A 576,716-nucleotide genomic window follows, 5' to 3' on the forward strand; every position below is an offset into this window, starting at 1 on the left:
TAGGTGTTTTTCTGGAATTCCCTTGCTTTCTCTGTGATCCAGTGAATGTTGGCAATTTGATCTCTGGTTCCTCTGTGTTTTTTAAATCCAGCTTATACATCTGGAAATTCTCAATTCAAGTACTGCTGAAGTGTAGCTTGAAGGATTTTGAGCATAACCTTACTAGCATGGGAAGTGAGCACAACTCTGGTAGTTTGAACTTCTTTGGCACTGCCCTTCTTTGGAGTTGGGGAGTCCTGTGGCCACTGCTGGGTTTTCCAAATTTTCTGACATAGCTAGAGCAGCACTTTATAACACCATCATCTTTTAGGATTTTAAATAGCTCAGCTGGAATTCCATCACCTCCACTAGTTTTATTGGTGGTAATGCTTCCTAAGCCACTTGACTTCACAGTCCAGGATGTCTGGCTCTAGTGAGTGACCACACCATCATGGTTATCTGGGTCTTCAGGACTTCTTCGTACAGTTCTTTGTATTTTTGTCACCTCTCTATGCATTACATCTAGATACAGTTATGTAGACCAAGCAGTTCTTGAAGGGTGCAAAGAACATTTATTTTTGTTCCTTCTTCTCCAATCCATTTCATGGGGCTAGTTCTTCCCTTTTCCCTGGATGAAATTTAAAACAAAGTCTCAGGCAGTTTTACCAGCAAGTTCTTAGAATATTCAAGGAAAAATTATTCCAGTCCTGCACAAACTATTTCAGGATGTAGAAAACACCCCTCAAATTCTGTTTCGAGGATAGCATAAAACGTGATACGTAAACAATATGTGAAATTTACAAGGCAGTCTCATTCATGAAAAACCAAATCTAGCGATGTATGAAAAAGGTAGTAGATTCCAATCGAGTTACCTACGGTTAGGTTTACTGCACAGACTTACTAAACACCTGTAAGTCAGTCACTATTTGGTGCTGGCTGGGGCTATAGTCGGAGAAGGCAATGGCACCCCACTCCAGTACTCTTGCCTGGAAAATCCCATGGACGGAGGGGCCTGGTGGGCTGCAATCCATGGGGTCGCTAAGAGTAGGACACGACTGAGCGACTTCACTTTCACTTTTCACTTGAATGCATTGGAGAAGGAAATGGCAACCCACTCCAGTGTTCTAGCCTGGAGAATCCCAGGGACGGGGGAGCCTGGTTGGCTGCCGTCTATGGGGTCTCACAGAGTCGGACACGACTGAAGCGACTTAGCAGCAGCAGCAGCAGGGGCTATAGTGGTGAATAAGCCCAGGCTCTTCCCTCCTGGCGGAGTGTTCTCAGCCGAAGAGAGGCAAAGCAGGGATTACAGAGGCACACATAGCGATGCCAAGAGGAAAGATCACCATCGAAAAACCAGGGAAGAAAAACCTAGGCCAGGCTTCACAGTGCATCCAGAGCAGCAACGTGTCTTTCGCTTTTGGCCAAAGATAGACTAGTGAAGAGAGAGGTCGTATAGTAGCTGTGGTCTGCCTTAGCCCCTTGGCAGCTGTGGTCTGCCAAGCCCTTACAAACTTGAGAGCAGCATGTAAAGAAGCCTCAGACCGGTCTGACGTTCAGATCCTGGTTTCTACAACCCTCCTGCGCTAGGAAGGAGGTGCCGGGGCGCGACCAAATGCCTACCGGGAGGGCCGGGGAGCGTGCGCCGCCCTCCCTCGCTCCCCGCCCTCCACACACGGCTCGGGCGGGGCCGAGGCGGAAGAGGACTGAAGGAGGTGACGGTATAAGTGAGCGCCGGAGTCGCGGCAGCGGATCCGGAGGAAGCTCGGCGGCGGTGGCTGCTGTAAGCAGGCCGAATTCCTGCTGGCTGACGAGGCTTCCTCTAAAGCTGGCGAAGGCGGGGCCGCAGACCGAGCTGCCGCAGTATCTGGACCCACGACGGGGCAGGTGCCGGCAGCAAGGGACGTAGGTAAGCGGGAACCTGGGTGTCAAATCCGGCGAATGACTGGCGGACCGAGCTGGCTGGCTGGCCATTCCCGCGTCAGTGCGCGCCAGCTCAGCACCCCGGCCTGGAGGCCTGGTGCGCTGCTCTTCTCCTACCACCGAACCAGAGGCAGTGGATTTCTCCCCCGCGCTTCTGTGCCTTTCTAGGGGCGGGGAAGGAGCTCGTCCCGAGGGACCAGTGTCCTCCCCTCCTTCTTACCAGTTCGAGCTGTAAGAGGCAGAAGCGGAGAGGGCTAGCGCCCCCGGCCACTCCTCCTGAAGCCGGGGGAAGCTTTGAGAGGAATTGCTGCTAGCAGAGGTCCTCCAGCTCCTGCCGTCCTGGGTTTTGTTCGGACAACTCTGCTTCCGTCATACCTTTGGTTCCATCCTTCACATTCCTGGGACCCGGTTCTAGTGAACGGGTATGGCACAACTGAGTATTTGGATGGTCAGAAGCCTGTTTTCCCATTCTGTTTATGCTAGGTAATATCAACCTCCGTTCCACTGTATGGCCGCTCTTGATCATACAAGAGTGACCACTCTTTTGCGGAGGAGGGATGCAGCGAGAATGTCAGAGGTATGGGATTTGGACTTGGAGTCAGAAGAACTGAGTTGAAATTCTGGCCTGCCATTTGGTATTGGCGTTAAACTGGTGTAGACGTTTTTAACCCATTTAACATGTAACATTTTGACCCATGTAAAATGGAAATTTCTTTTATCTATATAAATTAGTTTAGAGAAGAAAGCAGAATGTTAATCATAAAATATTTGGGGAATCAGGTTAAAAACTTGGCTTAAGAATAGCCAGGACACGTAATGGTAGGTTCTTAGTTATGTCTTTTACCCGGAATAACTACGCTTCGTGTGGGGAAGGGTGCCAGAGGAGATACTAGGATCTTGTGTGTTAAAACCTGACTATAGTCTCTGCTTTGGGTTGGGCAGCATTAGAAAGAAATCAATTTCTCCTAGTCACCCAGACTTCTCATGCTTATTGATTACACATTATTAGTATATGAGGTAAAACCTAAATCAGTTTTGCTCCTTTCTCAGTATAGTTAGTGGGTCCTTTCTAGGAAAAAAGCTGGGAAGGGCTTCATTCACACCTTGGCCCACACTAAAAGGAATTCTTTGCACGTTTCCGAGGACTTCTCCCTCTGCCTCTGAAACATTTCATGTTAATTAAAAATGTTCAGAGAATAAATACAGGAACTTGAATCCTTTGAGTGGCTGGACATTACAGTTCCAAGTTAACATGAGGAGAGACTTTTCTCTATATTGGTAAGAGAAGAAGTTTCCTGGCTCTGAAGTTTAGTAGCGCCTAAATTAGAGAAGTGTTTGGGGTGGAGAGAAGGGAGATGGAATTAGTGACTTGAATGAGCAGCACCTGTTCTTACAATTGCTTTGTCTCACAAATTAAGGATACTTGCCTTTCCTCATTGGAGCATGTTATGCTCAGTGGAGCATGATGAAGTGTAATCTTCCCTTCCTTTGAACACAGGATTGTCAGTTTGGGATTTTAAGTAATGGATACGGAAGGAACCTTGAGGGTCATCTAATCCAGTGGTCCAAAATCTGCAGGACATCAATATCAGTTGGGGAATTAAAACCCCTGATGCCCAGTCACTACCTTAATAGATCTGAAATGGGACCCCGGTATTTGTGATTTTTCAAAAGCCTTTCAGGTGATAGTCATAGTTTGAAAATACAGATGTAGATCATAGTTTATAAACAGGCTTAGAGAGGTGAAGTGCCGTGCTCAATTAGTTTGTTGCCTATGCCTCTTTAATTTTTTAATGTTTCTCTTCTATTCCTTAACAGATAACCTTATTTGAATCAATAGTACTGTTTCAGGTTTTCTAGTGCTGAGAGCACAGAAGTGGAAAAAAATGTCATTTGTTAGTAGTTTGGGGCTTCCCTGGTGGCTCAGAGGGTAGAGCGTCTGCCTGCAATGCGGGAGACCCGGGTTTGATCCCTGGGTCGGGAAGATCCCCTGGAGAAGGAAATGGCAACCCACTCCAGTATCCTTGCCTGGAGAATCCCATGGACGGAGGAGCCTGGTAGGCTACAGTCCATGGGGTTGCAAAGAGTGGGACACGACTGAGCGACTTCACTGTGTAGTCCTGTTTTCATAGTTCCCTGTGCAGTTAGACTCCTTAATGCTCTTTAATGAAAATAATAGATTTTACACTAAAACTTTTTTACTAAGTATTGCTTAGGGTTTTTGTTTTTGGTGAAAAAAGTGAAAGTGAAGTCGTTCAGTCGTGTCCGACTCTTTGTGACCCTGTGGACTGTAGCCCACCAGGCTCCATCCATGGGATTCTCCAGGCAAGAATACTGGAGTGGGTTGCCATTTCCTTCTCCAGGGGATCTTCCCAACCCAGGGATCGAACCCCCGTCTCCCGCATTGTGGGCAGATGCTTTAACCTCTGAGAGTTATATAAAGGTCATGTTACTTTATAAATCAGTTTTTTAGACTTTTATGCCAGGCCTTCATAAACCGCGGAAAAATTCCAATTTAGAAAAATTTTGCTTTTGTTCTGGCTTGTCATGAACCCACTGTACTATCCACATGTGTCCTCCCACCCTCTCCTTCATCCTGGTATGCATGACCTCTTTGTATCACTAGCCAGCTTCCTATGGAATTCAATTTGAGAACTGTTAGAGAAGCCCTGTAACATCTCTAATTGCCTTATAAGCACCCGATTTAACTAGAGGTTCTCAGGATTGCCTTAAGGTGGTCCTTGAATTTTAGTCCCTTTTTCTTTTTTGATTAATTGTACTGTACCACTGATTCAAAGAATTTGATAAATGTCTAGAAAGGATCAACTGATGGGGAAGTAACAATGCTTTATATGTATTTTTCTTACTCATTATAGTGAAAATGTGACTTTTGCTGGGGGAGGGGGAGTGATATTTTCAGGATTCGTAAGATAATAGATTATTAGACATAATTATTATTATTAGATTTGAACATTCTCTTTTGGGGAGATATATTCATTATCAAATTATTCTTTGATAAAATAAGAATCACTGAAGCAATGAAAAAGCTATATTAATAGTAGATTCAGAAATGGATCCTATGTCACAAATCTAAAGGAAGATGCTGAATTATTTTCTTTCTAAAAATGACCCCATTTATAGCATGTTAACTTCCTACAACCAGATGACACGGGGCATTCTGAATTCACTGATTTAAAAAGTCATGTTAACAGGTAATTTATACATTCAGAATTTAGAGAGACGTATGCTATGTATCTAAGATGAAAAACTGAGTCGCTAAGTCTTTACATTTTAAAATTTTGTGTCTGAAATTCCTTAATTCTGAAGCCTAAAAATTGTTGAATTTCAGATTCTAATGGAGTACACTTTCCAAGTAGAGGTATTTAGAAAGGATAAATGCGAACCCAGGGTTCACAGTTTTAATATAAACTAGTGTTACAGATTTAACATAGAAGCAAAGGCAGGGATGGGACAGTGACAGCTTGAAGACCCTCTGAGAAGTGGAGTTCAGAAGTCACTTGCTGGTCCTTGAGGCAGTCTTCTCTGTCTGTAAGGACTTGAGACCAGAATTGGATATGTGACTTAATCCACTTTATATGTGGTGGCTGAATTGCCTATCACCAGGAGGTGCCAGAAATGTACAAATCTTCAGTTTTCAGTCTTAATCTTTTTATGATTCATTCATGTCCTGTGATGCCAGTGGGAAGTATTTTTTTATTTTTGTTTTGTTTTTAATCTTATTTCCTACTATAAGCCATTCATTCTGGGACTTCCCTGGTGGTCCGGTGGATAATGCTCCACCTTCCAATACAGGGAACACGATCCCTGGTTGAGGAGCTAAGATCCCACTTGTCTCCGGGCCAAAAAACCAAAGTGTAATACCGAAGCAATATTGCAACAAATTCAAGAAAGACTTTAAAAAGAATGGTCCACATCAAAAAATCTTAAGGAAAAAAAAACCCACAACACCATTCATTCTCATTTTTGAAGAGCAGGTAACCTCCCCCGTGTTCATTTACTACACAACTGTTCTCATTATTGTCTTGTTTTGTCGCTCAGTCATGTCCAACTCTTTGTGACCCCATGGACTGTAGCCAGGAGCCAGCCACCAGGCTCCTCTGTCCATGAGATTTCCAGGCAGTGCTGGGGTGGGTTGCCATTTCCTTCTCCAGGGGATCTTCCCAACCCAGGGATCACACCCGTGCCTCCTGCATTGGCAGGCGGACTCTTTACCACTGAGCCACTTGGAAAGCACCGAACTACAGGAGAAAGAACTTTTCCCTAGTGATGGTTGAGTTAACCTATACAGTGATTCCACTGCAAACACAAATAAATATTGGACCTCTTAAGGATTGTTCAGACTTAAGGCTGTCCTAGGGTCAGTGAGTATCTAATAAGAGTTGAAAGCTCACTTGTTTCCCTTGTGTGTTTGTGTTTTATCTCTTTTTAATATATACTGTCCATATTTGCTGTGCTGTTTATTTTATTATTTTTTTGGCCTTGTCTTATGGCTTGTGGGATCTTAGTTCCCGGACCAGGGATTAAACCCCAGCCCTCACCAATGAAAACTCAGAGTACTAACCACTTGACCATCAGGGAATTCTCCTGGTTTATCTTAGAAGAAATGTTGGTATTTGGTGAACACACAACAGCATGGCCGAGAATATAGGAGCAAAAATGCTAAGGGACCCTCTGTGGAGGTTGCTTTTAATTTTAATTACATGTACTCTGAGTTCATGCTTGGGATTTATTAATTTTAGGGTACACTGGTTGGACTCTTACTGGATAGCCTTCAACAGTGTTATCCTTGTCTTTTTTCCCTTAGGCTCCTTAGATTTCCCAAAGAAGAATCTTCAAATCTCTGGCTTGGAGCTTATAAACTGGGCTGTCAGCAGTCTTGTAGCTAACCTGGGGAACATCGTAGAGGTTTTAGCATTTGGTGTGTAAACATTCACTTACGCTCATTGAACTCAACTATTTTCAGTATGATACCCTCATTCTCAACTGGACCAGATGCTGTCCAGTCCAGGAACCCTTTGTTTTCCCTTCAGAGCTGCCTTATCCAGTGTGGTAGCCACTAGCCACATGTAGCAATTAAAATTTAAATAATTAAAATTAAGTAACCTTAAATATTTAGTTCCTCAGTTACAGTAGACACGTTTCAGGTGGTCAATAACCACGTTTCCAGAGACTTCCATATGGGACAGGGCCAATACAGCATATTTCTATCATTGCAGAACTTCTGTTGGTCAGCGCTGTTACAGTCTAGAAGGCAAGGTTGCGGGGAGGGGCAGTTGGCTGGGTTTTGTGGAGAGTAGGAGGGTATTTAAACAATTGATCCATACCCTTGTTTTTAGCATGGTGTTCACATCCCTTTTATAGAACCTGCTGCTGCTGATTCCTGACCTGTTTTGAGGCACTGTTATGTAAATTGAATTGCTTTTTTCATTGCAAGCTTGACATTTAACTTTCTTAGGTCTTTAAGTCAATCTGCATTCCAACTTCCTCTCTTCCCTGTGCTTTAAAAAAAAAAAAAAACCTTAAAATCTGTGCATTTCACTGTGTGTCAATTTTAGTTTTAAAAGATAAGTTAAAAAATTCTTTATTCTCATCTTAATGGGGTTTTAGGAGGGAATAAAAGTAAAATACATCTTTAGTCTGCCATCTGTATCCGTAAGTAAGGTACTCCATCAGTATTTAAACACATACAACTGTCTCCATTTTTAAAAAATCTGCCCTCATATTTGCTTATGGTTCTTGAGCAGTTTTATGTATTGTTTTCTTTACTCCATCTTGACTTTTGTCCTCTCCATTCTACTAAAATTCCTCTTGTGAATGTCATGAGAATCAGCTGGACACTTTTTAATCCTTATCTTGCTTGACCTCTCAATAGCCTTTGACTGACCATTTCCCTCTTTCTAGAAACTTTCCCTAGCTTTCTGGGCACCACACTTAAACCTGATTTTCCACTTTATTTCCCTAATCATTCTTTCTTACTTTCCTTTGCAAAGTAGCTTCTTCCTTTTCCTCAACTCTTACATCCTACAGTTCCTCAGGACACTACCCTACTGTGCATTCTCTTCTGTGTTTTACAAATTTTCCTTGATGAGTTTAGCATTTTCTGTAGCTTTGGTTACTATCAGTTGATGACTTAAAGTGGAATTTCTGTGTTGTTCTCTTTTTAGAGTTCCTGACTTATGTATCCACCATTATACATCCACTTAGATTTCTTACATTCACCTCAAATCTAACATGTCTAAAACTGAAGAGATAGCCAGTATAATCTTCCTCCAGTCTTTATTTGTTCCATATAAATTATACCACAATCTCCCCAGTAACTCATACCAAAGTTCTTACCCCTGCATACTGGCTTTCCCACAGTCTTGACATTTCTGACCTGAAAAATCTCAAGATCAATTCACTTTGCTACTTCTCCCAGTTTTCCTTTCATCCATTTACCATGCCTACATTTACCTATAACGGGCTCCTAACAGGTTTCCTTTCCTGTGGTCTTCTCCCAGGCATTCTGAACACTGCAGATAGAACAATCTTTTTAAGCATGCAAATTGGGTCTTAGACCTGTCTTTGTCTTTCAGTGGCTTCACACTACCTTTATGTTAAACAGCAGCATCATTAATTTAGTTTTTCTGTTTCTTGCCTACCTCTCCAGCCCCTTTTAAGTGCTACATGCCCTCTCCTGGACTTCTATTTATCTGTTCACTTTAACTAGTAACTCTTTATCATCCTTGGTCTGAGCTTAAAAACAATTCTTTCAGAGAGGTCTTCCTTGACCCTCTTGCCAGATATTCCCATGGCTCTGAATTTTACCTTTCTTATATGCATCACATTTGTTTATACTTGTTCAGATGACTCTCCCACTAGACTATATATTTTTTGAAAGCACAGCACTGTTCTATTTGTAGAAGCTCAAATATTTATTGAATTAAAGTTTAATAGTTACTTGTATATTTTTATAATTTCAGCCATTATAATCAGCCATTCTGATGGTGATTGTTAAAATCACCATCAGAAGTGTTAATTTACCTTTTTTTCTTTTCTTTTTGGCCACACTGTGTGGCTTGTGGGATTTTAGTTCCCCAACCAGGGCTTGAACCCAGGCGCTCAGCAGGGACAGAATGGAGTCCTAACCACTGGACCGCCCAGGAATTGTCTAATTTAAAGGCACAGTCCAGGTAGCTTTCTCTAACTGGGGGAAGACTTTTTAAGAACTTAATTATATGCTTTTTCCTACTTCAATTGAAATTTTTTATGGACTTAAGGAGCTTTGTGTGTACTTTTATGTGATGTTCTTTATAAAATAAATATCTGAGCTTTCCTGGTGGCTCGTGGTAAAGAATTTGCCTGCCAATGCAGGAGACACAGGTTTGATCCCTGATCCAGGAAGATCCCACGTGCCCGGGAGCAGCTAAACCCTTGGGACACAACTGTTGAACCTGTGCCCTAGGGCCGGGGAGCCACAACTACTGAAGCCCATGAGCTAGTGCTCTGCAACAAGAGAAGCTACTTCAATGAGAAGCTCTCGTAGCACAGCCAAAATAGATAAAGAACATTAAAAAAAATTTTTTTAAATAAATGTCTTATTGATGACTACTCAACAAGTATATTACTTTTAAGTATTATGAAGAATAAATCCCAAATCTCCTTTTATATTGGCGGTACACAATGAAAGCATATTTGAATTTCATATTAAGTTTATTTAAAAGTGATTTTTACATTGGTAAGAAATAAAGTAAAATACAGTACTCTAAAACAGAGGTTCCCAAATTTTCTTTGTTCACACCCCCTTAATGTCTTTTTCATAATGCCTTTAGGTCTAGTAGTTTAATTTATTAAGTAATTAGTTCTAAATAGCTTATTAAAGTGTTTATTTTCTATCAAGCTAATAGTTGAAAGACAAAATAGTATTTTTATTTCATTCTTAAATATCCACAGTTACTTAATTTATGCATTTGTTGGGCACTATGAACTTCTCAAATCTTGGAATCATTAGACATTGCCACCCATATTTCCTGTTCTAAATTGATTTTTGAAAGATCAATTAGAAAGATTAGTGTTTACCTTATTACAATTATGTAGGTGGTAGTCACAACTAAAAGTATGTAGTATATACTATGATTTGCAGTGACTCTTTCCTTTCTTGTACAACTTTTTTTGATCCCTGAAATTAATAGTCTCTTCTGTTTAGTGTTCTGTGTGAAAGTAAAAGTGTTAGTCACTCAGTCGTGTCCGACTCGTTGTGACCCCATAGACTGTAGCCAGCCAGGAAGAATTCCTCTGTCCATGGAATTCTCCAGGCAAGAATACTGGAGTGGGTAGCCATCTATGTACTTATTAGTAATTTATCTTCAGACCCTTTTTCAATTGTCTGTATCTCCTGCCTTTGCATTCAGATAGTTTAGAAATTCTGTCAGTTTCACATTTTGTCAGTTTCAGGAGACATAGTTCCTGCTATCCTCAATTTTGATAATTTGGCTGGTAAAATTCTATTTTGAAAATAATTTTCCCTTGGAACTTTGAAAGCAGTAGTGTATTTTCTTCTAGTTCTCAGTCCTACTGTTAAAGAAATCCATTGCCATTCTTATTTCTGATTTTACTTGTGTATATGTATATAATGTAAATATTATATATTAATCATATAAATATATTTCTGTAATCGATATATTTTATATTTAATGTTTTATCTATTTTATATAATCAATCCTTTTTTGTCATTATCCCCTCACCAAAGCTCGTAGAAGGTTGTTTTGTCTCCAGTATTCTGAAATTTGATAATTGATATGTCTTGTTTGATTGTCAGATTGATGACCCTGTTTTCATTCATTAATAGGTTCTTTCCATGTACAAAATCATGTCCTTTAATTCTGAGAATTTTTTTGAATCATGTATTTGACATATTTGAATATTTGATCTCCTGACTTGATCTTTTCATTTTTTTATTTTCTTTATTTTCAGTCTCTGTCATCTTGTGCTACTTTCCGGGTACTGCTGCTGCTGTGCAACTCCTTGTGACCCCCATGGACTGTAGCCCACCAGGCTCCTCTGTCCATGGGATTTCCCAGGCAAGAAAACTAGAGTGGGTTGCCATTTCCTCCTCCTGGGGATCTCCCCCACTCCAGGGATTGAACCCGTGTCTCCTGCATTGGCAAGCGGATTTTTTACCACTGAGCCACCCAGGAATGTCCTCAAATTTTTAAATGTTTAAGAAAAATTTAAACTTTTCATACTTTTAAGTAACTTCAGATTTCCAAAAATATTTACACTTCACCCAGCTTTCCCTCAGTTTATATTATGTTGGTCAAAACCAGGAATTAACAGACCTATATATCTTATTTTGGTTTTCCCACCAATTTCCTTTTTCTAGATTAGGACCCAATCCAGGATTACACATTACATTAGTTGTTTTGTCTTCTTAGTCTTAGCTCTTTAATCTGGGACAGTTGCTCAGTCCATTTTTTTCTTTCTTGATGGACACTTTTGAAGAATATTGGCCAGTTTTTTGTTTGTTTTTTACTTTTTGGCTGCATCACAGGACATGTGGGATCTTAGTTTCCTGACCAGGGGTAGAACCCACACCCCATACAGTGGAAGCAGTCTTACCTGCTAGACTGCCAAGGAAGTCCATGGCCAGTTTTCTTATAGAGTGTTCCTCAATGTATATTTGTCTATTATTTCCTATGATTAAATTCAGGTGGTTTTTTTGACAAGAATACCACACATATGATCTTGTGCCACATCAGGAGGCATGTCCATATGTCTCTTTACTGGGGATGAAGGAGATGTTTGCTGAATTTTTCTACTGAAAGGCACAATTTTACCTTTTGTAATTTGAAGTATCTTGTGGAAGGTACTTTGTATTTTCACCCTCTAGTTTTAGATTCTTGCCTGAGTCAGTTATTTCTGAGAGGAGTTGCAAATTGTAACTTTTCTATTCCGTTATTTCTTCTATATTTATTAATTTGAAAAATCTCTGTAAGGATTCTCTCTTATCCTCATTTATTTATAGACTCAGGATATTTGTTTCATTCTTGAGTTATCAGCCATTACTATCATTACATACACAGTTGCTCAGGTATTTTGGCCTTTATGGGTCCCTTCAAATTGACTCCTGTGTTCTTTTGACATGTCATTATTTTTTTGAGCACTTGTTTACTTTCTGACACTACAGTGATATTCCAGGCTCATCTTCTACTTCTGCCCCAGCTCTGGAATCAGCCATTTCTTTTGTTACTGGGATGTAATTGCTTCTAGTCTCTTTAAGCAGATAGAGCTAGGAAATAAATAGGAGTATGTGTATCTCTAGATCTGTACCTGTGTGTAAGTGTGTATAAAACACCATGAGTTCATGTGGATACCACAAAATGTAGCTTCTTTCACCAACATTCTGAAACCTAGCTCTCATTATCTACAACATACTTACTTACTTGCTCAATTTTTGAATACTGAGAATATAAGTTAAGAATTAACTCACTCCTCTGTGAAAAGCAAATTTGTTAATTAAAGAACAGTATTTGTATACAATCCTTTTGATTCTGGGGTGTGAAAGTGAAAAAGTGAAAGTCACTCAGTTGTGTCTGATTCTTTGCGACCCCATGGACTGTAGAATCCATGGAATTCTCCAGGCCAGAATACTGGAGTGGGTAGCCTTTCCCTTCTCCAGGGTATCTTCCCAACCTAGGGATCAAACCCAGGTCTCCCGCATTGCAGGGAGAGTCTCTACCAGCTGAGCCGCAAGGGAAGCCCAAGAATACTGGAATGGGTAGCCTATCCCTTCTCCAGCAGATCTTCCTGACCCACGAATCGAACTGGGGTCTCCTGCATTGCAGGCAGATTCTTTACCAATTGAGCTATCTGGATGCATACAGTCAGAATGTTTTCCTAAGTTACTTTGGGTAATTCTTTTCTGCTACATTCTTTCAGTGTGGTTATTTGTGATACAGTTAGACTCATTTGTTATTATTTGTGTTCCATTTTAATTATATGTATATTTTTAAATTATATGAAACATTAGCATAGTCCTGAAAGTCAGAACTTTACAAAAAAGGTGTATTTGAGAAGCACCACTCCCCTCTCATCCCTTCTATATTTTCTCTTCTTCATTCTCTTCACCCTATTCCCATCTGCCATGCCCTGTAGGTAACTATTCTCATTAGTTTTTGGTTTGTCTTCCTGTTAATTGATTTGGGGGACACAAAAGGGCAGATACACGTATACTATTTTTTCTTTTATGAAAGGTGGCTGTATATAGTATAGTAAAGAATTTAAACTTGTGCAGGATGAAAGCCTTTATCCTTGGCTTTTAAGAGGTAATCTCTAAATCCTCAGAATGCAATGTCTGATTCGCCTGGGGGCTTGGGTCACTGGTACTAACAATATGATTTAGAATGGGATTGGCCCCACGGGAAAAAACCAGCAGTGTGATTTAGGGTAATGACTTTGACATCAGTGGATCTCCAGGGGAGGTAAAGATTGAGCTCTGTCACGTGAGCAATCAGTTATGCCTATGAACCCCAATAAAAATTCTGGATGTCAAGACTTTGATGAGCCTCACTGGATTGCAGTTCTTGTCACACTTAGTCATACATTGATGCTGGGAGAGTAATGCTGTCTCTATTCTGTGGGGAGAGGACAACTGGAAGTTAGGCATTTGTTACTTCTCCTGGATTCTTCAGTATGTACTTCTTCACTTGGGTGATTTTAATCCACATTCTTCAACTGTAATAAGCCATAGCTATTAATTTAACAGTTTTCAGTGAGTTCTGTGAGTCCCCGAACTTTGAGTTGTTGCCAGAAGTGGAAGTGATCTTGGGTGGATTGTTTTCTCTAACTGCACACTTGGCTAAACTATTGCAGTGGCATATCACTGCCACTCATTTGAACTTTGCTTTTATCATTTAACCTGGAGAGTACTCCATGTTCATAGACCTTATCCTTATTCTATTACAGCTTCATTCATTGTGTGCATAGTTTATGCAACCACTGTCCTATGTATGGGCATTTAGGTTGTTTCCAATATTTTTCGATTACAAACATTGCAGTGAATGACCTTGTACTATGTGTTTTCATTAGTATCTTCAAGGTGAATTCCTAAAAGCAGAGTTGTTGGATTAAAAGGTAAGTACTTGTATGGTTTTGTTAGATATTACCAAATTCCTCTCCAAAATGACTTTATCAATTTGTATTCCCACAGGGAAGTATAAAAGTTTTTTTTTTTCCCACCAACAGTATATGTTGTAGTAACTTTTGCCAAAATTTTTGAAGTATGATTGACATACTAGTTTCAGATGTACAACATAATGATTTAATATTTGTATGCTTTGCAAAATGAATACAATAAATCTAGCTAAATCCATCACCATACATAGCTCCCCACCTCCCCAATTTTTTCCTTGTGATGAAGGTTTTGGAAATTTACTCTTAGCAACTTTCAAATACGCAGTACAGTATTATTAACTATAGTCACCATGCTCGGAGAAGGCAATGGCACCCCACTCCAGTACTCTTGCCTGGAAAATCCCATGGACGGAGGAGCCTGGTAGGCTGCAGTCCATGAGGTCGCTAAGAGTTGGACACGACTGAGCGACTTCACTTTCACTTTTCACTTTCATGCATTGGAGAAGGAAATGGCAACCCACTCCAGTGTTCTTGCCTGGAGAATCCCAGGGACAGAGGAGCCTGGTGGGCTGCGGTCTATGGGGTCGCACAGAGTCGGACACGACTGAAGTGACTTAGCAGCAGCAGCAGTCACCATGCTATATATTACTTCATCATGAATGACTTGTTTATATATTTATTTAAGGAAGTTCGTACATTTAACCCCCTTCACCCATTTTGCCTGTCTCCCAAGCCCCCTTGACAGTTTTTTAATGTGTGAAGTTGAACATGTTATGTTCAAAGGACATTTAAAAATCCTTATTTTTGAATTGTTTGCTTATGTCTTTTTTCCATTTTTCCATCAGCCTTTATTGTTCAATTTTAAATATAAGTAATATTAGCCCTATTTTAAGCTAAGCCTCAGCCTTCTGTTGTTTTTCATCATTCCTTTAAAAAATCTAGCATATTCATTTTTCCCCAGTGGCTGCGATATTTTCTTCCTTGAGGATAGTACTAGGCTTTTTTTTTTTTTTCCTCTCCTTTAAAAAAAAAAAAATAATGTGGTAAAGTATACATAGCATAAAATTTACCATTTTAATCATTTTTAGATATACAGTTCAGTGGCATTAAATATGTTCACATTGTTGTGCAGCCATCGCCACCATCCATCCTCAGACCCATCTTCGTTTTCCTAAACAAATTCTTTCCATGAAACAATAACTTCCCTTCTCTCCCCTCCTCATTTTTAAAAAAATAACATTTGCTTATTTGGTTGCACTGGTTCTTCATTGCTGTGCGCGGGCTTTCTCTAGTTGCGGTAAGCAGGAGCTACTCTTGGTTGCGGTGTGCTGGCTGCTTTTGTTGGGGAGCATGGGCGTTAGACCCTTGGGCCTCAGTAGTTATGGCTCGTGGGCTCTAGGGCGTGGGCTCAGGTGTTGTGGCACAGGTGCTTGGTTGCTCCAGGGCATAAGGAATCTTTCTGGACCAGGATTGAACCCATATCTGCTGCATTGCCAGGCAGATTCCTATCTGCTGTACCACCAGGGAAGTAAGTCCTCCTTGGTTTTTTTAAGTTAGCTTTTCTAAATATGCTTTCAGTTTTATCTGTTTGTTTTGGTCTACTTTTTATCCCTAGAAGTCTGGTGATTCTTAGTTATGCTGTCATTGAACCACTAAGAAGTTGCCTGGAAATTCTGAGCTTGTGGTGAGACTTGTCAGCTATAGGGTGCACTGTGAGCCATGTTGGGCCATTTTGTGGGGGGATATGTGTATTTATGTATTCTCTTGCGTATTAATCAAATTCTCCAAAGAAGAATCTTCCAATCTCCTGCTTGGATGGATAAGATAGCATGTCAGGGTTTGAGGAGATGAGTGGGAAAGTATTGAGGGGCTTATGATCAATATATAATTCCTGTAATTCCATTTTCCTGCTGTTCCTGGGATCCCCTTGTCTGCAGAACTTCCTTTCTGAAGGAGAAGCGTCTAGTCTTGGGTAGGGAAGGGATTTGGGGTCTCATTGTTTCTTAAACTTGGGGGTTATTATTTGGGCCTGTGTCCTTGTGGCATACCTAATACCAGTATACCTTTGGTCTTTTCTCTTTGAATGATCTATCGCTGCCCCACCCCTCGCTTGCTCCCAGAACTGATCTCCGCTTTGAGGGTATACACCTTTCTGGGAACTCAATGGGGAAAGAGATTCAGCGGAATTCACTATGTAAAACTATCCTCATCGATAACAAAGATGTGGCACATATATTAAATGGAATATTACTTAGCCATTAAAAAGAATGAAATAAGGCCATTTGCAGCAACATGGATGGACCTAGAGAGTGTCATACTGAGTGAAGTAAGTCAGACAGAAAAGAAGAAATATCGTATGGCATCCCTTATATGTGGAATCTAAAAAGAAGTGATACAAATGAACTCACAAAACAGAAAGCTACTCATAGACTTAGAAAAGGAACTTATGGTTGCCCAGTGCGGGGTGGAGGGATAGTTGGGAACTTTGGGAAGGTTGTGTAGACACTTCTATATTGAAAATGGAAAACCAATAAAGACCTATTGTATAGCACATGGAACTCGGCTCAATGTTACGTGCCAGCCTTGATGGGAGGGACTTTGGGGAGAGAATGGATACATGTATATGTATGGCTGAGTCCCCTCACTGTTCACCTCAAACTATCACAGCTTGTTAATTGGCTGTGTGTGTGGGCATTAGTCACTCAGTCGTGTTCCCCAATACAAAGTGTTTTGGTGTTAAATAAAAAGTCACAAGCAAAAAACCAAAACAAACAACTAAGTTATCCTCTTGTTTATACCCTTGCTCTCAGTTGTATATGATGTGCCTGACTGTTCTGGTTCATTCCTCTGAGAAAGTGAAACTTTGATCATCTGCCATGGTAGGGGAAGGGATCTTGGAGTCTAACTGCTGCTTATTCAGACTTTCAGCCAGTCCTTCCTTTTTCTGCTCTCATTCCCTGACGTTCATGGGTATTTTTGTTCTGCTTCCTGAGCCTTTCTGAGGTACTGTAACCTGCTACTTGGCTTCCTGTACTTCTGGCTCAGATTTCAGCTCTTTTGGCCTGCTCTATTATCAGTCATTCATCTGCTTTTTTCTTTCAACAGTTTTATTGCTCTTGCCTCCTTTTTTGTTGTCATTGAGAGTTTTGGCCTTTTTTAAAACTCCATTTCTGTCATCTTAATGAGATTTGTAGAGAGAACTGAGGTAAACATGTATTCGGTCCTCCTTTTTTCATTTCCTCCAGAGAAAACTAATGCACAGAAAGGTAATACAGCTTTTCCTAGTAAGTTGCTATTAATAGTAGCTGAAATTAGGATGTTGGTTTTTCACTTCTTCTGTTAGATCTGCAGTGGCTGGTGCCTTTCTTTCTAGGTTAAAGGACCTTCAGTGGTGGTAGGTCTTATATTAAATCTGAGGGGAAATTATGTTTGATTTTGACCATCATTTTCATCTACCTTTTCCTATAAGTGTGTTTCTAAAGTTCATACACAGACACACATACTTGTGTTGGTTCTTTTTTCTTATGTTCACTTGACTGCGAGAACCGTGACTGGAGGAGAACACATGACAGGGCCCTGTCTTGGCATAGGCATTCAGAGGGTCTTTGGCTGACAAAGCACTGACTGCATGCATTTATTGACTGTCTGCCTGTGGATTACTGTTTACAGAGTAAAAGTCCCTGCCTTGCCTTTCCTTTGTATTTCCTCCCATATAAAATTTGTTGTGTGGAGCAAGTTGTTTTGATGTAGACTCAGTTTTAAGTGGTGTCTGGTTGCATCTCCCTTCTCCATCCTTCATTTTACAAATGAGAATACAGAATTCAGGTGACTTGCTTAAAGCTAATGAGAAACAAAGCTAAAAGTTACAAATTCTCTCCTGACTCCCTGCCCTTTCTGCTTCATCAGAAACTGGCTGCATGTTGGGAAATGATTATTGAAACTTGTTTCTGTCAGAGGCAGATACGTTAAATGGGGTTATGTTGGAGCAGTCAGTCATGTCTTCCCTTATCCCTCATTTTCATTGTGGGAAAAGCCTTGATCAGGTAGGATTTTATTATATCTTATAATGAGCATCATATGCTTTTTTCAATTTTCTAAAGTTTGCTGTGAATATATCATAATGACCTTATTTTTAGGGTAGAAGTATAAATTTTCTTTCTCTTCTTTACAGCTGCATACAGATCTCATTATGCATCAGAAAAATGAAAAAACAGAGGAAAATTCTATGGAGGAAAGGAATCCACTTAGCCTTTTCTGAGAAATGGAATACTGGGTTTGGCGGCTTTAAGAAGTTCTACTTTCACCAACACTTGTGCATTCTGAAAGCCAAGCTGGGAAGGCCAGTTACTTGGAGCAGACATTTGAGGCAATTCCAGTGCAGAAAGAAGGGCCTTCAAATCCAGAAAACGTGGATCCAAGATGAACCACTTTTTGCTAAGACAAAAGGCAATGTGGCTATCCAGAATCTTTGTACTTCCGCCTCTAAAGTGAAAAGAAAGGACACCAGGCACTTCATTTCCTCCTCAAGGACCTTCCTGAAACTCCAGGCAGAGCAGCTGCCGTCATCAGCAAAGAACTCTGATCATGAATATTCTGGAGAGAAAAGTCTCTTGAAGGCAGCTGCTGACTTACCAGTGAATAGTGTTTTAGGTCAGGCCAATGGTCACAGACCTAGGACGGAGCCACAAGCTTCTGATTTTCCTATGAAGTTCAATGGGGAGAGCCAGAATCCAGGTGAGAGTGACAGAATCGTGGTCACCTTAAGCAACCATAAGAGAAAGCGCTTTTGTTATGGCTGCTACCCAGGGCTGGAGCACCACAGGAACGGGGGACCCTTGATTCCAAAAAAATTTCAACTTAACCAACATAGGAGAATAAAAGTATCTCCTCATATGATGTATGAGAAATTACCCATGATTAGATTTCGGTACAGGATTCTCAGATCCCAGCACTTCAGAACAAAAAGCAAAGTTTGCAAGCTAAAAAAAGCTCAGCAAAGCTGGGTGCAGGTCACTGGGGACCATCAAGAGACCCTTAGGGAGAACGGCGAGGGTGGCAGTTGCAGCCCATTCCCTTCCCCGGAGCCTAAAGACCCTTCTTGTCAGCATCCACCATACTTGCCAGATATGGACAGCGATGCTGTGGTGAAGGGAAAGAACTCTCATGTGCCTGAGGGCCACACTAAAGGAAGCCCTCTCTTGGACAAGGAGCTTAGTTTGGATGAAGCATTCCCCGACCAACAGAATGGCAGTGCCACGTACACCTGGGACCAGTCACCCTGTTCCTCTCCTAAGTGGGAGTATACAGAGCTGATTCATGACATCCCCTTACCAGAACATCATTCTAGTAACATGTTCATCTTGGAAACTGAGAGAGAAGTTACGGCTCTGGGTCAGGAAAATCGGACAAGTACTGTCAGTGATGACCAAGTAAAACTGTCAGTGTCTGGGGCGGATCAGTCTGTGAGGAGTGTAGATGGGCCTGTGTCCGAAGAGACTGTTCAGAATGAGAGCTCGTGCCAGATGGATGAGGATGGCTCTTTCAAGCAGAATATTCTTAGTTCCAAGTTGCTGGACCACCCTTACTGTAAAAGTCCACTGGAGGCTCCTCTGACGTGCAGTGGACTCAAACTAGAAAATCAAGTGGGAGGTGGGAAGAACAGTCAGAAAACCTCTCCAGTGGATGATGAACAGCTGTCAGTCTGCCTTTCTGGTATGCACTCTTCTTTATCTTCCCCCGTCTCCAGCCCACACCTGCTGTATGTTATCCTTTCTAGGAGAGGCCTTTCTTTTTCCCTTCCACAAGTTTCCCTTTAAGCAATTAGACATTTTCCTTTTATATTATTACATAGATATTCCATAGTTTTGATTTGATTTTTGATCGATGACACTCGTGTTGCTTCTAGTTGTTCCCTTCTATAAACAGTGGTACAATGAAATTACTTCTTTATACTTATATGATTGTTTCTGTAACTTAAATTCCTAGTAGTAGAAATAATGGTGAAAGAATACTTACACTTAAAACTTTAAGAGAATTGTTCAATTATCCATTCACAGTTAAACCAGTTTGCACTTGTGAAATTTTGTCAGTCTCATAGATCACATGAGAATTGTCTTAATTTGCCTTTTTAAGTTTAAAGTTTGAACGTATTTTTCTATAGTCACTTGCCATTTTTTGTTTGTATATAATTTTATTTTGCCTATTTTCCTATTGGATTATTTATATTTTGTTTAGTGTATGAGAAGCTCCTGTGTACCAGTGCTGGCTCCAAGAATGTAGCAACAAACAGGATACGCTGATTCTTACGCGCATAGTCTTTAGTATCATTATAATTTTAAAGTTTTTTAATTAAATGTTTGTAAAAGCCCTCAGTACCCTGACTTCGTGTATAATATTTTTGTCTAACAGAAAATTTCAACTCTTACATGGTAAAATGTATCTGTCTTTCCTTTATGGCTCAAGTTTTTACATCATGCCTTAATGTCTTCCTGTCAAAATCTACCCCATGAAGTTGTTTGGTATAAACACTTCTGGCAGACAGCATGGCAGTATCAGTCTTCGACCCATTCCCCTTTTTGCCATTTAGCTAAGATATGGAAGAGTACAAATATATTTGTAGAGGGACATTACTTACAGTATTGTCTTAGTAGTAACACTAAAGATAACTGAAACAATTGTTGCTATGGACTTATAATTTACGGCATGTCCAGGCAGTATACCATGAAGCTGTTAAAGAATAAATTCGATCTGTATCTTGATACTGACCATTGTTTATATAAAGTGAAAAAAGCAAGTAGCAGAACAGGAGGCCACTTTGTTAAAAGATACATATGCACATATGAATGCATGTATATATGTATGCATAAGCATTTGTATAGGACATGATTGATTGGTTGATTTAGTTGCCAAGTCTTGTCTGACTCTTACACCTCCATGGACCGTAGCCCGCTGGGCTCCTCTGTCCATGGAATTCTTCAGGTGAGAATACTGGAGTGGGTTGCCATTTCCTTCTCCAATAGGACATGACACATATATTAAATTGTTACAAGTGGCTTTTTTGGGGAATTAGGAGGGTTACTTCTTGGTGGTTTAAACGATTCTGAACACTTTGTTTTTTCCACCAGTTATATGTGCATGCTCGCTTGTGTCTGACTGTTTGCAACCCCATGGACTGTAGCCTGCCAGGCTCTTCATCCATTGAATTTTTCACTCAGGAATAATGGAGTGGGTTGCCATTTCCTCCCCCAAGGGATATTCCTGACCCAGGGATTGAACCCGCATCTCTTGCATCTCTTGAACTCCAGGCAGATTCTTTACCACTAGTGCCACCTGGGAAGTCCAGTATGTATAAAAAATGTTTTCCCACAAAATGACAGTCCTAGAAAAATATTTAAAAATTTTTTTCCTGTTGTTTATGCTGTAGTAGAATGAAGACAAATTTTCCTGCTGTAAGGTTAGTAGAACCATGATTTCTAAACCTGAACAGGTTAGCATTTACCTACAAATACTAATTAACTTGTATCAAGAACTTCCAGATGTTCAAGCTGGATTTAGAAAAGGCAGAGGAACCAGAGATCAAATTGCCAACATCCGTTGGGTCATAGAAAAAGCAAGAGAATTCCAGAAAAACATATACTTTTGCTTCATTGACTATGATAAAGACTTTTACTATGTCGGATCACAACAAACTGTGGAAAATTCTTAAAGAGCTAGGAATACCAGACCATCCTACCTGCCTCCTGAGAAACCTGTATGCAGGTCAAGAAGTAACAGTAAGAACTGGACATGGAACAATGGACTGGTTCCATATTGGGAAAGGACTGCGTCAAGGCTGTATTGTCACCCTGCTTATTTAAATTAGATAGCAGAGTACATCATGCAAAATGCTGGGCTGGATGAAGCACAAGCCTGAATCAAGATTGCTGGGAGAAATATCAATAACCTCGGATATGCAGATGACACCACCCTTATGGCAGAAAGCTAAGAGGAACTAAAAAGCCTCTTGATTAAGATGAAAGAGGAGAGTGAAAAAGTTGACTTAAAACTCAGTATTCAAAAGACAAAGATCATGGCATCTGGTCCCATCACTTCATGGCAAATAGATGGGGAAACAATGGAAACAGTGACAGACTTTATTTTTTTGGCTCCAAAATCACTGCAGATGGTGAATGCAGCCATAAAATTAAAAGAAGCCTTATCCTTGGAAGAAAAGCTATGACAGACCTAAATCGTGTATTAAAAAACAGACATTACTTTGCCAAAAATGGTCCATCTAGTCAAAGCTATGGTTTTTCCGGTAGTCATCTATCGATGTGAGAGTTGGACCATAAAGAAGGCTGAGCACCAAAGAATTGATGCTTTTGAACTGTGGTGCTGGAGAAGACTCCTGAGACTCTGTTGGACTTCAAGGAGATCTAACTAGTCAAATCCTAAAGGAAATCAGTCCTGAATATCCATTAGAAGGACTGATGCCAAAGCTGAAACTCCAATACTTTGGCCCCCTGATGCGAAGAACTGACTCATTTGTAAAGAGCCTGATGCTGGGAAAGATTGAAGGCAGGAGGAGAAGGGGACGACAGAGGACGAGATGGTTGGATGGCATTACCAACTTGATGGACATGAGGTTGAGCAAGCTCCGGGAGTTGGTGAAGGGCAAGGTTGGTGCAGTCCACGGGGTTGCAAAGAACTGGACGTGACTGAGTGACTGAACAACAATCAATTAACTTACAAATATAGATGGAGCACTTCCAAAAAAAAGTTGATAAACTGAATGTATCCTAGACTTAAACTGTAGCATAACATGAGGATATAGGAGTTTTTACAGTTTTATAGTTTTTACACATTTAGTGACCTATAATTATTTTAACAAGTTAAAAGAGAAAAATCGTGGCATCTCAGCAAGTACTGAAAGCCTGTTGTTCAGTCGTCGTGTCCAGCTGTTTGCCCCCATAGACTGTAGCCCAATAGGCTCCTCTGTCCACGGGATTGCCTAGGCAAGAATACCGGAGTGGGTTGTCATTTCCTTCTCCAGAGGATCTTCACAACCAGATCAAATCTGCATCTCCTGCATTGGCAGGCAGATTCTTTACCACTGAGACACCAAGGAAGCCCAATCTAACAATAAGACATTTTAAAGCATGATCAAAAACTCAGAAGCAATTAAAAAAAAAATACTGTTTTTTTTCCCATAAACATTAAAATCTCGTAAGTATAGATAAGCAAATTCGTAAGTGAAAATTTGAAAAGTTTAGGTACACGTGTCCTTTGACCCAGAAATTTTAATTTTAGCAACTGTGTTCTAAGAAAACACTAGAATGAGGATATATTGAGGGCTTTAATTGTAACATTATTTAGACAGCTAAAAAGTAAGAACTTAAATGGTTGTCAGTAGAGAATTGGTTAAAATATGGCAAATCAATTTAATGGACTACTAGATTGTTTTGAATTGACTTAGGAAAAAAATTCATGTGTTGAATGTAAAAAAGCAGCTTCAAGAAGAATGAATATAGCTTGCTACTTATATTTTTAAGATATATATCTTCAGTTCAGTCGTTCAGTCATGTCCGACTCTTTGTGACCCCATGAATCGCAGCACGCCAGGCCTCCCTGTCCATCACCAACTCCCAGAGTTTACTCAAACTCATATTCATCGAGTCGGTGATGTCATCCAGCCATCTCATCCTCTGTCGTCCCCTTCTCCTCCTGCCCCCATTCCTCACAGCATCAGGGTCTTTTCCAATGAGTCAACTCTTTGCATGAGGTGGCCAAAGTATTGGAGTTTCAGCTTTAGCATCAGTCCTTCCAAAGAACACCCAGGACTGATCTCCTTTAGAATGGACTGGTTGGATCTCTGTGCAATCCAAGGGACTCTCAAGAGTCTTTTCCAAGGGTCTTCCTAGGGCATTACAAATCCATGTTTATCATCTGAAAGTGAAAAAAAATACATGAATAAAAGAAAGCATAACTTAAAATCCCCTAAACACTGTCATCCAGAAATGACATTGTTAATGAGGACACCTCTTGTTACAAGTTTGGGATTGGGTCCATATTTGTTTGGTAGAGGAGATTGATTTCTTACTTGAAGAGTCTCAATTAAGGTTGTTGGGCCTAAAGTTTAATTTTTTGTTACTGGGGCAATATTTTTGTATAAAATTTGTTCCTTAAATGCAGTTTCTCAAATATTGGGAATTTTTATCTTCTGTTTGTGTCCATTATCCCATGTACAGACAAGATTGTGCTTAGACAACTATAAGATATAGTAAACACTCTAAGAGTTGGATACAGCTGAGCGACTGAACTGAACTGAACTAACAGGCAAACTTACCAGGCTTCTCTGGTAGCTCAGGTGGTAAAGAATCCACCTGTAAAGCGGGAGACCTGGGTTTGATCCCATTTAATCCCTGGGTCGGGAAGATCCCCTGGAGGAGGGGATGGCAACCCATTCCAGTATTTTTGCCTAGAGAATCCCTATGGACAGAGAAGCTGGGCAGGCTGCAGTCCATGGGGTTGCAGACAGTCGGACACGACTGAGCACAGCACACAGCATATATGAATGGTGCCTACTAGATCTTGTTGGCAAACTTAAGGCTGAATGAATTCCTAATTTAGAAGCCCCAGATTTTCATTTCCTGCTCTGACTAAACTGGAACACGGAACTCCCTTTCTCTTCTGTGTGGCTGAATCCTAGACCAGAACCAGACATAGGCAAGCAACTCTTCTTACTATAGTCTTGTCTTAAGCCTTTCAAATTGGGAGCCTCTGGTGGGAGAGTAAAAGGAGGAAAGTAAGTTTTCCACACCGTTGTCTGCTCCTGCCCCATACAAAACACTCCCTGCCTAGAACAGACTTTAGTAATCATTCCTGTCCATTTTATATTGATGCTTAACAGAGGCCCTTCTTGAAGTCAGAAAGAGGACTGGGTAAAATAAGTGACTAACAGCCCTCATTTTTTCTATCTAAACACAGTGGACTTAAGTGTCAGACTGATGGTCAGCAGACTGTTGCTCTTCCCCACTCAGCATCAATGAACAGCCTAAGTCATATCTGCTTTTCTGTGAGCCTCTAAGCCTTCTCTCAGCTTCTTTGAAGTTACTTAGAAATAATATCCTGGTTTTACTTCCTAGGATATTTCTAGGTATATTTCTTCAGTGGATCCTCTTGGAAGCAATTAAAATGCATATACATGTTACTTAAATTGATGTAAAGACTAGCCTATATCTGGCTAAGAAGTCATCCTTTAATTCTGTTTCCTCTTTTAAAACGTTCCTCACCAGCTATTATCCAGTTAAGCTCATCTCATAGAGTTATGCAGTATCATAAGTATTCAGTTCAGTTCTGTTCACTCAGTTGTGTCCAACTCTTTGCGACCCCATGAATCACAGCACGCCAGGCTTCCCTGTCCATCACCAACTCCCAGAGTTTACTCAAACTCATATCCATCGAGTCGGTGATGTCATCCAGCCATCTCATCCTCTGTCATCCCCTTCTCCTCCTGCCCCCATTCCTCACAGCATCAGGGTCTTTTCCAATGAGTCAACTCTTTGCATGAGGTGGCCAAAGTATTGGAGTTTCAGCTTTAACATCAGTCCTTCCAAAGAACACCCAGGACTGATCTCCTTTAGAATGGACTGGTTGGATCTCTGTGCAATCCAAGGGACTCTCAAGAGTCTTCTCCAACACCACAGTTCAAAAGCATCAATTTTTCGGCACTCAGCTTTCTTCACAGTCCAACTCTCACATCCATACATGACCACTGGAAAAACCATAGCCTTGACTAGATGCACCTTTGTTGGCAAAGTAATGTCTCTGCTTTTGAACATGCTATCTAGGTTGGTCATAACTTTCCTTCCAAGGAGTAAGTGTCTTTTAATTTCATGGCTGCAGTCACCATCTGCAGTGATTTTGGAGCCCAGAAAAATAAAGTCTGACACTGTTTCCCCATCTATTCCCCATGAAGTGGTGGGATCGGATGCCATGATCTTCGTTTTCTGAATGTTGAGCTTTAAGCCAACTTTTTCACTCTCCACTTTCACTTTCATCAAGAGGCTTTTTAGTTCCTCTTCACTTTCTGCCATAAGGGTGGTGTCATCTGCATATCTGAGGTTATTGATATTTCTCCTGGCAATCTTGATTCCAGCTTGTATAATAACTATCAAATTGTATGATATTAAAAATGCCTTAGAATTCGTCCTCTTTTGAGATGTGAAATTTCATACCTTTATCAAATAGTAAATATAACTGACAGTGATCTCAACAATTCCCTCTAATTGTGAATTTTAAGAAGATAATTTCTTCAGTTACCAAATGTGATAGACACATTTAACTAGGTGATTAAACCGTTTAGATTTTACCTTTAGGAAATTGGATTCTTCTCCAAGGTTAAGGTACTGAAAAATGTCAGTCTTTAATTTCAGCTAGCTATTCTCTTTCTAGCAATCCAATGTGAAATGATACCTTATCTTTTAAAAGATTTATTTTTAGCATAATACATTTAGTAATGTAATTTAAACATATGTTATATGTTGGGTATAGGTTAAGTATTGGGACAATGACTTTGCTGAAAACGGCTGTTTCCATCTTATCTTTTCTTTCTTCCTTTATTTAAGGATTCCTAGATGAGGTTATGAAGAAGTATGGCAGTTTGGTCCCACTCAGTGAAAAAGATGTCCTTGGAAGATTAAAAGATGTCTTTAATGAAGACTTTTCTAATAGGTTTGTCGATGATGCTTAAGTTAAGCCCTTGAAAAGAAAATTATTGGCTTATAGGACTTTTCTCTTGATTAAAAAAAAAAAAACCTGATACTTAACAATAAACTGAGTTAAACTTCTGTTGTTGTTTTACTTTCAAAATATTTCTGTTTCAGAAAACCGTTTATCAATAGGGAAATAACAAACTATCGGGCCAGACATCAAAAATGCAACTTCCGCATCTTCTACAATAAGCACATGCTGGATATGGATGATCTAGCAACCCTGGATGGTCAGAATTGGCTGAATGACCAGGTGAGTGTATTGTATATTCTCACCATAGAAAAGTTGCAAAGGATGTTGGACAGTGAAGTATAAAATGCAACATCTGGGTTGACCTCACAATTATCTTTTGGAATCAAGTATTCTTCATTCCTTACTGAAGTGACTGCTCACTCACCCAGTATTAGAAAGGTTTGATTACTATTAGCAGTAGCTATGTTATTCCTTCGGAGTGGATGTTCTGAATTGTATGTGGGGTTAATGGGTTTTATATTGACTTTTTATAGGTCATAAATATGTATGGTGAGCTGATAATGGATGCAGTCCCAGACAAAGTAAGTGAAAACTTTTTCTACAGGAGAGAGGGTCCTATGTAAAAAGAAGAAAGAAAGCTTTTTCTTTTAAAGAAAGAAGCTTTTTCTTTTTTAAAAAATTGTAATTATTTGATATTTCTTAGATTTTTTAAAAAGATGTTTGTCTTGATCATGTGTTAGAATTGGGCATAAGTTCTATAAAATCATGTGAGCATAAAATCATGCCAGTGTTTTCCTGCTTATTTATTTCAGAGTGGGTGTATTTTTTATATTTTTGATATCTTGGGGAGGCTTTTTTTTTTTTACATGCACAAAAAGGACTGTTCACTTTAAGCATTTAAATTTAACTTAAAGAATTTTTTTAACTTAATGTCTTATTCTCTTAAAAAATGTAGTACAGTGTGTTCATCTTCACTTTTTCTTGGATTAATCTTTGATACTCAGTTTAAATACAAACTAACCCCCATTAAACTCTTAAATTCCCTCAAGAGCTTAGTTACATATCAAAAAGCTATTTTTTTTTATTTAATATATTTTGTTTCTGCATACTGATTGCCTGATTGGTAGCCATTAATTTCAACAAGCAAAACCTTTCCAATAAAGCAAAACCTTTTTAAGTACTTCATGAACTTTCATAAGTCTAATAATTTAAACAGGTAAATATAAGGAATCTCAGATTCCAACACTTTATTAATAGAGACAGAAGGTCATAACTTTCCACTTAAAATAAAAAATTGATTAAACATTTTAAATTGGAATCATGAAGCTAATCTGTCAGATTCTCTATTTTGTCAAATTCTCTTAATCAAAGTGTAAATCTAAACATACAGATGATTTTTAACATAAAAGTATTCATTTCAAAACTATAATTTCCCTTTATCACCACTACGTTTAATTCTAAACCTTCACGGTATAAAAAAGACACAACTGAAAGTGGTTCTCAAAGTATGGTCGCCAAACCAGCAGCGTCAGCATCACATGGGAATTTACTAGAAATGCAAATTTTTGAAAAAAGTAGGGAAAACCACTAGACCATTCAGGTATGACCTAAATCAAATCCCTTAACGATTATACAGTGGAAGTAACAAATAGATTCAAAGGATTAGATCTGATAGTGTGCCTGAAGAACTATGGACAGAGGTTTGTGACACTGTACGGGAGGCAATGATCAAGACCATCCCCAAGAAAAAGAAATGCAAAAAGGCAAAATGGCTGTCTGAGGAGGACTTACAAATAGCTGAAAAAAGAAGAGAAGCTAAAGGCAAAGGAGAAGAAGAAAGATATACCCATTTGAATGCAGAGTTCCAAAGACCTGAATGCAGAGTTACAACTCTCTCTCCAAAGAGAGTTCTTATCTCTCTTCCAAGGAGAGATAAGAAAGCCTTCCTCGGAGATCAGTGCAAAGAAATAGTGGAAAAAAATAGAATGGGAAAAACTAGAGATCTCTTCAAGAAAATTAGAGATACCAAGGGAACATTTCATGCAAAGATGGACACAATAAAGGACAGAAATGGTATGGACCTAACAGAAGCAGAAGATATTAAGAAGAGGTGGCAAGAATACACAGAACGATACAAAAAAGACCTTCACGACCCAGATAACCACCACGATGATGTGATCACTCACCTTGAGCCAGACATCCTGGAATGGGAAGTCAAGTGGGCCTTAGGAAGCATCACTACAACAAAGCTAGTGGAGGTGATGGAATTCCAGCTGAACTTCAGTTTCAAAAGCTAAAAGATGACGCTGTGAAAGTGCTGCACTCAGTATGGCAGCAAATTTGGAAAACTCATCAGTGGCCACAGGACTAGAAAAGGTCAGTTTTCATTCCAATCCCACAAAAGGGCAGTGCCAAAGAATGTTCAAACTACTGCACAATTTCATTCATCTCACATGCTAGCAAAGTAATGCCCCAAATTCTCCAAGCCAGGCTTCAACAGTATGTGAAGTTCAGATATTCAATCTGGATTTAGAAAAGGCAGAAGAACCAGAGATCAAATTGCAAACATCCTCTGGATGATCAAAAAGCAAGAGAATCCCAGAAAAACATCTACTTCTGCTTTATTGACTATGCCAAAGCCTTTGACTGTGTGGATCATAACAAACTATGGAAAATTCTTAAAGGGATGGGAATACCAGACCACCTTACTTGCCTCCTAAGAAATCTGTATGCAGGTCAAGAAGCATCAGTTAGAACCAGACATGGAACAACAGACTGGTTCCAAATCAGGAAAGGAGTACCTCAAAGCTGTATATTGTCACCCTGCTTATTTACATTAGAGAGCAGAGTACATCATGCAAAATGCCAGGCTGGATGAAACACAAGCTAGAATGAAGATTGCCAGAAGAACATCAATAACCTCAGATATGCAGATGACACCACCCTTATGGCAGAAAGTGAAGAAGAACTAAAGAGTCTCTTGATGAAGGTGAAAGAGGATAGTGAAAAAGTTGACTTAAAACTCAACATTCAAAAAAGGAAGATCATGGCATCCAGTCCCATCACTTCACGGCAAATAGATGGGGAAACAAAGGAAACAGTGACAGACTTTATTTTTGGGGGGCTCCAAAATCACTGCAGATGGTGACTGCACCCATAAAATTAAAAGAAACTTGCTCCTTGGAAGAAAAGCTATGACTAACCTATACAGCATATTAAAAAGCAGAGATATTACTTTGCCAACAAAAGTCCATCTAGTCAAAGCTATGGTTTTTCCAGTAGTCATGTATGGATGTGAGAGTCGGACCATAATGAAAACTGAGTGCCGAAGAATTGATGCTTTGAACTGTGGTGTTGGAGAAGATTATTGAGAGTCCCATGGATTTCAAGGAGATCAAACCAGTCCATCATAAAGGAAATCAGTGCTGAATACTCATTGGAAGGACTGATGCTGAAGCTGAAACTCCAATACTTTGACCACCTGATGTGAAGAACTGACTCATTGGAAAAGATCCTGATGCTGGGAAAGATTGAAGGCAGGCGGAGAAAGGGACGACAGAGGATGAGATGTTGGATGGCATCACCGACTTGATGGACATGAGTTTGAGCAAGCTCCGGGAGCTGGTGATGGACAGGGAAGCCTGGCATGCTGCAGTCCCTGGGGTCGAAAAGAGTTGGACATGACAGAGTGACTGAACTAATTGAAAGTGGTTCTCAGAGTGACTGAACTAATTGAAAGTGGTTCTCAATGTATGGTCCCCAAACCAGCAGCATCAGCATCATGTGAGAATTTACTAGAAGCGCAAATTTTTGGATCCATCCAAAATTTCTGGTAAGTCTGAAACTGGAGAGCACGTCCTAGCAATCTGTTTTAATAAGCCCTTCAGATTCTGATGCACTCAAAAGTTTGAGAATCAATGCCTAGAGATGGCTACTATAAGCATTTTTATGGATACCTAAGGCTAAGGCTATAAGCATTTTTATAGATACCATCGAGATAATCATGATGGTGTGATCACTCACCTAGAGCCAGACATCCTGGAATGTGAAGTCAAGTGGGCCTCAGAAAGCATCACTACGAACAAAGCCAGTGGAGGTGATGGAATTCCAGTTCAGCTATTTCAAATCCTGGAAGATGATGCTGTGAAAGTGCTGCACTTAATATGCCAGCAAATTTGGAAAACTCAACAGTGGTCACAGGACTGGAAAAGGTCAGTTTTCATTCCAATCCCAAAGAAAGGCAATGCCAAAGAATGCTCAAACTACTGCACAATTGCACTCATCTCACACGCTAGTAAAGTAATGTTCAAAATTCTCCAAGCGAGGCTTCAGCAATACATGAACCATGAACTTTCAGATGTTCAAGCTGGTTTTAGAAAAGGCAGAGGAACCAGAGATCAAATTGCCAACATCCACTGGATCATTGAAAAAGCAAGAGAGTTCCAGAAAAACATCTATTTCTGCTTTATTGATAATGCCAAAGCCTTTGACTGTGTGGATCACAATAAACTGTGGAAAATTCTGAAAGAGATGAGAATACCAGACCACCTGACCTGCCTCTTGAGTAACCTGTATGCAGGTCAGGAACCAACAGTTAGAACTGGACACGGAACAACAGACTGGTTCCAAATAGGAAAAGGAGTACGTCAAGGCTGTATATGTCACCCTGCTTATTTAACTTCTATGCAGAGTACATCATGAGAAAGGCTGGGCTGAAAGAGGCACAAGCTGGAATCAAGATTGCCAGGAGAAATATCAATAACCTCAGATATGCAGATGACACCACCCTTATGGCAGAAAGTGAAGAGGAAGTAAAGAGCCTCTTGATGAAGGTGAAAGAGGAGAGTGAAAAAGGTGGCTTAAAACTCAACATTCAGAAAACGAAGATCATGGCATCTGGTCCTATCACTTCATGGGAAATAGATGGGGAAACTGGAAACAGTGTCAGACTTTATTTTTTGGGGCTCCAAAATCACTGCAGATGGTGATTGCAGCCATGAAATTAAAAGATGCTTACTCCTTGGAAGAAAAGTTATGACCAACCTAGATAGCATACTGAAAAGCAGAGATATTACTTTGCCAGCAAAGGTCCATCTAGTCAAGGCTATGGTTTTTCCAGTGGTCATGTATGGATGTGAGAGTTGGACTGTGAAGAAAGCTGAGTGCTAAAGAATTGATGCTTTTGAACTGTGGTGTTGGAGAAGACTCTTGAGAGTCCCTTGGACTGCAAGGAGATCCAACCAGTCCATTCTGAAGGAGATCAGCCCTGGGATTTCTGTGGAAGGACTGATGCTAAAGCTGAAACTCCAGTACTTTGGCCACCTCATGCAAAGAGGTGACTCATTGGAAAAGATTCTGATGCTGGGAGGGATTGGGGGCAGGAGGAGAAGGGGACGACAGAGGATGAGATGGCTGGATGGCATCACTGACTCGATGGACGTGAGTCTGAGTGAACTCCGGGAGTTGGTGATGAACAGGGAGGCCTGGCGTGCTGCGATTCATGTGGTCGCAAAGAGTCGGACACGACTGAGCGACTGAACTGAACTGAAGGCTCCAGGGTTCTCAAGACAGATGTGCATCAGAATCCTCAGATACCAGATTGCTGAGCCCACTCTCATAGTTTCTGCTTTATTAAGCCTTGAGTGGGGCCTGAGAATTTGTATTTTAACAAGTTCCCAGGTGATACTTACACTGCTGGTCTGATGGCCACATCCTGAGAACCTCAGCACTAACGGGAGCAGTTTTATCTCAAGTGAGTCAAAGTTACTGAGTAAACGCTAGAAGACCATAGTATGTTTACTCTCTCTGGTGAGCTGATAGTCATTTATAAGCCAGAATTTTGAAAAGGCCAAGGATGCAGAACATGATGCGCCATATGACTAATTTTTTCAGTGTTAGCAGTGACCTTTTTATAGTTACTATTGGGCTTCCCTGATAGCTCAGTTGGTAAAGAATCCGCCTGCAATGCAGGAGACCCTGGTTCAATTCCTGGGTCGGGAAGATCCCCTGGAGAAAGGCAGGCTACCCACTCCAGTCTTCTGGCCTAGAGAATTCCATGGACAGTCCATGGGGTCGCAAAGAGTCGGACACGACTAAGCCACTTTCACTTTCATGACGATCAGTTCAGTCACTCAGTCGTGTCTGACTCTTTGTGACGCCATGAATTGCAGCACGCCAGGCCTCCCTGTCTATCACCAACTCCCGGAGTTCATCCAAACTCATGTCCATCGAGTTGGTGATGCCATCCAGCCATCTCATCCTCTGTCGTCCCCTCCTCCTCCTGCCCCCAATCCCTCCCAGCATCAGGGTCTTTTCCAAGGAGTCAACTCTTCGCATGAGGTGGCCAAAGTATTGGAGTTTCAGCTTTAGCATCAGTCCTTCCAAAAAACACCCAGGACTGATCTCCTTTAGAATGGACTGGTTGGATCTCCTTGCAGTCCAAGGGACTCTCAAGAGTCTTCTCCAACACCACAGTTCAAAGCATCAATTCTTTAGCACTCAGCTTTCTTCACAGTCCAACTCTCACATCCATACATGACCATTGGAAAAACCATAGCCTTGACAAGATGGACCTTTGTTGGCAAAGTAATGTCTCTGCTTTTCAGTATGCTATCTAGGTTGGTCATAACTTTTCTTCCAAGGAGTAAGCATCTTTTAATTTCATGGCTGCAATCACCATCTGCAGTGATTTTGGAGCCCAAAAAAATAAAGTCTGACACTGTTTCCTCTGTTTCCCCATCTATTTCCCATGAAGTGATGGGACCAGATGCCATGATCTTCGTTTTCTGAATGTTGAGTTTTAAGCCACCTTTTTCACTCTCCTCTTTCACCTTCATCAAGAGGCTCTTTACTTCCTCTTCACTTTCTGCCATAAGGGTGGTGTCATCTGCATATCTGAGGTTATTGATATTTCTCCTGGCAATCTTGATTCCAGCTTGTGCTTCTTCCAGCCTAGCCTTTCTCATGATGTACTCTGCATAGAAGTTAAATAAGCAGGATGACAATATACAGCCTTGACGTACTCCTTTTCCTATTTGGAACCAGTTTGTTGTTCCGTGTCCAGTTCCAAGTGTTGCTTCCTGACCTGCATATAGGTTTCTCAAGAGGCAGGTCAGGTGGTCTGGTATTTCCATCTCTTTCAGAATTTTCCACAGTTTGTTGTGATCCATAGAGTCAAAGACTTTGGCATAGTCAATAAAGCAGAAATAGATGTTTTTCTGGAACTCTCTTCCTTTTTCTATGATCCAGCGGATGTTGGCAATTTGATCTCTGGTTCTTCTGCCTTTTCTAAAACCAGCTTGAACTGGTTTGAACTTGGAAGGTCACAGTTCATGTATTGCTGAAGCCTGGCTTGGAGAATTTTGAGCATTACTTTACTAGCGTGTGAGATGAGTGCAATTGTGCGGTAGTTTGAGCATTCTTTGGCATTGCCTTTCTTTGGGATTGGAATGAAAACTGACCTTTTCCAGTCCTGTGGCCACTGCTGAGTTTTCCAAATTTGCTGGCATATTGAGCGCAGCACTTTCACAGCATCATCTTTCAAGATTTGAAATAGCTGAACTGGAATTCCATCACCTCCACTGGCTTTGTTCATAGTGATGCTTTCTAAGGCCCGCTTGACTTCACATTCCAGGATGTCTGGCTCTAGGTGAGTGATCACACCATCGTGATTATCTTGGTCGTGAAGATCTTTTTTGTACAGTTCTTCTGTGTATTCTTGCCATCTCTTCTTAATATCTTCTGCTTCTGTTAGGTCCATACCATTTCTATCCTTTATCGAGCCCATCTTTGCATGAAATGTTCCTTTGGTATCTCTGATTTTCTTGAAGAGATGACTATAGAAGTCTCCAAATCCACATTCCTCAAATGGGATTAGTTTTGTACTTCCCATCCCTTGATTTCAAGGTAACTGTTACCTTATTCTTTCAACTTTATCACCTGATTTGGCAAGATGTATCAGATTGTTTCTTTACTTGATTGGATTCAGGTCATCTGTTTATGTCCGCAGTCCAGTTCTGATAAGAGACCACATCTGTAAGGTCATTCTAATGAAAATTTGAAATAGTCTTCTGTGAACTGCTGTAATGTATGTTTTTGTCATTATTTTTAAGAAAAAAGTTTTCCTCATTTTTCGGTCTGTCTTACATTCAGGGATTTTTAAATTTCCCTTTGAAGTCCTGACACAGCCTATATAATCTTGAGTGCTTGTATTTGATGTCTTTCTAGGTTCACTTCTTCAACAGCTTTTTTCACAGACAGCTGGTTACCAAAGGATATAATGGAGTAAAAAGATGGACTAAAAAGGTATTTGCTTTATTTCTTTTTTATTCTAAATTTGAAGTGCAGATGAAGCTGTCTTTACTGCCAGTATGATATATAGTAGAAACAGGCCCATTAACTTAAAGTTGCTTTTTATTATTTCTTTTAAATCTTTTTGTTTGAAGGACAAGACACTAGTAAAATTTCTGAATCTATCCAGTTGATTGGAATCTGCTAGAACAGAAAGCACTGGATTGGAAGTTAAAGGTTCTGACACTGTTATTAGCTGGCTGTCCAACTTAGATAAGGTTAATTTGGGCTTCAGATTGCTTATTTATAAAAACAAAATGATAAAGCAATCCCTAAGGTTCTTTCCAACCTTAATTTCTCTCTTTATTCATTGACTGTGTCAGAAACATTATTTTAAAAGCCTATTTATGTTCTATTTTTGATATTAAGTCTTAGGTAATTATGGGTGTAAATTATTTTTGCAAAGTACAAACAGCTGATTGAACATTGCTAGGTAGGTTTTTTGTACAAGGCATCATCAGTAGTGCTATTATGCTGGTAGAAGCATGGGAGAAGAAAGAATAGCCGGAACACAGAGACCAAAGAAGGGAGTGTCATGAAGTGAATCTGATTCAGAGATGCAGGGCCTTGTGGTCTACATTTTAAATTTTATCCTAAATGTGTAAGAATCTATTGAAGGGTTTTAGGTGATGACATCCAATTTGTATTTTGCTCTAAGTGGCACTGAAGATGGATGAATGTGGGAGCAAAGTTGATGTGAGTAGGAGGCCACTGCAGATTAAGTGTACTTTAAATTACAATAGTAGAAGAGATGGGAGTTGTACACAAATACGAGTGTGACCTAGGAAGTAAATTAACAGGGGGGCTGGTGCACTGGGACGACCCAGAGGGATGGTATGGTGAGGGAGGAGGGTTCAGGATGGGGAACACATGTATACCTGTGGTGGATTCATTTCGATATTTGGCAAAACCAATACAATATTGTAAAGTTTAAAAATAAAATAAAATTTTAAAAAATAGTAATAAATTAACAGGACTTGGTGATGAGTAGGTTATGAGGGATGAAGAAGAGGAATTGTGAAAGATGAATTCCGAGCATGTAACTTGTGCCACTAGATGGGCTGTGGTGGTGTCTATATTAGAAAAATTGAGAACAGCTAATTAGTAGGGGATTGGTCAACTGAAAAATATATGTTCGAGATTTCCTTGGTGATCCAGTGGCTAAGACTCTGGGCTCCCAATGCAGGGTCCTGGGTTTGATCCCTGTCAGGGAACTAGATCCATCCCACATGCTCCAACAGAGATTGCAAGTGCCACAATTAAGACCTGGTGCAGCCAAATAAATAAAAAAAAGTAAATATAAAATATATATAAATAAAGATATGTATATACATCCATATAATAGGATGCTACTTAACCAGGAGAAGTTACATAGCTGAGGAAAGATGATCATGTGTAGTATGGAGTAGAGAAAGGTTAGACAGGTATATCTTGAAGGTATTGGTTTGGTTCCAGACCACGGCAATAAAGTGAATATTGCAAAGAAGTGCGTCACCAGATTTTTTTGTTTTCCCAGTGCATATAAAAGTTGTTTACACAATAGTCCCTTATGTTTGCAACAGTATTATGTATAAAAAAAATAATGTGCATACCTTATTTAAAAGTACCTTTTTGCTAAAAAAAAAAAAAAAAAATGCTAACCATCCCCTGAGCCTGAGTGAGTTAGAGCAGTAATATCAAAGATCACTGATCATGAATAACTATAATGAATATAATAACAATGAAAAAATTTGAAATATTGCAAGAATTACCAGAATGTGGCAAAGAGACATGAAGTAAACAAATGTTGGAAAAATGGTGCCAATAGGCTTTATCTATGCAGGGTTGCCATAAATCTTTAATTTATAAAATATACAATATCTGCACAGTACAGTAAAACAAGGTATGTTTTGTAAATAGCATGGAAAATTTTCTGAGTAATAAATGACATGAAATTGAAGGAATAAAGCCAAGTATAATTCAGTGTCATTTCATTAAATAGAATAAATTAAATTGTTCCATCTCTTGGACCCTCTCAGATTGGATTAAATCAGAAAATCCAACTATATGTATGTATAAGAAACAAACATAAAATAATATGAAAAAGCTTGAAAGTAAAGTGACAGGTACTAGGCAAATGCAAACCAAAAAAGAAAGGAGTGGCAGTGGCAAGCAAAAAGGAGGAACAGCAGTATTAACAGCAGATGAGGTAGAATTTAGGGTAAAAAGTACACTGTGATAAAATTTTAGTACACAGGAGATATAACAGTGATTACAAAAACAAGGAGACTTTGGTAAACAGTGATATTGAGAGACCTCTTTCATAGTTGGACAAATCTAGCAGATAAAAAATAAGATCATATATAAAAAATACAACCAGTGTTTTTGGTTTAATAGATTTATACTAGATCTTTATACCCTCAAAAAAGAGAATATACATTTATTCTTATATCCAAGAAACATTTGTAAAAATTGATCATGTACTTGGCCAAAATTATTACATATACTATTCCTTAACCACAGTTCAATCAAATTAAAAATAAATAATAAAAGGTCTAAAAAAATCTTTAAAATTTTCACACATATACACATTACTTGATACAACCCTTGGGTCTAAAAGAAAATAGATTATACAGTAAAGGACAGAAAAGGGAACACAATCTTAGCAGCCACTATGGAATAAAATGAAATCTCTTTTGAGAAAAAAAATAATAGTCATAAATGCCATTATTATTAAAGAAAAAAGGAAAAATAGAAGAATTAAGTACTTACTAAGTTTGATTACATTAAGAAAAATTATGGAGCAACCAAGAATTTGGAATGCAACAAATAGTGAAACAATGAAAGTACAAAGAAAATCCACAGCAGAATTTTAAAAAATTTATCTCAAAGCACCAGAGTCCATTCTGTGTGTACAACTTAAAACTCTGATGATATAAAAGAAAAATGAATTAATTCAACTGTATAAAAAGATAAACAGTAAACTGGGAAAAACATTTGATATTTATGTCAAATATTTGATATCAAATATATATTTATATCAAATATCAAAGAACTATTTTTTAAATATATAAGTGCTTCTACATATCAGTAAGAAAACAACCTCACCAACTCAACAGAAAAATGAGTGAATGATACGAATGAAAAGTATTGTAAAGAAGTCCTTGAGTTCTGGATATAAGTCTTCTGTCAAATCTATATTTTTTATTGTTTTGTCTCAGTCTCTAACTTTTCTTCTTATTTCTTTAATATGCGTTTTGATGAATAGAGACTTTTATTTTTATGAAATCTAATTTACCATACTCTTTTCTTTTATAGTCTTGCTTTCTATATCCGGTTTAAGAAATATTTGCCTCATATATTTTCTTCTAACAGCTTTATAGTTTTAGGTTTTACATTTACATCTCTGGTGCATCTCAGTTTTTGTGTAATCATAAGGTAGGGATCAAGGTTTTTCTTCCCCTTCCATATGGTTGGATGGCATCACCGACTCAATGGACATGGGTTTGGGTGGACTGCGGGAGTTGGTGATGGACAGGGAGGCCTGGCGTGCTGCAGACGTGGCTGAACTGAACTGATACATATCCAGTTGTTTCAGTGGCATTTCCTGAAAAGACTTCTCTTTCCCATTTTAATTGCTTTGGCATCTTTGTAGAAAGTTAACTGACCATATATGTGTGGATCTATTTCTGGACTTTATGTTCTTTTGCACTGACCTCTTTGTTCTTACGCTAATACCACACTGTCTTGATCACTGTCTTTACAGTTTGTCTTAAAATCAGTGTAAATGGCCATGTTTAGCCTTCTTTTTCAGATAGCTTTGGCAATTCTAGGTCCTTTCGCATTCTAATAGAAATTTCAGAATCAGTTTGTCAATCTCTACTTTTAAAAAACTTGCTGGGTTATGATTGGGATTGTGTTTAATCTGTACTTTCATTTGGAGACAACGGAGGCCTTAACAGTATTGTCTTTCAGTCTATAAACATGCTATATTTTCCATTTATTTGGATCTTTAATTTTTTTCAGCAATATTTTTTAAATCTTAGTGTACAGATCTTGCACCTAAATGTATCATAGGTATTTCATATTTCTGAAACTGCTATAAACAGAATTTTTAAAATGTTATTTTTCAGTTATTTGCAGTTAGTATAGAGAAGTACAGTTGATTTCTCTATATTGACCTTGTATCCTGTGACTTGTCAAACTCACTGATTCTAGATTTTTGTAGATTCTACGAGATTTTCATAAACGATTATGTCAACAGGTAGTGACTGTTTTATTTCTTCCTTTCCAAACTGTATGCCATCTTTCTCTTGCTTGATTGCACTGGCTAGGACTTCAGTACATTGTTGAATAAAAGTAATGAGGGCAGACACCTTTGCCTTGTTCTTAGGAGGAAAGAATTCAGTTTTTCACTATGATGTCATTTGTAGGGTTTTTATAGATACTCTTTATCAAGTTAAGGCGGAGAAGGCAATGGCACCCCACTCCAGTACTCCTGCCTGGAAAATCCCATGGACAGAGGAGCCTGGTTGGCTGCATTCCATGGGGTCGCTAAGAGTCGGATACGACTGAGCTACTTCACTTTCACTTTTCACTTTCATGCATTGGAGAAGGAAAGGGCAACCCACTCCAGTGTTCTTGCCTGGAGAATCCCAGGGACGGGGGAGCCTGGTGGGCTGCCGTCTATGGGGTCTCACAGAGTCAGACACGACTGAAGTGACTTAGCAGCAGCATCAAGTTAAGGAAGAGACCTCCTATTTGTGGTTTGCTGACAGCTTTTAATCATAGATGTTAAGTTTTATCAAATGCTTTCCCTGTATCTAAGAGATGGTGCTATGTTTTTTCATCTTTATCCCATTAATGGGATTCAGACTGAAGGAGCAGCACCTAATCTTGAGACATGTCAGTCTTAGAGCCACATGATGGTTCTTGAAGCTTCAGCTTTGTCATGACATAAATTCACTTCTCTTTACCATGCATAGGTTAAAGCAAAGCATGTGACTACATTTCTCCCCCTGGGAGGGTCAGCGAAGCCACATGGCAGTAGGTAGTTCTTCTATATAATCCTCCTACAGCGAACTGAAAGTGTTAGTTGCTCAGCCATGTCTGTGTCTGACTCTTTGCAACCCCATGGACTGTAGCCTTCCAGGCTCCTCTGTCCACGGGATTCTCTGGCAAGAATACTGGAGTGGGTTGCCATTCCCTTCTCTAGGGTGTCTTCCTGAACCAGGGATCGAATCTGGATCTCCTGCACTGTAGGCAGATTCTTTACCTTTTGAGCCTCCCTCTTATAGGGAGGACAACAAATAATTGATATCAATAATATATCCACACATATCATTCTTAATTGTATGTAATAAGGTTGTGTGTGTGTGTGTGAAAATTAATACATTAAAGAAGAAAAAGATCTGGAAAGATGTAAACTGAAGTGTATCTTTTTATCTGTACTTTGTAATTTTTAAAACTGCTTTATAATTAAGTTTCTTTTTAAGAAAAATGTAAATTTGGTCTCATTTAATACTGTATTTTAAATATGATTGTTTTAGATACTCAGAATTTTTGAGCCAGAAAGGACCAGTTGTCTGTCCTGTTTAATATTTCCTGTCCACCTTACTTCCCAGATTTATGGATACAGAAACTTTGCAGAAGTGCTTTGTTCCAAGGTCATGTAAACTAGTGGAAGATTCTTCTAGAGCAGGACATTATCTGAATATCAGAAAGCAAAGAAGGCTTGAGAAATAGTTGCTAAGAATCTAGTTTAAAATAGTCTTGTAATTGTTTTAATTCAAGGAATCACTCCAGTACTCTTGCCTGGAAAACCCCACTGACAGAGGAGCCTGGTAGGCTGCATGCAGTCCATGGGGTCGCAAAGAGTCGGACACGACTGAGCGACTTCACTTTCACTTTTCACTTTCATGCATTGGAGAAGGAAATGGCAACCCCCTCCAGTGTTCTTGCCTGGAGAATCTCAGGGACGGGGGAGCCTGGTGGGCTGCCGTCTATGGGGTCACACAGAGTCGGACACGACTGAAGTGACTTAGCAGCAGCAAGGAATCACTAAAACACTCTTAAAAACACCTGAAAAAAAAATCCATTCATCCTTCTATAAAATGTCTAATGAATACCTACTTCTTTATCATCCAGTCCACAACTAGGATTTTAAGTGGTATAGTGAATGCTTCTAGATTTTAAAGCACATATATTAGGATATGAAGCGTGAATTGGGATATAAAGGACATATAAATAATTATCAAGGATATTTTTCTCAATTTCGACAACTGAGAGATCCAAGGTAGTGATAATGATAACAGCTAAGATTTATTGGCTACATATAATGGTTAAGCATACTTAGTGCACTTTACATGTATTGTCACTCTCAACAACTTCATAAAGTGGATACTATTGTTATCTGTAGTTTATAATTGAGGAAATCAAGCCACAAAGAATCTATGCAAATTACCAAAGTCTTCTGACCACAGAGCTACAATTTGAACTTGACCAGACTTACTATACTGAATCTCTAGAAGAAGGCTAAAAGAAGGTTATGCTGTTTTCTAATACCACAATTCCTTCCTAGATAGGAATTGATTCTAGGTCAAATGTGTATATAAGAAAATTATTTAAGCTTAAAAATGTTAAATCATGTTAGATAGTTAATAAGCACAGATTAGCAGGTTAAGTGGAAAACAGTGCTTTCTGTACCTTCAGTTTCCTTATTGTTGTGTATTTTAGCTTACTAGTTATAAACATGGGCTTTAGATTAAGATCTGGCTTCAAATTCTGGCTTCACTTCCTAGATTTATGACCTTGGGCAGGTGAAGGGTTAGTAAATGGAAACTGCTGTTTCTTGTTGGTTTGGAAAGCCCATGGTGATGGCTCCATTTCTTTTCTTTTTTTTTGATCAGGTGGATTTATTTAAAAAGAGTCTTCTGTTGATCCCTATTCACCTGGAGGTCCACTGGTCTCTCATTACTGTGACACTCTCTAATCGGATTATTTCATTTTATGATTCCCAAGGCATTCATTTTAAGTTTTGTGTAGAGGTAAGTTAATATACTCCCCCACTCCTTTTTTCCTATTCATTTTGTCATTGACCAAATGGTATCTCAGCTCTAGGATAGAACAGCAGAAGTCAGTACCACAGGTGATCAGTTCCTGTCATGTCATGTCAATATGTTGGCAGAGAAATGGACTATAAGAGGAACCTCCAGATGGGAAGAGGTAGCAGTCCAGGATCTGGATCCCTGTCTGAGATACCTGCCCTATTTGGATTTCATCAGATTTTTTTTCAGTCATTCCCTTTAAACTACATTTTGAATATGGATAGAAATCATTTTCTGGGACTTCCCTGGTGGTCCAGCAGTTAAGACTGCATGCTTCCACTGCAAGGGGCACAGGTTTGATCCCTTAGGGAACTAAGATCCTGCATGCTGCGAGGTGCAGCCAAAAAAAAAAAAAAAAAACGGATATCATTTTCTTGGTTTCTCCTAGAGCTAAAATTGGTTTGTATCTTCAAAATAACTTCTGTAGAATGAATCATAGCCAAGAGAATCAGCTGGCAAAATATTAGAGTTCAACTAATAAGAGTTCAACAAGATGGCAGGATACAAAGCAAGAAAAATCAGTATGTTTCCTGATTTTCCTGCACTAGCAAGAGCTAGTTAGAAAATGTAAACAGATTTCATTTTTAAAAGCAAAAAGAGGTGAATTACCCAGGAATATACCCTAACAAAAAAGGGGACATTCTTTGAGATGAAAACTCTAATGTATATAAAGGAAATCTGAATAGATGGAAAGATAGGCACACACAATATTAGGAGATTAATTCTCCCTGAACTAATATAAACCAATTTTTGTCCTAATCAGTTTCTCAGAAGGATTTTCAATGAAACCTGATAAATTCATCCTAGAATTTATATTGCAGAATTCATGTCATGACAGCTAAAATAGTTTTGAAGTAGAAAAAAACTGAAGGAAGGAATACTTGGTCTACTAGTTGTCAAACCATATCACAAAGTTTTAATAATTAAAACTTTTAATTATATTGGTTAGGAGTAGACAAGTAGATTGGTGGAACAACATGGAGAATCTAGGAATAACTCATGTTTATGTGGGAACTTAGTATATGATAAAGTTGAGGAAGGACAAGCTATTTGATGTACGCCTTGGGAAAGTTAGCTATTTGGAAAAGTAAAATACAAATTCTGTTTCATACTATTCATATATAAGAAAAACAAATTCCAGATGGAATAATGATCTAAATATAAAACATAAAACTATGAAAGTTAGACTAAAATATAGATGTTATATTCTCAGAATATGAAAAGCCTTCTTATCCAGAACCAAAAAAGCAACACTATATCATAATTTGAAATTTACCTGTCACAGTTAAAAGGGATTGACTTGGAGAAAATGTTACTGACATATATAACAGTCACTTTCTAGAATATTAAAAGAACTACAAATGAGTAAAAAAAGATCTAAGAAATGGACAAAGGATAAAATAAGTAATTTTTAGGGAAAATGCCAGTAGCTGTTAAACCCATGGAGAGATGCTCACCAGAAAATGGGAAATGTGTTGCAGTCAGTGAAGTTGCAAAGAGTCAGTCACAACCTAGTGAATGTACAACAACAAATTAAATTGCCTCAGGGTTCCATTTTTTTGCCTATTATGTTAGGAAAAGTTTGATGGTACTAAAATGGGTGTAAGGAAATAGGCATTCTCATATTTTCTGGTGGAGTGTATAAATTAATACAGCCATTTGGGGAATAACTGCAGTTCTAGTTGCTTCTAAGTGCCTTTTAAGTAAAAAAGATGCATATCCTATTACAAACTAGTTCTGTTTCTTGGTATATACTCCATAGAAGTGCTTGTGTATGCACACAAGAATGGGGCACACACCAGGGTGTTCATTGCAGCATTATTGATAATAGTGAAAAATCAAAATGAACTAAACTTAGCTCTACCAACAGAATAGCTAAATAGATACACTGTTATATATTCACAATATTAAACAGACCATAGCAGTTTCAGAATATAGTACTGGGTTGGCCAAAAAGTTCACTTGGATTTTTCCATACCATCTTACAGAAATACCTAACTTTTTGGCCAACCCAACAGATCTTTGCGTCTTAACACGGAAAGATTTACAAGACCTACTGAGTTTGAAAAGGCAAGTTGCAGAATGATACAATATATGGGGAAAAAAATACGAATATAGACATACACTTGTGTACATATACATGTACATACACATTTCTCCTCTTCCTTCAGAGGGTTAATTTAATTCATGTAACCTCTGACTTCACTCTTACAAAAAGATAGGCAGAGAAAGATATGCACAAAGAGGTGGAGGGCGTAGGGGAAAAGTATAAACTCCAATAGGCTTTGTCTTGGGAGAGATTTCAGCATTGGACTTGACTGTATTTAGTATCCAGGATGAGTTTAAATAATATAACTTTCTAGAAACTGAGTGATACTTTTACCTGCAGCCCTCATAAATATGGAATATATCTAAGGCTAGAATGTTTAAATTTAGTTTCAGTTATTAATGATTTCTGCCATGGATTCCTTCTCTCTGTTAAGCATTGGCAGTAATTAAGACATTCTTTTTGTTTTGCCAGTATTTCATTTTAAGTTTCAAATTCACCAAGCTGACTTATTCCTGGAAAAGGTTGACCATCTTATTAAAAAGATCTAATTAAAACATATACCAGTGTCCACAGTCTTGAGTGCATATAGTATAGAAGGTCTGAGTCCTTCAGTCTATAAAGTGAAAAAGGTCTGAAGTCAAGTTCCAGCTCTAAACTCTTTAATGCAATCTCTGCCCAGTGGTGGGGCCACAGCCTCCTCTTTTGCTTCTATCTGCTGTGGGCAGGTTCCATTTTTCACCAACTGATGGAACACAGCATCTGTGTTGTGGTTTCTTTTTAACCAGAATATAAGAAAGTATTTGCTGACTGAAGCCAGAGAAAAAAATAGACCTGAATTTCTTCAGGGTTGGCAGACTGCTGTTACAAAGGTAAGTAAGTGATAAAAAATGAAAACCCAGGCATGTCAAGGGGCTGAAATTATCTGAGGGGTGGGTGTTTTTAAAAGCATATGAAGACTGATCATGAAGATAACCAAAGGAGAGTCTGGAGGCTGCAGGGAGGCAGCTCAGAATAAACCTCAGTTCAGTATTCATCATCTGGCTGCCCAGTTTCCCGCTGCTTGCTGGAGCAAGTAAATTCAGTCATTTCATCCCTGGGGCAGCTTCTGATGATATAGTTGCTCTGTTGAAAAAAAAAAAACATCTGCTTCTTGCCTCATGGCTCTTATTTCCAGATGATTCATATAGACCCAGAGAAATACTGACATGACTATTTTGGATTCACCAAGGGAGCAAGTGCACTGGGCTGCTTTCCAGGCATTTGGGGAAGACAAGTGGCTTGAGAGCTTCAGTTCTGAACACAGTCTAGAAGCAGCACTATGTTTAGCCGTAGACAGTAAAGCTGTGTATGGGGCAGAGTAAGCAGGCCTACCCTCTTAACTCTGTCACAGATACCAGGGTCTTGCATTTTATGGGGCACTGCTTTGTTTTCCAGGTGTTTTTATATGTATGATCTCATTTGATCCTTATAATCTGAGGTAGGCAAGTCACTTAGGAGCAAGAAGCATCTCTGACCTTCCCCAAAGTTCATCAAAACCATTGACCATTAGGTCCTTGAACTCAGGTCTATTTGGATCAATGACACAATGTTAAAGAAGCAGAGTCTTGAAATAAACCTTTAACTCAAACCAAAGGGACAAGGTTTATGCATTTATCCTTGAACTAAATGCTAACTTTTAAACTTACATTTTGTGTTTTAAATACCCTAGTTTATTAGTTGAAAGCAGAATTGCTCTGGTGAATATTCTGAACTTACCCAACAGTATATCCAGGTGTTCCCCTAAATTTAATCAGGATCTTTCAACACTTCAGGCAGAATATAGTAACCAGTTCTTTGGAAAACATTCTGTTTACCTTTACAGTGTCTTTAAAAGAATAGGACAGAGTTGTGAAATACAAGATGAAGAGTGAAGACTGCCAAACAGCATTTAGTACTAAGTATTCAGAGTCCAGGTCTGCGTTCTCTGAGTCACGATTCCATTTTGATTCCATTGTCAGTGAACTGATAGCAAAAATGATTATCCATGGAAGTTTTAAAATAGGATTTTTGACTTCCCATTTCTCATGTTTAGGCAAACATGTTTCTCATGTTTAAGTTACTGATTGATAGCTCTTTTCATGCGACCAGGTGCCTCCATAAACTCAAAACACTTTGTAAACCAGAGGTATATACCAGCTGTCTTGGATACAAGTTTCCTGCAGCTTTTCTTATCTGACAGGGAACACTTGATTTTGTTTTAATAATTGTTTTGTTTTTCCCCTTAGTGTATTCCACAACAGAAAAATGATAGTGACTGTGGAGTATTTGTGCTCCAGGTAAAGAATTTTTTTTTTTTTTTTTTTTTTTTTACAATTTGTAAACGTTGGGTTTAGAGAAAAGAAGGGGTATCCCTCTGATGTGTTACCTGTACTATGTACAGGTAACAGAACACTTTTCCTCCCAAACCTATGTCATTGAAAAGCAGTAGTTCTTGCGTTTTCATATATTATCATTAGGAAGAACCACCTTCTAAGGCTGAGGATAAATGGTATCACCCGTGTATTATCAGAGGTTATTGGCAAGTCACATTGGAGACTGACCTGAATTGGTCCTGTCATACACTCTTGGCATTTGTAGAATTAACTATATTTTTTTAACCACTGGCAAGTAGTCTTTTACCACAGAGTAAAAACTAACTAGATTTTAAATAAGGGCCACATTCAGACACTGTGCTTTCTCATGCTGCAGGTTCCCTTAGGTTTCAAAGAGCTATTGAAAAAGTTATTATATTTATGAAGGAAATCATAGTTTATAATCCATGATTTACAGATTTCCAAAGATCTTGGAAGATGGGCTCACTCATACGACTCATGAATGTCTGAGAACTCAGGTTCTCACTTAAAGGCCATATTAGGTTTGACTGCATTCTCAGCATTCTCACCTTGAGAACTGGAGCCCCTTTGGCAGTTTTGCTTTTCACAGTATTGAGTGGGGAGGGAGGGAGTATCCCAAGCCATATACTTACCTGAAGATCTGACTGTAATTTGGAGGTAACTTTTTTTTTGGAGGTAAATGTTTTAAAACAGTATGTTTTACAAGTCTAAACCAACTTTAACATTTGCCTTAGACCCTATTCTGTTAAGTCTGCATCTGGTAAAATGATGCGTTGGGCTGGTACTTAACTCCACATGCCATTTAAGTGTTTTTTGGGACCTTTCCAGTACTGCAAGTGCCTCGCCTTAGAGCAGCCTTTCCAGTTTTCCCAAGAAGACATGCCCCGAGTGCGAAAGAGGATTTACAAGGAGCTGTGTGAGTGCCGGCTCATGGACTGAATCAGCAGGGACTCTGGGAAGTCTGACCAAGTTGGAGCAGGTGGTTTATTACTTGAATCTCCACTTATTTGAATTTTTACAGGTATTTCCGATCAGTGGTGTTGGGCCACTATTGTTACCTCAAGTTTATTTTCTGCCCGTAACTCATTTCTCTAGTGACCATGTACTATTTTTTTAATGTTCAGTTTGGTTTCATTTTTAATTTTATGGATTCTGTGTGTGTCCCCCCCATATTTAATATTTATTATCCAAACGCATGCATATAGACAGAGCATGCAGTGCAGAGTATTAAAAAAAAAAAAGCCTAGTAGATTTGGTGCAGCTTTTGAAACTTAGTTAGACGTGAACTGAATACAGGTTTAAATTTTAATTCCAGAACCTAAAAATGCAGGATGTTTTTGATAGAACATAACTCTGAGAGTAGTAGATGTTCCCTGGGGCATAAAGGGTAGCTAGGAGGGGTTTTGACAGTCAGTCCTCTATTTTTACCAGCAGCACCTTTCACTGACTTCTCTCTTCAGTGAGTCCCATTCCTTTTAAAGGATGAAAAGGAAGTGGCCATAAACTGACTGGTATGTTGTTTATGGTGGCACACTTGTAAGCACAGTGCCTGCCTTGTGAAGAGTTAAGATATGAGACAACGAAAGTGACCTTGAGGGTCCAATTATCTTCACAAATGAGATTTCAGCCTTGGCTTTAAGATTTATAATAAATGCTTTAATCTTATATAAAGCTTTTGCTGGAACATTGAACTCCTTGGATTCTTCTAGTTTTGACCCATTAAAAAATCAGTATCTGTCAAACTAGTGGTCAAACAAATGAGAATCCAGCCCAAGAGTAATTTACAAGTTGTCACTTCCCCTGTATTGTTTCCCACTTGGAAGAAATTAAGATCTGCCAAATACCTATTTGAAGGGTATTTAAAATCTAAACATTCAAAACCAAAGACTAATTTTAGGTCTTTTGGACGTGGGTGGGGAAGAGAGAACAGAAAAGGTAATAAGGGAGACTTGATACTGAGGGGGTTACAGCAAATGTTATGAGTGTTTCCCCTCATTTCTCTAATGATCTCAGCAACATGCAGGGCTTATCTGCCTCTGCTTGACCATCCCTGAGACTCCAGCACAGGAGTCCTTTTTTTTTTTTTTTTTTGCTTCCATGAACCTCATCTTCTGGGGGAAAGCAGAAGTGGCCCTGTCCTTAGCCTTTGCTGCATTAGGATTAAAGCAATGGATCTTGCATCTTTAACAGAGTTTTGTGATAACTGGAAAGGAAAGGAGGAACAAGCAAATGGCAAAAGATACTTGGGTTAATGCCTCATTAGGTGTGCAGAAGGTAGGGCTGACTGCCAGCAGTTGAGGGTGGAGTCAGAACATGTTTACGTGCAGGGTTCCCTATCCCCAGACATTCCAAGCACCAACACCAGTGTTTACATTATAAACAGGCCAGCACTTTCCTACTCCCTCAGACTCAAAACTCCTTAGTATAAAACCAGGTCAGTATTTCTTCTTGTGCTTCATATCATTAGGAAGATTGAGATTAGAGGCACTTTGTGCTGCTACAGGTAGGGCTGCATCCGCATTGGAAAGGTGACAAAATGGGTTGGGTGTTTTCTTGAGGTTTTCAGGCATAATTATGCAAACGAGATTTTTCCAATCTGTATCCCAGACGTTTGCTTTTTTTTTTTTGGTAATTAGTAAGTAGGCTGTTAAAAATGTCTTATACTTTAGAGCGCCATAGTTCATATTTCATTGACAGAACCAGGCATGCAAGAGAGTTGTGTTCTGGCAAAAAATCTTAATGCCCCAAGCTCGAGTTGTCATTTCTTTCAGCCTAGAAATGGTCATTCTTAGCAGTGAGGCAGAGAGAACCTCCAGTGAACTGTCGCAAGTCATGGGTCTGTTTCATGTCCGGCTTAACAGAGCACCTTGAGCTACACTGTCGAGCATACTTTAGCTTAAATGTCAGATATTTTAAGTCTGGTTAAAATGTTTCTGTTATTCATAAGAAGCTTGTTTCAGTACACACAGTTGCTTCCCACCTGCCCTTCCTACCCCGTCTTGTGATTAGGTATAAACTTCTATTTAGCCCAAGTCCTCCATTAGGATGGCCTTTTTTCCTGATATTTGCAATAATGGTTTCCTTGCAACAGAAATTTCTGAAATATAGTCTGAGCTGTTGGTAGAAGAGACAGGCATTGTTTTGTTTTACTCTCACTAGCTTGGCACTGAATTGTCTAGGTGCCCACAAGGTGGGCAGACTTTATGCTTTGGGGGTTGAGGGCAGGCCTTACACAAACTAAAAGCTGCTTATGATGTGCCTTCAACAAGCTGCTCAGTCCTCTCCATCAGCAAACTTACCAGTCTGTAGTTGCTTTTATCCTTTTGTAAAATCTATAGCAATGAATGTAGATTTAGTTCAACTTTTAGTTCTCTCAAACTAAATGGCTCAGACGGTAAAGCATCTGTCTGCAATGCAGGAGACCCGGGTTTGATCCCTGGGTTAGGAAGATCCCCTGGAGAAGGAAACGTCAGCCCACTCCAGTACTCTTGCCTGGAAAATCCCATGGCCGGAGAAGCCTGGTCGGCTACTGTCCATGGGGTCGCAGAGTCAGGCACGACTGAGCGACTTCACTTTCACTTTTAGTTCTCTCAATCATAGAGAACCAATCTTCTCTTAAGAAAGGGAGAAGCAGCAGCTGCTTGCTGCCAGCAGTCCCCAAATCTTTTTTTGGGCTTTGCATTTTATTTTCTACGTATCATTGGATATAATTAACACTGGTCACCTTGAATTCATAGTTGGAACAAAGGAACAGACCTGAGACATCGCCAGCAGTAGCCTAAGTAGAGCTGCCCCCTTTCTCTGCAGTTGTGGTTTACTACTTCCTGGGTTAGAAGGAATAACTGCGAGCTTTGCATGGATCAGACCCTTCAGGCAAGAACCAGTGTGTTAATAGTGTGAATTAGATATACTGACTACCTGCTCTGCTTAATTGTTATGAAACTGAACTAATAAGCAGTTATAAAGCACATACTTTGTTATGTGCTAGGCTCTGCCTCCTGGCCTGTAGATAATTTAAGAAGACCTAGGGAATACCATCAGACATGCTAATTGTATTTGGGTGTTAACAAAAGCAGATCTAGACAAGCTGTCCACTTAAATGGTACCTTTTGGTCAGAAAAAATTTATTTAAAGATTGTGATGATGTAAAATTACTCAAACCTTCTAGCAAACATATTTTTTGAAAAATAAACTAAATGCCTTTATAAATGTGGTCTCTTGTGTTGGATAACGTACTGTTTGGTGAGTAGTAGTTTTTCCCAGTGGCATTCCAGTCATGACAAGGCTTATCTGCACGGGCTCGAAGCAGCTCACTGTCCAGTAGCAGCACTTTCTCCAGTAATGGGAATGTTCTGCATTTGCATCCACCACAAGAGCCGTTACCACAGGTGGGTATCGAGCATCTGAAATGTTAATGTGACTGACGAACGGTTTTAATTAGCTGCATGTAGCAAGAACTACCATATTAGTAACTCTCAAATCTAAATGGACATGCAAATTCTGCACACTATTCAGATTCTTCCCCAAAATGTATTAATATTCCAGGGTAAGAGTGTTTCAGTGTCTCTTGGTGAGGAAAAACACAGTAAGTTGGTCCAATTTTATTGAAATCTGTTACAGAAGACAATTCAAATATGAAATACTGTCTGTGGTTTTAAGGCCTAAAGAAATCTGAATGTTTTACTGCAAAATAATACAAAATACATTCATTCAAACTACTGTAAAAAAGAGTGTATGTCCTCATTAAATTACTTGCACATGTTTTCCTAAATACTTACAACTAATTTAGAGATATCCAAATAGCCAACTTAAATTTGAGAAAACACACTGTAACATGAAAGCTGTTCACATTGAGATACTCCAGCCCCAACTTCACAAACTCCTGGAAATTAGGAGATACTTTGTTGCTAGATGAAAAAAAACTCACTTAGGTCAGGGAGAATTGTACTAGACTAGCAGTTTAAAATGAGCAAGAATTCTTGTAACATTCGAGAAATTATCTCTTGCCTTACAAATGCAAAATAAATCCTCTAGACTCCCTTCTGGAAGTTGTAGAGACCATCAGCTGACTGTCCAGCCTCTGAAACAGCACAATTAGAGAAAAAACAAGACAGACTTCAATATAAGAACTGGCCAAAACATTTCCCGAGGGAAGCATTTCTGATTTTGCTAAGCCATTCTCTCAAACATCACAAAACACTCCATTCCCAAGATCAGTCTGAAAATGAAAAAAATCGATCTGAAGGCGCTCACACCTCACATTTTGAAAAATGTGTTTAGTAAATAAATACCCTTCAATACCTGTCCCTTATTTCCTGATACACAAAGCATGTAAAGCAGGTGGTGTTCCCTGGGACTGTCCAAAGCTTACTTTTATACCAACTCTTTAGGAATTTCCATTAAGTTTTGCCTTTACAGATTAAAAATCAACAAAGAAAAAAAAATTCAGTTATCAAGCATCTGTTCCCCTAATTTAGAGCAAAGCTACATAACACAGCAAAAGTCCACGTATTAAACTTTATCTTGTGAAAACTTAAAATTTTAAAAATAGTAATTCCATGTCCCAAGGTAGACCATGAACCTACTTAGATACAAACATGGTAAGCACTTTAAAATTTTTTCCTGTCTTCTAAAAGAAGTGGGTTTTTGGCTGACAGGTCAACATTATACATCAAGTCTGTTGCTAAGGAAACAATTTTTGACCTAGTAATAGAAATCATTTTGGTAATCTGACACAAAACCAAGATTCTAAGATTTAATTCTACAGAATTAAAGGCATTCTTTTGGATTCTGTTCTTTAATAATTTTTAAGAGGAAAACCATGACAAGGCTTCCAGCTCAGTAGAGACATTGATTAAAGCTTGGTTTAAAAAAAAAACAACAAAAGGCAGGTTTGCAGACCTTGGGTAACACCTGTCAAATTCAACAGGCCAAAGGAGCAGGCTTTCAGGATGGGGCTCTCAACCACTCACTGGTTTTGGGCCAGTTTTCCATAGCCACCTCTTCCAGCATCATAGTCCTGACGGTATTCATCTCGTACCTTAATTGAAAAGAACATGTTACAGTACAGAGAAGATTAGTGTAACAAACATGCCTTCCAAAATATGTCAGACAAATAACTAAGCCTTTTCAGATGTCATAATGTAAACATTATAAGTGTAACATGATTTTGAGCAATTGATGATAAAGTTCAACTGCCCTGCAAAATTATTTTAATACTGCTTTTTTTTAAAAAACCAAACATCAGGCTTACACTCAGCATTCAAAGATAGCACATTCCAAAGAATATTTAAACTATATTGAAATAAAATGGAAAAGTTGTTTTAGTACATTCTGCTTTGCTCAACATTCCTGTAGAATATTCAGCCCCTTGCAGAAGTCCAGTAATGGTTGCTTGTAAAGATATACTATTTAATGGTATTTAAAAATATTAATAATGTATCAACCCCAATGGGTGGATTCACTTCAAGCCAAGGTTATAGGCACAGTTATTTTGAAAAGAGCAAATACAAGTTGACAAAACACTTATCATTTAGGACTGGCATCCCAGGCCAAGGCTGAGCACAGAAAACCTTCCTGCGTACCTGGCCCCCAGAACGCCCACGGCCATACTGCCTGCCCTCCTTAAAGCCTGCATCCCAGTCTGTACGAATGATCCGGTCATCCAGACGAGTTCCATTTATATACCGCATGGCATTTTCTGCATCTGCTCTTGAATAGTATCTTAATTATGATTATTAAGGAATTAGCATTTCTCCAGACATTTTTGTAAATAGAGGAAGAAACGTCTAAATGAAGCTGAGTTAAAGAGTACAAAAACTAATCCAACCAGATGGAGATCAAAGACATAATTTGGCTTGTATAGGCCTGTTGAGGTTGGTCCAGAAGCAGTCAAAAATGGTATCTTATCCTCAGCTACACTGATGGTTTTTTGGATAATCCTGTTAAATACACAATTCCACTGTCTCCAGATTTTGGTTTGCAAAATACAGATATGTTCTGTGCAGGTTTAAACCATGAACTGTTATCCAAGGAAATAACAGCATCATTCAGTTCCCTGAATATGAGGCTGTACATTCAAGAACAACCTTCAAAAGAGGTCACTGCATAAGACCTGCCATCACATTTCATTAGAAGGGAACACTCAAAAAGTATCAGGTCAGTAGTTCTAAACCAGATCTACTAAATCTATCTTTGGGATGCTATTAAAAAATATATGTAAGTATATGATTATAACTGGGTCTAGGACATACTTTTCTGGACCTTTCCCCTTGTCTTTAATTACACGGGTAGGGAAACACTTGCTGAAATTCCAGTGTCTACACAATGCCTAGCACACATGGGGATTCAGTAATTCTTTGTTGAATGAAATGAATGCTAAAGGGCAAACGGGGTCGGGGGGGATACTAACAATGAAAGGTAGCCTTTCTTTTGGGTATTTGTCATCTTGATTATTGATCTTTGACTTTCAAGGCAAATGCAAAAACACTCCAATTCTTAAACACTGATTAGTATCTAATATTTCCTTTGTCTTTTTTGTCCCCTGTGAATTATTTTACACTCTTGGCACCAGAGGTGAAAGCAAAACCTGGGTGCTCGTCCCCTGTGTCTGAAGGAGTAAAAGAAGCTTGCAGAGCCCGAAATCAGACACCAGAGTCAGAAGTGGGGAATAGGTTCAAACGTGGGGCTTCTGATTCAACCTGATAGGGAGTACATTTTGTCTTCTTTCCTTCTCAGGGCCTCCATTAGGCAACAGGAAAGAAACATATACCCAAGGAGTAGAAGAGGCCATCAGCAGATTAGAGATGCAAAAGCTAAAGATTAATAATGGGTGAAACAAAGTCACAGTAGGAAATACTCCTGAAAGGCTTAAAGGAGACAGTAAACCCAGGAACCTCTTAATTCCAAGTTGATTAAGTAGTAAGGCTGCAAATAGAGTTTAATTAAAGGTCTCTATGTGGGAAGAAGACCTATTAGAAGGAACACATTTAATTCCAGGCAAATAAAAAAGATAGGGTTGTGAACTAACTAACTGAAGGAACTATGGCATTGTCTTTAACATCAGCAAGCTAAAATCTTTTTTCATTCTAGCATTTAAGAAACCCAAACGTCCCAAAGGCAAGACAGCAACTTAAGAAGCTCTGCCTAGATCCACAAAGTCAGCCTTTTCCCCCAAGACACCAAGGGATCACCAGAAATTTAAGGAAATTTTACAGCATAAATACAACGGAAAGAAACAATTCAAGGTACAGAAAATTCAAATGACGTGGTGGACTAGGTCTGGAAATTTTCTCAAAATGACCAAAAAAAGAAAATAGCAGTTAAAAAACAAAATATGAAAGGGTAAATCCAGGTGGTCAAATTTATGGAGAGCTTCCAGGGAGAGAATGGTCACAAGTAAATATGGTTACGACGTATAGCATCAAGCTATATGCATCTACATGATACTATGTAGCTGTTATAAAAAGAGGTAACCTACACGTGCTAACATGGAACAATCTCTAGGTGAAAAAAAGTGCACACAGTATGCTACCACACATACATAGAATTACTTCTGGAAAGACACCAATGAGATTGATAACTAATGTCTCTGAACTTAGAATGAAAATGGGGCTTTTATTTTTCAATACACTCTTTGGACTTTCTGAAATACCATACGCATATACATTTTCAAAGATTTACTTAACCAACTATGAAAAAAGAATGGATTTCAGAACAGAATGTATATGTTACTAGCTGTCCCAGTGTAAACAGTATAGACATACTGGACAGAAAGCAGGAGAAGATGAAGGAATATGAGGAAGAGGTAAGTGCAGAGATGCTAATCAACAAGTGTCCTCACTCATCTTTCAAAACAGGCTATCAGCCGCTCTCGGCCCCACCTTCGGGCAACAGCTACATGAGACACACAGAAAGGATACTCCACAAAGCAGAACCCACATGCTGTCTTCTTCATTTTATCCAGGCCCATGATGATTTTCTTTATGTCACCACTTTTGCTGAAGAGCTCATAGATTTGTTCTTCTGTTGTATAAAAGGAAAGATTTCCAACATACAATGTACAGCTTTTCTTCAGTAATTTTTCCTGTTCTTCATTGTCACCCTAGAATTTCCGAGATAGGGAGCAAAATGGAGGGGAAAAAAGGCACAAAACAATATGAAGGGTATGCTCCAAGTTATATTTTTTAGTGAATTTAACATGGATACCATACAGAAGCAACAGGTAATATGTCCACCTCTAGGGAGAATCAAGGCACTGCAAGTCAGGTTTCTATGTATGGTCTCATTTAATTTATCATCATCAATCTACCTGAGGGAAGATGGTTAAGTAACTTGTCCAAGATCACACAACTAATCAGTAGTTGCAGTTGGTACCCAAGCCCAGTCTTATCCCTAATCCCCTATTTCCTTAAAAAGTTCACAGGACAAGAGTCATTCTACAATAAAAATAGGTTTTTCAGGACTTTGGAATGAGACGCTAAAGTTTATTACTGCCGTTACTGACTTGTTAAAATTATGGTCAAGAAGCATTTTCCTCTTTTTTTCTCACATGTTTAAGTCATGTCCCAACAAATAGCTTACAGTTTAAGACAACTAGTGTTAGAACTTATTTAAGGTATGGCATAATGTAGATACCATTCAGGAAATACTGTAGAAATTCTGTAAGACAGTATCTTACAGTAGTCTAAATAAAGCTATAGGCTTTAGACTGCAGATAGACAGTAAAAGTTTAATCCTTTCACTGTTGTAATCTTGCAGGATGCTTGAAATTCAACATGGCTATGATGTGGAACTTTCTAAAGTAATGAGCAATAGACGTGTAAAATAATGTCTGTGCATGTTTTTATTCATTCAGTTATGTCCAACTCTTTTCAACCCCATGGACTGCAGCTAACCAGGCTCCTCTGTCCATGGGATTCTCCAGAGGAGAATACTGGAGTGGGTTGCCATACCCTCCTCCAGCGTATCTTCCCAACCCAGGGATTAAACCCCGGTCTCCTGTGTTGCAGAGAGATTCTTTACCAGCTGAGCTACCAGAGAAGCCCATAATCATGTCTGGTATATAGTAAACATTTAAAAAACTAAATGTTGAATAAACCTAAGATCTTTCTCAATTTTGCCTCAAATTTGTTTTCCTACCCTACAAACACATTTTAGACTTTCTCCACACCTACCCTCTTCTATACCTGATCCCTCCTTTCTCAATCTTCTGAATCTTCAACAGCCCCTCCCTTTCTTGTGCTGGATTAAGATTACTTATCACCATTGTCTGATCTGATCTGATCTGATTGTAAATCCCTACATTTACAGTTCCTCCGTTTACAACCCCATAATCTCTAGAGGATTATGAACTTTTAGGATGTGGAAAACTGTTTTCCCTCTCTAAGGTTTAGCAGATGCTTCCACAATAGCACTCAATACAAATTTACTAAATAACCAATAGTTAACGAGTGTCACCTTCACTCCATCCCTGTCTTTGCTGATACTGAAGAACCCACCTTGAATATCTGCAGCCTCGGCCATTTCATACAATCTGCTATGATATGGGCCAAAAGAAAATTTCCCTCTTCGGAAACCCAGCAGTTCTCCGATTTTGACATCCAGACCCTTAACATGTTAGGTTCCCCTCCTCACATCGAGGGCTCCCTAAAGGTGGAGGCAGGGCTCAACTTTGTCTGCCACAAGGTACAAATCTTTTGTAGGGCCGTTTTACTAGCCTATGGAAAAGGGAAATGCCAAACGCAGTTTGGTAGATATAACTTAAAAACAAAAGTCCCGGTATCTGGATCAGGATGGCGCTTCCACATACTGCACGTATCAAAAAGACACCCTTTTTTGATAACTGCAGCAAAATCACAAAGTCACTTTCCCGCGACACCGCTCGTGAAAACGCAAGCCGCCACTACTACTGCCGCCCACCTGCAATGGCTGGGAAACAGAGCAGCTGCTAGGGCATGTGAAAGCCGGCCTCAAATTCCCTGCCTACGAGAGAAGGCGTGATGATACCCTGCCCTCCTGTCCTCCATCTCCCAGCATCCATTCCCCAACAGGCACCGAGGCTTCCCTTCGCATTTCGGGATACCAGAGAATGGGCGACAACACAATGAGACAAGAGCAAACCGAGGCTCAGCGTTCTAGCCCGAGGCTCCCCTTTCTCGCGACCCGGCTTCCCTCACCCGGAAGTGCTGGTCCCGGTACTGGCTCAGCTCGACGTAGGAGTCGCTGCGCAGCGCCTTCAGGAGGCCACCCGACATAGTGCAGAGAGGTGGCAGAGGACACCGCCACTCAACAGTATAACGAGGTAGCCCCAGCCGTGGCGGAACCGGAAACGCGCAGATACGGCTGCGGAAAGTCGAAATCCCGTGCTCCAATCCCAGGGCGGCAGTGTCGTCACCGGGCGGCGCCGGCGCAGACACGGCCCGTAGACAGGTGTCGCCGATCAGAAGCGAGAGCGGCGTGCTTCGGGTTCCGGGTCGCTCCGAGGATGGTTCTGCGGCGGCTGCTGGCCGCCCTCCTGCACAGCTCGCAGCTGGTGGAGCGTCTCTCCGAGTCTCGGCCCATCCGGCGTGCGGCACAGCTCACCGCCTTTGCGCTGCTGCAGGCCCAGCTACGCGGCCAGGACGCGGCCCGGCGCCTGCGAGCCATCGCGGCTGGGCCCGCTGGCTCCCTGGGCCGCCGCGCTGCTCGTTTCAGAGACACCTTCACTCAGGAGCTACGCCGGGGCCTCCGGGAACGCCCGCGGCCACCACCAGGTAGCCAGAAAGGCCCGGGACCAAACCCCTAAACCCAGGCTGGGCCAGGGACACCCCCAGGGAAGCCGTGATCGGACAGGACACAGCCAAGGAAGAAACTCCCCGAAGCCTGACAGAAATAGATAGGCTCGGCCCTGATTCACCGCGGGCAGAGAGCCATGGACATAAGTACAACCGGAGAGAGGTTTAACCTCAGCAAATGGGACTAAAACTAATGATCGATGCTGCTGCCGCTGCATTGATGTAGCAGGTCGCTACTTCCAGGGGAGATCCTGGATGGAAAGACAATCCTGCAACTGCCAAAAGTCCTCTGATTAAATGTGTGAGCTATTGTTACAGGACAAGGTTCTTTTGCCCCGTGCGCAGCAAGCCAAATGCGGAGATGCAAAGGTTTCCAGCGAAGAGGATTTACTGGCAAGGCAGCCAGGGGAGAACTAGTTTCAGATCTGGTCTTCCCCAAAGCAAAGGGGTTGGGGTATTTATGGGATAAAGCATCAGCAAGGCGGCGGGAGGTGTGGGGAAAAATGATTGGAGAAAGGTGTGGTAATTGTAGTTCTGCAGAGGTGTAACTATGCCACATGCATCTGCAGCTTGAAAAATGGAGGTTCTTAGCACCATCTGAGGGTGGAGTTTTCTGCTCTCTGATGTCAAAAGGTCAGGAGCATGCCCAGTTGGACGGTTGGTGGTCCTATCCAGTCTTAACCAACTCACCTTGAACTAGACACAGCTGACTCCAAGAACCTGGAAAACAACTCACCATCAAATATAGCTAGGCTTGGTGCTGCTTCCAGGCTGAGGGAGTCATAAGATGACCTTGACTAGTGAAGGCAGATGAGATGGATCCACCCATGCCTTCAGTATGAACCTGGGGCTTATCTGGGAAGGTGGATTAGGATTCCTGGGACTGTAGGAATTATACAGTCCTACAGTATAATAATAATGTATATTATTATACAGCATAATACTAGTTAACACATACTGAATATTCCCTCTCTTCCGGGCACTTCCTTAATGCACTGTTATCTCACTCCTTACAACCACTTTCACATGAGGAAGTGTAACGCTATTTCTTAACTTTCATTTTCTGCTGCCGCCAACACCATCACCACTGGGTATCAGGACAACTGTCTACCATGGAACAAGCCACCTGAATTCCTTGTCCCTATTTTAGAGGGTCTGGGATACACTAAAGACTATGCTGCAGCTAACAGACCCACAATTAGGCAATCCATGTATGCACTGATTGTCTCTAATCAGGCTACAGAGTTAATCATGCAATCTAGAAAGCTCAAAGCAGAAGAAACAATTTATATTCTGACTTTGTGGGAGTCACAGAGGGAGCCGGATAGCATGGAGACCTACCCTGGAGGTGAGGCAGCGAGAGCAGCTTGTCCTCCACTTTGCTGGTGGTCAAAGATCTGACTTGACATTCTACCCTCCAGCCTTCCCATCAGAGGTGCTTCTGGTCAATCCTCTCTGAGGCCAGTGTCCCATTCAACTAAGGACAAAGTTTTAGTTTGGCACCCTGCCCTCCTGTCCTCCATCTCCCAGACCAGAGGCAACTCACTGAATTCTCCTTTGAGCTTGACAGTAAGGAGCCCAAGGAGCTTGTTCATTCTGCCTTGATCGCCTCATTGGTCTCAGTCCCACTCGTTTGTCTCTGGATCTGGATATCAGAGCAGCACAATGCTAGCAGTCCCCAACCCAACCCCTTACCTTCAACATAAGCAGCTTTCAAGCACACTCACAGTTGGGTCTTTTTCTAGACTGGCAGAAACAAAAAGGGAAACTGCAGGAAGCAGTGAAGCTTTTAGCAAGTTGGCCATTTGGTAAGGAAGGAAAGCAAAAGAACGAAGGCAGATGTTTTATATTTTGTGGTAGTGTGTGGGAACTAAATTCCCTCCATTTGTAGAAGGAGTCTGAGAGCAGAGCAAGAAAATGGTCCTTTCTTCTCCAGCTAGAGGTGACTCGGATGCCTCCTGGCTTTGGAAACCTCCAGTGTAATCTGACTTGTCATCCCGCCACTTACCCTACTGCTAAAGAAACGGACCGAATTCATCCTACCACCCCCAGTGGCAACAATCTCCCAACATGCCTTTCAAGCGCTGCTAAACAGAATGTGAAGCCAGGAAGCAACTCACTCCACTATCCTGCAGGGCAATTTCAAATCACCCCTTAATGCCACACAAATGTAGATACCAACACTTTACAAACAAATCGTTAGCACTCAGGCCACTACAATCTACATGGACTGCTACGCCAACAGCTCCTCTAGGGAATTCTGAGTTTGTGAACCTACCTGGCGAAGGAGAGAAACAAGTCCCAAGAATCCCGGAGGAATCGGGGACCTTAGAATCAAAGTTATCTCCAGGCGGCACTTGGTTTTTATGTTAGGCAAAAAAAACTCTCTGGCTGCAAAGTAAGTAAGTGCTTACAGGTGCCCAAGATGATGCTAAGCACTACAGGTAGGAAAAAAAAAACAACCAAAGTTAGTAACAAACCACAAGAACATGAAACTATCATGAACAGGTCCTATAATTTTAAAGAGGGAACTATTGGGTAGTGTGCTACAGTTAGCTGAGGCCGGCTCAGGAGAGGGATCCTTGGCATCTCCCAAGTTCAGTAACATCATTTTAGTAGTTTGAAATCAGCCATGGTGAGAGTATAAACAACACACAAGTTGTCAAACACCAGAAATAAGGGCTATTTTGCCCCTAGAGAATGGGTTGCTAAACATTTACCAGCATGCCACTGATTCCTCTCTGTCGGGGCGGGAGTCCTGAGGCAAATGTGGCATGGGGACCCCAGCAGCAGCTTGTGGGAAGTGGAGCTTCAAGATGACCCAGGGCTCTAGCTGGTGGAAGGTGCTCTCCAGCCCACTGCTCACAGAGGGCTGGGTACCTCTGGTTCTCCAGAGACGGCAGGGTTGTGAGGAGGGAGAATGAGGACAGGCTGAGCGCCACGGCTCCTCACAATCCCAGTGGACTGGGCAGCAGTGCACTGTGTTGCAAGCAGCAGCATGCCCAGGTGTGATGGCTTCCACCAACACAGCAAGTATGGGTTTGGCATGGGGTTTGCTCTTGAGCCTGTGAAGGGGCTTCAGACAGAGGCTTTGAACATGGAGAGTGACCAGACCACATTTAAGGTTTTGTGCCCACGTGCCACCAGAATCCAGCCTTGTGTCTCCATTCCCCTGGGGCTGAACATCTGGGAGAACATCTGGGCTCTCTGACCCCTGACAAGTGAGATGCAGGGACTTCCCTAGTGGTGCAGTGTTTAAGAATCTGCTTTGCAGTGTAGGGGACACGGGTTCAATCCTTGGTCATGGAACTAAGATCCCAGATGCCTCAAAACAACTAAGCCCACATTCCGCAGCTGCCGAGCCCACGCTCTGGAGCCCGTGAGCCACAGCTAGAGGCCGCGCTGCCACGGAGTTCCCACGTGACGTGACAAAGACCCCGCGTGCCACAGCTAAGACCCAGCGCAGTCACATAAATATTGGTGAGATGAGAAATTTTCCACCTCTCTCAGGGACAGGAGTAGGAGAATGGATAGAAGAAAAATTCCAGAACTACTTGTTTTGGTAATAACCAAGCATTGAGACAGATACCAAAGTGCCATTAAATACACCACACCCACTCTATGCTTACAGAGCTTTGGGAAGGAACTTGTACTGTAGACCCAGGAACAACACAGTGTTAGCTGGCAGACACCTCAGAGACCATTGTGCAGGCTGGAAAACAGGCTGGGTGAGGGGAAGGGGCTTTCTTAGAGCATGTAGCCAATGTGTAGAAGACCGGGACTCGAACGAGGCCTCCTGAATCTGAGCTACCTTCTTTTGAATATCAATACACTGCCTCCTTCCAGGTTATCTAGGAGGCCAAAGGGTTGTCATGACAGCAAGAGGTAAGGCATCCTGGAAGCTTTTGGGGAAGTCATTCAGGAATGTCATTAGGAGATTGCTGTCTCCTTTCACAATCAGGTGCGATTTATTTGTTTAAAACATCACTGTGACTGGAAGGAATAGGGCAGGAATAGACATTTGGCATCACTGATTACATTAGGTTCTTTGGGGACCTTGGCATGAGGACCATGACTGATCAGATCTTTGGTTTTTGAGGGGAAGTGGATGTCAGTTTACCCAGGAGGTGGAACAGTCAAAGGCTGTGCACAGGAGAGGCAGTGGTGGGGATTCTGGAAGGGAAAGGAAAGGAAGAGAATCAGGCTCTGTCCCAGTCCAGCCAACACTTAGAGGTGGAAAGGGGCCCTCAGCTAGGGCTGAGTCTTGGGCAGTGGCTTCTGTGTCATATTGTCAGGCTTCTCCCCCAGCTCCAGGATATGAAGGCTGAGATGGTCCCTCCAAGCCCTGCTCAGCAAGGAGGACAGGGCTGGTGGGTCCTCCAGGGTCAGGTGGGGAAAGATGAGCGTCTCACTCCTGAGTGGGAAGCGGCACTTCCTTACGGCTGGCCTGGTGGTGCCAGGGGTCACCACAAACAGACGGCAGAGCCACGGCCCCCCGGCCGCTTGACAGGCTGCGTGTCTGGTGAAGTTGTTCAAGGCTTGGCACAGGACCCGGTCCTCAGCCCCACCCATGTCCACCACATCCACTGGCAAGCCCAAGCCTGGGAGGTGCAGGAGGTGCCGGGGGGGCATGTAGGTGTGGGTGAAGACGAGCGTGAAGTGGGTGGGTACACGCAGGGGCTCAGGGGCATGAACCACCCGCTCCAGGTGCCCCAGGCCAGGCACAAGGCCCCCCTGGTGCAGACAGCCAAAGAAGAGGGCACCCAGGACGTTGAAGAGGGCCAGAGTGCCCCTGCAGGGGGCCGGCTGGGTCTGCAGACTACAGAGCAGGACAAGGGGCACCAGGAGGGGAATCAGGAACCGAGCCTCCTGGTGGCTAAAGGCAGACAGCAGGGCGAGGGGCACAAAGTAGAAGAGCAGGAGAAGAGACCTGGGGCTGGGCCGTGGGCTCCAGGCTTCCAGTGTCCTTGGGAAGCCCATCTGGGCAAAGGCCTGCAGGCCAGCCCGCAGCTGCTGCCACGCGGCCTGCAGGCTATGGGCATGCAGCTTCCCAAAGAGCAGGAAGCCGTTGACAGCCAGGTGAGTGAGCCTCGGATGTGTGCCATGCCTTGCCAGGTTCACCGGATCCAGGTTGTAGTGCAAGAAGTTGGCAGGTGTAAGGACAAGGGTGCTGGGTCTAGATGGACCAGAGAAGTACCAGCTGTCCACAGCCACAAACGCCACTGCAGTGAGGCTTGCCCCCGGGAGCAGCGCCAGGGCTTGCTGGGTCAGCGACTTGAAGCTGGGATCTGTGGCTCCGCAAGTGCCCCAGAGGAAAAGGGGGACCAGAGCAAAGGCCAGAAAGGTGGGCCGGTTGAAGAAGCCAGCCACCACAAGGCCCCCAAGAAGCCAGCCATGCCACCACGGGCCTGGAGCAGGCTTCCTAGGTGTGCGGCTCCCGGCCACCCTGGGGGACACCAGTACCAGCAGCCAGGCAAAGAGCAGTCCCTCGATGGCATTGGAGAAGGTCCTTGTGTAGAAGACCAGGGTGACGTAGGACCCCGACAGCAGGAGCAGGGCATTCCAGCGCTCCGCCCCCCAGCCTGGAGCCAGGTGGTACACAGCCAGGTCCAGGGCAAAGGAGAGGGTGGTGAGGAGGAGTCGGGGCCCCACCAGCAGCAAGTAGCCACTCACCGCGCCCGGCCATGGCCCCCAGTCTTTCCAGAGCCTGAGGAGCCAGAAGGCAGAGCCAGAGGTCAGCAGTGGGAAGACCACCGTGCGGCAGGGGCTGCTGGGGTGAAACTCCCAGGGCCGGGCGGCCTCAACACCCAGGACATCCCCTGCAGAAAGAGGAGGAGAGGTGAGCCAGATCCCAGCTCAAGAACATGGTAGACCAAACCCCAGCAACTGTGCCTCACACAGCCCTGGGGCTGTGAAGCTGACAGAGTTCACTCCTGAGAGTAGGTGATGTCATAGGGGACCACTGGCCCCAAGGCAGGGAGAGCACCTGGGTGGGTGTGACAAAAGCCACAGGAACCTTTCAGACCAGAGTCATCTTCAGCTGGTGCTGAAGAGACAAGAACTAGCCCAGCCCACACCGTGTGATACCCTGAGCAGGGAGCCTGGGTGGGACTTCTGACTTACAGAACTGTGAGCTTCCAGGTCAGCAGTGGGAAGACCGTCATGCGGCAGGGGCTGCTGGGGTGGAACTCCAGGGTTAAGCTGCTAGGCCTGTGATGGTCTGCTGTGCAGCCCCGCGCCTGGGAAGCAAGGTAAGACTGCACCCTGGACAGCGTGTGTGAGGAGGAGCAGGGGGAGGCTCCATTCCTCTTCTTGGCGCTCTAAGGTCTCCAGAGTTAAAAACGCATCTCTGTGATCATGATTGTCCTCCAGGAAAGGCAGTGTGAGAGTGCAGAAGGGAGTGAGCAACTGTGCTTATGGTCTAAGGTTACTAGTTTTATCTAGGATTCCTAGTTTTTAAAACGAATACACTTGTGTAATTAAAATTACTTGCTGTTTGGGGCTAGTCTGTGACTCTGTACCCCACTGTCACAGAGCTTGGAGTGGGGATGAGGGAAAAACCTTAATTTCTGCATCTTAGCTCCAGGTCTCACAACATCTCCCACTTGATAACACTACGGGTTGTTTAAGGCTCTTTGCTTCTCCTCCTATTCGTCCAGCCTTTTGGCAGTTCTATGTCAAGGTGAAAGAGAAAAAATAAAGTCTTGGGTCAGATCAACCGGCTGCTTTTTACTGGCTCAGGTTAAAACGTGGTGGAAAAGAAGACTGGACCTGGGCTTCCCTGGTGGCTCAGTGGTAAAGAATCTGCCTGTCAGTGCAGGAGACATGGGTTCAATCCCCAATCCAGGAAGATCCCACATGTTGCGGAGCAACTAAGCCTGTGGGCCACAACTATTGAGCCCATGTGTCACAACTACTGAAGCCCTCACACCATAGAGTCTGTGTTTTGCAACAAGAGAAGCCACCTCAATGAGAAGCCCTCGCACCATAACTAAGAATATCCCTGCTCACCACAACTAGAGAAAAATGCCCGTGAAGCAGTGAAGACCCAGCAAGACAAAAATGCCGCTGCTGCTGCTGCTAAGTCACTTCAGTCGTGTCCGACTCTGTGCGACCCCATGGACTGCAGCCTACCAGGCTCCTCCGTCCATGGGATTTTCCAGGCATAAATAAGGTTAAAAAACTAATAAGACTGGACTTTTCAACTTTAAAAACAAATCCACCTGTTGAGGTCTATGGCAGAAAGGACTGATACCTCCTTAATATCCATTTCTTCCTTCATCCTTAGTCTCTTTAGCTGGGCATGTGGTCAGATATACAGACTATATTTTTTAGCATCCCTTTGTAGCTAGGTGTGGTCACATGACATATTCTGACCAATAAAATGAAAATGAGCAAAAAGTATGTGACTTTCAAAATATGCCCTTTAAAGACAGTAGGAATGCCTATCTCTTTTCTGGTGGTGGGAAAGCCCTGGTGTTTAACCTTATGGCTGGAGCTCAAGTAGACATCTTGAGCCATGAGGAAGAAGGCTTGTGACCACAGCATCTGAAAAGCCTCAAGATTTCTGGCAACTGTCTTAATGATGTGTCCTATTCCACCTAGAAGCGAAGTTCTAACAAGTGAGCAGTCTAGGTCTGAGCTCCCTCAGACATCACATGAACCTACAGAAACAAAGTTTCATTATTATGTCACAGCCCTGTGCTTCCCCAACCACTGGGGAAGCCCAACTTTGAAATCCTTCCACTGAGAAGCCGCAAACAGCTTTTGTTCTGAAAACCTGTACTGTTGGTATAAGCAGGAAAACATCAAAGAGGCTGGCATTTCATTGGTAATATTTAGAAGGTCAGTGTCGCCCCTCAGGAAGGAGATGTGAAGTTCCTATTCTCAAATTCTTATGCCAGAGAGGCTTGTGGATTTACTGCTCATTTGCACAGACATTTTTCTCCCTCTGAACTAAATATCCAGGGGCTTCCCAGGTGGCACAGTTGGTAAAGAATCCGCTTGCCAAAGCAGGAGACACAGGTTTGATCCCTGGGTTGGGAAGATTCCCTCAAGAAGGAAATGGCCACCCACTCCAGCATTCTTACCTGGGAAGTTCCATGGACAGAGGAGCCTGGTGGGGGTTGCAAAGTCAGATACAATTGAACATTCATGCATGCTCTAAATAACCAACCAGCTCCTCAACCAGACTTTGCTGCACAAACTTTTCTTAACCATACATGGGAAGCTTTACCTGCCATGACCTCAGGAGACTGGAAGAACTCATCTGGGTGCACATAGCCTGTCTGTGGAAGGAGACACCACACCAGGCGGAGCAGGCCAAGGCTGCCCCACAGCACCCTGGCTTCCATCCCCATATCAAATTGCTGCAGGGACACTGGGCCAGAGTCTAGAATGACTTCAGCTGCTGCAGATGCTATTCTGGTTCCACAGCTCTACATCTGCAAGGATAACATTTGTTAGTTATTGTAATGTAAATCACACATTCAGTTGTCTGAACAAACTCAAAATGGGTCTACACACAATAAAAATCTTAATAATAATAGCTGCTGTTTACTAAGTGCCTGCTAAATCCAGGAACTTTACATGCATATCTCATTTAATCCTTTCCACAGTCTGAGATGCTGCTGCTGCTGCTAAGTCGCTTCAGTCGTGTCCGACTCTGCGCGACCCCACAGACGGCAGCCCACTAGGCTCCCCCGTCCCGGGGATTCTCCAGGTAAGAACACTGGAGTGGGTTGCCATTTCCTTCTCCAGTGCATTAAAGTGAAAAGTGAAAGAAGTCGCTCAGCCGTGTCCGACTCTTCCTGACCCCATGGACTGCAGCCCACCAGGCTCCTCCGTCCATGGCATTTTCCAGGCAAGAGTACTGGAGTGGGTTGCCATTGCCTTCTCCAATAGTGAGATAGTGAGTCTTATTATCTCCATTTTACATATGGGGAAACTGAGGCCTCTGCTGAGTAACCTGGTTACTTGCTAACCATATTTGTTAAGTGTCTAAATACAATATTTGCAAGTAGGATTAAAATACCTTCCAAATCTGGGTCTCCATCCCCATTCTACTCACCAGCTCCTATTTACAAGCAAGCATGGCAGCCTGGCTCTTAGAGTTCTGAAAACTTAGGAACTTCAATGGATTCCACCCATTTCTCTGCAAAAAATGAACTACATTTGACTTCATTGTCTCCAGTTTACTCCCTCCAAAATTCATACACCTTGGAACCCACCTTTTGGAAGGTGATGGAAACAGCGCTTCCCAAATTTATATGTTGAAATTCTGATGTAATGATGTCAGGAAGTGGGGCCTTCGGAAGCTGCTTAGGTCATTAGGATGGGGCCCTCATGAAGAAGATTAGTGGTCCTATGAGACACCAGGCATTTATAAAAGAGCTCCCTCACTCCTTCCACCACATAGTGAGGATATAGTGGAAGTTGCTGACTGTGAACCGGGAAGAAGGCCCTCATTATGCCAGAACCGTAGTCTCAGACTTTCAGCCTCCAGAACTGTGAGAAATAAGGTTATGTTGTTAATAAGCCGTAAGTGTAGGTTATGCTGTTTATAAGTCTGTGGTATCTTGTTAAACCAACCCAAATGGACTCTTCCTGATGGGGATTCTCACTCCCATGACTCAAAGATCAGTGGGAATCTGAGTTAACTGCACGATGGACCTTTTCATCAACACCAGTGTATCATCACAGGTGAACAGAAAAACAAGTCTGACAATGTGTTTGTTCAGTCAGTTCAGTCGCTCTCTGAGGCCCCCATGGAATGCAGCATGCCAGGCTTCCCTGTCCATCACCAACTCCTAGAGCTTGCTCAAACTTACTTCCAATGAATCGGTGATGCCATCCAACCATCTCATCTTCTGTCATCCCCTTCTCCTCCTGCCTTCAATCTTTCCCAGCATCAGGGTCTTTTCCAAGGAGTCTGTTCTTCGCATCAGGTGGCCTAAGTATTGGAGTTTCAGCTTCAGCATCAGTCCTTTCAATGAATATTCAGGACTGATTTCCTTTAGGATTGACTGGTTTGATCTCCTTGCAGTGCAAAGACTCTCAAGAGTCTTCTCCAACACCACAGTTCAAAAAACATCAATTCTTCGGCACTCAGCTTTCTTTATGGTTCACCTCTCACATCCATACATGACTACTGGAAAAACCATACCTGGTCTGGAAGTTCTTGGTTCATGTACTATTGAAGCCTGGCTTAGAGAATTTTGAGCATTACTTTGCTAGCATGTGAGATGAGTGCAATTGTGCAGTAGTTTGAACATTCTTTGGTATTGCCTTTCTTTGGGATTGGAATGAAAACTGACCTTTTCCAGTTCTGTGGCCACTGCTGAGTATTCCAAATTTGCTGGCATATTGAGTGCAGCACTTTCACAGCATCATCTTTCAGGATTTGAAATAGCTCAACTGGAATGCCATCACCTCCACTAGCTTTGTTGTAGTGATGCTTCCTAAGGCCCACTTTACTTTGCATTCCAGGATGTCTGACTCTAGTTGAGTGATCACACCATCGTGGTGGTTATCTGGGTCAGGAAGATCTTTTTTGTATCATTCTTCTGTGTATTCTTGCCACCTCTTCTTAATATCTTCTGCTTCTGTTAGGTCCATACCATTTCTGCCCTTTATTGTGCCCATCTATGCATGAAATGTTCCCTTGGTATCTCTAATTTTCTTGAAGAGACCTCTAGTTTTTCCCATTCTATTGTTTTTAACTATTTCTTTGCATTGATCTCTGAGGAAGGCTTTCTTATCTTTCCTTGCTATTCTTTGGAACTCTGCATTCAAATTGGTGTATCTTTTTTCTCCTTTGCCTTTAGCTTCTTTTCTTTTCTCAGCTATTTGTAAGGCCTCCTAAGACAACCATTTTGCCCTTTTGCATTTCTTTTTCTTGGGGATGGTTTTGATCACTGTCTCCTGTACAATGTCATGAACCTCTGTCCGTAGTTCTTCAGGCACTCTGTCTGTCAGATCTAATTCCTTGACTCTATTTGTCACTTCTACTGTATAATTGTAAGGGATTTGATTTAGGTCATACCTGAATGGTCTAGTGGTTTTCCCTACTTTCTTCAATTTAAGTCTGAATTTGGCAATAAGGAGTTCATGATCTGAGCCACAGTCAACTCCTGGTCTTGTTTTTGCTGACTGTATAGAGCTTCTCCATCTTTGGCTGCAAAGAATATAATCAATCTGATTTCATTGTTGGCTATCTGGTGATGTCCATGTGTAGTCTTCTTTTGTGTTGTTGAGAGAGGGTGTTTGCTATGATCAGTGCATTCTCTTGGCAAAACTCTATCAGCCTTTGCCCTGCTTCATTTTGTTCCCCAAGGCCAAATTTGCCTGTTACTCCAGGTATCTCTTGACTTCCTACTTTTGCATTCCAGTCCCTTTTAATGAAAAGGACATCTTTTTTGGGTGTTAGTTCTAGAAGGTCTTGTAGGTCTTCATAGAACCATTCAACTTCACCTTCTTCAGCATTACCAGTTGGGGCATAGACTTGGATTACCGTGATATTGAATGGTCTGCCTTGGAAACAAACAGAGATCATTCTGTCATTTTTGAGATTGCATCCAAGTACTACATTTTGGACTCTTTTGTTGACTGTGAGGGCTACTCCATTTCTTCTAAGGGATTCCTGCCCACAGTAGTAGATATAATGGTCATCTGGATTAAATTCGCCCATTCTAGTCCATTTTAGTTCACTGATTCCTAAAGTGTCAATGTTCACTCTTGCCATCTCCTGTTTGACCACGTCTAATTTACCTTGATTCATGGACCTAACATTCCAGGTTCCTGTGCAATATTGTTCTTTACAGCATCAGACTTTACTTCCATCACCAGTCATGTCCATAACTGGGCATTGTTTTCTCTTTGGCTTAGTCTCTTCATTCTTTCTGGAATTATTTCTCCAGTTTGGAAAAATTATCTTCTCCAGTACCATATTGGGTACCTACCAACCTGGGGAGTTCATCTTTCAGTGTCCTATCTTTTTGCCTTTTCATACTGTTCATGGGGTTCTCAAGGTAAGAATACTGAAGTGGTTTGCCATTCCCTTTTCCAGTGGACCACATTTGGGCAGAACTCTCCACCATGACTGGTCTGACTTGAGTGGCCCTACACGGCATGGCTCATAGTTTCATTGAGCTAGACAAGGCTGTGGTCCATGTGATCAGTTTGATTAGTTTTCTGTGATTGTGGTTTTCATTCTGTCTGCCTCCTGAAAGATAAGGATAAGAGGCTTATGGAAGCTTCCTGATGGGTTTTGTTCTGATGGGCGGGGCCATGCTCAGTAAATCTTTAACCCAATTTCCTGTTGATGGGCGGCGCTCTGTTCACCTGAAACCATACATGGTGGGGGTAATGAAGATGATGGTGACCTCCTTCCAAAGGTCCCATGCATGCCCTGCAGCTCTCAGTGACCCAACCCTGCAGCAGGCCACCGCCAACCCACGCCTCTGCCAGAAGCAGAGTGTATCATCACGGGTGAGCAGAAAAACAGGTCTGTTTGTTACGCCTCCAGAAAAACATGGTAACTGCTCCCTGGCTTCGATATTTTAGAGCTTGAACTTAAACAGCTATTGTTCACAAGTGTGATATCAAGTCACAACAGAGGAGACAAGACAAAGTGAAGCAACAGAACAGGAATCTGGCAGATGCTGACCAGGAGCCTCCTGATACTAAAACCTCACAGAGCTTAAAAGATAAGTTTTGGGGCCTCAGCTCAAACTTTACAACTAAATTGTACAGACTGTTTTTCCAGAGCCAGTGAATATCCTGACTTTTAGAGTTTTCAGAGAGAAAAGAAAGTTTAGTCGCTCAGTCATGTCCAACTCTTTGCAACCCCATGGACTGTAGCCTACCAGGCTCCTCTGTCCATGGGATTTTCCAGGCAAGAGTACTGGACTGGGGTGCCATTGCCTTCTCCAGTGGATCTTCCCGACCCAGGGATTGAACACGGGTCTCCCACATTTCAGGCAGATGCTTTACCATCTGAGCCACCAGGGAAGTCAGATATCTTTCAGATAGAAGATGAGGTCAAACTTAGTACTGGGATGTAAAGGTTTAATCAGTATTTTTTTTTTTTTCATTAACAGCCAGTATGATACTGCAGGACAGTGCAGGGACTTGCGGTGGAGACAGGGGTAGGAAAGAAGCACAATGTCCATCACAAAGGACAAACTTTGCAGGCCTGCAGGCCTGGCTAAGATCCCACCTGCTCTTAGGTAGCTTGTTGCCTTGGACAAGCTGCCTATATCCCTAACCTCAGACTCCTCATTGACAAAGTCAGATGATAATATTAAGCTCATAGAGTTGAGGGAGATTTGAGAGCTGATGCATGGTGGTCAGTGGTACAGAATCCACCTGCCAATGCAGGATATGCAAGAGATGCCAGTTCAATCCCTGGGTTGGGAAGATTTCCTTGGAGTTGGAAATGGCAACCCACTCCAGTATTCTTGCCTGGAAAATTCTATGGACAGAGGAGCCTGGCGGGCTACAGTCTGCAGGGCCGCAAAGAGTCCGACATAGCTGAGCATACATGCACGCACGCATGCACGGTGGGCACTTAGCATGCAGACTCCACGTGTGTAAGCGACCGATGGGAGACTGCTAGTACTATTTTCAGTTGAGGCACAAATAACAAAGCTGCTCCAGACACCTAGGTGTTAGTTCACAGTCTACTTAGGAGCTTCTGAAGGTGAAGGGGCCTGGAAAGCCTGAAGAAAGAGGTGAAGTGAAGTGAAGTGAAAGTTGCTCAGTCATTTCCGACTCTTTGCAACCCCATGGACTATACGGTCCATGGAATTCTCCAGGCCAGAATACTGGAGGTGAATTCCCTTCTCCACGGGATCTTCCCAACCCAGGGATCAAACACTGGTCTCTCACATTGCAGGAGGATTCTTTACCAGCTGAGCCACCAGGGAAGCCCCGAAGAAAGAGGTAGACCACTGCAGATTGATAGGTGGCAGGTTTAAGAAGCAAGGGAACCTACTTACCAGGCTTGTCTTGGGTGGCTGCAGGATAACAGACCTCCACACACCGCCTGCCAGAATCCTAAAGTTTACATAGAGGACTGAACTGGGCTCCGTTATGTACACTGTCCAGACGGTCTCAGCACCACAGGACTATCAGAGTTCTGTTCTTGGGCAGTTTCTGGCGTGAGGAAGGCAAGCAGAACACACATTCCAAGGATGGGGAGGGGGTTAGGGGCCTCCAGTGGCCAGAGTCCAGCTCATGGGTCACATGCTGTCCTCGGTCTCCTCCAGCACTTCTACTGACTACTAAAATAAACAGGATTTGCTTTAGTCCAATTGTCAAGATACATTTTGCATGGGTTTGGAGCTTTTCTCTAAGTAAAGAACTTTTACCGCATGATTAGATTAAAATACCAAATCCATTACGCTGACTGGGAGCACAGAAACCAGCCTGCCCTGCTCTGCTGTGAGTAGTTACAGAACAAGCCTGGGTCCTGAGTCTGTTCTGTTTTCCTTCTGCAGCGACAGGAAATTGATCCTGTTTAATGCTCACCATCTATTCCCCCTTCCGGATAATAGCACTTAGAATTCACATTCAGAACTTGCACTCCTCACCCTCTATCACCTATTTTCAGCTATGTGGCTTGGGATTTAATTCCATCCCCAAACCCAGGTATAGATCCTGAAAGGTTTAAGTCAAATAACATTTGCCATCCCACTGCCCACATTGATTGGTTCAGGGTGGAGCACATGACACACCGGTCTGATCAGAGGGACTTGGAAAAGTACTGGTAAAGGTGAGTCATGGCCCTTCTTGCCTCTGCCTGGCTTGGTGGGGTGAGGCTGCAGGGGTGGGAGGGACGTCATTCCTTTGCTGGTGAAAAGTGTGTCCTCTGCCCCTCCTGGGGCTGGGGAGCAGGTCTTGCACAGTGATTCCACTCTGACATTAAATTATATATTCACTGGCTGGCTGTCTGCTCAACTGGGAAAATTGTGCAGCCTTTGGTGTAGAGTACACCTCCCTGTGGGTTACACTTGGTACACGACCTTTAGGGTCGTGCTGGGACTTGCCTGAGTCTAATGATAGATCTAGAAGTGAAGGGAGTGGTGGGGGAGGGTCCTGAGGAGGAACAGCACTGTCTTGTAAAGCAGCTGCTTCAGGGAGGCCATTACAGTTTTCAATGCAGAGTTAGTCCCCTCAGATGCATTCGTGCTGGTCAAATAGTCTCATCAGAATTCAGGGACTCCACATCCCCATCTCTGTCAGGGTCTTCCAATTTGTTCTCATTCCAACAGTATCCCATCTCTTCCCAGTCAATGCCCTCCTTTTAACAGTAGATACCATTGAGACCGGGAATTTAATTTGCCTTGTAACTCAGCCACTCACTGGGTGAGATACTGGATTTGTTTTTCAGCAAGTTTGGGGGTCATTTTATGAGGATCTTGAGCTGGGCATTTGAAGTCATGAGCTCATCCTTTTCTTTTCCCATTTTGTCCAGCAGTTAGGAACTACCAGGCACTCTCATTATTACTATTTAGTTTAACTAAAATGTTTGAACATCACTCAAAACCTTGCCTGGAGTATCCAACAGCAATATTTTTCATGTTTCTAATATCATCCCTCCATGGACTACCAGTACCCTCTTTACCTTAGTGCCTTGAACTCTAATCAGACTACAGATCCAGTTCCAGAAAATCCAGGATATGTTCAGAGAATTCATCCTTAAGATTCTGTTCCTCTAGGGTAATTTCCTGTTGGAAACTAAATCCCACATGCTGCAATTCAGAGTTCACATCCCGGTATCCAGTCCCATCACTTCATGGCAAATAGATGGGGAAACAATGGAAACAGTGACAGACTTTATTGTCTTGGGCCCCAACATCACTGTGGATGGTGACTGCAGCCATGAAATTAAAAGATGCTTGCTGTTTGAAAGAAAGGCTACGACAAACCTAGACAACATATTAAAAAGCAGAGACATTACTTTACCGACAAAGCTCTGCATAGTCAAAGCTATGGTTTTTTTCCAGTAGTCATGTATGAATGTGAGAGTTGGACCATAAAGAAGGCTGAGCACCAAAGAATTGATGCTTTGAACTGTGGTGTTGGAGAAGACTCTTGTGAGTCCCTTGGACTGCAAGGAGATCAAACCAGTCAATCCTAAAGGAAATCAACCCTGAATATTCATTGGAAGGTCTAATGCTGAAGGTGAAGCTCCAATACTTTGGCAACCTGATGTAAAGAACTGACTCATTTGAAAAGACCCTGATGCTGGGGAAAGATTGAAGGCAGGAGGAAACGGGGACGACAGAGGATGAGATGGTTGGATGGCATCACTGACTCATTGGACATGAGTTTGAGCAAGCTCTGGGAGTTGGTGATGGACAAGGAAGCCTGGCATGCTGCAGTCCATGGGGGTCACAAAGAGTTGGACATGACTGAGTGACTGAACTGAACTGAAAAGATCCCCTCTGCCACAACTAAGACCCAATGTAGCCAAATAAATAAATTAAAAAAAAAAAATTCTATTCCTCCAGAACCACCTCCAGTACCAAAATCCAAAAGTCAAGGGTCAACCAGAGAAAGAGAATCAGTAGGAGACCAGTTTTAAGATTTATTGCAATGAACTGGCTTATGCATTTGTGGGGCTGGCTAGGCAAGTCTGAAATCTGTAGGGCAGGCCATTAGGAAAGGCAGGCTGCAACTTTTGGGCAGAAGTTGAAGCTGCAGTCCACTGTGGAGAGTTTCTTCTTACTCAGAAAAACCTTGGTTCTGCTCTGAAGAACTTTCAACTGATTGCATCAGGTCTATTCAGATTATTATTGGAATAATCCCCCTTACTTGGGCTTCCCTGGTGGCTCAGATGGTAAAGCATCTGCCTGCAATGAGGGAGACCAGGGTTCAATTCCTGGGTTGGGAAGATCCTCTGGAGAAGGAAATGGCAATCCACTTCAGCACTCTTGCCTGGAAAATCCCATGGACAGAGGAGTCTGATAGGCTGCAGTCCATGGGGTCGCAAAGAGTCGGACACAACTGAGCGACTTCACTTTCACTTTCACTTCACTTTCCCCCTTACTTAAAATCAACTGTTTGTGGGCTTTTATGCATCTACCAAATACCTTCACAGCAACACTTAGTATTTGATTGAATAACTGGGAACTCTAGCCAAGTGGACACAAAAAAACTGACCATCACACTGTAAATAATTCAGTGTTTATAACTGTGTTTGAATTTTAGATTAATGGGGTAATTCATTATGTAACTCCTTGATAACTTGCTTTTTTTATTCAACATTTGATAATGGTATTTACCAGGTTGTTCTCTGAAGCTGCAGTTCCTTTCATTGCTATATGAATTCCACTGGTGAATATACTAAAGCTTACTTACCCTTCTACTGTTATTTACCAGCTAGGTTATTGCCAGGGGTTTACAAGCTTTTTCTTTTTTATTCTTAATAACACTGCTATAAGATTCTTATTCAAGAGTTCTCTGAAGTACATACCTAGAATTGGAATCTCTGAGTCATAGGGTATGCATACTTTATCTTTAAAAATATTTCTCAGTTTTAATTTCTAATATGGTAAATAGCAATAGTTACACCTCACATAAAAAGCTCTTTGGGGGTCCTCAGTATTTTTTAATACAATCATGATACTAAAATGTTTAAGATCAACTAGATGAGGGGCTAAATCTCCACTTTAAAAGAAAAGGTCAAATTTCATTATCATAAGAAAATAAGAAGGATAAATTTTATATTAAAATGAAGATGTTGTAGTTAAAGGAAGAAAGAATTCAGAAAAGAAAGAATATTTTCAGTAAGATTAAGAAAAACATAATGTTTTAGGCAAAAGATATATATGGGTATGCACACTTTTAGCTTCATCAAACAAGGCTGTTTCCCAAAGGTCACTACTGCTTAGCAGATAGTGGAGAGCCCCTGTTTCATATGCTCGTTTATATTTTGTATTGTCTGATGTTTGATTTTGTGAATCTTGTAGGTATTAGCATGTATTTCCCTGATTACTAACCTTTTCTTTTTTGGTACACAGGATCTTAGTTCCCTGACCAGGGATCGAGCATGTGCCCGCTGCAGTGGGAAAGCAGAGTCCTCATCACCAGGCCACGAGGCAAGTCCTCAACACCTTTTCAAATGTTTGTGAAAGGGCGTTCCTTCTGTGGAATTCCTTTTGAACCATTGGCTGTCTTCTTCTTACCATGTATAGGAATTCTTTATATATTTTTTTATATTTATTGCATGACAAGTATCCTTTTCTGGTTGTGCTATTCCTAATATTGATTATCTGTTTTTTATCTCTTAATCATTTTCACCAGAATTTTGTCAATGTTATGAATATTTTTGAAAAATCAACTTCTGGCTTGTTCATCTTTTTAAAATTAATTTTTTCTTATATTTAGTTTTATCTCCCTTTTACTTTTTGGGGTATTATTTTGATATGGACACTTAGCTCATTAATTTTGAGACTTTTGAGCTCATTCATTTTTGAGCTTATTTTCTTATGAGAAATATTTATGGTTATACATTTTCTCTGAATACTATATTAACTGCATCCCACATGTTTTCTTATATAATATTTTCATCCGCTTTTGATTCTAAATATTTTCTAATTCCATTGTAATTTCTTCTTCAACTAATGGTTTATGGTTGAAGCATTTGTGTTTTTGATTAAGATTTTATTTTTATTTTATAATATTTATTTATTTAGGTGCACTGGGTCTTAGTTGCGGCATGCGGGATCTTTAGTTATGGTATGTGAGGTCTAGCTCCATGACCAGGGATTGAACTTGGGCCCTCTGCATTGGGACCACAGAGTCTTAGCCACTGGATCACCAGAGAAATCCCCAAACTGAACTCTGGCCACTTAGTATCAAAAGTGGCTGTAGGCAGCAGGCCTTCATGAAAGAGAATATTTATACGCTGAAAGAAAACAGTCACAGGTCGGTTAGGCCGGGGCTGTGTGGGCACTGCTTGTGCCTTCCTGGGGCCAGGGACGTATTCTCCTGGGCTGTGGCTCTGAGAAGTGCACCCTCCCCTTGTGCTTATCCCGAGACCACCCAGAGCTTCTTGGCCAATGACCAGCTCTGCCACACCAGTGAAACTCCATCCCACACTCACCTGCTTTTCCCCCTTGACCACGTGTCCCATCACTGTGCTTTCATCTGCTGTCTCTGTGTTGGAAGAGCTCTGGTCCCTAGGCTCCACCTTGCAATCTGGTCCACTCTGTGGGGAAAGAGAACAGTCAAATTGTCCAGATGTATGCGGCCTTCCTTCCCCCAAGAACTAAAGCAGATAGAGAAAAGAAAAAAGAAGAGAAAATAACTACCAGTCTATCTTCTTTGTCTAGGGAAAAAAAAAAAAATCAAGAATGAGGACAAAACAAAGGTATTTTCAGGTAAACCAAAACTGAAAGACCTTCACAAGAAGATCCTAGGACATTTGAAAGGAGATATATATATACACAGAGAAGGCAATGGCACCCCACTCCAGTACTCTTGCCTGGAAAATCCCATGGATGGAGGAGCCAGGTAGGCTGCAGTCCATGGGGTCACTTAAGAGTTGGGCACGACTGAGCGACTTCACTTTCACTTTTCACTTTCATGCATTGGAGAAGGAAATGGCAACCCACTCCAGTGTTCTTGCCTGGAGAATCCCTGGGACAGAGGAGACTAGTGAGCTGCTGTCTATGGGGTTGCACAAAGTCGGACACGACTGAAGCGGCTTAGCAGCAGCAGCAGCAGCATACATATATACACACATGTAGACGTATACACAAATATATATCCGGCAGAAGGAAAAATGACTTCAGAGGAGAGATCTGAGATGGAAGTAGGAGTTGGGCCTTAGATGGGAGACATCCAGAAGGTAGAATCGAGTGGAGGCCATCCTCCTGCTGCGTTGCTTTCTTCTGGTGGTAAGGTCAAGGAGGCGGGTAAGTTTTCTCAATCAGTGCTCCAGTTTCACTCACCAGCTTCGTTAGGGTGCTGACAGGGAGCAAAGATCTTTGGGTTATGAGGTCACAACCACATTGCTGATTCCGAGGTCACAAGTAATACGTTGTGTTTCTTTAAAAAAAATAATTTATTGGAGTATAGTTGATTTACAATGTTGTGTTTGCTCTGTGTTCTTGAACTTAATCATTGCAGGAGTGGCTTCCTGTGTCCCACCCTCCTGACAGGGGACAAAGGTAGTAGCTCCAACAATGGGTCAGTTTTGCAGCTTCTAGGAGACGTTCCTGGAGGGTCAGCTTGAGCCTGCCCATCCAGCACCTCTGAAGTTTTCATAAGCAACTGTTTTCCTATATGAAACTCCTTGGGGATTAAAAAGTACATGATTGTTGGAGAATATCAACAAAAACCCTGACTCAAAACGGTGTAAACAATTTATCACATCACATAACAAGACGAGCAGAGTTTGCTGCTGCCAAGGTTCCTTTGGGCTTCTTGGTGATCTTTGTGATTCTGCCTTTCTTATTATTAGACATCATCCTCACGCGGGCAGCAAGACGGCTGGTGCCCTTCCAGCCATCCCATCTAAACAAGACAATGTGGAGAAGAGTCTGTGTTTTTTATGCATGTCTTTTTTTGTTGTTGCTTCTTTTAAAATAGTTTTATTGACATATAACTAACATGCATACAATTCATTTAATGTATATAGTTCGGTGATTTTAGTATATTCACAGATATGTGTAATCATTATCATCATCTTCAGAATATTTACCTCCAAGAAGAAACCTCATATCCCATTCCCCTGCTTACCACCCCAGCCCTAAGCCCCGACTAATCTATTTTCTGTCTCTATAGGTTTCGTGTTCTGGACTTTCATATGAATGGAGTCATATAGTATGTGGTCTTTGGTGGCTGGCTTCTCTCACTTAGAATGTTTCCAAGGTTCATCCATGTTGTAGCAGGTATCATTACTGATTTCCTTTTTTATGCTGCTGCTGCTGCTAAGTCGCTTCAGTCGTGTCCGACTCTGTGCGACCCCATAGACAGCAGCCCACCAGGCTCCCCCGTCCTTGGGACTCTCCAGGCAAGAACACTGGAGTGGGTTGCCATTTCCTTCCCCAAATAGCCAAGTGCTATTCCATTCTATGGCTATACCACATTTGTGTATCCATTCATCTGTTGATGAATATCTGAGTTGAACTTCTAGATATCATGAATGCTGCTGCTATAAGCACTTGCCTAGAAGGTTCTGTGTGGAAACACAGTTTCATTTCCCTTGGCATATGTCTAAGAGTGGAACTGCTGGGTCACATGGTAACTTTGTGTTTAGTCATTTGACAGCCAGCCAGGTTCTTTTCCAAGTGCTTCCCACCATCAGTACGGACTCTGAATTTCCCAAATCATGACCAACATTTGTTGCTATCTGGCTTTTTAAATTCTAGTCATCCTAGTGGATGTGAACTGGTATTTATTATGGTTTTGATTTGCATGTACATCTCTTTAAATCAAAGGAATCATTTCTAGATGTCCCCCACCTGACTTTTCACTAAGTCCCATTGGCCAGAAGGGTATCAGATACACCTTCCTAAACCAATCAGTGGCAAGGGAAATGGGATTTCCATTGAGGACCCATTTCCTGGTTTGAAGTTGGGGCACTTGGCTGCCACCTTTAAGGCACACAGACATCCAGAGAAGAGGGTTTACCCTAACAACATCAGGTTCTATTAGAAGGAGGAAGTGAGACAGAGGATTGGCTGTGTAGCTACGTCATGTGTGTGGCTTCTATGACACCAGGCTCTGATCGATGGCTTTCCTTCTTTTCCTCTGACCATTTCTTCTTAGGCGCCTTCTTCCTCTGTCCACTACTGTCCACGAAGTACTTCCTCCTCATCATCCACACTCTTTGGGGCATATCATTTATTTTCATGATTTCCATTTCCTTTTGATGACTTCAGAAATTGTTTTTCCTGAGATTCAGATTTACTAATAATAAATAAAAATAATAATAGAGTTGCCATTTTAAGATACTTATGCTCCAGGCAGGGGCTTCCCTGGTAGCTCAGCTGGTAAAGAATCTGCAATGCAGGAGACCCTGGTTCAATTCCTGGGTTTGGAAGATCCACTGGAGAAGGAATAGGCTACCCACTCCAGTATTCTTGGGCTTTCCTGGTGGTTCAGCTGGTAAAGAATCCACCTGCAATGTGGAAAACCTGCGTTCGATCTCTGAGTTGGGAAGATCCTCTGGAGAAGGGAATGGCTACCCACTCCAGTATTCTGACCTGGAGAATTACATGGACTATTCCATGGGGTCACAAAGAGTCAGACTGAGCGACTTTCATGCTCTGGGCACAGTACGTTATCTCATTTTACTCTCATCACAACCCTAAAATTCTATTCTTATCCCTATCTTACAGATGAAAGAATAGGTTTAGAGAGATTAAGTTTTTTTACTCAAAGCAACCAACTGAGTAGACTGATGCAAGTAGGAGTTGGACCCAGTCTGACTCCAGAAATCTAATCCACTTCCTGTTAGGCTTCTGCACTTCCCTCAAACACAGGGCAGCCAAAAAGAACATATCATTTCCCAATGACTTGCCCTACTGCCAGCCCCCCTGCCCCGCCCCCGTGTTCCCTGCAGCAGAGAGGGAACTAGTTTATCCAGGTATTGAGTCCAGAGACCCAAGGGTCATCTTCCATCTTAAAAACGAATCATTTTCTATGTGTGCATAATAAAATATTGAGAAGCAAGATTGTCTAAAGTAGGCCACACTAATTTCTCTGCTTTTCCTCTCCCACCTGAACCCACACTCCTAACTGCACCCAGAGAGCATCCGTTACTCTCCTGTATAAAACCTCTGAAGGGGGGTGGGGGGGTCAGGCCCTCACCACCCTCAGGACCAAGTCCACATTGCTGATTATGACTTCCAAGGCTCTCCAAGGTCCTCAGCAATCTCTCCAGCCTCCACTCTCACCTCTTTGTGTACAGAGCTCGGTGCTCCAGAAACATGACGTTTTTCTGTAGTCTCCTCCTCTGTTCTTTGCTCACATTGCTTCCTTTGCAGGATACCCTTAAAATATGGAGGTTAAGACAAGCTTTGGCACTGAACCGACCTAGTTCCAAATTCTTGCTCTGTCATGGTGAAAGAGCACTTAGTCTCTCAACTCCAATGTATTATTTATCTGTAAAATGAGTATAACCCTACTCAGGGCTGTCGTGAAGATGGATTAAACAAACTGTCTGGACCCCCTGAGAAGCTCTCCCTAGCCCATTTCTGCAACATCCTGGGGCAGGCCTTGCACTGTGCTGTCTCATTGCTTCTCTGTCCTGTCTGAGGTCCCCCAGATCTGGGATCCATTCGGATTCATCTCAGCCCCTTGAGTCCACCTGGATAAGACCACTGCGGGGCTAGGGTCAAGGATAGATCTCCCTGGAGCGGAGGGCAACATCGCAGGGCATTGAACTTAACAAGTGTGGGAGTTCTTTAGGAGACAATCGCTGCTCATCCAGCGGCTGGCTCCCGGGGCTGAGACCACGCTGGAGGAGGGCAACAGCACCAGGGGGCGGAGCCAACAGCATGGGGCATGGCAACTACCCACCTAAACCCAATCAGTATGCAAGCCTGTTTATGCTAGTAAGCACCCTGAGCTGCCCAGCGGGGTTCCAAATCCTGCAAATCCCACAGCCCGCCCGTGTCTCTGCGAGGACAGGGAACAAGAGGGATTGGAATAAAGGCCAGGGCCGCGGAGATTCGACTGCAGAGCAGGGAGCGGGTCCTGATATCCATAGTCAGGGGTAGCCAGCGCGCGTGTGCACAGTGGGGGGGTGGGGGGGGGGGGATGTCTGAGTGCAGGCAGCAGGGAGAGACCATTTTAGTGGCAGGGGTACAAAGAAGCAGAAACCACTGCGCCGGGCGCGGGGTGGGTAGGGGTGAGTGGGAAGGTGGCTGGGGAAGAAAGCACCACAGGGAGGCTAGAGCACAGGACGGTTGGGCAGAGAGACTCGTCTTTCTCGCTGAGTCCAGAGGCCTGGGGCTGGATCTCGGTGCCCTACCTTTCAGTATGCGCAGCATCTTGCTCTGGGGACGCAGCTGTGAAGGAGCATGGCCCAGAATGGCAGCCATCGCATGTTATCTTCCAACTTAAACTTCTTCCTGACAAAACTGCCAGATTGTTGCTTACAGGAAAGGGCAGCAAGCTGAAGGTTCAGCCCTCTCCGGATCTGGATCCGTATCCGGATCCCGTATTAGGAGCAGGTTTTAAATACTGCGTGGAAGGAAATGTTGGAGAAGGGGGCCCCTGCTCAACAGACAGATAAGAGTCTTCTCTGGCTCGAAACTGGCCAGGACCATGTCCCTCTAGGGCAAGGTCTTGTTCCAAACTCCAGTGTCCATCCCAAGTTCAGAGAGTGAGGGTGGCTTTCCTGAGTCCATTTTCCTGTTTGGTGCTGCATTTCATCCTCACCTGGACCCAGAGGGCCCCAGTAACCCCTGCAGAGCGCTCTTTCCTGGGAGCATGCCAGTCTGACCCTGGTGCCTTCTTCTCTGGCTGCCCAGATGGCCCCACATTTATCCTTTGTTTAACAGAGAAGGCAGCACGCAGCATTAAACACACATAAGAGAGAGTAGACAAGAGGAAGGTAGTTCTACCAACTCATAACATCATGTAACCATCCCTGACCTTGCAGTTCCCACCTGCAAAATGAGAACTTGGCTCTGTAGCAGGGAGTTTTCAGGTGTTCATAATTTCAACAGGGGTTCTCAGTTTTCTGAGGGGAAGGTGTCTGGGAAGAAGGTCTGGTGAGGGATGTCCTCCTTAAGGAAAACTGTCCTTGTCTATTGTGCGGCCCACGCAGAGGCCTGACAGTCACTGACCAGAGTGCCGCAGGGTCTCCTGCAGCAGGGCTCTTTTCTGTATTCCCATGTGACTCCTGGTCAGGGAGGCCATCCCCTCACCCTTGGAAAGGATAGGCCTGGCCCAAAGTGCACCCCATGAGACCAGAAATAGTTATTCTTCTCTGGCAAATGAAGACCTATCTGTGCAGCATTTTACACTGCCTTTTGATTTCATCTTCACAGGGACCCTGGGAGGTAGCATTATATCCCCATTTTATAGATGGGGAAAGTGAGGCTCAGTAAAGTTACAGAACCCCCCAGCAGCAGAGTAGTAGGAAAGGATTTAAGTCTAGGCCTCTATCTGGGTTCAGAGCTAGAGCTCCATAGTGGAGGATATCCCCGGCCTCCCTTCCCCGTCCTGAGAAAACCTCACGGCGGGCTTCCTGTCTCTAGGCTGGGGCAGGTCAGTGCTCAGAGCCAGTGGATTCCAGTTTGGAGAAATTTGCCCCTAAAACCGTGGAGGCCGTAGCTCCTTAGCCGGCCTCCCGAGTCCCCTAGCTTCTGCTGGTCTCGGGGCAGCTAGCAAAGATAGAAATGGAAACAGTCACCTTCCTCCCTGACCTTCCCTCCTTCTTCCTTGATCCCCATCAACTCTTCCAGAGCCGCTCGGGCGACTCACCGAGCGCGCGCTGCTCCCGGCTGCACCTGCCCAGCTGGCGGCCTCCGGCCCGGCCCGCGAGAGCCCCACGGGTAGGGGGTGGGTCGGGAGCCGCCCGGACTAAAGGGCGGCGTGTCCTCAGCGAAGCGGAACTAGGCAAACCAGGCAGTGCGCCAGGCGGGGCGGAGGTGTGGTGGAGGGGGCTGGAGACCCGCACAACCAGGGCGGGGTAGCCCCAGGGCTGGGGGAGGGTCCCCGGTGGCCCTTGGGCACTTGGGCAGTGGCTGGTCTCCCCCTCCCCGCTTTTCAGCTCATCCCCTTAGCAGCCCCCTCCTTGGCGACGCCTGGAGATCCGCCTATTTAGCAACAGGGACAATTAAGCAGAACAGTTTTAGGCCATGCTTCTTTGTCATTCCAAAGGGCGATCTCTGAGTTCTCTGTGGGTGGGGCTTGCTACTGCTCGGACGACCCACTCCACCAGCAGAGCAGGTCGGGGAAGACAGGCGCGGCGGCGAAGCTCCGCCAGCCGGGTTGGGCAGCGGCGCAGGAGACGCAGGGTGTATTTCACCCAGACGCAGCTTCTTGGCAGCCACTGCCGCGGCGTCCTGCACCCTGAAAACAGGCCAGGGGCGGGTGCCGCTTCCGCCCTCTACATTCCGCAGGTGGGGGACAGGTCACTGGCCCAGGGCTGCCCGACAGCCAGGGCCGGAGGAGGTCACTGTGTGCCCTGGAGCTCAGGCTCCCTTCCCCCAAGGTGAGACCCGCCGGGCCTGCCGCTCTCGGTCCCTCCGCGGGGTGAGCGACCCCAACTTATGGGCTCCAGGACTGAGCTCAGTGCGCCACTGGGCACCTTGTCACCTCCGGGGTCCCTCTGGGTCCCTGCCCACGCCCGGGGCTGTGGACGGAGCGCGGTCGCTGGTAACTACTGCCCCCTAGCGGGAGAGTGTTGCATGAAGCCTCTTGAGAGGCTGTCCTGGCTTGGAGGATAGACGCCCACCCTCTGTGCCCAGTCAAAGGTTTTTTGGAAGGTCTTGAGCAGAATCCTTTCACCTGTATTCCCTTTCATGCTTCGCAGCAGCCGTCACATTAAAAAACAACAACAAAAAACCCTACCTACTTTATTGAGATATTATTTGCATATAGTAAATACCAGATATTTTAAGTACTGAATACAGTATAGACAAGGGCTCATTTTCTCCACTCTGGCCTAGATGGAAGGTGCTGTTTGCCCTTCCCCTGGGCCCCCTGGCTCCCTGAGATCTTAATCTCTCTAGTTGCCAGGGCAGTGCTCTGGCACTCTTCAGTTTCCTGTCTAATGGAAGTCTTTCCTGCTTTAGTCTACATTGTCAATCAAAGTAATACATGCACACAGCTAAAAATGTTCAGGTGCGTATACATGAAAAACAGCAGCCTGGTATGTAAGCCTTTTCTTAGCCTGAAGACGTAACCTAGTAATCCTGAGGCCTTCTCATCTCTGCTCAGAGCCCTCTTCTGGTCCTCTAGTCCCGTTGCTCTTCCTCTGTGCCCCCTCCTTGATTTTCTTCCTCCCCGTCAACATCTGAAATCAGGACTAGACTCTCTAGGAAACTGGAAGACAGTGTTGGAAATGACTTCAGTTCCTCCTCTCTCTGCCCTGGGCCCACTTGGAATGGGACAAAGGTCTCAGGCGGTGCAGGCTCAGGAACAGCTGAAGTCCTGGCTCACGTCCTCTGTGGTTTTCCCAGATCACAAACCACAGGTCAGTTATGGCGACAGTGCTTCCCTTCTGATCCGGGGGCTGGAAGGAGCTGGGCTGCGGAGTCAGCACCTGGGTAATGACCTGGCTCTGCCAACAACTAGATAGATGTGTGATCCTGAGCAGGCTGATTCCTTTGTCTGTGCTCCAGCTCCTCCAGCTGTAAAATGACACTGTCACCTCTAGAAAGCCACAAAGCTCTAATGTCTTGGAAGTAAGTCACCTGAAATAGCCCTGGCCCTCTTCTGCCAGGAAGGCTCTGACCAATGTCCCATGGCCTGGCTATCGCAATGCCCTCCCAACTCTCTGTTCCCAGTCAGCTCAGGAGCCTTGGTGGTGGTGGGGTGTCCTGCCTGCTTTACCATTCCTTCAGTTCAGTTCAGTCACGTCCGACTCCTTGCGACCGCATGAATCGCAGCACGCCTCCCTGTCCATCACCATCTCCCAGAGTTGACTCAAACTCACATCCATCGAGATGGTGATGCCATCCAGCCATCTCATCCTCTGTTGTACCATTTCCTTAGCCTCCTTAACAAAGCAGCTTTTCCTCTTGGCCCCCCAGGCCAAGGATGGGAGGAAGCAGCCGTAACATTATCATCATGGTATTTGGACCTTGCCATTTGATTCAAAGGACACTTTTAGCCCAAAGGAAGATTTGAATTAAAACACTTAATCCAAGTTACACAAATCCTGAATAAATTTTAGACAGAATTTTCCAGAGTGAACTTCACTAATCCAACAATTACTTGATCAATTTTTTAAGAAAGTATACAGTTTTTTAAAATTTTTAATAAATTTTTAATAAAATTTGTAAAAAAAAAAAAAACTATTGATTTAATGGCCTACCTTAATGATTCTACTAACATCTTCTGCTCCTGTATGACAGTAAGTGCTCAGACATCGAGTGTGTTCACCTGGTTCAGCCTCTGCTGGGACCTATGAGAGTTCTGATCTCGAGCGTGGAAACCTCATCTCCCTAAAGCAGGAAGGGAAACCAGTGGATGTGAGGAGTATGACCTAGGTCTGCCTCCCTCAGCTGTGTGATCCTACATTACTTACTTAAATCCCCTAAGCCTCATGTTTCTCACCTATAAAATGGGGGTAGTAATACCTGCCTGCCTACCTCAGAAGTAGGCATATACTTCTGTAGTATATAAAAATCAGTAATTGTTACCATGAAACACAACAGCATTAAATAATATTACTTGTTTAGAGCTCTAATCCCCAGGATGTAATGAAAGCTCCAGAAATGTTATTTTGTATCACCACCGTCATGTTTAATGAAACAAGCACCATTTTCTTGCTCTGGCCACTGGGTGGCACCACAGATTTGGTTCTGTGACTATTTTGGACATAACAGTACTGTTTTTTGAAGGTCAAAAAAAGCGGATTGTTGACAGTTTTGTATGGTTCTACCCAAATTTTGAGGTGTCGCCTGCCTTGGACTGTTTCCTTTGGCTTTGTCTCAGCAAACTCTGCCACAGTCCAGGGACTCACCAGCTGAAGCATTTATGAAGCCTGGGGTCTGTATGACCCTGACAGCCCAGGCTGCTACATTATATCCAGTGGGCCCCCCAGAGTTGACACCAGAGACTTAGGGGAAAAGGGCCCATCCAAACTGGGAGGGACAACATCAGAGTTAAGGATGGAGCCAGGGAAGCCATAGGCTGCTGATCACAGGGATTTGATTTGTAGAGGCAAAGGTCTCCCATTTTCCATGAGTTCAAATTTCCTTACTGAGCCTAGAAAGCCATTTCCTAAGAAACTCAAAGGACATACCATGCCCAGGTGACCCTGATCTCTGTTCCTTGCCTCCCGTTCCCTCAGTCCCTCACGAGGGGTGCTGGCCTTGGCCCCCAGCATTGTGAAAGAAGTTGAGAAACAGATCTCAGATCATTAACAGAACTGACTGGTGACCCTAAGAGATGAGAGTGACTCACCTGAAGGTTGGATGGGGCTCTGGGCCCCGAAGCTCCCTGGGCCCAGGGATGGTCCTCAGGCAAAGACCCCCCCCTACCCTGGCCTTGTCCGACCTACAGTTAAACAAAGCTTCATATTTGTACTGGCGGGAAGGCGTTTTCTCTGGGCCATTTTCCTGCCTCTCCAGCCGCAGGGGCCTGGTTTTTTCAGACATAGATAACTTGGATCTATTAAAGGAACAGGAGCACTTGATGAGTAGCTTCCTCATATTTGCACATTTGACTTTTTTTTTTTTCAGAGACAAGTGTTCAGATAATAAAGTTTTTTGAAGTGTGAAGAATTCAAATAATTTTTTAAAAAAAGGTTATCTTGGGGACTTCCCTGGTGGTCCAGTAGTTAAGAATCTGCCTTGCTATGACAGGGATGCAGGTTCAATCCCTGGTTGTGGAACTAAAATCCCACATGCGGTAGAGCAACTAAGCCCAGGCACCACAGCAAGAAAGTCCCTGAGTCACAATGAAAGATCCCATGTGATGCAGCAAGGATTGTGCATGCCTCAACCAAGACCTGATGCAGCCAAATAAATAAATACTTTAAAAAGGCTACCTTCCAAAAGTATGAGAACCATTTAACATCAGGAGATCTAGCAATATAATTTACTATGTTAATAGATCAAAAGAGAATCATATGATTACCTCTCTAAAGGCTGAAAAATTCAACAAATTAATCTTGCTAAACACTCAATAAAATAGGAGTAGGTGTATTCTTCCTTAACGTGATAAAATATATTTATCTTAATATCAAAGGCAACATTGAACTTAATGGGGAGAGACTCCCCAACTCAGAGTCAGGAAGAAGAGAGATTTGTCTATTGGTATAGCTATTGTAATTGAGGAAAGTAGGAAAAACCACTAGACCATTCAAGTATGGCCTAAATCAAATCCCTTATGATTATACAGTGGAAGTGACAAATAGGTTCAAGGAATTAGATCTGATAGAGTGTGTGAAGAATTATAGATGGAGGTTCATGACACTGTATAGGAGGTGGTGATCAAAACCATCCCTAAGAAAAAGAAATGGAAAAAGACAAAATAGTTGCCTGAGGAGGGCCTTCAAATAGCTGAGAAAAGAAGAGAAGCGGAAGGAAAAGGAGAAAAGGAAAGATATATCCATTTGAATGCAGAGTTCCAAAGGATAGCAAGGAGAGATAAGAAAGCCTTCCTCAGAGATCAGTGCAAAGAAATAGAGGAAAACAATAGAATGGGAAAGACTAGAGATCACGTCAAGAAAATTAGAGATACCAAGGGAACATTTCATGCAAAGATGGGCACAATAAAGGACAGAAATGGTATGGACCTAACAAAAGCAGAAGATATTAAGAAGAGGTGGCACAAATACACAGAAGAACTATACAAAAAAGATCTTCACGACCAAGATAATCACAGTGGTGTGATCACTCACCTAGAGCCAGACATCCTGGAATGGGAAGTCAAGTGGGCCTTAGGAAGCATCACTATGAACAAAGCGAGCGGAAGTGATGGCATTCCAGTTGAGCTATCTCAAATCCTGAAAGATAATGCTGTGAAAGTGCTGCACTCAATATGCCAGCAAATTTGGAAAACTCAGCAGTGGCCACAGGACTGGAAAAGGTCAGTTTTCATTCCAATCCCAAAGAAAGGCAATGCCAAAGAATGTTCATACATTCCCAAAGAATGTACCAGACAATTGCACTCATCTCACATGCTAGCAAAGTAATGCTCAAAATTCTCCAACAGAGGCTTCAACAGTACATGAACCGAGAACTTCCAGATGTTCAAGCTGGTTTTAGAAAAGGCAGAGGAACCAGAGATCAAATTGCCAACTTCCACTGGATCATCAAAAAAGCAAGAGAATTCCTGAAGAACATATACCTCTGCTTTATTGACTACATCAAGCCTTTGACTCTGTGGATCACAACAAACTGTGGAAAATTCTTAAAGAGATGGGAATACCAGACCACCTTACCTGCCTCCTGAGAAACCTGTATGCAGATCAAGAAATAACAATTAGAACCAGACTGGAACAATGGACTGATTCCAAATTGGGAAAGGAGTATGCCAAGGTGGTATATTGTCACCCTGCTTATTTAACTTATACACAGAGTACATCATGTGAAATGCTGGGCTGGCTGAAGCACAAGCTGGAATCAAGACTGCCAGAAGAAATATCAATAACCTCAGATATGCAGATGATACCACCTTATGGCAAAAAGTGAAGAGGAACTGAAGAGCCTCTTGATGAAGGTGAAAGAGGAGAATAAGTAAGCTGACTTAAAACTCAACATTCAGAAAAGGAAGATCATGACATCCAGTCCCATCATTTCATGGCAAATAGATGGAGAAATAATGGAAATAGTGACAGACTTTTTTTGGGGGGCTCCAAAATCACTGCAGATGGTGACTGCAGCCATGAAATTAAAAGACGCTTGCTCCTTGGAAGGAAAGCTATGACAAACCTATACAGCATATTAAAAAGCAGAGACATTACTTTGTTGAAAAAGGTCCATCTAGTCAAAGGTATGATTTTTCCAGTAGTCATATATGGATGAGAGAGTTGGACCATAAAGAAGGCTGAGCACCGAAGAACTGATGCTTTTGAACTGTGGTGTTGGAGAAGATTCTTGAGAGTCTCTTGGACTGCAAGGAGATCAAACCAGCTAATCCTAAAGGAAATCAGTCCTGAATATTCATTGGAAGGACTGATGCCGAAGCTGAAACTCCAATACTTCGGCCACCTGATGTGAAGTACTGACTCACTGGAAAAGACCCTGATGCTGGTAAAGAGTGAAGGTAAGAGGAGAAGGGGACGATGGAGGATGAGATGGTTGGATGGCATCACCGACTTGATGGACATGAGTTTGAGCAAGCTCTGGGAGTTGCTGATGGACAGGGAAGCCTGGCATTCTGCAGTCCATGGAGTCACAAAGAGTTGGACATGATTGAGTGACTGAACTAAGCTATTAGAGCTATTATTTCATAGCTGCCTCCATTTTTCTGTGTAGAGTAGTTAATGCGAGTTGACAAGAGAAGAACATAGAGGTATAGAACTCAGAAAGAAGGCGATAAAATTATTATTCCCAGATGGCATAATTTTATACCTGGAAAATACAAAAGATTTGATTCAAAACATATTAAACATCAACCATTGGTGAGAATGTGGTGCCATAGGAACGCTCATTCATTGCTCATGGGAATGCAAAAGGGTACAGCTATTTTGGAAGACAGTTTGTTGGTTCCTTACAAAACTAAACATATTCTTATCATACAATCTAGCAGTTTTACTCCTTGGTATTTACATAAATGAGATAAAAAAACCTATGTCCACATGAAAAGCTGCGCACAGATGTTTATAACAGCTTGATTCATGATTACCAAAAGTCAGTAGCAAGGAAGATGTCCTTCAGTAGATGAATGAATAAATAAACTGTGGTACAGGCAGACACCTTTTCATACTGTTAATGGGGTTCTCAAGGCAAGAATACTGAAGTGGTTTGCCATTCCCTTCTCCAGTGGACCACATTTGGGCAGAACTCTCCACCATGACCCGCCCATCCTGGGTGGCCCCACAGGGCATGGCTTAGTTTCATTGAGTTAGACAAGGCTGTGGTCCTAGTGTGATTAGATTGACTAGTTTTCTGTGTGATTAGATTGGCTAGTTTTCTGTGAGTATGGTTTCAGTGTGTCTGCCCTCTGATGCCCTCTTGCAACACCTACCGTCTTACTTGGGTTTCTCTTACCTTGGATGTAGGGTATCTCTTCATGGCTGCTCCAGCAAAGCGCAGCCGCTGCTCCTTACCTTGGATGAGGTGTATCTCCTCACCGCCACCCCTCCTGACCTTGAACGTGGAGTAGCTCCTCTCGGCCCTCCTGCGCCTGCGCAGCCACTGCTCCTTGGACCTGGGGTAGCTCCTCCCGGCTGCCACCCCTGGCCTTGGTCGTGGGGTAGCTCCTCCCGGCCATCTCAAAAATGACAGAATGATCTCTGTTCGTTTCCAAGGCAAACCATTCAATATCACAGTAATCCAAGTCTATGCCCCAACCAGTAATGCTGAAGAAGCTGAAGTTGAACGGTTCTATGAAGACCTACAAGACCTTTTAGAACTAATACCCAAAAAAGATGTCCTTTTCATTATAGGGGACTGGAATGCAAAAGTAGGAAGTCAAGAAACACCTGGAGTAACAGGCAAATTTGGCCTTGGAATACGGAATGAAGCAGGGCAAAGGCTAATAGAGTTTTGTCAAGAGAACGCACTGGTCATAGCAAACACCCTCTTCCAACAACACAAGAGAAGACTCTACACATGGACATCACCAGATGGTCAACACCGAAATCAGACTGATTATATTCTTTGCAGCCAAAGATGGAGAAGCTCTATATAGTCAGCAAAAACAAGACCGGGAGCTGACTGTGGCTCAGATCATGAACTCCTTATTGCCAAATTCAGACTTAAATTGAAGAAAGTAGGGAAAACCACTAGACCATTCAGGTATGACCTAAATCAAATCCCTTATGATTATACAGTGGAAGTGAGAAATAGATTTAAGGGACTATATCTGATAGATAGAGTGCCTGATGAACTACGGACTGAGGTTCGTGGCATTGTACAGGAGACAGGGATCAAGACCATCCCCATGGAAAAGAAATACAAAAAAGCAAAATGGCTGTCTGGGGAGGCCTTACAAACAGCTGTGAAAAGAAGAGAAGCGAAAAGCAAAGGAGAAAAGGAAAGATATAAGCATCTGAATGCAGAGTTCCAAAGAATAGCAAGAAGAGATAAGAAAGCCTTCCTCAGCAATCAATGAAAAGAAATAGAGAAAAACAACAGAATGGGAAAGACTAGAGATCTCTTCAAGAAAATCAGAGATACCAAGGGAAAATTTCATGCAAAGATGGGCTCGATAAAGGACAGAAATGGTATGGACCTAACAGAACCAGAAGATATTAAAAAGAGGTAGCAAGAATACACAGAAGAACTGTACAAAAAAGATCTTCACAACCAAGATAATCACAGTGGTGTGATCACTCACCTAGAGCCAGACATCCTGGAATGTGAAGTGAAGTGGGCCTTAGAAAGCACCACTACGAACAAAGCTAGTGGAGGTGATGGAATTCCAGTTGAGCTATTTCAAATCCTGAAAGATGATGCTGTGAAAGTGCTGCACTCAATATGCCAGCAAATTTGGAAAACTCAGCAGTGGCCACAGGACTGGAAAAGGTCAGTTTTCATTCCAATCCCAAAGAAAAGCAATGCAAAAGAATGCTCAAACTACCGCACAATTGCACTCATCTCACACACTAGTAAAGTAATGCTCAAAATTCTCCAAGCCAGGCTTCGGCAATACGTGAACTTTCAGATGTTCAAGCTGGTTTTAGAAAAGGCAGAGGAACCAGAGATCAAATTGCGAACATCCGCTGGATCATAGAAAAAGGAAGAGAGTTCCAGAAAAACATCTATTTCTGCTTTATTGACAATGCCAAAGCCTTTGACTGTGTGGATCACAATAAACTGTGGAAAATTCTGAAAGAGATGGGAATACCAGATCACCTGACCTGCCTCTTGAGAAACCTTCCTGCAGGTCAGGAAGCAACAGTTAGAACTGGACATGGAACAACAGACTGGTTCCAAATAGGAAAAGGAGTACGTCAAGGCTGTATATTGTCACCCTGCTTATTTAACTTATATGCAGAGTACATCATGAGAAACGCTGGGCTGGAAGAAGCACAAGCTGGAATCAAGATTGCTGGGAGAAATATCAATAACCTCAGATATGCAGATGACACCACCCTTATGGCAGAAAGTGAAGAGGAACTAAAAAGCCTCTTGGTGAAAGAGGAGAGTGAAAAAGTTGGCTTAAAGCTCAACATTCAGAAAACGAAGATCATGGCATCAGGTCCCATCACTTCATGGGAAATAGATGGGGAAACAGTGGAAACAGTGGCTGACTTTATTTTTCTGGGTTCCAAAATTACTGCAGATAGTGATTGCAGCCATAAAATTAAAAGACACTTACTCCTTGGAAGGAAAGGTATGACCCACGTAGATAGCATATTGAAAAGCAGGGACATTACTTTGCCAACAAAGGTCCGTCTAGTCAAGGCTATGGTTTTTCCAGTGGTCATGTATGGATGCGAGAGTTGGACTGTGAAGAAGGCTTAGTGCGGAAGAATTGATGCTTTTGAACTGTGGTGCTAGAGAAGACTCTTGAGAGTCCCTTGGACTGCAAGGAGATCCAACCAGTCCATTCTGAAGGAGATCAGTCCTGGGATTTCTTTGGAAGGAATGATGCTAAAGCTGAAACTCCAGTACTTTGGCCACCTCATGCGAGGAGTTGACTCATTGGAAAAGACTCTGATGCTGGGAGGGATTGGGGGCAGGAGGAGAAGGGGACGACAGAGGATGAGATGGCTGGATGGCATCACTGACCCTATGGACGTGAATCTGAGTGAACTCCGGGAGTTGGTGATGGACAGGAAGGCCTGGCGTGCTGTGATTCATGGGGTCACAAAGAGTCGGACATGACTGATCGACTGAATTGAACTGAACTGAACAGGCAGACAATGAACTATTATTCAGTGCTAAAATACATGAGCTATCAAACCATGAAAAGACATGGAGGAAGCTTAAGTACATATTGCTAAGTGAAAGAAGTCAATCTAAAAAGGCTACATACTGTAGCCAACTGTACACTGATTCCAACTGTATAATATTCTAGAAAAGGCAGAACTATAGAAGTGGTAAAAGGATTAGTCTTTGCCAGGGGCCCATGGGGTAGAAGGAATGAATAAATGGAGTATAGAATTTTTAGGGTAGGGAAACTCTTCTGTATGATACTATAATGATAGATACATGTCATTTTGCATTTGTTAAAACCCATAGATTTTGCACATTGCATAGAATGTGCAATAGAAAGAATGAACTCTAATATAAACTATGGATTTTGGTTGGTAATATGTAAGTGTTGGTTCATCAGTTGTAATAAATGTACCACTCTGATGTAGGATATTGATGGTGAAGGAAATTGTGTATGGGTTGGGGGAAGGGCAGGGCTACGTGGGGACTCTCATATTTTTCCATTCAATTTTGCTGTGAACCTAAAACTGCTTTTAAAATGCTAATTAAAGAGAAAATATTATAAAGAGCAAAATAATTCAGTAAGATGTCTGGTTTAAAATTAATATTTAGAAACTAGCTTTCACATTTACAAACAACAACTAGTTAGAAAAACTAATAGAAGTAACAAATCTATTTAAGAATCTGTAATTAAAAAGCCCCCTACAACCAAAAGTTCAAGACCAGATGGCTTCATAGGAGAATTCCACCAAACATACAAAGAAGAATGTATACCAATCCTTCTTGAACTCTTTCAAAAGATTGAAGAGAAGGGAACACGCCCAAAGACATTCTATGAAGCCACCATCACTCTGATACCAAAACCCAACAGAGACATGGCCAAAAAGGAAAATTACAGGGCAATATCTCTGATGAATACAGATGCAGAAATTCTCAACAAAACATTAATAAACCATAAGACAACACATAGAAAAGATCACGCTGTGCTGTGCTTAGTCACTCAGTTGTGTCTGACCCCAAGCAGTATAGCCTGCCAGGCTCCTCTGTCCATGGGGGATTCTCCAGGCAAGAACACTGGAGTGGGTTGCCATGCCCTCTCCCAGGGGACCTTCCCAACCCAGGGGTTGAACCCAGGTTTCCCTCATTGCAGGCGGGTTCTTTACTGTCTGAGCTACCAGGGAAGCCCAAGAATACTGGAGTGGGTAGCCTATTCCTTCTTCAGGGGATCTTTCAGACCCAGGAATCAAACTGGGATCTCCTGCGTTGGGCAGGTGGATTTTTTACCAGCTAAGTTAATATACCATGACCAAGTTGGATCTATCCCAGGGTCATAAAGATGGTTCAATGAATGCAAATCAGTCAGTGTGATACACCAGATCAACAAAGACAAAAACCACACCATCATTTCAACAGATATGGAAAAGGCATTTGATAAAATTCAAGATCCATTCATGATAAACTCTCTTACCAAAGTGGGTGTAGAAGGAACATATCTCAACCTAATAACAGTTATTTATTACAAACCCACAGCCCAGTATAATACTCAATGGTGAAAAACTGAAAGCCTTACTGCTAAAACCAGGAAAAAGACAAGGATACTCACTGTTACCACTTCTATTCAACACAGTATTGGAAGTCCTAGCCACAAAAATTGGACACAAAAAAGGAATAAAAGATATCCAAATTGAAAAGGAAGAGTTAAAATTGTCATTATGTGCAGATGACATGATACTATATATGAAAATGTAAGCATTCCACAGAAAAACTATTAGGTTGGTGTAAAAGTAATTGCAGTTTTGCATCGTTGAACTCTGCCGTTTGATACTGGAATACATTCCTAATAAATGTGGTTATGTTATACACCATTTTAATGCACATTTTTGGCTTTATGCTTTTCCTAAAGTTTTATTATTTGCTGTTTATTTTATATTTATTTTAGACTATAGAAATGATGTTAGACAAAAAGCAAATTTCAGTGATTTCTTAATTCGAGTTCAAAATGAGTTGTAAAGCGGTGGAGAAAACTCACAACATCAACAATGCATTTGGCCTGCATTGCTAATGAATGTACAGTGCAGTGGTGGTTCAAGAAGTTTTGCAAAAGGGAGGAGGGCCTTGAAGACGAGGAGCACAGAGGCCAGCCATAGGAAGTCGACAAGGACCAACTGACAGCAACCATTGAAGCTAATCCTCGTACAACTAAATGAGAAGTTGCAAAGAACTGAATGTCAACCATTCTATGATCATTTTGTGTTTGAAGCAAATTGGAAAGGTGAAAAACTTGATAAGTGGGTGCCTCATGAGCTGATCGCAAATAAAAAAAAAATAGTCGCTTTGAAATGTCTTCTCTTATTCTACACAAAGCATTTCTCAATTGGATTGTGATGTGTGACAAAATGTGGATTTCGTATGACAACCAGTAATGACTAGCTCAGTGGCTGGACTGAAAAGAAACTTCAAAGCACTTCCCCAAACCAAACTTGCACCAAAAAAAGGGTCATTGTCACTGGTGGTCTGCTGCTAGTCTGATCCAGTACAGCCTTCTGAATCCTGGCAAAACCGTTACATCTGAGAAGAATGCTCAGCCAATTGATGAGATGAACCAAAAACTGAAACACCTGCAGCCAGCGTCAAAAAGGGTCCAGTTCTTCTCCACAACAATGCCCAACTGCATGCGCACAACCGACACTTCAAAGGTTGAAATATTGGGCTATGAAGTTTTGCTTCATCTGCCATATTCTCCTGACCTCTCACCAACTGACTACCATGTCTTCAAGCATCTCGACAACTTTTTGCAGGGAAAATGCTTCCAAAACCAACAGGGGCAGAAAATGCTTTCCAACAGTTTGTTGAATCCTGAAGCACAGATTTTTACATTACAGGAATCAACAAGCTTATTTCTCATTAGCAAAAGTGTGTTGATTGTAATGGTTCCTCTTTTAATTGATAAAGATATGTTGGAACCTAGTTATAGTGATTTAAAATCTACAGTTAATTTGTACCAACCTGATAGAACTGATAAACAAATTCAACAAAGTAGGGGAATTCAAGATTAACATACAGAAATTGGTTGTATTTCTTTACTTTAACAGTGAAATATCAGAAAGGAACTTGAAACAAACAATCTCTTTTAAAATTGCAGCAAAAACATAAAACATTTAGGAATAAACTTCACCAGGAGGTAAAAGACTATTATGTTGAGAATGATAAAACATTTATAGGGGCTTCCCCAGTGGCCAAGCAGGTCAAGAATCCACTTGCAATGCAGGAGCCATAGGAGATGTGGGTTTGATCCCTGGTTTGGAAGATCCCCTGGAGGAAGGCATGGCAACCAACTTTAGGATTCTTGCCTGGAGAATCCCATGGACTGAGGAACCTGGTGGGTTACAGTCCTCAGGGTCATCAAGAGTCAGACATGACTGAAGTGACTGAGCACACATGCATAAAACATTAATAATGGAAATTGAAGATGATTCAAAGAAATAGAAAGATAACCCGGGCTCTTGGATTGGATGAATCAGTATTGTTAAAAGGCCATGTTACCCAAAGTGAAAAAAAGTGAAAATGAAGTCGCTTAGTTGTGTCCAACTCTTTGTGACCCCATGGACTGTAGCCTACCAGGCTCCTCCCTCCATGGGATTCTCCAGGCAAAAGTACTGGAGTGGGGTGCCATTTCCTTCTCCAGGGGATTTTCCCTGACCAAGGGATCGAACCCAGGTCTCCCACATTCCAGGCAGACGCTTTAACCTCTGAGCCACCAGGGAGCCCCTATGTTACCCAAAGCAAGCTACAAATCTAATGTTATCCCTATCAGTTTTCCCATGACATTTTTCATAGAACTAAAACAAATAACCCTAAAATTTATATGAAACCATAAGAGACCCATAATTGCCAAAGCAATCCTTAGGAAAAAGAACAAAGCAGGAGACATAACCCTCCTAAACTTCAGACAATACTACAAAGCAACAATAATCAAAACAGCATGGTACTGGCACACGGATTAATGGAATCCATGGACATATCCATCAATGGAATAGAATAGAGATCCCAGAAATAACTCCAATACCCAGGATCAACTAATCTTCAATAACGGAGGCAAGAATATACAATGGGGAAAAGACAGCTCTTCAGCAGGTGGTGTTGGCAAAATTGGACAGCAACATGTAAATCAATGAAGTTAGAACACACCCTCACATCAGACACAAACTCAAAATGACCTAAAGACTTAAATGTAAGTTTTATGACATCATAAAACTCCCAGAAGGGAACATAGGCAAAACATTCCCTTACATAACTGTACCAATGTTTTCTTAGGTCAGTCTCCCAAGGCAATAGATATGAAAGCAAAAATAAATGGGACCCAATCAATCTTTTTCACAACAAAGGAAACCATAAACAAAATAAAATGGACAGTCTACAAAATGGGAGAAAATATTTGCAAATTATGTGACTGACAAGAGCTTAATTTCCAAAATATACAAACAGCTGTTTTTGATATATGGACAATAAAAACCCAAACAACCTGATTGAAACTAAACAGACATTTCTCCAAAGATGACAAACAGATGGCCTACAGGCACATGAAAAGATGTTCAACATCGCTCATTACTAGGGAAATGAAAATCAAAGCTAAAATGAAGTATCACCTCACACCAGTCAAAATGGCCATCATTAAAAAATCTACAAATATCTTCTAGAGAGGGTGTGGTGAAAAGGGAACCCTCCTACCCCATCGGTGGGAATGTAAGTTGGTACAGCAACTATGGAAATCATTATAGAGTTTCCTCAAAAAACTAAAAATAGAGTTGCTGTATGATCAAGCAATTCCACTCCTGGGCATATATTTGAACAAGGCTGTAATTCAAAAAGATACACACACCCCTGTGTTCACAAAGCGAAGACATGGAGGCAGCCTGAATGTCTGTCAGCAGATGGATGGACAAGGAAAATGTTGTACATATATACATGAATGCTACTCAGCCATAAAAAAGAATGAAATAATGCCATTTGTGGCAACATGGACGAATCTAGAGATTATCCTACTAAGTGAAGTAAGTCAAAAAGAGAAAGACAATGTGCTATCACTTATAAGTCGAATCTGAATCATGACACCAATGAACCTATCTATAGAACAAATAGACTTGAAGACAAAAAGAACAGACTAGTAGTTGCCAAGTGGGGGGGATGCATTGGGAGTTTGGGGTTAGCAGATGCAAATTATTATATGGAGAATGGATAAACAACAAGGTCCTACTGTGTAGCACAGGGACCTATATTCAATATCCTGTGATAAACCATAATGGAAAAAGATATAAAAAGGAATGTACATATGTACAACTGAATCACTTTGCTGAACGGCAGAAATTAACACAACATTGTAAATCAACCATACTTCAATAAAATTTTTAAAAGGAAAATCTATTTGTAATAGCAAGACAAAAAATGAAACAATTAGGAATAAACATAATGAGATTTATACAATATATTTATCAATAAAACATTAAAATTCTACTAAGGAATACTAAAGATTTAAACAAACAGAAAAACTACCACATTTTTAGAAACTCCATTTACTCTAGGTTTATAAATTTAATAAAACTTCAATAAAAATACCAACAGGTTAAATATTATAAATCAATGCTACCTCAAAAAAAAAAAATCCAAGAATTTTTTAAAGCAAACAAGTAGGAATATCCAGGACAAACGAGAGGGAGCCAGACTTATCAGCAATTAAAGTGTCTTATCTTATCACACCTATTATAATTAAAGTTGTGTGGTACAGGCACAGAAGAGAGAGAGATCAGTGGAACAAACAGAAAGTACAGGAATAGATTCAAATACAAAGGAATTTACGATATGATAAAGTCAAAACTCCAAATCAGTGCAGGAAAACTATTCAATATAAAACTGCTAGGCAAACAGGGTAGGTTGTCTGGGAAAAAAAAGTTTATCAATACCACATACTTCACAGTAAGATAATTCTAAGATCGACCAAATATGTAAATGCTAAAAAAAAAAAACAGAAACTAAATAAAGAATCCACTTTGCAATGCAGGGGACATGGGTTCAATCCCTGGTGGGGGAACTAAGATCCACACGCTGTGGGGAACTGAACCTGCACACCACAACGAAAGATTCTACATGCAATGAAAGATTCTGACTCCTGCTCCTGCTCCTGCTAAGTGGCTTCAGTCGTGTCCGACTGTGTGCGACCCCATGGACTGCAGCCTACCAGGCTTCTCTGTCCATGGGATTCTCCAGGCAAGAACACTGGAGTGGGTTGCCATTTCCTTCTCCAATGCATGAAAGTGGAAAATGAAAGTGAAGTCGCTCAGTCGTGTCTGACTCTTAGTGACCCCATGGTCTGCAGCCCACCAGGCTCCTCCATCCATGGGATTTTCCAGGCAACAGTACTGGAGTGGGGTGCCATTGACTTCTCCCTCTGACTCAGTAAACAAATATTAAAAAAACAAAGATAAATATTAAAAAAAGAAAGCATGAATAATGAGGAAGCAATGAAAGAGTTAAATAACTTTGCAGATGAGAAAGCACTTTTAAGAATGGCACAACATGCAAGGAGGCTTAAAAGACAAGGAGAAAATTGTACTGCATAAAATTTAAACAGTTCTCTGTGGCAAAAGATACCATAAACACAGGCAAAGTCAAAAAATTCGGAAAGAATAACTATGCCACATCAACAGATTCATACTAAAAGAAATGCAAATTAAAACTCACTGAGATACCATCTTTCTTCACAATCCAACTTTCACATCCATACATGACCACTGGAAAAACCATAGCCTTGACTAGATGGACCTTTGTTGGCAAAGTAATGTCTGTGCTTTTCAATATGTTATCTAGGTTGGTCATAACTTTCCTTCCAAGGAGTAAGCGTCTTTTAATTTCATGGTTGTGAAGAAAGCTGAGTGCCGAAGAACTGATGCTTTTGAACTGTGGTGTTGGAGAAGACTCTTGGGAGTCCCTTGGACTGCAAGGAGATCCAACCAGTTCATCCTGAAGGAGATCAGTCCTGGGTGTTCACTGGAAGGACTGATGTTGAAGCTGAAACTCCAACACTTTGGCCACCTGATGTGAAGAGCTGACTCATTTGAAAAGACCCTGATGCTGGGAGGGATTGGGGGCAGGAGGAGAAGGGGATGACAGAGGATGAGATGGCTGGATGGCATCACCGACTCAATGGATGTGAGTTTGGGTGAACTCTGGAAGTTGGTGATGGACAGGGAGGCCTGGAGTGCTGCAATTCATGGGGACGCAAAGAGTCAGACACGACTGAGCAACTGAACTGAGATACCATCTTTACCTATTTGTTTAGTAACAGTCATAAAGTCTGGTAATAGGTTATCAGAGAGATGCATGAATGAGTATTTTCGTATGTTGCTGGTGGCTATGTAAATTGGCACAACCTCTGAGTTTTATAATATCCATAATTTTTAAAGACAATGGTTGTTTGGTTTATATCATGTTATTTCCATTTACCTACTTGGCATTCCCTCTTTTATTTTAACTCTTAGACTGCTCTTGTAAGATCATTTTGCCCTCTACAGTGCAGGTTTGTTGATGGTAAAGTCTCAATTCTAGGTTGATAGTCATTTTCTATCAACATTGGCAAGATTTATTCACTGTATTCTGACTGCTATGTTGCTGTTGAGGAGTCCACTGTCCTTTAAATCATGGAATCTTTAGAGTGACCTTGCCTTTCTCTTTGGCTGTCTTGAAGATCTTAAATTTGTCTTTTCTCTCTTCAGTTTTACTAAGCTGTGTCTAGATATGGATTTATCTTTATATTCAGCTTATTCAACTAAGTACACATTTTTGCAAACTTTAATAAAAGCCATTATCCCTTTAAATACTTTCTTTCATTCTCTTTGCTCTCCATTTTTAAGGATCTAATTATATACATATGCTTATATTAGAGCTTTTTACTCTAACCTTCATATCTAATTAGTGCTTCCTTTATGTTTTCCCTCTACTTATCTCTCAGCACTGTATCTGTAGTAGTTTATTAAGTCCCAATTCTCTTTTATCTCTGCCCAGTTGATATTTTAAGAATTACATTTTTTGTTTCAAAATATTAAATCTGTTTATTCCTGGCATTCTCTTGTTGCTTTATTTTCATCTCTGTGATTGCCTTATTTCTCTAAGCTTTTATATACAGCTGTATCTTTTAAACTTCACTTTAAGAATTTTAGATTGCAGAAGAATTATATAGAGAGTCCATGTAGCACAACTTCCCTTCGTGTTAACATCTTATATAACCATGACATATTTACCAAAATTAAGAAGTTAACATTCCACTGATGCCCTTTCTGTTCTAGGATCCCATCAGGATGCTGTGATGCCCTTAGTTACCATCACTCCTTCAAATCTTGCAGTCTACCATTGTATCTGTCTCTCGTTTTTCATGACCTTAACTTTTGGTGAATGGTGGTCAGGAAATTTATAGAATATCTCTCAACTTGGATTTGCCTGATATTCTCTCATGATTAGTGTGGGGTTATGGATTTGGGAGAATAAACTAGAGAGGTGAAGTGCTCTCCTCATAAAATCATGTGGGATTGATATCAGTGTGATTTAATACTGATCATATTGGTCTTGTTCACGTGGTCAAGGTGGTGTCTGTCTGGCTTCTCCACTGTAAAGCTGCTATTTTTCCTTTTTCAGATTCTATTGATGAGAAGCCAGTCACTCAGTCCAGCCTATCTCAAGGGAAATGGAATTAAACTCCTTTTCCCTGAGGGAAGAGTATCAAAGAAAATGGTCAAAGCTAGTGTAGTAATCAACAATATTTCAGAGGAAATACTTTGAGTCCATGTAAATATGCTGCTGCTTCTTAGGCCTTTTCTCCCTGGTCTTAGCATTTACTTGTAGGTCTTACTTGCAGGAATCACTATGTAGTACTCTAACGGTGATTTTCTATTTCACTCATTCCTTCTGTTTATCATTTGAAATTCTTCTGTAAGGAAGATTTGTCCTTCTCCTCCCACTTATTTATTCAATCATTCACAGATATGTATTTTACATGGTTATAAAAAATACTTTCTTTTGAAGGCAGGAAAGGAAAAAGCAACAATATATAGTAAATAGAATGTATAAAACAAGGTAGAAATAAGTCCTCATACAATAAATAGTATTAATAATAATTATAAACTATCACTAATGATAATTATATAAAGGCAGTATATATCTTGACAGAAACTACTAGTGTTGATATCTTGACTATAATCAATCAGCAGTAGTTGCTTAGTCATGTCTATCTCTTTGTGACTCCATGGATTGTCGCCCTCCAGGCTCCTCTGTCCATGAGATTTTCCAGGCAAGAATACTGGAGTGGGTTGTCATTTCCTTCTCCAGGGGACCTTCCCAACCCAGGGACTGAACTCAGGTCTCCCTCATTGCAGGCAGATTCTTAACCATCTGAGCCACTAGGGGGTTTATTAAAATGATAGAGAAAAATAAAAAAGAAACAGAAAAAGGTGTATCAGGTGAATATGAACCAAAGGATGCCAGAAGAGCAAGATTAATAACAAAATATAATTCAAGAGAAAAGGCAGCATATTGTCAAAGAATGATATAACATATGGTAAAATGGCCACAAACCAAAGCATCCAACAGAAGTCTTAAAATATATAAAGCAGCCACAGATAGAACTGCAGGAAAAAAACAGTTTAACAATTTCAGCTTAAGATTTTAACTGAAATCTTTGCCTCAGAAAGAGATAGCTTAGGGAAATAAAAAAAAGAAAAACAAACAAAAAAACCAAAGATACAGATGATTTGAATCACTCAGTTAAAAATCTCAAGAGTGAAGGTGTATCCAGAGATGGAGGCACCTGGCTGGCTATTTCCCAATGGTGAGAGCCTCTGTGAATTAGAAATAACATCATGGGATCTGGACTGGTTTGTAAAACATTGCATTAAGTGAAAGATAAGGTGAGAAGGAGATCGACATTTCTTAGCACAGAACGATGTGTTCAAGACACATACCCATGAAGACCCATATGCTTTACACAAATGCAAGAAGGCACATCCAAACACAGTAGAATGGATGCCCATGATCGGATCAGGGAGGAATGGGAACAGGAATTGGGTCCAAGGATAAAAGGGGGATAATAAATTAATAAAACAGGAGATGGGTCTTGTGGGTTGGTAATGATGATAAATCCTGAGCTGAGGCAGATGATAAACTCACCACCTTCTGGACACAAACCTGATGGTAATCTTTCCTACCAGCAGAAAGGTCTGAGGATGTGCTAAGTGACCCTAGCAGTCATGGGGCCTGCAGATAGCAAATTCTTTCCAGAAAATCTCAAGTGACTGGGAGTCCAAAGGCAACTTTGGAGGTGGGCACTCCCCATTCCCAGCACCAGGCACTGGATCAGCTGCCATCCCAGCCCAGGCAAAGCTCCTGTCTTGGGAGATGCATGCATTCTGAGCTGAGCCACCCAGAAACTGGGTCTAGTTCAACCAAAGCTTCTGGATTTCTCAAGGTTTGAACTCCTGAGAGCAAAGTTCTCCAGGCCAGGGTCCAAGCTGGCTGAGATTTCTCTTTGTGGCTCCCTCTCCCCCTTCACCTCCTATTCCCATAGGAATATCTGGGTGGGGAGCCCCAGGATGGGCTGCAAGCAACCTCAGAAAAAATATCCCAATGACCTTCAGAACATCCAGAATAGGAGTTTTTAAAAAAATCTTTAAGTTGTCTAAGGACTGGAATGACATTTCTCCAAAGAAGATATACAATAACATATTCAGTTCAGTCACTCAGTCGTGTCCAACTCTTTGCGACCCCATGAATCGCAGCACACCAGGCCTCCCTGTCCATCACCAACTCCCGGAGTTCACTCAGACTCACGTCCATCGAGTCAATGATGCCATCCAGCCATCTCATCCTCTATCGTCCCCTTCTCTTCCTGCCCCCAATCCCTCCCAGCATCAGAGTCTTTTCCATTGAGTCAACTCTTCGCATGAGGTGGCCAAAGTACTGGAGTTTCAGCTTTAGCATCATTCCTTCCAAAGAAATCCCAGGACTGATTTCCTTCAGAATGGACTGGTTGGATCTCCTTGCAGTCCAAGGGACTCTCAAGAGTCTTCTCCAACACCACAGTTCAAAAGCATCAATTCTTCAACGCTCAGCCTTCTTCACAGTCCAACTCTCACATCCATACATGACCACAGGAAAAACCATAGCCTTGAGGTTGGTGCAAATGTAATTTTGATTTTGCATTGTTGAGCTTTGCCATTTGATATTGGAATACATTCTTAAATAAATGTGATTATATTTAATTTTAATGAAAATTTCTTAATTTAAGTTTTCTGCTAATGAATCATTACTTTCTGTTTATTTTATATGTATTTTAGACTATGAAAATGATATTAGACAAAAAGCAAATTTGAGCAATATTCTTATTTGAGTTCAAAATGGGTCATAAAGCAGCAGAGACAACTCGCAACATCAACAATGCATTTGGCCCAGAAACTGCTAACAAATGTACAGTGCAGTGGTGAGTCAAGAAGTTTTTCAAGGGAGACTAGAGCCTTGAAGGTGGGGGAAACAGTGACTGCCATCGGAGGTTGACGACGACCAACTGAGGGGATCTGATCCTCTTACGACTACACAAGAAGTTGCCCAAGAACTCAGCGTCTACCATTCTATAGTCGTTTGGCATTTGAAACAAACTGGAAAGGTGAAAAAGCTTGATAAGTGGATGCCTCATGAGCTAACTGCAAAAAAAAAAAAAATCTATGTTTTAAAGTGTCATCTCTTAATTTATGCAACAACAAGTTATTTCTCAATTGGATTGTGATACGCAATGAAAAGTGGATTTTATACAACAACCAGTGATGACCAGCTCAGTGGCTGGACCAAGAAGAAGTTCCAAAGCACTTCCCAAAGCCAACTTCCACCAAAAACAGGGTCATGGGCACTGTTTGGTGATCTGCTGCTGGTCTGAGCCACTACAGTTTTCTGAATCCCAGTAAAACCATTCCATCTGAAGAGTATGCTCGGCAAATCAATGAGACGCACGGAAAACTGCAGCCCCGCAGGTGGTGTCGGTCACCAGAAAGGGCCCAACTCTTCTCCACTATGACGCCCGAGTGCACGGCGCACAACCAGTACTTCTAAAGCTGAGCGAATTGGGCTATGAAGCTTTGCTTCATCCTCCATGTTCACCTGACCTTTTGGCAACCAGCTACCACTTCTTCAAGCATCTCGACAACTTCTTGCAAGGAACAATGCGTCCACAACCAGCAGGAGGCAGAAAACGCCTTCCAAGGGTTTGCCGAGTCCCTAAGCATGGATGTTATGCTACAGGAATAAACAAACTCATTTCTCATCGACAAAAATGCATTGATTGCAATGGTTTCTATTTTGATTAATAAATATGTGTTTGAGTCTAGTTAAAATGATTTAAAATTCGGAGTCCAAAACCATAATTACTTTTGCACCAACCTAATGTAACAGGCAATAAGCACATAAAAGATGCTCGAGATCATTAGCCATTAGAGAAATGCAAACCGAAGGCACGCTTAAATACCTCTTCACACCCATTAGGGTGGCTATTACAAAAAAGAAAAATAAAGCAAGTGTTGAAAAGGATATGGAGAAATTGGAACCTTTGTGCATTGTTAGAAAGGAATGTAAAATAGTGCCACCTCTGTTGAAAACAGCATGGCAGTTCCTTAAAAAATTAAAGATGACGTTACCATGTGATCCAGCAATTCCATTTCTGGGTATATATACAAAAGAATCGAAAGCAGGGACTTGAAATGTTACTTGCACACTCATATACACAGCCGCATTAAAAAGGTGGAAGCAACCCATGTCCATAGACAGAAGAATATATAAACAAAATGTGGTAGAGAGGTTATTGGAATAAATAAATAAATAAATGTGGAATATTTATTTAACCTTAAAAAGGAATGAAATTCTGACACACACGACGTGGATGAACCTTGAAGATATCATGCTATGTGAATTATGAAATAAGCCAGGCACAAAAGGACAGATGATTCCTCTTATATGAGATACTCAGAGAAGTCAAACTCACAGAGACAGAAAGTAGAAGGATTGTTGCCAGGGGCTGGGGGCAGGGGCTGTGGAGGAATGGGGGGCGGGGGCGGTTAGTGTTTCACATATAGAGTTTCAGTTGGGGAAAAGGAAAAAGTTCTGGAGGTGGATGGTGGTGATGGTTGCAGAACAGCATGCAGGTACTTATTGCCACAGAACTGTACACTTAAAAATAGTAAACTTTTATGTTATGTGTATTTTTTCACAATAAAAAATGTGAAATTACCTAAGAGGAGATTCTGCAAAGCAGATGCATTTCAACTACAGCAACCTCCACCCCACCCGCAGTGGGTCCTTCTTAGGACCCGACCTAAGGTTGGGGGAGGGAGGAGGCCTAACTCTTTATAAGTTCTTTAGCCTTTAGTGGAGATGGAAATGGGAAGAAAAGAGGAAGGGCTTCAAAAATTGGAGTCCTAAGACACCTCTGGGTGAGGACATCTCCTGTCATCCTTTCCTGGTAGGAGTCAGCACTCTGTCCTTTCACAAGAGGAAAAGTCTGGAAGTGGGTGTGCAAGCTTACACGTGGGTACACGCATGTATCATGTGTTGGTGGGTGTGTGCACATGCACTGATGCAGGGGGCTGTCTCTTACTGAAAGAAATACATTAATCAAACCATCCCCCAAGCTTAGTAGCTGGGCCCGGTGGCCCCTGTCAGCCTGCATGTCCCTTCTTCCTAGTCACACCTACTCTCTGCTGTGGGACCAGAGACTCTTCATCCAGGAACACTGATGGCATAGATCTGCAGGCAGAAACTCTCTCAGCCCTTGGTAGCCCCTCAAAAGGAGGGACTTCCTGCCCTGAAGCTCAGTTCAGCAGCCAGTGGCTGACAAGCTTTGCTGTGAAATTCTGTCCTTTCAAAGATAAGCTCACATCTCTAACCTGAGCAGGGCCAGCACTTCTGTTATCAGTGAGGATCCCATGCACCCACAAATGCTGACCCAGGCTTCCTGCCCTGGGTCGGGGCCCGCCTGACCAGGAGCTCTGAGATGATTATGGAGATCTGAGTGCTGGAGATAAGGGCAATTGCACCTGGACTTTGGCTGGGGTGTTCTGGAGGCTGCGGCAGGTACACCAGCTTGCCACCACGATGCCCTGGCGGTGGCTGTGCCTGGGTTCAAATCCCAGCGAGTTCCTCCATTCTCATGGCCTCACTTGCCTCTCCTGTAGAATGGGAGTGAAACTAATAGCTCCCCAGAAGGGATGTCAGGAGGGAGAGATGAGGTAACGATGAATGTTGGGGACTGAATGGACAAAATGCAGCATCCTTGAAAGACGCCGCACTGCCACTTCAGTTGCAGTCCATGATGAGTGAAGCCAGTCTAGGAACCCTAGGGCAGATGGAACTGAGAGGGGGCAAGAAAGTGGAGGGGAGAAAGGAAGGAGGGTGGGGGAGCCGGGATGGGGTATGAGTGCACTCCGGAGCAACGGGCCTTGGGAGAGCCACCTTCCCCCCAGCTGCGCCCAAGCTCTGAGCCACGCCCCGTCTATCTGTGCATCACACTGTCTGGATCCGTGCCTCTGCCCCTTCGTGAGGGAAGGTAATCAGAGAGTCAGAGCACATCTTGGGGCTCGGGGAGTGCTGCCCAGATGGCCTGATCTGGGGGCACATCTCACCCAAACATTGTCCACCTTGATTGTTCGGCACTGGTGGGGGTGCGGCAGAGAGAGCGTGGGGCATTCTCTGCCCAACCCTGACCAACAAAGTAAGAGCAAACTGTCATGTGTAGGATGATCTCCTCCCAAATTCACCTGCTGAAGTCCTAACTCCAGTACTTCAGAATGCCTCTGGATGAGGATATTTCCTGTCATCCTCTCCGGAGGAAAGGCCTGGAAATGGGTGTATATGCTTACACACAGGTACACATATCCATCGTGTATGTGTGCATGCATGCACACTCACTGACACAGAAAGGCTATCTCTTACTGAAAGAAATAATTTATTCAAACCATCCCCTGAGCTTAGCGGCTGGGGCACGTGGCCCCTCAGCCTGCCTGTCCCTCTGGCATGACCTTATTTGAACATAGGGTTGTTGTAGATAGAATTAGTTAAGATGAGGTCATGAAGATGGGTCTTAATCCAATATGACTGATATCCTTGTAAAAAGGGGAGATTTGGATATAGAGACACAAGCATACATGTGAAGATACAGGCCAAGATTGGGGCGATCTACAAGACAAGGAATCAATCTACTGACATCTTGACCTTGGACTTCTAGCCTCCAAAACTGAGACAATACATTTTTGTTGTTTAAGCTGCTCAGCAAACTATATACACATCTGGGAAAGGAGCCAGCCTCATGCCTAGGAATAGACACTGGCCAACCCTAATGCCAGCAGTAATCCTTTCGTTGTCAGCTCCATAGTCTGGGAGTTGCTAGAGACTCCTCCAGGAGAGGTCCACTTCCAGAATGCAAAACTAGCATCTTATCTCTCTTGCCCATTCATTCATTCTTTTAGCTAACACCTTATTAGGCTGTAGCTATGTTCCAGATTGAGCTTGGCCTTGGGACTGCAGTAGACAGAGGGCAGGCTTGGTCTCTACCCTTGAATAACTGGGTCTGGGGATAGATCTTTCCCAAACACAAACTGTTAATTGAGGAGGGGAGAGAAGAGCCTGGGAGAACATGGCAAGCAGACTTCTGGTCTGTTCCTCCCTGTCAGCCTTCCCTGTACAGCTGCCAGGCTTTGGGGCACAGGGATCTGGGTTCCCAGGACAGCCTCTCATGGGTAGAGAGGGCCACACCCCACCCTCAAGTGGAAACACACTATGTCCAAGGAATGTGGGGTTTCTGGCTGTCAAAGATAATCTTTTGCTGGGGTTGATGCTGCTGCAGAACACAGCTAGCACTTGTGGTTTGCAGTATGTGTTACAATCGTTTCTCTCCAGCAGGCCTCGGAGTCCTGGAGCAATGCAGGAATAACAACGAGGATGGCCCTCATTTACAGCTCTGTGAACTGAGCTTCCCAGAGTCCTCTGGGCAGGGCTCTGTGGGGAACATGGAGCCAAACTCTAGGTTGCCTGCTTGGTGCCCAGTGCCAGCGGCCCTGCTTGGACTTGAGCTGTGAGAAGAGGTGAGACGTGGACTCCTCCAACCAGGCTCAGAGTAGGGAGCCTACAGAGCAGTGCAGACCCCCGGTGGGCTCAGCCTCCTCAGCTGTCTGGCAGCCTGCAGACCGGCAGGCAGCTTGCAGAGGTCAAGTTCACCATGTTCTCCTCTTACTCCAGAAAACATTCAGAAGATGCACATTATCCACAAGCTACTGAACAAGGGTTCAGTTTATCAGTGTGGCCTTATCATGTAGTGGCTCTGGGCTCCAATCCTGACTTATTAGCTGAGTGACCTTGGGCCAGTTACTTATCATCACCAAGCTTCAAGTGCTTCATCTGTAAAATGTGGCTGTAATACCATACACCTGCTTTTGAGGGTTGTTTTGAGAGGTAAGCTATATAACTTACAGAAAGTGTCTGGTACAATGCCCAGCACAGTAAGCACACTCTTTAATCATTAGACATTCACATGAGTATTGAGATTAAGATATTGGCTTTGCATGCTCTTGGACTGGAAGAATTAATATTGTTGAAATGGCCATACTACCCAAAGCAATCTACAGGTTTAATGTGATCCTTATCAAATTACTTATGACATTTTTCACAGAACTAGAACAAATAATCCTAAAATTTATATGGAACCATAAAAGACCCAGAATTGCCAAAGCAAATTGCCAAAGACAATACTACAAAGCTGCAGGAATCAGAACAGCTTGGTATTGGCACAAAACCAGACATATAGGTCATTGGAACACAATAGAGAGCCCAGGAATAAACCCACACACCTCTGGGCAATTAATGTTCTACAAAAGAGGCAAGAATATATAATGGAGAAAAGATAGTCTCTTCAGCAAGTGGTGTTAGGAAAGTTGGGATGGCCACATGTAAGTCAATGAAGTTTGAACACATCCTCACACCAGACACAAAAATAAACTCAAAGTGGCTTAAAGACTTAAACATAAGACCTGACACCATGAAACTCCTAGAAGGGAACAAAGGTAAAACATTCTCTGACATAAAAAGTACCAATGTTTTCTTAAGTCAGTCTCCCAAGTCAATAGAGATAAAAACAAAAAGAAACAAATGGGACCTAGTCAAACTTACAATCTTCTGTACAGCAAAGGAAGATGAAACGAAAAGACAAACTACAGACTGGGAGAAAATATTTGCAAATGATGCAACTGACAAGGGCTTAATTTCCAAAATATACAAATAGTGCATACAACTAATTAACAAAAAACACAAATAACCCAATAGAAAAATGGGCAAAAGATCTAAACAGACATTTTTCCAAAGAAGAAACACAGATGACCAACTGGCACTTGAAAAGATGCTCAACATCGCTTTAGAGAAATGCAAATCAAAACTACAATGAGGTACCACCTCACACCAGTCAGAACTACCGTTGCTGTTCAGTTGCTAAGTTTTGTCCGACTCTTTGCAACCCCATGAACTAGAGCGTGCCAAGCTTCTATGTCCATCACTATCTCCCTGAGTTTGCTTAAACTCATGTCCATTGAATCAGTGATGCAATCCAACCATCTCATCATCTGGCACCGCCTTCTCCTTTTGCCCTCAATTTTTCCCAGCATCAAGGTCTTTTCCAGTGAGTCAGCTCTTCACATCAGGTGGCCAAAGCACTGGAGATTCAGCTTTAGCATCAGTCCTTCCAATGAATATCCAGGGTTGATTTCCTTTAGGGTTGACTGGTTTGATCTCCTTGATGTCCAAGGGACTTTCAAGAGTCTTCTCCAGCACCACAGGTACAAAGCATCAATTCTTTGGCACTCAACCTTCTTTGTGGTCCAACTCTCACATCCATACATGACTACTGGAAAAACCATAGCTTTGACAGTCAGAATGGCCAACATTAAAAGTCTACAAATAATAAATGTTGGAGAGGGTGTGGAGAAAAAGGGAACTCTCCTACACTGTTGCTGGAAATGTAAATTGGTGCAGCCATTTTGGAAAACAGTACAGAGGTTCTTTAAAAACCTATGATCCAGCTATCTCACTCCTGGGAATATACACAGACAAAACTATAATTCAAAAAGATACATGCACCCTGATGTTCATAGCAGCACCATTTACGATAGCCAAGACATGGACACAATCTAAATGTCCACTGACAAATGTATGGATAAAGAGCATGTGGTATATGAATACAATGGAATATTACTCAGCCATCAAGAAGAATGAAATAATGCCATCTGCAGCAACATGAATAGATCTAGAGATTATCATACTAAATGAAGTCAGTCAGAAATAGACAAATGCCATATGCTATCCCTTATATGTGGAATCTAAAATATGACACAAATCAACATATCTATGAAATAGACTCACAGACAGAAAACAGACTTGTAATTGCTAGAAGGGAGGTAGTTGGGTTAGGGAAGAATTGGGAATTTGGGATTAGCAGATGCAAACGCTAGCATATACCGGATGGATAAACAAGATCTTGCTGAATAGCACAAGGAACCATATTCAATAGTCTGTGATAAAATGTAATGGAAAAGAATATATATAAAGAACTGAGTCATACACAACAGACATGAACACATTTAAATCAACTATACTTCAATAAAATTAAAAAAAAATACGTGGGCTTTGACCATCTGGATTTGAATTCAACTCCATCATTTACTGGCTGTGTGATCTCAGGCAAGTTTCTTCCCCACTCTGTGGTGGAAGCTGTGGTCCGCTGCCCCAAGCCCCTTTAAGACTGAGGCTCTCAATCCCGAGCTGCTGGCAATGTTAGTGGCTGATGGGTCGCAGTTGCGCTTCTCTCCAGGACTCCTCAGTGGAAGAAAGTCAACTTGCTCAAGGTCACACGTTCCCTCCCCTCACTCCTCAAACCTGCCTCCCCTGGAGGGTTGAGGAAGGCATATAAAGGCCTGGCCCTCTTGCTGCACAGCAGGATAATCCTGAAGGGACACTGGAGCTCCTTGTGGGGCCAGCTGGGATCTCCCTTGCTACAGCATTGTATTTCAACTCCTCTCCGCCCATTTCATTAATCCTCACCCCCTTGTAGGTACTGTTCCTGAGAGCTCTCCTCAATAAATCTGCACACACACCCGTCTCAACCCAACCTGTGACAGTGAATAGTGATGCCAGGAGACAGGCTAGGAATAGACTTCAAAATGGGATCTTGGTGCTGGATCGTGGTCTAGCAGGCAATAAGGACCTCAGGCACATAGTTGTAGCACATTGTTAAAATTTTCCCAGGTGGTGACCTGGGCTGGGAGTCTTCCGGGAGGCAGCGCATAGGTTTGTGCTGGTTACTGTGCACTGCGTCCTGTGGGCTGAGAACCAGGCTCTGAGTGTGAGCCTGGAGCCACATTCCCATCAGCAGAAAGTGCTGCCCTTGTAGGCCTTGTTTTCCTCGGAGGTGAGGGCATGCGAGACACCGACTGGACAAGCTGATTTACTGGGATTTCTTCAGCTCTCGGATTCTTCGCAAGTGAACTAGTGATGGAAGTGGGTCGGAGCTGACGGGAGCAATGGGAGTGCCGTGGAGACAAGAGTGTGAATATGCGAGGTGGTGGGGGGTGGCGGGGTCTGCAGGGGATTTTGTGTGTCCCACCTTCCCTGAAGTGGCCAGGCTGATCTTGGGCTCAGGCCCCTAGCCCTCCCCCAGGCCCATGGGTTCTAATTCTGACCTCAGTGAGCTTGGATTTTTGTCCACTTCTCTCAGGAAGAGCTTGGCTTCATAGATTTCTCTTTCTTCCTCCCACATCTGTCCACAGCCTGGCAGGAAGGTGTGGGCTCAGGATCACTCAGTTACAGAAATAGGAGAGGTCAGACCCATGTCGTGGGGTCTGGTGCATGGGGCCTTGAGTTTGTGCTCATGCACTGGCCTGGGCAGGCGGGACCTACTCCATCCCCTCTCCATCCCCTCCAGGAGACACATGAGCACTTGACTCACCATTGTTGCCTCCCCACCAGCCCATGAGGCAGACACTCAGGGAAGAAATGGAGGCTCTGAAGGGTTCACTGTCTTCTCAAAGGTTCCATGGCTCATGGAAGAGCCACTTCCCTCCAGCACAGAGTAGCTCCAAGCCCAGTCCTCCTACTGGCCTGCTCTGCTCCTCACTGGGACAGACTCAGAACTGTTTGGCAAGAGATGACAGGATGTGAAACATCAGGACTGTGATCGGGACAGTGGAAGGTTTTAGGTTTTGCTTGTTTATTTATTCATTCCCCAATGAAAATTAGTCATATAGAATGCTTTAAAATTCAAAATTTAAATTTAAAGAAAAAAAAAGGTAAAGTAAAAATTACCCTTAAATTCTACCAACTGGAGACAGTTACTGTTAACAGTTTGGTGAACAGATTTCCAGACAGCTCCTTGTGTGTGTGTGATATTTTATGATAATGGGATCATCAACTGTTTCATAACCAACTCTTTTTACTCAACAATATGTCATGGAAATCTTTCCACATGGGTAAATATAGCTCTGTCCTTCATTTTCTGGCTGCAGACCATCCATTGTATTTCACTGCAAGTGAAAATATGCATTATCTTGCATTTATCCAACCCTGGGCATTTAGGTTGTTTGCAAGATTTTGCTGTCACAGAGACTCTCTGATGAACATTACCACACCTCTACCTTGGCCATTTGTCCACCTGCGGTCTCCAGGCACATTCTAGCATGCTGATCTGAGGGAAAATTCCCACAGCAGTGGTGCCTACTCAGCTGCCTCATTCCAGTCACAGAGTTTTGTTTTCCAGGGGCTCCTCCACATTCTCTCATGGCAGCTCAGCAGACACACACTCAGGGATGCAGCTTTTTTTTCTCTTGGGCAGCTCTGGGTGGGAGGCAGGGTGGGCTTTGACCCCAACCTGTGAAATTTCCAAGTCCAAATCCAAAGACACAACCAGGCCACATGAATCAGCCCTAGAGAGGTTGGTGGGGCTTGAGGGTGGCCTGCAACTCAGCCAGGGGCTTGACTGTGCCCTCTAAGATGCCAAAGGGCCAGGTGAGGCTTAAAGACCTTGGGCCAAAGGCTGCCAGTGGGCCATGATGGAAGCCTGGGCTTGGTACCCCACTGATTCATTTATCGACCTGCGCTTTTATCTAGTAAGGTAGGTCTGTGGTAGGGCTGGTAAGCAGAACCAAGGAAGGGAAGATTTCACAGTTGGTAGGGGAGAGCCCAGAGAAGGCAATGGCACCCCACTCCAGTACTCTTGCCTGGAAAATCCCATGACGGAGGAGCCTGGTAGGCTGCAGTCCATGGGGTTGCTAAGCATTGGACACGACTGAGAGACTTCACTTTCACTTTTCACTTTCATGCATTGGAGAAGGAAATGGCAACCCACTCCAGTGTTCTTGCCTGGAGAATCCCAGGGACAGGGGAGCCTGGCGGGCTGCCATCTATGGGGTTGTGCAGAGTTGGACACGACTGAAGCGACTTAGCAGAAGCAGCAGCAGCAGGGGAGAGCCCACAGGCCGGAGGGCTAACTGCCAATTGTCACGCACTTGAGGGAAGCAAGGTGTGGGGGTTGGAGGGTTTTGGATGGTAGTTACTTCGTTAGCAGACTTTAGTCTATACCTTAGCCAGCTAAGGCTTATTTTTTCAAAAAACAAAATGGCCTTCCCTGGTGGTCCAGTGGTTAAGAATCCACCTGCAAATGCAGTGGACATGGGTTAGATCTCTGGCCTGGGAAGATTCCGCATGCTGCAGGACAACTGAGCCCTCATGCCACAACTAGAGAAGCCCACCTGCCCTAGAGCCCGTGCTCCACAGCAAGAGAAGCCTGTGTTGCAACAAGACAGTGACCCCTGCTCACCACAACTAGAGAAAAGCCCACATGGCAACGAGGACCCAGTGCAGCCAAACATAAATAAATGGAAACTTAAAACGAAGTCAGGGCAACTTTCATTGTTATGAATACACTCCCTCAACACTCATACAGAGCTTTTTGCCAAGGGGAGAGACACAGGTGAACCTATTTCACCATTTTCAAAGGCAAGGTTTCCTCTGCGCCCTTCAAGTGTGTCCCAAGGTCATGGGTTGGCTTGCTGGGGTACAATGACTCTATCAGGGGCTGGGTTTGAGGTCTGGAGGAGGCCTGCTAAAGAGGGTGAGAAGGGAGTGGGGGAGAGGACAGCAGAGTCCCAGAGTCTTGGCGGTGAGATCCTATCTATGAGTCATCCAGGTTGTTTCCATGGAGATGACCATCCCTGAGCAGACACCCACCAGACTGATCATGACCTTGACTGTCATGATTGCCAGTTAGTGCCTCCTCCCAGGAGATGGTCTTCAAAAGTGCTTTCGGGGAAAAACATACAACCAAGAATACTCTACCCAGCAAGGCTCTTTTTCAGATACCGGGGAAAAATCAAAGGCTTTACAGACAAGCAAAAGCTAAGAGAATTTGGTACCACTAAACCAGCTTTACAACAAATGCTAAGGGAACTTCCCTAGATGGAAAAGACAACAACTAGAAGCCAGAAAATTACGAATGGGAAAGCTCACCTGTAAAGGCAAACATAAAGGTAGGAAATCATCCACAGAAAATTACGATATCAAACCCAGAAATTGTGAGAAGAGAACAGTACAAATATTGGAATATTGCAGAATATTGGAAATGCATTTGAAATGAAGAGAACAGCAACTTGAAACAATCTTGTGTATATACATAGACTGATATATCAAAACCTCATGGCTACTGTAAACTGAAACATCCTGTTACGAAAATCAAAGTTACCACAAAAAAGAAAATTATAGGTCAATATCACTGATAAACATGGATGCAAAAATCCTCAACAAGATACTAGCAAACCCAAATCCAGTAATACATTAAAAGGATCATACACCATGATCAGATGGGAAGAAAACCATAATTTGAAAAGATACATGCATCCCAATGTTCTTTGCAGCACTATTTACCATAGTAAGACATGGCAGCAATGTAAATACCCATTGACAGACGAATGAATAAGGAAGATGTGGTACATATATATACAATGGAATATTAATCATAAAGAAATAATCGCTGCCTTTTGCAGCAATATGGATGCAACTAGAGATCATCATACTAAGTAAACTAAGTCAGAGAAAAGACAAATATCATATATCACTTATATGTGCTGTGCTTAGTCTCTCAGTCATGTCCGACTCTTGCGACCCCATAGTCTGTAGCCTGCCAGGCTCCTCTGTCCATGGGATTCTCTAGGCAAGAATGCTGGAGTGGGTTGCCATTTTCTTCTCCAGGGGATCTTCCTGACCCAGGAATCAAACCTGAGTCTCCTGCATTGCAGGCAGATTCTTTACTGACTGACCTACGAGGGAAGCCCTTGTAGCTTATATATGGAATCTAAAAACAATGATACATATGACTTATTTGTAAAACAGAATCAGACTCACAGACTTCAAAAAATAAACTCACGGTTACCAAAGGGGAAAAGTGGAGGGAGCGATAAATCAAGAGTTTGGGATTAACATATACACACTACTATACATAAAATAATCAGCAAGGACCTACTGTATAGCACAAGGACTTCTACTCAATATTCTGTAATAACCTATATGGGAAAAGAATCTGAAAGAGTAGATAAATGTATAACTGAATCACTTCGCTGTATCCTGAAATATGACATAGTATATCAATAATACTCCAGTAAAAATTAAAAGAGCTCTTGCTGTATTCTTCCTCTTGCTAAGACAGTAGGGCCCCACCCCTGCTTACTCAGGAAGCTGACAGAGGCAGCAGGTGCTGTTAGGGATCCATTTCAGGACAGGGCTGAGGCTGGGCCAGGGTGGAGGATGATCAGGCTCCTAGCAGCCTCTATCCATTTCCTGACCTTTAATCACAGTACTCTGATTTTCCCCTTCCTCCCCCAGTCTTGGGCTTCCCCAGTGGTGCAGTGGTAAAGAGTTCTCCTGCCAATGCAGGAGACACAAGAGACTAAAATTCAATCCCTGGGTAGGAAGATCCTCTGGAGGAGGGAATGGCAACCCATTCCAGTATTCTTGCCTGGAAAATTCCATGGATAGAAACGCTGGCAGGCTACAGTCCATGGGATCGCAAAGAGTCAGACACGACTAAGCACACAGCACACATACCCCCATTCTTAGACCTTGTACTTTTGGGGGATGGCTCTACCAATCCATATGTCGCAGAGGACAACTTAGGACCCGGCTGACACCAATCAGAAGGGTCTCAGACTTCTCTCCTGCCACGGCACCATGCCCCATCCTCCCCGATGCAGCGGGAAGTCCAGCTGGCACCACCTGATGACAGGGGCCGTGGGACGGGCACAGGTCTGCACAGCTGCTCCGGAGCTCCGTTCAGAGACAAACGCTAACCACTCTCTGAGGACACGCAAAGGCTTATGACAGCTGGACTGAATTATTGCTGACCCCTCTGATTCTGTGCTTCAGCTAAACATTGTATTCCTCACGGTGCCACCTATTCCTAAGGTCACCTCCTGCCTTATCACTGAAATCCCCCCTGAAGCCCAGCCCTGGAAGTCTCAGGTGACACCAACTCTGATTCTTGATTTGAGCCACAGAAGGTCATACAGAGACCCTGGAGACCCACAGATGAAGTTTATTCCCACAGATGAAGACACAAGAACCCAATGACTTTCCCTGAATCACACAGCCTATTAAAAAACCAGGACAAGTCCCCCAAACCCAACTCGTGCCCTTCCCACTGTTAGCACTGTATACCTCATGCGTACATTCAGCTCAAACAATGGATTAGAAAATCAAATTAGAACAGTCTGGCCTGGGCGCTGCTGCTCACTCGATTGCAGCACCTCCCTCTTTTTGCTCTGCTCACCACGTGCTCATCCAGTGCTTGGTGCCTCGCACAGCAAGACTCTTGTGTCTGCTTTCTGGGCCCAAGAAGAGAGAAAGTGCAGGGCTACGATAGCCCGAGTGGCTCCTGTGAAAGCGCCTTCCTGAAATCCCTCCTCTGTAACTTCGACTTGTTTCATCAGCCGGGCCTGTGTTCCCTGGCCATTCAGAGTGAAGAGTTTCAGCTGAACTTGCTGACATTCTGCAGCAAACCAAGGTGTGCCAGGGAGGAAGACGTGGGAGGGGATGGTGGATGCCACAGGCAGAGTCTGCCATGAATCTGCCTGGATGGGGATTTTGGCGACTAGTTCTCCGCCGGCAAGTTGCCAGGCCCTTCTCTTCATCCCCCAGTGTCCCAAAGGGGGGCCACAGTAGACAATGCAAAATGGAGTTGAGGGTTTCTGGGCATGTCAGAAACTAGAAAAGTGGAAGAGGGTTATCCTGACCACATGTGCTCCTCATGCTCATCTTTGAGAGCTCTCCCTCTCCTGAAAGCCCTACTCAGAAATGCTTGGTGGGGAACCCAGGGGCAGCGGGAACCAAGAGCCATGTTACGTGGGAGGCCAAAGTCAGGATGCTGCCCTCACCCTCAGCTACCTTGCTGGGACCCCTTGGCTGGGCTCTTCAGCATCATCCTGCACCTCCCTCCCCTCCGCCATAGAGCACGGAGCGTGGTCACAGGCCGCCCCTCCTTCCAGGCTGGTGCAGCTCCCTCCATGAGGGCCTCCTAACTATGCGCCTTTCTCACCAGGCCCCCACCCCACCGGGGCAGCCCTTGTCACGCTCTCACCGTCTTTCACAGTCCTCTCCAAATCGAAGTGGCCTGAGGAGCAGCATCAGAAATGCTCATTCTTGGGCCCCACCCCTGCCCCACAGAGTCAGAGATGCTCAGGGTGGGGCCAGCGCTCCGGGTGGTTTCTGGTAAATGGTCCAGGTTGAGAATCACTAACATGTAATGACTTTCAGGTTGTGAAACAGCTTCTAGGCTGTTTGTGCCAACCCTAAGGCAGCTGGGGAGGCAGAAATAAAAAGAGCCCACCTGGCCCCTTTGTGCTCAGCACCAACCAGGGAATAATCCTGGGAAGACGGAGACTGTTGAGTCTAAGAAGAATTGTTTGGGCTTGGAGCTACAGAGGGCCCATCCAAATCTCCATTTTGTAGAGTTGGGGACTGAGGTTGAGACAGGAGAAAGCATTTCCCTGGGGTGAACACCAAAAGCTGAACTACAGTTCAAATTTCTTCAGCCCTAGGTTTATGTTTCTCCCCAAATTGAAACATCTTTAAAAAATTATAGCATGTATACCTACTGTGTGAACCTTTGTAGGTCGTGGTCCTAAGGAAGCCATCCTCATTGCAAACCTGTAAAGAAAGCCCTGGGGAGGAGTCTGGAGGTGGGGTGGTGTTTCCTCCTCAGTGTGCTGAGAAGCCAGGAGGACCGTCCGTCCTTGTTGGGGGGTCACTCATTTTCTCACTGTCCCTTCTTCCACACACTAGCCCAGTGGCCTCACCAAATGAGCCCAAGGACAGGGGCAGTGGGCTTTAACTGAACTTGTGTCTTCTGGAGCCCTGAAAAGAGCTGTGCACACAGCAGTCTGGTGCAACCGTCTGCAGCACCCAGACAGTTTCTACCACACGGCTACAAATTTGAAACTTACAAATCAAGCTAACAAACTTAAAGGTGTCCTGTCCTCCTACTTTGACAAATAAACCTTTATATAGACTTGGCTGACTGAAATCTGAGGTTCAGAGGGAACAGGCTCCACCCCATAGCTCTTCTTACCCAGGCTCCATCCCGTTCTTTGAGGACCTGTTCATCAAGCTCTAGCCACACCTCCCTGCAAAGGGCCATCTTTTGACTACCCCTTGGAGGCAGGACCTGGAGAAGAGGCCATCCAGACCCTGGAAGCTGGGATAAGAATTTCAGGAGCATGTCTAAAAAATGGGGTCTGGGCTTCAGGTGAACATGTCCTCTTTCCCCATGACTCCTCCAGCTGTTGGGTGCAGTGGTCAGAGAAGGGCTCACTTCTCAAAATGCAGTCCCAGGACTGGCAATATGGACACCTCTTGGGTGCTGGTTAGAGCTGCAGCCTTGCTGCAGACCTACGGAGTCAGAACTGGCAGTCTAACAAGATCCCCAGGGATTCGTGTGCAGGTTTGCAGAGGTTTGTCCTAACTCATAAAGCTCAGGCCCAAGGTCCGTCTTACCCAGGTCTGCTGCTGCTGCTGCTAAGTCGCTTCAGTCGTGTCCGACTCTGTGCGACCCCAGAGACGGCAGCCCACTCGTCCCTGTGATTCTCCAGGCAAGAACACTGGAGTGGGTGCCATTTCCTTCTCCAATGCATGAAAGTGAAAAGTGAAAGTGAAGTCGCGCAGTCGTGTCCGACTCTTAGCGACCTCATGGACTGCAGCCTACCAGGCTCCTCCGTCCATGGGATTTTCCAGGCAGGAGTACTGGAGTGGTGTGCCGTTGCCTTCTCTAACCCAGGTCTAGGGGTACTAATAGTGGGTATTAATAAATATTTGCTCAACGAATGCCAAATGTCACCTAAACCAGCTGAGGTGAGTGGCTGCCTGGCTCACAATTCTTTAATCTCGTCTTTCTCTGGGGCCTCTGTGGCCAGAGGTGATTGGTCCAGCAGGAGTCACCTGACCCACTTTGGGTCCAGATTTCTCCCCCAGAAATCTGAAACTTAAGCCCCCAAATCCAGATCCCAGAGTAACAGCAGTAGCAATAGTTAATATCTCCTGCACCTGTTATATGCCAAGCACAGTGCTGAGTGTTTTACGTATAGTATAAATATCCTATCTTCACATCAATCTCATCAGGTGGGTATTATTATTCTGTTTGTTGGTTAGAGGAGGAGCTGTGGCTTGGATTTAAATAACTCCCCCAGGGGATTAGGGGAGGCAGGGACAGCATCAAGAGAGCTGATTGGCCAAACCCGAGCCATGTGGTACAGAGATGTTATCAACTTCTGCTGCCAGGACCCCAGACTTCCTGGCTTCATGGTGATTGGGTGCCGTGGGGAGCCAGGTCCCAGCTCTGTGGGGTGGCCGTGAGGAGGGATGGAGGAAGGGAGGGAGGGAAGAGGCAGGCTTGGGGAAGAATGAAGGGCGGGAGCCCTGGGAGAGGGGAGCACCAAGAACCTCCACTTCCCAAGTGAGTGTGGGGCACCAGCCAAGACCAGCCCACCTGCCACACTTCAGTAAGGCCAGAGAGTGCCCACTGTGAGGACTGACCCCTCCTTCCCTTCCTCCAGTGAGTTAGCAGCCAGCTTGCCAAAGGAATGGTGTGGGTGACTTATTTTGGAGACAAAGGGCAGGGGGTGGTGGAGAAGACTGCACTGCTCTGCACCTGGTCCCCAGAGGAACAGACGCCCAAGAGGCCGAGAGGAAGGAGTCAGGTGGGATGTTCTGGGATAGCTGAGGCCAGAGAACCAGTCCATATGGAGAAGGGAGTTGTGGGCCTTGCTGGATGGAGGCTTGGACTGGTTCCTGACTGAGGTTCTGAGTGGAATCTGTCATTCTGGGAGGCAGGGGGGTGACCTGGGGCTTGCAGACCTCTGACCACCTAAGAAGAAAAAAGTGAACCATCATCGGCAGTTTTCTATCAGAATCCAAGCCTCAGCCACTGCAGGTTGTTTGGCTTTATTTAAAAGAACAAACCAACATCTTTCATGAGTGCTAACACAGAGGTGGCTCCTTGCTGTCACCTGACAGAAGCCACCCAGCACTCAGGCAGGTCACACCCTTGAGGGACTCCAAGTACAGTGTCACAGCCTGGGCAGCACACTGGCCCAGGATGGCCACATGGTAATACACTCCTCACTACACAAATCTCCCTTTGAAAAAAAAAGAAAAAGAAATCAAACAATCAAGTCAGAGAAGAATTATTTTGCTCCTTCAGAGAAGAGGGTACATGCTTGGTAGCTGAGGCCGGCTCCTTCTGGCCTCTCACCGTGGGGTGGGGGCCAGGACTCCTCAGGATGGTGTGACCGTGGCCAGGACACGGCCAGTGGCCTCCTTCTCCGCTGAGGATGGAAGGGATCCATCCCAACGCCCACAGGTGGGGGCGAAGCACTGGGAGCCCAGCCTGTCATCAGCATCCCCGAGGCCCCCGCAGACGAAGATGCAAATAGCTCCAGGCCCACGCAGCTCCCAGCCTGCTGACGAAGGTGGCTTGCTCTCGTTTCTTTTTTTCACTTTTTTAAAGGGAGCAGATTTCAGAGTAAGAGCTGGCAGTTCGGGGAACTTTTTCCTGCTTTCCAAACAACCATGACGATAATGGAGACCCTCTCCTAGCACTTTCCACTGATTCGAAGGGGATGGGGAGGATGGAGCCTTCCTCTGAAATGAGTGGCCCTCGGGCCCAGTCAGAGGACATCTGGGACGTAGAGACCCTGTGCTCACACCAGAGGAGCTGGGACTCCCCTCAGCCCCTCGCTGGCCTGAGGCTCCTCTGACAAACAGAATGGCATCTCCCCATCCCCAGCTCTTCAGAGGCAACCCCCCACACACTTGAGCACCTGGAGATCACTGGGTAGCCCCGAAGGCTGAACCCTTTAATTTAGAGGAAACCACTGCTGCCAGAGGTACAGGAGCAGCTCCAGAGCAGTGGACATCACAGCAGAGCAGGAGAGGGTAAACTGTGATGGAGCCTAAGAGGAGGAAACTCAGGAGTGGGGATTCCTGCTGGCGGGGCTGAGCCTCAGGACAGAGCCTGGTGCAGCTGAACCACAAAAGGGCAGGGCACACAGATCACACCTTGTTCTGAGGCCTGCCCTTCTTACACAGACAGGTATTTAGGCAAGATTTTAGACCTCCAACCCTGCATCAAGCCCCCTACCTAGTAAAAATTCTGAGAAGCATTTCCGTTGCCCCAGGACTCTTGAGGACTTCATCCCTAGGGTCCAGCCCTGGCCTCCCCAGCCCAGCACAATTAGGGGTCCGGTAGTCCTGGCCATGCCAAGCCGCAGAAGACAAGGACAAAGGGCTGTGAGTGCCCAGAAGCTTTGCCTCCTTGGAGAGCCTGGCTCCAGCCTCATCAGGTACTGCCTCAGTGGACAGACAGACACACAGTATCCTCACGAGGGGGGCTGGAACAGGGAGTCCAGGGACAGACGGAGCGGGGGCTGATGGGAGGTGCTGGGTGCGGTGTCCATTCCCCAGAGGAGGAGGTGGGAACCGGCAGCGAGGGGCCGGCAGGCCTGTCATCTCACCAGGCCCCCCTGGGCGGCTCAGCAGGGCGAGTTCCAGCAGAGAGGGCCATGTGGGAAGCTCAGGTTCAGCCCGTTTCCTTGGCAACCGGTCTTTTCCAAACCCGAGGCTGGTGAGGATCTGCGTGGTGGGAGCCTGCAGACCTGCAGGGAAGCGGCTGTGCCAGCCTGTGGGTGGGGCGTGACTGGAGGCGGGCCAGCGTGCCACCTCAGGTAGCGGAGGGACAGGTGGTGCCTGGGAGGCAGAGGCTGGGTTCCAGCAGGAGGGACCCGCTCAGTCCAGTTGGGGGCACTTTGTTTTAATGTTCATCTTTATTCCACTTTGAAGCAATCACAGAAACTTCAGTGTCGGAATTGCAGCCCTGAGGAGCTCTATGGTTTTTCACGCTTCCTTTCCCATCACACATTTTTTTCTCTGAGCAGTGTTAACCGGATTTACTGAGGAGAACAGCCTGATTTAGAGAGATTTCTGAATAGGTTTCCATTCCAAAGGAGGGCAAGGCTGGCCCAGAGATGCTTCAGAGGCAGGGCTGGAGGAGGCTGGCCGTGAGGGTCAGCGGGAGCAGCAGCAGGAGTAGGGAGACCCTGGAGGCCGCGGTCGCTGAGGGATTAAACACAGACAGTAAAGGGCCTTTAAGTGCCAGGAGCTGTGTTTGTGGCCCACTGCCACTCATGTGCAGGACTAGACGGAGCGTATTTTTGTGTACTAAATTCACTCCAGGCTCCCTCTTGCTACCCTATTATAATTTTTCTTTCCCCTGGTTTCTTTACATATTCATTTCTTTCAAAATTACACTACATGTATATTTATGCAGTTGCCTGAATCCTCTTTGGATGATTATTTTTAACATTTATATTCATTATCCAGGTCTGTCTGGATTCCACAGCCAGTGTTTCTGCTATAACTGTTTAGACCCTCTCAGGGCACTTCATCTTGATCATTTGCAAAGATGCAGAGTGCCCTTCAGTTCACTCAAGGTTTGGGGAGAAAGGCTTGGGAGGATGCCCAGGGATTGTGCCCACTCTTCTGTGGGGTGTGACCCTGCCAGCCCGCCCTACCTGTGCCTGAGCACTGCTGAGACAGCATCCCTTCCAGAGCCACCACGTAGTCGGGGCCCAGCCAGCTACGATATGTCGTCTTTTCTCCCACAGGTACCACCCGGACGGTGGCATCCTTGAAAAGCAGGTCTTGGCCATGATAGCTGGAGGAGTCGAACATTTTGAACCCATTCTTATTGTGGTCATCTCCAAAGAGGTCCTGGAAGCACACAGCAGATCAGCTTTGCATCTGGGCTCACAAATGGTCACCTGGGTATCACTTGCCATTAATTGCTTTATGCACCAAGGAGCAAGGAAAGTCAGGTGCCAAGACTCTGCTTTAAAATCATCGACTCAATGACCTCTGTCACCAAAGCTGATGTGGAATAAGAGATGACCAGAGCCACCACAGTAAGACAGCCATCCAGAAACATCACACCAAACCAGCTCTTGGATATTGAAGCCTGAGCCTTCACAGGAAGAAAACTCAGAAATGAGAGAGGATGTGGGTGAGATTACTGAGGGGTCTGCTAAGTCTGCTCAGCATTTCTCATCCTTTTCTACCAGGCTTTCTCACTCTTTTTTATGGGTATCCTTTATCCCCAACCAAAATGATTTCATAAGAGAGCCATTCCTTCTGATACCAGTGCTGAGAAAGTACTAGGTAAGTTGAATATCCTTTACTAACCCACCCTCCTCACACCCAAGAAGTTCTTGAGGAGCTGTTCTCTTCCCTGTTGAGGGTTCTCAGGGTGAGTGTGCTATGGCTCCTGCCCTAAGACAGTCAGTAAAAAGGCCAGAAGGGATGTGAGAAATGAGGAATACATACAGGACATCAGAAGAGCATGGACAAATGCCCACTTCAGCCTTCAAATACTGGTCAAAGGGGAAAGAAAGAGTAAGGTGGCTATTGATCTTTTGGGGGTACTCATGGATCCTCGTGAGGATCTGATGAAAGCTCTCAGCCTTCTCCCCAGAAAAGTGCACATCCATATAGGGCTCTTCCCCCACATCACTTCAGAAGGTTTCGGGAACCTTGGGGAAGCCCACAGACCCAGAGTTAAGAACTCCTGAGACAGAGGGATTCCATAGGAAAGATGAGATTAAACATCATTTCCAAGGTTAGGAACTGGCCTGGAGGGTCAGCTGGCTCTGCAAGTCTGTGGTGCTTATGGAAGGAGGGAAATGAGGTCAATTTCAGTCTATATCAGGTTGGGGGTGTGTCGAGGGGAAGGTTTGGAACCTGGGGCAGTCTTGTCAGATGGCCTGTGTTCAAATTTCAGATGTGTTTTGAAAGTTGATTTGTTGACTGACTGGAAGTAGGGTGTGAGAGGAAGACAGGAGTCTGACCTGACTCCTGAGGAAATGGGAAATCTGAGGCTGCTATTCACTGAAGTGGGGAAGATGGAGGGAAAAAGAGGAGTCCAACTTTGACTTGTTCAGGTCAAGATACCTGTTAGAAATGGAAATGTCAAATAGGCAGCTGCCAAAGATGCACGTTTGAGATTAAAGGGTGAGACTGAAGCAGGGTTGAGGATGTACACTCAGCAGTCATTGGTATATGGATGGTAGTTAATGATGGGGCTGGATGAGATCAGTAGGGGTATAGGTGCCGACAGAGAAGAGGGCTTAGGATGAAGCCCGGGGTGCTCCAGTGGTTACCAGCCAGGGAAATGAGGAAGAGCCAGCAAAGGGGATGGAGGAGAGGCTGGGGAGGTGGTGGGAGAGCCAGGCAGGCATGGGGCCTGAGGCGCCAAGGGGGAAACTGCATTCAGGAGGGCGGTGAACTTCAGGAAGAGGGAGCTGCAGCCAGTGCTGCTGAGAGGCCAGGGAGACGTGGACTGAGAAACAGCCACAGGATTTAGCAGCACGGGCCACTGAGACCTCGACCAAGGCAGTCTCAGCACCTGGAGGGGCCTGTCTGGAATAGTCTCCATCCTTAAGAGAGGCCAGGAAAGGAGGAATTGATGACTCCAGACTAGAGATGGCTCTTTGAAGGAATTCTACTATTAAAGGGAGTGGGGTTATGGTTATAAGGGAATGTGAGACCAAGAGAAGGTTCACTTGTTTTTACAGGATGGTAGAAGTAATAGCAGGTTTGTATGTTGGTGGGAATGGTCTGGCTGAGAAGGGAAAATTAATGGTGCAGGAGACAGAGGGGACAGTGGTTGGAGGGATGGCTTTGACTAAGTGACATTCACAGAATTTCTGAGAAATTCCCTAGAATTTCCTCAGTTTCTCCTGAAGTCTGCTCCAGGTAGACTGAGGTGACTGAGGGGCTTGGCTCGCCTCTGTCACCATCCCCACCCCGCAAACCACCCACGGGGCAGCTCCTGCCCTCGCTCACCTGGGCCTTGTCCAGCAGTCCATACACAGTGAAGATGTTGGTGTCTGGACGGACCATGACAGCATGGGATGGTATCTGTGCCAGGTTACAGGCTGCAAACTGGGTCACCTCAGCCCGGGCCCCATTGGGACACAGCAGCTCATAGTCCTCTGACATGAGCTCAGCAGCCCAGGGCTCAGAACTGTGGCCTGAAGGGATGAAGCAGAGTGGGGGAGAGGATAGAGAGACTGCTCTCCTCAGGGACCCCAAGTCCTTGACTGTGATATCTGGCCAGCTCCTCAACCCTCTACACTCTTCAACTGCTCTGCTCTATCTATAACCAGAATGAGAGAACCCAGCTGGGCTTATAATGTTATTTGTAGGGAATAAGAAGCATGTACTATGTAGCAATGAACTATATTATCACTCCCATTTTACAAGTGGAGGAACAGGCTCTTAATCACTCTTTAGCAAAGAACTCCATCTTTGTGTCATAGGTCTCAGGCTTGAGGGTACAATGGACTCTCCCCTAACAGCTGAAATTCTCAAGCCAGATGGAATAAAACATCACATGTTGTGATCTATAAGAGGCAATTTCAAATGCCCCTTCTTGCAAAGAATCTCATCAGGTAGGCTAGAATGGGACCCAGGAATCTGCATTTTAAACCAGTAACTCAGTAATTCTGATGCAAGAGGCTGGTCCAAAGGCTTCCTGACAAACACTACTTTCAGGAATCATATTATTTTGTGCCTTTGTATATTCACTTAGTATACACTGCCTTTCTATCTCCAGAAGGAACTCCAGGTGGGTCCTTGAGTAGAGAGAAAAAAATCTGAGTGGCTCTGGGAAGTGGGTGCCTCTCCGCAAGTGAACCTCACAAGGGCCCCGTCTCCTCCCTGAACCTCCAGCCCAGGACACAGAGGGCACAGGCTGGGCCCAGGCAGGGCTCACCGCTCCCTCCTTCTGGGGGATGACCCCCAGTGCTGTTGGTGGGTGGTTGGCAGGTGAGGGGGTTATGACAACAGGGCCTGGAACTCTTCCAGCTCTGTTGAGGCAACTGGTTTTCAGCCTTAATGACTTTCATAGGCATGGTGGGATCTGAGTTTTGAAATACTGATTGATGTTTTTTCCCTGCATGTCTTGCTTTCCCTTCACCAATCTCTACCTTCCCTTCAGGCCTTCTGCCTTTCTGCCCTGAGTTCCTGGGAAGAGATGTGTTAGGAGAGAGTGGAGAAGACTTAGCTTCCAGTGTTTGGGGTTGCAAAGCCTGGGGTGTAGGCAGGGTATACAGAAAACGCAAACAAAAAATGTTGAAGGGAAATAGTTTCCAGTCTTCAAAATGCAAAGTCCACTTCTCTCTCCTTCCCCAAGGAGGGAGAACAGAACGGGGCAGGGGAGTCAGGTACAGGCCTGCAACCCAGTAGAACTTCAGGTGGGGGCCTGGGGCCCCAGAGCAGAGTTCCTGGCCTCTTCTCCCCAGTGGAGCCCAGGAAGGCGACTCCAGGGAAAAACACCACCTCATGATGTGAATGGGGGGCGTGCCCTGCCTCACGCACCGTGGGGCTGCAGTGACTCCTGCACACGGCACTGACGCGGCGGGAACAAACACAAGCTCTAATGTGAACCGAAGACCCTGGGGCGAGCGGTCCCTGCCACCCGACCCACACACCTTGGTGCCATGTAAACGCCCTGGAAGGGGCTTCTCTAAACTGACTGAGTGGCTACCATTTTGGGAGAATGGGAATTTGGCTTCCAGAGAAATAGACTGTCAGGTGGCCTGGGCACTTGGATATGTAGCCCGAGGCCTGTTCTTACTGTTTGGCCCTTGGGCTCCTGGGCTCCCCAAGGGGCAGAGCCTTCTAGACTCAGTCTTTCCCTGCTGCCACTTGGCCTGCAATCCCAGGAACATCTAGTGCTAGATTCTGCTGGAGATGGGGAAGAGCCCTACCAGTCTGGCTCTGTCCTGTCCCAGGGCTGACACATACCATTTGTATTGTCAAAGACCGTCGTGTGCTTGACAAAGGCAACGTCCCCTGCATTCTCAACCAGGCACCTGCCACACAAGAAGTCAAGACAGGTATTGGCAGGAGGTCCCATCCTGGCCCCTGGCCCCAGGCCCCCTGCCCTGCCGCCCGGCCCCAGCCCACCGGGTACCTGAAGGCGCCACTGTGGCCGTAGTACCTCTCCTGGCTGCTGCCCACACACTTGTTGCGGCCTTGCTCATCCCCCACGCAGAGTGCACACAGTGAGGAGGGGTAGTTTTTGGGGTTGTTCACAGGCACACAGCTGGCACTGAAGAACTCACTCACCGCTGGGGCAGAGGGAGAGGGCTGTGTTGAGGGGCCATGGCAGAGAGGGTGACTGCTCCCCCACAGATCTGCCCCCCTTGCCTGGTGCTATGGCTCCAGGCCACCCATTTGCTCCTGCCCATCCAGCTCAGAGCGGCACGTCCCCTCCTGTGAGGATCACGGGGATGGGGGAATGCAAAGATTGTCTAAATAAGAGAACCCACCTTCCCTTGAACTCCCTCAGGGACAGGGAACTCACTACCTCATAAACTCTTCTGTTCCAGTCAGAGCAACTGCCCAGCTGTCTGGGAGTGGGAGCAGCCAGTCCTGACACCTTACATGTGCTTGTGTGGGTGGTTAGAAAAAAGATGTGTTATTTTCCTCCAACGTGCCAGCCGGGACAGAGGTGTGTGTGCAGCCAGCTTCCTCCTGCCTTCCTCACACCATGAATGTGCATGATTTAACACCCAGGGAGGGCCCTGCCTATGGCATATGGTAGGTGCTGGGTAAACGTGTCTTCTTCAGCATTTATATAGATGGCTGGCTACTTCCCAACAAGGTCCCCCAGATGCCCAGTAACTGGACTAGACAGCCTGTGAGCCAGGATGGTGTGAGCCAGGCCTTGAGCAATGCACTTGGCCTGCTCCCTGCCCCACTGGAAATATTCCACTCAGAGTAAGTGGGTAGGGGTACCCTCCACAGAACCAGACACCATTGTCCTGGGTGTGGCCAAGAATATTCCCTAACCTTCCCGAGAGCAAGGGGCACATCAAAGAGGAAGAGGAAATCTCTCTAGGGCTGCCTTCTCTGGGGTCCTGCTGGGAGAGGACCTCAACCCTCAGAACTGGCCCTGACCCCAGTGAACCCCCAAGAAGAGCTTACATATGTGTCTGCAGGGGGCGGTACCTGTGAGGACGTTGCAGTCCCTGGGCCGGATGAAGCCCCTCTGCACGAGGGCGCCCACAGGGATGTCCCAGCCCGCGGGGCTGCCGAAGCCCGGGTGGCAGGAGCGCTTGCCCCGCAGCTCATCCAGGGTGAAGGCATAGGAACTGTTCCGCTTCACCACGGCCACCACGAAGTACGAGTTACTCCTGTCCTCCCCTGGGGAAGGGACACCAGTGAGGCCCTTCATCTGTGCTTATTGGCCTCGGCTGAGCAGGAACTAGGCCAGAGCCTGCAGATGTTCCCTCCAGTTGCTTTGACCTCAGAGCAGTGGCTCTGACCCCATGCACTGCTCCCCACTGCTGTCAGACCCTGGCTGCCCAGGCTCAAGAGCGCCCAGGCCAAGAGCCAGGCGGGTGTTCAGAGAGCATTTCTGGCAGCGAGACCTCTGCGTGTCCCCTCATTGCTGAGGGGCAGCCTGTGGGGCTCCACTTTTCAGCAGCTCCAACTGCTGAAACCAGAAGAATTTCTTTCTTTCCTTACACTCAGGTGGTATTTTTCTCACCTTCTGGGAGAAAAGTGGAGGCATAGCTGAGGTTGCAGATGCGCTTTCCCTAAGATGAGCGAGTTCTCACGTCCAAGTGGAGTGGACCTGAGGTCAGTAGACCTAGGGACAGAGCACCTGGGCCCCGGCCATTGAAAAGGTGTTCATGAGCTGACAGGAAGGTGGGTCCCAGGGCCACCTGCCATGAGCCACGTGGTCTGGATGGAAGAGGCTGAGGAAGCTTTCTAGTTCAGACCCTGGCAAATTACTCAGCCTGTTTTTGTACAGCCTGGGATGCAAGCTAAAAATAATTTTTGTATTTTTAAAGCGTTGTTTAAAAAAAGAACATGCAGCAGAGTCTGTATGTGGCCTTCAGAGCCTGAAGTGTTTACTCTCTGACCCTTCACAGAAAGTTCACTAAAGCCTGCCAGGCTTCCAGTGACTGGGTGGGTACACTGTGCCTGGGGCCAGAGTGGTTTTCCTGTGACAGACAGCAACTGGGAGAAAGACTTTTTTAGAGAAGTTTTTGTAAAAAAAAAAAAAAAAAATCAACCACCTCCCCGCTGAGGCCAGTGGGCTGGCACCCGCACTCACGGGTATAGTGCTCCCCGGCTGCTGGGACCAGCCCATATGTCTTCCCTGCTGTGTAAATGTCCTCGCCCTTTAGGGTCACAGCGTCAATCTGCCCAGCCTGCAGAGGGGACAGAAAGAGTGGTCAAGCTGAGGTGGGTCCCCAGACAGCTCTGGCTGTCAGGATCTGACAGAGGTGCCAAAGCTGGGTCTCTCAGGAACTCTGGCCTCAGGCTCCCTACCCCTGGGAACCCTATCCTGCCCCATCTGCCCTTTCCTCTCCTTGTAAGGATGCTTGGAGGACCACAGGCCTGAAACCGTCCAGCATCAGCACTCCCGTTCATGGGTGTCTTTCAATCTTGCAGCGCATGTTTTCTGAGGGTCTCCTGTTGCCAGACCCTGTTCTGAGCAGAACCTAGCACAGCGCCTGCTCTTGTGCTCCATGTGGGTCTCCCCATGGCTCCCTAGCCTCAGGGACCCGGGCATTGCACCGCACCCCCAGAACCTGGCCAAGGACTGGCACACCGCAGGAGTGCTTTACATGCTTCTCAAATGTGCCCGTGAATGGGTGAACGAGCCAGGTCTGCAAAGAAGACAGTCTCAGGGTCTACGGGAGGAGGCTCCAGGGTGGAAGGATAGAGCCCTGCCTCAGGAGTAGCCCAGGTCCGTCCCCCCTCAGAAGCCTCTAGAGCCCTCCGGTCACCTGTGCCCCATCCCCACTTGTCCATTCTGAAGCCTCTGGACAGGTGGCTCCTCAGACCCTGCAAAGAGATTAACTGATAATCAAGCCATATCCCAAGGAAGAGGTGGTCCAGGGAGAGAGGGGACACCGGCACCCCAGGAAGGTGCCCCTCACGGTCCAGGGCTGAGGCTTGAAGTTATGACGACAGAATAAAGGCAGTGATGTTGATATTCTGAGCCTAGGGGGGCATCTCTGGGGGACCCCTTCCCTCCCATTTAGATCTTCTCCTACACATTGCGATGCTGAGGAGGAACCCAGACCCTAAGCCACAGCCCAGGGGCCAGGCCAGCTGACCCCTGCTTGCCTGGGTCACTGTGGTCAGGCAGGAAATGGATATTAGAGCTACACTGGATATTACAGCTACACTGGACATCATCTCTGAGAGCCTTAGAAGTTAGAACTGAGGATCTCTGAGCCTTTTGCTGGGGTTTTCAGGACCCCCCCCCCCTAATGCCAGCCCTTTCCTCCCGTGGTCCTCTGTGAGCTCAGATGAAGAGAGGAATTGTTCCTGGAGAGAGCTGCAGCTCCCTGCAGCTCTGCCTGGTCTGGGGCCCCTGCAACTAGCCACTCCTCCACAGGACAGCCTGCCCACGACTCGGAAAAGAAGAGTCCCAACCCCTGAATCTCCCTTCCTCAATTCCAGCTGGCCTCCCCTCCCTCAGTGCCATATCAGGCTCCAGGCTACCTCTGGGGTGAGAGGCTCCCCCACCCTTGACCTGGGTGTCCTGGAGCAAGTTACTTCCTCAGCCTCCCCTAACCTCAGTCTCCACTTCTGATAGTAGTCATACCCACCCCCCAAGTGTTATCATAAGGATTAACTGAGATCACCCACATGAAGGCTTAGCACAGTGCGGGGTACGTGGGAAGTGAGTGCTTATGAGATTGTTAGTGTCATGATCCCGGCCCCATGTCATTCCTGCTCGCTTGCCTCTTTTCAAGTCAATGTGCTGCTTGGCTGGGGCAGGGTGGACACCCCAGGGCGTGTGACTTGGTTTGCACTTGAGGACCACCTTGAAAAGAGCTCCTCACCATCAGGCCCCACCCTAGTTGATCTTAAAAAACCAGGAAGGAAGCAGTCCAGGAGCAGAGGAGACTCCTGTGACCACAGTAGGACCTCAGTCCTGACTGCAGGGCCATGGGGCTGCTTCCCATTCCTGGCCTCAGTTTCCAGTCATAGAAGCAAAGCAGGACAGAGCTGAATGGGTCTCAAGACCAGGGTCAGGTGGCAGGCATATTAATGAATGCTTTAATCAATTTAATGGGCCACGATAAGCTTAAAATAATAAGACTAGGATAGAATACACAGAAACTATTAGCACACATTGCACTTAGTAAAGGTGAGCACTGTTTGGTTTCATACCTCTCTATAGGGGATATATATTTTTACAGGTTTATTTCTGAAAGAAAACTTTTTTGTGTGCTAGACTGTGATGTAAAATGTATTTCTGATTGCATTGAAGCATCATTTATAAATGATGACCCAATGCCACCCATCGATGTGCACAAGAGGAAACTGAGACTCAGAAAGGGACAAGGACTTGCCCAAGGCCACAGCATCATCAGTGCCAAGCTGGGCTAGCCCCATGGTCCTTCTGCTCCTGGCCCACCTGCTTAGCAGGGAGGAGTCCCTGGGCTCCCCCAAGGGAAACAGCCCCCTTCTCCCTGCCTTTCCCGTACCCCTCGCCAAGGGGTGGTGGCTGCTTCCTGTGGCAACTTCCTCCTCCCTGCTGTCTGGGGAATTGTCATAGGAGACTTTCTTCTACTCAGGCTGCCCTGTATCCTCCAGGTAGGCAGAGGGAGGGCCAGTAAGGACCATCCCAGGCACTGCCACTGCCTGCCCACCTGGCCCGATCTGCCCTCTGGACACAGCTCCCACCTGGATTCGTTCCATGCACTGCTGGGGGGATTCGGCTGACACACACTGGATCTCTGGCTTGAGCCTCTGACGGCTGAAGGCCACAGCCATGTCTCCACACTTCTGGATCTCGGGTGTGGACAGCACACACCAGCGCAGGTAATGGGGCAGTCCTGTGTGGGTGTGAGTATGTGATCACACTGGCCTGCATCAGGGGCTGGCCCTAAGCAGGAAGAGCCTAGAATCAGACCCAAGAGAAATTCTGGCTCTTTCTTTCCATGGTTAGCTATAAAGGTAAGTTATTTCTCCATCTGATCCTGTTTCCTTACCCAGAAAAGAGAGGACAGAATCCCTTTCATGGGGCTGTGAGAAGGCTTGAGGCACAGCATCTCTCTGGCTGTAGGTGGTAGATACATGGGGGTGGGGGCTAGAGGCATGAAGTCATTGGTAGACTACTGTAAGGGTCCAGATGAGAAACAGTGCCAGAACCAGGGCCATGGCCACATGGTGAGGAGGAGGAGTGAGGCACTGTGGGAAGATAGGGGCATTGTGGGAGAAGTGAGGCACTGTGGGAGAATGGGGACATTGTGGGAGGATGGGGGCATTGTGGGAGGAGTGAGGCACTGTGGGAGAATAAGGGCATTGTGAGAGGATGGGGGCATAGTGGCAGGAGTGAGGCACTGTGGGAGGATGGGGGCATTGTGGGAGAAGTGAGGCACTGTGGGAGAATGGGGACATTGTGGGAGGATGGGGGCATTGTGGGAGGAGTGAGGCACTGTGGGAGAATGAGGGCATTGTGGGAGGATGGGGGCATTGTGGCAGGAGTGAGGCACTGTGGGAGGATGGGGGCATTGTGGGAGGATGGGGGCATTGTGGCAGGAGTGAGGCACTGTGGGAGGATGGGGACATTGTGGGAGGATGGGGGCATTGTGGGAGGAGTGAGGCACTGTGGGAGAATAAGGGCATTGTGAGAGGATGGGGGCATAGTGGCAGGAGTGAGGCACTGTGGGAGGATGGGGGCATTGTGGGAGAAGTGAGGCACTGTGGGAGAATGGGGACATTGTGGGAGGATGGGGGCACTGTGGGAGGAGTGAGGCACTGTGGGAGAATGAGGGCATTGTGGGAGGATGGGGGCATTGTGGCAGGAGTGAGGCACTGTGGGAGGATGGGGGCATTGTGGGAGGAGTAAGCCACTGTGGGAGAATGGGGACATTGTGGGAGGGGTGAGGCATTGTGGGAGGATGGGGGCATTGTGGCAGGAGTGAGGCACTGTGGGAGGATGGGGGCATTGTGGGAGGATGGGGGCATTGTGGGAGGAGTGAGGCACTGTGGGAGAATGAGGGCATTGTGGGAGGATGGGGGCATTGTGGCAGGAGTGAGGCACTGTGGGAGGATGGGGGCACTGTGGGAGGATGGGGGCATTGTGGGAGGAGTAAGCCACTGTGGAGGGAGAAAGACAGGACTTGACAAATACTGGGTGGAGGGGCAAAGAGACCCTTCAAGACAGACCCTGGGGTTCTGGATCCCACCCCCCAGAGCAGGTAGGGTTTCCAGGGTACAGTGCTGCCATTTGACTCCAGAGATGCTTCTTCCTCAACCATGAGAGGCAGGGAGGTGGAAGAAACAGGTTCCCATTGAGGCCAAGAAGCACACACACCTCCTGGGGTGTGTGTCCTCCTGTGGCCACCTCTCCAGCAAGCCTGACCACCCCCAGAGTCAGGCTGGGGCCAGCAGGAGAAGAGAAAGGTAGACTTACGGTTGGGGTCACAGAGGAGACCCTTCATGGCATGCAGGTATTCGCGGCCCAGCCATGCCTCATAGGTCTGCGTGGCGATGGGCACCAGCTCGGAGGTGGCGTCTTTGAATAGCAGGTTCTTCTGGCCATAGGCCTCAGAGCTGAACATGTGGAAGCTGCTACCCTCATGGCTGAACAGACGCTGTGTGTCAAGGGGCAGGGGTGGGGGCTGATGATGTACTGCGGGGAGAATCCTTGCTTCCTAGTTCAGCTCCCACTTCCTTCTTCCTGTGCCTGCAGGCCTTGCACCCACTCTGAGGACTGCATGAGCTTTCTCCTTCCCTTGCGCTCCCCAGTGCATTCTGCCTTTTCACACTCAGCTGACTGAACACATGGCTCAAGGCTCAGGTGTGCAATGGTACTGAGCACAAGCAGTGGGGCCGAATTCGGTGTCAGGATGAACAAAACTAACCAAAGCTGGTGTGGCCTGTGGGCAGAAACTTGCTGCTGTTCTATGCAGCAGTATCAGTAAAACATTATACACCACATTTAATTAATGGTGCACTTTGACATTTATTTTTTTAGTCATTTTGTTTATTTGCTCGTATGTTCTGCCTCTGGGTCCTGCTGCTGCTCTGGCTGGTGCAGCCCCGGGATGGCTCTGAGCTCCCACCCGGGTGAAAGATGAGAAGGTCCTGCCACCCCGAGAAGCTATGTGGGGTGCCCTGAACTCACCTGGCCTTCGTTGAGCAGCCGGAAGATGAGGCCTCCATCTGTGTCAGCCCGGACCACCACGGCGTGAGCTGGTACCCGAGCCAAGTGGCATTGCCTCCATTCGGTGACATCAGCCCTGGTGCCGTCCTGGCACAGCAGCTCAAAGTCCTGTGACAGCAAGGCCTGGCCCCAGGAGGGCAGGGTTTTCCCTGGGAAGATGGGAAGCCTGTCATGGGCCAGCTCCTGTCCTGGGTGGGGCTTGGTAAGGACATCGGTGAGGACCCTTGGGACGGGGCCTGGGGAGAGCCTAGGGTGTCACAGACCACAGACACACAGTGAAAAGCGACCCTTACAGGAAGTGAGAACCAAAACCGCACCAAGAAGTGAGAACCCAGAATCATACCAGGAGGTGAGAACCGGAACTCAGAATGAAGAGGAGCTTGGTGGCTGCACTGTACAAAATCAGGTGTCTCTAGAGACTGTGTCTATTTACTTACATTTTAAATTTGTCACCAATTTCTAATAAAAAGGATTTCAGATATCTGACAATAAAATAACACATATAAACAGAACTGCTTATTAAAGACAAAAAGAATAAGAAAGTAAGAGAAACCGAGAATGAGAGAGAAATATATCGGGAGTTCACCACTGCCATCTGGCACTAAATTTAGTTCCGAGCATAGGGCGATGGTGGAAACAAACCCTGACAGAAGAGGGCAAATTCTCGAAGCTTCCCCCACCATTCCAACTATTAATATTTTGGTATTTTTCCTCCATGTTCTTTTTTCTATTCTATCCTCTAACCATTTTAAATATGGTTAAAGCCATACATGGTAAGCAATTTTACATCCTATATTTTTTTCACTTATTTAAAAATATTTTTCCACATTACTGGAAGCTTTCCATAAAACTCGTTATAAGACTGAATATCAACACCAAACAGGAATATTAATAAGACTAATTTTAAGGATTGTAACTCATGCAATAAAATATACCACAGATGGCCCTACATAACAATATTTTAATGACTTTTAAATTTTAAAATGAGGAGGATAAACCATTGCTAGATAATAGGGAAAAAGATAATTTGTGTGATCACGAACACTCTATTCACTCCAAAGCTATTTAAAAACAAACCAAAAAACCAAGAAAGTAATAGTTTGGAAAACTCCATAAAGGTCATTTCTAATGACTGCATGACAATTTATAGCACTGTCAACAATTACTCAGTGTCATTCTCTCTCCACGCCTCAACTTTCCTCTAGTTTTAAACTGCTACAAAACCTTTGTAATAGAATTCTGGGGGATCTCTTGGCCTTCCCCTGAGACAAATGCATCATTTAGGTATTTCAATCTGCCACTCCAGTTTTCCTTCACTAGGGACAATTAAAGCCATATTACTTCACTACTTTGCACATTTATGTCAATACCACTCTTTTGCTCTTATCAGTCTTGCTGCAATCTTTAAAGACAACTCTTTAAATAATTACTTTCTTAGATTTCCTTAGATTATCATCAAAATTTTAAATGATTATAACCCAATACATCCCTAATGCCAGGCTTCAGCAATACGTGAATTGTGAACTTCCAGATGTTCAAGCTGGTTTTAGAAAAGGCAGAGGAACCAGAGATTAAATTGCCAACATCTGCTGGATCATGGAAAAAGGAAGAGAGTTCCAGAAAGACATCTATTTCTGCTTTATTGACTATGCCAAAGCCTTTGACTGTGTGGATCACAATAAACTGTGGAAAATTCTGAAAGAGATGGGAATACCAGACCACCTGACCTGCCTCTTGAGAAATCTGTATGCAGGTCAGGAAGCAACAGTTAGAACTGGACATGGAACAACAGACTGGTTCCAAATAGGAAAAGGAGTACGTCAAGGCTGTATATTGTCACCCTGCTTATTTAACTTACATGCAGAGTACATCATGAGAAATGCTGGGCTGGAGGAAGCACAAGCTGGAATCAAGATTGCGGGGAGAAATATCAGTAACCTCAGATATGCAGATGACACCACCCTTATGGCAGAAAGTGAAGAGGAACTAAAGAGCCTTTTGATGAAAGTGAACAAGGAGAGTGAAAAAGTTGGCGTAAAGCTCAACATTCAGAAAACGAAGATCATGGCATCTGGTCCCATCACTTCATGGGAAATAGATGGAGAAACAATGGAAACAGTGTCAGAATTTATTTTTCTGGGCTCCAAAATCACTGCAGATGGTGACTGCAGCCATGAAATTAAGACACTTACTCCTTGGAAGAAAAGTTATGACCAACCTAGATAGCATATTGAAAAGCAGAGACATTACTTTGCCAACAAACGTCCGTCTAGTCAAGGCTATGTTTTTTCCTGTGATCATGTATGGATGCGAGAGTTGGACTGTGAAGAAGGCTGAGAACCGAAGAATTGATGCTTTTGAACTGTGGTGTTGGAGAAGACTCTTGAGAGTCCCTTGGACTGCAAGGAGATCCAACCAGTCCATTCTGGAGGAGATCAGCCCTGGGATTTCTTTGGAAGGAATGATGCTAAAGCTGAAACTCCAGTACTTTGGTCACCTCATGGGAAGATTTGACTGATTGTAAAAGACTCTGATGCTGGGAGGGATTGAGGGCAGGAGGAGAAGGGGACGACAGAGGATGAGATGGCTGGCTGGCATCACTGACTCGATGGTCGTGAGTCTGAGTGAACTCCGGGAGTTGGTGATAGACAGGGAGGCCTGGCGTGCTGTCGCATGGAGGGGGGCATTCATGGGGTCGCAAAGAGTCGGACACGACTGAGTGACTGAACTGAACTTAACTGAGCACAGAGGTTTATAAACTTTTTTTTTTTTTCAAAAGCAGAACCCAATCTTCACAAGGAAAATGAACCCACGGCCAGATATGTATCAGAGCAGGCAGAGCAGCTCCCCAGCCCCACTGTGCACAGAGCAGTTTAAGCTCCACTGGTGAGACCCAGCTCTTCCTTTCCGTCAGGGAGGCTTACGGGGCCTGAAACCCGCCGCTGGGGGCCAGCCCCTCCACTCACCATCTGTGTTCTCCAGCACTGTGCTGTGCTTCACAAAGGCCACGTCCCCGGCCCCTTCTGCCAGGCACCTGTGCAGGTGGAAGCAACGAGGCAGGCTGGGGTCCAGCTGCCATCCTCCGCCTCAGGAGGTCTGGCCTGGGCCGTGCTGGGTGGGCTCTCGGCGGGCATGGGTTTCACAGTCATGCAGCCCGGGTTCCAGTTCCCCGGTCTGTGTGGCTGTGTGGCTTTGGCAAACTGTGGAACCTTCCTAACCTCTATTGCTTCTAAAGTAGGGATGAGAAAGCAGCTCCCCTAGAGAGAGATCCTTTATAATCCATGTAGATTCTGTGCAGCTGAGCTTGGGGCCTGAAAGGAGCGGGTGCTCATAGGGCGGCTGCTTAATCGGCAGCCTTAACGCTCAGGATGTTTTGAAGATGACTCTGTCCTAAGGCAGGGAATTGGGCTAGACCTTCTCAAGCCACATCAACAACCCTGTGTGGAAGGGCCCAGGACTTTATGGATCCTCCATCTGTCACTGCCCAGTGAAGGAGGCAGGTCAGGGCCCCTGGGCAAAGGGGCTGCCCAGGTCCCTACAGTCAGCAAACAAGCCGGGACTGGACTGGGGCATGTTTCCAGGAGAGGCAGGGTGGGTGAGTCTCTGACTTGGAGGACCAAGAACCATTTCTCCTCTGTGTCCCAAACTTCATTTCCCCTATTACACCCTAGGGGGTAAACACTCGGGTTCCAGGTGGAAACACTGTAACCAGAGAGAAAGAACCAGGAGACTTCCATGCCAGCCCCCACCGGGCATATTTCCTCCTTTGTAGACAGATGGAAGGGCCCCACAAGCAGTTAAGAGACTCCTGTCTCCATGGAGTACTGATTTAAAGGGCCAGCTTGAATAGGAGCAAAGAGAGGCCAGCCCTGAGTTCACGCCTTGGGGGTCCCTGCCACACTGCCCCACTCCAGCATCCTCCCTGCTGGTCCCAGACACCAGAATGGGGATCTGGGAGCAGCAAAGGGCCATTTTTGCCATTTTCTTCTCTCTGAGCCCTTACTTCTCTAAATACACCAAACATGTTGATTTTATGAGTAAATCCTGTCTGGCATATTCTGGTTTGAGGTTTTTAAACTAACCAGGCACATGAACTATAAAAAGGGTGCTTTGATGAGAGGCAGCTGACATCACCACTCCCCTAGGGGCCCATTCAATGACGAGGTGTGTTTTCCCAGTGCTTGTGGCCCCACCCCAGCCCCTCTCACCGGAAGGCCCCGCTGTAGTCGTAGTATCTCTCCAGGGGGCTCTTGTCACACACTCCTTCCCCAGTGGAGTCGCCCCGGCAGAGGCGACAGAGGGACTCTGAGTAACTGGTCTCTCCTGCCCCCGGGACACAGCTGCCCCCAAAATAGTCACTGACAGCTGTGGGAGAAGACAGAGGGGGGTCAATCACACAGCATCAGACCCCCACCCCATCCTCCAGGGAGGGCTCGGGCCACTCAGGCTGTACTCAGGAAGGCTAGACTCTGCAGACTCCAGTCTGAGCAGACCTGGGGAACTGGATCTGTTCAGGAGGCCTGGTTGGTGAAGAGGGTCGGGATCTGCAGGATTTGGGGGCCTCTTCAAGCACCCGGGCCGCAAGTCCACCCTCTTGGCAAATATTTATCCTGTGCCCAGCTACACCCTAGTGCCATGCAGGGTCAGCAAACGCTGGTACTACACTGGGCCAGTTGCATCGTGCTCGGCTAAACCAAGCTCTTCCAAGGTGGGTTCCTTTCTCAGTCTTTCTGCGTCCTCACAGGGCAGTAGATATTTGATAAATGTGCCAAGTGGCTGGTAAACCTCCCACCCCTGGTCACTGTTTGAGAGGACATGACTTCTAGGTTCTTATGCATGAGGCTCTGTGGGGGCAGAGTATCTGTGTGTGTGTTGATGGCGGAGGTAGCACGCATGTGTGTAGTCTATGGGTTTGTGTGTGTGCATGTGTGTGTGCACCACTGTGAGAAGCCCACTGGGAGGTATGAAAGTTGAGCTCATAGTAACAGCAGCTCCCAGCAGCAAGCGCACACCCTGTGCATTCTGCAAAGGCACTGTGCGCAGGATCTCAGTCCTCCAAACCACAGCATTGTAGTAAGTCTTAACCTCCCCATTTTGCAGGGGAGAAGAGTGAAGTTCATTGTGTAATCTTTCTGAGGGCAGGCCATGCTGAGCCAATGTTTTCACTCGTGTTCTTTGAAAGATGACACGCTCTCCCAGGTGCAGACAAACCAGGAGGCCGCCTGCTCAGGGACACAGGGTTTGGGGACACCCGAAACTCAGGTGTGCTATAGTCCCAAGAAGGAAGTTTGATAATAACGTAGTTGTGATGTGTCAGAGGCCACCTCAGATTGACACAGCACAATGGCCAGTGGCTGACTGGGAAAAGAAGCCCAAAGCATGAGAACCAGGGCTCTGGGCTCCCGGCCAGGCCCCCCGGGAACCCCCGCCCTCACCCAACTCTAAGGGACACATTTCGTCTGCAGGACAACCCTATTCTCACCACCTGTGAATCAATGTGGGGCTCTGATTAGCTACTTGTGAGCTTCCTGGGTACAAGCCTCGTCTGAGTCCTGAAAAAATACAGCTTCTGACCCTGTGAAGCTGATGGCACATTTATGGAAATAGCAACCATGTCTGCCGCAGGTGCAAGGCACTCCTGGGCGATGCACCGTCTCCCACGGGGTGGGCTTTGTGGGCCTCTTGTGGGCCCTGTGCTTGGCTGTGCTGTGGAAGCCTGGACGAGGGCCCAGTGCCTGGAGGAGCTGACCAACCAGGAATGTAAGTGGTGCAACACCAGGCCGGCCAGCAGGAGAGGAGGGAGTGATGTCACTGACCAGGTGTCCCGAAGGCCCAGGGGAGTGGGGACTGTGCTGCCCCTTAAAGGGTGCCGTGAAGGTGAGCCTGGGGAGAGGGTATCCTATGAGGGGAAATGCAGAGCCCTTGCGGGAGAAGCCTCTGGTGACCAAGCCCTCACCTCTGAGCACATCACAGCCCATCACCGAGAGGCGGCCGCTCTCTACCAGGTAGCCCACGGGCACGTTCCAGCCCACCGTCCGGTTGATGCCCGTGTGGCAGGACTTCATGCCTTTCAGGGTGTTGATGGTCACCTGGGAGCCCCTCTTGACCACAGCTACGGCATAATAGGAGGTACCAATCTCTAGAAGGAGGGGAGAGGAGAGTAGTGAGGGTGGCAAGGGAGAAGCTGCAAGAGAGGCTGGGACCCTGCCCGGGAGGGCAGAGGGAGAAGGGTGTGTGTGGATGTGCTCACGCATGCGCGTGCGCCGTTCTAGTACTGAGACAGCAAGTGGGTGCAATGCACATGTCATCACAAGACCCCACCCCCGCCAGCCTCAGGTGGTAGCTATTATCCTGAGATGGTAATTCATGCATTAATTTCCCCCTTTTCCTTCCCAAGCCAGCTGGCACTACATTTGCACACACCAAGGGAGCTCTGCAGCCAGACCAAAAACAGCAGTAGCCTGTAAGTCTTTTGTTTTCCAAAAGTATAGGCCCTTAGGAGAACCTAAAGGAACAGAGGGAGTGGTGTCCTGTTATGGGAATAAGGGTGGTTGCAAGGAGCAGAGGGAGCCGGGCAGGGGCTTCCCCCAGATTAGAAAAAGTGATTTCTCAGTGCGGGGCCGGGGGTGGGAGGATAGAAAGACTGGAAGAGAAACACTAGCAATGTGGTCCCAAATCACTCAAGTGAGTTACCCCAAATAGCCATAGCGAGCCGCCTAAGATGGGCCTGGTCTGCATCCTTGTGTAGCCCCCGACCCCGCACAGGGTCTCACTTGGTCACCTGATGACTGTCAGCTGAATGGGGTGCATGTGGGCAGGCAAGGGTCTAAGCCTTGCAAAAGAGTCCCCTGGACCAAATGTTGCCCGGAAGAGGCTATTCAGACAAGACAGGGATGACTCCTCTATGGGGTCCGACGACCAGGGAGCATCCCAGCACACACACACAGACACACACACAGCTGCCCGGGGCGGCAAGATGCCCATGATCAGAATGAAGTTAAATTTGAGAAAACCAAGCTGGTGTAATTTCCTGCACACCTGAGGCTGGCCTGTGCCAATCTAAGTAGCCCCATCGGGTCTCACCCCCTGACTCCCCAGTGTGGCCATCCTTTCTAGCTCCTGGAACACACCAAGCTCTTTCCTCCCTGGGCCTTTCTCAGAGCTCACATCTCCAGAGAAGCCCTTCTGCTGCTCTATGTCAGCAGGTCTCCCATCGCCCTTATCTTCTCCTGCATGGCCGTTACTGTGCTCACAGCACCCAGCACATCTGTAACTGAAGCATTTGGTGTTTATTTACCATGTGACTCCTGCTCTGTGAGGGCAGGAATGGGCTCTCTTGTTTACTAGTCTATGCTCATGACTGGCATGGAGGTGCTCAATTGACGTGTTGAATTAATTAAAAGAATAGCTGTGTCTGGGGCCCACGAGGCACGGCTGTTTCTGGCCATTGAGTGGAAAGGCTGGCTGGTTTGCAGGGCTGGACCATGTCCTGTGTCCTCTGACAGTCATCAAGTGACCAAGTGTGCTGTGCTGGGTACCAGGCACCGGGGCTATACAAGGATGCGGACCAGGCCTGCCTCAGGGGACTCGCTGTGCTGAGGACAGAAAAGACAGACAGAGGGGACAGGACCTTGTGGAGTGAGTGAGTGCTCTGAAAAACAGGAAGGAGAGGCCTTTCCAGTGGTGGGAGGGCCCAGGGGAGCTCTTTGGTGGGACAGCTGAGCTGGGCTTGGAGAGACTAGAGGCACTGGACAGGTGGGGAGGGGATCCAACCAGCAGCTGAGCCAGAGGCAGGTGTGGTGTGAGTGCAGGACCCACATTCCTGACTGCACCCATGTGTCAGGGGCACTCAGACCCGCTCACTGAATCCACGTGACAGGGCAGGGATCACTGTCCCGATGTTATGGTCCGGAGGAGGGCGTGTGGAGGGCGTCAGGGGTCACAGAAGATGACGGCAAGGACAGAACCCTGATCTTCATGGTCTGTTGGGCTCTGCAGCTCCTGGTCACCACTTCCTGTCCGGCCCATCCCCACTGCCTGCTGTATCTCACAGAGGTCACTGGGATGCAGGCAGCTGGGCCTCACTGACGCCCTCTTCACCTGGCTATCATGCCCAGCCTTATACCAGGTTGTGGGGCAGCGCCTCAGTAAGAGCTGATGGGTGAAAAGGGGCTTCTGGGCTCCCCATGAGGAAGAACAAACTCAGGTCAGCTCTGCGTGTTTCTGGCACCCCCGGGTCTCAGGGGCAGGACACTCTGGGGACAGGACCACTGACCAGCTCGGGGGCTATGGAGTCGGGCCAAGTCCAGCAATGACATACCGCTGAGCGACCTCCTCTCTCCTGCCACCCTTCCCACTTGCCCTCTGACCTTGATCGTAAACCTCGCCCACCACAGGCTTCAGGCCGTGCTCCTTCCCCGCCTGGTAAATGGCTCCTCCATCCAGAGTGATGGCATCAGCCTCCTGGGCCTGCTGGGAACACGTAGGTCAGTGCAGCCTGGCCCCAGGGCTGCTCAGCCAGGAGCTTGGGGATGTCCACCAGCCTGCCCTCGAATAGCCCTGGGGGTGCACACAGTCCTTCCATCTGGCCCAGGAGCCCCATCCTGGCTCAGCCTTGCAGGCCCCTCCCTGCCAGGGCCCAGGGGTCTCCCCTCATCAGGACCAAGGGCTCACCTTATTTTTCTAATTATATTATTTTTAATTTTATTGGACTCTGGTGGCTCAGATGGTTAAGAAGCTGCCTGCAATGGGGGAGACCTGGGTTCGATCCCTGGGTTAGGAAGATCCCCTAGAGAAGGGTATGGCAACCTGCTCCAGTATTCTTGCCTGGAGAGTCTCATGGACGGAGGAGCCTGGCGGGCTACAGTGCATGGGGTCGCAAAGAGTCGGACATGACTGAGCGACTAAGCACTATAATAGATACACATAGCTAAAAATAAGCACAGAATGAAAATCAGTGAAAAGTGAGTGTCCCTCACTTTCTTGTTTCTCCACCCCTTGTCTCTACCGCTAACCTGTTTCCCGGGTTTTCTCTCTAAGATGCAGGTTGAATCCTACAGATGCTCTCTTCAGTTCAGTTTATTCCTTTTCGTTTTAAAAAACACAAATGGGGTCATGATAGAATGATGATTCAACATAATTGCTTTCCACTCTTACGGTGGATCCAAGCCCTGGCCACATGGACTCTGACTGGATTCGCTCTGGGGGCATATCCGGGCTTGAACTGGAAGGAAGACCCAAGTGCCCTGTTCCTTTCCCCAGTGCCTCCCTCCACACCTTGTCCTGTACTAAAGTCCTGCCTCTTAACTGTCAGCGCTAGTTAGCAGACCTCCCACCACTCAGGAAATCTCTCCCACTCCCCACTCACCCACCCAGGACTGTCCCAGAAAAGAAACAAGCCCTGTTCTAGAAAAGTCCAGGGAGGAGGGAGAAACTGCTGTGGGCCACTGAGTGGTCTGTTGTACGGGCTCCCCTGGCTGGGGCAGGTCGTGTCCCCCATGTAGAAGGGCTCTGTATAAGGAAACTCTGCCTCTCAGACACCTTTCCCCATCAGTGCCTGAGCAGGGCCCTCCCGGGGCCTCCCAGCGCCTGGCCTGCCCCTCCTCCGCAGGAAACAGGCTGGCCCTTGTTACCAGGGAAACTCAGGCGATCCTATCGCCCAGCCCTGGCAGGGGGACTTGGGAACCTTTCCCGGTGAATGAGACTGTTGTGTGCTCCCTCCTGAGTCACAGCCCTCTTGTCTGGGCAGAACGGAAGGGAGAGGACTCACCGTGATGAGCTGGACACAGTGGTCAGCGGAGGTGCCCTGGACACACAGGACAGAGGGCTGGATGCCTGCTTGCTGGAAGGCCTTGCTCATGTCACTGCACTTCTGCTGCTCTGGGTCTGAGATGGTGCACCACCGCACCTCCATCCCGCCAAGCACTGGGGATGGGCAGAACAGTGAGGCCGGGCCCCTGCAGCCCCAGCCCACTCTGGCATCCTTCAGCACAAATAGCCAGTCCTCGCCACAGCCCTGCCCTCCCACTGTGGGGTGCTAGGGCACAAAGAGGTGTGGCAGCCCAGGAAAGGGCTGGGCTCACCTGTAAAGCCATGTGTGGGCCATGCATTCCCTGCACTTGCCCGGGGGCAGACATCTGGCCCTTTGCATTGGCCAGGGAGGATCTCCTGGTGTAGCAGCCAGGTTTTCCTCCCCCACCCCTCCCTGGCCTGGAGCACAGCCTGGTGGATGGAAGGATCACCGGCTGGTTCCTGCCCCTCTTGAGACTTTGTGTCCTCTAGCAAGAGAGTGCTGGACTGGGTCCTCACCCTCAGCAGTGTCCCTGGGCCCCCATCATAAACTAGGACATGAGACCAGGAAATGGTTGTGGCTGCCTCCTGAGGAGACTTGCGCCCCTTGGAGCATCGGTGGTTACATCCACGCAGACCCACCCTCTGTGGGCAAAGCTCCAGGCCCCTGACAAGGGGAGGGAGGGGAGTCAGCAGGTTGGCTTCACGTTCCTCTTCCTCCAGCTGGTGACTTCAGGCAACTTATTTGACCTCTCTGAGCCTGTTTTATTGTCTGAGAAAGCAGATGAGGGCAATACCTTCTGCGCTAGAAGTAAACCTCCGTAGAGAGTCAGGATACAGGGTCCTCAGTTGACTTCCACTTAGGCTCCTCCTCTGGTGGGGACCCTCTTGGGTCCTGGGATCTGACCAGGTCAGAGTTCCAGAGAGCCCCCAGTCTAGGGGCCCAGCAGGGAGCCTCCTCGACTAATCACCCTCCCAGCCAGGCCTGCCCTGAGGTTTTGGGTCCATTTCCACCAGGCAAGGACCCTCCCACGGCAGTCTGTGCTTCCCATCCCTACTCCAAGGGTCAAGACTGCAGATTCCTCCAGTCTCCCTTTTGCCCCTCTTGGCCTCCCCCAGCTCCGCCCCAGGGATGTAGAACTGCTCTCCTCTCTCCAGTGCTCCAAACCTGCACCCTGGTAGATCTGGCAACTGCTGGCCCTGATCGGAGTGGCAGGTCCATTTTCTGTACTGATGGTCAGAGCAGTGGCTTAAAGCCATCCTTTCACCAGCCTCTGCCCGCGATCCCTGCGGGCAGCCGGGCATCTCCCCGGAGGTCCCACCTCAAGTCTCAGCGTCAGGGATCCTGACTCCTTTGGGAGCGGACTGCCAAAGGAGAAGACCCTGCCTGCACCCCCTCCTCTGTCCATGCTGGGCACCCTGGAGCGGCCTCCAGGGCAGTTATCTCTCGCCTCCTCCCCTCCAGTCTCTCAGAGTCTTCTCCCGCCTCCCTCCGGAAAAAGTAGAGCCTCTCTGGCTCCTAGACCCTCCCTGGGCTTCCTAGGCATCGAGAGCATTCACTCTCCGGACCTCTCCGCATCCAGGACTCTCGCCTCCATGCCTCTGCCGGCGCCTCTCCTTGGCTCCCTTCGCTTTTTCAATGCCCAGCTCAATGCCGCTTCCTCCAGGAAGCCCTCCAGACATCCTGGTCTGCTCCGGTCAGTGCTAGTACCCTCCCCTGTTGTCCTTCGCGCCTTTCCTAATCTCCCCTCTTTCCTGGGAAACAAAGTTCAGGACACACTTTTCAGCCCGCGAGACCCTCCTGTGGCTGGGGGTGGGGGTTGTGGCTGGAGAACCCAGGACCCGCGCCCCAGCTCCCTCTCCCAGGGCCGGGCGGCGGGGTCTCACCAGTGCGCAGAGTCAGGAAGAGCCGCAGAGTCAGCAAGAGCCACAGAGCCACGCTGGAACCCCGCATGGCGCAGCTAGCTGGGGCCGGGCTGGGCGCGGATTTTGTCTACTTCTAGGTCCCAGAGGGTCAGCAGCAGCGGGGCTTTCTTCCTCCTTCCTCTCTGGCACTGGCCTTCAGCTCCTTAAGAGCGGCCGGGGCGTGCTTTGGTGGCGTCCACGCCTCTAGCGTGCACCCGCCCACCCTCGACTGGACACCTGGGCTGACCTGGGTGGCCCTGCCCTTCCCTCTGGTGCCCCCTGCTGGAGCCTCTGCAGGTGCGCAGTGGGTGGTGGAGTAGTCTCTCAAGTCTCTTGATCCCCGTGCTCCTAGGCCTAGACAAGCACACACAGCTGTTTCTGAGAGTCAGGTAACTGCTGTCTAGGGCTTGATTCCCCGAGCTGACCGGTGTTTCTGGGCTCTCTCCCTATAACAGTCTGCCCCTTATTCCAGAACATCCCTCTCTTGTCCTAGAAAGATCCCCAATAGCTTATTCCACTGGAGAGGGGAAAGTTCAGGTTTGGAAAGATGAAGAGGTCAGACCTCCTAGGGCATGAGCTGGAAGGCAGGAAGCTCAAAAGCAATGGAATTCATTCACCAGCATCTCTTCAAACACAGGTTTGTACAGAGAATGTGGGGCTACAGAGATGACCTCAAGTTGATGCGGTCCTGGCTGGGGAGAAACTGGCAGTGGGGAGATCTCCCTTCTTCTTCTTGGATCTGGAGCGGGTAAGTGACTTGCCCTGGGTCACACATTCAGACAGTGACAGTGCTGGAACTGGAGCCCAGGTCTCTGGCAGAGCCTGGCCCATTCCATCATGCTTTGGTGGATGGGAAGAAGAGTAAAGACGGGGAAGAAGAGGAAGCAGAAAAGACAAAGACGGGGATGAGAGGAGGAAGAGAGTGAAGAAGGTGAGGGACAAAAGAGTGGGTTGTCTATTTGTCTAGGCCAGTGGTTCTCAAAGTGTGGTCCCCAAATCAACAGCAGCAGCATCACTTGGGAACCTGTTAGCTATGCAGATTCTCAGGCCCACATCCAACTCACTGAATCAAGAACTCTAGGGGTAGACAATCAACAATCTATGTTTTAGATTCTGGTGCACAGCAGGGTTTAAGAAGCACTGCTCTCAGTAGACTGGAATTGTAGTTCTCCATGTATACTGATGGCATGAGGAACGGAAAAATGGTTACTCAGTTATCTACCTCCATTTATAGCCACATCTTTGGTCATCACCACCCCTCCCCCACCCCCATGAGTACCCAGGAATGAGACCCTCCCTGTCTTGGGTAGAGGACAAGAATACTCGGTGAGAGAGAAGGAACCTTGTGTTTGAGTTTGTCAGTCCTCAAGTTTGCTCTGCTCCCTGGGGAAGGGAGCCTTGGCTTTTCTGATTGGATCATGAAGCTGTTGCTTATCACACCCTGAGATAATCAGTGGAAATCACATGGGCTAGGCTTCAGGAGACCTTGTTATCTCTTGTTATCACTCACTGTGTGATCTCGGCAAGTTCATTCTCTCTGGGCTTGCTTCCCCTGTAAAAGGCAGGTCATGATGACCCTGACATCCTGACATCTCCAGAGCTGTCTGCTCTGGAGAATCTGAGGGGAGAACGTTTGGTGGAAGCTGCTTCTTCATCCCCAGCTGGATCCATCAGGAGGATGGGTACCTCTAATTCACACAGAGAGATGGCAGGTAACCCTGGAAGAGGGGCTATGGCTTGTCCTAGGGGAGGGAATAGGTGTTCTTAGCAAGGATGAAAAGGCTCACTTTATCACACTCCAGGAGCAACCAGAAGTTCCTGACAGGATTTGTGTTCATTACATTATTCCTTTAGTAAAACTCCAAGTGACACTGATAAGGTGTCAAACATCTGTAAGCTAAGAGCTTGGGTGAGCTCTTTCATAATGGGTTCTTTTCCTGTCTCTTAGGAGTCATTCCTCAACTGTGGTGCATCAGGGAACTAGCTGTTGGTGGGCTCCCGGGCCTTCTACCTCAGGCCCATTTGCCTGACCTTAGCATGGACATTGCTTAGCATTGATGCTGCTGTGTAATGGGGAACTCTGCCAGGGCTTGAACCTGGATGTTATTTCTGGGGTGCAGACATGTCTGAGTGATCAGCGGAATGGGTGGGATGCGATGAGAGTAATGTAACCCAGGAATAGCCTTATGGAGGAGCAGAGGCACTGGGCATAGCTGGTTCCCACTCTGGACTTACACTGGGGTTAGAGGGAGAGGATAAAAACGATAAGAACTGGCTTTACGAACACTTATGTAAGATGTTGGGGCCACAGCAACAGTGCTTTGGGGCTTCCTGACCTTATTTCATAACATGAGATAGAGAGAGCCCTTTTCTACCAAAGACACAGCTCTGGTTCTCCAAGGATTCAGGAGCTTGCTTGTAAGGAGCCAATGCTGCTGGATGGAACACACCAAAGGTAGACTCTGGGGACTCAGACGAGAGGGTCTTTGACAGGGAGCAGAGAACCTGTATGGGCAGATGGGGGTTAATGAGACAGCAAAACGTGAACAATTCTTTTACCCAGAATATTAGGAAAATTAAAATTTTTTTCAACAAACCATAATTTGTATTTTTCTAAGAGTTTTCATGTCTATGACTAGGAAAAAGTCCACTTTATTCTGGATAGTTGAAAGGGCTAGTATGCACAGAGAAATCAGGCATGGTGAACACTTATAGAGGTAAATGTGTCATCAAAGGACATTCTTACTTCTTATATCACTCCCTAATAATTGCTGTTTAACACATCTGGATTTGTATATTGAGATCAATGGTAGGCATATTAAGCAAATTTTGTGAATAAAAGCTTTCGCTTCTCTAAAAGTATTTACCCTATGAAACTGGACTCAGAGGAAGCCTCTTGGAAGAAAAGCTATGACCAAACTAGACAGCATATTAAGGTCCATCTAGTCAAAGCTATGGTTTCTCCAGTAGTCACGTATGGATGTGAGAGTTGGACTATAAAGAAAGCTGAGCGCTGAAGAATTGATGCTTTTGAACTGTGGTGTTGGAGAAGACTTTTGAGAGTCCCTTGGACTGCAAGGAGATCCAACCAGTCCATCCTAAAGGAAATCAGTCCTGAATATTCATTGGAAGGACTGATGCTGAAGCTGAAACTCCAATACTTTGGCCACCTGATGTGAAGAGCCAACTCATTAGAAAAGACCCTGATGCTGGGCAAGATTGAAGGCGGGAGGAGAAGGGGATGACAGAGGATGAGATAGTTGGATTGCATCACCAACTTGATGGACATGAATTTGAGCAAGCTCCTGGAGTTGGTAATGGACAAGGAAGGCTGGCATTCTGCAGTCCATAGGGTCGAAAAGAGTTGGACACAACTTGAGCAACTGAACTGACTGTATTTGGGCTACATGATACCTTATGTACCTTATGTGTAACCTTTTCAAAGGCAGATTCTCTCATCACAGGGCCTTGAATGGGAGGATGATTTCTAAGTGTGAGCTATTAGGTTTGAGGATATTACTACCATTGTTAAGGTCTCTTTTACTGTTGGAGGGAGGAGGCTGAAAAGAGCCACAGAAACTGGGAGTAGATCCCCAGAAGTTTTGTCTGAGCCATTTCAATGGCATGGCAAGGGCTGAGGCTTGACCAGGAGGCTGAACTCCACAAGGGCCTGAGTGTTATCTTGTCTGCCACCATTCCCAATGTCCAGCACCATGCCTGGGATAAGCAGGCATTCAATAAACATTATTTAAGTGAAAAGTGGACAGTGTGTCTCGAGATATTTGGCTAAGAAAGGAAGAGAAGAGAGGTTGTTTTCAGGAGATTCAGGGTCAAGGGAAAGTTTCATAGGATAGGAGAGAGTTGATCATATAGTCAGAGCACAAATAGCCCATGCAGGAAGGAGAATAATGATACAGAAAAAGAGGATGATGGAAGAAGATGGAAGGAATAAGACTAGGAAGACAAGCAGAGTGATCTTGAAAAGAAAAATTCTTCTTCCTTGGAGATGGGTAAAATTAGGGGTGGGAGACCACCTGAGTCAGACCTGCATTCAAGGGTAAGTCTCTCATCCTGGAGCTCAGTTTAATTATCAAACCACAAAAGTTTGTTTCTCCTTGAAAATTCTCCTTGCAGTCCAGACTTTAAAATTTAGAAGATTAAAATGCCCCAAGATTAATTCTGGAAATACAGCTTTAAAAACTATTAATAAATCTCTATTTCATTGAATAGATTTAATCTGAATGGAAACCAGTATAAAAGGAAGCTAAAGAGCAAAGAAATAAAATCCAACAATATTGTATTTGGCTCTGTCACTAAGACTTTCAGAAAAATTCATATCCAGCTACTTAACAATGTTTCAGATGACTTACTATGAAAACTTATGCACAGGAAGATAAAATTGATACAAAAAGGGAAAAGTCACACAGCATGTTCAGGAAGGGAGATTGTTTTTCCAGGAACAGAAAAGGAAAGTGCTATAATTAAACACAAACATTTAGCTAATTTAGAGATTTATTGTCAGACCTTTTTATCCACTCTCATCTATTCTCTATGTTCCCAACTCTTATCAATTTGCAAATGAAAACACAGCCAACACTTTATACAAGGCTATTTTTAGCCCATTAAAAACCATAGCAGTGAAGATGACCATGCTGTTGAGAGGCCTGCAGGCTCTGGACAAGTAGATGAGCTGTGCGCCCTGACCACCTGCCCCAGACACTTAGCGGGGACAGAGAAATACAAGGTGAACCCAGCTCATCTGTAAAGGCAGCCCAGAGAGCACGTGCTCAGTATTAAATGGACACCCAGTAAGTACTGCAGGATTTCGGGCATCGAGGACTGTAACTGGGAAGGCTTCTGCAGGAGGGACTCAGGGGGTCCTTGAAGAAAGGTGGAGCCTTGGTCAGGGGACCTGGGTAGGGAGGATTCAGCAATTAGCATAGTAGGAATCTGCATGATCACCAGTCTCAAGACAAGCACTGCAGAGGCTGTGTGACTAAGGGTGACTGGGGAGGTAGATGATTTATCAGCCACAAATTATGTTCCAGGAACTATACAGGTACATGGATTCGTGTGTTTAGTCCCCATGAAGGTCACTGAAGAGATGCACGATCCAAGTTGCATTTTAAGAAAAGGCATCTGGTGGATTAGCAAGGCAGGGATCAGAAGTTGGGCAAGGATTTAAGGGGCTACTGCAATAATCCAGGCCTGGGGGTGAGACTGGGTTAAGGTCCTGGATTAGAGTGATGACAATGGAAATGACAGCAAGGAAAATATGCTTAGGAAGAATCGATAGTATCTAGTGACTAGATATTTGAGGAAGAGAATGTGATGGAGAGAATATTCCATTAAGTTCAGCTATGATTAGCCAAAGGTAGAAAAATAGTTAAAAGGTTAGTATAGATTTTTTCCTCATAAGGAAGCAGTGAGGAATGTCAGATAAACTAAATCTGAACCAAGCACTGAACTTGTAGAGAAAGAAATGGATCTATCATTGAGAGGTATCTTTAGTCTTAAATACCACTAGGGAAGTAGATATTTTTGATTAAATGACTCTCACAAGATTTAGAAAACCTTTTGGTAGAGATTTATAGTGTGGAACATATGGACCTTCCTCTTGTTTTTAGCCCTCCCATCTGTGAGGTAAATGAACCTAATTTTAGACATCCTAAAGAAAGATTACATCACTTGTTCTAGTCTTTACTTCCACCAGAAAACTCACTGTACCTTGTTTCACATGCTAATAGCTTTGTGCACTGACTTCTGTATAGTTAAAAAAGATTATTCTACTGTAGTTAAAAACTGTCCAAATGAAATTTGTCATTAACATCTGAGTAGCAGAAGTAGGGGTGGTTATGTACTCAAGTACTTTGAGTGAAGACCAGGTAGTTCCTAAGATTTAGTCTATAACCAGTTTAAAGGCATGACCTTTTTTCTTTTGAAAACACACGAGAAATCAAGTCATGTTGTGATAATAGAAAAGGCCACAAGATGAGTGTTCCATCTATATGCAAAATGGTTGAGAGTCAAACCAATCAACCAGGAGGCCAACTCTGGTTCAGATTCCTTGAGTACATAGCACTAAAATTAGATTTCTGTTCATCATATAACATTAGTAGTATTTAAGATTGAGAGAGGTTACATCTAAATAAAATTGGTAGTTAATAATTAAAAAGTCTGTGGGTGTTCAACAAACTAGATTTTCTTAAAAGGTTAGGTAGGGCTGTCTCTTCAGACTGTTTTTTTTCTAAATTATAAGGCTATCAATTTCATGTCTGACAAATAGTTGTTTTCATTTGTTGCTCAGATGACTCTCTTCTTATTTACTACTGTCCTAAATAAACTAGTTTCCTTAGGAAACTAACAATGAGAATCTGGCACCAGTAACTGGCATATCTAGCTACTGGATCATCTGAGTGTTATTCCTGGGAACCTGAAATTCTACAAGTCCTAAATTGCTTATTCTAGCAGTCTCCTACTTTAGGCACAATTTTGTTCTGTAAACAGGCTCTTGGGATCTATTACTCTGCATTTAAAGTTTGTTTTAGGATGACAGGCTCCTGTGCAACTGCCAAAATGCATGATGCTCACAGTAGAGATAAAGGTGGGCCTGGGGAGGGCCTGCCATGTCTGTCCGATTAGACCCATTTCCGGCTTTGCTCCTAGTTCCTGCAGGCTTATGGCTGTAATGAAGTACAAAAGCATAGCCGGGAAAACTGGAAACAATCCCACATCTCTTCAGTGACTGGATAAATGAACTGTAGTACATTCATAAATGGACGATTCAGTAATGAAAATTAGCAAACTTGATACCTGCTGCAACAGGGATGAACCTTAGATGCATTTTGATTTAAGTGAATGAAACCACACCCTAAATGCTACATATGTGATATGATTCCATTTATATGACATTCTGAGGAAGGTAAAACTAGACAGTTACTAAGAAAAGATTGGTGGTTATCAGAAGTTGGGTCTGGAGGAAGTACTGACTACATAGGAGCAAGAATGAGGGATTTTGGGGATAATGGAAGTGTTTTATATTTCTGACTGTCAGAGTGGTTACATGACTATGCACATATCAACACTCATAGAACTGTACACCATTCTACTGTGCATAAGTGAAAGATAAATACAATAACAAAGTTAGGATAGTGGCTTCTTGGCAGTAAGAAGTAGTGACTGGGAGTGAGCTGAGGGGTGGCAGTGCCTGGGGTGCTGATCATGTTCTGTTTTCTGAGCTTCAAGCTGGTTACATGGGAGATGTTGGTTTGTAATAACTCAATGAGGCATATGTTGCTATATATTATACTTCAATAAAAAGTAAACAAGAGATGGTGAGACAGAATTCCAACCTTCACTGTCCCCTGGTCTCCTTCCCCTAATTCTTCCCATTATCTATATACTACCACTTTAGGTAACAGAAGCCACCAGAAAAACTCTAGTGTGAAATTCTCCCTGGTAAGGTTTTGGTACTTGTTCCTAAAAGTCTTGACAACCAATTCTGTTCACAGTGCTGTTTGGCAGACCAAGCTTTGTTTTGCCAGTTCTCAGGTAACTGTATTTGGGGGTGGAATGCAGAAAGAGCTGGTAGTAGTAGGAGGTGAATGAGAAACTAGTCAATGAGTAGTAGTCATTGTTTTATTCTTAAATTGAAAGAAAATGACCTTATCAGGGCAATTTAAGGCTTTCCAGACATGTATCTCAAATATTAATATTTTTTACATATTTTGCTGTAACTGTAGGGTCTAACACTGCAGAGATGTCTGAGAATGGGTTATAAAATCTTGATGCCTTCCAGTTCCATGTTTGAGTTACCATAGGTCACAGTCACAGCATCTCTGACAAAAAAGTGGGAATCCTTATAAGATGAGTAAACATGATTATGTTGTTATTCAGTTGCTCAGTTGAGTCTGTGACCCCATGGACTGCAGCATAACAGGCGTCCCTGTCCTTCACCATCTCCCAGAGCTTGCTCAAACTCATGTCCATTGAGTCGGTGATGCCATCCAACCATCTCATCCTCTGTCATCCCCTTCTCCTCCTGCCCTCAATCTTTCCCAGCATCAGGGTCTTTTCTAATGAGTTGGCTCTTCGCATCAGGTGGCCAAAGTATTGGAGTTTCAACTTCAGCATCAGTCCTTCCAATGAATATTCAGGACTGATTTCCTTTAGGATTGACTGGTTTGATCTTGCAGTCCAAAGGGCTCTCAAGAGTCTTCTCCAACACCACAGTTCAAAAGTATCAATTCTTTGGCACTCAGCCTTCTTTATGGTCTGACTCTCACATCCATATGTGACTACTGGGAAAACTATGGCTTTGATTAGACAGACCTTTTTTGGCAAAATAATGTCTGTTTTTTAATATGCCACCTAGGTTGGTCATAGCTTTTCTTCCAAGGTGCAAGCATCTTTTAATTTCATGGCTGCAGTCACCAATCTGCAGTGATTTTGGAGCCCAAGAAAATAAAGTCTATCACAGAGACTGACTAAAATGAAAATAATTTTGTAACTAAAAGTCTGTCAGAATTTATAGGGATGTAGAATGGGGGACCATGTTCTTCTTTCTCAGTCTTCTGCACCATAAACACACTCCAGAGCAAGGGAAAGAACAGACATTGAGAGTCAAGTATCAGATGCTGTAATAAGTGCTTTTTACACACTGCTTTATTTAACCCTTATTAACAACCCTGCAAAGAAGTCAATCAAATCTCACTTAAAATATAGCAAAATGAGGGCTCAAGTTAATCTTTATACAAAGGGAACTGGAACAAATCCAGGCTTCTAATTCCAAGGAAAGGGAATTAATTTTAAAGGGCCCCCTTTATTTGTAATCTTACTGATTCTCAAAATATCTCCATTTTACAGATAAGTAAACACAAAGAGGGATGAGATGACTTGCCCAACTAATGTTATATAACCAGTAAGTGGCAAAGCTGTCGTTCAAGTCAAGCTGTGATTCCATAGCCCACATTCTTCACATTATAGTCTTCTGCTGCCAAAGCCAATGATAGCTATACTGTGCAATTCTGGAGTGAGATAGAGTCTTCAATATTGGACTAAACTATCTAAACTTGGGTCAGAAAAGTGACATTTGTGTTCTGATATCTTTTAAATTCATCCACCTCAATAAAATCTCAAGCTCACAGATACTTTCTTTTAATCAGTAATTCAAAATTTGAGGGACTGAATAGCCCACTTAATTAAGTTCTCAACAAGGGGAAGAAAAGGACCTGGAATGGGAGAAAAACAACTGTTCAGGAGCCAGGAGTTGCAGGCTCTAATCCTGGCTCTGTCCTTGGCTGCAGCACAACTTTGATTAAGACACAGGGATCTCTGGCTTCTGTTTCACTACCTGTAAATCAAGAGTATTCAAGGCAGAATCTCAGAATGTAACTGTTTAGTACTTTGGAAAACAAAATTTCCACACCAGTAAAGTCCCCAAATTGCCGTGTTTGGAGTTTAAGACTGCAGTGGTCCAGCAGGTGTGTGCTGACCAGTGCTTTCTGCCTGAAGCTCGCTCCATCATTTTTTGAAGAGCCCTGCAGAGATATGGAATAGCAAAGCAGCCAGAGACGTGTAGTTATATTTAAGAGGTACTTTTATTTTTGCCAAATTAAGGGTATTAAGGTGCATACTGGGCTACCAAAGTGGTGTAGTGGTAAAGAATCTGCCTGCCAATGGAGGAGACACAAGAGACTTGAATTTGATCCTGGGGTCGGGAAGATCCCCTGGAATAGGAAATGGCAACCCGCTCCAGTATTCTTGCCTGGGAAATCCCATGGACAGAGGAGCCTGGTGGGTTACAGTTGCTGGGGTCGCAAAGAGTCAGACATGACTGAGCAACTGAGAACAGCATCAAGAACATAATATAAATATGGAATATTTCATAAAACATTCAAAATAGTAGTATTCCCTGTGTATTCAAATAGTGGACTTTCCCCCTAATGAATAGTGTTCCATTTTTAATCCTAAAGAGGTTCTTTGCCCATTTGACAGTGCTAGGCTTACTTGTTTGCCAGAAATAGTCCTTTCAGCTATGATGGGAATGCCGTATTCTGTGTGTCTGTCCTTACTGTGTGACTCTGGTCAAGGACCTTCATCTAAGTCTATCTTTATCTTTAAAGAGACAATAACATCACATAATTTAAGTTATAGTGCCTTACACAGTAGGGGCTGAAAAATGAGGCAGCCTAGTGTATCAGGAAAAAACCCGCAGCAGAGAAACTTTGATACGGATACCCAGCACTGCCATTTACTAGCTAAGTAAGCTTGGCAAAGTGATTCTGCTTAAGCCTTAGAGTGCAGCCAGTAACCTGTATCTTCTTTTAAAAAATTAAATGATACTAAAGTGGCTGTTGCACAGCAGTACTAAGCAATTGGTACTTTTATTAATAATTCTATACAATTTAGAATGGTGCACACAAGTTAGTATCCTCTTCCCCCCAAAAAATCACTTAACGAGGACATTCAGAAAGCAATACATTTAACACATAAATGGCATCATTTTATAACCTCCTGATATTTTACATTTAACCAGTAAATGCTGCAAAATGGCCTAGGCTGGGTCCTGCTATAAGATGATTTCTGGGGCTCTGGAGATCAAATGACAACAGTAGTCTTCTGATATATTTATGTTTGGTAACAACTTACTATATTCAGCATGTAACACCTATGGTATATATTTCAATGTGTTAACATATTCAATTCCAAAATCTACCTAACAATTTTTGAATTCTGTTTACAAATTATGTGATGCCCCAAATTGTCCCCAAAATGCTAGCTTGTAAAATAATTTTTTCTTTTGTAATACAAGACACATTTAACATACAGATTTTACAATAAAGTTTATTAGCTGTTCTCCTCTTTCTCATAAATGGAATGGATAACGTCAATAATTCTTTACAAACCAGTATGCATTTGTTTAAGAAACTGTAATGAGGAGGCTGTCAAAAACACATATTCAATAAACAACTCCAAAAAAAGCCATGGGAAGCCAAACAGTATTACAAAAGACCAGAGAAACTGATTTCTGAAATTGTTATCTACTTTTCACTAAAATTTCTTAATTGCTCACCATGAAGATCTGTGCAACTCTACGGCAGAGCAGCTACAAGAGATGAAAGGTGTGCAGTCTGAGGGGAAAACACTCATACACATGAGGCTTTTGCCTATGAATAAAGAAGAACTGGAAAGAGGTGGAGACCAAATCCAAACCCAATGACAGAACAACAGTAACAACGAAAAATCACCCCCCTGAAAAAACACCCCCCACAAAAAACCAACCAGGAACCATCTGAAAACTTTTATAGAAAAGAGGAGAACATGCCCATGTTTTTACTTATAACCTAATTTCCCTAAAGGTTTCTTTCCACACCACCATACTCTCATTTTCACTTCACATGATTAAGGAAGATAAAGTCTAATCAATTAATATTTAATTTAAAAACCAAACAAAAAGAGTAGGTGGCAAAAGAAAAAATATATTTTAAATATACATATATATGTTTGTGTGTGTGTGCAACTATGTAAAGAAAATAATTCCCATAGTTACAGAGTTTAAAGAAAGTTTTATATATATTTATATATATATATTTTATTATAACAAAATAGTCAGTTATTGTGGGTAAAATATTCATTAAAATCTGACCTCTAAGAATGCATTTAAAGTTTTAGACTACTTACTGGACTTCTTTCCCACTGCCATAATGAATACTACATCACCACTGTAATGTCTGTTTTATATTTATGTCCATGAATTCTTCTCAACCTTATGTGTAAAAGGTGAGCTCCCCAAGCACCTAAACATGGCCTCAATTCAGAAAATGTGATGATCATTATGTATGAACAACTTTTGTAGGACACTATAAATAGTGTTGCACAAGTAGATTAAAAACATTTAAACACTGTTATTCCTAGCAAATCTACTGGGAGGAAAAAAAACAAACTTCAAATAATAAAAGACTTTAAGAAGAACGCTTATGAAAAATGAATATCCCTTGTGAAATTATTAGTTAACTCAGATATTAATTTTGAAATTAAGAGACATATATTTTTGTTATTTGTCTGTATGAAATATTTGCTTTGATAACAGAGTCAATTGAGAAAAGGACTTGAGAGTTAACATATTGGCCAAACCATGCTATTAAAGTTAAGCGTGCATTGTTGCTCAAAATTCACTAAATCATTGATTAAAACCACTTTTCTTTCATTTATATTGAAATTTGGAAAGAATGTATATAAAGCTTTTCTGAAAATCTCTTAAAGTTACTTTCCCTTAAACATTAAGGAATTTTACCACAATTACCCCGTCTCCTGAAATCCTATTAATAGCTGGTCAGGCCATTCCATCTTCAGCTGTGAAAAATGGCCACAAACCAACAGTGACATGAAATAATACCAACAGTACAACTTGAGGGAGACACTAAGACATCAAAAATAAGTGCAACTGCAGACCATGATGAGTGGGATATGATTCAACAAGAAAGAAGTAATGAAGACAGACTCAAGAAGGAAAGGACAAAGAAGTGTTGCAGAAAATGAGACTGTGGAAAAGAGAAACAGAAATATCAGTCCTCATAACTTTTCTTTTGCCGGAACCCAAATGTAAGGACCAGACTGTTCTTCTATGATCTGCTTCACTTGGTTGTAAATGTCTTCCAGCGTATCTCCCTGTACAATAGCTGTAATGATAGAATCAGAAACCTCCATTATTTGCTTATCTTCACCATTACAATTATTTGTAAAATAACCAGAATCACTTATTCAGGAAGAAATACTGTTTATGTATTGTTTAACTAGTAAAAAGCTCATTTTATTAATTTTCCTATTTGTAAAATGGAAAACATTTTATTTCAAAAGTTTATCAAAAAGCAAGACTTGGTGATTTTTACTTTGTACAATTGGGAAACAGACACTGAAGTAATTAGAGGCAAAAGAACAGCTATCTGCAACTTACTCTTAAATGTTTCATAAAAAAGTATAAATGTGGTAAAATGTTAGCGGTGGTGGAATATGAGTATATGTAAGTGCTGGTACTATTCTTCTGATTTTTCTAAGTCTGAAATTATTAAAAAATCCTTAACAAAAAAATACTTGGGTTACAATTCCATGATACTTAATGGTACTTATTAATAATATGAACACCAAATATAAGCTAATCATTATTTCAAGCAAATAATTAACAACAAAAACCTACCCAAAGATACCTAAGGAATAACTTGAATAAAATTTGGGAATTGAATTTGGCAACTGCTCTCTACTCTTCTCTTTCTAAACAAATATCTTAAAAATGGATCAAAATTTATACAGGATAAGAGAAAAATCAGTATCATAAGAAGAATCTGGTCAGTATGAGTTATTCCTATACATGCTGTCCTTATCAACAACCTGCTGCTGCTGCTGCTAAGTCGCTTCAGTCATGTCCAACTCTGTGCGACCCCACAGACGGCAGCCCACCAGGCTCCCCCGTCCCTGGGATTCTCCAGGCAGGAATACTGGAGTGGGTTGCCATTTCCTTCTCCAATGCATGAAAGTGAAAAGTGAAAGTGAAGTCGCTCAGTCATGCCCGACTCTTAGCAACCCCATGGACTACAGCCTATCAGGCTCCTCTATCCATGGGATTTTCCAGGCAAGAGTACTGGAGTGGGGTGCCATTGCCTTCTCCGTATCAACAACCTAAGATACACTAATTTTCAAGATTCTTCATCACTACAACCTAGATTAGATGAATTATTCTGAAAATGATAGCACTTATTATTACTACTGGTAATTGTGGACATAGTTCAAAATTTATTTCAATGAGTCAATTCTTATGGCCCCAAAGCAAAATTCTATCATACAAACATCTACACATAATGCCAACCTGTGAAATGTTCAGTAAATTCTTGTTCCAGTTTCATGGCTCTCTCAAATGTCTTTCTGGCTTGTTCTTCTGTCAGACGCTTATTCATTTCCCTAGGCAAATAAATTTAGAAATTAATAATTACACTGTAATACTTCTGAAAAAAGGTGACAAAGGAGAGAAGACATATATAAAATCATGAAAAGCTGAGATCTGTTGAGAACTGTAATGTAATTGCAAACTATATTCGGTCACTGACCATGTAGCTTTGTATCTGGAATGACAGAAGGGTTTCAACACTTTCTTACATTAGTTCCGGACATCCAAAAAAACCCAAACATTAATTTGTCAGTTTTGACTGTGATGAAAATCTCATATTAAAATATGACTTACAGATCTACTTACCAATTTATAAGGTAGTAAAGGGGATACATGAACACATTAAATAATACCATGAGAAGGCAATCAGCAAAATAGTCTGGGTCAAACTGCTGAGTAAGTGAATTGGTTTCTTCAACAAAGAAACAGAAAAAATGAAAAGATGGGGGAGGGAGAATTTGTAGATCTTAAACTTAAACTGTCATGAACAGACTTTGTTTGGAACTTGATTCAAACAAACTGAAAAAACATAAACTTAAGAAACAAGAAAATATGAACTATCTGATGCTATCAAGGAACTACTGTTTCAGTGTGACATCACAGTGATTTTTTTTTTTAAGTACAAAATAATTTATTATAGCATTATATAGGTTGGCATTATTTTACAGTGAATTCTTTTCTCTCAACAATTATGAATCTAAATATACACTTAACGTGAAGGAAAACAATTTTAGTTAGAACAGTTTCTCTAAATAAAATCTCTTTTGAATTTATATTTGTCCCAAAAGGAAGTATTAATGTTACAGACATATTTATATGGTTCTGAAAAAAACATATTCAATGATACTATTACTGTTTTCTGTACAAGATAGAACAAAAGCTGCTGCTGCTGCTGCTAAGTCGCTTCAGTCGTGTCCGACTCTGCAACCCCATAGACGGCAGCCCACCAGGCTCCCTCGTCACTGGGATTCTCCAGGCAAGAACACTAGAGTGGGTTGCCATTTCCTTCTCCACACAGTGATGTTTTTAACAAGGAATTTTATCTTTCAAATACATATAAAGATGTAAGGATGAAATCATACAATGTCTGGGATTTGTTTCAAAATAATCTGGAGTGGAGGGTTAAGGAGGTGTTGGGATAGATAAACAAGATTAGTTGTAGGTGATAATTATATTACAGCTGGATGATGGATATATGAAAGTTTGTTCCCAACTTAAGAGAGAAAGCTTTCAATGTTTCACCTTCAGATATGACATCTGCTTTGATATTCTGTAGATGACTTTCATCAGATTATGGCACCCCACTCCAGTACTCTTGCCTGAAAAAATCCCATGGACAGAGGAGCCTGGTAGGCTGCAGTCCATGGGGTCGCGAAGAGTCGGACACAACTGAGTGACTTCACTTTTACTTTTGATATTCTGTAGATGACTTTCATCAGATTAAGGACAATTCCCTTTTATTCATAGTTTACAAAATGGTTTTGTCATGAATAAATGTTAATTTTACCAAATGCTTTTTTTACATTAAAATGAGCTTTTTTTACTAAAATCTGTTTTTTTGGGGGGGGGGGGGATGTGCTGTGCAGCTTGTGGGATCTTAATTCCCCAGCCAGGGACTGAAACTGAACCTGGGTCACCACAGGAAATCACCAAGTCCTAATCACTAGACTGCCAGGGGAATTCCTGTAAAATTGTTAATGTGGCACACTACACTGACTTTTTAAAAAACTGAAGTATTGCTGATTTAAAATGCTCTTAGTTTTAGGTGCTGAGCAAAGTGATTCTGTTTTATCTATATGTGTACATATATTCTTTTCATATATATATATTATAAATACTTTTTCAGATTCTTTTCCATTTTATTTTATTACAAGATACTAAATATAGTTCTCTGTGCCGTATAGTAGGTCCCTGGTATTTATCTGTTTTATATATAGTAGTGTGTACCTCGGAGAAGGCAATGGCACCCCACTCCAGTACTCTTGCCTGGAAAATCCCATGGATGGAGGAGCCTGGTAGGCTGCAGTCCATGGGGTCGCTAAGAGTAGGACACGACTGGGTGACTTCACTTTCACTTTTCACTTTCATGCATTGGAGGAGGAAATGGCAACCCACTCCAGTGTTCTTGCCTGGAGAATCCCAGGGACGGTGGGGCCTGGTGGGCTGCCGTCTATGGGGTTGCAGAGTCGGACACGACTGAAGCGACTCAGCAGCAGCAGCAGCAGCGTGTACTTATTAATCCTTCAATTCCTAATTCATTTTTCCATCTTCCCTTTGGTAATTATCATGTTTGTTTTCTATAATACACTGATTTTTAAAAATTACTTTAAAAACTGTGGTAAAGGGGCTTCTCTGGTGGTTCAGATGGTAAAGAATCCACCTGCAATGCAGGAGACCCAGGTTGGATCTCTGGGTCCAATATCATATGGTAATCTGATTTTTAGTATGTTGAGAAAGTCCCATACTATTTTCTACAGCAGCTGCACCATTTTATATTCCCACCTACACAAGAGTTCCAGTTTTCCCACATCCTTGGCAGCATGTATTTTCTGCTTTTTGACAGTAGCCATGGTAATGGGTGTGAGGTGGTATGTCACTGTAGCTTTGATTTGTATTTCCCTAGTGATTAGTGATGCCAGGCATCTTTTAATGTGCTTACTGGCCATTTGTTTCTCTCTCCTCTTTGGAGAAAGGAATCTATTCAAGTCCTACCCCCATTTTTGAATTGAGTTTTATGCTGTTGTTGAGTTTTAGTTTTCTATATAGTCTGGATTTTAATCTGTTATCAGATCTATGATTTACAAATATTTTCTCCCATTCTATGGATTACCTTTTTATTCTGTGGGTAGTGTCTTTTGATATAAAAAGCTTTAAGCAGTCACAAAGTCTAACCTAACCTCCCTTTTTTCTTTTGTTACCTGTGTCTTTGGTGTCATATCTAAGAAATCACTGCCAAATCCAATGTTGTGAAGCTTTTGTCCTATGTTTCATTCTAAGAGTTTTACTGTCTTATGTTTAGGGCCTTGATCCATTTTTAGCTGACTTTTGTATGTAGTGTTAGGTAAGGGTCCACCTTCATTCTTTTGCATGTGGATACGAAGCTTTCGTGGCATCATCTGTTAAACAGATTATCCTTTCCATTTTTTTTAAAAGATTTTTGTTTGACATGGACCATTTTTAAAGTATTTACTGAATTTGTTACAATACTGCTTCTGTTTTATGTTTTGGTTTTTTAGCTATAAGGCATATGGGATCTTGGTTCTACAATCAGGGATTGCACCTGCATCCCCTGCACTGGCAGATGCTGACCCCTGAACAAGGCTGGGGTTAGGGATGCCAACCCTCCACACAGTTGAAAATCTGTGTATAATTTAACAGTCAGCCCTCCGTATACTTGGTTCCTCTGTATCCATACTTCCACATCCACACAGTCAACTGTAGACTGAGTAGTACTGCAGTATTTACTACTGAAAGAAGATCCATGTTTAAGTAGACCCACTGGAAGGACTGATCAATAGTTTGGCCACCTGATGCAAAGAGCTGACTCATTAGAAAAGACCCTGACAGTGGGAAAGATTGAAGGCAGGTGGAGAAGGGGATGGCAGAGGAAAAGATGATTGGATGGCATCACCGACTAGATGGACATGAGTTTGAGCAGGCTCCGGGAATTGGTGAACAGGGAAGCCTGGCGTGCTGTAGTCCATGGGGTGGCAATAAGTCAGACAGAACTGAACTGATGCAGTTCAAACCTGCGATGTTCAAGGATGAACTGTAGTCACATCAGAGAAATTCTGCAAGTCCCAACTGTTGTCTAGGTGGGGAGATGGATTCCTGGTGCTTCCTACTCCAGCTTCTCTCTACCTCTATCATGGATTAATCTCAAATGTGAATCTAGCCTTGCATTCCTTAAATAAACCCAACTTGGCTGTTATATTTTATCTTATAAAAACTGCTGGATTCAATTTGTTCATATTTTGGTAAGGACTTCTGCATCTATATTCATGGTAAGACTGGTCTGTCAGTTTCATTTCTTGTGAAATATCTGACAGATTTTGGTATTAAATTAATGCCTATAAAATTAGTTGAAGAATCTTTGTAAGACTAGTATTGCTTCCTAGTTTTTGGTAGAATTCAGTAAGTTCTCTTGGCTCAGTGTTTTATTTGTAGGAAGGCTTTCCATAATAGAGTTAAGTTCTTTAGTAATACAGGCCTAGATTCTTTTTTTCCTTTTCTATTTCTTCAGATCTTTTAAAGTATAATTCTCAAACAGAGAAGACAAATATCATAAATGAGTTTTCAACAACTTATGCTTACCTGTATATCCAGTACCTAGACTGAGATAGAGCACATTACCTCGGCACATGAGTATCTTCACTCCAGTCACCAACCAACCCTCAAAGAGTAACCTCTATTTGATTTTTATAATGATTAAATTTGGGGCCATGGAATATACATATACTTTTAGGTCTGGATTTTTGTTTCACTCAAATTGTATTTATCAGATTCTTCTATACTTTTGTGTGTGGTTAGAGACTGTTCATTCCCATTAACGTAGAATATTTCATTGTGTGAATATGTTATAATTCACGTACATATGATGGGCATTTGGATAATTTCAAGTTTCTCGTTATTTAGTATAGTATTTCTGTCTAATCTAGTACTTGTCTTTGTAAACACAGGTAAACATTTCTGTTGAGTGTATATCTAGAAATGAGACTTTTGGGTCCTAAGTAATGTATATATGTTCAGCTTTAGGAGATACTGTAAACAGTTTACCAATGTGGATATACCAATTTACACTCCTACTGTGCTACTCAAGGTGCAAAGCAAACGTATAAATGTATCTTACTAATGGAGTAAAACTTTAACTTTTATGAATGTCCCTCTTTATCTCTAGTAATACTTCTTACCTGAAGTATACTTTGAAAGTAGCATAAACCAGCTTTAATTTGTGGGTTTTCCGGTGTATCATTTTTTCCCCTTCTCTTTCAGCCTTTTCACAGACTAAATCTGTCATATGACTGATGGGTTTTCCCAAATATTTCCCAAATACACTTTCCCAAAATATGACACTTTGGTATAATGAACATTTTAAGTTGAAGGAATGTGTAAAATGACAGGTGCAGGAGGGACTCTCTGACCTTTCTCTGAAGCAGGTCAAGAAGACCCTCATGTGAGAGGTGACCTCCCTATATCTAAAGAAAAGCAGCATCCTTATCCCTGAAGACAGAGGGAAGCTAAGAGAATTTGAATGAACAAGCCTTACTAAGTTTCCACCAGGTTACTACTCCTAAGTCATATCCTCTGGTCCTATCACATTTCCCCATCACTCTCCACTCTTCATCTAACCTAGTATAAAAGTGTTCAGGTTTAACTATTTCTTTGAGTTTTCATTTCCTTATGAAGCGTCCTATGTGACCATAAAATGTAGATTTGCACGCTTTTCTCCTGTTAATTTGCCTTTTGTTAGAGGCCCAGCTGAGAACCTAGAGGAGTAAAAGGTAAAGATATTTTTCCTTTTCTACAAAAGTAACATATAGTTATTTATTTTTCATTCTTCTGACAGTTTTTGTCTTTTAATTGGACCATTTAGGCTAGCATTTAATTAATTAAACATTTGGGTTAATTTATACTATCTTACTATCTGTATATCATGTTTCTATTTGCTCATTCCCCTCTTTTAGTATTTATTTAAATTCTATTTTTTGTCCTCTATTAGATAAACAGTTATATATTATTTGATTCTCTTAATCAGAGCTGCACCACCTAATTAAGTAGTAGTAGATCCATGTGATTATTTAAACTTAAAAATTCCAATGTTACTTAATACATAGTATATTGATATTGATTATGATAGTATCGTGAGTGCTTATTTAATCCTCATGACAACCCTCAAAGGTGGATATACTATTATTATCTGCATTTTACAGACAAAGGAATTGAGATGCAAGAAGGGTAAGTAAATTATCCAATCTAATAAGTAACAGAGACTGGATTTGTACTTAGAGGCTGTGCCTTAGGAATTTATACTTACATGATATTTTCCATGGATTTGGGTTTAATAAAAATGGAGATTGGGTAAAGTTGTGCAATCTGTAATCTCTTTATGGCATTTCCAGACACATCAAGGATACAGTGTTTGCCCTAAAATATAGGGGATTGAGAAGAAAAATAAGTGAACCAAGTATTTTCAATTATATCACAAGTATATTTCCTAGAAATACAAAATCTTAATGATGATATGTTTGGATTCTGTTCACTTTAAGCACATCTGTCATTTCTATTATGAAGACAATGTATAATGACTATAGATAATTAATTTTCCATTCTCAAATATTACATTTAAAAAGGAATAAAAACGCAGTTTCCACAGACCAGTAATCGCTCAAAATGACAACCAATATGGGGTTCCTGTCTTTTATTTTGCTGAGAAAGGGTACTAAAATATATCCTAAAGTTACCATCTTATCATAATCATTTTATAAAAGAATATATGATCAAACAAGAAGGTAAAAGCCTAAGATAAAGAAGACTTTTTAAAACTGCATATATATTACCACTATCCTATCCTATTTTTCATCTTGATGGGGAGCAGTGAAAACTTTATCACAAACTAGAACATTTGAAAACCCCAGTTCTGAATTTAAGAAACTTTCCTGACTTACTTAAATTTACTGCCAAAGGCCATTAAGGTTTTTCTTAAAGAGGAGTATTTCCATGTTAAATAGGGTCCCTGGTGGCTCAGCTGGTAAAGAATCTGCCTGCAATGCAGGAGACCCTGGTTCAATTCCTGGGTCAGGAAGATCCGCTGGAGAAGGGATAGGCTACCCACTCCAGTATTCTTGGGCTTCCCTGGTGGCTCATGTGGGAGACCTGGGTTCCATCCCTGGGTTGGGAAGATTCCCTGGAGAAGGGAAAGGCTACCCACTCCAGTATTCTGGCCTGGAGAATTCCATGAACTGTATAGTCCGTGGGGTTGAAGAGTAGGACATGACTTAGCAACTTTCACTAACCACATATGTTGAAGATTTTTGTCCCTTCCCTTGGCTCAGATGGTAAAGTGTCTGCCGGCAGTGTGGGAGACCCGGGTTTGATCCCTGGGTTGGGAAGATCCCGTGGAGAAGGAAATGGCAACCCACTCCAGGACTCTTGCCTGGAAAATTCCATGGACGGAGGAGCCTGGTAGGCTATAGTCCATGGGATCGCAAAGAGTCAGACACAACTGAGCGACTTCACTTTCACTTCTAATTTATCAAACAGATTTTATTATAACATTTCCCTGGTGGCTCAGACAGGGAAGAATCCACTTGCAATGCGGGAGACCTGGGTTCGATCCCTGGATTGGGAAGATCCCCAGAAGATGAAATGGCAACCCATTCCAGTATTCTTGCCTGGAGAATCCCTGTGGACAGAGGAGCCTAGTGGGCTACAGTCCATGGGGTCACAAAGAGTTGAACATGACTGAAGTGACTTAGCACTAAAATCAGGTACTCCCCCATAATGCATCTTGAAATCTAAGGGCTTGAATCTAGTTCAATGAATGGTAATTTCAATTTAGTAGGAATATTTAAAATAAAAAAAAATTAATATTGTATGAATACTTCAGACACACAGAAAAGTAAATAACAGACATACATGTACCCATCACCCGCTTTTATTAAATATTAGTTTTACCTGATTGCTTAGAAATTAAAAAAGTTTACACTGAAACATTAGTATTATATCTTATTTATTTTATCCCTCTCTATTTATGTACACAAATTGTAGACATAATAACTTCTTTACTCCTTACTTCCTGAACTCAATGACATCTCTTACATAACCACAGTACAATTTCAGTTGGTCATCTAGTATCGTTTACCACAAAAGGAAAAAAAAATTCTTGCTCTACGGCCAGTCCAGGACAACACACTGCATTTAGTTGTAACGTGTCTTTAGTCTCTGTCCAGCTGGCACAATTCTTTAGTCTCTTTCATGATCTTGATATTTCTGATAGTACTGGATATTTTTTTCAGAGAATATGCCTCAACCTGGGTTTGCCTAATGTTTCTCATCAGATGGCAGGTACACATTTTTGACAGCAACAGTACAGAAAAGATGTTGCATCTTTCTCAGTCCATCATGCTCAGTCCAGGAAGCATATGATGTCTACTAGTGATTTTAATACTTTTTTTTAGTGATGTTAATTAAAAAAAATTTTTTTTTAATTTATTTCTGGTTGTGCTGGGTCTCTGTTGCTGTATGCAGGTTTTTTTCCCTCTAGTTGTGGCGAATGGGGCTACTCTTCATAATGGTGTTTGGGCTTCTCACTACAGTGGCTTTTCTTGTGGCAGAGCACAGGCTCTACAGTGTGGGATCAGTAGTTGTGGCATAAGGGCTTAGTTTGCTCCATGGCATGTGGGATCTTCCAATCCAAGGATTGAATACATGTCTCTTGCATTGACAGACAGATTCCTAACCACAAGACCACCAGGGAAATCCTGATGTTAATTCTGATCACTTTTTAAAGGTTTTGTCTGTCAGATTTCACCACTGTAAGACTACTATTTCCCTTTTATAATTGATAAGTATTTTGGGGAAGGATATGTTGAAATTATGTAAATATCCTGTTTCTCATCAGACAGTAATTAATTCACTCAATAATTTTAGCATACACTGGTGACTCTTGCCTTAAACAATTATTATGGTAGTTGTCAAGAGAGATCTAACTCCATTACTCCCTCTTTTATTAGTAGACATTAATAATGTAAGGTAAAGCTTCCCTTACATCCACTTATTTATTTATTCATGTATTTACTTATACCATTGTGAACTCTTAGATTCTTATTCTGTGTATCATTTTAATATTTTAATTTTTCCAAACTTGGCCACTGGGGGACTTTACAGGTTGACTTCAGTGTCTTTCTGGAATACTTGTATCATTCATTAAGCACTTCCTTAGTTTTTGGCATAGCAAAATATTCTAGGCTGATCTTGTACTTTCCCAATGGAATCAGCCATAATTCTAATGAGTTCTGGATCTTTTTAATGGAGGATAGTATTTAGAAAACAAGATCTGCTGCTGCTGCTGCTAAGTTGCTTCAGTCGTATCCAACTCTGTGCGACCCCATACATGGCAGCCCATCAGGTTCCCCCATCCCTGGGATTCTCCAGGCAAGAATACTGGAGTGGGTTGCCATTTCCTTCTCCAATGCATGAAAGTGAAAAGTGAAAGTGAAGTCGCTCAGTCGTGTCCGACTCTTAACGACCCCATAGACTGCAGCCTACCAGGTTCCTCCATCCATGGGATTTTCCAGGCAAGAGTACTGGAGTGGGGTGCCATAGGTATTACTGAGAGTCATCATTTTTGGGCCTTCTTTGTGGACAGAGCAAGAAAATATATACACACATTTGTATTTTCTATATCTACTATATTAAGATGTATGGATTTACATTCATATCTCTAATTCCAATCCAATTATCACAGTTTATTCTATTCTTACCTTATTTCTAAAATCCCTGCATTGACAGTGAGAAATCTACCTCCCATGAACCGTAAATATATTATTTGCTCAACTCTAAAACATATATTAGTTTCAGACCTATTATCCCATACCACTCTGAAAAACAAACCTACTAGAGTTCAGTATTTGTTCACAGGTTTTCTGTTTTTAGCCTATCTTCAAAGATTATTGGGATTAAGACTTTTCCCCTTCCCTTCTTCAATGAAGTTATCTGAAAATTAATTTAAAAATAACTATTTGAAATAGTTAGATTAGATTTAGTTTGTTCATATATCATTCTGCTTTCTCCTATCTTCTCTTTTTATTGTTTGAATATACAAAACGTTAACATAGTGCTGAAGTCAAAATTATACAAAAAGGTATACTTGGAGAATTGCTACACCTCCACCCATTCTTCCTCAATCCCTCTCTCTCATCCTTTCCAATCCTCCCTCTGTAGGTAACTCATCTTAGGCTTGATTTATCATTAAAAAATTTTTTTTTTAATCTTACTTCTGTGTGAATTATTTATATCTTTTGTCTATTTTCTGTTAGATTTTGGTCTTTAGTCCCTCAATTTTTAAGTGTGTTTAATATTTTGAGAATATCACCACTTGGCTTGCAGGCTTTTTATCAGTTGTTTTGTGACACTGGGGATGGTGTTTTATATTAGTTTTTGAAAAAATTTCTTTGCAAGCCAAAGTCTTTTTATTTTCATATGGTTAGAATTTATCAGTCTTTTATTGCATCTGAATTTTGATTTATGGTTAAATAATCTTTCCTATGCCCAGGTTATATTTTCTTCTATTATTGTTGCTTTGTCTCTAAGTCGTGTCTGACTCTTTTGCGACCCCATGGACTGCAGCGTGCCAGGCTCCTCTGTCCACGGGATTTCCCAGGCAAGAACACTGGAGTGGCTTGCCATTTTCTTCTCTGGGGGATCTTCCCGACCTAGGGACTGAACCCATGTCTCCTGCATGGCAGGTGGGTTGTTTACCACTGAGCAACCAGGGAAGCCTGTCAACTTTATTAGAGCCAATTTTTGCATATGGTGTGAAGTATGGTTCTAATGTATCTTTTCTTCAGTTGTTCTATTTATTAAAAAGTCCATTATTAAAAGCCCCAGTGACTTGAGATTGCACCTTTATCATATACTGTATTTTCATATGTATTTGGGTCTTTCCTGGATTTTCTTTTCTTTGGATCTACTCAACTCTTTGTCCTATTCATGGGCCATGCTGCTGCTGCTAAGTCGCTTCAGTCATGAGCACACTGTTTTAGTTAAGAATTCATAGTATCCTTTAATATCTGGTACGGCTAGAATCTCTTGTAGCTTTTTTTTTGGTGTTGTCCTGGCTTCTTATACGAACTTCAATTCAATTTCTTTAACTTCATAAAAAACCTGGTAGTCATTTTTATCGGGATTGTGTTCATATATAAATTAGCTTAGAACCGGCAACTTAATAATGTTGAATTGTCATAGCTAAGAACAAGGGATGTCTTCATTTGTTCAAGTCTAATACTCTTCTAGGAGTGTTTTACAGATTTCCTCATATAAGTCAGAATACTTCTTATTAAGTTTACTAAGTATTTTACATTCTATTTCCTCTATTATAAATATGGCTTTCTCTATCATCTTCTGATTACTATTCATGTAAAACCTATTAATCTCTGCAGATTAATTTTATAAGCTACCTTACTCTAGCTTTTTTATGTCTTTGATTTTATAGTCTTTAATTTTATAGTAAATTTATATTTTATCAAATAAATTTTATAATAGATTTTTTATGGTATATTCTTGCCTGGAGAATCCCGTGGACAGAGGAGCCTGGTGGGCTGCTGTCCATGGGGCTGCACAGTTGGACACAACTGAAGCAACTTAGCATGCATGCATGCATTGGAGAAGGAAATGGCAACCCACTCCAGTGTTCTTGCCGGGAGAATCCCAGGGATGGAGAAGCCTGGTGGGCTGCCATCTGTGGGGTCGCACAGAGTTGGACACGACTGAAGCGACTTAGCAGCAGCAGCAGGAATACTATAATATCTGAAAACAGAGACAGTTTTCTTTCCAATTATTATGCCTCTGATTGATCTGTATTGTGTAACAGCACTGACAATACCTTGAGTAGTAGTAGAGACGGACGTCCTTGCCTTCCTCCTCATCATAATGGCACTGTCTCAGTGTTCTTCCCATTAAGGATTTAAAATGAAGATTATCAATCCATCCATCTCAATCTTTTTCCTTTTACTCTTTAAAAAATAATAATCTCTATGTTTTTGAGATTTCTTCCTCCAGGCAGAGGTACTGAATTTTACCAAATGCTTTTCAGGTATCTATGAATATATTTTTTTCTCTTTAGATCTGTTAATGTAATAGATTACATTAATGGATTTCCTAATATTGAGCTGACTTTAAATAGCTTTAATTCCACTTGGTCATGGTATATTATTTTTGCAATGTGGTATTGGATTCTGTTTATTAAAATATTTAATACTTCTGTATTAATATTTATCAGTAACATTGGTCTGTAATTTTCACTGTCTTCATCAGGATTAGATATCAATATTAGATTTGCTTCATAAAAAGAATGCTCTTGAATGGTATTTACAGAGCTTTAGGATGATCTAACCTTTCAAGATTTGTTAAAATTCCCCCATGACGTCATCTGGACCTTATGCTTTTTGTGGGATAGTTCCTTGATTAACTTGCTCTATTTCTTCTAAAGACTTTTTCTTCTATAACTCTTTTCATCCCTAATAGGTCAATTTTGGTAAACTGTATTTTTCCAGGAAATTATCCATTTCAACTAAGTTTTGAATTTTATTCATATAAAGATATTCAGCGTATGATTTCATACTATTTCAGGTGGTTCAGTGGTAAAGAATCCACCTGCCAATGAAGGAGATGCAAGAGACATGGATTTGATCCCTGGGTTGGGAAGATCTCCTGGAGTAGGAAATAGCAACCCACTCCAGTATTCTTGCTTGGAAAACTCCACAGATAGAGGAACCTGGTGGGCTATAGTCCATGGGTTCGTAAACAGTTGGATGTGACTGAGCATGTGCACACGCAAGCTATAGAATAGGAAAACAACCAGAGACAATGTAGTCACATTTAAGAGGTACTTTTATTTTAGCCAAATTAAGGGTATTAAGGAGCATACTAGGCAACCCAGCTGATGCAGTAGTAAAAAATCTGCCTGTCAATACAGGAGATGCAAAATATGTGGGTTTGATCCCTGGGTTGGGAAGATCCCCCTGGAGTAGGAAAGAGCAACCCACAATACTGTATAAGTACAATATTACAGAAGTTTCTGGTATAAAACATAGTGATTCATACATTTTAAAGGTTATATTCTATTTATAGTTATTATACTCCTTGTGCTGTACTATATCTCCTCATAGTTTATTTTATTATACCTATGCCTGTTTTTAAGTTAATGAAAACATAAAATACATTTATAAAAACACAAAATATGTATCAATAATCTATTTAGGCTGTTTTATGTTAATTAAAGTTTATATAAATAGTGTCTGCTGCTGCCAAGTCACTTCAGTCATGTCCGACTCTGTGCGACCCCATAGACGGAAGCCCACCAGGTTCCCCCGTCCCTGGGATTCTCCAGGCAAGAACACTGGAGTGGGTTGCCATTTCCTTCTCCAATGCAGGAAAGTGAAAAGTGAAAGTGAAGTTGCTTAGTCGTGTCCGACTCTTAGCGACCCCATGGACTGCAGCCTACCAGGCTCCTCCATCCATGGGATTTTCCAGGCAAGAGTACTGGAGTGGGGTGCCATTGCCTTCTCCGTAAATAGTGTCATCCTGTATATATCTTTTACAACTTTATTGACTTACAATTTTGAGATTTATTAATGTGGCTACACACAATTAGTCGATATTCTAGTTTATTCACTTTAGCTGCTGCATCCTACTGCATGCATAAATAATTATTCATTCTCCTTTGCTGAGTCTAATTTTTCACTACTGTAAAGTTCTACTATGCATATCATTACACATACTTAGATATCAAAACCTCTACTTAGATATCAAAAAGTAGAATTTCTGAGTCACAGGTTGTATACATTTATTTGGTATTGCCAAATTATTCTCAAATGAAGTTCTATTAATTTTACCCCCATTAATAATATCTAATAGGATTTTCTATTTTCCCAAATTCCTGCCATCACTGACCATGTCCATTTTTATGATTTTTAAACTAATTAGAATTAGCTCTAATTATTAGTTCTAATTAAGAATTAATCAAACCTCTTAGTAGAAAAAGGAACACTAAGAGATGGAAAACTGAGATGCTGAATTACTGCTGTATTTTTTGTAGATATCTCATGACTGAATCTTAAACTACTATATAGTTTTGAAGGTATAAAATACTTTGTTGATGTTTATTCTCTAGGCCCCAAAATTATTTAAGTCAAGCAGCACACCTGGAGCACACTGTTTTGACTTCACCATTAAGACTGCTTTAACCCAAGGTCAATATATCATCAGACTGCTTTCAAAAAATCTGCTGCTGTTACAGTGTTATTGAGAATTTCCACTCTGTCTTTTATTAAATGACCATTCAGGGGAAATTTTTGTCTAGTCTCAGTACCAAGAGCAACTCACACTTATCTTGAACATCTGGTTCATTTTTATTGATGGACATTGCTGATCTTAGCTTCTTAATTATGCTAGATGTTGGAAAGCTAGCGCTAAACAAAAGGTCAATCTCTAGCAAATGGACAGGACCTCAAAATAATCACCCACCCCTCTTCAACAGGGGGCTTCCCAAGTGGCTCAGTGGTAAAGAATCCACCTGTGAATGCAGGAGTTGCAGGAGACGAAGGTTTGATCCCTGGGTCAGGAAGATCCCTTGGAGGAAGAAATGGGAGCCCACTCCAGTATTCTTGCCTAGAAAAATTCCACGGACAGGGGAGCCAGGTGGGCTGCAGTCCATAGGGTCGCAAAGAGTCGGACATGACTGAGTACACATGACACAGGCCTCTTAAGAAAGACTTATGTTATCATTTCTATTCTTATTTTCCCAGTTGATCTTTTTTTTTTTTTTTGCATGTCAGTGCCTGGGTTTCACCTCCCCACATGGAGAAGAGGCAGTGAGCTAAGGCCCCTAGTGGCTCTGGGTGCTGAATCTCACCTGTGGCCATGGCCAAAGTCAAACGTGATTTTCAACCAACACTGACTGTTGATCTTCTTTATCTACTTTATCTTACATTTTTCTAAAATTAACCTAAATGTTAATATTTAGTTGAATAAATTTATAACACTGCTTAAACTAATCAATGCTGCAACATGCACCTACATTTCTTTTTTATAAACATGAATTAAAAGTTTCTATCTCATCATTCTTTCATACTGTCAAAGGTGTATCTGGTTAGAAACTTCATTCTGAGATCACTTTGATACTTACCTTTTCTGCTACTTCTCGCACAGACTGAACACTTGTTCCATACAGATGGTTATTATACTGGCCAGCTTCAATGAATTTATGTTCCTGGATATCTTTTTCCATTTGTTCTCTTGAAGTCACAAAATGATAATCTCTTCCATCCACCTCATAATCTCGTTTTGGTCTAGTTGTATCTTTAATAGAAAAGAACTTAAGTGTTTAATATTAAAAGGCACAGGAAATCCATTTACTACTTGAAGAACTGTTTTGTAAAGTTCAATATAACAGAGATTGCAAGTGACAATAATATGAAGGATGGAGGAATAACTAATACAGTAAATATAAACCACTAAACAATGGTAATGTGTTGCCATATCACTCTACTGAGCCCCCGAAACTGTATGCAATTACTTTATATTGTTAGATTAATTATGCTTCTGTTATGGATTGTGATTATAATTAACTTTTATTTTTTATCTGATTATTGACTGTGAAGACTGAAAAACACCTTTTACTATTGTGATTATGTAACTATTATTCACTTAATACCACTGTATTATGACTGGTCAACAGAAAATAACAGAATTCTCTATCATTAAAACTACCATTTAACATAAAACCATGTAATTTTTAAAATCCATATGGATATTCGAATTTTCTGAAAAATACAAATGCTCAGGTATTGATTTTTTCCTCCAAGGCTCCAGATGTGCTTTTAACAAGCATCCATGTTTAAAAACAACTGGACTATATGATGATTTTTTACTTTTATCTAGTTTGTTCACTTTTTCTATTTCATATTCAGTACTCCCATTTCGTTTAGTTTGTTTTCCAAATTTTCCATGTCTTTTCTTGTTCTTCTTTCTCAAGACTTTATCAAGTGTAGTAGGAAAGCTTTTGTACACACACATATATGTATAAATAATATGGTACATATAATATATATATATAAGAAAACTTATGAATTTTTGCCTAGCTAAAAAATTTATGACATTTTAATTCCACTTGTGTGACTTCGTATGATTGAGAATGCTAGATTTCTAATTTATATTCTCTCAAAATTTGATATAATTCCATGTATTTTGGCATCTAATATTACTGCTAAAAGACTAGAAAGTTTATTATCTTGGTGATTTAAAAAAAAAAATTTGAATGAGACTTGAAACTTCTAATCCAATTCTGAGAATAAATACTATGTTGTAAAAAAAAAACCACCCCCGCCAACCCCCGGAAATAAACAGTATACAGTGATACAGTATTATTAACTAAAGTGCAGATTTTGTTCATAATTTCACAAGATTTTATGATAGTGTCCATTAAATAATGGATATTATTCAAAATTCCACATTGTATGTAGTTGCACTGAGCATCTTCAGCTGCATGCAACAAATTCTGGTAACATTTTTATTCTGTTACATATATTTTCTAACTTTCCTTGTTATGGTTTCTTAGATACACCCATCATTTAAAAATGGACAACTTCCAAATACATCGAATCTTTAAAGTATCTTTTAAAAAAATTTATTGGAGTATATAGTTGATTTAAAATTTTGTGTTAATTTCTGCTGTATAGAAAGGTGACTCAGTTATACATATATCCACTCTTTATAGATTCTTTACCCATACTGGTCATTATAGAGTACTGTGTAGAATTCCTTGTGCTACACAGTAGGTCCTTATTAGTTATCTAGTTATAGATAACTAATATATATATTAGTTTATATCTGTTGTAATTGGTATTTTGTTTTGTACTTGGTATTTCTCAGCCATTTGCCCACCAGTTACTCTTATGGTCCTATGATGTATCTTCTGAAAATTAATAATGAGCAATATTTTGAAGCAAGGTTTCACACTTAACTGTGATGTAACAGTTTATGCCAGCATATGCTCTAAATCTGGAGGATGGTGATACATTTGATAGGAGACAGTATTCAGATTGGGATTCCCTGGTGGCTCAGTGGTAAAGAAACTGCTTGAAAGGCAGGAGACCCAGGTTTGATCCCTGGGTCGAGAAGATCCCCTGGAGAAAGTCATGGCAACCCACTCCAGTATTCTTGCCTAGAGAATCCCATGGACAGAGAGCCTGAAAGGCTGCAGTCCATAGTGTCACACAAAGTTGGACACAACTGAAGTGATTAAGCAAGTAGCTGCTGCTGCTGCTAAGCTGCTTCAGTTGTATCAGACTCTGTGCGACCCCACAGACGGCAGCCCACCAGGCTCCCCTATCCCTGGGATTCTCCAGGCAAGAATACTGGAGTGGGTTGCCATTTCCTTCTCCAATGCATGAAAGTGAAAAGTGAACGGCACCCCACTCCAGTACTCTTGCCTGGAAAATCCCATGGATGGAGGAGGCTGGTAGGCTGCAGTCCATGGGGTTGCTAAGAGTTGGACACGACTGAGCGACTTCACTTTCACTTTCAAGCAAGTAGCATGTATCTGCTAATCCTAAACTCCTAATTAATACCTCCCCTACCTCTTTTCCCTTTGGTAACTATAGATTTGTTTTCTATGTCTGTGAGCCTGCTTCCATTCTGTAAACAGATTCATTTGTATTATTATTTTTTTTTACGTCCCACATATAAGCAGTATCATACATTGGTTTTTCTTTGTATGCCTTAAAACTCAGTATGACAATCTCTAGGTCTATTCATGTTGCTGCAAATGGCATTATTTCACTCTTTTTATGGCAGGGTAATACTCCATTGTATATATGTACCACATCTTAGAAGAGAGCCTGGTGGGCTGCAGTCCATGGGGTCGCTGGGAGTCGGACACGACTGACTGACTTCACTTTCACGCATTGGAGAAGGAAATGGCAACCCACTCCAGTGTTCTTGCCTGGAGAATCCCAGGGACGGGGGAGCCTGGTGGGCTGCCATCTATGGGGTCGCACAGAGTCGGACACGACTGAAGTGACTTAGCAGCAGCAGCAGCAGTGATACAGAATTATATTATTTTCTGTTGACCAATCATGATACAATGGTATTAAGTAATAGTTACATAATCACGATAGTAAAAGATGTTTATCAGTTTTCACAATCGATAACCAGACAATAAAAAAAGATAATTACAATTGCAAGCCATAATGGAAACCTGTTGAACCTAATAATACAAAATAATTACATATAATTTGGGGGGTTAAGTAGAGTGATGTGGTTAGTCAAAGTGCATACATGCACATGTTCTCATCTGCCCAGCCCATCTAGGTCTTTTGGTTGGTTCATTTAATCCATTCAGAGTTAAGGTAATTGTCCATATGTATGATTCTTTATCCATTTTCTTAATTGTTTTGGATTTATTTTTTGTAGGTCTTGTCCTTGTCTTGGGTTTCCTGCTTAGAGAAGTTCCTTTAGTGTTTGTCGTAAAGCTGGGTTTGGTGTTGAATTTTCTTAACTTTTGCTTGCCTGGAAAGCTTTTGATTTCTCTGTCAAATCTGAATGAGAGTCTTGCTGGGTAGAGTATTCTTGGTTGTAGGTTCTTCCCTTTCATTGCTTTAAATATACTGTGCCATTTTCTTCTGCCATAGAGAGTTTCTGTTGAGATATCAGCTGATAACCTTATGGGAATTGCCTTGTATGTTATTTGTCATTTTCCCCTTTTTGCTTTTAATATTTTGTCTTTAATTTCTGTCAGTTTGACTACTATGTGTCTTGGTGTATTCCTCCTTGAGTTCATCCTGCCTGGGACTCTCTGTGCTTCTTGGACTTGGCTATTTCCTTTCCCACTTTAGGGAAGTTTTTGGCTATTATCTCTTCAAATATTTTCTCAGGTCCTTTCTCTCTCTCTCTCCTCCTTCTGGGACCCTTATAATGTGAATGTTGGTGTGTTTAATGCTGTCTCAGAGGTCTCTTAGGCTTTTTATTTTTTCCTATACTCTGTTCTGCAGCAGTGATTTTCACCATTCTGTCCTGTAGGTCACTTATCTGTTCTACATCAGTTATTCTGCTATTGATTCCTTCTAGTGTATTGTTCATTTTTGTTTGTTCTTTCTGCTGCTGCTAAGTCACTTCAGTCATGTCCGACTCTGTGCGACCGCATAGATGGCAGCCCACCAGGCTCCCCCATCCCTGGGATTCTCCAGGCAAGAACACTGGAGTGGGTTGCCATTTCCTTCTCCAATGCATGAAAGTGAAAAGTGAAAGGGAAGTCGCTCAGTTGTGTCCGACTCTTCACGACCCTATGGACTGCAGCCCACCAGGCTCCTCCGTCCATGGGACTCTCCAGGCAAGAGTACTGGAGTGGGGTGCCATCGCTTTCACTGGTTTGTTTTTTCTAGGTCTTTGGTAAACATTTCTTGCATCTTCTCAATCTTTGCCTCCATTCTTTTCCCGAGATCCTAGATCATCTCCACTATCATTATTCTGAATTCTTTTTCTGGAAGGTTGCCCATCACCACTTTATTCATTTGTTTTTCTGGGGTTTTACCTTGTCCCTTCATATGGGACAAAACCCTCTGCTTTTTCATCCTGGTTAACTTTCTGTGATGTGGTTTTGTTTCTAGCTGCTGTGGGATTGTAATTATTCTTGCTTCTACTGTCTGCCCTCTGGTGAATGAGGCTAAGAGGCTTGTATAGGCTTCCTGATGGGAGGGACTGGTGGTGGGAAAAACTGAGTCTTGCTCTGGTGGGCAGGGCTGTGCTCAGTAAAACTTCAATCCAATTATCTACTGATGGGTGGGGCTGTGCTCCCTCCCTATTAGTTGTTTGACTTAAGCCCTGGGGTTTATAGGCTCTATGGGTTAATGGCAACTTTCCAAGAGGACTTACACCAAAGGGCCGCCCTAGGACTGCTCCTGCCATTGCCTCTGTCCCTATGGCAAGTCACTGCTGACCCACACCTCCACAGGAGACCCTCCAACACCAGCAGGTAGGCTTGGTTCAGTCTCCTGTGGAGTCACTGCTCCTTTCCCCTGGGTCTTGGCGTGTACAAGATTTTGTTTGTGTCCTCCAAGAGTGCAGTCTCTGTTTCCCCTAGTCTGTAATCAAATTCCACTGGCCTTCAAAGTCAGACTGCCTGGGGATTCCCAGTCCCTTTGCTGGATGTGCAGGCTGCAAATCCTGACAGGAGGCTCAGAACTGCCACAACAGGAGGAGAACTTCTTTGGTACTATTGTTCTCTAGATTGTGGGTCGGCCACCTAGCAGGTATGGGATTTCATTTTATTGTGTTTGCACCTCTCCCACCATCTTGTTGCAGCTTCTTTGTCTTTGGACATGGATTATCTTTTTTTGGTGGGTTCCAGTGTTCTGTCGAATGTTGTTCAATAGCTAGTTGTAATTTTAGTGCTCTTGCAGGAGGAGATGAGTGCATGTACTTCTACTTAACTATCTTTGATATCAATTTCTCACTTAAATGTTTTCTTCTCTACAATCACCGTCTGTGTTTTTTCAGTCTTCTAACTTTAATGAGGCTTTCAATGGCTAGGTCAAAGATCTCTATTGGTAAATGTCACACTACACTTGAAAATATGTGGCTTATTTTCAAATATCTTTTGATACTGATTTTTAACATAATTCCACAGTGGTAACAGGACAGACTCTGTATGATTTGAGTTTCATTAGACCACAAATTTTTTCTGCACCTGTTTTATGTCCCTGGATATGTTCCAGTGTCTCCTAGTTTATAGTCTATGGGAACCTGAATAGAATTTGTTTCCCACTATAGTGTGAAAACTATATAAACCTTAATAATGTTGAATTGGTTATAGTGCTTTTGAGGTCTACTACATTCTTCTACTTTTCTGTATATTTATTGTTATTAATTTTTGAGAATTTGCTATTGAAACTCCAACTAAAAATCTTAATTTATCTAGTAAAAAAAATAATTGTAATATAATAGTGAAACTATATATAACTTTGTTCTGTATTTACCAAGTCTCCTATAAATGCGTTTCATACTTTCATAATTTAAAAAATAAAAAAGAGGAAAAAAAAGGCAATGCTTACTCTGACCACACAGTGACAAAATGTTAAGAACATTAACTAAGAATTTTTATGTGAGTTACTCACGAGGAACACATGATCCAAATTTGTCAGGAAATTCTGAGATCAGGTCATCATTTATCCTGTCTTTCATAGGTCCCAATATGATCACTGGTCGAGTATAATTAACTATAAAAATAAACTGCATGTTAAAAGGAATAAACACTCAACAAACATCTATGTATTTTTACTAGAAAACAAAAGTATCCTTATGAAGAATTTCCTTTTTTTCTTTCTCTACCAATGATGCTCAACTTGATAGTTTCCAAACATTTATTAAAATCTTAAACTTCAATCTGTTTGAAGTCAAGTTCATAAGTGTTAGTGTCACTCAGCTCTGCACCTGTGACTACATGGACTGTAGCCTGCAGGCTCCTCTGTCCATGGAATTGTCCAGGCAAGAATACTGGAGTGGGTAGCCATTCCCTTCTCCAGGGGATCTTCCTGACCCAGGGATGGAACCCGAGTCTTCTGCATTGCAGACAGATTCTTTACCATCTTAGCCACTAGGGAAGCCCTGTTTGAAGTCATACACTTAGATAAATTTTACCAACTTAAACCCAGCATTTTAGTAGATAATGTTTCTATACATTGTTAACATCATCTCATTACAAATGAGAAAACACAGTACAGTGTTTTACTGATCCTTTCTGAAGCAATAACTGCAAGGAAGCATATCAAAGAAGGGCAAAAAAGAAATGTGGTATAATCAGAGTAGTCATCTAGAATGATGATCTAATAGAAGTATAAACACTGGATTGTCAGGGATCGTGCTGGAAGCAGGGAGACTGGCAGTGAAAATTAGACTTAATATTTGGCAGGAGGGATGAAAGGAGGTTATAAATAAGAAAGACATGGTAAGAATAAATAGGGCCTAGAAACTGACTGGACAAGGGAGATGAAGAGCAGAGAAAGATCAAAGATGATTCCAAGATTTTGAACAAGGGTTATTAGAAGGATAGTGATACTATTGTGAACACGGGAAAGCAGCTGCTTAAGAAATAAAACACCAATATAAAATGACTAGATTTTAATAATCTATGGGTTAAATCATGTTTCATAAAATATACATAGTAAAATTCTATATACAGATACATGTAGTAAGAAAAAACACTAAAATTCTAACAAAATGTTTTTTTAAGGTATACTGTAAAAATGTTTTAAGATATGAATTGAGTTAGATTGATTTTTCAAATTATGTGTTTCTATAAGACTGTAAAATATAAACAGACTTCACAAACCTTCTTGTTGATTCACTGGTTCATAAGATAAGACATATTCTTCTTGACCACCTATTAGAAAGTTAAAATACAGGTAAGAAAATCTATAAAGATAACTATACTAATTTAATTCTTTAATGGAACATATAAAATACTACAATTTTCCTGAGAAAATCAGTGAAGACATAAAAAAGGCACTTTATAAATTAATTATGGCAAGATTTATGGGAAAAATGAAAAATTAGAGTCACAAAGACTGGTATATATAAAAACAAATTATAATTGTGCTATTAATAACTAACTTTCTATTATTCTGTGTTTTACAGATTAAATTTTCACTTGGAATGTCAAGCATAAGCTATTAATTTTTTTACTGAGAATCTAAACTCTTAAATATTTTAAAGTTACTACTTTAACGAGCAGTCCTACATATATGCATATTAGATAAGTTAGTGTTATTAATATGCTGTATTTTTGGTCTTACCAGGTATAACATTTAATATTGCATATACATTTTATAATTACAACTATTCTCTAACCCAAAAATTTTAATGCAAAGGTAAAATTAGTGTTACTATTTCATTGATGAAAAAAATTCATTGATTACTATAATTCATTTGTTCAATTTTTAAAAAAAATAACATTTTGAGTAAAAAAAGTTTTAGATAAAATTAAATTCTTTTTCAGTAAGATGCATCACATTGATAGTAAAGGAGAAATAATATATTTTGCTTTGATCTTAAAAGCACTTTTCACAAGTTAAATTCTCTAAGTTAAAGAATTAGAGCATATGAATATCCTACACAGAAAAGTCTACACATTATACCTCTGCTCAACGAAAATAAAAAGTTGAAAACTTCAGTTCTTAATACACAAACACACATACACACACACATGTAGAAAACAAACTAGGAAGAATTGTAAGATTTAAGTGGTTCAATGAAATCAACCAGTATTTGGAGAATGTATTTAAAGATATTTTCCTTGATGATTATGACTCTATAACAATCTTTTCACTAAATTTGTTTATATTACATGTATGCAGCTATAAATCTTTTAAGTTCTTATACTGGTATAAATATTCTTTCCTGCTTTAAAAGTATATTTTGTTGTTTTAAAATTTATTATATCAGATATATATATATATTTACGAGTTGCTTTTAAAAGCACTGTATGTAAAACATATTTTACATGTTATCAGAAACATGCAATTTGAATTTTCCACACCTAATAATACATGCAAATGGTGAGACAGACAGTATATACTTTCATTACCTCTTTTTAGTCTAGAAAGCTTCACAACTACTCTCTGGTGAGTTCTGATATAAGTTAATAAAACGCTAAAATATGAGAAATCACACTACCACACCAACAAAGAAAATCATTAAATAACTATTATGCATAAAAAATAACAACCAATCAAATGAATGAGGGTTAAAAGTATATATTGTCAACATGAAAAATATTAGACTGATATTAACAGGATGGACCTTTTGAGCAGCCATACTCATCTGTAATCAAGATTACTTTCATATTAGACAGCAGTAAAAAAAAAAAAAAAAAAAGTCAGAAAAGCAATTTTAATTTTGAAGGTGTTATAACTGACAATATTCATGTACTCTTCCCGCCTCCCATGCCCAAATGTGTTTTAAAATTTCACATGCTTATATACATCACTTAATAATATAATACCAAGACTATAACAAATGAACCAAAAAATAAATTAGTATTACTGTTTGAATAATAGTTGAAAATTTTCCCTTTGTCATTTCTTATGTTCACCAAAAGCTGGCAATACATAGTATCTTGACACACATCAGTATTAGTGACACAAAATAAAAAAGGAAATAAACCTAATTATAATTTAGCATTATTGAAAAATATTTTAATGCCCATGTTCAAAACAGAATTACTGAACTAAAATGCAAAACACAAGCTTATCCCTATTTAGCTATTTACTTCTTATAAAAGATACAAATACACATACACATATTGTGTACATGAACAGCAGTTTTGTTAAAATGAGTTTTTGTATTTTATGAAAACTTTGGAAATTAACTTCTGTACATATAGCATGACTTTATCTATAAAGTATTTTACTTGGCTCTCCCTATAACATAGTAAGCACCTAATTTTCAGTTTTCAGAATACATCACTAAGGGAAAAACCCCCACAGGATATATTACTGGAGATAACAAAAGAACAAATAACTTAAAACACTTACGGTAACTACTTTCGCTATCGCTGGCATTAGAAGTTACATGTTCTGAAATTGCAGGACAATGGAAAAAATAAAGAAAACACAGTCATGAGTTTAAAAAAAGCAAATTATCAAAATAAACACAAGGTGACAACAAAATGTTGAGATATAAACCACCGATATCCAAAGAGTTTTTAAAAACATTTCTGATTTTCTTTGAAAAGTTTATTTCAAATAAATGAATATGAACTGGCAAGGAGAAAAATCTGTAAGCAAGGACAATGCTTCATTTTCTGTTCAACAGTTTATGAACAAAATCTTATTATGAATGGCAAGTAGATCCTAAATTAGTCCAACTGTCAACATAAAAACCCCAATGAGAGAATGTCACTGACACCATTTACTTTATGTCATGATGCAGTAATGACTAACAAAGGAGACAAGTTATATTGGAGAAAACAGAGGTCCATTATAAGGAAGTGGTATCTTAAAAAATAAATGGAAAAAAAAAAAAATAACCCCGCTTTTAGCTTAGTTTCTTTCTTGTTCCTGAAGAAATGAAAATCTATGTCTGAGATCATACAGATAAAGTATTCTGGATACCCCAGATTTCCTGATGCTCTAAAAAAGGTCAAATGGAACAGAATTCTAGAAGGTGGGATTGTATTTTAAAGTAGACTAGGATTTCTGAGAAACTGCTTTGGTAAAACTGACAACAGCTGTTTTGCAAAACAAAAAGATGATAAACAAACCCATATGCCTGGCCCCTCCTTTCAAAGTGACCCCATTTCATAACTTGATTGTTCAGTAACACCCAGCACTCTTCTCATGTAAATGTAATCTCTAGTGTAGTCTTAGTAAGTGTTCTCCTTTCAATAAAAAGGAATTTTATCTATAAAAACTAAAATAACAAAAATTTCCATGGAAGAGATGTAAATCTAAATTTCTTATGTCAGGTGAAGGAAACAAAAATTTAAGCATAAGGAAAAAGTTTGGGGAGAAATATATGCTGTACCATACCACCTACACAGTCTCCTAAATTTAGAGAATGGTAAAACTTAGTACAGTTCTTGAAATGCTGTCATTGTGAAAAATAAGTCGTTATTCTAACTTGCAAAGACAAGATACAACTTTCTTAATCATTGCTATGTATATTTTAAATAAAGGAGGAACATTAAAAATTATAAGACTGAAAAATATGTAAACATTTAAAAAATGGTGGTTTTTTAAAGTTTATATTTAAAAATTTATTCTCATGTTATCACACAGATGTCAAAACAATCATTTTAAACTGTTGTATAATATTCTATTGGACTGTTAAATCATGATTTATCTATTTATTTTGCTTTAAACTGTTTTTCATAGACATCAACAATTCATTATTATGAATGTGTTCATTTATATGTTTTTCACCTTTTGTCCTATTTCCTTAAAATTCATTCCCAGAAGTAGGAATGCCACATAGAAAAAAGAAAAAGTTCTTAAATTTATACTAGGATTTCTAATATAGAAAAGAAAGAAATGTTAGTTATTGCATTTGAGCAAGTGGAAGGGGAGAGTAAGTCAAAGTATAGAAGAAACATTAACCATGGGTTGACAATTAGAGAAGTTGGATAAATGAATGCTTGTGGGGTTTATTTTATTATTTCTCTACTACTGAATATACCTGACATGTTATATACATATATACAAAGTTAAAGGTACTACATTCTCTTTTCTGGGGATTTCTCTTACTTATCTTGCATTCTCTAAAATTACCAATAGTTATAAAGCAATCAAATTCAAGTTCTTTCAAGTGTGCTTTAAATAACTCCTCTACAGTAAAATCTTGCTACTTAAAGCATTGCCCTTGGAATAGCATCATCACCATTGGTTGGGAGCTTATTAAACAGGTAAAATGCTCTTTCCCTAATAATACAAATAATCTTTTACAAGGCATTTTATCAAAGAAAATATTCAAATATCCAATAAACATATACAAGGTGTTCAAGTTTATTACTTATCAGGGAAATGAAAATTAAAACCCTAACAGCTGACTATGTGGGAGAGGTGACTGTGGGATGGTATGAGAGAATAGCATTGAAACACGTATATTAATTACCATATGTAAAATAGATGACCAGTGTAAGTTAGATGCATGAAGCAGGCAGGGCACTCAAATCTGGTGCTCTGGCACAACTCAGAGGGATGGAGTGGGGAGGGAAGTGGGAGGTGGATTCAGGATAGGGGGATTATACCTGTACACTCATGGCTACTTCATGTCAATGTATGCCTAAAACCATCACAATACTGTAAAGTAATTGGCCTCCAATTAAAATAGTTAAAAAACAAGCACCACAAAAGGTATCTATCATCCACCAGAATGACCAAAATGAAAAAACTAAAACAAAAGGTATGTCAAGTGTAGTCAAAGATATGTAGCAAATGGAACTCACATACTACTGGAGGTGGGGAGTGGGGTAAATTGATATACTCACTTTGTAAAATTACTTGGCACTATCTACTAAAGCCTATCATATTTATATATCTGTGACTCAACAATTCATTTCCTAGGTATTTTCCCAACAGAAATACATATATTCATACTAAAAGACATTAAAGGAATGTTCAAAGGAACACCATTCAAAATAGCCCTAAATATATATGTTTATTTACAAATCTGAGACAATATATGTAGTTTCATAGTTTACTTTCTTCACTTATATTGTGAGCATTTTCCACAACATTATGCTTTAATATGAGTTTCAATGGTTATAAAATATTATACTGTATAATATGTCATTCCTCATCAACTACTTCCCAGCTGTAAGGCATTTTAGGGGCGTTTCAATTTTGAGGGGCTGTAATTTCTAACCCCATCACTTCATGGCAAATACATGGGGAAACAGTGGAAACAGTGTCAGACTTTATATTTCTGGGCTCCAAAATCACTGCAGATGGTGATTGCAGCCATGAAATTAAAAGACGCTTACTCCTTGGAAGGAAAGCCATGATCAACCTAGATAGCATATTCAAAAGCAGAGACATTACTTTGCCAACAAAAGTCCATCTAGTCAAGGCTATGGTTTTTCCAGTGGTCATGTATGGATGTGAGAGTTGGACTGTGAAGAAAGCTGAGCGCCAAAGAATTGATGCTTTTGAAGTGTGGTGTTGGAGAAGACTCTTGAGAGTCCCTTGGATAGCAAGGAGATCCAACCAGTCCATCCTAAAGGAGATCAGTCCTGGGTGTTCTTTGGAAGGACTGATGCTGAAGCTCAAACTCCAACACTTTGGCTACCTCATGCGAAGAGATGACTCATTGGAAAAGACCCTGATGCTGGGAGGGATTGGGGGCAGGAGGAGAAGGGGACGACAGAGGATGAGATGGCTGGATGGCATCACTGACTTGATGGACATGAGTCTGGGTAAACTCCAGAAGTTGGTGATGGAAAGGGAGGCCTGGCGTGTTGTGATTCATGGGGTCACAAAGAGTCGGACACGACTGAGCGACTGAACTGAATTTCTAAAGATTAATGAAACACCCTGATATATAAACCTATGTCTCCACCTCTGATTACATCCTCAGGGTCAATTCCCTGAAGAGGAATTAGTAGGTCAAAAGATATGCTTTTCCAAAAACGCTATACCAATTTACACTCCTAAAAGTAGTATGTTAAAAGCAGTCATTTCACAGAACCATGTCCATCACTGGATATTCTTTTAAAAGAAAAGTTTGCTAAGCTGATGGGTAAAACATATCATTTTGTTTATTCATTATTAGGGCTGTTAAACATTTTTATGTGTTTATTTAATTGGCTTATTTTCTGAGTACTCTTCTTGTATCATTTGTCCAGTTTTCCAATGAAGAGTTAGCTTCTTACTTGATTTTTCAGAAATCTATGTATTAAAATATTATCCTTTTGACATAAGACAGTATAAATAGTAAACAGTATAAACAGTACAGTAAAACTCTTAAAGTTTTAACTTTTGTTTATAATGTTTGATGATCACAACCATTTCAAATCTCTCTAATCAAGTCCCACCTTTCTAATCAAACATTTTTTTCTTGAGACTATATGTGTTTTCTCTTTGTTTTCCCTAAATACTACACATCATCAGTCTCAAAGAATCCTACTACTCTTAAACTTACTTTTTTTTACTCTCACACATTCTTCACACAAATGAAAGTAAGTCCGGCTTTGGCATCTAAGAGCTCTGTACCATTCTACTTACTTAAGTCTTTAAGACAGAAAAAGACGGGATGTAACAGGAAACCTATGTGCCTAACTGTAGAAGTTTCTGAGGTATTCTACAAAATGGAAAGCTATAAAAATAAACTGCATACAAAACACAGGTACAAATCATGTCTGAAATTGTATGCTATAATTTCATTTCTGAGCACCTTATATAACCACTACTGAACTACACACACTTTTTATTCTCTTCTAAAGAAACAACAGACTGGTTCCAAATAGGAAAAGGAGTACGTCAAGGCTGTATATTGTCACCCTGTTTATTTAACTTCTATGCAGAGTATATCATGAGAAAGGCTGGGCTGGAAGAAGCACAAGCTGGAATCAACATTGCCAGGAGAAATATCAATAACCTCAGATATGCAGATGACACCACCCTTATGGCAGAAAGTGAAGAGGAACTCAAAAGCATCTTGATGAAAGTAAAAGAGGAGAGTGAAAAAGTTGGCTTAAAGCACAACATTCAGAAAACTAAGATCATGGCATCTGGTCCCATCACTTCATGGGAAATAGATGGGGAAACATGGAAACAGTGTCAGACTTTATTTTTTTGGGCTCCAAAATCACTGCAGATGGTGATTGCAGGCATGAAATTAAAAGACGCTTACTCCTTGGAAGGAAAGTTATGACCAACCTAGACAGCATATTCAAAAGCAGAGACATTGCTTTGCCAACAAAGGTCCGTCTAGTCAAGGCTATGGTTTTTCCAGTAGTCATGCATGGATGTGAAAGTTGGACTGTGAAGAAAGCTGAGCGCCGAAGAATTGATGCTTTTGAACTGTGGTGTTGGAGAAGACTCTTGAGAGTCCCTTGGACTGCAAGGAGATCTAACCAGTCCATCCTAAAGGAGATCAGTCTTGGGTGTTTTTCAGAAGGATGATGCTGAAGCTGAAACTCCAGTAGTTTGGCCACCTCATGTGAAGAGTTGACTCATTGGAAAAGACTCTGTTGCTGGGAGGGATTGGGGGCAGGAGGAGAAGGGGACGACAGAGGATGAGATGGCTGGATGGCATCACCGCCTCGATGGATGTGAGTTTGAGTGAACTCAGGGAGTTGGTGATGGACAGGGAGGCCTGGCGAGCTGCAATTCATGGGGTTGCAAAGAGTCGGACACGACTGAGTGACTGAACTGAACCGAACTGAAAGTAATCTTGACCAGTTTTTTTCCTCTTCAATTTTTTCAAAATTGCCTCCTTAAAGCATAAAAGCTACACAGATTTCTATTTCTGGCTCTTTTACAAGCTATGATGATTTAGTTGCATCCTCCCAGATTTCCATCATATTCTAATTAGTTCTGTTAGTCAAAATTAGGTTTTGAAAGACAATTTCTCTTATTGCTTCCTCTACTGTCAGCAGGGTAAATCAATAATTTGATTTTCTTCTTTGTAGAATCATTGAATTCTTGTCTATGAAGAGTATTCTAGGGTATTTTGTTTCTCTCTGTGTTCTTTAATTAAATACCCTATTTTTTCAAAGGTTGTGTGAAATTACATGCAGATGTCCACCTTTCTTGCTATTCAGTGTCATTCCACAGCTCTTCAACAGGTTTATCTGGAATAATTTGTCCTTCTGTTCTCAATCCTTTCAGAGTCCTGTTCCAACAAAGCTTAATGAATACCAACATGAAGTCACACTTATTTTCTTGTATTAAAATTGCATAGAATTTTGCTTAGTTTATTCCTTGTATCCTGAACTTTGTTGTTTGGTTGCTAAGTCGTGTCTGACTCTTTGAGACTCCATGGACTATAGTCCATCAGGTTCCTCTGTCCATTGGATTTCCCAGGCAAAAATACTGGAGTGGGTTGCCATTGCCTTCTCCAGGGGATCTTCTCAACCCAGGGGTTGAACCCACGTCTCTTACACCGGTAGGTGGATTCTTTATACTGCTGAGCCACCAGGGAAGCCTATCCTGAACTTTAAGATGTAGATAACTACCCACCCTTTTTCCCAGTATTTTCTATTGTATAATAATTAGCATCCTGTCAGCTGCTAGTAATGTTTTATGTGATAACCTCCATCTTATCCAGTTTTAGAATTTTACTGATTTTTTTTCTGTCTGCATCAACCTTTTCTAAATAAAATCTTCTTGATGTGATCAAGTTATCAGGTGAATACATTCTTTCAGTTCCTGCGAGATGAAGCATAGAAACCTATCATTCAAGAAATCTTAAGTCATGACCAGAAAATAAATCAATGACATGGGTAATCAGTTATCATTTTTCATTTGTTTCTCTTTCCAAGCCCCACACCTCAATTAAAACGAGAAATGAAAATATGATGTGGTCAAGGTATCTGTCCGCTCAGTCATGTCCGACTCTTTGCGACCCCATGGACTGTAGCCTTCAAGGCTCCTCCGTCCATGGGATTTTCCAGGCAAGAGTACTGGAGTGGGTTGCCATTTCCTTCTCCAGGGGATGTTCCCGATCCAGGGATTGAACCCGGGTCTTCTGCATTGCAACAGACGCTTTACCCTCTGAGCCATCAGGGAAGCGGTCAAGGTATAGTTATCTATTATAAAAAAATCAATATCGGAACCAAATTCTTCATTAGTTCCTTTTTCCATGAGCTTTCCATAGGTCTCTGATGACCCAACAGATAACAGAAATCTGTGGGATCATTTGATGATCCATAGCACTGCATGACCATTCCCAAAATAAATTCTATAGCATTAAAAATCAGTGGAAATTTTTTCCAGTTTCTGAAGATTTTCACTGAGTTTTTCCCAAAGGAAAGAGATTAAAAAAAGGTGCCACTAGTGACAGTAAATTTCTGACTCTTGCCAGATCCCAAAAAGGCAAATGCATAAATAGCAAAGTGTGTGTAACAGAAATAATTACATATAAAGCATACTGCTTTCAATCTAATATAAACCTTTAATTATTAAAAGTTGAAATAAAAGTCAAGTACCTATAGTTAAGCTTAAAAGTCCAATACAAAGTTAGCGTTAATCAAGAAAAAAAATCCATGAAATTTAAAGTTTATTAACTTAGAAGTTAAAAGATATTGGCTAAATCCTTAATGATCAACAAATTATGAAGTTTTCAAAATGCTTAATAATGTAAATGGAAACAACTATTTAGAAAAAAACTTTAGCCTAAAAGATTCTTTCTATGAGTCACTGTCACCTAAAATAACTTAGCAGTATTGGGTAAAATTTCACATTTAATCAATTTGAACACATTCACATTTAAAATTGTTTGTGAAAATGACTTATTTCAGTCATTCATTCCAATATTCATTGAATGACTCCTACATATCAGACTCTATACCAAGCTTTATATGAAGATTAAATCCTAACTAGAAAATTAAACAGGAATAATGTACACACACACACACACACACACAATTCCCCCCAAACAGAGACATCTTGGTTAAAAAAAAAACAAACACAGAATAATATTTCTTATAATTCTTTCCATAACTTACATCTTCCATAAAAAAGATATATAAAATTTTCCTACCATGCAGACTGCTATTTGAACTTGAGTTCTATAATTCTTTTCTAATATTTAAGGTCTACTGTGTTTTATTATTTCACATTATAGCTATGCTTTTCGAACAGAGATTCAAAGTTATTTTAACAAAAAAGGTGGGGTGGAATAAAACAGTAAAGAAGATTATATTCTACCTTCTAATAATGAGGGCAGATAGTACTATGTTAAAAAAACATTAAAAGTCTTTCTTCAAATTTAAAAAATTCCTAGAGAAAGTAATTGCCATAAAAATTACAAAGAGGAAAATATGAGCAGAGAGTTTTTCAAATGATGTGAAAAATGAAAAAAAAATTAAAGGGTATTATAGAAATAAAAATCCCAAGCATATTATTAACATGAAAAATCTAAAAGCAATCTAAATCATACACCTCCTCATGCCAGATAGGCACTACCACGTGTCTCAAAATGTATCTGAAAAAGGTAGGTCTGTAGATGGAGGTAAAAAAGTAACTTGGGAGTATTTTGATCACTTACTCAGGCCTTTTGATCCCATGTCGTCAGGGATCTCCTGTAGAGAGTAGTTCCCAGAGAGCAAGCAATAAAAAGATAATCAAAGAAAATAGTTGTCAGTAATGCATAAAATTGGTGCTACAACAAGAGACAGTTCCAAGACCATTACAGGTGCACGTATCTTACAGAGCTCTTCTGCGTATTTCTGAAAGTTTAATTAAGCTAATGGCTAGATATGCTCTACTAAAAGAATGTAAGTTCTATATGAGAAGCTGATTAGGATAGAGAAGCAAAAATTTTGACTGTTTCTTGCTATTTTAAAAATAAAATTCAGATTGTCTACATATAATGAAGAAGTAGGATAATACAGAATGTTTTGAAAAGATCTATTATCAAAGATTGGCAAAGCTATACCTAGAAATCAATAAGAAGGTTCTGAGGTACTCATGTTTTTGTCTAAAATATTCTTTTGAGATTATGTTGAATGTTTCTTATAAGAACCTTTACATAAAATAATCCTATTTTAAACACAGCTTAAAAATATTTACTTTAAGAATCCCTAAGGGGCCAGAAAAAGTTAAGACTGGTACGCAAATTAATTTATGCTTGTTAAGTTGTCCCTAGTTAAGATAAATAGTAACCTGTTGCAGCTCTTGAAACTGTCTCCATGGTAACAACCAACTGCAGGGCAGTAGGTCCCTCTACATTTATCTTCAGTTGACCACTGGATCCACATACTTACGGTCAGCATCACTTGTTTCCTGCTCACTCTGGTCCTTGTTCTTGTAGAAGGGGAATTTTCGGGAAAAGAGGTTCTTTTTACGCTTGTCATTGAATGACTGCTGAAGAAGAGAAGGAGGGGCAAAACAAAGGGATGTCTACTGTCTGTGTGTACAAAGGCCCAGCCTAGTAGCTCTGTGAAAGCTGACTCTTGTGACCACAGTGTGCAGTTTGTATATGAATTTTGCTTTATACAGTAAATTTCTAATTTACTATTAACTTCTCAAATTCTAACATTTTAACTGAAAGTACTGAAAAATTTAAGTTTATAAATTAAGGAGAATAATCCAGTGATACCTAAAAATAATGAGTAAGTGCTATTTGATTTTAAGAAAAAAAAAGGGAAGAGTAAACCAGATTAGCTACCACTATAGTCCAAACCAAACTCACATCTATTTATATCAATCCATATTCTTTAAGAAGATTTCTAGGTGCTCTACAGCCAAAATTACTTTAGCTATTCAAATATTTTTAATGGTTTACATAATAATCTTCATTTTCCTCTGGCTTTAGCAAATTTTTTCCTTTTCTCTCTCTGTGGCTCCAACAAACTAACAAAAAGCCACTACTAAAAAAGAGAACCAAGAAAACTGAGAAAGTTGCTAGTGTTGAAAATTTAAAACAACCTTTTTTTAAAATGAGAATCAGGATAACTAAATGCTTATGGCATGAATCACGAAATGGGAAGAAAACTAAGATGTGTCCATCAAGCACAGAGTCAAGCAAAAGAATTATCAGTGCTATCTAACCAAGGAAGAAGATTCAACTTTCCTGGCCAATTTAAATGCCATCATAACTGATGTATTAGCCTTTCAGCTCTACCATATTATCTATTTTTAAAGTATATATAAATAAAATGGAACCAGATTCAATCCACTGGCACCATGTCCTAAATAAGGAATAAAAGGTTTGATGCTTGTAATGCCAGAGAGGCAGTTAAAATTCTAATAGTTTATACATAATTGTTATGACAGCCAATTTGATGGTCTCTTATTGCACAGATGTCTGAAACAAGTGTTTTCCCTTCTTGAATGTCCCATTTGTGCATTGAGAGTTTTAAAAGCATGTAGCACAAAGAAAGATGAGGCTAAAGAGGAATAGCTTCTTTTGTAATTTGTCACAGGCACCCATGTCTTGAAGGAAATGGCCTTGTGACACCAGGAATTATTATTATTTTTTGAAGCGGGAACAACATAAAGGATAGAAATTTTGTTTCAATTTTTTTTTAGTTTATCCATGTCATACGATGCTATCAATATTTTGAAGCATATCAACACCAGATGGTGTTTTTTGGGGGTATGCCTATATTTTCAGTGATGGGATATCAGGTGATTAAGGTACTGAAATGGATTAAAGTGACTTTAAGCTCAAATTCTATTACTTGAAAAGATTTATTTTGGTAAGAATATTTATTTTAATAATAAATAATATTTAAAAAAAACTTTTATTTTTATCTTTTTATATCAACAGTTCAAAATTAATAAGTTCATAGTCATTAGTCAAGTGGACTGTTTTGATATTAATCTTAAAATATGAAGGCTCTGATAAAGAAAGTAGAAGTTAAAAACTAAGTTGAGGAAAAAAAAATGTGGAGAAATATAAGCTTCTAGTTTCACAAACTGTCAAGGTGCATTATTTGAATAAAAACCCTTGCCTGAATCCAAATTTTAGAAAACAGAAAGAGAAGAAAACAAGTTTGTGTAGGAAAAAAATTCATGGTAATCTAATTTAGGGAAGGAATTTTTTGTTCACGACAATCACTGATTTCAAATTTAGTAATAATTTTAATGCCATCCAATAAAACTGATACATTTTTAATAAAAGGTTATTTACTCCTCCTACTGCATATATAGTGGTCAGAGTCAGTTTCACAGCAAACAACCAAAAGAAACATGAAGTTTAAAATGTTTTGATTTTTGATATCTTTGCAGTTAGCCAAAATGAGATATCATAAAGATATCATAATATAGGACAGAAAGAAATGCTTGTTAGTCAAGAATGTATTAATTGTATTATATCTAACATCCTGCAGGTGAAGAATTTATTAAAAGTGAAAAATAGCACAAGCAAAGAGGATGAAAATGTGTAGGGAAAACACAAAACTGAAGAAACGTACTACCTCTAGTTTCTTTATATTTTCAATACAAAACAATCTGTTTAGTTACTTATTATTATTCATGCTATACTGCAAGAGAGACAGTGCAATAAATACAAGGATTGATAAAACATTATAAATTTATTAAACATATATCAAATATCTAGATATAAAATTTCCATATGTAGTATTTCAAAATAGCTAAATGAATGTTAAGAATGTTAATGAGAACCTGAAGTGTTTTTAAAAAGTCTGTATTGGAAATAAAGTCCATAACCTACCACATAAGGACAGGAAAAGAAGAGCTTAGAATGGGAAACGGTATTACAGAGAGATGCAGTTCTGTATCAATGGCAAGCGTATTTTTACCCCACTCAGTACCATGCATACTTTGGGTGCTGTGTTAGAACACAGTGACTGTGTATAAAGTTGGTTATAGTCAACAAACAAGACTAAGATTTAAATATGTCGTTAATTCAGTTAACTTCTTACAGTTTGAAAGGAAAGTTACAACATGCAATTCCTTTTTCAATACACTGACAATGTATTTACTAAAATATTTTAAAAGACATTATAAAACAAGCATGAAAATCACTGTATATATTTCAAATCCTGAGCATTTACTTGGGGATATTTTTCTTCAAAGATTTTCTATTTCAAATATTACTTCAGATTATACTATATAATTTTGTATTTTCTGAAAGGTACAAATAAATTTAAAAGAAATTTATTATTCCCAAGATAACTGAATACATTATACAATTTACTGAGATTTAATTTCTTTGATCAAGGACTATATTCCTTTAAAATATTAAAACTTTGAATGCTTAATGATATCAGACATGTACAAAGAGTAGGATTAATTTATTTACAGAGTTAATTTTCCATATTCTTTTTAAACTTGATCAAAAGATGTATAAAACATTTGCTTTAGATGTAAAAATCCCCAAATATAAAACATTGCTATAAACAGTATTTCAACACAGTATGTGTTCAGCTCTTTCCTCAGGCTTATTGCTAGAATATTCCATTGCAGTATTTACACACATACTACAGGATGAAGCCTGTGATATCATCCCTTGACATTCACCAGATTCAAGGACTTTACATGAAAACAAAAATATATCTAAAATATATATATAATAATAATTTTGATATACTTCTTGCCCATTTACAAAGTCCTCCTTTTGACTGTCCCTTTATTTCCTTAAGATAAAAATTCATATTGATTTAAACATTTGAAACATGGATTCTATTATTAAGTAATATTAGAATAAAGGAGGAAAAGAACAAGATAATTTCCACACTTGCAAAACTCCATAAACTTACATTAGGAACTAGTTAATAATTTGGGGGGACCTATTTTCTCAGAAGATGTATTATTAGTTATGGCAATTAATACTGTTGATACAAGTTTCTGAATAACTGTTCATCTGTGTGAAGGCTGAATTCATTTCACTTTTAAAAATAACAACCAAAAGTATGTTAAGAATATACCAAATGACAATTCTGATAATCTGGAAAAGTCTGTGAAATGGGTGCTTTAATAAATTGCTTACTCAAGCAAATCTATTATTGTAAACCACCAATGGCAAGAGCTGTTGTTAATTCTTATGGAGAGGTCCTTCTAACTTTAATAATGTAGCTCAAATAAGAATTATGAAAAAGTCAATAACAGATTTTATATACGCACCCCTTTATCTCCTCTTGCTTTAGAATTGAATTTCACTGTTTTTAATCGGGCTCGTTCTTTCTTCTCAACCCTGGTAAAGCACAGATCATTTTTTAAGTATAATAAACATACTCAAGGCTCTAACTAGAAATCATCAGGATTGCTACTTTATATGGAGCATTTTTATATTTTAAAGCCTTTAAAAGTCATTTGCATCTCACAATTAATAACAACTTCTGAGAAATGAAATATAGGGCTCATTTTATTATGAAATAAAACCACTTATTAAGTACAAGTATGTATACTTATATATACACTCAAATCCATAACTGTACTGAAATTATTATGATTACCACTTCTGAGTTCAGCAATTTTCCAGGTTTTCCATTTGTTCTGGTTTTTGAATATTTAGCTTATGGAACACATATGCTAAAAACTCACTGTCAGAGCGAAAGCAAATGAAGTAAAATGTTAACAACTGAGGAAAGTAGATGAAAGAAATGTGGGTATTCTATATACTATTCTTGTATTTCTTTGTACTTATATTTTCTGCAGCTCTGAAATTTTTAAAAATAAAAAGGAGGGAAATAAAAACATTTAAGCTTAATTCCAATGATATATTTGTATAAACACATAAAGTAACCATTTACAGTACACAAAATATAGTTTTAAAGTATCTTTGGAAGGATATAGAAGAAATGGTAACCTTAGTTAACTTCTCATGGAAGAAGGTGAAATGGGTGGGTGGGGAACAGGGTGCAGAGGGGGCCTGTACAGCTGTTAAAATCTTTTGAATTTTAAACCTTGTTCAAAGTGTTACCTTTGAAACAAGCAAGCAACATATTACAACAATGTATATAGTGTACAATCTACAGCCATGTATGAATATTGCAATCAGTATGAATCTTGAAAAATTTCATACAAATTAAGCTTTATAAATTCTTGATTTCAGCATAGCAATCATATTAGTATATAGCAGAAAAACCTACCAAAAAGCCTATGAATAAAAGCATATCTTTCTTTCTTTTTTTTTTTAATTATCTAACTATAAAGTTTTACCATGGGTACAGAAGAACCCTAGCAGTCACGGATTTAAAATTTTTGTTTTTACTATTCCAGAGCAACCTTGAGGGTCCATGATAGGAATAATTAATTTATAATTTTGCCAAGGCACTTATTCAGGGCACTGAAAAACTAACATTTAGTGAGTGAACATGTACAACTCAAAATGGCTTTGTTTTCTAATCATTATTTTGCTTACTAAATAGTTGAGTGACTTCAACTGTTTGTCAATACTGTTCCCGAAAGAAAGCTAAGAACTGTAGGTTCTTAGCTAAGAACTCCAAGTCCTTGTGCTATTATTAAAGATGATAGCATTCTATGTAAAAAAATACAAGTTTAGAATACACTGAAGGATGAAATGGCACAACTGGCTGTGATTTCATACTGTAATTTATGGCAGGAAAATTATATTTTATATTATTATTCACAAATTTGGGAATTTGTAGAGGTGTCAAGGTATATCTCTTTTATCACTTTTGGCTTCAAATCTAACCTTAGAGAATTTTTATACAAAATGCAAAATATCTCTTTCCACCAAAGTCAGCTGTATTTCTCATTTGTTGCAGACACATGTAAAGCCTTTGCAAGATAAAAGACTTCCAGAAATAAAGACAATTTTTAGGAACTCTGACCTTGATATTTAAGATGTGAGGTTTCTATTGACTCAACAAGGCACAGAGGAAGCATTTCTGCGTTTAAAGGATACTATATTCTATTCTAGGGAAGAAGTTATGCTGAGGGTTGCATTGCTAAAAGAGGAGCTGTCACCAAATAGTTGGATCTTGCTAAAAATATGGATCTAGCCAACAACAATCATAAATTCCAAAACCACAATTATAGAGATCTTGGCAATATTTCAACCTTTGTATTCTTCAAAGTCTATCAACAGATGTACAAATATATATATGGTAGAGAGGTTTATAAACAGGCACATGATTTGGCATAAGTATCAATTTAGAGTCTCAACAAAATAAGTATAAGTCCAGTTTATTAACAAGGAAAGAACAAGTTTATTATATCATAAGCGTGACTTGAAGTGAATTAACTAGCTAAAATAAACATTAATATCTCTCTGACAATTTTCACTGGCAAGGCTATGGTTTTTCCTGTGGTCATGTATGGATGTGAAAGTTGGACTGTGAAGAAAGCTGAGCGCCGAAGAATTGATGCTTTTGAACTGTGGTGTTGGAGAAGACTCTTGAGAGTCCCTTGGACTGCAAGGAGATCCAACCAGTCCATTCTGAAGGAGATCAGCCCTGGGATTTCTTTGGAAGGAATGATGCTAAAGCTGAAACTCCAGTACTTTGGCCACCTCATGCGAAGAGTTGACTCATTGGAAAAGACTCTGATGCTGGGAGGGATTGGGGGCAGGAGGAGCAGGGGACGACAGAGGATGAGATGGCTAGATGGCATCACTGACTCGATGGACGTGAGTCTGAGTGAACTCTGGGAGTTGGTGATGGACAGGAAGGCCTGGCATGCTGCGATTCATGGGGTCGCAAAGAGTCGGACACAACTGAGCAACTGATCTGATCTTAAAACTTTTAAGTTTTAGGCAGTGATTTAGCTGAATCAGATCTCATATATAAGTTCTTTTGGGGAAATTATGAACTGATGTTTTAACACCTTTCCCATAAAAGGAGAGACATCCAATAACATTTCATTGACCTCAGAGAGGGTTGTTGGGATCACCTTTTTCAAAGAAATTCTGTACTTAACCACTTATGCCACTAGATGGTAAGTACGCACCAGTGAGTGAATCACTACAATAACCAGTTAAAACAAAGAGAAAAGACTACTGAATGCACACATGATTCTAAATTAAACAAGAAAAAGAGATGATATCTAAAAGAAATAGCTAAACATTTCTAAAAATCTAAAATATCTAAAAGAAAATTTTAGATATTTCTAAAAATTTTGCACTTAAAATGCTTTCTCTTTTTTAATCTAGAAGAGGCAATTCACATGATCAAAACCCCTGAAAATTTGAGTTTTAACACCACCTACATGGGAAAACTCATAGCTCAGTGAGTAAAGAATCTGCCTGCAAAGCAGGAGACCTGGGTTTGATTCCTGGGTCAGGAAGATCCCCTGGACAGAGGAGCCTGGCAGGCTATAGTCCATGGGGCTGCAAGAGTCAGAATGACTTAGCGACTGAAAGCAAACCACCACATGGGAAAATTATAGAGGTTTTTAATTCTTTCTCCACTGGTATAGATCTGTGGCACAGTGATTTAAAATATACTTACTTTGTAGGAACTTTAGAGAAATTTCTATTTGGGGGCTTCATATTCTCTTACTATATCACTGGTTAAAATATAAAGTGAAAGGAAGTGAAAGTCGCTTAGTTGTGTCCGACTCTTTGTGACCCCATGGACTCTAAAGTCCACTGGATTCTCCAGGCCAGAATACTGGAATAGGTAGCCTTTCCCTTCTTCAAGGGATCTTCCCAACCCAGGGATCGAACCCAGGTCTCCCATACTGCAGGTGCATTCTTTACCAGCTGAGCCACAAGGGAAGCCCAAGAATACTGGAGTGGGTAGCCTCTTCCTTCTCCAGCAGATCTTCCTGACACAGGAATCGAACTGGGGTCTCCTGCATTTCTGGTGGATTCTTTACCAAATGCGCTATCAGGGAAGCCCAGTTACAATACAAGGTGAATAAAATTAAACGGCTGTGAAACACAATATAAAACACCAAGCATAAAATCATCACTTCAGTAAAAGAAATTAAAAAAAATCCCAGCAATTATTCACATTGCCCAATTTTCAAGTGGTAAGACTCTAACAGACTTATATTTACCTGCGTTTACTGGGAATCACCCCAACTTCATCACTTTCACCATCTGGTGTAACCTGTCTGGCTTGCCACCATTCATCATCAGAAGCATTAATAACATGGAGGATATCTCCAAATTTGAAGTTCAATCCCTGACTAGGAAGGCCACTGTCTTTAGTCTTGTCATAATCAAAGAGGGCCCTAGATTAAGAAGAAAAAAGTCTGCATTTCTTATAATGATATTATCAATATTAAATAAACAGGATCCTAAAAGTATATATATATAATTTAGGTAGACAGTGAAACAATGCACCACGGTAGGCAAAATAATGCCAAGCTCAATTTTGTGTTATATACAAGAAGACAATGAGAGTAAAAAGAAATAGCAAAATTAACTTGTAATGGTAACAGACATACTATTCTCTCAATAGTGTATGAGAAATTTAAAATATTGTATGAGAAAATAAAAAAAAATACTTTTAGTACAATCCAATAGCAAACTATATTTAATTCTAAAATAAAGACAAATCTGGTGAGTTGCTCTAAATTAATAAAGTAAATATTAAGAGACTCTCCCCTTTGACTAGACATACTTGGGAAAACAAATTTGCTGACTGATCTGATTCATCATTTGTGGACTTTAAGGCTAGAAGAACAGAGTGATTATTTTCCCAGGTAAGTATTTCTTTCATTTGTTCATAAAACCAGAGTTAATAGGGTTTTCAGAGTCAATAACAACTATGAAAACTAATTACACATGACTATATGATGATTTAACAGTTGCCAACTGTTTTGGAAAAAATACTGTATTAATTTAACATAATAATTTCAAAATGTTAGGGATACTTTAAAATTTGATAACAAAATAATGTCTTACTACTTAATTAGTGTACAATATTTAAAGAAATTAAAATTCTTATATTCAAAAAACTTCTCTTAAGAGTAGAGGAAGGATCCCAGCAACTACATTTAAAATATAATTTATTGATTCTTTTGTTTTAATTTGGCAATGGGAAATTAGGATACAAATCATATTCCTTTTCATGCTACTCAACTTTTAAGAAGTTGTCTCTTGAAGTAAAACTGAAGAGGGGTGAAATTAATTGACAGCTAAATGAATGAACTAGTTAATGCTTTTCAAATATGTTCTTTCAAGTCTTTTCAGTGGCTAACAGTGTAAAGGAAATAGGTGACTCAAAAGTGGGAAGGTTTACTTAAACGTATATTAAAACATATACAACACATTGGATTTTATTTGAAGAAAGAATTCTAAAAGTATAGAATTCTACTGTAAAAATTAAGATTATAAATTATATAAATGCTCAAGTCATTACTTCAATAAATTCTGAATACTGAGGAAGCATCTTTCTACTTGCAAAATAGAGTTAACATCAAAAAACAAAGGTTTGATATAGTCAGGCATTTACTAAATATTTATTTAAAAAGGTAAAGATGACAAAGATGATGAAGATACAAATAAACAGAATACAAGATAACAGAGTAGCTTAAGAGATAGAACAAATGCCACAAGACATTCAGAAAAGGGAAAACTATACCTTAACATTTTTATTATCATAAATTAAACTTTTTAATCAATACAACTATATTACCAATAAACAATGGAGGAACTCACAAGTTCTACTTCCTATGTTAACATTTAAACTTTGCCTTTTAGTACTTTGATTCATTAAAAAAAGGGAAGTACTCATGGAATACTTATGTGGGTTATTAATCATAAGAATATAATAAACACTTGTTAATCTACTATCAACCTAAAGGTTTCTACACAAAACTCACATTCACCTGTGTATTTTTCCCCTCGATCCTGCTTTCCTCAGATTGAGTTAAGTGCTAATTAGAGTATAACCACTATTCTGAATACAGAGTTTATTATTTCCTTGCTCTTTACCCTTTTTTGCCGTTGGTTTGATTTTATCACACACATATGGATGACTATGTATCTATGTATGATTTTACTTGTTTCAGATCTTTATAAAAAAGCACCATACTGTACAGTCTATTGTAGCCTTAACTTCATTCTTACATTTGAAATTAAAAATATATTTACCTAATAAGAACGATAAGACTTCTGGTTAATTATGGCAGATTGGCTACATGTGTCTACAGGCATGCCTCATTTTATTGTGTTTCACTTTATTGCACTTGGCAGATATAGTGTATGGTTTTTTTTTCCCTCACAAATGGAAGGCCCTGTTAGCTTGGCATGACTATTGGTGCCATTTTTCTGACATTTGCTCACTTTGCGTCTCTGTGTCACATTTTGGTAATTCTCCCAATACTGCAAACTTGTTCATTAATATATTTATTATGGTGATCAGTGATCCTTAATTTTACTATTGTAATCATTTTGGGGTATCACAAACCATGCTTTAATAAGATGGTAACTTGATAAATGTCTATGTTCTGAATGCTCCACCAACTGGCCCTTTTCCCCACCTCTCTCCCTTTTCCTTGGGGCCCCCCCCCACCAAGACATGACAATATTGAAACTGGGCCACTGAATAGCCCGACAATGGCCTCTTAAGTATTCATGTGAAAGGAAGAGTCACAGGTCTCTCACTTTAAATCAGAAAAAACAGTTATGCTTAGTGAAGAAGGGATGTTGAAAGCTAAGATAGGCCAAAAGCTAGGCTTCTTGCATTAGTAAGCTGGCTGAAAAAAACCGAAGGTTCTACTTGAGTACACACAGGAATAATAAGTGAAAAAGCCTTATTGCTGATACTGAGAATATTTTAGAGGTCTAGATAGAAGATCAAACCAGCCATAACATTTCTTTAAGCCAAAGTGTAACTCAGAGCAAGGCCCAAACTCTTCAATTCTGTGAAGGTTGAGAGAAGTGAGGAAGCTGCAAAAGTTTGAAGTTTGGTTCCTAAGGTTTCAGGAAAGAAACCATCCCATAACATAGAAGTGCAAGGTAAAGCAGCAGGTATTGATGTAAAAGAGGCAACAAATTATCCAGAAGATCTAGCTAGGATAAGTAATGAAGGTTGTTACACTGAACAACAGACTCTCAATGTGGACAAAACAGCCTTATATTGGAAGAAGATGCCATCTAGAACTTTCATAGCTATAGAGAAGTCAATGCCTGGCTTCAAAACTTCAAAGGGCAGGCTGACTCTCTTGTCAGGGCTTAATGCAGCTGTGAGTTTAAGTTAAACCAATGCTCATTTACCATTCTGAAAATCCAAGGGTCTTTAAGAACTATGCTAAATCTACAGTGCCTTCCACCTGTGCTCTAGAATTGAAATTAACAAAGCCTAGATGACAGCACGTTTGTTTACAACATGGTTTACTGAATATTTTAAGCATACTGTTAAGACCTACTGCTCAAAAAAGATTTCTTTCAAAATGTTACTGCTAACTGACAATGTACTTGGTCATCCAAGAGTTTTGATGGAGATGACCAATGAAATGAATGTTATGCTGAGACAACTTCCATTCTGTAGCCCATGGATCAAGGAGTAATTTTGACTTTAGATGTCATTAAAAACACTGTTGATTCATGGGAAGAGGTCAAAATGTCAATATTAATAGGAGTTTGCAGGAAATTGATTCCAATCTTCATGGATGACTTTGAGGGGTTTAAGACTTCAGCAGAGGAAGTTAGAAACAGAAAGAGAACTAGAATGAGAAGTGGAGCCAGAAGATGTGACTGAACTGCTGCAATCCCATGATAAAACTTGGAAAGATGTTTCAACTCAAAAGATGAGGATGCTTGTGGATGAGCAAAGAAAGTGGTTTCTTGAGGTAGAATCCACTCCTGGTGAAGATGCAGTGAAGCTTATTGAAATGACAACAAGGTATGGAAATACTACATCAACTTACTTGATAAAGCAGCAGCAGAATTTGAGAGAATTGACTGTAATTTTGAAAAAAGTTGACTGTGGTTAAAATACTATCAAGCAGCATTACACGCTCCAGAGAAACTGTTCATGAAAGGAAGAGTTGATCCATTTGGCAAATTCTACCACTGTCTTATTTTAAGAAACTGCCACAGCCACCTCAAACCTTTAGCAACCACCTCCCTGATCAGTCAGCAATCATCAACACAGAGGTAGAATCTTCCATCAGAAAAAAAAAAAAAATACTGAAATTGCTTAAGGCTGGTTGACAATTAGCATTTTTTTAAGCAATAAAATATTTTAAAATTGAGATTGTATTTTTTAAGAGCCATAATGCTATTGTACATTTAAAGACTACAGAACAGTGTAAATATAAGTTTTATATGCACTGGGGAACCAAAACATTCATGACTTCCTTTATTGTGATATTCACTGTATTGTGGTCTGTAACTGAACCTGGAAAATCTCTCAAGTAATGCTTGCATTTTCTTTCCATCCTAAAACTCACTAAAATGACAATAACAACAACAACAAAAGATAAATACAAAAGAGAGATGACAGCAGGAGAAGACAGAGTTTAACATGGCTTTGAATGATGGTAAATTTAGAGTAGAGGAAGCTCTAAATGGCATATCTGAAGAGAGGGGTTGAAATAAAATAACCGAAGTAAGATTTATTCCACAAGACCCTAGAAATGCTAACAAATTAGAAGTGCACACTATCCAGGTAGGCAGAGATAAATTATAGCAGTGAACACAGAAGGACTGGTAGAAATTATCACAGTAATTAAATGTTATTCAAACAAAGAATATTTTATTCTAAAAAAGATACCGGAAAAGAAAACTGTTGGATATGTCATAACAACTTAAAAAAATTTCTAGTCCTTATGTATTTTGTCTTTCTTTACCATACTATTATTATTCAAGAGGTTATATAACTGTCATTAATAAAATTATAATAATATCCCAAAGACATACTATTTCTAAAAGACACACTATCAGGAAATCAATCATAAAAAACATTTCCTTGGTTTCCAATACTGCATTTTCCTTGCAATATACTTTTCTATGTTGAAAACTAAGTCATAGTGAAAATCCTGAAAGAACTTGCATGCATAAATGAAGACTGCTATAACTAGAAATTAAAAAAACTTTACCTGACATAGAGGGATCGCTTCTGGCTAGTTCGAAGAGAACCTGAACCTGAACTAATGCTACTATTCATCATCTGCTCCCGTAAGTCATGTATTTTGGCTTCAAAACGACTGTATTCTGATAGAAGAAAAAAGAAAAGTAAATTCATATTTTATATCCTAAAAAATTACTTGAAGATAAAGTATTAAATATGTAAGCTGTCTTATAATTGATTAAATGTGGTCAGACTCTTAAGAGAGTAATCTATACAAGATTTTGCCCAATATGTAAATTTCAAAACTTAACAATCTTCTAAATGTACCATAAATTAGAACTGGCTGATAACAGTATTTTCAGTACACTATTTTAGAGCTCATATCACATTTAATAAATTAAAAGACAATCTCCATGCATCAAATAGCAGTATTAATCTTACTTTACTGTTGAATTTAACTGTAAATTTTAAAAAGTAGGATTTATTCTAATTTCTATACTAAAAAAAGAAGTCTAAAATAATATACACTAGACACTCTGTTTACTGACTTTTCCCCTGTGAAGACGCCAACTATTTGTATTTTCAAATTATACATAATATGGGGAAAATATGCCTTAGAAGCTAATGAAATTAACTTTACTTCAACTCATTTTGTAATTTATAAATATTCAGAACAGCAAAATAAGACACAAAAAGCAATCTGAAGGAATAAATATATTATTTAAGATATTTTTTATAAAAAAACAAGTATTATTTTGAAGATGGACGACTTTAAATTATTCCATACATTAAAAACTATCAAAACTATTAATAACAAGTTTATAATCACTTAAAAAATACTGTAATTACATGGTTATACCCACTTATACCTTTTTCTCTATTTGTAATAACCAATTGTCTTTTCTTATAAAACCAGTCTCATAACAAAAGCAAGCTATGTGTCTGGAGTGTGTGTAGTTTAAGAAGACAAAAAGTATAGAAATGCAAGGGATTTCTGTGTGTTGATTTTATATCCTGCAACTTTACTATAATCATTGATTAGTTCTAGTAATTTTCTGGTGGAGTCTTTAGGGTTTTCTATGTAGAGGATCATGTCATCTGCAAATAGTTAAGAGTTTTACTTCTTCTTTTCCAATTTGGATTCCTTTTATTTCTTTTTCTGCTCTGATTGCTGTGGCCAAAACTTCCAAAACTATGTTGAATAGTAATGGTGAAAGTGGGCACCCTTGTCTTGTTCCTGACTTTAGAGGAAATGCTTTCAATTTTTCACCATTGAGGATAATGTTTGCTGTGGGTTTGTCATACATAGCTTTTATTATGTTGAGTCGCCAGTCCAGGTTTAGTGCACGATACTGGATGCTTGGGGCTGGTGCACTGGGACGACCCAGAGGGATGGTATGGGGAGGGAGGAGGGTTCAGGATGGGGAACACATGTATACCTGTGGCGGATTCATTTTGATATTTGGCAAAACCAATACAATATTGTAAAGTTTAAAAATAAAATAAAATTAAAAAAAAAAAAGAAAAAATAAATAAAATATGAAGGAAAAAAAATAAACAAACATGATTATTGCTGCATTACTCTTCGTTTTACCATAGTCACCAAATTTATTTGCTGGATACCAAGACTAATTAATTGTAGCCTGTCAGGCTTGTCTGTCCATAGGATTTTTCAGGCAAGAATACTGGAGTGGTTTGCCATCTCCTTCTCCAGGGGATCTCCCTGACCCAGAGATCAAATCTGTGTCTCCTGCAGGTGGATTATTCCTTACCTGCTGAGTCACTGGGGAAGCCAACTGAAGCAACAATTCATCAAAAAACTCAAAAATATTTAAATGTTCACAATAATATATATTCTTTTATTGTTCTTTAAAAATATAATAGAAAATATAAAGTATAAAAATTAGTAGACTGGTTAGTAAAAAATGAATCCCTGACAATTCAACAATTAGCAACTCATGGCAAATCTTTAGGTTGTGAAGACACAGCTAAGACACAGATTGATGAATGAAGACATAGGTTAAAAATATGAAGTGAATCTTGAGTTTACACTGGCTCTTCTAATTAAAAATTAGTACCATTAGGTTTTTACTTAATCTCTTAATGCTTTCTGACATATGAAGAATCCTGGTTCTCAACACACTGGGGATTACAGAATTACAGTACTCCATCACAACTTACTTGTTTATAATACCAACATTACAATCATTACATGATCACTGAAAATAGTTAACTATCTTCCCTAGTTCTTTTTATTTTGGAGTATGTTCTGTTAGAAATATACAGTTGAACACCATTTTTAAATCACTTGGAATATTCCTTCCTAGGTGTAAATGCTGCCAGATGGACAGACATCAAGGTTCACTTGTTCATTTTATTTTCAACTTCACTTTTAAGGGGTTACTTTGTAAACTTTTCATTTTTTTTTATAGGCAGGTAAAATAGTTCCAAAGTCAAATCTATAAAACAACAATATTAAACAAGGATATCCCTTTCTCCCTACCCTATTCTGTTCTGGTCATTATAAACATTTAAAGAAAGGTTTATCCTTCCATTTAAAATAATATAAGTAAATATATATGTTCATGTAAATATGTTTACACTTATTCTATATTATTTTAGTAAATGTATATTTATACATATTTTGTAATTATGTATATATGTACACACACATATATGTATTGCTCCTCCTTCTTTAACAGTAACATACACATTTCTCTACCTTGCTTATTTTATTCAATAATAAGTATAGCAGTGGTCTTACTGCAGTAATAGTAAGAATGCTCCAAACCATATACAGATGTCCCTCCTTTTTTTTTTTATAGCTACATGGTTCTTTTATTTCTAACCTCTGTCTCTGTTACAAGATACTGTATAGGGTAGATTTGCTTTACTATCAAATCTGAAAATTATTTTCTTGAAACAATTAAGGTGAAGTAACTTCTGATATGATTGAAGTTGTGTGTGTGAAATACTATTCTATGTTTATATGTTGAATATATATGAATATATTTATAAATATGCCTTTTATATAAAAAGCCTGAAACAGATGATATATTCCAAGGATGCCTCGCATCCCATATGGTTTTGTACTATGTAACCTTGCCATTTCCCCATCAAGAGGTGAAGTCTAATCCCCTTCTTCAGTTTGGGCTGGTCTTATGACTCAACTAAGCAAGTGAATGTGGTAGAAATGATCATATGTGACTTTCCAGGGTAGATCAGAAGAGTCTGTGGAACTTTTTCCTGGTTCTCATGGGGTGCTTCATCTGGAGGAAGCCAGGATCATGTAAGAAGTCCAAGCACCACTCTGTAGAGGTCATGCAATAGTGCTCTGAGCCTAAACCTTAAGCTGGTACCAAAAGTCACAAGAAAAGGGGAGTGAAACCATTTTGGACCTTCCAAAGTAGCTTATCCATCTACTGAATCTCATTAAGTTACTTCAGTCTATGCCTCTAGGACCATCCAAGCCAAAATTCTGGCTGATTCTTAATCTACTGAATCCACAAAATGATTGCTATCTTAATCCACTGAGCTTTAGGGGTAGTTATTAAGTAACAGTAACTAGAACACAGTCTCACTGTGCAGTCTATTTTACTTGTTCATGAATATATACACACACACATGGACAAGCCTTTCTAAGTTTATATACACACACACACACACACAAGATTCCTAAACAAGGGATCATATATATTATTTAAATATAATATATAAAATATTTATATAAAATTTGTATTTTACTAAACATGTTTATAAAACATTTATATACACATAATAAAATATATCTACATAAAATTTATATATTTATAAAAGTGAATATATAAACATAAAATTAGGAAGCTTTATTCTGTTGTTCTAACAGATTTTGTTGGATTTTGGACCCTACTATGAGAAATCTCCCCAAATCTGATTTGAAACATTATCCTTTTATGTTAATAACTTCAAAGCAATCAGAAAGTTTATTCTGTTAGTATTATCTTCAATTCTACCCCCACTTTCTGATAACTGCATTTTCTCCAAATTGTTACAGCATACATTTTTTTCATATTATGCATGCTTTTCCTTATAATTATCTTAATTACTAATAGCAATCTTGATATCAGTATCTCTTCCATCATTTTGGGTGTCTGAAGTTTGCTCTTTCTTCTCAGGAAGGGTTATGTGAACCCTAATTCTTCACTAATATATTTGATTGCAGTCTTTATATTTCAAGCCCGTTTTTTTCAGTTTCTTTCTCTGATTCTTAAGTATATTGACTGCAGTGTCTCCTATAAACCACTGCTGATGACTACTTCATTTTATTTTTTTTAAAAAACATTTTTTGAGGGCCTGCAATTTCACCAAAATATTTTTCTTTTAATTTCAATAATTTTATTAGAATATTTCTCGGTGATTGTTATCACCTTAGGTACCTGTTCAAACCTTTTGATATGCAGTTTTAATTTTTTTTTTAATTTTAGAAAAGTTTTCCTGTTTATACATTTTAATTATTTGTTTAGTTGTACTGTTTTTTTCCTATGAGATTCCTATTATATGTATGTTGAATATTCTCTGCCAACTTTATCTGTCACTCTCAAATCCATTTTTATTATTTTTTAAAAGATTAATATATTTTTCAAGATTGAAGTAATCACAAACTGTTTTTCCTGAACCATTTGAGAGTAACTTGCTACCGTGATGTCTCATCACTCTTGAATTCTCAGTGTGTATTTCCTACAAATAAAGGTGTTTTTTAATACAATCATAAAACCATCAAAATTAAGAAAGCAACATTAATACATTACTACATCATGCTCACATTCCATTTAAGTTTCCTCATAATATCGTTAAGAGCAAATCGATCAAGTTTGAAACCATGAGTTGTCTTATGAGACATCCCCTCCAGAGAGAGCAGTTCCTCAAGTCTCCTTGACTTTGCAATCTTACTACTGCTGAAAACTACAGGTCAATTATTTTGTAGAACTTCTCTTTAGATTTGTTGATGTTCCCACACGATGAGACCTGCAACTTTGGCAGGAATGTTACAGAAGAGATGTATGTTTCTTCCAATGCACCCTACCAGGTGGTATACATTTTTGATTTGTCCCATTACCAATGCTATCAACTTTCAACACTTGATGAACCAGGTTTCTTTACTGCAAAATTATTTTTTTTTCAGTTGCAAATAAGTTATTGAAACTATGCACACTTCTCCATTCTCATCAAACTTTCAATTAACTCATTTATTTGTATTAGTAAAGACTCATTATTTCCTAGTTCATTCAGTGGATTACTATCAGGTATTATTATCATCAATTTGATGCTCTAATTGTTCCCTATTTGGTTTTTTGAACTGGATTATGTACCCTTTTGACATGCCTCCCATCATTCCTTGAGCATCACGCTTTCTGGCATAAAATATTACAGGATAATCTAATACTTTCCCTGCCCAACTCTTGAAACAAGGTATTTATCCAAACAGCCTTGGCAATTTAGATGGGAATGGCAAATAGATGGGGAAACAGTGGAAACAGTGGCTAACTTTATTTTTGGGGGCTCCAAAATCACTGCAGATGGTGACTGCAGCCATGAAATTAAAAGACACTTACTCCTTGGAAGGCAAGTTATGACCAACCTAGACAGCATATTCAAAAGCAGAGATATTACTTTGTCAACAAAGGTCCGTTTAGTCAAGGCTATGGTTTTTGCAGTAGTCATGTATGGATGTGAGAGATGGACTATAAAGAAAGCTGAGTGCTGAAGAATTGATGCTTTGAACTGTGGTATTGGAGAAGACTCTTGAGAGTCCCTTGCACTGCAAGGAGATTCAACCAGTCCATCCTAAAGGAGATCAGTCCTGGGTGTTCATTGGAAGGACTGATGTTGAAGCAGAAACTCCAATATTTTGGCCACCTGATGCAAAGAGCTGACTCATTTAAGAAGACCCTGATGCTGGGAAAGATTGAGGGCAGGAGGAGAAGGGGACGACAGAGTATGAGACGGCTGGATGGCATCACTGACTCAATGGACATGGGTTTGGGTAGACTCCAGCAGTTGGTGATGGACAGGGAGGCCCGGCGTGCTGTGGTTCATGGGGTCACAAAGAGTCGGACATGATTGAGTGACTGAACTGAACTGAGTATTTAGAAACCAAGATCTGAGTCTTAGGAGTGCTGACTGCTATTGGAGTGGCAGTGAGCCCACACCTTTTCAGTGGACTGAGCTAGAGAATTACAATATATGTATGTAAAATAGATACACATTTATAATGTTTATATTTGTATAAATGGAAAACAATATGTTCATACTAATTTTTCAAATTCTAGTATTATATGGTTTATATTTTTCCCCTTTTCTATATTTATAACTCTCTTCTCAAACAGTGAAAGTTACAGATAACATTACCCTTAAAATAAATACTCACTTGATCAATATCTTTATGTAACTAGTCTTCTGTTTCTAGTACCATCTACTTTCCAGACTGGATTCAGACCAGTCCAATGTGTAACCATCTCATTTTGCTCAGGCTCCCACTTCTTACACCAGGACAGCTCCTGCCCTCATCAGGGGTCAGTCCAATTGGGTTACCATAGCTGTCCCTTACCTTCCTGGTCTTGCAATGCACCTAACTACCTTGCTATCCTTCACATACAATGGCTTTAATACAAAATTGATCAGGATACGGAAGGGAAAGAATTCTTTAATTTTTGTTTTTAAAAATTTCCTGTTTTTTACCAACTTGCTTTAAATAACTATTGTGCTCCTTCTAAACTTAATTTTTAAAATAAAATGCTTCTTTATTTCTAATAATTTGAGTTCTATTAACTCATTTACATTTTTCTTCCACATCATCATCAGTTTTCTTCAACTTGTTTCGCAATATTAGGTTATACCTTTCATTGTTTTCTGGGCATGTCTTTCTGGCATACTTTCACTGTAGAGACATTATTCTGATCCTTACATTCATTTTTCAAATAGGTTTCCATTGGAGTCAATCTTGATTCTTTTCTGTTGTTCATTTTTATGTAAATTAGTTTTCTTGAACTTTCAATTAAAGATAAAGAGTTACTGGGTCAGGATTTTTCAAGTTTTCTATCTTCAAAGCTCTAGAACTCCTTTTTGCTGTTTCTGTCAACTGTTCAAAGATATATCTCATACACTGTGAGATCTCTGGGTATTGTTCTTTCCTCCCATTCATCTGGACCTTCTAGAAGTACTCCCTTAGTGAGGGGCTTTGAGCTAAAATGGAGCTATAGCTGTTAACTGTACCAAGGGGCTCAGACAGATCCAGCTCCTTCACACTTTACTGAGATACCCTGCACTCACATACAGACTGTGCAAAAACCCTTATAGCTTCAGGTGCTGTTCTCATTTTGATCAACTGCATTTTTTAATGAGTACAGACTGACTTTCAGGCTTCTATCACTTCTCCTTGTATAGATGCTGATATCACTATCACAGGGTCTTACAGCTGTTGACAGCTTGTTTATTCTTGTGTGTATTTTGGGGCACATAGGGATATCTTTTCATCTGATTTTGCCATTCTAATTTTTTTCTGGGAGTGAGGAGGAGGAAGTTCTGGGTGATTCAGTTATAAATCTACTATCTTATTTTGTATATTCTCTTTATCCCCCTAGGATAGCCACTAAAATGTTCCATCATATTAGTGGCTATCCTAGAAAACTATTAGGAAATGATGAGTTTTATCACTTATTTTTATTTTAAAGTTTCATAACCTTTAACATTTTAATCTTTTAAATATAACTTATTTGTACATTTGTATAATTTTATTTTTAATAATCACTATGTTTAACAACTAGTTTGCAAAATTCATGAAAGTTTAACAACTGACTCTTGTAAGACAGTACCTCACTGAACTTTTTCAAAAGTGACTTCTGTGATTCTTTAGCTCTCTGAGTTCCCATTTTCCCTTCCCTTTTTGTTTGATAATTCCTTACTGTCTTAGCAGTGATCTGATGCTTTTAAAAAAATATTTATTTATTTATTTATTTGGCCGCACCAGATCTTAGTTGAAGCACATGAGATCTTCAATATTTGTTCCAGCATGTGAACTCTTAGTTGCTGTATGTCAGATCTAATTTCCTGAACAGGGATCGAACCCAGGCCCCTGCATTGGCAGTGCGGAATCTTGGTCACTAGACTGCCAGGGAAGTCGCTCCGACGCTTTTAATTAGATGTTCATTATACTTAATGTAGCATTATTAGTTGTTTTTGGCCATTTTGCCTATTGAATTATCCAAAGTCCTAGTATTCTACATTTTAGAAATTTAAAAACTTTCTGTAAAAAGATCACATTACCTTTTACAGTGAGGCAGAAAATGTTCTTTGCTGAGATATAAATTATTACAAAGCAACTAAAGCTCAGCTATTCAACATCTAAGATTTTAGAGACCTAAAGTAAATTCCTGACAATATCTTAAATTTGTGCCTTACTGATTTTGTTCACTCTGTTCAGATTTTCATATTTATGGTCTTTACTTACTATTAACAATTCCTCATAACCATCTGCCTGTTTTGAACGTACTTTAATACTTTCCTCAAAGTTAGTTTTCCTTTAAACCTCCCATTTTATTTACCTAGCTAAGATTCCTATCTTTTCTTTTAGTTTCAATTAACTCATACTTTCAGCTCTAACAATTTTCACCCTATATTCAACCTCTATTATCTTTTCCTTTTATTTTGGAAGAAGAGTCTCATTTCTTTTTTCCTGTTAAGTGATTTGCATCCCTCTTCTAGAAATTATATCACAACTCATTTCAGGAAAGCTACCACTGGAGAGAGGTAAAATGTTAAGAGAGAATCTCCACTAAGCATTTCAGAAATTTCTGAATCAAACTATATTCTCTATCATGAAATATGTTAGGGAATCTCTGAACTATTGGCTATAAGTTAAACAGTATGTGTATGATTGCAAGAGGAGGGACAATATTTAATAGCCAACTTTCTGCATTTATTTCCCTTTTCAACTTCTAATCTTAGTTTGTATCTCCATACTAGAAGTAAAAAGGTAGAAGAAAGCAGGTGGGAAGAGAGCGGAGAGAAATTTTATCTCCTCTAATGTCTTTGAAGCTTGCAATCCCATCTATGAAGAATAAAATTCATCCATACTCTATAATGAAATATATTAATTAAACATCTGAGAGCAACAACTGTCAGAGAATGGATACTAAGACTGGTCTAGAAACAAAAAGTCAAATTTTCTGAGTCAGAAGTCAGGCTGGTTGTTTTAAATAGTTAGGGAAGAGTTAAAAAGGTATAGAAAGGAAAATAAGTTACTGAAAAAAAATTAATTAGAAGCCTGCTACAGAACATCATTTTAAGAAATGACAAGTGCTTGCAAAGAAATGCTACTAATCCAATAAAACCTCTCTATTCAGTCTCCAAACTTTCTGGTTGCTACCAAAAGTATTTATGAAAATAAGATGAGAAGATGCGTTAAAACTCCATCCCTGTAACTCAGATTTAAATCAAACCTTTGAAACTGAGAAAAGTGGCTCTGGCCAAACCTCTCAGCTTTTCTAGGCTTTAGTCACTTGAAGATTAGGGATAGCAACACCAATCTCAACAATGTTTTTTTCTCCTATGAAAACAAAATAAAATACCTCACAAATTTAAGATCTATCCACTGGGAAAGAAAATACATTTAACATATGTTTAATACTTTGCCTTTGCTCTTCTTCCTTTATCATATCATTGCAATATAATTATTTCAGAAACAAAAAATAAGGTCTGAAAGTTACAGTATACAATGAGTAACAGTGAGATAAAATATTTGAGTTTACAACTTTTTGTGAAGGGAAGTAGCTTTACTATGTGGTTGAGAAGTATTCAACGTATACAGACCATTTGGAACCCCAGAGTTGTCACAGAGATTATTTTAAGGTGAGGACATTTGAGGTTCAACAAACATAGTAAAATGCCTTTTTAGAGCTTTCCTTATCTGAGTAGAAGTAGCAATTTCTAGGAAACAAGGCTATTGTATAATAACTCTCCTTTCTGGGGAGCTTTATGGCCTTGAAGAAAGTGGAAAGACTACTCTTACTGTAGAGACAAACACTGTCACAAACTTTCTCCTAAAAATGTTCTTCTCTTTCCTTAAGAAAACTATTTGTTTTTCTATTAGAAGACTTTTGTCTCCACTCCCCTTTCCAAACTCTGTTAGGCAGGTAAGCCTTTAACTTTAACCATTTAATAGTGGTGCTGGAGAAGACTCTTGAGAGTCCCTTTGACTGCAAGGAGATCAAACCAGTCAATCCTACAGGAAATCATCCATCCCTGAATATTCACTGGAAGGACTGATGCTGAAGCTGAAATTCCAATACTTTGGCCACCTGATGTGAAGAGCTGACTCACTGAAAAAGACCCTGATCTGGGAAAAAGTGAAGGCAAAAGAAGGGGTTGGCAGAGAATTAGATGGTTAGATAGCATCACTGACTGAATCAACATGAACTTGAGCAAACTCTAGGAGATAGTGGAGGACAGAGGAGCCTGGGGTGCTGCAGTCCATGGTGTCACAAAGAATTGGACACAACTGAACACCTGAACAACAATGACGATTTAATGACCTGGTTACTTCTCATACTTGTTGACTCCCTGTATGCATACAAAATAAAAACTTTTCTTATGTTAATCTGTCTTCTGTCAATTTAATTCATAGATCCCAGCCCCTAAAACTAAAAGGGCAGAGGAAAAGTTTCTTCTTCTCTACAAAGGGCTAGGAATAAATTTTAACCACTAAACAGCTGTGTAACTGGCAAGTTGCTTTAACCTTCCTGTATCTTATTTTATTAAACTCTAATGAAAATAGCACTAAAAGTGCCCAATTTATAGGGCTTTATGGGAATTAAAAGAGTTAATAAACATGGTTAGATGTCTGGCATATATTTTTTTCTATTATAGTCTATCACCCAACTAATTTGTCAAAATTTCATAAATTCTGGATATGTAGTAAAACACTAGAATAGTAATTCCAGTGCTTGTGTTAGATTTCTGATTGTAATTCCCCAAAATGACTAGTAGTAAAGCTCTAAAAAATATATTGTTGCTTATTTTTGGAGTTAGCAAAACTGAGGGGAGGTAGGAGATGAAGTCCTTCTAAATGTTTTGTAGAGGTTTTCATACTTAGAGCCTATGTCATAAAAGTTTAAAGTATACAGGCTGAAGAACTCGTAACAGTATTTCATGGATGACTAATAGGCAAACTATAGATCCTGAAATATAAAAACTCGCTCTGACCAAAGAAGCTTACCTCTTTGCACATATGTACACATGTCAGATTATCAATGAAGCAGGGAATCCAAAGGGGTTTGTCATTAATAAAGTGAAGATACTAACTGTAAGGAGATGACTGATTATCAGAGTATCAGGCAATTCCGTTTGTACTTTGGAAAATAGCCCCCTCACTGAGAAAGAAAGTCTGACTCTTATCTTCAATTTATATCCTTGGTCCTCACAGCAGTTACAGACTGATGATGAGGAATATGTTTTTTTTTTAAGTGCTGTATGACAAAAATACATTTATTACAACTACATAATTAATATTAAAACATAAAGCCATTATGTCACTGCCTAATAAACAAACATAAGGTAAGTAGCAATACAGTAAAGAGGACAGGTAAGTTTTCAAAGTACCCAAAATACACTTTAAAATTTTAATTCTATTATCCTTGGTCTTCTGTCATTCTTAATAGAATGTCATTTTTTTCTCTCGGCCCATTGAAAGCCTGCCCATTCATTAGGATTCGAGTTAAGTTCCAAGCCTACTCTATGGCATTTTCCCTTTAAAGCATGCAATATGATTTATCTCCTTTTGAGTTTCTAAGGTAATGTTTGGTTTTCTGTGCTCTATCGGTACTTACCTTGTGTTTATTAGGCAATGACACCACAGCTGTGGTTAAAAAAAAAAAAAAAAATACAGTGCAAATCAATACTGCCAGGCTAAACACTTATCAAAATATTCCTAGTGAAAAGCACTTACATTTTTTAAGGCAACACACCTGGGACTGAATCCTAGCTATTGCTAGCTTTTATTTGAGTCTATATCATCATCTGTATATAGGGATAGAGCTACATGTTTCATAAAGCTCCAGAGCAAGGCTTAAATAAATAAAAACAAACAGGCACCTAAATAAACATATAAACTGTGTTAAGTGTTGTAATGAAAAATATCAACAGTGCTAAAAAGAAATGGAATCATAAGAGGGAGCCAATCATATAAATAATAGGGGGAAAATATGCTAAGAACAGAATGAACAGAGAATTAGGAAAATATCTTCTGTTAATCAAGGGTCTGAAAGAAGGACTATATGGTTAGAGCTTAAGGAGCAAAAAAATGAATAGAGGGAGCGCAGTAAAGCCAAACATGTTATACTGTGTTCAATCACACACGGCCTTGCAGGCTCTATTAGGATTTTATTCAGAGCATAACTGGAAGTGTTTTAAATGGGAAATGATACAATCCAATCTTTTTATTTTAAAAGATGATTTTGGCTGATGGTCTGGAGAAAGTACAAGAAAGAAGTAAGGAGACTTGCTGGAGGCTATAAGAAAAGTTCAGGTAAGATATGATAGTGGGTTTGGTCAGGTTAGTGGCTGAGAAATAGAGGGTGAGAAAAAGGAAGGGAGGTCAAGGCTGAGTCCTAGTCTTCTGACTTAAGCATCAGTGGAAATGCCATTTACTGAAGGAGTAAAAGAATTGTTTCAGACATGCTCAGTTTCAAACATTAGGGAGAAAGACAGCTGGAGAAATCAAATGAGAAGTAATGTCTGGTGTTTAGGAAATATTTGGGGGAAAAAAGATATATACACAAGAATAATTAACATAAGAGTCTAACCTTAAAACAGAAGACGTCTGCTACGTAGTAGCTACTTGAATAAGCAACGTTGGATGCAAATTCTCCTTGATACAAAAATGGCTCCATCAAGATTAGAAAAGTTCAAAGTTTTGAATATAACTAAAGAAAAAGTGTCAATCAGAAAGATTCACACAGAAGAAAAGCATAGAAATCACAAAAAAAGAACAGAACCAGAGTACAAGCACAGAAAAAGAGAACCTGAAAAGGAGATTCCTAGGTGCACAGAATACCTATCCTAGGACAAAGGACGGAGAAGGCAATGGCACTCTACTCCAGTACTCTTGCCTGGGAAATCCCTGGCTGCTAAGAGTCGGACACGACTGAGCGACTTCACTTCACTTTTCACTTTCATGCATTGGAGAAGGAAATGGCAACGCACTCCAGTGTTCTTGCCTGGAGAATCCCAGGGACAGAGGAGCCTGGTGGGCTTCCGTCTATGGGGTCGCACAGAATCGGACACAACTGACGCTACTTAGCAGCAGCAGCACAAGGGAAGCCCACCTTTGCCAGCCATCAGTGGCAAGTATGCCTAGTGTATACAGAGGTACATTTTAGGCTTAATCAAGAGTCACTGAACACACCATTGATAAAATTAAAGATCCTTGTCCTGATCTATGCTCACCAAGCATTAAAGCAGTTCTTTTATCAATCAATTTTTATCTCCTTATTAATAAGGTAATATTTTTAACTGAGTTTCAGAAAATTCTTAATAAACATTTAACTAGAATATATCTGGATTTTGACCATTCTGAGTTTTCTATCATGCTGTGTCTTTTCAATATAAAGATGCACTTCTTTTTAATTGAGGAAAGCTTTCTTGAGTGAATTATAAGTTTAAGCATTTATTCCCTTCTTTAAAAAATTTTACTTTTTCCAGAAAGTCTAATTATTATATGCTATAATATAATACAGCATCCCTGGGTTGGGAAGATCCCCTGCAGAAGGGAAAGGCTACCTACTCCAGTATTCTGGCCTGGAGAATTCCATGGACTATACAGTCCATAGGGTGGCAAAGAGTCGGACACGACTGAGCGACTTTCTCATATATATATATATATAAAATAACCTGTTTTTTCTCTCTAAACTTTAAAAATTCTCTTTGCTTTTGTTTCATTTTGTTTACTTTTCCTATTGTATCCTTTATGTCCCCTATTGAATTTTTCTATGATGTCTCTTTGTGTTTCAACTTAAGAAAACAGTTTGCTTTCTTCTTCTTTCCTGGGTTATGCTAGCTCAAAATCTATCTCTTCTGGTTGTTAAGCCATCTTTTCCCCCTGCTAATAAGCTTTGTTGTTTGTTTCCACCTCTTCTTATTAATATCTCTGTATGAATGCCAGGCCAGTTCCTTTTAAACTGCTTATTACTGAATAAGTTGGCTGGACCAGTAAGTTTGGAGTGCAGGGTAGAGATGGAAGCATATTTTTACATCCTTTAAAACCAAAAAACTGCCAACTTATCTGATACTAGCAAGACAGATGGTTTTGACCAAATATGGGTTCCTCTAGTTCTCTAAACAAAACCACATCAAGGATGGCTTTTGCTAGCTTGGTACTCCAATTTCCATGTGCCCTGCTATAAACAAGGGATTTATAGCCCCCCACCTTTAGGAAGTTCAATTTAAGTTTGGTTACCACCAAGCATTCTCAACATTTCATGTTTTTACCCTTCTCTTCTTTCCATGTAGCTTTTGCCAGATCTTAACCTGCTTAAATAGCCTTTACCTGTATTTTGTTGCCCAGATATTATACCTGTCTTCTTAGTTTTGCTTAATGCTAGGTGAAGCTGTATGGACAGAAGTATGTTTACGTTTTATTTCCTTGTTGCTTTTGTATTTGGTTTCCATATAATATACCTATTGGCAAGAACGTGTTGGCCAGAAGATAAAAGCATGGCTAAGTCCCAGCGGCAGCTTTTGTTTCTCACAAAAATTAATAAGTTGGCATTCTGACTTCATCTATTATTCCTTAATTTGCTTGATTAATGTGATTTATTTGGAACTTACTTCTTACATAAATGAATTTATTCTTGTTCAGTTATGAACCTAGAATGCTATGGTTTATAATAAATATTATATTATGAAATAACAAGCAATGCCCAATACACTACTTTGATCATGTTAAAACACATATTGGGGTTTTGTATTAGAAATAAATTCTGCTCCAAGAAAAGAATAATAAATGTAACTAAACTAATGTTGCCAAATTATAGAATGCTTTGCCTGGCTCCTTTAGTCACATCATTCTTTCCTCCTTCACCTTGTTTATGAACATTAACTAGTATGCTATGTATTCTTTTGGGTGTTTAAGTTTTTAAATTCCACTGAGGTTTTACTGAAGTGTTTATGTTGATGTACACTAGAGTCTTATGTATGTTTAATATGACCTCAAATTTTCCATTATCATCTCCCAGCAGGAACTTGGCAAGGTTATATCCATAAGACTTCACTATTTAGAAACGTATCATATTCCAAATTTGTATTCTTTCTTTTTTTTAAAGTAACAGTAAAAGCTATTAGAATATCTTAACCTTGATATTAATAAATATAATCTAATTCAAAAGTCAGAAAAAATTGAGATAACTTAACAGACTATCTTTGCTTTTCAACCACTGAGTTAGTAAAAGGTATATTTAAAAGTATGTGTTTGGTTAGATGACAGATTTAAAAAAATTAACATCTAAAAATTATTCCAAATAATGATGAAATATTCAAAGAGCTGGCAGATACAAGTTCCTATATTCTATTTAAATGCACTTTGATCTGGATGGTGAATTACATTCCAACTAAACAAATAACAGGGTTTCCCTGGTGACTCAATGGAAAAGAATCCTCCTGCCAATGCAGGAGATGTGAATTCAATCCCTGGGTCAGGAAGATCCCCTTGAGAAGGAAATGGCAACCCACTCCAGTTTTCTCGCTTAGGAAACCCTATGGACAGAAGACCTTGCAGGCTACAGTCCATGGGGCTGCAAGAGTTGGACATGACTTAGTGACTAAACAGCAACAGCAACAAAAAAGTAACAGATTAATGAATCAGACAAAAACACAAAGAGAAAGCTAAGCTTCGGAAGTTAAACATTATTAAGAGGAAGACTTCTAAAAACTGAAATAAAAAAGAAAAACAAACAACAAGAATTTATTACCTTCAGGTCGGTACTGTGCAACAATTGTGACAGCCTGGCCAGCATTTTTTAAAGCAGCTGCTGCCTGCTCATGGCTGGCAGTTCTGAGGTCAACACTGTTTACCTGTTAAGTCAAATCAAATATTAAATTTGAAAGAAAACCATCATACTAATTAGAAATCACAATTGCCTGTTTGTTAAGAAGGCATAGATTAAAAAAATTACTTGCAATTATTTTATGACTAAAGTATTTTTCTTATTCTGATTTACTAAAAATATATTGCACAGTAAGTACTATCAATCAAAGCATTTTTATTCACTAAAAATACTATGTTTACTGTCAAGTGAACAAAACCAAAACATTTCCCCCTAGGTTTCTAGAAGGCGATCAATCTCTTGAGAAGTGTCCCTTAGTTTGACAACCTGAAAAGTCAAAAGTGTCATTATTTTGTACATTTCATTTCACTAGTAACTCAAACAATGAAAAGGAAATTCATTTTGTTTATAGCATCATTTCAACTCCTGTCATATTTTCAATATTATTAATCTCAATTTCAATTCTCTTCCTTTCTTTCCTAAACTAAACCTTCTATTCTTTTGGAGTTAACTGGAAAGCAATAACTTCAAGTACTAAAAGAGCTCAGATCTCACAGACTGACATTATAAATACAATAAATGTTACTAAATGAGCAAGACGACATTCTTTTCTTTTTTAACACGGGGACCTTCCTTGGGTGAGGTGATCAATCCCACTCCAGAAGAACAGGCAACTTAATTCTTCTTTCTGAAAGGCTGCCAGCGCCTAGTATACTGCACAGTATGCTACCTTTAGAGACTGAAACTTTTACACTACAAGAAAAACTTAACAGGATATTGATGTGAGCATTAGACTTAAATGTAATTAATTTAAATATTTAAGTTGGCCTTCTCCCCTAAGAACCATCAATGAATAAAATACAGCAATGTTTGGGACCTTTGATGAATACTTTTGGAAAGGAAGAGAAACTATCATGCAATTTTTATATGAAAGTTTGTTTCCTCAACATCTAATCTAAAACTTCTTAAAAGTTACACACCAATTTTGTAAAATTTGACTATAGCACATAAATTTCTGGGATGTAAAGAACATTTAAAACAGTGAAGACCTGATGTTTTATATTATCTATAAAGGATATCACTAAGTAACTAAGTTAATATGTGCACATACCTTTTGAATGAAAATCAAGACCTTAATCTAAACGAATGTAACATATCGTGGTTTTATTAGAGAATATCTCTAGCTAAAAGCCATAAAAAACTCAACACAATGTATAAATAGCTTTACATTGAACATAAAATCTTAATTCTAGCAGAAAAAATTAGAGAAGAAATATAAAAGGTAGACAAACTTTCAAAGATTGTTGTATAAAATATTATAATTTTTAATGAATTATTCCTGAGCATCAAAGTCTTTGCCTACAGAAAAAATCTGAAGACAATCAATATAGATTGAAAACAGAATAATTTGTTAACAAGACTACAGATTTAAAATTTAAAATAATGCCAAACATTTTAATGTAAAACATTATCAAGGATATTTTAGAAGAAATCTTGCTACTGAGAGGCACACAGCGGTCATTAAAACAAAACAAAAAAAAACACACCACTTAAAAATATGGAGATATAATTTATATAAAATCAACATTTTTCAAGTTTAGTGTTTTTGTTGTTTTCAGTACACTCACAAGTATTGCAATCATCATCATGCTTCAGATCCAAAACATTTTCATCAGCTCCCCCAAACCCCACTACCTATTAGCATTCTTTCCCCTCTTCCCTCTCCTCTTAGATCCTGGCAACCCCTACTCTACTTTCTAAGAATTTGTCTGTTCTGTACATTTAAAATAAAAGAAATATTATAACATGTGGCTATTTCTGTTTGGCTTCTTTACTTAGCTTGTTTCCACAGCTCATCCTTGATTTAGTACATCATTACTTATTATAGCTGAATCATACACTTACTCTATGGTATGGATATTCCATTTTATTTTATTTATCTATATTGTTAATTTAACAACTGAACTGAAATGGACTGGAATGGGTGAAATTAACTCAGATGACCATTATATCTACTACTGCGGGCAGGAATCCCTCAGAAGAAGTGGAGCAGCCATCATGGTCAACAAAAGAGTTCGAAATGCAGTACTTGGATGCAATCTCAAAAACGACAGAATGATCTGTTCGTTTCCAAGGCAAACCATTCAATATCACGGTAATCCAAGTCTATGCCCCAACCAGTAACGCTGAAGAAGCTGAAGTTGAACGGTTCTATGAAGACCTACAAGACCTTTTAGAACTAACACCCAAAAAAGATGTCCTTTTCATTATAGGGGACTGGAATGCAAAAGTAGCAAGTCAAGAAACACCTGGAGTAACAGGCAAATTTGGCCTTGGAATACGGAATGAAGCAGGGCAAAGACCAATAGAGTTTTGCCAAGAAAATGCACTGGTCATAGCAACCACCCTCTTCCAACAACACAAGAGAAGACTCTACACATGGACATCACCAGATGGTCAACACCGAAATCAGACTGATTATATTCTTTGCAGCCAAATATGGAGAAGCTCTGTACAGTCAGCAAAAACAAGACCAGGAGCTGACTGTGGCTCAGATCATGAACTCCTTATTGCCAAATTTAGACTTAAATGGAAGAAAGTAGGGAAAACCACTAGACCATTCAGGTATGACCTAAATCAAATCCCTTATGATTATACAGTGGAAGTGAGAAATAGATTTAAGGGACTAGATCTGATAGATAGAGTGCCTGATGAACTATGGACTGAGGTTCGTGGCATTGTACAGGAGACAGGGATCAAGACCATCCCCATGGAAAAGAAATACAAAAAAGCAAAATGGCTGTCTGGGGAGGCCTTACAAATAGCTGTGAAAAGAAGAGAAGTGAAAAGCAAAGGAGAAAAGGAAAGATATCAACATCTGAATGCAGAGTTCCAAAGAATAGCAAGAAGAGATAAGAAAGCCTTCCTCAGTGATCAATGCAAAGAAATAGAGGAAAACAACAGAATGGGAAAGACTAGAGATCTCTTCAAGAAAATCAGAGATACCAAAGGAACATTTCATGCAAAGATGGGCTCGATAAAGGACAGAAATGGTATGGACCTAACAGAAGCAGAAGATATTAAGAAGAGATGGCAAGAATACACAGAAGAACTGTACAAAAAAGATCTTCACGACTCAGATAATCACGATGGTGTGATCACTGACCTAGAGCCAGACATCCTGGAATGTGAAGTCAAGTGGGCCTTAGAAAGCATCACTACGAACAAAGCTAGTGGAGGTGACAGAATTCCAGTTGAGCTATTCCAAATCCTGAAAGATGATGCTGTGAAAGTGCTGCACTCAATATGCCAGCAAATTTGGAAAACTCAGCAGTGGCCACAGGACTGGAAAAGGTCAGTTTTCATTCCAATCCCAAAGAAAGGCAATGCCAAAGAATGCTCAAACTACCGCACAATTGCACTCATCTCACACGCTAGTAAAGTAATGCTCAAAATTCTCCAAGCCTGGCTTCAGCAATATGTGAACTGTGAACTTCCTGATGTTCAAGCTGGTTTTAGAAAGGTAGAGGAACCAGAGATCAAATTGCCAACATCCGCTGGATCATGGAAAAAGCAAGAGAGTTCCAGAAAAACATCTATTTCTGCTTTATTGACTATGCCAAAGCCTTTGACTGTGTGGATCACAATAAACTGTGGAAAATTCTGAAAGAGATGGGAATACCAGACCACCTGACCTGCCTCTTGAGAAATCTGTATGCAGGTCAGGAAGCAACAGTTAGAACTGGACATGGAACAACAGACTGGTTCCAAATAGGAAAAGGAGTACATCAAGGCTGTATATTATCACCCTGTTTATTTAACTTATATGCAGAGTACATCATGAGAAACACTGGACTGGAAGAAGCAAAAGCTGGAATCAAGATTGCTGGGAGAAATATCAATAACCTCAGATATGCAGATGACACCACCCTTATGGCAGAAAGTGAAGAGGAACTCAAAAGCCTCTTGATGAAAGTGAAAGTGGAGAGTGAAAAAGTGGGCTTAAAGCTCAACATTCAGAAAATGAAGATAATGGCATCCGGTCCCATCACTTCATGGGAAATAGATGGGGAAACAGTGGAAACAGTGTCAGACTTTATTTTTCTGGGCTCCAAAATCACTGCAGATGGTGACTGCAGCCATGAAATTAAAAGATGCTTACTCCTTGGAAGGAAAGTTATGACCAACCTAGATAGCATATTCAAAAGCAGAGACATTACTTTGCCAACAAAGGTTCGTCTAGTCAAGGCTATGGTTTTTCCTGTGGCCATGTATGGATGTGAGAGTTGGACTGTGAAGAAGGCTGAGCACCGAAGAATTGATGCTTTTGAAGTGTGGTGTTACAGAAATAAAAAGGATCATAAGAGAGTACTATCAACAATTATATGCCAATATAATGGACAACGTGGAAGAAATCGACAAATTCTTAGAAAAGTACAACTTTCCAAAACTCGACCAGGAAGAAATAGAAAATCTTAACAGACCCATCACAAGCACGGAAATTGAAACTGTAATCAAAAATCTTCCAGCAAACAAAAGCCCAGGTCCAGACGGCTTCACAGCTGAATTCTACCAAAATTTAGAGAGGAACTAACACCTATCCTGCTTAAACTCTTCCAGAAAATTGCAGAGGATGGTAAACTTCCAAACTCATTCTATGAGGCCACCATCACCCTAATACCAAAACCTGACAAAGATCCCACAAAAAAAGAAAACTACAGGCCAATATCACTGATGAACATAGATGCAAAAATCCTTAACAAAATTCTAGCAATCAGAATCCAGCAGCACATTAAAAAGATCATACACCATGACCAAGTGGGCTGTATCCCAGGGATGCAAGGATTCTTCAATATCAGCAAATCAATCAATGTAATACACCACATTAACAAATTGAAAAATAAAAACCATATGATTATCTCAATAGATGCAGAGAAAGCCTTTGACAAAATTCAACATCCATTTATGATAAAAACTCTCCAGAAAGCAGGAATAGAAGGAACATACCTCAACATAATAAAAGCTATATATGACAAACCCACAGCAAACATTATCCTCAATGGTGAAAGATTGAAAGCATTTCCTCTGAGGTCAGGAGCAGGACGGGGGTGCCCACTTTCACCATTACTGTTCAACATAGTTTTGGAAGTTTTGGCCACAGCAATCAGAGCAGAAAAAGAAATAAAAGGAATCCAAATTGGAAAAGAAGAAGTAAAGCTCTCACTATTTGCAGATGACATGATCCTCTACATAGAAAACCCTAAAGACTCCACCAGAAAATTACTAGAACTAATCAATGACTATAGTAAAGTTGCAGGATATAAAATCAACACACAGAAATCCCTTGCATTCCTATACGCTAATAATGAGAAAACAGAAAGAGAAATTAAGGAAACAATTCCATTCACCATTGCAATGGAAAGAATAAAATACTTAGGAATATATCTACCTAAAGAAACTAAAGACCTATATATAGAAAACTATAAAACACTGGTGAAACAAATCAAAGAGGACACTAATAGATGGAGAAATATACCATGTTCATGGATTGGAAGAATCAATATAGTGAAAATGAGTATACTACCCAAAGCAATTTATAGATTCAGTGCAATCCCTATCAAGCTACCAACGGTATTCTTCACAGAGCTAGAACAAATAATTTCACAATTTGTATGGAAATACAAAAAACCTCGAATAGCCAAAGCGATCTTGAGAAAGAAGAATGGAACTGGAGGAATCAACCTACCTGACTTCAGGCTCTACTACAAAGCCACAGTTATCAAGACAGTATGGTACTGGCACAAAGACAGAAATATAGATCAATGGAACAAAATAGAAAGCCCAGAGATAAATCCACGCACATATGGACACCTTATCTTTGACAAAGGAGGCAAGAATATACAATGGATTAAAGACAATCTCTTTAACAAGTGGTGCTGGGAAATCTGGTCAGCCACTTGTAAAAGAATGTAACTAGAACACTTTCTAACACCATACACAAAAATAAACTCAAAATGGATTAAAGATCTAAACGTAAGACCAGAAACTATAAAACTCCTAGAGGAGAACATAGGCAAAACACTCTCTGACATACATCACAGCAGGATCCTCTATGACCCACCTCCCAGAATATTGGAAATAAAAGCAAAAATAAACAAATGGGACCTAATTAAGCTTAAAAGCTTCTGCACATCAAAGGAAACTATTAGCAAGGTGGGAAGACAGCCTTCAGAATGGGAGAAGATAACAGCAAATGAAGCAACTGACAAACAACTAATCTCGAAAATATACAAGCAACTCCTACAGCTCAACTCCAGAAAAATAAATGACCCAATCAAAAAATGGGCCAAAGAACTAAATAGACATTTCTCCAAAGAAGACATACAGATGGCTAACAAACACATGAAAAGATGCTCAACATCACTCATTATCAGAGAAATGCAAATCAAAACCACTATGAGGTACCATTTCAGACCAGTCAGAATGGCTGCGATCCAAAAGTCTACAAGTAATAAATGCTGGAGAGGGTGTGGAGAAAAGGGAACCCTCTTACACTGTTGGTGGGAATGCAAACTAGTACAGCCACTATGGAGAACAGTGTGGAGATTCCTTAAAAAACTGGAAATAGAACTGCCTTATGATCCAGCAATCCCACTGCTGGGTATACACACTGAGGAAACCAGAAGGGAAAGAGACACGTGTACCTCAATGTTCATCGCAGCACTGTTTATAATAGCCAGGACATGGAAGCAACCTAGATGCCCATCAGCAGATGAATGGATAAGAAAGCTGTGGTACATATACACAATGGAGTATTACTCAGCCATTAAAAAGAATACATTTGAATCCGTTCTAATGAGGTGGATGAAACTGGAGCCTATTATACAGAGTGAAGTAAGTCAGAAAGAAAAACACCAATACAGTATACTAACGCATATATATGGAATTTAGAAAGATGGTAACAATAACCCTGTGTACGAGACAGCAAAAGAGACACTGATGTATAGAACAGTCTTACGGACTCTGTGGGAGAGGGAGAGGGTGGGAAGATTTGGGAGAATGGCATTGAAACATGTAAAATATCATGTATGCAACGAGTTGCCAGTCCAGGTTCGATGCACGATACTGGATGCTTGGGACTGGTGCACTGGGACGACCCAGAGGGATGGTATGGGGAGGGAGGAGGGAGGAGGCTTCACGATGGGGAACACATGTATACCTGTGGCGGATTCATTTTGATGTTTGGCAAAACTAATACAATTATGTAAAGTTTAAAAATAAAATAAAATTAAAAAAAAAAAACAAAAAACAGAAAACTTTACATAAACAAAAGATTCCCTACAAAACAAATTTAAAGGTATAATCAGGGGAGTAGAATAATAAATGAAACTCCTCAAGCCAATATTAAAATATGCAATGTTCTTAAAAGTTAAAAATAAATAAATAAATAAATAAAAATTCAAATTGGATCACAAAAAAAAAAAAAAAAAAAAAAGAAGTGTGGTGTTGGAGAAGACTCTTGAGTTCCCTTGGACTGCAAGGAGAGCCAACCAGTCCATTCTGAAGGAGATCAGCTCTGGGATTTCTTTGGAAGGAATGATGCTAAAGCTGAAACTCCAATACTTTGGCCACCTCATGCGAAGAGTTTGACTCATTGGAAAAGACTCTGATGCTGGGAGGGATTGGGGGCAAGAGGAGAAGGGGACGACAGAGGATGAGATGGCTGGATGGCATCACTGACTGGATGGACATGAGTCTGAGTGAACTCCGGGAGTTGGTGATGGACAGGGAGGCCTGGCGTGCTGCGATTCATGGGGTCGCAAAGAGTCGGACACGACTGAGCGTCTGATCTGATCTGAACCATTTACTTTGGATTAACTTGGTTTCAATAGTAAATAAAAACTCTGGTCTAATATAGCTCTTGTGATACTCCTGTCAAATAAATTACATTTTTAAACAATGTGTGTGTGCCCATCAACAGAGATCTAAAATTATTGCTTTATTTAATGATTGTTTAAATTATACAGGAGGAAAGCGCTACAAACAAAAAATATACTTATGCTGTTTTATATTTACCTATGTATTTTTAACAATGTTCTTTATTTACGCATATGGATTTGGGTTACTCTCTAATGTCATCTCTTTTTAGTCTGAAGGATTCTCTTTAGTATTTCTTGGGTTTACTGCCTATAACAGAACTTATGGAGATTAACTTCCCTTAGGTTTTGTTAACCTAGCACTGGGATTTGTTCTTCATTTCTGATGGATAGTTTGGGTAAAATCCTTGGACAATGGCTTTTCTCTTTCAGAACTGCCTTCTGGCCTCCATTGTTTTTGACAAGAAATTAGCTGTTAATCTTACTGAAGATTCTCTGTATGCAATAAGTCATTTCTCTTTGCTTACAGGGTTCTTTGTGTTTTGATATTTGATTATGATATTAGCATATCCATGATATGGATCTCTTCAAGTTTACTCTACTTGTAGTTCACTGAGCTTCTTAGATGTGCACAACGTTTTCATTAAATATGGGAACTTTTTAGCTATTTATTATTCAAATATCCTTTCTGTCCCTTTCTCTCCTGTCATTCTGACTTTATTATGCATATACTGGTACATTTGATGGCATCCCTGCAAGTCTCTGAGACTCTGTTAATTTTTCTTAATTCTTTTTTCTTTCTGTTCTTTAGCCTAGGTATCTTAATAGACATATCTTCAAAGTTTGTGGATTCTTTCCTATGCCAGGTCAAATCTGCTGTTGAGCTTGACAAAGAGGATTTTTTTTTTCCTGATTTCACTTACTTTACTTTTCAACACCAAAATTTGTTTCTTTTTTATAAAAGTTACCTCTTTATTGACATACTCTACTTTATGAGATATTGTTCCTATATTTTCCCCTCATCCTGTAGATACAGTTTCCTTTAGTTCTTCAAACATATTTAAAATATCTCATTTAAAATCTTTATATAGTAGTCTAATTTTGGGCTTCCAAGGGATAGTTTCTACTGATTCTTTTTCCACCTGCGTATACTTTCTTGTTTTGTTGAAAACTGGACATTTAAAAAAATAAACAGCAAATTTGGAAATCAGATCTCCTATCCAGGGCTTGTTGTTACTGCTGTTTATTATGGTAGTCCTTTGGGGACTTTTCTAAATTACATAAGGTTTCTATTTTGTTATACGTGCCACTGATGTCTCTGTCTGATTAGCAGAATGGTTAGTTAATGATTGGACACAGACTTCCTTAAATACCAGACCCTTTGCTGAAGGGCTCTGTGTACATGTTGGGTAATGCCTTCAACAATCAGTTAGACAATTGATAATTCTGCCTTAATCTTCACTTCCTTCATGCACAGAGCTCCATAATCAGCCAGAAGTTAGAGTTTAGGGCCTTTTCAGGTCTTTCCTGAGCAGGCACACAGTGCAAGACATGTATGTGTCCTCCTAGATTCCAAGGAATAAGAGCTTTTCAAAGGCCCTATGGAGGTTTCTCCCTAGTTATTCCTTTTAAGTTTTCAATTAGCCTACTGTCTGCCCCAAATGTTATGCAATGTCTCAGGAAGCCATAATATACCTGTAATTATCTTGACACTTAGCCCAGGGGAAAAACTTTTGCATTGGTGGAGCTTTGAATCAGGTCAAATAAGAGAACCTTTAAAATAAGGTGTTCCAAGAACCACCAGACAGGTCAAATTATAACAGTTCTTTGGAAAGGAAACTATGAATATTCTACCACCATTTTGCTTTCTTTACTGGCTTAGGCCACAAGTTTTCACCATAAATTCTGGCTATTTTCCAAGGCTAATATGGTAATAGGGAAGCAGTGAAATTAAAAATGATAAAATGATAAAACACAGTAAAAACTCCAGAAACCTCACTCTTAGGGAAATTCAGTATTTTTTTTTTTTCCTCTTCTTGAGAAAATACTTCCTGAATTGTTGTAAGTCTTTGGTTAATTTCCAGAGTTCTGAAAAGCTTATTCTAACAATTCTGGGCACTTTTCTCATTATTTTTATGGAGAACAGCATTTCTGTTGAAGTCTTCTGGGTCACTTTCCATGACTCTAAATTTTCAGTGCATATCAATTATGTTCTCCTCTATTCTTGGCATCACTGGAAATAATAGTAATACCTCCATTTATATCATAGTGGAAAATGTAGTGTTCAACATCTGTAATAAATTCTGATTTCAAAAGCTTCTGTCTTCAACAAGAAATATTTCAAAGAGAATTCTTTTATAGAAATCATTACTTATTTTCTCACTTCCCAAATAACTTTTTATACTTTTCTCAGTAATATGGGTTATCATTAAGAACATTAATAACAAGGGTATAATAACACAGGAGCAGCAACATCAATATCTCATGGAAACTTGTTAAGATATACATATTTTCAGATCCTACCTAAGTCATACTGCATCAGAAACTTTGGGAATGAAATCCAGGAATTAGGCCTTGGGGTGATCTATAGCGAGCTGAAGATTGAAAATAGTTAAATTTTATGTAAAGAGGTACTTAAACAAGTGTCCCATAGTTTTCTTTTAGCTTTTAGTACATTTTCTCATTTTTTTCTCTTTATCCTAACGTCTTTCCTATTTTTCTTAGGATATTTCCCTACAGAAGTTAGTAACCACTAAAAATTTTAAGATGATGCGTATTGCCAAACAGAAAGCTATATATAACTTATAGTGACATTATGGCAAGCAAGTGGTTGGGACTGTTGAGACTTTCAGTTTTAAAACTGTGCCTAGAGGGGTTGCCAGACCTGGGGCTTTCAGTGCTAAAACTGGAAAAGTTCTGAGTGAACCACGTTGTGTTGGTCGGTCAGTCTAACATATTCTAGCCGTGTGTTAGTAAGCCACATAAACAATTTCACATGGAAATTTACAAAACATCTATTTTTGTTTTGAGTTTTTCGCACTTAACTCTTAAGCCAACTGAGAATTTATTTTGACACAAGGTGTGAAGTGAGGCTGTATGCTAATTTTATTCCACCAAGTAACTAGTTTGCCAAACATTTATTTTAAAAAATTCATTCCTTACCACTAATATGAACAACACTGTAAGTCATTTTTAAAATTTGAATTACAGTATAACTTACAAGCAATAAAATGTACAAATTTAAACAATTCAGCTGGAAGGCCTTTTGACAACTGTATATGCCCATGAAATTACAACCCCAAACATACCTTTTCCACCTACCAATCCAGAAATCTCCATTATGCCTCTTTATGGTAATCAATACAATTACCAGCAACCACGTTCTGACTTATCAGTATAAATTACGTTGCCTGCTCATGGTTATCTTATAATCTTATAAAATTATCTTATAATAACTATATTACTTATAACACAGTATGTATTTTTGTGGTGCATTCTATTTTTACTGAACACAATTTTTTTTAGTGTCATCTGTGTTGCTTGAGTGTCATTATGAATAAGCTGTTATGAACATTCCTATTACAGTGCTTCTGTAAACAAAAGATTTCTTAGGTAAAATGTGGGTGATAAGGTTAGATTTATGTTTAATTTCTTTAAAACTTCGTTAGAAGTTCTTGCAGCAGTTGCATAGTTTTACATATCTACCAGTAATAAATAATAACTGCCCACATTCTTGTCAATGCTTGCTGCCATCATTTTTTTTCCCTTCTAGTCATTCAACTGGATAGGATATGGTACTTCATTATGGCTTTAGAAACGTTTTTATTTAGGTACAATTTACATTCAATAATCTTTTTTAGTATACAGGTGGAGTTTTGACAACTGTGTATATTGTACAGCCACTGCCACAATCAAGATATAGAAAAGTGACATTGTTCCCAAATTCCTCTAAACCTGCTTATTCACTGCGCTGTTGCATTGCCCTGATGCCTAATGTTAAGTACCGTTCCATGTGTTTACAGGCTATTCATATACCTTGTTTTGTAAAATATCTATTTAAGTCTTTTGCTTGTTTTAAAATTTACTCATCTTTCATTGCTTCTTTGTGGGAGATGTTTATATATTCTGGATATGAGTCTTTTGTGTGATATATGTACTGAGCATATTTTTTCCCTACTGTATGGCTTGCCTACGTGGTTTCTTAAAGACATCTTTTTTTTTTTTTTAATGGTTAGTGTTTAATACATCTTGTCCAAGAAACTGCTGTCTGCCTCAGGGTTGCAAAGATATCCTCCTACTCTTGGTCCTGAGCAGCTCAAAGTACAGAATTGCTGAGGCTGATTTTCACAGATCTTCATCTCAATGTCCCCTATTTATTGGCAGGTGGGAGAAGGCAATGGCACCCCACTCCAGTACTCTTGCCTGGAAAATCCCATGGACGGAGGAGCCTGGTAGGCTGCAGTCCATGGGGTCGCTAATAGTCGGACAGACTGAGCGACTTCACTTTCACTTTTCACTTTCATGAGAGAAGGAAATGGCAACCCACTCCAGTGTTCTTGCCTGGAGAATCCAAGGGACGAGGGAGCCTGCTGGGCTGCCGTCTGTGGGGCCGCACAGAGTCGGACACGACTGAAGCGACTTAGCAGCAGCCTTGTATTTTGGGATGCTCTGTGTGACTCAGTAATAATTTTCTCTTAATTCTCTATTGGTTCCAAACCTTTGGTTTACAAGCTCCAAGTTCTTGGTGAAGACCCATGAAAAAGAGAAGGGAGGTAGATACAGACTTGCTCTGTGACTTCCCAAAATTTTTATCAGTTTGACCAGTCCACTGAGGCCATTACATGTTGGGTAAAGTTTTGGCTGATATCTTCCTGTATCTGTCTAATCCTTCTCTCTCCCCTACCACTCTCTAAAGAGGAGCTGCCACTGTGTTGTCCATGAAGGGCTACTTACTGTCTGGAAGTCAATTTACCTAGGTCACTTTGAATCGTCAGTTCTCCAATGAGTTTACAGTTTTTATAAACTTATCCAGATTGTTTTTGGTTGTTATGATAAGAATGATGGTCTCTTAAGACACTCAATATTATAACCATGTAACTAAGGTGTGCTTCTGCTTTAAAATCTGTTCCAATAATCATTATTTTTGGTTAATATTATGTTATTTTAGTTGCTGTAGCCTGAAACATTTGAGAGCAATTTCCACATACTTGCACTGCATACTAATATATTTTCTACAATTGCAGTACCACTGCCTATTTGAAGACTCAAATTTCCAAGAGGTTCCTTCAAGTATCAACTAGTTATACCAAAATCTGAGAACAACTAAAACAAAAAAGAGATGTACTTCTGTTGTAAATGATCAGTCATCACCTTTCCGTCTTGGATTCAGTCTATTTTTAATTATAAAGGATCCTCAGAAGGATCTAAGTATGTGCAAGGAAGGATCAGGTGCCAAGAGGGACTGATCTGAAAATGGCAATTAAAAGATCCAAATTTTGGAATGCTTTTCCTATCATGTTCTAGGCACATATATTTTTGGCTTAAAGAGTATTTTCTGATGTTTACTTTAAATTTAAGATTTAAAGTAAATTTAATTTATGATTTAAAATAGTTATCAATATTGAATAGCACTGCTGATCTAGGATATAGGTTTTTTCCTATATCTCAGATCCTAAATTTTGGAAGTGTTACCTAAATATTTAGTTAAAACAAAATGGCACAGCATAATATAGTGGTTAAAGGGAGGTATTATTAGCTACTGTGAGCAAATTAAACTCTGTTCTTCAGTTTTCTCATTGGAAAAATGGTTAAAAGGATGATGCTCCTGAGTCTACTACAAGCAATGTAAGATATTTTTTCAAAGAATACCACTCCCCAATTCAGGCAGCACTGAATACCAACATATAAAGTATTATTGACATTAAGCTCACAATGCAAAATTTAGAACATAAGGAAACAAAGCATGTCATCATAAAGTAACATGTATTAGATACCTAAACTTCAGAAAACAGAACTATTATATTATTTACAGAATACAGACACATCCCATTTTACTGTGCTTTATATTACTGTATTCATAGGTACTGCATTTATTTTTAAACAAATTGGAAGTTTGTGGCAACCTTGCTTTGACCAAGTCTATTGGTGCTATTTTTCCAATAGCATTTGCTCACTTTGTGTCACTTTTGTGTCACTGTCACATTTTAGTAATTCTTGAAATACTTCAAACCCTCCAACTAGCAAAAAGATTATGACTTTCTGCAGATCCAGATGATGGTTAGCATCTTGTAGCAATAAAATAAAATTAAGGTATGGACATTGTTTTTCAGACATAATGCTAATCTAACAGACCTAACAGAAGCAGAAGATATTAAGAAGAGGTGGCAAGAATACACAGAACTGTACAAAAAAACATCTTCACAACTCAGATAATCATGATGGTATGATCACTCACCTAGAGCCAGACATCCTGGAACACAAAGTCAAGTGGGCCTTAGGATGCATCACTACGAATAAAGCTAGTGGAGACGATGGAATTCCAGTTGAGCTATTTCAAATCCTAAAAGATGATGCTGTGAAAGTGCTGCACTCAATATGTCAGCAAATTTGGAAAACTCAGCAATGGCCACAGGACTGGAAAGGTCACTTCTCATGCCAATCCCAAAAAAAGACAATGCCAAAGAATGCTCAAACTACTGCACAATTGCACTCATCTCACACGCTAGCAAAGTAATGCTCAAAATTCTCCAAGCCAGGCTCAACAGTACATGTACTGTGAACATCCAGATGTTCATGCTGGATGTAGAAAAAGCAGAGGAACCAGAGTTCAAATTGCCAACATCCTTTTGATCATCAAAAAACAGAAACAGAGTACAGAAAAACATCTGCTTCTGTTTATTGACTATGCCAAAGATTTTGACTGTGTGGATCACAAGAAACTGTGGAAAATTATTCAAGAGATGGGAATACCAGACCACCTGACCTGCCTCTTGAGAAATCTGTATGCAGGTCACGAAGCAACAATTAGAACTGGACACGGAACAACAGACTGGTTCCAAATAGGGAAAGGAGTACGTCAAGGCTGTATACGGTCACCCTGCTTATTTACCTTATTATATGCAGGGTACATCATGAGAAATGCTGGACTGGAGGAAGCACAAGCTGGAATCAGATTGCAGGGAGAAATATCAATAACCTCAGATATGCAGATGACACCACCCTTATGGCAGAAAGCAAAGAAGAACTAAAGAGCCTCTTGATGAAAGTAAAAGAGGAGAGTGAAAAAGTTGGCTTAAAGCTCAACATTCAGAAAACTAAGATCATGGCATCCGATCCCATCACTTCATGGCAAATACATGGGGAAAGACTGGAAACAGTGGCAGACTTTATTTTTTTGGGCGGCAGACTTTACTTTTTGGGGCTCCAACATTACTGCAGATGAACTGCAGCCATGAAACTAAAAGACATTTGCTCCTTGGAAGAAAAGTTACGACCAACCTAGATACCATATTAAAAAGCAGAGACATTACTTTGCCAACAAAGGTCCTTCTAGTCAAAGCTATGGTTTTTCCAGTAGTCATGTATGGATGTGAGAGTTGGACTATAAAGAAAGCAGAGCACGGAAGAATTGATGCTTTTGAACTGTGGTGTTGGAAAAGACTCTTGAAAGTCCCTTGGACTGCAAGGAGATCCAACCAGACTATCCTAAGGGAAATCAGTCCTGAATACTCATTGGAAGGACTGATGCTGAAGCTGAAATTCCAGTACTCTGGCCACCTGATGTGAAGAACCAACTCATTGGAAGAGACCCTGATGCTGGGAAAGATAGAAGGTGGGAGGAGAAGGGGATGACAGAGGTTGAGATGGTTGGATGGCATCACCAACTCAATGGACATGAGTTTGAGTAAACTCTGGGATTTGGTGAGGGACAGGGAGGCCTGGTGTGCTGCAGTCCACGGGGTTGCAAAGAGTTGGACATGACTGAGCCACTGAACTGAACTGAAAAGACTACAATATAACATAATTGTAAGTTTTACACGTATTGGGAAACCAAATATTTGTCTTTCTTTACTGCAATATGCTTTATGGTGGTGGCCTGAAACTGAACCTGCAGTATCTTTGAGGTATGTCTGTATAAAATAAATTGGTTTAAAAGAAAAACCTAAAAGAACATAACAAACTTTAAATAGTCAAGATTCTCCCAAAAACACCAAGGAACATTTGAAAAAGAATTAGAACTTCTAGAAAGAAAATGATACTTTGAAATGAAAAAGTTAGTTTTAGCCTAAAGAGCTTATTAGACACAGATGAAGAAAATTTATGAACTAGAAACCAGATCTGACAGATAATTACCTAATGATAAAAAATTTTGACTCACCAGGAAGGAAAGCTTATTCTAAAGTTAGATGCATCTAATAGCATAGCTTCAAACAGACAAGGAAAAAAATTGCTGCCAGGACAAACTGTTAGACCTACCTTCCATTCACATAAGCCTTTTTTAATAATAAAGCAACAACAGACTGAAGCATAAAGAAGATATGAACTATGCAAGTAACAAAGATGAGTTAAGAGACATATAGAAAATCTTGTAGTCAACAAACAGAGAATGTATACTTTCTTCAAGTATATTCATAAAAACTGACATATTTAAGTCAAATACCAAAAGAAAATCTATCATACAGAACATGTTCCCGGTCAACTCTGTAACTCTACAATTAAGCTGTAAAATGTTAGAAGAAGATAGCCAAAATACCTCCCATATCTTTAGAATATAAAAATTTTAAAAATTAATAGGTCATAGTTAAAACAGTAAAAACATTATTTTGATTAACATATCCTACCGATATAATACGATCTCCTTTTCTGAGCTCTCCACTAAGATCGGCAGGTCCTCCAGCCAAAATAAAGGAGATAAATATTCCTTCTCCATCTTCACCTCCTACAATGTTGAAACCAAGGCCTGTTGAACCACGATGAAGAACAACTTTTCTAGGTTCCCTGAAAATGAAAAAAATATTGAATACCTTAAAATATATAAAAAACTTAACATTCTATCAATGAGAATTCCCCACTGATATATCATATTACCATACTATTAAGAAAATTAGATGAATTTTAAACAAGTTTTCTAAACTTTGTGAAAAGATATTCTTTCTAAGCCTAGAAATTAAAAGGAAAAATCCTAGTTTTATATAAAAGCTAAAAATCCTTTTAGCAAAATATAAAATAAAAAGGTGAAAGCAATGTGAAAATTTTAAAAAATGATATAAAGAGCCCACTCAAAAAATAATACTCATGAAAAGTTGATTGTCTAAGAAGTAGTCACTCCATTTCTCACATGTTGAAATAAGTGGATACCCCTTTGTTTAGACAAAGTAGGTAGGTCCCCTTTATCAAAGGGATAAACCATGAATGACCTATGCCAGTCACTGTATTTCCACTCTCCTCTGCTAACCTGAGGCTATGACCCTATTTTGGCCTCCGAGAAATAAATCGAAATTTTATTGTCACTTTCCTAAGACAGACAGACCCTAACAAGGACAAAGCTTATTCTGTTGCCACACAAATCACATTTGTTCCCCTCCTTATCCCAAATTAACCTACACAAAAGGATGAACTATATAATCCCATTACTGGTTTGGACATATTACAATCATGAAGATAAAACCAACAGAATCCCAGAGACATCATGGACCTAGGGTTGCTACATAAATGTTAGAAATGCCCATCTCGGGACTCTCTCTCCCGCGTGTGTACACACGCGCTTGCTCGCTTGCTCGCTCGCTCTCTCTCTCTCCTGCTATCTTCTAAATAAAATAGAGCTGTAACACTGAAAAAAAAATGCCCATCTCTAGATTTTTTATATAAAATAATTAAATATCTTTATTTCGTAAGTCACATCCCTCCAATTCATCTACCTATCTCTGCTTTTCATCTATTTTTCTACATGCATCTCTTTTGCTCCCTCCAACTCTCAATTTAAAATCTCTGAAACTGGGATACATTTTACAACTAATAATGCTGCACATCCATTGCCAGTTGTACATAACTGTGTGAGAACCATTTACATTTTCAGTAAGACCATGAAAATTCGAAGAGCAGGCTATTTTAGATATGATGAATCACAGAATATCATTTGAAATAACAATGTCTCATACATGGTAAATATTTTAAAAATTTAATCTCCTTTTTAAAAAAATACTGGAGAAAGCTGTTGGTAGCAAATGACTTAAAAGAATATTTCTAAGAATTGAATTTTAGGGATTCTTTCTTATAATGTTGGACTAATCTTAAATATCTGTCTGCTCAAAATTTAAAGTGGTGTTTTCTAGTCATACACAGGTATTCATCAATCAGTTTTGTCAGTTCACTTCAGGATTAACAAAATCATATTTTCTTGTCAAAATCAGCAAAATTAAACAATATGTTGTTTAAGAAATATACACATACAGACATATATGAAAGAAAAAGGGGAATAATAAAATCAAAATTCAGGTAAGAAGTTAAGTTGGTGGGGCAGAGTAGGAAAAGCAGGGTAGGATCAGGGGCACAAGACAGTTTTTCACTATATTGGTGCTGTCTTATTTATTTCCTTGTTATATTGTGGACTCATGGTGAGGATTCCTGCAGTACATTAAAACATATGTAGGAATTATAATGCTGCATTATCAAATAATAATTTAAAAATATCCTGCTGAAATTTACCAGTATTTCCAGAGGAAAATAAATTTTAATTTTTCAAATATCACATGCATATGAAGGGATGCTCAACATCACTAATCATTAGGGAAATGCAACAAATCACAATGAGCTAAATCCCACCTACTAAAAGGCTATAAGACAAAACAAAAAAGAAAAAGCAAGCACTAATGAAAATATGGAGAAACTGGAACCCTCATATACTGATGGTGAGAATGTAAAATACTATGACTGCCATAGAATACAATTAGGTGGTTCCTCATGTACCTAAATATAGTTATTACCATGTGCTCCAGTAATTCCACATCTATGTATATATCTAAAGCAACTAAAAGTAAGTATGCAAGCAGATATGTGCATGACAATGTCTATCATGTCATTACTCATAATACCCAAAAGGTGGAGACAAACCAAGTGTCCATCAACAGATGAGTAGTAAACAAAATGTGGTATATACACGAAATATTATACAGCCATAAACAAGAATTTGGATGCATAACACATGTATGAAACTTGTAAACATTATGCTAAGTGAGAGAAACCAGATACAAAATGTTGAGTATTGTAAGATTCCACTAAGTGAACAGTTCAGAATATATAAATTTACAGAGATGAAATATGATTAGAGGTTATCAGGAGCTAGGAGAACAGGAAATGTGAGTTAATGCTTAATGATTAGAGTCTGAGGTGACGAAAAGGGTTTGGAAAAAGATAGTGGTGCTGGTCATTAATGCCACTGAACCACCATTTGAAATGGTTACAGTAGCACATTTTATATTATACATCAGTTCAGTCACTCAGTAGTGTCTGACTCTTTGCAACCCCACGGACTGCAGCATGCCAGGCTCCCCTGTCCATCACCGACTCCCGGAGCTTGCTCAGGCTGATGTCCACTGAGTCCTTAATGCCATCCAACCATCTCATCCTCTAACGTCCCCCTCTCCACCTGCCTTCAATCTTTCCCAGCATCAGGGTCTTTTCTAATTAGTCAGTTCTTTGCATCAGGTGGCCAAAGTATTGGAATTTCAGCATCAGTTCTTCCAATGAATACTCAGGACCGATTTCCTTTAGGATGGACTGGTTGGATTGCCTTGCAATCCAAGGGACTCTCAAGAATCTTCTCCAACACCACAGTTCAAAAGCATTAATTCTTCAGCACTCAGATCTCTTTATGGTCCAACTCTCACATCCATACATGACTACTAGAAAAACCATAGCTTTGACTAGACGGACCCCTTTGTTGGCAAAGTAATGTCTCTGGTTTTTAATATGCTGTCTAGGTTTGTTGTAGCTTTTCTTCCAAGGAGCAAGTGTCTTTTAATTTCATGACTGCAGTCACCATCTGCAGTGATTCTGGAGCCCAAGAAAATAAATTCTGTCACTGTTTCCATTGTTTTCCCATCTATTTGCCATGAAGTGATGGGACCAGATGCCATGATCTTCGTTTTTTGAATGTTGAGTGTTTTTTACCCTCAACAAACCAACTTTTTTACCCTCCACTTTCACTTTCAAGAGGCTCTTCAGTTCCTCTTCGCTTTCTGCCATAAGGGTGGTGTCATCTGCATATCTTGAGGTTATTGATATTTCTCCTGGCAATCTTAATTCTAGCTGGTGCTTCATCCGCCCAGCATTTCACATAATGTACTTTGCATGCAAAGTTAAACAAGACGAGTGATAATATACAGCCTTGACATACTCCTCTCCCAATTTGGAACCAGTCCATTGTTTCATGTCCGGTTCTAACTGTTACTTCTTGACCTGCATAGAGATTTCTCAAAAGGCAGGTAAGGTGTTATGTATATTTTACCGTATTTTTAAAACTTTATATTGTAACACATGAAAAATCACAGAGCCGTACATTTTAAATAGGTGAACTGTATAGTATGCAAATCATATCTTACTTAAGGTGTTAAAAAATGAAATTTAGAATCATTAACAGTATGTTGGGAATTCTTTTATCTTCCCTTTATATTGGTAATGTATATAATCTCTGAAAAAGTGTTTAGGGTCAAATTGTGCAAAGCTTCTAATATGAAGTAAAGATTTCTATACTTCATTATCTGGGCAAAGTAGTAGAATTACCAAAAGAGAGTGATATAACACAGCATTTTAGGAAGACATATTCAATAATCAACCACCTGATTTTAAAAAATATAGAAAACAGGTAGGCCTGTTGTGTAATACTACAAAGTTCAACACAATATTCTAGACTAGAGATATGTAGTGAAAAAAGATGGGAATAGCAATGAAGATGCTAACATATTTTTAATTTGGGAAATATGCTGATTAAAGACCATAAACCATTAACTACTTCCACTTTACTTCTATAAACAAACACTACTAGATAATAGCAACAAGAAAACAGCCATGATAGATCAGTATACTAGCACAGCCTAGATGTTAATAGCCCTGAAAATTCGTATCAGAAACATATAATCATAGACGCTATTCTTTCTGATAATTTATATTCTAAAACAATTACTGAGCACCTATTAAATTAAATCCTCAACACTGGTAACTTTTGAAGAAGAGGACAAAGACAAACACTCCTATCTGACATTTAAGAGATCACTGCCTGGAGTTGGTAGTCTAACTAATAAAGCACAATTATAAAGGTTCAAAAAAAAACCAGTCAACAATAATAAAATTTAAAAAACATAAAATGACATTAATTGGCATCATTTACCATTAAATTCTATAAAGCTAATATGAAATACTTTCATGAAAGTTATACAGCAAACTGTTCATATATAATACATTACTAAGTTGAATAATATAAAAAAGACCTAAAATATTTTTTCACTTTTTGTTTCCTACTTAGATAAGTTTTTTGGGAATAAAAAGATAATCTGCAAACTTCAGTGAGTGAGTAATGTTAGTAATGTTAGATGAAGGTAAATTTTAGGTGTCAGAATATCAAATATATATACCAACAAACAAAATTCTGAATATGAATCAAATGATTGCCATAATATTTTATGGTATATATTAGAAATGGACTACATGAAAAGTTAGTTTTACATATTCATAAGTATACTTTTAACTTCGTTTTACTTAATTTCTAAGGATAATTTACCAATCCTTGAAAAAGGAACATTAAAAAATGTGGTGATTTGTAAAGTAAAATATTTTTACACTTATAGCCCTTTAATGAACTTTTCAAATAAAAAAATTAAGGTTTAAAACTCATTATCTGTTAATAAAATTAGTCCTGAAAACTGTGACTATCCTACTTGGTTGATTATAACTCTAATGATTGTCTTTATCTAAGAATAATGACTATTCAATTCCTTACCTCGTAATTTCATCATCTCCAAGTACTGCTTTAGAAACAGGTGAATATCTGGCTGGTGATGCTGGTGTCTGGCCCAAGTAGGAAGGTGGGCTAACATGGTTATCGATAGGCTGAGAAGCTTAAAAATAAAGTAAAAAACACTCGAAAATGGAAACACACCATTCAGTACCATGTTTATAGGTTATCAATGTCACAGTTAATTAATGTATAATTCATACTCATTTACATAATAGGTTTTGGTAGAGAAAATGTATTTACTAGGTAAAAAAAATTAGAGAAGCTCAACTTTTCAGGTAAAAACTAGTTTAGACATTCAGATCAGCAAAGCAAACTTATTCCATTTGGTTTCTCTGACAAAACAACTAAAAAGGAGTTTTACAGTAACTGGTTTGCCAAATGTAAATCCAGGAAAGGTTATTCAAAAGACTGTCACAGGAAAGACTGAACTAAATAAATCTTAAGTATAATAATTTAATTTTTCTAAGAAGTTATTTTGCAGATTAACATTTTTAGAGAAGTATATTCAGGTGATCCCTGAACAACATGGGGGTTAGAAGCACTGACCCTCCAAGCAGTTGAAAATGCACATATGACTTTACAGCTGGGCCTCAATATTCATGGTTCTGCATCTACAGATTGAGCCAACCATAAGATATGTAATATGCACTGAAAAAAATCTATATATAAGTGGATCTGCGTAGTACAAACCCACACTGTTCAACAATCAACTGCATACTCAAAATTTGATTGTAAGTAACAAAAACCAAAAGCTTAAAAATAAGTGCAAAAAGATTATGCTTGACAAAGTTTTAAAATAAATTAAGGGACTTCTGGCTTTCCAGCATGACTCTCATGAAAAAAGAACATACTAAAATGCAAAAACACAGTTTGAAGAGACACGGCAAGCATAAGAACCAGACTCATATACAAAAGTGATGCTGGAATGATCAGACCAGAATTTGAAACAAAAATGAGTAATATTCTGATATGGATAAAGCGAAGAGTATGTATAAAGAAGGCAGTATGCGAGAACAGATGCGCAATACAAGTGGAGAGATGGAAATTCTAAGAAAGAAACAAAAAGAAATACTAGAGATCAAAAACACCATAACAGAAATGAATAATGTCTTTGATGAGCTACTAGTAGTTTGGACATGGCTGAGGCAAAGAATCTCTGAGCTTGATATTTCAATAGTAACCTCTAAAACTGAAAAGCAAAGAGAAAAAATGACTGGGGTTGGTGGGCGGGGATCAGAACAAATTATCCAAGAAAAGTGACAAAACTGCAAAACTACAAAACTACATATGTGTAATGGGAATACCAAAAGGAGAAGGAGAGAAAAGAACAGAAGCATTTGAAACAACAATGATGATAATTTCCCCAATTAATGTCAGACACCAAACCATAGACAGACCTAGGAAACGCAAGAGAACACTAAGCAGGATAAATGCAAATGCATATCGTTTTCAAACTACAGAAGAAAAAAGGAGGGGCAAAAAGCCCTAAAAGTAGTCACAGGGGAATTAAAAGCTTTACCTTACTGGTAGAGGCGTAAGATAAGAATTATGTTTGACTTCTCCTTAGTAAGTTATTCAAGACAGACAATGGAGTGAAATATTTAGTGTTAAGAGAAAAAACCCACCTTGTATCCTGAGAAATTATCCTTCAAAAGTGAAGAAGACATAAACACTACATTAAACAAAAACTGAGTATGTATTGCTAGTAGATTTGGCTTTTGAAATGTTAAAAGAAGTTCTTTAGAGACAAGGGAAGTTAGTAGGTCAGAAGTTCAGTTATACAGAAAGAAAGAGCCCTGAGGGAATAAGGTAAAATAAAAACTAGTTTTTCTTATTCTTGATTGATCTAACAAAAAACATTGTTCAAAATAACAGCAATGTTGTATTTGACTATGTTTATTTATGCATCTATATATTTGTGTATAAATGAAATGAATGTCAGCATGATACAAGGATACAAATGATACATGAAACAAAAGTGATACAAGGGATGGGAGTGAGGAATTAGTATTATTGTGTTACTATAAGAAACTCTCACTAACAGTAAAGCTGTACAGTGTTACCTCAGAGTGGAATTAGATTAGCATACATGAATATTGCAAACTCTAGGGCAACCACTAAAAAAAGTGAAAGAGAATAAACTAATACACTAAGGAAGGAGAGAAAACAGAATCATATAAAATGCTTGATTAAAGCCATCCCCCTCCCCCCAAAAAATGGATGACAAATATAGGACCAAAAAACAGGGCAACAAATAGAGTAGCAAATATCACAGACATTAATCCAACTCTATCAATAATCACTTTGAATATCAATGGCCTAAATACACCAATGTGAAGTGGAAACAATGTCAGACTTTGTTTTTTCTGGGGCTCCAAAATCACTGCAGATGGTGATTGCAGCCATGACATTAAAAGACGCTTACTCCTTGGAAAGAAAGTTATGACCAACATAGATAGCATATTCAAAAGCAGAGACATTACTTTGCCAACAAAGGTCTGTCTAGTCAAGGCTATGGTGTTTCCAGTGGTCATGTATGGATGTGAGAGTTGGACTGTGAAGAAAGCTGAGTGCCAAAGAATTGATGCTTTTGAACTGTGGTGTTGGAGAAGACTCTTCAGAGTCCCTTGGACTGCAAGGAGATCCAACCAGTCCATTCTAAAGGAGATCAGTCCTGGGTGTTCATTCGAAGGACTCATGCTAAAGATGCAACTCCAATACTTTGGCCACCTCATGCGAAGAGTTGACTCATTGGAAAAGACTATGATGCTGGGAGAGATTGGGGGCAGGAGGAGAAGTGGACGACAGAGGATGAGATGGCTGGATGGTATCACCGACTCAATGGACATGAGTTTGGGTAAACTCCAGGAGTTGGTGATGGACAGGGAGGCCTGGTGTGTTGCGATCCATGGGGTTGCAAAGAGTCGGACACAACTGAGCGACTGAACTGATTGTCAGAGTGGATCAAAAAACCAAGACCCAAGAATATACTGTTTACAGTAAAGCCACTTTAAATATAAAGGCTTATATATATTAAAAGTAAAAGGATGGAGACAGATACACAATGCTAACACTAATCAAAAGAAAGAAGGAGTAGCTATATTAATTTCCAACTGAGAAGACTTCAAAGTAAGGAAAATTATCCAGGTTAAAGAAGGGCATTACTTAATGATAAGGTCGTCAGTTCTCGAAGAAGATACACAATCTTTAACATCTAACAATCAGGTATCAAACTATGTGAGGCCAAACTATGTAAGAAATCGATTAATCCATACCTCTTTATCAGAAATGAACAAATACAGCAGGCAGAAAATCAGGAAGGACATAGTTGAACCCAATAATATCACTAATCAATTGGATATGATGGACATCTACAGACCACTGCATCCAACAATAGCAGAAAACATATTTTTCTTAAGCTTCCATGTTAACATTCACCAAGACAGACCATGTCCTGGGCTATAAAACATATCTCAACAAATTAAAAAAATAGAAATCATATAATGTTCATTCTTAGACCACAATGAAATTAAACTAGAAATCAATAACAAAATGATAGCTAAAACCCCCAAATATGTGGAGACTAAATAACATAACACATTCCTAGATACACTTGGGTCAAGGAGGCAATCTCCAGAGAAATTTAAAAAATGTTTTGAACTAAAAGAAAATGAAAACACAACTTATCGACATCTGGGATGCAGGAAAAGCAGTGCTTAGGGAGAAATTTACAGTATTAAATGCATATATTAGAAAAAGAGAAAGATCTTTATCTGAAATGAATCATCTTGGCTTCTACCTTATAAAACTAGAAAAAAGAGTAAATGAAATTCAGAGTAAGCACAAGAAAAAAAAATCTGAGTAGAAATCAATGAAATTTTAAAAACAAGAAATCAACAGAGAAAAAATTTAATAAAAACCAAAAGCTGGTTCTTTGAAAAGATCAATAAAATCAATAAGCCTCTAGCCAGGCTAAGAAAAAAAGAGAGAAGACAGAAATGAAAAAGCAGATATCACTACAGGTTCCAGGATATTAAAAGAAGAGTAAGTATTATGAAGAACTCTATGCCCAAAGATTTGGTAACCTAGACGAAATGGACCAGGTCCTTAAGAGACAATCTGCCAAAACTCATAAAAAAGAAATAGGCAATCTGAACAAACCTATGTCTATTAGAAAAACTGAATCAATAATTGATAATCCTCTGAAAAGAAAGCACCAGGCCCAAATGGGTTCAGTGGTGAGTTCTATAAAATATTAAAGAAATGAATTATACCAATTGTCTATAACCAGTTCCAGGACACAGAAGCCAAGAGAATACTTCCTAACTTATTCTGTGAAGCCAGCATTATTTAACAAAACCAGACAAAGAAATCTTAAGAAAAAAAACCCTATAGAACAACATCTCTCATGAACATAAGTGGAAAAATCTGCAACAAAATGTCAACCAATTAAATCCAACAATATATAAAAAAATTATATACCACAAGCATCTGGGATTTATCCCAAGTATGCAAGGTTGGTTCAATATTCTGAAAAAAATACATATGATACAGCACATGTGTGTGCATACATACTCAGTTGCTAAGTCATGTCCAACTCTTTGTGACCCCATGGACTACAGGCCTTCAGGCTCCTCTGTCCATGGGATTTTCCAGGAAAGAATAGTGAAGTGGGTGGCCATTTCCTCTTCCAGGGGACCTTTCCAAACCAGTGATCAAATGCACATCTCCTTTGTCTCCTGCACTAAGGTAATGCTTATTAAATCAATGTGATACTGCTGTACAACTATTAGAATGGCTAAAAAAACAGAACAACGGTAAAACCAAATGCTTGAGAGGATGTGGAGTAACAGGAACTCTCATACATTGCTGGTGGAAATGCAAAATGGTACAGCCACTTTGGAAGACAATTTGGCTGTTTACATTATAAAACTAAACACAGTCTTACCACACAATCCAGCAATTGCACTCCTTGGTTATTTACTCAAAGGAGTTAAAAATTCCTGCACATTACTATGTGAAAGGAAGCTTTTTGCTTTTCTTTCAAATATCTACTATGCCTTCTTTAATTCAACAGGTTTATGGAAAACTTCAGCCTGTGTGATTTTAAAATACTTTTGATTTTTAACTTAAACTTGGCAAAATCAGCAGAGGGCTGAATTATTTTTATTGTTTTTAAGGAGTTTGAGGTTTTTGGGTATAACTTTGGTATTTCAATTGGATATACATGGTATATTCAATGCCATTTTGTACGTTTCAGGTAAAGTACGAAATGTCATTAATCAAATTATATAGAACGTATTTTATGAAAAGCAAAATGTGATATGTATTTTTAAAAACTGTTTATGAGTACAGTTGATTTACAATGTTGTGTTAGTTTTAGGTATAAGAAATTCAGATTTTAAAGGCTACATATTGTATGATTCCAACTACACGACATTCTGAAAAAGGCAAAACTATGGAGGTAGTAAAATGATCAGAGGATGCCAGAGGTTAGAGGAGAGGGAGGGATGAATAGGCAGAGTACAGGATTTTTAGGGCAATCAAACTGTGCTGTATGATACTGATAGATGGTACATGTCATTATACATTTATCCAACCCTACAGAATGTACAACAAGAGAGAACCCTAAAGTATACTATGGGCTTTGGGTAATGATGTGGCAATGTAGGGTCATCAGTTGGAATCAACATACCACTCTGGTGGGAGATGTTGATAATAGGAAAAGCTATGGAGGTGGGACCGGAGAAGGTGATGGCACCTCATTCCAGTACTCTTGTCTGGAAAATCCCATGGATGGAGGATTCTGGTGGGCTACAGTCCATGGGGTGGCTAAGAGTCGGACACGACTGAGCGACTTCACTTTCACTTTTCACTGTCATGCATTGGAGAAGGAAATGGCAACTCACTCCAGTATTCTTGCCTGGAGAATCCCAGGGACGGGGGAGCCTGGTGGGCTGCCGTCTATGGGGTTGCACAGAGTCGGACACAATTGAAGCGACTTAGCAGCAGCAGCATGGAGGTGGGACACCTCTGGATCTTTGCTTAATTTTCCTGTGACCCTAAAACTGCTCTAAAATGTAAAGGGAAAAAAAGGGCATGCCCTGACACCAGCTCAGATCTGTCAATCCAATTCATAATTATCCTTTTTAATGCATCCCCCCAAAAATGGTAACCTAGTAAAAGAAACAAAAAAATATAAGCAAAACTCCAGTAATAATTTCATTTCAATAATAATAAACATCAATACAGTCCATCAGTTGTAATTCTAGTAAGAGCTAAGAACAGAAAATTATCAAGTTATTTCTGACCCAGGTAAGCAACATATTTCAGTTGTAACTTCCAAAACTACAATGCATTTGAATTATGTGATCATTGAAAAATGTAGAAAGCAGTATTTAACTTTTTTGAGATATTAACTATGATAAAGGTACAACGCATTTCAAAAATCTAGCTGAAATATTTATTACTTAACCACCAATCTCTCCTTTCATTACATTTCTGTCTTCTATGCACAAAACACTGTTAATACCTATTGGGAAAACAAAAACATGCAAGGATCATTACTTCAAATTACTATAGTGGCCAGACAGGTAACATTAAGAGTGAAGCAGCCTGAGTGAAAGACAGTAGGTAATGACTATAAATATGGTATACTGAGAAGAATATATGCTCTATCAAAAGGAGATAGCATATATACATCTGTATCTTTCTGTAATCATACAAAAAGGAAAAAGACTGTATCTACTGACAGCATATGGTTTTGAAGTCTGCTGCATCTTTGATTTTATAAGCTTGCAGTCTCCATTAGCAGTTGTTTCCTGTCCAATTCATATATAAGATGCTGTTTTGCATTTGAGCCAAAGCTTTCTATCAATGGCTCTTCTGAAGACCAAAGTCTTTCCTGGTGTGATATGTAAGAATATCTGTGATTTTCAATGGAACTGGCATGATGGCCTAAAGCGACTGACATTATTGTGAATCATTATAATCACTGGCCTTTTAAAGTCCAGAGTTTACTGATTTCTGACTCAAATTTCTTCGCTGCATTAACAAGTTTGGCTGAAACAAATGAACAACAAAAAACCCACTGGGCAAGAAACTCAGTCAACTGCCCAAGCCAGAAAATGTATCTTTTCCCTACCATATCCAGACTTTGCTTTTATTTGATGGATCCTTTCTGAAGGAGTCATTCTCACATGTAAGACATGTATCTCACATGGCAGGAACTAAAAATTAATGTTTCTATCAGAGAAATGACTGTCTAAAGAATAATCAGATAAAACAATGCTATTTCCTATACCCCAAATCCGAAGCAATAAAGATTCCTCAGAGAACTACAAAACAAGGGAGCCTGAATATTGTCCTTAGATATCTAGGTTAATGACCCAAACCCTCCAAAGTTTAGGAGAGAAGCCAAGTGGAAGAACTTAAGGTAAAAGAAAGAGATCAGTGGGGGGTTAGAAGTTTAACAACATCTTTCATCTGAAGAGAATATAAATTAAAAGTGAAAAGATACATAATGCAAAAGCATGAGAATTTTAATGTCATCAAAGAAACTATGTTCTTTATCACAGAGGTCCCCAACCCCCAAGCCGCTTAACAGTGCTGTTTAGGAATTCAGCTGCATACCAGCAGGTGAGCGGCGGGTGAGCAAGCTTCAGAGGCCACTCTCCATTGCTCACATTAACTGCCTGAACCTTCCCTCCATCTGCCCCACCCATCGAAAAACTGTCTTCCATGAAACCAGTCCCTGGTGCCAAAAAGGTTGGGAACCACTGCTTTATCAGATCCAATGAACTTTTTTTATTCAGTAATAAACTTCCTTTTATTCCTGGGTGGGCTTCCCTGATAGCTCAGTTGGTAAAGAATCCACCTGCAATGCAGGAGACCCCAGTTTGATTCCTGGGTACCATATTTTGGCTATTATCCATAGGTGCATTACAACTGTTAAGAGCATGACCCCATCTTAGATTTATGGTCATAGCTAAATGATAATTCCAAGCTTTTCTCCAGTCATGTTCTGCTTCTTAGGGAGCAAGACTAGATGAAGATAGCAAGCTGAACTAGGGTTGGAATTCTGCCAGTGAAGATGAAGAAGGCAAGAAAGAAGAAGCTATATGCAGTGAACTGAATATAATGACAAACCAAGGAGGCTAAGTTAAAAAAAGAAGACAAGTAAAGACACACAAAAGAGACACAAAGGAACAACCAAGTAATGACATCAAATGACTGAAGATCAAAATGAAGATGAACTGTTAGGAGTAAATAAACTGATGGATGTAGTCAGAAAATGAGATGATTTTATCAAGATTTTGGACATGGTGAAGGTACTGACAATTGATAAGATCTAAATTATTATCTTGGAAGCAAGAATCTGAGTTGGAGTGGAGGGCAGAAAAGTTAGAAACAGATCAGTAAACAAAGAAGCCTGGTAACTGAATGAATCAGTGTGGGTTTTGACTGGTCATCACTAAGGATGACAATGTGAATAACAGTATCAAAGGACAATGAGAGCTCCACTAATACCTTCAGTACCTAAAGCCACACTGGTGGGGAGGACACTAGATGACTAACGTAAGGAATAGGCAGTAAGGTGAACAGTCTGATGGCAAGGGCTTCAGGAGAGCCAACAGGTAAAAACCATTTATGTAAAAAGTTGTCAAACATAAATGCTTCTTAAAACACATATAAGCAAGTTATTTATGAATTGTGTGCATAGTATGAACATGGTCGGGAAGTGTATAACAAAATTCATATGAAGAGAGGAGAATGGAAACAAAACACTTTTATGATAAAATTGAACTAGCAACATAAACTTCAACTTTTTCACAATATTCTATTAGTTTAAAAACAGATAAAAAAAGACAAGAAATATCCTATATATGACTACAGGGAAAACAATTAAATATTATTTAATTACTACTCTTTAGGACCAGCTCTCCTATTTTTAAAATGTCATATTATTTTACATAAAATAGATAATTCAATAAAAAGTAACATTTTCTTTCTAGTTCAACTGTAAGCAGCAGCTTGTTTTTTTGTATATTTGGCCATAATCGGGATGCCAATTCTCAGTCTGTTAACTGGCACTTAGTTGTCTTGAACAGATAAGGCAGCATAATAAATAAGATCAATATTTAAATTGGTGAATAAAAGAGCTTATCATTGAATTTGCTGCTGCTAATAAATAAAAATTACATAAAGCCCTGTGCAAGCCAAATATATGGAAGAATTTTCAGCAAGTAGTAAAGTTCTGACACGAAGTGTAAGACATCATCTCTGTTCATTAAAGAGACTGAATATTATTACAAAACCACAAGTATCTCTAAAATTCTATAATTTAGAAAAGGAAAGCTTGGAAAAGCAGATTATAGAGTATATTGATCTTTATTACATATGGGTGCTTCTAGTATTGACTCAATATACCAAATAAAACTTTCATTTTTCAATCAACATGAACATATTAAAAATATATTTATATTTCATCTCAGCTTGTATATTAAAAAAAGAAAATCACATAGAAAGCTTAAAATTACCTAGGTACTTTCATTACAGTACAATTCTAGGAAATACAACTGTATTATGCACAACTGTGTTACATAATACACTAAGAGTTTGAAGTACAAAGATGGTATCTGTGCTCACACAGTTGAGAGTATAGAAAAGCCCGTCTTAAGTTATTATTTCTCAAAGCACAGCCCATGAACCAGCAGCACTAGAAGTATCAGAATTACCTTGCTTGTTAAAATAATTACTTGTTCAAGTATATTTCTGTGTTCCATCTCAAAATTATTAGAACAAAACAAGAATCTCCATTATGAGCAAATACCTTTGGTGGCTATCATTTACATAAAAGTTTAAGAATCAATGCCTTAAATAATTTTTGCTATGACATTACAGGTGAAAAAGTGAAAAACTCACCCCCCTTATTATTAGGAAGATTCTGACTTAAAATTGATTTTTAAAAATTATTAGGTTAAAATGTTTAACACTTCTCTTAAATATTTGTATAATGTTTAAACTTTATATTGGGAACTTTCATTAAAATTTATCATGTCTAAGGAAATAAGATAGATTATAAGATAGATTATAAGCAAACAGACTTACAGTTGGTGATATCAGGTGGTGCATAGCCATCATTCATATACATACTTGTGGGTTTTGCCACTTTCAAATAAACAAAATCAGATGTGTTCTTTAAGGCAGTTACTGCTTCTTCATGAGTAACTTCTTCTAAACACACACTATTCACCTAAAAGAAAATCCCCAAAGTTTTACTTCTTCCTTCCCGCTCTGAATGCCGTATTTTTTTTCCCCTCTTTACTCCTCTGGGTAGAATCTTTAGTATACTGTTGAACAGGAGTGGTAGTTGTGTCTTTCTAGGAATTTGTCTATTTCATCTAAGTTACCTGATGTGTTGGTATAGAGTTGGTCATAAATAGAAGTATTGGCTTATGCTCTTTCATTCCTACTTTTAGAAATTTGAGTTATTTTTTTCTTTGTCAGTCTAGCTAAAGGTTGTCAATTTTGTTGATCTTTTCAAAGGCCCAAGTTCTGGTTTCTCTATGGTTGTCCTATTCCATATGTTGTTAAGTTTTGCCCTAATCCTTTCTCTTCTGCTAGCATTAGGTTTAGACTGTTCCTCTTTTCAGGAAACACTTTTTTGGGTGTGTATGTTTGCCTTTGAACTGTTTATTTTATATTGGAGTATAGTCAATTAACAATGTTGTGATAGTTTCCGGCAGCCAGCAAAGGGACTCAATCATACATGTACATGTATTCATTCTCCCCTGAATTTCCCTCCCATCCAGACTGCCACATAACATTGAGCAGAGTTCCCTGTGCTATACAAAGGTCCTGGATGATTATCCATTCTAAACACAGCAGACTGTTTCTAGTGTTTTAAATTATAATGTACTAAACAAATGTTCATTTTAGTATATTTTCCATTTCTCTAACATGCAACTTTATAACCAACTGTAGATTTTTTTTAATGTTTTGACAAAAATTTCTAAAGGTCACAGAACAATCCTAACTTTCCCACTGATTACTAATAAAGCTTTGCAGGGTTTCAGCTGCATGGTCATTCTTATGGTCCCACCCTACAGTGTATAATGAGGACTGTGTACATTCTGAAATATTCACCTGTGGTACACTGTTCATCTGATGGCCTGCAATGAGACGTTAGCAACTATGACACAAAGTGAGGATTAATAAATGCCACACATTAGAGCTATCTTCTTGGAAAGCTTACTTGTCGTATGTTTCTCTTGGAACCTGGCCATCTTATTAAGAAGCCCAACTTAGCCATCCCACTTGAGCTCCCAGCTAACAGGCAAAACTAACTGTTCCACTATATATAAGCCAGCTTGAAAGTGGACCCCTGGCCCTAGTTTAGCCACCCCAGTAGACATTACAAGGAGTCAAGACATGCTGTCTGGGCCAAACACACCCAAATTGCATAAGTATAAGTAAATAAATAACTGTTGTCATTTTAGTCACTAATGTTAGTGTTTTCTTATGCAGCATTAGATAACTGAATGCTGCTGCTGCTGCTGCTAAGTCACTTCAGTCGTGTCCGACTCTGTGTGACCCCATAGACGGCAGCCACCAGGCTCCCCCGTCCCTGGGATTCTCCAGGCAAGAACACTGAAGTGGGTTGCCATTTCCTTCTCCAATGCATGAAAGTGAAAAGTAAAAGTGAAAGTGAAGTCGTGTCCAACTCTTAGCGACCCCATGGACTGTAACCTACCAGGCTCCTCCATCCATGGTATTTTCCAGGCAAAGTACTGGAGTGGGGTGCCATTGCCTTCTCCAGATAACTGAATAAAGAGCTAATAAGATTTGTTAAGGGATTCAACGTGGAGAGGGAAAGAAAGAGAATGATCCTAAAGTTTCAGACCTGGGCAAAATAGAAGGATAAAGTTCCTATTTAATTAGATGTGAAAATTACGCAAAGTGCAGAATTGGGGGTGGCAGGGTTGGGGGGGGTTGCTGTGACTTGGAAGTTTATTTTTAGATACAGTTGTCCTTTGGTATCTGTGGGGGAATGATTCTATGACCCCAGTGCCCAAATTACCCTTCTTAAGGATAAAAAAAAATTCTGCAGATTCTCAAGCTCCTATGTAAAATGGAATAGTATTTGCATACACATAGTGTCCCCTGGGGGCTTCCCTAGTGGCTCAGACGGTAATGGAGGTTCATAACACTGTACAGGAGACAGTGACCAACATCATCCCAAAGAAAAAGAAATGCAAGAAGGCAAAATGGCTGTCTTAAGGAAGCCTTACAAATAGCTGAGAAAAGAAGAGAAATGAAAGGCAATGGAGAAAAGGAAAGATATACCCAACTGAATGCAGAGGTCCAGAGAATAGCAAGAAGAGATAAAGTCTTCTTCAGTGAACAATGCAAAGAAATAAAGAGAAAACAATAGAATGGGAACGATTAGAGATCTCTTCAGGAATATTGGAGATACCAAGGGGAAATTTCATACAAGGATGGCCACAAAAAAGGACAGAAACAGTAAGGATCTAACAGAAGCAAAACAGATTAAAAACAGGTGGCAAGAATACATGGAAGAACTATACAAAAAAGGTCTTAATGACCCAGATAAGCACAATGGTGTGGTCACTCACCTAGAGCCAGACATCCTGGAGTGTGAAGTCAAATAGGCATCTCTTTCTATTAGGAAAAAAACTAGTGGAGGTGATAGAATTACGGTTGAGTTACTGAAAATCCTAAATGATGACGCTCCTAAAAGATGCTAAAACGCTGCACTCAATATGTCAGCAAATTTGGAAAACACAGCAGTGGCCAAAGGACTAGAAAAGGTCATTTCATTCTAATCCCAAAGAAGGGCAATTCCAAGGAATGTTCAAACTACTGTATAATTGTGCTCATTTCACATGCTAGCAAAGTTATGCTCAAAATCCTTCAAGTTAGGCTTCAGCAGTAAGTGAACCGAGAACTTCCAGATGTACAAGCTGGATTTAGAAAAGGCAGAGGAACCAGAGATCAAACTGCCAACATTTGCTGGATCATGGAGAAAGCAAGAGAATTCCAGAAAATTCACCATGCTAAAGCCATTGACTGTGTGGATCACAACAAACTGTGGAAAATTCTTAAAGATAGGGGGATACTAGACCACCTTACTGTCTCCTCAGTAACCTGTATGCAGATCAAGAAAAAAGAGCTGGAACTGGACATGGAACAATGGACTGGTTCCAAATTGGGAAAGGAGTACGTCAAGGCTGTATACTGTCACTCTGCTTATTTAACTTCTATACAGAGTACATCATGTGAAATGCTGGGCTGGATCAATCACAAACTGGAATCAAGATTGCGAGGAGAAATATCAATACACTCATATATGCTGATGATACTACTCTAGTGGCAGAAAGCAAAGAGGAACTAAACAGCCTCTTGATGACGGTGAAAGGAGACAGTGAAAAGCTGGCTTAAAACTCAACATTGAAAAAACTAAGATCATGGCATCTGGTCCAATCACTTCATGGCAAACGGATGGGGAACAAGTGGAAACAGTGACAGATTTTATTTTCTTGGGCTCCAAAATCACTGCAGATGGTGACTGCAGCCATGAAATAAGACACTTGCTCCTTAGAAGAAAAGTTATGGCAATCCTAGACAGCATATTAAAAAGCAGACATCAGCTTACCGACAAAGGTCCTTATAAGGATAAAGATAAGGTTTTTCCAGTAGTCATGTATGGATGTGAGAGTTGAACCCTAAAGAGGGCTGAGTGCCAAAGAATTGATGTTTTTGAAGTGTGGTGCTAGAGAAGACTCTTGAGAGTCCCTTGGATAGCAAGGAGATTCAATCAGTCAATCCTAAAGGAAATCAGTCCTGAACATTCATTGGAAGGACTGATGCTGAAAGCTCTAATCCTCTGGCCACCTGATGCAAAGAACTGACTCATTTGAAAAGACCTTGATGCTGGGAAAGATTGAGGGCAGGTGGAGAAGGGGATGTCAGAGGATGAGATGGTTGGATGGCATCACCAACTCAATGGATATGGGTTTGAGCAAACTCCAGGAGACAGTAAAGGACAGGGAAGCCTGGCATGCTGTAGTCCATGGGGTTGCTAAGTGTCAGACATGACTTAGTGAGTGAACAACACACCCTCTCTTACTTAAATCATCTCCAGACTACTTATCATACCTAATACAATATAAACACCATGTGAATAGCTGTCAGCCTACAGCCAATACGTTTAGGGTTTTGAGAACTTTTTGGAATTCTTCCTGCAAGTATTTTTGATCCTCAGTTGGTTAAATCCACAGATGTGGAACCCATGGACACAGAAGGCCAATTGTATATTTGAGATGACTCTTGAGATATACATAAGGAGACTGAAGTTCAGAAAACAATACTTACTACTACCATGTACAAAGAGTTCTAGTAAGCTATTTACTACCTGTCAAAGAGAAAAGAAAATGTGCAATGTTTAGAGGTTAGGGAAAAGATGCATCAGAAAGGAGAATGAGAAGGAATGGCCAGTGAGTTAAAAGGAATAGCAAGATAGAGGGTGACTAGTATGGAAATTGGAAAAGAGTGTTTTAAGAAGGCAAAAGGTGTGTCAAATGCCTGATTCATCAATTAAAGTGAGAGATAAAACTGAATAATTTCAGTGGTATTATGGCAACAAAAGCCTCATTAAATGGCAAATTCAGTGTAAATTTCTTGTTTCCTATTCTTAAAAATTCTTAAAATTGATTCTGGAGAAACTATAAAGGAGGACATAAGAAATTTTAAAAAAAGAAATTAAAAAAAGAATGAGAAACCTAGTGGAGAAAGGTTGTCTGGAACTGGTGTATGTGTATGTGGGGTTTGTGTGTCTATGTGAAGATGAAGGAGTGCTGGTTGTAGCTTGGGGAAAAGAGTGACAAGTCATAGCCATGAGAGGATAAGTTAGAGAAAAGCAGTTGGAGGACATTTTCTTCCTCTTCACTATCATTAACTAGCAGAAATAACTAGCAGCTATTCTTAGCAGAGGTATTCAAAAGGGCAAATAAATAAGTAAGAGGAAAGAACCCAAATCACCACTATATCAGACTTTGTAAGCCTTTCCAGATTCACTTGAGCCTACCTGCCCACTAGGCCTTGGCTGCTTGCTTACAAGACAGCCCTGGCTATTGCTACTCTTATCTTGTCTCCTACCATTACGAACTATTTCAACCTCTTCTGTAGTAAAGGCTGGGCTTGGGCATGGCTCACATGTTCCACATGAGAGCAGTAACATATCAGAAGACCACATATGATGTGTCTAGACCACCAAGGCTCTAGCTCTTTCAACACTTCTGGGTTCAGAGGAAGTGTAGTGCCAGAGTGTGGGAGCTGGCCTTCCTAGTATTCATCCAGAGGGGCTGGGTATCACAGCCAAGAATCTAGGACAGTTAACCCCTATGGGGTAGACTCTAAATAACAAGAGAGAGGAGACTAAGAGGGGCCAGGAGATCAACCCTTTCTTTTGCTTGGATAGCAGGATCTAAGGTTTAGCAGTTCCACATTGCCTGCCTGGAAGACTGTCCTATATGGTAAGCAACCAGCTATATTTTTTTATGAAATTACAGCCAGCTCAGAAACATAATACCTTGTATTGGCTTTCCCTCATTCTCTGCCTCCCTTTTCATTTCCACTCACTCCAGCTTCTCTGAAGTTCTACCTCCAAATAATACCTTAGCACAGTAGCTTTTCTTCAGGTTTGTTTTTATAGGGAATATGAACTAAGACAGTTATTAATGAAGATTGGATAAATAAATTGTGATACAGTCTATAGTTTCAGAATAGAATATTATGAAGAGAGGAAATGACTAAATCTCAACTCTAGGCAGCAATATGCATAAGTCTCAATAAAACAATGTTGAGGGAAAAAGTATTAAAAGACTACATACTGCACAACAGCCTTTAAATTTTTTTTCAAAACAATACTAAACAAAACACTTAGGCATATGTATGTGATTAAGCAATCTTTAAAAAGCAAAAGAATGAGAAACTCAAATTGTTGATATTCTAGTTTTTGGGTTGGATAATAAGTAGCAGTTTTCATTATATTATAAATAAAAATTATACATTAGAACAAGAAAGGGAAAAATAAGGTCACACACGACTAAGGATGATAGTGTTATGAACCTAAGGATTATGAATAAATAATTTCGTGCATCCAAGCTCCTAAATAGGATAAAAGAAAAAGAGAAAGGACCTAGCAGAGGAAATGGAAATAGCAAACAGATAATGAAGAGCCATTTTTCAGGTCCTGAGTAAAGAAAGGCTAGTATTCACCTGTGTAAATGTCATTTAAACATTTTTGGCATGTAGAATTTCAGTCTTTCAGGAAAAAAAGACATCAAAGTGATTTTTAAAACAATGGATTTTTTATACTTACTGCTAAAAGTTTATCTCCAATCTGAAGTTTACCATCTTTATGAGCTGCTCCTCCTTCAATTATTTTGGTTACATAGATGCTATTATCCCCAGGAATATGCTGATTTCCAACACCTCCAGCAATGCTAAACCCAAGACCTGTTTGAAAAACACTAGTTTTACAATCTTACCCATAATTGTAAACCTAAGTTCAGAAAGAAATGACTGAAAAGTAGAAAACAGATTCTATAAGGTGATAATTTCACCAAATTAATGCTTTTTAAAATACAAAAGAATCTATTTACCTATTTTAAAAATCCTAAGTATTTTGTAATCAGGGGCAATTACAAATTAAGTGCTCCTACAGTTACAAGTGAGTACCTTCCCCTTCCCTCCTAGGTACTTCTTAAAGTGTCTCATGCATTTGTGTTAGTTCAAAGAATTCATGTAAAATTGTTTCACTTTTGTTTCCATCATAATTGCATTTCTTACTAACACTTTTAATACTTCCACAAGATTAAAACAACTGAGGAAAAAAAAAAATCAATGGTGGGCAGAACTAACAGCTTCAGAAATGCAGATGTTTTTGTTCTTTTTCAATATTCTATGAATTACTTTTTTTTTTTTAATGAATTACTTTTAAGTAAGGAATCTCAGTAATTCATAAATCCCATGGCCTTAATACCAAACTTGTAGCTCTCTATTCATTTTTCATGAAGCCACGAATTAGAATCAGTATTTCCATTTATCCTCAATTCCATCCATGTTTTCAAAATTCAGATCACATCCTAATAGTCTTCACTGCAGATATAACTATTAATGATATGCTCATTAATATTTTCTTTTATCCTGTGTATCTGTATTTAATATACTTTGTAGATTAATGATTACAAGTTAGTATCAATACTATACATGACTTCAAAATGTTTACGCCGAATGCTACTTAAAACAAAAATCATTAGAAGTAACAGATTATAAAATTCACTGAAGTGAAAGTGAAAGTTGCTCAGTCATATCTGACTCTTTGCCTGCCAGCCTGTAGCCCGCCAGGCTCCTCTGTCCACGGAATTCTTTAGGCTGGAATACCGAAGTGGGTAGCCGTTCCCTTCTCCAGGGGATCTTCCCAACCCAGGGATCAAACCCTGGTCTCCCACACTGCAGGTGGATTCTTTACCATGGGAGTCACCAGGGAAGCCCCTCCAAATTCAATGAATTCTATAGATTACCAGTATTGCTAATCTTAGAATGTGTGTCATATATAACTTAAGAGTTACATGTCACTTAAGAGATTTCTTACTTAATAATTTGTTTTTGTTTGATTTAGTTCATACCTTTAGGACCTTTAATGAGCTTTATCTCCATTATTTTTTCTGATACTGGTTTCCGTCTTTTTACATACAAGCGTACAATAGATCCTGCTTCTTTCAATGCTTCAACTGCTTTGCTATGTGTTACATCACGAACATCTATTTCATTTACTCGCAAAATACAGTCATTGACTCTAAGGAAAAATTAAAAATAAAAATTAAATATTAAAAATTTAATATCGATTTTTCACTTTGCCAATTTTTATTTTCACATTTTTAAGGTTGACTATTTACTACAATTTTTTTCTGAGAAGAAACTTCATGTTAAATTTCAATATATCAAATACTTATATAAATACAAACATTTCTCAAGGGCCATCAAAGGAAATAGTGCAAATAATAGATTATTTTACAAAAATATTAAATGATAATGACAGCTGTCTATGTACAGAAATTAAAATACTTTAGAAAAACAGAAAATACTTATTTAGTACTAATCACAAGCTACAAACTTCTTTTAGTGTTTTAACCCTTACAACAACCTGTAAGGTAGATCTATCTATATCCCTATTTTACACATGGAAAAACTGAGGCACAAAGTTTAAATAACATTCCCAAAGCCACCCAGATAATGACCAGTAGAGCAGTGATTCAAAGATAAAAAATCTAAGGCTTAGACTGAATAACTAGCTTAACGTCACAGTGGAAAATCAGATTAATTGATTGATTTATTAAAAAATAAACTGATCTCCAAATGGGGTTCACCCCAGAGATGCGGGGATTCTTCAATATATGCAAATCAATCAATGTGATATACCATATTAACAAATGAAAGGATAAAACCCACATGATAATCTCAATAGATGCAGAAAAAGCTTTTGACAAAATTCAACATGTATATATGATAAAAACTCTCCAGAAAGTGGGCATACAGGAAACCTACCTCAACATAATAAAGGCTATACATGACAAACCCACAGCAAACATTATTCTCAATGGTGAAACACTGAAAGCATTTCCTCTAAAATCAGGAACAAGGGTACCCACTCTTGCCACTATTATTCAACAAAGTTTTTGGAAGTCCTAGTCATGGCAAGCAGAGAAGAAAAAGAAATAAAAGAAATCCAAATTGGAAAAGAAAAAATAAAACTGTCACTGTTTGCAGATGACATGATACTATACATAGATAGAGCCACCAGAAAATGATTAGAGCTAATCAATGAATTTAGTAAAGTGGCAGATACAAAATTAATACACAGAAATCTCTGCATTTCTATGCACTAACAATGAAAAATCAAAAAGAGAAATTAAGGAAACAATCCCATTTACAACTGCAACAAATAGAACAAAATACCTAGACATAAATCTGCCCAAGGAGGCAAAAGACCTGTATGCAGAAGACTAGAAGACACTAATGAAACAAAATCAAAGATGACACAAAGATGGAGAGATATACCACATTCTTGGATTAGAAGAATCAACATTGTGAAAATGACTATACTAACCGAAAACAATCTACAGATTCAACGAAATTCCTATCAAATTACCAATGGTATTTTTCATAGAACTTTTGAGTTGATCAAAAAGTTTGTTCTGATTTTTCCCTACGACTGTATGAAAAAACCCAAACAAACTTTTTGGCCAACCCAATAGAAAAATTTTGTTAACAATTTACATGGAAACATGAAAGACTCTGAAAAGGACTTCCCTGGTGGTCCTATGGTTAAGAATCCGCCTGCCAAGGCAGGAGACACAGGTTCAATCCCTGGTCAGGAAAGATTCCATGTGCCACAGAGCAACTAAGCCTATGTGCCATAGATGCTGAAACCAACGTACTCTAGAGCTGGTGCTCTTCAACAAGAGAAGCCACTGAAATGGGAAGTGTAGCTCCCACTCATTGCAACAAAAAGTAGACTCCACTCACCAAAACTAGAGAAACCCAGCAATGAAAACCTAGTACAAAGCCATAAGTACATTAATTAAAAAAAAGACTCCAAATAGCCAAAGCAATCTTGAGAAAGAAAAATGGAGCTGGAGGTATCGGGCTCCCTGACATTATACTATACTACAAAGCTACAGTAATCAAGATAGTATGGTACTGGCACAAAAACAGAAATACAGATCAATGGAACAAGATAGAAAGCCCAGAGAAAAATCCATGCACCTGTGGGTACACCTTATCTTTGACAAAGGAGGCAAAACTCTACAACGGATAAAACAGTCTCTTTAATAGGTTATGCTGGGAAAACTGGACAACTATATGTAAAAGCATGAAATTAGAACATTTCCTAACACCATGGACAAAAATAAACTCAAAATGGATTAAAGACCTAAATGTAAGGTCAGACATTACAAAACTCTTGGTGGAAAACATAGGCAGAACACTCTTTGACAAAAATGACAGCAAGATGCTATTTGATCTACTTCCTAGAGTAATAGGAATAAAAATAAACAAATGAGACCTGATAAACTTAAAAGCTTTTGCACAGCAATGAAAACCATAAATAAGAGAAAAAGATAACCCTCAGAATGGGAGAAAATACTTGGAAATGAAACAACTGAAAATGGATTAATCTCCAAAATACAAAAGGAGCTCATGCTCAATACAAAAAAACCCTCAAACTATCCAATAAAAAAATGGGTGGAAGACCTGAACAGACATTTCTACAAAGAAGATATATGTTTCTAACAAACATATAAAAAGTTGCTCAACTTCACTAATTATTAGATAAATGCAAATCAAAACCACAACAAGGTATCATCTCACACCAGTCAAAGTGGTCATCATCAAAAGATCTACAAACAATAAATTTTGGAGAGGGTGTGAAGAAAGGGATCTCTCTTGTACTGTTGGTGGGAATGTAAATTGATACAGTCATGATGGAGAACAGTATGGAGGTTCCTTAAAAAACTAAAAAGTAGAACTGCCATAATACCCAACAATCCCACCACTGGGGATATACCCTGAGAAAACTGTAATAAAAAATATACATGTACCCCAATGTTTACTGCAGCACTATTTACAACAGCCAGAACATGGAAGCAACTGAAATGTCCAGCAACAGATGAATGGATAAAGAAGATGTGGTACATATATACCATGGAATATTACTCCACCATCAAAAGGAATGAACTTGGGTCATTTGTAGTGATGTGGGTGAACCTAGAGTCTGTCATACTGAAGTAAGTCAGAAAGAGAAGAACAAATATCATACATTAACACACACACACATATATGAAATCTAGAAAAATGGTACTGATGAACCTACATACAGGGTAGGAATACAGATGCAGACATAGAGAAGAGATTTGTGAACCACTCAGCTGGAAGGAGAGGGTGAGATGAACTGAGAGTAGCACTGACATAAACACTGCCATGTGTAAAACAGATAGCTAGTGGGAAGCAGCTGCATGGCACAGGGAGTCAGCTCAGTACTATGTGATGACCTAGAGTGGCGGGATGGAGGTCCAAGGAGGGAGGGGATATATGTGCACATATAGCTGATTTACTGTGTTATTCAACAGAAATGAATACAACATTGTGAAGCAATTATACTTCAATAAAAATAAATAAATTGACCTTAGTTTCAATCACATGGTATTCATGTAGAAAACAAAAAGATGGTCATCTCAAATTGGGCAGGGAAGGGGAACAAAACACAATTAAAATATTTCAAGTGATCATGCTAAACTTCTATAATATATCAAATTAAGTTTAGAGAAAAGAAATTCTATATCCAAAGACAGTGATACCTTACAGTTAGTACTACAGGTCAGTTCTCCAGTCAAACAAATGGAACATTTTAATTTTCATACAAGAAGCACAAATAAAAGGCAAATAACAAAATCAGGAAGTTATGCCTACATTTACATGAATATTCAAATTATTAATTTTATATCTAACTTCATTAATATACCACTTGTCATATTCAGTGAGAAGTTTAGAAACTGAAGAGCTGCATAAGGCACCAATAGCCTTAAAATAAAATATTCTTTCTCACAGACCATATAAAATCTTTAGTTCTAAAATTTTTAGAAAACTGTCACCATGTGTAAAAAACAACAAACAAGGTAACAGGAAAAGTGCCACAATCTATGATCTAAGATTGTGTCTAAGGAAACAACAAAGATGCCAAAGATCTTTGTTTAACAAGATACTAAGGAAATCTTCTGAAATGGAACATTAAACAAAAGACCAGTTACTTACACTTATTCAATTTAGAAAATAGGTTAATTTACTTAAAGTTTGCATTAATCTTTTCTCTTTGTGGTGCATGTGTGTGTGTGTGTGTTATTCGCTCAGTCCTGTCCAACCCTTTGTGACGCCATGGACTACAGCCCACCAAGCTCGTCTGTCCAAGGGATTCTCCAGACAAGAATACTGGAGTGCATAGCCATTCCCTTCTCCAGGGAATCTTCCCAACCCAAGGATCAAACAACCTGGGTCTACTGTACTGCAGGCAAATTCTTTACCACCTGAGCCACCAGGTATGAGATAAAAACTCAGGATATATAAATATATGATTCACTACCCTGCTTATTTAACTTATATGCAGAGTACATCATGAGAAATGGTGGGCTGGAAGAAGCACAAGCTGGAATCAAGATTGCTGGGAGAAATATCAATAACCTCAGATATGCAGATGACACCACCCTTATGGCAGAAAGTGAAGAGGAACTAAAAAGCCCCTTGATGAAAGTGAAAGAGGAGAGTGAAAAAGTTGGCTTAAAGTTCAACATTCAGAAAACTAAGATCATGGCATCTAGTCCCATCACTTCATGGCAAATAGATGGGGAAACAGTGGAAACAGTGTCCGACTTTATTTTGGGGGGGGCTCAAAAATCACTGCAGATGGTGACTGCAGCCATGAAATTAAAAGATGCTTACTCCTTGGAAGGAAAGTTATGACCAACCTGCTGCTAAGTTGCTTCAGTTGTGTCCGACTCTGTGTGACCCCATAGACGGCAGCCCAGCAGGCTCCCCCATCCCTGGGATTCTCCAGGCAAGAACACTGGAGTGGGTTGCCATTTCCTTCTCCAATGCATGAAAGTGAAAAGTGAAAGTGAAGTCGCTCAGTCGTGTCAGACTTTTAGCGACCTCATGGACTGCAGCCTACCAGGCTCCTCCGTCCATGGGATTTTCCAGTCAAGAGTACTGGAGTAGGGTTCCACTGCCTTCTCCAATGACCAACCTAGATAGCATATTGAAAAGCAGAGACATTACTTTGCCAACAAAGGTCCGTCTAGTCAAGGCTATGGTTTTTCCTGTGGTCATGTATGGATGTGAAAGTTGGACTGTGAAGAAAGTTGAGCGCTGAAGAATTGATGCTTTAGAACTGCGGTGTTGGAGAAGACTCTTGAGAGTCCCTTGGACTGCAAGGAGATCCAACCAGTCCATTCTGAAGGAGATCAGTCCTGGGTGTTCTTTGGAAGGACTGATGCTAAAGCTGAAACTCCAATACTTTGGCCACCTCATGCTAAGAGTTGACTCATTGGAAAAGACTCTGTTGCTGGGAGGGATTGGGGGCAGGAGGACGAGGGCATGACAGAGGATGAAATGGCTGGATGGAATCACTGACTCGATGGACATGAGTGTGGGTAAACTCTGGGAGTTGGTGATGGAGAGGAAGGCTTGGCATGCTGCAATTCATGGGGTCGCAAAGAGTCGGACACGACCCAGTGACTGAACTGAACTGAAACCTTAAGTAAGTTTATACATGTTCCCCACCCAGAAAATAACTGAAAATACAATGGGAAATCTACAATTTCTACACATTTGCTCAGAAATATTTAAATCATTAAATCAAAATTATTATTCAAAATGTTTAATTTCTAAGATAATACTGAATTCCTAAGTGAAAAGAGGGAAACAATGCTTAAAGCATAATTATCTCATTCATTCATTTGATTTTTGAGCATCTACCTTATGTTAGTTATTATGATAACGTTTCTTATTTGTATTTATTGTTTATTTTCTCTCAAGAAAAAGATACAAAGAAGATTTGGTATCACAACATCAAGTACAAAACATACCGCAATCTTCCATCTTGAGCAGCTGCTCCCCCTGCAATAATTTTAGTAATGAAAATACTTGAGTCATCTCCAATGTGTGGGTTGTCTGTACCTCCTGCAATGCTGAAACCAAGCCCTGAATTTCCCTGGGAATAGAGGGGGGAAAATTGACATTGAAAAACAATTATTGATAGGTTCCTGTCACTATACAACCTAGAAATTGTACTAACATAGGCATCGTGCATATAAAGGCATATATATATATATATATATATATATAGGGAGTAAGATGACTTTTAACTTAAAAAATATAAGGAAAGCTATTATTTTCTCTATGAATTCAGGGGTATTACTGCTGAATAGGTGAAGCTGAAGATGTACCAAGTACTTTGAGAGTTTAGTCTACAATTCTTTCTTAAAAGTATGCACAGTTCATCCTTGTAGAGGTGTCACTAACAGGTCTCTTTATTTTAGACTGCATCTAGCTCATGTTTGGTAAGGCAAATTGATCCCAAGAGGAAAACGCTTAAGTGATCCTTGTGCTGCTGTTATTTCCAAGTAGGTAATATCGATATATTATTTCAGCCTTTTAAGAAGGGGATACTTGGTGGGGCTTTGCTTCTGCTAACTTTGCCATCAACTTATTTTAAAATTACCAAATTTTATCAGCTAAGTAACACTGCCATCATCCTTGAGGTGTTTAACCAAGAAACCTACCTGACTAGCAAAAGGCATTTTTTAAATACGGAAAGTTTAACTGGAGAATTTAACATTGGTAAGCTTTCTTGACAGCAAAGTTAATTTTGCCAAAGCAGCATTGCTTCTTGCTCATTTTATGTACTGATTTTTCAATATTTTCTTTGAAGGAAGGGTTCTCTACTGGTGCAAAAAGAAAAACTGATCTCAAAGGTATTAGACACTTATTTTTTCAAGAATGATTTAACTTTGGTTTTCAGTGAGCTCAGATTAGTGGGTATATCTGGATATATTACTAAACTATATAAAATACCTTAAAATTTCACTCAATTATGATAGTCCTAAAATTCTATTTTAATAAAAAAATTTTTCCAGTCTAAACTCTTTAAAAGTTACTAAAGTGGTAGTAAATAGTATCAAAAGGTTGTATGGGGACACCAAGATACTCAGGTATTCTTTTTTATTTGCTTTAAAAAATCAAGATATAATTACAAATAATTTTGTGTAGGTTTTAGGTATACAACATGTTGATTTGATATATTTATATAGAACAATATGATTACCACTTTATTTAGCTTACTTGATTTAGATTACCACTTTATGTACTAGCTTTATTTAGCTAACACCTCTATGAGGTCACATAATTGTCATTATTTTTTATGGTGAGAACACTTAAGAACTAGTCTCTTGCAATTCTGAAGTATATAATACAGTATTGTTGACTATATTCACTAGGCTGTGCATATAAGAAGTCTGGAACTTATTCATCATCTAATTCCAGTTTGTACACTTTAACAATATCGCCCTAATTCCTGGTATTCAAGTCCTTTAATCAGTGAAAAATACAATGTACAGTTCTGACTAAAAGAATTTAAAAGGTACTAGGAAAAAATGAAAACCTGAATGAGGTAAAAAGTTAGGATTATGTCAAGAAATCTCAATAAAGCTGGGGGAAAAACCAACAAAATGCCACATTAAAATGTGCATAATACATTAATATTGTTTACCTGTAAGACTCAGTCAGCTACCTCACTTGAATAGGTGGCCCAAATTCAGGTAAACAGTCAGTATAAAATCTATTACACATGTAAAAGACCCTCTGAGGTCTATATTCACTCAGTTTATCTGGCTACAAACATAAATCTAATCCTTTAGGAACTTCAAATATATAGATATTCAGTTACTTAGAAAAGTCACTTATGTAAAGCACCTCATTTTCCAAAAATGATGGTCAGACAAGATGACACTGCTAAAATACAGCATCAATTGAATGCAGATATTCTTAAGGGGAAAATATAGCAAGAAAATCCACACATCTGAATTGTGAGTGTGCGTCCATGAGCTTAGTCATGTCTGACTCTTTTTGACCCGATGGACTATAGCCCACCAGACTACTCTGTCCATGGGATTCTCCAGGCAAGAATACTGGAGTGGGTTGCCATTCCCTTCTCCAGGGGATCTTCCCAACCCAGGGATTGAACCCACATTTCCTTCATCTCCCTACATCTGAATTGCACCTATAAGTTATTTTCTGACTAGGGAATGCATAATAATAAGTTTTCAGTAAGGTCTTTTTCAGTAAACCTATGGTTATTCTTTTTCTAGGAAATAGAACTGATACAATGATCAAGTTACTAGCTCAAGAGACAAAATACTCATTTAAAATAAATAATACTTCATTATATGAAAACTAAATAATAAAATTAAAAACTGAGAAAATTTGAGGTATTGTCAGTCTAGAGCAGCACAAGAAGACATAATAACTAAATGTAATATGGTATTCCAGATAGGATTCTGGAAGAGAAAAACAAAAAGGAAATTCAAATAAAGTATAAACTTAAGTTGATAATAATGTATCAGTGTTACTTCACTGGTTGAAACAAATGTATTTTAGTAATGTAAGATGTTAATAAATAGGTGAAACTGAGTCTAGGGTAAATAGAAACTCTCTGTACTACTTTTCTACAAATCTAAAAATTTTTAAATAAAAGTTTACTTTTTAAAAAAGTTCTTAAAGAAAAGCCACATGTTCATACATGTTCAAAAGCAACATGAAAATACCACAGCTAATTTTATGATATGTGGACTTATGAAAGAAACTAATACATGGTTCTGCTTTTGAAAGATGATCTTCCTTAGATTCTATATGAAAGAGCAGTATATTTAAGAGTTCTTTAAAGAAACAGATTTCTTTTCATAAAAGCTTAAGATAATGAATAGGCTTTTACCCTTTCAAGTGTGATTTCTTCATATTCATAATCTGCATCAGTGCCATTAACCTAGTAGGGAAAAAAGAAGCACGGAAATTTAGAGTGTAAAATTTTAAATGACAAGAGAATTTTTGTATTTCTTTTTTTTCCAACTTTTTTTTTTTAATAGAAGGATAACTGTTTATAGAATTTTTTTTTTTTTGGTCATACATCAACAAGAATGAGCCATAGGTAGACCCATGTCCCTTCTCTTCCGAACCTCCCTCCCACCTCCCTCCCCATTCCACCCTTCCTGATTGTCACAGAGCCCCTGTTAAATGAAACCCTGCTAAATGTGATAGTAATCAAATAACATAGCTTGATTCTAATAATTCTGAGAAAGATTTTCAAGGAATGGAACAGTGTAAATGTGATTAATGACATTTATGATACTGTGACTTTCAAATACAGAAAGGGTACACTCAGCTTTTAACACTTACTGAACTCTTGACCCTGTTCTTCGCTTTAATTCACACATCTAATTAGCTACCAATTCCTCCTGACTTAAATACCTCAGTTGTTCCTGAAAATCATCACCTCTTCATTTCGTTTCTATCACTTTGGTTCAAGTTGTTATTAATCTCTTCTGGGCTATAGCAAATGTAATCTACTCCATCTCTTAGATTACTATTCTTCACTGCTCAAATCATTCTAATGTGTTTTACACAGATGGATCTTCATGGAACTCATGTATCACATACTTTCTCCAAAATTCTCTGAAACTCTCATACAAGGCTCTGTATGAACTGATCCAAATCATGACTCAACTTCATTCCAAACATGTATCTCCCCTCTTCATGAGCCTTATATACCATTAAATTTAAATGATTTGCTCTGTCCTTTACATATCCTTCAAGTTCTCACCTCTACGATCTTTCTGGTGGTATGAAACTGAGCAAAGTAATCTCATAAGTCAAATACAGATTGTGATAAACTGAATCTCTAGATGCCTCCCATCTTCCATCCTAAGTGCTCTTCTGCAATATGATTAAACCACCCTACCATCAAGAGATGTTATCTATTTCCCTTTCCCTTGGATCTAAGCAGGTTCTAGATGACTTCTTGGAGAAGGCAATGGCAACCCACTCCAGTACTCTTGCCTGGAAAATCCCATGGGCGGAGGAGCCTGGTGGGCTGCAGTCCATGGGGTCGCTAAGAGTCGGGCACGACTGAGTGACTTCCCTTTCACTTTTCACTTTTATGCATTGGAGAAGGCAATGGCAACCCACTCCAGTACTCTTGCCTGGAGAATCCCAGGGACGGAGGAGCCTGGTGGGCTGCCATCTATGGGGTCGCACAGAGTCGGACACGACTGAAGCGACTTAGCAGCAGCAGATGACTTCTGCTAAAAAGAGAGTGGCACAAATAATGCTCTGTGATTTTGGAATATAGGTCATGTGATGCCTTGTAGTGTCCACCTTGTTATAAGAATGCACCTTCTTAGAATTCAGAACCTGTAATGTGAGGAAGTTCATAGACCCTACGAGGAGATTCAAATGAAGGAGCATCAAAGACCTCTGGCCAAAAGCCCCAGCTGCACTTCTACCCAGCAACTGGCATTGACTGTTGGCAAATGGTGAATGAGGCAGTTCTGGGTCTTCCAGTCTTTTCCCATGTCCCAGCCAAGATCATGTAAAGCAGAACTATCCAATTAATCCAGAAAATCATGAGAAATAACTATTTTTTAAGCCACTGTGTTTCACGGTGGCTTGTTATACAGCAACAGAATAACGAAACAACAGAAGAATGAAATCTATGTAAGCCACTTTGTTTTCTTTACCATACTATAAGAAAGTAACCCCTAATTCAGGTTCAATTCATGAGACAATTTAATAACATCATTAAACACATTCAAACTGGGCTTCTAAATGCCATGAATACATTATCAAAACCACAAATTACCATTACTGTAAAATAACAGAAAAACGATGGTGTAATATTTTTGAAAGGAATATGGTTTCCAGGAATATTACAAAATGGGTGATGAGTTTTCTTTTCATAATATCTTTATAAAATGTGGCTTTCAACAGGAAAAATATGCTTCGCTAATAGGTTTATCACTCTCAATAGGACAAGGTGAGAGGGAAACAAGAAATAAAATTAGAGAAGAGAAATAAAATTAAACCAACTTTAGACAAAATGATATACTACTGACAAAATATTTGAGTTTTATCCCCATCCTCAAAAATAGAAAAGCATAGATTTAAAATAATTCATGAGAACTGTCATTGCTATCACTTTCTAAGTTTAGAATTTAGTCCTAGTAACAAAACGGGATTCTATATTAAGGATGAAAGTGAAAGTGGAAGAAGTGGATTGGGGCCTTATTGTGAAACATCTTGAATGTTTTCCTGATGAATGGAAAATATTCTTGGAAATACTGGAGCATCAAGTAGGTTTAAATGTTTTCCAGAAAAAGAACCATGGCAGTGTGGAACACAAAAGGAAGAGAAATTAGAGAAAAGTAAATTGGTAAAGAAGTTATGGAAATAACTTGGATAAAAGGCAAAATTTCTAAAGACAGTTAAGAATAGGCAGTAAATTCCTAATTATAAAAAAATCTTAATATTAGTAGAAAAAATTTCATAAAGTTATAACTAAGAACAAAGGAAAGTTATGACCAACCTAGATAGCATATTCAAAAGCAGAGACATTACTTTGCCAACAAAGGTCTGTCTAGTCAAGGCTATGGTTTTTCCTGTGGTCATGTATGGATGTGAGAGTTGGACTGTGAAGAAAGCTGAGCGCCGAAGAATTGATGCTTTTGAACTGTGGTGTTGGAGAAGACTCTTGAGAGTCCCTTGGACTGCAAGGAGATCCAACCAGTCCATTCTGAAGGAGATCAGCCCTGGGATTTCTTTGGAGGGAATGATGCTGAAGCTGAAACTCCAATACTTTGGCCACCTCATGCGAAGAGTTGACTCACTGGAAAAAACTCTGATGTTGGGAAGGACTGGAGGCAGGAGGAGAAGGGGACGACAGAGGATGAGATGGCTGGATGGCATCACTGACTCGATGGACGTGAGTTTGAGTGAACTCCAGTAGTTGGTGATGGAGAGGGAGGCCTGGCGTGCTGAGATTCATGGGGTCGCAAAGAGTCGGACACGACTGAGCGACTGAACTGAACTGATTATAGATAAGAACAACTTATCTATAATCAACTTGACTAGGATAAAAATCAGATTATATAACATATACAAAGGTGAGTTGTTCCACTCACCTAATATAATTTGTGGCTTCCCTGGTGGCTTAGGTGGTAAAGAATCCACCTGCCATGTGGGAGACCTGGGTTTAATCCTTGGGTTGGGAAGATCCCCAGGAGAAGGGAATGGTTGGTTACCCACTCCAGTATTCTGGTCTGGAGAATTCTATGGACTGTATAGTCCATGGGGCTGCAAAGAGTCGGACATGACTGAGAGACTTTCACTTTTCAATATGATTTGGGACAAGAACTACACTTTTAATTAAATGCTGTTTTATAATAGATTTCATTATCTGTGGAGAAATCGCTCCAAATTGTTCTTAATCTTTACTTGGTTGTTTTTGAGTTTTTTACTTTTCTATATCAAACTGTCCAAAAGAAGTTTCTGTGATGATGTAAGTGTAATATAATCTGTCTGGTCCAATACAGGAGTTACTTACCCACAAGTGACTACTGAGTGCTTGTAATGTGACTACTGCCAGCAGAAAAACCATAAATATCATTGAATTTTAATCCATATAAATTTAAATACCAACATGTGGCTGCTGTTGCTGCTGCTAAGTTGCTTCAGTCGTGTCCAACTCTGTTCAACCCCATAGACGGCAGCCCACCAGGCTCCCCCATCCCTGGGATTCTCCAGGCAAGAACACTGTTGTGAGTTGCCATTTCCTTCTCCAAGGCATGAAAGTGAAAAGTGAAAGTGAAGTCGCTCAGTCGTGTCCGACTCTTAGCGACCCCATGGACTGCAGCCCACCAGCTCCTCGGTCCATGGGATTTTCCCCATTGCCTTCTCTGAACATGTGGCTAGGGCCTTGCAATTCTGGAAGATGTAGCTCTAAGTGAATCATTAAATCTAACTATATGCCTCCAAAATACATGCACATATTCTCTTTTTATCTCTCCTCCTTCTCCCTTTCCTCTCTCCTCCCCCGACTCCAAATACACATTCTATTTTTTGGTGCTATGACTGGCATGATACCAAATTTACAGATTTATCTGGAAAAAACAATGATATCTACTTTATCTTTCTGTTCTGCAACAAAAACTGCTCTGTACTTAAGTATTCCTCTATACCATCAGTAAGTGTCACAGCTTTCTTACAACAAACTATATACATTTCCTGTTAAGCTGATTGCTATGTGTGTGTGTTACTCACTTAGTTGTGTCTGACCCTGTGACCCCATGGACCACAGACCACCAGTCTTCTCTGTCCATGGAATTCTCCAGGCAAGGATACTGGAGTGGGTTGCAATATCCTTCTCCAGTGGGTATTCGTCCTGACCCAGGGATCAAACCCAAATTGCAGACAGATTCTCTACTGTCTGAGCCACCAGGAAGACCACATATGTGGCTTCAAGTTGATTGCTAGGTATTTCATATTTCACTGAAAGAGTTAATAACTCATATTTTCAATTGGTTTTTGCTAGTATAGTTGAATACCATTCACTGTTTAGTATTTAAGTTGTTTTAGCTTTTTAGAAAAATATAATTTGCTTCAATTATAGATGATATGCCATAAAGAATACAGATGTACTTGGCCCCTTATTCCTAAATATTAAAATTTTCTAAACAGCTTGCACTAATATATCCAAACAAGACAGACAAATCCTAATACATAATAGATACTAAGACCCTCCAAATAAAGATACAAAGAAGTCTAATTGAAGACTTCTCCATCATTTAAGGTTCATTTCAGTAATACCTTTCAAACTATAGAGTAATACATTAAAATTCAAGATTTTGCCTATCAACCTCGATACAACTTACTGTGTGATTGTGATTGTGGAAGTTGCTCAGCTGCATCCGACTCTTTGCAACCCCACAGACTATACAATCCATGGAATTCTCCAGGTCAGAATACTGGAGTGGATAGCCTTTCCCTTCTCCAGGGGATCTTCCCAACCCAGGGATCGAACCCAGGTCTCCCATATTCTAAGGCAATTAAAAACCTCAAAAGTAAGGTAAGAATCTAAAAATAAAAATGTACTAGAAAGAAGAAAATGTTCTTCCTAATGAAAAATCAACATTACTAAATACAAAATATTAACCCTGAAAGAATTTGCTCATGAATTTTTCCTAAATAAAGAACAGCCATTTAGGTCAACTTTAAAATAATACAGTTATTAATTAAACATACAGAAAAACTGAAGCTTTCATTGCAACCCCATGGACTACAGCCAGCCAGGCTCCTCTGTCCATGGAATTCTCTAGGCAGGAATACTGGAGTGGCCAAAGAACTGAGATTCCACTAGCTGTTTGTTATGGAATTAAAGGGGATTAAAACAAACACAAGTAATTAAAAAACAAAAATGAAAACAAGAAACAAAAGACAACTGGTAAATACAAAATGAGACAAATAACAACAACAAAAAAGAAACACACACACACACACACACACACACACACACACACACACACACGAAAAACTGAAACAAAATTAACAAACGATTTATCTCCAAAATATACAAATAGCTCATGCAGCTCAACACCAGAAAAACAAACAACCCAATCAAAAAGTAGCCAGAAGACCTAAACAGACCTTTCTCCAAAGAAGACATACAGATATGCTAATAGACACATGAAAAGATACTCAACATCACTCATTATTAGAGAAATGCAAATCAAAACTACAATGAAATATATCCTCACACCGGTCACAATGACCACCATCAAAAATTCTATAAACAATAAATTCTGGAAAGGGTGTGGAGAAAAGGGAACCCTCTTGCACTGGTGGGATTGTAAATTGATATAGTCACTACAGAGGACAGTATGGAGATTCCTTAAATATCTAGGAATAAAAGTACTATATGACCCAACAATCCCACTACTGGGCAAATATCCTGAAAAAACGTAATTGAAAAAGACACATGTACCCCAGTGTTCACTGCAGCACTATTTACAACAGCTAGGACATGGAAGCAACCCAGATACACATTGACAGATGAATGAATAAAGAAGCTGTGGTACATACATACAATGGATTATTTATTGTTGTTGTTCAGTCACTAGGTCGTGTCCGTCTCTTTGGACCCCATGGACTGCAGCGCACCAGACTTTCCCGTCCTTCACCATCTCCTGGAGCTTGCTCAAAATCATGTCCATTGAGTTGGTGATGCCATCCAACCATCTCGTCCTCCATCGTCCCTTTCTCCTCCTGCTTTCAATCTTTTCCAGCATCAGGGTCTTTTCCAATGAGTTGGCTCTTTGCATAAGGTGGCCAAAGTATTGGAGTTTCAGCGTCAGTTCTTTCAATGAATATTCATGACTGATTTCCTTTAAGATGGACTGGTTTGACCAACTTGCAGTCCAAGGGGCTCTCAAGAGTCTTCTTCAACACCACAATTCAAAAGGATTAATTCTTTGGCGCTCAACCTTCTTTATGGCCCAACTCTCACATCCATACATGAGTACTGGAAAAACCATTCAGTTCAGTTGCTCAGTCGTGTCCAACTCTTTGCGACTCCATGAACCGCCGCATGCCAGGCCTCCCCATCCATCACCAACTCCCAGAGTCCACCCAAACCCATGTCCATTGAGTCAGTGATACCATCCAACCATCTCATCCTCTGTTGTCCCCTACTCCTCCTGCCCTCAATCTTTCCCAGCATCAGGGTCTTTTCAAATGAGTCAGCTCTTCGCATCAGGTAGCCAAAGTATTAGAGTTTCAGCTTTAACATCAGTCCTTCCAGTGAACATCCAGGACTGATCTCCTTTAGGACAGACTGGTTGGATCTCCTTGCAGCCCAAGGGGCTCTCTCAAAGTCTTCTCCAACACCACAGTTCAAAAGCATCAATTCTTCTGTGCTCAGCTTTCTTTATAATCCAACTCTCACATCCATACACAACCACTGGAAAACCACAGCCTTGACTAGACAGACCTAGCTCGACTATATAGACCTTTGTTGGCAAAGTGATGTCTCTGCTTTTTAATATGCTGTCTAGAACTGCCAACTTGTCTTCCAAGGAGCAAGCACCTTTTAATTTCATGGCTGTAGTCACCATCTGCAGTGATTTTGGAGGCCAAGAAAATAAAAGTCTGTCAGTGTTTCCATTGTTTCCCCATCTATTTGCCATGAAGTGATAAAACCAGATGCCATGAACTTAGTTTTTTAAATGTTGAAGTTTCAGCCAACTTTTTCACACTCCTTTTTCACCTTCATCAAGGCTCTGCAGTTCCTCTTCACTTTCTGCCATAAAGGTGGTGTCATCTCAATATCTGAGGTTACTGGTATTTCTCCTGGCAATCTTGATTCCACCTTGTGCTTCATCCAGCCCAGCATTTCATGTGATGTACTCTGCACATAAGTTAAATAAGCAAGGTGACAATACACAGCCTTGAGGTACTTCTTTCCCAGTTTGAACCAGTCTGTTGTTTCATATCCAGTTCTAACTGTTGCTTCTTACCTGCATACAGCTTTCTCAGGAGGCAGGTAAGGTGGTCTGTTATTCCCATTTCTTTTAAGAATTCTCCACAATTTGTTGTGATCCACACAGTCAAAGGCTTTAATGTAGTCAATGAAGCAAAAGTATAGATTTTTCTGGACTTCTCTTGCTCTTTCGATGATCCAATGGATGCTGGCCATTTGATCTCTGTTTCCTCTGCCTTTTCTAAATCCAGCTTGAACATCTGGAAGTTCACTATTCACGCACTGTTGAAGACAGCATGGAGAGTTAGCATTACTTTGCTAGCATGTGAGATGAGTGCAACTGTGTGGTAGTTTGAACATTCTTTGGCATCGCCTTTCTTTGGGATTGGAATGAAAACTGACTTTTTCCAGTTCTGTGGCCACTGCTGAGTTTTCCAAATTTGCTGGCACATTGAGTGCAGCACTTTCACAGCATCATCTTTTAGGATTTGAAATAGCTCAACTGGAATTCCATCACCTCCACTAGCTTTGTTCATAGTGATGCTTCCTGAGGCCCACCTGACCTCACACTCCAGGATGTTTGGCTCTAGTTGAGTGATCACACCATCATGGTTATCTGGGTCATTAAGATCTTTTTTCCATAGTACTTCTAGATATTCTTGCCATCTGTTCTTAATATCATCTGCTTCCATTAGATCCATTATATTTCTGTCCTTTATTGTGCCCATCTTTGCATGAAATGTTCCCTTGGTATCCGATTTTCTTTTTTTTTTTTTAATGCTGCAAAAAGCTTTGTTTCCATTTGGTCCAAGGCTTGAGAGAGGGCTCCAGGGTATTAAAAAGCTGCCTAGTGGCTGCAGAGAGGGGCTTCAGGCAGCCCTGATGTTAGGTGGGTTCTTCAATGGCCACTGGTCTCCAGAAGCTCCTAGTTGCGCTTGAGGGTGAGCCTTTCGAAGAGATACTCACCCAACCCAGCCTGGGGACCAGCCAGCTTGTGGAGGTTGGTCAGGTGGTCACCCATCTTCTTGATGAGTTTCACTTCCTCATCTAGGAAGTGGTTCTCCAGGAAGTCACAGATGTGGGGGTCTCTGCGCGGGCAGAAGCCAGGCCATGCAGATCCAACAGGGCTTGATTCAGGTTCTTCTCTACGAGAAGGGCGGCTTCCACAGTGTCCTGGGTTTTACCCCACTCATCTTGAGATGGCTTCTGCACGTCCTGGAAGAGGGCGCGGCTGTCACGCTGGTTTTGCAGTTTGAAGAGACGCTCCGCACCCTCGCGCTTCTCCTTGGCCAATTCGTGAAAAAAGTGACCCACACCCTCCAGGGCCACATCGTCATGGTCGAAATAGAAGCCCAGAGAGAGGTAGGTATAGGAGGCTCGCAGCTGCATGTTAACCAGGCGGTTGACGGCGGCCTCCACCTCGGCAGAATAATTCTGACGAATCTGGGAGCTCATGATTGGTCGGTAGTAATAAGGAGTTAAAAAATGGCGGCTGGTCCTGGTGATCGCGCAGAGCTGAGTGGCTGACTCCGGAGGTTGCGACTGGAAAAAAGGTTGGAGGAGTGGTCGGAGGCTGGAGCAAGGGGCGTCCCTGGGTCTGTTCCGTCCAACAAGATCCGCAGGGCCGCTGAGCACACTTTCTCTCTGATTTTCTTGACGAGATCTCTAGTCTTTCCCATTCTATTGTTTTCCTCTATTTCATTGCATTGTTCACTTCAGTTCAGTTCAGTCACTCAGTCGTGCTTGACTCTCGGCGACCCCATGGACTGCAGCATGCCAGGCCTCCCTGTCCATCACCAACTCCTGGAGTTTACTCAAACTCATGTCCAGTGAGTCAGTGATGCCATCCAACCATCTGATCCTCTGTCATCCCCTTCTCCTCCTGCCTTCAATCTTTCCCAACATCAGGGTCTTTTCAATTGAGTCAGTTCTTTGCATCAGATTGCCAAAGTTTTGGAGTTTCAGCTTCAACATCAGTCCTTCCAATGAATATTCAGGACTGATTTCCTTTAGGATGGACTGATTTGATTTCCTTGCAGTCCAAGGGACTCTCAAGAGTCTTCAACACTACCACAGTTCAAAAGCATCAATTCTTTGGCGCTCAGCTTTCTTTATAGTCCAACTCTCACATCCATACAGGACTACTGGAAAAACCACAGCTTTGACTAGACAGACCTTTGCTGGCATTGTTCACTTAGGAAGGCTTTTTTAAATCTCTGCTTGGTATTGTTTGGAACTCTGCATTCAGATGGGTGTATCTTTCCTTTTCTCCTTTGCTTTTCGCTTCTCTTCTTTTCTCATCTATTTGTAAGACCTCCTCAAACAACCTTTTTGCATTTCTTTTTCTTGGGGGTAGGGGAGAAATGCAAAATGGAATATTTCTCAACCACAAAAACACCACATTTGAGTCCGTTCTAATGAGGTGGATAAACCTAGAGCCTATTATACAGAGTGAAGTAAGATAGAAAGAGAAAGACAAATATCATATATTAACACACATATATATGAAATCTAGGAAGATGGTACTGATGAACCTATTTTCAGGACAGAATGGGACAGAGACATAGAGAACAGACAATAGTACCCAGGGCAGGTGAAAGAGAGTGTGGGTGGGATGAATGGACAGAGTAGCATGGAAACACATACATTATAATATGCAAAATAGCCAGTGGGAATTTGCTGTATAATGCCAGGAGCTCAAACAGGTACTCTGTGACAACTTAGAGGTGTGGCACTTGGGAGGGAGGTTCAAGAAGGAGGGGACATGTGTATACCAAGGGCAGATTTATGTTGATGTATGGCAGAAACCAAGACAATACTGTAAAGCAATTATCTATCAATTAGGGCGATCCCATGGACTGTCAGAGAAGGCAATGGCACCCCACTCCAGTACTCTTGCCTGGAGAATCCCATGGACAGAGGAGCCTGGTAGGCTGCAGTCCATGGGGTTGCTGAGGGTCGGACACGGCTGAGTGACTTCACTTTCACTTTTCACTTTCATGCATTGGAGAAGGAAATGGCAACCCACTCCAGTGTTTTTGCCTGGAGAATCCCAGGGACGGGGGAGCCTGGTGGGCTGCCATCAATTGGGTCGCACAGAGTCGGACATGACTGAAGTGACTCAGCAGCAGCAGCATGGACTGTAGCCTACCAGGCTCTTCCATCCATTCTCCAACTGGAATGGTTAGCCATTCCCTTTTCCCGGGGATCTTCCTGACCTGGGGATAAAACCCACATCTGCAGATTCTTTACCATCTGAGCCACCAGAGAACCCCTGTGTAAGAAAGCTACCAAAGTAAAATTAAATGAATTTTCCTAATTTTTACTCTTTATGGTTTTACAGAAAATACAAAGGAATAGTTAGGAATTATTTCAACAAATTTCTTCATTTCTGCTCATTACCAGAACCAGGAAGACCTCTAGAATTTTTGCTTAATATCTTAGTATTTAGGAAAAGAACAGGATTTCAGAGAGAGAATCAAACCCAATGCCAATGAAATTATAGTATCAATTAATACTTAAAACTGAGTTTAACGCATCATACTTGATTGTATAAGAGTGAAAGCTTTCTTTCACCCAAGGATCAGGAACAAAATAAGAATGTTAGCTCTTGCAATTTCTATGAAACATTTTAATGGAGGTTTTAGCCATGGCAATTAGGCAAGGAAAATAAATAAAAGGCATCTTTATTGAAAAGAAAGAAGTGAAAATATTTGTTTGTATATTACATGACCTTATGTAGGAAATCCAAAGGAATCTACAATAAGAACAAAAATCAGAACTAATTTATGAGTTCAGTAACACTGCAGGATAAATTAATACCCCCAAATCCATTATATTCCTAAACACTAGCAATGAAAAATCCATACATAAAATTAAGAAAACAATTTAATTTATAATATCATTAAAAGAATACTTAGGAATAAATTTAATTTAAAAAGTGTAAGACAAATTCACTGAAAATTTAAAACACTGTTAACAAAATTGAAGATGTAAAGGAATGGATAGACAATATATTCATGGACTAAGAGACATAATACTAATAAAATGACAATAATTCCCAGATACTGTATGCAATGTCTGTTGCTGTTGTTTAGTCATTAAGTCCAACTATCTGTGACCCCACGGACTGTAGCCCACCAGGCCCCTCTGTTCATGGGATTTCCCAGTAAAGAATACTAGAGTGGGTTGCCATTTCTCTCTCCAAGGGATCTTCCCAAGCCACGGATTAAACCCACATCTCCTGCATTGGCAGGTGGATTCTGGGTGGATTCTTTACCTCTCATCCACTGGGGATGCCCATGCCAGTGCAGCACTATTCACAACAGCCAAAATGTGGAAATGACCCAAGAGCCCATCAAGAGAAGGATGAATAAACAAAATGTAGTACATACATATATTGAAAAATAATTTGACCATAAAAACGAATGAAGTTCTAACACATGCTACAACATAGATGAACCTTCACCATACTACTCCTAGTAAAAGCCAGACACAAAAAAACAATTTACTGTATGATTCCTTTTAAAAAAATTTTTATTGGAGTATAGTTGATTTACAATGTTGTGTTGGTTTCAGGTGTACATGTATGATTCTATTTATATGAACAGTCCAGAAAAGACAAAGCCATAATGACAGAAAGTAGATTAGTGATTGTCAGGGGCTGAGGTAAGGGCAAAATAGGGAGTGACTACTAATGGGTACAGGGTTTCCTTACAAGGTGATAAAAATGTTATGGAATTTGAAAGTGGTGGTGATGGCACAATGCTGTGAATAAACTAAAACCACTGAATTGTACACTTTAAAAGGGTGGATTTTGTGGTATGTAAACGTCTCAACATAAAAAAAAATTTTAAGGTGAAAAAGCTGATAAAGAATTGAGATATCAATTCAAGTTGAAACAATGAATTGATATACTTTATGGTAACAAACATTATGCTAACAAAGGATCAAAAAATTTATTAACACACCATGCTAGTGACAGTATGGGGTAAAAACAATACTTTTTGATGAATCATAATGCTACTACTACTACCACTAAGTCACTTCAGTCGTGTCCGACTCTGTGCGACCCCACAGACGGCAGCCCACCAGGCTCCCCCGTCCCTGGGATTCTCCAGGCAAGAACACTGGAGTGGGTTGCCATTTCCTTCTCCAATGCATGAAAGTGAAAAGTAAAAGTGAAGTCGCTCAGTCGTGTCCGACCCTTCGCGACCCCATGGACTGCAGCCTACCAGGCTCTTCTGTCCATGGGACTTTCCAGGCAAGAGTACTCGAGTGGGGTGCCATTGCCTTCTCCGAATCATAATGCTAGAAAGTATAATTTGGCAATAATGATCAAATCTAAAAACTGACACACCCTTTGAGCAATCTATGTATACAAATATATTCAGATTATGTAATTGCATATATATACAAAACATCTATACAAAAATTATCAATGGGGCATTGATTTTTGTATGGGAGAAGTTTGAAAACACATATATCCTTATTTATGCACAAAATATTTATAAAAGGATATACATATATATACATGTTCTTTTAATATATATCCTACACACACACACACACGCACTCTAACATTTTATGCCTTAGGCAAGAGGAACTAGAAGACTAGGAGTAGGGGTGAAGAAAGATTCTCTTTTTATTGGATATACTGTGGTATATATTGAATTTTATACAATGTATATGCATTACCTGTTCAATTAACTATTTAATTTTAGGAAGCATTCTGACAGCAGCCACGGGGCGAAAGTGTGATATATAATGCAACAGCTGCAAGTTTTCTTAATTTTATTCATCAACTCATAGCTAGTATTTAATGATCAGAACTTAACAGAGGAATAACAAGTAAGTTTAAAAGCCATTCTGGAACATATTTTAAATTTCAGAATTAAACTAATTAGACACAAAAAATATTACTAAACATTTTACAGTGCTTTTCAAATATGATAAAGTAGAACAAAATCTTAAGAAAATGGAATTTATCTTATTGCCTTATGTAGAGAAAAGGGTTGCTATATCAGGCCCAAGGCTGCTATGGCTAGAAGAGTCTTAGTAGGCATTTGAGAAATTGATTCTGGGAGTGTTCTCACCATTCCCTCACTGAAAGGGTTGTTTACTCTTGGCAAGACTTTGCAGAGACAATGAACTTTATGCTGAACACCTGTTTTCCTTCTGGGAGCTTGGAAATTTGGTATGTACTGGATAGAGGGTGTCTATGTGAACGACCACCAATAAATAACTGTGGTGAAGCCCAAATAATGGACTTCCCTGGGCAGAAAAACTGAATACTTGTTGCTACATTTTCACTGGTAGGTGAAAACAGTGCTCTGTGGACCCCTCTGGGGAGGAAGATAGTACAAGGAAATCTAAAGATGTATTCCTCTAGACAAACAGCCTTATAATCTGACTATGGATCCTGACTTATTACATATAAATAAATCTTAGCCGTAGGTACAAGGTGCTGAGCCCTGTGAGTCTTTCTAGAGAATTTCTCAACATGGGTAGTGAATGGGTTTAGAGACTTCCAACATATTCTGCTTAGCAGGAAAATTAATTTTTGAATAATGTGTCATAAAAACTAAGTTTGCTGTCTGTATGTTAATCCTGCTTTTAATTTGTTGACATCTCAAAAATGCATGTGTATTTATTTTCTTTGTTGATATAGTTTTCTGTTAGTTCTTACATAGTAACCTTCCAGTTCAAAGGGTTTTAAAATAAAAATATTTACCAACTCTGCCCTTAAGCAAAACATAATTTAACAAATGAACAGGGCTAAAATGTGAAGAACAAAAGTACAAACAAAATTCTTCTTAAGTATTCAATATCAGTGTGAAAGGTGACACTGACTGAAGAGTACTTTTGGTTTGTATTAAGTATTATTATTTCAAGTTTTCAAAAATCTCCCCAAATTTGCTATACCCATATAAATATACACAGAATATAAAGCCAAATAAAATGTTTTAAAGTACAGATGAAAACTGACTACAGTTCAAAAACGAGAGAAAAAAGATTTTTATAATCTATTAAATTATGCACCATTTGATTTTTTTAAAATGCACAGGTGTAACTTCTACTTAAACATCTCCAAAGATACTTTAGGTGGGATGAAAAATGTTAAGATTCTGCTGTTCTGCCTATTTATCTTTAGGAGAAAGAAGACTTTTTAACGAAAGTTTAGAGAGAAGGAGTGGTCAATTTAAAGTTACAAAGTTATAACTGAGAACACATTCACTACAAACATAGTCACTCAATTAGACTTCAAAAATGATTCTCGGATTATATGCCATTGTGTAAATGACCACTGGTAAGAGAGAGCCTGTAGTGAAAGCTACTCATTTTAATTTAAAAATGAAATTTATTTCAACATTTCTGCTTTGTAAGAGAATGGGAAAAACAAAAAACAAAAAAGGATAGTATGTTTCATTTACTTTAACAATTACAGCTCAGTGACAGAACATCCTAAGTAAAATGTATTAGAGAAAATAATGCTGTGATTTTGATATCTGTATCAAAGCCTGAACAGGAAAAACAGAATTATATATGGTGATGAATGGAACTTACATAAGTTGATGTTTCCAAGCTGTCTGTGTTGACCAGTACTGGAGGAGGATTTGCCTTAAAGAAAGAATTGTAAATGTTGTTAGGCTTAACAGGAAAATTGGCACATTACATACTAATGTTCACAAATTTTAGAAGCATATGAAAGATTTGCTATTTCTTAAATTATAATTTTATATGAAGTTTTCATATGTTAAACAATGTATCTAGTTTCCAGCACCAATGGAAAGAATTAGATATATAGGCAGCTATTACATTTGCTTTTGAGAAATGAATGATTATTTCTGCTACAACAGACACAATTTTGTTAAGGTTTGTGAAGTTCACCAGTCTTCTAAAAAAATTCACAAATATTCTCTCATATAACAAAAAACTCATCCCAAATTTCTTCGAAATCACTTCTTTTCTAGTCTCAAGGATCCCCTGAAGATTCCAACATTTCATCACCCAGGAAAAAAATTCTGTCTCATACTGAACTGTGTTTAAACATTGGGGGAAAGGAGCCATACAAAGAAATCCATCATAAACTTTAATTAGAACCACATTCAATGTAAAAGCCCTCAATTGTTATCAACTGCAATTACTGCTTTTCATCTGTTATTCTAGACCACTCACAGAACAATTAAGGTTCAACCACTCCCCACCCCCACAAAAACACAAGCAGAGTAACATAGATCTAATTAAGTTTGGGATGAAAAAAGCTTGGTTTTCTGATTAAGCTGGAAAGTGTTTGTTATGAAGGTGCAACAAAATTTTTAAAATAAAACGCAATTATTACCAAATGAAAACCAGACCAAACATACTAGAAAACTGATGTGACTCCTCTTAAAATTCTTTCTTTTGTATACTTAAAAATATATAATTACCAAGTCAAATGACATTTTCAGAGAATCAAAGAGATGACTATACTTTAAATAAATTTTAAGAGATATGCTTGCATAAATAATTGTACTGGATGCATCTAAGATACATGAAGCAGCAAGTTAAAAATGAGTGGGGACAAGGATAACAGTAAAGCACAGGGAACTGTATTCAGTATATTAAAATAACCTGAAAATAACCTGGAAAATAATCTGAAGAAGATATATATACACATAACTAGATCACTTTGCTGTACATGTGAAACAATAAAAAATCCTGAAAAAAGCAAACAAACAAAATGAGTAGGGAATACTGTATTAAATACAAACATAATACTAGCTACTTTATGTGCTGCTGCTGCTGCTTCGAAGTCGCTTCAGTCGTGTCCGACTCTGTGCGACCCCATAGACGGTGGCCCACCAGGCTCCCCTGTCCCTGGGATTCTCCAGGCAAGAACACTGGACTGGGTTGCCATTCCCTTCTCCAATGCATGAAGTGTGCAGCCCTACCTTTAACAGTAATAGTCTGTTTTCCAATGATTCAGTGAGAATCAAACCTAATACTATTTGTGAAATTGCTAAAAATACTATTTGTGAGAGACATTTGAGATTTTATGAACATTAGGAATTAATTCATTTCCCAATGACTACTGGGGTCTCAAACTGATATTTTTAAATTAAAAAATTAATGGTACAACTTCACCTTACTTTGCTTAAGCAATTACAGAGGAAGGCAAGAAAGAACAAGGCTATTTAAACTTACAAAAGAAGCTATAATCTTTAAAAATTATGGTAAGAAAACCATCTGGCTTCCTCTGCTCGTTTATTACCAAAAATATAGTGGAAAAAGTTTGCTTTTACAAAAATCTAACTTATACCAAAATTATCACAACCCTAGCTGCTCATGATCACCAACTCATCATCACTGTATATGTTACCTTTTGATTCTAGTTATATAAAAATCTGGTATTGAAATACATAAAAATTATATAAAGTGTTAAATTTCCTTCAAGATAGAATAATGACCATGAGAGATTAGGAGGAGGGGTTATGGATCATATAAGTGCATGAATTGAGGACTGCTGTAGTTGGGTGATAAGTATACATGGGAGTTCACTGTACTACTCCCTTTCTATTTGAACAGTTTTGAATTTTTTCATAAACTACAGCAAAACAATTATATTGAGTCAAGTACTCAGCTTATAAGAGGTTAATAATGAAGGCAGTTGTAAAATACTATGGGTTAAAGCTGTTATTAATATATTAGCATTCACATCATAAAATTCAATTTTAAAGTTCAGTTCTGAAAAAAGAATACAGACTAGTAAAAACAATTTATAACTTTGGTTTAATGAATACGATTAGATAATTAATATATGCACAATCAGTTTATTTGTAGATGTATCTTAGAAGAATCTGAGTGAATGACCACACCTGAAGGGAAAGCACAGACTTGAAACTGAACAGAAACTCAAGTTGAGGATTAACAAGAATTTCATTCAAAACTGTCAGATTAAACAATTTAAAAAGACCTATCACAAAATGTAGTCTAAAATAAGAGCCTATGTACATGCAGCTCAAGAGCCATGATCTGATGGCCTCAAGTTCAGCCACCAAAATAATGTTAAAAATATTTAAGACTGTGTTAGCAGGAAGAGAATTAAAACATTTACCTTAAAATACATTATACTTTTACTTACTAACTTGAGGATTTCTAAATTCTTATATTACAGAATACAGAAATGGTATCTGACAAAGTAGTAATCCATCCCTCTCAAACTTGGAGGTGGTGGGAATGAGGTAGCCCAATGGGATTGGAGGGTACAACTCAGAAAAACACAGTACCTTAACACCAAAGCCAGAACAAGCATTAGATGAAAGAGATACAGAAACATTTGGCCACAGAATTTGCTACTTTCAGACGGCTGAAATAAAGAGCACTAAAATAAAAAATACAGTAGCAAATTGGGCTAGTTTAAGACCTTGGTATCTGTAACTAGGATGAGAGATAGCAGAACAGATAACATGGAATTACCAGCTTTACTTAGGGAGGAAACCAAATAACAGCAGCAAGACTTGAGGATAATCTATGTGAAAGTTACTTGTTGTTACTTTTTGATGACACATCAAAAAGCATGATTCTAGATCTCTCTCTACCTCACTCTACCATTCAATGATTTTGAATATACAGGTAAATCACAAGTACTAATTATTGAAACTTATTTCTTCCATCTATAAAGAGATATGCCTTTAACCAAAAGGACTGTGTGACAACTCAGTTCAGTTCAGTTCAGTCGCTCAGTCGTGTCCGACTCTTTGCGACCACATGAATCACAGCACGCCAGGCCTCCCTGTCCATCACCAACTCCTGGAGTTCACTCAAACTCACGTCAGTTGAGTCGGTGATGCCATCTAGCCATCTCATCCTCTGTCGTCCCCTTTTCCTCCTGCCCCCAATCCCTCGCAGCATCAGAGTCTTTTCCAATGGGTCAACTCTTCGCATGAGGTGGCCAAAGTATTGGAGTTTCAGTTTTAGCACCATTTCTTCCAAAGAACACCCAGGGCTGATATCCTTTAGAACAGACTGGTTGGATCTCCTTGCAGTCCAAGGGACTCTCAAGAGTCTTCTCCAACACCACAGTTGAAAAGCATCAATTCTTCGGCGCTCAGCTTTCTTCACAGTCCAACTCTCACATTCATACATGACCACAGGAAAAACCATAGCCTTGACTAGACGGACCTTTGTTGGCAAAGTAATGTCTCTGCTTTTCAATAGGTTATGTAGGTTGGTCATAACTTTCCTTCCAAGGAGTAAGCATCTTTTAATTTCATGGCTGCAGTCACCATCTGCAGTGATTTTGGAGCCCAGAAAAATAAAGTCTGACACTGTTTCCACTGTTTCCCCATCTATTTCCCATGAAGTGATGGGACCAGATGCCATGATCTTCGTTTTCTGAATGTTGAGCTTTAAGCCCACTTTTTCACTCTCCACTTTCACTTTCATCAAGAGGCTTTTGAGTTCCTCTTCACTTTCTGCCATAAGGGTGGTGTCATCTGCATATCTGAGGTTATTGATATTTCTCCCGGCAATCTTGATTCCAGCTTGTGTTTCTTCCAGTCCAGCGTTTCTCATGATGTACTCTGCATAGAAGTTAAATAAACAGGGTGACAATATACAGCCTTGACGTACTCCTTTTCCTATTTGGAACCAGTCTGTTGTTCCATGTCCAGTTCTAACTGTTGCTTTCTGACCTGCACATAGGTTTCTCAAGAGGCAGGTCAGGTGGTCTGGTATTCCATCTCTTGAAGAATTTTCCAGAGTTTACTGTGATCCACACTAAAAGGCTTTGGCATAGTCAATAAAGCAGAAATAGGTGTCTTTCTGGAACTCTCTTGCTTTTTCCATGATCCAGCGGATGTTGGCAATTTGATCTCTGGTTCCTCTGCCTTTTCTAAAACCAGCTTGAACATCTGGAAGTTCATGGTTCACATATTGCTGAAGCCTGGCTTGGAGAATTTTGAGCATTACTTTATTAGCGTGTGAGATATTAAAAACAACAAAAAACTGTTGTAAACCACAGAAACCTATTGCTAATCCATTATACTTACTAATAGTATATACCATTGTATATGTCTCAACTTAGACAATAATAAAATCCTAAGATTCACTTAGAAATGGGGGGGAGGGTGATAGGAAAAGGGCAGGATATACCAGAAACAGAAACTAACCAACCCCTAAAGAATATGACCCACGAATTAATAATAAGACTTAAGAAACACAGTTTTGATCATCCAACTTTTAGAATGTTATTTCATTAATAAAGGGCCTCATAAGTCTGCTGCTGTTAACATACTGCAGCATCCTAATCCAATTTCAGAGAACAATATTACATCTTAAAAATTTTGTGTTAAAATAATTCTAAGATTCAGTTATTCAAAAACAGGCCAAAATTAGTTTAGAAAATGCTTTTATGCTGTATACTGTATTTCTCCTTCTTAGCATTTATCGAAGTTTCATTATATTATTGGTTTAATGTTGCTCTCTTTCTCTCCTACTGAATTATAAACAAGTATTTCTCCAATAAAGAACTCAAACCCCAGAGAGTAGTACATCTCGGATTCTAATTTGGCACACACAGCATTGAAAGTTCAACGCTATCACGTTAGTGACCACTATATATATACAAGTTAAAGTGACTGTAAAAACAAATAGGACAAATTCTGGAATGATGACAGAATAAAAAGTCCCACAAATTTGCTTCTCCACCTAGATGACGACTGTACTGGCAAAATGCAATTGCCAGTGTGACGTAAGTATTTTGGAATTCTGTAGTCTATTGAGGGCTTGCAACTTCCAGAAGTTATTAGATGTCAAACTGTGGTTAATTTAGTCAATTTCAATTCTCAGCAGTGTTGCAGCTACGCAATTCCCATTCTTCATTATTTGTTCTGCAGCAGCTGGCACAAAGCCTGCACAAGCCAGGGCAGAGTAGGGAGGAAGAGGGCAGCCAAAAAGGACCCTGTTCTTCAAATATAGGGAATCTGTGTTCTGATTGCTGCCTCTGATCACAGAGGTTTCAAAGAGGTTGCTGCTGCTTCTGTGGCTACTGCTAAGTCGCTTCAGTCGTGCCCGACTCTGTGCAACCCCATAGACGGCAGCCCACCAGGCTCCCCTGTCTCTGGGATTCTCCAGTCAAGAACACTGGAGTGGGTTGCCATTTCCTTCTCCAGTGCATGAAAGTGAAAAGTCAAAGTGAAGTTGCTCAGTCATGTCCGACTCTTAGCGACCCCATGGACAGTGGCCATTATTGCTGAGCCTCCCCCAAGTAATATAAATCCCTCCCCCTCTGGCTGAAGTGACTCCTAAATTTAAAGGGCAAGTGTCTCCTCCCATAATTTCATTTGTCTCTTTTCCCCCTTTTGAGAATCAGACACTGACGATTAGAATATTCAAAAACAACCACATATATGAGGGAAATCACAGTCATTGTGCATGCCTGGGGAAGGTGCAGGCATAGAAAAAAAATCAGAGAAGATTTTAAGGTTAACTCATAAGCTAATTTTTAGCACAAAGAGCCTACAGCAATCAAAAACCCCCAAACAAAAAAAACAGCAAACTTTAGAAAAGGGGAGAATCTGATTTCCAGAAAAATCGTAAGATGCAAATGTCCAATTTCCAACAAAAAAAATTCAAAAGGCATGCAAAGAAATAGGAACATATGTTCCATTCAAAGGAGGTGGAGTGAAGAAAAAAGAAACTGTCTCTGAAAAAGAGCTGGTGGCATATCTATTAGACAAATGATTTAAAGCAACCACTGTAATGATATCCAAAGAACTAAAGGACACGGTGCACAAAGTCAAGGAAAGAATGTATGAACAAAAGGGAGAAAGCAATAAAAGGCAGAAAACCTAAAGAGAAACCAAAAAGAAATTCTGAAGCTGAAAAGTAAAGTAATTGAAATGAAAAATTCACTAAAGCAGATGTGAGCAGGCAGAAGAATTAGGAAACCTGAAGACAGGATGATGTAAATTCTTAAGTCTGAGAACAGAAAGACTGAAGAAAAGTAACCAGAGTCTAAAGAAACTTGTTGGCCATCATTAAGCAGACCAACAAACATTGCAGGAGTCCAAGAAGAGAGAGATCAAAGGGGAAGAGAGAATATCTGAAGAAATAATGGGTAAAACATTCCCAAATTTGATGAAAGACATGAATATAAACAAGCAAAGAAGCTGAAAAAACTCAAGATAGGATGAACTCAGAGCGATTCACACTCAGACACATTAAAATCAAACTGCTGAAAGACAAAGAGAAAATGGTGAAAGCAGTACGACAAAGTGACTCAATATACAAGAGCTCCTTTGAGGTCAGGAAACAGTGGGCTGGTATATTCAAAGTGCTCAAAGAAAAACACTGTCAACCAAGAACCCAGTAACTGGCAAATAATCTCTCAAATATGAGGGAGAAATTATGACATTCTCAAATAAACAAAGCTGAAGGAGATCATTACTTATAGACTGGCCCTGAAAAAAATGCTAAAGCGAATCATACATGTAGAAATGAAAGGACACAAGACAGTAACTCTAGGTGTCTGAAGAAATAAAGACCTTGGTAATAAGGATAAATACAAGGAACTCTTTGTTATCTTAATAGTGTTTTGTAACATCACTTTTTGTTATCTATATGATTTAAGAGACTAATATTTTTTAAACTATATTTTAAAGAAGTGGACATGTTAGTCACTCAGTCATGTCTGACTCTTTGTCACCCCGTGGACAATAGCCCACCAAGATCCTCTACCCATGGGGTTTTCCAGACAAGAATACTGGAGTGGGTTGCCATGCCTGATCCTGGGTCAGGAAGATCTCTGGAGAAGGGCATGGCAACCCACCCCAGTATTCTTGCCTGGAATTTTATATTTTAAAAGTTAGTCTAAAAGTTAATTATTCATACAGAAGTGATGTCAACATCAGTAAATAACTAAAATCAATTACTAGCCCATATGTTAATATTATAATAACTTTGCTTTGTAATTTCACATTTTCTACATAATTTAAAACATGAATGCATTTAAAAATTGTTAGTTTATGTTTTTGTACATATAATGTATAAAGTTGTAATTTTGTGACATAAACAACTGAAAGGGGTGGGGATATAACTGTTAAGAAGAGCCGAGTTTTCATATATCATTAAAATTAAACTGATATAAATTTAAATTTGAGTGTTATAACTTCAGGATGTTAAATGTAATTTCCATGGTAACCACAGAGAAATTAGCTACATTTTTCTTTTTATGTATAAAAAGAAAAATGAAAAGGAATCTAAACATTTCACTACATATATAAAAAAATCAACCAAATAAAATATCAGACAGTAATACAGGAAATAAACCTGTAATAAATATAGAAAATAAATAACAAAATGACAGAAGCCTCTCCTTATCAATAATTACTTTAAATGCAAATTGCTTAAACCCTCCAATCAAAAAAAAAAAACAGAATGGATAAAACCACATGACCCAACTATGTTTTCTGCAAGAGACTTCACTGAGATCCAAAGATGCAAACAGGTTGAAAGTGATAGAAAAAGATATTCCATAGCAACTAGCAACTAAAAGATAGGAGTGACCATATTAATATTAGATAAAATAGAAGTTAAATTAAAAAAAGTTACAAGGGACAAAGGACATTACATATTAATAGAAGGTTTAATACAGTAAGAAAATAAAACAATTAACATTCATGTACCTAATGATATACCATCAAAATCTATGAAATAGAAAGTGACAGAATTAAAGAGAGTAAACAGTTATACAAATAATAGTTAAAGATTTCAATGCCCTGTTCAAAATAACATGTAAAATACCCAGACAAAAGATAAATACAAAAAAAAATGACTTAAATGACACAATAAACCAATCTGACCTAACAGACACACTTAGAACACTCTGTCCAACAACAGGATACATTCTTTTCAAGTGCATTTGGATCATTTCCAGAATATACCATATGTTAGGCCACAATTACATCTCAATAGATTTAGTAAGCAACTTGTCATACAAAGTATGTTTTATGTCAAAAATGGATGAAGATAGTAAGCAATAATAGAAGCAAACTGGAAAATTCAACAAGTTGTGGAAATTAAATAACATACTATTAACCAATGAATCAAATAAATAATAGAGAAAATGAGGCCAATAGTTTTTTTTTAAAGATCAACAAATTGACAAACTTTTAGTGAGAAGGACTAAGGGAAAAGGAGAGAAGAATAAATTATTAAAATCAGAAATGAAAGTGGGAACACTATTGTTAATTCAACAGAAACAAAAAGGATTATAGGAGTTATGAGCAAGTGTAAGCCAACAAACTGGATAACTTACACAAAATGGAAAAACTCCTACCAATGCCAAATCATGAAGAGAAAATTTTAATACTTTATAATTAATAAGGAATTGAATCAGTAATCAAAAATCTCCTGACAAAGAAAAGCCCTTAAAATCGGACTGTTTTCCTGGTGACATCTACCAAACATGTGAAGAACTACCATCAATTTTTCTCAAATTCTGCCCCAAAATTGAAGAGGAAGGTATACTCCCCAACTTATACTTCGAGGCCAACATTATCACTATAAGAAAACTGCACACCAATATCCCTTATGTATACTAATCCAAAAATCTCAACAAAAATTGAATTCAGCATTATACTAAGAGGTTTATATACCATGACCAAGTAGGATTTATTCCTGGATTGCAAGGATGATTCAATACAGGAAAACTGATCAGTGTAACATACCACATCAATAGAATGAAGAAGAAGGAAAAACAAAAAAAAACAAAAAAACACCAACATGATCATCTCAATCTATGCAGGAAGTATGTGACAGTATTAAATATTTTAACTTAGAATATAAGGAAACCACCACCACATAATAAAGGTCATATATGAAAAACCTACAGCAAACATACTTCCATGGTGAAAGACTGAAAACTTTCCCTCTAATATCAAAAACAAGTCAAGCTGGCCCACTTTCACAACTTCTAACAAAGTATTGAAAATCAGTCAATTAAACAAATAAGAAGAAAAATTATTCAGCAGCTTCAGCTGCAAGCAACAAATTCTGCTAAATTCTCTTTTCAATTTTTATTCTATTAATAAATATTTTCTATTTCCCTGCTATGGTTTCTTAGACATACCCATCATTTAAAAGTAGACTTTTAATTTCTAAATACATGAGGTTTTAAAGTATCTTTGATATTAATTTCCCATTCTGATTATTATTTTCTCATTTAAATGCTTTCTTCTCTTTAATCACCCTGTGTTTTTTCAGTCTTCTAACTTTACTGAAGTTTTCAATGCTAAGTCAAAGATCTCTCTTTGTAAATGTTATGTTGTATTTGAAAATATGTGGGTTATTTTCAAGCATCTTTTGATACTGATCTCTAACATAATTCTACAAGGATAAGAGAACAAACTCTGTATGAGACCACCCATTTTTTGCACCTGGTCTTATGTCCCTGGATATGTTCCAGTGTCTCCTCGTTTATAATCTATAGGAATTTGAACAGAATATGTATCCTACTGTTGTATGAAAACTGTATAAATCTTAATTATGTTGAACTGGTTAACATGCTTTTCAAGACTACTACATCCTTCTACTTCTCTGTATATTCATTCTATTAATTTTTGAGACTTTGATATTGAAACTCCAACTAAAAATCTTAATTTAACTACTTAAAAAAATAATTGTAATATGTAGTGGAACTACATATAACCATGTTCTGTATTTTCCAAGTCTCTTGTAAATGTGTTATCATATTTCCATAATTTTTAAAAATGGCCAAAACAAGGGGTACTCTGACCCTCCTGTTTCCCTGTAAAGCATTAAGTAAATTTCCCAAATGAAAAAAAGAAAATTATCTGTTTGCAGATAATATGATCATATATGTAGAAAACTCTGAAGGAACCACACAAAAGTCTGTTAGAACTAATAAACTTAGCAAAGTGGCAGTCAGTAAATGGTCTACATACAAAAATCAGTTGCATTCCTATATACAAACAAGCTGGAAAGAAAACAAAAACAATTCAATTTACAACAGTATCAAAAAGAATAAACAGTTAGGAATGAACTTAGCCAACGAGTGAAATATCTGTGCAATGAAAACTGTAACATTGCTGAAAGAAATTAAAGACAATAGGAATAAATGGAAACACATCCCCTGTTCATGACATCTTAATACTGTTGTCAATACTACCCAAAGCAATTTATAGATTTAATATAATTTCTATCAAAATAACAATGATGTCTTTTTGCAGAAAAAGGAAAACCCATCCAAAAATTCATATGGAATCTCAAGGGACCTGAATAGACAAAATAGTCCTAAAACTGACAAAGCTAGATGACTTAAACTTAAAGGCAGCCATATGCCACTGGAATTGAATATACAGTGAAGAAATAATCCCACATATATATAGTCAAATTATTTTCAATTATTAAGGGTACAAAGACCGTTCGATGGGAACAAGACAGTCTTTTCAATACACAGTACTGAAACACTGGATATCCAAATGCAAAATAATGAAGCCTAACACCTAACACCATATACAAAAATTAATTTTAAATGGAACCATGACTTAAATAAAAGACCTAAAACTATAAAACCCTAAGAAGAAAACACAAGATAAAAGCTTCACAACAGTGCATTTGGCAGTAATTCACTGGATATAACACCGAAGGTGCAGGCAACAGAAGAAAATATAGACAATTTGGACTTGCTAAAAATTAAAAATTGTGTGCATCAAATGACATTATCCACAGAGTAAAAAGACAACCCACAGAATGGGAGTCAATATTTGCAAATCATGTATCTAATAAGGAACTAATATCCAGAATATACAGAGAATTTCTAAAACTCAAAAGAAACCAACAACACAATTCAAAATGGGAAAAGGATATTTCTCCAAAGAAGATATACAAAGGGCCAATAAACACATGAAAAGATGTTCAACATCACTAATCACTGGGGAGCTGAAAATTAGAACTACAATGAGATGCCACCTTATACCCGTCAGTTTGGCTGACAACATGAAAACAGAATAAATACAAGGAGTGTTGCTGTAGATGTGGGAAAATTGGAACCACTGTACTTCACTGGTGGGAATATAAAGTGCTACACCACTGTGGAAAACAGTATGATAGTTCCCCTAAAAATTTAGTTACAAAATAATCTAGTTATTATACTTTCAGGTATACACTCTAAAGAACTGAAGGCAGGATCTTGAAGACATATCTATGCACCCATGTTCATAGCAGCATTATTCACAATAGCTAAAATGTGGAAGCAACTTGAGTTGTTAACTGACAAATGGATAAGCAAAGTCTGATACACACATAAAATGAGATATTATTTAGCTTTCAAAAAAAGGTATATTCTGATGCTACATATGTATACAGCATGGATTAACCTTAAGGACAGTATGCTAAGTGAAATCAGCTAGTCACAGACAGACATATACTGTTATGATTCACTTATCTAAGGTACTTGAGTCAAAATCACAGAGAAAGAATGTAGAATACTAGTTGCCAAGGCCTCAGCTGGGAGGTGAGGGGGAGAGGGAGGAATGGGGAATTCAGTGTTTAATGGGTACAGAGTTTCAATTCTGCAAAATGAATAAAATATTCTGCAGATGGATGATGGTGATATATAGACACCAATATGAATGTACTTAATACCACTGAACTGTAAACTTTAAAACAGTTAAGGTGGTGTAATATACATTATGTGTCTATTACAATTAAAAAAGGAAAAAATATGACCTCAATCTAATTAATAAAATGCATCAAACAAACACAAATTGCAGGTATTCTATAAAACAACTAGCCTATTCTCTTGTAAAAGGCCACACACATGAAAGACTGTGGCACTACTTTAGATTAAAGTCGATTCATGAACACTAACTGTGGTCTTGGATGGGACAAAGGAGCTATTTTTGTTTTTCATATAAAGAACATTACTAGGCTACTGGCAAAAGAGAATTATGGTCTGTAGTATTATGTTGCTTCTCTTGTGGCTCAGATGGTAAAGAATACACATGCAACGCAGGAGATCTGGGTTCAATCCCTGGGTTGGGAAGATCCCCTGGTGAAGGGAACTGCTACCCACTCCAGTATTCTGGTCTGGAGAATTCCATGGACAAAGGAGCCTGGCAGGCTAGCTAACTTTCTGCTTTAGATCACTATATTACAGTAATATTTTTTCTTTCTCAGGAAGACATTTAGTATCATATTTAATATCATATTTATCATATTTACCCATATGATATTTAGGGTAAGGAGACATGAGTAAAACTTCCTTTTAACTGGTATACAAAAAAAATCATACTCAATTATATAAGAAGAGAAATGATGAAGAAGATGTGGTAGGCAAAAATTTAACAATTGGGGGAGACACAGGTATATGAAATTTTTGTACAATTCTTGCAACTCTTTGTAAGTGTGAAATAATTTGAAAATAACACAAAAACAAACAAACCAAAAAATCCAAAACACAAACAGAATAGGGGCACGGCAGTCAAGTGATAGTGTGTGGTTAAAAAAGGTCCATCAAGGTAATCTAAATACATTATTGTATTTAAGATCACTACTAAAGTGAAAATGTAACAAGCCATGCTTTAGATTATACTAATGATCAAATCATTTAAGGGTCAACACTCATATATGTTCTGTGAAACTTGCACTGTCCAAAAGCAACAGGATACTCTATACTGTATACACCTCTAACCTTAATTCCTCTCATGTCATGTGGGAGTTATCTGCTCTCTCTTGCATGAACAGATAGTAGGCTCTCAGAGGAAAAGAACAATGTTATATTTATTTTTATATTTACATGACTGGAACAGGAACAAATAATTAACAAAAAACAATGTCTCCAAAGCATCTGAGTATGAACATAGACTTTTCATGCAAACATAAAATTAGCTACAAAGCATTTCAATAATACTTTCATTACATGATAGCTCCTCAGAACTGGTTTTAAAAAAAAGGTCTAAAGAATCTAGTTTTAAAGAAAAGTATTTACTCTGGGTATATATTTAATAGGCTAGTATCTTAGAGATTATATCGACAGTAGGAAGAACTAGCATCTGTTACACAATTGCTATGTGATCAGTTTCTATGTGGATGGAGAAACCGAGGCTATGAGAAACTGAATAATGTTCCCACCATCACACAACCAGGAAAAGGCGAGGCCAGGAATTGGTAGAGTAAGGTTCACTATAAAGTCCAGGTTCTTTCTGCAACTTCAAAAGCCATACAAAATCAATACACAGAAATCACTTGCATTACTATATATTAACAATGAAAAATAAGAAAAAGAAGTTAAGGAGTCAATCCCATTCACCAGTGCAACAAAAAGAATTAAATATCTAGGAATAAACTTACCTAAGGAGACAAAAGAACTGTATACAGAAAATTATACAACATTGATGAAAGAAATCAAATATGACATAAACAGATGGAGAGATATTGCACATTTTGGGGTAGGAACAATCAATACTGTGAAAATGACTACACTACCAAATGCAATCTACAGATGTAATGTGATCCTTACCAAGTTACCACAGCATTTTTCACAAACTAGAACAAAAAATTTCACTATTCATATGGAAACACAAAAGACCCCGAATAGCCAAAGCAGTTTTGAGAAAGAAGAATGGAGCTGGAGAAATAAACTTTCCTGACTTCAGATTATTTTACAAAGCTACAGTCATCAAGACAGTACTGTATGGGCACAGAAACAGAAATATAGACCAATGGAACAAGATAGAAAGCCCAGAAATAAACCCATGCACCTATGGATACCTTATTTCTAACAAAGGAGGCAAGAATATACAATGGGGCAAAGAAAGCCTCTTCAATAAGTGGTGCTGGGAAAACTGGACAGCTACATGTAAAAGAATGAAATTAGAACACTTCCTAACACCACACACAAAGATAAACTCAAAATGGATTAAAGACTTAAATGTAAGACCAGGAACTATAAAACCCTTACAGGAAAACATAGGCAGAACACTCAATGACATAAATCAAAGCAAGATCCTCTATGACCCACCTTCTAGACTAATGGGAATAAAAATGAAAGTAAATAATTGGGACTTGATTAAACTCAAAAGCTTTTGCAAAGCAAAGGAAACTATAAGCTAGGTGAAAAGGCAACCCTCGGAATGGGAGAAAATAATAGCAAATGAAACAACTGACAAAAGATTAATTTCCAAAATATACAGGCAGCTCATACAACTCAATACCAGAAAAACAAACAACCCAATCAAGAAGTAGGAAAAAGACCTAAATAGACATTTCTCCAAAGAAGACATACAGATGGCTAACAAACACATGAAAACATGCTCAGTATCGCTCATTATTAGAGAAATGCAAATTAAAATTACAATGAGACCTCAACTTATACCGGTCAGAATGGCAATCATCAAAAAGTCTACAAACAATACATGCTGGAGAGGGTGTGGAGAAAAGGGAACCCTCTTTCACTGTTGGTGAGAATGTAAATTGATACAGTCACTGTGGAAGACAGTATGGAGATTCCTTAAAAAACTAGGAATGATATGACCGAGCAATGCCACTGCTGGGCATATAAACCTAAGAAGAAGTGAAGTCGCTCAGTCATGTCCGACTCTTTGCGACCCCATGGACTATAGCCTATCAGGCTCCTCTGTCCATGGGATTTTCCAGGCAAGAGTGCTGGAGTGGATTGCCATTTCCTTCTCCAGGGGATAGTCCCGACCCAGGAATAGAACCCGGGTCTCCCGCATTGCAGGCAGACGCTTTACCGTCTGAGCCAGGAGCCAATCGAAGGACACCAAAACTGAAAAAGACACATGTACCCCAATGTTCACTGCAGCACTATTTACAATAGCTAGAACATGGAAGCAACCTAGATGTCCATCAACAGATGAATGGATAAAGAAATTCTGGTACATATACACAATGGAATATTACTCAGCCATAAAAAAAGGAACAATGTGAGTCAGTTCTAATGAGGTGGATGAAACTAGAGCCTATTATACAGAATGAAGTAAGTCAGAAAGATAAAGATAAATATTGTATTCCGTTCAGTTCAGTCATCAGTCCTGTACGACTCTTTGTGACCCCATGAATCGCAGCACGCCAGGCCTCCCTGTCCATCACCAACTCCCATGGTTTACCCAAACTCATGTCCATCCATCCACCTCATCCTTTGTCGGCCCCTTCTCCTCCTGCCACCAATCCCTCCCAGCATCAGAGTCTTTTCCAATGAGTCAACTCTTCGCATGAGGTGGCCAAAGTACTAGAGTTTCAGCTTTAGCATCAGTCCTTCCAATGAGTAACCAGGACTGATCTCCTTTAGAATGGACTGGTTGGATCTCCTTGCAGTCCAAGGGACTCTCAAGAGTCTTTTCCAACACCACAATTGAAAAGCATCAGTTCTTCTGCACTCAGCTTTCTTCACAGTCCAACTCTCACATCCATACATGACTACTGGAAAAACCATAGCTTTGACTCGACAGACCTTTGTTGGCAAAGTAATGTGTCTGCTTTTGTATATGCTATCTAGGTTGGTCATAACTTTCCTTCCAAGGAGTAAGTGTCTTTTAATTTCATGGCTGCAGTCACCATTTGCAGTGATTTTGGAGCCCCCAAAAATAAAGTCTGACACTGTTTCCACTGTTTCCACATCTATTTTCCATGAAGTGATGGGACCGGATGCCATGATCTTCGTTTTCTGAATGTTGAGCTTTAAGCCAACTTTTTCACTCTCTTCTTTCACTTTCATCAAGAGGCTTTTGAGTTCCTCTTCACTTTCTGCCATAATGGTGATGTCATCTGCATATCTGAGGTTACTGATATTTCTCCCGGCAATCTTGATTCCAGCTTGTGCTTCTTCCAGCCCACCATTTCTCATGATGTACTCTGCATAGAAGTTAAATAAGCAGGGTGACAATATACAGCCTTGACGTACTCCTTTTCCTATTTGGAACCAGTCTGTTCCATGTCCAGTTCTAACTGTTGCTTCCTGACCTGCATATAGGTTTCTCAAGAGGCAGGTCAGGTGGTCTGATATTCCCATCTCTTTCAGAATTTTCCACACTTTATTGTGATCCACACAGTCAAAGGCTGTGGCATAGTCAATAAAGCAGAAATAGGTGTCTTTCTGGAACTCTCTTGCTTTTCCCATGATCCAGGGGATGTTGGCAATTTGATCTCTGGTTCCTCTGCCTACTAACACATATATAGAGAATCTAGAAAGATGGTATTAAAGAATTTATTTGCAGGGCAGCAATGGAGAAACAGACATAGAAAACAGACTTATGGACAAGGGCAGAGGGGAGGAGAGTGTAAGATGTATGGAGAGAGTAACATGGAAACTTACATTACTGTATGTAAAATAAATAGCCAATGGGAATTTGCTGTATGTCTCAGGAATCTCAAATAGGGGCTCTCTATCAATCTAAAGAGGTGGAATGGGAAGGATGTATGCCAATGGCTGATTTATGTTGAAGCTTGACAGAAAACAACAAAATCCTGTAAAGCAATTATCCTTCAATAAATAAATAAAAGCCATTCAATGTATCTCTGTACCACTCTAAATAGTAAGCATAATTTTCATATTTTCATAAAATTTAAATGACATGATCAATATAAAAGTACTCTGAAAGTTTAAAGTTCTAAAAATAATATGACAATATTTTAAAAATTTATCATCTTTCTAGCTATGTATCTGTCCTCAAACTCACTTTCAAATAGAGAGGTGTTAGCCCCCATTTTTAATAGATGAAGGGAGTATAAAACTCAGAGAGGTTAAACAATTTGAGTCACAAAGCAGGACTAGACTCTAAATCTTAAATTTTCTGTTTCTATTTCTATTATCTCCTGATGCATCCAAAGTATAAAGTAGTAGATCTTTAGAAGAAAAACTGTATTTATTTAAAATGTTAAAATCAGGTTATATATAAGATATGGATTTAAAAATTCATTTGGGGACAAATATTTTAATCACTTTTATTAATTTTACAATGTATATGTTATACTCAATTACTCAGGTATACATGCACTTATTCTGCAAAATGAGGCACACCCACAGCCTTCTCATGTAAAACAAAACGAATTATTAAACTATTCTACATAGACTTTTGTAAGTATATTTAAAACCTAAAATGAGGTTGCTGCTGCTACTGCTAAGTCGCTTCAGTCATGTCCGACTCTGTGTGACCCCAAAGACGGCAGCCCACCAGGCTGCCCCATTAATAAGCCTCTCCTGTTCGTTTTTAAACTTGTTCCCTGGTTTACTGTCTCAAGCAAATATGAAGTAACACTAATGATACAAATAGCCAAGATCAAGTGCCAGCTGCATATGCATATTATTCTTTCAATCACTGTAAAACATCTCAAGTAAGTACTATCATCATCAGTGTTAACAGGTGAGTAACGAGATCAAAGTTAAGTAAACTGCTCAATTATACAGCTAGTAAGTGGTAGGAAAGTGGAAAAGTATTAGTTGCTCGGTCATGTCTGACTCTGTGACCCCATGGACTATAGCCTGTCAGGCTCCTCTGTCCATGAAATTGTCCAGGCAAGAATACTGGAGAGGGCAGGATGTGGTAGAACTAGAATTCTAAACCAGATCAATCTGAGTTCTTTATTTATAATTACAAGGTTATGCAATCTCTAAACAATTTTCAAGTGTAGTGTGATACTAAGCTAGGGACACTTGGAATAAATAAGAGAACTTCTGAACAGGAGAGGACTGGTTCCTAACTGAATATAAGAGCAGAAATTACTTCAAAATTTCAAAGGGTTTTAGAAAACTATTTTGACATCAAAAGACAAACTGAGGTGACATGACTAGAATAAACTTTCAAGTCTCCTACTTCAAAACATTGTGCTACTAAATCCTAGTTACTTAGAAGAATGTTACATTATTATAATAACCCTTTGTCTATGTAGAATTATATTTTATAATTTATAAATTCAATTTCTCTTTGCACTGTACATAAAATATCCATCTGGATTTATCTATTCAATTCTTAGTAGTTTCATAATTTGACTTTTTGTGATTTTCATAAGTTTTATTGTAATACCTATATTTCCCCTAGAATCTTATTTTGTATAATGTTCTTACTGATCTTCACTTTTTAAGAGAGGAGAAGGGCACTGAGATCAGAACAATGAAAGGTGATAACCCATTTTTCCCCCTAATAGGACTTATTTTGACACAGCATAAACACCATTTTTACTAGATTTTATGCTACAGGTCAATAATAGTAAAATTACCTAAAGATCCATTTGTTTACACATTAAAATGATATAATGACCTTTGGTGTGAAAGATCTCAATTATCCTACTTACTAATAACACTGTGATTTTACCTTTGGATAACTCTGTTGGTAGTGTAGTTATTTATTCTCTTAACAAGCCATCCTTGGAACTACTAAAGCTCTGAAAGCTACAAATATTCAGATTCTCTGACATTTGGCTGTTATCTCATTGTATTTTTTGGCTGTTACACGTTAACTTAAAAAGATAAACACATGATTTCAGAGTATTTTTACATTTACAGAAAAGTTGCAAAGATACCATAAAGAGCTCCCAAATACTTTATATACATCAGCTATTATTTTTCAATAATAAATGTGAAGTATGTTATGCTATCAAATGACAGAAAGATTGAGTATTTCCAAAGAAGATCAACATATAGTTGAGAACAAAATGCTATATATAAAAGGACACATACAGTACAAGATTAGGAGGGATAATTATTTTTACTATCTTTAGAAAATAAACAAAATTTCCCAAAGCAAATAAATTTTAAAATTGTTTTGAACAGACTTACATGTATAAAAGGCATGATAACAAATCTAAGGAGGTTCAGTATGATGAAGTTGAGAATGTATTTTTTTTTGTAGATAACCTAATAATATGGCAAATATTAAACCCATCTTATATTAAATCCCAGATATTTAACTCCCTAAAAATATCATTTAAAGTCCAAAGTGTATTACCAAATCTAACAAAGAAACAGTTGAAATGATCTGAAAAGAATACAAATGAAACCATTAAGAACAAATAAAATTTTTATAAAGAAAAAAGAAACTAATAAAAACCTGTGGTATGATGGGTAGGATGACAGTATTCTCAGCAGGGACTGGCAGGACAGGGATCACAGGGACAGTGGGAGAAGAGGGAGATACAGCTTCTGTTGGCTAAAAATCATCAATGACAAAAAATCAGGAAAAATATAAAATAAAAGGGAAACATATAACAGAAAGTTTTGTCACAAAGATAAATTATAGTTTTCAGAAATAACTAAAATAGGTAAAATAATACATTACTTCAATTTAAATGAGAAAATGCTCTTAGAAGTAATTATACCACCAATAATAATTTTAATGACTCTAGTTAAAATAAGTGACTACTCTTTAGATGTTTAAATGAAAATAATAAAATATAATGATTTAACAATACTCCTCCACTGGGAGATAAGACACTCGCTTCACAGACTACAAAATATTTTTATAGCATTCAGGATATATTTGACCACTTGCTTACTTGCATTCAAAGAATCAATTACTCTCATGATTAATTCAATTATTTTTTTAAAAGATGTAAATGGAACACAGAAAGGGTGTCTTGTAAAAATACCAATCTCTGTTACCTGGATTAAATCATAAATATTTGCTATACCAATGACATATTCTATATAAGAATTATTAACCTCATATCCTATACAAAACCTGGAAATTAATTATGACCTAAATATAAGCATTAAAACCACAAAATTCTTAGAACATAGGGATAAATCTGGATATAACAATGGATTCTTAAATATGATATCAAAAGCAGAAGTAAAAAATAATTAGACTGTATCAGAATTCAAACCTTTTGTGAAGCAAATGGCATTATCAAGAAAGGGGAAAACAACATACAGAATGGGAGAAAATCTTGCAAACTGAACATCTGATGATGGTTTCACATGAAGAACAGATAAAGAACTCACCATAAAAAGACAATTAAAAAATGGGCAAAGGACCTGGAACAGACATTTTCCAAAGAGGATACACATATGCACCCCAAAGTTCATAGCAACACTACAATAGCCAGGACATGGAAGCAATCTAAATGTCCATCAACGGATGAATGGATAAAGAAGATGTGGCACATATATACAATAGGATATTACTCAGCCATAGAAAAGAACAAAACTGGGTCATTTGTAGAGATGTGGATGGACCTAGAGTCTCTCATAAAGAGTGAAGTAAGTCAGACAGAGAAAATAAGTATCATATTTAATGCATATATGTAGAATCTAGAAAAATGGTACAGATGAACCTATCTGCAGGGCACAAATAAGAGACACAGACGTAGGGAACAGACAGATGTATGGACAGGGGGTGAGGTGGGGTGGTAGTGGGATGAACTGGGAGACTGGGAATGACATACACTGATGTGTAACACAAAAAGTGGGAACCTGCAGTATAGCACAGGGAGCTCAGCTCGGTGCACGTGGTGACCCATGTAGATGGAATGGGGAGTGGGTGAGGGGGAGGTTCAAGAGGGAGGGGGGATATGTATAAATATAGCTGTTTCACTTCATTGTACAGAAGAAACTATTACAACATTTAAAAGCAACAAAACCCCAATTAAAAAAAAAAACAATAAGCACATGAAAATCTATTCAATATTATTATTCATTAGGGAAATGTAAATCAAAGTAACAATGACATATTACTTCATACTACTAGGAGGCAATAATAAAAAAGTAAAAACAAAAACAGAAAGTAACAAATGTTGGCAAGAATATGCACAAATTGGAATCATCAAAAACTGCTGGTGGGAATGGAAAACGGTGCTGCCACTATGGAAAGCAGTTTGGTTTGGAAGTCCTTCAAAAAAACTACCCCTAGGATTACCATATGACCCACCAATTCTACTCCTAGGTAAATACTTACAAGAGCTGAAAACCGGGGCTTGAATACTTTACCCTAGTGTTCAGTGATGCATTATTCACAATAGCCAAAAGGTGGCAACAACTCAAGAGTATCCATCAACAGATACAGAGATACAAAACATGGTGTGTGTACCTACACACACAATGGATAGTCATTAAGCCATAAAAAGGGATGAAATTCTGATATATGCCACAACATGGACAAACCTTGAAAACATTATGTTAAGTGCAATTAACCAGATACAAAAGGTCAATATTTTGTGATTCCACTTATATTTAGAATAGGTAAATTCATGTAAAGTAGATTAGAAGTTGTAAGGAGTTTACTGCTTAGTAGTTACAAAGTAAGTTTGAGATAGTGAAAAGGTGTTGGAAATAGATAGTGGTAAAAGCTGCTCAATACTGGAAATGTAACAGATGCCACAGAATTGTGCAGTTAAAATTGGTTAAAATGGCAAATCTTATGTTAGATATACTTTATCACAATTAAAAACCTCAAAAATATTTTAATGCAGGAAAGCAGGTCCCTTCACAGTGCTGTTGGATATGTAACTTCATACAAACTTTACAAAAAGCAATCTAATAGCTTTAAAAATGTTGAACTCTTTGACTTAGTAATTCTGTTAGTCTATCTTGAGGGAAGCCTGGCATGCTGCAGTCCATGGGGTCGCAACGAGTTGGACATGACTGAGCGACTGAACTGAATTCTAAGGGAATATTTAAAAAGCAAATGTCTTAATATTCAATATATTCTTTTGAACATTGTATTTGGGAAAATGCAAAATATCCTAAATATAAGGTGTTGGAATGGTTGTACAAATAATAATAATTTCATAAGGTTAAATACTATGCCCTGGAGATGGGCACAGCAACCCACTCCAGTATTCTTGCCTGGAGAATTGCATGGACAGAGGAGCCTGGTGGGCTACAGTCCATGGGGTCGCAAAGAGTCGGACATGACTGAAGCAACTTAGCATGCAAATACTATGCATCGATTAATAATCACCTGTAAGAACAGTCTGTAAGTCATATAGGATATTGCCTATGGCATGACATTAACTAAAAAAGAGAAGATAAAAATTTTATTTAAAAAATGCAAAGACATGTTTGAAAAGTTAACCTCTGAGGACAGGATTATGAATGGTTTTTCCCCCGCCTCTATTTTGAATTCTACTTTTCCAATTGTCGACAATGAATATATAGTGATGCTGTAATGCATGCTGAGGGATGGAAGATGTATTCCTATTAAGAGAAAAACAATTATAATATTTTACCATCTCATTTTCTAGAAAATAAACTGAAAATGCATTTCACATTAACTGTTCAAAAAGATACTAAAAATTTCAATGATTTTTATAAGATCATTAGAGTTGAAGAAGCTAGGGATAAAGTTTAACCCTTCATTTTACAACTGAGCTTAAGTTCACAGAAGTTAACGTGAGGAATGAGGAAAAGATCTGCTAGACTATTGTTATCTGGATATCCTGTTGCTGCTGCTAAGTTGCTTCAGTCGTGTCCGACTCTGTGCGACCCCATAGACGGCAGCCCACCAGGCTCCCCTGTCCCTGGGATTCTCCAGGCAAGAACACTGGAGTGGGTTGCCATTTCCTTCTCCAAAGCATGAAAGTGAAAAGTGAAAGCGAAGTCGTTCAGTCGTGTCCAACTCTTCACAACCGCATGGACTGCAGCCTACCAGGCTCCTCCGTCCACGGGATTTTCCAGGCAAGAGTACTGGAGTGGGGTGCCATAGAAAGAGATTGTAAGCCATTAGATTTTGTTTCCTGTTTTCTTTCTTTATAATATTACCAATTTAAATGAGTTCTCTGTTTTGAAAGATGGAAAAGTTACAGAGATGGACAATGGTGATGGCTGCACAACACCATGAATATCTTTAATGACACTGAATTAACTGTACTTAAGTATACTAAGAAAGGTTAAAACAGTAAAATTTTGTTACATATATTTTATCACAATTAAAAATAAATTAGGAATAAAATCTCTGTCTGTCTTACTTGGGATTCCAGACACCATTAATATACATTGTTCCTACAGGGGGAAAAAAAGTTGAATTCCATATTATGAACTTAAAATAAATAATTTAAATACTAACAATTTTCAATGGAATACTTATAACTTTTTTAAAATGTTTGAAAAACCCAAGAGATTCTGACTCCTAATTTTATGACAAAGAGAAAAAGATAGTTTTAAAAGAATTTAAGTGAAGTAAGTCAGATAGGGAAGACAAATACCACATGATTTCACCAAACAAACAAACCAAATTAAAACATAGATAGAAAACACAGACTCATAGATACAGAGAAAAAATGCACAGACGCCAAAAACGGAGTGAGATGGGGGGGTGGACAAAACAGGTGAAGGAAATTAAGAGGTATAAACCTTTAGTTATGTAAGTCACAGGGAGGTAATATACAGCACAAAAAGTAAGGTCAGTAATATCATAAAACTTTGTATGTGGAGAGATGGTTACCAGACTTACTGTGGTGATCATTTCATGATGTATGCAAATATCAAAATCATTTAGTACCCTCAAAACCAACATAATATTGTTCATCAACTATACTTCAATTATTCTAGAAAACTACTGCTGAATCAACTGAATATACATATGGAAAATGAAATGAACCTTTACCCTACTACCTTACACCATATGTAAAATTCCAGATGGTTTACTGTCATATTAACAGAAGCACAAAAATTAGATTTCTAGAAGGTAGCAATGATAGAATATAATCAGGATCTTGATGTAGGCAAGCACAGGTTGTTGAAGTCAGCAGCGTGAGGCAGCAGCATCCGTGCGCAGGGAGTGGACGGGTGCACAGCGATGCTGGAGTCTAAGCAGGATGAAGAGAGTATCGCACATGGGCAGGCAGGGACAGCAGCCTGGAATTTTTGTTGGATCCCAAGTGTGACAGAGTGTCTGTGTGGCAGGAGCAGTAGTCTGGCATGAAGTATAGAGGCCTCAGTGGAACAAGATGGGGATATCTCTTTGATCTTGAGCAGGGTAGGAAGGATGTCCACTAAGAGCATCAACAGTGACAGGAGGTTGCTGACATACCTGAGACTTGATCCAATAAGTAAATATATAAAGGATAGTGGGAGCAAGGGTCCTCACATCAGAGAATGGAATTGCAAACATGGAAAGGGAGAAAATCAACATGAAATCTATGGTTCTAGACTAGATTTGGAGGCACTCGTATGACAGCACGGTTTTCAATATATATAGACAAATACAGAAATAAATATGTGTGTTTACATATACATATGTACCCTTGCTCTGTCTACAGAGAACATCTGGGAGCAGTAACACCTCAATAACATGAAAATACCTAGCACTCAGATCTTGGCTTATAAAAATCCATTCTGTAATTTTTTAAAAAAGGAATCTTTGGAGAAATGACTCCAGAGCTAGAGCCTAGAACTTTCTGCCTCTGCCAGAAAATAAGGAGGTGCTCAAAGAATTAATGAGGCATGACAAAGGACACAGAAATCAGCTTGCTGGGGCTCTTATCAGTTACATTGGGAACAATGTGAGACTCAGATAACAATAATGATGGCATAAAGTGAAGTTGTGTCCGACTCTTTGCAACCCCGTGGACTGCAGCCCACCAGGCTCCTCCGTCCCTGGGATTCTCCAGGCAAGAATACTGGAGTGGGTTGCCATTTCCTTCTCCAGGGGATCTTCCGGACCCAGGGATTGAACCCAGGTTTCCCGCACCGCAGGCAGACACTTTAATCTCTGAGCCACCACGGCAGACCCCTATGATGGCATAAACCCCACTAAATTAAAGAGGACTCCATGAGTCTACACTTATATAAATAATTACATAACAATAAAATGAATAGAGAGAAAAGTGCATTTCCTTACAGTAGATGCCCATCAAAAATGTAGAAGGAATGATGAAGTCACAAAATTATAATCTGGCAACCACCACAGTAATAACCCATTTAAGAAACATCAACAAATGTTAAAACTTCAACTGCTGCTGAATGACCCTTCCATTTCATTCTAGTGGAAGCAAGTTTGAGTGGGAGACACACACACAGACACACATGTATCTCCCCTACAAATTTTTATTAATTACAGTGAAGAAATCCAGCAGATACTATCTTAACCAAAGTTAACATCATCAGGGATGCTACAAATCAAAATCATATGTTACCTAATGGGATGTAATCAGAGTATATCACTTCTGGGACATTCTTATCAAATATGCATAACCTGAACATTAAACATCAGACAAATCCAAGTTGAGTGATAAACTACAAAATAAGTGGCTCTGATACATCCAAAGTATTAGAGACAAGAAAGTCTAACATTTATCATCTTTATTTTTTAAAACAGCTTTGTTAAGGTATAACTGATATACAAGAAATTGTACTTTTTAATGTATACAGTTTAATGAGTTTGAACATATGCAAACACCTGTGAAACAATTACCACAATCAAAGTAAGAGACATATCTAAAACCTATAAGAAGTTTCTTTTTGCCTCTATAATAGAGTCAGATATTAGCTAATTAATAATCCACTTTAACATAAAAAAGACAAAGCTATATGCTTGTAACAAATTTCAAGGCCAAGCATAAACATTTCCTCCATTAGGCAGTTGCTCTCAAAAACCCTTTATGATATACTATAAATTCTTCAATATTACATTGTAATACTGGCTCTGAACCTATTCTAAATATATTTCCTTTTGACAGAATCCTTTAAAGGATCTGAATACCATTTTTAAAAATCTTAAACAAAATATACACCATCTGATTCCACCCCACTCTCTATAGGGCACTGATCAAGTGCTTTGAAGAAGAACATATACCCCTGCCTCTTTCTTAAGAAAGGAAAATACTGCTGAAAAAGTCTTCAAAAACAAATGCATATCAACACACATAATTTCCTAGCCACAATCAATAACCAGTATGAGTCACAAAGGATTATACAACAACAAAATAAGTCATTTAGTTTCCATGAAACAAAATACTGCCCTAAACAAATAATATCTAGTCAAATGAAGGTTGAGTGATGAGGAACAGTATAGATGTTAAATATGATAACAGAGTAAAAAGAAGAGACAAGGATATTTTGAGCACAGGATTGAGAGCATGATAAAATTCTGGTGAGCTGTATAAGATGATTCTAAATTGGAAAATGTCAAACTTAAGGCTCTAATATGAATAATGAGGCAGCAATATAGAGTAACCACTACATTTGGGTTATTATAGAAAAGAAATTCAGCCTAAGCATTTGAAACTTGAAAAATCTTACATACATATTTTATTAGACAATATGACTTTCAGGCCATCATCCTTTTTCTGTTCCATTTGTATCACTCAATAAGATCAGCTCCAAAGAGTTTTAGTTGGTTTTTTTTTTTTTAATCTTGACCATGTGACTAACAACAGTCTCAGTTGTTTCTATCCATAGCAACACCATGGAATCATTAGCCTCTGAGGCCTCCTTCAGAGACTTGTTTCCATGACAACAGAGGCTATACTATTAACACTGTCTCAAAGAATACTGCAGAAAATGGTAAATTCCCATAAGGTAACTGGATTGTACATATTTTAAAAGTACTTTTTAAATGCCAGTATCAAATTGATGGCTTTCTGAAAAATGTTTTAACTAATTTTTAGAGATTCTTGTTATTTATTCAGTTTTACATTTTAAATTTAAGAGCTTAAAATTATGAAAGCAGCTTTTAAAAAGATTTTGATAAAAAGTAGTCTGAAGCCTCATGAGGTATAGCCACATGCTTAACGTGTACTGCACATCTACATTTATGACTATGTACCTCCCTCTTTCACTTGCACTCACTCCACTCGATACATGAATAAATATAGATGGAGAATCCTTACCTTTAATAAATCCCTTCTGCTTGAAATAGCTAAAGTGGTTTTTTATATGTGCATATGAATACTGTCTGATACAGGAAGAAACAGAAGGAATAATTAGGAGGCTGCTATGATAATCCAGCTGAGAGGTGATCAGTAGCTTCAACCAAATGACGGTAATGGTGAAAATGGACATGAGTAGTCAAATAAAGATAATTTTTGAATGTAGAAGTGGTACCTATATGACTGATGGGAATCTGGGAAGGACTATTAAAAATAACAACAACAATGACCATTAAAAATTATCTTTTACATCATAGTTAGATCCAACCATAAAAGATTTGCAATGCTTTCTGAACATATTTTTCTTAACTTTTTCTCACTTATAGTCTTATTAACATGCTCATAAAATTAAATTCTAAAGAAAGATAACTAATACCATACTACCAGGTAATGAGCTAAGAATACCCACAAAGATTCAATAAGTGCTAAGTAAATTTATAACATATTTAAGGAAAATGAAATAAATGAATTAGCAGATCTTTTGTTATCAATATCTTAAAGAAAAATAATTACCCCCATGCCACTGTTGGTCTATAAGAATTTTCCTTCTTTTTTTGGTTTTTGTATGGTATAGTTTAATATTTTTAATCTAAGTTCCTTTGTTTAAATTTCTACAATGTGGTAGTGAGACATGTTTCTTTGAATAAATGTCAAAGAAAATACCTAAGAGGGAAAGAGAAATCAAGGAAAAGAACTGCAAGCTTTTCGTATGTTTATAGAAGGATAAAATGCAGCACAATAAAGTTACCAAAACTGTTTGGGAATCATTGTACTCAACAGGGATCCAGCACCTTCAAAATAAGTTTTTGTCATTGCTTAGATCTGGTTCCTATTTGATTCAAATGCTCATTTTGCCACATTTACTCCATATAGTACATTCAGTATAAACTCCATAACATGTTATTTGAACCAGCTGCATATGATATTCCTATCATAATTATCTCTGAAGCAAACAGCAACAAAACTAGATATATTCGGAAACAAATACTAAGGGATTAAATACAAATTTTTGATTTTAAAATAACAGGGGAGAAAGGAAAACAGTCTAGTGATTAACAATCCTAGTATAGAAGCATGGGTGCAAATCTGCTAGTTTACACGGACAGAACATAGTAGTTCATGAATCTATCAATATTTAAGTTTGCAAGATTGATATTTATGAATAGTTAAGGTAATCATCCCTTCATTATAAACAGATAGCATTCCATCAGCATTCAGCCATTCACTTTGTACTGATACAAGGATGAGCCAACAATCATTCAAAATTTCAAGTAAACAGAAATCCAAAACTTGAATTTAAAGCTGTGGTCACATAAGTAACAGACATATGAAACTACCAAATGCAATATGCTGCCTGCCTCCCCACATTTATCAGACTATGGCTACAGAAACACACACAAACCATGGACTTCACAATGACTAACCTAAAATGGGACCTCAACACTTTCTAGGACTCATACATTTACCCTATTTTGTTCATTCTTGTACAATCCCCAATGATTCAGGTCACTGTTAATCTTTCTGAAGTTATCTTCTACTATTCTCTTCCCACTTAGTGTTTTGGCCATACTGGCCTCTCTGCTGTGTTTCAAACACTCTAAACAAGCTCTGGCCTCAGAGTCTTGTATTCAGTCTTCCTTTGTCTAGAATGCTCTTGTCCCAGATATCCACATGACCCAACTCCGTAACTTCTTTTATGTCTTGCTCAAATAACACCTTTAAGTTGAAGCCTCTCCTAGTTATTCTACTAAACCTACCCCCACCACATACACACAAATATACACATTTCCTATTGTTTTCTCTTTCTACCTTTTCCCCAGTATACTATGTATTTTAATTATGTCATCTGTCTTCTCCCCCTTTAATATAAGCTCTATAGGAGTAAGGATTCTTGTTCTATTCAATATTACTCCGGTATACATAGTTCCTAGAATAATATCTAGCACATAGGAAGTAGTTAATACATGTTTCTCGGATGAATGAAACAATATGATCGACAAAAGAGACTGAGTTCATCAGCACTCTAGAATGATAAAGTGACTCAGAGAACAGATTGTGTATATCCATCCCTCCCCCTGCCCACTTTCATTCTATACACATAGAAGACACTGCTAAGAGAGTGTGTGCTTTGGCAGCCACTACCAATCACAAAGTGCTCAAGATGTTCTAATATTTGATGATGTTCAAAATATAAAAATGCCAAAAAACTGCCAGTTTCATGTTGTCCTCTGCATGCGTGCTAAGTCGCTACAGTCTATAGTGTTGCAGAGAGTCATCCCTCTGCCAGGCTCCTCTGTCCATGGGATTCTCAAGGCAAGAATTCTGGAGTGGGGTGCCATGGCCCCTGCCAGGGCATCTTCCCAATCCAGAGATCAAACCCATGTTTCTTATGTCTCCTGCATTGGCAGGTGGATTCTTTACCACTAGTGCCATCTGGGAAGCCTTGTTCTCTGTCTAGCAATAGTTAATTGCTTAATATTATCCTATGTGAAAGTAAACAGGTCTTGTTCAAGAACATCTGCTCAAAAGATTTTCTCCTCTTTCCTTTTTAAACTGTGTAAGTAGTAAATATCACTGACAGATCATATTTAAAGCCTGCAGAGCCCTTCTTCCAAACTTCTGGGTTCTACTAACCTCAACTCGATCCCTAGGTCCCTTCTCAGATGGTAGCTGCTTCCTGTTGTTACTATTTCTGTTTTATTTTGGTGTTCACATGTTTCCTTTTCAGTTCTCCAATTCCTTTTAAATCACCATTCATATTACATTTTCCCTGTTAAAATGATTACTGTGGTGTCTGTTTTTCTGGCTGGACCTACTCAAGGTTACCAATCCTCTTGTCAAAACATAATTCTTCATCATTCTGTAATAAGATTGCTTCTCGGTATCTCCAGATTCCCCACTTAAAAGACCAGAATATTTTGCAGGATCAATTTCACGGGTGGTTGTGAAAGTGGTGATAAAGATGATGATGACAGGTACTTTACTGATGTCAGGTATCATAGTAAGGGTTTTGAGGATTTGTCCCATTTAATTTTTTACTAAATCTTGATCCTTATTTTCTGCAGGTGGAAGAATGAGACTCAGAATTTAGGTAATTTATCCAGTGTGCTACAGCTAAAATAGAACAGAGCTTTAAACTCAGTCCATCAACCTCTAAAAACAACACTCTCAACCAGTGCTCTCCAAAATCCTGCTATGTATTTAGTATAGTTTAAGCATTTAATTCCTAAGGTTGGTATTTATCTTTTTCTGCTATATGTCAAAATACTTACAAGTGATTATTTTTCAAATTTATAATGCTTTGATACATTAGATGGTTCCAGCAAGATTAGTCAGAGTTAAATACAGAAAAATGAGGCTGGGATATGTTTCGTTTCAAATTGCAGATTATAATCTTCAGTTATTTGCCTCAGAGCCAACAAAAATTTTGTAAGGCAATCAATTGGTCCCATTCTGTCATCATAATAACTTCCTTATGCTCACAGCCGGCTGAATCAATAGTCACAGTTTAGATTTCAAAAATACTGATAATATTGCTCAGAAAGGGACTAAACTGGGGTCTACTAATGGATAAAGAATGAGCAGGCAGCACTACTGTTAAGAAGTGAGGGGGAAAACATCTTTCAAATAAATTCGTCTAGGGGCAGAAGTTGTGTTTAGGATTCTAAAATTCTACTGCTTCCAGATGTGATATCAGTTGGTTTATACTTGCACAAAATAGGTCCAGTCTTTGTTAACTGATTTGTACATGCCTGTACAATTGCCACATCAGCTGGTTTATTTAAAGTTTGGTAAATAAGCTGGTAATTGTAGGATACTGTTCTCTGCATGATCTGAATAGCTACTCTTACCTTTATCAAAATTCTAAATTTTGATATAAGAATGGAGGACTGAAAAATGTTATCTAAATAACAGTGCCAGGAAGTACACAGTGAGAAAAATCTTAGAAAATGACATTAAGTCAAATTGTAACAGTTAAGAATATAAGTTCTTCATATATCTATATATATGCTTCAATTTTTTCACAGAAGCCTTTGAATTAGTTTTGAAATAGCCATGGTTTTATAAAATCCTATAACGCAGAATTATAATTTTAAAGCCATAGTTGTACATAAAAATCGCTTGGAAAATTTACAGTGGCCAAACCATATTTAGAAGTTCCAAACTTCTTTGTAGCCATCATCAGATTAAATGAAAATAAATGCATATAATTAACTTTATTCATTCAACAAACAGTCATCATTTGCATTCACCACTCTAGGCTCTAGGTATATAAGAAAACATACATCTATCCTACCAGCTCTTGTGAAACTTTTGGTTTTGCAGCTGATATTAAATCATTACCCAATTGATTACTGAAATATAGTTGTGCTAAGAGGTATGGAATACAATTCTCATGATAACAAATACTGCTTAAAGTAAGAAAAGAGCAAAAATGTTGTGTGTGTTGAATCTCCTATTCTGACCCCAGAGGTTATGGGCCTGTCACTTTTTAGTACTGTTATTAACAGATTACTTTAAAAGTTAACCCTAAAACTATATATATATATATCACACACACATACATACATGTTAGATATTAAAATATGCAAATTGCCATTTGTGCAATAAAACATATATATTGCTATGTGTCCTTGACCAAAAAAAAAGTGAAAGTTGCTCAGTTGTGCCCAACTCATTGAGACTGCATGGACTGTAGCCTGCCAGGTTCCTCTGTCCATGGAATTCTCCAGGCCAGAATACTGGAGTGGGTAGCCTTTCCCTTTTCCAGGGGATCGTCCCAACCCAAGGATCGAATCCAAGTCTCCCGCATTGCAGGTGGATTCTTTACCATCTGAGCCCTCCTTGACAAAAGGACAACCTAACAGTTACGACACTACACAGAAACTACAAAGACGTACACAACACACTTCCTATTTAGGAAGAGCTTATATAACAAACTTTACTTACTCAGTTCTTCAAACAATAGACAATCTAATCCACCTCAAGCTATCAGTGTTGTTCTTTTAACAAACTTTATTTTTTAGAGTAGAAAGTACAGAGTTCCCATATAACCTTTGCCCATACACATGCATTGCATCCCCATTATTAACATTTCCCACCTGAGCTGTACACTGTACAGTTGACGAATCTACAAGGATACATCACTGCTATCCAAAGTTCATAGTTTACACTAGGGTTCATTCTTGATGTACATTTACAAGTTTAAACAACTGTATAATGTCAGGTATCCACCATTATAGTACCACACAGAATAGTTTCACTGGCCTAAAAATCTGTGCTCTATTCATCCCTCCCTCTTTCCTAACTTTGGCAAATAATCTTTTTACTATCTCCATAGTTTTGCCTTTTCTAGAATGTCATATAGTTGGAAGCATAGAATGTGTAGCATTTTCAGATTGTGTTTTTCCCTTAGAAATATGCACTTATAGAGTTCTTCCATATCTTTTTAACACTTAATAACATTTTATCTACCCACTGAAGGTTATCTGGGTTGCTTCCAAGTTTTGATAATCATGAATAAAGCTGCAATAAACATCTGTGTGCAAATTTTCACATGGACCTAAGTGCTCAACTCATTTGAATGAAAACCAAGGAGTGCAACTGCTGGATTAAATGGTCAATCTGGTATTTTTTTAAGTGAATATAACCACTGTAAACTTTTTGTTTAATTTTCATCTTTATGCTTTTCTAGTGCCCAAATTACTGGGTCTTAAACACCACTTAAACATATTTTTGAGTAGTAATGTTTTGGGTATGCTGCTAAGTCATTTCAGTCTTGTCCGACTCTGTGCAACCCCAGAGACAGCAGCCCACCAGGCTCCCTCATCCCTTGGATTCTCCAGGCAAGAACACTGGAGTGGGTTGCCATTTCCTTCTCCAATGCATGAAAGTGAAAAGTGAAAGGGAAGTCGCTCAGTCATGCCCGACTCTTAGCGACCCCATGGACTGCAGCCTACCAGGCTCCTCCGTCCATTGGATTTTCCAGGCAAGAGTACTAGAGTGGGTTGCCATTGCCTTTTCCATATGTTTTGGGTATAAAGGGAAATAATTTCCAAATCTGAGTAATGGCATTTTTAACAAAAGTACTGGCCTTTTGAGTAGGAAATTCAACTTTGTCAAGAGACAGCATCTCACAACCAGTATAACAGAATGTTTATCCTAACTTTGATTGCTTGGTAATCATTACTCAAAGAGACAGTTTCTACCCATTCTCTGGGAAATTTATTCTACTATCAGAGTTGGTATTTCCAAAGTAGTTTAAGAGGATTATCTACTTACTCTATATTCTAGTTTAATACAAAGGCATTACACTGCTGAATATAAGCAATTTCATTCTTTAGAAATGAGGAAAAATATATATATTTAAATACATTTAAGTAAATACATGAATGTATTTTATACATATATATATTTGACCACTTCAAAATACAATCATCATTAGGCATAAGGCCAAATGTTTAAAACGTATATAGATAAGGTTAGGCCAATTCATGTTGGTCCAAGGTGGAGATGTCTTGTTGTGAATATTTAGACCTGCTGCCTGGAAGGAACTGTCATAAGATAAAAGCTTATAGATAATAATACCATATGCCTCTGTCTGCCTGGGAAGTTTCCCTTTTCTATCAAAAGTACTCCAAGTTTGGTCAGTGAGTGATACATTCATCCTAGTTATAAGGAAACTTAATAGTTTTTCTCCTCTTCTCTCCCCGCTTCACCTCCTCAAGGTGAAGGGTAAATAAGAAGAGCATCATCAGCTGGAGGATCAGTATAACACTGAAGTGTGACATGTTTCACAAAACATTTAAGAGAGAATTCAGATGGATTAAAAATATATAATAATAGTCAGGCAGTATTAAGTGCTATGAAGAAAAATGTTTAAAAAGATAAAAGGACAGTGATGTCTGGAATGAAGGAGTGCCTGCTACCTTAGATAAGAATCTAGAAAGATCCTCCGAGAAGGTAACAGATGAGCACAAATCTAAAGGAAGTGAGGAAATGAACTATGAGAATATCTGAGGAAAGAATGTTCCAGGCAGAGGAAACAGTTACATTAAGGTTCTGAGATAGCCACATGCTTGATTTATTTGAGGAATAGGAACAAGGCCAATAAAGCGAAGTAAGTGAGGGAGCAATAGGAAATGGGATTATAGACACTGCCAGGGACTAGATAATAAAGGGCCTTTTGAACTATGGTAAAGAAGGACTTAGGATTTCATTATATGTTGGATTGGAAGCCATGAAAGTGATAAAAACAAGATAATGACATGAACTGACATTCTGTAAGGATTCCTCTGGCTTCTGGGTAAAGAACAGACTGGTGAGAGTGAAGAATGGAGATAGGGAGTCCAAATAGATTATCTACTGCTGTAGTTCAGGCAACAAATTAAATAATTTTAATTAGTCATTATAGAGTAGTGAGAAGTGGTTAGATCATATATTCTAAACACAAAGACAACAGAATTTGCTATTAAATTGTGTGAGCAAAAGAAAAAGGAACAGAAGATGATTTCAAGGGTTTTTTTTATCTTCATCATCTCAGTGACTAAATGAGGATGGGGAAAATAATAATATTAGAAACTCTATTTTTGACATGTTAACTTTCAGATACTTAATCCAAGTGGAGATACGGATTAGGAAAGCTAGATATACAAGTCTAGTGAACAGGGATTAGCTCTGGACTGAAGATATGAATACTGATGTTAATTAAAGGCACCTGAATAAGATCAACTGAAATATGAGTTTAAAAAAAGAAGTTCAAGGATTGATGCCCTGAGTTACTACTCTGTTAGTAGTTAAGAAGAGGAGGAGGATACTGCAAAGGAAATTGAGGTTGGGAGAGTAAAGAGAATGGTGTTCAAGAGTTAAATGAGAAAAGAATTTAAAGGAGGGAGTGAGTAGTCAATGTGTAAAAAGCTGTGGAAGGGTCAAGTAAAATGAAGACTGAGAACTGATCACTGGATTTGACAGTCTATACTCCAAGAGGGTTGTTTTAATGAGAGGTATTATGCTGAATATGTATGCTGATGGGAATACTCCAGTACAGAGGGAAAGACAGATAATGCAATGAAGAGGAAATTTCGGAACTCTCTGAGAAGTCAAAAATGAAGATTTAGTACAAAAGTGATGGGTGAGATTTAAGAACACAAACGAATTATTTAACAGGATGGGAGACAGAATAAGACCATCAATTGAGAAAGGGCCAGGAAACAGGTATTGGAAATTTGACACGCAGCTTTGGAGCCAATGTGGAGGAGGCAGAGTTGCAATTAACCAAGGTTGGATCTTACCACTGAAATGACAGAGGAGCAAGCAAGTTAAGATTATGAAAAATATTGTTTAAAGTTATGGGCCAAGGAATTTGAGCAAGGCAAGGAGGGAAGTGGGAACATGAAAGAAGTGATGGATAGTAAAAAGTTGGGCTGGAGGTCTTTAGAGGGTAAAAGAAAAATTGTTATAGAGGAGAGGTGTTGGGGGCCAGCGCGAGGCACTCCACCCATGGCAAAGGTCATGAGGAAGGAGGTTCGACATACACAAAGGCGGGATCGAGCCTCAGGAGTCCCCCTGGAAATCCTCAAGCATCTACCCCCATAACCAGAGCCTGCCTACTTTACTACTTTGTGCTCTCACCTACACCTCTGACTTTACGGGGGGCTGTCCCCCACCACCTCTTTCAGAGAAGGAGTTAACTTAGAGCGTCAGTTAATAATAATTCCTGGGCGTGACAGGAGTGTTTCAACCTACAAACTCCTCTGAAGGTTCTCTAGCCTGCCTGACAGGCTTGTCCGGCCACATGTGATTGCTCACAGCCTCCCAACCGTGAGAGGCACGAGATGCTTTAAACCTTCTAAAAACAGGTTCTTTAGAGAAGTTAGAAAATTATTAGTATAAGTATAGTGGGCTGATTAGAAATTGTATTGGTGAAGGGTTTTTCATTTGTTGAGCCAATGTTTACTGCTAAGTCTCCACACCCCCTGCCCTTATACACATTAATGAATATATAGAAGAAATAAGTATTAACCTTTGATATAAATCACGTTAGACCTTAGGCCAAGTAAATTCTTTTCTTAACTAAAACCCACTACACCCTCACCCTATAGGAATGTAACTTTATTTGAGTGACGTCTGTTTTAAGAATAATCACCCCTGGAGAAGTAAGTGTTGACTGACCGCTGTCACAAGGAGAGGGTCATAAATTGTCAGCAGGGCCCTCTGGCCAGAAGATGATGTAGCACCCCTAAGACCTCTGTATACATTTGTATGAAGCACCTGACTTTGATAAAAGTCAGGACTGCTGTCCCCGTGTGACTTTTGTATAACATCTGTGTATAAAAACAGACTCTGGAAAATAAAGAATTGGGATCAGTTCCTCGAAATACTGGTCTCCCCATGTCTCTCTCTCTCTCACTCTGGCTGAGTCTCCATCTGCAGCGCGGAACCCACCAAGCTTACTAATTTTGCCTGGGCTTCTAAGATCCGACCAGGGAGGCCTCAGTGTCTCCTCTCCTTCGGGAGAACGGAAGGATGCCTGCAGCCTACGTAAGTGGTGCAAGCTTCTTGTCTTGAAGTTTTATTGGTCTCCCGCGTAAACCAAGCTACTCAGCCTCTTTTCTCCACTGAATTTTCCTACTGAGCTATCCTCATTCTATTACTCTTTATATCTCTAATTAATATCTAATTGAAGCTATTGTATCCTGATCCTCACCGACACCATCTCCCCTTCGAATACCCTGGATCAGCCAGGGCTGGAACCCGGCAGAGAGGAGCTGAAAAGAAAAGAAGTGCTAATCACTTTGAAATACTTGCAACCGAGATTCTGTAAGTGATATACTCAATGATAATGAGGTCTTTTTTTAAAAAAAATTATTTATTTATTTGGTTGCACTAAATACCAAGGATTGAACCTAGACCCCCAGCATTGGGAGCATGGAGTCTTAGCCACCAGACCACCAGGGAAGTTCTAATGAGGTCTTAATATAACGCAGGTCACTCAAGTGAAAGAAAAAAATAAGACTCCTAGAGGTAAGGATAATCAAAGAACTGAGAGGTCAAGATTTTGGAAGGATCACATCAAGAGACTGAAAATCTCAAAGAATGATTATATGAATAGTGGACAAAGAAAAGATAGTAAACCTTCATTTAAATCATCAATGTAAATGGTGGTTCAAATCATCAGTGAGCAGATGTATATGACTAGATGCATAAGATGTATATGAGTAGACATGAGAGGGAGTAGAAAACACTGTGAGTCTGATGACAGGTACATTTTTTAAAGATAGAAGTTACAATCATCCATAAATATCAATAATAAGCAAGGAAGACATCAACTCCACTTGTTGGTCCCAAGGTAAACAGGATGTGATAGATAATAATTCCACTTTTTGTGAGGGCTACAGAAAAAACAGTAATCTTGGGGGAATGCCAGATTTCTATGAGAGGAAAAAAGATGAGATAAACCATCACAGAAGAGTTTGAAGATAAAGGAAATCTTGGTGATTGTGAACTGGGAGTTCCAAAGAGCAAGGTGAAAGGAATTGGGAGATCATAGATAAACGGGAGTTTAGAACAGATCAGAGATAAACCAGAGTTAAACAGAGAGAAGGAAATAAGTGACAGTGATCTGGAAGGCTTGGATTTTTTGTAGCAATTAAGATAAAAGGAATGCAAAGTATAAAATTAGTCCTGATGGCAAGCTTGGTAAAAGGTGGTATGTGCATGCTAGTTGGTTCAACCTGTTTGACTCCTCATGACCCCATGGACCACAACCCGCCAAGCTCCCTACTCAGTCCATGGGATTTTCCAGGCACGAATACTGGAGTGGGTTGCCATTTCCTCCTCCAAGGGATTGATCTTCCCAACCTAGGGATCAAACCTGTGTTTCCTGTGGCTCCTGCATTGGCAGGGGCATTCTTTATCACTGAGCCACCTGGGAATCCTAGTAAAAGGTGGATAATCAGTTAAATTTTAGTTGTTTAGCTGTGATTGATTTAGCATTTGCAGAATTGAGTATTGGGAAGGAAAGCAAGATCAGGGAACTGGTGGGTTTATCAAGAATTTGAAGTGCTCATTAGGGCTCTTCCCTTAAATTCTGCAACTGACGATTTAAAAGTGTACAGAATGTCAGAATGAACTGCACTGTCCTAGGTACTGTAATTCCTAATTATCTAATTTGAATTTTAAGACTATTAAAACTAAGCAATAAAAAATAAAATCATAAAACAAAATAATAAAAACAATAGCTGCCAGGCACTGTACTAAATATGTTACATGCATTTAACTGTTTAATCAATTAATGAAGTTGATGTTATTGCCTTTATATATATCCAATGCTCCTAAAACTTAAATCTTTTCTACTCCAGAATGTACCTGTTTAGGACAAATAATATGCTTTTATACAAATTAGCCTATTTTTCTGGTATATGAACAGTGGGACTCTAAATGAACAGTGGTTTCTTGTATTTTAATTTAGGACAGATTTTTTTTCCTCTAAAAAGCAGCTTATTCAATTCATGTGGCTAATATTCACTCCTGTTAAAATTTTATTGTTCTGCTTCAATTATGGTAATTCATTATGTCTGTTTCATTCACTCCTAGGAAGAGAATTTTGCTGTCTTCAGTTTAATTTGGCATGTCAATTGTCTGGGGAAGGTAGGAAATTCTTTTTGAACATTTCTAATGATCTACATTAGGGATTCTGAAGTAATCCAAAATATGGGAACAGTTGATAAATATACATTTGAAGTGATCTACCACATTACAGCTGTTCAAAGCCTACACGGCTACAATTTTCATTAATAAACACTGACATCACCAAGTAGATAAAAGCTTTTACTTAGGAAACAATCAAGTAGCAAAGTTTAGAAGTACTACGCCAGAATTCTTTAAAGCCTTGCTGAATATAAAAACTGGTCACAGATAGGAACAGAGTTGCATACGCTAAATAGGACAGGGCAAATAGACATCAAAGGATCATAAATACAAAAACAGAAAGAAGGCTGAGATGAGGAACTGAGGAGGGCTCAACAATGAGTATCCCACATTTTCTATAATGACTAATCAAAATTAAGAACATAAGTAGTAATGGAGCTCAAAATAGAAAAACTTACACCAAAGTAAAATAATTCACAAGAAACTCAGCTTTATATTAAAAAAAATTCACAATGTAAACTTTTGGGATACAGCCAAATGACAGACATTAGTGACAATTTACAAACTGTATGGTTATCATCACTGTAAAGGGGTGAGGAAATGATGGGGGGTTTGTGTAGCTTGAAGAAAATCTGAAGAGAGGAGAAGAAAAGGGAAGTGAGGAAGAGATGGGCTACAGTGAAGAATCAAAGGCACTTACGATGGCAATAGAGTGAATCCAATAAAGATAGGTACCCAAGAGGTTTCAGATTAGGTTTCATATTTTGGAAGGCCATGAGATAACAAGGTGTTAGGTGGGAGAAATGAAAACTAATTAATCAGTCAATTCCATAAACATTTACTGAGCACCAACTTCACGGCAAGCCCCATCTGAGAAGCTGAGGGAGAGGTCTTGGAGAAGTCTATAATCACTTGGCTTTCCTAACACTTAAAAAATATTAATGATTTTTCTACTAAGTTCCACATGTTACAGTAGAATCTGACACAAAATTGTAGTTGTAAACACAAATATCTTAAACAGATGAGCAACTTAAGTGAATCTGTAAGTTTTCTATTTATAGAGGACATTTGATGGGATATTAAATCAGAGTAATTACTTTCAAATTAGTAAAACTGCATTTAATAACAACTCTCCAGAATGCGAAAAGTACTATACATCATAGTTATAAGGAATTAGAATCAAAGTTAATCTTCCTATCAAAGCTTAGAAAAGAATATTTCTGACAATAGTGAAACAGGAGACCTGGTAATCACTGTTGCTATTTACAATGATAGAACAAAACAGTATCGTACATATATATTCATAGGTATATAGCATATGCTCAATAAACTACAAAATTTCATTAATCTACTTTGTTTTTAATATAAAAATCCTCTGGTGCTAAAAATAAAACTTCTAGACATGAGTCAGTAAATGAAAAATAAAAATGTATAATAGGATTAACTAACATCTAAATAGGTCTCACATTCGTTCTCACTCCTATTACATTTCATCTTGTAAAGTAAATTTCAGTGAGTTACAACAAAAGATTTTGACATACAAAATATCTAACTCATCAGTGAGGAAAACAACACAGAATGAAAAATGCTATGTTGGTACTCCAGAGCTGGAGAAATAGAAGCTAAAACTCTGACCTAAAGTCTATATTTACAGATACAAAATACAAAGGTAATGAAAAAGACAAAATAAGTAACAGAAAGAGGGCTGAAAGAAATAAAAATAAATCATTTGTCAGTATACATAAGTGATATGAACCAAATGGGAGGAAGATAAAATTTTAAATGGCTTTGTAGGATCAACTACAAATAGAGTTTTCATTAAAATCCTGACTATTTTAGTTCAATGCAATAGTAACTTCATGGCCCAACTCCTGGGTAACCATAATGTAATTGTGTGGTTTCAACAGCTTTATATGTAAACTATTTGGTTGTTTTTGTGTGTCCTTTATAAGGTGAATTATGTATCAATGGTTGTGTCTGTGCATATACACATATAGTAGTGTGTATTTGAAGTTTTTAACATAACTTTCTCATTGACAATGGAAATATCACTTAATATAAATCCACAATGAATAACAATGCCAAGCTTTAGCCCCTGTGTCCCTTTTTGGTATACGTAATTGCAGTTAAAATTAAGTTAGTTAAATTCTTGGGGCAGAAGTCAATCTAAGGGTTAAATGAATCACTGTCTCTTAAGTTTTAAGTAACTTCACCACCTACTTATCAACTATTAACGACTCTCCCTACCCAAGTAATTTCATCTCTCTCAAAAATGTAAGAAAAACAAGTACAATATTTTTACTTAAGAAATTTGAGATTTTAAAATAAAAATTATTGAAAGACAATTCTAAAACCAAAACCAAGAAGCTTTGACAGTTGCTTTATACTCACTGTGCTGCTTCTAATTATTTTTTTAAAAGATGGTTTTCAATTAAAGGAATTTTTTTTAAAAGGCCCTAAGGTATGTGTCTACATTTTAATTTAAATATGATTGATGTCAAAGGACAACAGCATTCTCATCTTGTTTTTAAATTAGACTTTTGTTATGCTTTCATTTTTACTAGAGTTGAATGAATATCTATTAAAAACACGTTTTAAAATAAAAATATTCCCCAAATCTTCCTTTAATACCAAATAATAGGTATTTCATCAAATTATTAACTTTATATTTTCCTTATATTTTTAATACTCCTCAAAAAGTTGTTTTACATCATCTTTTTAAAATTTGGAGACTTTTAGTGTTTGCTCAGCTCTTTGAACTGTCAACTGAATATATGATAAAATTTTATTATCATCATGTAATTATGCAAGTTTACTGCTCTCAAATTAACCCTAGGTAATATATTTACAGAAATGGAAGGATTCATTAAATCCCTTGAATAAGCCATACTATAATAACTTTAAGATATTAGCATGTACAATAACAGCCAACTGTATTCAATTTAATCTATTCTCAAAACACTAGAAAATAAAAATACTTCAAATTTTCTTGCTTATTCACTGCAACAATCTCCCTGAGGTTATTTAATGACATATAAAAAGTAAACAAACAGATATTTTCTTTTGTCAGACATCATACTTTATAGCATTTAACAGTCTGAAAATAAGGAGACAAGCATTATTAACGCACATTTATGTATGAATGGCTTTATATTTTTAGAGAAGTCATTCAACAGAATCTGAGACTGTTTTGTTTGGCATTACATAAGAGCAAAGGGAAAATATTTTTGTTTCCCCTTCTGTGCTAAAGACCTGCATAGAGGGACTGAAAACACACATTTCTGCGCACCCAGGGTTTCAGTGCGTAAGATAATGTTTTAATAAGAAGAAATCTATACTAATACATTTCTGCAAAGCAACACAAACCAAAATATACTGAAAATAATTTCAACAAGTGGTATGTTACCTGGGTGGAGCTGGTGGCTACCGAGATGCAGTCAATAAAGCTGTGTCTTCGAGTGAAAAATGCAACTATCTGCTGCCAGCGTGAAGGTTCTGGCTCAGCTTGCAGTTCATCTGATGAGCCCTTTTTTGCCCAGTGTTTTTGCTTTGGGCCTACTGAGCCATGGCTAGAGCTAGTATTGCCTCCTCGACTGGCGCGAGAGTATAGAAGTGTGTTGTTCCCGAAAATGTAATTCATCTCTGCAGCCCTGCAGGTGGTTGCCAAGCAGTCTTACTTCTCTACCAGCTGCTGAGTGGTGAATGATCGGTAAAAACTGCAGCTAGAATTACAGCAGCATCACTTGTAGATCAGGGAAAATAAAAACCTTGAGAAAGGATGCTCATTTTCTCTGTAATTTCTTCCCATGAAAGAGCTTGCATCTTTCCTCTGTACCTGTTGTTAGCTGTATGATGGCTGAGTTTATATTTGCAGGCAAAAAAGACGGCATAAGGTGGATTTCTTTCTCATGATTATTTTTTCACCAGCGTCTGCAGGAACCAAAAGCTGTTCTTTTGTTAGCTGATAACTAGACGGACTGAAATCCAGGAAGTGAGCTCGATTAGCAGGTAAAGAAGGATGTTTTAAACACTGGACTGCCAAGACCCTTTGGGGCTGCCTGATTTAATGCACTGGGTGGAGAAACCCTGGATTACCAAGTTCAATCACAGTCTGAAGTAAAATCCAATGGCATCTTCACTGCTTAAATAAATTATAAATATGAACTGAATTTAAAAATACAAGAAGATTCTCTCTGCCAATACTTCTAATTGTTTAAAACAATTTTACTAAAGGAGTCTTTTTCATTCAGATATAAATTTCTACATCGGGAAGGCACTTACATTAAATAGCACTAAGGTTTTAAAAGGTACCATCTACATTAAACTCTGAGGATCTAATGACACAGAGAAATCCATTTGGAATGTAACCTGATCATTTTATGTAATATATTGGTCTTAAGTGCTTTGATTAATTGAGTTTGATGACAGAAACAGAATAATTACCAAAATAAGTATTTGGCTTCTGGTATTTTTGTGATAAAAAAGTGTTGTTATCAGCATCATCCCTCTCATATATGTTTATAAACATTATCAAGTTATGAATTTGTAAAAATACATAAAGAAAGGTTAAATTTTTTATTTTATAGCCAATAAAACATTTTTTCTAATACTACATAAATAATACTCTGGTTCACAAAATAACACTCTTTGTTAAATAGATACTTTCTAACATCTAATATCTAGGTCTGTATTTCTCCACACAGCAGTCCATCTCAGAATCACCTAGGATGCTTGTTTAAAAAAAAAAAAAAAAAAAAATGCAGACTGGTATCCTCTCCCTATCAGAATTTTTAGGGGTATGGGAGATCTGAGAATTTTCACTTTTAAATAGCCCCCTAAATAAGCACCCTCAAGTTTGAGAACCACAAACTCCTAAATCTGTCCGCTTAATACCATGCTACCTTAGTATATAACACAATATATTGCCATTATAAACAATATGTGAATAAAAATGCTACTTCAAAATTTACTAGTAGTTGAGTAATTCAGTTTTTTTTTTTTTTGAGTAATTCAGTTTTAAAGTTGCTATAACTGTATCATAATTCCAAACCTCTGCCATGAATATTTTTTTTTCAGATGCAGATCTACAAAATATTGCTTACTTTTGCTTACCACCACCAACTACATGCAGCCTACTGAAATGTAGCATTGGCAAACCACAACCTCTAGGTCTACTACAAATCCTGATTTGGCAAGAAAAGATGCAAACACTGTCTCTATGATTCCACCTCTAAGATACAAACACATGCCCCAAAAGGGTTGAGAGTTATGTGGGACTGCTGGAAGTAATATGTTTTGTGACAGATTATAGCAAAGTTTGCTTTCTCCCAAGAACTCCACAAACAGTTGCTGGCAGTTTTATGGCCATACACAGATTGGTCTTATCTATTCGGGGGTAGGGGAATACAGCAAACACTAAGGGTAGACAAAGAACTAAGAATACTCTCTAAAGAAAAAAAAAACCTAAAAATAAAAAATCTTACCATGGACCAGGTACTGATCAGTGTGGTTTATACAAATGCTCTAGTAATTGGCTGTGTGCTCAGACAAGTGAGACTCTTTGTGACCACATGGACTATAACCTGCCAGGCTCCTCTTGTCCATGGAATTTTTCAGGCAAGAATACTGGAGTGGATTGCCATTTTCTTTCTCCAGGGGATCTTCCCAATCTCCAGGGAGCAAACTTGTGTCTCTTGTGTCTCCTGCACTGGCAGGCAGATTCTTTACCACTAGCACCCCCGGGAAGCCCAATTAGTGTGGTTTATACAAATGCTCTAGTAATTGGTTTGGCCCCTAAATGTGTGTCTTGACCCATATATGATGGAAAACTAGGGTGGAAACCTAGATTTTATATAGATTCTGTTACCCTGGATTGGTAAAGATGAGGATATTGAAAACAAATGTTGAATGCAAATATCCTACCCAAGATGAAAACAGTATCAACAGACACAGTCATTCATATACAATAATTTCTTATGCTAGTTAGCTTTTAATTGTTCCCAGTCAATTAAATCAGAATACTCCATCCCATACACGGGATGAGAAATACTTCTCAATATATAAACTTCCTATGCAAATCCAATGACATTAAAAAAAAAAATCTTTGAGTTTTGAGACAGGTTTCTTCATGAAAATGTCCCATTACCTAGCTACAGAAATTTAGGATCATCTCATCAATTGCCCATAGTCAACACCCGCACACAAAACCGTGTATGTACCTAACTCACAACTGGTTTCATACAATCTGATTGGGAAGCAGAAGGCACCCAAGTCCTCACTGATCTCTGCTTTAAAATAACCCAAGCCATGTGGCAAAGCTGAAAGATACTCTATTCCATTAAAACAAATTTTTAATTATAGAACTTGAAAAGTCTATTTAAAACAGTATACTTTAAAAAATACCACACAATGTTTAAATCACCGAAGAGAACACTATTAAGATTTTAATATGATATATGAAGAATTAACATTTTATTTTTGCAGTCAAATTCTCTACTACTGAGCTATACTCCACACCTAATATTCTTCTTTTCTGTATAGCTTAATCTTTCTTTTTCAAAGAACAATATTATCTACAGAAGAACTCTAAACAAGAGGAGGAGGCTTCCCAGGTGGCGTAGTGGTAAAAAATCCACCTGCCAACGCAGGAAAGTTTGACCTCTGGGTTGGGAAAATCCCCTGGAGGAGGAAATGGCAACCCACTCCGGTATTCTTGCATGGAAAATTCCATGGACAGAGGAGCCTAGAGGGCTAGTCCATAGGGTTGCAAAGAGTTGGGAGACAACTGAGTGTGCGTGCGCCTGCACATGCGCACGCACACACACACAATAGCAAAAAGCATAATTAAACAAGTATATCCATTTAGTGGATTTTTACATACTTTATGATCATAAAAAATTTATGACTATGAGAAATGTTTATTTTATAACATTATACAGAAGTAAAGACAGTTCAAAAATTTATACAGGATAGGCCCTCAATTACTTGTATACATTTCCAAACTTGCAAATAAACCCAGAAGACTTTAAGATATAGTAACAAAGGCAATGATTAAATAATCTTGGTGAAAATTTTTGAAAGGTTGAAGGATGAGAGGAAAAACAATACTAACACTCTAAAATACTAGAAAAAAAAAATTTAGTAACCACAAAGTCAACAATACTATAAATGCAACATAACATTTTCCTTACCTTTTTATCTTTATAATATGGCTTACTAAATTTTAAAACATGCAGCTGTACTAAGTTAATAAAAGATTAAACTAAGAAATTTGATAACATAGAATTGTTATTTACCTGATCATTTACACACAAATTCCTTCTGTATGAGCGCCATCTAGTGGTCATATTGTATGCAAACTGCTCAACTTAGTACATCAGAGTCATCCAAGAAAGATAAAATTCAACAGTATTTTAAGATGCTCTGAGTTGTGAAAACAAAGTTGATTTCAAAAAGTACTCAGTATGTACTCGAAGTGGGAAAGATTCTATTCCTGTAGCCTTTAGTTCAAAAGGCACATGTTTGCTTACATCCATTCTTCTGCTACCCCTGTTTCTCACAGTATTAAAAAAACTACTAACTGCTGCTGGTGATTTCATTTGATAGTATTAGTACTACTGGATTAAATGCTTCCAGGCTAGAAGATATATTTATTTAAAATAATTATCTGTTCACACACCCTGTTCTGTCTTCAATTTCAAGTCCCTAAACTACATTTACTTTGCACATAAAAAATAATTTTCCTTGTCACTGAAGACAAAGTCAAAACATGAACTCTTTTATTTATCCAATGACCACTGTAACATCTTATACTAAGCCATCTCACCCTTGTCACTCCATCCAGATTTAAATCTATTTTGAAAAAGGCTGAGATTTTATTTGTTCAATTTACAGTTCTGGCCATTTTTCCTAATTCTTAGGTCATTTTCAGTTTAAAGAATCTTAAACATTGTTCTTATCATATATATCATATGACTATATTTCAGTTCAGTTCAGTTCAGTTCAGTCCAGCTGCTCAGTCATGTCCGACTCTTTGCGACCCCATGAATCGCAGCACACCAGGCCTCCCTGTCCATCACCAACTCCGGAGTTCATGCAAACTCAAGTCCATCGAGTCGGTGATGCCATCCAGCCATCTCATCCTCTTTCGTCCCCTTCTCCTCCTGCCCCCAATCCCTCCCAGCATCAGAGTCTTTTCCAACGAGTCAACTCTTCGCATGACTATATTTAGAACTGTTTAAAATCTAACCTTAAAGATTCTCATATACCACAAAAATCTACCCACTATGTCCATATCCTTCAGGTTAGGATTTTTCAACATTATGTCGCCAACTTCTTTCTTGAAACTGTTTAGCACTGGCAAGAAACTTCCCTTTTAGAGTCCTAAATCACAACTACTTTTTAAAAATAATCACTTTTTTTTTGGCTGCACCAAATGGCATCTTAGTTTCCCAAGCAGGGATTTAAACCAGTGCCACCTGCAGCGCATGCATTCTAAACCACTGGACTGCCAGGGAAGTCCAAATCATACTTTTATGTTTTATGCTAATAACAGAATTAAGTAACTTTTAATCACTATCTTATTTCATTCATTACTGCAGTAAAGAGAATCCGCATTAGCACTACAACACCTTGACAGATTATTTCACAGCACGTTTCATGGTGGCAAAACCTTCACAGGGCCACTCATAAGCTCAGGATCAAGGTCTTTCTTACCTTGTCCTCATTTCCTAACAACCATCCTAAACATCAGCTATAGTTCATGAACTTTTCTGCATTTTTACAGTTTCCTCAGACAATCACCCTCCCAGTGTACTTATTTTCTCCAGTAACTGTCTTCTCTGAATTGGCATCTTGTACACGTCCTTCAGCACTTGTCCAAATGTCACCTTTCTTTTTCAGAATACTTCAAGAATTTAATTTCTCTCTTTTTCATGTTACATCATACCATGTTATAATATCTCTCCATAAAAAATACCAATCATTAAAGTTTAACAAACTTACCAGCACAGATGTTTAATAAATGCTAAATGTATGTTATTTAATAAATAAAACTAATATTCTAACAGTTGATTTTAAAAGCAATCTTATTTTTCTATTAACATTAATAAGAATTGTGAACAACAAAAGCAGTGTCTAATTTACATTCTACTCAGCAAATCACTACTATTCAAAGGTAACTTTTCAAATTAAAAAAATAATAATTCATATACTGAGCTCTATGTATAGTACAGTGTTACTTGCTTCATTCCAACCACAATACTATACAAGTTGAGAAGCTCTTTATATTAGTTAAAAAAAAAAAAGACTGCTAATCTGGTAATCTTATATATATTTTAAATAAAATATACTTCATTATTAAGCTTCCTAAAATATTTGCAGCTATTTGTAAAAATTTTTAAAAATTAAAACTTGCCCTATGTCAAAATAAGGCTGTTTTTTAAAAATTTGGTTTTCTAACACAAAGTAACCTTAACCATTTTGCTATTATACTACCCCAGTTCTATGCTCCCTCCTCAAATTTTAATCTATGCATGAGACAGAGAAGCAGAAAGAAATACCCCAAATGGTGCAGTTATAATAATTCTTAAATTACAAATGTATCAGAAAATAGTCTCTCAAAAATCCAGTCTATCAAAATTTCTGACCCAGTAATTTGACTTCTGAAAAACCATTCTAAGAAAACAACCTAAACATACTTTAGATGCCCCAAAGATGATTCACTGCAGCCTTCTTTATGAAACCTAGTAAAAATGGAAGTAACAAATAGTGAACACCAGAAATGTTCATCAAATCAAAGTACAAATATACTATGTAATATTATGTATCAGATTTTTTAAAAAAAATTTAACATGAGAAAATGTGTAAAACAAGTTTATAATAGGAAAAAAACCTGTCATTAAAAACAGTAAGATGTAAAGTATTACTTACAAATAGGTTAAAGAGAAGTTAGATAATTTCTTCTACTGGAAAAGAAAATCCTTATCAGTTCCCAGATATAAATCAAGAGAGCCAGCAAGAAAAACGGAGAATACAATGATGTCTAGTCAAAAAAAAAGAATATCCAATTTCTCTACCTAACTGAACCATAAGTTTATCACCAGAATAGTCTCTAACCATTTCAGAGACTGATGCTGTTAATATCTTATACAAGAAAACAAAATGAGAAACAGCAAGATAATGGCATATAAGGACTGATAGATTCAGCTGCTTTCCGATGAGACCAGTTGAATTATTACCATAGTACACTAAGATGCTTTGAGGCTAGTACTTTCTTGATTTTAACCAAAATTTGTCAAAGATTTGCATACAAATACTCAAACTGCCACTTCACTATGGCAATAGTATAACACCAGCAAACTGTAAGATGTAAGCCAATTTCAGAAAAGATAAAATATAAAAAAGGTGTGGTTTATAACTAATAGTAAAGGAAATTTTAAGCTCCATAACATACTTCTTTAAATAAACCTGTCAAACTTTTCATACTGTTCATGGTGTTCTCAAGGCAAGAATACTGAAGTGGTTTGCCATTCCCTTCTCCAGTGGACCACATTCTGTCAGAACTCTCCACCATGACCTGTCCGTCTTGGGTGGCCCTACACACAGCATGGCTGTGTGGTCAAGGCTGTCCATTGAGTTGGACAAGGCTGTGGTCCATGTCATCAGTTTGGTTAGTTTTGTGGTTGTGATTGTGGTTTTCATTCTGTCTGCCCTCTGATGAGTAAGGATAAGAGGCTTATGGAAGCTTCCTGATGGGAGATACTGACTGTGGGGGAAACTGGATCTCGTTCTGATTACTTGCTGACAAAGTTTGTCTAGTCAAAGCTATGGTTTTTCCAGTAGTCGTATGGATGTGACAGTTGGACCATAAAGAAAGCTTAGTGCAAAGAATTAATGCTTTTAAACTGGGGTGTTGGACTCTTGAGAATCCCTTGGACTACAAGGAGATCCAACAATCAATCCTAAAAGGAAATCAGTCCTGAATATTCATTGGAAGGACTGCCGCTGAAGCTGAAGCTTTGATACTTTGACCACCTGATGTGAAGAAATGACTCACTGGAAAAGACCCTGATGCTGGGAAAGACTGAAGGCGGGAGGAGAAGGGGACGACAGAGGATGAAATGGTTGGATGGCATCACCGATTCGATGGACATGAGTTTGAGCAAGCTCCGGGAGCTGGTGATGGATAGGGAGGCCTGGAGTGCTGCAGTCCATGGGGTTGCAAAGAGTCGGACAGAACTGAGCAACTGGACTGAACTGAACTGAACTGTCAAACCTGTCTTTAAAAAGCCCAGAAGAGGGGAAATGCGATGAGAGATATAATCCTTTATCATTTAATAACTACTGCAAAGTACAAAAGCATTTTTAAAGCAGATACCAAAAGAATAAGGCAAAACTGACTTAGTTCTCTTATGGTAAGAAAATCAGGAGAAAAGGAGTCAAATTAAGGTAGCAAGTGAGAGAAAATCTTTAAAAAAGTAATAACATTTTCTCTTTCAATAACTGGAAATACTTAGTCTCACTGCAGAGTGAGGATTAAATTAAAAGATGTCAGAAATTTACTTTAAAATACTTCAAGACAGTAAAGATATGTATGGTGGTTCAAATAGGCTAAGTTCTAGGGCAGTGTTTCTCAACAGTGGTTATTACCAGAAACACCTAGAAAACTGTCATAACTCTCCAAAGCCAGACTCTATCCCAGAACAATTAAATCATAATCTCTGAGATATAAATTTTAAAACTTTTTAAAGTGATTTCAATGTTCAGCCACAGCTGAGAACCATTACTTAATGGACAGTCAGTTGTCCTAATCAAGAATTCACATTCCTAGACCAGTCAGCTAACATTTAAGTATAAAGTAAATGGCTTCTGTAGGAATTCTGTTATATCAATCTTTGATCAATACCAAAAGCTCCCCAAATATAATGAATGAAGTGGGCTTTCACTGCTGAAATTCATTATACTTCATTTATATGGATTGGCTGAATTAAAGACACAATCCACTCATGTACAAGGGAAAGAAAAGTCTCTGAAGAGGCTTAGAGCCTTAGGGATGGTACCTTAGGTTTAATCCCCAAGATGTCTAGAAATTCTATGTAACAAAATCTTGGTCTCTGGAATATTGTTTTATTTGCCGAGAGTGAGCATTTTATGCAACAACGGAAAGTTGAGGCTTCATCATATTTAAAGAAGCTAAGGACTTCCCTGGAGGTCCAGTGGCTAAGACTCTACGCGTCCACTGCAGGGGAACTGGGTTCAATCCCCCCTGGTCAGGGAACTAGATCCTACATGCCACAACTAAGATCCAGCCCAGTCAAATAAATAAAATTTTTTAAAAGAGGCTATATATAATACTTTATGCTACCTGGCTCATTATCTGTTTAAATGTCTGCTTATATGAGAATCTGCATACCTACAGAAGTAACTATCAAACACCTACAAAAAAAACTGAGAGCCCGAGTGTGTCCAAACTGACTTTGGACAATTTTTAACAATTATAATCACCAAAAATCCAAAATATTAGAAACAAGAATCATACATACCTGGGAGGGATTTTCAACTAAAGAAATAGGTTTTATTAATTCAGTCAAGAGAAAATAGGCATAGGCTGATAAGAACAGCATAGAAAGCAAGGAGTGCTTAAAATTCATCTTCTAAGGTTCTTTCATTATTCAAAATGAGAGTAAATTTATTGTTTAAATTTCTGTAAGTGAAACATGTATATTAAAGCTTCTAAAACAATTTCTAGAATGACCATTAAAGGAAAAGAAACAGAAAAACTTTCAAGCTAGTAAGAAGGAAAAATGGAAAGGAAAAAATAAAATTGAAAAGAAGACATGATAGGAACTTCCCAGATGGTGCAGTGGTAAGGAATCCACCTGCCAGTGAAAGAGACACAGGAGATGGGTTCAATCCCTGGGTTGGGAAGATTCCCTGGAACAGGAAATGGCAACCTACTCCAGTATTCTTGCCTGGAAAATTCCATGGACAGAGGAGACTGGCTGACTACAGTCCATAAGGTTGCAAAGAGTCAGACACGACTGAGCATGCATGCAATGCAATTAAAATACTTTTAAACAACTCAAAGAAAAATCACAATGGAAATAAAAAGCTTGAATGATGATAAACATTGCATATTAAACGTGTAGGTTACAGATAAAGTGCTATTTAAAGGAAAATTTACAAATTCAAATAGCATTAGAAAAAGCTGATAACGTAATAAGCAACCAAACTGAGAAGCTGGGGGGGGGGAATCAAACAGAATAAACTCATGGAAAGTAGGAAAAAATAAAATAATACTGGTAAGAGGAGAAAGGGAAAAAAATAGAAGGAAAACTGTCTCTGCCAACTGATTTTTTCCCCCGTGTAACTTTACTTTCATTTATCCTTCCAGGAGAAGATCAGACTGCCTCTGTCAAACACAATCTTTGATTGATATGGAGCATGTGTACATTTATATATGTACATTTATATTTATATATGTACATAAGCATGTGTGTGTGTGTATGTATATGTGTATATGAAAGGGGGCAGGTGTGGCAGTACATGGGGGAGGAGCACAGGAGAAGATTTCTTTTAAAAGACATGTTCTTATTTACTTATTTAGGTATACAGTTGATCTACAATGTTGTATTAATTACTGCTATACAACAAAGTGCTTCAGTTATATATATATATATATACATTTTTTTCATATATACATTTTTAATACTCTTTCCATTATGGTTTATCATAGGACACTGAATATAGTTCTCTGTGCTATACAGTAGGACCTTTTTGTTTATCCATTCTATATATAAAAGCTTTCATCTCCTAGTCCCAACGTTCTAATCCATCCCTCCTCCAACCCCCTTCCCTTGGCAACCATCAGTCTGTTTTCTAGTAAAATACATGGTTCTCTGAAAGTGACCCTTCTTCGGCAAGAATAATCAAGGGGGGAAAAAGGTATAAATCAATGATACTAGGAATGAAAAAGGGGCTACACCTAAATATGCTGTACACTAAAAAAAAATAGGATGTTGAGAATATTTCAAAGCAAATATGAAATGGACAAATACCTAGAAAAATTATTAACTAAAAATCTTAGTGATACTATATAAACTTTTTAACCAGTAATATGAAATTATCCCTCAAAGAGAATTACAAAAGCCACTTTAAGGTCTACTAGTAGGAAATGATTCTTATACAAAATACACACAACTAACAAAGGATTAGAATCTAGAATATATAGTGAACTTGTACAAATCAGTAAAAGGAAAAATCCAATACAAAAATGAAAAACATTCTTGAGAAGTTATGTCACAGAATAGGAAATCTAAATGATCAGTATTATCAAATAGTGTAATGTATACTAAAATCACAGTAAGATGCTACTTCAAATCCAAAACAATGGCAAAAAAAAAAAAAAAAAAAATTCTGCGACTATACATCAATTAAAACTGTTACATACTGCTGTTGAAAATATAAATTATACAACCAGTTGGAAAAATAATCTGGTGTTATCTGTAAAGATGTTATATATAACCTACAATTTTAACCGCATTTTTAACACTAGTAATAATCTGAAAATAACAGCTATCAAAAGTAAGGTAAATTATAGTATATTCATAAAAAGAAAACTCTAGGGCAGTGAAAATAATGAATTTTGAGAATATAATGTTAAGCAAAAAATGTAAGTTGAGATTACACATAGTATAATTCCAATTATATAAAACAAAAGCAGGCAAAAGAAACAATATACTGATTAGAAATCTAAACATGTGAAACCAGGACTGTGGTTATTTCTGAGGGGAGAAACAAGGTGATGGTGTCAGGTAAAGCCACATATTGGACTTCAAAGATAATGTTAAGCTCTTTTTCTGAACCTACTAATTTAGTTTTTTACAAGTTTAAAAATATTTCATTGTGGGTATTTGAAATATAATACCTATTTCCTTCATGAGAACTCTTAGGCTTCAAGATCGTATCAATGAATAATATTTATTTATAAAATACAGTTTTTAAGTATCTTTAGAATGCTAATAAATAACATGAAATTTCTTACAACTATAAAAACCAGAAACTAAGGTCAGAAAAACATACATTAAAGAACAGTTCTCTCTAAGCATGTGTGACATTAATAATGAAATTAACAAATAATTCATAGCAACAAAATTAAGTTATTATCTTACCTTTACCGGTGAAATATGAGAGTGAGAAACAAATCCATGGACGTTTTCAATTTCTGACAGGTTCTTCTCTGAGACATGAACCAATTCTGGACCTATCACCTCATTAGTGATTTGTGGAGAAATGTGCTCTTGAGGAGGTGTATCTTCATCCTGATACCGGTATTTCTGTAAAACACAAATTATTAAATATGAGAAAGCTCTAAAAAGCAACATGAATTCAATTCAAATCATGATTTTCATAACTACCCAAATAATAATATTTAGCTACATGAAAAGTGTATTTTATGGTTTAATACAGAAAGTCTGAGAGACATGGTTCTCCATTTTAAAGTCATGCCAATATTTTAATAAAGTTATCTGATTATTAAAAATAATTCACAATCTGGGAAGATGGCAGAGTAAGAAACACCAGCAATCTGTTGCTTCCACCTAAGTAACGGCTGCACAGGCATAATCTGTCTGATATAATTTTGCCAATCTAGAGTCTGCTGAAGGCTTGCAACATCAGGGGAAAACTTGGATGTATATTGTGTTTAATTTGGATCAGTTTTACCACCTCTGTTCAACATGGTACTGGAAGATGTAGCCAGAACAATAAGGCAAGAAGAAGAAATAAAAGGCATCAAGTTGGAAAAGAAGAAGCAGTATTATCTCTGTCTTCTATCAATAAAGACTCAGCAAAAAAGCTGTCATAACTACTGAATACAGCAAAGCAATGGGACACTGCTTTGTATCCTACAAAAGTTGACACACAAAAATCAGCTGCATTTCTATAAACTATCAGTTGTATTTCTATACACATACAATCTGAAAACTACGAAAACAATTCTATTTACAATAGCATTAAAAAAACAGGAATGAATTCAACCAACAAGGTAAAAGACTTGGGCCATGAAAACTACAAAATATTGATAAACAAAATTAAAGACAACATAAATAAATGGAAACACATCCTGCATTCATAGGTTGAAGATTTAATATTGGTAAGATGTCAATACTACTTAAAGGAATACTGTAAATTTAACCCAATTCCTATCAAAACCCCAATGACATTTTTAATGGAAATTAAAAAACCCATCCTAAAATTCATTTGGATCTAAAGGGATTCAAATAGCCAAAATAACCATGAAAAAAAAGACCAAAGCTGAAAGGCTCACTCTTTCTCATTTCAAACTTACTACAAAGTTACAGTAATCAAAACAGTTTGTTACCAGCATGAAGACAGACATATGGACCATATGAAGCAGAATTCAGAAAAAGACCCTCACACACACAAATTATTTTTCACAGGGTGCCAAGACCATTCAGTAGTGAAAGACAATCTTTTCAACAAATGGTGCTGCAAAAATCACATACTGACACATAAAAGGATGAAGTTGAACCCTTATGAAATACTATATACAAAAATTAACTCAAGGTGGATCAAAGGCATAAATGTAAGATTTAAAAGAATAAAATTGTTAGAGAAAAAACTTTAAGATATTGCATTTGGCTATGAATTTTTGGCTATGACACCAAAGGCAGAAGTAACAAAAGAGAAAAACAGATGAATTTGATTTCATAAAATTGACAAGTTTTTGTGTATCAAATGACTCTATCCACAGAGTAAAAAGAAATGGGAGAAAATATTTACCAATCATATATCTGATAAGGGATTAATGTCCAGAATATATAGAAAACTTCCAAAATTCAACATAAACAAACAATTCAATTAAAAAATGGGCGAAGAACTCCAAAAAAGATATACAAGGAGCCAGTAAGCACATGAAAAGATGCTCAACATCACTATCATTTGAGAAATGCAAATCAAAACTATGAGGTACCACCTGACAATCATTGGAATAGCTACAACTAAAAAACAGCCAAGGTACTACTGTATAGCACAGAGAAATATATGAAATATACTTAATATTCTATGACAAACCATAATGGAAAAGAATGAAAAGAATATATATATATATATAAAAGAAAGGATGTATATTTGTAACGGAATCACTTTGCTGTACAGCAGTAATTAACACAACATTGTAAATCAACTATAGTTCAATAAAAGAATTATTTTTAAAAAAAGACTGGTTTTAAAAAAACCCAGAAAACAAACATTGGTAAGGATTAGAGAAATCAGAATGCTTTGCACTACTGGTATAAATGTAAAACGGTATAGCCACCGTAGAAAATAGTATGGTGGTTCCTAAAAAAATTGAAAATATGATTACCATATGACCCAAGAACTCCAATTCTGAGCATATAACCAAAAGAACTCAAAGCACGGTCTTAAAGAGAGAGTTCTGCACCAGTGTTCACAGCAGCATCATTCACAGTAACTAAAACATGGAAAAAACCCAAGGATGTACCAATGGATGGATGGATAAGCAAAATGAGGTATATATACACAATGGAATATTTTTCAGCCCTAACGAAGGAAATTCTGTAATATGTTACAACATGGATGAACCTTGTAGACATTATGCTAGTGAAATAAACCAGTCACAAAAAGACAAATACTGTATGACTCCACTTACATGAAGTACTTAAAGTGGTCAAAATCATAAAGACAGAAAGTAGAATGGTGGTTGTCATGGGCTGGCGGGAGGAGAAAATTCTGAGTTACTGTTAAACAGGCATAGAATTTCAGTTTTACTAGATTAAAAGTTATGGGAATGGATGGTGGTTATGGTTGTTCAACAATGTAGACGCATTTAATACCATTGAACTGCAAACTCAAAAATGGTTAAGGTGGTAAATCTTGTCTTATATGTATTTTTACCACAATAAAAAATAACTACAAATAAGACTTCAAAGCTAGGTGAAAAAGAAACCTGAACGTTAATTTGTCCATTTTTTTTACCCAATGTTAGCTGAACACTGTATCTCTAAAGATATATGTAAATGAAGTCAACATACAAAGCCAAAGTCAGCTAATTTAGTCTGGTCTTCTTATCCAATTAACTTGTACCAAAAAACAAACAAACAAACAAACAAACAAATGAAAAAACTCAGCCTTTTCAAATTCTAACTGAAAATTATTTATTAGATAGCCATACTTTTACTTATAAAAAAATCTTTGCCTCTTTCTCTCATGTGTACACGCACACATTCTATTTTTAAAAGATTAACATAATTTTAAGAAAACCAAATCTACCTCATACCATACACAGCAGTAAAAGAAATCATAATTATAGGAATGGGAAGAAAATAAAAGCGTATGTTTTTCATCCCAGGCTGGGAATCTGTAAACACATACACAAAACCAGAAGAAACTTAGCTACCCATCGCCAAATTAAACACACATATAAAGAAATCACAAACAAGGCACAAAAGAAAACAAATGTTTAAAACAACAAACAGGATTATTAGCCCTACAGGCTGGCTCTTATAAATCACTGGGGGTAGAACATGAGTCAACAAACATAATAAAGGGATACTCACAAAAGACATACAATTGGGTCTGTAAACTTAAAGGAAAACATGCTCATCTTTTTTAGGAAGTAAAAATTGCAATGCCAACATTCAGAGAAATGGGCTTCCTGGTAGAGGTCTTTTCCTGGTGGACAATCTGGTAAAATGTTTTAAAAGTCCTGAAAATATTTCTACTTCTCTACTAATTATACTTCCAGGAACTACTCTTAGAAGAAACAGCACTAGTGAGGAATATAAATATTTGTGGTATACTGACAAATATATATACTGTAAAATATATATTTAAAAACGTACCTATGAATTTGACCACTGAGAGTTACTACACAACTTCCAGCATCACTTTTTAAACTATATCCTTCTGTGAAATGGTACAATTACACAGAAAACAACAACCATCAACATCAACAAAAGAAATCAACATCAGCCAGTTTATTTAACAGGATATAAGCAATCTATTTTTACATGTAGACTTCAATTTTTTTCAAAACCACTGAAAAGAATTTACTAACTTTATCCTGAGTAAGATTAAAGTTAACACAGACATACTTACAAAACTTAACAGTTTATATGCTCAAATTAGTGAAAGCAAAATTAAACATTTCTATACCTTAACAATATGCCAGCAAATGTGGAAAACTCAGCAGTGGCTACAGGACTGGAAAAGGTCAGTTTTCATTCCAATCCCAAAGAAAGGCAATGCCAAAGAATGCTCAAACTACTGCACAATTGCACTCATCTCACATGCTAGTAAAGTAATGCTCAAAATTCTCCAAGCCAGGCTTCAGCAATATGTGAACCGTGAACTTTCTGATGTTCAAGCTGGTTTTAGAAAAGGCAGACGAACCAGAGATGAAATTGCCAACATCTGCTGGATCATGGAAAAAGCAAGAGAGTTCCAGAAAAACATCTATTTCTGCTTTATTGACTATGCCAAAGCCTTTGACTGTGTGGATCACAATAAACTGTGGAAAATTCTTCAAGAGATGGGAATACCAGACCACCTGACCTGCCTCTTGAGAAATCTGTATGCAGGTCAGGAAGCAACAGTTAGAACTGGACATGGAACAACAGACTGGTTCTAAATTGGAAAAGGAGTACATCATGGCTGTATACTGTCACCCTGCTTATTTAACTTCTATGCAGAGTACATCATGAGAAATGCTGGGCTGGAAGAAGTACAAGCTGGAATCAAGATTGCCGGGAGAAATATCAATAACCTCAGATATGCAGATGACACCGCCCTTATGGCAGAAAGTGAAGAGGAACTCAAAAGCCTCTTGATGAAAGTGAAAGTGGAGAGTGAAAAAGTGGGCTTAAAGCTCAACATTCAGAAAACGAAGATAATGGCATCCGGTCCCATCACTTCATGGGAAATAGATGGGGAAACAGGGGAAACAGTGGAAACAGTGTCAGACTTGATTTTTCTGGGCTCCAAAATCACTGCAGATGGTGACTGCAGCCATGAAATTAAAAGATGCTTACTCCTTGGAAGGAAAGTTATGACCAACCTAGATAGCATATTCAAAAGCAGAGACATTCCTTTGCCAACAAAGGTCCGTCTAGTCAGGGCTATGGTTTTTCCAGTGGTCATGTATGGATGTGAGAGTTGGACTGTGAAGAAGGCTGAGCGCCGAAGAATCGATGCTTTTGAACTGTGGTGTTGGAGAAGACTCTTGGAGAGTCCCTTGGACTGCAAGGAGATCCAACCAGTCCATCCTAAAGGAGATCAGCCCTGGGATTTCTGTGGAAGGAATGATGCTAAAGCTGAAACTCCAGTACTTTGGCCACCTCATGCAAAGAGTTGACTCATTGGAAAAGACTCTGATGCTGGGAGGGATTGGGGGCAGGAGGAGAAGGGGATGACAGAGGATGAGATGGCTGGATGGCATCACTGACTCAATGGACGTGAGTCTGACTGAACTCCGGGAGTTGGTGATGGACAGGGAGGCCTGGCGTGCTGCGATTCATGGGGTTGCAAAGAGTTGGACACGACTGAGCGACTGATCTGATCTGATCTGATCCCTTAACAATAGATACACTATAAGGAAGGAAACTTGTTACTATATTTTCAGCTTTAAAGATACTCCACAACTTAGTTTAGGGAGAAATACATGCAGAAGGATATTCACTATAGATTAGTTTGAAATACAGAAAAATTGGAAATAAGCTGCATATCATTAATATTTTTTTAAATTATGTTAGCAATAGTATGAAAGGAAATGTTATGTGGAAGTTAAATTAGGTAAAAAGTTACCTCTTCTAAGGGGAAAAGATGAAGACACAACTACTGAATGAGGAAAGCATGTTTCAAAACTAACAAACACATTTTGAACATTTTAAAGCAAAACGATAGTTTATATATAAACATTGTATATATAAACGTATATATAAACATTGTATGTATATGCAATTATGTGTTTGCAAAGCATATCCATAAAGGTCCATATGTATTAATAATTCGGAGGGGTCTGACAAGATTTAAAACAAAAGAAGAAATCACTGGAATTCTGAACAGGAAAGAAATCACTAAAAATTTTGTCTTTTCACTTTTCAAAAACATAAGATTTTTAGTGATTTCTTTCTTTCCTTTTCTGAATGAACCATTTCTTGTTTTATATCTTTCAGACTCCCAAATTTTATGTATCTTCTAATACATAAGTTGCCCCTTGATCTCTTTATATTCCATATAATTACTCAGAAACTCAAGGTATTTAACCTGTAGGCTTCCCAGTATAATCACTTCATATTCATGGAACAATTCAGTGTGGTCCCCTGGCTTTTGTTGTTGTTTAGTAGCTAAGTTGTGTCAGACTTTTTTGTGACTCCGTGGACTGCAGGGCAGCAGGCTCCTCCGTGCATGGAATTTCCCAGGCAAGAATACTGGAGTGGGTTGTCATTCCTTCCCCAGGGGATCTTTCTAACCCAGGGATCAAACCCATGTCTCCTGCATTGGTAGGCGGATTCTTTACCACTGAGCCACCAGGGGAAGTATCCTTGGCTTCTGTACTTCCTGCAAACTGGCAGCAGAATGCAATAGCTTGATCAGTCTCATGTTTAATCCTTTCGGCTAGACTATAGATGGAACTGTGTTCTTCTATTAAGTAACACATAATGTCTGGTTATATATTTTTGCAATGTTAGGAGCTCCTAATACTCAATGCCTAAATCAATTCACTCCATGAGGGTTGCAAAATGATGATAATCTATTATTCTTTTTTCATTTATTAAAAGATACACACACATACACACAAATATTTAAGAGTTGTCTTCACTATTTGGTTACCTGTTGGTATCGTTCACACATGAATAACATGTTCTTTTATCTACCAGTATTCAAGATAGATAAAAAATTGGCTCCGTATCATCCTCCAAAAGCAATTAAAAGTTTTTCATATATCACTCAATGCAATCCCAATCAAAATCCCATCTGGCTTTCTTCAAAATTAACAAGCTGAGCCTAATACTCAGGAAGGTCTGCAAAAGACCCAGAATAGTCAAAACAGTCTTGAAACAGAAGAAGAAAGTGGAGGACTAACACTTAACAATTTTAAAACTTCCTTCAAAACTGTATGAATCAAGATTGTAATACCAGCACAAGGAGAGACACAGAGCAGTGTAATAGAATTAACAGTCCAGAAATGTATCCTAAGATTTATGGTCAACTGATTTTCAGCATGAGTGCTAAGAAAATTTAATGAGAAAGGGATACATTTTCAACACCTGGATGCAAAAAAAAGTTAAATTAGAGCTCTTTCTCACATGATAAATAAAAGGTTAGTTCAAAATGAATTAAGACCTAAATATAAGAATTAAAACCATAAAAGTCTTAAGAAAATTAAGTACAAATCTTTGCAACCTTGTATTGTTGTTCAGTACCTAAGTCTGACTCTATGACCCCATGGACTGCAGCGTGGCAGGCTTCCCTGTCCTTCATCCACTCCTGGAGTGTGCTCAAACTCCTGTCCATTGAGTCAGTGATGCCATCCAACCATCTCATCCTCTGTCACGCTCTTCTCCTGCTGCCCTCAATCTTTCCCAGAATCACGGTCTTTTCCAACGAGTCAGCTCTTTGCGTCAGGTGGCCAAAGTATTAGAGCTTCGGCATCAGTCCTTCCAATGAATATTCAGGGTTGATCTCCTTTAGGATGGACTGGTTTGATTGTGCAGTCCAAGGGACTCTCAAGAGTCTTCAAAAACATTAATTCTTTGGCACTTTGCCTTCTTCTTGGTCCAGATCTTACATCTATACATAACTAGTGGAAAAACCATAGCTTTAAGTATATGGACCTTTGTCAGCAAAATGATGTCTTTCCTTTTTAATACACTATCCAGGGCTTGTCATAGCTTTCCTTCCAAGGAGGAAGTGTCTTATTTCATGGCTGCAGTCATCATCCACAGTGATTCTGGAGCCCAAGAAAACACAATCTGTCACTGCTTCCACTGTTTCCCCATCTATTTGCCATGAGGTGATGGGACCAGATGCCATGATCTTAGTTTTTCGAATGCTGAGTTTTAAGCCAGCTTTTTTACTCTCCTCTTTCACCCTCATCAAGAGGCTCTTTAGTTTCTCTTCACTCTCTGCCATTAGAGTGGTATCATCTACATGTCTGAGGCTGTTCATATTTCTCCCAGCAATCTTGATTCCAGCTTGTGATTCATCCAGCCTGGTTTTTCACATGATATACTCTGCACAGAGGTTAAAATAAACAGGGTGATAATACACAGCCTTGTCATACTCCTTTCCCATTTTTGAACCCGTCAGTTGTTCCATTTAAGATTCTAACTGTTGCTTCTTGACCTGCATACAAGTTTCTCAGGAGACAGGTCAGGTAGTCTGGTACTTCCATCTCTTTTAAGAATTTTTCCTCAGTTGTGATCCACACAGTCAAAGGCTTTAGTGTAGTCAATGATGTACATGTTTTTCTGGAATTCCTTGGCTTTCTCTATGATCCAATGAACGCTGGCAATTTAATTTCTGGTTCCTCTGTGCCTTTTCGAAACCCAGCTTGTACATCTGGAAGTTCTCGGTTCACATACTGCTGAAGTCTAACTTGAAGGATTTTGAGCATAATCTTTTTAGAAGGAATGGCAAACCACTCCAGTATTCTTGCCATGAAAACCCCATGAACAGTCTGAAAAGGCAACCTTGTATTAGCCAGTGGTTTCTTAGGCACGACATTTAAAACACAAGCCACCAAAAAGGGGGTGGGGGGAACAAAAGATAAATCTGACTTCATGTGGCACCTCACTCCAGTACTCTTGCCTGGAAAATCCCATGGACAGAGGAGCCTGGTGGGCTGTAGTCCATGGGGTTGCTAAGAGTCAGACATGACTGAGCGACTTCACTTTCACTTTTCACTTTCCTACATTGGAGAAGGAAATGGCAACCCACTCCAGTGTTCTTGCCTGGAGAATCCCAGGGACAGCGGAGCCTGGTGGGCTGCCGTCTATGGGGTTGCACAGAGTCGGACATGACTGAAGTGACTTAGCATATATGAAAAAACTTTTTTGATCAGCAAAGGTCACTATTAGAAAGGTGAAAAAATAACTCACAGAACAGGAGAAAATATCTGCAAATCATGTATTTGATAAGGCTATCTACAAACAGTGCATAAGGTAAGTATCCAAAATATACAAGGAAGGCTTTCAACTCAACAATAAAAAGACAACACAATTTTCAAATGGGCAAAGGATTTAAACAGACATTTCTCCAAAGAAATTTATATTTTGGATATAAATATCTTCAAAACAAAATGTGCTATATACATAGAATAGTTCTCAGCCCCCCCCAAAAAAATAACAAAGGAATCACTGATATAGGGGACAATCTTGGTGAAACACAAAATAATCTGAAAGAAGCTAGGTTATAAAATAGAATATATTTTATTATTTCATTTATATAAAACTCTAGAAAAGTCAAACTAATCTATAATCTAGAAATTAAACCAGTAGTAGTCTGGGAGAAGGACAAGAGGAAGGGATTGAAAGAAGGAAACTTACAGGAGTGATGGATATGTTCACTATCTCAATTATAGTGATGGTTTCAAAGGTGTGTATACATGTCAAAACCTGTAAAATTGTACTCTTTTAATATGTACAGTTTATTGTATGTTAATTATAGTAAAGCTAATTTTAAAAACTGTATTCATTATGTTTAGATTCTAATTAAAATTTCTAATGAAGTGTTTCTTATTCCTCTTAAATTATTATAAAATGACAAAGTATTCAAAAATAAAAATAGTAACAAAAAAATAAAAGGCCCACAAAGAATGAGGAATAATATTCCAGGTACACCGAGGGTTAAGTGATTGTTAGCTAAGAGAAATGATCAAGGCAGTCTGTATAGCAGATACCTACCTTTATGAGAATAACGTAAAGAACATAATGGAATTTATAAGAATTATTACTCACTTTAAATGTGAGGTACAAATTACTAAGTGTAAAATAAGTAAGCTATAAGGACATATGGTACAGTACAGGGAATAATACCAATATTTTATAATAACGTTAAATTGAGTATAATCTTATGAAAAGACTAACATATGTTGTACATCTAAAACTAATATTATAAATCAACTATACTTCAATTAAAAAGAAAGAAAAAAATTTGTGAAATATGTCAAACTAGCATGGCCTTTTTCCCTCTAAAACCAACTGAGGATACCTTTAAAAATTCTGCCAGGAGCTCCCAGCAGTCTTAATGACTATGAAATTCAGGGGAAGATTTCTTTTATATGTATTTTTAATTCTAGTAAATGGCAAAGATAGTTTAAAGTAAATTTGTTTTCCCTTTAAACAAAAATCCCCATAGCTATACTATCAGAACACACTCTTGGACTTTAAGTCCAGGAAAACACTCAATTTGCTTCACTCCTCAAAACATACTGTTGAACAAAAGTTATTATTTTCTTTCTCTGCAGGATGAATCAGGAACTACAACTTCTATTGCTACACAATTTTATAGATAATTTCCAATTGATGAACAGGTTGTATTCCAAATATCAGTACTTTTTCCTTGTTTAAAAACTTGAAATCCTTACAATATAAATTATGTTAGGTTCCCCCAAACATAGACAGCCAAACACACATATACATGCATATATGCATATAGATAATACTGTTTTGAAATTAAAACTCAGAATACCAAAATATTCTGTATCTTCTTTCCTACCTTCCACTCCCAAATATAAGATCAAGAAATTTCTTCTTTGGTAGTAGCAAATAGGAATAGGGTGGCCAAATTGAGAAGCAGAGGCTGCACTGACTTTCTTAATCTGAAAAATTCAAGTAATTTTTAAAATAAATATTTAAAAATCAGAGCACCCTTACTTATTCTTTGGGCAATCACTACTGATAGAGTATGTTCAAACAAGGTTTACGAATGCTCAGTAAACTTCATAATGAAATGTTTTCCAGGATGTGATATATCATAAATGCTTTACATTCAAAACTTCCCTTACATGTTTGTAGAACTCTGAATTCTAATTTTTCCTTAATAAGGTCCTTGTTTGGGGTTGAACTGTACAATCCAAAATTCATCTGTTGAAGACCTAGGGTCCCAGTACCTTAGAATAGGATTGTATTTCAAGACAGGGCTTTTTAGGAAATGATTCTGTTAAAATGAAGCCAGTAGGGTATAATAATCCAATACGACTGGTGTTCTTATAAGAAGAAATGTGAACATATTGAGAGAAACACCAGGGGGCACCTGTGCACAAAGGAAACCAGATGATGAAAGGTAGCCAGAGGACCGCCATCTGCAAACTACAGAGAAAGAGATCTAAGAGACAAATGTCAATTCTGCCAGCCTGTTGGATTTCAGCTTCCAGAAAAGAGAGAAAATAAAACTTTGTTGTTTAAGCCATTCAGTGTATATTTTGTAACAACAGCCTTAGCAAACTAATAGAGAGCTTAAAAAGCAATCATTAATTATGCACACTACAGTTATTCTTACTGAGTTTTTATCCCAACATTCTTGCTGACAGAATTTCTAATTAGAGCAGCATTTCCTTTGTTCACTGCTGTATTTCCACAGCACAGATAATCATAGAATGAATGAATAATGCGAGAATGCATGAATGAATGAGTCAATCAATTAATGACTGAAAATTATAATTTTCTTTTTAAAATTATAAAAGACATATATACTGTTGTAACCTCCTGAAACAATTCCACTATTTCAATGTTATATACTCAAACAAGTGGTGCTTGTCTTAAATTTAGTATATCCTTTCAAAACTTGTCAAGTTTCCCATTTTTAATAATTGTGAAAAAGAAAATTACATATACATATATTTAAAAACAATACATTCTTAAAGGAATATAAGAAAAACTCCATTCAAAGGTAATAAATTTTCAAATAAAGAAATTGAAAGCCTAGACATTAATACATCAACATGTGCATGCGTGCTCAGTTGCTTCAGTCATGTCCAACTCTTGGTGACCCTATGGACTGGAGCCCGCCAGGCTCCTCTGTCCATGGAATTCTCCAGGCAAGAATACTAGAAGATCCTCCAGGGGATCTTCTGGATCCAGGTATCTAACCCATGTCTCTTATGTTTCCTGCACTGGCAGGCATGTTCTTCACACTAGCACCACCTGGCAAGCCCAATACATCACCATGCTGCTGCTGCTGCTGCTAAGTCGCTTCTGTCATGTCCAACTCTGTGCGACCCCAGAGATGGCAGCTCACCAGGCTCCCCCATCCCTGGGATTCTCCAGGCAAGAACACTGGAGTGGGTTGCCACTTCCTTCTCCAATGCATGAAAGTGAAAAGTGAAAGGGAAGTCGCTCAGTAGTGTCCGGCTCTTCACGACCCCATGGACTGCAGCCTACCAGGCTCCTCCGCCCAAGGGATTTTCCAGGCAAGAGTACTGCAGTGGGGTGCCATTGCCTTCTCCGATATAGTTCTAAATGGATATGAAGGAATATAGTTCTAAATGGATATGAAGGAAAACAAGCAACTATTTCTACATGTAGACTTATTATGGGCCTAGTGCTACCAGAAAACTGCTACTAGAAACTATTTACCAATACATGAAATAATTATTTAATTTAAATATTCACTTTAAGGAAGGAATTTAACACAGCATCCTGAAAGACTGAAGAATTAACTGAAGTCCTGAAGAATATCTTTCATCCTTCAGAGAAACCATGCTGTCAGTCAAAAAAATAGGGGGGGGGGGGGTGGGTTTCCAGGGAATTCCCTATCAGTCCAATGGTTAGGGCTTCGTGCTCTCACTGCCGAGGGCCTAGGTTTGGGGGACTAATGTCCCACAAGCTGCATGGTGTGGTCAAAAAAACAAAAACAAAAACAAAAAAACCCACCAAAACAGAACAGTACACTAAAGATATCCGTTCAGTGTCAAAGTCTTGCAACAAAACCAAGAGAAAAGCATATTCAATGTTAGAAAAAATGTATCAGACGGAACTTGTGCTTTAACATAAAGTATTTAACATTACTATTAAAAATTATTCTTAACCAGTTAAAAGGAACAGTTTGCTATTGGTCATTCATTAGAGTATTCCTCAATTTGTGTCTATTTTGAAAATGTTTCTTAAGAAAGAATATTTTAAGTCACCTATTAATGCTTAGTAAACTGGTTTGAAGGAACCTTCTAAGGCTAAAGGGACACGCTCCTTATATTTCAGCATGTACAGAACTAATCCAAAAATAGGTTTTTGCAAGTTTACTTTTGCTTCTGAAGGTTGTAGCAAAGAAGTAAAAGAAGTGAAGAGAGCTCCAACTGGACCTTACTATTTTATTTCAACTAAACAGACATACCACTGATTAGCAACATCTATTAGCAGATGTTGTAATTAATCAGATTTCAGTTTAAAAAATTGCACTTATCATTAACTCAGACTCTGTAAGTTGCTTCACCTAATATTACAATGTTTTCTTTGCTTTTCTCTAATACAGGGGCTATAAAAGTTAAATACTAAGTTTCCTACTTTCCCTTCAGTTCAGTTCAGCTGCTCAGTCGTGTCCAACTCTTTGCAACCCCATGAATCGCAGGACACCAGGGCTCCCTATCCAACACTAACTCCCGGAGTTCACTCAAACTCATGTCCATCGAGTCGGTGATGCCATCCAGCCACCTCATCCTCTGTCGTCCCCTTCTCCTCCTGCCCTCAATCCCTCCCAGCATCAGGGTCTTTTCCAATGAGTCAACTCTTCGCATGAGGGTGCCAAAGTACTGGAGTTTCAGCTTTAGCATCATTCCTTCCAATGAACACCCAGGACTGACCTCCTTTAGGATGGACTGGTTGGATCTCCTTGCAGTCCAAGGGACTCTCAAGAGTCTTCTCCAACACAATTCAAAAGCATCAATTCTTCGGCGCTCAGCTTTCTTCACAGTCCAACTCTCACATCCATACATGACCACTGGAAAAACCATAGCCTTGACTAGACGGACTTTTGTTGGCAAAGTAATGTCTCTACTTTTGAATATGCTATCTAGGTTGGTCATAACTTTCCTTCCAAGGAGTGTCTCTTAATTTCATGGCTGCAATCACCATCTGCAGTGATTTTGGAGCCCAAATAAATAAAGTCTGGCACTGTTTCCATTGTTTCCCCATTTATTTCTCATCAAGTGATGGGACCAGATGCCATGATCTTCGTTTTCGGAATGTTGAGCTTTAAGCCCACTTTTTCACTCTCTACTTTCACTTTCATCAAGAGGCTTTTGAGTTCCTCTTCACTTTCTGCCATAAGGGTGGTGTCATCTGCACATCTGAGGTGATTGATATTTCTTCCTGCAATCTTGATTCCAGCTTGTGCTTCTTCCAGCCCAGCGTTTCTCATGATGTACTATACATAGAAGTTAAATAAGCAGGGTGACAATATACAGCCTTGACGTACTGCTTTCCCTATTTGGAACCAGTCTGTTGTTCCATGAACAGTTCTAACTGCTGCTTCCTGACCTGCATACAGGTTTCTCAAGAGGCAGGTCAAGTGGTCTGGTATTCCCATCTCTTTCAGAATTTTCCACAGTTTACTGTGATCCACACAGTCAAAGGCTTTGGCATAGTCAATAAAGCAGAAATAGATGTTTTTCTGGAACTCTCTTGCTTTTTCGATGATCCACTACTAAGTAAATGTAAGCAGATGCAGTGTAGCTTTATAAACCACACTCCTTCCTACTTCTTTCTGTTTTTAGGGCTACAGCTCCAACAGTTACCTTTCAATGAGGCAAAGGCCAAGAGAAAGGCAGAGATGTCCGCAGCTGTATACTTGCAAGCTGATTATAACTAGGAAAAAAAACAAAGGCCCACTTGTTTCAAAGCCATTGTCAGCCTAGTAATAATTTGCAAATACTATCTTTAAGCATGACTCAAACTAAGCAAAGTAAATGGGCCACACTGGTCAAATCTATGCGGTAAGATTTTTTTCCCTTCAGGGTATTGGGGTGTGTAGGAGGTGGTGAGAAGGGGAAGGTAATTATAGAACAGTAAAACAGTGCTTCTCAACCTTTCCCACTAAATATTTTCTAATAGCAATAAATAAATAAATAATCACTTCAAGAATATGAAGAGATATACAGCAAGGAGTCATAGCCATACATGTAATACTTCCTAAAAGCCTTACCTTTTGTCTTATATGAATTCCACAAATATAATTAACTTATACCAATTATCTAAAGAAATTATACATTAACCTAGTCAAATGATATATCACAAGTTTCAATATGAAATTATTTTAGTCTCTTATTTAAAAATACATTCAAGAAAAATTGATTACATACACACACACACACACACACACAAATATATACTTTTCTATACCCATTAACACATCATGTTTATCTTGAAGCTACCTGTATCCTAGGCCAAGAACCAAAGCTGTAAGGGAACTACACCTCTTGTAATAAAATAGAACCACCAAAGTTTAGCATATTGGAGGATCTTTCTGTGAGGAAAAGACAGTCACAGAAACATTCCTGACTTATTACTGGTTGTGCTGAGTTCTCTCTGGGATTTTCTCATTTTAATAACTACTGCCACCAAATACAATTTAAAGTTTTATTATAAAAAGCTTTATGATGGCTTCCCTTAGGGACAGCTGGTAAAAGCAAGAACTCAGAAGTGCTTCTACTCTTTTAAATATATTAGATAAGAATTTAAAAATTTCCTTTACAAAATACAAGATTCTGATCTTATTAACACAGCTAATTTCCTTTCAGGGAATCTTAGGCTCTAGACTTATTGCATCTATTATTTTGAAATAGCAAAGCTGATCTAGAGTGGGCACACTCTGCCACAATAAATTTTCTTAGTCTGTTAACATCCAGCCCTAAGGGAACGCACCCTAGACAACTCTGTAATCTGGATAAGAATTTGGGTACTCTGCATTTGCTCTACATTCCCCAGGGGCTTTGCTCTTGAGTTCTAATACTAGAGATGAAAGATAATCAAGGCTTTTTCCAGAGACTGACACTAGAAAGCAACCTGCCCTTTGATGCTACTACTCTCCCTACCTACACACATGGATGCTTTAATAGTCGACTTCTTCCTCACGATAACCTATTAATGTAACTGTCCTAGATGGTTGTCTCATAAAGAATCATACAATAAGAGTACGCTCACTCTAGTCACACAGAAATCTGACTGTTAAAAAAGATACTTCATTTCCAACAAACAAGGTGGTGCTTTTACTATTTTTCAAAAGTTCACTGCCACAAATGAAAATATTGTTTATTTTTAAAATGTAATTTTGAATTCACATGCGTGTATTACTTTCTATTTACCTATAAAGTAAGCAAGGAAACAAGAATTGATATTAAAAGCACTAGCAATACAGAAAATAAAGCTCATGCACAGTACTGGTATTATGCTTACGCACTGGAAAGTAAGATTTGTTTACCGTTACCGTTGCAAGCTACTTTTAATACGTATTAACCAAAAGTTGTGAGTTAATTTCACCTTTTGTTAGTATTTTCTCCTGTTCTCCCCAAAAGTGCTCTGCTTTAACTGCATATTAAAATTTTATGTCTAAATTTCAGTTCAGTTCAGTCGCTCAGTCGTGTCTGCGACTCCCATGAATCGCAGTACGCCAGGCCTCCCTGTCCATTACCATCTCCCGGAGTTCACTCAAACTCACGTCCATCGAGTTGAATTTAAATATAAAACTGTAAATGATGAATTCTGAATATTTAAAAATACACTAATGACAAATGCTAGGACACCTGCAGTCTTAGAAGCTTTATTTCTGTATATGGGTACTCTTCTGCTTTACGAAAGTTCACTTTAGGCCACTTTGCTTTTATAAAGGCCTACACTATTACTTGTATTCCTTAACTGAAGAAATTTCAGGAGGATTGTGGATTATATGAAAAAAGGCAAAAAGCAAAAACAGCATTCATCATTTGCTTTGCAGTGAGCTGTTACAGAGGAGGGCTTCTCGGTGTTATCAGCAATGTGCACCGCAAGTAGTGAGAGCAGCACCACCAAGACCCTTTCCGAGGAACTATACTCAGCATCTCAGTCACGCTGCCATAGCTTTGCACTGTGTCTGTGAGTATCAGTGCTTCACCTCAATTTTATTTCCTATCTCCATTTAGTAAGATATGTCCTAAGATAACTGCCTCTTTTGGCTTCTGGAAGGGTTTCATAGGAATGCTCTACTTTTGGATAGTAGGGAAAACCTGTAGTCTTTATTCAATACTATTTGCGGCATAAATCAAATAACTTGGGGAAAAGTCTTTAAAAATTCTATCCACAAAAGTTTGTGCAAAGAAAAAGCATTCTTTTTACTATACAAAATAAATTATCTAATGATTTCCTAGGTAGACAAGTTTAATGAAGTAAATGACCTTTTAACTATCTTGAATTACAGAGCATGACCACGGCAAGACATTTTCAATAAAACATTTTGTCAGTTTTCCCACTAGGGGGCAAACAAGAACCTCAAGTGGCATTTTGTGAACCACAGGATCTAAAGTGCTTTAAGGGAGTGATGGGGGTGGTGGTGATAGAGTCTAAGTCCAGACATGGGGCTTCCCTGGTAGCTCAGACCATAAAAAATCTGCCTGCAAGGCAGAAGACCAGGTTCAATCCCTGGGTGTGGAAGATCCTCTAGAGAAGGAAGACACGACCCACTCCAGTATTCTTGCCAGGAGATTTTCAAGGACAGAGGAGCCCGGAGGGCTATAGTTCATGAGGTCTGCAAAGAGTCAGACACAATTGAATAACTAACACTTTCACCTTTTCATGCCACTTTTCTAAAGCTGATACTATGGTAACGACAGCATTCATAAAAGATACTATTTCATAAGGTATTTAATTTGCCTAAATACAAAAAAAGGAAAAATTTTAATGTGGTTCACTTTATAAAAACATTATTTAAAAAATTCAAAACCCTTCTAACATATTCTGTTGCACATGTTACATGTAAAAAAAGTAGACTTAAGACTGAGGGAAAAACAAAAATGTAACTTGAGCTATTTCAATCATGAATATGAATTTTACACCAGTACAATTTAATGACCAATAAAAATCTTAAAACAAACTTTTAAAAAATCTGTTCCCATAAGCAGCATATTTTTCCTACACAACCTTTCCATGTTTAAGAAAATGTTTCAGAAAAGTTCTGAAATATCATTAGGAAGATAAGATTTTTGTGACACTGCAAAGAGTTTAAAATGGAAGAAATAAAAGCCTTATATGGCCAGAAAAGCAATATATTCTCAAATAAATGGATAAAAAACTAGTTTCAGTGTAATTTTTTTAGTCAATTAGCAATTTGGAGACCTCTTCACATCATCAGTTGTGAAGTTTCAGTCTTATAAAAACTAAGGTTTCATTAAAAACACACTTCAAAAACAATACTATATTAATTCGAAAATTCTTCCTGCTTTTAACTTTGTTTTAAATCATACACTATTTATTATAGAAATCAGGCAAAAAGACATCACTTCCTTCCTTAATACTTTATGAAAAGAAACATTTATTTTTAAGACAAACTCTACATATATTTCTTTTCTATAGGTCATATCACTAACATAACCACTGTCTAACTTGTAAGGTATGGGTAGGGTCATGTTTCTTTTGTTGTTTGTATTGTTTAAAAGCTTTTTCCCCCTTTACAAAATTTAATATTAACATGATTTAGTACTCAAATTACAAAGCCTATGATATTAAACATAAAACTTACCACCAATAATTTCTTTCATCAAAAAGATTTTAGAAGGCATTTAAAGTCCTGCATATCAATGTTGTTTTTCAGCATATTTAATTTGCCACAGTAGCAAAACATACAAACCAAGTCAATAGTTAATTTTCATTAATGGATAATGATATTTTATATACAGCTTTAAAAACATAATTCTTCTATTAAACTTTCACATTACACAAACCAATTCTTTACTTGTGTAAGCGACACAAAGTTCAGTTCAGTTCAGTCGCTCAGTCATGTCTGACTGCGACCCCATGAACCGCAGCACAACAGGCCTCCCTAGTCCATCACGAACTCCCGGAGTTTACCCAAACTCATGTCCATTAGCTCGGTGATACTATCCAACCATCTCATCCTCTGTCGTCACCTTCTCCTCCGGCCCTCAAATCTTTCCCGGCACCAGGGTCTTTTCAAATGAGTCAGCTCTTTGCATGAGGTGGCCAAAGTATTGGAGTTTCAGCCTCAGCATCAGTCCTTCCAATGAATACCCAGGACTGATCTCCTTTAGAATGGACTGGTTGGATCTCCTTGCAGTCCAAGGGACTCTCAAGAGTCCTCTCCAACACCACAGTTCAAAAGCATCAATTCTTCAGTGTCCAGCTTTCTTTACAGTCCAACTCTCACATCCATACATGACTACTGGAAAAACCATACCCTTGACTAGATGGATCTTTGTTGACAAAGTAATGTCTCTGCTTTTTAGTATGCTGTCTGGGTTGGTCATAACTTTCCTTCCAAGGAATAAGTGTCTCTTAATGTCATGGCTGCAATCACCATCTGCAGTGATTCTGGAGCCCCAAAAATAAAGTCTGACACTGTTTCTCTATCTATTTGCAATGAAGTGATGGGACCAGATGCCATGATCTTAGTTTTCTGAATGCTGAGCTTTAAGCCAACTTTTTCACTCTCCACTTTCACTTTCATCAAGAGGCTTTTTAGTTCCTCTTCACTTTCTGCCATAAGGGTGGTGTCATCTGCATATCTGAGGTTATTGATATTTCTCCCGGCAATCTTGATTCCAGCTTGTGCTTCATCCAGCCCAGCCTTTCTCATGATGTACTCTACACAGAAGTTAAATAAGCACGGTTACAATATACAGCCTTGACGTACTGCTTTCCCTATTTGGAACCAGTCTGTTGTTCCATGAACAGTTCTAACTGTTGCTTCCTGACTTGCATACAGATGTCTCAAGAAGCAGGTCAGGAGGTCTGGTATTCCCATCTCTTTCAGAATTTTCCACAGTTTACTGTGATCCACACAGTCAAGGCTTTGGCATAGTCAATAAAGCAGAAATAGATGTTTTTCTGGAACTCTCTCGCTTTTTCCATGATCCAGCGGATGTTGGCAATTTCATCTCTGGTTCCTCTGCCTTTTCTAAAACCAGCTTGAACATCTGGAAGTTCATGGTTCATGTATTGCTGAAGCCTGGCTTGGAGAATTTTGAGCATTACTTTGCTAGCATGTGAGATGAGTGCAATTGTGTGGTAGTCTGAACATTCTTTGGCATTGCCTTTCTAAGGGACTGGAATGAAAACTGACCTTTTCCAGTCCTGTGGCCACTGCTGAGTTTACAAAATTTGCTGACATATTGAGTGCAGCACTTTCACAGCATCATCTTTTAGGATTTGAAATAGCTCAACTGGAATTCCATCACCTCCACTAGCTTTGTTCGTAGTGATGCTTCCTAAGGCCCACTTAATTTCACAAAGTAGAGGGAATTATATTCCATGAATTGATCCAACCAGTCCATTCCGAAGGAGATCAGCCCTGGGATTTCTTTGGAAAGAATGATACTAAAGCTGAAACTCCAGTAGTTTGGCCACCTCATGCGAAGAGTTGACTCCTTGGAAAAGACCCTGATGCTGGGAGGGGTTGGGGGCAGGAGGAGAAGGGGATGACAGAGGATGAGATGGCTGGATGGCATCACCGACTTGATGCACATAAGTTTGGGTGAACTCTAGGACTTGGTGATGGACAGGGAGGCTTGGCGTGCTGAGGTTCATGGGGTCGCAAAGAGTTGGACACAACTGAGCGACTGAACTGAACTCTGTATAGACATCAAATAAGCAGGGTGACAATATACAACCTTGACGTACTCCTTTCCCTATTTGGAACCAGTCTGTTTTTCCATGTCCAGTTCTAACTGTTGCTTCTTGACCTGTGTACAGATTTCTCAGGTGGCAAGTAAAGTGGTCTGGTATTCCCATCTCTTTCAGAATTTTCCACAGCTTGTTGTGATCTGCATAGTCTCAAGTTTTGGCATAGTCAATAAAGCAGATATAGATGTTTTTCTGGCAATCTCTTGCTTTTTTGATGATCCAGTGGATGCTGCCAATTTGCTCTCTGGTTCCTCTGCCTTTTCTAAATCCAGCTTGAATATCTGGAAGTTCATAGTTCATGTACTATTGAAGCCTGGCTTGGAAAATTTTGAGCATTACTTTGCTAGCGTGCGACATGTGTGCAATTGTGTGGTAGTTTGAGCACTCTCTGGCATTGCCTTTCCTTGGGATTGGAATGATAACTGATCGTTTCCAGTCCTGCGGCCACTGCTGAGTTTTCCAAAATTTGCTGACATATTGAGTGCAGCACTTTCACAGCATCATCTTTAAGGATTTGAAACAGCTCAACTGGAATTCATCACTTCCACTAGCTTTGTTTGTAGTGAAGCCCACTGGACTTCACATTCCAGCATGTCTGGCTCTAGGTCAGTGATCACACCATCGTGGTTATCTGGGTCACAAAGATCTTTTTTGCATAGTTTTTCTGTGTATTCTTGCCTATCAAACTGTAATTCTCAAGATATTTCACTGCAGTGCCTCAAGGGTCCCACTGATGTTCTTTCATTTTAAAACTTTGATATTCATACTTTTGAATTTAAAAATCCACAAGCACAAATGTAGAACAAGTTTAATACTTGCATTCATCTATAAGAACTTATTTACTTACATTATCAGCTAAAAGTGGTAGGTCTCCAAATACAACATCTCCAGTTTTTGAGCACATGAGGGACTTGTCTTATTGATCATGTACCTGCAGTTCTGCACTGCAATTTCATGAAAATTCAGCACATGAAATTAAGTGCACATCTGTTCACCTAAATTATAATAAGTAAGTACATTATTTTGGCATGTGTCTCACTAAATAAAATGCTATGCAAATTTCAAATATATCTAATCAGCCTATGCCCTTAACAAGGCTTAGCTCAGAGGTGACTGTACAATAAATGTAAACATGTAATATATTCAACTATAATAAAACTGTTATGATTGTTTTAATTAATATTAGGAATTATTAGTGGGTTTTGTCTGATTTTTAAAGGAAATGAATGGGTTCAAGCAATATATTTTTTATTAAAATTTGTGAGAAACATGAATTTGGGTCTTTACATCCAAAACCTAATTTTGACTATTTTGAAACTGAGTAAATCTGACAGATAAGCATTGAAGTATATTGGGATTTTTTTGTTTGCTTTTAATGACACTTCATAAATCAGCATCAGAAGTACATTCAATAGATAATGACTTTCAAACTGCTTAAGCTGCATGATGTTAGTAATAATAAAAGTGTCATCATTGTTAGTAATAGTATTTAATAATTATCAACTACATGTCAGGCACTGTGTGCAAAGTGCTTTATACGTGTAATAAAAGTTACCAAAAATGGGGAAAAGGGGGAAATTAGACAGCAGATCCCTACAATGTTATCTGGGTACAAAAACCACTTAAGAATATCTAGGGCAATGGTTTTCAACCAGGTACAATTTGACCCCCAGGGAACATTTGACAAGGTCTGGAAACATTCTTGTTGCTACACTGGAGAAGGGAGGGTCTCAGACATCTAGTGAGTAGGAGTCAAGTATGTTACTAAAAGTCATACAATGCACAGCCTCACCACAAAGAATTATCAAACCCTAAATGTCAACAGTACCGAGGTTTAGAAAAATCCTGATTTCAGGGAATGTGCTTCACTTTACTATTTGCCATTGATTTTAAAAATTTGCAGATTTAGCTAAGTTATACATTTAACTTACAAATTTTTATCCAGTACAGAAGTAAATAATTTCTGCCCAGTTGAAAAGGTAACTACAAAGATTAAGTTCATGGTCTTATTGGATATTAACCTATTACTATCTAACTCAGCAATCCTATGTTAACACTGCCTATAAATACCTAGGTTCACAAATGCACTTTAGGCTGGTTTAGCATCTTACTGGTTCTCTCACTTAATAAGTGGATGGAATACAATCTGTGATACCTGTTCATCTATTATTTGCTTAGTAATAACTTTCTACTGAAAGAGGAACTCCCCAGGTCAGTAGGTGCCCAATATGCTACTGGAGATCAGTGGAGAAATAACTCCACAAAGAATCAAGGGATGGAGCTAAAGCAAAAAGAATACCCAGCTGTGGATGTGACTGATGATAGAAGCAAGGTCCAATGCTGTAAAAAGCAATACTGCATAGGAACCTGGAATGTCAGGTCCATGAATCAAGGCAAATTGGAAGTGGTCAAACAAGAGATGGCAAAAGTGAATGTTGACATTCTAGGAATCAGCGAACTGAAATGGACTGGAATGGGTGAATTTAACTCAGATGACCATTATATCTACTACTGCGGGCAGGAATCCCTCAGAAGAAGTGGAGCAGCCATCATGGTCAACAAAAGAGTCTGAAATGCAGTACTTGGATGCAATCTCAAAAACGACAGAATGATCTCTCTTCGTTTCCAAGGCAAACCATTCAATATCACAGTAATCCAAGTCTATGCCCCAACCAGTAACGCTGAAGAAGCTGAAGTTGAACGGTTCTATGAAGACCTACAAGACCTTTTAGAACTAACACCCAAGAAAGATGTCCTTTTCATTATAGGGGACTGGAATGCAAAAGTAGGAAGTCAAGAAACACCTGGAGTAACAGGCAAATTTGGCCTTGGAATACGGAATGAAGCAGGGCAAAGACTAATAGAATTTTGCCAAGAAAACGCACTGGTCTTAACAAACATCCTCTTCCAACAACACAAGAGAAGACGCTATACATGGACATCACCAGATGGTCAACACTGAAATCAGATTGATTATATTCTTTGCAGCCAAAGATGGAGAAGCTCTATACAATCAGCAAAAACAAGAACAGGAGCTGACTGTGGCTCAGATCATGAACTCCTTATTGCCAAATTCAGACTTAAATTGAAGAAAGTAGGGAAAACCACTAGACCATTCAGGTATGACCTAAATCAGATCCCTTATGATTATGCAGTGGAAGTGAGAAACAGATTTAAGGGCCTAGATCGGATAGATAGAGTGCCTGATGAACTATGGAATGAGGTTCGAGACATTGCACAGGAGACAAGGATCAAGACCATCCCCATGGAAAAGAAATGCAAAAAAAACAAAATGGCTGTCTGGGGAGGCCTTACAAATAGCTGTGAAAAGAAGAGAAGCGAAAAGCAAAGGAGAAAAGGAAAGATGTAAGCATCTGAATGCAGAGTTCCAAAGAATAGCAAGAAGAGACAAGAAAGCCTTCCTCAGGAATCAATGCAAAGAAATAGAGGAAAACAACAGAATGGGATAGAAAGACTAAAGATCTCTTCAAGAAAATTAGAGATACCAAAGGAACATTTTATGCAAAGATGAGCTCGATAAAGGACAGAAATGGTATGGACCTAACAAAAGTAGAAGATATTAAGAAGAGATGGCAAGAATACACAGAAGAACTGTACAAAAAAGATCTTCAAAACCCAGATAATCACAATGGTGTGATCACTGACCTAGAGCCAGACACCCTGGAATGTGAAGTCAAGTGGGCCTTAGAAAGCATCACTACGAACAAAGCTAGTGGAGGTGATGGAATTCCAGTTGAGCTATTTCAAATCCTGAAAGATGATGCTGTGAAAGTGCTGCACTCAATATGTCAGCAAATTTGGAAAACTCAGCAGTGGCCACAAGACTGGAAAAGGTCAGTTTTCATTCCAATCCCAAAGAAAGGCAATGCCAAAGAATGCTCAAACTACCGCACAATTGCACTCATCTCACATGCTAGTCAAGTCATGCTCAAAATTCTCCAAGCCAGGCTTCAGCAATATGTGAACCGTGAACTTCCTGATGTTCAACCTGGTTTTAGAAAAGGCAGAGGAACCAGAGATCAAATTGCCAACATCTGCTGGATCATGGAAAAGGCAAGAGAGTTCCAGAAAAACATCTATTTCTGCTTTGTTGACTATGCCAAAGCCTTTGACTGTGTGGATCACAATAAACTGTGGAAAATTCTTCAAGAGATGGGAATACCAGACCACCTGACCTGCTCTTGAGAAACCTGTGTGCAGGTCAGGAAGCAACAGTTAGAACTGGACATGGAACAACAGACTGGTTCCAAATAGGAAAAGTATGTCAAGGCTGTACACTGTCACCCTGCTTATTTAACTTCTATGCAGAGTACATCATGAGAAACGCTGGACTGGAAGAAGCACAAGCTGGAATCAAGATTGCTGGGAGAAATATCAATAACCTCAGATATGCAGATGACACCACCCTTATGGCAGAAAGTGAAGAGGAACTCAAAAGCCTCTTGATGAAAGTGAAAGTGGAGAGTGATAAAGTTGGCTTAAAGCTCAACATTCAGAAAACGAAGATCATGGCATCCAGTCCCATCGCTTCATGGGAAATAGATGGGGAAACAGTGGAAACAGTGTCAGACTTTATTTTTCTGGGCTCCAAAATCACTGCAGATGGTGACTGCAGTCATGAAATTAAAAGACCCTTACTCCTTGGAAGGAAGGTTATGACCAACCTAGATAGCATGTTCAAAAGCAGAGACATTACTTTGCCAACAAAGGTCCATCTAGTCAAGGCTATGGTTTTTCCTGTGGTCATGTATGGATGTGAGAGTTGGACTGTGAAGAAGGCTGAGGGCCGAAGAATTGATGCTTTTGAACTGTGGTGTTGGAGAAGACTCTTGAGAGTCCCTTGGACAGCAAGGAGATCCAACCAGTCCATTCTGAAGGAGATCAGCCCTGGATTTCTTTGGAAGGAATGATGCTGAAGCTGAAACTCCAATACTTTGGCCACCTCATGCAGGGAGTTGACTCACTGGAAAAGACTCTTATGCTGGGAGGGATTGAGGGCAGGAGAAGGCGACGACAGAGCATGAGATGGCTGGATGGCATCACTGACTCGATGGACATGAGTCTCAGTGAACTCCGGGAGTTGGTGATGAACAGGGAGGCCTGGCGTGCTGCGATTCTAGGGGTTGCAAAGAGTCAGACATGACTGAGCGACTGAACTGAACTGAACTGAATGTACCATCTTTGATGATAGATAATTAGACTTATGTGGTGATCATTCTGTAACACACAGAATATGAAATCACTACGTTATAATATGCACCAAGAACTAACATAGTGTTGTAGATCAATTACACTTCAAAACAAATTCATTCATACAAAAACATCAGATTTGTGGTTACCAGAGATGGACGGGGGCCAGCAGGTGGCCAGTTGTGGAGGAGGGGGAATTAGTTGAAGGTGGTTAAAAAGAATATACTTCCAGTTAAAGGATAAGTAAGTACTAGGGATATAATGTGGCAACCCACTCCAGTACTCTTGCCTGGAAAATCCCATGGACAGAGGAGCCTGGTAGGCTGCAGTCCATGGGGTCGCTAGGAGTCGGACACAACTGAGCGACTTCACTTTAACTTTTCACTTTCATGCACTGGAGAAGGAAATGGCACCCCACTCCAGTGTTCTTGCCTGGAGAATCCCAGGGACAGGGGAGCCTGGTGAGCTACCATCTATGGGGTCACAGAGAGTCGGACACAACTGAAGCAACTTAGCAGCAGCAGCAGGGATGTAATGTACAAAATGACTAATATAATTAACAGTGCTGGGATATATGAAAATTGTTCAGAGAGTATGAGTAAATCCTAAGAGTTCTCATCTCACAGAAAACATTTTTTTCTTTTATTTTCTATCTATACAAGATGATGGATATTCACTATCCTTACTGTGATAATAATTTCTTGATACATGGAAGTGAAATCATTATGGTGGAACCTTTTTTAAAAATTGTATTTATTTATATTTGCACCAGGTCTTCACTGCTCCATGTAGGTTTTCTCTAGTTGGAGCAAGCAGGGACTACTCTCCAGCTGTAGTGCATGGGATTCTCATTGCAGTGGCTTCTCTTGTTGTGGAGCACAGGCTCAATAGTTGTGGCACACAGGCTTAACTGTCCTGCAACATGTGGAATCTTCCCAAACCAAGGATCAAACCAGTGTGCCCTACACTGGCAGGTGGATTCTTAACCACTGCTCCACCAGGGAAGTCCCTATGCTATGCTGTGCTCAGTCACTCAGTTGTGTCCAACTCTTTGTGACCCAATGAACTGTAGCCTACCAGGCTCCTTTATCCATAAAGATTCTCCAGGCAAGAATACTGGAGTGGGTTGTTCTGCCCTCCTCTAGGTGATCTTCCCAACCCAGGTCTCCTGCACTGCAGGAAGATTCTTTACCATCTAAGCTACCAAGAAAGCCAAGAATACTGGAGTGTGTAGCCTATTCCTTCTCCAGGGGATCAAACTGGCATCTCCTGTGTTGCAGGCATATTCTTTACCAGCTGAGCTACAAGGGAAGCCCCGCTATGCAAAACACCTTACCTTGTATAGTGCTGCATGTCTATTATAGCTCAATAAAACTGGAAAGAAACTGATTATATTTTGCTGTAATTAAGAACATTAAAATGCTGTCAAATAAGATGTTGAATAATTAAAACTAATGTTAAATCAAATCTATATTCATTCTTGATAAAACTGCACTATCCTGAGTGACTTCAATTAACTACATAATTTCAACTGCTTTCACTGTTGAACAGAGACAATCAAAAAAGAAGAACCAATTCTACTGTGACTATACACGATTTCAAAAAATCGGGCAAATCTGTATGCTGCAAACCATACCATGAAATCTCAATGTATATGGCCAAAACAGAGACTGTGATAGTGTAATTAAAGGAGCATCAAGCAACTATCACACTTTGCTTTGTGCATATGGGTATTACTTGTAAAAAAAGTTCTAAAAGGAAACCTAGCACCATCTCCACAACCCCAGTCTGAGTACAAGAAAGAAATGTAGCCCTGCTAAAATGATACTGCTTATGGTAATAAAAAAGAAAAGGCAAAACTACAGATAGGCAGAAAAAGATCAATAGCTGTCAGGGGTGCACAGGGGGAAGGAGAGATGAACAGGTGGGGCACTGGGGATTTTTAAGGAAATACAACTTTTCTGTATGATAATATAATGGTAGATAAATCTCATTATATATTTTCAAAACCCACAGAATACATAGCATGCGCAGTGAACCCTAAAAATGCAAACAATGGACATTAGTTAATACTGTATCAATATTGGCTCATTAAGTGGAACTCAATGCATTTTCTTAATTTTTCTGTAAACCTTAAACTGCTCTAAAATATTAAGTCTATTAATTTAAAAAGAAAAAGATAATATTCTGTTTAAAGAAAAATAATAAATAGCTTATAGCATTTATGACACATGTTGAAGATGTATGATAACAGCAGCACAAAGGAAGGGAAGAGGAAATAGAGGTGCAGTGTTGCAAGGTTTTAATGTTATATGCCAAGTGCTATAATATTTGAAGGTAAACTATGATAACTTAAGATGCATGTATAATGAGTCTTAGACTCTGGCACCTAGAACAACAACTAAAACAAAGAGGTGTAGCTAATAACTGGGCTTCTCTGGTGGCTCAGACAGTAAAGAATCTACCTGCAATGTGGGAGACCCGCGTTTGATCCCTAGGTCAGGAAGATCCCCTGGAGAAGCGAATGGCTGCCCACTACAGTATTCCTGCCTGGAGAATCCCATGGACAGAGGAGCCTGGCAGGCTATAGTCCAAGGGGTTGCAAAGAGTTGGACATGACTAAACACCTAAGCAAAAAAAAGTACAGCTAATAAACCAATAGTTGAAGATAAAATGGAATTATACAAGACACTCAATTACTACAAAGCAAGGTGGTAAAAGGAAAAAACAAAGACTAGATGGGACAAATACTAAACAAACAAAAAATGACAGATTTACACCCAACTACACTGATAATTATATCAAATGTAAATTGTCTAAATGTGCCCATCAAACAGGACATTCAAAGTCATGTGTCTGATCCCCAAATTATATTTTTTTAAATACCAGACTGACAAAATTATAAATATTAGATTTTATTTATGTATTATAAGATTTCTAATCTATTAATTTTATTTTCCATATAGATTTGTAATCTAAACAAAGTAAACAATTATAGAGTGATAAGCACTAAAAAGCAAACAGTGTGGTCAAGGGGCAACAGGGAAGATTTAACTTAGATAAGGCCTCTTTGAGATGATTCATTCAGGCTGAAACCTAAAAGATTTTACGAAAGTTGACACGAAAAATCAAGGCGAAGGACTTTCAGGCAGTAGGAGTATCTGATCCAAAAGTGTTGGAATTTTAGGATCTGAAAGAAGGCTTGTATAACTAGAGAAGACTTAAACCAGGAGAGTAGCTTAAATCAGAAAGGCAGCCAGGCTCTAGTTGATGTAGGATCTAATATTTCAAAATGAGCATATTCTAACTGGATTTTATTCTAACTGGACTTGTGAGCCATTCAGAGGACTTTTAAGGAAGAGATGATACTCTGATTTAGCTATTTTTTCCCATTCTGGTTTATGTGAAGAATGGATTATATACATAAGCAACAGACAAAAGAGAGATCAACTACCAGGAACTTGTGTCCAAGTTAGAAATGATGATGAATTACACAAGGATGTTAACAGTGTTGATAAGAAGAAGCATTATGGTTGTATCTTGAAGATGCTGGAAGTTCTAGCCAGTGCAATCAGGCAAATGAAAGAAAATAAAGGCATAGAAATTAGAAAGGAAGAAATAAAACTCCCAATCCTCAGACTGTCTACATTAAAAAAATCTCAAAGAACCTACAACAAATAGTGAGTTCAGCAAGGGCACAGGGTACAAGATAAAAATACAAAAAATCAGGACTTCCCTGGTGGTAGAGTGGCTAAGACTGTGCTCCCAGTGCAGGGGGCCTGAGTCCAATCCCTGGTCAGGGAACTAAATCTCACATGCCGCAACTAATACCTGGTGCAGCCATAAAAAATATGTATTTTTTAAAAATATAAAAGTCAATCATATTTTAATTTTTATTCCACCATATTTTTATACACTAGCAACAAACACATGACTATCAAAAGATTTGCCACAAAAAGCATGACTCATGAAAGGAAAAATTAATAGATAGGACTTCATTAAAAGTTTTTGCTCCATGAAAGGCCCTAATAAGAGGATGAAATGACAAGCTACAAATTGGAAGAAAATATTTGTACATGACATTTGACAAAGGACCAGTATACTAGATGATGTAAAGAACTCTCAAAACTCAGTAAGAAATCCTATTAGAATATGGGCAAAAGAAATGGAGAGGTATACAAAAAGGATATGCAGATGTCAAATAAGGACATGAAGAGATATTCAACATCATTTGCCATTAGGGAAATGCAAATTAAAACCACAATGAGATGTCACTACATACCTATGAAAAGGGCTAAAATAAAAAACAGTGACAACACCAAATGGTGCAGAGAAATTGGATCAATCACACACTGCTGATGAAAATGCCAAAATGGTACAGCCATAATGGAAAGCAGTTCAGCGATTTCTTAAAAAAAATAAACATGCAACAACCATATGACCCAGTAATTTGCATTCCTGGGTATTTATCCCAAAGAAATAAATACTTTATGTTCACATAAAAACTGTATACAAATGTTTAATAGCAGCTTTATTTCTAATAGCCAAAGCCTGGAAAACTCAGATGTCCTTCGACAGGTGAATAGTTATCATTGGTACAGCCATATCATGGAATAGTACCCAGCAACAACAAAAAACCAAAATACTAACAACAATCATTTTCCAGATGAAATCTCCAGAAAATTACACTGAATTAAGGTTACATACTTATGATTCTCAATTTATAAAAAACTATTAAAATGAAAAAATTATAGAAATGGAATACTGATGGGTAGTTCCTGTGAAATAAGGGGGAGTGGGGTGGAAGGAAAAGTAGGTGCTGCTAGAAAAAAGCAGTCTGAGGGATCTCTGCAGTGATGGAAATATTCTGGATCTTGACTGTATTAATGTTAACATCCTAGCTAGTGACACTATACTATAGTTACCTTTGGAGAAAACTGAGTAAATGGCACGTGACATCTGTTTTGTTTATTTGTTTGTTTTTTTACCAAATGTACATGAATCTACATTACAAAAAGTTTTTTTTTTAATAAATGGAAATTTTTTAACACAAATTAGTCTATAAAGAATCCCAAGAGATGAACCTTTTCTTAAAAAGGCAGATGCTTACCTAAATGGAATACTTAGCAAATTTTTACCCAGGTGGGCAAAGGATTGGGCCTGGTCTGGTTAAGGAACTCTGCTGGGATAAGCAATGGGGTTTTTAATCATATACGGATGGCATGTCAAGCTGGAATCTGGAGGATCCTAAAATGGAGAGCCTGCTGTCCCCACACATTGGCTCACCCTCATGGGACATTTACTGAGAGTACTACTGCAATGCAGGAAGCTGGACACTGAGTTGGAGAAGCAGTGAAACATTTCTACAGTGTTACATTTCTTATATCTTAAAGTTCTGGTGGTGGAATGGACCTATGAAAGTTACAGAACTAGTATCATCCACATGATAGCTGAAAACTGAAGTAAGCTGAAAGTAACTAATGTTACTAGCTCTAAACAAACAACCCGTAATTGATTAGTTTCCTTCTAGCTTCTTACAAGGAAAATAACTTAGCTTCAGTCGCAATGGTTCTTTCATCATCGCTTAAAGCACAAAACAAACAAATTCAAGATATGGCAAGAATCAAAAAAACATGAATAAGAGAAGATTAATAAAAGTAGATCCACAGCAGAACCAGAGAAGACACAGATGTCAGAACTAAAAGAAAAGGCATTTAAAATGGCAACTTTAAACATATACAACATATTAAATACAAATGATCCTACTGTTCTGCCAGGTCCTCCAACTCTCTCCAATCCCTCAGCCATGGCATCGACTACTAATTAATGACAGCACTTTTTCCTTCAACCTGTTATTAGATTTCTTAGCAAAGACCTCTAAATATAAAACATCAACAAAAGTAGGTATCAGGAAAAAAAAATATTTAGTCAAAAGGTAGGCTTTTTCAGTCACAGGGTTCATGAAGAAATGTAAAGATAACACTTTGAAATGGAGCAGTGGACAAATCAAACTTAGTAAGTAGGTGAAAAGGTATCTTTGATGCCTCCCTCCCATCTAATTAAACACTTTCTGGTAAGGATCTCCAAGATGAATTTAAATTCTACCTCCCAGGAAAATGTGCCCAAAAGAAATAAGTGCTTATGTCCACAAAAGACTTCTACAAAAAAGTTCAAAGCAGCTTTACTCTTTACAGTCCCATACTGTAAACAATACAAATTCTAACAATAGCAGAATAAAGTTGTGGTATATTCATGAATAAGAATACTACACAGCAATAAAAAGGGAAATTTTACTGACACATCCAGTGACAAACATGCTCAGCAAAAGAACCAAAAGTGATCATATACACCATATGACTACATTTATAAGAAGTTCAAAACTAATCTACAGTGAAAAAGGTTAGAAAAATGATTACCTCTGGGGAGGGCACAATGTTCTTCTTTTAGGAAGAACATTTAGGAAGTTAGTCCTCTGGAGTACTGAAAATGTTTTATATTTTTATATAGGTAGTGGTCATGGTTATTAAAAAACACCAAAATGCCTACATAGATTTGTGAGTTTTACAAAAAAAAGTCATAACAACAATGATAATAAGGCTGTGAAGCCAGATACATGCTAATGTCTGATAAACAGGAATCTCTAGGAATTACTGGAAGGTGTTTGCATACTACTAAACTGAGAAGAACTGTGATGATGAAAGCATATTTGTCTTTACTGCATGTTAACTTTAAATACCTCCTAGCATATTGTTTATATGCCCTTTGCAAACAACCATTCTGAATTATCTTTTTAGATATTTATCTTCAACACTAGACCCAAAGTTCATCTGGGGCAAGGGTCAGAAAACATTCTCCATAAAGGGCCAGATAGTAAATATTTTCAGCTTTGCAGGTCAAATGGTCTCTGCTACCAACTACTCAAATTCTAACACTGTAACATGAAAGGAGCCATGACAGTAAGTAAATGAATGTGGCCTGATTTGGCCCACTGGCTGTCTCAATTTAGAGCAAGAACTATACTAACCATCTTTGTTTTTCCGTTTCTAGCTTATATACAGATTACTTCATATACAATAGGGTACTTAGCAAACCAAAGCTGAAGGTAATCTTAAAAATGATCTCTTCTAATCCCTTCATTTTATAGTGAAAAACCTGTAGTCTAGAGGTTAAAATTTTGCTCTCTATCATCACTGCTTGGGCAGTGCTTCCTTTTGGTAAACATATGAAGACTTACATCCCTATTTAATGCTTATTTGAATTTCAAATCAATTAAGTAACATATCAAAGTAAATAACATATCAAATTAAATAAATATCAAAACAATTTTTACTTTAGAAAAATATCTTTACTGGTAGAACATTTTAGTTTGCTTTTAAGCCATCTATACAAGCTCTGAATCATACCACCATAGAGAATCAATCAAGTGACTACTTAAATCCTATCATGTAAAATAAGAAGCTAAGATTTTTGTTCCAAGATCCAAGTTTCTCTAAAAGCCAAAAATCATGACAATGAACATATTTAATGGAAGTTAACATTAGGTAATAAATATAATTTAACAATTAAGTTATCAGAGTAATATTTTATACAGTTATACTCCAAATTAATAAATACTCCAATCTAATACTTCTAAAAACGTGATCCTAGTATAGGTTATTGAACATTTTTCATGACAGTAAAACAATTAGGCAACAGTAGAGGGCAGCATTTCTATACATTATTAAAATACAACTTTCTAAAATCTAATAAACTTGAAATGTCTATACTAAGACTTTCTTTAAAAAGTTCTCACACTCCTTTCAAAAAAAAAAAAGTTCTCACACTCCTTTCAAAGCTGCTGGCTAACGCACAATTTTAATACAACCCAGCACAAGTAAAAGTGCGCCAATGTATAATTATGAACATTTAAATCAAAGACATTTCTGTTCATAATTCTCAAACTGATAAGCCAAAACAATTCAACATTTCTCTGATGATTTATTAATTACCATTATCAGTTACCCACTTAAATAGTTGAGCATCCACTGGAATCACAAATAAATATTTTTTCCCACATAGGGACAATCCTTTTTCTTTATTCACATAAGATGGTTACATACTAATCACCAAAAGGATATATAGTAAAAAAACTTTTGGCAGAGACTCAAGGAGCTGTCTCCAAAGACAGGTATTATCATAACTCTAAGATCCAAAATAAAAGCAGCAAAAGAAGAGGTAAATAAAGCAGAAACAGGTGCAAAAGTATCTTTAAAACTCATCCTTTTTCATTTTCCTTTATTCCTAATTCCAACTTGCCTTCATATAGAACTGTACCTAATAACCACCCTTAACAAAGAAAGAGAGCCAATACGCTAGTCATAAAAGGCAGGGAACAAGAATCATAAGAGGGAACACCAACAGTGTAAGGGCAGAGAGAAAGATTCAGAAAAGACTGTTGTGACTAACTAGAAGGCTATATTCTCTTACTATTTAAAAAAATTATTAAAAATATCTGATAACGTTATTAAAGTCTTACTATTTCACACACTTGACAGTATATAATTATTACTCAATTAATCTTTAACAACCCTATAAAGTAGGTGCCATTATATCCCTATTTTAGAGATGTGGAAACGAAATGCAGAAGGAATAAATGACTTGTCCAGGAATCAAGTGTTGGGACTAGAACCTCAAAGGTTTCCAGAGCTTGAGCTCTTAAATATTATCCTTTATTCTCTGCCCAGACTAACCTGCACAATTTCAGCTGAGTGATTTCTTCAGAATGCAAACCAAAAGGAGTTTGAAAAGTGAGAGAGTGATAAAATAAGAAGCTTTAGTTATTCATTTTAAAGTTCAACTATAAAAGCATAAGCAAAAATAGGCAGCACTTGAAAGCAATCTCTAGTCCCTTATATAAAATGATACAGTACAGTCATTGCTCTGTATCTACAGATGCAGAACCTGAGATTATGGAGAGCCAATTGTACTTATTTAGAGGCTGTTCCCAATATCAAAATACTTTCTCAGACTCTAAATTGATTCTAAAGTCTATGTGTGCAGACAAACAAGAATCATCTTTTTTTTTTTTTTTTAAAGAAAAAAACTCAAAAACAGAGAAGCAGAGAATAACTATATTAGATGTTAGGGCATACTAAAAAACTTCAGCAGGTATTAATAAAAGCCATCAAGTTGGTTCTTAAATGGACAAATCAATGAAACAGAATTCAATATCCAGAACAGACCCAAATATATGGGAATTTATTTGTCAAACAGTGTTATTTTAATCCAGAGGGATAAATATAAACTTTTAAATAAATGATGCTGGAACAAATGGGTAGCCATGGGGGAAAATATTACGCTGCTTCTACAACTAACACTATACTACTACTACTACTACTACTACTACTACTGCTGCTGCTGCTGCTACTACTAAGTCACTTCAGTCGTGTCTGACTCTGTGTGACCCCACAGACGGCAGCCCACCAGGCTCCCCCGTCCCTAGGATTCTCCAGGCAAGAACACTTAAGTGGGCTGCCATTTCCTTCTCCAATGCATGAAAGTGAAAAGTGAAAGTGAAGTCGTGTCCAACTCTTAGCGACCCCATGGACTGCAGCCTACCAGGCTCCTCCGCCCATGGGATTTTCCAGGCAAGAGTACTGGAGTGGGTTGCCATTGATCAAGATAATCTTCAAATGGCCCTAAGACTTAAAAATGAAATCTTATATAAAACAGTGAAAGGACACCTGGGTGAATTATTTATAACTCTGGAATATGAATGTGGAAGGTTTTACTATGACTCAAAATTCAGAAGTAAGAGAAGGGGAAAGGAGGGGAGGCCTAATAAACAAAGTATGGGGAAAAAATCTTGCTACTCATATCATGGACAAAGGCTAAACCCCCTGTTATATAAAAAGCTCCTAGAAACTGAAAAGAAAAAGATCAACAACGCAAAAGAAAAAAATATGAAATTTAATAAACCTTGCTTAAACACATGAGAAATGCAAATTAAAACTACATTTATCTACCATTTCTCACTCAAGAAGCTGGCAAAAATACAAAAATTTGCAAATACATTCTGTCGACAAAGTTGCAGGGAAATAATATATAATCACTCTCGTACATTGCAAAATGACACAACTTAAATGGAAGAGAATCTGACAAGGGCTACCTAAATTACCTAAACCAGCAATCCTATATGATACAGATACATATGCACAAATATAAAATGATACACATTTTTTTTTTCACTGAAAAAATATTAACAGTAAAAGGTTAGAAATAACTTTAGTGCCTAGTAAAAATATATTTATAGCTTGTGAAAATCTGGCATTTTTCATGATATATAATACTTGTTATGTATCCAACTTTCATCTCTCTCCAATGAGAAGCAGCTGTTACAGGTTATTTATTTAAAAGCCCAAGTTTGATTAAGGAAACTATGATATATCAAAACAACTAAACTACATATTTCTATAAAAATGAATGAGAAAAAATTATGTGTACTAAAATGGAGAACCCTTCAGGATACTGTAAGTAAAACCAGCAAGGGGCACAAGATTATATAAATATAAAACAAACTACTGTCATATAGGGAAAGGGAGATATAAAACATTCTTAATTTTTGTATACACACAAACAATGGAAAGAAATAAATACAAATAAAAATAGTTTCCTATGGGGACCAGAACTGGAAGGGACAGAAGTGAGACAGATATATAGTTTTTTCTTTTTGATGATTTTGACTCCTGAGTTTGAGTAATATATGAATTTATTATCTACTCAAAAAAATGTTTAAAAAATTCAGGGGTAAATAAGTGAAGGGATGGAGGTTGTATGGAATGGTTGTTACAATCAATAACCTCAGTCTACTTAATTAAAATTTAGTTCCTCTGGTCAAACTGGAATAGGACAGCACAGATACACAACATTCTCATCACCGCATCAAGTCCCACTAAACAGTACTCAACTTGTTAGTCAACATTTTGCAGTCTAGAGATGGAAGTAAGCCCTATAAAATGAAAAAGAATTAGATTCTCCCAGACTAAGTATAAGCAATAAGAATGCAAACTAGTACAGCCACTATGGAGAACAGTGTGGAGATTCCTTAAAAAACTGGAAATAGACATGCCTTATGATCCAGCAATCCCACTGCTGGGCATACACACTGAGAAAACCAGAAGGGAAAGAGACACGAGTACCCCAATGTTCATCGCAGCACTGTTTATAATAGCCAGGACATGGAAGCAACCTAGATGTCCATCAGCATATGAATGGATAAGAAAGCTGTGGTACATATACACAATGGAGTATTACTCAGCCATTAAAAAGAATACATTTGAATCAGTTCTAATGAGGTGGATGAAACTGGAGCCTATTATACAGAGTGAAGTAAGCCAGAAAGAAAAACACCAATACAGTATACTAACACACATATATGGAATTTAGAAAGATGGTAACAATAACCCTGTGTACGAGACAGCAAAAGAGACACTGATGTATAGAACAGTCTTATGGACTCTGTGGGAGAGGGAGAGGGTGGGAAGATTTGGGAGAATGGCATTGAAACATGTAAAATATCATGTATGAAATGAGTTGCCAGTCCAGGTTCGATGCACGATACTGGATGCTTGGGGCTGGTGCACTGGGACGACCCAGAGGGATGGAATGGGGAGGGAGAAGGGAAGAGGGTTCAGGATGGGGAACACATGTATACCTGTGGCGGATTCATTTTGATATTTGGCAAATCTAATACAGTTATGTAAAGTTTAAAAATAAAATAAAATTAAAAAAAAAAATAATTATATATACAACCATTCAAAAAAATCAGTCAAATACTTAAGTGACTAGTAGGCAAGTATCAAGACAAGATGATGTAGTCCATCCCCACCACAAACTAAGAAAGAGGTGGAAAACAATGGGAAGACAGGCCATTGTCTGGGTCATTCTGAATTTATAATATAGATAGATGAATAAATTTTAGTGACTATTTTCTGGCATATCAACATAAAACCATATTCAAAATAGGACTTAATACAAACTAAAATATTCACTTATTTTTTTTAATCCACAAGTTTGGAATACCAATGCCAAAGCCTCATTCATTCAACAATTATTCACTGAGTATCCACTACATGTAGATACTCACTTGGTCAGGCCTCAGGAATATCTTAAGAATAAAAGTCTTATTTTGTAAAGTTTATAGTTCAGTGAAAAAACATACACTAATATAAAATCACACAAATACATGATATACTGCATGATATAGAGTAAAAGTAAAGAATACTTACAGAAGTAAAAGAACCTCACTTACTAATCGTGGGCACAAGGAAGGCTTCTCTCAAGAAATAATCTATAAACGGAAACTGAAGGGTTGGGTGATTTAGTCGCTAAGTTGCATCCGACTCTTGTGGCCCCAAGGACTGTAGCCTGCCAGGCTCTTCTGTCCATGGCATATTCCAGGCAATAATACTGGAGTGGGTTGCCACTTCCCTCTCCAGGGTATATTCCTGACCCAGGGACCAAACCCAGGTCTCCTGCACTGCAGGCAGATTCTTTACCAACAGTAAGATTTAGAAGCAAGGACTTGCAAACAGGAAATTATTATGCATGAAGATTTCAAAGAAGAAAATCACCTCAAAAGAGCTGAGAGGAAGAAAAAAAAGACCTGTAAATAGAAATAATGAAAACTTGGTTCACAACTCCTAAAACGTATGTATTGGCTATCCCTTAACTGGAAGAGACTCTCCAAGACAGCAAAGACCTCAAATACTACCCTAACAGAATTTAATATGGACTCCAAGTTTTGGCAAACAAGTTGAATAATAACAATAATAACAGCTTGTATTGAGTAAGAGAATAAAATAGGAACACTCCTTTCCTCCTAAAAAGCTTAATCAAGAACTCAAGAAACATTTTTTTCTTTACAGGTCTTTCTCCTGGCAACTAAACTTCCACTAAATGACCCTACAATGACTAGCCTCATCTACCTGATCAACAAACAGGTATAACAAAAGATGGAGAAAGACAGGATTCTACTGCAAGAAATTATTAAAGTTAAGCAACTCCCTTTCTCAGAAGTTAATCAACAGCTGGGAAAACTCTGTACTAAAGAATAAGAATGCCCTTAGCTGCAGCTGCAGTTTATACACACTGCTTATCACTAACAAAAGAAAACGTATCGTATACAATACTCCCAAATCACTATTGTTGGCTCTTGTATGCTTTGAGTTAATCTTCCCATTGTGATAATGAGCCTGACAAAACTACACATCTCTTCCTGGCCTTCCAACATTATTAACTCTCCATCAACTGACATATATTTACAAAAGAGCTAATTAAGAACACAAGGATTTACAAACACAAGAATCTCTTACACATTATGTGGAAAAGCACAAAATAAAATACTGCATCCAAACTGATTAAACTACATAAAGATCTATGTATGTATACTAACAATAAAGAAATACTGCCACAAGAGAAATGCTTGCTAGGGTCTTTTCCCACATAAAAAATGTAAATGCAGAATAATATTTTAAAAAATGCAAACTGAAGAGGAAATACATTTTCATTTCCCATTAAGAGGCAAAACAAACATTACATTTGTGTTTAAAATGTATTAAACAGAGAAACAACTACAGCTATTTATGATTATCTTAAATTAGCAAATGGCATTAATACTACTGTAAATAGAGGCCAAAATTTGGCTGTTCAGTAACAGTGATGATTTACTCATCACAGCTCACAACCTAGCTATTTGCAAAGGTTTTAAAATAAGAGTCTTCACTGTGAAGAATATAGTTATTGTTGGGCGAGGGGTGGCCAGGGGGAGGATGGAAGCCCAGAAAACTAATCATCATTGCTTTAGCTCAACCCACATGCCTGTTCTTAAGGGTATCCATGGTAGCAGTGATGCAACATGCCTACCTAGCGCACCATGCCTACACAAGTGGGAGAAAGGGGAGGCGGATGATGAAAAAAAATTCACTTGAAAAGGTGTTTTAGTATTAACATGATAGAATTACATCAACTATATTGATAGACTTAAAAAATACATATAAAACCATAAAGCTCTCTAAAGATCAGAAAAGCAAGGAAAGGCTCAAGAGGGAAAGAAAACACTGCAGCACTTTGGCTGAAAAAATTAAGATTTTTGCTCTTCCTGCTATAGCTATTGGTTAAATATGTTCAAAGAGTTTTATTTCTAATAATAGGAGAAATCATTTTAATTTAGCTCTTTCAAAAGTAACTACAAATATGTTTTAGGCTTCCTAATTTCCATCCTACATCTTTTCTATTTTTGTTTTAACAGTTACATAATAAAAACTTATTAAAACTTTTATGTATTGATTCCATACAATTTTTTTTTAATGGTAGCTTTCTTTTGCTTAAACAGGATCAAATATAAGATTCTTAAAATCTATCAAGAAAGATAGGGCAGAGAGAAGTTAGACCATTTCAAAAAACCTATAATATTAGAAATAAACTATTAAAAATATTAGATATTCTATATTAGTCTGTATTATTAGAAATATTCTATAATATTAGAAATAAAAACTAAAGTGAATGAAATGATAAAAGGTAAATCACAGAGAGAATCTACCACAGACCATCACGAAAAGAACTTATATATATATATTAAAAAAAAAAAAAAAACTCACTAGACTAAACCTGTGTCCCAGGCTTACTGCCCTTTAAACATTCTTTAAGAATAGTTTGATAAGACAGTTTTACATGGAAGACATAAACAGAATGGGAGCAGACAATAGGCATGTTAGTATCTGATCAAAACTCTTATTGTTTGAACTATAACTTTGATTATAGTTATCTATTTCTATCAGTTTTCTTGCTTTTCCTCGTTGTGAAAACTAATTCACTATATAAGAACAGACTTTGCAGATTTCACAAATTTACTGATTCTTTTATTACTGAATGTAATTTAAAAATCTCAACAATTTTTGTCTAACAATCATGTGGCACTATAAGTTTATAGAAACCCCCCAAAATAAACTATTCCATATTTTAAAAGCCAATGTATAAATTTTAAATGTAAGCATCTTGAATCTTACAGTCACACAATGTCCACAAACTGGTGCTCAGAAATAAAAGAAACCAAACTTAGAACTTAAGTGAAATATGTTGCACTTTGAGGAAAAATGAGAAAAACAGACTTTGAAACAAATAACTTTAAGGAGTTCTTGAACAAGTATAATCATTTTAAATCCAATCAACATCTTTCCAAAGGCAACACAATCAGAACTTTACTATTCTCCTTTAAAAAAAACTTACTATATTTGCAATAAATAAAGGAAGAGAATCCAGAAAATGTTCTCAAAATGAGTTATATTTTCAACCAGTACGACATATGGGGACAGAAAAAAAAGTAGAGAGGAGAACTTTGAGAATATATTTAGAAGATATAATTAGGGCCCTATAAACCTTTGCTGTTGGGAGAAAGCCTTCCTTATAAACCACAGGGGAAAAATATCTATTTAATAAACTACTTTTAGCTATCTGAAACACACTTCAGAATATTACCTTTCCTAAAAGAAATAAACTAAGCATCATACGGATTCAAATTTCAAATATATAACAATGGTTACACTTTATTTTTTAAATATATTATAAACAAAAAAGTCTCTCACGTTCTGTCACTAACAAACATAGAAAGCATACTGTATCTTACCTTTGTAGTTACAATGCACAGGCAATCCATTACTCTACCATTACAATACTTAATACATAAAGCAGTTTATTGCAAGCTATAAGTTGCCTATATGAATAAAAAATAAAGTTGTGAGATAAAACCACTGATGAAAAGTTATAACTGTGACAAGATCTCTCCAGGATCCATTCTTAGAGGTAGCAATTTTTCTACTACCTGAAATACAGGAAACCAGAATGTGTCACGTGCCCTACAATCTTCTTTATGTAATCTATATTTGAAGAACTTGAAATTATCCCATAAAACACTGTGGAAGTCGTCAGGGTTTATTCCACAAGAGATCACTGCTGCTTCAGATGCTATTTCATTAATCCCTCTTTTAAAGATATGAGGTTGACAGGGAGTCATCTGATGAAATGTTCCACAAAATGTTCCCGATATAAATTTAAAATTCCTTCTCCATGTTTGCTATAGTTTGGATATTCAAAAAGAAAAAAAAAATCACTAAAAAGGAAAAAAAAAATTGTAAGCAAACATTTCTTTCACTAAACCATTTCAGCAACTGCAGCTTGCAAAGTAATGACTTTCTCAGGCAGTAATGAATGGAATATTCCATGTGGTATTTTTGAGAAGGGGGGAAAAGAAGAACAAAATGCAATAATTTAAAATATTATCTCTAAAACTTACTTCTTTTCCCTTTAAGAAAAAATGGTAATAGTAACATTTACCAATGTAGTCAGATATTAACTTTAGTGCCCCACTAAATCTATTTCACTTAATCCCTTAAAAAAAAAAGCCACCACCACAAAAAGATAATTGTAACTAAGTACCATTTCAAACTCCTCAAGAAGACTTTGTTTTTAACCCAGAAGTAGCCTAACTTTGTGAATTCGTGTCCTGTCCTCAAATTCATTGGAAACAGAGCTACATAGGCTGACAGGGGACATGGAATACTGCTGCAACTGGCTTTGAGTTTCCTAAGCTTGCAGTCACACTCCCCTGTAAAAATGTGTAATAATGAAGAGTATTACCTGCAATTTCTGTCCACAAGGTTTCCTCATGATGAGGAAATTATACAGATATTATAAATTGCCTCAAATTCAAACAAGTGAACTGCTCCCATTTGCTTTTTATGTCATGGGCTGCAATAGCAACTTTCACACTAAACCGAGTTTCATTATAAAGGATTATGCAAAAGAGTTAATACACGTATGTCACTTAGTACCTTCACATCATTATTGTTATTACTATTATTGATTGGCTATCAGGTGACAGCCTTTTGTTTCAAGTCTGATACACCTAAGACAGATCCAATGGGATTTTATCTTGAACACAATCTAATGGGACTGTTGTAAGGATTAACTAACTAAGGCACAGCACTTAAAATAATGCCCATCTTTCTAAGTGCTTAGTTCAAGCCAGTTACAGCTATATATCTACATACATACATGTGCAACTATAAGGCTTGAAGGGCGGGCAGAAGTAAATTTCATCATTGGCCAACACATCCTTTCCTCCAAGCAGAACAGGTATCTTGGGAATTACCTACTCAGACACTGAGAGTATCTACTTTTTCCCATACACCCCACAATCGTTTGCTCTCAAGACAAAAAAGTAAAGCCCACTCATGGGTCATGATTCCTTAAACAAAGTTTACCATTTTAGAAAGAATACTGAAAACATTATAGGTAATATCTAACTACTGACTAAGCACTACAGACGGCAAAGCATCTGCCTACATAATGTGGGAGACCCGGGTTTGATCCCTGGGTCGGGAAGATCTTCTGGAGAAGGAAATGGCAACCCACTCCAGTACTTTTGCCTGGAAAATCCCATGGACAGAGGAGCCTGATAGGTTACAGTCTATGGGGTCGCAAAGAGTCGGACACAACTGAGCAACTAAACTTTCTTTCTGTGAGGGAAAATAAAGGGCTTTGTGAAACACTTTAGCTAGTTTCTCCCTTAGGGTTCTGTGTAATTTTTATTATCTATTAGTATACCCTATAGAGAGAAGGCATTCCTAAGTTTGGCAGACCTCATGACAGTGGAGATTGAAAATCACTATATCAAGAGTCAGAAACAGTGCTTCAGCCCATTAACAGAACTGAAACTGTGTAACTTTAAGTAGTCACTGCTATTGCTATTGTTAAGTCACTTCAGTCGTGTCTGACTCTGTGCGACCCCATAGACGGCAGCCCACCAGGCTCCCCCGTCCCCGGGATTCTCCAGGCAAGAACACTGGAGTGGGTTGCCATTTCCTTCTCCAATGCATCAAAGTGAAAAGTGAAAGTGAAGTTGCTCAGTCGTGTCCGACTCTTAGCGACCCCATGGACTGCAGTGCACCAGGCTCCTCCATCCACGGGATTTTCCAGGCACGAGTACTGGAGTGGGTTGCATTCTTAAGCAAATTCAGATGAAACTTCAAACTGACTCAATTAACATATAAATATTTAACAACATATTATTAAAAATATATCTAAAATACTGTTTTATTCTACTCACATTCAGAAAACAATTTTGGTCAAACTTCACATTCACCTTAAATGTTAGGGTCATGATTATAACTACAACCACTTTTTAAATTAATTCTTCATTTTGCTCAATTTCACTTCCATCTAAGTTGTTTAGATACAGCACTTTTAATCCATGTATTAATATATCACTTTACATATCTCAAATCACTGTTAGTACCTATTCACATAGATACTAATTGATTTTCCCTATTTGTTTTCTCAGTATATATTATAACCTCTATAATATAACCACTTATTATATTATTCTTTAGTATACTTTTTAATTTTCAAAAAAAGCTTACATATACTATCCAATGCCTGAAGTTTTTAAGGTCATACTCAGGAATGATTATTTAATCTGTGTTAACTTCTACACTCACTGCATCTTTTACAAACATCCAAACTGACAGTGATTAAGGACATTTCAAGTCAATATATTCTTCTTATTTTTTTTTTAATTTTATTTTATTTTTAAACTTTACATAACTGTATTAGTTTTGCCAAATATCAAAATGAATCCGCCACAGGATTCTTATATTCATATATTCTTCTTAAATAGTCATTTGCTGTGCAAAATATTGATAACTTACAACTTTATAAATTATAAACTTACAACTTTAAAAATTTATAATATTGATAATATTGATAATTGTAATATGAGCAACCTTAGAGGTTTCAAATACAAGCCTTTGGGATGGCAACACCTCACCTAATATTCAGGCACAAAAGATATTTAACAGTATTTTAGAAAATCAATAGCTGTCTATATAGGCAATTGTTTCCAACCATAATAGAGTAACAGAGAACAGTTTAACTCTCCTACCTTAAAACAACTAAAAAATAGGACAAATAAGGAATAATGATTTTCAGATGCTGAACAAAATCCCATAAATGCCCAGAAACTGCCTGGAAAAAGTTTCCACACTGCAGCAGAAGGATGGGGAAACTAAACAAAGTCCAGCAATCTAAGATGAGGAGCCCGAGTTTAGAATTCAGGAAGGTCAAGGTGTCTAAAATTCACAGGTAAGAGTACCAGAGAGAAGAGGTGCATAGCATGAGATCCACAGATCTGCAGAGTTCTTCTTAAGTCTTTATTATACCCATTAGTCATATATATAAGGAAACTTGAGGCTGAGGAAAGAACCCTAGGGGGAACAATCCCAGAACTCATAAAGGGCTAAGAAGAATGGAAAAACTCGTAATATACAGGCTCTGGGTGGTGTACTCAGAAGAGTACTGGGACAAAATTAACCCTATACTGAAGGGTGCTTGGTCCCACTAAAAAAAGACTGAATGCAAGTTTCAAAAGGAGCAAGCTCTTTCCAAGTAATTTAACTGTATCTCAAACCAAATCTCAAGAATATTTAAGAGAACACAAAAATGCTGAGGACCTGAAAAGGTAAAATTTATAACATCTGCCAAATCTAATTTAAAAAATTATCAGGTATACAAAGAAGAGGTAAATATAACCTGGAGAGGAGAAAAGGCCATCAACAAAAAGAACCCAGACCTGCAGAAACAAGACTAACAGACACGAAGACAAATTTATGGTTTCCAAAAGGGAGTGAAGAGGGGGAGAGGGACAAATTAGGGATATGGGATTAACAAACTACTAAACATAAAACAGGTAAGTAACAAGGATTTACCTGTATAGCACAGGAAAGCATACCCAGTATCTTATAATAACCTATAATAAAGTATAATCTGCAAAAAGAAAAAAGAATCACTATGCTGCACACCTGAAACACAATATCATAAATCAACTATACTTCAATAAAAACAAACAAATAAAAATCCAAACGACAGATGACAGAATTAGCACTCAAAGATATTTTAAAATTATTATAAACCTATCCCATATGTTCATGAATACAGAGGAAAGCATGAACATCTTAGTATATGTGCTGCCAAAGCGAGTACATGCATGAAAATCTTAATGAGACATGGAAAATAAAAAAGGAATCAAATTAAACTTCTAGAGATAAAAATTCAAATGCCTTAAAAAAAACTGATTAAATGAGATTAACACTTCAGAAAATTAATGAAGTGAAAACGTAACAGAAACTATCCAAAATACAACACATAGAGGAAAAAAGACTAAAAAAAAATGAATCACATCAATGAGCTATGGGACAAATTCAATCAATCCAATAAACGCCTGTTTATACAGTCCCTAGGAAAAAAAAAAAAAAAAAAAGAGAGGGTAACAGAAAAAAATATTATTGAAATAATAGATAAAAACTTTCCATTATTTGGCAAAAACTATAAACACAGATCCAAGAAACTCCACAAATCCCAAAGACATGAAGTAAATTGTACAGTGGAAAGTGTAAAGGAATGGCAAGCATCAAACTCAGGACAGTGATTCATTCTGGGGGATGAAGCAGAGAAGGTAATCAGGATGGAAAATAAAAGATCGTCAACTATATAACATTTCCTTTTCTTAAGCTAGGTAACAGGTACATGTATGCATGCGTCAGTTGCCCAGTTGTGTCCTACTCTTTGGGACCCCACTGACTGTAGCCTGCCAGGCTCCTCTGTCCATGGGAATTTTCAGGCAAGAATACTGGAGTGGGTTGCCATTTTCCTCCTCCAGGGGAGCTTTCCAAACTAAGGATTGAACCTGTGTCTCCTGTGTCTCCTGCATTGCAGGCGGATTCTTTACCTGCTGAACCATCATAAAAATCCCTAGATAACAGGTACATGGAGATTCAAAATAGTCTCTTCAGATTTCTGTGTAACTATAATCTTTTTTTTCTAGTAACACACAAAAAGAAGATAATCAACAAGACAGTTGCCAAGAAGACAAAAAATTTTCAAAAACAGACTGTAGCAAACACCACCAAAAGAAATCAAGGAAGGTAAAAAATCCACCTGCCAATTCGGGAGACGTGGTTTCAATTCCAGGATCAGGAAGATCCCCTGCAGAAGGAAATGGCAACCACTCCAATTCTTGCCGGGAAAATCTCATAGACAGAAGAGCCTGGCAGGTTACAGTCCATGGGATCACAGAGTTAGACACAACTCAGTGACTGAGCAAGGGCAAAGGGCTAGTGACACTGAAGAGGGATTTTATGTTCTTTATCCTTTGCTACACTGATAAATTACTGAGTATGCAACATTTTAATAAAAACAGTAAGATTATTTTATTAATCTACCATTTACTGAGAACTTCATTTTATGTCAGACTCTGATTTAAGTTTTACATAAATTATTCTACTTCATACACTCTCTTACAGATGGTGGTAGTGGTAAAGAATCCACCTTCCAATGCAGGAAATGCCAGAGCGGTGGGTTAGATCCCTGGGTTGGGAAGATCCCTTGTAGTAGGAAATGGCAACCCACTCCAGTGTTCTTGCCTGGAAAATTCCATGGGCAGAGGAGCCTGGTGTGCTATAGTACACAGGGTCGCAAAGAGTCAGACATGACTGAGCATGCTCACACCACCACCATCCCATCTCATACATAAAAGCACCAAAGGAAGGGAGTTCTGTTTTCACCTTCACTTTATAGATGAAGAAACTAAAAACAGTTAGGCAATCTGCCCTGTATTTACAATGTAATGCAACAGATCTAAACACAGACATAAAAGAAAATTCTTACGGAACGATACACAGTTCTCATTTTAAATATATATAAGAGCTAAATAATATACTATATACTTATTAACATACAGAATTGGTTGAATAAATATATATCATGTTGAAAGTGGTTGTCTCAATGAAAGAATATTTTAAAAAGGACTGACTTTCAACAATGTATACCTCTCTGTACATATATGTTTTAAGATATGCCTGAATTATCTTTGTAATCAGAGGTTTTTTTTTTTTTAAGTAAATAACTGAAAAAGAAAGATAGCAATTCCTGTGGGAAAGAAGCATCAGAAGCCAGGTTACAGTGCTGGCTTCAGCAGCACATATACTAAAATTGGAACCATACAGAGAAGATGAGCATGGCCCCCGCACAAGTATGACATGCAAATTCATGAAGCCGTCCATATTTTTATACCTATGGCTGATTCATGTTGATGTATGGCAGAAATCAACACAATATTGTAAAGCAATTATCCTTCAATTAAAAATAATTTTTTTTTAAAGAAGCCAATTACAGAATATTGGGAATAAGAAGGAAAGAATGGAAAAATATATACTACTTTTTTTTCAAGAAACTTAACTAGGAAGAGAAGCAATACTACAGGGTCCTACTGAGAAGAACTTTTCCTATTTGTTTTCTTTTAACGGAATCTTTGAACGTATTTATAGGGTAAACGGAAGAAGGAAACAAAGGTCCAAGAGAGGATAAGGTTATAGAGATTACATGAGTGGAGAGAATGAGATTTCAAAAGATAAAAAGATCAACAGTGCAATAGAAGCTTTCAATATTTATCTGAGACAGTGACTTTCACATAACTGAAAACATATTTCTATAAAGTTGGAAATTTCTGTGGTGAGCATGTATTACTTTGGTAATCCAAACAAATGGGGAGGGTTATTTTAAATATCCACACACTTTACTGGGAAAAATTATATATGCATTTTATTCCAACTCAAAATCCCCACATTTTTCACATTTGGAGAAACACAAAGGGGAGCTTGTTTAAGAGCATATGAGGTGATAGTAATGCTCTAATACTGAAGATGGTAACAGATGCAGATATGGATAACAAAATTATTTAAATGAGTTACTGAAAATGTCTTATAATCAAAACTCATAATTTAAAACTGGGGATGCCTTCTTGCAGAGCATGAATCTTTAACTATTGTGGTACACTTAAGCTTTAACAGATTTTTATTTTCTTAGTAACTATAATATTTTGCCAAGTTTTCTCCTAGATTAACAGCTTGGCATAATATGGCAGTTGTTCCACTTCTCTCATAGCATTTCATTATATTTCACTTCCATTTCAAAGTTATTATTTTAGTGGTATATCCTTTGGTTCTAGAACTGGCATCTACCATTTAAACACTGAAATAAGACTGTCATAGATATAAACATAAGAATATAAAAATTACATAACAGTGAATATAAAATAACAGCATAGTGGTCATCAAAATCACCTGCAGAAACATATAATGCACACGTCACTTAGTACACACACCTGTCAGCTTTGGTCTTGATGAAACTTTTCAATTACAGGGTCTCTAAGGGTTGTGCCGGAGAAGGCAATGGCACCCCACTCCAGTACTCTTGCCTGGAAAATTCCATGGATGGAGGAGCCTGGTAGGCTGCAGTCCATGGGGTCGCTAAGAGTCGGGCACGACTGAGCGACTTCCCTTTCACTTTTCACTTTCATGCATTGGAGAAGGAAATGGCAACCCACTCCAGTGTTCTTGCCTGGAGAATTCCAGGGACGGGGGAATCTGGTGGGCTGCCATCTATGGGGTCGCACAGAGTCGGACACGACTGAAGCAACTTAGCAGCAGCAGCAGCAGCAAGGGTTGTGCATTATTTCAAGTTTTATACACTCACACCACTTAAAAACTGGAATTAAATGAGACAGCACGGTAAATCTGGTGGCAGAGAGAGGGAGTTCAAACTAGTGTCTGCAGGATGTAATGAGAGAGAGAGACATTCTGCTAGAAAAACAGAATATTAGTTAACAAGGATAAAAACCTTGAGGACACTGATGAAGGACAGAGGAAAACAAGCTGAGCACCAATACATATGATTATCAACTACTCTGAAGGCAGGAATTCAAATATGTGAAAAAATTATGAAGTTGTGCTATAAAATTTGGTTAGCTGTCTTCCAAAGCACATAGTAAGAACTGAAATGGAGGTGTGCATTACGGATATAGAGTTACGGGATAGATGGCACCAAATATAAGTACTGAATTTGAATATGGACTGACAATAGCACTATTGCAGATACTACCATTGTATCAACTTTAAATATTTTTAGTCTGCTAATTGTACACTAGATGTTTTTAGGAAAAGTCATATAAACTCCTTTTTCACTGGAGAACTGTGCTGAGGTATTTAAGGCTAAAGATCATGTCTGCAATTTGCTCTCAAATGGGTGAGCAAGAATAAATTTTAAAAGTGTGTGTACATGTGTACAGGGAGCAAGCAAATGTGACAAAATGGTAACTTTACTATTCTTGTAATTTTCCTGTAGATGTACGTTTTTTCAAAAGAATAATAATTTTTAAAAGAGAAATTGAAAGAGTCCAAAATAACAGTAAAATATAAGTCCTATAAGAAAACTACAAAGTGCTATGGGCATTCAGAAGGGATTTGTCTCAGAGAAAAGATGAGTGAAGATCTCACATGGACGGTTGCTGAGTTGGGTTATGTAAGACGGATAAAGTACAGACATTTCAACTGGAATATACATACCAAACCACTTTCAGAAACCATTGCTGCTTTCCTAAGTAATTTCACTTTCCTATGTTAAAAGTGAAAAGTGACAGTGTCAGTCGTCATTCAGTTGTGTTCAACTCGGTGATCCAATGGACTACAGCCAGCCAGGCTCCTCTGTCCATGGAATTCTCCAAGAATACTGGAGTGTGTTGCCATTCCTATGTTAACTACATCCTATGTTTTTTCTACAAACTAGCCTGTTATGTTTCTGTCTCTATTAAAATTACTTTTGTTGTTCAGTCACTCAGTTGTGTCTGACTCTTTGTGACCCCAAAGACTGCAGCATGCGAGGCCTCCTTGTCCTTCACCATCTCCCAGAGTTTGCTCAAACTCATGCCCATTGAGTTGGTGATGCCATCCAACCATCTCATCCTCTGTCGTCCCCTTCTCCTCCTGCCTTCAGTCTTTCCCAGCATCAGGGTTTTTTCCAATGAGTCAGCTCTTTGCATCAGGTGGCCAAAGTACTGGAGTTTCAGCTTCAGATTCAGTTCGGTTCAGTCGCTCAGTCATGTCTGACTCTTTGAGACCCCTTGGACTACATTATGCCAGGCTTCCCTGTCCATCACCAACTTCCAGAACCTACTCAAACTCATCTCCATCGAATAGGTGATGCCATCCAACCATCTCATCCTATGTCATCCCTTTCTCCTCCTGCCTTCAATCTTGCCCAGCATCAGGGTCTTTTCTAATGAGTCTGTTCTTTGCATCAGGTGGTCAAAGTATTAAAGTTTCAGCTTCAGCATCAGTCCTTCCAATGAATATTCAGGACTGATTTCCTTCAGGATGGACTGGTTGGATCTCCTTGCAGTCCAAGGGACTCTCAAGAGTCTTCTCCAACACCACAGTTCAAAAGCATCAATTCTTCAACGCTCAGCCTTCTTTCTGGTCCAACTCTCACATCCATACATGACTACTGGAAAAACCATAGCTTTGATTAGACAAACCTTTGCTAGCAAAGTAATGTCTCTGCTTTTAAAAACACTGTCTAGGTTCGTCATAGCTTTTTTTCCAAGGAGCAAGTGTCTTTTAATTTCATGGCTGCAGTCACCAACTGCAGTGATTTTGGAGCCCAAGAAAATAAGGTCTGTCACTGTTTCCCCTTCTATTTGCTATGAAGTGATGAGACTGTATGCCATGATCTTCATTTTTTGAATGTTTGAGTTTTAAGCCAGCTTTTTCACTCTCCTCTTTCATTTTCATCAAGAGGCTCTTTAGTTCCTCTTCACTTTCAACCATAAGGGTGGTATCATTATTGGTATTTCTCCTGGCAATCTTGATTTCAGCTTGTGCTTCATCCAGCCCAACATTTTGCATGCACAGAAGTTAAACAAGCAGGGTGACAATATACAGCTTTGACATACTACTTTCCCAATTTTAAATCAGTCTGTTGTTACATGTCCAGTTCTAACTGGAGCTTCTTGACCTGCATACAGGTTTTGCAGGAGGCAGGGAAGGTGGTCTGGTACTCCCATCTCTAAGAATTTTCCATAGTTTGTTGTGATCCACATAGTCAAAGGCTTTAACGTAGTCAATGAAACAGAAGTAGATGTTTTTCTGTAATCCTCTTGCTTTTTCTATGATCCAGTGGATGATGGCAATTTCGTTCTTCTGCCTTTTTTAAACCCAGCTTGTAAATTCAAATTACTAATTTTTCTCTTATTTTATTAATTATAGTGTGGCATTTTCATTGTCTAGGTAACAAATCCAATTACTAAGCAAGTTTATTAAATTAAGTCAGAGAAAAATATCTGCCTTAAAGTCTGAAATTTTAAGTTCTAATCTCAGTTTTTCCAAATGATAATATTGTAAGTTTGGGCAGTCACAACATCCCTGAATTACAGTTTGCTGAATTTTAAAGTGAGTATCAGCTCTAAGTACTAAAGACCAAAATCTGACTTAACTCATATATATTAGGAGATTACTAATAGGCAAGAATCCATAATCCTATAACATCTCAAAATATAATAATGTATGTGAAGGGGCCCTTTAAAACTATACAAGTTGAAAATAAGATTTTTATAATGCTTTCCTATGGAACATGTGAACATTTTTTTTAAGAAAGGAAGAAAGAACACAATGTACCAGTTTAAAAATTAATACTATAATATGTTTAGACCAGTAATGTTTCTCAAATTTTATATTACTAATTCTGATGCAAAAGACTAAAGATAAGGCTCTGTCACCTGCCTCTTTACTCTTACATACCAAAGATAATACTGCAAAGAAAAGGCATTCAGAAGGAACAGAAAAACAGAAGTCACTATTCCAACTGATTCTAGTTCTGGGGCAGTGAAAATTCAAAATAAACTTGGGAAAACTGTGCCAGCATGCAAGAACATACTCAAAGACAAATGTATGAATGTCAAAAGGACATGGAGGGATCCCTTCAAGAGATCCTCCACATCTGGAGTAATCTGAGTATCCAAAGAGTAATAGCTGAAATCTGTATGCAGGTCAAGAACTGGACATGGAACAACAGACTGGTTCCGAATCCGGAAAGGAGTACATCAAGGCAGTATACTGTCACTCTGCTTATTTAACTTATATGCAGAGTACATCATGAGAAACGCTGGGCTGGAGAAAGCACAAGATGGAATCAAGATTGCCAGGAGAAATATCAATAAACTCAGATATGCAGATGACACCACCTTTATGGCAGAAAGTGAAGAGCTAAAGAGCCTCTTGATGAAAGTGAAAGAGGAGAGTGAAAAAGTTGGCTTAAAGCTCAACATTCAGAAAACTAAGATCATGGCATCCAGTTCCATCACTTCATGGCAAATAGATAGGGAAACAATGGAAACAGTGAGAGACTTTATTTTAGGGGGCTCCAAAATCACTGCAGATAGTGACTGCAGCCATGAAATTAAAAGAGGCTTGTTCCTTGGAAGAAAAGCTAAGACCAACCTAGACATCATATTAAAAAGCAAAAACACTGCTTTACCACCAAAGGTCCATCTAGTCAAAGCTATGGTTTTTCCAGTGGTCATGTATGGATGTGAGAGTTGGACTATAAAGAAAGCTGAGCGCCGAAGAATTGATGCTTTTGAACTGTGGTGTTGGAGAAGACTCTTGAGAGTCCCTTGGACTGCAAGGAGATCCAACCAGTCCATCCTAAAGGAAATCAGTCCTGAATATTCATTGGAAGGACTGATGCTGAAGCTGAAACTCCAGTACTTTGGCCAGTTGATGTGATGACTCACTGGAAAGACTCTGATGCTGGGAGGGATTGAAGGAGGGAGGAGAAGAGGACGACAGAGGATAAGATGGCTGGATGGCATCACCAACGCGATGAACATGAGTTTTAGTGAACTCCAGGAGTTGGTGATGGACAGGGAGGCCTGGCATGCTGCAGTCCATGGGGTGGCAAAGAGTCAGACATGACTGAGTGACTGAACTGAACTGACTGAACCGAATAACTGAGATAGACTGTAAACACTAAATAAGTAACATCCTTCAGGCCATAGTGATAGTTGTTTTGTTTTCTTTTTATAGTGAAAATTTTATTCAGAAGAGCAAGAATAAAGTGTGGGTGTAGGGCTATTTAGTCACCTTTGCAGGGGACCATCACATAAACTACTCTAAAAACTGGTCATTAAAAGAAAATATAAGCTTTACCCTATCTTTTTAGGAGAAAGTTTCAACCCTAGCTGATGGGGTTAAGTACTTTTTACAGAAGAACACCAACTAATAAATACAAATGGAATGATAAAATTAGAAAGGATAATCAACACATTTTGAAACTTCTAATGGAATTAAGTGATGTAGGCAAAGATCATTAATGGGCGAATCAAGGTAAATATTCACTCAATACAAGGTGCTAAATTGCTACCCCCAAAGATACTTAATAACTACAAAAAGAAAATCATAACTGTACAAGGAGGATCTGGAGGTCACCACCTCTAAGTAATCATACTTAATCATCACAAGTGCAACAACCTGATATCGTATGCTTCCTGCTGTGATGCAATCTAAAGTACTATATATCATTATGAAGTCTGCTTACCAAAAATGAGTCTAATCAACCTTGACATCTAACTTCTGTTATCAGAAATGTAAGACTTATTGAAATGACTTAACATGAAAACACAGATTGCTAAACAAATACACACTATGTATTATACTGCAAGACAACTGGCATGGTCTCTTCAAAAAGTCATTTAAAGGGGTTAAAAAAGATGGGGAGGCCATTCCTCTAGATTTTAAGCGAGTAAAGACAATGTACCAGGTTTGGTATGTGCCCTCCTGACTCACTGCATTGCCTGCCCCCAGACCACATCTGCTTTTCATCCTGAGCCGCCCTGGCAACACAGTTCACCCTCTCACCTTCTTACTTGCAGCTTTCCTGTAAAATCAAATACCATATCCCCCGCACCCACAAATCCACAACTCTGAAGTACAGGAGAACTGATGGTCACCAGAAGCCAGAAGATAAATTCTCTATAGCTTCTCAGAGATGCTATACCCAAGATTCAGCAATCAGTCACACTTAGTGGCAGGAAGCATCCTTGTTATTAGTTTTTCCTTATTTCCAGATTATTCACCTTTTCCCTTACTTGTGCTCCCTAGGAGTGAATGAACTCTCTAAATAAAGTACCTAATAAAGCATTAGCTCTCTGCCTCAAGTTCTGTTATCAAGGAAATTCAGATAAAAATTGACAATGATTAAATTCAGTACATGAATCTTAACTGTCTTTTTAAAAGTCCTAAAAGATAGATCAGAATCAATTGTGGATTGGAGAGATAATTTAATAATATTTATTAACTTTCTTAGGTGTGATAATAGTTGTAAGGTTACACAGGAGAATGTTTGACTTTGGGAGATATATGAAGTTTTTACAAGGTAAGGGCATGATGTCTATGCCTGATTTTCAAATAGATTCCCCAAATACACATACAGAGAAAAGGCAAATGTTATAAAATATTAGTAAATGTTGACTCTACATGAATGTTTGTTGGTCTATTCTTTTCATTTTACAAAATATCTCATAATTCAGTCACTTAGCAACTCCATTATCACATATATCCATCCTTAACTGTATTACTGAAACAGATTCCTAACAGATCTCCTGCTCTACCCTTACTACAGTGAATTTTCAACAAAACATCCTGGATGACCCTTTTAAAGGTTAGGTTAAACGATGCCACTCCTCTGCTCCAAAACTTTGCAAATGCTTCACATGATGTGCCCCTGTCTTACACTCTGACCTCATCTCCCACTGCTTCTTACTCACTCTGCTCTAGCCCCACTGGCCATACTGCTATTTCTCATATATTCCAGCCTTCTTCTTGCCTTGGTCTTTATACTGGTTATCCTTCAAACAGTTGGATTAACTTCCAATTCTTTACACAAGTATCACCTCAATCAGGCCTATCATAAATACCCTATTTAAAATTGCAGAGCATCTCCCACACACACAATCTGGCATCCCTGTTCCTCTTAATCCCCTACTCTTTCATTCTTCTTATCACTTATCACCTTCTAACCTACTAGATAAATGCATGATATACAATAGGTACTCAGTATCTGTTGACTAAAGGAACTGACATTCAAAATAAAATGACCAGTAACAAAAGAAGAAAAGAATTCTAAAGGATGAGTGGAGAAACAGGCAGTGGCCAAACAATTTGGGATTTCTGAGTCTCATGAGGGATTTTCTACTTCATTCTGAGAGGAATGGAAATCTAATGAAAGGTAATGACATAATTTGCATTTTATAAAGATAATCCTGTAAATAAATGGTCATAAATTCAAAAAGGTAAAGTGTGAATACAGACAGGCCAAGAATCTAGGCAAAAAATGAGGATGGTTTAGACTAGAGTGGCAAGAATGAGACATACTGGAATGCTGATTCATGTGAAACTTTGCAAATTGCAGCACAAATTAGATGTAAATGTGAAAACCAAAATAAAAGCCTCTAACAAATAATATAGTAGAATATCTTTATGACCTAAGAGTTGGAAAACAATTCAAAAGGCACAAAAAGCATTAAGCATAAATTGAACTATATAAAAGAAATCTTGATTATTAAAAGATTGTACTTGATAATTAAAAGATTAAAAAGAATGCTTCAGAGAGGGGGGAAAAAAATACATATTATACATATACCTGACAAAGGAATCATTCCAGATAGAGACCTCCTACAAATCAATAAGATAGAAAACATAACTCAGGAAAAATTGTTAAAAACTTGAACACTTCAAAAAAGATAGCAAAATGAATAGTAAACATATGAAAAGGTGTTTGTTAATCTTGTTAATGAAGAAGTGCAAATACAACTATGAAGTACCGGTACACACCTACCAGAATGGATGAAATTATTAATAAAAAGACTAATAACAAGTGTTGACCATTACATGAAAAATGAAACTTACACATACTAGTAGCAATTATATTAATAAAAACAGGTATAATCATTTTGCAAAGCTGTTTCCATTATGTACTAAACCTAAACATATCATTTTCACAATTGGGTATATAAGCAACAGAAACGCATACACAGGTGCCCAAAAAATACACACAGTTCTGCTGTGTTATTCTAAAAATATAAATTTGTTCCAATGCAACTGATGTATTAGGGAACAATATGATCAAAGTACAAATTTCACATTTGCTTATGCACAATCCAATCTATGAGAAAACACTAGGTAAGGACAGAAAAGTGAACCCAGATGGAAAAAGACACATAGGAATACATAAAATGTTCATATTTCAGGCTTTAGTTAGAATGTTATGAGTCACACTGGTGGTGTAACTTCTCTACTTTCAGATCAATCTCCCCACCAGCACTTCACAATAACTAACAAGCCTCAACCAGGACACACACTCCCATATCAAGCAAGATTTTTTTTCATGGTAAAATGTCATATATATTGTAATTTATGCATTTCTTAATCATTTAACATTTGCAAACTGTGCTGTCATTTTCATTAGGCCCTTAGCTTTGGTATATGTGGCACCTTTAAGTTTTGAGTCCTCCATTTTCTAAACATATAAGCCCTGTGATTTTTATTGTGATATAAGCCCTGTGATATTTATTATACCATACCTTTGCAAAGTATGGTAATTTTTAAGAAGTTAAACACTGTGCTATGGCAGATATAACCATAAAAGAATATTCAAAGCAGCACTAACCCAAAACTAGGAACAAGTCAAATATTCATCATCAACAGAATGGATAAATACAGTGTGGTTATATCATAAAATGGAATATTAAACAGCAGTAATAAAGGAAAAACTTCAAATTATGAATGAAATTCACACCTGAAAAAAAGCTAGATACAAGAAGTTAGAGTACATACTATATGACTTAATATATACTTTTAAAAGAGGCAAAACTGATCTATGGTGTTGGAAATTAAGATAGCCCTTTGAGAAAAGGGGAGTAGCTGGTGAACAAAAAAGGTGAGAGGGAGATTTGGGGGTACTGGTATATTTCTTTTTTTAAATTTAAATATAAAGGATATACTATAAAATTCACCAAATTCTAAAGTGCACAATTCAGTGGTTTTTCGTATATTCATGGAGTTTTGCAACCATTATCACTGTCTAATTCCAGAACCCATTAGCAGTCATTCCATTTTTTCCCCGACCTGATGTATTCATAACGCAGTAATTCATCAAGCTGCTGCTGCTACTGCTAAGTTGCTTCAGTCATGTCTGACTCTGTGCAACCCCAGAGTTGGCAGCCTACCAGGCTCCTCTGTCCCTGGGATTCTCCAAGCAAGAGAGTGGGTTGCCATTTCCTTCTCCAATGCATGAGGGTGAAAAGTGAAAGTGAAGTTGTTCAGTCGTGTCCAACTCTTTGCGACCCCATGGACTGCAGCCCACCAGGCTCCTACGTCCATGGGACTTTTCCAGGCAAGAGTACTGGAGTGGGGTGCCACTGCCTTCTCCTTTCATCAAGCTATACATTTATAATTTGTGGAACTTTACGTATGAATATTACACAGTACTTCCATAAACATATAAAGTTACTGTTTAGAAGACTTCAGATTAAACCTGGTAGACTGAATATATGCTTTAACTCTACTATCTCCTAACTCAAATTAAAGCAGGTGGATTATTTTACAGCATTAAATACAAGGTCAAACAGAAAGGGAAAAGAGATATCCTCCCTATACCACTGAGTCAGGTAATTTTGCTCCCATAAAAATGAACTCACAAGGGCTGAAAAGGGGGACCGAGAGACAGCAGAGACAACTGAAAACAAGACTACATTACTGAAAGTGGATTCCCTGTGTATTATTTTTGCTCTATTGTTGTTCAGTTGCTAAGTCATGTTTGACTCTTTGTGACCCCATAGACTACAGCACATCAGGCTTCCCTGTCCTCCACTATCTCCCAGTTCAGTTCAGATCTGTCACTCAGTCATGTCTGACTCTTTGCAACACCATGAACAGCAGCACACCAGGCCTCCCTGTCCATCACCAACTCCCGGAGCCCACCCAAACCCATGTCCATTGTGTCGGTGATGCCATCCAACCATCTCATCCTCTGTTATCCCCTTCTCCTCCTGCCCTCAATCCTTCGCAGCATCAGGGTCTTTTCAAATGAGTCACCTCTCTGCATCAGGTGGCCAAAGTATTGGAGTTTCAGCTTTAGCATCAGTCCCTCCAATGAACACCCAGGACTGATCTCCTTTAGGATGGACTGGTTGGATCTCCTTGCAGTCCAAGGGACTCTCAAGAGTCTTCCTCAATACCACAGTTCAAAAGCATCAATTCTTCAGTGCTCAGCTCTTACATCCATACATGACTACTGGAAAAACCATAGCCTTGACTAGACGGACCTTTGTTGGCAAAGTAATGTCTCTGCTTTTAAATATGCGGTCTAGGTTGCTCACAACTTTCCTTCCAAGCAGTAAGCGTCTTCTAATTTCATGGCTGCAATCATCATCCCCAGTGATTTTGGAGCCCAGAAAAATAAAGTCAGCCACTGTTTCCCCATCTATTTGCCATGAAGTGATAGGACCAGATGCCATGATCTTCGTTTTCTGAATGTTGAGCTTTAAGCCAACTTTTTCACTCTCCTCTTTCACTTTCATCAAGAGGCTTTTGAGTTCCTCTTCACTTTCTGCCATAAGGATGGTGTCATCTGCATATCTGAGGTTATTGATATTTCTCCCGGCAATCTTGATCCCAGCTTGTGCTTCTTCCAGCTCAGCGTTTCTCATGATGTACTCTGCATATATGTTAAATAAGCAGGGTGACAATATACAACCTTGACATACTCCTTTTCCTATCTGGAACCAGTCTGTTGTTCCATCTCCAGTTCTAACTGTTGCTTCTTGACCTGCATATAGGTTTCTCAAGAGGCAAGTCAGGTGGTCTGGTATTCCCATCTCTTTCAGAATTTTCCACAGTTTGCTCAAATTCATGTCCATTGAGTCAGTGATGCTATCTAACTACCTCATCCTCTGCTGCCCTCTGCTCCTCCAGCCTTTAATCTTTTCCAGCATCAGGATCTTTTCCAAGAAGTCAGCTCTTCACATCAGGTGGCCAAAGTATTAGAGCTTTAGCATCAGTCCTTCCAATGAATATTCAGGGTTGATTTTCTTTAGAATTGACTGATCTGATCTCTTTGCAGTCCAAGGGACTCTCAAGAGTCTTCACCACCAGCACAGTTCGAAAACATCAAATCTTCAGCGGTTGGACTTTATGGTCCAACTCTCACATCCGTACATGACAAAAACCCTAGTTTTGACTATATGAACCTCTGTTGGCAAAGTGATGTCTCTGCTTTTTAATATGCAGTCTAGTTTTGTCATAGCTTTTCTTCTAAGAAGCAAGCATCTGTTAATTTCATGGCTGCAGTCACTGTCACTTTCTAACTTTTTTCCCTTCTATTTGCCATGAAGTGATGGGATCAGAGGCCAAGATCTTAGTTTTTTGAATGCTGAGTTTTAAGCCAGCTTTTTCTCTCTCCTATTTCACCCTCATCAAGCAGCTCTAGTTCCTCTTCACCTTCTGCCATTAGAGTAGTATCATCTGCATACATGAGACTGTTATTTCACCTGGCAATCTTGATTCCAGCTTGTGATTCATCCAGCCCTGCATTTCGCATGTACTCTGCATATAAGTTAAATAAGCAGGATGACAACATTCCTTGATGTACTCTTTTTCCCAATTTTGGATCAGTCTGTTGTTCCATGTCCAGTCCTAACTGCTGCTTCTTGACCTGCACACAGGTTTTGCAGGAGGCAGGTAAGGTGGTATGGTATTCCCATCTCTTGAAGAATTATCCAGTTTGTTGTGATCCACACAAAGGCTTTAGCATAGTCAATGAAGCAGAGATGTTTTTCTGAAATTCTTTCGCTTTTTCTATGATCCAATGTACACTGGCAATTTGATCTTTGGTTCCTCTGCCTTTTCTAAACTCAGCTGTATCTGGAAGTTCTTGGTTTTCATACTGTTGAAGTCTAGCTTGAAGGATTTTGAGCATTATCTTGCTAGCATGTGAAATGAGTGCAATTGTACGGTAGTCTGAACATTCTTTGGCGTTGTCCTTCTTTGGGATTGGAATGAAAACTGACCTTTTCTAGTCCTGTGGCCATTGCGGACTTTTCCAAATTTGCTGGCATACTGAGTGTAGCACTTTCACAGCATCATCTTTTAGGATTTGAAACAGCTCAGCTGGAATTCCATCAGCTACACTAGCTTTGCTTGTAGTGATGCTTCCTAAGGCCCACTTGACTTCACACTCCAGGATATCTAGGCTCTAGGTGAATAACCACACCATCATGGTTATCCTGGTCATTAAGACCTTTTCTGTATAATTCTGGGTATTCTTCCCACCTGTTCTAATCTCTTCTGCTTCTGTTGGGTCCTTATCATTTCTGTCCTTTACCGTGCCCATCTTTGCATGAAATGTTTCCTTGATATCTCCGATTTTCTTGAAGAGAGCTCTAATCTTTCCTATTCTATTGTTTCCCTCTATTTTGCACTGTTCAAAGAAGAAGGCCTTATCTCTGCACTGTTCAAAGAAGAAGGCCTTATCTCTCCTTGCTAGTCTCTAGAGCCCTGCATTCAGTTGAATCTATCTTTCCGTTTCTGCCTTGCTTTTCACTTCCCTTCTATCCTCAGCTATTTGTAAAGCCTCCTCAGACAACCACTTTGCTTATGGTTACTGTTTCTTGTACAGTGTTACAAACTTTTGTCCATAATTCTTCAGGGACTCTACCAGATTTAATCCCTTGAATCTATTCGTCACCTCTACTGTATAATCATAAAGAATTTCTTTTTAATCTACCTAAATTAACTCTCTTTTATCACAGAGTCACACTATACTTTTCGATCTGCAACCTGCTTTCAATCATTTAATAACATATAGGAGATATAGAGACTTGTATTTTTATGCCTGCTACTTTATATTGCATTAAGTGGCTGTACAATAACATGTTTATCCATTTTCTTACTAATAATCATTTAGATTGCTTTGTTTTTTACTAATTTTACGGGTAATATTGTAATATTACTCGTAATATATGTATATATTAACAGTTTGTGAGAGTCCATCCATGACATATACTGGATCAAAGGATATGAATATTTACTGTCAAGCTATCTTTAAAAATTGTTATACACAGTATTCTCCTACCAACAGTATAAGAGTTTCTGTTTCCTCATATTGAATCTTTGAGTCAAGTTAGTGAAAAATATTCTGTTCATTTTTTTTAAGTTACATTAACCATCTCTTCATAGGTTTATTGGTCCATTTATATTTCTTTCCCTCCAAACTGCCCATTCCTATCCTTTGGCCACTTTCCTATTGAATTTGGCCTTTTTCTTCTTACTGACCTATAAGAGGTTTCCTGAGTTAAAAGGGTTAGAAATTCATTCCTTTTTTTATATGTGATGGAATTTCTTCCCAGCGTATCATTTCTTATTTCTTCATTGTATCTTTCAAGATAGAGAAATTCTACAATCAAAGTTCAAACAATCAAACTCTGTAAAGTCCATAAAGAAATTCTACAATTCTACAGTCAGTAACCTTTTCTTTGAATTTTTCAAGATTTTCTTTGTTGTCATGTTTAGAAAAACTTTCACTCTATCCAAAAATGATTTAAAAGTTTATTTTTATGGGTTTTTTTTTTAAACCTTTGAATCTTTGATCCATTTGAAATGTACTGTATCATCACGAACAGGATTACCATAGACTAAATGTATCCTTCTCCAAATTCACAGGTTGAAATTCTAACCCCAAATGTGACAGTATTAACAAATGGGGCCTTGGGAAGTGATTATGTCTCGAGTAGAGATTTTGTGAATGGCTTTAGTGCTGGTACAAAAGAAATCTCAGAGAGCTTCTTCACACCTTCTCTGGTGATGAGGACACAGCAAGAAAATGGTCACTGATGAACCAGAAAGTGAGATCTCACTACACAGTGAATCTATTAGTGATCTGATCTTGGACTTCCCATTCTCCAGAACTGTAAGAAATAAATCTGTGTTATTGATAAGCTACTCAGTCTATGGCATCCTGTTTGAGCGGACAAAAAGAATGTGCATGCCCCCTCTGTTGGAATTTCTCTTTAAATCAGGCAGTTTCTCCTACTCTTGCATTTTGCTTCCTTTCAAATATTCTTCTCCTTACAATCTCTAAAAGTAACTGCTCTTATTTTAGAATGGATTTGTTTTTATAAAAATGACACATGCTCATTATTTTTAGAAAGTAACAGAAAAGTACTAAGAAAAAATATCCCCATCACGCACAATCATTAATATTACACAAACATTTCCAAACATCTCACTAGGCATATGTTCAAAGTAAAGAAAGATATACCAAAACCAAAAAAAGTTATAATTAAATGGAATACTAATTAAATGAATCAGTATTACTAGGCATATGTTCAAAGTAAAAGAAAGATATACCAAAGCCAAAAAAGTTATAACTAAATGGAATACTAACTAAATTAATATTATGATACTAATGAATACTTAAAAAAATAGCATTAATTCTTATTTTATTATATCAGAAGAAATAGAAGAAAAACAATCACATGGCTACATATTAACTAACAATGGGAATCTTGCAAGAGTTAGATCAGTTATCAACGGTTAAAAAAATAAAAGGGCAAGAAAGAAAAGTGGATAGATGCTTTCCAAGACAAAAATTTTTACTTAACAGAATAAGAGAGGCAAGCCCAGGTGGAAATTGATCAATCTCAAATACTTTTTGCAAAAGTAACTCTTTAAGATAGTTCTGCAAAAGTGAACACAAAGTGAAAGAGAGAAGATCATGATGCACACCATTTTGTCTGAAAAAGACTATTTTATTTTTTAATCCAAAAATTTGGGCACTGTGTAAAAATACTCTAAGTTATTGTGTAAGACAAAATATTTTCATGATTTTCATTTTTTCAAGTTACAGTCCAATAAAAACTTTTGTTTGCATTTGTTTAAATTCAAGTCAGCAGATTCTCTTCAACTGGGTAAAACATGTGAGGTGAATTAAATGATCCAACTCTCTTTTCAGTCCCAAACACTGTGCCCCTAAGAGTCTGAAGTAGGAACTGAAATAAGAGATCAAGTTAAAGGTGACTTAAGCAGGTTTTCTGTCCAAATGAAGCATAAATGGATGGCTAACACGGGAACATCCTTTCCTTCTTTCCCTCAAAAGAAAAGAAATCAAATCTCCAAATATGCCAAGCTTATTATTTTTTAAGTCTTATAACTGTCATCCACCAGTGTATTTCAAAACTATTTGCATTTTCAGATTAACATCTTCAGGTATTCTGTCCTCTCTGCAAAAGAGTACTTGCCTTCAACTGACCTCAGCTCACCGATTTTTCTCTTTGTCGATCAAAGCTAGGACTTGATGGACATATCTCAACTTCCCCTTACTAGTCCACCCATGAATGGGTACAGATTTCAAACACCACTACAGCATTTTCCATGCGCCAAGCCCTACTTAACATTTTGTAACCATATTTCCTTCTCCTCTACATTCCTAATTAATAAGATCTGATATTTGCAGTCTGAAGGGTATTATTTTCCTATTCATTTTAGATACCTTTACTATGTCCGTAATACACCTTTCAGGAGATGCAGAAACCAGCAATGCAAAAAGCGTTCTAGGTACCAGTGCCTCACAATTTTATAAAAGTTAAAATGTTTCCAATACTATTCTTAATGGAATTCAATGCATAGTTGATCTTTCAGACTAAAATCTATATGGAAATTAACTTCCAGCATGCAGAACTGTCCATTTATTTAACCTTAATGAACATTTACTTTTACTGGTTACACTGAGCCAGCCATAATCTACACAGTCTCCTACAAAATTAGACAAATCAACTTCAAGAACTCTATGCTTTATAATTATAGCTCAACACCATAAATGAGACAGTAGAAAAATAAAGTTATTAAATAAGAAGCCAATTCTCTTAAAATTTCACATGGTTCTTAAAATTCTGTATACAATAAATGTGAAACAGAAACTGTATTACTGATTAACATTTTAAACATCTATCTGAAATGGACTAGAAGTTGCTCAGTCGTGCCCGACTCTTTGCGACCCCATGGACAGTAGCCTGCACCAAGCTCCTCTGTCCATCGGATTTTCAAGACAAGAGTACTGGAGTGGGTTGCCATTTCCTTCTCCAGGGAATCTTCCCAACCCAGGGATCGAACCCAGGTCTCTCACATTGTAGACAGACGCTCTACCATCTAAGCCACCAGGGAAGTCTGAAATGGACTAATGTAAGTACAAATGATATATCTAATACAGGGAACAGAAACTGAAATTATCTAAGAGAAAATGACAAAAACAATAAAATAGGAAAATAAGGACACACTGGTAATATAACACTAGAATTTCTAACCAAAGAGAAAATATAAGGACATACTACAGTTCGTAAAGAGAACTGTGAAATGGGTATTATGTTGTCTAAAATCAGAAGGTAGACTTACCCAAATTAGCCAAATAAACTGGGTCAAGTTATTCATTTTTGTCGCAATTTCTTCATCTTTAAGATGAAGGGGGGTGGGTTGGGGATGAGATGTTCTCTGATTCTTCTAGCTTTAAAATTCTGTAGTTCTATGTTATCTCATATAAGAGGAAACTGAGAATTTCTCTGTTTCATTAACAAAGGGCTGTGTGGTTGCTGCCTACCAATGCTTTTCCCTGATTCAATTTTCCAGGCACTTCTCCAGCAGTAATTAGAAGATACTAGAATCAAAGTCAGTCAGTCAACCACCTTCAAATGACTAATGTGCCTCAGACAGAATCCTCATTACAAAATGCTTCACATCTCTGTTATGCCATATATAACTCCACCAGCAATAAAAGATCACAACAAAAAAGAACATTACTAAAATAGTTATGAAAACTCAAAGAAATATAATTTTTAACTTCAAAAACAATAGAGAAACCAATGCTGTCCTTAAACGTTATTGATCAGTCTCTAGTGAGATTTAACAATGCAATCCTTCAAGCCAATAGAGAATCCTAGGGATAAATTTAACAACTGCTGTCTGAAAAAAAAATACCAGAGCAAAACTATCTTTTCAAAGTAGAGTAGTTTCTATCCAATTATCCCAGAAAGGAGCTGCGCTGATGTTTACCATGCAGAGTATTCTTTAACAGTCTAAAGACTTTAAGTACTACTAGGACTAACAAGGCTAAAGCAATACTAATAAGACTAAAGTAATACTTTAACAGTCAAGTATTTCATACTTTGAACCATTTACATTTTAAGACAGGAGTACCAGAAATTGAGCTTTTTCTTCAAAAATATTTTTAATCCCATCTTTTTCATACCATTATAAATGATACTCCCACAAAATATCCATTTTAATGAAATGAAAAAACTTAGGAGCCCTAAGTAATTGATCACTAAAAACAACTTAAGGAAAATTTTTTTATCTTACCTCTACACTAGGGCTAAGGCTGCTTGGCAGTGTTTCTGAAGTCACAGTAGTGCTTGGAAGGCTGGAAATTTCCCAAGTATTTACAGGCTGTATTGGTTCAGACTGCTTTGAATGATCTATACATTTTGGATTATCCAGTAAGGTCACTTCATAAAATTCTTGAATATCTAGAGGTGAGGAAAGGAAAAGAAAAATTCAAAAGTAATTTGCATTTTCTAATTAAACTATGCATTGCTAAAACAATATAACTCAAAAGCAAAACTTTTACTCAAATTAGTAAAATAAATCCAATCTTATAATGTACTTAAACAGTGAGTATTTTATTTCATCACAGTTGTATCAGAACCTGCAGGGCACAGTGTAAAACTCACAGGCTTTTTATACCTCATAGTCAGTGCTGAGTTCAAATCCCTATTTCATTACCCTACTATCACCTGTATAGGCAAGTTACTTAACCTCTTATTGCCTGTATAGGCAAGTTACTTGCCTCTTATTACTGTGAATTGTTACAAGGATTCATGTACTGCATGTAAAGTGCACACTGGCACACACACAGCTCCTAAAGATAGAAGTTAACATCATTATTTTGAATTCTGCAGAAATAAGTCATTACTGATATTTTATAAATTCGTATCACCAATATCCAGGTTTGGAACATAAACCACTCAAGTGGTTTAAACTGCCCTAGTAACCAAAGTTAAGACAAAAAAATAATAATATTTAATACAAAAATCAAAGAATTATGAAATATTTTTAGATACCCTCACATTCAAATAGTTAAAAATAGTAAGTTAAAATATTTTGTTATTTTAGAAACAATCAGTTAAAAGTATGGCAAAACACTAATAGAAACGATAAATGTACTTATAGAAGCACAGAATAATTTGGAAGATTAAGTTACTCTGTTATCAACTGGAATTACATGAATTTAGTATATTAACATTGGTTATGCTGCTCAGAAACTCTGAATGGTAGTTATATAATGTTTAAGTATACCACTACTAGTTTTTTATCTTCTGGTATAATTTTGAGTTGATATTTTTTAAAGGAGGGAAATTATTATTTAACAGCAAAGATGGGGTATTATCTTGTATAGAACCAAAGACAATAACTGTAAATTTGCTAAGCGGTGTCCGACTCTTTTGCAACCCCATGGACTGTAGCTTTCCAGGCTCCTCTTGCCAGGGATTTCCCATGCAGGAATACTGGAGTGAGTTGCCATTTCCTTCTCCAGTGGATCTTCCCGCCCCAGGGATCAAACCTGCATCTCTTGCATTGGCAGGTGGATTCTTTACCACTGAGCCACCAGAGAAGTCCAGAAATAACATTTAGAAAGGATAATTTTATTTGTTTCTCAACATGATGAAAACATTAGTATCTCCTTTAAAAAACATCAGAAGACAGCAGAAACAAAGTAACTCCCTTTATAGTTTTGATAACCAATGGAACTGTAGAACTTTCTAGGTAAAAGGTTAATAAAAACTAAAGTCTGACAGTGAGGATAATATCAACCTATTTCACAAGATGTTAATATTACTATGGAAAACTGTATGCAAAAGCATTTTATGAACCATGAATCACTATGTCAACTGTTCACATAAGCATCATGGAAGAGTCAAACCTCAAATTCAGAGAGTTAGCTAAAAAAGATTCTTATCAAACAAAAATTGCTTAACCTGAATCCAAATCAAGTCTCTAGAACCAACTTCTAGTTCAAAGAAAATACAAGGGACAGAGGAACATGTTAAATGATATCAGAAAAGCAAAGAACAAAACTGATTCAGAGGAAGACATTCTACAAGACACTGGCCTGGTATCTTTCAATGTCATGAAAGGGAAAATAAATTGTTTAAAAGTAAGGATTTTTCTGTATAAAGGAAATAAAAAAGACACAGGAACTAACTGTAATGTTAAAGCCTTAACTGGTGTGTATGTGTGTTTGGGGAAGGTTGGAGAGGGTGAACTATAAAAGACATTGTGACAATAATTAGGGAAAGTTAAATACAGACTATTTTCCAGAATATATTAGAGAAAAACTTCTTTGTATAAGACATACATGTGTGCAAGAGTATGTATATACTTAGGTAGCAGAACATATATTTCCATATACGTAAGAGATATTTTATATATGTAGAAGACAAATGCTTGTAGATCTACCTGCCTATCTAGAGAAAGATTTCCAACCCCCTACACAAAAACAAAACAAACAAAAAGCTCTTAGCATAGTATTATGCCTCCTAAGAGCACTAAATAAGTGTTGAGCAATTGGTCAGTTACCAATCTCAAGATAAACAACCCAAGTCACTACATAAAATTTTTGTATTTTCCAATACTGTAAATGAAGTTTCAAATTTTAAATTTCTATGTGACCTTTTATTCTATAATTAACAGAAATACTGATATACTGCCCTTTAATAAAATCTTTTAAAATTTTAGACCAGTTCTGTCCAAAATAACTTTCTGCAATGATAAATGTTCTATAGCTTACTACCCAATATGGTAGCCACTCGCTACATACAGCTCTTGGGCATTTAAAATGTGATTAGTGTGACTGAGGAACTGAATTTATTTATTTAGGTTTAATTAAATACCCACTTACTCCTTGGAAGGAAAGTTATGACCAACCTAGATAGCATATTAACAAGCAGAGACATTACTTTGCCAACAAAAGTCCGTCTAGTCAAGGCTATGGTTCTTCCAGTGGTCATGTATGGATGTGAGAGTTGGACTGTGAAGAAAGCTGAGCGCTGAAGAATTGATGCTTTTGATGTTTTTGAACTGTGGTGTTGGAGAAGACTCTTGAGAGTCCCTTGGACCACAAGGAGATCCAACTAGTCCATCCTAAAGGAGATCAGTCCTGGGGGTTCACTGGAAGGACTGATGCTAAAGCTGAAACTCCAATACTTTGGCCACCTCATGTGAAGAGTTGACTCACTGGAGAAGACCCTAATGCTGGGAGGGATTGGGGGCAGGAGGAGAAGGGGATGGCAGAGGATGAGATGGCTGGATGGCATCACCGACTTGATGGACTTGAGTTTGGGTAAACTCCAGGAGTTGGTGATGGACAGGGAGGCCTCGCATGCTGCAATTCATGGGGTCACAGAGTTGGACACGACTGAGCAACTGAACTGAAGTGAAATACCCACAAGTGGCTAGTGGCTACCATATAGGACAACAGAAATCTAGACTAATTATATAATTCAGTGTTCTGTGTATGCTCAGTCACTTTGTGGCCCCATGGACTATAGCCCAGCAGGCTCCTCTGCCCATGGAACTCTCCCAGGCAAGAATACTGGAGTGGGCTGCCATTTCCTACTCCAGGGGATCTTCCCGATTCAGGCATCAAACCTGTGTCTCTTATGTCTCCTGCACTGGCAGGCAGATTCTGTACCACTGGTGCCACCTGGGAAGCCCATAATATAACTCAGAGTAAACATTTAATGGTCAAGGAATAAAGAGTCTCCTACATGAATTTTTCAAAAGTTCACTTGCAACTTGCTTTTACAAATCAAAATGCCTCATTTCTAGGTCTTACATTAAGCTATCAAACAGTCCTAATTTGCTGAATCTGAGCTCCTATGCATTAGAGAACCAAATATCCAGATTATTGGCTATAACACACGTAAGAAAATACAAGCTGAACTGTTTATAATAGCCAGGACATGGAAGCAACCTAGATGTCCATCAGCAGATGAATGGATAAGAAAGCTATGGTACATATACACAATGGAGTATTACTCAGCCATTAAAAAGAATACATTTGAATCCGTTCTAATGAGGTGGATGAAACTGGAGCCTATTATACAGAGTGAAGTAAGTCAGAAAGAAAAACACCAATACAGTATACTAACGCATATATATGGAATTTAGAAAGATGGTAACAGTAACCTTGCGTATGAGACAGCAAAAGAGACACTGATGTATAGAACAGTCTTATGGACTCTGTGGGAGAGGGAGAGGGTGGGAAGATTTGGGAGAATGGCATTGAAACATGTAAAATATCATGTATGAAACGAGTTGCCAGTCCAGGTTCGATGCACGATACTGGATGCTTGAGGCTGGTGCACTGGGACGACCCAGAGGGATGGTATGGGGAGGGAGGAGGGAGGAGGGTTCAGGATGGGGAACACATGTATACCTGTGGCAGATTCATTTTGATGTTTGGCAAAACTAATACAATTATGTAAAGTTTAAAAATAAAATAAAATTAAAAAAAAAAAAGAAAGAAAATACAAGCTGAGTAAACATCCATCAGGATGGCTATTATTAACAAAATAGTCACTGTTGGTGGGAATATAAATAATGCAGTCACTATAGAAAACAGTGTATGTTTTCCACTTACACTGTGGAATGTATATGGTGGTTTCTCAAAATATTAAAACACAGAATCATCATCTGATCCAGCAATTCCACTTATGGGTATACCCAAAAGAACTGAAAGTAAGGACTCAAACAAATATTTATATACCCATGTTCACAGCACCATTATTAACAATAACCAAAAGGTGAAGACAACCTGTTGATCAACAGATGAATGGTTAATAAATGAAATGTGGTATATAAAAACAATGTATTATTATTCACCCTTTAAGAGGAATAAAATTCTGATTAAATCTACCACATAGATAAATGAATCTTGAAGAGATATGATGCTAAGTAGGGTAAGTCAAACACAAAAGGACAAATATTGTATAATTGCACTTCTATGAGGAACCCAGAATAGTCAAATACATAGAGATAGAAAGAAAATTTATTCCCACAGACTGGGATAAGAAAAGAATGTGGAGTTACTGTTTAATAGGTAAAGAAATTCAATTTGGGACTTCTCTGGTGGTCCAGTGGTTAAGAATTTACTTGCCAATGCAGGGGACACCAATTCAAGATTCCACATGCCGCAAGACAACTCAGCCTATGCACCACAACTACTGAGTCAGCACTCCAGGGCCTGAGATCCACAACTAATGAGCTCGTGTGCTGCAACTACTGAGGCCTGCATGCCTTAAAGCCCATGCTCTGCAACAGGAGAAGCCACTGCAATGAGAAGCCCGTGCACCACAACAAAATGTAGCCCCTGCTCACTGCAACGAGAGAAAGCCCAGCAAAGTGATGAAGATCCAGGACAGCCATAAATAAATAAATAACTTATTTTTAAAAAAGGAAATTCAATTTGAGATAGTGAAAACATTCCAGACATGGATAGTGGCGATAGCAACAGAACAGTGTGAAATTACTCAATGTCACTGAACTGCACACTTAAAAATGATAAATTTTATGTGATATATATGTAATACTTTATTGCAATAAAAAATAAGTTGAATGAGATTCTAGGGGAGTTTAAATGAATAAAGTATATGGGATATAATATGCGGGCCTTAGGAGTATCACTACGAACAAAGCTAGTGGAGGTGATGGAATTCCAGTTGAGCTATTTCAAATCCTAAAAGATGATGCTGTGAAAGTGCTGCACTCAATATGTCAGCAAATTTGGAAAACTCAGTAGTGGCCCTAGGACTGGAAAAGGTCAGTTTTCACTCCAATCCCTAAGAAAGACAATGCCAAAGAATGCTCAAACTACCGCACAATTGCACTCATCTCACACGCTAGTAAAGTAATGCTCAAAATTCTCCAAGCCGGGCTTCAGCAATACATGAACAGTGAACTTCCAGATGTTCAAGCCGGTTTTAGAAAAGGCAGAGGAACCAGAGATGAAATTGCCAACATCCGCTGGATCATGGAAAAAGCAAGAGAGTTCCAGAAAAACATCTATTTCTGCTTTATTGACTATGCCAAAGCCTTTGACTGTGTGGATCACAATAAACTGTGGAAAATTCTTCAAGAGATGGGAATACCAGACCACCTGACCTGCCTCTTGAGAAATCTGTATGAAGGTCAGGAATCAACAGTTAGAACTGGACATGGAACCACAGACTGGTTCCAAATAGGAAAAAGAGTACGTCAAGGTTGTGTATTGTCACCCTGCTTATTTAACTTATATGCAGAGTACATCATGAGAAACGCAGAGCTGGATGAAGCACAAGCTGGAATCAAGACTGTTGGGAGAAGTATCAATAACCTCAGATATGCAGATGACACCACCCTTATGGCAGAAAGTGAAGAGGAACTCAAAAGCCTCTTGATGAAAGTGAAAGTGGAGAGTGAAAAAGTTGGCTTAAAGCACAACATTCAGAAAACTAAGATCATGGCATCCGGTCCTATCACTTCATGGCAAATAGATGGGGAAACAGTGGAAACAGTGGCTGACCTTATTTGGGGGGGCTCCAAAATCACTGCAGATGGTGACCGCAGCCATGAAATTAAAAGACGCTTACTCCTTGGAAGGAAAGTTATGACCAACCTAGACAGCGTATTAAAAAGCAGAGACATTGCTTTGCCAATAAAGATCCGTCTAGTCAAGGCTATGGTTTTTCCAGTAGTCATGTATGGATGTGAGAGTTAGACTATAATGAAAGCTGAGCACAGAGGAATTGATGCTTTTGAAGTGTGGTGTTGAAGAAGACTCTTGAGAGTCCCTTGGACTGCAAGGAGATCCAACCAGTCCATTCTAAAGGAGATCAGTCCTGGGTGTTCATTGAAAGGACTGATGTTGAAGCTGAAACTCCAATACTTTGGCCACCTGATGCGAAGAGCTGACTCATTTGAAAAGACCCTGATGTTGGGAAGGATTGAGGGAAAGAGGAAAAGGGGACGACAGAGGATGAGATGGTTGGATGGCATCACCAACTCGACGGACATGAGTTTGGGTAAACTCTAGTAGGTTGTGATGGACAGGGAGGCCTGGCGTGCTGCGGTTCATGGGGTCGCAAGGAGTTGGACACGACTAAGCGACTGAACTCAACTGATAACATCTATTTCAGCTATTTAGTTCTTTGCTTCTTACTTGGGTCAGGAGAACTAATATTGTCAGATAAGACCCAATTTAGAAAGAGATTAGTTATCATACTTGGCTAACTAAAACCATAAGCAAAAGTACTGACATATTTGTTAACGTATGTATGCTGCTGCTACTGCTGCTGCTAAGTTGCTTCAGTCATGTCCAACTCTATGAACCCCATAGACGGGGGCCCACCAGGCTCCCCATCCCTGGGATTCTCCAGGCAAGAACACTGAAGTGGGTTGCCATTTCCTTCTCCAATGCATGAAAGTGAAAAGTGAAAGGGAAGTCGCTCAGTCGTGTCCGACTCTTAGTGACCCCATGGACTGCAGCCCACCAGGCTCCTCCGTCCATTGTATTTTCCAGGCAAGAGTACTGGAGTGGGGTGCCACTGCCTTCTCCATAATATATATATATATATATATGTATAGTATGGTGATATTTTTGAAATGATAGGTTGTCACAATTATTATCATTGGAGAAGGAAATGGCAACCCACTCCAGTGTTCTTGCCTGGAGAATCCCAGGGACAGGGGAGCCTGGTGGGCTGCCGTCTATGGGGTCGCACAGAGTCGGACACGACTGAAGCGACTTAGCAGCAGCAGCAGCACTATTATTATCACTTTCCTTAAAATATATATATACACACACACATTACATCTTAATTCTTGACTCATATTCCATCTTGACTAACATTCCACAGTTTATTCACTTTATTTCATTTGTCCACCATACTTCATCTTCAGGGTATCCCAAGACAACAGAAGTGAGCAAGTAATAATACTTCTTCAGAAACTAGTTCTCAATTACAATTCCTTCAGTAGTATCTGTGAAGCTTTTTCAAAGGTGACCCAAACAAAAAGGGCACCCTCTGGAAAAACTGCACACACAAACTGAGCTTTTCTTAGGAGTCCCAAGTATTAATATTTTATATTTCCCATGCAGTCTCTGTTTTTCACAGTGAATCTACATTGTATACATCGGAAGAGAGTTATCATCACTGACTGTAACCATAAAGATTCAGAAAAAACATCAGATTATCATCATGACAAGTAAATATTTCTACAAAGTAACATTCTAGGATTCAAAATATGTCCTACTTTTTCCTTTAGAGTTTTCTAAACTAGAGAGTATAACATGGAGTAAACCATAAGGTATGTAGTCTAAAGTAAAACAAGTTACTATACAAATATAAGACAAAAACAAACAAGGTAAATTCTAGTATAATCCCAATCTCTATTTCCTAAGTCTATTCAACATGCCAATGTCTGAAAATCCAAGTTATTCTTAAAAGATCAACTTCATGAAAATAAAGAATTAATGAGTTTACTCTGAACACTTAACACATTCAGCCAATCAATATTAACAGAGTGTATATACTCTTGAAGTAAAACAAGAGAATTAAAAAATGAACAATAATGTCTTTGGGAGACTGAGATAATTGAGGAAAAATTTATACAACACCTAAATCTTTCCTATTTAAAGCACCTAAAAAGGTAGATTTCTATAAAAATTTGATAACTGTATTTTAAATCATAGTAAATCATTTACTATTAAAGTGTAAAGAAAATGGGAGAATGTGGTGGTAGTTAAAATGACTGCCATTAAATAGACAAGAGTGATCCCATACTCATCTGAAAATACACATAGCTCACTCAGATATATACCAGACATATCATTAAAATGTCTGATGCATTTTATCACCCTTGAAAAAGATTATTTCCTTTGAAAATAATGATGCACTAAAGTAGGCAAGAAGAGAAAACACAAAAATACAAAAATATTAAAACTTGGATTGGAGGAAAACTAACCTTTAGTTGACTCACAGTTGAAAATACTGATTCTGTTGATCCTACAGATCAGTCTTATCACAATCTATTACTCATTTTCCATTTGTAGTTTGCATGTGCTTTCACTGTTTTGGACCAAACTAGTTCCCCAGTTCCTGAACAAAGATCTAAATTATAAGATCACAAAACTACACCACATACAACAGAAAAATTCCCAAATATTAAACTTATATACAAGTAATTCGTCCAACAGAACTGAGACGAATCATTTCTACCTGTTACAAAAGTTTTTCTATGGCGTGCTGTGATTCATGGGGTCGCAAAGAGTCAGACACGACTGAGCAACTGAACTAACAACTGAAGATACATGTATTTCAGAAGTCTTCAAATCTAAGCAAAAATTTATTATTTTCTTGCTAAAATTTAAAGTTTGCAAACACTAGGAATAAGGGAAGTAACAAAGTTCAGAAATCCCCTCAAAGGAACTTGAGGAAAAGTTTTCTAGCTTTTAGTTACAATTTGTTGTTTAGTTGCCAAGTCGTGTCCGACTCTTTTTGAAACCATAGACTGCAGCATGTTAGGCTCCTCTGTCGTCCACTATCTCCCAGAGATTGCTCAAATTCATGTTCTTTGAGTCAATGATGCTATATTACCATCTCATCCTCTGCTGCCCTACTCCTTTTGCCTTCAATCTTTCAATATAATATAGGTGACATCTCTAATCTATGAGTAATATTCTAGCTAATGGAAAAAATATTAAGAAAAATACCTTAACAGGTACGACTTCTCCGGTGGTCCACTGGCTAAGACTCCCAGCTCCCAATGCAGGGGTGCGTGCTCAGCTGTGTCCAACTCTTTGCAACCCTATGGACTGTACCCCACCAGGCTCCTCTGTCCATGCAATTTTTCAGGTAAGAATACTCGAGAGGGTTGTCAATGCAGGGGGCTACGTTCAATCCCTGGTCAAGGAACTAAACATCACAAGCCGCAACTAAGGACTTTGCATGCCACAAGTGTAAGATCCCGCGTGCCGTAACTAAAGATTGCTCCTGTCACAGTGAAGATCAAAGATCCCACACTCCACACCTAACACCTGAAGCAGCCAAATAAGTATTTTTTAAAAATAAACCTTAACAGATACTTTGGCAAAGACACACAGATGGCAAATAGGCATATGAAAAGATATTCCACCATATATCATCAGGGATATGCACATTAAAACAAGGTATCACTGTACATCTATTAGAAAGGTCAAAATACAGAACACTGACAACAACTACTGCCGGCAAAAAATGAAACAACAGGAATTCTCATTCACTACCAGTAGGGATACAAAATGATACAACCACTTTGGAAAGCTGTTTGGTGGTTTCTTACAAAACTGAACACACTCTTACCACATAATCCAGCAATCACGTTCCTCAATATTCACCCAAATGAGATGAAAACTTATGTCCACAGAAAAACCTGCACACAGATGTTTCTAGCAACCTTATTCATGACTGCCAAAAGCTGGAAGCAACCCAAACATCCTTTGATAGGTCAATGAATAAACTGCAGTACATCCAGACAACAGAATATCATTCAACACTTAAAAAATTAAAAACAACAAAAAACACCCATGTATGTGGAGGAACCTTAAATGAATACTACTAAGTGAAAGAAGCCAATGTAAAAAGGCTACATGCTGTGTGATTCCAATTATATGCCATTCTGGAAAACACTGAACGATACACAGAGTAAAAGATCAGTGATTGCCAGGGGTTGGAGATGAGAGAGGTGAATAGGCAGAGTACAGAGGATTTTTAGGACAGTAAAACTATTCTGTATAGTGTCGTGGATATATATAAGTATCTATCTACAATGGTAGACACAGGTCATCACACATTTGTCCAAACCTACAGAACGTACAAACCCAAGAGTGAATACTAAGGTCAAACTATGGACTTTGGGTGATAATAATGTGCTCATGCAGGTTCATCAACTGTGACAAATGCGCCACTCTCATGGGAGATGCCAAATATGAGAGAGTCTATGCATGTGTGAGGGCAGGTACCTTCTTCTCAATTTTGCTGAGAATCTAAAATTGCTCTAAAAAATAAAGTCTTTAAAAACTTAAAATAGATATGAGCTATCAAGTCATGAAAAGACATGGAGAAACCTTATCTTTGATAAGCAAAATGCATATTGCTATGTGAAAGAAATCAATACGAAAAGGCCACACAGTTGAGATTTTAACTATATAACATTCTGGAAAAGGCATAACTATATAGACAATAAAAAGATAACTGGTTCCCAGGGATTTAGGAGGAGGGAGAACGAGAAGAACAGGTGGAGCAAGAGACAGCAGAAAGATCAGTGGTTGCCAGGGGTTTGGTGAGAAGAACAGAGGGATAAATATGTGGAACACAGATTTTTAGGGGAGTGAAACTATTCTGCATGATACTGTAACAGTGAATACGTTTGTCAAAGCAACAAATGTGTATGTCAAGTTTATCAATGTATTGACACAGAGCAAATCTTAATGTAAACTATGGACTTTAGTTAATTTAATACTGGCTTATCAACTGTAACAAACATACCACTCTAATAAAAATGTCAATAATATGAGCAATGGGAGTGTGCAGTGGTAAGGATATGGAAACTGTGCTTTCCACTCAATTTTTCTATAAACCTAAAAATCCTGAAAAAGTCTAATAATTTTTTAAATGTTTAAGGGAACATAATAAACAACAAATTTATATTAAAAAACAAGCAATCTCATACTTCATTTCAAAATAATTTACAAATGTATTAAAATTGTAAATGTTGGAAAAAGAAGCCATGACAGAATTTGAATACAGCAAATATTTTTATAATCTTAGGGATAAGAAAGTCTTTCTAAGCATAATACCAAGGCTAATTTTTTAAAAATTAGTTTAAAAACAAATGACAATGCATTAAAAACAAATGCAACTTGCAAAGGCAGGTAGCATTGATATCTCGAATGGACATTTTATACCTCTAAGGGAAAAAATGGAAAAAAAGAGTGGTGGGGGGCACATGACATGAACAAATAAATCACAGAAATTAACAACGATATAAGAAAATTCTTACATCGTTGGTTATTTATTCAAAAAAATACAAAATAAAACATCAAAATGACTACAGGTGTCTTCTACAGATCAGAAGAGAAAATACTAAAAAGATAATACTTTGATGTGCTTAAGGGATAGTAAATTTGTCATTCTTCCACATATCTAAAAAATTAAATTAATAAAACATTTTTGACAGTAATTAAACAAAAATGACATCAAAAGCCTTTTTAAATTGTGCATCCCCTTTACCAAGCAGTTCAATTTTAGGAACTTATCCAAAGAATATAATCAAGGATATAGGACAAAGAACATATACAAAAGCAATGTTGTCTATAATTCAGAAAAATTATATATCTAAATGCTCCTGGGAAATTATTAGTATAACTACAGAAAAATCTATACAGTGCAACAGTCTTTAAACAGCATAACCCACTGATATGGAAAGGCACATAATGATAAACTTTGTGGGATAAAGATAATTAAAATGTACAGCACAGAGAAGTCACACTGTATACACTTAAGCAAATTCAACCACAGTACCTCTTTCCACCAAAAATAGGGAAATTCTTCCTATTAGTCCAGTAAGCAAATGCCAGTAAATAAAAACTGGAGAGAGAGAAGACTGTTCCCTCAGGTAGTCTCCATTATCATAGCATCTCTCTATATTTCACTGTGCTGAATGTGATTCTAGAATTACGTGCTTTTAATACTAAAGGTCATTTAAACACAAATCAACTACTTCATCTGCTGCCCAACTGAAGAAATTATTTCTCTCCACTAGAGAGAAAAACAGTGGAATTGTAGTTAATGAGACACAATTCCTGAAGAATTTTTAAGGATAATTTTAATCTGATGATATTTTTCATTTTATATAACAATTTTAAGTATCAATTCCCATTGAATTGTAGAATCAATTATACCATGTTTTATTTGGAGCTTCCCAGGTGGCTCAAGTGGTAAAGAATCCGCATGTCAATGCAGGAGCTGCTGCTGCTGCTGCTGCTGCTAAGTCACTTCAGTCGTGTCCGACTCTGTGCGACCCCATAGATGGCAGCCCACCAGGCTCCCCCGTCCCTGGGATTCTCCCGGCAAGAACACTGGAGTGGGCTGCCATTTCCTTCTCCAATGCATGAAAATGAAAAGTGAAAGTGAAGTTGTTCAGTAGTGTCCGACTCTTCACGACCCCATGGACTGCAGCCTACCAGCCTCCCGTCCATGGGATTTTCCAGACAAGAGTACTGGAGTGGGTTGCCACTGCCTTCTCCTCAATGCAGGAGACCGGGGTTCAATTCCTGGGTTGAGAAGATCCCTGGAGGAGGAAATGGCAACCCACTCCAGTATTCTTGCCTGGACAATTCCACCAAAACCACAGGTGACAAGAAAGAATACTGGAATTTCCATGGACAGAAGAGCCTCGTAGGCTACAGTCCACGGGGTCACAAAAAGTTAGACGCAACTGAGCACCATGTTCTACACACAAAATTTGTATACAGGACTTTGTTTTGCAAAATTAAAGAGTGTATATATACACAAGAATAAGATTCTAGAAGGATCTTTACCCTATGGAAGAAGTAGGTTATCTCTGTTGTAAGAATTCTCTTGCTCATAATATTTTATATAAAGTATACGTATCTGACCATAAATGTTTATAAATTGCACTCTGGAGGGTTAGACAAAAGACAACTAGACAGCTAATGTACAATGACACAATTCAATCATTTCAGAGAGAAAAATTTTACCAGTTAATTGATTAAAAGCAAGTACAATGTTTTTGTAAACTAAAATATACAACATTCAAACCTACTCAGGCACAGTTTACTCTGCTTTTGACTAAACCACCATACATTTAAAAAATCATTTTGATTCCCAAAGAAGGAAGTACATAAACTTTTAAACTATGTATTATAATTTGTTGTTTCACACACTAGAAAGAGAAAAAAGGTCAAGCCAGTATCCAAAATAAATTATTCCAACACTTTAAATATGATATGACTAAGACTGCCGGGAGAAACATCAATAACCTCAGATATGCAGATGACACCACCCTTATGGCAGAAAGTGAAGAGGAACTCAAAAGCCTCTTGATGAAAGTGAAAGTGGAGAGTGAAAAAGTGGGCTTAAAGCTCAACATTCAGAAAATGAAGATCATTGCATCCGGTCCCATCACTTCATGGGAAATAGATGGGGAAACAGTGGAAACAGTGGCTGACATTATTTTGGGGGACTCCCAAATCACTGCAGATGGTGACTGCAGCCATGAAATTAAAAGACGCTTACTCCTTGGAAGCAAAGTTATGACCAACCTAGATAGCATATTCAAAAGCAGAGACATTACTTTGCCAACAAAGGTCTGTCTAGTCAAGGCTATGGTGTTTCCAGTAGTCATGTATGGATGTGAGAGTTGGACTGTGAAGAAGGCTGAGCACCCAAGAATTGATGCTTTTGAACTGTGGTGTTGGAGAAGACTCTTGAGAGTCCCTTGGACTGCAAGGAGATCCAACCAGTCCATTCTAAAGGAGATCAGCCCTGGGATTTCTTTGGAAGGAATGATGCTAAAGCTGAAACTCCAGTACTTTGGCCACCTCATGCAGGGAGTTGACTCATTGGAAAAGACTCTGATGCTGGGAGGGATTGGGGGCAGGAGGAGAAGGGGACGACAGAGGATGAGATGGCTGGATGGCATCACCGACTCTATGGACATGAGGCTGGGTGAACTCCAGGAGTTGGTAATAGACAGGGAGGCCTGGCGTGCTGCGATTCATGGGGTCGCAAAGAATCGGACATGACTGAGAGACTGAACTGAACAGTCATAGTATATTCCTTAAAACAAGGTATGTATCAAAAGGAACCAGAACTTCTCAAAGAAATGGTTGATTCTAAGGCTGGGGCAGGTTATGCACAAGATGAACCTAGAACATCTTGTTATGTCAAAAACTACAAAAGTGCTTAAAAAAAAAATGAGGGAATGCCATAAAGACATTATGGCCAAGCTAGAGAAGCCTTATACTAGGTAAATCTGAGACAATCTGAACACCAAAATCATTAAGGATGATAATAAATGATCAAGCACTGAAAGAACTATGATAGCTAGATAGGTAGATAGGTAAATGGAAGAGGAGTGCTCTTAATTATAGTAAAATGCCAGGTGTTAACTGGAAACTATAAAAAAGTGCTGCTGTATTAAAAAAAAAGAAACAAACTCTACTACAATCTTTCAACTGTCATTTTCAACACAGTAAAAACTGATTCAGGCAAGCATCATCAGTGGATGCTAAGCCTAGATAGAAATGTCTCTCAAGAGCAGGGAGACTACAAGGTGTTAAAGTGTCTCCCCCATATACTGCTTATAAACTGCAAAGGGGAAAAAAGTAACTACAGACTAGGAGCAATCAGACAATACCTTAACTGGGTGATTAAAATTAACATTAAATGAAGGGCAGAAGACATGTACCTATCTGGATGTACAGAAACACAGAGAATACATAACCTGAGTTTAATCACAAGCAAATATTAGCAAACTTACAACAGGAAACTTCATATAAAAAAATAAGAGCAGGGGGAACTATATTCTTCAAATATGTTAATGTCATAAAAGACACAGGCTGTGGAAATGTGCACAGATTAAAGAAGACTAAAGAGGACCAAACTGCCAATATCTGCTGGATCTTAGAAAATGCAAGAGAATTCCAGAAAATCATCTACTTCTGCTTCACTGATTACACTAAAGCCTTTGACTGTGTGGATCACACAGACTGTGGAAAATTCTTCAAAAGGTGGGAATACCACACCACCTTACCTGTCTCCTGAGAAACCTGTATGTAGGTCAAGAAGCAACAGAACCGAACATGGACAACTGACTGATTCAAAATTGGGAAAGTGAAAGTGAAGTCACTCAGTTGTGTCCGACTCTTTGCGACCACATGAACTGTAGCCTACCAGGCTCCTCCGGCCATGGGATTTTCCAGGCAAGAGTACTAGAGTGGGTTGCCATTTCCTTCTTCAGGGGATCTTTCCGACCCAGGAATTGAACCCAGGTCTCCTGCATTGCAGGCAGACGCTTTAACATCTGACCCACCAGGGAAACCCCAAAATTGGGAAAGGAGTATGTCAAGGCTATATATTGTCACCCTGCTTATTTAATTTATATGCAGAGTACATCACGCGAAATGCCGGGCTGAATGAAGCACAAGCTGGAATCAAGACTGCTGGGAGAAATATCAATAACCTCAGATATGCAGATGACACCACCCTTATGGCAGTAAGCAAAGAAGAACTAAAGGACCTCTGGATGAGGTGAAAGAGGAGACTGAAAAAGCTGGTTTAGAACTCAAACATTCAAAAAACTAAGATCATGGCATCTGGTCCCATCACTTCATGGCAAACAGATGGGAAAAACAATGGAAACAGGGAGAGACTATTTTGGGGGGCTCCAAAATCACTGCAGATGGTGACTGCAGCCATTAAATTAAAAGACGCTTGCTCCTCAGAAGAAAAGCTATGACTAGCCTAGACAGCATATTAAAAAGCAGAGACATTACTTTGCCAACAAAGGTCTGTCTAGTCAAAGCTATGGTTTTTCCAGTACTCTTGTATGAATGTGAGAGCTGGACCATAAAGAAGGCTGAGCATTGAAGAATTGATACTTTTGAACTGTGGTGTTGGAGAAGACTCTTGAGAGTCCCTTGGACTTCAGGGAGACCAAACCAGTCAATCTTAAAGGAAATCAACCCTGAATATTCATTAGAAGGACTGATGCTGAAGCTGAAGCTCCAGTACTCTAGCCAACTGATGAGAAGAGCTGGATCATCAGCAAAGACCCAGATGCTGGGAAAGGCTGAAGGCAGGAGAAGGGGACGACACAGGACAAGATGGTTGGGTGGCATCACCAACTGAATGGACAGTGAGTTTCAGCAAGCTCTGGGAGATGGTGAAGAACAGGGGACAGGAAGGACAGGGCAGCCTGGCGTGCTGCAGTCCATGGGGCCACAGAGAGTCGGACATGACACAGCGACTGACAGCAACAATAAAGAGACTTGACAACTAAATGCAATGCCTGGATAGTATATCGGGAAAATTATTGGAAAAGGAAATTTTTAATATGAAAAAATTTACTGTCCCTACATAGATAAAATAACTAGGGCTAGAAGAAATATTTAAAGATGCTTTTACAGCTCTGTGATTGCAAGGTTCTAAAGGAAATTCAACCAGCTTCTGCTTTTTCAAAGTACTGCCTCAAAGCAAGAGTAACAAATAAGTAACAACCCAATTCAATCAAAACCACCAACCAGAAAGTTAATAAAATTTTCTTCCAATTCCATAAAGTTGTAGCCAATAGTCTGATCCATATTTTGTTATAACTGCTTTCCTTCCTCAAACCTACACACACACACACACACACAGACACAGGTGCACAACGATACACTAACATATATCACTGAGGCCAATAATAAGCAAAAATCTAAGGAACTCTGACATTTTACCATTATAGCTGGAAGTTTGTAAACTTTGATTACTGAATACACTTTTCAAAATATGTAAATTCCATCATTATAAACATTCTCCTTTAAAGAAAACTTTTAAAAAACACTGACCCTACAGAGCAACATCTATGTTAAACATATCTGTTGTCAGTGTTCTTTATCACATAATGGTATTAAACTTATGATAAAGACCACCCTAATGGTTGAAGGTGAAGAGAGACTCTGGATCAGATTAGCCGAGTCCAGTTTCTGGCTCCCCAACCGACTATCTGAGAATTCTTGGGCAAGCTACATAATCACCCATCTCCTCTTTTTCTTCTAATCTATAAAATGGTATGATCACCTCATAGGTGAATACACATCTCACAGAATTATGATGACTAAACGAGATATTTTTATCAGCACATAGAAAGTGTTTAATAAATATTAGCCATTATTACTTTTTACATTCTTAAAAAGTAATCATATTATCACATCCATTAAGATGGCTACTATCAAAAAAACTGAAAATCAAGTGTTAGCAAAGCTGGAGAAACTGGAACCCTGTGTGCTGTTGCTGGGATTATAAAAAGGTGCAATTTCTATGAAAAACATTATGGTGGTTCCTTGGAAAAAGTAAAAATTTAACTATCATACGATCCTACAATGCCACTTTCGCATGTACACTCAAAAGAACTGAAAGTAGATTCTCAAAGAAATACTTGCATACTCACATAGTCACACTATTCACAATAGTCAAGACGTAGAACAATGCAAACATCTATCTAGGGATCAATGGATAAACAAAAATCTGACACACACACATTTATACAAACACACACACATATTTGGGGGGGTGGACAATGCCACCCGTCACCACTCACTATTATTCATCCTTAATAAGGAAGGAAATCCTATCACATGCTACAACATGAATGAACTTTGAGAACATTTAAGTAAAATAAACCTGTCACAAAAAGACAAATACTTTATGATTTCCCTATATGAGGTAGTTATGGTAGTCAAAATCAGAGACAGAAAGTAGAATGGTGGTTACCAAGGTCTGGAAAGAGGAAGAAAAGGGGAGCTGTTGCTTAACACATATCAAGTTTTAGTTTTGCAAGATGAAAAAGTTCTGAATTGTTTTACAGCAATATGAATATACTTAACATGCTAACCAACACTTTTAAAAATGGTTAAGGTGATCGATTTTAGGTTTTTCTTTTACAATTAAAATAAAAAAGGAGTCACACCTGAAACTCAGTATCTCCAAATTTAAATGTCGTTCACTATGTTTACAAGGGCAAGGGAAAGTTAATAAAGTAGCAGTAAACAAATTTGAAGCTAAAAATCTCAGAAATGGACAGTTTCATTGCATAATCCATCTTCACTTTGAAATATGTGCAGAATTAAAATAAATTAGTGCTTTAAAATAAGACTGCTATTTATCACAGACAAAATATACAAATCATGTGACTCAACTTCCTAAAGTCTCCAAAGCCAGTCTGATCCTGAGCCTAGAATTTTCTCCTGTGCACAAGCAAGGTAGATGGGTACTCTGGTCCTGTAAGTAAACCCAGAGGTCTAGACTGGTACAAAATCTTTGAGGACTACTGAGATCCTCTCTGATCCCAGACAAACCTGAGAGTGAGAGATGACCGCAAACCACTATGGACCTGAACAGCTGACTGTCATCAAACCATATCCAATCTAATTTACTCACAAAATTTTCAACTAGAAGTACAGAAAATGAAACTACAAAATCAAATACATTAAGTTTTCAACTTGCTCTCACCTAAACTAGGGATTAAAATTAGGTGGACTTTATTTCCCATTTATACAAAAATAACCACCAGATGTTTGGGGAATAAATTTTTTTTAATGCACAGTTCACAGACTTTTTTAAAGCTCTAATTTAAATACTCACCTCTAAAGAAACAACTTAGCTGAAACTCAGAAGTTAATAAAATCTTTTCTACTTTCAATAATTTTTAAATCTACAAACCATCCTTCAAGGATACTACTACCAAGCCTCAGAGCAAGAACAATGATTACCATATTTCACTGAATTGAGGATACTGATACTGACACTATCAACTATAAAATGCACCATTATTTCACATGCCACTAAGAATGTAAAACCAATGCCAATATATATCCACTATAAAATTCATCCCAAGTTCAGAGATGTTGAAGTTTTTAAAAATTGGTATCTTAGAACAGATATAGTGCAGTATGTGCATGCCTATTCCTCTGAATAACAACAAAGTGGTGGTGGTTTAGTTGCTAAGTTGTGTCCAACTCTTGCAACCCCATGGACTAGTCTGCCAGGGTCCTCTCTTCATGGGATTTCTCAGGCAAGAATACTGGAGTGGGTTGCCATCTCCTTCACCAGGGTATCTTCCCAACCCAGGAATTGAACCCGTGTCTCCTGCACTGCAGGTGGATTCTTTACTGTTGAGCCACCAAGGAAGCCCTCAAGGTGCCAGAAGCCTAACCTTAATAATATATCAACTATGGGGTGGGGGGATTCCCATAACAACTTAGGTCCTTGCACAAAGTTGTTTTAAATGCATGAAAACAGTGGATACAAACTACCAATTCAAGAATCACTCAATAAATAACTGTTGTAGACTGCAAGTCCAAGTAGTAACTAAGTAATTCACTATAGCATAAGGCAATGACTTCCAAACTCTTAAAGTCAAAACCCTAAGCACCATATGATTTTCAACAATTAGTGGTCAAGACTCTAGGTCTCCTTTTATTCAATGATTCACAAGTATCACCTCAGAAGATGAAGTACTACCTACTAAAGGAAAAAAGTTAACAGAATTTTTCCATACATACTATGAACACAATGGACTCTAGTTTTTAACTTAGGGTAATTTACAGGTTTAAAAAACTATCACACTGTTTCAAAAACAATGGTACAGGTGCAAAGGAAAGAAAATCTTACTGACCTAAAAATTTTCAAAAAGTAATTAATCCAACTTAAGCATGTACCAAAAACTGCATTTATTAATTTAGTAGTGTCAACAATTAATTCAATTACAGTATAGAAACACAAAAAACCCTCTACTAAATTTACTTGTTTCAAAATTCCTAAAATGTATTACTTTCCTTACACCAAAATCTGATACTACATTCTATACGACCTTAAAATATAAGTAAACCTAAACAGCAAAGCTTAAACTCACAACCAATAAAATTACACAGGACAAAGAAGATTGACAAGTATAAGTTACAATTAGAAAACTAACTCTATCAGAATTCAATTATGCATAAGAATAAACATTCAAAATAGGGGAGGCAGAATATATCAAAAAAAAAAAAAAATCCCCATCAACATTGCACATCTACTTCCCATCTCAATCTCAGTGTTGGTTCTGGTTGACTACTTCACTAATCATTTCCTTAAGTCATGGACTCCACACAGAGGACTCCATCTATCCATGAATTACATGTAAAATAAGGCATACAAGTCATACTACCTTTTCCTAAACAGTGAGCCTACTAAATAAAACATTCCTAGGTTTAATGGTGATTTAGAAAATAACTAAAAATGATTTTCCCTTCCTTTGTTGTTTTTTCAGAGGAATCCAATTTGATCCATTTGAACCTTAAACCTCAGAACTTAGAAATTCAAATTTAATAAATGTCAATCTGTTTAAACAAAATAAGCAAAATACTGGTCATTTTTAAACATGAGTGACAGACATAATAGTTCATTATACTGTTCTCTCTGTTGTCGTGTATGTTTTCAAAAGTTTATAATAATGCTAAATTATATTTAAGTGTACTGAGTGATCTTCTTTAACGTTTTCTTTAATTCTAAAACTAATTTAGTAGAGTATCAATTTACCAATAAGCTATCTGATAGACTACATTAACTTCAAAGTACTATAGAATAGGATACATTAACCTCAAATCACATCAAAAGTTACTCCATCGATACACAGATATAAGGCTGTAACTACTGAGGAAAAAAATATAATCCAATGAAATGTCTTATTTTAATATGTTATATAGTCAATGATGAATAAAAATGCATTTTATTCTTAGAATTGAAAGGGACAATTTTTCTAGTTCAGTGGTTTGTAAACTTTTCAAGGTACCTAGAGAAGAGGGCCAGAACAGATCATCTTGTTTTATATACCAGGAATTGTGTACATAAGATTTTGCTTTAAAAAAGAATCTAGCTACTTTTTAGGAAAAAGGTTAAAAGCCACTGTTCCACTGCATCCACATGCTACAGCTAATGCAGTGACCTAGAAAAGATTATATGATTTATATCATCTCATTCAATCAATAGCACTGTCAGGAGTAGAACTCAGCACCCTTGTTCAGTTCTCCTTTAAAACAATGAACCACATCAAATTTAAGTTACAGTTAAGAATAAAATTCTGTTTCAATATTCTTGTCTGTAAAACAAGATTAGATCAAGATTATCTGTAAGATCATTTTTCAAGTCTAAAACTCTAACTCTACAAATGCCAAGTTTAAACAGAGGCCTATATTAAGAGAATGAATGTTCTTTAAACAGAACTCTTCAAACATTTTCAGAGATTCCAGAGAAATAACAAAACCAACAAAGAAACAAGCTAACAGTTATTCAGTCATTACTTTTTGCAACCTCTTCATTTTTTAATGCTAGGATATTACACTTTGTTATCAAAGACCACTGAAATAATCATACCGAAAGTTTTTTTGGTTATTAGATATTTTTGGAAAAGATATTGGTCTAAGTATCAAAATACACAATTCACTGGATGTTCAAGTAACTGCATGCCTCACAGAGAACCAAGTATATCACTCTCTTAAGTTTAAAATAAGTGAATTCAGAGAAGCCTTAAGCCCAGGTGACACGTAATGGTCACAAATAAAGTTTTAATTCCCACCTATTAAAGCCTGAAAGAGGTTGCTCTGGAATATGTTAATAACCCGTTCTATGGAACTTCTGAGCTGTCTGTCTTCTGTTTGGCTTAGTTTCGAACGATAATCTTCCAAAAGGTGCAATGCTCTCTGGGTATCTGAAAAGAAAAAAAAGTTTGATTAAAATTGTATATTTACAAGGAAGTATTACAAACTAGCTATGCAGCAAATGACTCTGCGAAGATACCTAAACAATTCTCCAAACCTCCAAGTCAATCCATGCTACTATGTTCCTGTACATATAGTCCTTAGAAATGATCCAAAAACTGTTCATTATGTCACAATAAAACAAGGTGAGTAGTTTGTAACCAACGTGTTCTAGTGATCATTTAATCAGTGTTAGTAACATGGTTTCAGTTGATCAGATATACAAACGCCGATTACTACAATCCATCATTATAATTCAAATATTCTTTCAAAACTAGTAGTTCGTAGCCAGTATTCCACATTCGTTCACGAAAGGGTTTACTAAGAATAATAAAATGAAATATTAAAACGCCAACACAAACTTTTTAAAAAGACATTTCAGAGGGAAAAAATTAATTGCCTCTCCAGTCACTAGAGAGATGTCAAGGGAAAAAAGTTTGACAAACATTTAGGTGTTTCCGTCTTCTGAATGATTGAGGCTTAGATTCCATAAGTAGTAAGGCTAAGGCTGTGCTGTTTCATCAGTTACACAAACATCTGTAAAACACAGCAAGCACAAAACAGAAAAAAAGCAAGGGATACCCACAAGAGTTCCGAAGTAAACTCTCACCTTGCTTCCGGACCGGCATTTTTCTCCAGAATCAGGAAGAGAGCACACACACCTTAGAACACAAAACAGGAAACAGAACTCAATTCAGAAAAGAACAGAATCGAGGTTAACCTAGCATTTACCCCTAACTCTCAAATCGAAAAACTCCTAGCCCTATTGGAAAAGTCCACCTGGCAAAGTTTTCCCAAGTGAAAGGAGAAAGAGCCTCAAAACCCAGCAGTGTCAATGTACTAAGCTTTTACCTAAGGTTGGGTTCCCCTGCAAATTAAGAGCAGACAGTAGCAAGCTGCCAAACTCTCCTCGAAAGCTGCCCCTTCTCCAAAGGGCGCTTAATGCTAGACGTGGGGCCACCCCTCCCCCGGCATAAGAAGGCATACCCCCCACCTGCTACTGGCGGGTGAAGAGGCGCTCCGACCCTTGGCCCCTAAACCAGCAGAGACTGTAAAGCAGTCGGAGAAGGAACCAACTGGAATTATCACCCCGCCCTGCTCGGGCCCCCTCCTCTCGCTTGCCTGATTCCTTGTTGGCTTCCTCCGAGCTACTCCAGCGAGGGCCGGATAGGACAGCGACCGCTCTCCGACGCCCTCGTGCCCCACATGCACACCTCCGCGGGCCCCCACACCTGCGGCGCCGCCACAAAGTTCCTGCGAGTGGCGTGCGCTCGGAGCTGGGGTGCGCCCCGGACCGTCTCCCCCGCCCTGCCCCGCTCCACGTCCCCCCGCCCCACCCGGGGCTCGCGGAGCTGTGCAGACGGGGCTGAGGGAACGGGGGAGGAGCTCCCCTCGGCGGCTGCACCCCCGTTGCCTCTTCCTCCGCCTCAGCCGCCGGCGCCTCCTCACTCGCCGGTGCCCGCTAGCCCGCTCGCCCTCTCAGCTCTTAGCCGCCACACCCCCGGAACCTCGCCTCCTTCCGCGCCCCCAACCGCTCTCCCCCCAAACTTTCCGCCAAGATGGCGGCCCTTGATCTGGATTGCCGCGCCTCCACGTGACCGCTTTCCCAGCGCTCTCAGCCAATGGGAAGTGAGGAGGCGGCTCGCGCCGAGCCCCGGGCTCTCAGCGCTGCTACCTTTGGGTTGGAAGAGGGAGGAGGGCCAGAAGGGGCTGGGGACGGCAGAAGGGGACCTGAGGAACGTCGAAGTGAACCTCCTTGCATAAAGGCGCGGCCACCGAAGTGGTTCTGAGAACAAAGGAGTTCACGCACAGACTCTACAGGTGGGTCAGGGCGCCCTGGAAGAGCCCGCCTTTACCTCGTCCTAGCCCACCGGTGTGTCCCGCGGCTCTGAGCGAGTAGCGCACCTGGCGAGGAAGAGTGACAGTGTCGGAAGAGAAATGTGACCTCACCTACACCAGATTCAGGACACACATTCCGAGACACCCTTTAACCTCTCTAAAAGCGTGTCGTTTCCAATTCTGCCGGAGAGAGATCCACCCCAGGGGTGGATCCCCAACCTGGAAAAGCATTCTCTGGGAGGTGTCGACTGCGCCACCCACGATAGGGGGCGGGAAAGGGCGGAGCCTGGGAGGGGGAAAAGGGAGGTGTTTGCGAGGGGGAGGGGTGCCGTCTTTGCGTTCTTACACTCGGTGCTAATTTTTTAAAAGTTAGTATTAGCCCCTCAGTAAAAGTTTTGGAGGAACTGAATTAAAGAAGGATAGGTAAAATATGGAGATTAGTTAATCTGATAAGAGATTGAAGGTTTTACCAGAGAATTTTTTAAATCTAAGTGATTAATTCCAAGTATGAATGCATTTAAGGAAGGGAATAGAAAATTTGTTCGTTCGTTTTCTCATTCATTCTCCCTTGCCTGCAACTCCCTCCAAGTCAACAGCTTCAAGTATTACTCAAGCTCTGGCGGTCCCTTTAAGAACTCACCTGTAGCTACCGCCCGCCCAGCCGAAGCTCAGTTAGCAAAGCTAGTTTAAGTTTCGGTTGCACCTAGGAAAGGGACAACTGGCCGGCCAGGACCTGGCTCCTGGGCTGAGCCTCCCAGGATCTGGAAAAGGAACTGGGCAAAGATGTCCAAATCACTTCCAGGTCTTCGACCCTCTTCTGTGTAGCAGCAACCTCCATGCTCTGATCCAGAGAGAAGAATTTGCCTAAGATCACCCAATTCAGTTCAGTCGCTCTCGTGTCCGACTCTTTGCGACCCCATGGACTGCAGCACGCCAGGCCTCCCTGTCCATCACCAACTCCTGAAGCTTACTCAGACTCATGTCCATTGAGTCGGTGATGCCATTCAACCATCTCATCCCCTGTCGTCCCCTTCTCCTCCCACCTTCCGTCTTTCCCAGCATCAGGGTCTTTTCCAGTGAGCCAGTTCTTCCCATCAGGTGGCCAAAGTTTGGAGTTTCAGCATCAGTCCTTCCAGTGAATATTCATAACTGATTTCCTTTAGGATTGACTGGTTGGATCTCCTTGCAGTCCAAGGAACTCTCAAAAGTCTTCTCCAACACCACAGTTCAAAAGCATCAATTCTTATTCTATCAGCTTTCTTATAGCCCGACTTTCACATCCATACATGACTACTGGAAAAACTATAGCTTTGACTAGACGGACCTTTGTTGGCAAAGTAATGTCTCTACTTTTTAATATGCTGTCTAGGTTGGTCATAACTTTTCTTCCAAGGAGCAAGTGTCTTTTCATGGCTGCAGTCATGATGTGCAGTGATTCCTTACAAATAGCTGTGAAAAGAAGAGAAGCAAAAGACAAAGGAGAAAAGGAAAGATATACCCATCTGAATGAAGAGTTCCAAAGAATAGCAAGGAGAGAGAAGAAAGCCTTCCTCAGTGATTAATGCAAAGAAAAGAGGAAAACAATAGAATGGAAAAGACTAGAGATCTCTTCAAGAAAATTAGAGATTCCATGGGAACATTTCATGCAAAGATGGGCTCAATAAAGGACAGAAATGGTATGGACCTAACAAAAGCAGAAGATGTTAAGAAGAGGTGGCAAGAATACACAGAAGAACTGTACAAAAAGATCTTCATGACCCAGATAATCATGATGGTGTGATCACTCATTTAGAGCCAGACACCCTGGAATGCGAAGTCAAGTGGAGCTTAGGAAGCATCACTGTGAACAAAGCTAGTGGAGGTGATGGAATTCTGTTGAGCTATTTCAAGGTCATCCAGAGTTAGTGACAAAACTGGAACCACAGAGATCATGTCTGTCAAAATTAGAAGGCTTTCCCCAATAAATCAGATAGCCTTTCACTGAGGCAATATCCTTGGGCTAATAAAGAGAAGTCCCGGAAACCTTGTACTGTAATCATAACAGTTGCTCAGAGGTATACAGGTTTCAGTTCTGGATTGCATCTTGGAATCCTAACTTGTTATGAGAACCCAATGACTTAAGAGCTCATCTAGACTTACTATCTCAGTTTAAGATAAACTGAGGTCCAGAGAGGGGAAGCAATTTGCCCAAGGACATATAGACCAATCAATGACAGCAGCCCGGAATTAATGCTCCTAGCTTCAGTTCAAGATTCCTTCCACTGTGACTTTGGACACCTGAGAGTAGTATATTGCTGGTGTATTGATAGAAAATCTCTTTATGTTCTCCTGCATCATGGGAGCTTGAGCAACAGTTAAAGCAGCATTTCAGAGAAGAAATGGGATGGAAAAGTAAAAGCAAGATCTTAAAAGCAAGGGCTTAAATAGGAGGATTTTTTAAATAGTGAAATAGCTGGTGGGGAGGGTTAATAGTGGGCTTCCCTGGATGACTCAGATGGTTAAGAATCTGCCTGCAATGCGGGAGACCTGGGTTGGATCCCTGGATTAGGAAGATCCCCTGGAGGTGTGCATAGCAACCCAGTCCAGTATTCTTGCCTTGAGAATCCCTGTGGACAGGAGCCTAGCAGGTTATAGTTCTTTGCGTCACAAAGAGTTGGACAAGACTGAGCAACTAAGCACAGCGCAGCAAAGGGTTAACAGTGAAAATGACTGATGGCATGCATGCTGTTACCAAGACTTCAATGATGAACTGTGAGTGAAGTGGTTCTACTTCAGGAACCATTCTAAGAATGGAATCAGCAGAATTTAGGAGAAGAGATTTCATCTACCCCCTTAATTTCATCTGTTGTTCAAATATGTTCACTTGGTAGGTGATGGGGATAGAAATAAAGATCTAAGCCCTGCTCTCAAGGACCCACAGCCTAGTAACAAATGGACAAAGACCAATGCAGGTTTTCTCAGGGGCCACTGACAAGTCAAAAACAAAATCTGTGTGAGTTCTCAGTGTCTTCCTAGTCCTCTCCCTAAAAACAAAAAGAAGGCAGAGAAAGAAGAGGAAACAAGAGGACATGAAGCCCCTTCTTCTTGTCATCTTTTAGCCATACGTGGTCAGCAGTGTCCAGAATGGACATAAATGAATGATGCTAACACCTGTTCCACCCTTGGGGCTAGGACAAGTCCAGGCCTAGAATGCAGAGCCTTTATTCTTCATTCCTCTATTCTATCCATCAGTATTAGTTACCTAAAGCTGCATAACAAATTCCTCAGAGCTTAGTAACTTAAAACACAGTAGCTTAGTAACTAAAACAGTAATAAACATTATCTCACATTTTCTGTGCATCAGAAATTCAGGAGAACTTTAGCTGGATGGTTCTGGCTTGTGGTCTCAAGAGATTGCAATCAAGATGTTTACCAGGGCTGCAATCATCTGAAGATTTAATGGATTAAAGGAGGCTCTTCCAATATAACTCCCACATGGCCTCTTACTGTTGGCAAGAGGCCTCAGTTTACCAAGCAGTTCTGTCTATAAGGCTGCGTGATTATCTTCATGATATGGTGGCTGTCTTCCTCCAGAGCAAGTGTTCATAGAGAGCAAGGCAGCAACCACAACATCTTTCATAACCTAATCTCAAAAGTAACATACCATCATTTCCACAGCCTCATATTTGTTACTCAGGTCAACCTCAAAGAGTATGAATACCAGGAGATTAGACTCAACGGGGGTCTCTTAGAGTCTGGCTACCACATCATCACAACATACAAAGCAATAGCATCTGGATTTTTTCCAAACTTTTATTTCCTCGAAGTTCTCCTCACTTCATGCAGATAGCAGCTGCCATCAACTGAGATCTAATACAGGATCTGATTAGTGTTCCAACCTCCTCATTAAAAATAATTATAATAATGTATATACATAGATATATGTATATAAACTTTCCAGCTACAACTTAACTTTCCTTTGAAATAGCTTCAAAGCCTTAGGAGCCAAAGGATTACAGAGAAAGGCTCTAATCCACTATTCTTCTATTGAGATGTCAGAGATTTGATTCTCAAACAAAATTGTTTCTCAGTTTTAAACCTTCCCTTCGTAATATCCCTCTACCCAAGCCACCCTTATAGCTCCACATCTCTGTCTGTGTCCTTTCCCCCAGCCAGGTCCCCAGCCTATCTTGTGTAAAATTACCCAGGTCCTGCCAGACTCTATTGCATCTTTTGCTCTCGCTCTGGCAGTGGCAGTGTGCTGCCCATGCCAAGGTCATCAATAAAAGGAAAGGATGCTATCAAAAACAGCCATGCCAGCTTAGGCTACAAGAAAAGGAACAGTGCTGAGAATGAAACAAGTGACCATGCTGGTTTAGACCTCCAGGAAGAGCTCAGGAGGCATTTCCTGGCAACACACTTAAGAGGGATCTAGCAAACCAGCACCTAGAAAGAAAAGAGTAACCAGAGCAGTCAGGGATGTGAAACCTTACCCCAGTGGGGAACCTAGGGTCAGTTCTTTCAGAAAAGAGAACTTTAGGGATCTTGATTTTAATCTTCAAACAAGCCCATGTATCTAGGGGACAGGACTAAAACTAATGGATGAGAGTTTACAGGGCCACAAGTTCTTCCTTAATGTAATCGGTCAGAACTCTAAAATTACAAAGAACTGCCCCAGGATGGTGGGTGTTCCCCTTCTAGCAGAGGCTGAAAGAATCCAGCAAGGCTTCCTTGTCAGAGAGAGGTAGATAACCAGGACAGAAGATTGGACTAAGTGGCCTTTGAGACAACAGTTCCAAGCACTTGAAATTTTGGTCCCTGCTGTGGTGTTTGTACCATTTTATCTACATCAAAATCCATTCCATCCATTTTTAGTGGTACTAAGACTGACCTGCTTCTACACAGATAATTCTTATCAAAACACAAGGTACAAGTTGAAATCAATTCTCTTTAAAACGTGGATAGTTGCCCACCTCCATGACAATTAGGGTCTGAACTCATGCTTTTTAATGTATAATCCATCCTCAAATTCCTATATTATGCTGTAATGGGTTCCTAAGTCAGTATCAGACTAATAACTGCTGCTGCTACTGCTGCTGCTGCTGCTAAGTTGCTTCAGTCGAGTCTGACTCTGTGTGACCCCAGAGACGGCAGCCCACCAGGCTCCCCTGTCCCTGGGATTCTCCAGGCAAGAACACTGGAGTGGGCTGCCATTTCCTTCTCCAATGCATGAAAGTGAAAAGGGAACGTGAAGTCGCTCAGTCGTGTCCGACTCTTAGCGACCCCATGGACTGCAGCCCACCAGGCTCCTCCGTCCATGGGATTTTCCAAGCAAAAGTACTGGAGAGGGGTGCCATTGCCTTCTCTAACTTCTTCCCATTTAAACTGGTGTACTTTTGTACTGCTATAGCCCTTCATAGAGTGTTCAAAGACAGATTTAACTCATTGTAGTCTCACAGCAACCTTTGAGATAAATGTATCAGTTATGACCTCCCACTTTGCAGAGGAGGACATTGAGGAAAAAGGAAATAAATAATCCAGTCTAGGATACCACAGCTAGTGAGTAATAGAGCGGGACTGATGGGTAGTTCATTGTTTACTCTATTGAACTATGTTGCATTTTCTCTACTTGATTCTTTTCTAAAACAACAAGCAAACAACTGTATGTGTGTGTGTGTGTGTGTGTGTGTTGGGGCAGGCAGCAGGTGTATAAGAGACAGATTGGAGATACAGATGTCAGAAAGACAGAGAGATACTAAGGGAAAGAGAGAGAAGAGAGACACAAAGAATCTGATAAAATATAGCACTGGCTAGTCTGTTACCTATTTATCATATATTTGAATGCTTTTAACAGTGAAGATAATTTTTATGGAAATAGGAATGTCACCTCTGTCCACAAAGAAATAAGTATCCACACCCTAATTATACATGATAACTAAATAAGTTTTTTTTAATGCAAAGATTTTATTTAAAATACTCTGTAACTTTTTCTCTTCTTCCTTTACCCTGAAAAATACCCTTGAGTATTAATGAGAGGTTTCACAGATGTATGGGACAACTAGTCTGGAAGGGTCCTTGGACACCATCTAGTGCCATCCTCTCCTTTGCAAGACAGAAGAGCTCCCAGATAGTATCAGCACACAATTATTAAAGGCTTCTGCCTAATAGCAGAACGCTACTGGCATTTCAGGAAAAATCAGTCTTCCTCTGGGCAGGGAGGGGGAGTGGGAAATTAGTAATACTTTCTAAAAATACATTTCTAAGTTTAACCAAATTTGCCTTTCTACTTGTGAGGAGCTCAGAGTATTGACAGAACTCTAGAATCCCATATTGAAATCCTTAAGATTATAGTCAAATCTCTACATGAGACAGCTTCCTCACCCCACTCCCTACCAAGAGGATTACCAGTGTCTGTTCAAAGAAGGCTCTGGGTAGGGCCCTCTGGTCAGATTATCCTTTCATAGGAAACCTAATTGGAATTTGAAGAAACACTGCTGGAATTTTAGGAAATCATTTGTATTTCATTTCTGAACCGTGGCTTGGCTAATAGAATTCTGATAAGCTAATAGGCTAATAGAAAGAGTCTTCATAATGAGACATTGATTGAATCCCAGTGACCAATCTCCTTTAGCACAAAAAACTGCCATAGTCTTCTAGAAGCTCTCTGTGCCAGTCTCTCATTTTTGGGAAATGACACAATCCAGAGCTGTCATTTTCCTGTTTCTCATGTTGTATAACCCCAGATTCCTTTATTATTTCCTTTTATTTTAAGCTCACCAGAACAGTAACAACAAAATATCATTTAAATATTCTTTTCTATTTAAATTCCCTTTATATTAGATTAATTTCTTTCAAAAGATAGTTTTTTAAAAAAATGAAATTAATTATCTTTTGTTAATAAATTGGGCTACAGTTGAGGAAACTTCCACATATGCTTTTCTAAAACCCTGCAAAATTTCTGAAACTTGGAAAACATTTCAAATTGCAAGTTACTTTATGAATAAATAAAGCTAAGCCCAAAGTAGGTGGGGGACAATAAAATAATAACTATAAAAACAAAAATTAAAAGGAGGCTGATGTTATCAATTGCTAATGAAAGTGGCGAAAGTATTTAAGAAAAAGGAAGGAGCAGATATTGGATAAGAAATGCTACCATGATAATTTAGAGAAGCTTGGATTCAGGGGAGTAGAATAAAGCTATATTCCTTTCTCTCTTAGAAAATCGCTCCGAAAATATTACAACAAAAAGAAACTTGTTTCTCCATATTCAATGAAAATAAGAGTGCTTAGTAACCCCAAAAAAGATAGAAAGTAGTTGGAGAATTCGTCAAATTCAAGTGCCTGAGCTAGGAGTTGGGGGAGTCAAAAATAACTAACTAAAAGAAAACAAGTAGGAAAAAATGCGCGTGTGTTTGTGTGATGTGTTAACTATTGATTAACGTAACAAGACTATCTGCTTGGCTCATTGTCTATATTTTTGTAAACACTTGAAATATGTTTACATTTGAATTAAACACTTAAACATTAAACATTCAATTTAAACATTTGAACTAAAATTTTATGTCTAGAAAGAAGCAGGTATATTGTTTTGAAGAATCCTAAAAGAGCAAAAGAGCTGCAGCCATGAAATTAAAAGACCCTTACTCCTTGGAAGGAAAGTTATGACCAACCTAGATAGCATATTGAAAAGCAGAGACATTACTTTGTCAACAAAGGTCCGTCTAGTCAAGGCTATGGTTTTTCCAGTGGTCATGTATGGATGTGAGAGTTGGACTATGAAGAAGGCTGAGCGCCGAAGAATTGATGCTTTTGAACTATGGTGTTGGAGAAGACTCTTGAGAGTCCCTTGGACTGCAAAGAGATCTAACCAGTCCATTCTGAAGGAGATCAGCCCTGGGATTTCTTTGGAGGGAATGATGCTAAAGCTGAAACTCCAGTACTTTGGCCACCTCATGCGAAGAGTTGACTCATTGGAAAAGACTCTGATGCTGGGAGGGATTGGGGGCAGGAGGAGAAGGGGACAACAGAGGATAAGATGGCTGGATGGCATTACTGACTCGATGCACGTGAGTCTGAGTGAACTCCGGGACTCGGTGATGGACAGGGAGGCCTGGTGTGCTGTGATTCATGGGATCGCAAAGAGTCAGACACAACTGAGCAACTGAACTGAACTGAAAAGAGCTAAGGAAATAGAGGCTCCAGATACCACTGAAGATGAGGTGCAGCTAGGCATTGTGGGGCAATGGAGGGGGTGATGAAAAGGAGAATGATTGAATACCTAAATAAGGAGAAATTAGATGTTACGTTTCCATACACTCAGATGGGTGACCCCCTCCCCTTCTACTCCAAAAGACGGGAGTTTTATTTACTGAAGAAAAAGAGAGGTTTCAGTTTTGGGGGTGCTCAATGCAGAAGGTGGTGGTGAGTTACAGTAATAAAAACAGGAGACTAAGAGAAAATATGCACACTAAACACAGAGATATTCCCTTACCAACTTACTTCCTCCCCTTAGATCCAGGAGCCATAGCTGGACACATATCCTCCAGACAAAACAAAAAGGGAATTTCCTGAGGGGGAAAAAACAATAGATACAGTTGGGAGATTCACAATAAATGTTAGTCTGAGCCACCAGGAAAATGCAAATCAAAATCACAATCAGATACAACTTCATACCCACTGCTGCTACTGCGGCTGCTAAGTCGCTTCAGTCGTGTCCGACTCTGTGCGACCCCATAGATGGCAGCCCACCAGGCTACCCCGTCCCTGGGATTCTCCAGGCAAGAACACTGGAGTGGGTTGCCATTTCCTTCTCCAATGCGTGAAAGTGAAAGTGAAGTCGCTCAGTCATATCTGACTCTTAGCGACCCCATGGACTGCAGCCCACCAGGCTCCTCCGTCCATGGGATTTTCCAGGCAAGAGTACTGGAGTGGGGTGACATTGCCTTCTCCGTCATACCCACTAGGATGGCTATAACCAAAAAGACACATCTGTTAAAACATACCTATCATTAGAACAAACGCTACCTAGGATATGCTTCCTGGATAGCTCAGTGGGTAAAGAATCTGCCTACAAGGCAGGAGATGCAAGAGACATGAGTTTAATCCCTGGGTTATGGAGATCCCCTGGAGAAGAAAACCCACTCCTCTGTTGGGTTACAGCCCACTCCAGTATTCTTTTTTTATTTTTTAGAAGAATTTATTAATTTTTAAATTAATGTATTTATTTTAATTGGAGGCTAATTACTTTACAATATTGTAGTGGTTTTGACATACACTGACGTAAATCAGCCATGGGTGTACCTGTGTTCCCCATCCTGAACCCCCCTCTCACTTCCCTCCCCATCCCATCCCTCAGGGTCATCCCAGTGCACCAGCCCTGAGCACCCTGCCTCATGCATCAAACCTGGACTAGAGATCTATTTCATATATGATAATGTTGCAGAAAAGGGGACCCCTTCCAGGGCCTGAAACTGGGCTCTTGTCTAACACCTGGAAATGAACTGTCCGAGGAGACACATGTGCTGACAAAGCAAGAGATTTCATTGGGAAAGGACACCTGGGTGGAGAGCAGCAGGGTAAGGGAACCCAAGAGAACTGCTCTGTCACATGGCTTGCAGTCTTGGGTTTTATGTTGATGGTATTAGTTTCCAGGTTGTCCTTAGCCAATCGTTCTGACTCAGAGTCTTTCCTGGTGGTTCACACCTTGTTCAGCCAAGATGGATGCCAGAGAGAAGGATTCTGGGAGGTGGTCAGATAGGTGTTGTCTCCTTTTGACCTTTCTCGAACTCTTCTGGTTGGTGGAGGCTTATTAGTTCCCTGTTCCTTACCAGGACCTCCTGTCATAAAACAACTCATGCAAATGGTTACTATGGTGCCTGGCCAGGGTGGGCAGTTTCAATTGGTGTGCATCCCTTAACAATAATATACATGTTTCAATGCTATTCTCTCAAATCATCCCACCCTGGCCTTCTCCCACAGAGTCCAAAAGTCTGTTCTTTACATCAGTGTCTCTTTTGCTGTCTCGCATATAGGGTCATTATTTAGAGATCAAACTCCATATATATGCATTAATATACTGTATTGGTGTTTTTCTTTCTGACTTTACTCTACATAATAGGCTCCAGTTTCATCCACCTTATTAGAATTTGAGTATTCTCGACTGAGAAATCCCATGGACAGAGGAGCCTGGTGGGCTATAGTCCATGGGCTCAAAAAGAGTCAGACATGACCGAGTGACTAAGCACACACCTAGAATACACAGCAATCAGAACCCACATATGTTACTTGTGGGGATGTAATATGGTGCAGCCACTTTAGAAAACAATCTGGCAGTTTCTCAAATGGTTAAACAGACAGTTACTGTATGACACAACAATTCCACTCCTGAATATATACCGAAGAGAATTGAAAACACATGTCCACACAAAAATTGTACACAAATGTTCTTAGCAGCAGTATCCACAATAGCCAAAAAGTGGAAACAACCTGAAAGTTCATGAACAGATGATAGACTAAAAATATATATATATTCATACAATGAATTATTATTCAGCAATAAAAAGGCTTAAAGTACTGGTATATATTACATGATGTAAGCATAATCTTTGAAAATATTATGTTAAGTAAAAGAAGTTAGTTACAAAGGACCACATAGTATATGTTTTTATTTATATGAAATATCCTGAATAGGCAAATCTATAGAGATAGCAAGAAGACTAGTGGTTGCCTGGGGTTGAGGGCTATGACTTGGAGTATACCATTAAAGGGTTAGGAGTTTTTCTGAGGTTAATGAGTGTGTTCTAAAATCTATTTGGTGTTGGATGTGCAACTCAGTGAATGTATCAAAAGCCATGGAATTATACACTTTAAATGGGTGAATTGTATGGTATGTAAATTATATCTCCATAGAACTATTTTTAAAGTCAGGTTGGCCACTTTATTGCCCTTCAGGAAAGCCAATCAAAGAGCCCCTCCCATATACAAAAAACTTCCCATCATCTGTTTTCACCAGCAGTAAGGAACCAAGGGTCACCAAACATTTGGGTAATGCCCAAATAGTCACCATCATGAAGGATGGTGACCAAAAATGGACAAACCAAGAAAAAAAAAGCTCTGAGAAAATAGAAGTTCTGAGTCAATGCAAGGAATATGGGGAAAATCAAAAAGTTTTAATTATTATCCTCAGGGAAGATACTGAATCCATGAAGTGGACACTATAATCAAAAAAGGAAGAAAAGAGTTCTTTAAAATTAAAAATTTGAAAACAAAACACAAAACTAAACAAAAAATTTGGAAGATAGGGTCAAGGAAATATCCAGAAAGAAAGAAAGGATGAGAAAGGAAATCTAGGAAAGTAAGAGGTTTGATAAACAAAGAATATCAAATAAAGATATTCCAGAAGAGAGATCAAGGGAGAAAATTAAATATGTAGTACAAGAAATTAACAAAATAAGGGAAGGAAGTAAATAATGCAAGAAGTTCATCAGAACTGAAAAATAAGATTCTACAAATCAAAAAAGGCCCACTGACCAGCAAGGTTAATGGTTATAGAAAGACTCACACCAAAATATGTCACTGTGATATTTTAGAACACTGTGATATTTTAGAAAAATGCAATGTAGATCCTCAGTGCTTCCAAGAAGAAAAAACAGTCCACATAGTAAGAATTTAGAAATCAGAATGGCATCAGACTTCTCAGTAACTTTGGAAGTTAGAAGATATTTAAACAATGCACTTAAATTTTTAAGGAAAAAAATTGTTTTTCCTTGGGATCATACGTCTAAACAGACTAGCAATCTGCATGCAATTAAAAAACCTTTTTTTTTTTTAGTGTCTCAACAAAATTGATCTCTTACACATGCTTTTTCTGGAGGCTTCTAGATGGATGTACTTCATCAAGAGCATAAACTAAAATAGGATATATGGGATCCAAGAAACAGGATCCAAAGTGAAATGGGTGAAGAGAATTTCCAGGATGCTGATTTCTGACAATTTCAGTACTAGAACTGTGAAATAGAACTTTGAGAGGAAGTGGTACAGACTGGAAGGTGGGAGGACTTCAGGATCAATGGTTCCAAGACAGCCATGGAACTGGTAAACTAGTTGATAATTTTGATCACATGGAAAATTTGATCAAGTAGCATTTTTCAGAGCAATTGGAGGGGGTGGAAAAACTTAAGAAGATGTTGACAGAAAAATAAACAAACAAAAAACATGCAATTGTTAATTTCAGGAAAATAAATTGTGTAAGAAAGAAAATATCACTATATACAGTTTGGTTCAGAAGTATAATATTTTTGTAGTCCTAGTAATGAAAACATAGTAATGAAAAATAATTTAACAACCAAAAAGAGAGATACAGTTACAAGAGCAGAATTTATTTATTCACTAAGCTGTATCCAACTCTGCAACTCCTATAGCCTGCCAGGCTTCTCTGTCCATGAGAATTCCCAGGCAAGAATACTGGAGTGTGTTGCCATTTCCTTCTCTAGGGGATCTTCCTGACCCAGGGATCAAACCCACACTTCTGCATTGGCAGTCAGATTCTTTACTGTTGAGACACCAGGGAAGCCCTAAAAGCAGGATGAGAACTAGTATATTAATAATTTCAGATAAGTCATACATATGTAATAGAAGTAAATTGATGATTTCAACTTTTGAATAAAAATATCAATTTTCTATATTATTTAATGATATATGAGCAAGTTCCAGAAGAAACAGCTGAAAGAATTGAAGATTTTTCTCCAGAGTGGGATGGAAGCAGTGGAGAGGTAGGGAGAGGGCAAAGACCTTGTATTTATTATTACTATAGGACTTGTAGCATTCTTTGACCTTTAAAAATTACATGCATGAAAAAAATGATAAGGGATAAAGATGATTTTAAAATTCATATAGGAAATTCCCCAGAAATCCAGTGGTTAGGACTCCCTGTTCTCACCTCTAAGAGCCCAGATTCAGTCCCTGGTCAGGATACTAAGATATCACAAGCTATGCAGTGTGGTAAAAAAAAAAAAAAAAAAAAAAAATCATAAAATTTATATAAAGAGAAGTTAAGTGATGCACATTAACTTCCATGCACATTGAATCCTTAAGCGGAATTTCATTGCTAAAAGTAAATGTAAAGAATCTGATAACTCCAATTGCTGCTGCAGCAACCATCCCTCCTGGGAACTGAGATGGCTGGAGGAAGTGGTCACTACAGGGCCAGAATGACAAGAGTTCAGAATCTCCTTTTCTAGGGGGTCTCTCATATTTTCTCCAGCAAGGTTCTAAATGTGGTTCTGTTTGTAGACAGTTTTGTTTACTGCTCAGAATCTTTCTAACTTGATATATGTGTGGGTCCCTAAGATTTCTAGAAAACCCTTTGAAAGTGAAATGTTGTGTCTTCCCTACCTAAATCATAAAAACTCTAAGAAAAACCACTCTATTAGCATCCAGTATTAAAATGTCAGTATGCTTTAACTTATATATCAATGCTTTCTTTAAGTGTCTATTTTTAAACAAATATACAATTTTAAAAGCTATATAACTAAGATTTATTTATGGTTAAAAAATAAAACTGCAAACAATAGGAAGGAGCACATATACTTAAAAGTAGGACTTCCCTGGTGGCTCAGTGGTAAAGCATCCACCTGCCAATGCAGGAGACTGCCGGGGACCAGCCCCAGCTGATCCAGGGTATTCGAAGGAGAGACGGCTAGGCGAGGGTCGGGGAACAACTGCTTAATTAAACGTTAATTAAGGAATAGAATAAGGATAGCTCAGTGAGGAAAATTCAGTGGAGAAAAGAGGCTGAGTAGCTTGGTTTACGCGGGGGACCAATAAAACTTCAAGACAAGAAGCTTGCACCACTTACGTAGGCCGCAGGCGTCCTTCCGTTCTCCCGAAGGAGAGGAGACACTGAGGCCTCCCCGGTCGGATCTTAGAAGCCCAGGCATAATTAGTAAGCATGGTGGGTTCCGCGCTCCAGATGGAGACTCAACCAGAGTGAGAGAGAGAGAGAGAGACATGGGGAGACCAGTCTTTCGAGGAACTGATCCCAATTCTTTATTTTCCATGGTCTACTTTTATACACTGAGGTGTTATGCAAAAGTCACGTGGGGTCAGCAGTCCTGACTTTTATCAAAGTCAGGTGCTTCATACAAATGTATACAGAGGTCTTAGGGGTGTTACATCATCTTCTGGCCAGGGGGCCTGCTGACAATTTACGACCCTCTCCTTGTGACAGCGGTCAGTCAACCAGGACACTTATTTCTCCAGGGGTGATTATTCTTAAAACAGACGCCACCCAAATAAAGTTACATTCCTATAGGGTGAGGGTGTAGTGGGTTTTAGTTAAGGAAAGAATTTACTTAGCCTAAGGTCTAACGTGATTAATATCAAAGGTTAATACTTATTTCTTCTATATATTCATTAATGTGTATAAGGGCAGGGGATGTGGAGACTTAGCAGTAAACATTGGCTCAACAAATGAAAAACCCTTCACCAATATGATTTCTAATCAGCCCATTATACTTATACTAATAATTTTCTAACTTTTCTAAAGAACCTGTTTTTAGAAGGTTTAAAGCATCTTGTGCCTCTCATGGTTGGGAGGCTGTGAGCAATCACATGTGGCCGGACAAGCCTGTCAGGCAGGCTAGAGAACCTTCAGAGGAGTTTGTAGGTTAAAACACTCTTGTCACGCCCAGGGGTTTTTATCAACTGGAGCTTTAAGTTAACTCCTTCTCCGAAAGAGGTGGTGGGGGACAGCCCCCCGTAAAGTCAGAGGTGTAGGTGAGAGCACAAAGTAGTAAAGTAGGCAGGCTCTGGTTATGGGGGTAGATGCTCGAGGATTTCCAGGGGGACTCCTGAGGCTCGATCCCGCCTTTGCGTATGTCGAGCCTCCTTCCTCATGACCTTTGCCATGGGCGGAGTGCCTCATGCCGGCCCCCAACATCTCCCCCTTTTTTATTTCTTAAAACAGCCAGATGCAGCTCAGTCGAGAGCTTCCGAATGCTCTGCCGAAGAATCCTGACAATACAAGGAAGAATGTTTATGAGAAGTAGGATTTGAGCACCAACGACAGCATAACTAGGGATATTAGACAGAATATTTTTTCCAGAAATAAAGTTAGAGAAGGTGTGAAAAAAGTCATTAGCTGCTCCAGCGGCGGTAAAATCCAGTCGAGAGTGTTCCAAGGTCTGTATTTGATTATGAAGTTTCCCTAAGTCCAGGCCAATATCAGAACTATTCCAAACACCTGAGATATGATTTTTAATCTTTTCCCATTCATAATCTGTCTCGTTTACCTTCAAAGATGTCACGCATATCCACCTGTAATCAGTGTGGCATGTCAAAGCCATCTTCACCTTTAAAGCCTGTAACTCAGTCCCAATATGCATAATTGCTTCTTCTAAGGCATCTACTCTCATCTCTAATTTCCTATCTATAGCTTCCTGAGTTCCTAGAGTTAAAGAAACATTTTTAGACATGGTATCAACATATTGGGCAGTATGCACTTGTTGAGTCAATGATATTGCTGCTGCAGTAACAGAACTAATTGCTGCTATTAAAGCTGATATTCCTAAAATAAGTAGGCCCACAAACCGTCGCGATCGCATTAAATCCTGTAGTTGCTGTAACACGGCAAGACCATAGCTATCATATAGGCACCATAAGATAGGATGGGCATTGTAACACCACAAAGGAGCAAACATTACATTGAGGGTTTAAACAAGATGAAAGCATACATTGTTCACAAGTTACCACGTTAGGTCCACCTGAATAATTCATGAATACATTAAGTTTGTTGGAGTCATTAGTAAAAAGGAAAACATAAGGCGAGGGTAGACAAGCTAAAACAGAATAAGTAGAATTATTTTTTGGTTGGAGTTCACGCTGCAGCAGCCCTGTCAGTCTCGCCGGGATCTCGATGTTTATCTTGTCTCCCCTGCTGGCGGGCGCTGCGCTGGTCTGGATGGCACTTTGCGGGTGCGCTCTCCTCTCTGGCCCTCACTTGCTGCACAAACTTCTTTGCTCTAGGTCGTGGGGTGCAGCGAGGAGGGTGCAGGGCGAGGCTGGAAGCGCGGAGGCGAGAGCTGCCTGGTGGGCGGGGCGAGCAAGCGCGTGCCTCGAACCTGGCCTGTCTGGAACCCAAATTGGTGAATCTGCGTCCTCTGGAAAAATACAAGCACATCCTCGACCGCTAGTTAATAATGGGTCAGGACCCTCCCATTGTCCTGAGAAGAGGTCCTTCCATTTGACTAATGGTTTTGCATTTAATTGCTCTAGGCACCAATGACGAAGCATTGCAGTAGTTCCAGCCAGATCAGTATTTAGAATATTTATTACGAAAAGAGCATGTTTGATGGGGAGATTTGATGGGAAGAGCTATACTTAAACTCCCCTTCTTTTAGTTTTTGAATTTGGATTTTTAATGTTTGATGCGCTCTTTCAACAATGGCCTGTCCCTGGGGATTATAAGGGATGACAGTATTATGTTTAATTTGAAACTTTATACAAAATTCCTGAAAAGACTTAGAAGTGTAAGCAGGAGCGTTGTCAGTTTTTTAGAGCTTTTGGCAGGCCCAAATATGAAAAACAAGTAAAGAGATGTTGTATCACATCTTTAACTACTTCCCCTGTATGAGCAGTTGCAATAATAACGTGAGAAAAGGTACCTACAGTTACATGAACAAAGGACAGTTTTCCAAATGAAGAGACATGAGTTAACATCCATTTGCCAGAGTACGTTAGGTTTGAGACCGCAAGGATTAACTCCCATAGGTAAACTATTATAAACAGTGGGGCAGTGTAAGCAAGAGCGCACAATCTCCCTAGCAGTTTCTCTGGGAATTTGGAATTGATATCTTAAGGCAGTAGCGTATTGATGATGAAGTGAGTGAGAGGCTCTGGCCTCCTCAATCACAGTAGCCACTGTATTTCTGGTTAACAAGTCAGCCAAATCATTAAAGGCATTTAAAGGGCCGGGCAATCCGGAATGAGCCCAAATGTGTCCAATAAAAAATATTTTCTTTTTCCAAATTTGTTGCTGTAATTTACTTAACAAATGAAATATGGTAGTTTTATTTTCAGCAAAACCACAGTTTCAATATGTGGAAACAACCTGACAATATACTGAGAATCAGAATAAAGATTAAATTCCTCATCTGCAAACATAGCAAAAGCCTCTACGACTGCTGTTATTTCAGCTCTTTGACCTGAAGTTTCCCATGTTTCTAAAACCTTTTGGTGATTTTTAGTGACTATGGAGGCTTTACCATTTGCTGACCCATCAGTAAAAACTATCTGGGCATTTGGAATAGGAGATTGTTTACATCTGACAGGAAAAATAACTGGATGTCTGGATATAAAATTCAACAAAACATGTGAAGGTAAATGATGCAAAAATTTGACCAAAATAGTTTCCTATAGCAATCTGCCAATTTTCAAACATTAGAAGAGCATCAAGTTGTTTCTTATTATACGGAATTACAATTTCTGATGTCTCTTTACCAAACAATTCAATGCTCCGTTTTCTCCCTTTTAATATCAACATAGCTATCAGTCCTGGATAAGAAGCCACTACTTTTTTAGTTTGAGCGGGAAGATGGACCCACTCTAGGGGGCCGTTTTGCCATAAAACCAATTTTTTGTCTGGCTACCTCAATTACACCTATGGGGGTTTTATGGTAAAGGAATTGTCAAGCAGTTGTCAATTTAATTTTTTAAATTTTTAAAATTTACATTTTAGCAACATAAATTTAGGGATATGTTAATTTAGGTCTAATGTTTAGTTTAGGTCTCTATAAATTTAAATAATAAGTGTATAAACTCCTTATCTCATTTTGGTATATAGATATGCCTAAATGCAAAATGTATTTATACATGTATTTATATATGGCAACAAGTATAAACTTACTGACATATAATAAATCAATATACTTGAATTAATCTTTATAATTATTAATTAATATATATTACAGCAATACAACACGTACACAGCTAATACCAACCAACACAAACCAATATACTGTAATAATACATGTCACACATATATAATATAATTATACAGTATATAGAACATATATCATCACAGCATCAATCCATACCAATTAATATCAGCCACACACACATTATATTACTGCAACACATATTTAATTATACAGTATATATATAATATGCATATATAGTATACATATTAATTATATACAAATTAATTAAGTATAGATCTATAAATAGAATTATGTATACCTTTATTATATTTTATTTGTACCCATACCTAATTAGGCAAACTGTAATTAGGCAAATATATTTATATTATGTATTTATAATAATAATATATATAGTATTGTTAATTGTACCGCCTGTTGATAACTAAGAAATTGAGAAAACCCTTCTCTGAGTATCTCCTATTTGAGACAGCACGTCCCTCCCCCATAGGGTAAAGGGGAGCATAGGAACTACATAGGGTTGGAAAGTTCCACAGGTATCCTCAAACTGCCAATCTAACATCTTTGAACTTTTAACTACTATGGGGGCTTGAGGGCAAATGAAACAAAATTTGACCCCTGAAATCTATCAGGGCAACTTGCCAATGATCACTACTTTGTAAAAGACTTGCAGTTGATCCTTATTGAATGGAATTACTATATTTGCTACTTCTTTTCTAAAAAGTTCCACACTTCTTTTTTCCTCCTTTTATAATTAATTGTGCCACCAACCTGGGATAAGATAAAACTATTTTTCTTGGGGTCACTGGTAGATGGAACCAATGGGCCTTTGTGTCACAAGTACCCTGTAGGTGTATGTTTTGTGGCAAGAATAATTTAATCTCATCTTTTGGTATTATTAATCCTAATTAACTGATCATTTAAAGTCTCATCTACTTTAACAAGAGCCGTCTGTCTGTCATCTTAGTCAACTTTCGCTTAGAACTGGAATTAGGATCGCTTTTTAAGCAATCAAATAAAGGCTTTAAATCTGCAGTAGTCAGTTTTAAATGTGGGCGTATCTAGTTAATGTCCCCTAATAATTTTTGGAAATCATTTAAAGTTAGTAAACAATCTTCAAATGGGCATTATCAATTTTCAAAACTTTTGGCACCTAAATATGAGAAGCAAGTAAAGAGGTGTTGCACAACATCTTTATAAGCTTCTCCAATTATCGTTTTGTAAACTAAATCTGGTCAATAGCTTTTTATATGACAAGCAACCATCTAATCTTTGCTTGAATACTTCCAGCAATGGGGAACTCACTACTCCTCAAGGTTTTAAACTCTCCCTCACCTTTTTTTCTACAGCATTCCCACCCTGCATACCACTTTCTCTAATCTCACCAACTCATTTTCAGTAGTATACGTGGGCCAGGAACTGGGCCAGTTTTTTCCAGCAATGTTAAGAGATGTCTGTTCTTGTGTCTAATAGCCCTGACATTTTATTTTCTTGAATTAAAAGATCTTTTAAAGGCCTTGGAGCTGTAATTTCCTGCACCCAAAAAGCTAGATCACTAAATCTAAACGCTCTGTGGCTCTTAGCTTGAGAAGTCAAATTTTTTCCTGTCTGATAAGGTAAAAGCAAAAACTGTGTTATTCTTTGACCTTTATTAATTTGCACAGTTTTGGTAGGCAGCGAGATCAAAACTTTAATTTCTCCAATATAATCAGAATCGACTACACCATGCACCACCGAAATTTTTCTTTTCTCTCTCTTTTTTTTTTTTTCCAGAAAGCGAGCTACGCCCTAGCACAAGTCCTACAATGCCCTCAGGTAGGGGGCCAGCCACTCCCATTGGAATTGGAGTAACCGGCTTGTCAAGGGTTATTATTGTTGCTAAATCCCCTTACCTTTCTGCTTTTCTCTTAGCCTGGGTGAGACCCCCCTGAGGGGGTTTTCTCCAAGGAGCACCTTTGCATATTGTGCATGCAGTCTGTTTTAAAAGCTCCACTGTTTAAAAAACTTTTTATCTTTTTCAGGCTTAGGCAACACTTTGAGAGGCTTTGGGGGCAAAGTGGGGAACTCTTGGGCCCTGGAAGGCGCAAACGGAGGCGGCGGCTATCGCCCCAAATCAGAAAGTGGTGGATAAGTTTTTTTTTAAAGTTTGCGCAGAGGGGGAGGTAGCTCGCCAGGGCATCAGGCCACAGTGTCCTCTAAGTCCTCTCCTCTCTCCTCTGCTGACTTTTTTTTTTTCCCTTCTTCTCTAAATCTTTCTCAAGTTTTCTTTCCCTCACTCTATCTTTTTTCCTTCTTCTTCTCTTCTCTTTTACTTTCTATCATTTCCTTCCTGTTTCCCTCTTTCATTCCCCCTTTTTCCTTCTTACTTTATTTCTCTCTCTCCCCCTCTCTTTCTCTCTGTATCTCTTTTTCTAACTTCCTTTTTTCCTTTTTCTATCTTGCTGCATTCCCTGATTCCTTATTTCTCCGTTCCTCTCTCCTTTTCACTCTTTAGTTCTTTTTTTATCTTTAGATCTTTCTCTATTTTCTTTCCTTTTTTCTTTTTCACTTTTTTCTTTTTCTCTTTTTTTTTTTTTTTTTTGCTTGGGTGAGGCCCCCCTGAGGGGGTTTTTTGCAAGGAGCAGGCTCTGTATATTGTGTATTCTTTAAAAGCTACTTTGTTTAAAAGAAAACTTTTAATCTTTTTCAACCTTAGGCAATGCTCTGGGAGGCTTTGGATGTAAACTGGGGAATTCTTAGGCCCTGGGAGGTGCAAGCGGAGGTGGAGTAGTCGCCTTAAATCAGAAATTGTTGGATAAATTTTTAAAGGTTTGTGTAGAGGGAGAGGGGGCTCACCAGGGCGCCCGGCCGCAGCGTCCTGTAAGCCCTCTCACTCCTCGGGAGGTAGAGCACAGTCTCCCTCCTTTTCCTCATCAATGGCAGAAAATATGATCTGCGCAGAAGGTGGAGACCCACTACCATCCACCGCTATAGCCTCTCCCATAGGTTATCCCACAGCCTCATGACGAGGGTCCAGAACATTTTTAATCATATTTATAGGATAAGTTTTTAGTTGGTTTTTTACCTTCACCCAAGTATCTAAATTAACAGTAGCCTCTTTAACAGTTTCAAGATTACTTGTATAAAGAGTTGCCATTCTTAGTTTCAGTGTTACCCATGTCAGAAAATTAAGTATAATAGATTTTGCTTTTAGCTATCAAAAGATCAGGCCTTTCTTGTCAGCCTTTTTAGAAACCGTTTTTTCTCTCTAACTCTTCAGCACTTTCAACACTTCCCACTCCTCTCGCCCTGTCTATCCTACAGGGGGGTCCGCGGCACCCTTGAGTGGGGTCCTAGCCGTCCCGAACACTGGAAGAACAATTGGGCTGATGACCCAGATTGTCCCGGGGGGGGGGAACAGCGGGCTGATGACCCAAAACTGTTCCGAGGGAGAAGCAGTAGAGCTGATGACCCAAACTGCTCCGTGGGGGAACAAGAGGGCTGATGACCCAGTTGTTCCGAGAACGGGGGAGCAATAGAGCTGATGACCCTAATTGCAGGGAGCTTACCTTGGAATATCCTGTCTCGGGCGCCACCTGCCGGGGACCAGCCCCAGCTGATCCAGGGTATTCGAAGGAGAGACGGCTAGGCGAGGGTCGGGGAACAACTGCTTAATTAAACGTTAATTAAGGAATAGAATAAGGATAGCTCAGTGAGGAAAATTCAGTGGAGAAAAGAGGCTGAGTAGCTTGGTTTACGCGGGGGACCAATAAAACTTCAAGACAAGAAGCTTGCACCACTTACGTAGGCCGCAGGCGTCCTTCCGTTCTCCCGAAGGAGAGGAGACACTGAGGCCTCCCCGGTCGGATCTTAGAAGCCCAGGCATAATTAGTAAGCATGGTGGGTTCCGCGCTCCAGATGGAGACTCAACCAGAGTGAGAGAGAGAGAGAGACATGGGGAGACCAGTCTTTCGAGGAACTGATCCCAATTCTTTATTTTCCATGGTCTACTTTTATACACTGAGGTGTTATGCAAAAGTCACGTGGGGTCAGCAGTCCTGACTTTTATCAAAGTCAGGTGCTTCATACAAATGTATACAGAGGTCTTAGGGGTGTTACATCATCTTCTGGCCAGGGGGCCTGCTGACAATTTACGACCCTCTCCTTGTGACAGCGGTCAGTCAACCAGGACACTTATTTCTCCAGGGGTGATTATTCTTAAAACAGACGCCACCCAAATAAAGTTACATTCCTATAGGGTGAGGGTGTAGTGGGTTTTAGTTAAGGAAAGAATTTACTTAGCCTAAGGTCTAACGTGATTAATATCAAAGGTTAATACTTATTTCTTCTATATATTCATTAATGTGTATAAGGGCAGGGGATGTGGAGACTTAGCAGTAAACATTGGCTCAACAAATGAAAAACCCTTCACCAATATGATTTCTAATCAGCCCATTATACTTATACTAATAATTTTCTAACTTTTCTAAAGAACCTGTTTTTAGAAGGTTTAAAGCATCTTGTGCCTCTCATGGTTGGGAGGCTGTGAGCAATCACATGTGGCCGGACAAGCCTGTCAGGCAGGCTAGAGAACCTTCAGAGGAGTTTGTAGGTTAAAACACTCTTGTCACGCCCAGGGGTTTTTATCAACTGGAGCTTTAAGTTAACTCCTTCTCCGAAAGAGGTGGTGGGGGACAGCCCCCCGTAAAGTCAGAGGTGTAGGTGAGAGCACAAAGTAGTAAAGTAGGCAGGCTCTGGTTATGGGGGTAGATGCTCGAGGATTTCCAGGGGGACTCCTGAGGCTCGATCCCGCCTTTGCGTATGTCGAGCCTCCTTCCTCATGACCTTTGCCATGGGCGGAGTGCCTCATGCCGGCCCCCAACAGGAGACATAAGAGATGTGGGTTTGATCCCAGGGTTGAGAAGGTCCCCTGGAGGAGGGCATGGCAACTCACTCCAGTATTCTTGCCTGGAGAAACCCACGGACTGAGAAGCCTAGTGGGCTACAGTCCATGGGGTCACAAGTGACTTAGCACACACACATACTTAAAAATAAAGTATCCATTCCCATCTCCAAGCCAGGCTTCAACAGTACGTGAACCGTGAACTTCCAGATGTTCAAGCTACTTTAAGAAACAGCAGAGGAACCAGAGATCAAATTGCCAACATCCACTGGATTATCGAAAAAGCAAGAGAATTCCAGAAAAACATCTATTTCTGCTTTATTGACTATGCCAAAGCCTTTGACTGTGTGGATCACCACAAAGTGTGGAAAATCCTTCAAGAGATGGGGATACCAGACCATCTGACCTGCCTCCTGAAACATCTGTTTGCAGGTCAGGAAGCAACAGTCAGAACTGGACATGGAACAACAGACTGGTTCCAAATAGGGAAAGGAGTACGTCAAGGCTGTATATTGTCACCCTGCTTATTTAACTTCTATGCAGAGTACATCATGAGAAACGCTGGGCTGGAAGAAGCACAAGCTGGACTCAAGATTGCCAGGAGAAATATCAATAACCTCAGATATGCAGATGACACCACCCTTATGGCAGAAAGCGAAGAAGAACTAAGGAGCCTCTTGATGAAAGTGAAACAAGAGAGTGAAAAAGTTGGCTTAAAACTCAACACTCAGAAAACTAAAATCATGGCATTCAGTTCCATCACTTCATGGCAAATAGATGGGGAAACAATGGAAACAGTGGCAGACTTTATTTTGGGGGGGCTCCAAAATCACTGCAGATAGTGACTGCAGCCATGAAATAAAAAGACACTTATTCCCTGGAAGAAAAGTTATGACCAAACTTGACAGCATATTAAAAGCAGAGACATTACTTTGCCAACAAATGTCCATCTAGTCAAAGCTATGGTTTTTCCAGGAGTCATGTATGGATGTGAGTTGGACTATAAAGAAAGCTGAACACAGAAGAATTGATGGTTTTGAACTGTGGTGTTGGAGAAGGCTCTTGAGAGTCCCTTGGACTGCAAGGAGATCCAACCAGTCCATCCTAAAGGAAATCAGTCCTGAATGTTCATTGGAAGGACTGATGCTGAAGCTGAAACTCCAATACTTTGGCCACCTCATGCGAAGAGCTGACTTATTAGAAAAAACCCTGATGCTGGGAAAGATTGAAGATGAGAGAAGGGGATGACAGAGGATGAGATGGTTGGATGGCACCACTGACTCAATGCACATGAGTTTGAGTAAGTTCCAGGAGTTGGTGATGGATAGGGAGGCCTAGCGTGCTGTAGTCCATGGGGTCGAAAAGAACTGGACACGACTGATCGACTGAAATGAACTGAACTGAGATTCCCATCTTTGTCACCCTGCTCTGACTCATTCTTTAAGAATGGAGTTTAATAGTTTGGTAAATCGATTTGTAGGTCACTACATTTTGATTTTTCAATGCAGATGGAGGTGAGAAAGTAATTCAAGGAAGTAACTGCCATGTATGATGAAAGATTGATCATACACACAGATGTTGGCTAGACTATATATGGCAATATATCTCTGATCCACAATCTCTGCAGTGACCAGCCCAGGAAGCCAATTACAACCATTTGATGCAGAATGATCAGGACTTGGTTAATGACTATCAGCTTTCCTGTGTTTTGCCCTTGCTTCTAACTCAGGGCTAACCAGAGAAAATCAAATACGCTCTCCAAGTCAATTACATAAAATGTCCTGTTGACTCTCCCACCTCCAGCTTTCCTGTATCAACAACTTTCAATCAGAGCATACTTGATGCCCTTTTTAAAGAAAAAAAAAAATTATAAAGCTTTCTGATTCCCCTGCCTGCCCTTGAGTCTCCACCGAACATAAGATATGGTAGCTGATCCACACTATAGTAACTACTGAATAAATAGCCATTGATCTTATTCAGGTGGTCATCATTTATTTCCACAATAACAAGAAAGCCTTCCTACAAGAAGCAAAAATGATATCAGAATAACAGTTTAGTCTGCTGCTTTAATGAAACCTTCATTTATTAGTCTCAACTAATATGCAGTATGCTAGTATGAGCCAGCCAGTAAAATAAGTTGTATTTCCCTAGGACAAATGTAAACAAACTTGTTTAAGAAGGAAACTACTGAGCTGAATCCTTAAGAGTTGGACATTTGACTCTGAGTCATTGTTTATGGCCTGTAGCAGGCATACTATTTATTTTGAACTTCTCAAAATCTCTTGATTGAACGTGAAAGGAGAGAAGGCCTCAGCAATTAACATAAATGGCATAAAAGGACTTATTGATAATAATGTTTCTCATGCCAATCTTTTTATTTTTAAAAAGTCTCTTATTTCCCCTGAAGATTTGTAACACTATTGTTAGAGTTGTTTTTTTTTATTTAATTGTATAATTACTTGTCTAAGGATGATTGCTTCTCTCCTCTCTCAATTATGTTCAATTTACTAAACCAGACCACAAAGTTTTTCTTTAATAAAGTTGGCAAACAAAGCAACTGAAAACATTTTGCTTCAGGGAATGATATTCTGGTAAGTTTTACTGAAGATGACATTTTCATTAGCACTGCTAATGAACTATGCTTATTCCTTTGGGAAGCCATAATTTATTAAAGAATTAAAAGTCTGAAAAAACACCAAAAGAATTACACTCATTCATTTTGAATGTGACTACAATATTTGCAATAGAAAAAATAGTGAGTATTCCCTAAAGTCGTGGTGGCTTTTAAACACTGCATAATTCTGGGCATTGCTGTCTGGGAAGCATTGCACCATTGCTCATTAGAAAGATAATGCCATTATAATAGCTTTACTCTGAGGCATAAACTAGTTAAATGAAGCATTAGAAAAAAAAAGCCAAAGTTCGTTTGGTAAATCACTCGTTCTATAGTTTGGTGAGTCTACAATAAGCCCGAAAGAAATCCAGCTAGCAACTTAATTTGAAGAAAGCTTCCAAGGAAGAGTATACAATTCTTTTCATTGGTCTCTAGGCTTCATTATCTCTGTTTATGAAACTGTCTGTTCACATTTAGCTTTGAAAGTTAATTGTGAACAAATCAGGAGAGACTAAAATTTCAAGCAATACAGTATTGAGGAAGATCTCTTTGGGTTAGTTAGTACTTTTGATTTCCTTCTTTGCACTGTGACTTTTACTGGAAACTTGGGTGTGACTGATGTTTTTCTGGTCCAAAGTACCAAGAAGTTCAGATCAGGTTAAGGTCAAGCTCAGTGCAGACTGACTCTGAGGCCAGTTTATTGATATGTCCTTTTGTAGGCTGGAATTGCTTGAAGAGCACAGGTTCCTGGGAATCTCTAGAGCTAGTCTCCAAAGCTGAACCAATTAGTCAGCAAAATTGTGTGCTATGTGTTGAATCTGGTCTCTCAGAACAGAATCTCATTGAATGCCTTTTAAATTTGTTCATGGAGAGAAGAGGGTGCAGGAGTAGCAAAGGAAACTCCCCTGCAGAGAAAGCTCTTAACCCAAATCTCTATAGAGGAGATTGCTCTAAAATTCATTTCTATGACCTTCTTAAGGTAATGGCAACCCACTCCAGTACTCTTGCCTGGACAATCCCATGAATGGAGGAGCCTGGTAGGCTGCAGTCCATGGGGTCGCACAGAGCTGAAGTGACTTAGCAGCAGCAGCAGCAGCAGCATGACCTTCTTAAATGTGAAAGATAGGTTTCTGAAGAAATGATGTAGTCAAGGTGTTTTATTATAAGATGAAAAAGACTTCAGCCAGTCCTGAGTCAGTGCTGGCAGAGAAAGAACTGCATTGGTCCTTCTGTTCCTCCTGTCCAAGGGGCCTGGTACAGGATGCAGTTGGGGACAGTACCAGTGGATAGCAGTTTTGGTGGCTCTAGCTGGATCTCAGAGGTCCTAGAGATTGGTCAATGTGTCAAACTCAGTTGTCAGTGAAGAGATGACTCACCTTCAAGTAGGAAATGTGAAAGCCTTCAGTTCAGTTCATTTCAGTCGCTCAGTCATGTCCAACTCTTTTCGACCCCATGGACTACAGCACACTAGGCCTCCCTATCCATCACCAACTCCCAGAACTTAGGTCAGGTAGTCTGGTATTCTCATCTCTTGAAGGATTTTCCACACTTTGTGGTGATCCACACAGTCAAAGGCTTTGGCATAGTCAATAAAGCAGAAATAGATGTTTTTCTGGAACTCTCTTGCTTTTTCGATGATCCAACGGATGTTGGCAATTTGATCTCTGGTTCCTCTGCCGTTTCTAAAAGTAGCTTGAACATCTGGAAGTTCATGGTTCACCTACTGTTGAAGCCTGGCTTGGAGAATTTTGAGCATTACTTTGCTAGCGTGTGAGATGAGTGCAATTGTGCGGTAGTTTGAGCATTCTTTAGCATTGCCTTTCTTAGGGATTGGAATGAAAACTGACCTTTTCCAGTCCTGTAGCCACTACTGAGTTTTCCAAATTTGCTGGCATATTGACTGCAGCACTTTCACAGCATCATCTTTTAGGATTTGAAATAACTCAACTGGAATTCCATCCACTAGCTTTGTTCGTGAAAGCCTTAGTAGCAAGAAAACCTTAATTCAAGGTTAAGGTCAAGTCACCGCAAGCAATGTTTAGTAGTACCTATTGTGTTCCAGGCATTGTGACTGTATGAACGAAAATGATTGAGTTCTTACCCTCAAGGAATTTTTGGTGAAATGAAAGGAAGTCAATATAGATAACTTAAGTATACTATGATATGTAATAAGAAAGCAAATCCTTTGCTGAACCCTGAAGGATAAATTAGCTGAAGAAAGAAAGGTGGAAGTATTTTATAGGCTGGAAAGAGGAGAATGAAAGGCAGCAACAAGGCCTGGGGAATTCACAGGCAAGCTAGGCACAGGAAGGGTCCTTCCTATCGTCACAGATTCAGATTCTTCTGTTTTCTGAGAAGAGCAGTCCGAGTCTCTTCAGGCACGAGTGACAGGATGATGACCTGCACAGAGGCTGTGCTCAGCACCTCACTGCAGTTACTGCTGAAGTATATACCTATGTCCTTCCACACAGGGGGCTGGAATTCAGCCCTCACCCTTGCCTCGTTCCATCCTTCCTCCCCCATGAGCTTCTCATGTCTTTTGACAGTTCTCTCTCAGTCTCATATCCCTCCCTTTTCTTTGCTTTCCCCTTGAGCTTCTCAAAAATGACCTCATTTCGTAAGGCAGGGAATTCTGAAATGAATCAGGTCTGCAACATAGTCCCATTGGTGAAATACCTTGGAGTTCCCAGCATCCCTTGCTCCCAGTGTCCTTAAGCCCCCTATCAGGCTAGTATTTGTGAAGTGACCCCATCAAGCGGGTGTTCTACACAGACAGCCTAATTGAGCAAGAGACTGAAAAGGGAGGAAGGCACAGGGAGAATGGCAGGGAGGGAGAAAAGCGGCTCTGAGGGCTCAGATCTTCCTGGCTGGGCAGCTGCTCCCTTCCAGTCCTGATGCTGACCTGCCAGGGTATCATTAACTCCTAGACTCAGAAGAGTACATTGACGTGGTTACCAAAGTACTCTCGACAAATTTGCCATTTGATGGAGTGAAACTTACAAGTACTTTTTCTTCATTAATAATTTTAGTTCATGTGCTCACTAAGAAACATTAGAAAACAGAAAAGCACCAGGAAAAAGACAAAAATTAACCCAAATTACACATCCCAAAGATAACTACTAACATTTGCTGTAGATATTTCCAGTACTTTTCATGCATATATATTTGCTGTAGATATTTCCAGTATTTTTAATGCATATATATTTTTCTTATAAAAATAGTACCTACTATTTTGTAGCCTCTTTTTTAAATGGAATTTACATTTATTTTTCAGCTTCAAAAGGGTTTAATAATAATGACAGAAAACTAAGGATCTTTATGAGTGATATTGACTCCTTGGAAAATGGGTGATACAATTCAATTAATGGGTTAAACATTAGATATTGTAGGATTAGCCTTTCATAAAGATGTTTACCCACTTGAGATACATCATATGTCTACACAAACATACTTCCTCTAACTGGGGAATCAGGAGATCTGAGTGATACTATCAATATTCTAACCCTCATTTCGATAAGCAGTCTTAAGCAAATCAACTCAATATTGCTTTTCTAGATAAAGTCCAAATTCTTAAACATCGTGTATCAGGTCCTGTATTGTCTGGTCCATCCAGCTATATGGAATCACATATAGTTCCCAGAATATACCATGCTTTCCTACGCTTGTTTTTTTGTTTTGTTTTTCTGCCTGAAAAATTCTCTTACCATATGCCCCATCACCGCCTCCTTGCTTTTTAAAAATTTTAATTGTGGTAAAGTACACATAACATTAAAATTACTATCTTAACCACTTTAAAGTGTGGAGTTCAGTAGTGTTAAGTACATTTATACCACTGTGCAACCAATCTCCAGAATTATTTTCCTCCTGAAACACTGAAACTCTATACCCATTGAACAATAACTCTCCCTTCCCTCCTCCCTCCAGCCCCTAGCAATCATCATTCTAGTTTCTCTCTCTCTGAGTCTGACTACCTTAGGTGCCTCTTGTAAATGGAATCATGCAATATTCATCATTTTGTGGCTGGCTTATTTCATTCAGCATAATGTTCTCAGGTTCATTCATATTGTAGCATGTGTCAGGATTGCCTTCCTTCTTAAAATTGAATAACATTTCATTGTATGTATATATATCCATTTCATTATCTATTCATCTACCAATGGAACTTGGGTGGCTTCTACTTTTTGGTTGTAGGGAATAAACCTGCCAAAAGCTTGGGTGTACAAGTATCTCCTCAGAATCCTGCTTTCAATTTTGGGGGAGTATATATCCAGATGGAATTGCTGGATTGTATGATAATTCTATTTTTGCAACCTCCTTTTTAAACTTTGTTTTTTTTTATACTTCTTTCCTCCATATTAATAATAATCCACTCTTTTCCAGAATGGTTTTTATTATCCATAGAGGAATTTTTTTTAATGACGTGCTTAATTAATGGGTTGCTTCTAATTTTCCATTATTAAAAACAATGCTAGAATAAATATTTATTCATATGGTGAATTCCTAGAAGTGAAATTGTGAGCTAAAGGAGTATACATTTTTAAGTTAAGGTTTTGTTGTGTAGTGTTTCAGCATATGCACAGGCTTCTAATGGCTTCTTTTTATGTTACATCAGCTCTATCACCAGTACCCTGTGTCATCAGGGCAAGGGTCCCAGCTTGAGGATCCTAAGGTATCTTTAAATTCTACCCCCAAAGAAAAGAACTCTTTATGTCAAAATTCTTATTCAGAAGTGAAGGTGTTGCATAAGTCATCAGTGACAAGAAACAAAATGAAAGATCAGATCTTGCTGCTTAAATTTTCAATTAATATAAGTGATATCAATTCCATTTTAAAATGGCCCTCCTAAAAACTGAGAACTTCCGGATGTTCAAGCTGGATTTAGAAAAGGCAGAGGAACCAGAGATCAGATTGCCAGCATCCTTTGAATCATAGAAAAAGCAAGACAGTTACAGAAATTTATCTACTTCTGCTTCATTGACTACACTAAAGCCTTTGACTGTGTGGATCACAACAAACTGTGGAAAATTCTGAAAGAGATGGGAATACCAGACCACCTGACCTGCCTCCTGAGAAACCTATATGCAGGTCAAGAAGCAACAGTTAGAACCGGTCATGGAACAACAGACTGGTTCCAAATAGGGAAAGGAGTATGTCAAGGCTGTATATTGTCACCTTGCTTATTTAACTTACATGCAGAGTACATCATGCGAAATGCCAGGCTGGATGAAACACAAGCTGGAATCAAGATTGCTGGGAGAAATATCAGTAACCTCAGATATGCATATGACACTACCGTTATGGCAGAAAATAAATGGCAGGAAATAAAGAGCCTCTGGATGAAGGTGAAAGAGGAGAGTGAAAAAAACTGGCTTAAAACTCAACATTTAAAACACTAAGATCATGGCATCTGGTCTCATCACTTCGTGGCAAATAGATGGGAAACAATGCACACAGTGACAGACTTTATTTTCTTGGCTCCAAAATCACTGCAGATGGTGACTGCAGCCATGAAATTAATAGACACTTGCTCCTTGGAAGAAAAGCTATGACAAACCTAGACAGCATATTAAAAAGCAGAGACATTACTTAACCAACAAAGATCCTTATAGTCAAAGTTATCTTTTTTTCCATTAGTCATGTATGAATGTGAGAGTTGGACCTTAAAGAAAGCTGAGCACTGAAGAATTGATGTTTTTTAACTGTGGTGTTGAAGAAGATTTTTGCAAGTTCCTTGGACAGCAGGAGATCAAACTAGTCAATCCTAAAGTAAATCAACCCTGAATATTCATTGAAAGGACTGATGCTGAAGCTGAAGCTCCAATGCTTTGGCCACCTGATGCAGAGAGGTGACTCATTTGAAAAGACCCTGATGCTGGAAAAGATCGAAGGCGGGAGGAGAAGGGGACGACAGAGGATGAGATGGTTGAATGGCATCACTGACTCAATGCACATGAGTTTGAGCAAGTTCCTGGAGTTAGTGTTGGACAGGGAAGCCTGGCATGCTACAGTCTATGGGGTCGCAAAGAGTTGGACATGACTAGCAACGGAACTGAACTGAAATAAACATGGAAAGTCTTTTCAAGTTTGTATATATTACTTTTTATATACCACTTCCAGTTACATTTCTTATGATTAGTTATTATTTTTTCTGGATTACACATGAATAAATTGAAATAAAGAAAGAAACGGGAGTGAGAGAAAGAAGGAGGGAAAGACATCATGAGAAAGACCCAGCAGAAACAACAGATAGCAGAAGGGGATCTTCAAACATATGTTACAACTAAACTAAAAAGTTGATTAACGTGTTTAAGGAAATTAAGATGTTTGAAGGAAACAAAATTAGAAGAAAATTAAATTTAAAACAATTGAGGTCAGAGAAGTGACTTGCCTGAGCTGATAACCGTATCTTCAGGTTCTAAGTTCATTACTTTTCCGATTAAAGGTGGTTCATTTCCAGTCCTTGAGATCCAGGCGTAATGAGTAAGCATAGTACAGACTTTTCTAAGACTTTTTACTCTCCCCCCAAATTGGAAAGGTGGTAACAGTTTGGGGAAAGCAGCTGAAAACTGTGCTTTAATAAAAAGCCATTTTATGGTTGATACTTAGTAGGGAATTATAAGTAGTATTTCTTCCTTCCCTAGAATTGTGTGATGCCATTCATGGTGCTGATATAGTATAGTGTTGAGCATTGTGGACGGGCTCCCAGGTCAGTCTGTTTGGATTTGAACCTTGGTTCCACAGCATTTCCTGGTGGCTCAGACGGTAAAGCGTCTGTCTACAATGTGGGAGACCTGGGTTCGATCCTTGGGTTGGGAAGTTCCCTGGAGAAGGAAATGGCAACCCACTCCAATACTCTTGCCTAGAAAATCCCATGGACGGAGGAGCTTGGCGTCCATGGGGTCGCAAAGAGTCGGACACGACTGAGCAACTTCACTTCACTTCCACAGCATTAGTTATGTGATACAAACAAGTTAACTTCTCTGTGCTTTCATTTCTTCACTTATAAAATGGACACCAACAATCTAGTGACAATAATTACAAGATTATTATCAGGATTAGACAAGATAATGTGAATCCCTGTCAAAGGCTCAGTTCAGTTCAATTCAGTCGCTCAGTAGTGTCCGACTCTTTGTAACCCCATGAATCACAGCACGCCAGGCCTCCCCTGTCCATCACCAACCCCCGGAGTTCACTCAGACTCATGTCCATCGAGTCAGTGATGCCATCCAGCCATCTCATCCTCTGTTGTCCCCTTGTCCTCCTGCCCCCAATCCCTCCCAGCATCAGAGTCTTTTCCAATGAGTCAACTCTTCACATGAGGTTGCCAAAGTACTGGAGTTTCAGCTTCAGCATTGTGCCCTCCAAAGAAATCCCAGGGCTAATCTCCTTCAGAATGGACTGGTTGGATCTCCTTGCAGTCCAAGGGACTCTCAAGAGTCTTCTCCAAAACCACAGTTCAAAGGCATCAATTCTTCGGTGCTCAGCTTTCTTCACAGTCCAACTCTCACATCCATACATGACCACTGGAAAAACCATAGCCTTGACTAGACGGACCTTTGTTGGCAAGTAATGTCTCTTGCCTGATATGCTTACTGCTAGTGATGAGGACTGAGGTAATACTGTTTTTTTGTTTTATCTTGGGGGAGATGGTACGTGGAAAGGGCTGGTGCAGCACAAGGTAAGAGTGAAAATAGCCTTCTCTGATGCTGGCTGTTTAAAAATATATAATTAAAAGACTTCTCTGGTAGACTATCACTGGTTTTCAGAAATTTGATTATAATATGGTCTATCTGTGCTGTGCTTAGTCGTTCAGTCATGTCTGACTGTGTGTGACCCCATGGACTATAGCCAGCCAGGCTCCTTGATTCATGGGGATTCTCCAGGCAAGAATACTGGAGTGGGTTGCTATGAACTTCTCCAGGGGATCTTCCCAACCCAGGGATTGAACCCAGGTCTCCCACATTGCAAGCAGATTCTTTACTGTCTGAGCCACCAGGGAAGCCCATGGTCTATCTACTGTAGTTTAATTTGTGTTTATTCTGTCTTATGGTTTATCAAGTTTATATCTGTGGGCTTATGCTGCTAAGTCACTTCAGTCGTGTCTGACTCTGTGCGACCCTATAGATGGCAGCCCACCAGGCTCCCCCGTCCCTGGGATTCTCCAGGCAAGAACACTGGAGTGGGTTGCCATTTCCTTCTCCAATGCATGAAAGTGAAAAGTGAAACTGAAGTCTCTCAGTTGTGTCTGACCCTCAGCGACCCCATGGACTGCAGCCTTCCAGGCTCCTCCGTCCATGGGATTTTCCAGGCAAGAGTACTGGAGTGGGGTGCCATTGCCTTCTCCGATCTGTGGGCTTATAGTTTTCATCAAAATATATATATTTGGCTATTATTTCTTCAATGATTTTTCTGCCTTACCTTCTGGGACTCTAATTACAAGAATGTTTAACAGCTTGATATTGTCTGACAGGTCACTGAAACCTGGTTCAATTTTTTCCCCTTTTTTTCTTGTTGTGCTTCAGTTTATAAATTTTGCATTGTTATGTTTCTAAATTTACGGATCCTTTATTCTGCAGTGTCTAATTTGCTATTAATCAAATGAAATTTCACATATTGTATTTTTGAACTTCACAGAGTTCCATTTTGGGTCTTTATTATATCTGTCCATAGGATTCTCCAGGCAAGAATACTGGAGTGGGTTGCTATTTCCTCCTCCAGGGGATCTTCCTGGGTCTCTTTTGTCTCCTGTATTGGCAGGCGAGTTCTTTACCACTAGTGCCACCTTGTCTGGTAATTCTATCCTCTTTCATTTATGGGCCTGTCTCAACTTACTTGTTTTTCTCCTTGTTATAGGTTATATCTCCTGCTTCTTTCATATTTCGGGTGAATCTGCTCGGGACAGGGATGATTCCCTGGAATCGGAGGCAAGAAGAGAGAGAGGGAGAAGGACAAGTAAGGAGAAGCCACATTGCCTTCTGTCAGAGAAAGATCCAGAACTAGAAGATTCTGCCTTTGCAGAATCAATGGCAATAGCGCCTTTCATTCGGAGAAGGCAATGGCACCCCACTCCAGTACTCTTGCCTGGAAAATCCCATGGATGGAGGAGCCTGGAAGGCTGCAGTCCATGGGGTCGCTGAGGGTCAGACACAACTGAAGTGACTTAGCAGCAGTGCCTTTCATTTAACATATCACACTGAGGTTCACAAAACAGCTTCATCTCCACTATCCTCCACAACTTATACAACGTCCTTTCCTACCATCACCAGGTTACAGATGCGAAGACTGACGCTCAGACATATTTATGTTGACTTGTTATTTTCTCAGAAGTCTAAGGGCCATTGTTAACATTCTTACTAATCTAGGACCTTTTCCATTCAGGTGTGTAAAAAAAAAAGATTAGATTCTCTGCCTCTAGAAATTTTGTTGCACACATGAACCTGAAAGACTCTCAGAGTTCTTTAACCTGCCTCTGCTCCTTTGTTAATTTTTTTTATAGAGGACTAAAAGATATTTGCAACCACTACAAATTTGTTATTAGCAGTTCCTCCCAGGGTGTAAAAGACTTTGTGCGGTGGATTGGGAGCATTCACTGGCGCTTTCCTCGTAAATATATTAGCATGTTATTAGCAAGGAATCCACTGATGTCAAATGATGATCCTGGGACTTCTACCTCGCCTCAGTCACTAATTAGCTCTTGCATCACTGCTATATTGTGGCCCTCACTTTCAATTTGGAGAGTCTAGTCTGAATATCATTTAATGATTGATACCTAGTATAGTGTAAATTGGACTAGGATTCATTTCTCTTTTTCAAGGAATTATATCAGCAAATTGGTATCTACATCAGTAGGTTTAAAAGTTTTTCTTTTTAGCAGAAGTACACCTTTAAAAAATATATGTAAAATCTTTTTTTTTGGCTGCATGCGTGACTAGTGGGAACCCAGACCAGGAATGGAACCTGGGCCCCTTGCAGTGGAAGCATGGAGTCCTAATCACTGTACCCCCAGGGAAGTCCCATAAAAATAAAATCTTAAGTGGAGCCCAACTACATAACATGGATAAAAGTGGAACTGATCTGGGTGTGGCTGGCAGAGGCAGCACTGAAAGAGTCCTGCTCTCTTGGAAAGCCCCTTGGATCCCACATGGTAAACTCTAGAGGCCTTCTGCTGAACTCTGGGACTACAAAGAGTTTGTGAAAACACTGATCTTTTTAATAAAATTAAAACACCCATTCACCAATCCTTCTATTCAGATAACACTTCCTGAACCCCTGCAGTGTGAGATGCTATATCAGATCTTGGGGCAGTGGCAGTAAGGGGTAGTGCCTTAGCACAGGGTCAGACACCTGGTAGATGTTTGATAAAGATTATAGAGAATGAGGAAAAAGAAGCCTGAGGAGCCAAGGAGGGACACAGCAAGAGTAATTCCAAGACTAAACTTAAAATGGGGATCAAGAAAGCAAGTGAAGTAGGTGGGGATAAACCTTTCCTTCAGGTAGCTTCTCTTCACAGAAGACATTGTTTACCTCACTTTTTGCCAAAATCTGTTGCCACCTCCCCTCCTGGGTTCCCAGAACTTGGTTTCTCTTCATTTCACAAAGTGGGGTCGAGTTAGTTAGGGCTGTTTTGCTTTAAAGGAACAAAAGCTTAACTTGCCAATTAAAATGTTAACTAAAAACAGAGCCGGTGAGCACTTTTATTGGAGGGATGCTTGGGAAACTCTTAAAACCTAATAATGAGAAAACAAACACCCTGATTTAAAAAGTGTAAATATTGGAATAGACACTTCACTAGAGAAGATAGAGAGATGGCAAAGAAGCACATGAAAAGATGCTCAAAAACAGTAGTCATTAGGGGGATGGAAATTAAAACCACAGTGAAATATCCCACCTACTGGAATAGCTACAAGTCAAAAGACTGAAAAGACTAAGTATTGGCAAAGTTGGAGAACAAGTGCAGCTCTCATATACTTCTAGGGGAAAGAGAAAATGATACATGACTTTGTAAAACAGTTTGGCAGTTTCCTAAGAAGTTAAATACACAGCCACCACCTAACCCCACCACTAGGCATTTACACTAGAGAAATAAAAACATATGTTTGTATATAAATTTTCACATCCATGTCCACAACAGCTTTGCTTATAATATCCAAAACTGTAAACCACCCAAATTTTCATTGACAGAGGAATGGATAAGCAAATGGCGGTATATCCAAGGAATGGAATACTACTTGACAATAAAAAGGAATTAATTATTGATATGAATTGATGTATATCAAAATAATTATGCTGAATGAAGGAACCCCGACATCTCCTGAAAAGAGCATGATCTCATTAACATAAAATTCTAGAAAATGAAAACAAATCTATCAAGGTGGAAAGCAGATCAGTGATTACCTTGGGATGATGGGTTGTGGGGCATGTAGGACAGGAGGAAGGGATTATCAAATGCCGTGAGAAAACGTATGGAGAGTAAAGGATGTATTTATTGTGGTGATAGTTTCAGTATATATACTCTTGTCAAAAAAATCACACACTTTCAACATATGAAGCTTATTATATGTCAATTATACTCAGTAAAGCTTTTTTTTTTTTTTTAAGCTAACAAACAAGGAATTTCTCTTCAAACTAAACATGCAATTATCATACCCAGCAATTGCACTCTTGGGTATTTAAGCCAGAAAAATGAAAACTTATGTTTATACAGAAAAACTACAGGAGTGTTCACAGAAGCTTTATTCATATTAGTTAAAAAAAAAACAACAACTGGAAATAATACAAATGTTCTTCAGTGGGTGAATGGCTAAACAAATTCTGGTACATTTAAACAATGGCATACTATTCAGCAATAAAAAGGAACAACCTGTTGATACATGGAACAACTTGGAGGATCTGAAGTGATGATAGGCAATCTCCAAAGATTACATACTATATGATTCTATTTATAATCATCCTCTGAACTGTGGTGTTGAAGAAGACTCTTGAGAGTCCCTTGGACTGCAAGGAGATCCAACCAGTCCATTCTGAAGGAGATCAGCCCTGTGTGTTCTTTAGAAGGACTGATGCTAAAGATGCAACTCCAATACTTTGGCCACCTCATGCAAAGAGTTGACTCATTGGAAAAGACTCTGATGCTGGGAGGCATTGGGGGCAGGAGGAGAAGGGGACGACAGAGGATGAGATGGCTGGATGGCATCACTGACTCGATGGACATGAGTCTGAGTGAACTCTGGGAGTTGGTGATGGACAGGGAGGCCTGGCGTGCTGCAGTTCATGGGGTTGCAAAGAGTCGGACACGACTGAGCAACTGAACTGAACTGAAACTGAACTGATAATCATCCTTGAATTACAAAACTATAGAGATGCAGAGCAGAGTTGCGATTGCCAAGTGCCCAGTAAGTCAAGTAGGTGTGACCCTAAGAGGCAGCATAAGGGAGTACCTTTGTGGGAATGAAACTGTTCTGTATCCTGATTGTTCTGGTGGTTACACAATTTATGTGGGGTTAAAACTGCATGGAAACACACACATTCATACACACAGATGAGCACATATGAAAACTGCCGATTCCTTTTGAATCAAGTCTGTCAATTTCCTTGTTCTTCTAGGGTACCAAAATCATACCACTGGGAGAAGTTGTATTTGAGGGACTCTATCAGCTGTTTTTGCAACTTCCTGTGATCTATAATGCTTTCAGAATAAAAAGTTTACAAACGTGCATAATAGAGATTAAAAAAAAAAACTCTTCTGGAGATGGCAGTTTGGGCTGGTAAGGTTAATGCTTTCTGAGACACATTTTCCCTGAAAGCTCTACCTAAATATCTTTGATTAACTACCCAGTGTGAGACAAAGAACACATGAATTCCTATTCCTCGTCATTTTAAATAGAGGCAAAAACTGTAAAATGTTGAACTAGTCTATGAATATGTAGTCTTGATTGGTCATAGCTTCAAAGCAGAAGGCACAAGACTGTGAGTTTATGGAGGGCAGGGACACTATCTTTGTGATTGTAGCGTGTAGCCCAGGGCTTGGCTCATAGGAGAAACCAAGCAAAAGCTTTTGGAAGGAAGGATGACAGGGAGGGAGGGAAAAAGAAAGGTAAGGAAAGGGAGGAGACATCCAATAGAACCTGGACCATCTTCTCTTCTGTGTCAGTGCAGAAATTTCAGGTTAGTTAATGAAAGAACAGTGTCTAAGACCCATTCCATATACAGGGAAGTGTGGGCACACTGTTTGTGGCCTGTGTGAACTTCCACGGCCTTAAAACATGAAAATTGTAGCTCCTGTTGGACTGCCCTTTCACCAGGGTTCAGGGTGCACTGTGTAGATGAGGCTAAGGCTAGAACTGGGAGGTCTGGAAAGAGTCACTGACTCATCGTGTAGTAGAAGATTTTAAGGATGAATATGGACTGAGGTCTTGACAGAGAGCCCAGATTCAGCCGAGGATGAACAAATTCCAAACCCAGTTCAGAAATCCAGAGTGAATCCCAAGGGGAACCTACAATCAGGAGTCAGACAGGGCAGGACTGGCATGATGAGAAACAAGCATGGCCATCTGAGCAGGAAGTGGATGTGGGGCCATTCCTTGCCCTCATCTGTCCTGGGGCCACCTGATGGCAGACTTACAGACACAGCCAGAAATGATGACTTCATTGTGACTTATTTCATAAGGGAGTTAGCAGAATATGAAGCTTTCTAGAATATCTTGAATTCCTCAAAATGTTAGGAACACAGCTAATATTTATTCAGATTCTGAGAGCTTCTTTCCTCAACATTATCTTGAAAATTCTGTAACTCAGCTTTGGTAGATTGTCCGGGTTCAATGTCATATAACCAAATTGCCGCCTTGTTCTAGTTGAAACCTCCTTCTCCCCCTAGATTCCAAGATTTTGTGTTTTTAAAAGTGTCAGACTGTTTGGGGCCTGTTTGCGCTTCATTATCTGATTACACTGCTTCCCCCTATGCTTATATGACTTCAAATTCCACATTTTCTCTTACAAACCTTTATACCAAAGCATAGCTACTCAAGTTTACATGGTTCAGAGAAATAGATTCAGTAGAAATATGGATATCTTATTTTTCTGAGAAATACATTGAACATGATACTGGGAGGCTACATTTTCCCTCATGACAGCTCTGGACTTAAATTTCTCATCCATCTTCTTAACCTTTCACATCATTTCCTGAAGCCATTTCATCTTCTAAAATGCCAACCTAAAAATAAGTAATCACACTGAAAAGGATCCAGATGGAAACAGGAAAACATGGACACATTCATTCGGTACGCAAAGCATTTTCTATATTTGTCAGTAGACTTGAGTTTGCTTCTCATCTTCATGTTTGCCTTGTAACAAGGCAAACGTATTGCCTCGTATTAGAGATTAAAAGAAATGTTTGGGCCCATTGGAACAAAATTCATTCTACATGGCTTTTGACTTTAAGTGATAGTAGTTTACTTAGGCATTTGTAGAAGTGTAAGAAAATTATCTGGAAATAAATATGACTAATTTATATTTTTTATTTAATCAAACTAATATTTTAGATTATTGTATACATTAAGAAGCATCTTTTCATTTCCATGAGGAAAGAAGGTTGTGTCAAGTTCAGAACTTGACAAATCCCATAATTTTTCTTGGTGTATGTGCATAAGAAGTCACTTCAGTCATGTCCAACTCTTTGTGACTCCATGGACTATAGCCCACCAGGCTCTTCTGTCTATGGGATTCTCCAGTAAAAATACTCGAGTGGGTTGCCATGCCCTTCTCCAGGGGATCTTCCTGACCCAGGGATTGAACCTACATCTCTTACATCTCCTGTATTAGCAGGTGGATTCTTCACCACTAGAACCACCTTTTTTGTGTAGGAATATGTAAGACTTTCTAAGGCATGTTTTTAGCTTCCAAGACACAGACAATTAGGACATGAGAGTCATGAAAACCAGAGGAATGCTGTAGATTGCAAGTCATAAATGCAAAATAGACTAATCAGAATCCATAATGAGCCATTATTTTTAGAATGCTCTTATTCTCTTTTTAGAAGAAAGAAGAACAGCGTACACAAACACACTTCTATCAGACGGGATTTTGTAACTTTCTTTTCATCTTCTGGTGTCAGTACACATCCATCCAAAACTCTACATTTTCTGTATCTACAGTCTTGTTCAATGGCAACTGACATTCAGAATGACAACATTGAGATGCCTTAAGATATTGAATCACTAAAGAAAAGAACCAGCATTCATTACCAAAATAGGCAATCTTTCAACACCATGTGAAAACAATTATCAGAATAAAGCGTTGAAACAAAATGTTTACTTAATAGTTATCTGTCATATAATGAGACCTCTCCCATTTAGGAGAGGTCTCATTCTCTAGGCAGGATGATGAGATTGTATTAAAGAGTTATAAATTTTAGGACATAGTTAATGATTTAAGCCACTGAAGTATGCAGATTATTCCCCCACAATTTGAAAAACCATTAACCCCTAAATTGTGGGGCTTTAGAAAATGGCCCACGTGTGAGACTTAGACCTGTTTTATTCTTAAGGCTTCCTTGGTGGCTCATACTGTAAAGAATCTACCTGCAATGCAGGAGACAAGGGTTTGATCCCTGGGTTGGGAAGATCTGCTGGAGAAGGGAGTGGAAACCCACTCCAGTATTCTTGCCTGGAGAATCCCCATGGACAGAGGAGCCGGGCAGGCTATAGTCCATGAGGTTGCAAAGAATCAGACATGACTGAGGGACTAAGCACACATTGTTAAGTTTAATTCAACATAAATTATAAGCCATGATTTGATTACCTTTTAGGCTCCAAAAATGTTGCTAGATTTAAAGTACAGGTGCTGCAAAGGCAACCAAATGGTTGGTATGCACACTTCCCTCAAAAAGATGTTGAGCCTCAAAACCAAAGGAGTGCACCTTTAAATATTTTCAAGGCAACAAAAGTGCAGCCACTCCATCCTGCACCCTCAAACATCCAAATCCCACCTTGTAGGTCTTATCTAGACACAACCCTGACCCAAAGCTGAACGTGGTGTCTCCCTCTTTCAAATTCTCTGAAACATGGAAGTACTAGCTTGTGACTCCAGGATAGCTGTTCACTTCCTGGTCAGGAACGTGCTTTTTCTCTTGTGACAGAGTGCTGAATTGTGCTCTGTAAAGTAGTAATGTATCTGCAAGCTTCATCTCCCTTACTAGATTGTAAACTTTTTGAGTGTGAGGACCATATTTGTTTTATCTTCTTTGATATAACGTAGATGAACATGGTCAATTATGAAATATTCTTGCAGGTCTAAGTTTCTATTCTCATGGAATTCTTTGCATCTATAGTGCCTAACGCCTTTCTTAGGTATCTAAGAAAGATCTGTTGACTGACTGACCCACTGAAAGCCTTTATTTATTTCCAGAATTATTACCAGAATTCCAATGGTATCTGGTAGAGGGAGGCCCAGCAGACAGAAGGTCAGCTCTCTAAAGGGCATTTGTTGGAATGGAGCCTGGCAGGCTGACCTGCCGTCTGCGGTTCACTGTCCATCAGACACCAGCGTGGCCGCTGATCCTTCCATTTCACACTATAGGATTTGGTTGCACCCCGTGGCGTCCTGGCAAGTGACCCTCAGGGAAATGTGGCTGTCTGACCCCATGCTAAAAAGGTATTTCAGGACTGGTAAGTGCAGAGGCTGCCAAAAGCTACCCCTATCCTTTGCGTGTGCAAATAGCAAACATTATTAGCACAACTCTCCTCACTCAAGAAGCAAGGGAAACAAAACATCTAAACCCAGGTGAGGATCTAATTAAAAGAAATCAAACCAGGCACTTCGTTTTGTTTTTCTTTCTATGCCAAACGCATAAGACTGAATATGTGGAGAAAACGGTGTGTTTTTGCCACTTTCCAAATGCTTCCAAATCTTGCAAGACTTTCTAAACTGTTTTTATCAACTGTAATCTGTCCTGGAGTAGAGAGGTCACCTTTAGGGGAAAAAAGCACATCTCACTTGAGTAGCATATGCAGGAAAATGCTCAATAAATCACTTTCTCATTACTAAATACTTTCCTTGTTTTAAAATCCAGAAAGGAAAAAATTAAAAAGGAAAAGAATGAGATTTCAGAATGGTCATTTTCTGTGTCGAATTGGTAATCTAGGGGCCCACTGGCCACCTGCCCCTCCGTTGTCCTTAGCCAACCACAGGTGAAGTTAGAAGCACCCAGCTTCTCTGACATGTTTGCAATGCCTCACTTAGAACACTTCCCAACTGCTGCATTTTTTTCCACAGTCTCACTATTCACTATAAATACTAAAAGAACAGGCCCCTTGTTCTCAGGCAAGAAAACACAGAAGCTTCATTTGTTTATTATTTTTAGCCACTATGCATTTTGTGTGCTTTATAGCTTCTTGAATGATTGTTTAATTGTGAATATATTGGCATGTGATTTGAGGTCAGCTGTTTGTTCCCTGGGTGGTACAATCAATCCATAATTCTGACAGGGAGAAATCTCATTAAAGTTCAAGCTTCAAATTCTAGGCTATCAGCATATAATCTCTAGCTCTTCGAATCCTATATGTCTCATGAAAAATTTATCTATTTAATTTCCCTTGGATGCAGTTTTTAAAGCAGTCTCCCTTTTCTTCACTGCTCTAAAAAAATGCATTTTGGCAAACAAAAGATTGCCTCTAATTTCCCACCCAAAGATACTCACAATTAATATTTTGATTCATAGTCTTTTCAGATGGTTGCAAGAGTGAACAAGCTCGGAAACCAAATAAGCTTCACCAGGGCTTTAAGTGTCGCCATGTTATTCAAAGTCTTTTTTTTTTTAACGCCAAAACCACATAAAGTAAGATTTTTTTTTCATTTAATGTTTTCAGTTTGCCACCAGTATACAGCTCAAGCTTCCCTCAGACCTCAGTTGGTAAAGAATCTACCTGCAATGCAGGAGACCTGGGTTCAATTCCTGTTCGATTCCTGGGTTGGGAAGATCCTCTGGAGAAGGGATAGGCTACCCATTCCAGTGTTCCAGGGCTTCCCTTTGGCTCAGCTGATAAAGAATCTGCCAGCAATGCAGGAGACCTGGGTTGGATCCCCGGGTTGGAAAGAGCACCTGGAGAAGGGAAAGGCTACCCACTGCAGTGTTCTGGCCTGGAGAATTCCATGGAGTGTTGCAAAGAGTTGGACTCGACTGAGCAACCTTCACTCACTTCATTTTATACAGCTCAAGTGGATCATCAGTCTTTGGGAAAACGGCATTTTTAAGAAAAAGATGGATTTCTGCTGTTTTGAAGCCCATTACAAGAATGCCTTGACTGAGCACTGATTTTCTACTTCTCCCAGATTATGCCCCACCCCACCCCAGCACTTCTTAAACACTTTTGGGATCCCTTTGTCTGGTTCTGTTGCTTCCAGTTTTGCATTTGATGGGATGAGAGGAGGATCAGAGGGATAATAATGGATAAATAATATTATTTATTATTTTAATATTAAGTGGTCAATCTTGGAAAACTAGAACACAGGTATTGTTTGTATTAGTTTCTATATTTGTAAGTAAATCTCCTTTTATTTGTTAAATACGGCAACACTAGTCAGATAAAGATTAAAACGTGCATGCCAATATGGTAGTTAAAGCCAGCTCAGAGGGTGGTGGGGAGTAGGAGCAGGAGAGGACTTGGAGGCAGTGCATGTGAACCAATCTTTCCAGAATTCAGGCTGTGAAGCAATAGGGTCAGGGCAGGGTTAAGACACAGAGAATCTTCCTAAGGGGGAGTAGACACTATATGTTGCATTGTTTTCAGTCACCCCCCACCAGCCAGAAACCACAAAGTTCAATACCATGATTATCTGTTTTTGTATCAAAGTGCTGACCTACCCAGCCCAGACCCTTTCTCTTGTGCATCAGAAACTCAAGAAGTGGTTGTTAAAGAAAATCCTTAGATTGGTTTCTCCACTTAGTAAAGAACTAAGATAATCCCAGAAATGCCTTACTTTTGCCTCTAGCTGAAAATTATGACCCAACGTATTTTGGGCAAATACCATTCATGTTGATCAGAATGGTCTGAGCAATCGCCTCAGCTCTCCATTTCTATCACGCTTTCCAGCAAAAGCACGTCTGAGAGGCCAGTCACCCTCCCTCTCTCCCTGCAAATACACAGTAGCAGCAGGAGCAGCTGGGAACCTCTTAATTGCCTTGTGCTTGTCAAGATGATGCAACTTTCCAGGTGAGTGAGACAGATTCTGAATACCTGGCTGAGGGGAAAACAAAACAAAACAAAACTTGAACTAAACTAGCAGACTAAGTTTCTCAAGAGGATTTTTGAGGCCCGCGGGAAATTCCAGCCTCCTTCAGCTGGAGCTTCCTTCATAGCTCAGTTGGTAAATCATCTGCCAGCAATGCGGGAGACGATTCCTGGGTGGGGAAGATCCCTTGGAGAAGGAAATGGCAAACCACTCTAGTATTATTGCCTGGAGAATCCCATGGACAGAGAAGCCTGGTGGGCTACAGTCCATGGGATTGCAAGAGTCAGATACAACTTAGCGAATAAACCACCACCACCATCAGCTCCAGCTGATGGTCACTGCACCCCGTGGTCACACACTGCCTTCCCACCTTTATGCAGCTGAGTGAAATCCATGACCCTGTTGGAGGAATAAACCAACCACAAAACAAACCTATCAAAGGCCCACTCAGGCCTGTCTTAAGTGATCCAAAATATGCAAGCAAATGCAAAATTGCTTCTGAAGACAGGTCTTTCGCGTTTCTGCTCCTAACACACTCTTGAGTCAACCCTGGAGATGCCCTGGACTCTGCTTGGGAGAAAGGGAGGAGACCCTGGTGCTGAAGAAAGGGCCCTGGGGCTCTGCACCGGCTATGATACAGAAGGGAGGCCCCAGAATATGTCTGGAGGGGCAGGGTCTGGGGGTGCTTTATGTCAGTTGAACAAAAAAGAAAAATGGTTTCATGCAAAAATTTGGATTTTTGAGGTTGGATTAGATCTGAGTTCAATCCAGACCTACCCTCCTTCAGTTCAGTTCAGTCGCTCAGTCGTATCCGACCCCATGGACTACAGCACGCCAGGCCTCCCTCCTTAGTGTTGTAATATTGGGATGATGCTGAGAGCTAAGCTTTAGTGTTGATATGTTTGGATTTAATTTCTAGTGGGATGAGATAAATAACACTTTTCAAAATACCTTCCTCATATGTTCTTACAGTCATTCTGCCTTTATGGCTCTAAGAAACAGGATAAGATGAACAGCACCACAAGGAGGAGGATACAATACAGGGACCCTCCCTGTTAAACAGTTGGAGGGGAGGGCAGCCTTTTCCACAAAGGGATGAGGAAAGGAGGCAAAAGGGGGAAGGAGGACGTGCCCAGAAGGGGACGATTAGAAACCGTCGGTTCAGTTGAGGAAGATTTCAGAACCAAGGTCTGTGCTCCTCTCCCTGCCTAAGAGACTCTGGGAGGAAACGGCCTTAGGGGACCCCATGCTGACCTGAGGGGGCTCATGGAGCAGAGAGGAGGCCTGAGGCAGGACTGCCTCCCAGCTTGGTGCTCCTCGAGCTAGAAGCTCCTGGCAGCCCCCAGTGGGGAAATGCAGAAGGTCCCCCACAAGGGGAGGTGACCCAAAACAGAGACTGGGAGGAGAACCACCCACACCCCAAGGGATGGACTGAGACCCACGTCTACTGTACTGGTGAGAGTAGCGAGGATGCTACAGAGCCAGCAGCAGGGAGGAAGAGGGAGCCGAGAGAACAGGCCACATGCTTGTGCAGAGTGGACTTCGGCTACAGGTGTGAATAGGGCCCTGTATGTGAACACAGTAAGGACTTAGGATGCTGAGAACATACGGAAGAGAACAAGGACGCACCTTCTTGGGAGGTGGAGGGGAGGAGCAAGACCTAAAGAGGGAGAAATAGCCTCAGAAGAAGGTCGAACCTTCAGTTATTTAAATACTTGTTCAAAAGAAACTGAGAAAACTGGAAAAAAGTAAACACAAAAAACTCTTTTACTACCATTCTTCAAAAAAAAAAAAAGAAAACCACCTGGAGATCTTTGACTTGACACATTTTGATATTTCTTTCCTGCTCCTCAGTGGGATTTGAGGATCTAGAGGTCAAAATTATCAGTTATGAAAAATAAAGGACTCTACCAATTATGCACACTTGAGGTAGAGCGTATAAATTTACAGTAAACCCCTTCTCTAGAGGAACTTTGTCAACTTGGGTTATCTTAACTTCTTTGGGCCTCAGCTATGAAATGGGAATAATACTACTTCATAAGGGTTGTTGGGGGTATTAAATGAAATGATGCACGTGAAATGCTGGGTACAGTCCTCAGCACATGGTTGTGCCTGTTAATGGTTATAAACATTATCCCTTAACTTTCAGGAGCTTCCTCTTCTACCACTGTAAACTGGGATTGCAATATCCATCTTGCACAATCGGTATGCAAAAAGCATGGCTTTCTCTTTCTCTTGAGTTTCCTTTTTTCAAGAGCTATCATTTATTTCATCTCGTCTTCTACCTCCAATAAATACATCTCTATTCATTTATTCAATCAAAACTGTTTTCTGAGTTTCAGCTTCATGCAGACCACTCTTCTGAGGGTTTCTGAGATGATGCATGTACAGTATTTATCATTCATGTTCTGCTGGTTGACAGGGGAGGGGCAGTATTTTTACATCTTTATCATAGAAGGGAAAAATGATGAGGGGATAGCAAATGCACTGCAGGAATTCAGGGGAGGCAGTGTTGATTTCTGGTTAGAAGTCAGGGAATGCTTCCTGCATAACATGGAGTTTGAACCAGACCTTTAAGAATGAGAAATACTTAGGCAAGTAAACACTGGGGAGGGCAGTCTAGGGAGGGCACGAGGATGTGTGTTGAGATGGGTGGGTGATTCTGTGTAACCAGTTCAGGGAGGATGAAAAGTTGGAGGAAAGATAGGCTGGAGAGCTGGGTATAGGCATGATATAATGGATCCACAATGGTAATAAGCTAATAGTCATCAACTTTTCACTTTCTCATAATGTTTCACACAAAGAAGGAGAAGGAACTGTAAAATGTATTGAGCTCCAGATACAAGTGAGCCAATACACTGAGACCATTGTTCTTTGAATAGTATCTCTAAACATCATGACTGTGCTGAAAGGTAGGTATTCACACAGGAGAACACTAAGGTTTAGAGAGGTTAAGTAACTTACCTGAGATCACACAGCTAGAAATAATCCACTCAGAATAAAATCTGGCCTTGCCTGATCCAAAATTAGTGCTACAAGACAAGGCCTTCAGGCCTTACCTGTTATACCTGTTTCCTTGGGAAAGTAGCATGCTTTCCAGCTCCTGTGTTTAAGGAAGTCCTCACCAATAAATTAGCAGGCAGGTGAGCTGGAAGCTGTGTAAGGAAATGGGGCCCAATGGGGAGATTTATTTGATTCCAGGACTCAGGGTCATGGAAAACTGCCAGAAGGAGATAGGTCTCCTCCTCCAAATAGCCCCATGAATGCCCTGGCAATCTTGACCCACCCAAGAACACTGTCAGGGATGCCTTAAGAAAGTATTGGGAGCCTAAAGGAGGGAGACCCAAGGTACTTATATCTTCTGGGTATTTATGCACCATTCAAGTCCTAAGGGATTACCGTTTGAGGTGACTCTTAGGTCAGACTTAAGATATGATAGACTCATGTTTATTTGAGAAGGCTTGACACATTTGTGTGTCTCCTCAGCTGGAACCAGCACAGCGAGACCCAGGACGGTTTTGGTGTTGTACCATGAGTCTTCTCTCTGGGGAACGAGAGACCAGATCTGACCTTGTGAACCCTGGGGAAGTGACGGGTTCAGGGAGATAGGCTGACTAAGCACATACAGATGGGAGTAGGGAGAGTTGCGATGAGAGCCTAAAGACTGTGATCCTGTGCCGCCCACAGGAGAATAAACTCACCTCATCAGAGGACTAGAAAACAGCGTACACTCCCAATGGCCTGTGGCTGGTTTTATGAGAATCATAGGATTTTTACAGGTAGAGAAGACAGTAAAGATCATTTCACCCAATTAATTCATTTTATAGATGAGAACATTGAGGTTCAGAGTAGGAAATCGACTTGTCCAAGGTCACAACACTTAGTGGTGGAACTTGGTCCAGGCCATAGATCCACTGTCTGTGGTTTGTACTTTTCCCACTAATGCTGAATAATATGTTCCACAGATTATTAACCGCCCCACACATTTACATGTGGTGAGTTAGGAGGTCATCAATCACACCTTCCATTTAGACAAGCATACCTTTCCAATTCTATGAAGGAGATAAAAATGTATCCTAATTTCAAATCAACCATTGAAAGCAATTCCCCAGACATCTGGTACTTTTCTGGTTTGAAAGCCCCTGCATTTTCCTCCATGAGTCTTAGAAAGCCAAAGCAGAGAGTTGGCTCTCGTGCTCCAGTTCATTTTCCACGAAGTTCCCCAAATGCTAAACAGATTTCCTACACTCTCAGTGACAAGAACCTCCTCTCTGGCCAAAATCCTGCTCTATTTTCTCATGCCAGGAATGTGTATGGCCCCACAGCCATCTTCTGCAGAGGCAACCAGTAAGCATTCCAGGCTGTTTCACTCTGTGGAACAAAAAGCCTGGAGCCCACCTCTTTTCTGGCCTTGTTTTTCTAGGAAGGAGCCATGACTTGCTCATGAACCCCGGCAGGGGCTGTTTCCCATCACTTCTTGCAATGGGGGATTTCTCAGGGAGCCTGAGAGAAGGAAGTCAGATCTCTGCTCCCTCTGGCAGTAGTGCCATTCTCTCATCTCTTCTCCCAAAAGGCCATTTCTCTGGGTCTGACGTGACTTTTTCCTCCAAGACAGGCCCAGCAAGGATCCATTTGCATTCCTGCCCTGCATTCCAGCGGAGTCCCTCAGGCACTGTGGCTGGAAAAGATTTAGCAGGGAATTCAGCCAGCTTCCCTTTTAATCAGTCACATCCTCACAGGCACAGGGAATCCCACCCTGCTCACCTGGGGGATGGAAGGAGCCTTCCTCACTTTGACAGGGCTTCTGTAAGTGATGCCATCAACAGTGAGTCTAGTCTCCAGGAAAGAGGTTGTAAAGAGACTCCTTCTCTGAGGGTTAATTGTGAAATCAATATCTTCAGGAGTCCCTCCCCTTCCCTGGGAGTTTCCGCAAAGCATATGCTTCTCAGATAACATCCAAACATCCATCCACCCTGCAGTGCTTCCTCAGCACCACTCGGACTGGGGAGAAGGGAGGAGTGGAGCTGGGCCTGGAAGAGCTGGCAGGATTTGCTGAGGATATTCAGGCAAGGAGATAGGGTAAGCCAAGGTCTGGGAGAATGAATGACCCAGGGTGGGTGAGGAAGGGAGAGTTAGGGAGCAACTTGAGGGAAACTGAGGTCTTGTTGGGGAAGAGGGAGTGATGACTAGTCAGGGTCCCAACAGAAAGCAGAGGGCACATCCAACATAGGATAATTAGAAGAGGATTTATTTGCAAAGGTGGGGATGTAGGAGAACCATAAAGAATAGCACACTAAACCAAGGCTCAGTAAGAGCCAAGGCATTGCACCTCTAGGTACAGAGAGAGTGTCACATCGAATAGCTGCCTTAGAAGAACAGAGGCTTTGGTCAAGGACGCAGTCAGCTTGAGGCAGCCCTGCCGGGAGAAGTCCAGCTAGAGGAGAATTCACAATGAAACTGGTCAAGTTTACGCTGTAGCGTTCACAGTGGTACAGGTCCCATCCCAGGTCTGGGGAGTAACCCTAGCAAGGTGTTCATATGTCCCATGCTTTTATAATTTTTTGGTAAATTTTATAAAAGTAGGATATTTTTGATCCTAGTTTCTTTCTACCACATACATCCTATGTTGGGTGGCTTTGGAGGCGTCGTGGGCATTTTTAGGATCTGGTTGAGGAGAAGATGAGTTTGGGTTGGATGAGATATATTTAAGTTGCTCACAGTCACTCTGTATATATTTAATTCACCGCAAACTGTCCTCATGTAGGAATGGCTTCCAGGAATACTCTTACCACCAACTCATCTTATGTCATGACTTAAAGGTCCAGAAAGGTCACATTGTAATAAGAGTGTGTCCTTTGGTGCCCAGCATGGATGTATGCAGGTAGTGAAGAGAACAGAGACTGGTGTGAGGAACCAGAAACTGATCTGTGGCCCATACTCAGACCTAAAATTTTAGGTCTAGAATTCAGTTCTCATTGTCAGAAATATAATGCAGCACATGCAACTATAAACGCACCATCCTATTTCTTTTTAAATGGAATTCCATTTGTTAGTTCTCAGATTCCTGCATTTATAGGTAGGTATAAAAAATTTCAGATCATATCAAAATTAGCAATTTATTAAGAAGAAGAAATAAAATGCAAATAGAAGTCAAGGATTTTGGATTATTCGGTAATCTTATTGATGAAGAAACTCCAATACTTAGGCCACCTGATGCGAAGAACTGACTCATTGGAAAAGACCCTGATGCTGGGAGGGATTGGGGGCAGGAGGAGAAGGGGATGACAGAGGATGAGATGGTTGGATGGCATCACTGACTCAATGGACATGAGTTTGAGAGAGCTGCGGGAGTTGGTGATGGACAGGGAAGCCTGGCATGCTGCAGTCCACGGGGTCGCAAAGAATCGAACACAACTGAGCGACTGAACTGAACTGAAAACTATTGATGAAGAAGAGTGAAGCATATGAACTCACTGGGAAAATATTAACTTTTCTTGCTGCTTTGATACAAAATCCTGACATCTATGAAGATGCTCTAGAGGGGTTCCTTGGAAATGGTCTATGAACTGGATAGTTGCATTCAATTCTTTTACTGTGGAGAGCTCTCAGGAGATACACTTGTAAGGAAATGTGGATGGTGGGACTGGGAAGAGACGACAAACATGTGGCCTCAGCAGATCCTATATTCTAGCAGTTGAGGGATGGCTGCCCCATGAGGGAATCCAGGCAAAACCACACAGCACCCTCTATAAGAGATAACATAAAACTTATGGTTTGCTGCCACTATAATGGGGCCCAAGACAAGCTGGTTTGTGCATGTGTGTGTTAAAGTCACTCAGTTGTGTCTGACTCTTTGCAACCCCATGGACTGTAGCCCACCAGGCTTCTCTGTCCATGGGATTCTCTGGGCAGGAATATTGGAGTGGGTATCCATTCTCTTCTCCAGGAGATTTTCCTAACCCAGGGATAGAACCTGGGTCTCCTGCATTGCAGGCAGATTCTTTACCATCTGAGCCACAGGGGAAGCCCAAGCTGGTTTATAAGTCAGTGATTCAGAGTATTAAGATTAGTTTCTGCACAAGAAAATTTGAAATGCTCTAGATCTTAGTTATATGTGAAGGAAAATATGGAAGAAAAAATAGAAATCTTCCCAAATGGAACAGCAATCTCAAATTTTGACATATTACAAATGATGAGTTATAAAACTGAATTTGTTCTACATTGCTAATATAAAAATATTCAAATTCCAATCAAACCCACTAGAGGAAAGAATGGATTATATTTCCCTTCTTTTTCTAAAAAATTTTATTTACAAAGTTGTGACATAAAGAGTTAAAGAATATACTGTTGAAAACAGTTGTATCTCTGATATTTGTGGACCAATAGAATTGCAAGCTTCAGTCTCATAAAGTCAGAATCACGCTTAGACCCAAAGGAATAAACACCCTGTCATCATACTCCCCTCACTCAGATATCCCTCTGGAGCTCCCCAGTAGCTGAACCCAACAGAAGTCAGAGGCCCTGTGGCAGGGAGCAGGGTGGAGAAGGGTGGCATATATTGAAGACACCAGCCACAGCTAAGTAATATGGTTATGGTGACCTTGATTGCCAAACTCAACTTGCATTTTACTCACAGAAAAACGAAATCTGAGTGACATAAAACATAAACATAAATGGAAGGAGCCTTTAATCTGGGGTTGTAAAACATGCCTGCCACTCACCACTCACTAGTAACCCACTAAGGAGTCCTTAACTGCGTGCTCCTTTTCTCGTCTTTGTGGCCTGGGGAGTGTGGGCTACCAAGCAAGTCATGAGGGAGGAGCCAGTGGGGAACACTATGAAAGCGAAGGGTGGCGCAACATCACCTTGGATATGACCCCCTAAACAGAGGCTGTAGTTACTCCTTTCACTGTTAGCAGCCCTTAAAGCCTGAATGTCCAATTTATACCCCTCCTTCCCACATGCTGTAAGTGAGGCCCTCTCGTCTTGTCACTGTCTCATCCAGTCAGCTCCCAGCTGCAGCTTGGCAGAGCCAATGCCAGCTGCACACACAGAATCAGATGGGTTGTCACCATTGGATGATAGGAGCACAAGTTTGAGATGTAAATGCCGGAACCCAGTTCTTCTGCTGGCTCTTTCTTGACCTTCCTGGGTAACAGAAGTCCTGGCCTCTTTCCCTGTTTTGCTGAGATCCCAGGAGACTCCATAATGACCCTCTCCTTTCCTGCACACACCAAGTGCTCTCCTCGACTGATCCTTCCCTTGCTTCGTCCTCCATCCAGAAACAAGGACTCAAGTCTGCTCTCTCCAGGCAGCAGGCTTCCCAACGTCTTTCTTTTTTTTTTGAGCATAGTTGATTAACAATGTTGTTAGTTTCAGGTGTACAGCAAAGTGATTCAGTTATATATATACACGTATCTATTAATTTTCAAATTCTTTTATCCATTTTTTTCTTTTATCTAACATACCTCTGCTTGAGTGTCCCCAGATACTTCAGAGGCAATATATCCAAAATCAAACTCACTATATCCTGACAATTCTTCCTTTGTAATATTGCTCAGATCTGTCCTTTCCTCCTTTTTCTCCCTGTCACTCCCTTACGTGGGCTCCAGTTACCTCTGGTCCAAACCATTGGAACCACCTGTCATAATCTGCCCACACAAAGTGCCATGGAGAAATTCTAAAACTTGATGGTGTCACTTCTCTTCTCAAAAACCTTCTGTGGCTCCCCCGGACTTTATAAACTGAGTCCATATCTTTCTACCTGGTCATCTTTATTCTGTAAACAAGCATGCATGTGACATTGCAGTTATTTTTAAACATGCAATCATGCATTTATTGCTTGCTCCAGGCAACCTCTCCCCACTCCCCCCATTAGGCAAGGAAATTCGCTGGCTAAATAAATGAACATTTTTGCATTGTTTTCCCTTTCTAGCTGTATAACTTTCTACTTGCCCCTGCTTCTCCTCCTTTCCCCAGGCTAGTCAAACTCATATGCTTCCTGTTCTACCTTGTCTCCTGCCCACATCGGCTCTCCACTGGGGGTCTTCTTTCCGAGCCATTCCTTCCAACCTCTGTCAATGTATGAGTGTTTGGCACTTGTGTACACACACACACACACTTTCACATACATTCACACACACACATACACAAACATGGCTACTTTCTCCATGAAAGTTTTCTTGCTTCTTTCTCCCCCCCTCTTCTCTCTCCTGTAGGAAATGGCAACCCACTCCAGTACTCTTGCCTGGAAAATCCCATGGACAGAGAAGCCTGGGGGCTACAGCCCATGGGGTCACAAAGAGTCTGACAGGACTGAGCGACTAATGCTTCTCTCTCCAGGAATTAATCTCCTCTTAGAACTCCCTTAGTATTTATTCATGTGCCTCCCATGGCTTGCATCATATTTTGCTGACCTATTTATCTTATTGGTTTACACATTTTATCTCCTCTACCAGACAGAGAATTCCTCCAACACTCAGCTGTGTATGAGTCATTTTTTCTCTCCAGCAACAGTGGCTTACAGTGGGCATTTATGAATGGATTAATGGACACATCTGCCCTTCAAAGCATGAAGGTCTTTCTTCTTATTATGGTTAAATATATATTCAAATTACACAGATGTAATTCATGATTACATTCCTATTGTAAAACACTCAAAAATATTAATAAAACTCAACTTCCTTTTGCTTATCTCTAGTCGCAGTCCCCTCCTCATTTATATAGCTATGCAGTGAAGATATAATTTAGTTTTGAGGGATTTTTTTTAAAAAAACAGAGGTATACTATATATTATTTTTCAGCCTGCTTCTTTTACTTTACAGTATGTCAAAAGTATCTTCTCATCTTTCTATAACACTAGATACATGGTAACTCATTCTAACAGCTGCAAGATTCCATAGCTTGGATGTGCCATAGCTTATTTAAACATTCCCTTTATTGATGGTCATCTACATTATTTCCAATATTTTGCTATATACATGTCTCCTTACACACATAAGACTTCTAGAATATAGATGAAGAATTTGTAAGTCAAAAGAAACACACTTTTAATATTGTATTTGATTCAAGTAAAAGAAAAAAATTGTATTAGATGTCAAATAGATTTCCCAGGAGACTGCATTTATATTCTCCAAACCCTTGCCATCGCTTGATGTTATAAATCTTTAACACTTTGGCCAATCTGATGAGAGAAAAAGAACATTGTATTATATTAATGTGCATCTCCACATTTGCCCAAAGAAGACTGAGCACTACTTTATGGGTTTATTGACCATTTGGCTCTCTTCTTCTGTAAAATGTACATATCCTTTGCCTGTTGTTGCATTGAGTAGTTTATCTTTTTCTTCCAAAATCAGGATATCTTGACAAATTCTGAATAGTAATTCTTTGTCTACTATGAATAATGTATATGTTGTAAATATTTTCTCTGAATCTGCTGTTTATCTTTTGTCTTGAGAGTGTCTAATTTGCTATACTTTCTTTTTGAGGCAAATTTGAATTTTCCAAATATGTATCTAATTGTCACAACACTCTTTATGAAATCCATCTATTCTTTGATGATGTGAAACACCACTTTTATCAAATAGAAAAATTTCCTCCACATAACTATTTTCCTCTACATAAAATTTTCCTCTATAGAAAAATCTATGTAGACCTATTCCTGGACTTTTAACTTTTTTTTTTTTTATCATTTTGTTTAAGGTATGTTTCTTACAAGCAGTGTTAAGATAGAGTTTGGGTTTTTGTTTTGTTTTCCTTTATAGCCCAGTGTATAGATTATATTTTGTAAAGAGAGAATTCAGTTCATTCACGCTTAGTGTAACAACTATGAAACCTGATTTAATTTCTTCTGACTTACCTTAAGTTTGTTATGATTTTTCTTTCTCCTTAATTTTACTAGCTTGCTCAAATTGCTTTTCCTCTCTACTCTTGTTAAAACAGGAGTTCCCTGCAATCTTTCCATCTCATTAATGGTTATCTCCCTTTCTTTCCTTCTCTGGTGTTCAATATCAAACTCTTTTATTATTATTAGAAAATGAGATATTATTTCACACACTTAGATACTCTACCCCCCTACTATTTTTCCCACTTAGATGCTTCTTCATTCTGCCACTTAGATATTTAGAATATTTCTACTTTCCCCATTTTCTTCTCCTTATCCCAAGAGCCTCTGGAATGCTTTCATTCTGCATGCTCTGCCTCCAACACCTAGGTTCTGCTGAAATAGCACAGCACTTTTCTTTCTAGATCTTATTAGAATTATCCTTGCAGCATTTCACCTCTATTTTAAGAATCCTTTCAGCATTACACAGTTCCAGGCTCTTGTTATCCATTTATACTGAAGTATGCTGCTACTGCTGCTAAGTCACTTCAGTCGTGTCTGACTCTGTGCGACCCCATAGACGGCAGCCCACCAGGCTCTGCCATCCCTGGGATTCTCCAGGCAAGAACACTGGAGTGGGTTGCCATTTCCTTCTCCAATGCATGAAAGTGAAAAGTGAAAGGGAAGTCGCTCAGTCGTGTCTGACTCTTCATGGACTGAAGCCTACCAGGCTCCTCCGTCCATGGGATTTTCTAGGCAAGAGTACTGGAGTGGGTTGCCATTGCCTTCTCCAATACTGAACTATATGTGTATATAAATCAATACACATACACATATACACACAAGTGTGTGTGTGTAAGCATGTGTATATATATATGAGCAAACAAGTGGCACTAGCTGCTGCCAACGCAGGAGACATAAGAGACGTGGGTTTGATTCCTGGGTCGGGAAGATCCCTTGGAAGAGGGCATGGCAACCCACTCCAGTAGTCTAGCCTTGAGAATCTCATGGACAGAGGAGCCTGGCGGGCTACAGTCCATGGGGTTGCAAAGAGTCGGACATGACTGAAGCCACTTAGCATGCATACACATACGTATATGTGTGTGTGTGTATTAAAATATATAAGGAAACATGATTTGTTGCTCACCCCTGTTTCTTCTCTTCTGTAACTTGTTTGATTTTGGTTGGAGTCTCTATGAAACTATTTTCTTCAGTGAATGCTATAATTCTTGAATACTTGCATATTTTTAAATATACATATGTATATAGATATATGTGTGTGTATATATATATATATATATATATTAACTTCTGTGGGTGATTGATATCTTGGTTAGGTATAGGACTGTTGGACTGCTGTCCTTGACCCCAGAACTCTGTAGATGGTCCATCATCTCATTCTATCCTTTTTGTCATCTGGGACTTGAACTTAATTAGTCCCATGTAAGCTCAAAGCCTTTGTGTGGATCACAATAAACTGTGGAAAATTCTGAAAGAGATGGGAATACCAGACCACCTGACATGCCTCTTGAGAAACCTGTATGCAGGTCAGGAACCCACAGTTAGAACTGGACATGGAACAACAGACTGGTTCCAAATAGGAAAAGGAGTATGTCAAGGCTGTATATTGTCACCCTGCTTATTTAACTTCTATGCAGAGTACATCATGAGAAACACTGGGCTGGAAGAAGCACAAGCTGGAATCAAGATTGCTGGGAGAAATATCAATGACCTCAGATATGCAGATGACACCACCCTTATGGTAGAAAGTGAAGAGGAACTAAAAAGCCGCTTGATGAAAGTGAAAGAGGAGAGTGAAAAAGTTGGCTTAAAGCTCAACATTCAGAAAATGAAGATCATGGCATCTGGTCCCATCACTTCATGGCAAATAGATAGGGAAACAGTGGAAACAGTGGCTGACTTTATTTTTCTGGGCTCCAAAATCACTGCAGATGGTGATTGCGGCCATGAAATTAAAAGACGCTTACTCCTTGGAAGGAAAGTTATGACCAACCTAGACAGCATATTCAAAGGCAGAACATTACTTTGCCAACAAAGGTCCATCTAGTCAAGGCTATGGTTTTTCCAGTAGTCATGTCTGGATGTGAGAGTTAGACTATAAAGAAAGCTGAGCGCCAAAGAATTGATGCTGTTGACTGTGGCGTTGGAGAAGACTCTTGAGAGTCCCTTGGACAAAAGGAGATCCAACCAGTCCATCCTAAAGGAAATCAGTCCTGAATGTTCATTGGAAGGACTGATGCTGAAGCTGAAACTCCAGTACTTTGGCCACCTGATGCAAAGAGCTGACTCATTAGAAAAGACCCTGATGCTAGTAAAGATTGAAGACAGGAGGAGAAGGGGACAACAGAGGATGAGATGATTGGATGGCATCACTGACTCAGTGGACATGAGTTTGAGTGAACTCCGGGAGTTGGTGATGGACAGGGAGGCCTGGCATGCTGCAATTCATGGGGTTGCAAGGAGTCGGACACGACTGAACAACTGAAGTGAACTGAACTGAATCTCTCCTAGACCTGCCCTCAAAATCTCATATTTTCCTCCATGATTTCAATTTCTTTGTATTATCCCCTGTGGTTTGTAATATTTCTCACACATTTTATTTCAGGACATTAATTGAGTCTCAAATCTGTCTTTTCCCTTAAATCATTCATTTAAATGATTCCGTAAATCATTTGTCATTAAAAAAGCGTGATTTCTGTTACTGGGCAACTTCACTGGGCTCTTTTTGTTGCTGTTTTTGTTGTTGAAGTTGTCCTCTGTCTCCTCTGGTGGCTTTTTGGAAACCTGTTCTGGGTATTCCTCTCCTTGTGGCCTCCATGTTCTTTTTTTTTTTTTTTTTTTTTAATTGGAGGTTAATTACTTTACAATATTGTAGTGGTTTTTGCCATACATTGACATGAATCCACCACGGGTGTACACGTGTTCCCCATCCTGAACCCCCCTCCCACCTCCCTCCCCATTCCATCCCTCTGGGTCATCCCAGTGCACCAGACCTGAGCACCTGTCTCATGCATCAAACCTCGACAGGCGATCTGTTTCACATATGGTAATATACATGTTTCAATGCTATTCTCTCAAATCATCCCACCTCCACTTTCTTGAGTGTGTTGTTTCCTGTCTTTCCCTGATCCCTATGGCTCAGTGGCTGAACAACTGACCAGGTTGTGTAAGAGCAGACAGACAGGTCAGTCCCCTGCTGAGGCAGCAGGAGGAACCTCTGCTCTGGGTCTCACAGGAAGACTCTCGTGTCCCCTGCCCTATTCCTCCTTAGCTTTAGGGAGGGAGGTCAGGGAGTCTGGAACATGTACAGCAGGCTGGAGTCATGCTTCCTTCAGAATCTCATCCTGGGCTCTTTATAGGGAGAAAGTCCCATATCAGCTATCCAGCCTTTTCCCTCCAGACCCTTGTCTGCCAGCTGCTTCACTCAGAAGTGATGGGTGGGTAGGAGCTAACATCATATGTCGGGAAAGTGGACACATTAAGCTTCTGTCATCCCAGAATCCCCTGTCTCTTCCCTTTGTCTGTTTTTCTGATCTTGTCTATTCCTTTGCCATAGCTGCAGAGTTTTAATTATCATGACATTAAAGTAAAATTTGCTCCTTGGTAAGGCATGTCTTCTTTTTTTCTCTTTTTCAAATTTTCCTTGGCTCTTCTTATGCATTTCCTCTTCCTGAGGAATATTAGAATCAGCTTATTGTTCCTTAGAACAGCTCTTTGTTGTTTTTTTGGAAAGGATTGAGGTCAGCTTACAGATAAATATGGACAGGTTGCACATCCCTCCAAATAACATCGTCCCAAGCAGGAGCAAGATAACTGTTTATTCAAGACCTCTTCTATGTCCTTTAGTAAAGTTCTATGGTATTTTAAATGTATTTTTAAAAGTAGACTTTGTGCAATTCTTTTAAAGGGTATTACTAGATGTTTTTGATAGCTTCCATTGCTACTGTACATTGAACATGCTTAGTTTTTTATTTTCAGTTCAGTTCAGTAGCTCAGTCGTGTCCGACTCTTTGCAACCCCATGAACCTCGGCACGCCAGGCCTCCCTGTCCATCACCACCTCCTGCAGTTTACCCAAACTCATGTCCATTGAGTCGGTGATGCCATCCAATCATCTCATCCTCCGTAGTCCCCTTCTCCTCCCGCCCCCAATCTTTCCCAGCATCAGGGTCTTTTCTAATGAGTCAGCTCTTTGCATCAGGTGGCCAAAGTATTGGAGTTTCAGCTTCAACATCAGTCCTTCCAATGAACACCCAGGACTGATCTCCTTTAGGATGGACTGGTTGGATCTCCTTTTGTCCAAGGGACTCTCAAGAGTCTTCTCCAATACCACAGTTAAAAAGCATCAATTCTTCAGCACTCAGCTTTCTTTATAGTCTAACTCTCACATCCAGACATGACTACTGGAAAAACCATAGCCTTGACTAGATGGGCCTTTGTTGGCAAAGTAATGTCTCTGCTTTTTAATATAGTAAATACCAAATGTTGAAATAGATGGAATAGTATATAAATACTCCAATAACCATCACTCACCTTAAACTTTTTTAAAAATTTTAAATTGTGGTAAAATACACATAACATAAAATTTACCATCTTAACCACTTTAATTGTACATTTAGTAGCAAGACCATTCACACTGTTCTACAACCAATCTCAAAAACTCTTTTCATCTTGCAAAACTGAAACCCTGTTTCCATTGAACAGAGTGGACAGGCGATTCCATCCCCTTTCTGCCTTCACCTCGTGGCAACCACTATTCTATTTTTTTCTCTGTGAATATGACTACCAGAGGTGGCTCTTCCAAGTGGAATTATACAGTATTTGACTTTTGAAGTGAAGTGAAAGTCACTCAGTTGTGTCCAAGTCTTTGTGACCCTATGTACTGTAGTCCATGGAATTCTTCAGGCCAGATACTGAAGTGGGTAGCCGTTCCATTTTCCAGGGGATCTGCCCAACCCAAGAATAGAACCCAGGTCTCCTGCATTGCAGGTATATTCTTTACCAGCTGAGCCACCACTCCTTATTTCACCTAGCATAGTATCCTCAAAGTTCATCCGTGTTGTTGCATGTGTCAGGATTGCCTTCCTTTCCAAAGCTGAATGATAGTCCATTATAAACATATAGCACATGTTGTTTATCCTTTCCTCTGTTCATGGGCACTAGAGTTATTCCCACCTGTTGGCTCTTGTGAATAATGCCATCACCCATCTTCAACAATGATCAACTTGGAGGCAATCCTATTTCATCTATAACCCTACCACTCTCTCCATCCATATTACTTCCAAGCAAATCCAAATACGGTACTTTACAAATTGTATTTTCTATTTGGTTAAAGATCACTCCCAGGGAGAGTGATCTTTAACCACGAAGAATTAGAGTCTGGAAATCAACACTATTTCATCCCAATTAGCTTGAATCTGTTTGACATAAAGATGAAGTGCAGATGAGGTGGGAAAGTTGTCATAGAAATGGTAGGTGAGGAAGGAGAAGAAGGTCAGAGAGTGGCGAAGGCTTTCTGTATGTCCATGAGTTTCTGCTCTCCCCTCCCTACTGTCACCTCCTTCCCCTCAAACCTCTGGTCCCCTTTCCCAGAAGCAGGAAAGACTCCAAAGCTCACAGGCCACTGCAACCAGCCTAACTCTAGGGACCCCAGAAAAGGCTCTACAGATCTCTGTCCATTTGCCTACAGTCAGGGCATTTTGCTTTGGCAGTGCTAGGGCTGAATTCAAGCTATGCCTTGAACTCACTGACACTGCCTTGGGAGCCAAGGTCTATTCCTGGAGAAGAGATTAGTGGAAATTCCTCAGGAAGAAATTGGCTGCCTGTGAATGCCAAGAGGCGTCACTAGATAAACTACTCAGAAACAAGAGTTCTGATGCTCATATCACTTTAAAATTACACTGAGCACCTGAGTATGGCACAATTTAAGTAAATTAATTTGGCCTCTGTTGAGCCATCCTCAAGAGCACACAGAGGCTCTCTGCTGGGACTCACCTCAGAGATGGGGTGGCCCCTTGCCTTTGTTCCCTTGGGAAATAAAAACTTGTGCTAAGGAAGCATTAGTAGTAGTCATTCTGGAATGGCCTGAATTTATCTTCCAACTGGTCTTGGAGAAAACAAACACAATCATTCTCATCCTCCTTTAAAGGTCCCTTTACTGATGGTCCCCAGTATTCTTTCTAATCCCATCAACATCATAAATATTTCCTTAACAATCCCTTGGACAGCTCAAACCTGGGCTAGATTTCATCCAAAGGAAATCACTGCAAGAAGAAAAACCTTTTGGCTTCTTCTCTCAGGCCAGTAGCCCTGTCTGTCCTCTTTTCTACTCTGCTGATCTGAGATTTCTCTCCATTCTCAAGAGGAGGATTAGAAAGTTTGGGTCAACCCAGAGTTTGCTATGAACGTTGTCCAACAGGAGCTGAAGCACCTGGAGCCTGTTTGTAGCTTAGTCAGTAGGCATGTGTCCTGAGCTGGTGACATAAAGCTTCTCTTGAGTGTCACAGAGGCAGTATCCTGCACTATGGACTCAGGACATGCCCCCACCACTTCTCCAATTGGTTTTATCCCATCTTTCCAGTGTCTGTCTGGTAAATATGGACTGATCACTTCTACTCCCTCAGCCTCTGTTTGTTGATAAAATCAGGGAGTTGAACTGGGTGGTCCCAAAGGCCTCTTCTAGCTCTGAGTCTAAGAAAAAAGTCACCTGCTCTGGAAATCAGATGGACCTCTATGGCTCTGGGCCCTAACTCCAGAGACCATTAGAGGCCACCTGAGTCAAAGACGGAGCTGGGAGGGAAGTGGGAGCTCCAGATAGGGCTTCCCAAGGTAGAATTTGGGAGGTGCTTTGGCATGTATTGAAAAGACCCTGGAAAGCCTGGAAAAGCAAATAAGTCACTCCAGCCTGGGTTAGAAAGACTTGTTCCTGACATTGCACAGTGGGTCTTAGAGCACCACTCAGTTTAGGTAGCTGTGAACCTAAAGCCCAAAGTGGACTTGGGGCCAGAACATCAAAGAATCCCTCTTCTTACTGCATTAAGGCAACTGCAAAGATCAACCAAGACCCAGAATCAAAAAAGAATTCCAAGATTTAGAACTCAAAGAGGAGTCCCCCACAGGAATGTCCAGAAGAGGACAACAGAGGCTCCTCACGTATTCTAAAGAGGGGTCCCTCAAGCTTTAACACACATTGGAATCCCCTTTAGAGCTTGTTGAAACATAGCATGCTGGCCCCACCCCCTAGACTCTGATTCTGTAGGTCTGGGGTGAGCATTGAGAATTTCCAAGTCTAACAAGCTCCCAGGGGATGTTGTTGCTGCAGGTCTGGGGCCATCCTTTAAGAATGACTTCATTAAGAAGACTGGGAGGAGATATCATAAGTGACTGATGACACGTTCAGCTAGCAGCTCTGCCCTTTACCAGACATGGGCAAGCTCCAAGGCCCCGCCAAATCTGCTTCTTCATCTGTAGAATGGAAGTGATAGTAAGTGAGGAGTGGAGAGGAGATACACGTAAATACTTCAGAATAGTTCCTAGCACAAAGTGACTGCTCCATAAAAGTTAGCTATCTGTGCCTCGCAACGTGGTGGCTGATGAATACAAAGCCTCCAGCTCGTGGAAAGTGGTCACTAGTGCTTATTTTATATTATTTATTAGGCTTGTGCTCAGACACAAGTAAAATAAACCAACTGGAGTGACTAGAACAGTTATTTTAGCTTTCCAGACTCTGGTAGAGACAGCAAGAAAAAGGAGGGGCTTTCTCCCTCCTGTAAAAATTAACATGAAAAAGCATTAACATTTTTTTAAAGTCCTTAAATAATAGGGACTTGCCCATGAAATTAAACTGACTGTGGTTTATTTGATCAAAAAAGAGTATCAAATTTGCCTTCAGACTTCCTCCAAAAAGCTTTTTTTTTCTAGAATCCCTCATTCTGAACACCTGGCCTTTAGTAGGCCCTCAAAAGCCATTTGTTGACTGTTCAATGACCCCTCCACCTTTGAGTACCTTTTTGCTCTCCCTTCCTAGGGTGAATAAGCTCTTTGGGTCAAAGCACTGGCACACAGTAGGAACTCAGGAAATATTTGTGGAATGGAATGGAATCAAGTTTATGTCAAATGAAGACCGCCAAATTGGCAATTGGGCCCAAATCCACTTTGGGTGTGTATACTCTGGGTCACTACTTACTGTATTATTAGAGTAATGAATTCTTTTAAACCTCATAAACTTTTTTGTGTGTGAAGCCACAGTCTCCTCCTGGCACCAGAAACGCGTATCTTGTCTCCATGAGGTCACTGCAGGGAGACATTAACTCCAAGAGGCTCAGCAGGTTTAAATATCCCTGAGTGGGTGTGGCGTTACGCTGCCTGGCTGACTTTCAAGCCACCCTTTTCTCCCCTCTTGTTTCAGCAACAATGGCTGTGAACAGAACTCTTTTCTCCACTGCAAGGAGTAAGGAAGAGTTTACAGATAGATGGACCAGATGTCTTTTTTTCAAACCTTTTTGTTTCTCAAGTTCTCTCTGACCTGAGAACGGTAAGGCACATGCAGGCCTCCTAATCACTGCCGATCAGAGGAGGAGCTACATTTGGGAGGAGGTCCCCAGGGAGCCCTTCCTTTCCCTTCTTAGACCTTTGAGTGAAATCTAGTGGAAAATGTATTCTACTTCAATAATGAGAATAATGTCAGTTTTAGCTCAATTCAAAGGAAAAAAAAATGCTAGAATTTTATAAACTGCAAATTTTTCTTCCATACATTTTTAAGCCTTTAATATCTGGTTTTGTGTTTTGACCACTGGTAAAACGCAGCAAATGGAATATTACCTGAAGCTTCGCGGACATCACCGCAGGCCTTTGCTACCTGAGCTGATTGGAATGGCACTACTCCTGGATGTGCTCAGAAGCCACCACCTGCTGCCTGGAAGGCAGGGAGGAGAGGTTGGCTTGACGTGATGCTTAATTGCTTCCAAGTATTTCTACGTTCTGATCCATTCATAGAAAGGACACTCAGATGTGAAATGAAACATCTCCATTTGACCAAAAGTTTTCCTTCCATGTGACAATGGAGCAAGTGTGCAGCTTGGAGGCTGACAGTCCTGGGTTCTATTAATAACCTTAGATCTTTTACTCCTAGTTGTATAACTTCAGGCAAATTACTTAAACTTTCTGAGCCTTAGTTTCTCCACCTGTAAAATGGAAAGATGACTACTTACCTAGGTTTTTTTTGTAGGAATGACCAAGATACTAATACAGCAAGTGGCTGATAGTACCCCTGACCCAAGAGAAATGGCGGTTACTATTACTCTGATTCATATATTGGTTGCTGGGTGGCAATTTTTTTGAGGTGGGGCAGGACAGGGGGCAGAGGGGTGGTGGGTGGTGACTTGGCCACAAGTGTGGCCCTGAACCTTTCAAGTCTTTCAAGTTATGGGGCTCTACATGGCTATACCTATTATATCCTTATTAATTCTTTATCCATGCTTTAGCCCCAGCTCCACTCCCTCCCACTCACTTAGAGGAAGCAGAAACCTGTGGTTTTCCAGCTGGAGTTTTGTATAGACACTGGCTTCTAAAGGTCTTTCCTGCTACTAGGAAGGACCAAAGAATACAAAGAATGAGAATGCTGACTCTTGGGAGGGAGACACAGAGCTTCACAGATTTGCTGACACAGCGTGTAATCGTCTCTCTGAGTCTCCCAGGGGGAGATGAGCCACCTGGTACTGCTGCTTAAGAGGTGAGCACCCATGCAGCCTGCTATGTATGCCCAGAACACCCTGGCACCACGGACTGGCTTCACGTGGCCAGAGGGCAGGCTTCAGCAAAACCTTTGTGTTGACCTGACATGTGGGCCTGGCTCAGTGTCCACCTTGCTCTGTTCTGTGGGGACCTTGGGAGGACCTCGGTCCTGCTGGAGGTGCTGCGTGGGCAGCTTTATTCAAAGATGAGAGAGAGAGACAGATACGAGAGCTGATCAGAGAGAGGCTGAGCGACACCGAGGATCAAAGAGACAAAGACTGAATGGGAGACACAGAGAGACACAGACAAAGGATAGGAGAGGCATAGAGAGAGCAGAGAAACACAGTGAAACAGGGAGAAACTCACAGACACACGCAGAGGGGTGGAGACAGATAGAACAGTAGAGAGAGAGCGACAGACAGAGAAAGAGACCCTCAGAGGGAGAGGAAGAGAAACACAGTTTCCAGGGAGATGAGGGAAGCTGGGGTTGCAGGTTAGCAGGACCAGTTGGGGCTCCTGGGGAGACTGTGTACTTTGCACCCAGGAGTCTTCATCTTGAAGTGGGTTCTTAGTTCTCAGCAGCCAGCTGAGTTCAGAGGGTATGTCATGTTCAGAGGGTATGCTGAAGGGGGCTGGGTGGACGTACAGGGATAGTTGACCTTCAGTTGCGGTTTATAGTCACCAGCGCTTTACTCCACGGGCTGGGGCCACAGGCCATCTAGTTGCTCAGGGCAGATTCTCCCCATGACTCCCCATGGGAGCATGACATAGACCTGCGGCCAGGGCTGACTGAACTGAGGGAAAGGAGTGGCCTCCTGCACCCCCGGGTGTCCAGCAGTCAGGAGCCTGCACCCCACAGCGGCTGGCCCGACCCTGGGGCCCTGGCTGCTGGTGTGGGCCTCTGCGGTTATCTCAGGAATGAGAGGAGCAATCAGTCCACTTCCTAAGCAAACCGCATCCCCTCTGGCATGTGCATGCCCAGGTAGACATAAACACTTTCCAGTCTACTGGGGAAAGGACTCCTTTAAAGCAGAGAGAATTTAGTAATTGAAGTCAGTCACTGCAAAATTTCCCCCATTTCCCAACAAAATGGGGCAACGTGCTTCACCTAAGAAATCTTGGCTGATTTTAGCATGGGACCACCTGGGGCGGCCCCCAAAAGTAAAGGCTCTAGGCAGGGGAGTCACCCTCAGACACCTAAGATGCTAAGAGATCATTTTGGGGCCATTCCCAGAGCCTCTCTCTCGCTCCTTCCCAGTTCTCACTCCCTGACCTGTCCTGTGTTCCTCTAATACCTGCCCGTTCCTCTTTGTGCTCTGAGGACCACTGAGACTACTCTTCCTCCACTCTTGCTCTCCCAGCCTCATAGTGTTTGCCCACTCCTATTGTACAGACTCTTTGGGGGCTTGTCTTTGTCCTTGGGACCCTATTGTGTGTGTCTTGCTGGCCAGACCCAAACCTCGATGGGATCATGAGGCCTTGTCCTGAGGCTCCAGGAGACATGCTACCATCTCCTTGTCAGAAAGGAAGTTGACACCCTTTGACCCTGGCTCCTCAAAGTAGAAGTTGCAATACAAACAAGTTCATCAGAGAAATCATACCTGTCTATGGACTAAGAAACTCGGCCCAGGCAAACATGCAAGATAACTGCATTCCTGTGCCTGTCCTTAGGGCATATGAAGTAGCCAGTGTGGTCAGTTCACCAAGCTGGAGGCCTGTGTGGGACTTTGGGGTAGTGTCACAGCTGGGTCAAATGCACCCTGGGGACTCGGACCAGCCAGAGAGCCGGCACAGCATGCGGTTTTGTCACCAGGCTGGCTCGGGGCCCTCATCAATACAAGCAGTCGTACTTTCTGTTTCCATTGTACTTTAGTTGGCAAAGTACTTTCCTGCTCACTATCAGATTGCATTCTCCCCACAATTCCTAGGTGGTAGGCAATCCCCTTTTTGCCCCACAGAGAAAAAAGTGGGGGTGCAGACATGCATAGCTTCTTCAAATGAATAATGTCTGTGCCATGAACCAAACTGGATCTTCAGGATTCAAAAACCAGGGCACTTTCCACTCTGGCCGCTGATATGGTAAGCACTATCCGGCCCTGCCAGCATCCTGTCTCCTGTCCTTTATTTTTCTCTGCAAAGGAAAAGCCAAAGTGGCAGGAGAAGGCTTGTCTGTCAATCCTCAGGGTGTTAGACAGTCCCAGACTCACGCAGAAAACTTCCAGCTTGAGGGCTCCTTTTGCAGCTGTCTGCTTCGCAGTCCTCCCCCCGCCCCCCGTATTTTCAGGCACCCTGCATGTGGACCAGAAAAAGGCACAAATGCTTGGCTGCAAAATAAGCACAGGCCTCTGGCTCCAGGGTGACACAAGCGGGATGGGGGATGAGATTTGTTGCGCCTTGTTGCTAGTTACTGCTGAACTACGGGAAAGCTACTGCTCTGAGGCATACATCTCAGATCCAGTCTTTTGTGGAAATCTCATTAATACTGGTGAGGGCTTCAGATGATTCTCTGGGAGTTTCTAATGACAATTTTCTTGTTTCCAATAATTCTACTTATTTCTATTTTATTTCACTAATCAGAATTTCCAAGTATTAAAGAACAGCAACAATTGCAGAGATCTTCGTTCTTGATTTTAATAAGATTATGTCTAATGCTTTTCCGTGAAGTATTGTGTTGCTACTGTCATGAGTTGCATGAGTTGCAATTGATTGTGTTGAGGAAGTACTTTTCTATTCCTAGCTCCAAAAAATAAAAAAGTTTTTAACAGGTCAGGAGTGAGTGTTAAATTTTCCAGTAAAGATCTGTGTGTGTGCTTAGTTGCTCAGTTGTGTCTGACTCTCTACAGCCCCTTGGACTATAGCCTGCTAGACACCTTTGTCCATGGGATTCCCCAGGCAAGAATACTGGAGTGGGTTGCCATGCCCTTCTCCAGAGGATCTTCCCAACCCAGGAATCAAACCCTCATCTCTTGAGTCTCCTGCGTTGGCAGGCAGGTTCTTTACCACTAGTGCCACCTGGGAAGCTAGATAAAGATTTAACAGATGCAAAATGACTTAAGCCAAAGGACTGGATCAAGAAGAATGCCTGTTGGAGCATGTCAAGGTTGGCAGAGCAACCGAAGAGATCTGACAGTCTTTGCCAAGAAGACCTGGAGAGACAGGGCTCTGCTGCTTGTCACCTGAGACACTTGGGATGTCACTTAACCTCTCGGAACCAATCACCTCATCTGTAAAGGGGGATAATAATAGTCTCCACCTGCTTGTTTTATAAAGCTGAAGCGAGGTGATATGTGTGAAGTACTGAGATGGCCTGTCTCCAAGATGCCCCAGATAATCTCTGCCTCCTGATACTGACACCATATGTCATCTCCTCCTGTGTAGCATTAGAAGTGGTCTGTGTGACCAGCAGAATACAGTAGAGGTGTTGGTGTGTCACGTCTAAGCCAGGGTCATAAAAGAGCATTGAGGTTTCCTGCTTCGTCACTCTCCTTCGGGGTCACTTGTTCTTGAGGGAGGATCACGTGTTGTGAGAGGCCCACGGGGTATGGAGGTGAAGCCTGCTGCCAACATGTGTGTAAGCCGTGTTAGGAATAGATCCTGCAGCCCAGTCAAGCCTTCAGAGACAGCAGCTCCAGCTGTCATGTCCACGGCAACCTCAGAGACCCTGAGCCAGGACCACACAGCCAAATCACTCCCTGATTGCTAATCCTCAGAAACCATGTAACACAATAAATGCTCATTGTCTTAAGCTGCTGAGTTTGGCAATGTTTTGTTACACAGCAATAGAAAATTAGTGCAAGTTCCTAGCCTATAGTCAATGCTCAATTAAGGTTATCAGTTTCATTAGTATTAGTAGCAATGAGCATTCAAGTTACTAAAAAATAATCCAGTTGACCCTAACATTAAAAATCAGTGTGAAAGTTTAGCAAAATCCTCCATTCTTCAAAAGATCTTTCTCATTAGTCAGGCCTTATTCTAACCATGTCAGGATTTCTATTATGCACACCTGGGTTCAATTATACAAAAAATTACATGAAAATGAAAGTTATAAGAAAATTGGTTCACACTTTAGAGAACGTAATTTTGCTGAGAAAGTCACTTTGTTGGTTTCCTCATGTGTGAATTGAGGTTGGAATAGATCTATGCTATCCAAAACAGTACTACTGGCCATGTGTGGCTATTTATATTTAGTTAAATTTAAATAAAATTACTAGCCTAGTTGTACTAGCTTCATTTCAAGTGCTCAATAGCCATATGAGGCTCGTAGCCTTTAGATAGGGTCCAGAGGGTGATGTGCAGCAGAGCAGTGTGCAACCTGTGCGACTGTTCATGGAGGCCTTGGTGCTGATCTGGGTAAGCTATATACCGTAAGCTACCAAGAAAAGCAAAATCAACGTGGTGGGGGAGAAGCCAGGAACTGATGCTTAAGCTGGGTGAGGTCCAAGTGACTCTTGCCAGCCGATAACCAGGAAACCAGCCCAGGAGTCAGGAACCAAGAACAGGAACAGGACAAAGAATGGTACATTACATGGACAAGGGACAATGTTTGGCTGGAAGTACTGAGGGCTGCTTCATAGGAGGTTTGATTTCCTGTTGCAGGAACATGTGAGTAAAGGGTTAAAAGGGAATTTTTTGTTTGTTTTGTGGAGGGATGTCATTTTTTTCTTTTCTTCCTACCTACAAATCTATATGGCATATATAGATTTGAGAGAGAGAACCAGAACTAACAGTGGAAGTTACAGGGGTCAAATTGCAGCAGAACAAAAAGAGGAGACAGTTAACACAGCCAGAGCTCACTCCCAGTGAGAGGGGCCATCTGGGGCTGGAGAGCTCTAAGTCATTTCAAATGCTCAGAGAAAGGCTGGGTGGCCTCTGTTAGGGAGGGTGTGTGTATGGGGAATAGGGAGTGGTAAGTGATTTCTGCTGACTAGGGACTCTGAGGAGCTTCCAACTCTTACAGTGTATGAAGTGTCAAGTGCTGTATTTGCCAAGTACACCAGGATAGGCAGGGGTCTGTTTAACAGTTTGAGGACAGGGTTTGATTCAGAAGGTGTTTAGAGCATGTATATGGATACTTTTTGGTCTTTGTTAAGTTTAAGCATGGAGAAGGCAATGGCACCCCACTCCAGTACTCTTGCCTGAAAAATCCCATGGATGGAGGAGCCTGGTAGACTGCGGTCCATGGGGTCGCTAAGAGTCGGACATGACTGAGCGACTTCACTTTCTCTTTTCACTTTCATGCATTGGAGAAGGAAATGGCAACCCACTGCAGTGTTCTTGCCTGGAGAATCCCAGGGATGGGGGAGCCTGGTGGGCCTGCCGTCTGTGGGGTCACACAGAGTCGGACACGACTGAAGTGACTTAGTAGAAGTAGTAGTAAGTTTAAGCAAAGATTTCCTTCTGCCCTTTCTCAGATCTCCAGCCTCATCAGGAAGCAGATGAGCCAGGAGTTCAGTGCAGTGAACTGGGAGGCTGAAAGTCAACTCCATGCTGGCACCTGGCCCACAGCATTGGGCTGGAAGTGTTTTCAGGTCCCGAGATGGGAGGTAAGGCTGGAGAGGATTATTAGCTAGAAAAGCTGTTTGGCCACATCCCCCTCAGAGCCACAAGCCCATAAAACACATTTGTGTGGGTTAGCAAAAGGCACTCCCTGCTCCAGGAGGACACATCACCCACAGTCTTTTGATTTGACAAGGGAAGAGTTCTCTCTTGTGCTGTGGTTAACATGCACCACCGTACCCTGATCCCTATCCTCTCCCTCCTTTAAGCTGCGTCTCCTGTGTGTTATGAGCTCAGGACTGGATGTAGAAGAGTACTAGATCAATTAGTGAGGACGAGTGGGAAACGCAAGGAAGAGTTCCATGTCAGAAATCAGCCATCTGGAAGACAAAGCCACATGAAGCCGAAGTCTAATATTAAAACTGATGCTGACTCTTCTAGTCCTTTTTCAGAGCCGTAGAGCACAGGGGAGGCCGCAGACAGAGGGAGACTTTTCAGAACACGTCTCCAGATGCCTTCTTCTTTCATGTGTTCATTAAATGTACTTACTCTTTGACTTGCACTTAAAGACTTATGTGTTAAATAGTTTTTGATTTATGTATATGTATAATCTATGCCTTCAATATCTGTCCATAATTTCATTCTCTGTCTTGAATTCCAAGCTCCTAGAAAGTGCAGACTCTGCACTACATGAGTAATATTGCTTTGTAAAATGCTTGGCATGTTGCCACCTGGTACTTTGAGATGTTAACAGTGGTAATAAAGTTCAAATCCTGTACCCTGGCATTCCAGACTTTCTATCTTCTGACCTTCCCCTGATCTACTCCCCTCCCCACCCTCGTTGTTTGGTTTCAGTATCTGATACAACAGCCAAACTGGCCTATATATTCCTTGGGCATCCCATCTCCAGGTCTCATCCCAAGCTATTTCCTTCATCTGCATACCCCTGTCCCCATTCTTCTATTCCCAAGTGTCCAAATCCAGCCCACCTCTGGAAGGTCAACTCTAATACTGATCCTTATGATATCATCCCTGATTCCTTATGCAGGAGTGATTTTGCATCTTTGCTCACCCAAGATACTTCATGTCAACTTTTTCTGGATCTAATTACATACTACCATGTATTATTGCTCTCTGCACTAATGACTGCTTCCCCTTGAGAATCTTGGATCCTTGAGGGCAGAGGCTGTGTCTTATCCATCGTCCCCACCACAGGGCTAACTCTAGGGCTGGCCACTGGTTTTCATCTCTATGACCTGGACAAACCCAGTCCCTACTCTGAAACTTGATTTACTCTTCAGTAAGCAAATTGGAGGAGATGATCTCTAGGGAGCATGTTATTCTGAGACTCAGTCCATAGGGCTCACTGAATGATGAGAAGGTTGTGAAGAGGCTTCCCCCACCCCCAACCCCAACAGAAGAGGGAGAGCTTTGGAGACTTATTCACAGAGGCCTAAAAGTTCCTGGATTGCCGAGAAGTTGGAAATTCAAACTGGTTAGTCGCTTGTACCAGATTTCTCTCTTCCCATGAATGGCAATGACATTAGGTGACTCAGAGAGGAGTCAGCACAAATATGAAATCTCTGTTCTTTGAAGTTGGTGCTGGGGCCTCTCCTGCAGCTCCTATTCATTCCTTCAAGAAGCAAAGGGTATCAAGAGTCCATGATATTCCCCATGTGGCGGCTGGAGGTACTGTGCTCACGGAAATCTAGCCTCTCCCACGGTGACAACCAGGCTGCACACGTGGTGTCAGAGCCCCTTGTCAAAGGACCTGCCTGCAACAGCCCCGGAGACCCTGAACCAACACCTATTTTTGGCAATAATTATCCAGCCTTTTGTAACAGCCTGAGTACATGAGCAGATCTTTTAAAAATAGGCCAATATTGTTTCCCCAGATTCCTGGTGGTGACTCAGCACAGTAGTGTACAGTAGCTGTGTTCACAGAGCGTGTGGGCACCGAAGGCCTGTGGGTGAATCGTGGCAGCTGTTCAGCTTCCCTACTAGAACCCATAGGGTCACAGCCACGGAGGGGACGCAGGCACACCTCACCCCCCGGTCATCCGGAATGCCACCGTCACCACTAAGACAAGGGCTTCTCTGCCTTATAGACATGGCCAGCCGTCCAGGCCGAGAGCGTTTGGCAGCACAGCTCCAGGGCTGGGACGGGGTAGGGAAGGAGACATGATGGGACTCAGCCAAATGGGGGCAGACATCTACCTAGGGCTTGAGGGGAATGAGAAGGGTGTTCATGGGGAGGAAGGAGGAGGCTACAGGGAATGTCCGCTGACAGAGGCTGAGCCAGGAGTCTGGGGCTTTGGGCCCAGCTGTGCGGCTGACTCACCGTGGGCTCTTAATCTCCTGCAGAGGGCAGGCCCAGCTCCTAGAAGCCTAGAGGGCTTAGTGGTGTTTGTGCAACTACAGAAATGGGGCCTGTGGGCTGGCATGTAGCCCTGCCTGGCCACGCACATGAGGGCAGGGGAGCAGGCTGGGGTGGGAGAGAGCAGTGAGAGGGAGGGTGAGGTGTTTGGAAAGAGAGGCGAGAGCCTGCGCTAGCCCGTGACAGGAGTGTTTACAGAGGCACTGACAGGGAGACAGAATGTGGGGGCAGGGTGGAAGTGGGGGAAAGTTGGGTACACATACACCCAGGGTTAGGTAGAGGTGGGTTATGCATTTTTCAGTTTTCATAGCTGAGTCAAAGACTTTAAGCTTCTTGATAAAATATATTAGTCCTGCTCAGAGGTTTAAGGATCCTGAAAAGGACATTAACTGAAATTCAAGACCCACTTCAGAGCTTTTGTTTCTTTCCTTCTCGCCCCTCTATCCCACCCCATCGAGGGCCCTAGTATTCACTTAATTTTCTTCTCTCACTGTGAAAATATAAGATGGAAAGGAAAATGCCCCCCACCGCTTCAGATGTTCCAACAATGCTGACAGGAGATCCAGAAAGAGGCCCATGACTTCCGACGTGCATGCTCAGTCGCTCAGTCATGTCCGCTCTTGGTGACCCTATGGACTGTAGCCCACCAAGCTCCTCTGTCCAGGCAAGAATACTGGAGTGGCTAGCCATTCCCTTCTCAAAGGGATCTTTCCAACCTAGGAATCAAACTCACAAGAGATCCAGTTTCTTGCATCTTCTGCTTTGGGAGGCAGATTCTTTGCCACTGCACCACCTAGGAAACCCATGACTCCCAAGACTAAGTGAATGCTGAATCTTGGCACACAAATGTAAAGATAATGTTGTTTTGAAATATTTTTAGAAGTGTTTCTATAACCTGTACATCTTGTTGCTCTGGAGCCTCCCAGTCCCTAAAGCAGGGAATGTCGATGCCTCAGGGAAGGGCAGTCTCTGCCTTAGTTGAGGATTCATTGTCAAATCAGATTTTCCAGAGTCCCAATAATGATAATAAGGCTTGAAAATCAAGTGCTAGGGAGAGGATTTCCTAAAGGCCTGGAGGATCTGGTCATGGAATTTGATCTGTCCCTCCAAGGAGGGAAGAGGAAAGTGGAGGAGGCAGCCCATCCTTCTAACAGATCTTAGGAAAAGGGTGACAGAGGGGTTCAGATAGCTTTGCGTCTCCATCTCCTTACCCCAGGTTCCAGTCTTGGGAGAGACATGTTTGCTAAGTTGAGGAGAACACTTTGTCTTCTTTTCAGCCTGCAGGGACAACCACACACATTCCCTGCACCAACATCGGTATCTGTGGCCACATTAAAGGAGATGAGCACAGCATGGGAATCTCTGTGGCTCCTAGAGGCTGATAGAAACTTTGCTGAAAGTTTGACTGGGGAGTAGGAGTGGGAGTCCTTGGCACTGTAGCCAAGATCAGACTGCCTTTGTAAGTCTGCCTGGAAGTCCAGCAAGGCCTGGTAGGATCCAAAGTCCTGAAGGAGTCAAGTATCAGAGAGACAACTGAGCCCTGGCCAAACTGAAGCAGATATCAGCAGATATCCATCCCTTACCTGGGGCTCATGTGAGCCCTTGGATCAGCAACTCTGAACCGTGGCTGCTCAACAGACTCAACTCCAACGAGTGAGTCCAGGGTCCACACTCAAAAGTTCTGATTTAATTTAGTTTGTGGTGAAGCATCAGTGTTTTTTGTTTTAAAAGCAGCCTGGAAAGCTTTTGCACAGCAAAAGAAACCATAAACAAAATGAAAAGACAACCTACAGAATGGGAGAAAATATTTGCAAATAATGAGACTGACAAGGCATTAATTTCCAAAATATACAAACAATACATACAGCTCAATATTGAAAAACAAAAGCAACCCAATCAAACAATAGGTAGAAGATCTAAATAGACATTTCTCCAAAGAAGACATACAAATGGCCAACAGGCACATGAAAAAATGTTCAGCATTGCTAGTTATTAGAGAAAAGCAAATCAAAACTACAATGAGATATCACCTCACTGTGGTCAGAAGGGCCATCATCAAAAAGTCTACAAATAATGAATTCTGAAGAGGGTATGGAAAAAAGGGAACCCTCCTATACTGTTGGTGTAAATTGGTGTGGCTACTGTGGAGAACAGTATGCTGCTAAGTCACTTCAGTCGTGTCCGACTATAGAGGTATCTTAAAAAACTAAAAATAGAGTTACTCTATGATCAAGCGGTCTCACTACTGGGCATATCTCCAGAGAAAACTAATTTGAAAACATGCACCCAGCTCAGTGTTCATAGCATCACTATTTACAACAGCCAAGACATGGAAGCAAACTAAATGTCCATCAATAGATGAATGGATAAATAAGTTGTAGTATATATACACACACACATACACATGATATATATCATAAAAAGAATGAAACAGTGCCATTTGGAGCAACATGGATGGATTTAGAGATTATTATATTAAGTGAAGTAAGTCAGACAAAGACAAATATATGATATTGCTTACATGTGGAATCTGGGAGCGGGAAGGGGAAGATAGAAATAAAATTATTTATGAAACAGAAATAGGCTCATAGCATAGAAAACAAACTATGGTTACTAAAGGGGGAAGTGTCAGGGAGGGATAAATTAGGAATTTGGAATTAACATATATATACTCAGTTCAGTTCAGTTCAGTCACTCAGTCGTGTCCGACTCTTTGCGACCCCATGAATCGCAGCACGCCAGGCCTCCCTGTCCATCACCAACTCCCGGAGTTCACTCAAACTCATGTCTATCGAGTCAGTGATGCCATCCAGCTATCTCATCCTCTGTTGTCCCCTTCTCCTCCTGCCCCCAATCCCTCCCAGCATCAGAGTCTTTTCCAATGAATCAACTCTTCGCATGAGGTGGCCAAAGTACTGGAGTTTCAGCTTTAGCATCAGTCCTTCCAAAGAACACCCAGGACTGATCTCCTTTAGGATGGACTGGTTGGATCTCCTTTTGTCCAAGGGACTCTCAAGAGTCTTCTCCAACACCACAGCTCAAAAGCATCAATTCTTCGGAGCTCAGCTTTCTTCACAGTCCAACTCTCACATCCATATACATACTACTAGATGTAAAACAGATAAACAACAAGGATTTACTATATAGCATGGGCAACTGTACTCAATACTCATTGTTTCATAATAATCTATAAGGGAAAAGAATCTTTAAAAGAATATGTATATATATATGGGTGTGTGTTGTTGTTACTGTTTACTCACTAAGTCATGTCTGACTCTTTACAGCCCCAAGGACTGTAGCCTGCCAGGCTCCTCTGTCCATGAGATTTCCCAAGCAAAAATACTGGAGTGGGTTGCTATTTTCTTCTCCAGGGGATCTTCCCAACCCAGGGATTGAACCTGCCTCTTTTGCAATGGCAGGAGGATTCTTTATCACTGAGCCACCAGGTAAGACCATATATGTGTGTGTATGTGTATGTGCATATATGTGTGCAAGTGTATATGTGTATATATACATGCATGTATGTGTGTGTATATATATATGAAACTGAATCACTGTGCTATACACCTGAAACTAACACATTGTAAATCAACTATACTCTAATAAAAACAAAAGCATCCTGGGCTTGTGACCAGGGAAGTGAACTGTTTCCTTCAGGGTTAGAAATAACCTCCACACCTAGGTTAGGAGTAGGGTGAGGCAAGTGAAGCACCAAGAATGAACAATTTAAAGAGATGCTCATTGTCAAGGCCATGTAAGTGCAGGGTAGGCGCCTGAGAGTACCTCCTTCCATGTGTTTCCCAGGTGCTACCCTACCTCACCTAGACCTGCTCCACTTCCTGTCCAGGTAAGCTCCTTCCCTGGTCCAATTTGAAGAGGTTATCCAGTCTCTTCCCTTCAGAAGGCACAGGAAAATTGCAAATGAAAATGTCATGGGGCCAAGAGACCTCTGGGGAATGGGCTGGGGAAGACAGTGGGCAGAAAACCAAAGAATGGACAGACTAAATCATTACCTAAAGGCTTTGCCAGTTTCTGGGATGAGAATGACCCGACATGACCACTGGCTGCAAGATACAGCTTAGTCATTTCCACCAGGCCTCTGAAGCCAGGACATTTTGGTTTAACTCACTATGGGGGAGGGTGGACAAGACCCAGGATTCTTCAGAAAGGGATTCAAGTTGCACAAACCAAAGTATGTTCATGTTCTGAGACAAAGTGGGTGTGCCTGCCTCCAACAGTATGTGGGAGAGTTCCAGGGAACCTGCCTGGCTCTTGGTTGCTCATCATTTGTCTCACCCAGAAATCCGTCCCCGTGGCAATGAATCAGAAATCGGCACCGTGGAAGGCAGACTTCTGAGGAGCATTTGGAACTAATTAGTTGGTTAGTGTGAGCTCAGGGCTGTAGTGAATGGCCCAGCACTGTGTGAAACCCCGGGCTTTACACGCTGGGACAAATGCCTTCTTTGTCAGTAATAAGTGACCTTTGTTTCCCTCTGCCCTGCCCCCCACCTCCCTGCCTCATCCTGGCCTCAGCCCAGATCCCGGGTGATCCAGAAGGAAACCTGACCTGGCCTTGACGATGGAGTTGGGCACCCTGAGCCTCCGTACAGGGGGATGGGTGTCATTCTGTGTTTTAACCCGAAGCTGTTCTTACAGTGGGTAGGGACAAGGGCCCTGGGCTTTAGGAGCAGAGCTGTGTTTTGACCCATGTTTGAGCACCGTTTAAAACCCAGTTCAGTTATCTTCTTTTTCTCAGTTTTGACAGTAGGGGAGAGATGTCAAAGTCAGCAGAGGCAGAGTAAGGAAGCCAGAGACTGACTTCCCCATCATACGGCTGACTCCTAATTGCCACCCAGGGCCCTTACAGCAGTCTCTGGTCCCAGGTCACAAACCTTCAATCCTGAACCAGTTTCCTTTAGAATGAGAGTTTGAAGTCTGACTTGCTTCAGATCTCCGGGCTCAGCCAGATCTGCCAGCAGAGGGGATCTGCCTGCTTTCAGGACTCGAGATGGTTAACATGTGAGGAGCCACTGAGGCTTCCTAATGAACTAGGCCATGTCTTTCTTTCTCAATCTTGATTTCTGCTGAGAGAAGCAGCATCAATGACCCATAAAACTTGAGAGTTTTCCCTTACCTATTTGCTAGGATCTATTAATCTCTTCCAATCACCAGCAGCTAACCCATCTGCAAGACACCTGGGCTTGATTTAATTAATGTGCAAAGCAAAAGAATATGAGGCAGGTAAAAATGTGTAATTGGCAATAGTGTCTTAAGATTTTCTTTGTTGGTTCCCCATTCCTCCTCCTTCCAGGCAGTGGGAGGGGATGAGAAGAAGCCAAAGGCAAATGTAGTTTAATTCCATCTTGAGTAATTACTCCGGAAAGTCCTCTAAAAAATTGCTGGCTGTTTAATTCAGCAATTTGAACTTGCATTTGGGAACATCATCAAACTGTAAATGCTTTGATCTTTTTTATGCTTCTGTACATAAGGAAAACCAAGTACACCTAATTCCTATGCCGTGTTGTCATAAGCATTAGAAACTCTTGGCACACGGCCACGGGTAGGAGGCTCGATAGGGGCTGGCTTTGTTGGAGAAGGAAATAGCTGGTTGCCTTGAAGTGAACATCACAAGAGAAGCCAAGAGGCCGGCGCTCTGTGAGGCCAGTGGCTCACGAGATGACACTGGACAGGATGTGCCCTCTCCTGACCACCACTTTCTAGTCTTAAAATAAGGGATAATGTCAGACGATTTCTAAATTTCGAAGTCCCCCCTTCCCCAACCACCTAAGCTCTGCCGTTCTTTGCTTCTAGGAAACACATTCCTTTCTCACACCACAAACCCAGAGGTGAGGAAGGTAAAGCAAGGGCAAAGGTAACTAGGTCCAGAAACGTGCTCTGCAGGCTTGATTATCAAAATGTTTAAGGAAAAGATAACCAGTTGTGGATTATGAGATTTCTTTGAACAGTGAAACACCTCGGATGTGGTGCAGAGCCTGTAGCCACAGAAGAGAAAAAAAAATTAACTGGCTTCCGGGAGGGTTTGTGGGGTGCCTGTGACCTCAGCCTTAATCAGCATCTCATGCTTTCCTGCCTACAACACTAGAAAACCACATGGGTTTTAGGCGATTACTCAAACCAATGCTATTGCCTTCCATGGTATTGCATGCTCTTCTTCTATGAAGGAAGAAAAGCAGAACTGGGGCAACAGGGGCAGTGCTGTATTCATTCATACCTTCACTCGGGCATGTATTCAACAGATCCTAATCCCCTGTAATACATGAGGCCCTAGGGAGGAAGTAGGAAATGGATGAAGCCAACCCAGAGACTGTCAATGGTTCTTTGAGCACCTACGTTCATATCCTTGGCAATTTCAGATTATGTAGTGAATCTGTAACAAGAGGAAGTCATTCACAAGGAGACTTATCTTCTACTTCTTAATGAGCCTGGATGGTCACAAGTCCTTAACTAAGAATGCCTACCTCTATCTGGGGAAGGCTATAGTTAGCTATGTGCTAAGTCACTTCAGTCATGTCTGTCTCTGTGTGACCCCATAGACAGCAGCCCACCAGGCTCCCCCGTCCCTGGGATTCTCCAGGCAAGAACACTGGAGTGGGTTGCCATTTCCTTCTCCAATGCAGGAAAGTGAAAAAGTGAAAGTGAAGTCGCTCAGTCGTGTCTGACTCTTAGCGACCCCATGGACTGCAGCCTACCAGGCTCCTGCATCCATGGGATTTTCCAGGCAAGAGTACTGGAGTGGGGTGCCATCGCCTTCTCCGATAGTTAGCTATGCTAACCACTATATCACCAATGCTTCTCCCAACTCTGTCAAGTTCCTATTCTTCCTTCAAGGCCTGATTCCATGCCATCACCGCGGAAAACCTTTCCTGGTGTCCCTAGGCAGATGTGATCTCTTTGTTTTCGATGATCCATGGCATTTGGTTGGTCCCACCTAGTCTTATACTCAAACTTGCACTATTTTTGATTCTGTATGTGTCTTATTCTCCTTTAGACTGGTAGCTCCTCAAAAGCAGGGACTTCTGAGACACAGGAAGGACAGACTTTGTTGGAGTGGTAAATATTCTGATTGTGAGATTTTATTAGAGTCTTGTAAATCTTACCATCGAGGGAAACTGAGTAACCGGCTCACCAGATCTCTCTGTCTTGTATCTTACAACAGCATGTGTGCATGCATGCTCAGTCGCTCCAGTCATGTCTGACTCTGAGACCCTGGGCTGTAGCCTGAGGGTAGGCTCCTCTGTCCATGGGATCCTCCAGGCAAGAATACTGGAGTGGGTTACCATTCCCTCCTCAGGGGATCTTCCTGACCCAGGATTGAACTGGCATCTCCTATGTCTCCTGCATTGGTAGGCAGATTCTTTACAACTAGTGCCTCCTGGGAAGCCCTATAACAGCATAGGCATCTACACTTATGTCCAAATAAAAACTGTAATTAAAAATAAAGCACACAGAATCATAAGACCTGAAAGATGCAAGAAACTCAAGAGGTCCTCTAGTCCTGCCTTTACCTAATCAGCCTCTTAAACTGCAGCAATGGAGAATTCACTATTTCATGGAGAAGAGCATTCCATTTTCAGATAATTCCAGAGCTATTCTGAAACTAACAGGCCAGGCTATATCTTCCCCTTGGAGCTCACACAGAAGAAGCTGCTTTCTTATCCCCATGACAATCCTCCAGGGATGTGAAGCTGGTTGTTATGTTCACCTGAGCCTCCTCTAGGCTGCAGGGTTTCTGTTCTCTTAACTTACCTCCATGTTTTGAGTTCTCATACCACTCTGGAACCTTTTCTCTGATTGTACCTCATATGTTACTCTAATCTGAAATAGGATTAACAGCCTCCTTTGTTCTGGATATCCCATTGGCTCCAAAGCAGTTAAAGACTACATGAGCATCCCTATGCTAACTGCATGCCATTGGCTCAGATTAAATGTAGAGTCCACAATAACCCCTTAATTTTTCTGTTACACCAGCTATAGTCATACTCCCTATCACCAACATTGGCAATTTGGTTTTGACTCAAAAGTAGAACTTTACATTTCTCTATACCTGGCTGCTTTTTAGTTGACAACTTGAAGTGGGTCCAAGTCTTGGGTGGGATGTGGGTGACTGGTAGTAAGAGGATATGTGCACTTGACATGCTGCCGCAGATTGGTCTGCTTGCTGCAGTGTGCCCAGAGATGTCTGAGTACTTCCAGCATTGGCAATCTGGGGTATTGCTCATTATTGCTGGATGGCAAGATAGGTTTATTTTTATAACAAGTATTTACTGCAGAACAGCCTAGCAGAACCTCCTGGGTTTCACAACTCTTCCGGCTGTGTTACGCATGAGGAGTGAAGCCAGCCATCCTCATTCCCCATCCCCATAGAGACACCAACTGGGAACCAGAACATCGAGTGAAGGCTCAGTGTCAAGCATCTGTGCCTGCAGCTCAGGGAGACAGGGAGGATGCCTCTGTGGGGCATTAGAGGGCAGAGCCATCTCATCCCTAACAAAATGAGAAGAGAAGGCAAGGCTTCCAGGCTCTTTAGTGCAAGGTGGGACAGAGCACCTGCTTATGTAAATTCAGCGAGGTCCAATTCTTCTGGGGAGATACAAAAGCAGTCTAGAGCCCAGTGCCCCAAAGCATCAGTTTATCCTGCATTCTCTTCCTTCACCTGTCTTGGCATCAAACACTGTTGCAGTGGCCACTGAGAAGCCAGGGGAAGCAAGTCCCTGTCTCTCCCCCTGTTCAGACACCTTCAGCGGCTCCTGCTATCTTGGATCCCATCTCTACCGCTTTCCTCACACAACTGACACGTCTTCTTCAAGTGTCCTTCCTCTCCATCTATTGTCAGATAGATGGGTCGCCACTGAAATGCACACTTACATGAAGACTTCCTTAGTTCCGTCAAGGACGGTAATCGCACTCTGCTCTGTACTTTTCTCAGTGTCCAAGAGGACACAGTCCTGGCACAGAAGAGCTGCTGTGCTTGATAGACTGTGCCAGACTGACCTTGGATGGGCCCTGTCTTGTCTTCTTTCCATCTAGCCTGTGCCTGTGGCAATGACTGCTTGTTGTCCCCCAATACCCACTTTTCCCTTCTTCCACAGCAGTAGACAGTTCAGCAGGGCACATGGTCGCCCAGAATAAAGACAACAATCCTCATTCTTCTTTGTAGCTAGTCATTGCCATGTGACCAAGTTCTGGTCAATGGGATGGGAGTCCAAAGGTTGAGCAATCTCTCAACCTTTAAAGAGAAGGATTCTCTCCACTCCTGCCCAACACACACACCATGGCTCCATCACCCTTTCCCTTAGTTGGAATGTGAATGTGGTGGTGAGTCATATTGGACCATGCAAATGAGGACAATGAATGAGAGATGATTGATGGATCAAGAAAAGAAGCCTCTACCTCTGATGATTCCTTGAGCAGAACCATTTTACTAGCTCAGACTTTACTTGAGAAATACACTTCTGTCTTGTTTAAACCATAGTTACTCTGGGTCTCTGTCCCATGCTGCTAAACCTGACTCCTAACTAATGCTTCCCAGATGGCTCAGTGGTAGAGAATTCACCTGCCAATGCAGGAAATGCAAGAGACGTGGGTTCAATCCCTGGGTCGGGAGGATCCCCTGGAGAAGGAGATGGCTACTCACTCCAGTATTCTTGCCTGGAAATCCTGTGGACAGAGGAGCCTGGTGGGTTACAGTCCAGGGGGTCGCAAAGAGTCAGACATGACTGAGTGACTGAGCACCATAGTGTCCCACTCCACTTAACTCTTGGCTTTCTATTCTGCTTCTGCCCTCTCGCTGCCTCTTTGACTCCCTGCCAGCTTTTGGCTTGTCCCTCCCCACTTGGCCTAACCTGACCTCTCAAAGTAGCTTTGGATCCTTTCTCTGGCATCTGTCCTGACAGGCAACATAGGGGAAAGTGTGGTTAGGGCCAAGCTGGAGTTTTTAGATTCTGTTTGCTCTCTGGTTCTAGCCTCAGCTATGTAGGTGTCAGACACAGGCACTTAGTGCCTCCTGAGCCCCTACCTTTTCCATGCACCTTTGATTTCAGTCCTTGCCTTATTCCCCTGGTCAGCAGGATGGGAGTACAAAGCTTGAGCAATCCCTCAACCTTTAAAGAGAAGGATGCTCCCCTGCACCCCCATGGCTCCATTTCCCTTTCCATTGGTTGGAATGAGAATGTGGTAGTGAATCATGTTGGACAAGACTGTGAGTTCCCCAAGGGCAGGCATTGGACCTGCCTCCTCTTGAAAGATCCTCTAATAACTTGTCCTTAGCAGGCCCATACCAATGTGTGGATTCTCATCATAGGATTCCTAGAGCAGCACACTGAGCCCTGGACAGTGCAGACAACTGTACGCCTGTTACTAGCTTTGCCCAGTTATTGAAGCCTTCCCAGCTGGAAGAGACAAGGATCAATAAATCCATTCACCAACTGCTTCTCAGTTGGGGTTCTTCCCAGAAGTTCTCCTCTCCACACAATGAAAGAGAGGGTTCAGCCTGACTCTACCACCCTAGTACTTCGTCCTCCTGAGACAAGCTATGCTCCCTGACTGTTGACCTTTAAGTGTTAAGCCACAAACCCAGAGCAGGCTAAATTTTAGTCACTGAATTGAGAAGAAAGGATTGGTCTGTACTGTACTTCCCATAATACCTAAAAATAACTTCTTCCCACAGGCCTGAGTGGGGAAAATGACTGGGAAATACAGTAGAACCCCTTAATTAAGTAGCTGATGACACCACACCTTCTGTACCAGACTTTCCAGGGTTGAGGGAGTGAATAGACACAGTCCTGTGTGCCAAGAGCACTGAGTCCCCGAGGATTAGAGCACCGAGTCCCCGAGGATTAGTCCTCCTTTCCGGGGGAAAGGAGGCGCGCTGCTTTGCCATGCTCACTCTCACTGACTGTGTGGAGAAGGTTCTGTGGGGAAGCTGGACAACGTTGGTTGTAGAAGACAGAGCTCCAGCTTAGGAATGAGAACACTGTCCTAGGTACCAGCTCTGCCACTTCCTGCTTCCCCCAGTGACTGATCCTGAACAAGTGCCCAAAGCTTTCTGGACTCACATCCTCTGATAGGAAGAGTGGACAAGATGCTCTCCAAATCCCTCCCTGTCACCGCGTCCTAGGAATTGTTTGTTCTGCTGGTCATCTGCTTCATATTAATAGCTTCCTTCAGCCCCTGTCTGCCACCACTCCACCTGGCCACCCATGCACACTCACGGCTTTCCTCACCCCTCCCTGCTGTCTGCTCCTTGTGACACTGGACTAAAGAAACAGGCACAATCCAGGTTTTCCACAAACACAGACTCCTGTGAACACCAAACAGAGAGGGCCTAGGAGGGGAGGCAGTGCACCCAACTCCTTGGGTGACTCAGGTGTTTAGTTACTGACTGCCTGCTCTGGCACAGCCAGGGGGACGCCTTGGAGCCGTTCTTACGTGTCAGTGATTTCTTTAGCGCTCTGGCTTAGTTTTATTTTTACTTTTCCAGCCAGTTCCAAAGTCTTGCCACACTGCTCATCACCTCATTCACTCACCAATATGTACCTTCTTTCAAGTCTCTCTTTTTCCCTAACAATAAGCTACAACTGGCTCCCAAAGGTTTTCTTCTTGTTCAGTCGCCAAGTCATGTTTGACTCTTTGCGACCCCATGGACTGCAGCACACCAGGCTCTCCTGGACTCCACTATCTCTCAGAGTTTGCTCAAATTCATGTCCATTGAATCAGTGATGCTATCTAACCATCTTATCCTCTGCTCACACCCCTGTTCTCCTCCTGACTTCAATCTTTCCCAGCATCAGGGTCTTTTCCAATGAGTCAGCTCTTCACTTCAAGTGGCCAAAGTATTGGAACTTCAGCTTCAGCATCAGTCCTTCCAATGAATATTCAGGGTTGATTTCCTTTAGCATTGACTGGTTTGATCCATGCTGTCCAAAGGACTCTCAAGAGTCTTCTCCAACATCACAATTCAAAAGAATCAATTCTTTGGTGCTTGGCCTTCTTTATGGTCCAACTCTCACATCCATACATGACTACTGGAAAAACCATAGCCTTGACTATATGGACCTTTGTCATCAAAGTGATGTCTGCTTTTTAATACATTGTCTAGGTTGGTCATACCTTTCCTTCCAAGGAGCAAGCGTCTTTTTAATTTCATGGCTGCAATCTCCATCCACAGTGATTTTGAAGCCCAAGAAAATAAAATCTGTCACTGCTTCCACTTTTTCCCCTTCTATTTGCCATAAAGTGATGGGACTAGATGCCAGGATTTTAGCTTTTTGAATGTTGAGTTTTGAGCCAACTTTTTCACTCTCCTCTTTCACCTTTGTCAAGAGGCTCTTTAGTTTCTCTTCATTCTCTGCTGCTGCTACTGCTGCTAAGTCGCTTCAGTCATGTCCGACTCTGTGTGACCCCATAGACGGCAGCCCACCAGGCTCCCCCGTCCCTGGGATTATCCAGGCAAGAACACTGGAGTGAGTTGCCATTTCCTTCTCCATGCATGAAAGTGAAAAGTGAAAGTGAAGTCGCTCAGTTGTGTCTGACTCCTAGCGACCCCATGAACTGCAGCACACCAGGCTCCTCCATCCATGGGATATTCCAGGCAAAAGTACTGGAGTGGGGTGCCATTGCCTTCTCCCCTTCACTCTCTAGTGTACCAAAATAGTCATATTTGGGTCTTGCTCATTGTCTCTCTTTCTCAAAAACTATGTTCTACTGTAACAGCTTGGCCTTATTCAATTAAATTTCCGTTCCCCGTGCAGCAGATGGCAAAAATAATGTATAGCTATTTGTGGCCATAAATTAATGGCCACAATAGTTTATAGCTCCTCTCCTTAATAGGGGAGGCAATTTCCCTACTCTTTTTTTTTTTTTTGTGGTAAAATACATATAAACATAAAACTTACTGTTTCGACCATTTTAAAATGTACAATTCTGTGGCAATTAAGTACATTCACATTGTTGTGCAATCTTTACCACCATCCATCTCCAGAACTTTCTCATCTTCAACTGAAACGCTACATCCTTTAAAACACTAACTCCCAATTCCCTCCTCTCTCTAGCTCCTGGCAACCACTATTCTACTTTCTGTTTCTATTAATTTTGGGGCTCCAAAATCACTGCAGATGGTGATTGCAGCCATGAAATTAAAAGACGCTTACTCCTTGGAAGGAAAGTTATGACCAATCTAGATAGCATATTCAAAAGCAGAGACATTACTTTGCCGACAAAGGTCTGTCTAGTCAAGGCTATGGCTTTTCCAGTGGTCATGTATGGATGTGAGAGTTGGACTGTGAAGAAAGCTGAGTGCTGAAGAATTGATGCTTTTGAAGTGTGGTGTTGGAGAAGACTCTTGAGAGTCCCTTGGACTGCAAGGAGATCCAACCAGTCCATCCTAAAGGAGATCAGTCCTGGGTGTTCATTGGAAGGACTGATGCTGAAGCTGAAACTCCAATACTTTGGCCACCCAATGCGAAGAGTTGATTCATTGAAAAAGACTCTGAGCCTAGGAGGGATTGGGGGCAGGAGGAGAAGGGGACGACAGAGGATGAGATGGCTGGATGGCATCACCAACTCAATGGACATGAGTTTGGGTAAACTCCAGGAGTTGGTGATGGACAGGGAGGCCTGCCGTGCTGCGATTCATGGGGTTGCAAAGAGTAGGATACAACTGAGCGACTGAACTGAACTGAACTGAGGAAGTTCATATGTTGTGGACTCACACAGTATTTTTCTTTTTGACTAGCTTATTTCAATTAGCATAATGTCTTCAAGGTTCATCCATGTTGTAGCAAGTGACAGGATTTACTTGCTTTTTAAAGGTTGAAAAATAATTCCTTGTATTCATATGTCACATATTGTTCGTCCATTCACATTTGCATTATCCATTAGACAGACACCATTTGGCTATTGTGAATAAAGCTGCTATGTACATAGGTGTACAAATCTCTGTAGAAGTCCCTGCTTTCAATTCTTTTGGGTATATACCCAAAATTGGAATTGCTGGATCATATGGTAATTTTGTGTTTAATTTTTTTTGAGCACTCACCATTCTGTTTCTCATAGTGGCTGTACCATTTTACATTCCCATCAGCAATACACAAATGTTCCAGTTTTTCCACATCCTGTCCAACACTTACTATTTTCTATTTTTGTGGATAATAGCCATCCTTATGGGTGTGAAATGGCATCTCATTGATTTGCATTTTCCTAATGATTAGTGAAATCATTACACTAATTAGTGAAATGTTACACACCTTTTCATGTGTTTATTGGCCATCTTATATCTTCTTTGGAGAAATGTCAAGTTCCCCATTCTTGGCACTAGAAAGAAAGCCAAGAATGGGGAACTGGGTTGGCCATTAGAAGGACTAACCATCCCAGCTTGTTCAGAACGCTCCCAGTTTTTGCTCTGAAAGTCCTGTGTCCTGGGAAACCTTTCAGTGCTGGGCACACCAGGACAGTTGGTCACTCTGGCTGGCCTTTGATCTATAGAGTACATTGGAAGTGACAGTGTACAGCTTTCAGTCCAGGCCTCAAGGGGCTTGGCTGCTTCCTCCTGTGCCGCTCCTGAAGATTCACAGTCTCATAAACAAACCCAAGCTAGACGGTCAGATGACGTGAGACATGCAGCCTGGTCGCCTCATAACTCTTGCTAACAGTGTGCTGGCCACCAGACCTGTGAGTGAGGCCATCCTCAGACATTCAACTGCCAGCTGATTCGCCGACTGATGGCAGACATGTGGCCCAGCGGAGCCCAGCCAAGCTGGCCCAAAGCAGAAGAACAGCCCGGCCAGCCTGCAGAGCAATCATCTCAGTAAGTCACTGTTGCTTTAAGCCACAAGGTTTGGGGATGATTTAAGCTGAGGCTGGGGATGATTTGTTACTCAGTGCAAACTAATTCATACAGTTCCCCATAAAGGCTGCTATGTTCATTGTTTCTCTAAGATCTTCACTGCAGGCAGGACCTTCCGTGCCCTCCCAGTGCCCTTAATTTTAGTGAGAAGAGCTTCACTTACTCTTTTACTGCAGTGTGGCCACTGAACAGCCAAGAGGCTTTCATTCTCCCTGCCAAAAGCAGACAAAAGCTCTCCCCACTTCCCATCCCTTTGTCCTTCTGCCACCATGCATTTCTCACAGTGCAAAGAGAAATGCACTCATTAGAGGCTGAAGTGGCCCTAAGGGCCCCTTCTGCATACCACAGCCAACTACTTCTCCTTGAACAGTTTCCATTTTTCTCTCTCCAATCTTTTTCTTCTTGATCACAGTGCATCTGAAAGAATTCTGACTTGCTTCAAATGCTCTTCCTCCAGTTGGGTGAAACTTCTGTGACTCTACTTCTGTTCTGCTAGCTTTGTTCTCTGGGAAGTCTCAATGTGGGGAGTTGTTTTGACACAGGAGCCTGGTGATTGCCATCCTAGAAGCTGCTGCAGAGCTTTTCAGAGGGCCTCATTCTGGGAACTTGAGGTCAAGTGGGACTAGCCCACTCTTCTAAAGGAGATCTGCTTCTTGCTGGAACTTTCTGGCTCTTAACCCTCTCAGGAAACATTGAACTGTAATTATTAATTGTCCAATGATAAGGGCCCAAAACATGCAGGCTGCTTTCTTTTCTCTTTATCAACCCTTGGTGAGCCCCAGCAACTTATAGTAAGAGGGATCAGGTCATGGTGCTACCCCAGCCTTCAAGACATGTAGGCAGCTGACTGTAGGTGACAGAATTGATTGTCAGCCTCAGAGTGATGGGAATTCCATTTTAAGACTCATTCCCTAGTCCTGGGCCAATAAAGATCAAGCCATAGAAACATAAAGACTTGAAGGACTTTAGAAATCACCTGGTCCAACACTGCCATTTTATAGATGAGGAAACTGAGGCCCAGACTTGCCCAAGTCTGGAAGTGACTTGTCCAAGGTTATCCAGCAAGATGGTGGCAAAGCCAGGGCTAGAACCATGGCCTTGGACTTTCAGGCTGGTGCTGTCTCAGCTACTGTTGCTGCTGGCAGATACAGGCTTTGGTTGGTTTTTGAAAAATGAGTTAGGAGAAGTGAAAGGAAGCCAAGGATTCTCTACAGACCAAACTGTTGGGTGGCAGAAGCAGAGGGTGGAGGGTGCTGCCAAGATGAGAGCTCTTATCCCATCCTCTCCTTAAGCTGAGAACATCTACAGGACAGAAACAAAACTGAAAGCAAAAGGAGCCAAGCATCTTACCCAAGCCAGCATAGGAACACCTACCAGAGGAGAATGCTTTGTCCTCCCACCTTTCTACTTTATTTAGGAAACACTTTTCTTATGAACTTACACACTTCTTCCAAAGGATAACTCCGTTGTATATTAAATGTCTGTGTTTCTGTTAATTCCCTTCTGATGCTTGTCAGGTTTTCACATTGTACCATCACTGCAAGGATGTACCTCTCAGGACGTTTTTTCTCTAATGTTATTTCACATTCAGGTTTTTTGAGTCAATAGAGTCCTCATGTTTGTCAATTATAATTATAATACTGTGTACATTATGTGGGTGCATCATAATTTGCTTTCCAGTTTGCCTCAGGTTGAATATTTGTGTCATTTCTCACTCATTAGTGTTAATAATACCAACATGGTTATTTCTGTAGGAACAATTTTTTATCCCTTTGGGTTTATTTATTTGGAATATGCTTTCCTGGCAAGAATGATTGGATCATGGCAAGGGCTTAGCTCTTGCTATTGCCAGATTACTCTCTAGAAAGATGCAATCCATTTGTAGGGCCTTCAGCTTCATTTAAATGTGCCATTTCTCTTAGCACAAAACTGGGCTATCATTGAGTTTTGTCATTTCTGTTCATTGTTTCCCATGTCAAATTGGGAAAACTAAACAGTGAGGAATACAGGATATGAATCAAGGGAGAGGATTTGTGAGATGAAGCCAAGAAATGGAATTGGGCAGAAGCTATAACAAATATTCCAAGTAGGATGAAGTGAATGAGGGTTATTTGTTACAGCCACTTGTCCCTGGGTTTGTGGTAGGCTGATCTGGGTTGAAAATTCATAGTTAGGGTGTACCCCAGTTAAAAAAATGTGTGGTGGAGCATTAAACCTGTTTGCATCTTTGCATTTCCTTCTCTTTTTTCAGCCAGGCTGTGCATATTTTTGTGGATAGTTTACTATCTACACTCCTTCTGTGCGTTATCTTTGATTCCTTGTCATGAGGAGTTTTTTCCTACTTTCACCAGCAAAACTCAGAGCCCTTGGATCATAACGGAGCATAAGAAACTTTCTGCACTGGCTTTTCCTCGCCCTGGGCCCCCTGGCTCACAAGAATGCACACTGGTGTGGCTGCCAAGAGTCATTCCTGAGAAATGGCTCTTCCTGGCTGTGTTGGATTTAGTCAAGATGATGATAACTGAATGGACCTCCTCAGAAGCTCCAAGGAGAAAGGGGGTGCTCAGGGAGCACAGATGGTGGTCCAGCTCCTTGGGCCCATCTCTGCTTTTGCTCACCCACATGCAACATTTTTTAGAGTGGTTTCATACAGCCTAATATTCAGAGGTCCCCTCAGGGACAGGTAGGCCAACTTTTGAGCCCAAACCAAGAAGTCTGTTGACCACATGATCTGCTCTGAAGCTTACTACATGTGAAAAGTTATATCTAATATTCTTGGGAGAAACCAAACATAGGAAAGTCAGTTTGTGGGATGCAACTGCTCATTTTTTGTAAGAAGCATCTTTGCCTAAAGATTTGGTGAACTCGTAGTGGGCTGCCGTCTATGGGGTCACACAGAGTTGGACACGACTGAAGAGACTTAGCAGCAGCAGTAGCCCTTTAGAGTTGGGCTATGTATTTTCTAGTCCTAATTAGACATGTTGACAAGCAGAGGCTTTAAGAGGTACAGAGGGGCTTCCCTGATAGCTCAGTTGGTAAAGAATTAGCCTGCAACACAGGAGTGGAGAAGGCAATGGCACCCCACTCCAGTACTCTTGCCTGAAAAATCCCATGGATGCAGGAGCCTGGTAGGCTGCAGTCCATGGGGTCGCTAAGAGTCAGACACGACTGAGCGACTTCACTTTCACTTTTCACTTTCATGCATTGGAGAAGGAAATGGCAACCCACTCCAGTGTTTTTGCCTGGAGAATCCCAGGGACAGGGGGGCCTGGTGGGCTGCCATCTGTGGGGTCGCACAGAGTCAGACATGACTGAAGCAACTTAGCAGCAGCAGCAGCAGTAATTTAGGAGACCCTGGTTCGATTCCTGGATTGGGAAGATCCCTTGGAGAGGGGGAAGGCTACCACTCCAGTAAGATCCTCAATAGCCCTGAACGACGTCATTGCCGTCCTGCTAGGCCTGGTCAGCACCTGACTGGCGCCAGGGTAGACTGTGTGAGCACAGTCGGCACAGTATCCTCGCCAGTGGGCTACCTGTGGGCTGGGCTGGACTCCTTTCTTTCTAAAAGTTTAGAATTGATGGGGTAAGAGGATGGCGGTACAGAATGGATCATCTCATTTTCCACTGGGATAGTCAACAACGTGATCTCTACCACTGAGGTATCTCCTTCTGTGAATATTTATCTACCTATGAGCTGAGTCAATAGATGCTTCCTAGATAACTGCACTGAGAATCTTAAAAGGTGGCACAGTCTCCTCCCTTGCCTCACTGATTCTGGGGAAAAAAAAAAAAAAGCCATCCCCAGTCCCTTTCCTAGTTCCTAGCACTCCAGGCAGGCTAACACTGGATAAAGCCCTCTGATATCCCTCATTGCAAGGACCCCAAAAGTACATTAAAAGGCCTTCAGCCAAGTTGTCTTTGTTCAAGACACAGAAGTTGGTCTCTGAAGCAGCTAATAGAGGCTCCAAGTATTGGCCATTACATTTAAAGAAGACCTAAAGGAAATAGGAGGCTAGTTAATGAGCTTCCTTGAGCTCCCATAATATACCCAGAACAAAAGAAAGAAAAGGGAATGAAGAGGAGAGATTAAGGCCTTCTCCCCAGAGTGGCCCTACACATTCCTGTTCCCTACGTACAGAGGAGCAAAACAGTAAGGCCATTAAATTCCAGCCTTCTGGGGTTCAGCAAAGCTACATGGGTCAAATGAGGGCACTTTCTAGGCCTTCTTGGGCCCCAATCAGGATTTGACCCTTATCCAAAGGGAGCAGGTGATGTAGACCACCCCTGTCACAGTACAAGATCTTGCATGTGTCCAGGAGAGGTAGACACACTCAGGTTAGGTAGAGAGAGCTACTGGGCCAAGCAATCAGACTTGTGGGCCATTCTTGAGCTAAGCATGTGTAGCCCCAAACCAGGATTTTGTAGAGCCCCTGCGGGGAAAAACACAATCCATACAGATCAGTTGAAAATGCCTGTTCTCTGACCCAATCAGAAAATGGGCCAAAGAACTAAACAGACATTTCTCCAAAGAAGACATATAGATGGCTAACAAACACATGAAACGTCACTCATTTTCAGAGAAATGCAAATCAAAACCACAATGAGGTACCATTTCACGCCAGTCAGAATGGCTGCTATCCAAAAATCTACAAGCAATAAATGCTGGAGAGAGCATGGAGAAAAGGGAACCCTCTTACACTGTTGGTAGGAATGCAAACTAGTACAGCCACTATGGAGAACAGTGTGGAGATTCCTTTAAAAACTGGAAATAGAACTGTCATATGACCCAGAAATCCCACTGCTGGGCATACACACCGAGGAAACCAGAAGGCAAAGAGACACGTGTACCCCAGTGTTCATCGCAGCACTGTTTATAATAGCCAGGACATGGAAGCAACCTAGATGTCCAACAGCAGATGAATGGATAAGAAAGCTGTGGTGCATATACACAATGGAGTATTACTCAGCCATTAAAAAGAATACACTTGAATCAGTTCTAATGAGGTGGATGAAACTGGAGCTGATTATACAGAGTGAAGTAAGCCAGAAAGAAAAGCACCAATACAGTATATTAACACATATATATGGAATTTAGAAAGATGGTAACGATAACCCTATATGCAAGACAGCAAAAGAGACACAGATGTATAGAACAGTCTTTTGGACTCTGTAGAAGGTGAGGGGGGATGATCTGAGAGAATAGCACTGAAACATGTATACTATCATATGTGAAACAGATTGGCAGTCCAGGTTCGATGCATGAGACAGGTGCTCAGGGCTGGTGCACTGGGATGACCCAGAGGGATGGTATGGGGAGGAAAGTGGGAGAGGGGTTCAGGATGGGGAACATGTGTACACCCATGGCTGATTTATATCAATGTATGGCAAAAACCACTACAATATTGTAAAGTAATTAGCCTCCAACTAAAATAAATAAATTAAAAAAAAAAGAAAATGCCTGTTCTCAAAGACTCTGAACTTAGAAGTAAGACCTTGACAAACAGGAAGGGGCCTGAGCCTCATACAGCAGCAGATGACGAAAACAGCATGAAGGAGAAAGGAAAGATGCAAACACCCAGCAGAATTTGGTCCACGCGAAGCAGGTGGACACACTGGACCCAACAGAGGTGATACTCTCGGCCTTAAAGTTCTTGGCAAGGAGGAAACAGAAGTTCACAGCGTACCCTCAGCTCCATTAAAGAGCATGTCTACATTTGGAAAGCCTTGGCCCTCTCCTTGAACTTGGTTTTCAAGGTTTCAGCTGTGAGTCATCTCATCCCCCATCAGCCCTGACGTGTCTGAACCTGTAAGCACTTCCAGCACTGGAGCACACGTCATCTTCACACCAAGGATGACTAACTACAGCCTGTTCACAGTCTCCTCATTATCACAAAACAAAAACGTTATGTGCCTCAAAGCTGAGCTTTGGGTAACAGTGGGTTTGAAGAGCTGCAGGAGCAGCAGAGAGACAAGGCAGCAATGAACTAACGTTTTGACAGACTCTTGCAATGCTCAGGAGCACAGGCCAAGCAACCCAGCATCCAGATAGGGCTTTCTCTGGCAGGATAGTATTGTTAATATCAATCATTACTGCTTCTGATTAAGTTCCCAGGCTCATTAAGATCGCTGAGCCTTTGAATGTTTCTCTTGGATCAGATTGGATTTCACTTTGCAGAGAATTGTCAGGGCTTTCTAGCACCCAGTGCAGGCCAGATAGCATCTCTTGGCTTGACTTCTTCCTAACGTTTCTCCCCTGTGCTTCTGTATGTGCACCACTGATGATGCACATCCTCATTCCAGCCTGCTGGCTAGCAGACCCACTGCTGCCGGATGAACTACGGGCTTCTAATCGAAGCAATCTAATCTAATCTAAACAACATATAAAGTCCAAAACACTTAAGCTAAACTTGTTCAAAATTATGCAGGTATATGTTAACACTCCAATTAGTCACAGAATCACAGCTAAGCCAACTTTTAAAAAGCAGACTGAAGAGTGCTCTTACTTTCTCTGACATCAAGACACGTTGTAAAGCCATCATGATAAGAACAGTAATTAAAAATGTACAAATAGGCCAACAAAACAGAATAGAGAGCTCAGACACAGACTCACATATAGGTCAGAATTTAATATAGGATGAAGGTGCTACCACAAATTGGGGAAAGGATAGATTGTTTAGTAAATGCCATTTGGGGAAGTGGCTTACTATATGGAGAAAAAGAAATCTGAGTCTCTACTTAATGCCACATACAAAAGAGGGCTCTGGGTGGTATAAAGACATACATGTAAAAAGTTAAAGAAAACTAGTAGGAAAAATTAGTAGGATTAAGTGCAGGAAAATATCTTTGTGATTCAGGAGGGCTCTTTTAAGATGAAATTTTAAAAGCATGCTGCTGCTGCTGCTGCTGCTAAGTCGCTTCAGTCGTGTCCGACTCTATGCGATCCCATAGACAGCAGCCCACCAGGCTCCTCTGTCCCTGGGATTCTCCAGGCAAGAACACTGGAGTAGGTTGCCATTTCCTTCCCCAATGCATGAAAGTGAAAAGTGAAAGTGAAGACACTCAGTCGTGTCCAACTCTTCGCGACCCCATGGACTGCAGCCCACCAGGCTCCTCCGTCCATGGGATTTTCCAGGCAAGAGTACGGGTGCCATTGCCTTCTCCTTCAAAAGCATAGCCATAGGCAAAATTTTATGAATTTGATTACATCACAATTAAGGATTTCTAATCAGCAAAAGATTCCATGAACAAAGCTAAGACACTAATTAAAAAAAAAGAAGATATGTGTAACATCTAAAACCAATGGGGAATTGATACAAAGAACATGCAAAGATCTTGAACATTTATGACTGCAATAGAAAATGGGGAAAGGATATAAACAGACATTGTACAGAAGATGAAACTCAAAAGAATTAGTAAGTTGGTGTAGGTCAGTCTTCCTGGAAGCAGAATCTGAGATGGAGAGTTTTGAGCAGGTTTGTTTGGAAGTGGTGAGGGAATGAAGTAAACAGCAGTGGGTGGAACCAAGAATCTGAACTGTGTTGCAATTCAGATTAGACTGACCCCACAGGGGAATGTGGAAACTAGGGTCTCTCTTCAGAGTGGTCTTGGACTTAGCAAAGGGACCAGGCTTTCTCTCTCTTCAATGACTAGCCATTGAACGGATGCCATCCTCAAGGAGAGTTCATAGCCCAAGGTGAAGCGCTTTCTCTGGCTGAGGATAACTGCTGGGGAGGGTTCATGTGTGAGCCATCAGCAGCCAGCACTTCCAGCAGCTGGGTTAACAAGGGCCTTGGTCTTAGGACAGGAATCTTAACAGTATACTATATATCCACGATAGCAGATATCAAGGAAGACTCAAAAACATTAGTAATATGAAAAATGCAAATTAAAACATCCAAGAGCTATCACTGCATTCCTTAGCAAAATTTAGAAGGAAGTGTAGTGCCAAGTGTTGGCAGGGATATGGGGCGTGACAGCTCTTATGGACTGCTGGTGAGAAGATGAACATCAGAAAAATGCATCAGCAAACATTCTCGGGAATATTCTGGCATTATGAGTCAAATTCAGTGTTGCATACTAACAATTCCTCCCCTAGTTATATATCCCAAGAAATTCTTACATAATTGCATTAGGAGACTTGTGTTTTCTGCAAGGTTATTTGTGGTGGGAGTTGGGGGCTACCTGACTTTTTACCACTGAGTTGAGAAATCAAATACAGTGAGTACATACCTGGGAATTCTATACCATAAGATTGTAGCAAATGATCAGATATACACACAGAAACATGGATGGATCTGGAGAACAATGAAAAGAATGGGGTAGGGGAGGAACAAAGAAAAGAGATATAATGAAGGAATATTAACGTAAATTAAAAATATTGCAAACACAGGGAACTATACCCAATATCTTGTAATAAACTATAATGGAAGAGAATCAGAAAAAGAATATGTGTGTGTGTGTGTGTGTGTGTAACTGAATCACTTTGCTGTACACCAGAAACTAACACAATATTGTAAATCAACTGTACTTAAAAAAAAAAACCTAAATACTGCAAGCAAATACTGTTTGTATGAAAGCAAACAAAAGGATACATACTAAATACATAAGAATCACCACGGGTGACAGAGGGGAATGGGATTGTGGGATGGGGAGTAAAAGGAACAAGGAAGTGAATTCTAGAGAGGGGTCTTCCCAGGACCCATGATCTAGGCTGGTCCACACCTCCATGAAACAAGAGTCAGATTAATTCAACTCTGTACACTTGCTTTTTAAAACAAGCGGCAGCAGCAACCACTACTTGAGCCCTGGAAAAGTAAGCTCCTGTTCTCCGCCTCCGCTTTCTCTGAGATCTCTCCTAAAAGGTCACAGGCTGAGTCACTGGAAAACCGAAGGGCCTGCTACACACTGCTCTCCGCTCTTACCTGCAAATGAAATGACAGCCACCTCCTATCTTCAGCGGGATGAAAAGGTTGGCACCTGGATAAAGGTTCACGCATCTCCCAGGCAGAAGGAATCTTTGCTCAGAGGATGCTTTTCATTGTCTAAACCTTGAACTTTCCCACCTGTGATTCCAATCAAAGTCATCACCTTAACTGAAATGCAATAGGCAAAACAGCCACTGCCCCACTTTGATCAGGACTGGTATGAAAGATAGAGGAAACACAACCAGTTTGGAGTGTTGTCTTAGATCTTGCCCACCTCTGAGAGGGCCCCGAACAGAGAGATGATGTCCCACTGGGAAATGGACTCGCTTTGGCCTACTCGTCTGGCAAGCCCTCTCTACTCATGTGGAATGGGTGAGGTGTGAGCTCCCCTTGTGAAATCTACCCTGCATGACCTGTCAGTCCCAGAAAAACTGGAGATCCTGAGAGAAACAGAAGAATAATGAGGCTTATCAGTTGGTCTTGGGTCCCCTTCCCCATGGTGGCTATTCCAAACCCCAGTTGCTGTCCCTGAAGTCCCTAACTCTATATCCCACAAGTGATTGGAGAACAAGTTCAGGTTACCAGTCCAAAGGGAGGAACACAGAGATTAAGATTCAGGGATGCAAAGGAGAGCTGAGCTGGGAAGTGTGAGAGAAGCCCTGCCTCTCAGGCTCAAAAGGTAGAACCAGAATGTAAAGGTGGCCCTAAGCCCGGCTCTGAACCTTTCCACCACTAGGCCCTGGCTCCCAGGTTAACTCTTCCTTGCCCAGGGCATGCTTTTCTCAGTTAGCACTACAGAAAAGGTCTCTTCCATCTACTGGCCTTGTGTTCACAAACAAGGCTCTGCAATAGGATCCCTAGGCAACATGAGAATCCCAGGATACATGGCAAGAGAGTTGGTGTGGGTATCATTTTTATCATGTTCTTTTTCTAGGCCCAGAAAGTAAACTTCCGTGTCTGCTTTAAGTTTTAATTCAGGAAAGTTCAGAGTAAGATGGATCTTGCTGTTTAAAGACTTCTGGGACTTTCCTGGTGGTCCATAGGTTAAGAATCTGTCTTGCAATGCCAAGGATGCAGGTTCAATCCCTGGTGGGGAGACTAAGATCCACATGACTCAGAGCTATTGTCATGCTATGTCTGCACATCTGTCTTCACCACTGGACTGTTAACTCCTTGAGGACAGAGGCTATGCCCCACCTCACTTAGCTTTGTATCCCTAATGCTTAACACAGGGGCTGGCATAGAGGAGGTTTTGCATATTTGCTCAATGAAGTGACTGATTAATGGATGGCTAAATGAATTACTACTACTAATGGCTAATATTAATTAATTAGTGATTAATACTAATAATGGATAAATGAAATACAGTAATATTCCCAGAGGAAAAAAATTAAGGGAACTGATTTTATTGGCCTAAACTGGTGTTAAAGTTTCACCAACACAAAAAATTGATGTAGAAGTGACAGAAATCTTGGGAGGAAGTGACCATGTCATCCTCGGGTTCTCCAACGTCTTATTTGGCAGCAAATATTTAATGAGCACCTCCTCTGAGATAGATACACTGCCAGGCTCTAGGACAAGATAGACAAGACACAATTCCTACCTTTCAGGAGCTCCCAGAGTAGCTGGTGATGAGTGCTCTGACGATGTACAGAGGCTGCTGTGAGGGGCTGGGGGCGGGAGCAGGAAGGATTCCTGAGAGGGAGGCTGCCTGGACTGAAGGCATCAGGAGAGAGGGGTCAGGTCAGGAGAGAGAAGGCCCTAGACAGAAGGATGCCCAGGCAGAAGCCCAGAGGCGTGAGGGCACAGGAGTTCGGGAGTATTCTGCTTGGGGAGTGGAAGGGAGTAATAGAGATGGAGACAAAGTCCTGCTAAGGAATTGAGATTTTACCTTGAGGGCATGAGGGAGCCCCTGAAAAAGCCCGTGAAAGAATCCTAAAATACCCCGATGATCAGAGTGGCATAGTAGAACATTACTGTTTTGGCGGTGTAGAAAATGGATTGGAGGAACAGGACTGCTATAAGAGAGATGAGTTAGGAGACTATTTAGAATATACTCGGAAAGCAGATGGACAGAATAGACATCAAAGACATTAAAGAGTAGCTGCCAGAACTCAGTCACCTCACGTGCACACTGGCTTTCCGGCTTCAGGTTTGGATGACCTTTCGTTCTTTCCTTACTCCGAGAAAGCTCCCTGCCACTGCCACACCACCAGTAGCAGAAGGGCAAAGGGGCAAAGGAGGGCCAGCCCCTTTCCCAAGGCCAGGACTTTATACACCACCTCTTCTCATTTCCCACTGCCCAGAACATGGTCACATGGTCACTTGGTAGAGACGCCATCACCCAAGGGGGCAAACAGGCTGAGAAGCAGGCTTGGGAGTAAAGACAATGAGCTCAGAGGGGAGACTGAGGGCCTGGGGTCATCTAGGCCGATCCTCAAGGAAGATGAACATGTGAGTCAGGAGCTCAAGGAAGGGAACTGGCCATGATACCAACCGGAGGAGGCTCTAGAGGGCACAGGCAGAGGATGAAAGAGCAGGAGTGTGCCAATCACCCAGGGAGAGGGATGGGGTGGGGGGAGAAAACAGTTATCTGAGAGTCTCCATAATCTTTTGTGTAGATTTCCAAACATTTTAAAGAATCCTCTAGGTGCCTCAGAGTTATTACTGTGTCTCAAAGCAAATACAGAAATGCATGAAGAAAGCAATTACAGAAAAGCAACAGTAGTGAGCGAGGAGCCTGGTTTTCAGATGTCCTTTGTGGATAGCAACAAAATGACACGGAAGGAGCTTCATGAAAAGAGAGGAAGGCATCCGGATGAACGGTGCTTTGCTTATCTGAAATGATGCCCGGGGCCTGACCTGCACCCCCGTCCCCACTCCCAGGTCCAACAGTAAGGAGTGGGCTTCCGAGGAAACTGCAGCCTTGCCTCCCTGGCTGCTTCAGCCTTGAAATCTTTGCAAGATACAGGCATCTGAGACACATGATTGCCTGATCAAGCCACATGCCTGTATAAAGCTGCTTCCTAGCTGTGAGGAATAAAAATCAATATTTTAAAATCTGAATTATTCAGATGCCATACCCCAGAGGTGATTCATAACCTCTAGAGCGCCTCAGTAGGAGAACAGCGATGGAGAGCTTGCATGAACGTGGCTGAGCCCACAATTTCCCATGCTATCAGTCAGAGGGCTGACAAAAGATTAAATAACAGAATTGTTCTTACTGAGGAGCGCCCCGAGGAGCTGGGCTGCCCCTGCTAAGAAGCCTAGACTATCATAGTAAGGAGAGAAGCGGCCTGCCCTTATGAAGGAGCAGAGGGTCCCCTGGGCTCTCCAAGGGCTGGTGTCTTCAAGGACTCCTGGGTCCTTTGCACAAGGGAGTACAGGTTAAGCTGGGAGACAGAGGATTCTTCCAAGTATTCCCTTTTTAAAATAAAATGTAAGAGCTCCCCAAATCGCCATGTCATGTAGGCACTTAAACCTACTGCTGGGGCTGGGCAAGGCCTGGGCTATCAAGACCATGGACTTGTCTGCACTGACCTAGGGGAGGGGGATGAAGATGGAGTGTGAATGGTTTGGTGACAGTTGATCTCACAAAGGGAGAAAGCACCAGAACCCATTCTAGAGAGAGGGAGGCAGCGCACGCTCACTGGTCTAGGAAGGGTAAAGACCTGAGTTTTGAGTCCTTGTCTCTACCACAATGTGACCTTGGATGAGACAGTTCCCTTTCTCAGCCTCAGATTCTGTAACACCAAAACACATAATCCCCTGCTTACTGGGTTCTTAAGAAGATCAAATGAATATAAGCAGAAACTCCTTGCTGTCCCTCACATTGTGTATTAGTTGGGATATTACTTTGGTTGTTCTAACAGAGAGACCAAAATAACAATGGCTTAATAAGATAGGAGTTAATTTCTCTCATATAAAATTCCAAACTACTGTGGACGCTCTGGTCTGAGAGGTCATCAGAGGCCCAGATACCTTCTATCTGACCACCAAGGGTGTCATCGTTCTTTCCTTACTCCGAGAAAGCTCCCTGCCACTGCCACACCACCAGTAGCAGAAGGGCAAAGGGGCAAAGGAGGGCCAGCCCCTTTCCCAAGGCCAGGACTTTATACACCACCTCTTCTCATTTCCCACTGCCCAGAACATGGTCACATAGTCACAGATCAGTTCAGTCTCTCAGTCATGTCTGACTCTTTGCAACCCCATAGACTACAGCACAATAGGCTTCCCTATCTATCACCAACTCCCGGAACTTGCTCAAACTCATGTCCATTGAGTTGGTGACGCCATCCATCCTCTGTCACCCCCTTCTCCTCCTGTCTTCAATCTTTCCCAGCATCAGGGTCTTTTCCAGCGAGTCAGTTCTTCACATCAGGTGGCCAGAGTATCATCTGGCTCTAAGAGGGGCTAGGAAGTGTAATTGTTTCCTGGGAAGTCACAGACTCAACAGAAAATTCTGTGATTACAGAAGCAGAGGAGATAGATATTAAGGGGCAATTTGCAGTCCCTGCCATCCTCACTTTGTCTAACTCCCAGATCTTGCATTTATGTCACTTCCCTAGGGAGGCCAGGATACTTAGCTGCCCCTCTCTTTGCTCCCTTACATCATTTTGGCTTGCTGTCAGTTTTTCTGTCTGGAATGTAACCTCCAGGAGTGTGGGCTGTGTCGTTCTTCCTCCCTGCCGTCCCCAGAGCTGGCCCCAGAGTGGACTCGAGACACATCTGCACTAAGGGGGTCTGTCACCACATGACCTTGGGATGTCCTTGGGGTGGCACTCTGTAGCTTTGAGCCACCAGTGCTCTCCAACCCAGGATTTGCTTGGAGTAAAACTGGTACCTCCTGCTGCTTCCCAGGCAAGGGGTAAGGGGGGCGGCAAGTCGTTGCCCTAAGGACTTTTCTTTTCACCCCTTAGTCCTCACCTTGTGTTGGTCTTTAGTAGTGTGCCCATTCCTCATCAGGGCCCTTGGGTGGGCAACTGAGTCATGATGAACACTGGCTCTGCAGCTCTGTCTTTCAGATCTGAGAGTGAACAGGTTGGGGAAGAGCTTTCCCCAGCACAGTGGCCAGAATGGAGGATGCAGGTGGAGACTTGGTTTTTCATTCCCAGTCTCCACAATACAGCTCCCAGCCTGAAGCCTATACTGCGAGGAGGGGAGGGGACCTTAGAGAGGACATCCTGGGGTAGTCGGCCTGCACCCCTATGGGGAAAAATGGCCCCCCACAGTCTGGACCGCACGAACCCACAGTTCAGTCCTTGTGCAGCTTCTTGGGTCTCCACGTTAGTACCCTCCAGCTCACACCTGATTTGACGTAAACCTCATCATTTTTTAAGAAATCTCTCTCTTCTTTGCTCATTTTCTCTGTTACCAAGATTTCTTTAGGGATCCCAGGAAATATGACTCTGGTTCCCATGTAGAGGGGAGGCCCGCCCCAGGACTGCTCTCCAAATCCCCTGACACATTCTCTTCGTCCTCTGTGTCTTCCTTTGATTGGAACTAGAGGATGACCAGGCCTGAGCTCTGAGTGACCAGCCCTTTTTGGCAGTCTCTGGAGCCACTGAGGGGAAAGTCACCAGACACCAAGCCCTAGGAGTTGCTGGGTGCTCACATTACACTGATACATAAAATGAGCTTATTCAAGAGCCAAGTTCAAATTTCCCTGTTTGTATTTTTCCAGAGAGCTTGGAGAGAGCAGCCATATCCTGCCAGCCGCCCCTAGGAACTCGGCTGCCCCTCCCCCCATGGCTGGCATCAGGGGAATCTTTTCCCTCCAGACTGTGGCCCTGGGTTGAGCTGGGAACAGACAGGACTGCAGTTTCATTCCAGTAGCTGGGTTTTTTCCCCCATAAAATGGCTGTGTCCCTTTTAGTCCCTGCCAGTCTCCTCTCTTGGACAGGCTGTAGGTTAAATAAATCAACTGACCAGACTTTTCTCTCTGGGGGTTCTGGGCTGGAAATTCCTCCTACTTGCTTCAGCTTGTTTGAGGGAACAAAGAGTAGTTAAGAAGGGATTAACTTTTCCCTCTGTTGGTTTCTCTCTCCTTAGAATAATTCCATTTTTAATTCAGGGATTAAGGTTTCTCTTGGAACCCTGCTTCTTTCCCGGTTCTTTACTGACTGTCCATAGAGCTACAGAAAGTTTCTCTGCACCCACCATGGGGAGTGTCTGTCACTCACCTTTACAGCGTGGCATCTTGCATCCCTGACTCTTGGATTCACACATTTCTATCCAGCCCAAACCCTGGACTGGGCCTCTGAAACTCCAAGTAACATTCTATTAATAAAGTTATTTCCCCAAGCAGTCTTATCTTCTGGGAAGAGAATATATTCATCAACTTATACACATAGTATGGTTCACATTAAAATTTGATAGTGAAGGGTGGTGGAATTTTGTATGGGAGTTGGGATTTCTGGGTTCTCCTCCTACTTCTGCCATTAGCTAGGGTGGCCTTGAGAAAGTCATTTCACTTGGCTGAGCCTTACAGACACCTCTGTAATATAAGAGGTTCCTTCTAGTGCTAATATTCTAGCATCTATAATAAATAATCTTGCAATTCACATGACACTTGATCATCATGAATATGCACAGAGCAAGACTTGACCTGGGGGTCTAAGGTAATTATAATCAGGAGAGGATCCTGAAGCACCTGGCCTTAACAGCTAGTTACTCCAGACTGCTGCTGCTGCTGCTGCTAAGTCGCTTCAGTCATGTCCGACTCTGTGTGACCCCATAGACGGCAGCCCACCAGGCTCCCCCGTCCCTGGGATTCTCCAGGCAAGAACACTGGAGTGGGTTGCCATTTCCTTCTCCAATGCATGAAAGAGAAAAGTGAAAGGGAAGTCGCTCAGTCATGTCCGACTCTTCGTGACCCCATGGACTGCAGCCCACCAGGCTCCTCTGTCCATGGGACTTTCCAGGCAAGAGTACTGGAGTGGGGTGCCATTGCCTTCTCTGTACTCCAGACTAGATCTTGCTATATCTGTGCTCTTCGTAGAGAAGGATCTAACGGATTAATGGAGACCAGTGGTAACTGACCCCAGGCTCAGAATGAACAGACCAGATGCCTGATATCCTGGGATCCATACCATTCCATTCTTATTCTCCAGAAGGGCACCAGGTTTTTCTATAGTCTCATGTTGAGTAGAGGTCTGAACTAGAATCAACTGGTGCCTGGGTCAGGGTCAGGATGGGGTGGGGGCAAGGTTCAAGACAGACCATCATAAGCCCTGTCTCGCTGAGGTCTCTGCCAACAGAAGCACCATTCCCAGCAGCCCCGGGACTGTTCCACACCAGGCTCACCCCTCCCTGCCTGAAGTGTGGCCTAAAAGGTAGGTTTGGCTGTGCTTAGAACAAGTGATGTTTGTACTAGGCAACAATATCACTCAGCAGCACTGTGTCAGTGACTTCAGCTTTCCAAAAACCTGGAAAGAAAACTGCTCTCCAAACAAACGCGATATATTTGAAAGTTTTCAAAAAGGAGCTGGGTCTGTTTTCCAGAGGAGGGAAGAGGGAGCTGTAAATGTGGTAATTAGAAACAGACCTTTCTTGCATTCTTTAAAGCCATGGAGATGCTATAAGGCTTGCAGATCAGACCTCTTTGTGAGAAGGACCATTTGGGGACACGTGAACTTGGCAGACAGATTCAGGAAAGTAGGCTCTGCCTCAGCAGGGAAGTTGCAGACCTGCAGCAGCCAGGATGTCTTTTCTGGAGTGTGGTTGTGCCCAGTAAGCAGAGTGGCCTTCAGGATTGGCCCAGGGTGTCTGTTTGGGGAGCAGGAAGTTGGGGAAGAGTGGGTGTGGTGGAATAGGAAAACATCTTTAAGATGGGTGCTTCAGGTTGTCATGGACTTCTCGAGAAGATGCCACAGTGTGGTCCCAATGTCAGCATGACGAGGTTGTGTCCTGGGTCTGATCTCAGTTGTTACCCCCACCCCCCACCCTGGCCGAGTACTACAGTTAGACCATTGGCTTTCATCCAGGCTCCCTCAATGGAGAGAATGCAGAGTGAATCATGACTACCTCACACAAACAGCCCTGGCTCTGCTAGAAACATGATGGATGTGAAGCTGATTGCTGAAGTGTATTTGGCCAGATTTGTTTATGTTAATTGTTTCATGACCTCCCAAATCTGGCTAATCTATGTAGCACTGGAACAGTCTACTTATCACTATATAGATATAGCTTCTTGTTGACTTTATTTGACTTAAACTGTGACTATGTTAAGTTTTATACAAATATTTAATTGTCAGTCATTATACAAGAGAATTTTTCACTCATTAATTTTGCTTACATTTAAAACAGTGATTCACATCCATGGCTGCACATTGATATAACCAGGGAAACTTTATAAAAATCCCCATGCCTCAGGCCCACCTCCAGAAAAAAAATCTATTTTAATTGATTTGAAGTGGGGCATGGGCATTGATTTTTTTAAAGGTCCCCAGATGATTCTAATTGCAGCCAGGATTGTGAAACATTGTTCTGAATGATGCCTGAGAAAAGTGCTAATTTAGTTGGGAGAGGGAAAACAGTCAAATGAGATCTAAGCTTGAATTAACTGGCTTGTTTTGTCAGTATTCAGCCCAGTATCTGGATAGGAACAAAGCCAAGATTACAGTGCAGTTATGTAAGGTTTGGAGGGTAAGCCACTTCTCCTAAAATTGACTTATTACTGTATGTTTATTTCATCTAGAACCAACACTTTGGAAATATTGGGCGGGAAACTCATGTTCTGTGAATAGAGTCCCTTAATATTCAGTAATACTCCTTCCTTGTTCTGAATGGATAGGAGATAATAAATAATTATATTTAAAATAATCTGCACTGAAAATGTTTCTGGTAATACCAGTTCATAATGAGCCAAATGGCACAGATTTATATTGCTTTGAATTTCAAGACATCACTGGTGATTTACAATGACCAGAGGCCCAAATCACCATCTCTTGCCCCTCAGATGAACTTTCGGGCAGTGTGTCTGAAGGTGGAGTTGGGAAAACAATTCAGGTAGAAGAGAACTGAACAAAGACAAATCACTGAATAAATGAATTTGAGCTCGTTAGCAGACTGGGACTGATCACCTCTCAGCGGGATGATTCAGGGGTCCCAAATGGTTGGAATCTTTGTTTTCCCTTCTCTGAGAAAGACAGGTCCATTAGCTCTCCTGCTGTCTTAGAGCTTAATTTGTTGTTTTTTCCCCCTGCCACTACTGAGGGGACAGTACATTCCAAAAGTTAGAGGATGGCTAAGGGAAATTTACCCTCTTTGTAGGATATCATTAAACATATGGTGTCTGGGGTATGGGGGGATGGGGAAAACCATTAGCAAGCAGGAGCCAAGAGAGGGATTAGCTCATAAAAGAGAAGGCTGTTGAGAGCAGTTTGGGCTAGATACAGGAGGAGCTGCCAGGTAGAGACCCAAGCTTGGGAATTAAAATTCAGCTCTCAGTGTGTTTTAAAAGAGTTATCAATGTGAGGGTAAAGTTAGGAACTGCCCTCAGGAAGGAGACGCATTAAACTTATCAGGGACCAAACCCCCTGAAGCTACAGTACCTGGCACCATCCTCTGGGCAGGGGTGGTGGGTGGGGGGATTGCTGATGCCTGGACAGGGTATCTGGCTGCCCCCAACTGGTGTCGGGGATACTGCATGTAAGAGTACAGGCTGAAGTACTCAGGGGGTCACCTGATTCCATGTTTGCAGAGGCAAGAAGGTGACATTTCAGGCTTAAACGGTGCTACCTTTTATAAGTAAGTAACTACCTGGAGAGAGGACTAACTAGCCAGGTGTTTGACATTTTCTAGCTGATTTTGTATTGGAAGAACCCCAGATTACCTTTCACTCCCATCAAGCTCTCTGCCAACCTCCTGGTGGAAAGGGAATCCTCAGGACCATTGTGGTGCCTGAATGATGCTCAGTCAGCCCATGACTTAGCCTGCTGTCCCTTCCCTAGCTCTATGTCTTCCCCTTCTCCAGGTCTGTGTGGGATCAGAAAGATTTTGATCGAGGTTTTTAGGCTGCCTATAAGCATATTAAAAACCAGAGACATTACTTTGCCAACAAAGTTCTGTCTAGTCAAGGCTATGGTTTTTCCAGTAGTCATTTATGGATGTAAGAGTTGGACTAAAAAGAAAGCTGAGCGCCGAAGAATTGAAGCTTTTGAACTGTGGTGTTGGAGAAGACTCTTGCGAGTCCCTTGGACAAAAGGAGATCCAACCAGTCCATTCTAAAGGAGATCAGTCCTGAATATTCATTGGTAGGACTGATGTTGAAGCTGAAACTCCAATACTTTGGCCACCTGATGTGAAGAACTGACTCATTTGAAAAGACCCTGTTGCTGGGAAAGATCGAAGGCAGAAGGAGAAGGGGACAACAGAGGATGAGATGGTTGGATGGCATCACCAACTCAATGGACATGAGTTTGAGTAAACTCTGGGAGTTGGTGATGGACAGGGAGGCCTGGAGTGCTGCAGTCCGTGGGGTTGCAAAGAGTCGGACATGACTGAGCGACTGAACTGAAGCTAAGTGCATCTGATTGGCAATGTAAACGACAGCAAAAAGATAAAGGAGGAGGAGGCTGCCTAATTGTGGATTGAAGAAGAAATTTAGGAGACTGAATCCTAGGGAGATCCTGTTTCTCATGGCCCTTGCCTGATGGTTGTGGATTAAATATAAACACCTAACCTACACTGGAGGCGGAATTCAACTTCTTTACCAAATAATCAAAATATCAGCATTTGTTATATGCAGGTAGATCTCTACCTGCCAGCTTATCTCCTTCTACAATCCCTGCCCGGCCCCAGACAGGGCAAACCACCTCTCCTCTGTGCTCCCTAAGCAGTGCCTCAGTGGGTGTTACTGAGCTTGTTGCCTGAGACTGTGGTTGACAGGGAAAGTGAATCTCCCAGGCTCTGATGGACCGGTATCTTACTTATCCAGCATCCTCAGCAGTAGAAGGCTCTCGGTGAGTGTCTGTTGAATGAACCTCTGCGTTCATGTATTCCATCTATCATTTCTAATAAACACTGAAAGCCAAAGGACAAAGATGGAGTAATTGGGAAAAAGAGAAAGAGGTATCTGATAATAATAAAGTAGAAGTATAGGGTTGAAACATATTATTGAACCATTCACAGAAAGTTAACTTCTCTTTCTCTACCCACGACATCTGCAAAGAAGGAGGTTCAGTGGACAGGTTTATGGCTGAGTGTCCAGGGACCTTGAGGAAGAGTCAGGGAAGCTGTCTTTTGTCTGACTCTCTGACCTGGGGCAAGTCCCCTCTCATGGAATGAGAAGATTATTCCAGATGACCTCCCAAGGTCCTTACACTTCTGTCATTTTGTAATCTTATACATCTAGCACCATAATCCTAAGGTAATTCTTATGACTCATAAGATTCCATTTTGTCTGTGTGTGTGTGTGTGTGTATATATATATATATACTGCAACTTCTTTATTGTATTATTTTATTCCTCCAAGGTATTGGAGGAAGCACTTTACCATGGTTTGAGAGCCTGAGGACACAGCACAGAGTGCACCAGGCCTGCATTTACCCACCAGCCCTCAGCCCTCTAGGACCCAAGTGAGGTTCAGCTTCAAAAGACTCAGTGTCACACATGCCAGACCACAGCTGCTCAAAATAGGAAAATTCTTGTTAGGAAATGACCACAGCCCCCTGGAACTGTGGAAAACATTGCCTCAGACAAAAAGGACGTTTCCAATGGAAAAAAAATCAGCAGGCGTATTATGTGTGCTAATGCGGTCAGCCCAGGCAGTTCTCAGCAAATCCTGCTTACTCAGGCCCTTGGCTTTAGGGCAGTTCTTTTCCACCCGACACTGGTCCTAATGATAAATGCAGGCTCTCACCTCTTCTGGCCCCAGCTGTCTCAAAAATCAGACTTGGAAGTCATTTTCAAATTTATCTTTAGACTGCCTTTTAAATGCTTCCTCCAGAGGCAAAAATCGCAAAATGCTTTCACTAGAATGGGTTTTAGAGATCATCTCATGACCCTAATTTAATCCCCTGTCTGTGGAGAAATACAATGTCCCAGGTAGGGAAATGTCTTACTCAAGGTTACATAGACAGGTCAAGGGGAAGAGTCCTGATGCCTACTTCAAGTTCTTTCCATTTTCACATTGCCTCCAGCCACAGGGCCAATTTCTCTGCTTCCTTCTCATGCAGCTGTTTCCAAACCAACCAACCTGCCAATCAAGTAAGCAACCTGTACATGCTTCCTATGAGCCTAGGACTATGAACTCTGTGACAGATTATGTCTTTACTGTCCCAAAGTGCAATAGTAACACTCACCTTTTGGCACAGAGCAGACGTGGCCTGCATGGGTGAGTCTTCCTTTGCTCTCTGGAACTTAGAGTTCCACTTTTTCCATGAAAAACATCTAGAGTTAGTTGGACAGAATTGTATATTTTTGAGTGGGTCAGATCCCAATTCTGGGGCAGGATGGCTTAGGTCTAGGTGATGCTCCAAACACGCAGGGAGCAACACCAGCAGAGAGGAGGTCCAAGCCAGCACAGGTGCAAACCCAGCTGCCCGCCCTGCTCAGCCCTCTCTGTCTGCTGAAGCCACACCCGCTCTTCCTGCGGTTTCAAGGCTGGACCAAGTGCAGCCCTTGCCCAGCTAACGCTCTTCAGGTTCGCTCCCTCCAGATAGCAATAACTCTTTTCCTTCTTAGGCCACCATAGACAAGGATTGAATTTTTACCCATGTAAATACATTAAATATTTAATATAACAGATAACATAGACATTTATACATATGTGTATGTATGGTCAGGCCATTCAAGATGGCTATTGGTCTCTGTTCACCTGCTGCTTGACCAAGCCCTGCTTTGCTCACATGACTATCCAATCTTCTTAATTATATAGGACTTACTTTGTCCCTGGTAACTAATGAGCCCACCTGACAGCAATTCCACCCTATAAATGGTAGCTCCTTCTCCCCTGATTAGTGAAGACTGCTGCCATGTCCTGCCTATCACATGCTGCACATAGTGGGGTGTAGCTCCAGGACACTTTTGTAAGACCCCTGTCCAATAAGCCGTTGATGTCTCTGGGCTTTTTCTTTGGTCTCTGGGCAAGGCTGGGCAACACTTTTACGTTTACAAATGCTTGCACCATAAAGTGATTTAAGAAAACATTTTGAAACAAGTTGCCAATCCAGGTTCGATGCACGATACTGGATGCTTGGGGCTGGTGCACTGGGATGACCCAGAGGGATGGTATGGGGAGGGAGGAGGGAGGAGGGTTCAGGATGGGGAACACATGTATACCTGTGGCAGATTCATTTTGATATTTGGCAAAACTAATACAATTATGTAAAATTTAAAAATAAAATAAAATTTAAAAACATTTTTTGAATTACTTATTCACAGATATCTCTTGCAAGTTCTTTGCTGTTCATCTTACTGCTGTCCAGAAATAGTACGATCTGTTCTTCTTAAATTTGCTGCCATATAGTAGGAAATGATCCCCTTGGTAGAAATAATCCATTTTAAGAGGAAACATTTACTAAAATAGAATTGAAAGAAATACCAGAAATGATAACATTTATGGATTAGAGATTTATAAAGTAAAATTTAAAACACCTTTGTAGTAGAAAACTTGCAAAATACTTTTTAAGAATCTGCAAGCCCATCAGCACAGCGCCATCTAATTTGGCTGTGTAACTATCACATTGCCATGAGCACTTGAAATGTGAAAATCTGAACGAGATGCGCTGTTGGTATAATATACACCCTGGATTTCGAAGATTTTGTACAAAAGAAGTATAAAATCTATCATTAATAACTTTAAAAATATTTTGCTTAAAATTATATTTTGGACATATTAAACAAAATATATCATTAAAATTAATTTCACCTGTTTTTTAATGCAGTTACTAAAAACCTTAAAATGACATGTGTGACTCACATTACATTTCTATTTGACTGCTAGGTCTAGAGAAAACGCTGCTAATATTTTGATGTATTTCCCCCATTGTGTGTGTCTGCAGTTGAGAAGTCCAGCTCCTAGTTACAAACCCATGTGTGATTTTTCAGGCCTGATCCCCAGGCAAGGCTTTCCCTGGCAGCCACACCAGGAAAGCTGTGGTCCTGGCCCCAGGCTCCGCACGCAGCTCGGGCATCCCAGTCTCTGTAGAGAGAGTCGCAGCCTAGTCTCAGGCCTCTTGGCCAGTCAAGCCCTTCATTTATTTACATCCCTAACCCTGGTGTCTTCATGCCCAGGTCTCCTTCCCTGACGTCTTGGGCGGAGGTCTTCCAGGCACCTCAGCTGAGACCTCTGTGTGGAGTGGGGGCCTTGCCACTTCTCCCCACGGGGACTCAGGACTCGGTACACATCCACTCTCAGTTCTCCCCTCCCCCACTCTAGGGTCTGTAAAGCTGCCAGAGCCTCTTTTTCAGGACCCCTTCAACACTGAGATCAGCCCACATCAGTGCTGATCCACCTGGGCCTCTACCAAGGTGTCATTTCATGGGGAAAATGAAACAGGAGGAAGTTAGCGCCTTCTCGGGTTCAGCCTCCTGCTTATACTATCACGGCAAGTGATTAAAGGCTTCACTGTTACTTTCATTTTGGCTCATTGTTGCTTCAATCAGCTGTTCTGACACCTGACAGCTCGGCTTGCTCTTCCAGCTCAGCTGAGCTCCTGACAGTATTTCTGTTTTAAACAAAATGGGGATCTTACTGAAATATGATTTTCTGTCTATATCGGTCAGGATTCCTACAGGAGACAGTCAAATTAGGATAATTCAAGGAGGTTTTATTTATAAAGGGGCTAATTAGCAAAGACAGGGTGGAGTATGGGACAATCACAAAGGACAGTTTAGAAACCCAGGGCTAGCAGAGCAGAGCTGCTGCCATCCCTGAGTCTGACGAGATAAGGAGAGGGAGAGGGCCTCAAAACCAGAAGAGAGAGCTGTACAGAGCTGGGATGCTCTGAAAGGAAGGAAAGCGCCAGATTGAGGCCATGTCACAGGATGGAGCCGGGGAAATAAATACCTCATTTCTCTCTCCTCCTTCCCTCTAACTCTGAGGTTGTCCATTGGCTAAAAGCAATCAGAAGCCAGAGGACATGGAACCCCTGTGGCTGTGGTCCTCTCTCAGTGCAGAAAGCAGAGTGGAGACAGGGGAAGGTGAATGTAGCCAACAGTTTGCTATCTGACACTTTCCTCACATGGCATTGCCCTAGGTCATACATAGCCTGTTAACCCGATTTCCTTCCCAATGTCACCAGCATCTCCTCCTAACGCCTACACTACTGAGCAGGGGCAGTCTACAGGATACGCAGCCCAAACACCTTAATCCCATTTGGGTTTCTAGCCTGGGGTACTGTTTGATGCTGTGTGTGTGTACACAGGCATGTATGTACTGCAAATGTGTAGGTATTATAATCTCCATCCCTCCTAGAACATGCTTCCTTCAATATTAACCCTGAGTAGGAACACCCAGAGCCTACATGCGTGTGGCTTTGCACAGGTGAGACCCTCTGGTGGGCTGGTTCCTTTGAATCCTGCCCTGGTTCCCACCCACCCCAGAGTCTTCTTTCTTTCCTTGTCCAACATGAGTCACCCACCCATCCCCACTTCAGTACTGTTTCTCCTCAGTGGATGATCACAAGTGACTGGTGCCCTCCCAGATATAGGTACTCCACCAAGAGCGCGGTCTGGGAAAGGGTGATCTTCCTAGGCTAAGAGGTTCAGAATGAAGTGAATCCTCCTGGGACAGCGTGCAGCCCTCCCAATTCTCTAATTGAATTTTTAATTGTCTAGTTCAAGTTTGCTAGGAAATTAGATGAAGAGACTACCCAGGCTAAACAGTCCGGGAGCAGAGGTCCCTGGAAGGCAGCAGGGAGCGAGTGGACTGCACGTGACGAGATAGGGTCGACCTTCCTCTTTTATCATCTGTCTACAAAGCCAATGGATGCTGAGTTGCCAGGCAAGGGGCTCCAGGGTCAGCTAGTGGCTGTGCTCAGGTACAAGAAAGCTTATTTGCAAAAGAAACAGGAGAGAAGGTATAATGCCATGGTGGGGATGTGGCGAGCAGAAGGGAGTCATTTTATAGAACAGGAAACAATCTGTTGCGGGGATTATTATACCTCAGGAAGAAGAAAAGACAATTTGAGTTTTGGGGGAGAAGGCAATTTGAACATAAACTGATGAGGGTGCCATCTGAAGCAGCATTCATTTTGTGCTTGGCAAAGCCCTGAACATGTAGGAGGACCCACAACCACCAAGGGCAAGCCCAAGGGACAAAGAAGACTTTCTGGCTGGGAGGGAGGTGAACGACCAGTGGTGATGTCCTCCCAGCACAAAGGGGGCACCTGGCGCATTGATGCCAGACTGGTCATCAGTGTCTGCCCAGTCACCTGACATCACTAGCATATGCAGCTTTATATGCCTTCATCCATCCCCTCATTCATTCGCTGGCCTGACAAGCATTTAATATAGACCCTTGCTCTGTGTTGGTTGAAGCACTAGGCAGAGAGAGACAGGAAAGAAGGACAAGTCACCAGAAAGCTAACAGTGCAGTGGAGGAGAAAAACGAGGTTTCCAAGTTTCCAGGGCAGTGAGGGGCTGTGATGGGGAGACAGTAAATATTAAGGATTAGGAAGGAGCGAGGAAGGCTTCACTCAGAAGTGGAGGGCTGAGGGAAGGAGGAGGAGAATGAGTTCATTAAGCAGGTGCTCAGCAAGTATTTCTTGACCCCCCCCAATAAAAATGGAATGCATACATCATAAGAATTTACCAATGTTTTGTGAATACTGTCAGTTTTTCTCTTGATTTACCTATCAAGTTGGAATCTACACATTAAAGTTTGCCTTGGATAACAATGAGGCATCCTTGAATCTCTTTGGGTTCCCAGCTCCTCCAGGGGCTGGCATTCTGTCAGTTGCAGAGAGTACACATATCTGAGGGATAGCTAATAGCAGAAAGCTGTGAAAAGATCCCTGGGTAAGGATTCCAAGTCAGCGAGACTGAGAAACTGCCAACGGTGGCTCAGGGCCTTTAAGATGTTCTTGGGTGAGAATCTGAGAGGCTGATCCCACTGGGCCCCCAGGCTTGAGAAAGACCTTGGATAGAAGGCCTTTGCTTCTGTCCCTTGGAGCAGCCTTTCCCTCCAGTTTATGCTCAGCTTTGTCCCCTGCACTCGGCAAGTCCCCTTGGAATGGGGCTCAGTGCTTATCCCTTTCCCCACCCCTCCATCCTGTCATAGATGTCTGGCAGAATACCTTCTCCTATGGCAGACCTAGCAGGGCTCCAGTTTCCACTTCTGTTAAGCACAGGGGAGTCTGGACACAACAGGAACAATAGTCTCTAAAAAGCACTCACTTTTTCTAGTGTACACTACTACTCTCTTCCCCACAGGACTGGACACTCTGTCCTTCTCACTGTCCATCATTACTGACCCTTGGAGAGCCTGCCATCTTGGAACCCACTCTCCCAGCCACAGGCTTAAGATAACCAATAACCTCCAGCAGAAAGGATGTAAAATTACGACATGCACGTAGATCCTCTTGTGATGAGAGTGAGCAGAAATGATGCCCAATCTCCAGCCTACAAGCCCAAACCAAGTGTCTACCAGATATGCGCTGACAGCCTGAGAGCTGAGGCCAAAGTGAGAACCCATGGAGGCTCTTTAAAGAGCTGAAGCAATGGCAAGAATGTGAGAATCTGATGAATCCCCACCAAGGGCTCCTCTTCGTATCACCAAACAGCTGTCCATGTCTTGTTCTCTTCTCCCTGGATAGTTCCTGTTTTCCACATGCAAGGCACTCAGTACTTACTTGTTGGATTAACAAATAAATATGTTAGATGGACTTGTCTCAAACTGTCTGAGGTTTTAACTACTCTGAGGAGATATTTTGGGGTCATAAGGACACAGGTGCTGAATATTTCAATACATATGAAAACATCTGGAACTCACATAATTCCTTATTTGCACCCTTGAAAACTATGCACTATTGAGCAGAAAAAGCAAGAAAAAAATCACTGGTGCTTGTTGATAATCATGAGGGGAAGAAGAAATTGTGGTGTATGTGTCTGTGTGCATGGGTAGCTGAGGACAGGGAAGAAGAGAAAAATCATTCAAAAATGGAAAATCTCAAGTTTTAAATATTTCTCTTTATGAGGACCTCCCTGATCAGCTCCCGTGAAGACGACCCCATCCCTTGCCATTAACATCAGCCACCAATCAGTTCAGGGCTCTGCCCTGAGGTTGTAGTTGGTGTCCGCTTCTCCAGCTCTGGGGCCTCCCGTGCAGACACCAGAGCCTTGTTTAGCAATGACGACGGCTTCTAACACTGACAGCTCTCTCACTGTCAGGAAGACTGTCCTGTCTACCAGTTGCCTGCTATCCCCTCTCAGGGATGACAATATACTGGTAATTCTATAGTTAGGGCTAGATCTCCTGCAGAAGAGGTGGAAGCCCTTTCTCAGTGTCGTGGCTCAGTGCCAGCCAATGGACTAGCGGATTCTGCTTCCATCCTAAGGAGTCAAGGGTCCTGGAAAGGGAGGTGGGCAGCTAGAGCTGTATAACAAAGGCTAGAGGGGAAGAGATTGTTCCCGGTGACTGTACTGGGCTTGCGCTAGGTCTGGGTAGCAGCTTAGGTGCAGTGAATGCCAGGCAAACCTGCCAGCTCCGGAGAGACAGGGCTTTTGACTCCGGGCTGATGCGCAAGCAGAGGAAGCCAGGGCTGCCTCAGGAAATGGGACATTTCTGAGGTGCAGCCACCAATGTAGTTGGGGGGCTCACAGTCACGTTGCCTGGGAGAGGACAGCTCAGGAAGCAAGCAGGAGGGTGCTGGCTAAAGGGCTGAGAACATCTGAAAAGTCTCTTCCTTCCCCCAAATCGCAAACTTTCCCTAAGCACTGACATGAAGCTGTTTATATTTCCTAGCCAAGATGAGATCTCTTGCTGACCGGATTTGAAGACAGATTGTAAACTGTCTTCCTCTTCATGTGGTATTGGGGTGGGAGGAGAGAGAGACACTCATAGAAACATACAGACTGACATAGCTATAATGAATTAGTCTTTCTATGAAGTATTTGACCACACACATGAATTAACTGGAAATCAGCAGTCAGCCCTATTATCTGTTTGTACTCAAGTTAAAAAAGTCTACTGTTAAGTTTCTGCTTTTCTGATATTTTATATAGCTTGAAATAAAAATTTAACGATGAGAAACAGCAAATGCTTTGTTTCTTTTATCTGGGGGGTGGGGAGTGGGGAATAAAAATATATCTCCTGCCCTTGTCAGTGAATAGATTTTAGTGGAATTGCTAGACCAGAGTATCTTATTACAGGGAAAAACAAAACAGGCTGGGTTTCTAGTTTATTACTAGCTCTGGGATCAACTTCATGGTTTGGCTGATGTTTTCTGTTTTTCTTTAATGGAAATGAAAGTCCTTTGTGCACAATGTCTCTAAACTTTTAGAATAATCTAATTGTTCTTAAGTCACATGGTTCCTATGGGGACACACGAAAGGCTCTTCTAAACCCATAATCCTAGGCTATAAAAAAATCTAGGCGACTGATCAAAGGTGAACTACCCATTTACAACTCCTCTTTCAAGGCCCCGTCCCATCTTCCTGACAGTTTTATAGAAGTGTTTCTCTTTTTCTGCAACCCAGATCAAAGATTTGGATGTGAGGGTCTCCCTACCCCCCACCTGGCACGGAAGGAAAGGATTATCCAGGAATTAAAAACCTCAGAGAAGTGGGCTTACCCACCTCCCTGGGGGGTGGGGACAAGACCTGGAGCCTTTTCTTGATGATAGGAACTGAGCCAAACAAAAGCAGGGGTGCCCTGTCTCTGTTCTTGCAGAGGAGGAGATAAACTTAGTCCATCTTCCAGCCTTCCAATTGAAATTTTTTGATCTTTTGTGCATAGTTTTAGTTAATATCTACAAATTGCTAGAATCAGGTTTATTTATTGGTCATTGACCTTCCTTTCCCTCCCACCCATAGTAAACTCAAGCAGCAGTGCCCTCCCAGGCCACTGGAAGGTCCCCTGAAAACCTGAGTCTGGGTAGCAGTGAGCAGAGCAGGAGGTGGGAAGTAGCTGCACGGCGTGTTTCATCACTTTAGTTCAGAGCTTCATCTGTTTAGTGGTTTGTTTTCAGTGCTACCCCCTACCTTTTCCTGGTCACACCTGGATCTTCTTTAGGTCTTAACAGTCAAGGTAAACTTCTTAAGAATGCTCCTTTGAGGGCAGGACATGCCTCCATCCCTGGGGATTCAGTGCCTAATCCTGTAAAGAGACACTATGATTGGAAACAGGAGGACCATGAAGCTCCTCTTCCTCTGGAAGCACCAACCTACTTTCCCCACTTCTATTTAGTCCTGACCCTGCACACTGGGGTTTCATTAGGGTGGACCCTCATGGTAGGGGTCCATGGTAGGGGTGTTGAGAGGGGTGGAACACAGTTTCCCAAAATTACATAATCTTTTTGTTTAAAGGGACTTGAGAGATCATCTAAGACTACCCCTACAGAGAAACTACAGAGAATCCGGATATACCCGATTCACCCAGAGTTCACCCAGAGTCACCAAACCCAAGATAGATCCTGAAACCAGATATTCTTACTCGGGCTTCTGCTACCTTAGAGCTCAACATAAGATGCCCCTAAAGGAATTAAATTTTGAAGTGTTTGGTCCCTTGGGGACTGCTAGTTTGACTGGCTGATTAGGGTTTAATGACAATGGGTATGGAGAATTGTTTGGGGATATTGGTGGAGGCATATTCTCCAGAACTACCACTCCTAGGGGGACATTCAACCCTGAGGACCCTCTGCATTCTGGCCTTTCCTCTGCAGTCTTCCAACTTCAGTTCCCTATTTCCAATAATTGCCTCTGCTCCTGCCAAATTCCTCTACTCATTGCTCTTGTTTCCTCTCTCTGCACAGTCCCCTTTGTCCTGCCCCTGTCTTCATTTAAGCATTTCCTACTGGAGAAGGAAATGGTAACCCACTCCAATATTCTTGTCTGGGAAATCCTATGGACAGAGGAGCCTGGCAGGCTATAATCCACGAGGTGGCAAGGAGTCAGACGCTGCTTAGCGACTGAGCACACACGCATCCACGCTTTAAAACCCATTTCAAGTCCCAGCCCGTCTTCCTCCTGGAGCAGTACTCAGAACCTACTCTAGACACTTGCCACTCAAAGTGGGACCAGAGACCTGCAGTACCAGCCCCAACCCCAAGCTGCTTAATAAGAGCTGCATTTTAACAAGATATCCTGGTGACTGATACACATAATCAAATGAGAGACACACTGGTCTCAACTAGGGTGCTTCTAGTGTGATCCTAGGACCAACAGCATCAGCATCACCTGGGACTATGTTAAACATGCAAATTCTTGAGCCCCACCTCAGGCCTACTGAATCAGACACTCTGGGGTGGTACCCAACAATCTGTGCTTTAACAAGCCCTCCACAGGATTCTGATGCATGCTCAAGTTCAAGAAACTATACACAATCCTTGTCTTACCCAGGGGCTTCAGGGGCATATGACCATGGTTTAAGGTACCTTATCGCTGTCTTGCAATTCTTGATTTTATCTTTGAGCTTGTGTTTTCCAAGTGCAGGCTCATGAAGCCTGTGAGTACAGAATGCTACTGGATCCATGATGTATGGAATTCATCCAGGCTCAGGGTGAGATGTAAGCGTGTTACATCTATGACTGAATAAGCAGGCTGATAATAGATCTGAGAAGCCACGTTCTCCTTTAGAACCAGAACTTTCTTTGTATGCCCAAGAAGGTAATTTAAGAAATACAAATGACCAAGGAATTCTAGCATATCCTTTCTTACTCAAGGTACGTCCCTGTAGCCAATCACTTGCGCTGAATATCCTGACACAGAAGAAAAGGGGCAGTGAGGACAATCCATTGCTCCTTTTCCTTTCCATCCATTCTTTCTCATCAATAAGCTGAAGGTAAAGAGTGCTGGTAGAATGTGTGAGTGTCAAAAGGTTAAATAAAAACAGTTAAGCCTGTTTTTTTTTTTTTTTTTTTTTTTGCAGTATTTCCTCTATTAAGAATAGGATAAACATTTACACACAAACTAAAAAATGTGAATAGTATAATTTTGGTGGTTCCAAACACTGGTCAAATGCTCTTATATTGCATTTAAATGGGCATTATACAATATAAATATAAAAGGTAAATTTCATATTAATAAAAATTTTAATTAGAACAATGTAAAATAAAAAACACAATCAAGAGAAACTGTAGAAGAAAGGAAAAAGTTTTATATTATAGTACCTTTAACAGTACCTTTTTTCCTGCTCTTTGAACAAGGGGTTCCACATTATAATTTTGCTCTGGGGCTAGTAAAATATATTGCCATCTCTGTCCTATCTTGTCCAGTATTCAAATACAAACATTTCTGAGAATGACATAGAACACTATTAGTAATCCCTTCTGGCCACAGGTACAACTGGGCCTGTCCTAAGCAGTGCAGGACATGGTTATCCTAAATTTGAAAGTCCATAATGGTGAAGGAGAAAGCAAAATAGCAGTAAAGGCATTCTGCTTTCTTTCTGTCAACTGAAGGAAGTTTTACAAATTTGTATTTTCTAAGTGTGCATTGTGTTAACTAGTAGGGTAACTCTAGATGTTTTAGCAGACCACACAGTGGGCTTAGAAACAGATTATGCTCGCTCTTTCCCTGTTGTTCTACACATAGAAGAATCTTCTTGGTTATTTAGCTTGCCCAACCTTCAAAACCTCAACTTTTTTGTGTGCTTTTTCTTGCCTCTGACATTCTTAAAATTTTGTGTCATTCTATACACATCCTTGATTTTGTTACCCTCCTCCCATCTTTGTGTGTGTGCCCTCTTAAAATCAGAACTCATCAGCAGAAATGCTGTTTCCTTTGGATGTCTTTTTTTTCTTCCTCATCAGGATCATTCACAATTTTAGGCTCTGAATTTTGTTTTTAGAACCATCCTTTTTTTAGCCATACTCCCTTTCAGAGATTCTCACCATGAGATCATCTGTTTTGAACTTTTTGAAGTCTGCTTTCTTCGTCTGTAAGTCTGAAGACATGCATGTGACTTGTTCTGCTTGAATGGGATGAGCACTCTCTTCAAAACTCCTCTGAGTTTTGCATCACTAACAGTTCTTTGCTGGCAGAATCCAGTCTGTATAATCACTTTCCCTTGTCACCTGTTCCTTTCAAGTGATGAAATTTTCAATCAAGCCACTTAGGAATTTACTTAATATCCTGCTTTTCAAAAAAGTTGGGGACTTATAGACTTCTACTACATGTCCATTTTAAAAATCAACATTTGTCATTATGTTTTATCTCTGTGCTAGTTTTCAAAATATGTGTACAACAATATCTCCCATCCCAGTTAATCTTATTACTATGTGACTTTGACATTTCTCCCCTCAATAGGTGGGGTCTGTATCTCCACCTCTTAAACATAGCAGTCTTGTGACCATGGCAGAAAGGATGCTGTGTAACTTCCAAAGCAATATCATAACATGTGATATAGCTTCCACCTGGTTCTCTCCAGGGATGCTCATTCCTGGAATTGAGCAGCCATGCTGTGAGGAAAATCAAACTAGGTCAGGTGGAGAAACCATGTGGAGAAGTCACATGTAGGTATTTTGGAAGACAGCCTGGGGGAAGGCCCAGCCAATAACCAGCAACAATGGCCAGACTTATGAGTGGAAAAGCTTATGAGCTCAGATGGTTAGAACCTCCCAGACTTCACATCTTCCCAACTGAAGTCCTAGAGAAGGTAGCCCAAAGACAAGCCATCCCTGCTTTGTCCTGTCTGAATTCCTGATCCACAGAAACTATGAGAGAGAATACATACATGGTAGTTTCTTAAGCCACTGAGTCTTGGGAGATGATTCGTAATGCAGCAATGGAGAACACATTAAGAAACAAAAATTAAGACTGATTAAGAATCCATCATCTATACCCATTTTTCTGACTGGTTGGTACTTGGTTTACTGCCATTCCAAAAAGCTATCCCTGTAATTTAAATTCCAAAGGTGGAAGTGAAGCCATGATTGAATCAATACTAATCCAGTCATTGGGCAGAGACTGTACTCCCTTTTCTTTTTTTTTTTTTTTGGCTGCAGCTGCGCAGCTTCTAGGATCTTAGTTCCCAAACCAGGGATTGAACCCATGCCCTCAGCAGTGAAAGAGCAGAGTCCTAACCACTGGATCACCAGGGAATTGCCTGTCCTTCCTTTTCTAAATCATACTTTTGTATGACATTTAATCTTGGTTATTAAAGCAGTTAGATCATCCCTGCTTAGTATACTGTGTGAATTTAAGAAAGAGCAAAATTAAAACATTTCTCACATACTTCTCTAGCTGACTAACATAACACACAATTCTATCTAATTTCAGACCCCCTGTTGGAAAATGTTCCCTCCTATTTTAATTTATTGAGTCAGAGATTGTGTGGTTGCAATGAACAGAACCTATTCAAACTGGCTTAAGTAAAAAAGAAATATGATTAGAAATAGAGGGATCTGGTGGAACCAAAAGCAGAAGTGAGGCCAGGCTTCATAAGAATGATGCCAGAAATGGCACAGTTGATGAGAGCCAGATTGGTTTGGCTCTTCAAGTCTTTGTCTTTTAGAGCTCTGCTTCTGCTGCTGCTCCTAAGTCGCTTCAGTCGTGTCTGACTCTGTGCGACCCCAAAAACGGCAGCCCACCAGGCCCTTCTGTCCCTGGGATTCTCCAGGCAAGAACACTGGAGTGGGTTGCCATTTCCTTCTCCATTCTAGACCTCTATTGCCTCTTATATCTAACTCTTTAGGGCACATTTCTCATCTCTCTTTCTCCTCCTCCCACACCCCCTCCCTCCAGAGAGCATATTGTTAAGGACACTCTCTGAAGTCAAGATGACTAGATTCAAATACTAGCTCCACCATTTAATTGCTCATGACCTTGAACAAGTTCCTTAAGCTTCTGTTCTTCAGTTTTCTCATTTATAAAGTGGGGATGAAGAAACTAATTGTAATTACCTTGTAGGATTGTTGTGAGATTAAGTGACTCACATAAATAAAGTTCTTTAAACAGTGTCTGGTACTTTGCAAGTTTGGCTTTCATTATTATCTTTCCCAGCTCACCTTATTCAGACCTATGTCCAAACACGGGTGCCCCAATCCCAGTTTCATATCCAACTTAGAGTTCAAGCTGCTGGCAGAAATCTGCTGTTTCTGAGACCCACCTCCCTGTTCCCAGGAGCAAGCATCGGATTGGTCCAACTGGGGTCACCTGTCTTCTCATGGTCCTATTAGCTATGGCAGAGGGTAAGGGAGTGGGTGACGAGAGGTCTTAGTAGGGACAGGTGGAGTAGATTGTCTGAGAAGGGGATAGTGTTGGTCCTAGGAGAGGGCTTGTGTGCCACTACTCCAACATGTGTAGTCAATTCCATTTCCAACATGGCAGCTCTGGCACTTGGAGCCTTAGCTCTCTGAGCCCCTGCTGAACAGGGGCTGTTCCTATTATTGACTGACTCCAATAGCATGAAGAAAGTGGCTTCTTCCAGCCAACACTTCTGTCCTCTCTCCCAGCTCTCCCACAAAAGTAGCTCTCCTCCTTCTGCTTGGCTTTAATGACTCTAGTCCTCTAAAATACCACAATACAAGGGTCTCTTCCTACTAGAAGATAGATTTTACAAATCCTCACCTGGATTTCCCCCTTTGGCATCATAGTGAACCTTCCCTCTCTCAGAGAGAACAAAAAGGAAGCATCAGATCCTTCTCATCTGGTATTGTGAGTTTGAGCTATTAAGCATGGGGTGACTATTTACTTGTTGAGGCTCTTGCTGGTAATGAAAACTTTAAGAAATAATACTTAAAATTATTGATCTCACCATAGATAAAAAGAAAATTCAACAAAATGTTGAGCAGAAAGGAGTTGATTTATCAAAAGGATAATGAGGTTTAAGAAATATTGTTTATCTCCTTTTATTTCTATATAACATTCTGATCGCCATTGGATTTGGTCAGTTGGGGTAAAATGCTCTGAAGCTGCTTATTTCAAAATCTTAATGCAATCTTCAGAAATACTTGAATGTCATGGACAAGTCAATGGTGCTTAAGTTACGGAGCAGAGCTGACTGGTGGTCCTTCCTGGGAAAAAAAAATGGCTGCACCTGTCTACTCAGTGCCAGGCCATCCTCTGATTGACACGAGCTGACCTTTCCCCTGGGCTTTCTTACTCTTTTATTGGTGATTCTTTCTCTAAAGTCTCAGAAATCTTACAATGGCTGATATTCTTATTGTTTTTGGGTGTTACCATTAGACTTTCTTTCTTAGTGTCTGAGCATTGTGCATTCTTGAGGACCCTGTGAGACACAGAAAGAGCTTTTTAGGGGGGAAATGACCCATGACTGATCATTAGCTCTGTAAAATGACTGACTTGAAAGGAGGCATAATGTTCCCATCAACTATAAATGAGAAGATTGCTCACAACTTATGGTCTATATTCCCTGTATCCAATACCCCCATTTCCTTTCCTCTGAGTCATCCTTTAATGAATTGATTGCTTCCCTCATTTTTTTCCTTCATAGAAATTGCTCTCTAGGCAAGGTTGTCAGGCTGGTTTGCAGTTTGAGCCAAAGAAGCAACCGCTTTCACTCTATCCACTTCAACTAGAAGTAGACAAAGCTATCGTAATCCAATCTAATAAAGCTTAGAAGAAAACAAGATGTGTGGCCTGCTATTAAATTATTGCTATACTTAATAAACTGTGGATGTCAAAAATAATACATATAAATGCTCCAGGGCATGTGGAAACAATGAACACAATTTACTCCAGTAACAATTAAAGGGCTGTTGGTGTTCAATTCAGATACCCACAAGAAACAGTTGCTGAACTTTTCTGACTAGCTCCTCCAAAGAGGCCGCTCTGCTTCTCTTCACCCTATCACTCTAAAGTGATATTTTGTGTTGCACTTACTAGTCTCTTATATTTTTACAGTTCTTATAGTTCTTACTTTTTATTGTTTACATTCTCTATGAATGTAATGAAGAGCAGAGCCCTTTCCTGTGTCTCTCTCACCACTCTTCTCAATGCTTAGAACAAAGCTCAGTTTATAGAGGGCTGCTGCTGCTGCTGCGTCACTTCAGTCTTGTCCGACTCTGTGCGACCCCATAGACAGCAGCCCACCAGGCTCCCCCGTCCCTGGGCACCTAATAAATATTTTCTGCATTAACATGCCCCCCGAGTACCTGGGGCCTTCCAGCCTCACGATCAGCTCCTAGAGAGTGTATCATCTCTCTTCCTGGACTCTCCTTGACATGGAACCCTGTTGGCTCTCCATAACCCACAATAGTAGACACTATAGCTATTGCTCCTGCTGGCAATGGTGAGGATGGGTAAGGGATCCATTTGCTGGGGGAAAGGAGAGGTAACTTCCAGAGACATTCCATAGGCTACCCCAATTTTCAAAAGGCATTTTTTCCTTAGCCCCATTTTCAAAAGGCAAACTCTGAAAAAGCCAAGTTTTTCTATAAACTTAGTTTCTGATTAGAAACCAGTGAGGTGTATAGAGTGCAAACCCATGCAGCAGCCCATGAAGTGCACTGAACTCCAGGAAGCACCTAGAAACCAGGCCTGATGTGTACTGAGCAATTGGAACTGTAGTTCTAGCATCAGAAAGTACCAAATGGAACCAGATACTCCTCAAAAACCTCATATTCCTGAATCCAGGCTTGTGATCTTAGTCCTCTGTGACTTTAATGCTGTCTCTACTTGCCTCACATCTGAAGCATACCAAGTCCTTTGCAAACCCTCTTGCATAGGCTGTTGCTCCACACCCCTCAGTTCAGTTCAGTTCAGTTGCTCAGTTGTGTCCAACTCTGTGACCCCATGGACTGCAGCATGCCAGGCCTCCCTGTCCATCACCAACTCCCGGAGTTTACTCAAACTTATGTACATTGAGTTGGTGATACCATCCAACCATCTCATCCTCTGGCGTCCCCTTCTCCTCCTGCCTTCAATCTTTCCCAGCATCAGTCTTTTCCAACGAGTCAGTTTTTCACATCAGGTGGCCAAAGTATTGGAGTTTCAGCTTCAGCATCAGTCCTTTCAATGAATATTAAGGACTGATTTCCTTTAGGATGGACTGGTTGGATCTCCTTACATTCCAAGGGACTCTCAAGAGCCTTCTCCAACACCACAGTTCAAAAGCATCAATTCTTCAGAGCTCAGCTTTCTTTATAGTCCAACTCTCACATCCATACATGACTACTGGAAAAACCACAGCTTTGACTAGACGAACCTTTGTTGGCAAAGTAATGTCTCTGCTTTTAATATGCTATCTAGGTTGGTCATAAGTTTTCTTCCAAGGAGCAAGCGTCTTTTAATTTCATGGCTGCAGTCACCATCTGTAGTGATTTTCGAGCCCCCCAAAATAAAGTCTGTCACTGTTTCCATTGTTTCCCATCTATTTGCCATGAAGTGATGGGACCAGATACCATGATCTTAGTTTTCTGAATGTTGAGCTTTAAGCCAACTTTTTCACTGTCCTCTTTCACTTTCATCAAGAGGCTCTTTAGTTCTTCTTTGCTTTCTGCCATAAGTGTGGTGTCATCTGCATATCTGAGGTTATTGATATTTCTCCTGGCAATTTCCTGTTTCAGGTCAGTTACTTGTTTACATTTGTAACCAATCCTTGGGATCAGAGGTCATGTCTTGTCATTTGCCTCCCTCTTCCTCAGCATGACTTTCAATAATTAAAAAAAATATCAGCCTAATCTTTATGTTTTCGTAAGCAACATGCTAATCTAGGGAAGAACTGGGGCTCATACATAAATATAAAATGTAATGGAGAAGTGTAGGGAATAGTAAAACAGCATATTTTTATCCTTAGTTCCTGGTTGTCGGGTAGCTCCCATATCAAAGGCCAAGCCGGGGTCTGGGGGAGGGCACTTACCTCCTAACTACTTTCATAGTTTAGAGAGAAGAGCCCTATTTTCCTTATGAGGGCCAGGCTATGAGAGAGCTGCCCAGTGGGAGTCGGAGGATATAATACAAGGTGAGGAGGAGGGGATCCTCCCCATCCTGCTCCAGTGGGCACTGGGAGAAGGAAAAGAGATGAAAATTGTGGAAGGAAATAATCAGGTTGGAAGTTTATAGTTTACCTCACCGCTCCCCCCACCCCAAGTTTGAAATCCAGATGGGTGAAGATGCTAGATGGCTTTTTTAGGAAACTTCCACTCCATGGTGGCCCCCTGTGAGGGAATCAGCTTGTTCCCCATTACTAACAGGAGGTCACTTTACGAACTGAAAATGGCCACTTCAAAAAATGGCCAGCCTCAGTGCTTTCAGGCCCCACTCCAGGATCATGTGCCATGCAAGGACCCTAAATCCCCAGATACCCCTTGGGAAATAGAGATGGTAGCTGAGGCACAAGCGAGTGGGCCTATCAGGGGTCTCTGTGGAGCAAGGCAGAGTGAAACCACATCAGAGGCCTTAGGGCCGATGGGGAAAGTGACTGAGACTCAGAGGGTGTGAGCCAACAAGGTACCCCACGCCCTGACTGAATCATAAAATTTCCTGTGGAAACCAGAACTGGTCAGACACCCCGCCGGCAATAGGAGCACACAGGGCCCAGAGGCCAGCACATGATAGACAAGACCTCCAGGGCCACTGCCACCATCTTAGGGTGGAATGGAGGAGGGGAAAGACATCAGAACTTCTAAGCAGCTAGCCCTTTGAGTCTCTCAAAACAGGGACAGACTGAGCTACTATTGATTGGTAAGTTACTATTATCTTTACTCCCTTTACTGTAAAACAGGGACAGGATTCATGAGAAAGATTTGGTCAGTCATAGGAAAAAACCCACATTTTCTCCTCATGTCTGAGTAGTTGTGTATAGACTGGCAATTGTACTACCCATATTATTGAGTATCTACTCTTTATCTGAAGCTTCATAAAAGTATGGCCTAGTGTTATGACTACTAGTGACACCAAAAATGTGAAAGTCTTTAGAACTCTTTAAAAAATTGATTTCTAATGAATGAATGTGGTTCCAAGATAACACCAAGTTTGAAAGAGCATATCAGTTGGTATCATTAGGACAAAAGCCATCCTCCTGCTTGGTTCACACAAAGCCGTAGTAGGGTCCCCACATGTACTAAGATGAGTATTCTCAGGGCTGTCTTCCAGACTCCTACCATCCCCTGTGAACTGCAGAGAAATTTAGAGGACAGGAAGGCAAGGACAAAACTCCAATAGAAGGGCAAGTTGAGAAACATGCCTATTTATCACTACACAATCCTCTGCCTTTTTTTATCCTATTGATTTTCTTGCTCTGCTGTGTATGCCACTATATCTAGAATGAATGTACTTGTGAGCAACTTTGCAGTTGAGTGATGATAACTTAGGTAAATTACAGCTTCAGTCAAATTCTTCCCAGTCCCAACCTGTCTGGTCCCCAGAATCCAGGAGAAAAAACTATGAACTGTAGAAGGGGGTAGAGCCTGTCTGTGGGTCTCTGGCCATCTGTGTGTCCCCACTGACTGTGAGTTCTGGAAGGTCAGGGTTCTTCAGTGTATTCATCTTGGCAGCCTTGAGTTATCTCCCAGTGTCAGATGAATGAAAGGTGCATGAAAGAGTCTGAAGCAGAGCTTGTTGTCCAGCTCTTGTGCTGTCCTTAGTTGCTCAGTCATGTCTGATTCTTTGTGACCTTATGGACTGTAGCCCACCAGGCTCCTCTGTCCATGGGGTTCTCTAAGCAAGAATAATGGAGTAGGTTGCCATGCCCTCCTCCAGGGGATCTTCCCAACCCAGTGATCGAACCCAGGTCTCCTACATTGCAGGCAGATTCTTTACTGTCTGAGCCACCAGGGAAGCCCAAGAATACTGGAGTGGGTAGCCTATCCCTTCTCCAGGGGATCTGCTGACCCAGAAATTGAACTGGGGTCTCTTGCATTGCAGGTGGATTCTTTACAGCTGAGCTACAAGGGCCCAGCTCTTAGAAGACAGTAAATCCCCCAAAGCTTGACATGACTGGAGAAAAGTCAAGGAGCATATCAGTCTTCTATAGGGGAGATTTGTTGGTCTCTGTCTTCTCACCTAATGAGGAAGCCATAGAGGATCTTGGGGTAGCTTGGGAGATCTTGGCATGATCGTGAGAGCTCTAGGGTAGCCCAGATTATTCCTTATCAAGATACTCAAGAATATGGGGTGATTCTAAAGCAAAAATTCTAGGGCCTTCAAAGTACACTCAGCTTCCACTTAATAGACAAGAACCCTTGGGGGAATTGTGGGATCACAGGGAAAGTTGGGGGGGAAAGAGAGAGACCCTGCATGCTTTCAACTGTTATTTCAATGAGGGAGACTAGACTAGACTAGAGAGGGATGGGAATTCCTTGAGCAAAGGGATGTAACAGTGAGCAGGGGGAAAGAGGTGAGAAATAGAGAGGGGCCTCAGAAAAGGAAGGGGGCTAGAGAGCAGGAGTGAATGATGGAGCATTGGGGTCACAAGGGCTGTGGTCACAGCAGTTTGATGGTTGGCAGTCATTGTTGATGTGGGGAGGAAGAAGGCAGAAGTTGCTACATCTTGGAAATGCCAAGGAATCAGAGACCTTTGTAAAATCAGAAACAGAAAGAGCCAGAAAGCCTCAACTCTCTGACACCTTCCTATTTTTTTCAACAAGAACACTAAGGCCATGAGAAGTCAGGCTAGTATCAGAGTTGCACACGCCAATAGCTCAGGGATATGAATGCAGGTCTGGGCAGTCAAGGCTCCTGTATGGTGCCCCTTGAGTCTCATGCAACACCTCTGGACCCCCCAAAAAGAGGCAATTTGACAGAGGAAATAGCCAAAGAAGAAGGATGAAAGGATTTTTTAAAAAGTCAGGAAGTCTATGAAATTTGCTCAATAATAATAGATACCTTTCAATGAACAGTATTTAATCCTATTAAAGCTTTGGAAGGTACTGGCAAATCACTGAGCCTTTCTTGACTAGAAGGGAATTACTGATGAGAGAATTTAATTGAGGCCAATGCCCTTCCCCAGAGGATCCCAGAGCAGCCATGAACATCAAAGGTAGCTCTTCTGAGATGCCAGCAAGACTCCCTATGCCTCTCTAAATGCTTGCTGCTGCTGCTGCTGCTAAGTCACTTCAGTCATGTCCGACTCTGTGCGACCCCATAAACGGCAGCCCACCAGGCTCCCCCGTCTCTGGGATTCTCCAGGCAAGAACACTGGAGTGGGTTGCCATTTCCTTCTCCAATGCATGAAAGTGAAAAGTGAAAGTGAAGTTGCTCAGTCGTGTCCGACTCTTAGTGACCCCATGGACTGCAGACTACCAGGCTTCTCTGCCCATGGGATTTTCCAGGCAAGAATACTGGAGTGGGTTGCCATTGCCTTCTCCTCCAAACCCTTACGTCCCCCTAAAGAAACCAAACTCTCCTCAGTATGACATCCAGGACAGGATAAATGCATTTCTAATGAGGGATATACTCTTTAGCGGTTTAGACTCCATTGTTTCCAGGCTTTTTTAAACTGTTAACCAGTTGAAGGAACAACTAGGCCTGAGAGGAAAACATCTAAAGAGGCTCCTATTATCCAGGATTACAGGTCTAGAGTCCCTTCCCCCAAGGCCCTGTGAGACAAGGGGGCGCAAATAGCAATGCTCATGTCTCTGCCACCTGAGTGTTCTCGGGTCCTCCTGGTAACAAGGATCCAGAGCGTGCACAGTTTATGTGTTTTGGATTCAGAGATAGCGCTGACAAACCTGAGAGCAGGTGAGTCACATTAGGAGAGGGCACCCATGCTGTCAGAGGAAGTTCAGGGCAGTGTGGTTATCTGTGGCGAGGAAGCTGAAGGTCACCCAGAGTCCGTTATGGGAAGAGAAGAGGGGAAAACCGACTGAAGTGCACACAGCAATACACAAAGATTTAAAAAGCTCAGTGCTGGAGGAAGAAGGGAAAAGAGAATGTCCATATGACACAGCACAGTTTACATGAAAAAATATATATATATCACAGGAAATACACAAAAAGATATAGATTAAATCCATGATTGCCTGTAGGGGAAGGAGAATGAGAGGGGTACATGGAAGAAAACAGGGAATGAACGTAGAGCAGGGCCTTGTACAGACCAAAGAGGACAGAGTGTCTTGAGATCCATGGGAATGGGGGTATCTGAGGACCCTCCTTAAGAAGAGCAAAGTTTTTCCTAGTGAGTTTCAAGAAAAAGTCCAAATAAACTAGTGCTCTAGGTTCTGTTCCTTCTCCTGTTGCTGCTGCTGCTGCTGCTAAGTCGCTTCAGTCGTGTCTGACTCTGTGCGACCCCATAGATGGCAGCCCACCAGGCTCCCCCGGCCCTGGGATTCTCCAGGCAAGAGTACTGGTGTGGGTTGCCATTTCCTTCTCCAGTTCCTTCTCCTGAAGGAGGCTTAATCCTTCAGGAAAGAAATCAGCCTGTGCCTGGTATGTGATCTTATGGAGGCTGAAGGGCCAGTGGTCCAGGAGAAGAGGGGCCTCTTGGATGCCACAGCCTATCTGCGGGACTTTGGCTACCCATGTGTGTTAGGGGGTACAGGAGGGTGATCCCCAATGAGACAGCAGCAGTAGAAAGAAGTGCTACTATCCACCAGAAAGGATGCATGCTCACAACACAGATGGAACCTTCTGATTAGCTCTGAAATAAATTTTATAGTCTGAGAAGGGAGGACATGGCTCCCAGAAAATTCTTGGGGTGCATATAATGATCACCTTGCACATAAGTAAACTGAGGCTTAGAAAGAAGGCACTTTTTTTGAGGTCATATAACTAATAAGTGGCAGAGATAGCATTTAAATCTTGATGTCTGTGACTCCATGGCTCACTGCCATGTTATAATACCTCCAGCGCAAATCTTTATGTTGCATACACACACACACACTTACATAGGCATGTTACTAAAGTTATATGTCATAAAACGAATTCATACTCTGGTTGCTTCTTCCAATCTGAGCCCTCAAGGGCACCATGGAATGGCATTTCTCAGGGGGTAGACAAAGCCAGCTGGGATCATTGCAGAGTTCCTTGTGCAAAACCAACAAGAATGGCAAGAGTCAGCTTTGGGGAATGAGACCCTTTGGCCCAGGGTAGGAGGTGGAGCAGAGGGGAGGGTATGGGGAGGTTTCCCAGTGTGTAATGTGACTCCAGAAATAGCCACTGAAGGCAGAACAGAGACATGCTTTACAGTAGACATCTCCTTGTGTGTAATCCTCATGTGTAATTCACCTGAGGCCAAGAGAAGAGATGAAAAAAAGGACTGTCATCTGTGAACTCTCTAGTTGGTCCTCACGCACTAACACTTACTAACACTAACTCCGAGTATCTCTGATGGCAGATGATGGGAGAAGAAGTAGCGGAATTTCAGGGTCTGAGGGATGTTAAACATCATCTCAGCTAACTCCTCTGTAGGTGGTGGAGAGCACAGTCACTTGTGCCACACCATGTAAGAATAAGAACTTAAACCCCTGGCTCCCAGGCTGCTGCTTGCCTATCTGCCACAGTGCTGGCCTTATCAGGTCAGCTTCAGGGGACAGCTCCCTTCAGCCCACCCCAAAACCCTGCTCCTCCCTCTCTGTCAGCAATCTCATTCTCTCTGGGTGAGAGCAAGAGATGCCTCTTGGATTGGAAGGCAAGTGCTCAGGGCTGAGATTCTGCATAGATGAGCAGTTGGGCCACGGCTGACCTCCTTCCATGCACCTTCTTTTCCAGCCTCTTCATTAGGAACCCCTCCCCACACATTTTATACCCGCCCACTCTTTCTCTCTAAACCTGGGGTGGGAACCATGACCTTAATTTTTAAAATTCTGGTCACTTTATTTTTCAAAGAAAAGAACCGGACCCTGCTATAACCATGCAGGGGGCTCCAAGCACAGGAAAACCAGAGCCTGTCACGATGGATTTTCTTTCTTTCCACCAAAGCAAGAGACACTCCCAGAACACAAAAGACACTGAGAATCCTGTCTCCTTGGGGGATTTAATTATTGCCATTAGTTGTTCTCCTCTTCAGCAGTGGCATCTTTGCCTCACTGTTTCTGGAGAAGAGGGATGTAGAATTTCAATTCTTAGCCAGACTGAGTGGGAGCCATCCCCCGACAGGAGGTAAGATAAGTGGCCACCTACACAGTTGCAGAGGCCCTGAGCCCCCAGACATAGCCACCACTCACTAGTTGACCCCTGAAGTCCACCATCAGAGTTTTATTTATTTAGCTTTGGCATGTATTTGGCTGTCAAAATTCAGATATTCCTGGAAGGGATGATAGTTATGACCACTATTTGCAACTTAGTAGAATTGTTTTTCAGACCATACTCCAAAGGCAATTTTTAGAGTAAGAGAGAAAATCAGATGGTTAAAGAAGGGAAGAAAGTGGAGGGGGGAAGTGTTCACAAATTAGAGGTGGAGAAGGGCCCGAAAGGAGGCTGGGGTGCAGAGGCAGACTCATCCTGCCTCACTGGCTGGCCTAGAGCCCTGGATCTCAGTGTGGGCTCAGCATCAGTAGCACCGCTGCCACCTGGATCCTGTCAGACACAGTTTCAGGAGCTCCATTCCAAACCTACTGAATCAGAAACTTTGGAGAAGGGGGCCCAGAAATCTGTTTTAACAAGCCCACTCATGACTTTGAAACATCGTAAAGGTTGAGAACCAATGGCTTGCAATGTCTGTCCTATTTGGCAGGACCGCTCCTGTACCCTAGTGTTCATCAAGCTCTGTTCTCTGATTTGCCTTCTCCTCTCTGCCCTGCAAGGGTGAGGCATAAGAAACCACCACTGTGTGTGGCTAGGAAAGCTCTCTAACCATAGGAGGTGGGATGGTAACAGAGCAGGGCTGCATTTGGCCAAAAGGGCAAGGGTTTTGGGTAGAGTCTGAGGAATTACTGATGAAATTTGATGAGTGAAATTGAGGGAACAGTGAAAGAAGTTCCCCCAGGACAGCCATCTGCACCTGAGAAACTCAAGCAGGGATCGTGCTGAGTGAGGAGGTAGAAATATGGCAATAGAAGCCTGCTCAAGCCCTGTTTGGGGCCCCACAGAGTGTGGGTTCTGGGCCATGAGGTATCACTGGGTGCCTCCCTTCCCTCTGAATCAACTCCCCTTGGGTCTATGGGCTCCAGATGCACCTCTTAGACCAGTTTATCTTCTGGTTATCTCCCACCATCCCTCCTTGCCCAGGTAACCTTGCTACAGAGGAAAGGAAGAGCTCCAAGGAATCAGATGGTGAAGCCTGAAGCAGTCCTCTGCAAGTTGCACATGGCTTTGAAATCTGCTTCCCTGCTCTCTTTTTCTCCGTAGACCTTGTCTGCATCTGAAATGTTATGGGTTTTCTTTTTTTCCTTTTTTTGGTCTATCCTTCTACTAGAGTGTGAGCCCCATGACGGCAGAGATTTTTTTTTTTTCCTCCTGTATATTTACCTTATAATCCTCAGGGCTTAGGATAATGTCTAGCACACAGCAGGCATTCAGTAGTTTTTTGAAAAAAATGAATGAATCTTAAATTTGTTCAAATTTCAAACTTTACTCCATGATCTATCAATACTTATTTGAACATAAAAATTATCCCCCGTCTCACCAACACTTGAGTAAAAATCAATGCCTCACATCTTCTACAAAGTAGGTGCTTCAGATGCCTGTACATACCACAGCTTCTGGAGCTTCCCTTGTAGCTCAGCTGGTAAAGAGTCTGCCTGCAATGCAGGAGACCTGGGTTCAACTCTGGAGTTGGGAAGATCCCCTGGAGAAGGGATAGACTACCCAGTCCAGTATTCATGGGCTTCCCAGGTGGCTCATACAGTAAAGAATCTGCCTGTAATGTGGGAGTATTCATGGGCTTCTCAGGTGGCTCATATGGTAAAGAATCTACCTGCAATGTGAGAGACCTTGGTTCAATCCCTGGGTTGCGAAGATCCCCTGGAGGAGGGCATGGCAACCCATTTTAGTATTTTTGCCTGGAGAATTCTATGGCAGAGGAGCCTGGCGGGCTACATTCCATGGGGTTGCAAAGAGTCAGACTAAGCACAAGCACCATAGCTCCAGGCTTCACGACAAAGCGAAGCTCCACTTCTGATCAGAAAGCCAGGATGAGAGAGGATGAGGCTGTGAGGGTCAGGGCCTGCTTGTGAAGGGAGGATCAGTTACCAAGGTGCTTGTCTCTGGCCTCAGCCAGAGCAGTGTTTTTGGGAGGTGGGAGTACAGGCAAGTTATATATAACCCAGTGACAGACAATGTGCACAAACTAGTCTAACCAGGGCCTAGCACACAGTGGACACCCAGGAAGGTCATCAAAAATCTCTATTTGTATCTGAACGCCAGTGAAATCTTGATGAACAAGACAATCAGGAAATAGCCTGGCAAGATTTGCTCTCCTTGACCTCAGAAAACGGGTCTTAGTCCTGATGCTTCCCTGGTGCTTGGCACAGTATGTGTCTAGAAGGCTCTAAATGAATGCTTGATGAATGAAAAATATTGTTTCCATTGATTTTTTTTCTGGATATTAAATTATATTTCAGGCCCTGTGGCTAAAAATCATTCTGAAATGCATTTTGCAACATTTCTACATTAGCAAATGAAGAGTCCTGAACTTCCTTACATCATCCTATGGAAACATAGAATCTTGAAAATGCTCATCAGCAAGTACGCCAACTTCCTTGATCACGTGTCATTGTAGTTCAGTTCAGTTCAGTTCAATTGCTCAGTCATGTCCGACTCTTTGCGACCCCGTGAATCTCAGCACGCCAGGCCTCCCTGTCCATCACCAGCTCCCGGAGTTCACTCAAATTCATGTCCATCAAGTCAGTGATGCCATCCAGCCATCTCATCCTCTGTCGTCCCCTTCTCCTCCTACCCCTAATCCCTCCCAGCATCAGGGTCTTTTCCAATGAGTCAACTCTTCGCATAAGGTGGCCAAAGTATTGGAGTTTCAGCCTTAGCATCAGTCCTTCCAATGAACACCCAGGACTGATCTCCTTTAGAATGGACTGGTTGGATCTCCTTGCAGTCCAAGGGACTCTCAAGGGTCTTCTCCAAGACCACAGTTCAAAAGCATTAATTCTTCAGCACTCAGAGTTCTTCACAGTCCAACTCTCACATCCATATATGACCACTGGAAAAACCATAGCCTTGACTAGACAGACCTTTGTTGGCAAAGTAATGTCTCTGCTTTTGAATATGCTATCTAGGTTGGTCATAACATTCCTTCCAAGGAGCAAGCGTCTTTTAATTTCATGGCTGCAATCATCATCTGCAGTGATTTTGGAGCCCAAAAAGATAAAGTCTGACACTGTTTCCACTGTTTCCCCATCTATTTCCCATGAAGTGATGGGACCGGATGCCATGATCTTCGTTTTCTGAATATTGAGCTTTAGGCCAACTTTTTCACTCTTCTCTTTCACTTTCATCAAGAGGCTCTTTAGTTCCTCTTCACTTTCTGCCATAAGGATGGTGTCATCTGGATATCTGTGGTTATTGATATTTCTCCCGGCAATCTTGATTCCAGCTTGTGCTTCTTCCAGCCCAGTGTTTCTCATGATGTACTCTGCATAGAAGTTAAATAAGCAGGGTCACAATATACAACCTTGATGTACTCCTTTTCCTATTTGGAACCAGTCTGTTGTTCCATGTCCAGTTCTAACTGTTGCTTCCTGACCTGCATACAGGTTTCTCAAGAGGCAGGTCAGGTGGTCTGGTATGCCCATCTCTTTCAGAATTTTCCACAGTTTATTGTGATCCATACAGTCAAAGGCTTTGGCATAGTCAGTAAAGCAGAAATAAATGTTTTTCTAGAACTCTCTTGCTTTTTCGATGATCCAGTGGATGTTGGCAATTTGATCTCTGGTTCCTCAAGGGTATATGAAACTGGATTTGTTTTAACCCCAAGAAATCATGGGATATTAAAAGAATTCCTTGATCTTTTTCCTTAAGCCTCAGGTTTAGAGCTTATAAGCCTAATCTAATAAGTGGAGAAACCAAGGCCCAGAGAGGGGAAGGGCATTCAATATGTGAAAAGCAATGTCAGAACTGGAACCTTGGTCTCTTGGCCCCCAATTCAACACTCTTTCCATTTCGTTGATTTGTCTCTATCTCATAAGAATAGAAAGCAGAGAAAAATTCTGATTTATTCATGCTTAAGTTCCATATTAAGGGAAAATATAAATTTCTTGCTAAAGGATAAGTTTATTGAACTCTTTATACTTGTGCTGTCTTAGCTACTACGGGGGACAAAGTAGACACAAAATTGTCTTTCTCTATTGCACAGTGATAATCATGATGATAATAGTAAGTTTCAATTTTTGAGTACTTTTTCTACAGAAACATTGGGTGCTTTACGTGTATTACCACAAATAATTATCATAGCATCCATATAAAATAGATTTCTATATTAGGCCTTTTTGGGTTGCTCATGACAGAAACCCAACCAATACAAGCTTAAGAGAAAAGGGAATTATTGGCACATATAAATGAAAACACCAGGAGTTGTCTAGTTTCTGGGTAGGCTGGATCCATGTGCTCAAACAACATTATCAAAGATTTCCCTTTCTATCTCCTCTGTGTAAGCTTCATTCTCTAGTATATTCTTTCCATGTGATGAAAAAGATGAGCTCTAGAGCTCTGACTCCCATGAGCCTTACAGCTTATAATTTCAGAAGGAAAGAGCCCTATTCTAACCTAACATCTGCATCAGCCCTCCTCAAGACCTCAACTGATGCATTTTGGGTTATGTGGGCACATCTGTACCAATCACCAAATCTAGTAAAATGATAAATGTTGGCCATTCCATATCTCGATATGGTGGCGGGGGTGGGGAGGGTAGAGGGTCTTTTACAGTGGAATAGAGGAGGGGAGATTCACAATCCCATTTTACATTGGTTGAAACTGAGACTTATAGAAATCAAGCAATTACCCAAGACCACAGGGCCTCTTAGAGGCAGAGATGGGACATAATGAATTCAAAATATCTGTCTCCACAGCCTATGTTTTAGATTTTTCCTTTTTTAAAAAATCATACTTTAAAATTCATTTTAAAAGTGTACAATTCAGTGAAAACCTGTTTTAATCATTATCCCGGCTTTGGTGTTACCAGTTCTTAGCTGTGAAGTATGTGGTAAGTAATTTGTTGCTATTAATGGTTGAATTATCAAAAGCTATTGAATGATTTACTTTTAAAGATAGAAATCAATTAATTAAAGATTACCCATTCCCAGGTAGCTCAGCTAGTAAAGAATCCACCTGCAATGCAGGAGACACCAGTTTGATTCCTGGGTTGGGAAGATCCACTGGAGAAGGGATAGGCTACCCACTCCAGTATTCTTGGGCTTCCCTGGTGGCTCAGACAACAAGAATCCACTTGCAATGCAGGAGACCTGGGTTGGGAAGATCCCCTGGAGAAGGGAACTGCCTACCCACTCCAATATTCTGGCCTGGAGAATTCCAAGGACAGAGGAGTATGGCAGGCTACAGTCCAGGCCGTTGCAAAGAGTTAGACATGACTGAGTGACTTTCACTTTTACCCATATAATAATGTCATCCTCATTTCCTTGTATTCTGATATACCCTTTTAGGTATAGCCAGCAACATTTCTGCAAAAGAGGGTGCTGTCACCCATTTTGAGCGTTTCCTAGGAAAAAAAATGCTACAGCTTGGAGTACTGCTATGTCTTGCCATAAATAAAGCTTTCAACATTATAAACGAGAATGAGTAAGCCCTCCATGAAGATATAGAGTATCCTAGAAATATTAGTAGAATGACAAATCTGTTCAGCAACATTGCAGATCATAAGATTAAAATTAAATCAATACCATTTCTAGATTCTAGTGATGAAGACTAGAAAAAAATAAAATGGAAAAAAGAAAGAGTATTCATTCCCTGAAGAATCTAAAACATTAAATATTTTGCATTTGTCCTAATAGAACATGCAAAAATCTATTCAAAGAAAATTATAAACCTCTAATGAGAAGGAAAAAAAGACGTACTGAACAAATAGAGCTTTTGGCTAGGAAGATTCTATTTGGAAAATGATACAAAAACTAATGCAATCTTGGGCCACATTAATACTCAGCTTTAGAAGGAAGGAGGTGGTAATCCTGCTTCCCCTGAGTCATTCAGACCATACTCTTAGGGAAACTGAAACAAACTAGAACACATCTTGGGGAGGTGCAAGGGGAGGGACTATATGTGGCCAGGCTGGCAACAGGTCTGAAAACCATGTCATATCAGGAACTGAGTAGGTTTAATCTAGATGTTAGAGAACTTCAGGAATGTCCACTGGGTTAGAGAAGATTTAGAGGTAAATTGATAAAGTGTTCCTTCTACCACAGCATAGAAGTATTAGACTTGCTCTGTGAGTAAAAATTATAGGAAGAGAGATATTGGCTTGAATAAGGTAACAGCTTTCTAAAAGTCAGAACCGTCAATGATCTAAATTAAATAACCTTGTGAAGCAGGCTGAGCAAAATATTATCATCCCTAACAAAGAGATGAGGAAAAGGTCCAGCAAGCACAAACGACCTGTCTGTGATCAACCAAGAGGAGCACATGAGATTGTGGATGCCCCCAGTACAATGCCCACTTGCCCAGGCTGCTTTCAGACCCAGCATTGAAGCTTCAATAGATGCAGCAAAACAGGTGCAAACAGCCAGCAGGATGGAAGTCACAGAGAAGCTATCAATGTCAAAATGTGACAAACAACTCTGAATATCCCGTGGAGAGAAGGATCAGGTGAAGAGCAACTATTTCCAATGGGCAAGTAGTGACTTCTGACAAGAAACAGTGATCTCTGTCAGGAGAGCAGGAATTTCTGACAGGAGAGCAGGGATTTTTTTGACAGGAGAGCAATGATTTATAACAGGAAATCAAGGATTTCTGACAGAAAATGTTGACTTCTGACAAGATATTAGTGGATTTCTAACAAGAGAACAAGGATTTCTGAGGTGGTGATTCTTCTCAGAACAGTGATTTTTAAAAAGAAGAGGGGTGATTCCTGACACAACAGTTATTTCTGACAAGAGACAGTGATTACTGATAGGAGAACACGGATTTCTGACAGGACATTAATGCCCATTACAGAGAAGAGTAGTGATTTCTGACAGGTCTTTGACAGGAATGAGGATGAGGGCTTTCTGGAAATAGCTGTTGGTCCTGAGTGTGAGGGCTTCCCTGGTCGCTCAGACGGTAAAGAGTCTGCCTGCAATGCAAAAGACCTGGATTTGATCTCTGGGTCAGGAAGATCCCCTGGAGGACGGAATGGGTACCCATTCCAGTATTCTTGCCTGGAAAATCCCATGGGTTGAGCAGCCTGGCAGGCTACAGTCCATTGGGTCACAAAGAGACGCGACTGATCGACTAACACTTCCTGAGGGTGGATGGAGGGAGGTTCATCAGTAATAAGAACAAGCTGGATATGGGAAGGCTCAAATTGGTCAAGAGCTTGGGTCCAGCATTTCATTTGGTGGATGGGAGACTGAGTAGGCTGAAGGGAGAGTATCTGGGAGACTTACATCACAGTTGTGAACATAAAGAAGTGGGAAATGCATTCCCATCAAGAGACCCAGAGAAAGAGAGGGAAATCTGGAAATCTTCAACGCCTCCCCCCTCCAAAGCAGAAATAACAAAGCCTTGGTTCTGACTCAGGAAATTCTAGTGAAAGCTTTTGCCCCCTTAATTAATTACAGATTCTTGGCAAAGTGGGTAGGATAGGAAAGAAATGATCTCTGTAAAGCTGTAGCCCTATAGCTATTCAGGAACCATATTCTAACTTGGTGCGAAGCCAGTCTTGTGGTAGAGAGGAACAGGAATGAAAGGATGTGGAGGTATGCGCCTCTGACAGAACAACCCTACTCAGATGGGAGAGCGTCTCTCTGCGCCCCTGCACACCACGCATGCGCCTGAGAGCTTCCACGCCATTAGGTGGGAGGGAGTGTGGGGGGAGGGCGGGCGAGGGCGCCACCCGGCTTGGGTCACTGACAGGAGCCTTTTCCCTCAGGTGGTGAGGTTTCCTCTGAGGAAAAGCCCAGCAGTGCACCGCGAAGAAGGATATGTCTCAGACGGGAAGGAACGCTTTTTTCCCCACCTCAGACTGAGCTCTCATTGACCCCAGCTCCAAGCACAGCGTCCACCACGTGACTGGATTCCTGCAGGCTCTTAGCGCTAGGAGAATTCTAATTGTGCAGATCCCCAGAACAGCTGCAGCATCCCGAGCCAGGAGCGCCAGACTCGTACTTCCGACCGGATGCGGGGCTCAGCGCAGCTCTTAACACTCAGCCCTTACGGGCCTGAGGCAGGGGCCTCCCCCACCACCACCCAACTTTTGCTCTCCATCGGGGTCCCTTTCCTCCTAGAGACGCAGGGAGCATGGTCTTTTCAGCTGCTACCGCCGCTCCTCCCTCTTGGGATTCCTTTCAATCCCACACTTGATTTGGAGGAGGAGGAATTCCCCAGCTTTCCCGCCCGCCCCCCACCCCTTGATGCCCCTAACTGGCCTTCCAGGTATTTAGTTGCTGCAGATGTCAACTGGGAATTAGGATGGTCATTATAAAATTACAGATAAGATTTTTTTTTGTCTCAAATTTGCATTTCTGAAGATGCAGTGATTTTTCTCAGGAGATAGTAGTTTGCTGGCTCTGCCTGACTTTGACAACTGCCCTAATAGACCTTCGCCAGACAAAGACCTTTCTTGCGTGCCTGCCTGTGGAGGCAAGTGAAATCCTTTATGTCCTTAGCAGTGATTCTTCCTTCATTGCCTGGGTTACTGCTCATCCACAATTTTCCAAGGAGAGGAGTGGGAACCAGCAGGCTCTTCAGAGTCTCCAAATCAGTCCCCTTCTGTGAAGACTCAAAAAAGTCTAGCTGAGTGACTTTAGGCAAGTTGCTTAAGCTAGTTACCTCATCTGTAAAACGGATAAGAATGCTTACTTCACAAGATGGTTGAGGTGATTAAATGAGATCGCGCGAGCGCACGCGTGTGTGTGTGTGTGTGTGTGTGTGTGTGGTGTCTGGCACCCAGTAGGTTTCATAAATTTGGTCCCTTTCTGACGGGTAAGCAGGGCCACAGCAGGAGCATCGTGCAGTTTGGGCTAGTCTGAAGACACCCAGCTGGGCAGATGAGCCAAGGCTGAGATACCACGGGTCCTTTACTTTCAGTGTCCGGTATCCTGGCTGGGGCTTTTCTACATGAAGACAGTGTCTCTCCTGCACAAAGGAACTTAGGCAAGCAGCAGCCCCTCAGTGTCTATTCTGGCACCCAGCCCACCCTGCTGGAGAAAGAGAGAATGGCACTTGAAAGGCTAGCCTTTATATCACCCCCTGCCTCACAGTTAGACCAGGTTCCCCTCTTCCGCTTGTCATGGGAGGCCTTGGCCAGGTGGAGAGCAGCTGCCAGTGCGATGAGCTCCTCGACTCCCATTAGAGGGGCCTCCTTAGGTGTGTGTGTGGTGGGGGCAGTCTGCTTGCACTCGGGCTCTTAAAAAGCACTCCTCCTCTCAGCAGGCATCTCAAGAGGGTGATTTGCAGGGTCTCAAACTCAGAACCATTACTTTTATATCCCAGGGCCCCCAAAGAGACTCTCTTTACCCAAGCAGTTCCCCCCCCACCCTTTTCCCCAACAGAAAAAGACTAAAAGATGGAGTTCAAGGCCCCAGCCATCCTGAAACTCTATGCGGCTCCAATAGGAAGGGGCTTCCTGTGCAGAGCTGCCTTGATTATTGCCCCTTTTCATCTTCATTTCTGTCTCAGATAGCTGGCAAGACACATGACAGGGTTACATCTCCAAGAGCTAACCTATCCTTCTGCTCTGCTTCTCACTGGTATCCAAGGGCACTCCAGTGGGCACTGACAGAAACACACACTCACCAGCTCATGCAACTCAATATCAAAAATGCAACCCAATTAAAGAAAGGGTGAAAGATCTAAATAGGCATTTCTCCAAAGAAGACATACAGATGGCCTATAGGCACAAAAAAAGTGCTCGACATCACTAATTACTAGAGAAATGTAAATCAAGATAACAACGAGGTATTGCCTCACACCAGTCAGAATGACCATCATCAAAAAGTCTCCAAATGATAAATGGTGGAGAGGGAGTAGAGAAAAGGGAACCCTCCTACATCCCTGGGAGTGTGATTGGTGGAACCACTATGGAAAACAGTATGGAGAGCCCATAAAAAAACTAAAAATACAGCTGCCATATGATCCAACAATGCCACTCCTAGACATATATCCAGAAAAGATGAAAATCTAATTTGAAGAGGTACATACACCCCAGTGTTCAAAGCAATACTGTTTACAGTAGCCAAGACATAGAAACAACCCAAGTGCTCATCAACGGGTGATTGGTTTAAGAAGATGTGGTATATATACAATAGAGAATTACTCAGCCATAATAAAATGAAATATTGCCATTTGCAGCAAAATAGATGGGCCTAGGGAATATCACACTAAGTGAAGTAAATTAGGCAGAGAAAGACAAATACGATACCACTTATATGTGGAATCTAAAAAATAATACCAAAAAAATGTATGTACAATACAGAAACAAACCCACAGACATAGAAAACAAAATTTATGGTTACCAAAGAGAAAAGCAAGTTTGTGGAGGGGTAAATTAGGAGTTTGAGATTAAGATACACAGTATTATACATGAAATAGATAAGAAATAATGATTTACTGTATAACACAGGGAAGTATATTATTTACTGTGTAACACAGGGAAGTATATATATATATAAAACTGAAAAAAAAATGCTCACAGAAACTGCAGAGCCTGGGTTTAGACACAAAAGTTTAGTGAATGCTTGAAGAACCAGATTTTCTTCTCCCAGAGACTAGACAGAACTGAACTTGGGAAGCAGGAAGAGGCAGCTGGGCCGGGAAAGGAAGGATGAAAATGCCTGAGTCCTTGAAAGAGGGGAGGGGCAGGGAAACAAGGGAGCCTGTGGGGTCAGTATGGACTCTCACCAGTCACCAGCTCTTGGTGCTTATAAGGCCTCAAACAGCAAATGGTGGCCTTGGGGACCAGAAGTAGGGATGGGGCCAAGAGGGAAAAGTTCACTCCTGAATGGAATCAGGTGGAAATTTCTCTGTAAGTACGAGCGTTGATGAACTCTATGCACTTAAGTGGTTTGACTGTGGTGGGAATGCTCTTCTCAAAAGAAGAAATTTCCAGTGGAAAAATTATCCAGAAAAAGGTGGAATCATTTTAGCAAAAATCTTCAATTTAGCCACACAAAACTAATTTAATTTCTCAAATAATTGGAATATCTTTTTTTTTTTTTTGGTACTGTTTTTAGGAAGAAGAGGTAAATAATAAGAAATCAAAAACAAATCAAGTGTTTATTCTTTAAATCAACAGAATATCAAACCTCCAAGTGACTCCCCTAGTCAGCACAATCCATCCCTATTGCACTTTAAAAAAGGAGCAATTGCTTTTCAGAAGGATGACCCTTGAATCACCAGGGCATCAAAGAGAAGTTTCAGTTCACTCAGCTGCCAGAATAACTGTTTCCTTTGCATTATAGTGAAGTGGAGCTTGACCGTATTTCTAAATTAACACAAGCTCCTTGAAATTGATTTTTCGAGAATTCTAACATCTTTTGGATAAAGGCAACATTGCATATAAATTGAATGTACTGTGATTTGGGAATAAGCTAGTCTTTGAGAAGAAACCCATGTGGTTGCATCCTGTAGACACTTAACTAGAATAATTCATGCTAGTGGTTCTCACCTGGGGGGACAGGGATAGCATTCCCCTGGCCCAGGAATATTTGGCAATGTCTGCAGACAGCTTTGGTTGTCATAACTGGGGGAGTGCAAGTGGGTCAGGATGCTACTGCTATACAGTAAGGAGCAGCCAGAGATGCTGCTCAACATACCACGATGCACAAATCAACCCTTCACAACAAAGCAGTATTGGACCCAAAATGTCAATAGTCCTGAACCTGAGAAATCATGGCTCAAGGTAATGGAAAAAGAAGATATATTCCTAGTGAGGGACAATAGTGTGGCTACCCCGAGACTACTCACAGGCCTCAGGGCCAGATCAGTCCTGTCAACCATTGCTTGGGACTGGTCTCACCTTACCCAAGATTTTAGGATGGTTGTCTGATCTACAACCAAGACTTTCATCTTTGAT

At 40.2% G+C, this 576,716-nt stretch overlaps 6 protein-coding genes, 2 long non-coding RNA genes, 2 other non-coding genes and 1 pseudogene across 42 annotated transcripts; 4 read left to right on the forward strand and 7 right to left on the reverse strand.

Annotated features, from left to right (window-relative positions):
- Positions 1–1,699: 1,699 nt before the first annotated feature.
- On the forward strand, positions 1,700–47,859 carry SENP5 (SUMO specific peptidase 5). 4 transcript variants are annotated; one of them, XM_055568567.1, is made up of 11 exons: positions 1,700–1,885; positions 10,873–10,979; positions 18,203–19,743; positions 26,637–26,742; positions 26,895–27,033; positions 27,288–27,335; positions 34,981–35,058; positions 41,991–42,128; positions 45,024–45,107; positions 46,503–46,553; positions 47,439–47,859. In XM_055568567.1, exons 2-11 carry the CDS (start codon positions 10,966–10,968, stop codon positions 47,547–47,549), a joined length of 2,310 nt encoding a protein of 769 aa, XP_055424542.1. In that variant the 5' UTR covers positions 1,700–1,885; positions 10,873–10,965; the 3' UTR covers positions 47,550–47,859. The 4 variants fall into 4 exon arrangements, with proteins under 4 accessions (XP_055424542.1, XP_055424546.1, XP_055424545.1 ...); XM_055568568.1 differs by lacking the exon at positions 1,700–1,885 and adding an exon at positions 9,076–9,092; XM_055568571.1 differs by lacking the exon at positions 45,024–45,107.
- Positions 47,860–51,195: 3,336 nt separating this feature from the next.
- On the reverse strand, positions 51,196–60,103 carry NCBP2 (nuclear cap binding protein subunit 2). Of its 6 annotated transcripts, XR_008710423.1 has the most exons (5): positions 57,110–57,472; positions 55,532–55,713; positions 53,195–53,333; positions 52,512–52,650; positions 51,196–51,690 (listed from the first exon to the last, which is right to left on the reverse strand). XR_008710423.1 is itself a non-coding variant. In XM_055568595.1 (4 exons), exons 1-4 carry the CDS (start codon positions 60,086–60,088, stop codon positions 52,579–52,581), a joined length of 402 nt encoding a protein of 133 aa, XP_055424570.1. In that variant the 5' UTR covers positions 60,089–60,103; the 3' UTR covers positions 52,389–52,578. The 6 variants fall into 6 exon arrangements, 5 of the variants coding, with proteins under 5 accessions (XP_055424570.1, XP_055424569.1, XP_055424572.1 ...); XM_055568595.1 differs by lacking the exons at positions 51,196–51,690; positions 57,110–57,472 and adding an exon at positions 60,080–60,103 and having other exon boundaries at positions 52,389–52,650; XM_055568594.1 differs by lacking the exons at positions 51,196–51,690; positions 57,110–57,472 and adding an exon at positions 57,788–58,015 and having other exon boundaries at positions 52,389–52,650.
- On the forward strand, positions 58,025–58,699 carry NCBP2AS2 (NCBP2 antisense 2 (head to head)). The gene has a single exon (XM_055568604.1). It carries the CDS (start codon positions 58,096–58,098, stop codon positions 58,393–58,395), a length of 300 nt encoding a protein of 99 aa, XP_055424579.1. The 5' UTR covers positions 58,025–58,095; the 3' UTR covers positions 58,396–58,699.
- A 2,225-nt stretch (positions 60,104–62,328) lies between the features above and the next one.
- Positions 62,329–119,633, reverse strand: PIGZ (phosphatidylinositol glycan anchor biosynthesis class Z). Of its 14 annotated transcripts, XM_055568575.1 has the most exons (9): positions 119,015–119,633; positions 114,149–114,332; positions 113,883–113,970; positions 77,499–77,603; positions 72,385–72,669; positions 67,615–67,891; positions 67,455–67,538; positions 66,621–66,828; positions 62,329–64,203 (listed from the first exon to the last, which is right to left on the reverse strand). In XM_055568575.1, the coding sequence occupies exons 8-9, from the start codon at positions 66,742–66,744 to the stop codon at positions 62,636–62,638; spliced, it is 1,692 nt and encodes a 563-aa protein (XP_055424550.1). In that variant the 5' UTR covers positions 66,745–66,828; positions 67,455–67,538; positions 67,615–67,891; positions 72,385–72,669; positions 77,499–77,603; positions 113,883–113,970; positions 114,149–114,332; positions 119,015–119,633; the 3' UTR covers positions 62,329–62,635. The 14 variants fall into 14 exon arrangements, with proteins under 14 accessions (XP_055424550.1, XP_055424551.1, XP_055424553.1 ...); XM_055568576.1 differs by lacking the exons at positions 67,455–67,538; positions 67,615–67,891; positions 113,883–113,970; positions 114,149–114,332; positions 119,015–119,633 and adding exons at positions 80,095–80,522; positions 81,301–81,396; positions 82,380–83,712; XM_055568578.1 differs by lacking the exons at positions 67,455–67,538; positions 67,615–67,891; positions 113,883–113,970; positions 114,149–114,332 and adding an exon at positions 86,400–86,529 and having other exon boundaries at positions 119,015–119,631.
- Positions 119,634–124,619: 4,986 nt separating this feature from the next.
- Positions 124,620–148,837, reverse strand: MELTF (melanotransferrin). The gene is made up of 16 exons (XM_055570298.1): positions 148,679–148,837; positions 146,772–146,926; positions 145,372–145,471; positions 142,959–143,141; positions 141,211–141,367; positions 139,969–140,036; positions 136,964–137,151; positions 136,250–136,430; positions 134,515–134,666; positions 131,921–132,017; positions 130,807–131,001; positions 129,767–129,923; positions 129,598–129,665; positions 127,633–127,820; positions 125,307–125,505; positions 124,620–124,848 (listed from the first exon to the last, which is right to left on the reverse strand). The coding sequence occupies exons 1-16, from the start codon at positions 148,743–148,745 to the stop codon at positions 124,766–124,768; spliced, it is 2,238 nt and encodes a 745-aa protein (XP_055426273.1). The 5' UTR covers positions 148,746–148,837; the 3' UTR covers positions 124,620–124,765.
- A 10,684-nt stretch (positions 148,838–159,521) lies between these two features.
- Positions 159,522–432,984, reverse strand: DLG1 (discs large MAGUK scaffold protein 1). Of its 12 annotated transcripts, none has more exons than XM_055568607.1 (26): positions 432,840–432,984; positions 431,500–431,551; positions 430,709–430,840; positions 408,593–408,759; positions 342,303–342,467; positions 307,725–307,823; positions 288,220–288,273; positions 273,061–273,111; positions 270,158–270,282; positions 264,149–264,318; positions 262,840–262,976; positions 256,545–256,689; positions 246,417–246,534; positions 241,264–241,420; positions 224,472–224,574; positions 208,502–208,616; positions 203,507–203,683; positions 199,664–199,733; positions 195,838–195,937; positions 186,944–186,985; positions 184,741–184,791; positions 183,527–183,628; positions 177,541–177,713; positions 168,670–168,779; positions 162,558–162,649; positions 159,522–161,376 (listed from the first exon to the last, which is right to left on the reverse strand). In XM_055568607.1, the coding sequence occupies exons 2-26, from the start codon at positions 431,516–431,518 to the stop codon at positions 161,270–161,272; spliced, it is 2,781 nt and encodes a 926-aa protein (XP_055424582.1). In that variant the 5' UTR covers positions 431,519–431,551; positions 432,840–432,984; the 3' UTR covers positions 159,522–161,269. The 12 variants fall into 12 exon arrangements, with proteins under 12 accessions (XP_055424582.1, XP_055424581.1, XP_055424585.1 ...); XM_055568606.1 differs by having other exon boundaries at positions 432,746–432,899; XM_055568610.1 differs by lacking the exons at positions 195,838–195,937; positions 432,840–432,984 and adding exons at positions 195,120–195,153; positions 432,012–432,151.
- LOC129645183 (small nucleolar RNA ACA64) lies at positions 177,182–177,307 on the reverse strand. Its single transcript, XR_008711270.1, has one exon. It is a non-coding gene; the product is annotated as a small nucleolar RNA ACA64 (small nucleolar RNA).
- Positions 280,648–283,603, reverse strand: LOC129643685 (ferritin light chain-like; annotated as a pseudogene).
- LOC129645094 (U6 spliceosomal RNA) lies at positions 390,258–390,364 on the forward strand. Its single transcript, XR_008711184.1, has one exon. It is a non-coding gene; the product is annotated as a U6 spliceosomal RNA (small nuclear RNA).
- A 13,745-nt stretch (positions 432,985–446,729) lies between the features above and the next one.
- LOC129643686 (uncharacterized) lies at positions 446,730–454,384 on the reverse strand. The gene is made up of 2 exons (XR_008710424.1): positions 454,189–454,384; positions 446,730–448,864 (listed from the first exon to the last, which is right to left on the reverse strand). It is a non-coding gene; the product is annotated as an uncharacterized LOC129643686 (long non-coding RNA).
- Positions 454,385–502,333: 47,949 nt separating this feature from the next.
- Positions 502,334–504,192, forward strand: LOC129644865 (uncharacterized). Its single transcript, XR_008711021.1, has 3 exons — positions 502,334–502,539; positions 503,349–503,480; positions 503,703–504,192. It is a non-coding gene; the product is annotated as an uncharacterized LOC129644865 (long non-coding RNA).
- Positions 504,193–576,716: the final 72,524 nt, after the last annotated feature.

The sequence above is a fragment of the Bubalus kerabau genome, chromosome 2 (assembly GCF_029407905.1).
Source record: "Bubalus kerabau isolate K-KA32 ecotype Philippines breed swamp buffalo chromosome 2, PCC_UOA_SB_1v2, whole genome shotgun sequence".
NCBI classification, from domain to species: Eukaryota; Metazoa; Chordata; class Mammalia; order Artiodactyla; family Bovidae; genus Bubalus; species Bubalus kerabau.

Bases quoted from the DNA above. Each gene is read 5' to 3' on its own strand.
- SENP5 (XM_055568567.1), top strand. The intron at 35,059-41,990 runs GTATTTGCTTTA...TTTTTTGATCAG, and splicing joins TAAAAAGATGGACTAAAAAG to GTGGATTTATTTAAAAAGAG. The intron at 42,129-45,023 runs GTAAGTTAATAT...CTTTTTAACCAG, and splicing joins ATTTTAAGTTTTGTGTAGAG to AATATAAGAAAGTATTTGCT.
- NCBP2 (XM_055568593.1), bottom strand. From the start codon at position 57,226: ATGTTAAGGGTCTGGATGTCAAAATCGGAGAACTGCTGGGTTTCCGAA. The intron at 55,714-57,109 runs GTGGGTTCTTCA...CGGAAATTCTAG, and splicing joins CGAGGCTGCAGATATTCAAG to GGTGACAATGAAGAACAGGA. The intron at 53,334-55,531 runs GTATCCTTTCTG...ATCATAATTAAG, and splicing joins TGTGGGTTCTGCTTTGTGGA to ATACTATTCAAGAGCAGATG.
- NCBP2AS2 (XM_055568604.1), top strand. From the start codon at position 58,096: ATGGTTCTGCGGCGGCTGCTGGCCGCCCTCCTGCACAGCTCGCAGCTG.
- PIGZ (XM_055568575.1), bottom strand. From the start codon at position 66,744: ATGGGGATGGAAGCCAGGGTGCTGTGGGGCAGCCTTGGCCTGCTCCGC. The intron at 64,204-66,620 runs GTAAAGCTTCCC...CTCTTTCTGCAG, and splicing joins GTCTCCTGAGGTCATGGCAG to GGGATGTCCTGGGTGTTGAG.
- MELTF (XM_055570298.1), bottom strand. From the start codon at position 148,745: ATGCGGGGTTCCAGCGTGGCTCTGTGGCTCTTGCTGACTCTGCGGCTC. The intron at 129,666-129,766 runs GTACCCGGTGGG...CTTGTGTGGCAG, and splicing joins GGCCACAGTGGCGCCTTCAG to GTGCCTGGTTGAGAATGCAG. The intron at 127,821-129,597 runs GTATGTGTCAGC...TCATCCCTTCAG, and splicing joins GGTCTTTGACAATACAAATG to GCCACAGTTCTGAGCCCTGG.
- DLG1 (XM_055568607.1), bottom strand. The intron at 199,734-203,506 runs GTAAATATAAGT...GTGCTTTACCAG, and splicing joins GTGATTCCCAGTAAACGCAG to GGTTGAGAAGAAAGAACGAG. The intron at 177,714-183,526 runs GTGAGTAACTCA...TTTCTATTAAAG, and splicing joins ATTTGGATCATGTGTTCCTC to ATACAACTAGACCAAAACGA.